We start from the raw sequence: 533,206 nt of genomic DNA, 5'->3' as shown, positions 1-533,206 counted from the left end.
CACCCACCTTACACACTGCATCGTGATTAGTCCAAGTGTAGTTGAAATAATAATAATAACGACAATAACCCAATTTAATTTGTTTTCGTGAATTTTTGGAAACGAAATCATTGTTTCAAATTTGTATCTAAGCCAACAGAAAAGTGCTATTAAGTTTCTCGTGGATGGCCCCCTTATCCCCCCGTAGTTGGGGTCCTTCGGAACGAGCCGCCATCGGTGGCCGTTCTCTTAATCCGTTCCAAAGACTCTGTATCAAAATCTGAAACCCTGGCATTGGGTTTCTCAATTTTGCTTCAATATTTGAACTTTGTGATGGTAACATTAAACTCCTCGTGTGATATTAAAGATATGACCATAGAATGTAATAAAGCTGAACAAACAAGGTTATACATATTGCTTGGTAAAAGTCGTTCAGTGAACGTCCGTGAGAGGGAGGGAAGGGGGGAGAGATAGAGAGAGATGGAGTTTAACGTCCACTCGACACAAACTAGGTCATTTCGAAAGTAACATATGGTTCAATTTTATTTCAATAATTCGCTTGCGCGTAGGGGTCTTTAGCAGTGGGAGGAAACCGGAGGACCCGAAGAAAACCCACGAGGTTGGACAGGCTACCCTACTGCTTGTCACGAACCATCGGGGAATCGAAACCACGCCAGTTGACTCAATGACAGACCTTATGACACAACGCGCTGGCGCTAACCATCCAGCCATCCACCCCCAACCCCCACACCCGTTCAATTAGGACTGTTCGCGTATTTCACCGAACAAGATTACAAATTTATAAATATGATCTGAAATGTCTGTATTCAATTAGGACTGTTCGTGTATTTCACCGAACATAATTGATTATAAATATCAATAAAAAAAAAGTAACAAATCGATAAATATGATATATAAAAAATATCTTAAAATGCTCAATGCAATCTTAAACATACATTATGCAAGAGCGAAGTCTGCCTATTGCAGATCTTTCTTTAGGCCTGAAATGTTTTCTAAATTATTAATTAGACATTAATTAACTTATCCAGACCATAATCAACTCTCGATGTTTATTTGATTAGGTTCCGATTTTTTGTTCGATTTCCATTCCTGATTTAATAATGAAATGGATAATCGAGACTATTATTTTTATACTACCGATTTTAGCAATGATGATCTACGCTAGGCCGAAAATTCAATCGCTAAAATCTCGGATTAGAATCCTATCTGCTGCTTAACGCTCATTGATAATTCAATCAAAAAATTGGATAATAGAGACTATGTTTTTTTTATTGTATCGACTTTAGTAATGATGATCGAGCGTAGACCCAAAATTCAATTTTCAGCAAATTCCCTTTACATTATTTAGTTTTTTTAACGATTATAGTGAGAACTGCCAGCTCTTCATCTAATTTCCCATCATTTATCTTTAATTAAAGAAAAATACACGGATTTGTTTACACGATACAAAAATGTAACGTCCTACTGTTCTGCTCCGACTGGGCTAGAGAAGACGGCATACGCCATACAGTGTGCTATGAGGGAAATTTTGTCCGGGCAGCGGCACTATGGCCTAATCTTGTATCGAATTCCAGCTGCCTAGAGATCTTTTACGTGCACGCCAATGTATACACGGGACCTCAGTTTTTCGTCACATCCAAACGACTAGACAACTGTCCTTATCAGGCCCTTCGTCCAGCACCACTGACAAGGGAGAACCACGCCGGAATATCCCGATGAACTTTCTCACCCAAAGCGGGGATCGAACACCCAGTTGGAATTCGATATAAGAGTAGGCTATGGTGTCCCTCATAATGCCCGTCTCCATAAGCCCAGTTGATGCTAGATGTAGGACGTTAAACCACATTTCATTTAAAGGCTCAATACCACTCTTGTTGTAACTGAATAATATGTCCCAATCTTTATTCTGGTCAACAAATTGTACTATTTTACAATATTCCAATTAATTGATGATACAAATTTCATCTTAACACACCTATTTTAAAAAATTGGAAAAATTCAACTAAATTATTCGAAAAGCCTAACGTAAACTTTTTCAAATGTGACTTGGATTTAAAAATATTTTCGAACCCTCCGGACAAGTAAAATAGGATGTAATAGATAATTTACACAACAGGTAGGACACTTAAACATCTACTACTTAGAATAAGGCTATTTTTTATTTTCTGGAGCTGTCAAGCCAGCAAGAGTGTCATTGTCATTTTAACACGTACAGAATCATAAGGGCGTTATATAGCCAATAAATATTGATTGCAAAGTAAGTAGAACGTCAGATATGAATTATAATTATTCGCGATTCGCAATAATTATCAAAAACAGCATGGAGATTCGCAATAATTATCAAAAACAGCATGGAGATTCGCAATAATTATCAAAAACAGAATGGAGATTTACAATAATTAAATACAAACAGTAAACACAACTTGTAGATTGAACATTTTCTGAATCCCGACACAAAAATATATTTTGAAAATAGTTATAACCAAAACAACTTCCCAAATCGATTTCGAGGTCTGAATTATATCCCCTCCTCCTTTGTCCATCTCTTTAAATACAAGCAGACAAATCCTACTTCTTTTCACTTGCATCTTTTTGTACATTACCCTCCATCAGTTTTATCTGTCCTGGAAGCAGTACGGGTATCGCTGGCAGCGATCGTGTTCCCATCTTGTCTTGCCCAATCATTCTGGCCTGTTTCTTGAGCGACACCGTAGACTGCCGATCGTCTGTCCATCCTATCGCGATATCTGGTTGTTGTAGTCGTCTTAGACGAGATTTTATAATTAGCATTATAATTGTTGTAAAGGCTATAATCAACAAAACACCCATTATTACGGCAACTACGAATACAGTGGAATCGGAATCATTTTCTGGAAGTGTTGTTACTTCGGTTGTTGACGGACCATTACGTGTTTCGGTCCATACTATGCTACTCGAACCAGTACTTAGAGTCGATTCTGAATAGTCGTACCATTCAGAAGGAGTAGTTGAAGTCGATTTTGCATAGTAGTAGTACCAATCAAAAGCGGTTGTTGCCATCGTAGACACGTATCCCCTTTGAAAGATATTATCCGATTCAACACACTGGCGATATATATACTTACAGTATCTTTTCTATATAATGATTTCAGATTACAGTTTCACGTTACTCATTAAAATTCGAACTCTAGTGCCCACAACTTCCTGGATTATTAATTATATCTTGTTTGAACCCGATCAGCATCAGTTTAACCTAATAATGGACGTTGATATTTCTATAGTTATCAAGTTATGGGCGTTCAGCACATTTTAAGAGAGCGAGGTAAATGGGGTTTAACGCCAAATCGACACAAACTAGGTCATTTCGGGTCAAACATAATTATGGTTCAATTTTATTTCAATAATTCGCTTGTTCGTAGGGGTTTTTAGCAGTGGGAGGAAATTGGAGAACCCGGAGAAAACCCACTAGGTTGGACAGGCGAACCTACTCCTTGTCACGTACAACCGGGGAATCGAAACCACGCCAGATGACACAATGACAGACCTTATGATACAACGCGCACGTATTCACCCCCACCCACCCACGGCACATTAGACCACTGAAATTAAAAATGCAGGGTGGGTTCCAATTTCAAAGACATGAATTTATAGTCATCCGAAATCCTACTGACCTGTGAAGTTTATAGATATCATTGACATGAAATGGGGTTTAACGTCCCACTGTTCTGCTCCGACTGGGCTAATGAAGACGGGCATGCGTCATACAGTGTGTTATGAGGGAAATTTTGCCCGGACAGCGCCACTGCGGCCTACTCTTATATCGAATTTCAACTGTCAAGGAATCGTTTACGTGCACGCCAATATGTACACGGGACCCTGGTTTTTCATTCCATCCGAACGACTAGACAGCTTTCTTTGTCAGCCCCTATGTCCTGCACCACTGACAAGGGGGAACCACGCCGGAAAATCTGGGTGAACTTTCTCGGCAAATGCAGGTATCGAACACGCAAACCAGCGTCTTACCCACTTGGCCACCGTGACCCCTGCTGAGAATGATGATATTGAAACCGATCTATATTATTAGGGCACTGACAAGCATCAATATTTAAATTTTAATTCATGTCGCCCTTCGCATACTAAGATAAATATGGTATTTAAAGATACATTATGGAAGATTAGATAAAAAGCTGGCAGTTCTCACAATAATAGTTAAAAACTAGATAATGTAAAGGGAATATGCTGAAAATTTCAGTCAAATTGATCCACTCTGAACCGAGATATTAGGCCTAGGCTCGATCATCATTATTTAAGTCGGTACGATAAAAACATAGTCTCGATTATCCAATTTTGGATTAAATCATCAATGAGCGTTGAGCAGCAAATCGGGTTAAACTCCAGAGAAAATCCGATACATAAAATGGCACTGAGAGTTGATCAAGCTCTATTCATGTTAATAAATGTCTAATTAATAGTTTATATAACATTTCAGGTCCAAAGAAAGACCTGTAATAGGCAGATTTACCTCTTGTATAATGTATATTTAAGCTTGCCAGGAGAATGTACACTTGTATTACATAGTAAGCTTGAAAGATTAAAAAAAAATTAATAACATATATTCCAATATACAGCCCCTGCTACCGAAACCTTGTAATTGTTAAACTCTGAGTATTTGAGAGAAAGAGAGAGAGAGAGAGAGAGAGAGAGAGAGAGAGAGAGAGAGATTAATGGGTTTAACACAACTAGGTCATTTCGGGACTAACACATGGTTGAATTTTATTTCAATAATTCGCTTACGCTTAGGAGTCTTTAGCAGTGGGGGGAAAACCCACGAGGCTTGACAGGCGACCCTACTCCTTGTCACTTAAAACCGGGGAATCGAAACCACACCAGTTGACCTCAATGACAGACCTCATAATACAGCACGGACTTGCTACACCCCCCCCCCCCCCGGAGCATTTTTGACTAGTCAGGTGGAAGAAAGCAATCGAATATCTTAGTCATAGACATCCAATTTATGTTGATTTACTGTCCTAATATCCGAGAAACCGTGGTTTTATAGAATATTGTATCCCCAACAAATTACTGTTGACGGGCATAAATTTGTTGCCTGGCAACTCTATTTTTTGGTACAACGCTGTAGTTTGTCTGTTATAATAATAATAATGATAATAAGTTATATTTCCAATCATGAACATGCTCAAAGCGCATTCCAAAAGCGATCACTGCTGTCACAAAGACAATGTTTTTTTTAGTCTGGACCTGAACACAAAAATATCTGCCTTTGGGGATGCTCGATTCACAGTCCGGAACGTCCAGAATTGACAGAATTGCAATCGAGTGACGCGGAATTCAGTCCTGTCACAGTTCTGTCAGTCCCGACGACGGAGGTGGTGTGAGTAGAATTGTGACGTAATTAAACACGACGAACAGGTTTCGGCTGCATGGTTGGATGAGATATTTATATATCCAGTCGACGCATGCGTTGTAGCCCGAAGTACCCATTTTCACTCGATTGTCACTATTTTGGGGATTGAGAGAATTTAATTCCGGAACGTTCAATCGAGTACGCCCACTGTTGTATTCTGGTATATAAATGAAATGGGGTTAAACGTCCTACTGTTCTGCTCCTAACCTGGGCTAATGGAGACGGGCATACGCCATACAGTGTGCTATGAGGGAAATTTTGCCCGGACAGCGGCACTACGGCCTACTCTTATATCGAATTCCAACTGCCAAGGGATTTTTTACGTGCACGCCAATGTGTACATGGGACCTCGGTTTTCCGTCCCATCCGAACGACTAGACAGCTTTCCTTGTCAGCCCCTCCGTCCTGCATCACTGACAAGGGAGAACCACGCCGGAAAATCTGGATGAACTTTCTCGGCCAATGCAGGGATCGAACACCCGACCTCCAGGCTAGCGAGCCAGCGTCTTACCCACTTAGCCACGTGACCTCCGTATTCTGGTATATAAGAGTGGCGTGTAAAAACTGATAAATACGGCTAAAGGGAGATAACACTATTTAAGTATGTGGCGGAGACCACCATTAATTTCCTATTGACTTCAATGTTAACTCTGACCTCTTTGCCCGGCTCCAACTTTTCCCCAAATTTTCGTTGGGCTGAATGATTTTCACTACAAACAGAGAAAGAAATGAACATGTCTTCGCACAAAAATTTGTATGAGGTTAACCACCAAAATTTTCAGATACACAAACTTGAAGACTCATACTAAAACATGTAACTATTCGCCGTACATATCGCTGTAACCAACTTGATAACTCTGTTATCCTTCAGTCTCACAATCATGAATATTTATCAAAACCTGGCAGAAAATGTTAATTCAAACCCTCTTCGCCCATTCTAGTCTAAAAAATCAACAAAAATGGGCTAGTTAGAGAGTTGCTATAAATAGACGATCTACAATTTGTGGGTACTTAGATGGTTAAATTTAATGGTGGTCTGCATCCATGTGGACTGCAAATTACGAAACTGAGTTTTTATTTATTGTAATTGTGAACTAGCTTAGTCTTCGGAGTAAGTCTTCTGACTGGGCCGACATGTGATGTACACGGAACCTCGGTTTTTCGTCCCATCGGAACGACTAGACACTTGTCAGGCCCTTCGCCATGCACCACTGACAAGAGGAAAACACGTCGGAAAATCCCGATGAACATTCTTGGCTAATGCAAGGATCGAACATGTGACCTCCAGACTAGCGAGCCAGCGTCTTACCCACTTAGCCACCGTGGCTCCCCGATTAAAATGTCGAGCTAAGCTACAACCATACTTACACCACTTTCATTACCTGCTTCACATGGCGGCTAGTCGTGCATACTGACACAAGGCTAATTAGAACTGCGACGCAGTAATGACGGGTTTCACCGGTGTCCCGTTACCCTTGAACATATGTCACTTCCGGTACCGATGAAACCATTAAACAGGTTTCCACATAAGCATTGCACACATCAAATAAAATGTACGCAGAATCAACCAAATCCAGCAATATCAATTCATTGTATACATTTGTTACATGTAAGTGATACTGACAAAATTACATTACTTCCGGTGATAATGAAAATGTTAAATTAGTTTTATGAAATCAGAAATGGCATAAGGCATCACATGATGAAATTTTTTTATGTAAATCGAATAATAATTGCCACTTTTATAGAACAAAAACATTGAAAAGTGACCTGTAGAAAATCGTCTATTTCTCTGCAACCGTACAAGTTAGAAACCACTTTTTGGTATCTGTGTGATCGTGTGGGTTTAATCTATTTGTTGATTGGAATCAAATATCATAATTTGAAAAACAATACAAATCAGACTCATTTGAATAAAATATCTGTTTTGAAGGATAAAAATACAGTTTTTGCCAAAATGACGTTACTTCCGGTGACAGAAAAGGTGTTAAATTACTTGTATGAAATCGTAAATGGCATTAGGTATCACACACTGGAAATTTTTATGAAAATCGAATAATAATTGACACTTTTATGGACCAAAAACCTTGAAAAGTTACCTGTTGAAAATCGTCTATTTCTCCGCAACTGAACAAGTTAGAAACCATTTTGTGATATCTATATGATCGTATGGTTTCATTCTATTAGTTGATTGGAATCAAATATCAAAATTTTAAAAAAAATAACAAATACGACTCGTTTGAATAAATTACTGGTTTGAAGGCTATAAATACATTTTTTGCCCAAATTACGTCATTTCCGGTGACATTGAAAATGTTAAATTGGTTTGACCTAGTTAAAATTGACATTACGCATCAAATGGTGTAACTTTTATGAAAATCGAATAATAATTGACACTTTTACAGGGAAACTAGCGTAAAAAGGGACTCATGCAAAATTGCCCATTTATCGGCAACTGCTTATATTACAAACTAATTTTCACATACATTCTCTTTGTATGGATTATTGCTACTAATTTATGAAAGTTGCGAAAAAATATATTAAAATATGAAAAGCCTGAATGGGTTGTAAATAGCTCATTTTTTCACCCTTTTTCACCTTTAAATCGAAATTACCCGAAAACGAAATCGAAATTAAAAAAAGTGAGTCCGATGTTTTCTGCGCCTTTACAGGGCACACCCTTTCAGTTATACCAGATTTGAAAAAAATAATATTTGCTGTCAAAAAATGGTACCTAACTGTCAAAATTGTAGTTTTTTGTAAATTTACGCCACTTCCGGTGCCGACAGATAACACTATTGGTAACAAAAACAAGAGCATCGCTAACGCTGCAATATACGTCCACATTCCAGCTTTGATTGATATGGTACTTTTTAAAATGAAGAGAATGAAATATGAAATGGCTGTAATATGATCAGAGGCAAAGAAGGCTAGGCGTCTGGTTTGTTTTGCCAAATTTACAGAAATGAAATGAAATGGGGTTTAACGTCCTACTGTTCTGCTCCTATACTGGGCTAATGAAGACGGGCATACGCCATACAGTGTGCTATGAGGGAAATTTTGCCCGGGCAGCGGCACTATCGCCTACTCTTATATCGAATTCCAACTGCCAAGGGATCTTTTACGTGCATTCTAATGTATACACGGGACCTCGGTTTTTCGTCTCATCCGAAGGACTGGACAGCTGTCCTTGTCAGGCCCTCCGTTCTGCACCACTGACAAGGGGAAACCACGTCGGAAAATCCAGATGAACTTTCTCGGCCAATGCAGGGATCGAACACCCGACCTCCAGGCTAGCGAGCCAGCGTCTTAACCACCCAGCCACCCCAAATTTACAGACAAAATACTAACAATAAAGTGGGTGTGACACTGCCCCAAGAGGTCGGGGCAAGTATCAAAATAAATAGTTGCTGTCTTTATGGTATAAGGAATAAATATGCAAAGTTCCAAGATGATCCATTCAGAATTGCAGCCTGTAGACGATAAATACAAAAATTGGGCATGGCTCTGCCCATGGGGGTTGGATATGGAAACAATATAAATAGTTGCCGTCCTTAGGGTATAAGGAATAAGTACTCCAAGTTCCAAGATAATCCATTCAGAATTGTGGCCTTTGGGCGTTAAAGGGAAAATTGGGCGTTGCTCTGCCCCTGGGCATTGGGGCATTCACCAAAATCAATAGTTGATGCCCTTAGGCTATAAGGAATACATATGCCAAATACCAAGTTGATCCATCCAGAATTTGGGCCTGTAAACGATAAACATAAAAATTGGGCATGGCTCTGCCCCTGGGGGTCGTGACATGCAGTTGTCGTCCTTAGGCTATAAGGAAAACATATCCCAAGTTCAAAGAAATCCATTAAGAATCGTGGCCTGTAGGCAACTCACAGAGACACAAAGAAAAAATGGGTGTGGCTCTGCCCCTGGGGGTTGGGCAATCACCAAAAAAATAGAGGTCAGCCTTAGGGTATAACGTATAAGTATAAAAAAGTTTTCAAGATGATCGATTAAGCATTGCAGGCTGTAAGTGACATACAGACACACAAAAAGAAAATGGGTGTGGCTCTGTCCCTGGGCATTCACCACAAACAATAGGGATGTTCCTTAGGATAGAAGGAGTATGCATGCAAAGTTTCAAGGTGATACGTTATGAAATGTGGTCTGTAGATAACAAACAATGAATACAAGAAATGGGCGTGGCTCTGCCACTGGGGGTCGGGCATGCACCAAAAACAATAGGATCATCCTTAGGGTATAAGGAATTCATATGAAATTTTTTCAAGACGATCGATTAAGAATTGTGGCCTGTAGGCGACAGACACACAAAAAGAAAATGGGCTTGGCTCTGCCCCTGGGGGTTGGGCATGCACCCCAAACGATAGGGGTGTTCCTTAGGGTACAAAGAATAAGTATGCAAAGTTTCAATATGATGCGTTAAGAAATGCGGCCTGTAGACGACAAACAAACAAATACAAGAAATGGGCGTGGCTCTGCCCCTGGGGATCGGGCATGCACCAAAAACAATAGGGATCATCCTTAGGGTATAAGGAATAAGTATGTAAAGATTCAAGATGATAACTTAAGAATTGTGGCCTGTAGGCGACACACAGACACACAAAAAGAAAATGGGCGTGGCTCTGCCCCTGGGGGTTGGGCATGTACCCCAAACGATAGGGATGTTCCTTAGGGTACAAAGAATGTGTATGCAAGATTATAAGTTAAGAAATGTGGCCTGTAGACGACAAACAAACAAATACTAGAAATGGGCGTGGCTCTGCCCCTGGGGGTCGGGCATGCACCAAAAACAATAGGGATCTTCCTTGGGGTATAAGGAATAAGTATACCAAGTTTGAAGAAAATCCAGTAAGAATTGCGCCCTGTAGGCGACACAAAGACACACGAAAAGAAAATAGGCGTGGCTCTGCCCCTGGGGGTTGGGCATGCACCCCAAACGATAGGGATGTTCCTTAGGGTACAAAGAATGTGTATGCAAAGTTTCAAGATTATTAGTTAAGAAATGTGGCCTGTAGACGACAAACAAACAAATACTAGAAATGGGCGTGGCTCTGCCCCGGGGGGTCGGGCATGCACCAAAAACAATAGGGATCTTCCTTGGGGTATAAGGAATAAGTATACCAAGTTTGAAGAAAATCCATGAAGAATTGCGCCCTGTAGGCGAACCACAGACACACACACACACACACACACACACACACAGACAGGGGCGACGGCATAATACGTTCACATTATGAATGTGGACGTATAAAAATGACAATTGAGACAACGGAGCATATGAACTTTGTTTTATACAAATCGAACAATAAATAATTAATCCGAGGACTGAAAAACTGAATAAGCCATGGGGGCCAAGGAAAAATACGGTGGCAAAAATGTTGCCATTTTTGGTCAAATCAGATGACTCTTTAACCCTAAGTAAAATACCACATAAAAATATTCATTAATAAAAAAGTTTTTTGTAAAAATTTAAATTTTCAAAATTTGGCGCCTAATATCTCCTAAGATTCGTCGAAAATAAAAAAATCCAAAGAACTGTAGCCATGTGCCTTGTCTTTGGCTATGTCAACATGTATCAAATATTACAATCCGACAATTATTGATAACATTACGGCAAAATATCGAAAAACGACAACTTCGGTGATTTCGGACATTTCGCATTGTCGCAGAACGTTGGAAATAGCTTTAAAATTTAAGTCAAACCCACTTTCCCAGTAAAACCGAAGACATCGAATCGATCCGACAAGTAGTTTCTGAGATATGCTCAAATGGAAAAAAAATAATAATAAGAAGAAGAAGAAGAATAATCCGAACAAAAACAATAGTGTTTCACACTGGCTACGCAGTGTGAAACCCTAATAAGAATAATAATCCGAACAAAATCAATAGTGTTTCACACTGCGTAGCCAGTGTGAAACCCTAATAATACGTAAATTCAAACCATTTTTACCGAGGATCAACAATAGGTTAACAAACACTGGTACGCAGATCGGAAGGCGGGGTCAAAATGGCGGCGGGGGGGGGGGGGGGTAATTATGAAATGAGGGAAAATCGCCGTAGTCTAGTCCTTTCTGGGGTTTGTAGCTTATTCCAGCGCTTCGACCTCAAGCTGGCCGGTCACCTCTGGCTTGCAGTTTTGGTTTCGATCCCTGGTGTGAGCGTAGGATATGTGGCTTGGAGATAGGGGCGCCTTCTCAACCTCTGCGATATCACCTTCGGTGGAAGCGGACGTTAAACATTAAGAACAACATGGTTGAATCATTCACAACGTCAGAAGCATGCCACAAGGCGACAAGACCCCCCGCCATGTTGTGCGACAGCACGTCAGACATTGGGAACACACGGAAGACCCATCAGTACCGATACAGTGCGCCGATGTCTCACCAGAGAGAACATCCATTGCCGTAGACCTTACCGTGGACCGATCCTCACCCCTCGCCATCGACGTGAACGTCTACAGTTTGTCCAGAACTTGCGACACAGGCAATGGAGAACTGTTCTGTTCACTGATGAGAGTCGGTATTGCGTATCAACTGCAGATAGCAGGACCAGAATATAGCGTCGGCGGGACCAGCGTTATTCTGACCAATGTGTCATGGAACAAGGCTCATGGGGCGGTTCAAGCATAACCTGTGATGAGTGGGTCCTGTGATGTTCCAAAATCTTGGTCCAGGGAGAGGATGCGGCATCACAGCAGTGCGCTACATCGATCAAGCTCTCAGACCCCACGTCATACCATATTTCACAACGTCTTCCAGCATGCCAACGCCCGTGCCAATGCACACCGTCAGAGTTACTCGGGACTTTCTACAGCAGAACGGTGTCAACGTTACTGGCCAGCCCTTAGTCCGGACTTAAACCCGATTGAACATCTTTGGGATGATATTCAGAGGAGACTTAATAACGTAGTACCGAGTCCAAACACAGCCGATGGATTGCGCCAGGCTTTTCTGAGAGTGTGGTTCCAGGTGCCAATGGCGTTCATCAATCGTCTGGTCCATGTGCAGACGCTGCGCTGCTGTTATTGACACTCGCGGTGAACACACCAGATACTGATGTATAGATTGTGTACAGACTCTAAACCTTCTCGTAATGTCTTGGAATTGTGATGAATTAATCACTAATGTTCACAAAAAATTGCCTTGATCCATTTAGTAAGTCGTTTTATTTCTAGAATGATTTGATTAAAGTGCCTCTCTGATTTTGAAATCGTACTGACGGTATTTTTTTGCTCGTGCACGGTTGTACACTGAGAATGCACGAATACACAAACTGTTAAAAGAGTTTACATATTAGTGAGATATCAATTCGGACATTTGTCAATTACTTCTTTAACTAAAATTATATAATAAAATATATACAAATATTCAATATAAATAAATGTTAAATTCATGTCAACTGGCGTGGTTTCGATTTCCCGGTTGTACGTGACAATGAGTAGGGTCGCCTGTCCAACCTCGTGGGTTTTCTCAGGGTCCTCCGGTTTCTTCCCACTGCTAAAGACCCATACGCGCAAGCGAATTATTGAAATAAAATTGAACTATAGTAAACACAACTTAGAGATTCGCAATAATTAAATATAATTAGTGAACACAACGTAGAGATTCGCAACCATTAAATATAGCAAACACAACTTAGAGATTCGCAATAATTAAATTTAATTAGCAAACACAACGTAGAGATTCGCAATAATAAAATATAATAAATACAACTTAGAGATTCGTAATAATTAAATTTAATTAGTAAACACAATGTAGAGATTCGCAATAATAAAATATAATAAACACAAGTTAGAGATTCGCAATAATTAAATTTAATTAGTAAACACAACTTAGAGATTCGCAATAATTTAATTTAATTAGTAAACACAACTTAGAGATTCGCAATAATAAAATATAGTAAACACAAGTTAGAGATTCGCAATAATTAAATTTAATTAGTAAACACAACTTAAAGATTCGCAATAATAAAATATAGTAAACACAACTTAGAGATTCGCAATAATTAAATACAATTAGAAAACACAACTTTAATCAGTTAACAAGTATTATAGATTGTAAATGTTACAATGCGATGCGAACCCTCTCAAAACAATCACAGCCAAATACAAACAATCCCTAATAACACGTTTTGGTGATATGGATCCCTTAGCAACATTTAATATCACAAATGTATTGCGTTATATCCGTCTTTATTCTATTTCATCAAATTCCTCTTCTTCTTCGACAGGTTTGATCCTTTCGTCTTGTGGACAAACAGCAACGTGACCTGGTGTTCCTTTTACATCATTTAAGGAGTTTTCTTGCAGCATTTTTCTCTGACCTGGTAGAAGTGGTGGTACCGGTACTGGTTTTTCAGCTGCAGGTCTTTTGAGTTGGCCTGGTAGAAGTTTTTCAGGCGGACGCTTCCTGAAAATAGCTTTCTGGTAGTGAGTATTGAGGTTTTCTTTAGACACACCCAACTGGATTGCACAATCAGCTTTTTGCATCTGTTCCTCCATCATCTTTATCTGTCCTGGTAGCGGCTTGGGTACTGCCGGAAGAGATCGTTTCTGAAAACCGTCTTCATCAAAAACGTTTACGCCTTTCCTGGATCGTAATCGCCATCCTCTCTTTCTCATTATTTTAAATAATATTTTCGAGACAATGGCTGTAGCCACCAGACCCGCAACCACTCCGACGATTGTGAATATAGTGGTCTCAGATATTTCTTTTTCCGGAGGTGGTGTAAAGCTGACTGTTATTTTATTAGTGGTCAAAGGACTACTCCAATAACCCATGTCCTTCCTCCAAAAGATATAAGGGTTAGTTCCAGTCGTTTATCAATGTTTTGCCCTTTCAAAGATAATAACATGATTATAACGTGGGAGATATACGTAAATGATATCCTTTCTCTGTAATGATCTCAGATAACAGTGTTATTAACTCATTGCTATATTCATAACTAACATTAAAGGACAATATTGGTGTCAGTCATTATTACATATGTCCTGTTTAAAGGATAACATTGGTGTCAGTCATTATAAAATAAGTGATGGAACAGCTTGAACACGTTCCAAATATAATTTTAACACAGAGATCATTGCTACGATAGATGCGTTATGACGATTTCAAGAAACGGAAGTAACGAACGCAAAAGGAAAACACGAGTTATCCTTCTATATAACGGACTGGCGTGATACACGGGCAAATTTCTGCTCACTAATAATTCCTTCGAAGACCAAATGTTGTTATATGAGGATGTGAGAATATATCTGATAATTCAAAGAAGTAATTGAATATCACTAGATAAAAGGGAAATCGAGCAAAATAGAAATAAATTGGAACGTGTTTAACCTGTTCTATCAGATATGTGATAATGACTGACACCAATATTGTCCTTTAAAACATAGAAGATACTATTCGTAAACTCTATCCTTTCTCAGTTTCTCAGTGGCATTTAACCCATTACTATATTCATATCTAACATTAAATGTGCTGTTCCAATTAATGGGGGGGGGGGGGGAATTGCCGAATGTATCATAAGGTCTGTCATTGAGTCAACTGGCGTGGTTTCGATTCTCCGTTTGTACGTGACAAGGAGTAGGGTCGCCTGTTCAACCTCGTGGGTTTTCTCCGGGTCATCCGGTTTCCTCCCACTGCTAAAGCCCCCTACGCGCAAGCGATTTATTGAAATAAAATTGAACCATATTTTAGTCCCGAAATGACCTAGTTTGTTTCGAGTGGACGTTAAACCCAATTTTTTTTCTCTCTTTCTCACACTCTGTCTCTCCCTGTCTCTCTCTGCCCCTCTCTCTCTCATTCTCTCTCTCTCTCTCTCTCTCTCTCTCTCTCTCTCCAATTAATAGTTGTTTAATTACGACTTAGTTGTTGTTGTTTATTACAGATTTAACGTCCAATGCAATAAATATGATATTATGGACAGGTTGATTTAATTCAAATATTAAATCTTAAAGGGTTGAAAATTGGTAAAAACCCCAAAATAAAAAAGTCCTCGTGAATCAAAAAGTCGCCTTAAAACACATTTATAAAATCGATGTCGTGAGAGGAAATGAGGGGAGGGGGGAGGGGGGAGGGTGCATGTTCACTCTTTGTCATAATAAAAACAAGTTGAAACAGAAGGTCCGGCTGTTTGGCGTCATCTGTGTGGATAGAAAAAGAATACCACAGCACGTATTTGTTAGTTGTTGTTTTAGTTACTGCTTGATTTTATTTTCTGGTAGATATTTTAGTTACTGCATGTATGTGCTCGTAGTTGTTTTAGTTACTACATATATTTGCTAGTAGTTGTTGTAGATACTGCATATATGTTTTAGTTACATGTAGTTGTAGTTGTTTTAGTTACTGTATATATTTGTTAATCGTTGTTTTAGTTACTGCATATATTTGTTAATGGTTGTTTTAGTTACTGCATATATTTGTTAATCGTTGTTTTAGTTACTGCATATTAGTTAATCGTTGTTTTAGTTACTGTATAGTAGTTAATCGTCGTTTTAGTTACTGCATACATTAGTTAATCGTTGTTTTAGTTACTGCATATATTTGGTAATGGTTGGTTTATTTACTGCATATATTTGTTAATGGTTGTTTTAGTTACTGCATATATTTGTTAATCGTTATTTTTGTTACTTGTAGTTGTTTTAGTTACTGCATATATTTGTTAATCGTTATCTTTGTTACTTGTAGTTGTTTTAGTTACTGCATATATTTGTTATCATTGTTTTAGTTGTAGGTAATATATAAATAATTCAAAGGGCCCCGATATGTGGATTTACTGCAAGCACTTCGCTCTTCCACATGCAGCAAGTGGAGTCTTCTTCCACATACAGAACACCAATCAGCTGGAAACCCTGTTTTAACTTGATTTTTTTCTAACGAATGGAGACGTTGACCTGTCCGCTCTTCTCACGGCAGCGAATGTTAAGTCCGTGTTATAAAGTGACATTTTGCATACAAGAACGATTTTATGTTTTTAGGGGAGTTGGATGGCCGAATGATTAGCACATGCGCGCTGTAAAATAAGGTCTGTCATTGAGTCAACTGGCGTGGTTTCGATTCCCCGGTTGTACGCGACTAACATATGGTTTAATTTTATTTCAATAATTCGCTTGCGTGTAGGGATCTTTAGCAGTGGGAGGAAATCTGAGGACCCTGAGAAAACCCGCGACGTTAGACAGGCGACCCTACTCCTTGTCACGTACAAACGGGGAATCGAAACCTTGCTACTTGACTCAATGACTGACCTTATGATCCTTCCCGCACGCATTAACCACCCGGCCACCCCCACCCCCTCTACTGACAGGTAGACAAATTGTCAATCGAATTCCATTTCTAATATTTACTAGTAATTGCCTTCCTACTCAAATTCTAAAATGTACTAATTGTTCTGTTGTGTGTCATACACGGCCTGCTATTGGCACGGGATCTTTAACTATCAGATAATATAACAGAAACTTGATACTCCCATTAAATTCAAAGGAAGACGATCGATGATTAACGTAAAAGGATTCTTATTTCATACTAAATACAGATATTAATATATATTTTATATATCATAAAATAAAATATGGCTTATTATCTTACCTTTCTGCATCAACAGAGAGAGAGAGAGAGAGAGAGAGAGAGAGAGAGATGGGGGTTTAACGTCCACTTGACACAGACCAGGTCATTTCGGCACTAACATATGATTCAATTTTATTTACATAATTCGCTTGCGCGTAGGGGGTCTTTAGCAGTGGGAGGAAACCGGAGGACCCGGAGAAAACCCACGAGGGTGGACAGGCGAACCCACTCCTTGTCACGTACAACTGGGGATTCGAAACCGCGCCAGTTGACTCAATGACATACTTTATGGTACAGCGCGCACATGCTAACCATCCAGCCACCCAACCCCCCAGGGAGAGAGAGAGAGAGACAGAGAGAGAGAGAGAGCTTGGATCCCTGATGCAAACCCGGTGGGCCTGAAAGGAGTAGTGTTTAGTCGTTCGGGTGGGACGGACATTTTCAATATGTACACATTGGTGTGCACGTAAAAGACCCAATAACATTTCCCTCATAGCACACTGTATGCGCGTCCTCATTAGTCCTGTCGGTGCAGAAAAGTAGGAAATGAAATGAAATGAAATGAAATGGGGTTTAACGTCCTACTGTTCTGCTCCTAACCTGGGCTAATGAAGACGGGCATACGCCATACAGTGTGCTATGAGGGAAATTTTGCCCGGACAGCGGCACTACGGCCTACTCTTATATCGAATTCCAACTGCCAAGGGATCTTTTACGTGCACGCCAATGTGTACACGGGACCTCGGTTTTTCGTCCCATCCGAACGACTAGACAGCTTTCCTTGTCAGCCCCTCCGTCCTGCATCACTGACAAGGGAGAACCACGCCGGAAAATATTTCATTTCTGTCTTCGGATGGGACGAAAAACCGAGGCCCGTGTATACTTTTCTTTCCGTATCGATTTGCTCGTACTTGTAGGCCTACTGGCAGTAAACTGACGGTCACAAAATTCATTAAAATGTAATCATTAAAATGACTAATACTAACACACTGATCCATAGTGAATACCGAGTAAGATTAGGCGGATTATCATCGCGGTAATCCATTTTAGTCCGGACAAAGTTCACTTCGCGCGCACAGATTACTCATCGGAAATTAGACGGAGATTCGCGCATGCGCGGGTGTAATCTGTCCGAGGAGGGAATCTACGCTCAACATATACATTGGCGTGCACGTTAACGATCCCTTGGCAGTTGGGTTCCGACTATCGGGGTAATTGTTATTTTCATTATATTTATGCAACGCGAGATTGGGGGATTTGCCCAGATGACCGTGTTTCCCATATCACTGGATATCATGGGGACGTCTTTATTAATCCGAGTACTACAGGAATGTATATATGACAGTAGTCAACCCAATTTTAAGCCAATGACTAAGAGTCCCGATTGATATTTCACAACCCATTGCTCAAGCTATTCTCATTCTATTAGTATTACCGAAAGCTGATCAAAGCCTCGCTGTTTGGTGACGACATATCAGGTATGCTACGATATTTCGCTTACATTTTTATCATTAATAATCAATATACTGTGATATACGCATGACAATGGGTTAAATTTGACAGATGCAGATTGCTTTACGCGTCGACGTTGGGTTACAAGCTAAATATAGTATATTAGCAGTAAAAGTCGGTCAGTGGTGGCTGTTTAAACAATATATTCATACGTCTCACGCGTTGAAATACCAGCCTTAACTACTTCTTTGGATATTTCTCGGTTTCAATGAACAGCCATCTGACATACTTGGTCTTCCAATCAGCAGTTAGATCCATTTTATTGGGTGGGTGGGGGGATGGTTAACGCGTGCGCGTTGGATTAGAAGGTCTGTCATCGAGTCAAGTGGTGTGGTTTCGATTCCCCGCTTGTACGTGACAAGAAGGGTCGCCTGTCCAACCTCGTGGGTTTTCTCCGGGTCCTCCGATTTCCTATCACTGCTAAATAGCAGAACAGTAGGACGTTAAACTCCATTTCATTTCATTTATCACTGCTAAAGACCCCTACGGAAGTGTCCGGGTAAAATTTCCCTCAAAGCACACTGTATGGCGTATGCCCGTCTTCATTAGCCCAGTTCGGAGCAAAACAGTAGGACGTTAAAGCCCATTTCATTTCATTTCATTTCGCTCTGCATTTGCGCCCCCTGTTTCTATATCGCACCATACCCTGTTTTTGCCATTTCAGTAATCAGCTTTAACATCTGAATAAGCAGGCGCCATGTTACTGCGCAGCTTCCGGTTACTACCCAACAGACGATTGCTAAATGTACGGATTCGACCACAATCTACTATGGCGGCAGTCAAGTCATGTGACGACATTCCGGGACCGCAACCAACTCCACTTTATAAATTACGTTCAGAACTGAAGAAGAATTTCGGGAGAGGACACAAAATGTTTCAGGAATTACATCAAGAATTTGGACCTGTAGTTCAGCAGAAAATTCCGATCGCCTCCTTGCAACTTTTCTTCATTTCCGACCCCAGTTGTCTAGAGGAGTTACTACGCCAAGATGACAAACATGTCCGAGCTCCATTGCCAATATGGAATGATTATAGAGTTAGAGCAAAACAAGAATTTGGAATCTTAACAGCGTAAATATTTTTTTATACGCCCACATTTTCATGTCCGTTCGTCCGAACGTCCGTCAGTCCGTCCACAATTGTTTGTGAACACTCTACAGGTCACAATTTTTATCCGATTGCAATGAAACTTGAAATATAGGTTTATCACCCTAAGATCTCGGTTCCTGCCCATATTGGCATGTATCGGACTGTAACTTCATGGATTATAGCCCCTGATTGTACGAAAAATCACGTTTTTAGCTTGTGAACACTGTAGAGGTCACAATTTTTTATCCGGGTTGTATCAGGGTTGTGGACCCTCTGGAGATCCCAATTTTCATCTGATTTTGATGAAACTTGAAATGACTCTTTATAACCCAAATATCTTGGTTCCGTTCTATTTTCCTACATATCGAATTGTAACTTCCTGAATTATGGCCTCTGATTGTACGAAAAATCGCGTTTTTAGCTTGTGGCCCCATTAGAGGTCACAATTATTATCCGGTTTAAAACAAACGTTCGAATATATCACCGTTACACCGTAATTTTGTCTGAGTTTGAATTTCATGAAAATCGGACCAAAACTGCCGGACAAAATGGCAAGTCCCGTTGGATAGTATTCTCGGATATAAAGGCAGGGTGACACTAGCGGATTCATCCTTTACGCATCTTTTACGGAAAATTCTAACTAAATTCGTAACGGATCAGTCCTGTCGGATAGTATTCTCGGTCTTAACCCGGTTGAGTGCAACGTCAGTTGTTTTGTATACGAGTGGAGCCACGGCGGCTCAGTGAGTAAGACGTTGGCTCGCTAACATGGGGGTCCCATGTTCGATCACTGCGTTGGCAGAGGAAGTTCATCGGGATTCTCCGGCGTGGTGTTCCCTTGTCAATGGTGCAGGACAAAAGGCCTGGCGCGAGACAATGTATAGCCGTTCGGATGGGACGAAAAGCGGAGGTCCCATGTTCATATTGGAGGGCACGTTGGAATTCAATATATAAGAGTAGGCCGTAGTGCCACTGTCCAGGCAAAATTTCCCTCATAGCACACTGTATGGCGTATGCCCGTCTTCATTAGCCCAGTCGGAGCAGCACAATGGGACGTCAAATAAAACCCATTTCATTCATTCATCGTATCCTTTTTGTCAGAGGTTACAGGACATGCGCATTATATATATTCAGAGAATTATTACATTGAATTGACAGAGATGGCGACAATTGGGGACGGATGAGAAGAATCGTTGACAAGCCCATGTTGAAACCAAAGACAGTGGAGAACTATGCTGACAATATGGCCGTAGTAGTTGGGGATCTACTCGACAGATTTGAAAGAATCAGAGGCCCGGATATGGTTGTTGAGAATTTAGCTTCGGAACTTTTTAATTGGGCATTGGAGTGTAAGTTCAAATATTAATCAGACATTCGTTTGTAGCCTAGGTGATCAAATGCTGGGACCATTAGTACTAACTGCCAAATATGGTACGGGCGGCCACACATGATACGGATGGCCAAACATGGTCCTGGCGGCGAAACATAGTACTGACTGCCAAACATGGTACTGACTGCCAAACATGGTACAGACGGCCAAACATGGTACTGACGGCCAAACATATATTCAAAGGTTTGTGAATGTTGAGGGGTTGGCCGAATGGTTAGCACGTGCGGGCTGTTTCATAAGGCCTGTCATTGACTTAACTGGCGTGGTTTCGAATCCCCGGTTGTACGTGACAAGGAGTAGGGTTGCCTGTCCAACCTCGTGGGTTTTCTACGGGTCCTCCGGTTTCCTCCCACTGCTAAAGACCCCTACGCGAAAGCGATTTATTGAAATAAAATTAAACTATACGTTAGTCCCGAAATAACCTAGTCTGTGTCGAGATGACGTTAAACCCCATTTCTCTCTCTCACTCTTTTTAATTTTTAATTTGAAATGAATGTATTTAATCTCATTTTAAGCAATTGGAACAGTCTTATACGAGAAAAGACTGGGTAGTTTATCAGATATCAGAGATCCTGAAAATGACAAGTTTATCCAGTCTGTTAGAGGTATATTCACCAGTACTGTATATTTGTTTGGACTACCACCTATGTTGTCCCGGTTTTTAATGAGAAGTCAGTGGAAAATTCATGAAGAAGCATGGAATACAGTATTTAGAATAGGTAAACTCTTAGCTTCTATTTCTTGAATCATAGTTATAAGAGAAATGAGGGGGGGGGGGTCGAACTGTGATCGCGTGCGTGTTGTATCATATGGTTTGTCATTTAGTCAACTAGCGTGGTTTCGATTCCCCGGTTGTCCAAACTCCGGGTGTCGAGTGGACGTTAAACCTCTCTCTCTCTCTCTCTCATAGAAATGAATTGAAATGAAATGGGGTTTAAGGTCCTACTGTTCTGCTCCTGTACTGGGCTAATGATGGCGGACAAACGGCACTATATATGGCCTATTCTTATAACGAATTCCAACTGCCAAGGGATCTTTTCTTCAACGACAGGGCTATTGAAGATGTGCATACTGTGTGTGCTATGAGGGAAATTTTTTTACGTGCACACCAATGTGTGCACATTGAACATTGACGAGTAGGTGGACACGTGTAGCTTCCCGGGCAAAATGTCCCTCATGGCACACGACGGCCACTGATCTGGAAAACTAGGAACCTAAAACACATTTCATTTCTGTTCTGTTAAAGTTACGGGTGGGGTGATCATATGTTCCATATTGGGAACGAAATATCTTTATAAGGACCTCCCTGTTCGTCTCCAGTCGGTCCGCATAAGATTCATAGTCAGCGTAGAACAGTAGGATAAAGATCATGGGAGAGTAATATGTATTTGACGGGCATCTCATGTTCCCGCAAAAAGTACTCCAATTGAATTCCAACTGCCAACCGTACCACACTGATCAGCAGTGAATAGTCGCTAGGATGCTACAATCACTGACAGGCTTAATGAGCTCTGTTCCGGATTCTTCCTTGTTTGTACCGTAGAGGGTTTAAGAAGATTCCTTTCAGTTTACTCGCTGCCCCTTTGAGTTGGAAGCCAACAGAAAATCAAGGATTATCGTATCAAAAGGTTTAATTACAGAGGTAAAAAAGGATAATACAATACATCGTGGCTTGGATGCAAAATGTTGTACAAATCATAACACGTAAAACGAACGTATGGTAAAGTAAAATTTAACACGTAATAATTGTGACACACGAAAAACGAAATAATCACGACACTCCTCACTTAAAAGACGTGTCTTGTGTCTTTTACTACTGTCACTTTAAACTGGTAAGTTTGTCTATGGTCGAAACAAGAACACTAATTCACTTGTTGGTCTTGTAAAAAGTTTACGAACACCATTCAGCGTTGGCTTTACAGGGTTTTTGTCCTCGTACACTTGAATGATAGCTTCGCGAACTACTCCATCTGTACTCGTGTTGACACTGACGATTCGACCTCTCGGCCACTGTCCTCGAACACATGCTTTATCGGCTATTAGAACGATGTCGTCCACTTGTAGATTCGGGATATCCTTGGTCCATTTTCTACGGTACTGTTGTTCTTGAACAAATTCTCTTCTCCATCTTGTCCAGAATTGGTCAAGAAGGTATTGCGTCCTTCTCCATTCACGTTGACAGTAAAGATCAGGCTTTACAAATTCGCCAGGAGCTGGCAAATAGGGACGAGTTTTCATCGTTAGTATTGATGAAGGAGAAAGAGGTAGTGGTTCACTGGGGTCATTAGGTATACCAGTGATAGGTCTGCTGTTAATGATAGCAGCTGCTTCGGTCATAAGTGTGACCAGTAGATCGTGGGTTAATTGGACTCTTCCGAGACATGCTAGCATTCCTTCAAACACCCTACGTATGCTACCAATCTGCCTTTCCCACGAGCCCCCAAAGTGAGAGGCATGGGGAGGATTCATCTTCCACTCTATCTGGTTTTCAGAAAAGAATTTCTTGACTTCACCATCTTTTATTTCCTTAAGACATTCAGCTAACTCAGCTTTAGCACCCACAAAATTGGTGCCTTGATCAGATCTCAGGACTGCAACAGGACCCCGTATGGCGAGGAAACGTCTAAGAGCACAAATGAAGGCGGATGTGCTCATGGAATCGACCACCTCTATATGGACCGCCCGGGATGACATACATGTAAAGATGATTAACCACCTCTTAGAACTTGCAGCTCCTCCTCTGGTTTTTCTGGTAACCACCTCCCAGGGTCCAAAGGCATCCAAACCAACATTGGTGAATGGTGGTGAGCTGCTGAGTCTATCAGTTGGAAGATCAGCCATTTTAGGAGTCTCAGTGGGACGTCGAAGAAAGTTGCACCTCAGACAGTTGTGTATGTAGTTACGAACCAGTTGGGAACCGGCAATTATCCAAAATCCCATTTGTCTAACTTTGCCGTGTGTTATCAGTCGACCCTGGTGTTGAACCATTTCATGATAATGACGGATGATCAAAGTTGTCACATGGTATCTCTTTGGAACTATGACTGGGTGTTTTTCAGAAAATTCGAATGGTGCATTTCTTAGTCGACCACCTACTCGAAGGAGACCATTTGTGTGGATGAAGGGGTCCAACTGGTGCAAGAAAAGTCCTCTGAGTTGGCGTTTGCCGGTAATCTGTTTCTCTTTCAGTGTTGCTATTTCTTTATTGTATTCATGAATCTGTACATGTTTTAAAATAAAGACTTCAGATTCTCTCATCAGCTGTGGTGTAACTTCAAATTTGTGATGTTGTTGAAACCATGTAGCAGAAAGCCTCAGTAGTGTTATGGCTCTCAGAAGTTTGTACCAACTCTCAAAATGATCGAAGTAGTTGCACCAGTGACATTTAGTAGTAACTCCATGTTGAATGTCTGTTTTCCTAACTCGAGCCTCTGGTCGAATTTCTACATCCTCCTCTATTAAAGGGAATTCGTGACTTGCCTGGTCTGGTTCGATTAAAGACTTAGGTCCACTAAACCACTGACACTTCAGGAGGTTTGCGATGGTACTTCCACGTGTAGCTATGTCTGCAGGGTTCTCATTAGATTCGACATACTTCCAGTCAGAGGTATTTGTTAAGGACCTAATTATCTCGACTCGGTTAGCAACAAACTGGTAGAATCTACGAGCATCATTAGAAATGTAGCCAAGGACTACCTTCGAATCGCTGTAGTAGGTCGTTCTTGAAACTTCGAGTTCTAGATGCTTCTTGATATCTTTAACCATATTGACTAACATAACAGAGGCACACAGCTCCATTCTGGGAATGGTTATTTGACGATGTGGTCGTACTTTAGCAGCCCCTTTAACTAATGACAGGTGGACATCACCATTGGCGTTTTTCAGGCGTAGGTAGACCACGGATCCAATGGCATCACAACTTGCGTCAGCGAAACCATGTAACTCGATATCAACAGGGATACCAAAGTCTGGTGGGGTAAAGCATCGTGAAACAGCTATTTTGTTCATATTTTTAAAGTCACTAGTCCAAGTTGACCATTGCTTGTAGTAATCATCTGTTAACGGATCATCCCAATCCAGGCGTACACCATTATCCTTATGTGAGTGGATGAGTTTATGCAGGAAGTTTCTCCCCACTATGATGTATGGGGCGAGGAACCCAAGAGGATCGAAGATAGAATGAATCGTGGACAGTACACCACGTTTTGTATATGGTCTGTCAGCATCTAATACTTGGAAGGAAAAGACGTCTTCCTCCAAATCCCAATATACTCCTAAGGAGGTTTGAGCAGGAAGTTTATCTTTGGTAAAATTGAGGTCCTTGACATTACTGGCTCTATCTTCCTGGGGAAAGGCTTTAATAACTTCATGGACATTAGATACCACTTTATGTAGTCTTAACTTGTGCTCGGCTAACATGGACTGTGCTGATGAAATTAACTGTATAGCCTTTTCAGGGGTTGTAGATGAATAGATACCATCGTCAACATAAAAGTCTTCATTGACAAACTTAAAGGCTTCAACTCCATACTTTTCTTTGCCCAATTTAGCTGAGAGTTTTAAACCATAACTGGCTACAGTTGGACTTGATGTATTACCGAAGATATGGACATTCATTCGGTACTCAATGACAGGTAAGGCAGGATTGTTTTCTTTAAACCATAAAAATCTCATGAAATCACGATGTTCAGGATTTACGTGAAAACTGTGGAACATTTGTTCAACATCACACATTATTCCAACTTCATACTGTCGGAATCTTATCAAACGACCATGCAAATTGTTTATCAGGTTAGGACCTTGATATAACTGGGTGTTCAAGGAAGTTCCAGCGTATTCAGCAGCAGAGTCAAAGACTACTCTGATTTGTGACTTCTTGCGCGGATGATAGACTCCGAAGTGTGACAAGTAAAAGACTTTACCACGAGTTGTTTGAAGTTCGGCTTCTGGGACAGGTGAGGCATGTCCCCTGTGTAATATTTTCTCCATAAATTGTAGATAATCGTCTTTCATTTGTCTGTCTCTCTCAAACCTTCTTGTGAGACTATTGAGTCTTTTCTCAGCCTGCTGTCTGTTGTTAGGCAGTATGACGTCACTATATTTAAAGGGGAGGGGAGCTTCCCAATTGCCAAGGGCATTTTTATGGAATCCATTTTCCATAATATCCCAAAATTTTAAGTCTTCTTGGGATAGACCAAATTCGTTATCTGTAGCAGTCATAAAGAATTCGTCTCTTGAAAGATGTTTTGTAATTTCAGGGCTGGAATGTTTCATATTCATTGGAGTGATTTGGTCCTTTAATACTAACTCGTTGGCGCAGGGCTCAATGACGTGTTGAACACCGACTGCAGTCTTGCAGGTCTTTATATGTATGTTACCACCTTGTCGCTCCAAACATACATTGCCAGAGACGGTCCATCCTAGATCTAGAAGCTGTGCCCAGGGAGCACCAACCGGACCATTAATAGATTTGCGAACTTTTAACAAGTCATTTCCATCTCTTCCAATGAGGAGTGAAATAGGTGCTGACGGATCTATTTCTGGAACATTGTTGGTAATTTCTTTGAGATGAGGAAATTTCTCAATAAGTGCAGGACTTGGTATTTCGTTCTTGTCTCCTGGTATGTTATCCGTCTCAATGACAGTTGGTAGATTGAAAACACCACCATTTAACGATTTGATGACTAGACCGTTTGCTCGTCTACCAAAACATGTGTCTTTACCATGACATGTTTCTAAAGTATACTGGTAACTTTCACCACTAACTTGCAGCCTGTCAAATAATTCAGATGTCCCAAGGGTGTGATTCGATTGATCATCTAACGTGACATATGTGCGTAACACTAACGAAGGGTCATCTTTGTGGTAGATATCCGCCAGCACTATTTTACCACATGATCTGCCAAAGGATTCGCCACCACATATCTGGGTGCATGAAGTGGAAACTGAAGTGTCTACTGCAGCAGTCGTCTCCCCACCTTCCTTTGTATCACCAACCGACTCCCCACTTTGCTTCGGAGGTATGGTTTCCGAAACATCCTTTCGTCCTTCTCTGTAATTGTGCATGACTGCACGATGTCTGCCACCGCATTTGCTACACTTAATTACTGCAGAACATTGACTTGTTTGATGTCCCTCAGATAAGCATTGAAAACATAAACCTGCTTTCTTCACAATGTTTGACTTTTCATCGTGTGATTTTGACCTGAAGTATCTACATTCTGATAAAGTATGAGGCTCTTTCTCAGAATCAGGGTGTAGGATGCATTTATTGGCTGGTTTAGAAAGTGTCTGTGTAGGTTTCTGGGGTGAAGGTTTGATGTCTGTCCTCAAAGATTTTGAGCTTGGTCTATTTTGGAATAATGAGGTCGATTTATTGGCTAAAGTGTCATTAGGAACCAACGCTGGGTGGTTCTGTAATAATGATATTTCCTTCATGACCTCAACAAACTTTGTGAAAGGGGGGTAATCTTCAAAGGGATTACAGTTAAGATATTTTATAAGTTTATGTTCCCATTTGGTTCTTATAGGCTTTGGCATATTTGAAACCATAGACTTCATGAAATATGATGAGTTGAGTACCTCTAAGCCTTTTAGAAAGGGTATTTGAGAGGCAATATCTTCACATTTGTCGTAAAATCTCTGCAGGGCATCTCGATCATCAGTTCTAAAGTGTGACGCCTTCACCAAGCCTTCCAATAGTGTACCAACAACCTTTTAATTGTGACCAAATCTCTCTTTCATACACTCCCACAGTGATTCAAGTTTGACAGCAGGATCATTATGAACTCGTTTGCGGAAAGTGTTTACAAGATCTTTCGGTTTGCCAGAAGTATATTTTAGCATGTAGTTGATTTCCTGTTCAGGTGTACAACTGGCTTCAGATATCAAGGTCTTAAAAGACTGTTTCCATGGGACAAATAATGCTGAGTCACCGTTAAAAACATCTGGCTCACATTTTGGAAGCGCTTGTTTGCATAGTGAAGCCACCAGTCTCTCATTGATATCTTGTTGTGACAATTGCTGTACAGGAACTAAGTTGGCAGAATTGAATACAGGAACAAAGGGTTTGGACATAGGGTCTAGTCCTGTGAGGTTTTGTGATAGCTGTGGGGGTTCATCAGATGTAACTTGAGGTTGAGCAATTCCATCATTATTAGTCTCAGGGAGATTGTCTACCCAATTTTGAGTATTTGAGTGTCTATTATCGTCATCATGAACTTGAATCAAGGATTCATTATCAATTATGGAATTATGCTCACTGTAAACACTTGCACTCGCTTCAGCAATTGCCAGTTCTTGTTCACCTCTTAAAAGTTCCAGTTGTGATTCACATATTATTTTCTGTTTGTTATATTCAGCTTCCTCTAATTTTCGCTTCAATTCCAGCTCTTTGATCTTTTTGTCAAATTCGTATTTTGCTTTAATTTTGGCAAGATTTGATAGTGCTTCTAAACCTTTGGTTGACGAATTCTTCGACTTTCTGGAGCTTATAGACTGTTTATCTAAATTAACTGCTGCAGCCTGTGCTTTATTTGACTGATTAGAATTATTCTCAACACCTTGGTTAATTTTTGGTGACACTATAACTGGACCCTCACTTGATTGTAGTGTTGCATCATTGGTAGATTTTGCTGGCAAATTACGAATTTGACCCTCATTGTTTAGTGGGACAACTTGTTGACCTACATTGTCAGTTTGTTTGGCCATGCTTCTGGTTTGAATTCCGTCAGTTTTGGATGTAGAATCCATTTTTGTAACGGCTGTGTCGGTAGACGACATTTATTTACTTTTATTTGATTTTTATTGTGGTCTGTGTCTAACCACGACGTTTAAATGACCCTTTTTTACTGTTCCGGATTCTTCCTTGTTTGTACCGTAGAGGGTTTAAGAAGATTCCTTTCAGTTTACTCGCTGCCCCTTTGAGTTGGAAGCCAACAGAAAATCAAGGATTATCGTATCAAAAGGTTTAATTACAGAGGTAAAAAAGGATAATACAATACATCGTGGCTTGGATGCAAAATGTTGTACAAATCATAACACGTAAAACGAACGTATGGTAAAGTAAAATTTAACACGTAATAATTGTGACACACGAAAAACGAAATAATCACGACAAGCTCACAATATTAACTTGTTTACTTCTGCAAATTAAATCTTAAGAACGCGTCCGCGAGAGGACCATGCAAAAATTGAAAAAAGAACCCACAACACGGGGGGGGGGGGGTCAGCAAATTTCAACCACACTTGGTCTATCGGGACCCCTAGGCGACAGGAGTATCAGGATGAAGTGAAACATTTTTGAACGGACAACTTCCGGTATAACTGGAAATGATGTGACGTCACGTGTTGAAAGCGGTCTTCTTTTACGGAGTTGTTAGACGACTTCCGTAATCCTCTGTGCAACAGACTGCAACCCTACATTTACGTTCACGCTAAGGTGTACTTGGGACTTCAGTTTCTTCGTCTCATCCGAACGACTAGACGCTATTCCTTGCCATCCTACACCATCAACAGTTTATTGAATAAAATATTGTTTAAACTAAACTAATCAACAAGAGGAAACCATGGCGGATATTTTTGTTGAACGTTCTCAACCAACACCGGCTTCGTTTTTCCTTGCCAGGCCGTCCGTACTATAAGACTAACACGGAAAATTCGGGTGAACTTTCTCGGACAATGCCGGAATTGAACCCAGGCCCTCTGGTTAGTAAGCCACTGCGCTTCGTGAGGTATAATTTTTTACTATTTTGCAGCTGAGAAGTGTGTCACTGAAAGACTGGAACAAGTAAAGAATGTTTCCAGAAGCGAGGGTGAAGAAGTGGGAATAATTGAGTATTTGGTTGAAAGGATGCCACTGAAAGAAGTTTACGCTAACATTACAGAACTGATGGCTGGTGGTGTAGATACGGTAGGTCATTTCTAGATGCAAGGAAAGTGGACCTAATCGATGGTCATGATATTTATATAGATGTTTCATTTCTAAATGTAGGGAAAGTGGACCTAATCGATGATACAGGACAAACAAAGCGAGTTTCATCTGTGTTTATATCGGCATAATCGTAAAGAAACCTTGGTAGAGAATGCCGAAACGCATGTTCCTGAAGCAACGACCGCGAGTTTTACAACATCTAGACGTTGCTAGACTGGTCTGCAATTCCCGAACTTATAGCTACGTTATCTCCCTTTACTGCAGACACGGGAACAATAGCGTCCAATCAGAGGCTGTGGCACAAACACACTCAAATCAAACATGGCGATCTCCACGGAAACCTTGACATTGAACGAACCTTGAACTTTGCAACTCGATTATCACAGGTAGACATTTTAGCTGGAAAGCGCGAGACTTGGTATTCGCGATGATCGGGGAATCTGATAGGCTCCCCAGCTGGGTCAATATTCAATCGAAATGAGTGCCGAAATATGCAGGGTATTACGTTAAGGGAGATGTACGAAGTTGAAGCGAGATCAAGCCTTCTATTGAAGATGGCGGACATTAGAATCGCTTGCATGGAACCCGCCGCTCTTCCTAAATGGAGAGAGAGAGGGGGGGGGGGGGTAACGTCCACTCGACACAAACTAGGTCATTTCGGGACTAACATATGGTTTTTAATTTTATTTCAATAATTCGCTTGCGCGTAGGGGTCTTTAGCAGTGGGAGGAAACCGGAGGACCCGGAGAAAACCCACGAGGTTGGACAGGCGACCCTACTTCTTGTCACGTACAACCGGGGATTCGAAACCACACCAGTTGACCTCAATGACAGACCAGTCGACTCAATGACAAACTTTATAATACAGCGCGCGCACGCTAACCATTCAGCCATGGGGATCACGTGGCTAAGTGGGTAAGACGCTGGCTCGCTAGCCTGGAGGTCGGGTGTTCGATCCCTGCATTTGCCGAGAAAGTTCATCCACATTTTCCGGCGTGGTCCCCCTTGTCAGTGATGCAGGACGGAGGGCCTGACAAGGACAGCTGTCTAGTCCTTCGGATGAGACGAAAAACCGAGGTCCCGTGTATACATTGGAATGCACGTAAAAGATCCCTTGGCAGTTGGAATTCGATATAAGAGTAGGCGATAGTGCCGCTGCTCGGGCAAAATTTCCCTCATAGCACACTGCTTGGCGTATGCCCGTCTTCATTAGCCCAGTATAGGAGCAGAACGGTGGGACGTTAAACCCCATTTCATTTCATTTCATTCAGCCATCCACCCCACCCCCCTTCCTAAATGGAAATGAATAAAGATACATTATGTAAGATTTAGATAAAGAGCTGGTCGTTCATGCTATAATAGATCGAAAATAGATAATGCAAAATGAATAATTTGAAAATTTCATTCAAATTACTCTATTGCGAGCGAAGATATTAGCCTTTGAAGGTTTGACAACACGTGTGCAATAATTTCAACCACCGCACTGGTTGTTCGAAGCTAAGTTTCGCTCCTCCATTTTAAGCTTAAATCAAAGTATGGCTGAACTGTTCTATTCTATTTAATATCGGAGAAATCCGATGCCATAGAGAGTTGATTATGGCCTGGATAAGTTAATTAATGTCTAATTGATAATTTAGAAAACATTTCAGACCTAAAGAAAGACCTGCAATAGGCAGATTTAGCTCTTGCATAATGTATGTTTAAAATTAGCTTATATTCGGACATTATAAACTTCGAAAGCTTTTGTCCAGATTCATCGTAAACGTTTCAACAGCACACATAAATCAGAGAATTGTTGGAAGGTCCTTTTCTCATCATTAATTTCAGAACATTTCTCCGTTATAAGCGGGGAGCCACGGTGGCTAAGTGGGGAAGACGCTGCCTCGCTAGTCTGGATGTGGCGTGTTCGATCTCTACATTGGCCGAGGAAGTTCATCGGGATTTTCCGACGTGGTTTCAGCTTGTCATTGGTGCAGGAAGGAGGGTCTGGCAAGGACAGCTGTCTAGTCGTTCGGATGGGAGGAAAACCCGAGGTCCCGTGTACACATTGGCGTACACGTAAAAGATCACTTGACAGTTGGAATTCGATATAAGAGTAGGCCATAGTGCCGCTGCCCGGGCAAAATTTCCCTCATAGCACACTGGCATGTCTTCATAAGCCCAGTCGGGGCAGACAAGTAGGACGTTAAACCCCATTTCATTTCATTCATTTCCGTTATAAGCGATTTTTGTTTTGATTTTTAGACATCGAATTCAGTACAATTTCTGCTTTACGAAATCACTAAAAATCCAAACATTCAAAATAAAATCTACCAAGAAGTTCAAGAAAACGTCAAAGAAAATGGAATGGTGGATTTGAAAAATCTGAAATATTTGAAGGCTTCAATTAAAGAGACTTTAAGGTAAATTGAATTAACTGTTTTAGTCTCATATTTTCAATATATTTAATTCAAGGCTGTGGCTACAAAGATTACTCATGTGACGTGGCTATAAGAAAAGAACAAAACCCACGAGGTTGGTAAACTCATTAGTAACTCATATAAGTCTTCCGATCAGATGTTGATCGAAGCGTCTCTATCAGAAGAATATGCAAGATAAGTTGACCCGAGGTCACATGTTAAACAGATTAATTACTACCCGAGTAACTCATTATACTATGAGTAATATTTTACCACCCGAGTAACTCATTAAACTATGAGTAATAAAATACCACCCGAGTAACTCATTAATCTATGAGTATTAATATACCACCCGAGTAACTCATTATACTAACCCATACGATCAAAAGTCAGTCCATTTCTGTAAAATGCTGAGTTATTAATGTTTAATACCACCACAGGATGTACCCAGTTGTAAATAGTATTGGTCGTATTACACAGAATGATACAGTGATAAATGGATATCTGATCCCTAAAGGGGTGAGTATTCAGTTTAATGTTAAAAATAAACCCCGTTTACACTTCGCCGCGATAAGCGTGTCGTGCTCGGCACGGTACCAGATCGCGATAAATTTCAAGAAAATGGCCCGTTTACATTACTCTAAAACAGTGATTCTCAATCAGTGCGCCACAAAATTTTGAACGGCACACTAAGAAAATTTCTCACTAAAGAAGGTAGCTATTTAACTGACGAAATTCAAAACACTGCAATAAAGTAAGTTTATAGCTGTCTTTACCTTTACATGTATTTAATTTGAGTCATTCTATGTGCCCATGGCTAGTCTGTGTCTACGGATGTATGCCGTCTATGACTTGCCATGTCTTTATTTTGCAAAATTTAAATATTTGTCATATATATTTATCCAGGTGTGTCGCTATTTTTTCATGTGTTACAAGGTGTGCCGTCGGCAAAAAAGGGTTGAGAACCACTGCTCTAAAATAACCGGTCTCGTAACCGTGCCAGGCACGCCAAACATAAAAGTTAACTTCAGTCCCTATGCAAATTACCCGGATGAAAACAATTATAGCAGATGATTTAATTTGAGCAGCCATTTTGACAGAACTGATAACAAAATTGGTCGGAAAGTTCATCGGGATTTTTCGACGGGTTTTCCCCTTGTCAGTGGTGCAGGACGGAGGGCATGACAAGGACAGCCGTCTAGTCTTCGAATGGGAAGAAACACCGAGGTCCTGTGTACACATTGGCGTGCACGTAAAAGATCCCTTGGCAGTTGGAATCGATATAGGAGTAGAACATAGTGCCGCCGCCCGGGCAACATTTCCCTCATAGCACACTGTATGGCGCACGCACTTCTTCATTAGCCCAGTTCGGAGCAGAACAATGGGACGTTAAACCCCATTTCATTTGTTGTTGTTTTTTTGTGTGAATAAAGAAAATGGTTGGATACTCACCATATGTTCTGGGTAGAAATGAATCTATTTATGAAGAAGCTGATGTATTTAAACCTGAACGTTGGTTAAGAGATCAACCTGGTGGACAAGATAAAGTTCATCCATTTGCTTATTTACCTTTTGGTTTCGGACCACGAATGTGTGTTGGTAAGTAGTCATCAAGTAGTTATCTTCAATATTACCTGGCGCGGGTGGGGGTGGGGGGTTAAGGTGTGTACTTTTCAGGTAGTAATCAGGTAGTTAACTTCAATATTACCTGGCGCAGGAAGGGGGGGGGGGGTAAGGTGTGTACTTTTAAAGTAGTAATCAGGTAGTTAACTTCAATATTACCTGGCGCAGAAGGGGGGGGGGGGTAAGGTGTGTACTTTAAAAGTAGTAATCAGGTAGTTAACTTCAATATTATCTGGGGAGAATGCTTTTAAGGTGTGTGCTTTTAATGTAGTGATCAGGTAGTTATCGTCAATATTACCTGGGGAGAATGGTTTAAGGTGTCTATTTTTAAGGTAGTGATCAGGTAGTTATCTTCAATATCACCTGGGGAGAATGATTTAAGGTGTATGTTTTTAAAGTAGTAATCAGACAGTTATCTTCAATAATAAAATAAAACCAAGTACGAACAATCCAAACCATTAGACAAAATTCGAAGTCCTAAAAGAATGGTTTAGGCAAAATAGTGTAATCAGCAAATGGACTGTTCACTGTGTTAAAAATACACGACAAACAGTGGTAACAGGTGTCCGGAAGATTAAGCTTACCCTGCCTGGCGCCACACCCACCTGATCAGAGTGGATAGTGCAACTCCCCTCTACCCCTCCTTCCCTCTACCCCTCTACCCTCCTTTCCTCTACCCCTCCTTCCCTCTACCCCTCCTTCCCTCTACCCCCTTTTTGTCCTGTGGACCCCCAATGGGTGGTTTCATGAAATTCAATTCAGTATTTTGCTAGTAATATTGGCTGTCTCTTTTTTCCCTATGTCATACTTTGATTGGAAATAACTACCCTATAAATACTTTCGTGAGAATGCATCCTTAATGTTTCTTAAACTGTGATATGTTTTTGTTAGGACGTCGAATAGCCGAGATGGAAATGCAGATTTTAGTTTCACAGGTAGGAACTGATTAATACTTTCTCCTTTATTAAATCTTTTTTTCTAAGACGAAAAACTGGGATTGGAATTGATTAATATTTAAGTCGGCAAACTCTAACTTGGGAGGGGTGGGGGTGGGGGGAGGGCAATCACCTACCAAAATGGCGCCAATCTATAGATTCCATTGACTGGTTCTAGACAAAATCAAGATGGTCGATATTTTTATCAGATGATTGTGTGGCATGTTCGGCTCTATATGGTTATAAAAATTACGTTCATCGGACAGAACATAGCATGGACCAGAGTAGAGTTGCTTCCCTTTGGCCCTATCCGCGGAACTACAATAGTAAATCAAATTCTCAAAACACGGCAGGTTCTTCAATGCTCTCGTTCAGTATAACGCTGGTGCTATGATACAGCAGGTAAAGAGGAGCGGGAGGGGGGGGGGGGTAACTGCATAAAAAAACATGGTAATTGATTAGATGTGGATACAAGCATCAAAATTTTCACCATTTCTCCTTTAGGACTGGGGGGTTGGATGGCTGAATGGTTAGCGTGCGCGCGCTGTATCATAAAGTCTGTCATTGAGTCGACTGGCGTGGTTTCGAATCCCCGGTTGTACGTGGCAAGGAGTAGGGTCGCCTGTCCAACCTCGTGGGTTTTCTCCGGTTTCTTCCCACTGCTAAAGACCACTGCGCGCAAGCGAATTATGTAAATAAAATTAAACCATATGTTAGTCCCGAAATGACCTAGTTTGTGTCGAGTAGACGGTAAACCCCATTTGATGTTGACTGGTGAAAATCTCACTTCCGACACAATGACTGCTCTGCAGAAAGACACTTTACACCCCCTATCCCTCCGCTGTAATATCATCAGTATTACCCAAAACTGCTATGAAATTGTAAATTTGATCCCTTTTCTCCAATTCTAGACCAAAAAGTCAACCCAAAAATGCAGGAAGAGGGGAGAAAAAAATTAAGGAAAAAATTGTCTATATTTATAACTCACACTACATTCATGAGATAAGGAGAAATAATTACTAGTCTTAGTCCAACAAAAACATTAGCCATTTGCAAATCCAAGATGGCGACCATTTTCAAGATGATCGACTTTGGGGCAACGAAATATCATTTTCTTGCGATAAGTTCACATCAAACTACCCTATTTGCCAGCTTATTTTTATTAATATTTTGGTAAAAATAGTATCTCATGCATATATATACCTGTAACGGAACTTATTTCAGATGTTAAGAAGATTTCGCCTGGAATTGGTTGATGATAAACCCATTGACACGTATTGTGACTTGATAATATCTCCTGCTCAACCACTTCGACTCAGATATATAAATCGTTAAAGATACATTATGTAAGATTTAGTTAAAGAACTAGTCATTCTTGCTATAATAGTTCGAAAGTTGATGATTAAAAATGAATAGTTTGAAAATTTCATTCAAATTACTCTATTGCAAGCGAAGATATTAGCCTTTGAAGGTTTGACAGACGTGTCCAATAATTTCAACCACCGTACTGGTTGATGGAAGCTAAGTCTCGCTCCTCCATATTTGATTAAATCAAAGTATCGCTAAACCATTCTAATCTATTTAATATCGGAGAAATCTGATGCCATCGAGAGTTGATTAACGCCTGGATCAGTTAATTGATGTCTAATTAATAATTTAGATAACATATCAGGCCTGAAGAAAGACTTGTAATAAGCAGATTTAGCTCTTGCATAATGTATGTTTAATATATTATACACCTGACAGGTGAACAACATTCAAGGCTTGATTAGAATGGTTACACATTTTCATAGCCTGGCCCCGAGTTCACAAAGCATTCCCAGACTTAAACATACATTATGCAAGAAGAGCTAAATCTGCCTATTGCGGGTCTTTCTTTAGGCATGAAATGTTATCTAAATATTATTAATTAGACATTAATTAACTTATTCAGACCATAATCAACTCTAGATGGCATCGCTAGCCTACGATGTTTACTGGATTTGAATCCTATCTGCTGCGTAACGCTCATTGATAATTAAATCAAAAAATGGATAATCGAGACTCTGTTTTTTATCATATTGACTTTAGAAATGATGATCGAAAATTCAATCGCTGAAGTCTCGGTTCAGAGTGGATCAATTTGAATGAAATTTTCAGCAAATTACCTTTACATTATCTAGTTTTTAACTATTATAGTGAGAACTGTGAGTTCTTTATCTAATCTCCCATAATGTATCTTTAAGATAAGAATTTTCTCAAAATTCTTCGCCTTAATGTATCAAAAACATCATCTAAAGTTTTGTGTTTCTGGATAAAAGATATTTCTCATAAACATTGATTGAAAGTTGAGGAACTGTACAGCGCAGTGGACGCTTACGGCTAGCCACCGGATCCATTCACTTTATTTGAATTGTGCGTTTGTTTGTGATTTCTGCGTATTGCGTCTTGTTCATATATTTGTTTTTGTGTAAATTATGTGTGGTGCAGTCCCCCTGCACTTACTATTAACTTGGAGCTTGTTCTTTGTCATAGTTTTGCTATGACGTCATGAGTTTGATTATTATTACTTCTTAGAACAATACGTTTTTATTGAAGATATCCCGAATATAAAATATTGTTTATAAAAATAATAATAAACAATAGCAAAATGTGACAAAGAGCCAAATAAGATCATTAAACTAACTGAAAAATGATTGGTAACGATTAAAGATACATTATGTAAGATTTAGATAAAGAGCTGATGGTTCGTGCTATAATAGTTTATAGATACATTATGTAAGGTTTAGATAAAGAGCTGGCCGTTCTTGCTACCATACTTCCAGTATAGATAATGCAAAATCACTATATTCAAAATGTCATTCAAATTACTTTATGCCGAGCTAAGTTATATGTGTCTGAGAGAGAGAAATAAGGTTTAACGTCCATTCTACACAAACTAGGTCATTTCGAGACTAAAATATAGTTCAATTTTAGTTCAATAATTCGCTTATGCGTAGGCTCTCTCTCTCTCTCCCTCTCTCTCTCTCTCTCTCGCTCTCTCTCTCTCCCTCTCCCTCTCTCTCTATCGCTCTCTCTCTCTCTCTCTCTCCCTCCCTCTCTCTCTCTCCCTCTCTCTCTCGCTCTCTCTCTCCCTCTCGCTCTCTCTCTCTCTCTCTCTCTCTCTCCCCCTCTCTCGCTCTCTCTCTCCCTCTCTCTCTCTCGCTCTCTCTCTTTCTCTCCCTCTCTCTCTCTCTTTCTCTCTCTCTCTCCCTCCCTCTCTCTCTCGCTCTCTCTCTCTCTCGCTCTCTCTCTCTCTCTCTCTCTCTCTCTCATCCCGGTATTGGCCCAGAAAGTTCATCGTTATTCTCCCGCGGGGATTTCCATTGTTAGTGGTGCAGGACGGACTGCCTGGAAAGTAACAACGCAATGTCGTTCGGATTGGAAATATTTGACAGGCTGAGATATAGTGACCGTGGGAAAAGTAATGTTTTGTAATCTTGCCAATTTGACGTCGTCGACCTCCTTTTATATTATAAACTACTTTTTTGTTCATTCGGTCGCCAACTTGACGTGGTTGACTTTCTCCTCCTTTTATATGACACACAGTTATTGTGCGCATGTTTTCTTTTTATTGATTGTATTTCATTGTTTTTTTAAATAAACTAAGTTAATAAAGAACGCTTTGTTAAGTTTTCTTATTCATCAACAAATATCCCCATATCCGACTTTTGATGTATAAAATTCCGCCAAATTATGATTTTTTATATTTTACGTAATGCATTGTCAACTGTCAGATTTCCTTAACAGAAACCTGGCAAACCCCTTCCTGCAAAAATTTCTGAATCCGCCCTTGTTTGTGCCCGTTCTGCAACAGCTGGGATATTGAAGACGGGCATACGTGTAACAAAGGGTGAAGTCTCTGCTGTCCTTTTGACCTAACCGCTGTTTCTAACATCGATATGAATATTGTTAAGATAAGCTACTGCCATATTGAAATGGTCATGTCGGATAACCCGCCGACCTTTAATTTATTTATTTATTAGTATTCAGCTGTCATCATAATTCTTTTTGTTCAATATCAGTAATATGTAACTTCATACCTCACCTATAAATTGGTTAAGGTTTCTGATGAAGTCAGTTCAGTTAGTTGAGTTGAGTAGCTCAACACAGAACCATGGAGGCAGACGTGAATTAAGACGATGGCCGTAAAGATTACAATATTATAATATGTATTGGTTGTTATACATGTAGTGTAGTTTAATGTTTGTTACCGTCTTGCTGAATTAAAGAAGTCCAATCCACAGTTATTAGATGATCTGATTATGTTCCATACGTCCTGTAGTGTACTATGCCGTTGTTCTTGGTGTTTAACGTTTGCTGACGGATCTAGAGGGGTGAGGGGTTTTTTAAGGGGTCGGGCGGTTTGGAGGGTTGGGGGAGGGGGGCGGTCAGATCCGGTCTGGTCAAACCCCACCCCCTTGCTTAGCTACATAATTATTTTTTTTAAACAACACTTTTATTAGAAAAGTGTCACGGTCGTGTGCTTAATCCTTTATCGTTAGATGATGGGATGGGATGGGCATTCAAAGCGCAAGATAATGATAAAGACATATGTGATATCACAAGTAGTGCTTTGCATCAATGAAATTGAATCACAATGTGATCCTATTAATTCATAATAAAAATCGACGTCAAATGGAGTGTTGGATTTCTCTCTTTAAAAATGGCATCATACATTGTCAACTGTCAAATTTCCTTAACAGGAACTGGCAAACCCCCTCCTGTAAAAATTCCTGGATCCACCCGTGGGGTAATATCGCGGATAGGTTGTCTTATTTGAGTATTCAGCGCGCTCGCGCAGTGGTCGTTTCTGTCGGAGGTACACTGGGTACTCGGAGCAAACCCGCGAGGTTAAGAAGGCGCACACGGTCATGTATCCATAGATGACCGGCCAACTTGAGCTCGGAGGGCACTGATTTTTATTTCTCTGAGAATTACTATCCCCCCCCCCTATGACCCCCACCCCTTCACACACACACCTAGACCCCCCCCCCCCCACACACACACTCCTAGACCCTCCCACACACACACACACCTAGACCCCCCCCCCCCAACAAAATAAACTTAAATAAATAAATATGAACTTTAATATCAAACAAGGTTATTTTCTTTCTTGATACAAGATGTCGTTTCGTAATGTCGATCCCGTGTTAAGATTTCGTCTTTTTAATAGATAATTTCAAAACCATGTAGTAGCCATAGTAGTCAATATTTTCGTGATGGAGAGTCTTCAATTCAGGAATGTTCAATCGAGTATCGCCTATTTGTGCTGCACGGAGATTGTAAAGGGGCACTACTCTAAAATCCACCTTTATGGTTATGCGGCAAGGTTTATATAGTTTTAGAACAATATTATATTGATTAAGATAACGTGAAGTCGTCTTTAATATGTTATTTAATCCTTTGTGTATAACCATACTACACAAACTTCGTGCCCTGACCACAACACAACTTCGTGCCCTGACCACAACACAACTGTGTGCCCTGACCATAACACAACTTCGTACCTTGACCATAACAGAATTTCGTGCCCTGACCACTACACAACTTCGTGCACTGACCACTACACAAATCCGTGCCCTGACCACAACACAACTGTGTGCCCTGACCATAACACAACTTCGTGCCTTGCCCACTACACAACTTCGTGCCTTGCCCACTACACAACTTCGTGCCTTGCCCACTACACAACTTCGTGCCTTGACCACTACACAACATCGTGCCTTGATCACAACACAAATTCGTGCTCTGACCACCACACAAAATCATATCCATTATAATAACATAATATACAACGGGTTTAAGCTAACGACTGAGAAATATCTTCCGTTAATGTCAGAATAAAGCCGTTAGAAATTGGGCTCGGGTCCTCACTTCGTAGAGAATCACTATCCGGCGATTCCATCAGCTGATCCTGAGGTGCATCATTAAAACTGATATTTCCTATATCCAATTCTTTTAAGTCATTATCCGAAGCTGCTCTCTTGTCTATCGTGCTGGTGGGGACGTGTTTTATCACCTCAAGATTGGTGTCCATTTTGGGCGATAGCTTAATCATAGTACCGTAAACATGCGAATATTTCGTACACAATCTCAATCCGTCCTTATACGTGTCCAGATCTGAACACTCGTCCACGTTACTAGCAGTCCTGACGCAGCATTTTGTATTGACGGGCATTTCGAACAGGATGTTTCGTTTGTTTAATATCGTACAAGCAATGATGCTTTCCTCTTCTGTCGCCGCATGGATGATGAACATTCCTGTGAAGATACACGGAACGCTCGGAGCTTTCCCATACAACAATCTCACCTTCACAGGCAAGGTCAGCTCACTGAGTATATCTTTCATGGAATACACCGGATGATCATCGTATTTACCCTTTTCGAAGAGGGCGTTGAATTTACCCTTATGCGTCAAGGGAATAAGGACCTCCTTGTGGTCAGTACTCGTGATGCACTTCAAATATTTCACTTCATAAGTTGTAAATTGGGTATGCTTCTTTTTAAACATCCCAGTTTCAGCTTCAGTTTTCCACTTGGCTGTGAAGATGCTGTGTGTTGTAAGTACGGAACCAGCAGGGATATTTCGTTCGAGATATTGCTGCTCCCCATCATCGTTTGTGCTGATCCGAATGGCTTTGATGTTGGATCTCGTGAAAAACCTTTTTGGTAAGGATTCGGCTAATTGGCCGATGGTTCTATAACAGGGTGCCCGACTGAAATCAGGCGGCACTTCTTCAAACATGCCTAAAACAAAGAACAAAAAGCAGAAATGAAATGAAATGGGGTTTAATGTCCTACTATTTTGCTCCGAACTGGGCTAATGAAGACGGGCATACGCCATACAGTGTGATATGAAGTGCATTTTGCCATGACAGCGGCACTACGGTCTACTCTTATATCGAATTCCAACTGTCAAGGGATCGTTTACGTGCACGCCAATGTGTACACGGGTACTCGGGTTTTCGTCTCATCCGAATGACGACTAGACAGCTGTCCTTGTCAGGCCCTCCGTCCTGCATCATTGACAAGCCGGAACCACGCCGGAAAATCTGCATGAACGAACACAAAAAGCAACGTAACATATTACATATTGACATTACTAAAGCAAAGTCTAGTTGGATCTTAACAGCTCGGCGGGGGGGGGGGGCGAATGGTTAGCGTGTGCGGGCTGTATCATAATGTCTGTTATTGAGTCAACTGGCGTGGTTTCGATTCCCCGGTTGTACGTGACAAGGATTAGGGTCGCCTGTATAACCTCGTGCTAAAGACCCCTACGTGCAAGCGTATTATTCAAATAAAATTGAAACATGTTGGCTCCGAAATGACCTAGTTCTCTCTCTCTCTCTCTCTCTCTCAAATTAATTGGGGAACCACGGTGGTTAAGTGCGTAAGACGCTGGCTCGCTAGCCCCGAGGTTGCGGGTTCGCTGCCGGGGTTGGCCAAGAAAGTTCATCGGGTTTTCCAGGAGTGCGGTCGTCTGTCCAGCCTCGTGGGTTTTCTCCGGGTTCTCCAGTTTCCCCCACTGCTAAAGACCCCTACACGCAATGAAATATTGAAATAAAAGTGAACCATCCATATGTTAGTCCTGAAATGACCTAGTTTGTGTCAAGTGGACGTTAAACCCCATTTCTCTCTCTCTCTCTCTCTCTCTCTCTCTCTCCTTAATCGCGTGTTTCGGTGCATGGTGACCTATCTATGTTTATAAGATATGCCACAATTTAGTTATTGTAGATTTAAATATGGCCTGAACAGACTTCCGTATATTGATATAGACATGTGCTTAGACTCACCTTCATAATCTTCTGGAATGAAAATGGTCTGCCCCACCTCCAAATATCCTCCCGTATTGTCTTTACAGATAGTTCGAGCTGAGGCCTGTTTCTTCTTCACCTTCGTATAAAACAAAACTGGCGAGTTCGCATAAATCTTCAAACCAGGTACTAATTCACCGGCCTTGTCTTCAAACCGTACAACCGAGGGTAAATTTTTATCATTTTCAAATATATCTAACGTGTATTCCTCATCAGCGAACTGGAACTTCACTGGTTTATCTTCATTCGGATCACTGTCGCTATTTCCACTGACAGTCGTGTCGATAGACGACGCCATTATTTGATTTAATGTTTATAACCAACGAGTTCAGCGTTCACTGAAGCAGTCATTCACTTCAATGGATTCTATCGACAAAACAAGTCTATTCATAAGTTAAGACGAATACTCTAGGCTCGTTAAGCCTTCACTCCTATAAACTATTAATAGAAACGCGTAAAACCGGTTTGCATGCAAATATTGACAATATGACATACCGTACTTCATATTGTTTAGATCTATTTTATAAGGCCAACTTCAATTTTAGTCAAAGGTCACGAGATCTAAACAGGGCTAGAGCTAATCCCAACCCTAACCCTAACCCTGGACCTAACCCCAATGCTTACCCTAACCGTAACCCACAATCTCGCCAACAATCACGTGCCCTTATCTTATTTACATCGCAGTGACCTTGACGAAAATTCAGCTGGCCTTAACAAATAGATTTAGCCCTACACATTTCTATTGCCGCTGAGTTTTGCCCTTTTTCTTTCTCTGTACCATGTTAGTATGTGGGTGTTTCTCCGTCATAAAATATTTCACTGGGTCAGTGGCTTTCATATTTTAAATAAAAACGCACACGCCTTTTCCATCACCATTGTGGCGTCATAAATTGAGGTGTTGGTCAATATAGAAGTGTGACGCCTTTCAATGAAATGTGTTTTGTTAAAATAATCCTACTTTCTCGTTATACATCTTTGAATCCTAAAATTCGTGAAATAAATTTATCCGATTTTATTTAAACATTTTCTTAACTCAATTTGTTTGTTATTGTTTTCACTTCAGGAAAATGAAATGGGGTTTAACGTCCTACTGTTGTGCTCCTAAACTGGGATAATGAAGACGGGCATACGCCATACAGTGTGCTATGAGGGGGGGGGGGATTTTTCCCGGGCAACGGCAATATGGCCTACTCTTATATCGAATTCCAACTGCCAAGGGATCTTTTACGTACACGCTAATGTATACACGGGTCCTCGGTTTTTCGTCCCATCCGAACGACTAGACAGCTGTCCTTGTCAGGCCCTCCGTCCTGCATCACTGACAAGGGGGAACCACGCCGGAAAATCTGGATGAACTTTCTCGGCCAATGCAGGGATCGAACACCCGACCTCCAGGCTAGCGATCCAGCGTCTTACCCACTTAGCCACGTGATCCCCTGCTAGCTATAGAACAAAATCTTTCTAATTTTTTTTTTTTTTTTTTTTTTATCGCTACTGAAACAAAATTATTACTGGGTCAAAAGTCGGTGTCACCTGTAATCTCTGGCTTGATATCAAGATGCAAATATCGTACTAAAATATTTCATCAGGAATCTTTGCAAACTTTCACCTGGAAATGAACAGCGTCTAGTTTTTTGAATGGGACGAAATCGGCGCGACCCGGTGTACACGTTGGTGTGTACGTAAAAGAATTTTGAACTCTAAAATATCACGACCGCGAGAAACGCTGTTCTGTTTCCGCCATCAATCTAGAGTTGTTTCCCTTTGCATAAGCGCATTCTGACATGTGGCGGCACTCGGTTATGGAAGACCAAACAGCCCTTTATTCAGTGTTGTAAGTCCTTATTTCCTAATTCATAATCCTTAATTCTTATTTCTTCATTTGCTGTCGTATTTCGACATTTGTACACTAAAATTAACATTTGTATCAAAAAATCAATATTTGTTTTACAAATCAGAGATTTGTTTTACAAATCAGAGATTTGTTTTACAAATCAGAGATTTGTCATATCAGATTTGTAAAATGTATTTTAATTGTTTTTTAATACAAAAATAAAATTTATTTTAGAAAATCAAAAATTAGCCTACATTTACAGTTTATCAGAAACAAATCTGGAACAACAAATTTCTAAATACAAATCTCCAAATACAAATCTTGCAACACATTTCTCCAAAAACATTTCTTCAATAACAGTTCTCGAAATCCATCGAATCGGAATATTATGACGACATGAGCGGAAATCAACCTGGCATACAATAAGTCACCATATATTAGATATTATAGTGGGGAGGGGTTTTTGCCCCATTAAAACCAATCAGAAATTGATGTTTGACGATCAGGGGAATATCAGACTTAGAAGCTATTATTCACTTATCTTACAATAGAAATGAAATGAGGTTTAACGCCCTACTGTTCTGCTCGGACTGGGCTATTGAAGACGGGCATACGCCATACAGTGTGCTATGAGGAACATTGTTCCCGGGTCGCGGCACTATGGCCTACTCTTATATCGAATTCCAGCTACCAAAGTATCTGTTAGGTGCATGGAAATGTATACACGGGACCTGGGTTTTTCGTCCTGTCCGAACGACTAGACAGCTGTCCTTGTCATCCTTCCGTCCTGCACCACGGATAAGGGGAAATCACGCCGGAAAATCTTGATGAACTTCCTCGACCAATGCAGGAATCGAACACCCGGCCTCCAGTGTAGCGAGCCAGCGTCTTGCTCACCCAGCCACTGTGGCTCCATCTTCAAGAGATATAGCAGCTAGAAATTGGAGTTGTAAGGGTTCGGGGCGGGGTTTCATACTCGAATCGGGAGTTGGTCGGATTAGAGTGGCGAGGGCAACTACAGAAAGCACGGGCCTTGGGTCTGAATGTATCCTTGCACCGAAACTCCCTTGTCAGTGATGCAGGACGGAGGGATTGACAAGGACAGCTGTCTAGTCGTTCGAATGGGACGAAAAACCGAGGTCCCGTATACACATTGGCGTGCGCCTAAAAGATCCCTTGACAGTTGGAATTCGATATAAGAGTAGGCCGTAGTGCCGCTGTCCGGGCAAAATTTCCCTCATAGCACACTGTATGGCGTATGCCCGTCTTCATTAGCCCAGTATAGGAGCAGAACAGTAGGACGTTAAACCCCATTTCATTTCATTTTGCACCGAAACTTTCTATCTTTTTACACTTGAAATATTTACCTGATGTACCGAACATCAATTGATAATGATAACAGTGGACTCTGTCACATCCGATCTCTGATCACTCCGGATTTCTGTGACATCCGACATGATTTTCATGTCCCGATTTGTTTCCTTATTACTTCAGCCAAAAAATCGCTGGTAAATCCGAATTCTGTATGTTCCGGATTCCGAAATCAATCAGCCGTCCCGTCACATAATTTCCATTGAATCGACACCGTATAATCCGTACTTCAAACGGTGGGTGTGAAGCATCCAATTATCGGTGAGATTAAAACTCAATGGGTGTGAAGCCAGAAAAAATTAACAAGTAATCACCAATCAATTATCGGTGAGATTATCGGTGTGTTGATTACTTTGATCGGTAAAGCAGTTAACCCGAGATGTTTTAGGGGAGTGGACAAGATCAACCTGCCAGTCAATTGGTCGGCCAATCGCAAAGCTTGGATGACAGGTGCCGTTTACTTTGATTGGCTTGAAAAACTGGACATAGAACGACAGATTATAAATGAACACGTAACAGAGTGGACAATTGGCTGAAGACGGGGACGATGAAGAATATACATTAACGACAGACTTGACCTATTCAAAATTCCTACGCATGCTCAACGACATTAAACACTTCGCACAGATTAAGGACGAAAAGATGATCGCAACAATTCATTTGTTAGAAGATGTTGCCCAGGACTCCGCCTTACGATATGCTTCCGGTAATCTTAAGCAAACTACTTTAAACGATTACATGCATTGATATTTATAAATATATTGTACGCATGCATTGATATTACATGTGAACGATTTTATGAATATATTGTACGCATGCATTGTTATTGTTAATTATTTAATATAATAAAATTTTGAAAGTACAGAAAAGTTTATCATTTATGAAGGGAATATCATTATGGTGATTCGAAGCTACAATATAAAAATACTTCCGGTTTTCGAAGTTACAGTATTTCCGGTTTTGGAGAAAGCTCGGTATTCCGAAACACTGTGTGATCCGAATTATTGTAACGATCCTGTACGATGTCGGATGTGACAGAGTCCACTGTATACGACTTTGTACAATGTAATCGACGGCTTTTAGCATCTGTGTGTAGACAATTGTCTTGCCAGTACAAAATTGGATGTAAGACGCAAAATTATACTGTAACTGACCTTTAATGTCACGGCCATCTTTTACAGGAGAGAGAGAGAGAGAGAGAGAGTTTACCGTCCACTCGACACAAACTAGGTCATTTCGGGACTAATATATAGTTCAATTTTATTTCAATAATTCGCTTGCGGGTTGGGGTCATTAGCAGTGGGAGGAAACCAGAGGAAAACTCCACGAGGTTGGGCAGGCAACACTACTCCTTGTCACGTACAATCGGGAATCGAAACCACGCCAGTTAAGTCAATGACAAACCTAATGATGCAGCGCGCACGCGCTAACCATTCGGCCATCCACCCCCACCACTCGACACCCACCCTCTCCTCTACAGTAGCAAAAGACGTTTGTCAGATTAGCCGCGGTACTGAAACACTACTAAATAAAAATTCAAAAAAAATTTTATCCAACGTTTATTGGTTTTCAAACGATTTGATCACAATTAATGGACTATACTGTAAAAATAATAATAAACAAGACAAAAAAATAATTTACAAAATATACCACGATCAAAATGAATAAGTACATATTAACATATTAAGCGGCTGTATGAAAAATATATAGAAATGTTGAAATGAAATGAAATGGGTTTTAACGTCCTACTGTTCTGCTCCTAACCTGGGCTAATGAAGATGGGCATACGCCATACAGTGTGCTATGAGGGAAATTTTGACCGGGCAGCGGCGCTACGGCCTACTCTTATATCGAATTCCAACTGCCAAGGGATCTTTTACGTGCACGCCAATGTGTACACGGGACCTCGGGTTTTCGTCCCATCCGAACGACTAGACAGCTGTCCTTGTCAGGCCCTCGATTCTGCATCACTGACAAGGGGAAACCACGCCGGAAAATCTGGATGAACTTTCTCGGCAAATGTAGGGATCAAACACCCGACTTCCAGGCTAGCGAGCCAGCGTCTTACCCACTTATATAGAAATGTTGAAATGGCGACGTTAGATGAATAAAAACAGGGTCTATATAAATGATAATTTACATATGCAGACTGGTCAATCTCGTCCAAATGTCGTGGTCAGGACTGTAGACTGGATATCCAGCTCTAAATGAAGTGGACTTGATAAAATGGTCTATACTGCACGATCTGCGAGAAATGGCGTACGAGAGAACAAGAAATGGGGTTAAAGTCCACTCGATGCAAACTAGGTCATTTGGGGACTAGCATATGTTTCAATTTTATTTCAAATAATTCGCTCGCGCGTAGGGGTCTTTAGCAGTGGGAGGAAACTGGAGGACCCGGAAAAACCCACGAGGTTGGACAGGCCACTCTACTCCTTGTCACGTACAAGCGGGGAATCCAAACCACGTCAATTGACTTAATGACAGGCCTTATGATATAACGCGCACGAGCTAACCATAAGCCCCCACCCTCTTTCAATGGCGTACAATCACATATCAAAGAATAGTCTCTATCATTCAGACACATTTCTACGAATTAGTCTGCATGGAGAATAACTAGGTCTGCGGCTAGATTATCCGGTCTTTTTCATTATCATGAACAAAATCTAAGGGAGGTATCTAGCCTTAGCCCTAAAACAAAATGTCGACGCCCATGAAATTAATTTAAGAATTGCCATTTCAGAAAAATCTATTTACAATGCTTGTTCAATATTCGACACTCTTGAATTTTTATTGTGAAATGTCTCTTTTCAATGGCCATATCTATGCATTTTTAGTAATCATAATTCGTCGTCACGATTCAAGTTTGTTTGTAATAATGCACGAATTATGGGATTTATTCCGGGACGGGGCGCAACTCTTACTTGACTTTAGCCAAAACGTTCCATTGCCCATGCGTAACTTGGAGTTTGTTTTTCATGTGGTTGATTATCCAGTAAATTTCGTCAAATGTTGACAACTGACCCAGACGTTGAAGACTAGGAGGTTCTAGGTGACAGAGACTAATCAAAGACCAGATTATCTGGGCTACCAACAGATTACACAGGACGTTATTCACGAAATATTCAACAAAATCAGTTATAGAATGCAGTCTTTTCAATGGATAACGGCTAATATATACTAATATTTGAACTAAACCCTCAAAATATCATAGTGTCATTCTGACTCGTAGTATATATACAAGCTATCTGATTACAATACAGGGGCCTGTTTCACGAAATTTTAACTAAGATAAAATCCAAATTTTAGTAATTTGATTGGATAATATTAGATTGATTTTAGTGCTTAGCCAATCAAAATTGAAGTATCTACTAAAATTTGGATTTTATCTTTAGTTAAAATTTCGTGAAACAGGGCCCAGATCTATATTTCGTTTCGTTTTTACATACTTTCGATGGCCTACACTACATGGAAGATCTGACCTGTTGTAGCGATAGGTCGCGTAAGAGGTCATACGAGCGGTTTTTGATTAATCAATCAGCATTGATGCTACTAGAGGATTACACACAGTTCAGTGCAAAACACGCCGAAAGCTCGCCGTAACAGACCGTTTCACTGGCTAATAGCTCACATCATTCAGAAACGTCAATGATAACAACTCTTCCAGATCCTAGTGTAGTAAAGACAAGTAAAATGAAATTTTGAACTATAAAAACGAAACGAAATCCTGTGTTTTAATCAGATTGATATACAAGTAAAAAAAACGAGTAGTGTAGGCGCGAGTTCAACGTGTTGGGTAGTCGGCTTTTCAATCTAACAAGCCTGTTCTACGTCATGACCCGGTGTCACGTAGGAGCTAGTCTGACAAATTAGAGCCGATTATCCAGTGTATCAGACAGACAAGGGGTCACGTAGCACCGAGTCTGACGTATTAGAGTCGATTATCCAGTCTGTTAGATCGTTATGATGATGAATGATAAAAGTTTACAGGTACACACATAGAATCACAGTATTAGAGAGAACAACGAATCCTCGCAACGTCTATACGTCACAGTTTGTCGAAATGACGTCGTCAAAATTAAAAGCAAAACAAAATTAAACCTGAGACGAACATAAAAAAAAAATCACAAATCAATGCGCTTTATCGCCGACTCGAATCGAGGCTGTTTGGAGTTTTACCCTTTTCAACATCCTCAGCTGTCAAACAGTTCGGCAGACTATTCAGTCTTTGCACTAAAGGGAAATTACTCTTGGATTTTTCCTCGCAACTATTGAACGATCGTCTGCATTTTTTACTTAAATTTTTGGAATTTTCTTTAATTTCATTCTTGAGGAATACGTCTGTTTCGGAATCACCGTTTCCCGCGTCTGGAAGTTTTTTATCCACTGGTGAACTCGGAGCAGGCGTCTTCACCGTGTTTACTACGGGAACTAACTTGGCAGTACTATCACAATCGACGCTGGCTATCGACAGGCATGGATGATGATGATCAATAACGTCCTTATCGAAGTTTTTACTGGGCTGTGTTTTCGATCCAGCGTGGTGAGAATATTTCTGGGTTATCGAATTACTCTTGTGTGAAAATATATATCCTTTAAGCCGTTTTAGTATTTTTATAAACATGGCTTTCCTCAACAAGATATATAACCAGGGATCCAGTATCTGGTTTATACTGGCTAATCGCACACTGATCAAATCCTTGGCCCGATCTGTCTTCCCGGTCACTTGGTTAATAATTATATGGACCTGAAAAATACAAAAGAAACTTTATTCAAAAATAGTTCATCGAGGTCACGGTGGCTAAGTGGGTAAGACGCTGGCTCGCTAGAATGGAGGTCGGGTGTTTGATCCTTGCATTGGCCGAGAAAGTTCATCCAGATTTTCCGGTGTGGTTCCCCCTTGTCAGTGGTGCAGGACGGATGGCCTGACAAGGACAGCTGCCTAGTCGCTCGGATGGGACGTAAAACCGTGTATACATTGGCGTGCACGTAAAAGATCCCTTGGCCCAGTTCGGAGCAGAAAAATAGGACGTTAAACCCTATTTCATTTCTTTTCCTTTATTCAAAAATATATTTTTCTAATTAAAAATATTATGAATTACTCGATACCACTTCTCATGGCAGTCAGAACACCCCCATCCCCACCCCTCTTACTTCCACCCAACACCTCTCTAAAAGCTGGCCACACTTCGGCCAACACACCAACCCGCTGGAATTTCACGATAAACACACGGACCTACTGGAATATCTCGGCCAACACCCCCGACCACCTGGAATATCTCCGCCAACACCCCGACCTCCTGGAATTTCTTAGCCAACACCCCAACCCGCTGGAATTTCACGACAAACACACGGACCTACTGGAATATCTCCGCCAACACCTCCTGGAATGGAATATCTCCGCCAACACCCGTGTTTCCTCTTACTAGTTGTTGCCATTTCGGTCAATTCAATGTAATACTAATTATAATTACATTATAGATTTCTGGCTAGCGGGCGCCATGGTGGCTCAGTGACTAAAGCGCTGATTGACTAACCAAGAGGTCTCAGGGTTCAATGCCAATATTGGCCTTGAATGTTCCTTAGGATTTTCCAGTGTGTTTCCTATTTTAAGTGGTGCAGTGGTGTCTAGTCATTAGGATGGGAAGAACACCAAGGTCATGTGAACACCTTGGTGTGCACGTTAAATAACCCTCGTCAGTTAGAATACAAAATGAGCATAGGCGCCAGCGCGCGCTGTCCGGGCAAAATATCTCCCACAACACAATGCACGGCGTATATCTGTCTTAATTAACCCGGTGGGTGCATAAAAAAAGTAAGACGTTAAACCACATTTCTCTCTAACCCCGTCCTATAGAGTGGGTTGGGTGGCCGAATGATTAACGGGTTTACGCGGTATTATAAGGTCTGTCATTGAGTCAAGTGGCGTGGTTTCCATTTCCCGTTTGTACGCGACATGGAGTAAGGTCGCCTGTTCAAACTCGTGGGTTTTCAAATCCAGTTTCCTCTCACTGCTCAAGACCCCTACGCGCAAGCGATTTATAGAAATAAAATTGACCTAGTTTGTGTCGAGTGGGCTTTAACCCCCCTCCCCTCTCTCTCTCTCTCTCTCTCTCATTGGGATTTTCCGGCATGGTTCCCCTCTCTCTCTCTCTCTCTCTCTCTCTCTCTCATAGAGAGAAAGGTTTACAAATGAAATGATTGTGTAATAATTTTTAAGTGATATCACTGTTTATTGTATACTAAAACACAGTAACCGTCATTAATAACAGCAATAAACGACAATAAAATAATAAAAGCAAATGGGAATACTTGTCACGGATCAATTTATAACCATTTCTTTTTTTTATTAACTAACCGAACAAAACAAAACGATTAATACAATAACTATAAACACAACGTGAAGATTGAAATAGATTTATCTGGGGAATACCCATTATTGACAATAACTGTAAACACAACGTGAAGATTAAACTAGATTTATCTGGGGAATACCCATTATTGACCATAACTGTTTTGTTTTGTTTCATTGTATCAATTCGGACATTGATTCTCGTCGTTCCTTCAATGTTTATAACGTGTTTATAGTGTTCATCTTTTAAATAGGGGAGGTTGGATGGCCGAATGATGCTGTATCATAAGGTCTGTCATTGAGTCAACTGGCGTGGTTTCGAATCCTCAGTTGTACGTGACAAGGAGTAGGGTCGCCTGTCCAACTTCATGGTTTTTCTCCGGGTCCTCCGATTTCCTTCCACTGCTAAAGAAGCCTACGCGCAAGCGAATTATAGAAATGAAAAATTGGACCATGTGTTAGTCCCCAAATGACCCCATCTATCTATCTCTCTCTCTCTCTCTCTCTCTTAAATATTTCATACGGAAATAGCGCTCTTTAGCAACTCGGTTGCTGGATAAATACATTATTATTATTATTACTTCAAGTTTCGCCATTGCAATTTCAAAACAATTAGTGGAAAAGAGAGAGAGAGAGAGAGAGAGAGAGAGAGAGAGATCTGCTTTCAATGGCGTACGAGAGAACGAGAAATGGGGTTTAACGTCTACTCGACACACACTAGGTCATTTTTGGATGAACATATGATTCAATTTTATTTCAATAATTGGCTTGCCCGTAGGGGTCTTTAGCAGAGGACCCGGAGAAAACCCACGAGGTTGGACAGGCGACCCTACTCCTTGTTACCTAAAGCCGGGTAATCGAAACCACGCCACTTGACTCAATGACAGATCTTATGATCCAACGCGCACGCGCTAACCATTCGTCTATCCAACCGCCTAGGCGAGAAGTATAATAAACATATCTGGGATATATTCATTTCAAGGTTTGTCAATGATTATGACAATTTGAAGACAATTAGTGATGCTTTACACGATGATGTGATAATTGATGGGATTCTATTATTGTTGTAGAGGCGTTAATGTTTTTATTTATTGTGTATACTAATGTTATTATACTGATGGACACGCGAAAGTATAATTTATCATTAATGCGTGTACATCTTGTTTTACTTGGCTCCTCGTTAACAATAGAGTCCATTACTGATATCATAAACCTTAATTAAACATAGCTATCTTTATAGATAACAACTGAAATGAGAAGAGAGAGAGAGAGAGAGAGAGAGAGAGAGAGCGAGAGAGAGAGAAAGAGAGAGATGGTGTTTAACGGCCACTAGACCTAAACGAGGTCATTTTGGGACTAAGATATGGTTTTCAATTTTATTTCAATAATTCGCTTGCGCGTTAGGGGTCTTTAGCAGTAGGAGGAAACCGGAGGACCCGGAGAAAACCCACGAGGTTGGACAGGCGACCCTACTCCTTGTCACGTACGATCAGGGGGGTCGAAACCGCGCCAGTTGACTCAATGCCAGACCTTATGATATAACGCGCTAACCCCCGAACTATGCAAATATACTTACATTAAGAGGTAACCAACAAGTGGTGAATACTATGGTTATTGCACATAAAAACCAAGCCATCTGGGTCTCAATTTCCATCTGAAGAATCGATTTAGGTTTCACCGAGTACCTCCTTTCTACGGAGGGGGAGTTTATTATCTTGCGGCTTCTCCTCATGATGATGAGAGTGACCACCACCGTCACGTTACACACGACCATGATCACAATAAAGAGGATATTTAATATTGCGAATATACTGGCATAAGCTGTATCCAAATTACTTTCTCGGTGGAAGTTCAAGAAACACCAGGATCCTGGGAACTGGTGCTCGTAACTACCAAATCCCATCAAAGGGAAGGAGCAGATGAACATGGTGATGATCCAGCACGCCACGATACAATACTGAGCCATTCTTCTGGTAGCAACACGGGCGTAGAAATAAGAGAATCGTAAAGCCACAAACCGTTCCAGAGACATACTGCAGGCGATTAGCGGAGTCAAGAGTCCGAACCACACCATGACGAATCCATGATACGTACACAGTTCATCTCCTCCGACCCACTTTAAATTATTTGCGTACGTTAAGATGGCGATGGGCCCAGTACAGAGTTGTCCAATGAGATCAGTCCAAGCTAATCCGAGAAGTAGCGGGAAGAATATTGTCTTCTTCATTTCTCTTTTGGATGTGTAGAGCACCAGCAACGCTAATATGTTTCCCAAGACACCCGTGGACAGCATCAATATCGGCGTCGAGAGACTGATCCCAAGCGCTGCTTTATTGCATCCCGTGGAGTTGCCCACTGCCGGGCTGCTACAAACAACATCAAAGCCCTTGTCGATTTTCATCGTCATGTTAAAGTTTGTTATATTTCCTGGAGACATTGTGTCGTTGAGGTCTTGGTCCCAGGGCTCGCTCGGTCCACTGTACCTGCAAAACACAAAAAGAAGAAATGAAATGAAATGGGGCTTAACGTCCTACTGTTCTGCTCCGACTTAGCTAATGCAGTCGGGCTTACGGTGTGCCATGAGGGCAATTTTTCCTGGTCAGCGGCGCTACGACCAACTCTTGTTTCGAGTTCAAACTGTCACGCGTGCTTTACGTGTACACCAATGTGTACACAGTAGAATGAATTTTTCGTCCCATGCGAACCACTAGACACCCCTCCGTATTGCACCGCTGACCAGGGAAAACCGCGCAGGAAAATCCAGAGAAACTCTCTACAGGCGCGAATCCGAGACCACCTAGTAAGCGAGTCAGTGTCTTACTCACTGAGCTACGGCGGCTAAAATTCCAATTCCTAACGTATCAGGAATTGTGCACTGCACGGGCGAGGTATACTCACTTCTTATGAACACCTAATGACACTTTTGGTGGTGTATTTTAGAAAATCAGATAGTGTTCAATTACTAAAGATAAGCGTCCCTTGCATCACTGAAAGATAACCCGTTCCTGCAGTTGACTTTTCAATCCGCCATGAGTCCAGAATTCACTAATGATAACCAGCCCTTCTTTGCAAGTCACTATATCATGTGCCCATGAATAAAACGGAACTGTCTGTTTTGTACCAGGCACATATCGGACTGTTGTTAATTGAACTGAATAGGCTTGTCATTAAGCTGCAATAAAACACGAATGTTGTAAAACCACGTGACTATTTAATGAGACATACGGCTGATATAAAGTTAATGAATAGAAGATATCGATAGCAGCGATTAGATTCCTAGTTCAACCATTTATTTAATTAGTAAAAAATAAATTAATATCAATCAAGGTCCCCACAGAGATGGCTTGACATACGATATCCTCGTCATTGGAAAAACAAACAAATCGCGTCATTTCTTATAATCCTAGCGATAGGCTTGGGCTTGTTTCACGAAATTTTAACTAAGATAAAATCCAAATTTTAGTAATATGATTCGATAATATTAGATTAGATTGATTTTAGTGCTTAGCCAATCAAAATTAAAGTATCTACTAAAATTTGGATTTTTATCTTTAGTTCAGATTTCGAGAAACAGGGCCCTGGTTTCGAAAGCCCCGCCCATTCTCTTAGTGTGATGTACAGCAGATGATCTTTATGGACATGCTTTTGTTATATGGAAATGACGTGTCGGAAACGTCATATCCGTTAAATAATGGCGGCCGTCAGAAGTAAAGGTGACAAAGTGACAAGGTAATGGATGTTATTGTTTACAGGTTTTCACCTGAAGTGAGTCTAGTCTATGTGAATATATCGAGCTATTAGTGGGTGAGGGGGTGGGGCAGGGCAACTGCCCTCGTCTTAACTACCCCCCCCCCCCCCAAATATGAATTTCATTCCGACGGGTATTTTGGCTGTTTTAATGGAATTTAAATATGGTACACTGTAAGATTAGTCAATTTTTCATTATAGGTCATGAGATGTAAACAGGGCTAGCGTTAATCCCAACTCTAAGCCTAAACCTGGACCTAGCCCCAATGTTTACCCTAAACCTTACCTACAATCTCGCCAACAATAACGTGCCCTAATCTTATTTACATCTCAACGACCTTGACAAAAATTGTGCTGGCCTTAACAAATAGATTTAACCCTGTTTGTAACCAGCTGCTTGTACTTCCGGGTCAGGAAAATGTCTAAATGCTCCACTAGGAAGTTAATTAGTCCCTTTTATCTTGTTTTTGTATATCATAACCCCATTGTGTCATAGGCCTTTGATCTTGTTGTTGCCACGTATGGTTTCAACCTTGTTGTTGTAATTTTCTCTATATATGTTGCTTCAAGTTTTGTTATATTGTATTAGCTTCAAAACGTTGAGAGAATACTTCTTCAAAACGTCGCCTAAATAAATCAGTAGCTGTTTTCCATAAATGTCTCTTAATTAAAAGAGAGTGAGAGAAAGACAGACAGAGAAAGAGAAATGAAATGAAATGAAATGGGGTTTAACGTCCTACTGTTCTGCTCCTAACCTGGGCTAATGAAGACGGGCATACGCCATACAGTGTGCTATGAGGGAAATTTTGCCCGGGCAGCGGCACTATCGCCTACTCTTATATCGAATTCCAACTGCCAGGGAATCTTTTACGTGCATTCCAATATATACACGGGACCTCGGTTTTTCGTCTCATCCGAAGGACTAGACAGCTGTCCTTGTCAGGCCCTCCGTCCTGCATCACTGACAAGGTGGAACCACGCCGGAAAATCTGGATGAACTTTCTCGGCCAATGCAAGGATCGAACACCCGACCTCCAGGCTAGCGAGCCAGCGCCTTACCCACTTAGCCACCTGATCCCCCCAGAGAAAGAGAGATAGAGAGATGGGTTAACGTCCACTCGACACAAACTAGGTCATTTCGGGTTCAGTTTTATTTCAATAATGGGGTCTTTAGCAGTGGGAGGAAACCAGAGGACCCGGAGAAAACCCACGAGGTTAGACAGGCAACCCTACTTCTTATCACGTACATGTTGGGAATCGAATCCACGCCTCTTAATTCAATGACAGACCTTATGATGCAACGCACGTGTGTTAACAATTCGGCCAACCAACCTCCGGCTTTTAATTAAGTAATTTTGTCAGATGAATGTCTCCTAATTAAAAGCAACAGAGTGCGGATAGCTAGGCTTTTATTCTACTATTTATATAATTGATTTATAATGCATTCTTTGTCATACTTACATGAAAATGATATTAGTACGAAAATAAAACAAACCGGAAAACCAACTCTGATTCATATTGGTAAAATACTTTATGATATTATATTTTGTGTTTACAATTAAGCCTCTCCCTATGATGAGCTATCAGGTTTCAGGAAAAACAATCTCAACACCCTTAACAAAACATTTAGTTTTAAATATAACTTCCTGAAATCACTTGCGGGGCGATATAACCAATCAATTGCCTCGTCTCATATTTCAAGTGATTTGTTTTGATATAATATTGTGTAGATTGTTCATCGCTTGGTTAATGAAATGAAAACGAAATGAAATGGAGTTTAACGTCCTACTGTTCTGCTCCGACTGGGCTAATGAAGACGGGCATACGCCATACATTGTGCTATGAGGGAAATTTTGCCAGGATAGCGGCACTACGGTCTACTCGTATATCGAATTCCATCTGCCTGGGGATCTTTTACGTGTACACCAATGTATACACGGGACCTCGGTTTTTCGCCCCATACGAAAGACTAGACAGATGTCCTTGTCAGGCCCTCCGTCCTGCACCACTGACAAGTAGAAACCAAGCGTCTGAATCTGAAGTAGTAGTACGTTGTCTCCCCCACTGATGAACCCAGTGGTTAGTGGCATAGAACGGAATGAGACCACTGCGGATACCGAGGATGGTTCTCTGTGTACATAATTGAAGAAATTGCTCTGAGAATATGATTTTACAAACCAATGGCTTACACCATTATCTGATTCAATACATGACAGAAGCAAAGTTATAATTTAGGTATTACAACATCAAAGCAACCTTAATAATGTTAATAAACCACAGTAATGAATACATGAATTTATTAGATTACGAACCTGATTCACGAATAAATGAATAAATAAATGAATAAATAAATGAATAAATAAATGAACGAAGGATGGGAAAACAGATATCCCCTTTATAACAGGTCAAATTTTATCTGTCGAAGCAAATGAAATGAAATGATATGGGGTTTAACGTCCTACTGTTTTGCTCCGAACTGGGCTAATGAAGACAGGCATACGCCATACAGTGTGCTATGAGGGAAATTTTGCCAGTATAGCGGCACTACGGCCTACTCGTATATCGAATTCCAACTGTCAAGGGATCTTTTACGTGCACGCCAGGTGTACACCGGACCTCGGTGTTTCGTCCCATCCGAACGACTAGACAGCTGTCTAGAACCACGCCGGAAAATCTGGACGAACTTTCTCGGCCAATGCAGGGATCGGACACCCGACCTCTAGGCTAGCGAGCCAGCGTCTTACCCACTTAACCACCGTGACCCCCCTGTCGAATCAAGAATGAATGAATGAATGAATTCCAACATTACATCAGGTCAAAGTTATCTGTCGAATCAAGAATGAACGAATAAATGAATGAATGAATTCCCCTATTACAGCAGGTCAATGTTATCTGTCGAATCAAGAATCAATCGAGGAAGCAGTAATCGACTTGCTAGATAGGGAATAATGTACTACGAGATTTTCTTATCTTAGTATTTCCGGCATGACATCTGTTTAAGGGGGTTAATTCACATTTTCAAGATGGCTACTATGTTAAGAGAACCTTTCAACATTAAATATAACAAACATATCCGCGTTAGATTAGTTCCGATTCAAACTCGACATCAATTAAACAACAAGGTCTGTGTGCGTGCGAGCGAGAGAGAGAGAGAGCGAGAGAGAGAGAGAGAGAGGGGGTTTAACGTCCACTCGATACAAACTAGGTCATTTCGGAACTAACATATGGTTCAATTTTTTATTTCAATAATTCGCGTGCGCGTAGGGGTCTTTAGCAGTGGGAGGAAACCGGAGGACCCGGAGAAAACCACGAGGTTGGACAGGTGACCGTACTCCTTGTTACGTACATCAGGGGACTCGAAACCCCGCCAGTTGACTCAATGACAGACTTTATCATACAGCGCGCACGTGCTAACCATTCGGCCATCCAACCCCTCGCCCCCCCCCCCCCACACACACACACACATGGCTTGAACTCGAGTTTTATAATCCAATAACGGTATCTACCAACTTTACCTAAAGAAGCTAAATCGCTAATATTTAGGACCTAGAAATGGACACAAATGGATCGCAACGCATATAATAATGTAATATGAATGTATATAAACTGATTTACATTCAATCGTTTCCGTTTTTACTCTAATTTCAAATCAGTTATGTTCAGCGAAATACGCCAGAAGTCTCAGTCGAATGGCGATCTCTTGCGTCTGGTTATTCCAGTCTACACCGACATGCTCTCCAGTTAAGAATATACGGCCACCGTCTGACATGTCTTGTGGTATATATGTCTAGCCTCGTTCTTAGAGTCCCTTGTTGCAAATGGTGCTGAAACGCATAATGGTACACGATTCGTGTACTATAATGTAATCATTTTGCCTTAAATATTAGATATCAGAAGCCCATCTTTTCCCAGTAAGATTACAACATCAGTGTTGATTTAATGCCATTTCCAGTGATCTGAGACCAGAATCCGGTTCTAAAATAATGAATTAGAATGGGGGACTTTTACAGTCAAGGATCCATATGGGGGGGGGGGACATGCGCCGGATGCGCCCGCTCCCATTAGATCCGCCCGTGCATGGTATTTGTTGAAAAATAAAATATTGTACTAATTATTTTAAGGAGATAATCTGAAACCATTTCTGTTAATTTGTTTGTAAATATTATCAAAAAACTTCTACTAAATATTTATGTAGCGATTTAATTTCTTTAGCAAATACCATAATATAATACACAGATTTCTTTACCAGTATAGCTTCCCTATAAATAATATTTCTGTATTTACTTACTCTTCCATTTTGTCCAAGAAATGCTGTATCAATAAATTACAACACATAGTCTAAAAACACACCATATTTCGAAAACGCCAAAACAAAACGTTTTGGACCTATCAAACGCTCAACACCTTGATTTCTCCGTGTTTTAAAGGATCGCTAACAATGAATACACAATATTCCAAAAACGTTTTGGACCTCGAGAAGCACAGCAACTTGATTTCTCCGTGTTTTAAACGAATACTTCACACATTCTAAAAAATTCAAAACAAAACGTTTTGGACCTATCAAATGCTCAACAACTTGACTGCTAACAATGAATACACAATATTCTAAAAACATTTCTGACCTATCTCGAGAAAGTCAACACCTTGGTTTGTCCGTGTTTTAAACGATTACTAACAATGAATACTAATACATCTCGTTTCTAAATAGTGAGCACGATATACAGTAATATGAAATCTTCTAGCGTTCTAAAAGATCTTGATTCATATCCAACATGTATTCAACATGTATTTCTAATTTTTTCAGTAACTCATTAAATTAGTATTACATATGTTGTTAGGTTTTTTATTAACTTTCTGATTACTATTACACGTGTTAGTAAATATATCTATTCGAGTCATGTCGTGTCACTTTGTACTGGAGTCATATATGTTATATTTATAGCACGGCTTTCATGAGTTAACAGGTTTAACCAGAGGCCTATGGCCTCTGGTTAAACCTGTTAACGAACGTAGCATGCTATAAATGACTTGTAATATTGACACCTGCTCAACATGCTTGTTGTTATTGCACAGAAACCCCACCCACTTCTCTATATGATTTCTACTAAAACTAGTGTAAACCAGCAAAAGAGTGCAATAACATTGAACATGTCTAGTTATTGCACGGTTAAGCTCCACCCAATCTACTAGAGGGAAAACAATCTGCTTATTCAACGAAAAGAACAAAGGAAGATTTCCCGTCCATGTTACAAAATTATATATCTGCCGCTAGTTACATATTTTATTTCTACTCTGACATTTTCTCCCGGAAATAGACTTGACAGGCGTCGTGTGTATGTGACACAGGCGTGTGTCTTTTGTTTCCGGAATACGTGATACCATCACGTACAGTCGACATATCATTTCGAACTTTCGGGGGATTTTGAGCGTGTTGTTAAATGTCTACATGGACCGCGTGGATTGTTTTGTCCCATCCGAAAGACTAGACCCCTTTCTTCCGTTTTGCACCACTGACGATGGGGAAAAAGGGCTCGACTATCCCGAGGAGTTGTCTTAGCCAAACACAGGAATCATACACCAGACCTGTTGGAAATGAAATGAAATGAAATGGGGTTTAACGTCCGACTGTTCTGCTCCGACAGGGCTAATGAAGACGGGCATAAGGCGCATAAAGTGTGCTATGAGGGAAATTTTGCCCGGGTAGCGGCAGTATGCCCTTCTCTTACATAGAACTCCAACTGCCAAGGGATCTTTCACGTGCACGCCAATGTGTACACGGGACCTCGGTTTTCGGATCCTCCGAAAGACTAGAAAACTGTCCTTGCCAGGCCCTCCGTTCTGCAGCACTGACATGGGAAAAACAGGCCGGAAAATCCCGATGAACTTTTTCGGCCAACACCGGGATCGAACCCACGACCTCCAGGCTAGCGAGCCAGCGTTTTACGCACTTGACCTCCGTGGCTTCCTCAGACCTGTTGGTGAAAGATAGTCAGCGCCTTACAAACATACCTCGTGGGTTTTCTCCGGGTCCTCCGGTTTCCTCCCACTGCTAAAGATCCCTACGCGCAAGCGAATTATTGAAATAAAATTGAACCATGTGTTATACCCGAAATGACCTAGTTTGTGTGGAGTGGACGTTAACCCGCTCTCTCTCTCTCTCTCTCTCTCTCTCTCTCGACTAATTACCTTTAGTTAAGTCACCTCATGAGTTATATTCTGAACGGGGTCCACGATAGCTCAGTGAGTAAGGTGCTGGCTCAGTAACCAAGGGGCCGTGGTTCGATCCCGATGTTGGCCGAGACGGTTCCGTGGGATTTTCCAGCGTGGTTTCCCCTTGTCAGTGGTGAGGGATGGTGCCTGACAGCGTCTAATCGATAGGATGGAACAAAATCCGAAAATCCGAGGTCTTGTGTACACATTGGTGTGCACGTAAAATATTCCTTGGCAGTTGGAATTCTCTCTCTCTCTCTCTCTCGACCCCACCCTCTCTCTCGACCCCACCCTCTCTCTCTCTCTCTCTCTCTCTCTCGACCCCACCCTCTCTCTCTCTCTCATACAAACATAACTTCAGTAATGTGGAAAACCCTACGAACAAATAAAAAATAAAACACTTACATCTTATTTAAACTTATTGAGATATCATTTAAAACACAATGTATATATTTAAATCCATGTCTCACTCATCACGTCTTAAAACAAATATGGTCGTATCTTATATTTTATATTCTAACTGGCTTTATATAAGACCAAAACCCACGAACAAAACACATAAAAAATAAAACACTTATATCTTATTCAAACTTCTTGCCATATCATTTAAAACACATATATTTAAAAAGCAAATATCCCCGTATCTTATATATATATTCTGGCTGACTTTATATCAGCCCAAAACATTTCTATACACCCAGCACCTGTTTCTACAGGTTAAACTTTATCTTTTAAATGTTTACGTGGATTGAAAATACAAGATGTGTGATTAATAAATTATTCTATTTTACACCCTGTTTGAAATTTTTTACATCACGGAGATTAATAACACCAAATGTGTGATTAATAAATTATGTTGTTTTAAAACCAGTTTTATCATCTTTACATCTTTTTAAATTGAATAAAATAAAATAATAAAAGTTTGTGAGAGTTTCGTAAACATGTAAAATGAAGGTCATTCAAAATATCTTTTACGACTATCTATTAAAGAAGCATTATGTAACCCTGGCAGTTCTCGCTATAATAGTTCCCAAATAAATGAAATGAAATGAAATTGGGTTTAACGTCCTACTGTTCTGCTCCTAAACTGGGCTAATGAAGACGTGCATACGCCATAGAGTGTGCTATGAGGGAAATTTTGCCCGGGCAGCGACGCTACGACCTATTCTTTATCGAATTACAACTGCCAAGGGGCGGCAGGAATTTTTTACGTGCACGCCAATGTGTACACGGGACCTCGATTTTTCGTCCCATCCGAACGACTAGACAGCTGTCCTTTTCAGGCCCTCCGTCCTGCATCACTGACAAGGGTAAACCACGCCGGAAAATCTGGATGAACTTTCTCGGCCAATGCATGGATCGAACACCCGACCTCCAGGCTAGCGAGCCAGCGCATTACCCACTTAGCCACGTGATCCCACAGTTTCCAAATAGATAATAGAAAGGAAATAGGTCTCGATTATCCAGTTTTAAATAAAATCATTAGCAGCCAATCGCATTTAAATCTGTTGAAAATCAAAACCATCCGAGTTCTAGAGAGTTGATTATGGGCCTGGCGATGTGACGGTAATAAATAAAGTCTCGATTATCCAGTTTTAAATAAAATCATTAGCTACCAATCGTATTTAAATCCGTTGAAAATCAAAACCATCCGAAGTAGATCTAGAGAGTTGATTATGGGCCTAGCGTGCAATTAAATGTATATAATTATTTATATAACATTTGAGGCTAAACGAAAGATCTAAATTAGGCAGATTTAGCTCTTACATAATACATCTTTAAGGACGCCATGACCGCGAGTTTATGAAGTACTGTCAAACTTCTTTCCTTGTGTTTGTTTTCTTCGTGATCGTAATAACACTGCAGAATAAATGGTTCTAACAATTTTAGTGTTAAGCTGCAATGGCTTTGGAGGTTTCTCGTTCTCAATATTAATAGCTGCTTGGAATATCTGGGTGAGCCCTGTCCAGTCTCGCTCAACACCCTCTTTTATAACCGCCTAATTTCTGCACGTCGTAGATAGCCTTGACATTAATTTCCATTCCAAATATGGAATAAACCTCTTTATTTCACAAGACCAGAGGAAGACACGTTACCTTATTTGGTCTACCAACCATAGGAAAATAAATAGACAGAGGTTTTTTTTTTCTAAACAATATTTATTCACAGAAACTGGATTGGAGAACAGGCAAAAGCCTATATACCCCCTCTCCAGTGTATCAGTGTTTTTTTTATGTATAAATATATATTCCCGTTCATTAAAGATACATTATGGGAGGTTAGATAAAGAGATGTCAGTTCTCACCCTAATAGTTAAAAACTAGATACTGTAAGGTGAATTTGCTGAATATTTCAGTCAAATTGATCCACTATGAACCGAGATTTTAGCGGTTGAATTTTCGGCCTAGCCTCGATCATCATTACTAAAGTCGGTAGGATAAATAAAAACAGTCTCGATTATCCACTTCATGATTAAATTATGAATGGAAGTCGAACAGGAAATCGGAACTTAATCCAATAAACATCGCAGCCTAGCGATGCCATCGAGAGTTGATTATGGTCTGGATAAGTTAATTAATGTAAAATTTAAAATTATTTAGATAACACTTCAGGCCTAAAGAAAGACTTGCAATAGGCAGATTTAGCTCTTGCATAATGTATGTTTAAGTACGTGTGATTTGACTCTATAGACAGAGTGAAGCAACAATTTTTCAAAGAACCAATATTGTCTTAAGGACCAAAGATCTGACCGGTTGTAGTACTAAAAGGACGCGTCAGAGATCGTACAAGCGGTTTTTGACCTTATGACGTCAGACATTTGATTAACCAATCAGCATTGATGTTACTATTGGATTACCCAAAATTCCGTGCAAAACACGCCTAAAGTTCGCCGTAACATACCGTGTCATTGGTTAATCTCACACACCATTCAGAACACGTCAATGATAACAACTCTTCCAGATCCTAGTGTAGTAAAGATAAGTAAAACGATCTTTTGAACCATAAAAACGATCTGTGTTTTAATCAGATTGCAAAAGTTGAATCTCTAACAGGAATATCAGACCAAAAATGGTTCAATTCCGTTCAGTATTTACAAAGTTATGACGAATTGAAAATTCCATCTATATTGCTCCTTATGTACTATCTATATTTACCGTGAACTAAATTGATGGGCCTGTTTCGAATCTGATGGAATCCAACCCGGGAGATTATTTAGCGTTGGTACTGATTGTGTGGGTTTTTGGGTTGTTTTTTTTTTAAATGTTAAATAATCAATCTAAGTACATATTGGTTTGACAAATTAATATTTTCGGAAATTTGCAAATCACGCAGCGTTATAAAAGGCCTACTCACAAAATGGGACAGTAATTCTATTTGCGTTTCAGAAGATTTCAATGCTGGGAACGCAATGTACTTACTGTCAAACAGGGTCGATCGAACAGTCCTGTTCACACTATGGAAAGGGTAATATAATTTCTGTGAACAGTTTGTCGTCATTATATTTACATAACATTCATAGACCATTATAAAAATGAAACTGTCGGTGATAAAGTTATAAGGCTGACATTCTTATAAACCCAATGGTACATACCATCAACACCCTCAATCAGTAAGACCGCCATGACTGTCATCACCATGGTAATTGTAAATACACCGTATTCCACAATCCTTCCTTTAAGAATTACTATGCACAAAGACTTCTGTAAATTTTTTAAATAGTTTCTATGATTTTATATGCGAATATTTTATTTTGAATTAAAATATAGCCCTGATTATAAACTCGGTACATACCATGGCTGTCATCACCATGGTAATTGTAAATACACCGTATTCTAAACCTTCCGTTAAGAATTACTACGCACAAAGACTTCTGTGAGGTTTTTTAATTTTTCCTAAGACTTTAGACGCAAATATTTTATTATCTTGAGCTAAGATATAGCCTGACTATAAATGTCAATGCCACCATTAAACCTTGCGTAATAAAACAGATCCCAAAAACATCCGGCCATACAGGTAGAAAAACTGTAACTTTATGATGTAAGCAAATCGGGGTTATCCGGTGCATTTAACAGCGCAGAATCTTAAAGAAGACTACGCATGTACCGATGAAAGAGTACTGGTTTTTACGACTTCGACCGCAGTAAACTCAATGTACTCTGCGCATGACCACTATTAAAGTAATTAAATATACTAAGGTCATTAATAAGTGAATATTTTAAAATGGAATGAATGAATATTAAACAGGTTTACATGGTCACGGTTCATACACGTGTCATCCTCTCAAATTCCAAATGGCCTTGTCTTGTACTAATTTCGAGTTTTAATTCGGCGTACTGTGTGGAGGCGAAATCAGAGCTCTAACCAAGTGCACCTTGGCGTATACGGAAAGAACCCGTAAAAAACGCCACTGCCGAGGCAAAATGTCCCCCATAGCCTAAAAGGTAGGTCATTGAACTGTAAGTCATATTACAGAAAAGTATATTTCATTTTATACAAGGGAAATATTAAAATAAAAAGAAATACAAACTTACAGTATTGTAAAAGTATTGCCATATCATCCAGTCGACAATTGAATCAACTACAAGAAGCAAATCGAAACCACGCCATTTGATCGATTCAATGACAGACCTTACTATGTAACGCGCACGCGTTAACTACTCACCCCACTCCACCCTTCAACTATTGGCGGTCTTAAGCATAACACAGATTTAGACCGGACCCTACGCAAGCATTAAAAAGGAAAATATTGGGAAAAAAACTTACCGTGTATAGTAAACCTATTGCCATATCACCCAGTCCTACTATCATATCAACTGAGTTGAAAAGATTTAGACCCGACCCTAGAGGTTTTATTGCTTGTAATCTATAGCCTATGTAAATACTGTTACAGTCATTTCATCATATAAATGTCATTAAAATACGTCAGTTGTACCTTGAGAGGTCTGTACACATAAAAGCCCGATCATTTATACCCCGGTTCAACCAGTAAAACAATTCTACACAGACGTGGGTAATAAACTTAGAATACACGATCAAAGGTTAGTGGTGGAATAAATTTAAATACCATTGTCGTTTTCTATTAGTACTCAAACTAGAAAAAATAACGTCATCTTAACATGAGAGGATAGATCGATCGGGCCGATGAAGGCAGGTATACCTGTTCCGTAACAGGCTTTCCACTGAAAAGGTAAACCTTCTGGTGGGGGGGGGGGTGGAGACTACCGCCCTGCACCACTGACAAGGTAAACTTTTTCCCCCCGAACAGAGGTGGTGGGAGGCCGAATGTTTACCGCGTCCGCGTGAAATCACAAGGTCTTTAATTGAGTCTTTAACGGGATTTCGATTCCCGCTTGTAAGTGACAAGGAGTAGGGTTGCCTGTCCGTCCTCGTGGGTTTTCTCCCACTGCTAAAGACCCCTGCGCGAAAGCGAATTATTGAAATAAAATTGAACAATGTGTTAGTCCCGAAATGACCTATTCCCGAAATGACCTACTCTCTCTCTCTCTCTCTCTCTCTCTCTCTCTCTCTCTGCGCGTGGATAGATCTGTCTGGGTCAACACCGGGTTGGAATCCAGGATCTATTAGAAAATGAGCCCGCGTCACCCACCATGCTCGTTTTGCCTACATGACTTCGTATGATATAAGCAAGGTATCTAAAACAAAGCTACATTATTGCCATATTTACATACCGTTACATACTGCCACTTCAAAGGGGGAGGGGGGATGTTATATTTATATTTACATCCTGTTACATACTGCCACTTCAAAGGGGGAGGGGGGATGTTATATATATCTTTACATCCTGTTACATACTTCCACTTTAAAGGGTAATATTTTGAGGGGGAGGGGGGATGTGATATATATACTTACATCCTGTTACATACTGCCACTTTAAAGGGTAATATTTTTAGGGGGAGGGTGGATATTATATTTATATTTACACCCTGTTACATACTGCCACTTTAAAGGGTAATATTTTAAGGGGGGGGGGCATATTATTAAGTCGTCGTCAATCCCCAAATTACTCAATTTTCTTGTAATATTCCTGGAACTACATGCGTACCTTCATGATTATGTAAGGAATTCTGTGAACGTCTTGATGACGTTTTAACTTATATAAATATCGTCTGTTTATGATAAACAGCACACCTGTAATCGCGGATGTTTTTAATCTTTTTATATCATCATTAGATAAATGAAGAAAAAGAATTACCTGTGCTTACGTTTAATTGGTCCCCAAAATATAGGATCGGACGTGTAAAGGTAAACACCATTTTGTTTTTGGCTCAAAATAACAGACATTAGATACCTCGTCATCTACAACATCATTTTCTTTTCACAACTTTGCAGGCGTGCAATCTGTAATTTTGTTTTTAGCTTATATATGCCTTTTTTTAATTTAAAAAGGCAAGTTCAGACAAAATTGTTTGAAAATCTTCCCTGTTGGGATAAAGTGTTTTCGCGTACTTATTAAGGTGGAAAAGTACCATTTCACAAAATCTGCCAAAAATAGTATATTTAGAAGTTAGCATTAACAAGAAACTGAATAAAGTGGGACAACTGGGCAGTCTGTTCACAAAACTTGATTAAAGACAAAAAGATAACTGTAGAATTTACAACAGAAAACTCTATCAAGAAAACTATAGAATACTTTCCTTTAGAAATTTTAGCATAAATCTATAGGAAAAATTATAGGATTTGAACTACTAAGACTGTAGAATATTTTGGGTCGTTATTTACTACAGGTCACCAAAACTTCTGCAGAATACTATAGAATTGCATCCTATAGAAAATGGTATAGCCACCGTCCCCCAACTCTCTAGAATGTTGCAAGATAAGATTTTATTGTATCATTGCATCCACCAAGGATACAATATACAGTTTAAACAAAAGTTGATCATACAATTATAACATAACATCTGGGCTGGTCATTTATGAAATGAAATGAAATGAAATGGAGTTTAACGTCCTACTGTTCTGCTCCTAACCTGGGCTAATGAAGACGGGCATACGCCATACAGTGTGCTATGAGGGAAATTTTGCCCGGACAGCGGCACTACGGCCTACTCTTATATCGAATTCCAACTGCCAAAGGATCTTTTACGTGCACGCCAATGTGTACACGGGACCTCGGTCTTTCGTCCCATCTGAACGACTAGACAGCTTTCCTTGTCAGCCCCTCCGTCCTGCATCACTGACAAGGGAGAACCACGCCGGAAAATCTGGATGAACTTTCTCGGCAGGGATCGAACACCCGACCTCCAGGCTAGCGAGCTAGCGTCTTACCCACTTAACCACGTGATCCCCTGGTCATTTATGGATGTACAATGTGATATAATAAGTCTATAAGCATCAAGAGATGGTCTGTATAATGGACATGCAGAGAAAGAGAGAGAGAGACGGGGTTTAACGTTCACTCGACACAAACTAGATCATTTCGGGACTAACATATGGTTTTTAATTTTATTTCAATAATTCGCATGTGCGTAGGGGTCTTTAGCAGTGGGAGGAAACCGGAGGACCCGGAGAAAACCCATGAGGTTGGACAGGTGACCGTACTCCTTGTTACGTACAACCGAAGATTCGAAACCACGCCAGTTGACTCAATGGCAGGCCTTATGATACAGCGCGTACGTGCTAACCATTCGGCCATCCAACCCCCCTTGAAAATGTATAGAATTCTATAGAAAAGTACACTGGTATTCTATAGAGTATACTTCGACTAACAGTCGACTAATGTCATCGTTAAACCGATAACGGAGTCCAACACCTTCTATACGTTAAATATAATGGCAAGTTAACGACGTGTTAAGTGTTCACAGGGCTTCCAGTAACAGACTTTCTCTCCCTGTTACAGATATATAACGATCCCTTAACTACATGTTAACGAGCTGTTAACATTGTTAAAATTTAACGGGGCTTTGAACAACCGGCCACAGAACACTAAAATTGACATCAGAATATTAAAAATGAACAAGTTATTAAGTTTTCATATACATATAGCCAAGTATATGCAAAATAGAGCCTTTGAATACCGATTTAAGGTAAGACACTTGGTTTAGTGGAAACATTATGTATTTTTACTTAACTTAAAGAAAACCTTTGAATACGACCCAGAAGACTATAATTGACATGTACTGTGATAAGAGGAATCAGAATGATAGAAATGAAAAAGTTGTTGAGATATTCGGCTAAAAATGGATTTATTTGAATAAATCAAACGATATTATTTAAAACCAACGGCACTTGTTCACCTTATTGCACTAGCATCCCCATTTTTGTTCCTCAACCTATATATATATATATATATATATATCCAAAATTATTAGCACAACCGCAAAGCTGCACTACTTTGTTTCACGGTAAATGATGAAAAGATAAAAAAAAAGGTATGCCGACACAAACTGATTTCAGCACTGGTTTAATAACATTTTAACATTTTAAAGTACTTTTCGTCCGTCTTGGGACTATTCATAAATAATGTAATTGTATAAAGATGGACAGTATAGTATATTTATACATATTTACATAGTAACACTGTGGTTTTAATTGGCTATAGTTACCATTGTCTATGGTTACATAGTATATCGTTAACTAATAGAAACATGTACACACATGTGTTAATCTGTAGTATATGGGGTTCAATTTATGAACAATGAGTTTAAGATAATCATGGGATAGATTTAAGAAAATTAATGAAGCTAATGGCCAATTGTTACTTATTGACTATTAAGTCGAGGAACATATTTTTTAATAAAATGGTTTTCCATTAATTTCCTTTTCGTGGTGTCATCGACTTTCATTTTATAAAAAGGGAAAATTTGGAATTTTACTTGTAGGTGTTGTGCACATTTAAAAATATGTCTATTTACAAATAAGGGCCCATTTTCAATATTACAATCCCGTCGATGGTTGCGTACTCTATCCCGTAGATGCGTGGACGTCTCCCCTATGTAAAAATTTAGACACCCATTGCAAGTCAAGACATATATGAGATTTTTTGTGTCACAATTCATATTGTCGTTGACACTAAATGTAAACTTAGGAAAATTATATTTGCTATTTGGCGTAATATGGTCGCAACATTTACATCGAAGATCCGGGCATTTAGATACATAAAAGCCGGTCCTTGTGATAGATGAATTGAATTTTGCTTTGGTTAGGAGACGCTTCAGATTAGGTGGCTGTCTTTGTGATTTAATGAATTGAACCTTATCAAATTTAAATATATATATATATATATATATATTTTAATTTACAAAGGTAAATAAAGAAGAGTACAGCTTGTTTGAAAACCTTCGCTGCGGGGAAACAAAATTTTCTTCCGTTCAATTTTGTTTCAATACGGATATGAATAAAGAAAATGAAATGAAATAGGGTTTAACGTCCTACTTTCTACAAAAGGTAAGTCTTTATATCCCCTGGCTTAGATTCAATAGGATTAACCCAGGTGCAAACACGTCGCACGAATGCCCTTGGCGGCAACAAAGGGTAATCTAAGACACCTAAGGCGGTTCATTCCCGGAATGCCGGCAGGCTGTTAATCCGTTAATTAATCAAAAATCGATACTTTTTTTAAAACTTGTCACTCAGTTATAGTGAGGACTGTTCAGGGCTAAATCTGTTTGTTAAGGTCAGCTCAATTATTGCCAAGGCCGTTGAGATGTAAATAGGGTTAGGGCACATTAGGGTAAGCATTGGGGCTAGGTTCAGGGATAGGGTTAAGATTGGGAAACAATTGAGGTGGCCTTATATCATTTAGTACTAACCTAACGTTGAGTGTTAATGAGCTTGATCCTTATTAAATATGATTTCGAATCCCCGGTTGTACGTGACACGGAGTAGGGTTGCCTGTCCAACCTCGTGGGTTTTCTTCGGGTCCTCCGGTTTCCTTCCACTGCTAAAGACCCCTACGCGCAAGCGAATTATTGAAATAAAATTAAACCATATGTTAGTCCCGAAATGACCTAGTTTGTGTCGAGTGGACGTTAAACCCCATTTCTCTCTCTCTCCTTATTCAATAAACCTCAATATTTAATGACGGTCTGAACAGAGTTTATTCCGGCTTTATGCCTTCAAACATGAATTCAATTCACCTTATTAAAGTTGGTATTCTAAGTTAAACAAACTGACGACATGCCATCCTAATATTTACAAATTCATCAACTTGTCCATAACAAGAACAATCCTTTTGTCGAAATCACCATCTCCTAAATATTATTCAGTGGTACCAAAAAGCCTCGAGTAAAGAAATATTGACAGCTTGATTCAAGAATTGACCATTTAAAAGTAGGTCAAAACTGTCCTGTCGCTGCTATGCTAGGCGAATTAGGAATGTTTCCAGCTATAATTAAGCGTCAAATAATAATAATAAGATATTGGTTCAAATTATTGAAGGAAAATAATTCATTATTATCTACTGTTTATACTCTTCTATATAATGATTTGCTACGTGGTTCTTTAAACTGGGCAGCTAAAATAAAATTAATTTTAAATAACGTGAGGTTTTCCTATATATGGGATCATCAAAATGATTTTGATGTATCAATTTTATCACAAATAGAACTTCGTATAAAAGATCAGTTTTAGCAGAAATGGTTTGCCACAGTAGAAGACTCACGCGTAAACTACGGTTTTATAAATTATATAAAACTATTCATTATGGCTGATGATGTATAAAATTCTCGCCAGATAATCGTGGGGTCCCTCTCTCTCTCTCTCTCTCTCTCTCACTCTCACTCTCTCAGGCATAGCATAAAGCACCACCACACACCATATAAAACGTGTACCGAATGCAAACTTCTTTTTATTCAAATTAAATAACAAAACGGAAAAATGTCACCACGTATAGACAATTTGACTCAAATCTCCATTAACAATTGAAATTAATACGGTAATAACTAAATTAGACCACGTACTGTGTGTTTCCTAGGAAAACAGACATTCTGGATAGTAGCGGATAAATTCTATTAGCTTAATAATAAACCACCTCACGCTGGTATAATCCTGGGTTTAGAACGATGTTCTACTAGACCAAAACATCTACTTAACCAAATTACAAGGCGAATAGTTTTACAACAGTAGATAGTCCAGTGTTGTACTATCACATTAAACATCTATATTAGATCATTTTAAATTTATTTCCAACCCACATCAACAAGCTAACACCGGTTTCAACCAATCTTAAAGTGGTTTTAACCCCTTGGAAATTTTAAATTTATTTCAAACCTACATCAACAAGCTAACACTAATTTCAACCAATCTGTGCGGGATCTCATATTGAAAATTTTAAATCTATTTCAAACCCACACATCAACAAACTGACACCGGTTTCAACCAATCTGTGCGGGATCTCATATTGAAAATGTTTAATCTATTTCAAACCCACACATCAACAAACTGACACCGGTTTCAACCAATCTGTGCGGGATCTCATATTGAAAATGTTTAATCTATTTCAAACCCACACATCAACAAACTGACACCGGTTTCAACCAATCTTTACGGGATCTCATATTAAAGGGGTTTTAACTCCTTGAAAAATTTTAATCTATTTCAAACCCACATCAACAAACTAACACCGGTTTCAACCAATCTTTACGGGATCTCATATTAAAGAGGTTTTAACTCCTTGAAAATTTTTAATCTATTTCAAACCCACATCAACAAACTAACACTAATTTCAACCAATCTGTGCGGGATCTCATATTGAAAATTTTAAATCTATTTCAAACCCACACATCAACAAACTGACACCGGTTTCAACCAATCTTTACGGGATCTCATATTAAAGGGGTTTTAACTCCTTGAAAATTTTTAATCTATTTCAAACCCACATCAACAAACTAACACCGGTTTCAACCAATCTTTACGGGATCTCATATTAAAGAGGTTTTAACTCCTTGAAAATTTTTAATCTATTTCAAACCCACATCAACAAACTAACACTAATTTCAACCAATCTGTGCGGGATCTCATATTGAAAATTTTAAATCTATTTCAAACCCACACATCAACAAACTGACACCGGTTTCAACCAATCTTTACGGGATCTCATATTAAAGGGGTTTTAACTCCTTGAAAATTTTTAATCTATTTCAAACCCACATCAACAAACTAACACCGGTTTCAACCAATCTGTGCGGGATCTCATATTGAAAATGTTTAATCTATTTCAAACCCACACATCAACAAACTGACACCGGTTTCAACCAATCTTTACGGGATCTCATATTAAAGGGGTTTTAACTCCTTGAAAATTTTTAATCTATTTCAAACCCACACATCAACAAACTGACACCGGTTTCAACCAATCTGTGCGGGATCTCATATTGAAAATGTTTAATCTATTTCAAACCCACACATCAACAAACTGACACCGGTTTCAACCAATCTTTACGGGATCTCATATTAAAGGGGTTTTAACTCCTTGAAAATTTTTAATCTATTTCAAACCCACATCAACAAACTAACACCGGTTTCAACCAAACTATAAAGGATCTCATTAGCCCCTTGAAAATTTTAAACCCGCATCAATAAACTAACACCAGTTGCAACCAATCTCTACGGGATCTCATATTAAAGGGGTTTTAGCACTTTGAAAATGAAGTGTATCACTTTTTAGGAACAAACGTTTGTCTGGATATGAAATGGGGTTTTGTGGTGTAGTTTTTCTGCGCCAACAGGGTTAATGACCACGGGTACACGTGCCATGTAGTGCAGTGTAGTGATGTTGCCTCTTTAACCAACTCAAATCAATTTCAATCATTTTGATTGGTGTAACCCGACACACACTAACTTCATTCATCGTTGTTTTTTTTGTTTTTTAGGTGATCTCGCCCACCCGAATGTCGGCCCCATTTGTTAATAAGATTACAGTGATGAATAGCCTGACAGCAAGACGTACGTCCTTGGGGAGAATAATAACAAATAAAAAATGTGTACATATAAACGTGACGTAATACAGTTAACCTTGAGGTCACGAAATCTCAAGGACGCTGGTTAATCTAACGTTTTTCCTTTTTGCAACTTAATGGCATAGGCCGCTTGGTGTGTATTATGGGGAACATTTAGTCCAGGCAGCGCCTACCCTTCAACGCATTCTAACTGACCCGAAGAAAACCCACGAGGTTGGACAGGCGACCCTACTCCTTGTCACGTACAACCGGGTAATCGAAACAACGCCACGTACAACCGGGTAATTCAATGACAGACCTTATGATACAGCGCTACCCCCCCCCCCCCCCCCACTCCACCTTATATAGAATGAAATGAATGAAGGAAATGAGGCATGACTCCTAGTAACTAACTGAGTTGATTCTACTCACCCATGAGAATAGTTCATATACATCTTTTTAAATTTCTTTGTAAAGTTTCAGTTCCAGCAATTCAATAAAACACTGGTGTCATGAAAGTGGAAATGGTCACAAATAAATCCCGCAAACTGTTACAAGACAGACATATTCCATCCAGACATAGTCACATAAAATAATTTGAGTTCATAACACTAAATTGTCTCTTGACAGCTTCCAAGTCGTGGACTCGCGATAAATCACAGTTTTCCAGCTAATTCACTATTTTATACGAAACCAACCACGTATCAGATGCAATTAAACGGTACTGTCCAATCAACTAACAGACTAGCCGCTGACATACCAACATAAACTGTCCACAAACCATATTAATATATCCATCTATCTCTTGGGTTTTAGAAATTGGCATTTAAATCGTACCCGACCAGTATTAGTTAATTCCAACCGGCAACGCGAAGTGATTGGTGAGTTATCGTAATTAGTCGATTTTAAATATTTAAGCCATGATCATTTTTAGCTTTTGTTATCAAGTGATTAACTAACATGGAAATTAATCAGTTACCGACGTGTGCCGATTTAATGAAACACGTGCTTATCGTTCTAATAGAATATATAGACCGAGCTGTTGTTCAATTATAAGCTTGTTTAATCAGGTGTGGAGCAGAATAAATAGGATTTATTGACTAATAAATACCTCGTCTATTGGATAGATAATGGAAAATATATTACTGTAGAAAATAACAAGCCCATAACAAAGCCATATTAATATATTTGTTTTTAAATATATTATCTACCTGTGATTCCTAATGAGATAGCTATTTTACAGACCTTTCAAGCTGGGTTTAGTTCACTGCGTTCATCCATACATGATAAAGGCTTATCAATAGGGATTTAGCTCATTGATTCATCGAGGGTTCTTTTTGCGAATGACTAACCAGCTGTTTCTGTCAGGCCCTACTTCCTGCACAACTGACAAGGAGAAAGCACGTCGGAAAATCCCGATGAACTCTCTTGGCCAATGCAGGGATCGGAAGCTTCCAAACAGAGCGAAAGACCTGCAATAGGCAGATTTAGCTCTTGCATAATGTATATTTAATAGATTATGAAAATGGCTTAACGTTTCAACACAATAAAACATATTCAGCCCCTAGAGTTCTTTCCTGGCAATGATAGGGTGACCCACCATAAATAAATATCTCCATATATCTCGACAATTACGCCACAATATTTATATATATGCCAAGCCCCAAATCAGTTTCACACAATTATAGTCACTAAATAAACGATCATGTTGTACTTAATAAGCTATGACAATTAATCATGTATAAATAATAGACTGAAAACTGGTTCCAAGAGTCGTCCCTAACATCCAGACACTTTTGAGTAAAAGATAGGTTACGTGCCCTTGTTTTGAAATTAGTCTCGCTTAACCAGTCTATCGACCATTCTACGTCTGATTGACAGGTCGGGATAATCAAGACTACTTTTTTACTAAACATAACAGAAAGCTAGAACAAGAAATTGAATTTAGAAATAAGCACATTAGGTAGCTCAACAATCGTTTTAAGAAGCTTGTAAAAGTAAAATGAAACTACTGCTAGTATCATGTTCCTGTCTAACCCGAGTGATTCAGAGATATTATTTGTACTAAACCAAAAGATGCCGCTCTTAACGGTACAGTTAATATAAAGCGATTTAAAAAATGAAACGAACGTAATTTCTAAATCTGCTGTAATAACCAAGAAGCTTAATTTTACTGCTATTCAAAATCGTCAACAATAAATTTTTTACGGCTGTAATAGTTGATAGATTTGTAGAGAATTGCACGTGCAAGGGCTATTTATAGTATCATACTGTCAGAAAGTTGGTCTCGGCACGGCGAATGTGCACGCTTCAGTGGTAGTCTCGAACTATCAGCGGTGGACTGTATTTCTGTCAGTACATGGGTCACCCTAGCAATGAGACGCCGCATTAACTCACCTACCTGAAGATCCCAGATTCGCTCCCGGTGTGGTTTCCTCTTGTCAGTGGTGCAGGTCTAGGGCCCTGGCAAGGATACACGTCTAGTCGTTCGGATAGGACAAAAAATAACGCAGTCCCGTGTACATAAAACTAAATAACCCTCTATATATGTATCTGCCGATTAGTGATCAGTCAATATTTAAACCCACATGATTAGACTGTTACGAGGGAACCAAGGTGGCTAAGCGGGCAAAACGCTGGCTCGCTAGCCTGGAGGTCAGTTGCTCATTCCATTTAGCCTGTTACGACAACGAGTTATAAAGCTTATCTCGATTTGCAATCTCTCAATTTGTATTCATAGGTACCCGTTTAGGTGTTTTTAATGTTTATGATGGGGGGTTGGATGGCTGAATGGTTAGCGTGCGCGCTGTATCGTAAAGTATGTCATTGAGTCGACTGGCGTGGTTTCGAATCCCCGGTTGTACGTGACAAGGAGTAGGGTCGCCTGTCCAACCTCGTGGGTTTTCTCCGGGTCCTCCGGTTTCCTCCCACTGCTAAAGACCCCTACGCGCAAGCGAATTATTGAAATAAAATTAAACCATGTTAGTCCCGAAATGACCTAGTTTGTGTCGAGTGGACGTTAAACTCCATTTCTCTCTCTCTCTCTCTCTCTCTCTCTCTCTCTATTATGCTTATGATATTACAGTATGTATTATTATACAACGTGTGATTCGGGAATAAACTTGGTTACGCCTCAGTGGTGTTTAATTAACTTGGTTTATATTTCAGACCAAGGATTATACAACACAATGACTCCTTTATCTCTATGGGTAGAAGTGTTTAATTGTGAAAAGAAATGAAATGAAATGAAATGGGGTTTAACGTCCTACTGTTCTGCTCCTAAACTGGGCTAATGAAGACGGGCATACGCCATACAGTGTGCTATGAGGGAAATTTTGCCCGGGCAGCGGCGCTACAGCCTACTCTTATATCGAATTCCAACTGCCAAGGGATTTTTTACGTGCACGCCAATGTGTAAACGGGACCTCGGTTTTTCGTCCCATCCGAACGACTAGACAGCTGCATCACTGACAAGGGGAGACCACGCCGGAAAATCTGGACGACCTTTCTCGGCCAATGCAGGGATCGAACACCCGACCTCCAGGCTAGCGAGCCAGCGTCTTACCCACTTAGCCACGTATCCCCCGTGTTTAATTATTGTTAATATATTCTATGTTTATGTATTAATTATGTATAACGCGCTGTATCATAAAGTCTGTCATTGAGTCAACTGGCGTTGTACGTGACAAGGAGTAGGGTCGCCTGTCCAACCTCGTGGGTTTTCTCTGGGTCCTCCGGTTTCCTCCCACTGCTAAAGACCCCTACGCGCAATCGAATTATTGAAATGAAATTGAACCATGTGTTAGTCCTGAAATGACCTAGTTTGTGTTGAGTGGACGTTAAACCCCATTTCTCTCTCTCTCTCTCTCTCTCTCTCTCTCTCTCTCTCTTTTGACTAAATACTATTACCTTTAGTTTAGTCATCTCATGAGTTGTATTCTGAACGGGGGCCACAATAGCTCAGTGATTAAGGTGCTGGCTCAGTAACCAAGGGCCCGTGGTTCGATCCCGATGTTGGCCGAGACGGTTCCGCGGGATTTTCCAGCGTGTTTTCCCCTTGTCAGTGGTGACGGGTGGTAAAATAGTACAATTTGTTGACCAGAATAAAGATTGAGACATATTATTCAGTTACAACAAGAGTGGTATTGAGCCTTTAAACTGTTATTATTCTTTGTTTTTGTTTTTTTCTGGAAGTAGGTTTATTATATTTCAATACTACACACTGTGACTTGTCTATTAAATTGATATTATGCTCTTTGGGGTTTTTTTCTAGAAAAAAATGTTTTCTATGTTCCAATAAAGGTTTTCATATTAGACATTGTGACTTATCTATTAAACAGATATTATGGCAGGATCCACGCTTTAATATTTTATAGAACAAATATATCCTTCGTGCTAGTTAATGCAACACACATAACCAATAACTGAATACCAATCAGAAAACCATAGATTAACAACAAAGATAATCCCATGGGTACATGTGGTTCATATCGATATATTAGTTTTACGGAATGTTTGATTACTATGAATGTTATTACAACTAATAATAGTTTTTATAACCGTCCTACACAAAATAACAATATTTTTTTTTACCTTAAAACAAAATATATTTATTACTTAGTGGCTGTTTCTCGATCCATTAATAGATCGTGACCATATACTGTCCTCATTCAATACACGGTTGTAAATTTATCGCCGATACAACAAAATAATACACTTATATAATTAAATGTAAATGAAACGTGACTCGAATATAGGAAAATTTCTATGCGTCATCTCTGGGGAGCAATATCTGTCCACTGTCATGGCCGCTGTTTCGCAAGCAAGCAAGCATTGTATTTAGAAATTGCCGATATATAATTCGTTAATGACAACATTGCCTGTTGGAATCTTTCAAATGTCTAATTAGTTTTATATGTTATAGTCTTTTAGCGCATTATCCCTCATCGGGTTATTTTTTAGTCATCTCAACTCGACACAAACTAGGTCATTTCGGGACCAACAAGAGGTTCAATTTTATTTCAACAATTCGTTTGTGCGTAGGGGTCTTTAGCCGTGGGGGGGGGGGGGACCGGAGGACCCGGAGAAAACCCACGCGGTTGGACAGGCGACCCTACTCCTTGTCACGTACAACCGGGGATTCGAAACCACGCCAGCTGACTCAATGACAGACCTTATGATACAGCGCGCACGTGCTAACCATTTAGCCATCCACACCCTACACCCCCGTGTCACAGGTAAGGTAATGAAATAAAGCAAATAAAATCGGGTTTTAACTTTCTAGTTTTCTGCACCAACTGGGCTAATGAAAACGGGCAAACCCTATAGAGTGTGCTATGCGGGGTATTTTGCCCGGTTAGAGCGCTACGTGTCCCGCTAATTGTCCATGGTCTTTGTAAATACACGGCAACGACTGAAGGAGACCTTAGTGTTTCGTAACATCCGAAGAACTCGTCAGACGCCGTTCCGTTCCAATCCACAGTCGTTCTGACCCACTGACAACTGTAGGCTGGAAAAGCCTGAAGAATGTTTTCGGCCATTGTAGAACCCAGAAACGTTTGGTTACTAAACAAGCTTCATGGTCATCGCGGCGCCGTGACCCGAATGCAGGACCGATGGCCTGACAATGACAGCTGTCTAGTCGTTCGGATGGTACGAAAAACTTAGGTCCAGTGTACACATTGGCGTGCACGTAAAAGATGGATTTTCTGAAATGGCATTCTTAAATTAATTTCATCGTGTTTTAGGACTAGTTACCTCCCTTACACTGTGTTTATCATATGGTAAAAGACCGGATAATCTAGCCAATGACCTATTATTCTCAAATGTTGACAACGCATCCAGACTTATATTCGTAAAATATTTTTCTGGGTGATAGAGACTACGACCTTGTCATCTAAATAAGTAAAACTCTGAGCGTTGGTTTCAAACTTTTCCCTTAATTGAGGTTGGTCACGCAAAGATAAAAGGTTCATATCCGCCATGATATCCTTCACCTCGCTAACACAATGGCATCTAAACTATTAACCTTGTGTGTGAGTTAGTTTTATTTAACGTCCGCTTCCACCGAGGTGATATATTCTTTTTATAGCCATCTCGACATCTCCGACAGTCGTTTCGCCTGTTCCTCTCTCGTTCAAGTCAGAGGTGACGTTAGGCGCCCAAGAATAAACCAAGACGTAAATGAAGCCTTTACTGCTCCGGGCCAATATTCACGTCACGTGACACACACATCGGCTGCTTAAAATAGATATTTTTATCTTGGGGTAGTTCCTTGTGATAAAAGAAGGGGGAGGGGGCTCTTGATAGATAAAATAGATTAAAAATATTTTCTTAGTTCAAATAGATCATCAAATTCACGGGGAGAGCTAAACTAACGGTGTCTTGTTCAAGACCGGTGTTGGTCGACAAAGTTCATCGGGATTTTTTCAGTGTAGCCCCCCCCCCACTCGCCTTTGTCAGTGGTGCAGGGTGAGAGGCCTGGAAGGGGACAACGCATCGTGCATTGGACGTTGAACCGAGGCCCCGTGTACACATTGGCGTGCACGTAAAATAACCCGTGATAGTGGGAATTCGAAATAAGAGTAGGTCATTAAATCCCATTTGATTTCATTTCAATTCAGTTCAGTTCAGTTCATTTACATTTTTACATTTCATTTCATTTCATTAAATCACATAGTGTGTACGTGGGAAGTCCAATCCAACCCCATTTCATTTCATTAAAAATTTATAACAAGAGAAATTATATAAAATTGCGCAATGATCGGAACAGGACACGTGGTATATTATAGGCCTGTAAGAACTATGGCTAATGGCGGGTTGTGGCTAATGGTTTGACAATAAAACCTAAAAGCTTCAATAATGTAGATGTCGGTTATATAAATACAGCATCTGTGATAATAATCACCTCTAATGCAATAACCACCTGTAAATTATATATAAGTAAAAAGGTTTCGGGTTTTAAAAGCCGGCAGTTATCACTTGATAACAGTATCTACCCCATATGTGACAATCTGGATGGTTGAATGAATACAAACGGTCTTTAGGAAAGACAACTCTGAGATATGATATTACAGGATGCAGACCACCAACAATGTCCCTTCAATTTTTACTTATTGCCAAGTATTTTAATGGGCTGGGTGCTCTCTATCACAGACTAAGCAACATGTGACAAAAAGCACATGGCAAATAGACTGATGAATGTCTCATCACTCCGGTGGAAGTGGACTTTAAATAAAGCTATTACACACACACCATTGGCTGCGATATTACCTCGGTGGAAGCGGACTTTAAATAAAGCTATTACACACACACCATTGGCTGCGATATCACCTCGGTGGAAGCGGACGTTATATACAGCTATTTCACACACACCATTGTCTGCGATATCACCTTGGTGGAAACGGACGTTAAATAAAGCTATTTCACACACACACACTAAATGTCATTGTGTTTGCTAACGATAAGAGGATACTTGTCGAAACGTCGTGCTTTTAGAATAAAACCAGTGATTGTATCCCAATTAAATTGATTTAATTTAAAAATGGAGAAGCTAGACTTAGCTTCGAACAACCAGGACGGTGGTTACAATCAATGCCAAACCTTCAAAGGCTAATATCTTCACTCGAAATAGAGTAATTTGAACCATAGTTTTACCATAATTTCAAGGCACGTTTCTAGAACAATTATTATAACAATCAATTTTACGTTTTCTGATCACCATACAAGAACTTTCCATTTTTTTTCGCTCTGTTTGTAAGCTTTCGACCCCTGCATTGGCCGAGGGAGACAGTGGTGCAGGAAGTAAGGGCAGCTGTCTAGTCATTCGAATGGGACGAAAAAGACGAGGTCCCGTGTATACATTGGCGTGCACGTAAAAGGTCCCTTCGCAGTTGGAATTCAATATAAGAGTAGGCCATAGTGCCGCTACCCCGGCAAAATTGACCCCATAGCACACTGTATGGCGTATGTCCATTTTCATTACCTCAGTCATAGTAGAACAGTAGGACGTTAAACCCCATTTCATTTCATATGTTTGAAAGCTATTGGTAACGTTGTAGACGTTAGAGTGGGTGTTAAAGGGACAATAACACTCTTGCTGGCTTGACAGCTCCCGAAACTAAATAATAGCCTTATTCTAAGTACTAGATGTTTAAGTATCCTACCTGTTGTGTAAATTATCCATTAAATCCTATTTTACTTGTCCAGAGGGTTCGATAATATTTTTAAATCCAAGTCACATTTGAAAAGCTTTACGTTAGGCTTTTCAAATCATTTAGTTGAATTTTTCCAATTTTTTAAATGAGGTGTCTTAAGATGAAATTAGTATCATCAATTAATTGCAATATTGTAAAATAGTATAATTTGTTGACCAGAATAAAGATTGGGGCATATTATTCAGTTACAACAAGAGTGGTATTGAGCCTTTAAAGGGGGGGGGGGTGACCTCTACACGCAATCGAGCAATATCTTAGTCTCTAAATGACCTAGTTTGTGCCCAGTGGAGGTTACCCCTCTCTCTCTCTCTCTCTCTCTCACACTCTCATACGTCGCCTATTAGTATCAACCATTAACAAGTTTACTGACGTGTAGTTCTACTGGACTCCTTGTTGTTTTTACTTCGTGATCGAAATTACAACTACAGGATAAGTTGTTTATACAACTTTATTATAAAAGTCTCTCTCTCTCTCTCTCTCTCTCTATCTCTCTCTTTCTTTCAGACAACCGATTATCTCCCATTGGATTGTACAGTTCCAAAATGGTCTACACTTTTTTTTTCGATTAGTGTTTATTATGTCTAGTTAATTTGTCAAAAGTAGGTTTATAGACAGAAATCGAATGTAATTACATTCTCTAGTTTATTTTTTGTAGCCAGTGATATGCTTAGAAGATAAAACTCGATAAATCAATGTCCGAGACAGTATTAGATTCACTGTGATATAATCAGGGCTTCACTCACGCCATTGACCATTCTGTAATTATGAATATATATATATAGAGAGAGAAATGGGGTTTAACGTCCACTCGACACAAACTAGGTCATTTATGGACTAACATATGGTTCAATTTTATTTTAATAATTAGCTTGCGCGTAGGGGTCTTTAGCAGTGGGAGGAAACCGGAGGACCCGGAGAAAACCCACGAGGTTGGACAGGCGACCCTACTTCTTGTCACGTACAACCGCGGAATCGAAACCACGCCAGTTGACGCAATGGCAGAGCGTATAATACACCGCGCACGTGCTAAACATTCGCCCCCCCCACACACACACACACACACACAAATGTGAATATAAACAAATACAATTCTATTTTGTTTTTCAATGGGAATGAATGTGGTTTAACGTCTCGTTTTGGTCATGTTAAGACTAAAATATTTACGTCCCATCCGAAGGACTAGCCTAAAGGTCTCTAATTAATCCTACTCATTTAATGATATCACACTGGAGGCCATTGTTGACATTCCTGGAGTGGTAGAGAAAAGTAGAACGTTAAACCCTATTTCATTTTACCCTCCATGAGAATAAGGTTTCACACTTCGACCTCAGTACCAATTACTGTTCCAGACAACCGAGCCCTCACGGGAACGTACCGTTCCAAAAAGGTTCACGACTTCGACCAAAGAATCAATTACTATTACCCCGTTTTCATTAGCCAAGTCAGACAAGAACAGTAGGACATTAAACACCATTTCATTTCATATTAAGTTATATTTATAGCACGGCTTTCATGAGTTAACAGGTTTAATCAGAGGCCGTTGGCCGAGGTGTTAAACTGTTAACGAATGAAGCGTGCTATAAATGACTTGTAATATTGACACCTGCTTAACATGTTTGTTGTTATTGCACAGAAAACCCACCGCACTTCTCTACATGATTTCTACTAAAACTAGTGTAAACCAGCAGAAGTGTGCAATAATATTGAACATGTCTAGTTATTGCATGGTTAAGCTCCACCCAATCTACTAGAGGGAAAACAATCTGCTTATTCAATCAAAAGAACAAGGGAAGATTTCCTGTCCATGTTAGAATTACTGTTACAAATATGGTCAGAAATACAACCAAAGGTGTTTTCATATTAATTATATATTTAACTTATTGAAAGGGGCAAATATATTTTTGTTTATATTTGTAACAATAATTGAATCTGTGGTCGAAGCCCAGAGCCTTGATTGGAGCCTTGATGGACAGGTACGGTCCCGTGGGATCAGAGCCTTGATGGACAGGTAAGGTCCCGTGGGATTATATATTAATTATATATTTTACTTACTGAAAGGGGCAGCAAAAGGGGGTGTGGCATAATTAAGATAATGAAACTAAAGAAAAAATATGTTATTTTAAAGTAAAAACTCCGAAGCATCATTTTACTGTAAATATCCTAAAACATATTTTACCGTTTACTGTAAATATTCTAAAACATTTTACTGTAAATATCCTAAAACATTTTACAGTAAATACCCTAAAACATATTTTACTATAAATACACTGAAACATATTTTTCTGTAAATATTCTAAAATATATTTAACTGTGAATACCCTAAAATATATTTTACTGTAAATAACCTAAAACACATTTTAAAGTAAATACCCTGAAACGTATATTAATGTAAATACCCTAAAATTCGTCTTTAGGAATACTTGTTGGTCTAATAGTAGACAAATGGAATAGAATAGGGTTTAACGTCTTACTGTTCCGCTCCGACTCGGCTAATGAAGCTGTTCATACGCCGTACATTGTGCTATGAGGGAAAATTGCCCGGACAGTGGCGGTACGGCCTACTCTTATATCGAATTCCAACTGTCAGGGTATATTTTACGTACACGCCCATGTATACACGGCACCCCGGGTTTTCGTCCAACCCAAATGTATACCATTAAGAGACTCTGAATTTCGCATATTATTACTACTGCTACTACTACTACTACTACTACTCTTTCTACTACTGCAACTACTGCTACGGTTTTTTATCACCCAAAAATACATTCTACAGGAGATATCACTTTACATGAATTTGATTGGTTAGTTGAAAAGGAACCACTTTTTTATATTTTCAAAGAACAGTTCATTTCTTATTAAAAGTAACTTTTTTTATATTAAAAATGTACTATTGTTATTTAATTGACCGCGATGGAAACACTAGGTCAATATAAAGGGCTTGTGCAATGGTTGTATTGCTGTCAACAAATGATGTATATATATTCATTTTTCATTACCTATTTTAGAACTATTATAGCAAGAGCGACCAGCACTTTATCCACATCTTAGATAATGAATCTTTAATTAGTGTGACGTGAAACAATGGCATAATATAATTCATTACATGAGCACGAAAAGCGAGCTAATAAATCGATAGTTCTATTAGTAACGATGTCTGATAGAGCCTAGCAGCTCTCATCGTTACTGACTGGTCCTAAAGACAACTAATATGGAAATAAGACTTTTTCCCCCAACTGGGTTCTAAGGCTATTTTGGAATCCTTACAATCTATTTTTCACCGTGATTCTTCTTTGATCGCCAAAAGGAAGCATTTCTTGCAAAATGAAATGAAATGAAATGGGGTTTAACGTCCTACTGTTCTGCTCCTATACTGGGCTAATGAAGACGGGCATACGCCATACAGTGTGCTATGAGGGAAATTTTGCCCGGGCAGCGGCACTATCGCCTACTCTTATATCGAGTTCCAACTGCCAAGGGATCTTTTACGTGCATTCCAATGTTTACACGGGACCTCGGTTTTTCGTATCATCCGAAGGACTAGGCAGCTGCCCTTGTCAGGCCCTCCGTCCTGCATCACTGACAAGGGGAAACCACGTCGGAAAATCGGGATGAACTTTCTCGGCCAATGCAGGGATCGAACACCCGACCTCCAGGCTAGCGAGCCAGCGCCTTATCCAACTAACCACCGTGGCTCCAGCATTTCTTGCAACATCCGACAAAAATTTATAAAAATCCAACACTATTTTCATGTACAATTGTTCGATACAAAAATTCGTTTGAATTAGTCAGCCATTAGTAAGGATTCCAAAATAACCTTAGAACCCAGGTGGGGTAAAAGTCTTATTTTCGTAATAGTTGTCTTTAGGACCAGCCATATAGTGTGCTATGAGAGAAATTTTGCCCGGACAGCGACACTACGGCCTACTCTTATATCGAAGGGATCTTTTACGTGCACGTCAATGTGTACACGGGACCTCGGTGTTTCGAACCATCCGCACGACCAGACAGATGTCCTTGTCAGGCCCCGTCCTGCATCACTGACATCACCGGAAAATCTGGATGAACTTTCTCGGCCAATGCAGGGATCGAACATCCGACCTCCAGGCTAGCGAGCCAGCGTCTTACTCACTTAGCCACCGTGGCTCCGACATCGTTACTAGAGTAACTAACCAATCAATAATACCTATTTTAACGTACATTGTATTAATTTTCCCCCCACAGGTAAACAAATTAATGTCACCAATCTGAATAGATGTTATAATTATTCTGAATAATTGATGTGAGTATTTCAATACATTCTATACTTAATAATTTTTTCATAAAGTTTTCCTGTTTATTGCAACATAAACAGAATGACACCATTGTCGAAATCAATGAATATTTCATAACCGACATCACATTGTTTGAATGGCGACGTATATGCGTAGATAACTGATAAACTAAAGGAGGCAAGACTTTAAAGATGGGTTCCCAGAAAAGTATTTATCGGGTGGTTATTTCCAATAAAAGTATGGTAATTTTGGTATATATGGAAAGTAGAGATATCCAATCTTACTAGAAAAATATTGGATTCCCCGAAAAACACTCATGGAGCGTATACAGGACAAAAATGTAAGGGTTCCTCTAATCAACAGCCCGACGATTAGGAATTTCTGCACGCGTGATGTCAAAGGTCACACGCGAACACTGAGCGCTTGATGTACAAGTTGATAAACTTTATGAAGAGATAGACGTACAACAGTCTCTGAGATAAAAATGACGGAAAAAGATGCGGATAGTGGATAATCCAAGAATTTAATTAGGATTCAATATTTGTAATAAATAGTAAGCGATTAAAGAAAACATCGTCTTATGTATGCAGTAAATTCTCCTCTGACTTTCAAGAGAGGTAAGTCACGTGACGTAGCCATGACCTGCGGCCAGTTTCACCAAATTTTAACTAAGATAAAATCCAAATTTAAGTAATTTGATTGGATGATATTAGATTGATTTTAGTGCTTAGCCAATCAAAATTGAAGTATATACTAAAATTTGGATTGATCGAATTTTTATAGCAGGACATTCCTTCGCAATTACAATGTTTGAGAAGGATTTGAAGCAAAGTTTTGACAATTTAATTATTTTGAATATGTTTTTAGTCCATATATACCATTAAATCACCCAGTTTGTACGCGGGAACCCATCTTTAACTTGATATCATCCAGTCTTCGACACTGCAAACACGACTTACTGGTTCATTTAAAACAACATTGATGTTATCTTAGCGTGAAAAGAAAGGCTTCTGATATTCAATATTTAAGATAAAATGAAAATTTTAAGATTAGCACACGAATGACAAGCCAGAAGGCTTTGGGCGCCGTTTGTAATGAAGCGACTCGATGAACGTGGATAAACATATCCCATGTAAGAGAATATTACCGGTGTAGACTGGAATAACCAGACACCAAAGACTGTCATTCAATTTGGACTCTTAACGTATTTCGCGGAATATAACGGATTATAAATTATAGTAAAAACAGAAACGATTGAATGTAAATCAACTGCAAAGGGGTCTTTTACGTGCACGTCAATGTGTACACAGGACTTCGGTTTTTCGTCCCATCCGAAAAAAATGACATAGACAACGTCTCGATTACCTCGGATCCATCCTCGGTATTCCCAGTCGTATATTGTGCCGCTCTACTCCACTAACCCCTGGGTCCATTCATGGAGGAGGCACAAAGTCAAATTATCTGCCCTTGATAATTGTGCTATTTTTATCGACCAATCAAAACATTCCCTAAACAGAAAGCGAGAGGGCGAAGGGAAGCTACTCGCATTTTGTTGAAACTAATATCGCCAAATCGTCGTTGTAAACTTTTTGAAAATATTTTTAGCACATCTGTTTATCCGCATCTTCATTTACTAGGGTTAATCCTCTGGATTTAGATCAAAATAAAGTATTGAATTGTGATAATCTTCCGTGTTATTGCAAGCTTTATATAACTCAATTAGAGGGGGATTGGATGACCGAAGGGTTAGCAGGTGCGCGCTATATCATAAGGTCTGGCATTAAGTCAACTGACGTGGTTTCGATTCCCCGGTCGTAGGTGGCAAGGCGTAGGGTCGCCTGTCCAACCTCGTGGGTTTTCTCCAAGTCCTCCGGTTTCGTCCCACTGCTAAAGACCCCTACGCGCAAGCGAATTATTGAAATAAAATTGAACCTAGTTTGTGTCGAGTGGACTTTAAACTCTCTCTCTCTCTCTCTCTCTCCCTCTCTCTCTCTCTCTTTGTCTCACACACCCACACACCCACACACACACACACCCACGCTACTTGACTCAATGATAGACCTTATGTTGCAACGCGCTCACCTACTAACCATTCGCCCCCCCCCCCCCGCCCCACCCGACTCACAATGTATACGTTTCACCCCCAATTTCTCTCACCTTATTCAGAATTCCATCTTCCTACTACCGAACCATGTGCCGTTATGTCAATGTCCTAGTGAATACGACGTCAGTATTTTACGGATATGATATAAAATATAACGTAAGTGATAAATAACGCTGAGTTATTCTAGTACACGCACCCCGGAATAAGAATCATTATCACATATTGTCAAAGTACAAAAAGGCACTGCTCCCGGAGCAGATCATTGTCTGCGATATCACTTCTGTGGAAGCAGACGTTAAAGCACCAGGTAGTAGTTGGAGGAGCAGATCAATGGGGCGTTAAACCCCATTTCGGAGAACGTTAGATCGAAGACGGTCTAGCACAAATGACGTCATATTATGTGAATTGTGGATTATGCCAAGGTTTAGAACTGGGTCTAGCGTTAGGGTTAGGGCTAGTGCTAGCCCTGTTTACATTTCGAGACGTTGACGAAATCTGCAGCCCTTACCCTTAGCCTAACCCTAATCCATGTCTTCTAGCGTTCTCACCCCCCCCCCCCCCCATTTCATCTCACTTGTTTGGTATTGAAATAAACTGGAGTTTATCGTCCAATATTTCTGCTTTCTGCATGGGGCTAATGAAGAAGGGCATACGCCATGTGGTGTGAAAAATTTTGCCAAGAAATGGGTGTTTCCACCAACTGTTCATCGTCAAGGGTTTTTTGTAAGTATACGGCGAGTTCTACACGAACCTCGTTTTCTCGTCCGAACGACTACACCCTGTTCCATGCCAGATGATTGACAAGAGGAAATAAGGATTGAAAATCGAGAAGAACTTTGATTTGAAGGCTAGTAGACTCATAATATAGGAAATTGTATCACTTTAATATCTCCTCTTATAGGGGGTTTATTTGTCAGCTAAGGATCGACCTGTAATGTTAAATTAATGTATAATATTGGTTTAATTGTATAATTAATGTATAATATTGGTTTAATTGTATAATTAATGTATAATATTGGTTTAATTGTATAATTTAATGGCACAAAGAAACAGATTTGAAAACAAGCTTGCTTCTTTGTAAATAGGGTTTGCAATATATGTATAATTCATTTAACACAATTATAGTATCGTTTAACTCAAACATAGTAAGGTACTCAATTCAACATAGTAGGGTACTCAATTCAACATAGTATGGTACTCAACTCAAACATGGAACTCAAATCAAACATAGTATGGTGCTCAACTCAAACATAGTATGATACTCAACTCAAACATAGTATGGTTCTCAACTCAACATAGTATGGTACTCAACTTAAACAAGGTATCGTACTCAACTCAAACATGGTATGGTACTAAACTCCATAACATACTCTATACTAAACTCAAACATAGTATGATATCCAACTCAAACAGAGTATGGTACTCAACTCAAACCTAGTATTATACTCAACTCAAACAGAGTATGGTACTCAACTCAACATAGTATGGTACTCAACTTAAACAAGGTATCGTACTCAACTCAAACATGAAATGGTACTAAACTCCAAAACATACTCTATACTAAACTCAAACATAGTATGATATCCAACTCAAACAGAGTATGGTTCTCAACTCAAACATAGTATGGTACTCAACTCAAACATAGTATGGTACTCAACTCAAACATAGTATGATACTCAACTCAAACATAGTATGGTTCTCAACTCAAACATAGTATGATACTTAACTCAAACATAGTATGGTACTCAACCCAAACATAGTATGGTACTCAACTCATACATAGCATGGTACTCAACCCAAACATAGTATGGTACTCAACGTGATCGGTACTCAGTTATTGTATATTACATGGTATGATACTCAACTCAGACATAATATGGAACTCAACTAAAAAATAGTATGGTATTTAGCTCTCAAACATAGTATGGTACTAAACCCAAACATAGTATTATATTCCAAAGATAGGTAGTCAGGCAACAAAACATACGCCAAAAGCAGTAAATCCGTCAAGCGGATGATAACTGTGACTTCTAGAGCGTCCACAAGATCGGGCGTACTAATGGACCGCTGGACGGACCGACGGACATGCGGGGTTGGCGACAATATACGACCACATTTCAAAAGCATTTATAAACAAAACGTTTTAAAAATCAACCATTTATACGATTTTTCGAACAAATATCTATAAATATAGTTAGTTACCTGTATCTTTGAGCAAATATCTATAAATATAGCTAGTTACCTGTATTTTTGATCTCGTAAAATATATGTCCATTCATATTGATACTACGATACGGTATGTTTTACTCCCTATATAAAGTCAACACTCTATTCGATATGGTGGCTAGTCAGCGATATCACCCTCGATGGCAGCAGACGTTAAACCCCACTAAAGAACGTACAATATGGTGTCCAATTCGTTCCGTTTCGACTGATATTATCAGTGACTAAGACCCATATATGGTGAACGATATCAGTGGATCGATGAACAGGATATTCTCAGATCTAATTATAACTTTACGTTCACGGGAACACCAAATAGATCAGCCATTACTTCACGGCATGATTTATCGGATTCTCACCCTCCCCCCACCCACACAGACAATCTCTCAAACTGATGCTCACCCTCCCTACCAGGGGCGGATTGGGGCCGGGAACCGGTCCGGGCTCCCGTGTCGGAGCGCCCCCTTTTACTGACCGCGGAGCTCGGACGGTGGTCAGGGGGCTCTCCCCCAGGGAAAATTTTAAAAATTGAACCCCAAATATGCGATTTGGTGGCATATCTGATTATAATCTCTGTCTAATAATATATCTCATAAATCGATTAATTTAGGCCAAAACCCCGACCTGCAAGTAATTTACAACCATCAACCTGTGAAATTATCATATCGTCATATTATTAATTAACGTATTATCATTGTATCGTCAAGAGTCAACTAAGAATTTAACTGGTTAAAAAATGGGACTAGTTGAGAAAATTTTGACCATTTGATCAACCAGTTAGGAATATTGAATAAGTAGGAATATTTTCATTGAAACATGACCCATTTTTGTTGCCGGGAGCGCTAGCTGATTCCTCCTGTGATGGAAGGCCACGAGACACATTGGTACAGAGTGACGAAAATGAAATTCATGAAAGTTGCTTTTTGAATTTTGGATTTGTTGTTCCAGGTAAATTATTTTACCTTGACTCCGAACTTGAACATTTGACTGTCGGGTGAATCCGATGAAATTTTCGGATGAAATTCGGAATCCCCATTGCAGGATTCCGAATTCCATTCCAGACTCCAGTCATGGCGTGGCGGCCCGTTAAAGCCACTGGCCACATACAGCATGATCATCATCGCTCCATGGCCGGTCCAATGACCCCCCCCCCCCATATAATGTTCAGCAGAAAAGGTTTTTTTTAGACGAATTGGACAAAATTATTTTTTTCATTTTTTGTCCGACCGGCCCTTCCACCCCTGCTCCCCACCCACACAAACAATCTCTCAAACTGATTCAAACCCTCCCCACCCACACAGACAACCCCACAAACAAAATGTATAATGATACACTCGCTATCTTATCATTGGGAACCACGGTGGCTAAGTGGGTAAGACGCTGGATCGCTAGCCTGGAGGTCGCGTGTTCGATCCCTGGATTGGCCGAGAAAGTTCATCGTGATTTTCCGACGTGTTTTCCCCTTGTCAGTGGTGCAGGACGGAGGGCCAGACAAGGACAGCTGTCTAGTCATCAGCTAGAGAGAGAGAGAGAGAGAGAGAGGGGTGTTAACGTCCACTCGAAAAACCGAGGTCCCGTGTACACATTGGCGTGCACGTAAAAGATCCATTGACAGTTGGAATTCAATATAAGAGTAGGCGATAGTGAGGCTGCCTGGGCAAAATTTCCCTTATAGCACACTGTATGGCGTATACCGTATTCATTAGCCCAATCAGAGCCGAACAGTAGGACGTTAAACCCCATTTTATTTCATTTTATTTGCTATCTTATCCAAATCGTCTACTAATTGAGTTTTGCAGGAAGTAAGATTTTAAAGGCAGACAATGGCAAATTGATCGTCTGGTGTTATGACTACATCAACAATTCATTAGAAGCTCAAGAGATCCATTGAAACGCCACCAAACACTTGAAACTCTTGTCTTTTCTCAAAACATTACTCTTAATGACTTCACACTATCCGGCTTCAACAATTTGAAAAGTTAAAGTTACAATTTCATATTTTTAAGTTATATTTTTAAAATGTATTAAAATAACGCCTGAAAGTCGATGATATCTATAAACAGTCCTACCTTGTTAAAGAATAATACTATTAATCCTATTATTCACTATTGCCAGTAGAGAAATTGGCAAAAATATCATTTTCAACTTCAAATTCCAACGTTTGAAGATAGCTATTCCATGGTAGGGAATATAAAAACAAGGGTGGTAATTAGGAGGTAATTGTGTTATTATTTCTGGTGTGAAATGATAACCTATGATCGTATAATAGTGAGTTGACAACCTATGGAGCAAAAGACATAGAAATAATTATGTTTTGACTTTCTTAGAAAATATGAAATTCTCGCTTTAAGTATTTGGGGGGCGGGGGATGGATGGCCGAATAGTTAACGTGTGCGCGTTGTAACATTAGGTCTGCCATTGAATCAACTGACGTGGTTTCGAATCCCCGGTTGTACGTGACAAGGAGTAGGGTCGCCTGTCCAACCTCGTGGGTTTTCACCTGGTCCTCTGGTTTCCTCCCACTGCTAAAGACTCCTACGCGCAAGCGAATTATTGAAATGAAATTAAACCGTAGGTTAGTCCCGAAATGATCTAGTTTTTGTCGACTGATCTAGTATTTGGGGGGCGGGGGATTTATGGCCGAATAGTTAACGTGTGCGCGTTGTAACATTAGGTCTGCCATTGAATCAAATGACGTGCTTTCGATTCCCCGGTCGTAGGTGGCAAGGAGTAGGGTAGCCTGTCCAACCTCGTGGGTTTTATCCGGGTCCTCTGGTTTCCTCCCACTGCTAAAGACTCCTACGCGCAAGCGAATTATTGAAATAAAATTGAACCATATGCTAGTCCCGAATTGACCTAGTTTGTGTCGAGTGGACGTTAAACGGTCTCTCTCTCTTTCTCTCTCTCTCTCCCTCTCTCTCTCTCTCTCTGGCTGATGAAATTGGATTGTTTTGTCGGTTACGGTAAAATAGCTGATGAAACTGAATATGTCCCCAAAATCACCAATGGCGCCCCGAATGGTCACTCGGCAAACCTCAGCAGACTCCAGTACCCTTCCCTAGATGTAGAGTAACGGAATCTTCCGAGGTTTGCCGAGTGCCCGAATGGTCAGATTTTCTTCAAAGGTGTACACACCCTAGCCCCCATCCTCTATAACCAAATATACTACGTTCACCACTGATTAATTATAGGCGTACGAGCGTCGACAACTCTATTTTTTTTTTTTCGGGCACTTCAGATTCTGCCCCCAACCCATCACCCCCCCCCCCCTCTAAAAGCCTGGTGGTGTGTGGTTGTTTTTTATTTCAATTGTCAATAAATTAACTTAACAGCAACCTAAATTACATGTGACGGGTAAATATAGACATACGTGTTCTAGCTTAATGAGATACGTGCAGTTTGTATAATTACACAAAGAACTGGCGTACTATATGATTATATCTTTATCACACACGTGTTCAGTATGGTGGGGTTAGATGACCGAATTGTTAGCGAGTGCGCTTTGTATCATAAGGTCTGTCGTGGTTTCGATTCTTCGGTTGTACGTGACAAAGGAGTAGGATCGCCTGTCCAACCTCGTGGGTTTTCTCGGGATCCACCGGTCCCTCCCCACCCCCCCACACACACACCAAACACTGTTAAAGAACCTTACGCGCAGGCTAATTATTGAAATAAAATTGAACTATGTTAGTCCCGAAATGGCCTAGTTTGTGTTGTGTGGGTGTTTAACCCCATTTCTGCTCCGACTAGGCTAATGAAGACGGGCATATGCCATACAGTGTGCTATGAGGAAAATTTTGCTCGGACAGCGGCACAAGGGCCTACCGTTATATCGAATTCCAGCTGCCAATGAATCTTTAAAGTGCATGTCAGTCGGTACACATGACCTCGGTTTTTCGTCCCATCCGAACTACTAGACAGTTGTCATTGTCCTCCCTGCACCGCTGAGAGCAGTGTAACCAACCTCCACTAGAAGCCACGGATTGGAAATAAAATAAAATGAAATATGATTTAACTGTTCTGCACCGACTGGGCAGTGTGGTATGAGGTGAATTTTGCCGGGACAGCGACGCCACGGCCCACTCTTGTTTCGAATAACAGCTTTCAGTGCTTCCTGTACGTGCACACCAATCTGTACAGGACCTCGGTTTTTCGTCCCATCCCAACGCCTAGACAGCTATCCCTTGCCAGACCCTTTGTCTTACCGAATCCCTTATAAACTACCATATTGTGAAAAGTGGAACTTAACAAGGAACAGTAGCATTTAAAAAGATCTAATGAATTAAAACTTTCGCCACATTCGGCATCCTGAGAATGCGATATAAACAAATTATTGTTACCTTGGTAACAATTTAAAAATCACCAAAGACAAACAAACCATTCTCACACTTCCGCGTCAAAGTTTCTAAAGAGTTGAGAGAGAGAGAGAGAGAGACGGGGTTTAAAGGGTTTAAAGTCCAGTCGACAAAAACTAGATCATTTCGGGACTAATCACGGTTTAATTTCATTTCAATAATTCGCTTGCGCGTAGGGGTCTTTAGCAGTGGGAAGAAACCGGAGGACCAGGTGAAAACCCACGAGGTTGGACAGGCGACCCTACTCCTTGTCACGTACAACCGGGGATTCGAAACCACGCCAGCTGACTCAATGACAGGCCTTACGATACACCACGCACGTGCTAACCATTCGGCCATCCAATCCACCCTAAAGAGTTTAGACCTATTTGTGAAAGCAGACTGGACATGGTCGCTTTAAACTCAACATACGTTATTAAACACGCCTAGGATTAAAGGCTTCAAAATTCGCAAAACAACAACGAATTGAAAATTGAGGTTATTTTGAGATTAATTTTAATCCGTGTGACAAAACGGGATGCTAAATGCCATTAAGATTCATCTTTGTTTGGTTTAGGATTTTGGTGTTCGTCTGTTGTCATTCAATCTGATTAAAACACCGATCCTATTTCGTTTCGTTTTTTATAGTTCAAAATTTCGTTTTCTTTTCTTTACTACACTAGGATCTGGAAGGGCTAAATATATTTGTTAAGGCCAGCTCAAAGCCTATTATATTGGTACAGACGTTAAAGGAAATGAAATGAAATGAAATGGGGTTTAACGTCCTACTGTTCTGCTCCTATGCTGGGCTAATGAAGACGGGCATACGCCATACAGTGTGCTGAGGGAAATTTTGCCCGGGCTGTGGCACTATTGCGTACTCTTATATCGAATTCTAACTGTTAAGGGATATTTTACGTGCATTCCAATGTATACTCGGGACCTCGGTTTTTTGTCTCATCCGAAGGACTAGACAGCTTTCCTTGCCAGGACCTCCGTTCTGCACCACTGACAAAGGGAAACCACATTGGAAAATCCCGATGAACTTAGACATTAAAGGAGGCAAGTCTCTAACTCAATACCATCCACACTCTTCCACGTTGCAAATACGACTTTCTGGTCAATTTAAATCAACATTGATGTTGTTATCTTACCGTGAAACGACGGGCTTCTGATATCCAATATTTAAGACAAAATAAACATTTTAAAATTGGCACACGATTCGCGTGCCACAATGATTTCGAGCGCCATTTGTAATGGAACTAAACATATCTCACAGGCGAATGCTACCGGTGTAGACTGGAATAACCAAACGCCAAAGACTGCCATTCAATTTTGACTTTTCGCATATTTAGCGAACTGATTAGAAATTGGAGTTAAAACAGAAATAATTGGATACAAATCTGTTTATATACATTGATATTACATTATTATATGCGTTGCGACACACTTGCGTCCATTTCAAGGTGCCAAAAGACCGAGGTTTAGCTCCTAAACCCCCAATCTGACTTAAATACAGATCTATATTTCGTTTCGTTTTTTTTTATACTTTCGATGGCCTACACTACACGAAGATCTGACCGTTTGTAGCGATAGGTCGCGTCAGAGGTCATACGAGCGGCTTTTGATCCTATGACGTCGGACATTTGATTAACCAATCAGCATTGATGTTACTAGTGGATTACCCACAGTTTCGTGCTGCAAAACACGCCTAAAGCTCGCCGTAACAGACCGTTTCATTGGCTAATAATTTACATCATTCAGAACACGTTAATGCTAACAACTCTTCCAGATCCCTGTGTAGTAAAGACAAGTAAAATGAAATTTTAGTCTATAAAAACGAAACGAAATAGGATCTGTGTTTTAATCAGATTGTTACCCCCCCCCCCCCCGCCCATTTCAGACACAGAATCGTGCTTTATTCCGGTTTCATTACCATATTAATGGAATAAAACTGATAATGAACTTAATAACACATACATGTTGATTTATATGTTCACATGCCCTTCTGATTATCAGTTGATACGGAGATTTAATAAATATGCAACATGCTGTCGAGTGAGCTTTATATTACAGATAACACATAGATTACACCTAGCTTGTACTCTATATTACATGTAGGGATGATCATTCTGACAGTTTTATAACCCATCGTATCTTGTTTAACGAAACATACGCCCACAGAAGTCGTCCGTCAGTCTATAAAGGTTATAATGTATGCTGACACGTTCACCCATCGGAACACAACCATTTTCTTTCTGAAAACATGGCTTGCCAGACTAAGAAACATACGCCCACAGTAACTAAGTCGTCCGTCAGCCCATAAAAGTTACACCTATCTTATACTAGGTATTCTGACACTTTCAGAGGAGTCTGGCCCCTCGGGTCATAGCCGTATCCTGCCTGTCTGTAAACATAGTTTGCCAGACTACGATACATACGTCCAAGGCATCTAAGTCGCCCGGTCAGCCCATAAAGGTTGTCGTACTGTGAATATTTAAAAATACAAAGAAAGCTTTAGAATATCAATGGACGCGTATAGGTGGCCCACGGATCCATTTATTTGATTTGATATTTTTTGTTTATTTCTTGCAATGTCTGTGTAGTTTGTCGTGTCCACAGGTTTGTCTTGTCGGTCACCTCGTGGGTTTTCTCCGGGTCCTCCGGTTTCCACCCACCTCCAAAGACCCCGACGGGCAAGCGATTTATTGAAATAAAATTAAACCATATGTTAGTCCCAATAATGACATAGTTTGTGTCGAGTGGACGTTAAAACCCACTGCGTGTACAGACAAAAGTCTCCAAAATTCGGACACCCGGAAAGAGTCTAATAAGCATAAATCCAAGATGGTCGTCAATTTGATCTCTCCTCGACAAACTCTGTATGGACACAGCTCACCAAATATTCCTACGCCGTCACGAAACAAGGACGAAAGCTATTTTTAGCCTTTCTCTCCCTTTCCTCCATTTTGCATGACGATTTTTGTTGACTTTTTGGTGTAGAATCGACGAAAAAGGTTTGAAATTACATTTTCTGCCAGGATTTGATGAATATTCATGATTTTGAGCCGGAAGGATACAAGAGTTGAGAGGTTGGTTAGGTTGAAATGTAGGGCCAAAAATTGCATGTCTATTGGTCTTTACTTCCAGTTTGTGTATCTCAAGTTTTCCATGGTGTACCTCATACATGCTTTTGAGCAAGAGGTTGTCACATGTTGCTCCATCTGTGGTAGAAAGCGTTCTACCCAACGAAAATTTGGTAAAAAAAAAAGTCAGAGCCGGTTTAAGAGACGAGAATTAACATTATAGTCAATGTGGAAATCGTTAGTGATCTGTGGCCGTATGACAGTCGCCCAAGGGAATAAATCAATGATTATAATTACATGTTTACATGGTACCAAGTTCATATTCATTAGCAAAGCGTACTCTAAACAACTTGATAAACATATCTAATTACAGCTTTTCAAATAGTGGATAGCTATATTTATCCAGACCACTGTCTGTTGAATTATACGGTATCGCAATAAAGTGAATACCACGCAAACCGAGTTGTCAATATTTGGTTCAAACGCTATATAACGGGACCGTCTAGTCTTTCGGAGATGACGAAAAACAGGTAAAGACAGTTGGATTTCGTTTATGAGTTGACGGAATCACCGTCGCTATGACACACTGCATGGCATATGTCTGTCTTCATTAGCCCGGGGGGGGGGGGGGGGTGATGGCCGAATGGTTAGCACGTGCGTGCTGTATCATAAAGCCTGTCATTGAGTCAACTGGCGTGGTTTCGAATCCCCGGTTGTACGTGACAAGGAGTAGGGTCGCCTGTCCAACTTCGTGGGTTTTCTCCGGGTCCTCCGGTTTCCTCCCACTGCTAAAGACCCCTACGCGCAAGCGAATTATTGGAATAAAATTAAACCATATGTTAGTCCCGAAATGACCTAGTTTGTGTCGAGTGGACGTTAAACCCAATTTCTCTCTCTCTCATTAGCCCGGTCGGTGCAGACATGCAGGACGTTAAACCCCGTCTCTTTTCATTCGTTATAATAGGTTCGATCCCGGTTTGGCCGAGAAAGTTCATTGGGATTTTCCAGCGTGGTTTCCTTTTGTCAGTGATGTAGGACGAGGGCCTGACAAGGACAGTTGTCTAGTCGTTAGGATGGCAAGAAAAACCGAGGCCCAGTTCACACACTGGCCTGCATGTAAAATATCCCCTCGGCAGTTGGAATTCGATATAAGAGTAGGCAAAATCTACGCAAAATTTCCCTCATACCGCACTTTATGGAGCAAACCAGTAGAACGTTAAACGCCATTTCATTTCATTTTCATTACATAATTGATATGCTCATCACGATAAACAAATCGCTAAACATCAATTGTTAAAATACTTTGTATTGTTGTATGAGGAATTAATCTCCGATCAATCAATCAATCCTTAATCATCATCAATCAAGATTGACAGGCGTATATACTAGACATAGAATATAATATACCCACCTCCACAGGGAGGATAAAGTAACCGTAAAAGTACCGCCCTTTTAAACAACAACATTATTCTATTGATAAAAAACGAATAAGGAAGATTTTAAACCAATATTTTCCTGCAATCAAACTTGTGAAAAAGATTTTTGATACACGACATAGAATCTAATATACCCACCTCCACGGGGAGGATAAAGTAACCGCAAAGTTACCGCCCTCTTAAACAACAATATTCTATTAAATAAACAAACAGATAAGGAAGATTTTAAACCAATATTTTCCTGTAATCAAACCTCGTGAAATAGATTTTTGATCCGTAACAGCAGAATATAAAATACGCAACTCCACGTAAATTTACCGCCTTGGTAAACATATTCTATCGATAAACAAAAGACAAGGAAGATTTTAACCAATATAATCAAACTTTGTGAAATAGATTTTTGATGTGACAATAGAATATAACTCCAGATAAATTTACCGCCTTCGTAAACATATTCTATCGATAAACAATAGATAAGGAAGATTTTAAACAAATGTTTTTCAAGATTCGTGAAATAAATAATTATTTCGTGACAGAAAAGTGTGAGAAATGATAGGATAGTGTTTATAATGACTATCGTAAATATCTTTATAATGCTGATAGTAATTAATGGCCCTCCGGATCGATTATAAATGAAATAACATGTTTTAAAGATACATTCCCGCGTACAAACTGGGTGATTTGATGATACATTTTGACTAAAAACATATTCAAACTAATTAAAGATACATTATGGGAGATAAGATAAAGAGATGGCAGTTTAATTTATCATAATTTTGCTTCAAATCCTTCTCAAAATATTGCAATTGCCAAGGAATACCCTTACTATAAAGAAAAATAGATCAAAAGCTGTCATGTTTGTGTCACGTGACTTTCCTCTCTCGGTACCTAGCAACGGGGGCGAAGTCGGAGGAGAATTCATTGCTTACACAAGACGATGTTGTCTTTAATCGCTGACTATTTATTACAAATATCGAAGCCTAATTAAATTCTCGGATTATCCACTGCCCAAGTTTTTTCCGTGGTTTTTAACTCAGAAACTGTTGTACATCTAACTCTTCATAAAGTTTATCAACATGTACATCAAGCGCTCAATCTCCGCGTGCGACCTTTGACATCACGCGTTCAGACACTCCTAATCGTCGGGCTGTCGATTAGGGAAACCCTTACAGTTTTGTCCTGTATGCGATCCATGAGTGTTTTTCAGGGCATCCAGTATTTTTCTAGTAAAATTGGATATTTCTACTTTCCATATATACCAAAATTGCCATACTTTTATTTGAAATAACCACCCGATAAATACTTTTCGGGGAACCTATCTTTAATAATCTATGATCATAAGGTAAAAATCAAGTTTAACGTCTAACTTTTTTAGAAAAGCGAGCAATCGGTTGAAACTATGCCACTTGACTGGACTCAATGACAGACCCGTCCCCTCTCCATTCAGTTGAAAAGAAGAGACTTTCCTCAAGCAGAAAATGGTATATACTATTAGACGAATAATTTTGGGGAACATCTTGTTGTTCACAACCAATGTTTTTACAATTTTTATAACTGTTTAAGCAAACACTAATTATACCTACTTCTGCTTTTAAATTTGACATCGTTTACGAAATAAATATCGTTCGAACTACTTTCTGGGCTGAATTATCGCCATTGCATATATTAAACTTGGATGCAACGCTTGGATGGGTCCGTCGATACCTGCGGGCGGCGGGGTGGGGGCGAATGGTTAGCACTGCGCGCTGTATCATAAAGTCTGTCATTGAGTCAACTGGCGTGGTTTCGATTCCCCAGTTGTACGTGCGTGGCAAGGAGTAGGCTCGCCTGTCCGACCTCTCGTGTTTTCCCTGGGTCCTCCTGTTTCTTCCCACTGCTAAAGACCCCTACGCGCAAGCGAATTGTTGAAATAAAATTGAACCATGTGTTAGTCCCGAAACAACCTAGTTTGTGTCGAGTGAACGTTAAATCTCTCTTCTCTCTCTCTCTCTCTCTCTCTCTCTCTCTCTCTCTCACTCTCATACGTGGCCTATTAGTATCAACCGTTAACCAGTTTACTAACGTGTAGTGCTAGTGAACTCCTTGTTGTTTGGGGGGTCTTTCGTGATCGAAATTACAACTACGGGTTAAGTCGTTTATACAACTTTATTACCGAAGTCGATTGGCATCAATGTTCCCCGTTCTTAACAAAGTGTATATAGCTTTTGTTAGCTGCTCTGACAGACTGGGTGGGCTCTAATGAATTTCACTCAATACCCTCTTTTATAAACCCCTAATATCTTTACATCATAGACTGACCTTGGCGTTAATTTCCTTCCTAAATATGGAATAAACATCCCCATACCCAAAGACCCGGAGGAGAACATTACCGGTTTACCAAACACACGTCATAAATAAGATGGATATTTTGACAATGGAAAGGACATAACCAATGTTGTTTTTTTTACCAAATTATCACTGTTTTATATATCATAAACCTATCCCTCATTCAATCTAATTAAAACACAGATCCAATTTCGTTTCGTTTTATATAGTTCAAAATTTCGTTTTTACTTGTCTTTACTACACTTGGCATGTAGTGCAGGCCATCGAAAGTATAAAAAACGAAACGAAATATAGATCTATATTTTAATTAGATTGATCCCTCATTTTAATAGGAGTGCGTGAGATATGACTTCTAAACAATATGCGAATCCAATAATTAATTAAATATACATTATCACGACTTAAACATACATTATGACGTCACATTAATAATGATGTCATTATAATTTAAACATACATTATGACGTCACATTAATAATGATGTCATTATAATTTAAACATACATTATGCAAGAGCTAAATCTGCCTATTGCAGGTCTTTCTTTGGGCCTGAAATGTTATATAAATTATTAATTAGACATTAATTTAACTTATCCAGACCAAAATCCACTCTCGATGGCATCGCTAGCCTGCGATGTTTATTGGATTAGGTTCCGATTTCCTGTTCGACTTCCATTCATAATTTAATCATGAAATGGATAATCGAGACTATGTTTTTGATTGTACTGACTTTAGTTATGATGATCGAGACTAGGCCGAAAATTCAATCGCTCAAATCTCGGTTCAGAGTGGATCAATTTGACTGATATTTTCAGCAAATTCCCTTTATATTATCTAGTTTTTAACTATTATAGCGAGAGCTGCCAGCTCTTTATCTAATCACCTATAATGTATCTTTAAAAATATAATATGGTCGCAAATACTATAGTACTACAAACGATCAACGTGCAACAACAGGGAGTGACTAGAATAAATCATAAAATACATACAAATAATTAAAAATTACCTCATTAAAAAAACGGCCTTGGTTTTTAATCCAAATCCATCGACGTCCTGTTTTCTACTACTAGATAACACAACAATATATAATTTTAGACACTCTCGATCGTTAGCCCAAGGCACAAATTTGTCCCAGTTACGTCAGGAATTCATCAGACAAACTGCATTGAGCAAATAAAAAGAGACAGTTATTGATGTACGGCCTCAAAATAATATTATGTCGGGGAATAATTTATTGGATTATATTAATTTCTGTTTTATTGGCTAATTCCTCATTTTTTATTTTCAATCACTGTACGCTTGAATTAAGCTATTTTCAAATAGTTGGCCTTTGAAGTGTGTGGACGATTTCGAGATGAATGACATCCCAGAATATATGCAAACAAATATATACAAATAAGCCAACGGGGAATCTGATGTTCACTCCGTACCATAGGGCTTGACCCAGGAATTTTTGCAGGAGTGAGTTTGCAGGAGGATTTGACAGTTGGCAATGTATAATGCCATTATCGTCTCTAAATTACGTAAAAATACATACATACACAATGAGCTTTTTAAAGAGATAAATCTAACACCCCGTTTGATGTTAATTTGTATAATGAATTAATACGATCACACTGTGATTTTTCATTGATGCAAAGCATTAACTGTGATATCACATATTTCTATATCATTTTTTATCGCTTTGAATGCCAACCCCATCCCACGACCGTTACACTTTTCTCATAAAGTGTTGTTTTACAATTTTTTTATGTAGCTGAGCAGGTTAGGGTTTGGACACCCCCCCCCCCCTCTAGATCCGCCCCTGATAATGACACTCATTAATTAGTTGCATATTTATATATTTGTAAAGCATCGAACGGAAAGCTAACTGAAGCAGAAAATTACTTTTATCGAAGTCAACTAATTGATGTAGTGAAACTATGCACTGAGTTTCCTAAATTAGAATCAAATTGATCGTGTCCCAAAGAATCGACTAACAAAATTGTTTATCTCTGCTTACCCTAAGCAGAACATTTTCATCATCGCACTCATTCAATTTAGAAACGTTTTCTTTTAAAGATAGGTTTCAAGAATAGTATTTATCGGGTGGTTATTTCCAATATAAGTAGGGCAATTCTGGTATATATGGAAAGTAGAGATATCCAATCTTACTAGAAAAATACTGGATTCCCTGAAAAACACCCATGGAGCGTATACAGGACAAGAATGTCAGGGTTCCCCTAATCGGCAGCCCGACGATTTGGAATATCTGCTCGCGTGACGTCAATGCTTACACGCGGAGATTGAGCGCTTGATGTACATGTTGATAAACTTTATGAACAGTTAGACGTACAACACTTTCTGAGATAAAAATCACGGAAAAAGACGCGGGCAGTAGATAATCCGAGAATTTAATTAGCATTCGATATTTGTAATAAATATTCAGCGATTAAAGACAACATCGTCTTGTGTATGCAAGTCACGTGACACAAACATGACTCCTTTTGATCCTTTTTTTATAGCAAAGGTATTCCTTGACAATTACGATGTTTTGAGACGTATTTGAAGCAAATTTATGACAGGCCTAAATTAATCAGTTTGAATATGTTTTTAGGCCAAATATATCACCAAATCACCCAGTTTGTACACGGGAATGTATCTTTAACTTGCAATGTCACCTAAAACACACTTATAAAGAAGAGGGTGGAACATCTTCTCTCTTTGTCATAATAAAAACACATCAAAACAGGGGGTCCAACTGACTGATGTTTGGCGTCATCAGCGCAGATAGAAAAGAATTCGCTAGACCCGTGGAATATTTACAAACATTATTCTTCTCTTGGATAAACTAACACATATACCTAGTTTGAGCATTCCACGTTAATTGGAAACATTTATCGTGTTCCAAAATGTGTAAGAGAAAACTATCATACCAACTAACCATCCCAAACTTAAGCTGCCTGTCTACAGCTAGCTCCGCCTGAGCTAATTACCAGACATTTTAATTCCTACATCGTTGATTTTAGTCGAAAACACTGAGTATGCTTTTAGTAATTTTTTTAAGTATTTATTTCTCTTCTATTGTCATATTGAATGAAATTAAATATGTTTATTTAGCCGCTGTGTGTATGAAAGATGTCAAACTAATCAAAGCCGGATCACAAAATAGTCCTCTAATTATTCAATATGGCGGCGCCCATAAAAGTTAATTTCGCAGCAGAGGCGGTTTTGTTTGCGAAGACAAATTTAGGAGTATCTAACCTTGTTTTGAAAGATAAACAGATTGAAACTCTAAAGACAGTTTACAATGGCAAAGAACGTATTGCAATATTACCCACTAGCACATATTATATATCGCTTTTACCGGATTGTCAGAAGTTGACATTTTGCTAAAGACATGTGTTTACATAAAACACGTGCGTAATCGGGTTATTTTTACTCTGTTGTGTAAACAAAGTTGTAGTCCAGTCGGTAAGTCCCGCCCCAAAATGATCACGTGAGCGTTTTAAATGGCGGCTAACTGGGGCAGTGATCATAATGACGTATGACGTAGATGGATCGCTGCGTGCAGTTTGACCAACTAACGTACCAACAACCAAACCAACCAACAAGTAAACAAACAAAAGAACCAAACAACCAACAATCAAGCAACCAATCATACAAACCATACCAACAAACAACCAATCATGCAAACATCCATACTCCTCGCAGTGTTTCGTTTGATTAGAGCTAATCCCACTTAACCCTGCTGTAAAGGAAGCAAATGTCTGTTCCAAATTATGACTGGTCAATAGTCCAATTAACAACCAATACCTAACTGCGTAACAATATTATTACGCTTCAAACAGAGCTTCAAATTGGACCAAATATGTTTACATAACGTTACGTCATGACTCACGATTTTATCATGTCCAATTAACCAGTGCATAGCAGAATATTGCAGAAAAACTAATTGTGTGACAAACGAGGTTGTCAAAACGAATACAGTGTAAAAAATACTTTTTGGAGACGAACAATACTTTCACCGTTTTTAATACCTTACATCGCTGTCCAAAGTTTTAGGGAAGACCCCAGATTAAACGAAGGGTTGTCATGTTGCTGTACTTGGGATAGACTTGATTGAACGGGAAGAATAGACACACTCCCTCAAAAGCTCAAGTATCAGAAGCCAACCCAGCTATGGCCAGAGATGGATTTCTCGGGCCATTGCTTCAGGAATATGGCAAACAGCCAACAATACCAACAATCAAACAACCAATCATACCAACAACCAAACAACCAATCATATCAACAACCAATCATACTAACAACCATACAGACACACAACCAATCATATCAATCATACCAACAACCAAACAACCAATCATATCAACAACCAATCATACTAACAACCATACAGACACACAACCAATCATATCAACAACCAATCATACTAACAACCATACAGACACACAACCAATCATATCAATCATATCAACAACCAAACAACCAATCATATCAACAACCAATCATACCAACAACCAAACAACCAATCATACCAACAACCATACAGACACACAACCAATCATATCAATCATACCAACAACCAAACAATCAGTAAAGGGTTTAGTTGAAGGAAGTCGAATTTACCCATGTTATTTAGAAGATATATTCGATATCAGCCTAAGTGGATGAGGACGTTAAACTCCACGGACGAACGGACGAACGGATTATGATCGTGCCCCACTCAACGCCCAGCCGTTCAATATATGCTTTGGTCAAAGACCTTTGGCACATAAAATGTAATTATCTGACGTATCATATCATATCATAACAAGGTATTTATCTACATAGGAATATGAGAAAAGTTGTAATTAAAGAGATGAAAGAGAGACTTGTTAACCTCGCCTTGATTATAGGTATCAGATTCTAATACAATAATAGAGACTTGTTAACCCCGGCTTTACAATTAGTGATTGTGTTACCTACAGAGATGATAATTATATTAATATCCTGGTATCACCATATGTTTACTCACCTGCTGTTATACCAAGGTCATTTATCGTTTACCTGTATCTGCTGTTTGGGGTTTAACGTCCATGCCAAACAAACTAAGTCAATTCGGGACTAACATATGGTACAATTGAATTTCAATTATTTCAAGCAAACGCCTTAGACCCCCCCCCCCCCCACCATTAATACTATAAATGAAATAGGTTTAACGTCCTACTGTTCTGCTCCAACTGGGCTAATGAAGAAGGGCATACGCCATAGTGTGCTATGGTGGAAATTTTTGCCCTTATATCCAATTCCAATAGTCAAAGGATCTTTTATTCTAAACAAAACTTAAACATACATTATGCAAGATCTAAATCTGCATATTGCAGGTCTTTCTTTATCTAAATTATTAATTAGACATTAATTAACTTATCCAGACCATAATCAACTCTAGATTTCATCACTAGCCTACGATATTTACTGGATTAGGCTCCGATTTGCTGTTCGACTTCCATTCATAATTAAATCATGAAATGGATAATTGAGACTATGTTTTTTTATCCTACCGGCTTTAGTAATGATGATCGAGGCTAGGAAGAAAATTCAATCGCTAAAATCTCGGTTCATAGTGGATCAATATGACTGAAATTTTCAGCAAATTGCCTTAACATTATCTAATTTTTAACTATTATAGTGATAACTGCCAGCTCGTTATCTAATCTCCCATAATGTATATATGTAATCAGTATTTCTTTATCAATGTGATTCTACAAAATTATAATCCTTATTTTCCGCTACAATTAAATATACACAAAGTGCCATAAAGTCTACTAAGAATAAATCCCTACAAATAACTTTCACTTTCTGTAGTTTGGGGGTATAAAAATAATGACCTCACAATTGGCACATCACAGTAAAAAGCTATGCACTTTAACACGTGGTTTACAGCACATTGCAGTTTAATCACTGCATACTACAGGTTAATCACTGCACATTACAGGTTAATCACTGCACATTTTCGGTTAATTACTGCACATTACAGTTTGACCACGGCACATTACAGGTTAATCACTGCACATTACAGTTTGATCACTGCACATTACGGGTTAATCACTGCACATTACAGTTTGATCACTGCACATTACAGGTTAATCACTGCACATTACAGGTTAAGAACTGTACACCCCCCCCCCCCCCTATACTCGACAAAGATTGAATAAAGTATTACTTACAATGTACAGAAATGAAATGAGGTTTAACGCCGTACTGTTCTGCTCCTATACTGTTCTAATGAAGGCGGTTACAATGTGTAATATAAATATCACTTCAAACAACACAACTATAATAGACCATCGTTTGTACACATATTAAAATCAACCTCGTCTAATGTCAGTTGTCGACATACTAACCTTAGGCTGTCTGTCTACAGTTAGCTCCGCTTGCGAACAGACACTAAGCTAGTTGACAGACATTTTAAGTCCTAAATCGCCGAAACGCTATGTTTACTTCGAGAATTGTGTTGGGTATTTATTCGGTTTCCATTTAATAAAATAGAAAGAAGTTTATTTAGTCTTTTTTTGTTATGACAGACGTGACACGGAGTAGAAGCGCATTGCAAAACAGTATACTGATTTTTGGATATGGCGGTTATTTAGGACCGAGATCTATTCTCAAGGAATGGAGTAAATGGATCTCTGTGAGCAGACTGGATGGTCGAGTGAATAATGGGCACGGCAGAACACGTGGCTAGGCCACCACTTTTCTGTTCTAAATTAAACTTGTCTCTCCGGCCCGTTTATTTTTTGGACAATTTTTTATCTGCTTATTCCACTCTTAAAGTGACATTATGGAAGATAAAGAGTTGACAGTTCTCGCTATAATAGTTAACAAAATAGATAACGTAAATAGAATATGCTGAAAATTTCAGTCAAATTGCGCCACTCTGAACCGAGATATTAGCCATTGAATTATAGGCCTAGCCTCGATCATTATTACTAAATTCGGTACGATAAAAAAACAAAGTCTCCATTCTGACGACCCTATGACGTCAGACTTTGTCTCTGTGACTGTTTCTATCCAAAACTTTGTCTATGAATATTTCGGTTCGAGACTTAAATGATTTAAAAAGATCATAACTAACCGATTCAGACAAAATATGCCTAAATAAAATCACGTTATATTTACAAAGAACATGAAGATATTTCATCCCCCAGCGAAGACACACAGGCAATTGTTTTATTTTTTAATGTTTAAACTGTTGTGGGCGTCAGAAACAAAGGTGGCCGTTGTATACTTTATATTAATGACAAACAGACATATATATGTTGTATAAATATATATATAGTTTATATATATATATATGAATATATATATTTATCTCACCGCATACATATTAAAGGACACTATTGGTGTCACTCATTATCACATATGTGATAGAACTGGTTAAACACATTCCAAAATATATCGTTTTCGCTTATCTAGTGACATTCAATTACTTCTTTGAAATTGTCAGATATCCTCTTACAGTCTCATATAACAACTTTTGGTCTTCGAAGGAATTATTAGTGAGCAGAAATTCGCCCGTGTATCTGTTATCCCCCGTCACTTCAGTCAGTTATATAAAAAGAAAACACGTGTTTTCCTTTTGCGTTCGTCACTTCCGTTTCTTAACATCTTCATTACACATCTATCGGAGCAATGATCTCTATGTTAAAATATTATATTTGGAACGTGTTTAAACACTTCTATCACATATGTAATAATGACTGATACTAATATTGTCCTTTAAGGTTAATGAAATGCAGGACCCTTGAAATGAGAATTCAGGATGGCAATGCTTGCATACAATCAATATGACGTCAAGTTTACAAAGACGCCATCTTGGGTCCCAAGTAACAGTACGCACCCACTATCCATATGGCCTATTATATTGCTGCGGTGGATAGGCACGCGCTTTTAAAAATCAGGTTTTTTGTGCAACTGGGTGAAGTAAACAAAAAAAAATCCAAAAAAAAAATCAAATAAATATTATTTTGTGAGGGAGGGGGGCACTTTTGCCTTCTAGCCAGCAAAATAAAGTGCTCGAAACTCTGTGACTTTTTGGTCTGGAGCCATTCCCGATTGCGATAGTATTCAGTCATCGATCATTAATATTGTATCATCAATATTTCTGGAATCGAAATTTCTTTAAATTGACCAATGGACAAAACATTTAAAATTACACTGATTTTAAAATCAGTGTAATTTAAATAAAAGGTGTGTAGCACCAATCTGCTCTAAGCGCGGCATATGTTTTGAGCATATTTGTTTCATCAGTGAAATGTCTGGTGTCATGTGATGATGTGAATGCAACGACAACAGCCTGGTTTATTGATTGATTTGCTGATTGGAGTTCAGATGTCCTCATTATAATGTACCCCTTTCAGTTTATTGCCTGTCCTGAACTACGTAACAAGAAAACGCATTTATCGGCTTTTAATTTTCATAAATTTTCTGAGTGAGACAGGCCCCCACAAATCTCCCAACGGCGCGTTTTATGACTTCGGCACTCGACCGTGACCTTTAATTCAGAGATATCTATATCCATTTAAAATACCGTTTTAGTACTACATTCATCTGAATAAATCTGAATAGGCTAATGGAACAATAGAACAAGCTCACCTTGATGTTGACAAACATTTAAGACGATATGAACATCAACAAATGATAAATGATTCAACTAAAAGGTGATATATATCCAACATAGATGATTAATATCTATAATCAAGTTAAACCAACTGTGTCTATATATTTTAAGTCTTACATCGAGCTGAATAAACTATATGATTTATCGTAATTAAAACAACAATGGTTGGTTAACAGTGTGTTATTAAAAACTATAATTCGATCTTTGTAGAAATAATCATTGCACATGCCTCCCACATGATATAAAAAAAGATATCATTATATTCTTTAATTACAATACTCAGTAGGGGGAGGGGTATAATTTATTGTATGACATTGTGGTTATAATCAAGACAATAAGTCCCGCCCTGGGGATCACGTGACTAAGTGGGTAAGACGCTGGCTCGCTAGCCTGGAGGTCGGGTGTTCGATCCTTGCATTGGCCGAGGAGTTCGTCCAGATTTTCCGGCGTGGTTTCCCCGTGTCAGTGATGCAGAACGGAGGGCCTGACAAGTCGTTCGGATGGGACGTAAAAGATCCCTTGGCAGCTGGAATTCGATATAAGAGTAGGCCGTAGCGCCGCTGCCCGTGCAAAATTTCCCTCATAGCACACTGTATGACGTATGCCCGTCTTTATTAGCCCAGTTTAGGTGCAAAATAGTAGTACGTTAAACCCCATTTCATTTCATTTCAAATCCCGCCCTATACCACAAAGCGGGTTAACAATATATTCATTTAAGAGAAACTATGTCATTTCGGGATTAACATATCGTAAAATTCATTTGACCTCCCATTTACAAATCTATGGTTTATCCGAACTACAGTGTAAACATGGTTCAGAGACTCTATCCGAACTGCAGAGGACATCAAACTACAGGGTATATCATAGTTTGGAAACCCTCGACTCCCGGTCCGTCCCTGGTAGAATGAAGACCAATAGTTACCGCGGGTTCATTTCTGCCTGTTATCCATTTCACGACAGGCACTTGTGATTGCCACCGTAGTACAGTTTTTCACAAGTAAGGGACACTAGGGGGCCGATGGCCTCCGAACATGGCTTTGCGTGGAATTCCCACTCTATTTGGGGTACGGTGGGGTTCTCTCCTTGCTTTTATAAAACCGATCGTAAAAATGTTTTCTGTAATTTGTCCTGATGTTTCTAGCTTACGCAAGAATTTGCTGTGTGACAATCCTATCTGAAATAATGTTTTGAACCCAATATTGAATTCAGTAACCCTAAAAATCCTTATTTTGGTTTCTATTTTGATCGCTGTTTTAAATTGACACCATCTGGACTGGACCATTCTTAATTATTTTTTTAGGTAGAGATTGGACCCAACAACCACCTAACCCATATATAAGACATATAACAAGCCGTGTCTACTGAACCGCGTCTTAGATCCTACCTTAAACCGACCACCCATTGATTCAAATCTTTATGTAAAACCAGAGAGAGAGAGAGGAGAGAGAGAGAGAGAGAGAGAGAGAGAGAGGGGGGGGGGTAACGTCAACTCGACACAAACTATGTCATTTCAGTTGAAAAAGAGAGTGTGAGAGAGAGAGAGAGAGAGAGAGAGAGGGGGGGGGGGTAACGTCAACTCGACACAAACTGTCATTTCAGTTGAAAAAGAGAGTGTGAGAGAGAGAGAGAGAGAGAAGAGAGAGAGAGAGGGGGGGGGTAACGTCAACTCGACACAAACTATGTCATTTCAGTTGAGAGAGTGTGAGAGAGAGAGGGAGAGAACGTCCACTCGAGACAAATAATTAGGTCATTTCGGGACTAACATAATATGGTTCAATTTTATTTCAATAATTCGCTTGCTCATTGGACAGGTGACTCCTTGTCACATAAAACCACCGGGGAATTGAAACCACGCCAGTTGAATCAATGACAGACTTTATGATACAGCGCGCACCTGCTAAATAGTCAGCCATCCAACCCCCCATGATTTGTTAAAGATTCGCTATAGGAAACCACACAGAAGAGTTTATACATCCTAATATAAAAAGGTAATGTCTGATCATCGACAAATAAAATAAAAACAAGTACGAATAATCCTAACCATTAGACAAAATTCGAAGTCATAAAAAAACGGTATAGGCAAAATGATGTAATCAGCAAATGGACTGTTCGCCGTGTACAAAATACACGACAAACAGTGGTAATAGGTGTCCGGACGAGTAAGCTTACCCTGTCTGGCGCCACACCCGCCATAGCTGCATTCAAACCATAAGACGAAATCTCGGTAAAATAGCGTGATTGGCCAATGGACTATCCGTATGCAAAATGCACGTGCTGAACAGTGTTAACGATGTAGTAGACATAATCAGGGAGATAGTATACGCGTCAATTAAATATATCTAGAATAATAGCCGAAAGAGACTTACCAAATCAAGTCAATATGGCGGCCATAAATGAAGGCAGCCCACTTGTATTCTGTACCCCATCTTACAAATGTGTCCATATTTACAAATGTGTCCTTTTTTACAAATTTGTCCTTATTTACAAATCTGTCCATATTTACAAATGTGTCTATTGTTACAATCTATCCATATTATACAAATCTGCCAAAATTTACAAATCTGTCCATATTTACAATCTGTCCATATTCTGTCCATATTTACAATCTGTCCTGATCATATTTACAATCTGTCCTGATCATATTTACAATCTGTTCAATTTTACAATCTGTTCAATTTTACAATCTGTCCAATTTTACAATCTGTCCTGATCATATTTACAATCTGTCCTGATCATATTTACAATCTGTCCTGATCATATTTACAATCTGTCCTGATCATATTTACAATCTGTCCTGATCATATTTACAATCTCTCTATATTTACAAATCAATTATCCGCTTGTTACAAACAGTACAAAGTTTTGTAATTGAAAAGTGGCATAAGATGTTCGAGACACGTGTCACTACAGCTAATTAAATGGAGGGTTTAGGTTGGATTTCAGAAATGAAATGGGGTTTAACGTCCTACTGTTCTGCTCCTATAATGGGTTAAAGAAGATGGGCATACGCCATACAGTGTGCTATGAGGGAAATTTTTCCGGGCAGCGGCATTATGGCCTATTGTTATATCGAATTCCAACTGCCAAGGGAATTTGAGGAAGTAATGGGATTTAACGTCTGGTTACGACAACCCTTCTATTATTGCTAGACTAATATACGATTGTTTTTGTTTCTATGATCACGTGTACAATATTCGAGAGGGGAACATACTAAACATACGCTGTCTGTCTACTGTTAGCTCCGCTTGCGAACAGACACTAAGCTAGTTGACCGACATTTTAAGTCCTAAATCGACGATTTTAGTCGAAGATATTAAAGATACATTATGCGAGATTAGATAACGAGTTGGCAGTTCACACTATAATAGTTAAAACCTAGATAATGTAAAGGCAATTTGCTGAAAATTTCAGTCAAATTGATCCACTATGAACCGAGAAATAAGCGATCGAAAGTTCCGCATAGCCTCGGTCATCATTACTAAAGTCGGTACGACAAAATCATAGTCTCGATTATCCATTTAATCGTTAAATCGAGAAGGAAAGTTATGCAGCGAATCGGATCATAATCCAACAAATATCGCAGGCTAGCGTTGACATCGAGAGTTGATTATGGTCTGGATACGTTAATTAATGTCTAATTAATAGTTTGTATAACATTTCAGGCCTAAAGAAAGACCTACGATAGGCATATTTAGCTCTTGCATAATGTATTTTTAAGTATTTAGAGAAGTTTGAGAAGTATTTATTCGGCTTCCATTTAATTAAATTAAAAATGTTTATTATTTAATCGTCGTGTATAAAACCGCATTACATAATAGTATACTAATTTTTGGTTGTGGCGGCCATTTAGGGCAGAGATCTATTCTTGAAGTATGAAGTAGATGACCTCTGTGTGCAGAATGGGGGGGGGGGAGAATTGTTCCTCTACAGCGGAGTTTCGTCGAATTCCAACTGTCAATGGTTCCTTTGCGTTCGCGCAGGTGTGCCGGGGCTTTTTGTCCCGTCCGAAGGACTATAAAGCAACACTGTGCTTGTCACCCGTGTGGTCGCCACTGGCAACTGGACTTGAAACCGTAGAAAGAAATGGCAATACTGTCTGTAGAACATGTACGTACACGTAACCTGCCTAGAGCACGGCACGCGTCATTTCTTAATAGAATAAAATAGAAATTGTCTGCCTCGGGCACGGTACATATCACTTCTTAATAAAAATAGAAATAGTCTGACTCGGGCACCACACACGTCAGTTCCTAATCAACTAAAAGTGTACTGCCTAGGGTACGATACACGTCACGTTTAATGCTAGGTTCCCACTGTCGTGCGATGCATTCCAATATATGATAAGAGGGAGGGAGAGAGAGAGAGAGAGAGAGAGAGAGATGGGGTTTAACGTCCACTCGAAACAAACCAGGTCATTTCGGGACTAACATATGGTTTAAATTTATTTCAATAATTCGCTTGCGCGTAGGGGTCTTTAGCAGTGGGAGGAAACCGGAGAACCCGGAGAAAACCCACGAGGTTGGACAGGCGACCCTACTCCTTGTCACGTACAACCGGGGATTCGAAACCACGCCACTTGACTCAATGACAGGCCTTATGATACAGCATGCACGTGCTAACCATTCGACCATTCGACCATCCAACCCCCCATTATGATAAGACCTGAATGGATCACCACGATTACCCCACAATTAAAACCACGAATTCAATCACAGCACGAATCGTGATAATTGGAACTTAGCATACATTGAAATAGAAGTTACCCGCTTCGAACACTGCAAACGAAGAAACAAAAAAATGGTCAAATAAAATCCTATACTTACTGAATAGACAAATTAATTCCATACTTATATCCATTTTGAAAACTTTCATGAGAAACACTCTTAGGTTTTACAGAATTATAACAATAACACGCCTTTCTCCCAATCGTTCCTGCTTCTTATCGTCGTGAAAGCTCAGATAAACCAGCATAGACTCAGTCTTAAATAAATTTTGCTTTTCTGAATAACAAACGAGTAACGTCCCCTGAGTTTAATGAGATATCAAGACTCATAGATTAAGAGTTTATTTATAACGATACTATCGGAGATATGATTATATTGGAAGAAGACGTCAAACATTAGCTAGTCGGTTAAAAGATTATTATGATAACGTCATGATGATATATACAGCTATATAATAAGCTTTTCAGGCCGAAGTAATTTCACTTTTAGTTTTCTTCTATGGGTGTTGATAAATACTTATGTATGATGTTTCGTTTAAAATTTTATAACTAAAAATTTGCTTTTAAAGTAGCTAAGTCTCTAACTCAATATCATCCAAATTCTTCGACATTGAAAACACGAATTATTTGTCAATTTAAATCAACATTGATGTTGTTATCTTACCGGGGAAAGATGGGCTTCTGATATCCAATATTTAAGACAAAATAAACATTTTACCATTAGTACACGAATCGTGTACCATAATGCGTTTCAGCGCCATTTGTAACAAGAGACACGAAGAATGAGGTTAGACATATTCCACAAGTCATGTCAAACGGTAACGTGATATTCGTATCTGAAAAGCATGCGCAATAACTACTATCTGTGTAGACTGGAATAACCAGGCGCTAGAGATTGCCATTCGATTGAGATTTTGGCGTATCTCGCCGAACATAACTGATTTGAAATTAGAGTAAAAACGGAAACGTACATCGTTCGGATGGTACGAAAAACCGAGGTCCCGTGTACCGCATAGCACACTGCATGCCCGTCTTTATTATCCCAGTCGGAGCAAAAAGGTGGGACGTTAAACCCAATTTTACTTCATTTCACTTGATTTCACTTGATTTCACTTTATTTCACTTCATTTCACTATATTTCACTTCATTTCACTATATTTCACTTCATTTCACTTCATTTCAAACAAAATTGTTAATGTTTATTGTTATATTGAATGAATGATATAAGAGTAGGCCGTAGCGCCGCTGTTTGGGCAAAATTGTATGGCGCGTGCCCATCTTCATTAGCCCAGTCGGTGCAGAACAGTAGGACATTAAACCCCATTTCATTTCATAGAATTCATAGCCCAGTCGGTGCAGAACAGTAGGACGTTAACCCCAGAGACATTTCATTTCATAGAACTCAAACAGTAGGGCATTAAACTCAATTTCATAAATTGTAAATGGGTGTGACCTAGGTTCAAGCTTTTAGACGTGTGTTTTAACATGTGCTACAGACCATAAACAAACGATTCATACACGTATATAGACTAATGTGTTTTCACGCCCGATTCATCGCTTTAACTCATTATACATAAATAGATTAAAAAAAACCTGTATAGGATCAGGTTTGTTTTCATTTAGAAATAAACAAAATGTTAAAACCATAACTGACTGAATGGCTTGCGGCGTTGTACACATGCTTGATAATGACTTCTTTACACTGCTGATTAAATAGTTCAGTAAGTAAGACGTTCCCCAATCTGTTTCACAGAGGAGAGAGAGAGAGAGAGAGAGAGAGAGAGAGGGGGGTTAACGTTCACTCGACACAAACTAGGTCATTTCGGGACTAACACATGTTTCAATTTTATTTCAATAATTCGCTTGCGCGTAGAGGTTTTCAGCAGTGGCAGGAAACCGGAAGACCCGGAGGACAGGCGACTCTACTCCTAGTCACGTACAACCGGGGATTCGAAACCACGCCCGTTGGAGTAGTTGGACTCAATGACAGGCCTTATGATACAGCGCGCACGTGCTAACCATTCGGCCATCCAACCCCCCGTTTCACAGAGGATTTCGCGAAAGTCTTCTAATAACTCTGTAAAAGATGACTGCTTTCAACACGTGACGTCACATCACGCGGCGTCAATCATTGGCTCAATGGCGCGTGCATTGTTTACATAAGTCGTTACTGCTTCGGGCAGAATGGTGCCTTTTACTCATTTTACATACCCGGTTTGGACCGAGAAATGCGCGCATGTTCGATAATGACTTCTTTACTCTGATTAAATTAATGGCTAAGTGAGTAAGACGTTTAGTCGCTAACGTTGGACAGGCGACCCTACTCCTTGTCACGTACAACCGGTTAATCGAAACAACGCCAGTTGACTCAATGACAGACGGTATGATACAACGCGCAAGCGCTAACCATGCGGTCATCCCCCCTCCCCTCCCCCAAAACATCAAAGACCTAAAACGTGTTAATGTGTATTGCTATATGGAATTAATGACAACACGTGTCCAGATTTCTTGAAACACGTGGATTTCTGCCACGACGGTTAGACATCTGTTCGAAATATCGAACATTATCATGCTTGTATAGTTAAATATCATTGTACGCATGACATGGAGGTCGTGGACATGACAAGGACAGGGGTGGGGTGTACAGTATAAAACTAAACCATATGTTAGTCCCGAAATGACCTGGTTTGTGTCGAATCGACGTTAAAGGACGTCACAGTCACACATAACAACTTTTGGTCTTCGAAAGAATTGTTAGTGAGCAGAAATTCGGCCGTGTATCTGTTATCATTCGTCTCTTCAGTCAGTTATATAGAAGGATAACTCATGTTTTCCTTTTGTAGAAACCTTCATTACGCATCTATCGTAGCAATGATCTCTATGTTAAAATTATATTTGAAACGTGTTTAATGAGTTGTATTATATGCGATAATGACTGACGCCAATATTGTCCTTTAAACCCCATCTCAGATAAACCGATTATTTCAACTGTTTAATCAAGTATTAGTCAGGTATCTGTCTTACAGTAGAGAGAATCCAATGATGAATGTTCTCTTCCTTCCAACAAAAACAGATTAGTAGATGAAAAACATATTAAATATATCTTGGTATGTTTTACATATTTTCTCGAATCGTAAACAGAGAGAGAGAGAGAGAGAGAGAGAGGAATGAGGTTTAACGCCCACTCGACACAAACTAGGTCATTTCAATAATTAGCTTGCGCTAGGGGTCTTTAGCAGTAAGAGGAATCGGAGGACCCGAAGAAAACACACGAGGTTGGACAGGCGACCCAACTCCTTGTCACGTACACCCGGGGAATCGAAACCAAGCCAGTTGACTCAATGTCAGAACTAATAATATAGCGCGCACGCGCTAAGTATTCGGCCATTTAATCCCCCTTGAAGGTCTAGGATCGGAGTAATAGTCCTGTGTGACAGTAAAGGTCAAGGTTGGGAGGAGTAGTCATGCGTCATGGTTAGGGCCAATCTTCCATTATTTTGGGAGTATTTTCGTTGTACCGGTTCACCAAAAGCCCTGGCCCCAAGTTCACAAAGCATTATCTGACTTAAGTTAAGAATTTACTCAACTTTCAATCACTGTTTATGAGATATATCTTTGTTCCTGAAACACGAAACTTTGCACACAGTTTCTTATTGATGTAATTGATAAATCAAAACAACAAAGGCTATATAAAAGACTATATTTTAGTTAAAATAAGGTGAACAAGTTTGAGTAAATTCTCAACTTAAATCTGAGAATGTTTTTTGAACTCGGGGCCTGTTTAAATACAGTAATACAGGCTGATATTGATAAAGCCGAGGATGATTAGTCAAGCCACACGTAGCCAATCTGTCGGTTATAAAGTCGGAAAAAGGAAATAAAAGCTATCATGATTTGTGATTACAAATATGTTTTGTTATAAGGAAGCCTACAAATCTACTGACCAGACATCAGATCATCCGGGCAACTCGACATAACCCATTCTTGATTAAAACTAAGATCGTTTGCTCAGCTCAGCTGGCAGTATAACAAGTCGACAGATGAGGAGTTTACAAGCGAATTGAACCGACATTTTTTACATTAGAGGTAATTAATGAAATGAAAATGAAATTAAATGGGGTTTAACGTCCTACTAGATAATTGATGACCGTCATTAAACTGATAGAACAACCCACAGTCATTGAACTAATAGAACAATTGGCAGTCATTAAACTGATAGAACAATCCACAGTCATTAAACTGATAGAACAATCCACAGTCATTAAACTTACAGAACAATCAATCGTCATTAAACTTACAGAACAATCAATCGTCATTAAACTGGTAGAACAATCCATTGTCATTAAACTGATTGACCAGTCCGCAGTCATTAAAATGATAGAACAATCCAGTCATTAAACTGATAGAACAATCTACAGTCATTAAACTGATAGAACAATTCACCAAAATTTTACAGTCATTAAAGGAAATGGTGTTAAATATTGTAGTTAAAATTTTTATTCAAATATCCATAAAATATTATTGACTGTTGATGACAGTTAACACATATATCTGCGTTCCTTGAATTCTTTTAACTACAAATTCTCTTTTCATTTGAATACCCAAGATTGTGATACCAGATAGTAAAATAAGTCAAGTTCCATCTGAAGTAAACCCGAATTTAAATATGGGTCAGTCTGTTACTGATACTTTACAGCCAGTTTCTGTATCTAGCAGATAACATGTTTCGTGTATATCTTAAAAACATATATTAACTTATAAGCTCATAACGGAGAGAGAGAGAGAGTGAGAGAGAGGGGGAGAAAGAGAGAGAGAGAGAGAGAGAGAGAGAGAGAGTCTAACGACCACACGACACAAACTAGGCCATTTGGGGAGTAACACATGGTTCATTTTTATTTCAATAATACGCTTGCGAGTATAGGGTTTTTAGCAGTTGGAGGAAACCGGAGGACCCGGAGAAAACCCACGAGGTTAGACAAGCTACCTTACTCCTTGTCTCGTACAACCGTAGTATGATATATATATATATATATATATATATATATATATAGAGAGAGAGAGAGAGAGAGAGAGAGAGATGGGGTTTAACGTCCACTCGACACACACTAGGTCATTTCGGGACTAATATAATATGGTTCATTCGGATTGCTTGAAAAACTGAGGTCCCGTGTATACATTCGTGTGCACGTAAAAGATCCCTTAACAGTTGTTATTCGATATAAGAGTAGTCCGTAGCACACTGTATGACGTATGTCCGTCTTCATTAGCCCAGTCGGAGAAGAACAGTAGGACGTTAAACCCCATTTCATTTCGATAAGTGAATTAGGAATATTCGCGACCATTTTTACTTATTTCAATATGTACAAACTACCGTGTAAGGCATGTTTTATTAAAATAGATTGATGTTTAAATCCATTTGTCGTAGAAATGACATTTGAACGAATAACGATTTATTCTATAACAAGAACAAACACTTTTATTGATCTTCTAAAAGCCAGCAAGAACGTTCCAGTCTAGAGTTTAAAAGCACATAATCAAACTCTACATTCTTCCCTATACACAACGCTATTTTAAATTTTTAAAGGAGCTATTTCTCCTTTCGTCAACAATACAAATTGAGTGGCAGTTGCTCGTGTCTGATTTCAGACATGTTCATTATTAAAGATACATTATGGGAGATTCGATAACGAGTTAGCAGTTCTCATTATAATAGTTAAAAACTAGATAATGTAACGGCAATTTGCTGATAATTTCATTCAAATTGATCCACTACGAATTTCCGCCTAGCCTAGATCATCATAGTCTCGATTATCCATTTAATCTTTAAATCGTGAAGGAAAGTTATGCAGCAAATCGGTTCACAATCCACTAAAGATCACAGGCTAGCGATGCCATCTACAGTTGATTATGGTCTGGATAGGTTAATTAATGTCTAATTAATAATTTACATAACATTTCAGGCCTAAAGAAAGACCTGCAATAGACAGATTTAGCTCTTGCATAATGTATGTTTAAATACAGATGTCACGTTACCCTTTGATGTTGGCGTATCATTATTTCAAATAATGGTACGGGCAATGTGCCAAGCATACATTATTTATACTAGTTGAAATATTGGACTCGCGTGACGTATTTCATTAAAATGTACGTGCTGGACAGTGTCTGTATTTTAAGTTGATAAACGGTCTCGTGCGTAATATATAGATATAGCACTCGTGTTAACGCACTCGTACAATATCGATAATTAATTAGGGGGGGGGGGGGGGGGTAGGTGGCCGAATGGTTAGTACGTGCGCGCTGTATCATACGGTCTGTCATTGAGTCAACTGGCGGGGTTACAATTCCCCGATTGTATGTGACAAGGAGTAGGGTCGCCTGTCCAACCTCGCGGGTTTTCTCCGGTTCGTCCGGTTTCCTCCCACAACTAAAGACCCTACGCGCAAGCGAATTGGAGATCACGTGGCTAAGTGGGTAAGACGCTGGCTCGCTAGCCTGGAGGTCGGGTGTTCGATCCCTGCATTGGCCGAGAAAGTTCATCCAAACTTTCCGGCGTGGTTCCCCCTTGTCAGCGATGCAGGTCGGAGGGTTTGACAAGGACAGCTGTCTCGTCCTTCGGATGATACGAAAAACCGAGCTTCCGTGTATACATTGGAATGCACGTAAAAGATCCTTTGGCAGTTGGAACTGATATAAGAGTAGGCGATAGTGCCGGTTCCCGGGCAAAATTTCCCTCATAGCACACTGTATGGCGTATGCCCGTCTTCATTAGCCCAGTATAGGAGCAGAACAGTAGGACGTTAAACCCCATTTCATTTCATTTCATTTCGCAAGCGAATTATTGAAATAGTCATCTCTCTCATCATACTACGATAGTATTATTCAAGAAAAGATAATATAAATGTATTATTAACGAAAAGGCTTTTATCAAAATGTAATGAAGTTTTAAAGAGTGTCATTAGGAAATGTATTATCATGGATAATATCATTATAAATATATGGTATTATGGATATAAATATATGTCATTAAAGATATAAATATATGGTATTGACTAGACCAAGACAAGTAAATAACCGTAATAGGAGAGCGGTAGTTATGTTGAAAATAAAAGTAGAATATCCTATGACCTATGACCTACGTATTTATTTGAAATGAAAATAAAAATGGATTCCATTTTATGCCGAGAGAGAGAGAGAGAGAGAGAGAGAGAGAGAGAGAGAGGGGGGGTAATGTCCACTTGACAGAAACTAGGTCATTTCGGGACTAACCTATGGTTTAATTTTATTTCAATAATTCGCTTGCGCGTAGGGGTCTTTAGCAGTGGGGGGAAACCGGAGGACCCGGAGAAAACCCACGATGTTGGACAGACGACCCTACTCCTTGTCACGTACAACCGGGGATTCGAAACCACGACAGATGACTCAATGACAGACCTTATGATACAGCTCGCACGCGCTAACCATTCGGCCATCCAACCCCCCAGCTCAATACCACTCTTGTTGTAACTGAATAATATGTCCCATAATCTTTATTCTGGTCAACAAATTGTACTATTTTAAAATATTCCAATTAATTGGTGATATAAATTTCATCTTAACACACCTAATTTAAAATATTGGAAAAATTCAACTAAATGATTTGAAAAGCCTGACGTAAAGCTTTTCAAATGTGACTTGGATTTAAAAATATATTTTTGAACCCTGTGGACAAGTAAAATAGGATTTAATGGATAATTTACACAACAGGTAGGACACTAACACATCTAGTACTTAGAATAAGGCTATTTTTTTATTTTCTGGAGCTGTCAAGCCAGCAAGAGTGTTATTGTCCCTTTAAATAATGCATCTATAACCAGTATAACATCCTTTATACTCAGTTATTATAAAATCTCACCAGTTTCACAACATTCAGCATGATTAAAGTTAAAGGAGCTAAGTCGCTAATATTTGGGACCTAGAAATTGACACAAAGGCGGCGCAACGCATATACTAATGTAATATGAATGTATATAAACTGATTTACAATCAAACATTTCTGTTTTAACTGTAATTTCTAATCAGTTAAGTTCGGCGAAATACGCCAGAAATCTCAATCGAATGGCTATTTCCAGAGTCTGGTTATACCCGTCTACACCGAGATTATTTAGTGCGCATGCTCTCCAGATAAGAATATAGCGTCACCGTTTGACTTGACTTATGGAATATGTCTAGCCTCGTTCTTCGAGCCCCTTGTTACAAATGACTCTGAAAAGCATCATGGTACACGATTCGTGTACCAATGGTAAAATGTTTATTTTGTCTTAAATATTGGATATCAGAAACTCATCTTTTCCCGGTGAGATCACATCATCAATGTTGATTTAAATAGACAAATAATGTGTGTCTTCAATGCCGAAGAATTTGGATGATATTGAGTTAGAGACTTAGCTACTTTAAGCAATAAATTTGAAAACGTTTCACTACCTTCGACATGATTTAATTTTAGCGATAAACGATCAATGTGCATGGATGATAATTCGGCAGTCATTTGATATTCAACGTCATGATATATATTTACAAACACTCTTTCAAACGGTTCTGTCGCACAAAATAATAATTTATACATTTTGTTTGAAATAACAGAAAGGTACTTTTACATCTACAAAAGAAATTAATTGTGTTCGTTTTTTTAATGCAAGATGATGCTGGTATACGAATACAAAGCACGCTGAGCTATGATCCTAAATATCAATACAAACCAAGCTTGTGTGAATATTTCATAGTTTGATTTTCTATGCTATGTATTATTATCCTAAATATCAATACAAACCAAGCTTGTGTGAATATTTCATAGTTTGATTTTCTATGCTATGTATTATTATCCTAAATATCAATACAAACCAAGCTTGTGTGAATATCTCATTGTTTGATTTTCTATTGTTGCTTTGTCGAAAAGTGAAGTAACTATATATCAACATTGTTATGCATAGTTCCTCAGTTTTTGTTTTTTTTAAAAAAAAAGGATAATGTCCCGCAATATGATCACAATGAAATGAAATGAAATGGGGTTTAACGTCCTACTGTTCTGCTCCGAACTGGGCTAATGAAGTCGGGCATACGCTATGAGGGAAATTTTGCCCGGACAACGGCACTATGGCCTACTCTTATATCGAATTCAAACTGTCAAGGGGTCTTTTACGTGCACGCCAATGTGTACACGGGACCTCGGTTTTTTGTCTCATCCGAAGGACTAGACAGCTGTCCTTGTCAGGCCCTCCGTTCTGCATCACTGACAAGGGGAAACCACCTCGGTTTTTCGTCCCATCCGAACGACTAGACAGTTGTCCTTGTCAGGTCCTCCGTCCTGCATCACTGACAAGGGGAAACCACGCCGGAAAATCAGGATGAACTTTCTCGGCCAATGCAGGGATCGAACATCCGACCTCCAGGCTAGCGAGCCAGCGTCTTGACCACTTAGCCACCGTGAACCCTGCAATATGATCAAGCAAAGGTGGTCAACCTAGCGGGAAATCGAAACCATGTCAATGGACTTTGACTTTGTATGTGTGTTTAACGTCCACTCGGCATTAAGTAGGTCATTTCGGGACTAACATATGGTTTAATTTTATTTCAATGATTAGCTTTAGATGACGCATATGGGTCTTTAGAAGTTGGAGAAACGCCACTTGACCCAATGAAAGACCCTGTGATTTTAAGCACACGAGTGACAACACTCGATCCCCCTACCCCTACCACACCACCACCCCATACCGGTACTCCTATTATAATATCGTCTGTCCAACCTCGTGGGTTTTCCCCGGATTCTCCGGTTTCCTCCCACTGTTAAAGACCCCTACGTGCAAAATTAAACCATATGCTAGTCCCGGAATGACCTAGTTTGTGTCGAGTGGACGTTAAACCCCTCTCTCTCTCTAATAATTCAAGTGTAAATACAATAAGATAATCGTTATATGTTAATTTAACGGAAGTAAATATTTTATTGTGAATAAAAGAAAATAGTCCAGTAATAATAAAATCAATTTACAGGCTACTTGTAAATTCTTCAAACGCCCAGGTCCGGGTTCACTTTGTACAAGAATATTATTCTACTATAAGTGCTACTGATAAATGCGCTTGTGGTATACCTAATCCATCACACATGCGCACCAGCAGTAAATAATACTAAATTTCTACTGGTAATTATGTTATTACAGCCATTCTTAGTCTTTTTTCACTCTAGAGGAGAGGAGGGGTGGGGGTATATACAAAGAATTCAGTTTAGTTTTTGCTGTACGGTTTGCTGTATCCACCGAAATGTACAAAATTCGAATACAATATTATGATATTTTGTCGGGTGTATGAAATGGGGTTTAACATCCTACTTCCGTGTAATTACCGGGCTATTGAAGATAGACATACGCCATGTTGTACGCTATTGTCAGACCATCCGGCCTGCGCCAACAACAACGGGAAATCACACCGGAAATACTCGAATACTTTCTCGGCTATCGACGGTATTGATCACGGACCTTCTTGCGAATCACATTCCGTCGACGGGGGTTGGATGGCCGAATTGTTAGCACGTGCGCACTTTATCATAAAGCCTGCCATTGAGTCAACTAGCATGGTTTCGAATCCCCGGTTGTACGTGACAAGGAGTAGGGTCGTCTGTCCAACCTCGTGGGTTTTCTCCGTGTCCTCCGGTTTCCTCCCACTGCTAAAGACCCCTACTCGCAAGCGAATTATTAAAATAAAATTAAACCACATCTAATGGTTTGGATTGTTCGTACTTCGTTTTATTTTATTTATAGCATTTATGTGCCAATTTTACAACCATGTTGTGTTTTTTCAACAGATTAGATATTAAATTAATAATTGAAATATATTTTATGTCATTTATAAAATTTTGACGTTGGTGACTTTAACCATAGTCGATAGTATCATATATCATTTATGTACCATATTATGGTGATTTTGTTAACGTAAAGGTTCATAAAAGGAATTGTATAAAATCATTTGATATAATCATCTGTTCGTCTGTGTCGGTTTGTCCAGATAAAACGTGTAAACAATTTAAAGTAGCAGACTCTAACTCAACATCATCCAAAGTCTTCGACATTGAAAACACGAATTATTTCTCAGTTTAAATCAGTATTGATTTCGTGATCTTTCAGGGCCATTTGTAACAAGAGACTCGAAGAACGGTGACATCATTTTATTATCTGGAGAGCATGTAACAAGAGACTCGACGAACGAGACTAGACATGTTCCACAAGTCATATCAAACGGTGACATCATATTATTATCTGGAGAGCATGTGCAATAAATACTATCGGTATAGACTGGAATAACCAGACGCTAGAGAGTACCATTCGATTGAGATTTCTGGCGTATTTCACCGAACATAACTGATTTTAAATTAGAGTAAAAACGGAAATGAATGAATACAAATCAGTTTATATACATTCATATTACATAATTATGCGTTGCGACCCATTTGTGTCAATTTCTAGGTCCCAAATATTAGCAATTTAGCCCCTTTAAAGTGGAATAATGATGAATAAGGGATGATTAACAACTTCACTCCAAATTCCAGGTCCTTCGCTCAATTAGTGTTAACATAATACGAGTTTTTAAAAAAGGAATGTCAAATCCAATTTTGTCGGAGTGAGAAGCCACATCACACCCACCTGTTGGTCTATATAATAATGTATAAATATATCCGTTATGTTCGGCTATAACATCATATAAAATAATGTATAATATAGTCGGATATATGATCAAGGCCAGTTTAGAAAACTGTTGAGTTCTCATGGAAACCATTATAATGGTTGAATGGAATGTTTTAAGAGAGAGAGAGAGAGAGAGAGAGAGAGAGAGAGAAATGAGGTTTAAAGTCAGTTTTATTTCAATAATTCGCTTGCGCGTAGGGTTCTTTAGCAGTGGGAAGAAACCGGAGGACCCGGAGAAAACCCACGAGGTTGCACAGGGTTTAGCGTCCACTCGACACAAATTAGGTAATTTCGGGACTAACATATGGTTCAATTTTATTTCCATAATTTGCTTGCACGTTTTGGTCATTAGCAGTGGGAGGAAACCGGGGGACCCTGAGAAAACCAACGAGGTTGGACCGGCGACCCTACTCCTTGTCACGTACAACCGGAGAAACAAGTAAATATATAACAAAAATTATTCAAAAGTATTTTTCAGCAGAAGTACATGATTATAAAATTAAGACGATATGCATGCATATATTCACCCGGTGTCGTATTCACGAAAATCTGGTTGATGCCAGCTAGGTTCCCACTGTCGTGCGAGTCCACGATCTGGTACATGCAGATCCGTTCGGATAAGTTTTGATACGATCAACACGATTGCGACGATAAGACCGCCATTAAAACCACGAATTCAATCGTAGAGTGAATCGTGATAGTGGAAACCTAGAATGGCTGATTGTTAAAATCCGGCACAAACGTTAGCTTTTGACAATTGAAAAGAGAGGGAGACAGACAGAAATGGACTTGAGCGTCCACTCGACACAAATTAGGTAATTTTTGGAGAAAACCAACGAGGTTGTACAGGCCACCCTACTCCTTGTCACGTACAACCGGGGAATCGAAACCACGCCAGTTAACTCAATGACAGACTTTATGATACAGTGCGCACGTGCTAACCATTCAACCATTCACCCCCACCCCACCCCCGACAATTGAAAAGACTGCATTCTTAACATAATTCAGTTAAAGTGAATAATGCCTCTGGTTATTCAATATACATCAATAATAGAGGTTTTGTTCTCTTTGTAATATTTAATTCAATAACTCTTTACATATTTCATTTTAATGACTTTATACCCAATGTAATATCTAATTTAAAGGGCATATGGCTCTATTTTTTGGAACCATAAATGGGTGTAAAAGCATATATTAAATGTAATATGAGTGTATATAAAGTGATTTATATTCATTTTATTTTTTTTATTTTTTTTTTTTTTTTTTTTTTAAATATTGTAATTTATATTCAATTATGTTCAGTGAAATACGTCAATAGTCCAAACTGAACGACAATAGTTTACGCCTAATTAGCCCATTCTTCGCGAGTTTTTTTTAATTTTTTTTTTTTAAATTTTATTATTATTATTATTATTATTATTATTTTATCACTTGTAAATTAGTCATCACCATTTACTGTCGCATTGTAATTTAAGATATGTTTTTTATTTGTTCATTGGTTTTGCGCCCGAAACGATATAGAACACGACTCGTGTACCATATTTCAAAAAGTTCATTGTGTCTTAAATATTGGATATTAGGATCCCACATTTTAACAGCAACATAACAACATCAATATTGATTGAAATGGACCAATATTGAATTCTAATTTGTGTTTTTAATTTCGAATATTATGGACAATATTGAGTTAGAGACTGAGCTCTCCTTTAATAAGTTTATTCGTGATATATTTCATTTAATGGTTTTACTCTTGACATATTTCATCTACTATATTATAATATAATTTAATAACTTTTTACTATGTTAATTTTATTTCTTCGAGCATGTAATATATTATACTGGTTCAAACTTTTAAAACATTCAAACATTAGACCGTTCACTAATAAAGAAAAATATTTCGGGACTAACACACGGTTCAATTTTATTTCAATAATTCGCTGTGCGCGCAGGGGTGTTTAGCAGGGGGAGCAAACCGGAGGACCCGGAGAAAACCCTAAGCACTACTCTTCGAAAAAAAAGCCCAAGGCTCCGCCAATTCGTGTACGATCGACATGAAACTTGACATGTTTGTTCCTTGGACAATTGCGCATTAAAATGACGTCACAATTCCATGATGGCTGCGGTGACGTTATATTCAGTTCCTGGTTCGTAGTAATTTAGTGGATTTTAGCTAAAATGCTTAAAATCGTTTAGTGAAACTCACCTATCTTAAAGATACATTATGTAAGATTTAGATAAAGAGCTGGTCGTTCTTGCTATAATAGTTCAAAAATAGATAATGCAAAGTGAATATATTGAACATTTCATTCAAATTACTTCATTCTAAGTGAAGATGTGTGTACTGATTGTAACCACAGTTCTAAGCTTCGTCTTGCTTCACCATTTTTCGATTAAATGGCTGAACCGTTCTAATCTACTTAAAATCGGGTCTATCCGATGGCATCGAGACTTGATTATGGTCTTGTCATGTTAATAAATAAGAAGTAAATAAGAGAGAGGGAGAAATGGGTTTAATGTCCAGACGACATAAACTAGGTCATATCGGGACTAACATATGGTACCCGCGTAGGGGTCTTTAGCAGTGGGAGGAAACCAGAGGACAAGGAGAAAACCCACGAGGTTGGACAGGCGATCCTACTCCTTGTCACGACACGTACAACCGGGGGTTCGAAACCACGCCAGTTGACTCAACGACAGACCTTATGATACAACGTGCTCGCACTAACCACACGGCCACCCCCCACCCCCCCCCACCCCACCCGACAACGTGACAGACAATGAGTGTATATACTTACATTGGATATCGGTCTTCAATTTAACCCTTTATAATCCAAATAAACAACGAAAACTAGGGATAACTAACTGTTTGTCCCGTACGTAAACTTTACTATATCTAAACAAGTCACGCAACTTTCAAATGAATAATTTCAAAATAGTTTTACTGCTATATATTAGCATTAAATGGCGTCATTTACCGGAAATTCTAAATACTGACAGCTGTGCGCTATAAACCTTGTAACATGTATGGTATATTTAACATTTAAATAATTGTAAACACCCCTTCTAGTAAATGGTTTAGCTAATTAACCGACGTTTTATAAAATAACACGTTGATCTCGTTTAACATAAAAACACATGTTTTGTTAAAAGTTTTTGAGGTAAATTTAAACCACATATATATTAAAACCACAAATTTCTTTAGAAGTGTTATAATATTTAATAAACAACCTGCCAGAGATGATTGATGACGTAGTTAATTAGGCTAAAATACGTAAATAAATAGCGTTTATATAACAAGAACGGTGTGTTACGAGCTGATATCTTCAACACAAATTGGCCGCCATTATAATTAGTGAATACAGTGGGTTTAACGCCCGGCTTTTCTGCACCAACGGAGATAATTGAAAAAAATATTTTTTTCTGCACCAACGGGAATAATTGAAAACAAAATTGAAAAAAAAAAAGAGTTCTTTTCTGCACTCGACTGTATGACGGTGTGTAATAATATTGCTAGAATTTTTGCTCTTGAAATAAGATGCCTTTATATTTCATTAATTAATATCTTTGGCAAGTTAGTAATGTCAAACATATTCACATATATAGTGTGTACTAAATCAACTTAGTCTGTAATTGACAGTTGACACATAAAAAAGAGTTATTTATCGAAAACATATGTCACTCATTTACCACCAGAATTACACGTGAGTGGAATTATTCTAATTGCATCATTTGATTTAAAGTAACCAATCATTTTGTTAATTACACAAGTTCGGGGCCATGAACACGCTTATTCCTGCGTGATAAACCTGGGTGCTATATAAGATATCTATTTGAACCTTTCAAGTTAGACTTGCATTAGATTCCAGAGATCGACGGTACATCTGAGTTCCTAGACAGCCGAGAGGCTGGATAGGGTGGAGAAGTGGTTTTAGCTATATAGTATTGTAATTTGTGCTATGCTTGTATACCTGTATTCAGTTACATGCTATATAAAATGTAGAAGCGAACTATGCATTATTATTCCTGGTAAGACAAACGTCTTAAGAAACTGGAAGAAGTAAATACACAACGTGAAGCAGAAGTAAAGACAGCTAGAGTCAAATTCTAGACGATCACAAGTCTACAGAAATATGTAGTAAGAAAAGATGCATGGGTCGTATGTAGGATGTGGCGACCGGTTTCCCATAGACGCTCTCCACGTCAGACAGAAAGACTCATGGTGCTACATATTCTATTTGGTTGCCGTGACAGTTTCGACCTTTAGGGTAAGCAGAAAATTTGGAAGAAGATTAGAAGAAAAGAGAGTAAGCATCACATATTTTCCACATCTAATCAGTGACTGCATAGCACTGCATAGTCTTACATATTCTATTTGGTGCCGTAACGGAGTTTCGACCTTTGGGGTAAGAAGTCACTTTAGAAGACGAATACATATTTGAAGACGTTAAGAAGAAAATCTGTACAATCCAGCAACAGAAAAAGTCTGGTGGAAAAAAAAAATCTGGTGGAGATATTCGAAAAATTGGGTAAATACATTTTGTTTGGAAAATTAAATGTGTTAAATTTGTTTAAAGACCAAATAATATTAATTTAAAGTTAAAATCTGATAAGAAACTAAATATTTAAAATTTAACTATATAGAGAATAAAATATAATCATTCATAAGTTGAGATTGATAGGTTTATTAAACAATATAATTTCATGAGTTAGCTATGTATATTGCCAGGTTAACATGACCTGTAGTAAATTTGAGTAAAATTAAAGTTAAAGAGAAAGTTTAGGGAGTAGGTTTTCAAAAATAAATGTTTTGATATAACTAAGGAATAATAAAGAAACGGAATAGGGAATAAAGTAAGGAACTAATGTTGTCTCCGGATCGCAGTGGGAAGATGGCAGATCAAATGATGAAGTTGTGAGTGATTAATTCTAGTTTCCTAGTTGGCCGTACTTTCTACTGTGATTCGTTAATTTGTGTTTTTTGTTGTTTCGTATACTATATAATTTTAGGGCCCTTAGTCCAGGCCTTAGAGTTGTTGTAATTTAACTTTTGATTAAAAAGTTAGGTTATGTTGAAAATCCCATATGGTTAATCTAGGGATGTTGGTTGTGGTTTTTCTGGGGAAAAACTAAAATTAGCGGCTCGTTAAATTGTGAGATTATCGCAAAGTCATTAATACGAGTTTTATAGGAGGTTAAAGTTAAGAATGCGACATTTTTTTTTAGAAAAGTGGCGGTATACGGTAAATTTTGTCCGTATATAATTTTATGTAATTAAATTTTTGCTTAGAAACGTAATATTAACGTTTAATATATACTGCTAATTGCTTTAAGCTGTCGACATGTACACGAGATGATTAGAATGTGTAATTTGACATTCGGTCAGATTATTATAAACAATAGGTTCTAATACTGTGTTAAATTTGACGTGTGTAAAAGTCACGGATTGCATTAATATAATATATAGGATGTAGTTAACTGTATGTGTTATTAAAAGTTAGGTATGTTCTAATTGTTTTGTTTATAGAATATAGACTGGTGTTCCGAGGGAGTGAAGTGCACGTCACTTGCTTTGAACATGATTCTAAATAATGTTTATATAATACTAATAATGGAATAGGTACTGTAGGATAAAATGGAATGTCATTCATATACTGGCCATATTTGATTGACAGTTCTATCCTAGATAAATTAAAGTCTGGTATTGTCATAGGTGTGAGCTCAGCTTGTGTCAGTGTCAGTCTGATAGGAAGGTTTATAAAAAAAACGAAATACAAAATTGTAAATGATTAGGTCAAAAAGGTCACATTACTGACGGTGAAATATAAAATAACAGTGTAGGAATTCTAAAACAGAAACGGAAATTATAAAACATAAACGTAATTCTAAAATTGTCCATTACTCAGTTCAGGTCAAGAGGTCAAACTTAGTTTGAAAATTTATAATTAAAGGGACACATCAAAGTTTATTAATACTTAAATAAAGTTTAATTTTAATTACAGTAAGATTTGCTAATACGTTTTCGAAATAATATATTAATAATAATGTTAGACTAATAGCAACATAACGTTTTAAAAATATGGATTGAGGAATAGTTAGTTCTTGGTCTGATGGCAATGACATGTTTGATTGACGGAAAAAATTGTACAACCCAATCATACTTAGAAGAAAAAGAAAGAAGGTTTCAACTTGACACTATGGTAGCTGAAACAGACCAATACACATGCAAGAAGAAGAAAGGGTTTACCAGTTTACCAAATTGACATTTCCTGAGACAGAATTTAATGTGAAACTTGAACTTTATAAATATTACGTGATGTGTTATAGTGTTTTGAAATTAGGACACTTGAAGATTTAAAAAAGACAATTTGTGTTTTCTGTGTTTAGGCTTAGTGAATTTTAACAGGATTTTACAGTGATGAACTTTTTGGAGAACTTTTGCATGCAACTTTTGATTTTTGATTCTTTGTGTTTTTATTTCATAGTTTTGTTATATAGTATAGCATCATTGTTATTTGCCTGTTGCATGAATAATTATAGGGTTTAGCACATAGAAGTTTTTAAGAGTCTCCTACCTGTTCATTTAGCATAAATCTTGCAAGTGGGGGAGGTGATATATGTTGATTTTCTAGATTTCTGCTACATTTATGAATAGTTATATAATTCTACAGATGTTGGTATGGTTATTGTAAAGGATTCAAGGGATCTTTTACTCAATACCGAGCAAAAAGTCTTAAAGGAAGGGACGAATGTAATAATATTGCTAGAATTTTTGCTCTTGAAATAAGATGCCTTTATATTTCATTAATTAATATCTTTGGCAAGTTAGTAATTTCAAACATATTCACATAGATAGTGTGCACTAAATCAACTTAGTCTGTAATTGACAGTTGACAAATAAAAAAGAGTTATTTATCGAAAACATATGTCACTCATTTACCACCAGAATTACACGTGAGTGGAATTATTCTAATTGCATCATTTGATTTAGAGTAACCAATCATTTTGTTAATTACACAAGTTCAGGGCCATGAACACGCTTATTCCTGCGTGATAAACCTGGGTGCTATATAAGATATCTATTTGAACCTTTCAAATAGAGGACCCGGAGAAAACCCACGAGGTTGGACAGGCGACCCTACTCCTTGTCACGTACAACCGGGGATTCTAAACCACGCCAGTCGACTTAATGACAGGCTTTCTGATACAGCGCGCAAGTGCTAACCATTCGGCCATCCAACCCCACATGACGGTAAAGCGGCGTTTACACCATACAATCAAGCCATACAACCGTCGGATGCACCAATCGCATCCGACCAACTGATCAGACAAAATGGTCGGATGGACGGTTTATTGCATGGATAGGATAAGTTCTATTCTCATCCGACCAACTCATGCAATAGCCAATCAAAGTGCGTTGTATCTGACTTGGCAACCAGAATTTCTGTTTAAAGATGTCTTCTTCTGTCGCTTCGAGGTCTTTGATGTCCTCTAAAATGGATCTAAACCTATCCCGGACTCAATCGAATATATAATAACTCTGTATGGGAAGCAAAGTCTTTGTGGAACCCTCGGCATCAAGACGGGGATAAGAAGTGTCGTCTTACTGTCATTTTATTCAGTTACTAAGAAGGAATAAATGTTGCCATACAACGAATAGAACCATTGTATGGTGTAAACAGTCGTCCAATATGTTGCATCCGACGGTTGTATGGATTGGTTGTATCGTGTAAACGTCGCTTAAGTGATATGTACCTACACCTATACAATTGCGACGCGGCACCGGTTTACTTATTAGGAAAACTTACCGCTTTTAGAAAGAATTTCTTAAAATTTCGTCATTCGAAGAGTGCGTTGAATTTTCTTTAAAGAAAATCGGATACATTTGAAAGAAAAACAGCTTCAGACTTAGAAAGCACTGTTAATAGTAAGTGCAGGGGGACTGCACCACACAAAATTTACACAAAAACAAATACACGGACAAGACATCATACTCGGGAAAACACAAACAGACAGACAATTCAAAAAAGTAAATGGATCCGGGGGCTAGAAATGCGTCGTCATGGGCGACGTCGTTGGTAATCCATTAACTTGAAAGTAGTTCCAATGGCGGACTTCGTCAAACAGCCGAGGTATACCGAGTCGCCATGCAGTGTGCTATGTGGGACATTTTGTTCTTCCGGTCAAGGCTGGATTAAACATAGGCCTACATTACGCAAGAGCTAAATATGTCTATTGCAGGTCTTTCTTTAGGCCTGAAATGCTATCTAAATTATTAATTAGACATTAATTAACCTATCCAGGCCATAATCAACTCTAGATGGCAGCGCTAGCCTGCGATCTTTAGTGGATTGTGAGCCGATTTACTGCATAACTTTCCTTCTTGATTTAGCAATTAAATGGATAATCGAGACTATGCTGTTTATTGTACTGACTTTAGAAATGATGACCGAGGCTAGGGGGAAATTTCAGTCGCTTAGTTCATAATGGATCAATTTGAATGAAATTTTCAGCAAATTACCTTTACATTATCTAGTTTTTAACTATTATAGTGAGAACTGCCAACTCGTTACCGAATCTCCCATAATGCATCTTTAAACATTAAACAAAATAAGCACGAGCTTAGGGCATCGTGGAAAGGGGGGGGGGGGCCACCACAGAATTCTGTTTTGTTAGATGGCGAACTTTTTTTCCGGCGTGGTTTCCCCTTGTCAATGATGCAGGACGGAGGGCCTGACAAGAATAGCTGTCTAGTCGTTCGGATGGGACGATAAACCGAGGTCCCGTGTATACATTGGAATGCACGTAAAAGATCCCTTGGCAGTTGGAATTCGATATAAGAGTAGGCGATAGTGCCGCTGCCCGGGCAAAATTCCCCTCATAGCACACTGTATGGCGTATGCCCGTCTTCATTAGCCCAGTATATGAGCAGAACAGTAGGACGTTAAACCCCATTTCATTTCATTTCATTTCGTCTTTTCTTACTGTTGCCTCCTTCATCTCAATATATAATGACGCGTATAAAACCTCAGAAAAACTCTAACCACTTGCTTGACCATACTCCTTGCAGTGTTTCGTTTCATTATACCTAATCCCACTAAACACTGCTTTAACGAAAGCAAATTTCTGTTCCAAATTATGACTGGTCAATGGTCCGATTAACAACCAATAGCTAACTGCGTTACAAAAGCATTACGCTTAAAACAGAGCCCCAAATTGGACCAAAAATATGTTTACAGAACGTTACGTCATGACTCACGAGTTTATTATGCCCAATTAACCAGTGCATAGCAGAATATTGCAGAAAAACTAATTGTGTGACAAACGAGGCTATCAGATCGTAAACAATGCTGTTTAGAGACGAACATACTTTCACCGTTTTTAATACCTTAAATCACTGTCCAAAGTTTTAGGGATGTCCCCAGATTAAACGAAGCGCTGTGATGTTGCTGTACTTGGGATAGATTTGATTGAACGGGAAGAATACACACACTCCTCAAAAGCTCAAGAATCAGAAGCCAATCCAGCAATGGCCAGAGAGGGATTTATCGGGCCATTGCTTCAGGAATATGGTGCTTGGCGGATTGTTTATGGTTTATTATTATTTACATTTGAAATTGTATACTATACTATGAGCTATCGATCACTGCTTCATAACGATAATGAAATGAAATGGGGTTTAACGTCCTACTGTTCTGCTCCGAACTGGGCTAATGAAGACGGACATACGCCATACAGTGTGCTATGAGGGAAATTTTGCCCGGACAGCGGCACTACGGCCTACTCTTATATCGAATATTTATTCCAACTGTCAAGGGATATTTTATGTGCACGCCAATGTGCACACGGGAACTCGGTTTTTCGTATCATCCGAATGACTAGACATCTGTCCTTGTCAGGCCCTCCGTCCTGCATCACTGACTAGAGAGAATCACGCCGGAAAATCTGGATGAACTTTTTTCGGCCAATGCAGGGATCGAACAACCGATCTCCAAGCTAGCGAGTCAGCGTCTTACCCACTTACCCACCGTGGCTCCCTGCAGCTTACCCACTTAGCCACGTGCTTTTAGAATAAAACCAGTGATTTATCTCCCATTGTGTTCCGTTAATAACTAACGTCTTGGGTCATGCTACAGTAGTCAATATTTAAAGGGGCTAAATCGCTAATATTTTGGACCTAGAAATTGACACAAATGGGTCGCAACACATATAATAATGTAATATGAATGTATATAAACTGATTTACATTCAATCTTTTCTGTTTTTAATGTAACTTCTAATCAGTTATGTTCGGTGAAATACGCCAGAAGTCTCAATCGAATGGCAATCTCTAGCGTCTGGTTATTCCAGTCTACACCGCTGGTATTTATTGCGCATGCTCTTCAGATACGAATATGACGCCGTCGTTTGACATGACAAGTGGAATATGCCTAGTCTCTTTTTTCAAGCCCTTTATTACAAATGGCGCTGAAACGCATTATGGTATACGATTCGTGTACCAATTGTAAAATGTTAATTTGGTCTTGAATATTAGATATCAGAAGCCCAGCTTTTCCCACTAAGATCCCAACATCAGTGTTGATTTAAATTAACAAATAATTCGTGTTTTCAATGTCGCAGATTTTGGATGTTATTGAGTTAGAGACTTAGCTACTTTAAATAAGTCTATACATGTACGAAAAAGACATCAATTTTCTGAAAAGAAATAAATGGCCCAGATATTTTAATGTTATCGCTATGAGGTTGGTGACTAAGTGGGCTAATAGCACGCGTGTATAAGTTGTTGACCGATCTAAACATAAATGGAAATCTCAAATTAGGTCCGCTTGTTTAACAAAGAAATTTTGGGTAACACCCACATAAATAATGACCACAAAATCTTTCATACAAAAATCAAATTTATTTACAGTGACGTCACACACAATTATTTGGAGTTTTAAGTGATATTTCAAACAACAGGGTCAAACAAAGGTCAACGTTTTATGTGATATATTTTTGTATTATGATTATTTAATGTCAACGAACGCGGGGAGAGAGAGAGAGAGGGGGGATGGGTTTAACTAGATCATTTGGGGACTAACACATGGTTCAATTTTATTTCAATAATACGCTTGCGCGTATGGGTTTTTAGCAGTGGGAGAAAACCGGATGACCCGGAGAAAACCCACGAGGTTGGACAGGCGACACTACTCCTTGTCACGTACAACCGGGGATTCTAAAAATGGCTAATATTTGGGACACAAACTTGGTCAATTCGGGACTAGCATATGGTTCAATTTTATTTCAATAATTCGCTTGCGCGTAGGAGTCGGAGAAGATCCACGAGGTTAGCCATGTTAAAAAGAACACAAGTTTTATGGGATATCAAATTACGTTAAAGCTGTACTCCGATTGATTATTTAACCTCTCAATTGTTTAAATGACACCTAGAAGCACGGTTAACTATACGTATATAACGTGGTATATAACTACTTCTCTATTATTTAAACATACATTATGCAAGAACTAAATCTGCCTATTGCAGGTCTATCTTTAGGTCTGAAATGTTATCTAAATTGTTAATTAGACATTGATTAACTTATCCAGACCATAATCAACCCTCCATGACATCGGATACTCGAGATTTTAACTAGATTAAAACGGTTCGCCATTTAAAAATTTAATTTAAAAATTGTAAAGCGAGGCTAAGTCCCGATTATACCAGTGCCCTGGTTACCACTATGAACTACAAACAATGATAACTTGGCTGAGGATGAAGTAATTTGAATGAAATTTTCAATATTTTCTTTTTGTATCATCTATTTTTGAATTATTATAGCAAGAATGACCAACTCTTTATTAAACTCTTAACTAATGTATCTTTAAAGGGACAATAACACTCTTGCTGGCTTGACAGCTCCAGAAAATAAAAAAATAGCCTTATTCTAAGTACTAGATGTGTTAGTATCTTACCTGTTGTGTAAATTATCCATTAAATTATATTTTACTTGTCCAGAGGGTTCAAAAATATTTTTAAATCCAAGTCACATTTAAAAAGCTTTACGTCAGGCTTTTCAAATCATTTAGTTGAATTTTTCCAATTTTTTCTAAATTAGGTGTGTTAAAATGAAATTTGTATCATCAATTAATTGGAATATTGTAAAATAGTGCATTTTGTTGACCAGAATAAAGATTGGGACATATTATTCAGTTACAACAAGAGTGGTATTGAGCCTTTAATAACGACGTTTCGTAACACATACAGGTCACGTTTTCAAGTTAATTATAAATATCCATCTAGTCAGCCTATTATTAACATATTTTGGCTTACACCGAACAAATTAATAATCAGAAAAAAAAACATTAAAATAAATAAAAGCAACCACAATGACAATAATAAGACAAATAATAATAGGTAATTGGTACTTATATAGTAGTGTTAATAGATAATTAGTACCCGAAATGTTGACAGTAATACTAATAATACTAAAGATCAGCTGACCAATATTAAAGGACAATATTGGTGCCAGTCATAGAGCCAGTGCCAGTGGGAGGTAACAGGGGGACTCGTAGAAAACCCACGATATTGGACAGCCGACCCTACTCTTTGTCACGTACAATCGGGTAATCGAAACCACGCCAGTTGACTCAATGACAGACCTTATGATACAGCGCGCACGCGCTAACCATTCAGCCATATCAAAAATCGAATTCCGTCAATCGATGCGCAATAGTCCAAGAACAAGCATGCCACGTTTCATGCCCCATGAACAAGAACAACAAGTACTTTTTTATATATCATCATTTCACTTATACGTCTGGACACCAGAGAAACCCCAGAATGAAACCGATTAACTCATTGCCAGATCCAAAGCACGCGAGTAAGATCACTCGACCATCCCCACCCAGCATAACCCACTACATCTTTTACAGATTCTTCACCACCGGAGTCTCCCTTGAAATAACGGTCTGGTCGGCCACCACACCCACCAAACGACCCAATAATTCTTTACAGATTCTTCACCACCGGAGTCTCCCTTGAAATAACGGCCTGGTCGTCCGCCACACCCACCAAACGACCCAATAATTTGAAATAACGGCCTGGTCGGTCACGCCATTTCACAAACGACCCAATAATTTCTTACAGATTCTTCACATCGGAGTCTCCCCTGAAAAAAACGGTTTGGTCGACCAACACACCCACCAAACGACCCAAAAATTTCTTACAGATTCTTCACCATCGGAGTCTCCCTTGAAAAAAACGGTATAGTTGGCCACCCCACCCAACAAATGACCCAATATTTCTTCACGGATTCGTCACCACCGGAATCCATTTTAATCAGAGTCCGGAATTACGAATCAATTTATTCTGTAACATAATTCATCACCGCCTTACGGATCCATTATTTATCATTGTGGGTTAATTTCATACATGAATATATTCTCGTCTGTTGAGAAGTGATTTACAATGGTCACGTTCAGCTTTATTACAGAATATTAAACATTTAGTAGTAATATTATTAGTGGAAGGAAACGTGACGTGAATAAAAGTATGACGTAATTCAGCGTGATTGACATTATGCTGGGTTTTTTTTATCATTCTCCCAAGCAGAGTTGTCTACGCTTCCGGTTCTCACGTTGCATAGCAAATACTGGGTTATTATTCCGCGCCGAAGGAAGTCAGGGGGTGGGGGGGGATACTGAATTGTTGTCCGTCCGTCCTTCCGTCAGTCCCGATTTCGTTCCCGGAAAATATCTCACGATATCTTCCTGAAACTTTGGCTATTTAGGAATTTTGGTTTCCAATTTTGTTTCCGGAGCATATCTCATAAACCTTCATGAAAATTTGTACAAACATCGACTTATTAATGTAGTTGTGCCTTTTGCTAATTTGGAATTTCTCGGATGTAATCATTTCTGTGTTTCCATGGAAACAAATTTGATTGAATTTTTATGTATAATTTTGTTTCCGGAACATTTCTCATAAACAATTCAAAATATCTTTTTGCAACTTTGCACACTCATCATCGGAATTTGTCGGAATTAATAATGCTTGAGTTTCTCTGTTGATTGACTTACGAATTTTTACTACACATTTGAATTAGTTTTTGGTATATAATTATTATTTTAGAGCATTTATCAGAAACAGTTCATGACACTTTTACATTCATCAACCTATTATTTTATTTTCTGATGACCATCCGGGGGGTTGGATGGCCGAATGGTTAGCACGTGCGTGCTGTATCATACGGCCTGTCATTGAGTAAACTGGCGTGGTTTCGAATCCCCGGTTGTACGTGACAAGGAGTAGGGTCGCCTGTCCAATCTCGTGGGTTTTCTCCGGGTCCTCCGGTTTCCTCCCACTGCTAAAGACCCCTACGCGCAAGCGAAATATTGAAATAAAATTAAAACCATATGTTAGTCCCGAAATGACCTAGTTTGTGTCGAGTGGACGTTAATCCCCATTTCTCTCTCTCTCCCATCCTTCCGTTCCGATTTCATTTCCGGTGCATATTTCATTATCCGTTCAAGAAATCTTTTCGAAACTTTGTACAAACATCAAACTAATTGTAGTATTTATTTTCTGATGTATAAGTTTATTGTTTAACATACAGCAGCTGATTGAAGTAGGCAAAGGTTGTTGTGCAAACCTTACATGGAGTAGCGACCCTGCCTTGCCGAGTCACTGTGATCAGAGCATGAATCTTCTTTCTAGTCTGGAGGTCACGTGTTCGATCCCTGCATTGGCCGAGAAAGTACATCGGGATTTTCCGGCGTGGTTCCCCCTTGTCAGTGATGTAGGACGGAAGGCATGACAAGGACAGCTGTATAGTCGTTCGGATGGGACGAAAAACCGAGGTCCCGTGTACACATTGGCGTGTACGTAAAAGATCCCTTGACAATTGGAATTCGATATAAGAAACGTCAACGCTGATTGATTAATCAATGTCTGGTATCATAGGGTCAAAATCCGCTCGTCCCACCCCTGACGCGACCTTTCAGTACAGTCGGTCAGATTTTCATGTAGTGTAGGCACTCGAAAGTATAAAAAAGCGAAACTAAATATAATAGATCTGTATTTTAATCAGGGAGCCACGGTGGCTAGGTGGTTAAGACGCTGGCTCGCTAGTCTGGAAGTCGGGTGTTCGATCCCTGCATTGGCCGATAAAGTTCATCTGGATTTTCCGGCGTGGTTTCCCCTTGTCAGTGCAGAACGGAGGGCCTGACAAGGACAGTTGTCTAGTCCTTCGGATGAGACAAAAAACCGAGGTCCCGTGTATACATTGGAATGCACGTAAAAGATCCCTTGGCAGTTGGAATTCGATATAAGAGTAGGCGATAGTGCCGCTGCCCGGGGCAAAATTTCCCTCATAGCACACTGTGTGGCGTATGCCCGTCTTCATTAGCCCAGTATAGGAGCAGAACAGTAGGACGTTAAACTCCATTTCATTTCATTTCGTATTTTAATCAGATGGCATGAAATTTAGCCTGTGTTAGTTTCAGCGATTTGCAACCATGTTTATCTTCCTTTATCAATGAAACCCAAGATGGTGAATAAAGAATATAATTTCATTTAGTACGTCACTGGTCGCTTAAACTAATTAAAAAGGTAGATTTCATCTGTCAATCTAATCCAGAGAGAGGGAGAGAAACAGGAATCGTGAATAACTCTCGATTCTAGATGACGGGTTTTTTTTCTTGTCGGAATTACAGACCTTTCAGCTCGCTGGGGTGTTCAGGTTACATGCCGGCTGTAATCCAATCATTGGGTTAATTACGTAGATTAAACAATGTCTCCCCCTGGTACCCCTAAGTGCCGTAATGGTGATGAAAATTAATGGACGTTGATCTCGGTTGCACCATTAAACGTAACCGAATCTTCACCTCGTTAAAACAAAAAAATGTCATAAAATACACAACGTATAAAAACAAGATGGATAGAAAAAATAATTGTTTTCGTTAATGACGTAGTTCTCGGGTTTTAATTCCGTTCTCGCCTGATTTATCTCTGTAAATTTTGTTTCTAATGATTGTCGTTACACACCCTTGACACGTTATTGAGAGAGAGAGAGAAAGAGAGAGAGAGAGGTAGAGAGAGAGAGAGGCGTAGCCGTGAAATATATATTGGGGGGGGGGGGGCGCAAATTAAATTATATAAAATGTTGACAATGTGACGCTGGCGATAGGGAGAGTGGGGGTGCGGGGGTGGGGGTTTCCATAACCCCCATAAATAGTGGGCCCTCCCACTACCCCCATAAATATTTTTTAAAGTTTCAGTCTTCTGACTGTTTTGGCATATTTTACGGGGTTAAACTAAAACATCACACCCATACAATGTTTATCTTGTTTAAGTCAGGGGGTACCGTATTCATATTTTTTTCATGGCTTTTACATATTGAAAGTTACGCTAGAGTTATGAACAACACGACAAAGAGAGTTTAGTAGGGGAATTTTTATGAGGAGGATCCAAATGAAACAAAACTTGATCACATAAGTTAAAATTCTATCTGTATAAAACAATGTACAAATTAAAACACAAACACTTATGTTTACTTTTTGAAATCCATTTATAATACACAAAATACTTTAAATATCTATACAACTTCCTTGTAAATGTCAATGTGTATATGTATGTCGTAGTTAACAAAGTGACTGTCAAATATGCATTTTCTCCGGGTCCTCCGGTTTCCTCCCACTGCTAAAGACCCCTATGCGCAAGCGAATTATGGAAATAAAATTGAACCATATGTTAGTCCCGAAATGACCTAGTTTGTGTCGAGTGGACGTTAAATCCCATTTCTCTCAACCCCCATTGACACGTTATTGAAGATGTTCCCACAATAGAGATTTTTGGCAAGCGCAATTTCCTGGTCCGTATCGCGTATCCGTATGGATTTTGCGTGTGACGTCATCAATGTCTGTGTATTTCTCATACGTGATACGGCACACGGATACGGCAGCACGTATGGAACGGCTTTCATACGGAAATGGTCCGTATAACACTGTCGTCTTTTTACCGTCTTTTTTGCTACTTTTAGACGCTGAAATGTTGCATCATAGCGTTTTTATGAATCTATGTGTATCCTAGGCGTATATTTGATGTGATTTTAACAGTGATAACGACTGGAATTTAATCATTATTTTTGATGGGTTTTTCTCGGAATTTTTATATTTTTCCCGCCTGTCTGCATACTGGTTGATCTACGGGCTAAACTTTCTGAAATGATACAATAGTAAAACCAAAAATTGCTAAAATCTGCCAAAACTCTAAAACTACATTGACGTATACGATACGGATACGGGATACGGATGGGAAAAATCCGCTTGCCAAAAGTCTCTATATTGTGTGTCTGTGTACATATTCTACACAGACGACGAATATGGCGATTATAGGGTATAATACCGCTATTTAGATTCGCTGAAATAATTGGAGCCACGGTGGCTAGGTGGGTAAGACGCTGGTTCACTAGCCCGGCGGTCGCGTGTTCGATCCCTGCATTGGCCGAGAAAGCACATCAGTTTTCCGGCGTGGGCTCTCTTTGTCAGTGGTGCAGGACGAAAGGCCTGACAAGGACAGCTGTCTAGTCATTCGGATGGCAAGAAAAACCGAGGACTCGTGTATACATTGGCATGCACGTAGAAGATTCCTTGGCAGTTGGAATACGATATAAGAGTAGGTCATAGTGCCGCTGCCCGGGCAAAATTTCACTCATTGCACACTGTATTGCGAATGCCCGTCTTCATTAGCCTAGTCGGAGCAGAACAGTAGGACATTAAACCCCATTTCATTTCATTTCAATCTCTGTCGCAATTGTGTACTATTAGTGGCATGAAGTCGGTTTCTAATGGAGTCCTCCTATACAATAATCTAATTGATAATTTAATCTGGTAAAATCAGAATTCTGTCACGTTTCCTATGTTTGTTGTCTGGTGAGAGGAATCATTCTAAACTAACTTGATTATACAAGATCAATACAGAGATCAGATGTTGGTCCAGGGGTAGGGTGAACGAGGGGTCTGGTATATTACAGACGAAGTTGGGCGAAGGGTCTGCTTTAAGTACATTGTTTAAGACAATTAACGTCAAAATACATTCGTCATTATTAAAATCAAGACTATAATTAGGTAACATGAGTTTGGGCGAGTATTCTGATTAGTGAGTTATAATAATACATGTATGGTGGTGTAATTGGAATATTCTGTTTCATCTAAACTACATAAAGACTGCAATTTACTCTACTAATTCACAAAATTTGAATAATGGCCGTATATTTGGTAAAGTTTCAAATTAATGGTTCTATCCCCGTGCTTTATTATAATGGCTATCGTTATGGTGGAAAACCAAGCTTTCCCCCCATTGCTAAAGACCCCTACGCGCTAGCGAATTATTGAAATAAAATTGAAATAACATATCCTTCAATTTTATTTCAATAATTCGCTAGCGCGTAGGAGTCTTTAGCAGTGGGAGGAAACCGAAGGTCCCGGGGAAAACCTACAAGGTTGAACAGGCGACCCTACTTCTTATCATGTAGTGATAGGGCATTTTCAACGGCAGCACAATGGAATAAACTCCCAGCAACATTAAAGGAATCCAGAACTTTAGAGTCCTTTATTGTTGTCCTTTAATTTATCCTTGAAGACTCACTTACTTTACTTTGAATACCAAACGTGACAGTGCAGCTCGGCGCCATCGAGTAGAACAGTTCTAGATGAGAGGCGCTATACAAATTCATTATCATTATCATTCTTGCTATAATACTTCGAAATAGATAATGTAAAATGAATGATTTGAAAATTTCATTAGCCTTTCAAGGTTTGACAAGATGTGTGCAATAATTTCAACCACCGCACTGGTAGTTCGAAGCTAAGTCCCCGCTCCTTCATTTTTAGCTTAAATCAAATTATGGCTGAACTGTTCTAATCTATTTAATATCGGAGAAATCCGATGCCATCGAAAGTTGATTATGGCCTGGATAAGTTAATTAATGTCTAATTAATAATTTAGAAAACATTTCAAGCCTAAAGAAAGACCTGCAATAGGCAGATTTAGCTCTTGCATAGTGTATGTTTAATGATTTAACAAAATGGCAGGAATAATTAATTAACCTTACCGTGTATTTATTTAAGACCTTATACCTTTAAGATCATGGAAGATGGATCCTATATCGCCTTATATCCCTCTAAGCTGACTGAACATGACACAACATTCTGTTGTAAATTCAACAGAAATTTTACCCTGTTTGTGTTTCATTTTCCTTTCCGCAACAGGAAGGAATTATACTGTGACTATTGCGTTCAATACGTGAAATATATGAACTATATATTTACAAGTTAGACCTAATGTGTCGGGATACAAATACTTCCTTCCTAATTCTTGATAACTTTATTTTAAAGAGTTGACAGTTTTTGCTATAATAGTTAATAAAATAGATAACGTGAATAGAATATATTGAAAATTTCAGTTAAATTGTTCAACTCTGAACCGAAATATTAGCTTTTGAATTTTAAGCCTAGCCTTGTTTAACATTATTAAAGCCGGTACGATAAAAAAAAAAACATAGTCTCGATTATCTATATTTGGATTTATTCATCAATGAGCATTGAGCAGCAATTCGGATTCAAATCCAGTGAAAATCCAACACATAAGATGATATCAAGAGTTGATTATGGTCTGGATAGATTAATTAATGTCTAATTAATAGTTTATATAACATTTCAGGCCTAAAAAAAGACCAGCAATAGGCAGATTGGGCTCTTGCATAATGTATGTTTAATAGAAACTGTTATGAATTAAAAGATACCTAGGTCATTCCACTAATAAGCCCGCTACCCCCACCCCACCCCACCCCCACTCCACTTTCTTACGACTAAAGGAAGATGAAGGTGGTTTTGTTAAGCAGTAATTAGAAAAACCGAAGAAGATGACGGATTTGTAAGACTACTGTTCCCACTGTCGCGCGATGCGTTCCGATAGGATTGTGCCTAATAAATACTTTTGACAAGGGTAAATTTATCCTCGATATCGCGTATCCGTACCGATTTTGTGCGTGACGTCATCAATGTGTGTGTATTTCTCATAAGTGGTACGGCACACAGATACGGTAGCACGTATCGAACAGTTTTCATACGGAAAAGATCCGTATAACACCTTTGTCTTTTTACCGTCTTTTTTGCTACTGTAGACGCTGAAATGTTGTATCATAGTGTATTTTATGAATCTATGTGTACACTATAACACGAAGGTGTATATTTGATGTGATTTTAACCATGATAAAGACTGGAATTTAATCATTATTTTTGATGAGTCTTTCTCGGAATTTTCATATTTTTTCCTCTCTGTCTGCATGCTGATTGATCTACGTGCTAAATTTAGGGAGGTGGCCATGGGACCTTGCAAATCTGTAAATGATGTGATTCTATGGTAAAGGGGTATAAACTTTCTGAAATGATACGTTAGTGAAACCAAAAATTGCTGTCGAGTCGAAGTCGAAGATATTTAATAAGATTGGACATAAATATTCTTTTTAATAGCTCAACGACTGTCGAGCGACTTCACTCCATCCAGGAATTGTAGGCTAGGCATTTGACTGGTACTGATGGTGATCTTGGTAGTTAACTGTCATCATGCTGTAATAAAACTAAGCTCAGCTCAGCTACTCATACGTACGCGGCGCGAAAATCGGCCAAAACTCTAACACTACATTGACGCAACGTATCACGTGACGATACGGATATGGATGGGAAAAATTCCGCTTGTCAAAAGTCTTGATTGATTCCACGATCTGCTACGTGCAGATACGTTCAGATACGTTTCGATACGTTCAGATACGTTTCGATACGATCAACATGATTGACCTTAATATATGATAAGACCTGATAGATCATAATGATTTCTCCGCAATTAAAACCAAGATTTCAATAGAAGTACAAATCGTGATGATATGAAATGAAATGAAATGAAACGAAATGGGGTTTAACGTCCTACTGTTCTGCTTCTAACCTGGGCTAATGAAGACGGGCATACGCCATACAGTGTGCTATGAGGGAAATTTTGCCCGGGCAGCGGCGCTACAGCCTACTCTTATATCGAATACCAACTGCCAAGGGATCTTTTACGTGCACGCCAATGTGTACACGGGACCTCGGTTTTTCGTCCCATCCGAACGACTAGACAGCTGTCCTTGTCAGGCCCTCCATCCTGCATCACTGACATGGGGAAACCACGCCGGAAAATCTGGATGAACTTTCTCGGCAAATGCAGGGATCGAACACTCGACGTCCAACAAATCGTGATAGTTGAAACCTAGCATAAGACAAACTTATATACATTGACTTCAGCCTACCAAATACGCCCCCGTCCTTTGTTAGGCATTAGACAATTAATACACCAAAGGCAATTTATGTACCAGTAACTCAAAGAGAAAGTACATTCCGAGGAAATTTGTATCCCGCCATTAGATAAAAAAGCGGTAGTACGACACCATACGAATTACTGTTATATCAATTCCTTGTGGGTTAGGTCAAATCTTCGGGGTCAAATTTTAGGTCAAATCTCCGGGTTAAATATGTAAATAATTTACAGATGAATGGTGTCTAATAATGTCAACTTGTCTTGTTGGGGTTTTAATGAATCCAATATTTAAAACATTATCATTTATATAAATATAGAAAGATAGCTAAATGGGGTTTAACGTCCACTCGCCACAAACTAGGTCATTTCGGGACTAACATATGGTTTAATTTTATTTCAATAATTCGCTTGCCCGTAGGGGTCTTTAGCAGTGGGATAAAACCGGAGGACCCGGAGAAAACCCACGAGGTTGGACATGCGACCCTACTCCTTGCCACGTACAACAGGGGAATCGAAACCACGCGAGTTGACTCAATGACAGACCCACACGCGCTAACCACTCGGCCTTCCACCCACCCCCACCTTCTCTACTGTTAGACGTGAGAATATGTTATAAATTCTGATAAAATATCAGACATAAAAAAAACCATATAATATGAGATTATGAAAATACAAAATGACATCTGCGCGTGATATTGTCCGATTTAATAGAATATATGGAAAGTATATGTACGTGACATTTGGTAAATTTAATAAAATGTTCAGGATATCTTATTAATGCATATATCCTATTCATTTTAGGTGTATTATTTTAAACATGAGCGGTTATCTAATCATGCTAAGATGCATTGCTTTAAGAGAGAGAGAGAGAGAGAGAGAGAGGACCTGATCTATAGTACGTATATGATGGTATTTGGTTTTACAAACAACGTGACAGAGACAGAGAGAGAGAGAGAGAGAGAGGGAGGGAGGACCTGATCTATAGTACGAATATGATGGTATTTGGTTTTACAAACAACGTGACACAGAGAGAGAGAGGGAGAGAGAGAGAGAGAGAGATGGGGTTTAACGTCCAGTCGACATAAACTAGGTCATATCGGGACTAACATATGGTTCAATTTTATATTTTATTTCAGTAATTCGCTTGCGGGTAGGGGTCTTTAGTTGTGGGAGGAAATCGGAGGACCCGGAGAAACCCACGAGGTTGGACAGACGACCCTATACTCCTTGTCACGTACAACTGGGGATTCGAAACCACGCCAGTTGACTCAATGACAGGCCTTATGATACAGCGCGCACGTGCTAACCATTCGGCCATCCAACCCCCCACCAGGGTTAATGGAGACGGTCTCATATAACAAGCTACATGTAGCGTCCATTGGGGCTTGTATGAACCCCTTTTTATCCGAATAAATCCAAGAAGGAGGATTATCTACCGCCGACATTTTGTTTCTATTTTATCTTAATTAAATGTTAAATTATCGATTGGGTTGATTAGTGAAAAATTAGATATTCTCCAAAATGTGATTTTAGCCAAAAAGAGGCGATCAAAACTCATTTGATTTATCGTATTTATTTGACCTTAATTTGGTTGAAAAGTGGAAGTCAGTAATTTTGAAGTTGTAATTAAACTCACTCATTGTTCTGTTCGGGTCAAACATTCTCCTCCAAAAGTCTGTTTTGCCTTTTATGCGAAAAGACAATATGGTGACTTAGATCGTTCTTCCCGTGGACTCTTCGTATGTCTCAATGTGAGATCTGAATGAAGATTATATTATTAAATAATTTGTTGTTTATTTCTGGCAATGTTTTGTTTTGTTTTGTTTGTCTTGGTCGCGGGTTTGTCTTATCAGTTTTGTTTTGCGATTCTCTTGCATTTGCTAAATAAGCCGGAGAACTCTAGATCGGAGACGGTTCTGTACATTTTAGCACATATGACGTCATATGTAGACTGTGGGTTAGGGTTAGGGTTAGGACCTGCAGATTTCGTCAAAGTCTCGAGATATAAACAGGGCTAGTCCTAACCCTAGACCAAGCTTAATCCTTACCCTAACCTAGACCAAGCTTAATCCTTACCCTACAGAAGAAATTAAAACGTTTAGGCTAACAAGAGAAAAATTCTGGATTGACAAATTGAAAACAACAGCCCCCCTAGGTTTGAATATTCATTCGGCTAACGCAATAGCTCCTTTTGTAGTTCCATTTAGCGCAACAGCAGCAAGTGCATCCAAAATCATCAGAAAACACTATACTGTTCTCCAAGAAAATCACCCGAAAATATTCACACAGAAACTTATAATTGCATATTCTAAAAATAAAAATCTGAACGACATCCTAGTGCACAGTAAATTAGATTAAATAAGACCAGTCTCCACCCTAATCCAAAATAAACCATATATCAAATCCTATCCCTAACCGTTAGTAAATAAAATCAACTAGATATAAGAACCCTTAGCCCTAACCCGGTGATGTGGAACAAACACGATTTTTAAGAAAATCCAATCCGTAGTAGGAAACACACTAATGTGGCTCTCTCCCGAGAGCCTCAAATTTATTTTCTTTTTTCTTCAGAAACAATAATACCAGAATACCAGAAGCACCATCCAAGGAAGACCATCAGCGCCACCAACACCAATAAACAGTGGAATCGCCTTTGTATATAAATCTAATGTATTGTATGTATTTTTAATAAAACTAGGAAATATCACGAACTAATTTGTCATCATCCTAGGTCAGTGCTTATGTGGAGACTTAACCTCTCCCCCAAATTCTTAAACCTAACGAACAATCCACATATGACGTATGTGCAGGACCGTCTCCATATAATATAAGCCCCGTTTGTGCTCTTGTTTATGTCACATTAGGTGACGTCATATTGATCGTCGCGTGGCGTGACAAACCAACTCAATCAAGAAAAAAAAAACTGATTATATTATTCCATTCCGATCGTCCTTGGTTATTTTATACCCGATTGTATTAATTATACATGGAGATCAGAAACAGAACAAAAAAATACATTAAACAATATTCTCTGAGTAGATTTGTTCTATGTTATTATAAATGATGAATTTCGTCTCGGGTGACACAATTAATCCGGTTAATGGAAAAAGAGTCCTGTCCTGTGTCATGTCTGCTAAAGAACTTTTTTAAAGTGAGAGAGAGAGAGAGAGAAATGGGGTTTAACGTCCACTCGACACAAACTAGGTTATTTTGGGCCTAACACATGGCTCAATTTTATTTCAATAATTCGCTTGCGCGTACGGGTCATTAGCAGTGGGAGGAAACGGGAGGTCCCGAAGAAAACCCACGTACAACCGGGGAATCGAAACCACGCCAGTTGACTCAATGGCAGACTTGATGATACAGCGCGCACGTGCTAACCATTCGGCCATCCATCCAACCAACATGCTTTTAGTCTTATTATGACGTAACCAAGACGACGGACATGGAAATAAAATAAAATGGGGTTTAACATCCTACTGTTCTGTTCCTATGGGGCTAATGAAGAAAGACATTTATGTCAGACAGTGTGCTATGCAATGAGGATTTTTTTCCCCCTGACAGCGGCGCTACGACCTACTCTTATACGTGCACGCTAATGTGTCCACGGGGCCTCGAGTTTTTCGTCACATCCGATGATCATTATGACTATAAGTAATCCCTTGCCAGACAGCCCGTTCTCCACTATTGTTTCCTTTAAATATGGTTTCTTCGTCATAATTTATAGATAAGAAAAAATTTGATTTTTGCATAATCGACAGTATGTACATCTCTCTCTCTATAAATCCCGTCGAGTAAAGGTTTTTTTCCGCGAATAATCGTTAGTAATACTCCCGGGTAAAGATTTGTTCTGCATATCCATTAATAATTTGGAGACATGATTGAATTTTCCAGTACATGGTCGCTGTGTACATGCTGCATAAATCATGGCATTAAAATTATCACACGAAGAACATTAAATCGTTGACAACCCACGTGATTTTCTTGGCGATACTTTTCGCTCAATGTTCGTGACTCGCTGAGAATGACGTCCCTTGGCAGAGCTGGAAATTATAAGATTAGGCTATATCGCGGATAAATCTATTTGTTAAGACCAGCTCAATTTTCGTCAAGGTCGCTGAGCTGTAAATAAGGCTAGGGCACGTGATTGTTGGCGGGATTGTAGGTTAGGGTTAGAGAAATCATTAGGGCTAGCTCCAGGGTATGGGTTAGGGTTGGGATTAGCGCTAGCCATGTTTACAGCTGGTCCCCTTTGGGCAAATTTGAAGTTGACCGTATCAAATAGCTGTTGCGCCTCTCTCGGGATAACAGTGGTGCAGGACGGAAGGACGGCCAAGGACAGCTTCCTAGTCGTTCGGATGGGACGAAAAACCGAGGTCCCGTGTACACATTGGTGTGCACGTAAAAGATCCCTTGACAGTTGGAATTCGATATAAGAGTAGGCCATAGTGCCTATAGCATATAGCATACTGTATGGCGCATGCCCGTCTTCATTAGCCCAGTCGGAGCAGAACAGTAGGATGTTAAACCTTATTTCATTTCATTTCATTTCTAACTCAAATTTACATGGCATATATGTTCTTGCTGGAGTGCACATACAATGACCCTTGATAGGATTCCATAAAGAGAAGGGGGAACCCCGAAATATGCACTGTATGACGTATGTCCGTCTTCATGGTAGAGAAAAGTATCATGTTTCTGGTGTAAGGGGTTTTAACAGCCTTTGATATGTTTTTATTCGGGGGTGTTTTGTTTTCCATTTATTTTTTTTTTTAACCTTCTGATGAAACTTAAACCTCGAACAAAACTATTTATGAGATAAATATTACCATAATCGAGGGTTGATATGTGAAATAACCTAAAAGAAAGAATTGGGGTCCTTTTTCATTGCAGCGTCCGTAAACCTGTTGTGACGTCGTCAGAGGGTGATATCTGATATCGTCCCTAGGATCGATATCAAATATCACAGTCTGATGACGTCACAACAGGTTAATACGTTTCATAACATGCATGGGAGATCAAGGGAAATAACATACGAGGGGTGATTGATAAGTAGTGAGTCTACTACTTAGAAAAAAGAAACAAGAAATTCAAATCAAATGCATTTATTTTTCAACATAGTCCCCCGTCAATGTACATGTAATACATTTCTGCTATCGGTGTTGTTGAGCCTTTATTCCAGTTCTGTAGAAGTCTTTGTCTTGGGTGTGTAGAAAATCATCCACAGCGGCAATGACGTCATCGTCAGACGGGAAATGCCTACCGGAAAGACATTTCTTCAGAGCAGGAAACAGATAGAAGTCTGAGGGAGCTAAATCAGGAGAGTAGGGTGGATGCTGAAGAAGTTGAAAACCACAGTCATGGATTGCTGACATGGCAACAGCTGGAAAATCACACCTTTGGTTAGCTTTCCTTGTCTTTTGGTCTTAATTTCTCGCCTCAACTGCCTCATAATTGCTGCATAGTATCTACCGTTAATTGTTTGACCCTTTTGGAGGCAATCCACCATGAGAACAGCCTCAGAATCCCAGAATACTGAGACCATCACCTTTCCGACCGATGAAACAGTCTTATCCTTCTTTGGGGTCGGCGACGTCACATGTTTCCACTGTTTTGACTGCTCTTTTGTTCCTGGCTGAAAGTGGTGGACCCAAGTTTCATCCATAGTAACAATTTGTTTTAGGAAGCGGTCAGGATCGGTTTCAAATAAGGCTAGATTCTCTCCTGACATGATGTGTCTTGAACGCTTATTATCCGTTCGGTCTAGCAATTTTAAGATCGAAAATGGCTTGTCACGTCCTGTTAATGTTGATGACCTATTGATGAGTGTGCACGAAAAGTTCCGTTTGAAACCAGTTCAACGAATAGTTTACATGTATGTGATGAAAAACTTTCCTGTTTGACATTTTATCTATTTGTTTGCTTCCTTAAAATTCCCTTCCTGTCAGATTCTTGTACATGTGATTATTATTATATCAGTAAAACTAAATGGTAGTACATATATTTGTTGTGTTAAATCTCAGTTTCTGTCTTTTAGCAAAGTGACCTCCAGTTATTCCAGATTTACGCCAAAATAACCCTAGAGACCTTGCATCTTTCAAAACAGGTTAGAACACTGATAATATATTAAGCCCGCTTGAGCTTTTGTTTCTTGACAACATGATAATTCAATCATAGAATATTGATCAATCTGAACTACAGTTTAAAAAGCTGGGTGTGTTTTTGTGAAGACATTTTGCTGAGGTTAGCATCAAATATTGATTTGCTATTGTTTCAAGGTGCATGTTGTTGGCATCAACCATTGATTTACTATTGTTTCAAGGCGCATGTTGTTGTTGGCATCAATTATTGATTTGTTATGGCTACAAAGTGCACGTTGCCTTAACGATTATAGAATTTAAAAAAAAAAATCGTGTTTTCTAAAAACAACCTTTTCTGCTGTTTGTTGGTTTTGTGATTTTATTGTATGTTGATCAGATGCAGAGAATGGAAATGAAATGAAATGGGGTTTAACGTCCTACTGTTCTGCTCCGAACTGGGCTAATGAAGATGGGCATACGCCATACAGTGACCTATGGGGGAAATTTTTCCCGGACAGCGGTACTACTGCCTACTTTTATATCGAATTCCAACTGTCAAGGGATCTTTTACGTGAACGCCAATGTGTACACGGGACCCCGGTTTTTCGTCCCATCCGAACGACTAGACAGCTGTCCTTGGCAGGCCCTCTGTCCTGCATCACGCCGGAAAATGTGGATGAACTTTCTCGGCCAATGCAGGGATCGAACACCCGACCTCCAGGCTAGCGAGTCAGCGTCTTACCCACTTAGCCACCGTGACCCACCCTGCAGAGAATGGGATTTAAAGTTTCTTTCAACACAATTATTTGTTTAGGGGGCTGGCGGTCGTGGTTTCGAACCCCGGTATGAGCGTATGTGGCTTGGAGATAGGGGTGCTTTCTCAGAATCGTGGGTATCTTGTGGGTACTTCGCTTTCACCCCACGTTCGTTAAGATAATAAAAATAAGACTTCTCTGCGATATCACCCTCAATGGAAGCAGACGTTAAACAACAACAATACTTTGGTCATTTTGATAAATTATGTCTTTTCGTCAAGGGTAATTTTACATCTACGCCAATATGTAGGCGGGTGAATTCATTTCTTCTGTTAAGACTGTGGATTAAATCTTTCGTACCATCCGACCGACTACGCACATGTCTTTTGTTACGAAATATTTCGGTCATTTTGAGAGAACCACATGATAGATTTTGTTTTTATGGTTAAATCTGAAATCTAAGACAACAGGAAATCTGCTTTTCCTGATACAAAATCAAAAGTATAAACGATAGCCACGCAAAGTGTGGAATACGCTCCAAGTCAAAGGACAGTTTGTCTCAACCGCAGCTTATGCGAAAGGTAAACTTGGACGTTGAGCAAATGTCCGGAACGGAAAGTCGCAAAACACTTAATATCTGTAGGGTTCAGCATCCTATGACCCCATTGCTTCCCACCAAATTTTAAAGAAATCCCTTAAAAACTATAGCGTCTATCGCGTTCACAAGGTTTTTGGCAAATGGGGGATAATTCGATCCGGAATAGAAAGTCGCAGAACGCAGAACGTTGAATATTGCTAGGGTTCATCCTCGCCCCGATGCTTCCCACCACTTTTGAAAATAATATCCATTAAAAACTGTAGCTTCTATCGCGTTCACAAGGTTTTCAGGAATGGAGGGGGGGATAACTCCGGAAAGTCGTAGAACAACGAATATCGAGAGGGTTCATCCTCTAATGGTCAAATTTGAAAGAATTCATCAAAAATTGTAGCATATATCGTATTCACAAGCCAGTCGTTGACGCCCCAACGGACAACGTAATAAACCCACACTGAAATGGCGTATAGCAATTGCAAATAATAGATCTCTCTTACCTGATTCTCACAAAAATTCACTGGTCTAATTTTTAGATATGGACCGTTCGTTTGTTTATTCGTAGGGCTTTCACGGTTCTCGTCTAATTATTGTATGTTGGACGTTCATCTGTCGGGTTTACGTCCGCTACCACTGTTCAGGTCTAATTGATAGCTGTAAATCGTTCATTAGATGTGGTATTTAGTAGCACCTGTTTGTCTCCACGATGTAGACACACCTCGTTCTAGTATAATTACTAAATGCGGACGATGTCCACTGATATTTAAATAGCTACAGTGAGTGACAGCACTGGAGATAATGGTATAAACACTAACCCAATGGTCCAATAACCAGGAAGGGAGAGAAAAAAAAAAGCCCACACAATACGTGTCACAGTTCTATTGTCAAATCTTTACTGAAAGGATGCTGATGAGTGTTGTATTTTATATCGTAATACAACCGTCAAATCAAAAACCATTCTAAAGAAAGCATCGATTCAACCAAAGTGATGAACAATGCCATGTTCTCATTAAGTAAAATCAATCGCTTGAGATATTTTTCTCGATTAATGTCGATTTTTCCAACAATAGAAGTGTATTTAATATATATAATATCAATAATTTCAGATAAAAGACACGGAAGTTCAGTTAGCTTATTACGATGAAAAATTTATTAGTGATCCGTTAACAGGAAAACTTCAGAATATTTCATTCAAATTGTTTTTTTTATTTTATACTTGCCTTCCCTGCTTTATTACTATGAGCTTCCATATTTCACCCATGATGGGGGGGTTGGGTGGCTGAATGGTTAGCGTGCGCGCGCTGTATCATAAAGTCTGTCATTGAGTCGACTGGTGTGGTTTCGAATCCCCGGTTGTACATGACAAGGAGTAGTGTCGCCTGTCCAACCGCGTGGTTTTCTCCGGGTCCTCCGGTTTCCTCCCACTGCTAAAGACCCCTACGCGCAAGCGAATTATTGAAATAAAATTAAACCATATGTTAGTCCTGAAATGACCTAGTTTGTGTCGAGTGGACGTTAAACCCCATTTCTCTCTCTCTCTCTGTATCCATAATAAATGTTCTAGTGTTATGGTTAGGTTTATTTGATAAGGCCAACTTCAAGTTTGCTCAAAATGAGATGTAAACAGGGCTGGCGCTAATTCCAATCCTAACCCCAACCCTTGACCTAGCCCTAACGTTTACCTACCATCTCGACAACAATCAATTACCCTGTTCTTATTTCCATCTCAGCGACCTTGACGAAATCTTAAGTTGGCCTTAACAAATAGTTCTAGCCAAGCTTAAAGTGTTAAGTTAATGTGTAATGAATGAGATGGGCTTAACGTCCTACTGTTCTGCTCCAACTGGGCTAATGAAGACGGGCATACGCGCCATACAGTATGCTATGAGGGTAATTTTGTCGGGGCAGCGGCACTATGGCCTACTTTTATATCGAATTCCAACTGCCACGGTTATTTTACGTGCACGCCAATGTGTACACGGGACCTCGGTTTATCGTCCCATCCGAATGACTAGACAGCTGTCCTTGTCAGGCCCTCCGAGCTGCACCACTGACAAGGGGGAAACCACGCCGAAAAATCCCGATGAACTATCGCGGCCAACAGCAGCAGAGAACCCGCGACCTCCAGACTAGCGAGCCAGCGTCTTACTCACTTAGCCACCGTGGCTCCATACATCTTTAAATGTATACCAAAGACGTTCATTGTATATTATTGAAGTGATTATTCTAGACAATAATACTGGCAGCTACATAATATAATTCGTGTAGTCATTATCCTAGCTTTAGTCTGTCTACATTCAGAAAATATATGAATACAAAACACTGACCATATAATATAATCATGGCCTTCAAGGGACATCATACCGAAATTAACAAGACGATAACTAGTATATTGTTATAGTACAGGGCCCAGTTTCTCGAAATCTTAACTAAAGATAAAATCCAAATTTTAGTAGATACTTCAATTTTGATTGGCTAAGCACTAAAATCGGCCTAATATTACCCAATCAAATTACTAAAATTGGGATTTTATCTTAGTTAAAATTTCGTGAAACAGGCCCCAGAGCAGTCAGTGGTTTTCAACCTTTCTTTGCCGACGCCACACCTTGGAACACATGAAATAAATAGCGGCACACATGGCTAAATATATATGAGAAATATTTGAATTTCGCAAAATAAAAACAAGGCAAGTCATAGACGGCATACAACCGTAGACACGGACCAGTCATAGACACTTAGAATGACTCAAACTGAATACAGAAAAACATAGCTATGAACTTATCAGTAGACACCAGTGAATACTCAATTGGGATCATGAGAGCGAGAGAGAGAGAGAGAGAGAGAGAGGGATGGGTTTAACGTCCACTCGACACATACCAGGTCATTTCGGGACTAACACATGGTTCAATTTTATTTCAATAGGCCTAACTCGCTTGCGCGTAGGGGTCTTTAGCAGTGGTAGGAAACCGAAGGACCTGAAGAAAACCCACGAGGTTGGACAGGCGACCCTACTCCTTGTAACGTACAACCGGGGAATCAAAACCACGCCAGTTGAATCAATGACAGACCGTATGATACAGCGCGCACGTGCTAACCATTCGGTCATCCAACACTCCTGGGATCATAGGTTTTTCGTATTTTCTTAGTGTGTCGTTCAAAATTTCGCGGCACACTGGTTGTGAATCACTGATATAGATGAACACCCCAACATACTAACCCGGCACACTGGTTGAGAATCACTGGTATAGAGATATTACGCTCCGATGTTTGGCAATATATTTCATTCTTTAAAAAATGAAACCAAGAAAGAAAGATTAGTGGCTCGTTAAATCAATCAACCCCAACTGTTTGATTGCTTTGATCTTGGTCGTTGACTAATCCCTGCCAGTGGCCGTTATAGCTTTGATCTCGGTCGTTAGATTGACTAATCCCAATCAGTGGTCGTTATCGCTAGTCACAAAAATTGACTGATAGGGGCTAGCTTCGGTGGTACAAGGGTTCCCCGTTGTGCTTTATCGGACAAACTGATTAAAACACAGATCCTATTTCTTTTAGTTTTTATAGTTCAAAATTTCGTTTTACTTGTCTTTACTACACTAGGATCTAGAAGAGTTGTTATATTGCCGGTGTTCTGGTTGAAGTGAGGGATTAGCCAATGAAACCGTCTGTTACGACGAGTTCTTGGTGTGCGATGCACGGAACTGTGGGTAAACCACTAGAAACACCAAAGCTGATTGATTAATCAATATCTGACGTCATAGGTCAAAAGCCGCTCATATGACCTCTGATGCGACCTTGCAGTACAACTTGTCAGATGTTCATGTAGTGTAGACCATCGAAAGTATAAAAAAACGAAACGAAATATCAGATTGGTTATCGGAAGACTCTCATAGTCTATTAAATATTCCCGAGACGCAACGGATTATCAAGGACGAATAGAAAATCGGTATAGAGAGAGAGAGAGAGAGAGAGAGATGGGTTTAACGTCCACTCGACACAAACTAGGTCATTTCGGGACTAACATATGGTTTAATTTTATTTCAATAATTCACTTGCGCGTAGGGTTCTTTAGCAGTGGGAGGAAACCGGAAGACCCGGAGAAAACCCACGAGGTTGGACAGGCGAAACTACTCCTTGTCACGTACAACCGGGGATTCGAAACCACGCCAGTTGACTCAATGACAGGCCTTATGATACAGCACGCACGTGCTAACCATTCGACCATCCAACCCCCCTCGGAAAGATGATCCCGTTCCCAATACGACCAGTTCCTTCAATGGCTAAATAAAGCTGCACAAATTAATCTACCCAAAAACATATTGATCTTCGTAATTGTCGGTGAGAAGAGATCGCAGATAAGAAATCGGTAGAGTTTAAGGATGCATTATGTAGGAGCTAAATCTGTCTTTTGCTTTTGCTGGAGCCTTATTCACGCAAACTTAAACTAAAATATTTTAAGGATACAACCATTTTATTGGCTGAGAGTAGAAATCCTACTACAAATATTGAGCCACGGTGGCTAGTTGGTTAAGACGCTGGCTCGCTAGCCTGGAGGTCGGGTGTTCGATCCCTGCATTGGCCGAGAAAGTTCATCTGGATTTTCCGACGTGGTTTCCCCTTGTCAGTGGTGCAGAACGGAGGGCCTGACAAGGACAGCTGTCTAGTCCTTCGGATGAGACGAAAAACCGAGGTCCCGTGTATACATTGGAATGCACGTAAAAGATCCCTTGGCAGTTGGAATTCGATATAAGAGTAGGCGATAGTGCCGCTGCCCGGGCAAAATTTCCCTCATGACACACTGTATGGCGTATGCCCGTCTTCATTAGCCCAGTATAGGAGCAGAACAGTAGGACGTTAAACCCTATTTCATTTCATTTTTACTACAAATATTAGCTCTTAGCCAATGAAAGAGCAGAATCCTAGTACAAATTTTCGCTCTTAGCCAATGAAAGAGCAGAATTCTTAAAATATTTTAGTTTAAGTTTTCGTGAATAAGGCCCCTGGTCTTTCGCTGGCTTTAAATGTTCCGTGTTCCTGAAGCAACGGCGGCGAGTTTTACAACATCTAGACGTTGCTAGCCTGGTCTGCAATTCACGAACTTGTAGCTACGCTATCTCCCTTTAAACACAGACACGTGAACAATAGCGTCCAATTAGAGGTTGTGGCACAAACACACTCAAATCAAACATGGCGACTTCCACGGAAACGTGTAGCACCATGGATCTTGCCGTCAGACGTGGAGAGCGGACTACGCCACATCCTACGTATGACCCATGCATTTTTTCTTACTACATATCTTAATAGCCCTGTGATCGTCTAATATTTTCACCTGTCGTCTTTGGCTTCCCCTTCACATTGTGTATTCTCTTCTTCTTATCTATCTCAGTTAGTTAAGACGTTTGTCTTATCAGGAATAACAATGCAACAGTTCGTTTTTACATTTTATATATTTAGATGCTTACATATGGTACAATGCATAATAGAATAAAGTCATTCTCTCAAACCCCATCTCGCCAGAAGTCTGCTGATAGAAGTTGCTACGTCTTATGGTCTAGGAACTTAGATGGTAATCTCTCCGGAATCTAATGAAATCTGCCTTAAATGTTTGCCAGGGTTTCGTTTATAGGACCCATGGACATCACGCACAGGCTAGGCTATCCATGACCCCGAACCTGTGCAATTACTGATATGATTGGTTACTTAAGCCAAATGGTGCAATTAGTAAATTTCCAATCACGTGTGATCTGGTAATATTTTTATTGACACATAGAACCAACTATGTTTTGGTTCTTTAACTTTTTTTATGTTTCAACCTGTCACTCATATATTTTAGTAGATAAGACTTTTATACAATGTGTTAACTAAATTATATACTCTTCAAAAACAGTAGGGGATATTCAGAAACAATACAAAACCGCGGAAATACACTGCTGTTTTTATTAGAGGTAACCAGTGTATGTTAATAACAGGCCAATTGCCTACACTCGCACATAAACAGTTCATATGGGCGGCTTATCTGACGGCCCCATTTCAGTCGCAAAGAGATACACCGTCAAAAGTAAAAATGGAGGTTTTTGATTTTTGTCTTAATAATGAGTAATTGCTCCACCAATCCTCAGACATTCAGCAATTCGTCGTGGCATTCTCCTAATCAATCGTCCAATCAGGATTTGGGGCAATCCGACCCACTCCTCTTGCAGTGCCACAGCCAATTCTTGCAGTATTGTCGGTTGACGTTGACGTCGACGAACACGTCTCCCGATCAAATTAAACGTAACACACTCTAGCAAAGATACGCTAAACAGTAAATCTTATGCAAGAACCGATAGGAAAGCAAACATAGATAGATAAACCAGCACGCGACAGTTTTAATCATCTCTTCCTTAAAGTGTAAAACTTGACAATGAACCCCTGCCACGTGTATGGCGCTATTGCGTGTCGCATGTGCAGCTCAGTGGTTCTGTTGGGGCGATAATTTCTTCATCTGTGAACATACTCTCAAAGCATGTCAAGTGTCCATGACTATTTATCATATCGCAACCTGCATAGGTATTTGCATTTCAATATCCTCTACTTTTATTGAAAAGTTTACTATCAATCATTTGAAAAGCAAAAATTCTAGCAATATGGACACAGATCACCAAATATTCCTACGCCGTCACCCACGAAACAAGGGCCAAAGCTATTTTTAGTCTTCCTCTCCCTTTTCCTTTTTCCCCCTTTTGCATGGCGATTTTTGTTGACTTTTTGGTGTAGAATTGAGGAAAAGGGTTTGAAAATACATTTTCTGCCAGGTTTTGGTGAATATTCATAATTTTGATGCGGAAGGATACAAGAGTTGAGAGGTTGGTTACGTTGAAATGTAGGGCCTGAAATTGCATGTTTACTTGTCTCTACTTCCAGCTTGTGTATCTCAAGTTTTTCATGAAGAACCTCATACGTGCTTTTTGGCAAGTGGTTGCCACATGTTGCTCCATCTGTGGTAGAAAGCGTTCTACCCAACGAAAATTTGGGAAAAAGTTAGAGCCGGTGTAAGATACGAGAATTAACATTGGAGTCAATGGGGAAATCTTTAGTGATCTGTGTCCATATATTTACAAACCTTGACATTGAACGAACCTTGAACTTTGCAACTCGATTATCACAGGTAGACAAGAGAGAGAGAGAGAGAGAGGGAGAGAGAGAAATGAAATGAAATGAAATGGAGTTTAACGTCCTACTGTTCTGCTCCTAACCTGGGCTACTGAAGACGGGCATACGCCATACAGTGTGCTATGAGGGAAATTTTGCCCGGACAGCGGCACTACGGCCTACTCTTATATCGAATTCCAACTGCCAAGGGATCTTTTACGTGCACGCCAATGTGAACACGGGACCTCGGTTTTTCGTCCCATCCGAACGACTAGACAGCTTTCCTTGTCAGCCCCTCCGTCCTGCATCACTGACAATGGAGAACCACGCCGGAAAATCAGGATAAACTTTCTCGGCCAATGCAGGGATCGAACACCCGGAGAGAGAGAAAGAGAGAGAGAGAGAGAGGGAGAGAGAGAGAGAGAGAAATGGGGTTTAACGTCCACTCGACACAAACTAGGCCATCTCGGGACTAACATGATTTAATTTTATATTATTTATTAATTCGCTTGCACGTAGGGGTCATTAGCAGTGGGAGGAAATCGGGGGACCCGGAGAAAACCCACGAGGTTGGAATCACAGGTAGACATTTTAACACTGATCAGCAGTGAATTTTTGCTAGGCCGCTATAATCACTGATAAGGATAACATCGATGCGACTTAATGAGCTAGAAATATTAACATTTTTCCTGCGACAAATTAAACATGCATTATGCAAGAGCTAAATCTGCCTATTGCAGGTCTTTCTTTAGGCCTGAAATGTTTTCTAAAGTATTAATTAGACAGTAATTAACTGATCCAGACCTTAATCAACTCTCGATGGCATCAGATTTCTCCGATATTAAATAGATTAGAATGGTTTAGCGATACTTTGATTTAATCAAATATGGAGGACCGAGACTTAGCTTCGATCAACCAGTACGGTGGTTGAAATTATTGCACACGTCTGTCAAACCTTCAAAGGCTAGTATCTTCGCTTGCAATAGAGTAATTTGAATGAAATTTTCAAATTATTCATTTTACATTATCTTCTTTCGAACTATTATAGCAAGAATGGCTAGTTTTTTTTATCTAAATCTTACATAATGTACCTTTAAATTCTAAAACATTTTTTTTATGTATTAGAAAAATAAATAAAGGCGTTTGACGTATTTGTAGGTAAAAATTATTTTCTATTTAGTGCAAATGGGTATTAAAATGAGTAAAAGTCTCCATTCTGCCCGAACTAGAACGCCTTATGTAAACAATGCACGTGCCATTGAGCCAATGATTGACGCCGCGTGATGAGACGTCACGTGTTAAAGGTAGTCATTTTTTTCAGAGATATTAGAAGACTTTCGTAATCCTCTGTGAAACAGATTGAGACATTTTAGCTGGAAAGCGCTAGACTTGGTATTCGCGATGAACGAGGAAGTCAGTATCCAATCGAAATTAGTACTGATTATTACGTTAAGGGCTTGATAAGATGTACGGAGTTAAAGTTGAGAGAGAGAAATGGGATTTAACGTCCACTCGAAACAAACTAGGTGATTTTGGGACTAACATGTGGTTTTAATTTTATTTCAATAATTCGCTTGCGCGTAGGGGTCTTTAGCAGTTGGAGGAAGAGGAAACCGGAGAAAAGCCATGAGGTTGGACAGGCGACCCTGCTCCTTGCAACGTACAACCGGGGATTCGAAACCACGCCAGCTGACTCAATGACAGGCCTTATGATACAGCGCGCACGTGCATTCGGCAAACCTCAGCAGATTCCAGTACAGATGTAGGGTACCGGAATCCTCCGAGGTTTGCCGAGTGCGCGCACGTGCTAACCATTCGGCCATCTCCTCTCCGGAGTTAAAGCCTTCTATTAAAAATGTAAATCCACGGGGACTTGATGGGATTAACATGACAGGACAAGATTAATATAAGATGTTTTAATCCTTTAAAGTGTTTGTGTTTAAATGTTAAACTATTATTTAGACTTAAGTTTATTTTAATTCACATCTTATCGACGATAGATATTCCCCAAGCCCATGACCAATGGATACTAAAGTATATTTTCTAAGTTGGGTTGATGTAGCTGTAAACTTAGAATGACGGATGAAAAATAAACGGAGAAACTGGGTTGAAATTTTTCTGACAGGTTCCTGTAAATATATAAAACTTATGACGTAGATTAGGTGATATTATACCTTTTACATCCGGGAACTTAAAGTGGGTTGAGAAAGTGTGTGTATGGGTCTGTGTGTGTGGGTGTGTTGGGGTGGGGGTGGGGGGTCTTATCTGACAGTATGAATAAAAAGCTAATGTCAATTTGTATCACGACAGCGATTTTATAAGTGTGTTTCAGGTGACATATTGATATACAAGGATTTTTTTTTATTTTTGTGTTTTTACCAATTTTCAACCCTTTATGTGTAAATATTTTAATTAAATCACCATGTTCATAATATCACATTTATTGTATTAGAACAGTGGTTCTCAACCTTTTTTGCCAACGACACACCTTGAAATAGCGGCACACCTGACTAAATACATGTATATATGAAAAATATTTGAATTTCGCAAAATAAAAACATGGTAAGTCAGACAGAATATAACCGGAGACAGAGACTAGTCATAGACACATAGAATGACTCAAACTAAATAAAGAAAAACACAGCTATGAACTTATCAGTAGACACCAGTGAATACTCAACTGAGGTCACGTGGTTTTTCGCATTTTCTTAGTGTGCCGTTCAAAATTTCGCGGCACACTTAGGAAGATTTCGCGGCACACTGGTTGAAAATCAATGTATTAGACGTTAAATCTGTCAGAAACACAATTTGTATCTTTGTATTAAATGGAATGGTGACTGGTGTCGGTAGGTGTGTAAATATTTGATTGTAAAAAATATATTTTAAGCATTAGACTACAGTGTGGTTTCTTTATAGCTACGTCTACACTAGCAGCATTCACCGTCTACACTAGCCTTTTAAATCCCGGTTTTTTCCTAAAAGCCGGCTTTTTCAATTTCTCAATCGTAAAAGCCGGCTTTTTAAAATCCGGCAATTATTGAGGGATTTTTCAAAATCAAAATGCCGGCTTTTTCAAAAAACCGGCAATTTTATGTGTGTAGACGGTAAATCCGGGATTTATCAAGTACCCGGATGTCATTCGTCCCGAGCTTCCGTACATTCATAACATTGGCATTGCTTCCGGTTCTAAGAAATTGCGGTAAATCTCAAATCCATCTATAGCCTAGCCTATTTAATTTCAACATGCCTAACCTAAAATGGGTTAACGAGGAGTGCTTATTGCTAATTGAGATTTGGGGGCGGGGGAACATTCAAGCTTTGTTTGATGGAACTGTCAAAGACAATAAAATTTACAGGGTTATATGCGCTGAATTGCACCAAAGTAACCAAAGTAATCATTATTATTATATTATTATCTCTGCAAAATTGACTGAAGCCGATGGCGTAATAAATAAACCGGAAGTTCCACAAATAACGAAGGTCGGTGTTCATCGTCTTTTTCCGTTCAGTCAGTGTAGACGCTACACTTGAAAAAGCCGGGTTTTGAAAAAACCGGGTTTTTAAAAAGCCGGCTTTTTCAAGCCTAGTGTAGACGAAGCTTATATTTACACCCAACGACACAAGTTCAGCAGCATACTGTAATTAGGCAAACATTCTTGATGAAATTATTGCGAATCAATGATTCTGAAAGTTGCTATTGTTGCTGGAGGAATTGTTGTTGTTTTTTTTGGCAATCGTTCATCGTCTTTGTGGTGCAAACTAGTTCATTTCGGGACTAACATATGGTTCTATTTTATTTCAATAATTGACATGCGCGTAGGGGTCATTAATAGTGGGGGGGGGGACCGGAGGACCCGGAGAAAACCCACGAGGGTGGACAGGCAACCCTACTTCTTGTTACATACAACCGGGGAATCGAAATAACGCCACTTGACTCAATGACAGACCTTATGCCATCCACAATGCGTGGTGATTACTCCCACTTTAAAACAACACAACGACTATAAAAACAATGGCTGAAGACTGAACGAGTTACACAGGATGTGTGTAAAATAATATAGAAATTTGAACTTTACACAACGCCATTAAAACTATTTAATTAAAGGTCAACAACATTTCAAGGTCAATGTTTTGGTTGTGTCAAATTCCTGAGAGTAGAATAACATCCGTACTCATAAACCTCTACAAAATGTGTATACGTGTACGTGTCCATGCATATCCCACAAGTACAACGCTCTAGAGCCAAATAACCCACAATCTGCGTAAAGATACATTATGTAAGATTTAGATAAAGAACTAGCTCGGTCCTCCATATTTGATTAAATCAAAGTATCGCTTAACTATTCTAATCTATTTAATATCGGAGAAATCTGATGCCATCAAGTGTTGATTAAGGCATGGATCAGTTAATTAATGTCTAATTAATACTTTAGAAAACATTTCAGGCCTAAAGAAAGACCTGCAATAGGCAGATTTAGCTCATGCATAATGCATGTTTAAAATACAGATCTATATTTCGTTTCGATTTTTAATACTTTCGATGGCCTACACTACATGTACATGAAGATCTGACAAGTTGTACTGGAAGGTCGTGTCAGGGGTCGGACGAGCGGCTTTTGACCCTTTGACGTCATACATTTAGGAGATAAAAAGTAAACAAATTTGTCCATACTGTCACTGCCTAGTTACGAATATAATTGGATACTTGAAAAAGGTTTTAATTAATTTATGACTGATTTTCTACTGTTTTATGTTTTTCAGAAATGTGTTTTCATAAAAGATGATGTTTGAAAATGGTGTGATAGTCATGTGTGCAGAATTTCTTGAAAATATTTGCTAATAAAGATTTGAGTTGAGGAAGAGATCATTGAGCACAAACATGAAAAAAAAGTACACTGTAATATTTATACGCAGTAATTCGACTTGATAATTTAGAGGGGGTTTATTGTCCATTCGACCACACTTTTCGACAAATCAGAATCAAGGAAATTTCTAATTTGTGCTACAATGAATGATTAATCAATCAGCACTGACGTTTTTAGAGGTTTACCCACAGTTCCGTACATGCACGCCAATAAGTCGTCGTTACAGACAGTTTCATTGGCTAATCCCTCACTATAACCAAAACGCCGGTAATATAACAACACTTCCAGATCCTAATGCAGTAAAGACAAGTAAAACGAAATTTTCAATTATAAAAAACGAAACGAAATAGGGTCTGTGTTTTAATCACCGAAGAACCCACAAATTAAAATAAATTGAAATAGTCTTACTTTTCTCCATCAACTTATATCAAATTCCACTTGACAAAGATTCATGTACGTGCACGCTAATAATTACACGGGGCCAACGACCTAACGGTGTTCCTCGCATGGCATTCCATTATGCGCCAGATTAACCACGCCCTCCCAGAAAAAAATCCTAGTTGCGCAAGAATTAGAAACTTTAATTAATTCTACAAACTGTTATCGCATAAGAAGGTTTTCGTATTTGAATTACTTTTACTTTTAACACGCGCAGTAATTAGTTTCGCTGGTATGTTTATCATTTTATTTTAGTATTCCTCATTAAAATAAAATATCTCTTTCAATTATCTTGCATGGATGCAGAAGATGAAATGAGTGTTTTATGATGGGGGATCACGGTGGCTAAGTGGGTAAGGCGCTGGCTCGCTAGCCTGGAGGTCGGGTGTTCGATCCCTGCATTGGCCGAGAAAGTTCATCCAGATTTTCCGGCGTGGTTCCCCCTTGTCAGTGTTGCAGGACGGAGGGCCTGACAAGAACAGCTGTCTAGTCATTCGGATGAGACGAAAAACCGAGGTCCCGTGTACACATTGGCGTGCACGTAAAAGATCCCTTGACAGTTGGAATTCGATATAAGAGTAGGCCGTAGTGCCGCTGTCCGGGCAAAATTTCCCTCATAGCACACTGTATGGTGTATGCCCGTCTTCATTAGCCCAGTTCGGAGCAAAACAGTAGGACGTTAAACCCCATTTCATTTCATTTCATTTCATTTCGTGTTTTATGATGTGTATTTGTTAGTGTGTATCGTAGGCATTACGTACACAGAGATCCATCTTTTTGATAGTTCGAGATTAATATCTGTCCTGAATGGCCGCCATATCCCAAAATTATACCGTTTTATAATATTCCATTTCACACACACACTAAGACTAAATAAACTTTTTCAATTTTCTTGAATGAAAGCAGAATAAATACTTCTAAAAATTCTCGAAGTATACTCAGGGCCGTAACTAGCTCAGAGCAACGAGGGGTGGGGGGGGGCGGGAAATGTTCTTGGGGGTGCTGTAATATTGACGGACAATGTATATCTATTTTTTTTATGGTTGAAAATTTTTTCACAGGGGGGCCTAAACTTTTTGCAGGGGGGGGGGGGGGCGACTATACTTAGTGTGTTTACGACTAAAATCGTCGATGTACGACTTAAGATGTCTGTCAACTGACCTAGTGTCTGTTTTCAAGTGGAGCTATTTGTAGACAGACAGCCTAAGTTTAGTATGTATCGTAGGTTCAACGCGTTAGACTGTTTGCAATAGGTAACCCAATCTCTCAGTGTCAAGAATGACTGCAGGTTTTGTTCAACCCACGCCGAGATGGTCTCAAAACCCGGACTTTCAGACCATAATAACCGTTTCATGATAAACAAGAACTCACATAATAACTTCCACGTGTATTAATAACATCAATGGGGAGTCGCGTAGGCTTAGTGAGTAACAAGTTGTCTCGATAACCTGGAGATCCCGGTGGTGGCCAGGATATTAAATGGATTAGAGAGAGAGAGAGAGAAATGGGGTCTTTAGCAGTGGGGGGAAACCGGAGGACCCGGAGGAAACCCACGAGGTTGGAGAGAGAGAGAAATGGGGTTTAACGTCCACTCGACACAAACTAGGTCATTTCGGGACCAACATATGGTTTAATTTTATTTCAATAATTCGCTTGCGCGTAGGGGTCTTTAGCAATGGGAGGAAACCGGAAGACCCGGAGGAAACCCACGAGGTTGGAGAGAGAGAGAGAGAGAGAGAGAGAGAGAGAGAGAGAGAGATGGGGTTTAACGCCCAATAGACACAAACTAGGTCATTTCGGGACTAACATGTGGCTTAATTTTATTTCAATAATTCGCTTGCGCGTAGGGGTCTTTAGCAGTGGGAGGAAACCGGAAGACCCGGAGAAAGCCCACGAGGTTGGACAAGCGACCTTACTCCTGGTCACGTACAACACTTCCCGCCCCCCCCCCCCCTTGTTGCTCTGAGGTAGTTACCGCCCTGACACTATCGGGCAAAATATCCCTCATTTCACACTGTATGGCGTATGGCCGTCTTAATTAGCTCGGTCGGAGCAGGACAGTAGGACGTTATAAAAACCCCATTTCATTTAAATTTTTCTGGTATAAATAAAGTTGACATTCAAGTTGTTACCATGGTTATAAATTTGTTAACAACTCCCGGTTTTCACTCTTCAATGGAAAGTTGTTAATGCTAAATTTATCACTGATTGATAATATACGCAGAAATACAGTGACCAGTCCATTGATTGATAACAAACACTGAAATACACAATCTCCCAGAGTTGTCTTCACTTGCAGTCCCGAATGCTGGATAGCGAGAACTGTGTGGAGAGTTTGAACTACAGTGACCAGCCCATTGATTTTATAATTTATAATTCCCTTGTTGTAATATCAAATGTGCATTAAAAAGTTAACTGGATTACCTACTGTAATTGACGTCAGAGACGTTCCTACGTCACATCCCTATTCTGACTCCTATAAAAAAAGTCAGAAAATGAGCAACCAGACCAAACTCTGCTAATCATTGCAGGACACAGCTGCTATTTTATACCTGCTTTAGCAATAATACAAATAAATCGGTTTAATTTCGCATTTAAAACAAACCATCCTTCCTTTTTCGTCCAATAATTTATTTCAACAGGGCTTAACTTATATTGGATAAATTATCTACAATAAATATCCCGAAATAGAATTTTAATTTCGTAACCAGACGAATAAAAGTTGTATAAATCATATAACATTAAAGCTGAAGAATTGTACTCATAAAACCAACATAACATTTCCACCCAAAACATCTGCTCATGTAATCACAGTTTGACATTGTATATGTCATCTATGGAGAGGAATTCATACCATAATTCTAGCAGTTAGACATTCCATATACATGTCATATATGGAGAGGAATACACGACATAATTTTAACAATTTGAGATTCTATATGTCATCTATGGAGAGGAATTCATGCCATAATTCTAGCAGTTTGACATTCTATATACATATCATATATGGAGAGGAATACACGACATAATTTTAACAATTTGAGGTTCTATATGTCATCTATGGAGAGGAATTCAAGGTATATGTGGAGCGGAATACATGACATAATCCGAATATTGTTACTTTAATGCACTTAAAGATGCATTATGTAAGATTAAGACAAAGCACTGGCTATACTTTTCAAAAATACGTAACGAAACATGAATATATTTAAGATTTCAGTCAAAAATTACTCATTTCTGAATGAAGTTACCTGGTTTTGAAGTTTTCACAATATAGGCGTGATTTTTAATCAACATAGTTACGATAATACACAAAGTTTCGATTATTAGATTCTTAACTGGCAATCATATTTCAATCCATTACAAATCACGGCCATCCGATAATCTAGAGAGTTGAACACGAGCTTGTCATGTGAATAAATGTCTAATAATTTATATAACATTTGAGGCCAAAAGAAAGACATTCAATAGGCAGATTTAGCTCTTGCATACTGTATCTTTAACCTCTTGGAATTTAACAATGCTAACTGGCACAAACTAGGTCATTTGAGGACTATCATAGTTGAAGAAATGTATTTCAATAATTCACTTGTGTTTAGGGGCCTTTAGCAGTGGTAAGTTGGAGAGGTGACCTTACTTCTTGTGACGTACAAGCGGGGAATCTAAACTACACCACTTGACTCAGTGACAGACCTTATGATCTAACGTGAAGATGATACCCTCAACCTTACCCCACGCTATAGAATCTGTGGTTCCCAGAGGGTTTCGTTAAGTTGTGATCATGAAGAGCTGATCAGTCACAGACAAACTTCCCATAAGAAGGGATGAGTCAGTCAAGTGAACGGACATAGCCCCACAAGAAGGGACGAGCCAGTCAAGTGAGCGAGCATAGAGCATAGCCACACAAGAAGGTACGAGCCAGTCAAGTGAACGGACATAGCCCCACAAGAAGGTACGAGCCAGTCAAATGAACGGGCATAGCCCCCACCCCCCACAAGAAGGTACGAGCCAGGCAAGTGATCAGACGTACATAGCCCGGCAAAAAGGGACGAGTCAGTCAAGTCAACGGACACACCCCCACAAGTGAAACATTGTGATTTAGAGACAGACCCAGATCATCCTCATAAAAAAAAAGATTTTAAATGAAGTAAACTTACCAAGGCGTTGAATTTAAGTTAACCGACCGAAACATTTTTCAGATTTTTACAATGAATCTTCAGACACTTGTTTAGTTCTAGTGTTGTTTCAATTGACCACACAACCTTGCTATATTAAAATGTCGGATTGTAGTGATTGAATTGACTCAAGTACGCTTTATATAGCTGCACTATTATGATTCCTGACAATTAGTGTTTTCGTGTTCATAAATATAGAACACAGAACTTTAAAGGGCCAATCCCGATAATATTTTGGAGAATAAAACTGATTAATTTTGTGTTAAAACCCCTTAAAATCCCGTGCCGAGCAACTAATTCAATATTTGTGATATGTTTTCAAACAACTTAGATCCGTCAGTCTTCATCTGGAAATGGAGACCGGTGTTCCAAGCTGTATTATGCGGTGTCTGGATAAAACCAGACTTTTATTTTATAAAAACAATGTGTAGGTGAAATTTACCTTTCGTTATCCAGTATTCACTGTATAGACCTCTAAATTAACGGCGATAGATTATCAGGACACCTAACGAAAAAATTGACCAGAAATCTTAATAGGGTTACGTGTCCGGATAAGCATTTTCGACGTTCACGTCCAAACAACTCAATATTTTGAGCAGAAATTTTGCGACAAGGTAAATACACCATTCCTCTATATTTTAGCGATTAAATTTCATACGAACTCGGACTTTTATTTTTGAGACTCTGTTCAAATCAAATCGGGATAGTCCCTTTAAGCAGACAGTATATCGAGGTATGGCGATACTCTAGGGAAACGGTGTCGTGTTGTGGTGCATTAATTGTTTGAAGTCCGATAATGACTGAAACAAAGCAGCTACAAAAAGGTGTTTGATTCCATTAATCAGTGTGTGTAAGTCAACCGGGGATAGAACCTCATGATTTCCAGATCACATCGTCACATTGTTGTCAATGTGTGCATGTCAACAAGGGTCAATTTACAAACGAATTTGTCTAAAAGATGGCAGACAATTCGGCTCAAATTTGTACATAAAAATAGGGAAGATTCTATTATGAGATGGGTTGTACACTTTTGGAGTTAAACATGACAAGGGAGATACTCGATTGAAAGTTATGGAATTAAATTCTCTCAATTCTAAAAATAGTGGCGATCGAGTGAAAAGAATTTCGGAGTACAACGCATGTGCCGACTGCATAAAAAATATCTCAACCAATCATGACAGCTGATACATATTTGTTACGGCACTTAAAATATATACGTCACGACACTACTCACACCACATCCTCGGTTACCCAGTGTACTCATTCCGTTCTACTCCACTATACCCTGGGTTAATCTATGGGGGAGACACGTTTTCAAGTTATCCGCCCTTGATGATCGTGCTATTTTTATCGACCAATCCCATAAATTGTTATTTGAAAAGGAAGTTGGCAAAGGAAAGTAACTCTCATCGGACAATGTTAGGAGTTGGCCTATTCTAAATGCGTAATTATTAACAACCCATTATATATTATGTTAATGAAGACCGGATGTTCATATATTAATGTAGGGTCATTAGTTTTATTTAGAATCGTTCGTTCGTTTCCGGGATTTTATGTCCACGTGATATCGTAGTCAAGTTATTGTGAATCAAATTGCCAAGTATAAGTTCAATAATATTAAACATAACAGAATGACATATTTCAGACAAAGAACGAATAGTAATAATAATAAAAAACAGTCAAACATATAGATATTGTACATATTTGAAATCAACAACACATACTACAGATTTTGATAATACAATTAAATATAAATAAATTATAAATATATACATTATTTACATAAACCATTCAGTAAATGGACATAAATATGGTTATCTACCCTTATAAAAACGAAGGCGAAACGATTGGTTTGTAAACTGTTTTCTGATTGGTTCGTAGACTGTAGCTACATTCTAGGACAGGGCAGATAATTTGAAATCCATTCTTTGTTATTTCAGCCCTGTGGTTTCATTCACGTAAACAGAAATAACCAGGACTGTGACAGAGGTTACCATCAATCAGGTTAACCAGGGCAGTGACCATCAATAAGGTTAAACAGGGCAGTGACGGGTTGTCATCAATGAGAGAGAGACAAATGGGGTCTAACGTTCACTCGACACAAACTAGTTCATTTCGGGACTAACATATGGTTTAATTTTATTCCAATAATTCGCTTGCGCGTAGGGGTCTTAAGCAGTGAGAGGAAACCGGAGGATGCGAAGAAAACCCACGAGGATGGACAGACGACCCTACTCCTTGTCATGTACAACCGGGAATTCGAAACCAGGCCAGTTGACTCAATGATAGGCCTTATGATACAGCACACACGTGCTAACCATTCGACCATCCAACCCCCTTGTCATCAATGAGATTAAACCATGAAGTGAAAGAGTTTAGGTCAATCAGGGCAGTGACAGAGGTTACCATCCATAAGGTTAATCAGGGCAGTGGCAGAGGTTGCCATCAATAAGGTTAATCAGGGCAGTAACAGAGGTTACCATCAATAAGGTTAATCAGGGCAGTAATAGAGGTTACCATCAATAAGGTTAATCAGGGCAGTGGCAGCCATCAATAAGGTTAATCAGGGCAGTAACAGAGGTTACCATCAATAAGGTTAATCAGGGCAGTAATAGAGGTTACCATCAATAAGGTTAATCAGGGCAGTGGCAGAGGTTGCCATCAATAAGGTTAATCAGGGCAGTAACAGAGGTTACCATCAATAAGGTTAATCAGGGCAGTAATAAAGGTTACCATCAATAAGGTTAATCAGGGCAGTGACAGAGGTTACCATCAATAAGGTTAATCAGGGCAGTAAAAGAGGTTACCATCAATCAGGGCAGTGACAGAGGTTACCATCAATAAGGTTAATCAGGGCAGTAACAGAGGTTACCATCAATAAGGTTAATCAGGGCAGTAATAGAGGTTACCATCAATAAGGTTAATCAGGGCAGTGGCAGAGGTTGCCATCAATAAGGTTAATCAGGGCAGTAACAGAGGTTACCATCAATAAGGTTAATCAGGGCAGTAATAAAGGTTACCATCAATAAGGTTAATCAGGGCAGTGACAGAGGTTACCATCAATAAGGTTAATCAGGGCAGTAAAAGAGGTTACCATCAATCAGGGCAGTGACAGAGGTTACCATCAATAAGGTTAATCAGGGCAGTAACAGAGGTTACCATCAATAAGGTTAATCAGGGCAGTAACAGAGGTTATTATCAATCAGGGCAGTGACAGAGGTTACCATCAATAAGGTTAATCAGGGCAGTGACAGAGGTTACCATCAATAAGGTTAATCCGGGCAGTGACAGAGGTTAACAACAATAAGGTTAATCAGGGCAGTGACATAGGTTACCATCAATAAGGTTAATCAGGGCAGTAACAAAGGTTGCCATCAATAAGGTTTATCAGGGCAGTAACAGGGGTTATCATCAATAAGGTTAACCAGGGCAGTGACAGAGGTTACCAGTGCAATGACATCAGGCCTGTAGACACTGGAGGGAGGAGGGGCTGGGGTCAGTTGCAATGGGTCCAATTTCAAATATTGGCGGGCTTTCAACCCCAGCTACCATTCTCAAGATTCTATATGAGCAATATCCGATTCCGAAATCTGTGACCTCTCCCTCTCCCACCCCACCCACTGAATCTCAATCTATCTTTTCTGTCTATAGCAGTGTTGCTATTTCAAATTTTTTCATGTTGGACATTTTTACCGAAAATAAGGGGGCATAACTCTACAGCTCTAACTGAGGTAGAGCTAAATGTCCCCACTGTTCACTTTTACTCTCTAATTAGAAATGAAATGAAATGAAATGGGGTTTAACGTCCTACTGTTTTGCTCCGAACTGGGCTAATGAAGACGTGCATACGCAATACAGTGTGCTATGAGGGAAATTTTGCCCGGACAACAGAACTACGGCATACTCTTATATCGAATTCCAACTGCCAATGTGTACACAGGACCTTGGTTTTTCACACCATCCAAAGGACTTGACAGCTGTCCTTGTCAGGCCCTCCATCCCGCATCACTGACACCGGGGAACTGCGTTGGAAAATCTGGATGTACTTGCTGGGATCGAACACCCAACCTCCAGCGAGCCACCGTGATCCCCTCGTCTCTAATTATTACAAAAAAGTCTCCGTTTTGATATCTAGTATTGTATTAAAATATACAGGTTTAAATATACAAGTATCACAGCTATAATAAATAATGTAATATACAATAATTTCACATTTAAATTCATTAAATCATTTTGATATTTTCTAACTAAAAACTTGAGTATGATTCAGTAACTGTTGGTTTGTTTACATCAACTGTGGTGTAGAACGGTAGGTGGAAGGAGTCTACAAATAACAAGAAAAAAAGTAATACTTAAAGGAGCATTATGGAAGATTAGATAAAGAGCTGGCAGTTCTCACTATAATAGTTACTGGCCTCTGAGGGGATTAAGAGTGTTTTCAATAATTGGCAAAGTCGTTTTACGCGAGGTCTCTTTTTGCGACTTTGAATGATGATAGCTGTAAACTTACCGTAAAGTGGATATAGTAAACCATTGGCTATATACTACCGAAAAGTAATGTCGTCCATCTTATGTGCCATTTAAGATACATTATGGAAGATTAGATAAAGATCTGACAGTTTTCGCTATAATAGTTACAAACTAGATAATGTAAAGGAAATATGCTGAAAATTTCAGTTAAATTGATCCACTCTGAACCGAGATATTAGCCTTTGAATTTTAGGCTTAGCCTTGATCATCATTACTAATGTCGATACGATAAAAAAAAACATAGTCTTGATTATCTATTTTTGGATTAAATCATCAATGAGCGTTGAGCAGCAAATCAGATTCAAATCCAGAGATGGCATCGAGAGTAGATGAAGGTCTTTTCATGTTAATTAATGTCTAATTAATAGTTTATATAATATTTATGATCTAAAGAAAGACCTGCAACATGCAGATTTAGCTCTTGCATAATGTATGTTTAAACAATGTTTTCGATATATTACTTGACTAATAACTGAATAAATCAGCCTTCATTCTAGATTTAGATACTTTAACATATGGAGGCATGAAATAATAATACAAAATTTCTTTAAATTATTTTTAGTGGTTAGTTCAAATACAAATTCATGCAAAAACAATTTAAAACAAAACAAAAACAAATTTAAAACAAAACCATAACAACATGCAAATTGTTTTTCTGTGATGTAGAACATGTAGTAAATATTGAGAGAGAGAGAGAGAGAGAGAGAGTGAGAGAGAGAGAGACAGAGAGAGTTTAACATCCACTCAATACAAACCAGGTCATTTCCGGACTAACATATGGTTCAATTTATATAAATAATTCGCTTGCATGTAGGAGTTTTAGCAGTGGGGTAAACACAAGGACCCAGAGAAAATGATGTTGGCAGACAACCCTACTCCTTGCCACATACAAATCGGGAATCGAAACCACGCAACATTACTCCATGACTGGCCTGGAAATGTTTATTCCAACCACAAGTCAACAACAGTCCATCTATAAAATGTGCTTGAAATTGGTGGGGGGGGTGTCGTTGGCTGAATGGTTAGCTCGTGTCATGCGCGCTGTACCATAAGGCCTATCATTGAGTCAACTGGTGTGGTTTCGATTCCACGGTTGTACAAGGAGTAGGGTCGCCTGTCCAAGCTCATGGGCTCATGGGTTTTTTCCGGGTCCTCCGGTTTCCTCCCACTGTTTCAGACCCCTACGCGCAAGCGAATTATCGAAATAAAATTGAAAAAAAAATGTAAGTCCCGAAATGACCTAGTTTGTGTCAAGTGGACGTTAAACCCCATTTCTCTCTCTCTCTCGCTTGAGATTGTTTGGAAAAAAAAATTCAAAACAAAATTTACTTTGAAGTTTTGAAATTTGAAACAAAATAATGTTCATGGGACAGGAGTGGCGAATTAGTTATCAAGACTGAAGATTAAATTGGTTTTGGCCTAATGTGTAGTATTTTACAATGATCGTGATGTACACTAGTAGTATTTTACAATGAAATTTAAGGTGCACCCTGACACTACATCCACCCATCCCCTACCGCCCTCCTATCACTGTTTCAGACCCCTACGCGCAAGCGAATTATCGAAATAAAATGGAAAAAAAAATGTTAGTCCCGAAATGACCTAGTTTGTGTCAAGTGGACGTTAAACCCCATTTCTCTCTCTCTCGCTTGAGATTGTTTGGAAAAAAAAATTCAAAACAAAATTTACTTTGAAGTTTTGAAATTTGAAACAAAATAGTGTTCATGGGACAGGAGTGGCGAATTATTTATCAAGACTGAAGATTAAATTGGTTTTGGCCTAATGTGTAGTATTTTACAATGATCGTGATGTACACTAGTAGTATTTTACAATGAAATTTAAGGTGCACCCTGACACTACATCCACCCATCCCCTACTGCCCTCCTATCACTGTTTCAGACCCCTACGCGCAAGCGAATTATCGAAATAAAATTGAAAAAAAAAATGTTAGTCCCGAAATGACCTAGTTTGTGTCAAGTGGACGTTAAACCCCATTTCTCTCTCTCTCGCTTGAGATTGTTTGGAAAAAAAAAAATTCAAAACAAAATTTACTTTGAAGTTTTGAAATTTGAAACAAAATAATGTTCATGGGACAGGAGTGGCGTATTATTTATCAAGACTGAAGATTAAATTGGTTTTGGCCTAATGTGTAGTATTTTACAATGATCGTGATGTACACTAGTAGTATTTTACAATGAAATTTAAGGTGCACCCTGACATTACATCCACCCATCCCCTACTGCCCTCCTATCACTGTTTCAGACCCCTACGCGCAAGCGAATTATCGAAATAAAATGGAAAAAAAAATGTTAGTCCCGAAATGACCTAGTTTGTGTCAAGTGGACGTTAAACCCCATTTCTCTCTCTCTCGCTTGAGATTGTTTGGAAAAAAAAAAATTCAAAACAAAATTTACTTTGAAGTTTTGAAATTTGAAACAAAATAATGTTCATGGGACAGGAGTGGCGTATTATTTATCAAGACTGAAGATTAAATTGGTTTTGGCCTAATGTGTAGTATTTTACAATGATCGTGATGTACACTAGTAGTATTTTACAATGAAATTTAAGGTGCACCCTGACACTACATCCACCCATCCCCTACTGCCCTCCTATCACTGTTTCAGACCCCTACGCGCAAGCGAATTATCGAAATAAAATGGAAAAAAAAATGTTAGTCCCGAAATGACCTAGTTTGTGTCAAGTGGACGTTAAACCCCATTTCTCTCTCTCTCGCTTGAGATTGTTTGGAAAAAAAAAAATTCAAAACAAAATTTACTTTGAAGTTTTGAAATTTGAAACAAAATAATGTTCATGGGACAGGAGTGGCGAATTATTTATCAAGACTGAAGATTAAATTGGTTTTGGCCTAATGTGTAGTATTTTACAATGATCGTGATGTACACTAGTAGTATTTTACAATGAAATTTAAGGTGCACCCTGACACTACATCCACCCATCCCCTACTGCCCTCCTATCACTGTTTCAGACCCCTACGCGCAAGCGAATTATCGAAATAAAATGGAAAAAAAAATGTTAGTCCCGAAATGACCTAGTTTGTGTCAAGTGGACGTTAAACCCCATTTCTCTCTCTCTCGCTTGAGATTGTTTGGAAAAAAAAAAATTCAAAACAAAATTTACTTTGAAGTTTTGAAATTTGAAACAAAATAATGTTCATGGGACAGGAGTGGCGTATTATTTATCAAGACTGAAGATTAAATTGGTTTTGGCCTAATGTGTAGTATTTTACAATGATCGTGATGTACACTAGTAGTATTTTACAATGAAATTTAAGGTGCACCCTGACACTACATCCACCCATCCCCTACTGCCCTCCTATCACTGTTTCAGACCCCTACGCGCAAGCGAATTATCGAAATAAAATGGAAAAAAAAATGTTAGTCCCGAAATGACCTAGTTTGTGTCAAGTGGACGTTAAACCCCATTTCTCTCTCTCTCGCTTGAGATTGTTTGGAAAAAAAAAAATTCAAAACAAAATTTACTTTGAAGTTTTGAAATTTGAAACAAAATAATGTTCATGGGACAGGAGTGGCGAATTATTTATCAAGACTGAAGATTAAATTGGTTTTGGCCTAATGTGTAGTATTTTACAATGATCGTGATGTACACTAGTAGTATTTTACAATGAAATTTAAGGTGCACCCTGACACTACATCCACCCATCCCCTACCGCCCTCCTATCAATTAATTGTTAACCTAGTGGGGATTAATGTCCATATCTAAACTACAACTTAGTCGTGTTGTTTTAGCAGAATTTTCTGTATTTAATGTTTAGTTTCAAACCCTTGTTAGAAAATTGTTGAAATTTGTTGAGAATCATAGAAAACTATTGGGTTTCTAATATTGTGTAGTTTAAAGGGTCTGTCTAGATTAGATAATGGGTGTTGGGTTTATAACTTAACCTCTCCCCCAAATTCTTAAACCTAACCCTTGATGTGTATATCTAATCTACACCCACCCAGATCCTATCCCTTGATGTACATATCTAATCTGCACCGACCCATACTCGACAAACAATTTAAATAGTTGTCAACAGGTAGGTCATTTATGGTGTACATTCTACTCTTCACCCACCCACCCGGACCTCCCACGTCAACCTAGTAGACCTAATTGCAAACAGTCAGCAAACATTTTTTATTCACTTCTTTTATCCTTCTCTAACCACATAGGCCAATTACAACAACATGGTGATATTGAGTACACCATAACAAACAACTGTTAAAAATACAAACACATTCAAACAAATAGTTTAATTCATTGTGCATGTATGACCTGGTCTTTCTCAGCTATTCTTCACAGAATAATACCTTGGTGATATGTATGAATCAGCTTCCACTCAGTTTGAGTGGGTGAGTGTAGCTCAGTTTGTGGGGGGTGGATGTTGCTGAGTTTGACAGGGGTGGATGTTGCTCAGTTTGTGGGGGGGGGATGTTGCTCAGTTTGAGGGGGGTGGATGTTGCTCAGTTTGAGGGGGGTGGATGTTGCTCAGTTTGTGGGGGGTGGATGTTGCTCAGTTTGTGGGGGGTGGATGTTGCTCAGTTTGAGGGGGGTGGATGTTGCTCAGTTTGTGGGTAGGGGGTGGATGTTGCTCAGTTTGTGGATAGGTTGTGGAGGGTGGATGTAGCTCAATTTGGGGGTGGGTGGATGTAGCTCAGTTTCCTGCCTAAAAGAGAGAGAAATGGGGTTTAATGTCATCTCCGACACAAACTATGTCATTTTGGGACTAACATATGGTTCAATTTTATTTCAATAATTTGATTGCACATAGGGGTGGGAGTAACCCGAGGACACAGAGAAAACCCACGAGGTTGGACAGGTGACCCTACTCCTTGTCATGTACAAGCGGGGAATGACAGACCTTATGATCAAACATTCCTGCGTTAAACATTCGCCCCACCCCCCCAAATTTCAGTAGGATTCCTCTGTATACCCTAATGAACACTCCATAAAGAACTCTGGTCTATACTGCGTTCATAAGCCCTTGTAAGTTTTAACGTTAGCAGGAATATAAATGAACAATTTGTTTTCGAAAACATTCTGAATTTTCGATAGGATTCTTCTGAGTATATAGTGACCCGACCTCTGACCTGTAGAACGGTTAAAAAATTTGTGAATGACAACAGATGCAGATGATGATAATATAGGTCCATGTGTGAGCGTACGATAACAACATAGTGCGCTAATTGTGCGAACAAAATGTGCTTTCACCATCAAAATAAAACATGAAACTGTGCTTTCAGTATTAAAGAAATGGGTTTAAAGTCTCAAAATTTCATTTCTTTGCATTCTGATTAAAACACAAATCCTATTTCGCTTTGTTTTTTATGGTTCAAAATTTCGTTTTGTCTTTACTACACTAGGATCTAGAAGAGTTGTTATATTAATGGCGTTTTGGTTGAAGTGAGGGATAAGCCAATGAAACGTCTGTTATGGCGACTTCTTGGCGTGCCATGCAAGGAACTGTGGGTAAACCACTAGAAACGTCAACGCTAATTGATTAGTCAATGTCTGACGTCATAGAGTCAAAAGCCACTCGTACGACCCCTGACACGACCTTCGAGTACAACATGTCAGATCTTCATGTAGTGTAGGCCTTCGAATGTATAAAAAAAACAAAACAAAATTTAGATCTGTATTTTAATGAGATTGATTTCATTGTGGCCCATGATGAAATTCGAACATGAGCTATTCTAGTTTGGAGGCCAGAATCAGAAGATCTGTTAATGTGCATTTTAATGGCAAAAGGTGGATTTGTTCATTTACAAAACCAGTGTTTGAATCATTAATCAATTGTGATGGTGTTTACAACAACATCAATTTCAACATAAATATACCTCCTATTAATTTTCACTCTCCTCTGGCTGGTCGAAATATGACTAAACAAAACATACATAAAAACAGTAAATAAACCAACAAAATAAATAAAAAATGTTATAACTGTGCCACATTCAAGACTTGGATAAAAAAAAAATTGTTTTGTACAGGTGAAATTAAAGGCTTTATATCAGTAGATGTCATAATTTAGTGTAAATTACCATGTTGTGTCTTTGTCAATTACCAAATTGTGACAGGTGTAAATTGCCATATTGTGTCTATGTAGATTACCATGTTGTGTCTATGTTAATTACCCTGTTGTATCTGTGTAAATTACCACGTTGTGTCTGTGTAAATTACCACGTTGTGTCTGTGTAAATTACCATGTTGTATCTGTGTAAATTACCATGTTGTGTCTGTGTAAATTACCATGTTGTGACAGGTGTAAATTACCATGTTGTGTCTGTGTAAATTACCATGTTGTGTCTGTGTAAATTACCATATTGTGTCTGTGTAAATTACCATGTTGTGTCTGCGTAAATTACCATATTGTGTCTGCGTAAATTACCATATTGTGGCTGCGTAAATTACCATGTTTGTCTTACTTTTTTTTTTGTGTATACATTTTAAGAGATCTTTTAGGAGATTGTATGAGCTGAAGAGAAACTTTTTTAAACATGCAATATATACATACACCTGAATAGCCAATCTGACTAAAACACAGATCCTATTTCGTTTTGTTTTTTATAGTTCAAAATTTCGTTTTACTTGTCTTTACTACACTAGGATCTGGAAGATGTGAGGGATTAGCCGCTTGTATGACCCCTGACGCAACCTCCCACTATAACTGGTCATATAGTAGAGGCCATCGAGAGTATAAAAAACAACGAAACGAAATATAGATCTGTATTTCAATCAGATTGCTGAATACCATATATAGAGAGAAATAAAAAGCTGAGGGTTAATAAATAGAAGTATATTATACATATATGGTAATAGTAGAAGGGGAAATCCCACACCAAAAACAGCTGTATATTATATATGGTAATAGTAGAAGGGGAAATCCCACACCCAAAACAGCTGTATATTATACATATATGGTAATAGTAGAAGGGGAAATCCCACACCAAAAACAGCTGTATATTATATATGGTAATAGTAGAAGGGGAAATCCCACACCAAAAACAGCTGTATATTATATATGGTAATAGTAGAAGGGGAAATCCCACACCAAAAATAGCTGTATATTATATATGGTCATAGAAGAAGGGGAAATCCCACACCAAAAATAGCTGTATATTGTATATCAGTGGTGCGCAAACTACGGCCCGCGGGCCAAATCCTACACCAAAAATAGCTGTATTTTGTATATGTATAGACATCCCAAACCACAAATAGCACAATAATTTTGATATCAGTGACAGTAATGCTAGGTTCCCACTATCACGATTCGCACTACGATTGAAATCATGGTTTTAATCGTAGAGTTATCGTGGTGATCCTATCAGGTCTTATCATATATTGAGGTCAGTCGTAGCAATCGTGTTGATCGTATCGAAATGTATCCGAACATATCTGTAAGTAACGAGAGAGAGAGAGAGAAATGGGGTTTAACGTCGAATTAACATAAACTAGGTCATTTCGGGACTAACACATGGTTCAATTTTATTTCAATAATTCACTTGCGCGTAGGAGTCTTTAGCTGTGGGAGGAAACCGGAGGACTCGGAGAAAAAAAGCACGTACAACTGAGGAATCAAAACACGCCAGTTGACTCAATAACAGACCTTATGACACAGCGTGCACGTGCTAACCGTTCGGCCATCCAACCCCCATAAAATTAATAACAAATTGTATTTCAACACAAGGTACAAATTTATGGATACACAATTACCCCTAACTATTCGGCCACGCAACCCCGCATCGTGGACTCAATACTAACAATCCTATCAAAATGCATTGCACGACAGTGGGAACCTCGCATTAGATCAATACAGAGAACGGAAAAGAGAAAAGAGCAACGAAACCACCAGAAACAACAGTGTAAAAGAAAGCAATATAATACTAAATATAGACATGACTGTTCTCACCTATACCTGTAATGATATAAGTATATATATATATATATATATTTAATCAAGGTAAGCTTCTACGGGTATTTTATTTATAACAAGCCAACAGTGAGGCTGATGTCCCCCGCCGAAATCCCAAAATAAATAGATGGCAAATATTGATTAATTGCACATTTATCTTTTTCAAAAGTATTGAACAATCAAACTGATTATCTATGCTTAGTCTCAGCATAAAATGTTCACGATCAAACTCAGTCAAGGTTTTGTAGTACCTGGTAGTGAAACTATACACTAAGTTTCATCACTTTTATATGACTATCTGTTTGTCACGGATCCACTTATATCCCTTTGTGAATTTGACTTTGTGGTTATCTGATGTAAACGACCGAATGTACTACTGTAACCTGGGGTATAATTTAATCTTGTGTATCTAGCACTAATTTCTTTCGCATTCGTTTAATATCAAATCTTTGTTTAAAAATTCATAAAAATCATTTAAAATCACCCCAATTTATCTGATTTGTACATCTGATTTGTACATCTGATTTGTACATCTGATTTGTACTGTACATCTGATTTGTACATCTGATTTGTACAAAAGAGTCTACCGGTAATACAGATATTTCCCCAAAATTTTTTTGATCCGACCAGTAAATTCTTTGATGGCACTGAGCTGAAGGAATGACATGAATTTTAAACACTGCTTGATCGATTCCTCTACCCTGGGAACTAAGCTTTGTCTATCATCAAAATAAACGAAGAATATCATCAACTTACATAAGCATGACATGTACGTTTTTTAGCGGTTTCTTGACATTGTAGAATAATATCTAATTCCTGCTGCATCATATTCCAGCGTTTCTGCAGTCTTTCTTTTCTCTCTGGTTGGACCGCAATTCTGGAATTTAGCATGAACATTAAAGGCTCAATACCACTCTTGTTGTAACTGAATAATATGTCCCAATCTTTATTCTAGTCAACAAATTGTACTATTTTACAATGTTCCAATTAATTGATGATACAAATTTCATCTTTTAACACACCTAATTTAAAAAATTGGAAAAATTCAACTAAATGATTTGAAAAGCCTAATGTAAACCTTTTCAAATGTGACTTGGATTTAAAAATATTTTCGAACCCTCTGGACAAGTAAAATAGGATTTAATGGATAATTTACACAACAGGTAGGAAACATAAACATCTAATACTTAGAATAAGGCTATTATATATTTTCTGGAGCTGTCAAGCCAGCAAGAGTGTTATTGTCCCTTTAAGTGCGGGAGAACGGCATCAGATAATGAGGATGCTCGATTCACAGTCTAGAACGTCCCAAATAGACAGAATTGCAATCGAGTAACGCGGAATTCAGTTCTGTCCGTCCCGACAACGGAGGTGGTGTGACTAAAATCGTGAAGTAATTAAAAGGTTTCGGCTGCATGGTTGGTTGAGATATTTACTTATTCAGTTGACACATGCCTTGTAGCTTGAATTCCACCTTTTCACTCGATTGTCACTATTTTTGGGATTGAAGGAATTCAATTCCGGAACGTTCAATCGAGTTCCCCCATAAACAAATAGAAATGAAATGAAATGAAATGGAGTTTAACGTCCTACTGTTCTGCTCCTAACCTGGGCTAATGAAGACGGGCATACGCCATACAGTGTGCTATGAGGGAAATTTTGCCCGGACAGCGGCACTACGGCCTACTCTTATATCGAATTCCAACTGCCAAGGGATCTTTTACGTGCACGCCAATGTGTACACGGGACCTCGGTTTTTCGTCCCATCCGAAGGACTAGACAGCTTTCCTTGTCAGCCCCTCCGTCCTGCATCACTGACAAGGGAGAACCACGCCGGAAAATCTGGATGAACTTTCTCGGCCAATGCAGGGATCGAACACCCGACCTCCAGGCTAGCGAGCTAGCGTCTTACCCACTTAGCCACGTGATCCCCAGACTAATAGAAACCAGCCAACAAGATATATAACATAAATATTGCAACAAGCAATAAATACTATCAGAGATCAATAGCAAATCTGATTAAAATACAGATCTATATTTCATTTCATTTCTTTATACCTCGATGGCCTCGACTACATGAATATCTGATCAGCTTTTGACCCTATGATCTATATTTTAATCAGATTGGTTCGTCGGGTGATAATAACATTTTTAAAAATTGTAATTTTTTGTGGGAAAATAGAAATATGAACAATAATATGCCTACCTGTGTTTAAGTAGAGCGTTAACACGTTGTTCAACAGTAGAATGTACTGGTTTAATATCGTTATTACGCGGTCGTTTCCAATATCCATCTAACGACGGGAACGAACGTAGTTGATAAACAAACAAAGATGACTCATCTATAATAGCGCCTTCTTCATCTTTACTACTACTAGAACCTGTAATATTAAACAAAATCTTTAGTACAACAACAACAATCTGTAATATTAAACAACATCTTTATTACTGTACAACAACCGGTAATATTAAACAACTGTACTACTACTAGAACAACCGGTAATATTGAACAACATCTTTACAAATACTAGAACCTGCAATATTAAACAACATCTTTACTAATACTACAACAACCTGTAATATTAAACAACATCTTTACTACTACTGAAACAATCTGTTATATTAAACAACATCTTTATTACAAGAACAACCTGTAATATTAAACAACAACTGTACTACTACTGGAACAACCTGTAATATTACACAACATCTTCTAGAACAACCTGTAATATTAAATAACATCTCTACTACCGGAACAACCAGTAATATTAAACAACATCTTTACTAATACTAGAACCTGTAATATAACAACATCTTTACTACTACAACAACTTGTAATATTAAACAACAACTGTACTACTACTACTACAATAACCTGTAATATTAATAATATTAAACATCTCTACTACTACAATAACCTGTAATACTAAACAACAACTGTACTACTACAACAACTTGTAATATACTATTCAAAAAAAGTAGGGGATATTTGATTTTGGGGGCATAATACTAAAATATGCAAATGACTACGAAAAAAGTCACTATAGAACCTAACAGAAGAAACATTTCCAGTTACATGTGACGCCCAAACGCACCAATAGCTACCGCATGGAATGCAGGTGATGCTTGGGATCATCATGGGGGTCCAACCCAAGATTTGCACGACTCTGACTTTGAATGTTACAGTCATTGTGGCATTGAATTCCAGGGTGGAATCATCAGTTTAATTGTTTTAGTGACCAGAAAACAAATTTTGATATGCGTCGGCTTACCTAAAATGAAAGGTTACGTGCCCTTGGCATGCTACAGATCGGCACAACACAGGCGGTTGTGGCGCGGACGATGAATGTTTCTCAGTCTGTCATAAGCAGGCTATGGTCCAGATACCGTGATACACAATCTGTACAGGACAGACCACGCTCAGGTCGACCAAGGGCGACAACTCAAGCCCAGGATCGATTTATCCGTACCTTGGCCTTGAGAAATCGTGTCATCACAGCAAATCAGATCAGCGCTCGTCTTCAAACAGACACTGGTATGAGAGTGAGTGGCCAGACGATTCGGAATCGACTGCATAGGGGTCACCTTCGCGCCCGACGTCCTCGCGTGATCCCTTGTTTGAGAGATCATCACATTCAGGCAAGACGTCGTTGGTGTAGGGATCGTCAACACTGGGATAATCGACGCTGGAGCAATGTGATGTTTTCAGATGAGTCAAGGTTCACTGTTGATTTTTTGGACAGACGTAGGAGGGTGTGGCGTCGTCGAAACGAGCGCTTCCAAGACGTTAACGTCATCAGACATGATCGATTTGGGGGTGGTTCTGTTATGGTGTGGGGAGGCATCACTGTTGCTGGAAGAACGGCTTTACATGTTGTTGCAGGGCGTGTTACAGGCCAGTACTACCGGGACAACATCTTGGCAGTCCATGTTGTGCCGTTAGCACGACGTCATGGCCGCCGTTTCATCTTCCAGGATGACAACGCAAGATGTCACAGGGCCAGGATCGTTACAGGTTACCTCCAACAACAGAACATCACCACATTACCTTGGCCAGCACTGAGTCCCGACCTCTCCCCCATCGAGCATGTCTGGGACATGCTTGGACAGAGGTTACGTCAACGTCAACAACGTCCTGCCAATGTCCAAGAACTTGCTGCTGCGTTGCAACAGGAATGGGACAATCTGGACCAAAATGACCTTAGACGTCTCATTAGGAGTATGCCACGTCGGATCAATGCTTGTTTGGCAAACAGAGGAGGATTTACCCGTTACTGACTTGGTTGTGATGCTGTGGTAACTTTGCTGTTTGACCCCGGGTATCATTTTACCCTTATAATGGTCAGTCTGTGCCTTACTTAGTCTAACGATCATTTGGAATAAATCGATGAATGTGAACTTCATTTCATTTTGTCATTTGTTTCTTCGTCAGTTTCATTAGGTGACTTTAATAACACTTAAAAATCAAATATCCCCTACTTTTTTTGAATAGTATATTAAACAACATCTTTACTACTACAACAACATGTAATATCAAACAATATCTTTACTACTACAACAACATGTAATATTAAACAATATCTTTACTACTAGAACCTGTAATATTAAAAACATCTTTACTACTAGAACCTGTAATATTAAACAACATCTTTCACTATAGAACTGGTATGGTTTAATTAGGTTTTTTTACCGCTAAGTATACATATAGTTTACTTTCTAAATATTGTTTGATAATTGATAAAAAAAATTTGAGAACTATAAAATGGGTTAATTAGTACTATGGCTTAGCTTAATGGGAACCGTTTAATTTCTCCAAGAGGTGGTTATAAATGGACGACCCATTCATTTATCTACATCATTTATTTATTTACCGCATTTATTTATTACACGGGCAGTTTAATTTCCCGAGATGCGGGTATAAATCAACACCTGGTTAATTCATCCATGGACCTTGTATTTTAAGTTCCATGATTCATCTACGGTGTTTAACTATTAGATGAACCGTTTAATTTTCCACGAGGTGTTTATCCGATCTATTTAATTTTAGGTTCATTTTGTTTAAGATTATTTACCTATTAAGTAGGCATAAAAAAGGGTGAAATAATGCCAATATACTAGTACACAAAATTCGTTACCTTTAACATAAAGCATCTGACCACCGCCACCAAAAGAATAGATTGGTTCCCATGGTGATGTTAGATCAAACAATGTAGGTAATGTTAGTTGACAGACATCCTGACCATTCGTTACATCTTTTAATAATAAAGATCGATCTTCTGTTACAACCAGCAGCTAAAATTAATAAAGAGAGAAATGGGGTTTAACGTCCATTCAACAGAAACTAGGTCATTTCGGGACTAACATATGATTCAATTTTATTTCAATAATTCGCTTGCACGTGGGGAGGAAACCGGACGACCCAGAGAATACCCACGAGATTGAACAGACGACCCTATTCCTTGTCACGTACAACCGGGGAATCGAAACCACGCCAGTTGACTCAATGACAGACCTTATGATGCAGTGCGCACCTGTTAACCATTTGGCCATCCAACCCCCCTAAAATTAATAACAAATTATATTTCAACACAAGGTACAATCTTATGGATACACAATTACGCCTACATTGATCGAAATAATGTTGAACAAAGAATTACAGCCTTTTGACCTCACTCTACTCTAATCCTGTACACCTACAGAAATACTGTCTTAATAAAGCTTTGGGGTAATCCCCCAGATCTCTCGCCAAAAAGATGTTCTCTTTGCCCCGGATACTCCATTGCTCAATAATTTATCCATAAAATTGCACCTTGTGTCAATATGCTCAATTACTAAATGTCTATCAATGAAATAAAATGAAATATATCCAGAGCTAAAATATCACGAATAAACAAACATACCAATTCAGGAATACCAGACACAGTTGATAAAACAGTTTCTTCTTCGTTGTTTTCATTTCTAGGGATAGAAAACATAAAATATATAATCGAGTGTGGTGAATAAATATGAATAATTAAATCAATATGGGTCAAATCAGAAGTGGAATAAAAAATATCGTTTAACGTCCTACTGTTCTACTCCGACTGGGCTAATGAAGTATTATAGATAAAAGTGTTTAACTGAGACTTCAACTGTATTGGATTTTAAAATTGTGATAAGCAACAACAAAAATCTCACTTATGGTTAGAACAAAACTAGTTATGTATAAAGCCTAGCTTATGTCGCCCTACGACGCGATAAAACTGACAGAAACTAACGGCAACTGACAGCTTATGTCGCTACGACGGAATTTATCCACGACTGGACGCAATCACAAGAAACCAGTTGATCATAGTTGTAAGTGCACTCATGTAGCCCGCCGTCAGTTGAAGAATCGGAGCCACAACTGATAACATGACTGACATGTGATAACCTTCAAAATGACCTCATTCCACTTGTCCCCCATGGTTGTTACCGTCCCCCATGGTTGGGTACCACGTGACTAAATAATCAAATCTGATTGGCTACGTCAGCGAGTCGCCGACAAAAGCCAGTCATGGTTGCGCTCATGTCGCTTGCGACTAGGGACAACTAGTTGTCTCTAGTCGTAGGAGTAGAACATGTGCGACTCAGAGAAACTAAAAACAACTGGATAGCGACTGGTTGCCGTCCGACTTACACCAGTCACAAGAGCACTCAGGTCACCCAGGTAGTCTCGACCAATCAGTTCCACTTGATCGTAAACCAGTTGCCGATTTCGAGTCGCCGTCAGTTTTATCGCGTCGTAGGGTGACATAAGCTAGGCTTAAGAGAAATCTGAAACAGATACCCATATAATATATTGACTGTTTAAGAGAGAGAGAGAGAGAGAAATGGGGTTTAACGTCCACTCGACACAAACTAGGTCATTTCGTGACTAACACATGGTTTAATTTTATTTACACAATTCGCTTGCGCGTAGGGGTCTTTAGCAGTGGGAGGAAACCGAAGGACCCGGAGAAAACCCATGAGGTTGGACAGGCGACCCAACTCCTTGCCACGTACAACCGGGGATTCGAAACCACGCCAGTCGACTCAATTGCAGACTTTATGATACAGCGCGCACACGCTAACCATTCAGCCATCCAACCCCCCATTGACTGTTTAAACTAGTATTATAAATATATTAACTTACACTGTATACAATACAACTAGTGTGTTTAAACTAGTATTATAGATATATTGACTGTTATCGCTAGTCTGTATTAACAGCCATGCCGAAATTGTTGTTTTATACGGGGGATAGTCCGTTATATCTTGTGATGAAATAGACGGATCGAGAAACTGAAGTTGTTTTATAGAATATTCTGATGATACACCGATCACACCTTTTTCTATACCTAGAGATAAAATAAAACATTATTTTTAGATAGATAGATAGAGAAATGGGGTTTAATGTCCACACTCAACACAAACTAGGTCATTTTGAGACTAAATGATTCAATTTTATTTCAATAATTTGCTTGCATGTAGTGGTCTGTAGCCATTGGAGGAAACTGGAGGACCCAGAGAAAATCCATGAAGAATCGAAACCACGTCAGTTGACTCAATGATACAACGCGCACGCTAACCATTCGGCCATCCAACCCCCTTACATATATCAGTACCAGAAATGGGGTTTAACGTATGGACTAACATACGGTTTAAGTTTTATTTCTTTAGCATGGGTCTTTCGCAGTGGAAGGAAACTGGGGACCCAGAGAAAACCCATGAGGTTTGACAGGTGACCTTACTCCTTGCAATGTACAAGCGGGGAATTGAAACCACACAACTTGACTCAATGGCAGACTTTATGATTTCACGTGCACACGTTAAAAGCACTAGACCACACAACCCCTTGACCACATTAAAATATGTTATTCCTAAAATCAAAATGACTGATGTTTCTTTTGTATCATTGTTTTATCTTACCTAAATATCTATCCCATAGTACAACATTTCCACTTCTGAGACCGACAGCTAAATATGTTCCACATAATGATGTTGTTGAACAAGTAATAGTTGAACAAAATGGCCACACTACATCGGCTTTATGATCAAAATCTGTAACATAAAAAACATATTTCAGTTAAAGGGTCAAATAAAGTGAGAGAGAGAGAGAGAGAGAGAGAGAGAGAGAGAGAGAGTTTAGAATCCACTCAACATTAACCAGGTCATTTTTGGACTAACATGTGGTTCAATTTTATTTCAATAACTCGCTTGCGCATAGGGGTCTTTAGCAGTTGGAGGAAACCCACAAGGTTGGACAGGTGACCCTAGTCCTGGTCACGTACAATCAGGGAACTGAAACCACACCACAGAAAAAACTCAAATCAACTTGGTACATTCATTGCAAATATTGACTACGTTATAGAAAGTTTTATAGAAAAGGGAGCCATGAAGGCCCTGAGTTCAATCCCTTTGTTGACCAAGAAAGTTCATCAGGATTTTCCAGGATGGTTTCCCCCTTGTCAGTGCTGCAGGACGAGGGGCCTGACAAGGGTCAACGTGCAGTCATTCGGAGGGGATAACAAGCTGAGGAAATCTTGACAGTTGCGATTCGATATAAGAGTAAGCCGTAGTGCCGCTGTCTGGGCAGAATTTCCCTCATGGCACACTGGATGGTGCATGTCCGTCTTCATTAGCCCAGTCGTTGCTGAACAGTAGGACGTTAAAACCCATTTCATTTCAGTTTATTTCATAGAGAGAGAGAAATAAGTTTACTGTCCACTTGATACAAACTAGGTCATTTCAGGACTAACATATGGTTTAATTGTATTTCCATAATTCGTTTGCGTGTAGGGGTCTTTAGCAGTGGGAGGAAACCAGGGGACCCAGAGAAAACCCATGAGGTTGGACAGGCACCCATACTCCTTGTCACATACAACTGGGGAATTGAAACCACGCCAGTTGACTTAATGACAGACTTTATGATCCAACACGTACGTGCTAACCATTCAGCTATCCTACCCCCCTAACATAATGTGCCTTTAAATGTATACCAAAGACGATATATATCATTGAAGTGATTATTCTAGAGAATAATACTGTCGGCTACATAATATAATTCGTGTATGAGTAACCTTTGGATTGTTTGAGTAGAGAATATTGACGTAGATTAGATTCACCAGTCCACCAGACAACTACAGTGGTTGGTCGTCCAGTTTGCGATGGTTGTTCTAAGCCTACTGGAGTGAGGCGACTGCTAGTCACAAAATGAAATGTTGGCTGCCTGAAAAAAACAAAAAAACAACGAAAACAAGTAATTAAAACATTTTATCAATCATCTTCACATTCAATTCAATTTGATTAAAGGGGCATTATGTGAGATTAGATAATGAGCTGACAGTTCTCGCTATAATAGTTAAAAAATTAGATAACGTAAAGAGAATATGATGAAAATATCAGCCAAATTGCTCCACTCTGAATTGAGATATTAGCAATTAAATTTAAGGCCTAGTCTTGATCATCATTACTAGAGTCAGTACGATAAAATACAAAGTCTTGATTATCCTTCATAAATTGTATTTAAATTCAGAAAATATCGCAGGCTAGCGATAGCATCAAAAGTTGATTATGGTCTGGATAAGTTAATTAATGTCTAATCAACATTTCTAATAACATTTCAGGCCTAGAAAAAAAACCTGCAATAGGCAGATTTAGCTCTTGCATAATGTATATTAAAACACAGATACTATTCTATTTTGTTTTTGTTATAGTTCAAAATTTCGTTTTTATTTGTCTTCACTGCACAAGGATTTGTAAGAGTTGGTAAAAAAAATTTGCATTCTGAAGGATGAGGGGAATTAGCCACTCAAATGGTCTGTTGTATCGCGCTCTTATCGTCTCTTGCGCAGAACTGTTCGTAGACATTCCCAGCAATAGAAAACAATTCAAAGTCAAATTTGCATTTCCAAAGGAACCAAGATCTTTCGGAGATAGAACTATATTTTTAAGTTTCGTCAAAATTGAATAAAAATTGTGACCTGTCGAGTGTCCACAAACAAATTATGGATGGACAGACAGACGGACGGACGGACGGACGGACAGGGGCGACGACAATATACGTCCACATGAAAATGTGGGCGTATAAAAATTGTGACCTGTAGAGTGTCCACAAAAAAATTGTGGACAGACGTCCAGATGGACGGGGGGCGACGACATTATACGTCCACATGAAAATGTAGGCGTATAAAAATGTCCCGTGTATTTGGACTGACTGCAAGGCAATTCAAAGTAATTACATTATTTCCACATTCTGATTATCTGCCTCAGGTAAATATTTCATCATATTTTCATGTTGTTGTTCAAACAATGAATCTCTCTGCTCTAGATGACCAGATGTAATAATATGGTGTTGTCCTGTTCCAATTACCTCCCCTGAATCAACTTTCTGACAGGCAGACATCACAGAAGAACTTGTTGAACCTAGTGAAGAAATTAAAATCAGAATTATTAGGAAGAAATGAAGCAAAAATTCACACTTACATGTAGAAAGTAAATTTATCTCAAATTTTTTTATGTCGTGACATTTCTCGTGGACCAACGAATCTGATAAAAGTATTGAGTACCAGAAGAATGCCCGGCTTCACTCGGGGGTCATAACTCCGAAACCGGAAGTGGTAGACTAACGCCACCTGGCCTATGTTACTCCCCGGTCCGAGCTTCCCCTATACCCCAAATTTCAGACTCGGGGCAGACCTAGTGTAGCCGCCAACCCCGAACAGACAGACAAACGACAGTCACAAATATTAGTATAGATTATGCACTCTGTTGTTATCTCTATGGCAGCCTGATTAAAACCCAGGGGCCTGTTTCACGAAATTTTAATTAAGATAAAATCCAAATTTTAGTAATTTGATTGGATAATATTAGATTGATTTTAGTTTAGTGCTTAGCCAATCAAAACTGAAGTATCTACTAAAATTTGGATTTTATCTTTAGTTAAGATTTCGAGAAACGGGGCCCAGATCCGTTGTGGTCAGCCCGTTCTGTCTCACTGTCTGTCAATCTTTTGTGAGTACAATCTAGGCTAGAATAATTGATAATCTGGTTAAAACACAGATCTTATTTTGTTTCGTTTTTTTATAGTTCAAAATTTCAATTTACTTGTCTTTACTACACTAGGATCTGGAAAAGTTGTTATTTAACCTCCTGACAAGGACAGCTATCTAGTCCTTCGGATGAGACGAAAAACTGAGGTCCCGTGTATATATTGGAATGCACGTAAAATTTCCCCTGGCAGTTGGAATTTGATATAAGAGTAGGCGATAGTGCTGCTGCCCGGGCAAAATTTCCCTCATAGCACACTGTATGGCGTATGCCCGTCTTCATTAGCCCAGTATAGGAGCAGAACAGTAGGACATTAAACACCATTTCATTTTGTTATATAACCTGTGTTTTGGGTGATGTGAGGGAACAGTCAATGAAACGGTCTGTTGTGGCAAGTTTTTGGTTTGAGGTGCACGGAACTGTGGGTAGCCTACTAGAAACATCAAAGCTGATTGGTTAATCAAATGTCTGAGGTCATAGGGTCAAAAGCTGCTTGTATGACCTCGTATGACCTTCCACTACAACTGGTCAGATCTTCATGTAGTGTAGGCCATCGAAAGTATAAAAAAAACGAAACTAAATATAGATCTGTATTTTAATCAGATTGTCTGTCACTGCTTGTCTCTTTCTATTTTAACAGTGAATGGAGCCACGGTGGTTCAGTGGGTAAGACACTGGCTCGCTAGCCTGGAGGTCACATGTTCGATCCCTACATTGGCCGAGAAAGTTCATCAGGATTTTCCGACGTGGTTTCCCCCTTGTCAGTGGTGCAGGATGGAGGGCCTGACAAGGACAGCGGTCTAGTTGTTCGGATGGTACAAAAAAATCAAGGTCCCGTGTATACATTGGGGTGCATGTAAACGATCCCTTGGCAGTTGAAATTTGATATAAGAGTAGGCCATAGTGCCGCTGTGTGGGCAAAATTTTCCTCATAGCACACTGTATGGCCGTCTTAACAGCAAAACAACTTATACGTACATACGTCGTAAATCTTACCTGTTATTGGCTGCGGTGGATGAATTTTTAAAACTAAAGATTGGGGTGTAAATTTAGGATTGGGTTTTTCTCCAGGTGTTAAGGTAAGAAGTGGTGGAGGTGTGCCTGGTTTAGGGGAACCACTTGGACTCTGAAAAGAGAAAAAGAACAAAATCTGAATTCATAGAAAATTTCTGGAAAAATGGTATCACTCAATCTGATTGAAACACAGAAACTATTTCGTTTCAATTTTATAGTTCAAAATTTCGTGAGGGGTTGGATGGTCGAATTGGTAGCACGTGTGAACTGTATCATAAGGCCTGTCATTGAGTCAACTGGCGGGGTTTCGAATCCCCGGTTGTACGTGACAAGGAGTAGGGTTGCCTGTCCAACCTCGTGGGTTTTCTTCGGGTCCTCCGGTTTCCTCCCACTGCTAAAGACCCCTACTCACAATGCGAATTATTGAAAAAAAAAATTAAACCATATGTTAGCCCCGAAATGACCTAGTTTGTGTCGAGTGGACGTTCAACTCTATTTCTCTCTCTCTCTCTCCTAACAAACAACTAGACATATTTCTCTCTCTCTCTCTCCTAACAAACAACTAGACAATGTTCCTTGAACATGTTCCTGAAGCAACGACTGCAAGTTTTACAACATCTGGACGTTGCTTGTTTACTTCACAATTCCCGCACTTATCGCTACATTATCTGCAGACACGTGAGAAGTAGCGCTCAATTCGAGGTTGTGACATCGCGACCTCCACAGAAACCTTGACATTGAATGAACCTTGAACTTTGCAATTCGATTATCACAGGTAGACATTTTAGCTTGAATGCGCGAGACGTGGTATTAGCGATGATCAAGGAATCTGATAGGCTCACAAGTTGGGCTTGTAGTACCCAATCGAAATTAGTGCTGAAATATGTAGGGTATTACGTGAAGGCCTTGATAAGATGTACGTAGTTAAAGCAAGATCAAGCCTTCTATTGAAAATGTTCCTTGACATGTCTCCTGTCCTACACCACTGACACTGGGATCGAAACCAGGATCTCCTGTTGGTGAGCAAGCGCCTCATCCACTGAGCCACTGTGGCTATCAAAATTTTCAAGGCTTACAAATGCATTATGTAAAAGTGAGAGAGAGAGAGAGAGAGAGAGAGAGAGAGAGAGAGAGATGGGGTTTAACATCCACTTGACACAAACTAGGTCACAAACTAGAGAGAGAGAGAGAGAGAGAGATAGGGTTCACCATCTACTTAAAATAAAATAGGTCATTTCGGGACCAACATATGGTTTTAATTTTATTTCAATACTTCGCTTGCGCATAAGGGTCTTTAGCAGTGGGAGGAAATCGGAGTACCCGGAGAAAACCCTACTCCCTGTCACGTACAACTTATAATACAGCACGCACGCACTATCCAACCACCCTTACATAAAGCTTCTGGAAAAAAATGGCTGATTCAACCACATCAAAAGATTTGTTTCCTTTTTAATAAGTAGATATAGTAATAAACTGTAAATGAACAGTTTGTAAATCATGGTTTTTAACACACAAAAAAAAGTTGTAAGTAAACAAGACAGAGATTAATGGATTAGTAAATGGTAAATAAAATGTCTGTAAATCTGAAAGTAAACTGAATGAAATATTCTATATGCTATATAATATTATATAACATAGGCTACTGGTTGGATTCTCATTTATAAGTTTACATGATACAAACATGTGAAAAATATATATCTATAATATACGTTAAGAAAAGTATTAAATCTACAATATTCTACATAATAAACAGATCACAATTCTATAGAATACAATTACTGCTTATTACTGAGCGATGTTTCCACTAGGCTTCTCTAGTCTATATCAAGCAATGATGATGATGACTAGAGAAGCCTAGTGGAAACATCCCTCAGTAATAAGCAGTAATTGTAGTCCATAGAAGTATTCGGTAGAATTGTGACCTGTATACTCTAGTTCAATTACTAAATATCATTAAAACAATTTATTGTACATACATGTACTCTCTGCTTTTGTTTGGATTTTTCTTTTTTAAGATTACAAAATACAAACAGGTGAAAATTAAGAGAGAGAGAGATCGAGAGAGAGAGAGAGATCGAGAGAGAGAGAGTGAGTGCGAGAGAGAGAGATGGTGGACACAAAATAGGACATTTCGGGACTAACATGGTTATATGGTTCAATTTTATTTCAATAATTCGCTTGCGCATAAGGGTCTTTAGCAGTGGGAGGAACCCAAAGGACCTAGAGAGAACCCACAAGGTTGGACAGGCGACCCTACATCTTGTCACATACAACTGGGGAATCGAAACCATGCCAGTTGACTCAATGACTGACTTTTTGATACAGCGCGCACATGATAAACATTCGGTCATCCAACTCATCCTTAATATTAAGAACATACATCTATAAGACAAATATGTGAAAACATCTACAAGATGATTCTACATTTCGTGTCTTGATGTTGGAATATAAAATCTATTAGATCTAAACAGCTGAATCCATATTTCCATTAGTATCCTATATACAGATTTACCTTATGGTATCTTATTAATCTAGATTTACACTTCATCTAAAAACTAAATCTATAATAGTTTAAATCTAGATTCACCTTATAGTATTTTATTCCTATATCTAGATTTTTACTTCATCTAGAAACTAAATCTATAATAGTTTAAATCTAGATTCACCTTATAGTATCTTATTAATCTAGATTTACACTTCATCTAAAAACTAAATCTATAATAGTTTAAATCTAGATTCACCTTATAGTATCTTATTAATCTAGATTTACACTTCATCTAAAAACTAAATCTATAATAGTTTAAATCTAGATTCCCTTATTGTATATTATTAGTCTAGATTTATACTTCATCTAGAAACTAAATTTATAATAGTTTAAATCTAGATTCCCTTATAGTATCTTATTAATCTAGATTTACACTTCATCTAGAAACTAAATCTATAATAGTTTAAATCTAGATTCACCTTATAGTATCTTATTAATCTAGATTTACACTTCATCTAAAAACTAAATCTATAATAATAGTTTAAATCTAGATTCACCTTATAGTATCTTATTCCTATATCTAGATTTATACTTCATCTGGAAACTAATTCCACAATAATTTCTAGAATCTAACGTGTATCTATAAGTGAACAATATCTACATACAGTGTATCTATCTATCTATAAGTGCTTACTCGTGTTTTTCTACGTTTTTTAATGGACGTGTCAGTTTTCTGTAAATAAAATATAATTCGTGAATATAATTTACAAACAAAGATGTGCCATATTACAAGCTTATCTTAAACAAATAAAAATTATTTCTATCTCTAAATAAAGGTATTCCCCAATAACAAAGATTTATTAAAAACAAAATAATTCTATCTTAAAATAATGAAAACATGAACCCATAGTACTCCTTTAACTTTAATAACATCTCGGTTTTCACTTTTCAAACATGTCTGTCATTTATTTTAAAATTAAGCTGTGCATGTAAAAACTATCTATGGAATATGATTTCAAAAAAATTGTTTTTTCAATGTACTTGTAGCATAATTTTACAGGACATGCCTCTAAACAACGGAGAGAGAGAGAGAGAGAGAGAAATGGGTTTTAACGTCCACTTGACACAAACTAGGTCATTTCGGGACTAACATATGGTTCAATTTTATTTCAATAATTCGCTTGCGCGTAGGGGTCTTTAGCAGTGGGAGGAAACCGGAGGACCCGGAGAAAACCCACGAGGTTGGACAGGCGACCCTACTCCTTGTCACGTACAACCGGGGATTCGAAACCGTGCCAGTTGATCAATGACAGGCTGTATGATACAGCACGCACATGCTAACCATTCGGCTATCCAACCCCTCTTCTAAACAAGGGACTGATGGACAGACAGCGGTGATGACAATATACAACCATGTTTCAATCTATGTATAACATGAATAGACTTACAGGTGTTGGTGATAATGAATTACCAGAACTACCTCTTCTTTCACGTATCTATGATAATATCATAATAATTAATAACATGAAAATATACAAAATATAGGTTTTTTTTACACAAATACAAAAACAAAATCCCTATTTGATTCTGAGAGAGAGAGAGAGAGAGAGAGAGAGAGAGAGAGAGAGAGAGAGAGAGAGATGGGGTTTAACATCCACTTGACACAAACTAGGTCATTTCAGGACTAATATATGGTTTAATTTTATTTCAATAATTCTCTTGCGTGTAGGGGTCTTTAGCAGTGGGAGGAAACCGGAGGTCCCAAAGAAAACCCCCGAGGTTGGACAGGCGCCCCTACTCCTTGTCGCGTACAACCGGGGATTCAAAACCACGACAGTTGACTTAATGACAGGCCTTATGATACAACGCACATGCTATTCGAATCAGTTAAAAAAAATTAAATCAACTTACTGAATAACACCATTATATCATTATATCAAATTTTATTAGCACTTATCATTATAAAAATAATGTGTTTTAATAGAGCGCTTAATGCTTAATTCATCCAAGATGCATGTCCTAGGTGTGTCAAATGAAATGAAAATGAAATGAAATGGGGTTTAACGTCCTACTGTTCTGCTCCTATACTGGACTAATGAAGACGGGCATATGCCATACAGTGTGCTATGAGGGAAATTTTGCCCGGGCAGCGGCACTATCGCCTACTCTTATATCGAATTCACCACTGACCCTAGATGTGTCAATCAATCAATGGTTACTGTGGATAATACACCTTAACAATATAACATGTGTGTCTTAAAGTCTCCATTTAAATTGAGTAGTCCTTTCTGAACCGCCATAGCTGTAAACTAGGTCATTTCGGGATTTCAATAATGCTCCTGTCAAAAGGCAAAACCTAGTAACTCACTTTTTTATCAAAATTGAGTTAGGACCAAATTTGTAGTTACTAGGGTATGTGCTTCCTGTTGTTGTACTAGATCTTCCAATCTTTTGATTTTGTAAGCAGTTACACCCATGACATAACCTAACAACTTCCTTCATTTGCCTAGTATGCCACAGAAAAACCTAATATCTCAATAGTCAAATCAATGGATGATCTGGGGTTTAATATTCATTCATTACGTTTTCCTTTGTTTTCTCAAAATAAGAAAAAAGTGAGTTACTTTTTTTTAGCAGAGGGAGGAAACCGGAGGTCCCGGAGAAAACCCACGTGGTTGGACAGGTGACCCTACTCCTTGTCACGTACAACTGGGGAATGGAAACCACACCAGTTGACTCAATTACAGGCCTTATGATACAACGTGCACGTGCTAACCATTCGGCCATCAAAGAGTTTGTTCGATCAAAAATAGCGAAATTAAAGTTAATAATTTCTTAGAATAGTCATGCCTCGGGCATAATTAACTTGAATAAAAAAATAAAAAGCAAGACTTTGGTCATAGTTCTTTAAAACATATCTCATTTTATACAAAATAATATCAGGGTTTCCGCCAGAAAAAACTGAAAGGGGGGTACAAATTATTGGATCGCTGAAGGTGGCAAAGGTCATCCATAAGCGCAGTAGGTGAACACTGTAAATCCGTTTTCCGAGCATCTCGGAGAAGAAAATTCACCGACCTAAATCCATTGTTTCAGGAGGAAAACACTGCAAATTCGGCATGACAGACCCACAAGTAGCCGTCTAATGTATGATTCCCATGTCATTCTCCAATAAAGTTCACTTATTTAAGCACGATTGTTCAGATATTAATTGCCCGTTCTACCATTGCGATGTATGTTTTGTTTACACGCAGTCATCTGGCAGAGCTAAAACTAAATCAGAACCAAGAAAGAGGACGAGTTGGTAGATGGACCAAATGAACTATGCCTATTTCCCATTTAAAAAAAACAAATATGCAAATATGAATAAATTATTGCTTAATGAAAACAAATAAATAAAAATATCAAATGGGGGAGGGGGGCACATGAACTATGTCCATTTCACGTTTAGAAAAAGAAATGAATAAAACATCGTCTATTGAAATCTAATCTAATAAGATGGCAAAAATACAACACTTACAGAGTGAGACAACAACGTATTACTATTACTACCTCTTCTGACACCAATCTGTGGGATTTATAAACAAATTAAATCTGAATTATAACCAATCTGTGGGATTTATAAACAAATTAAATCTAAATTATAACCAATCTGTGGGATTTATAAACAAATTAAATCTAAATTATAACCAATCTGTGGGATTTATAAACAAATTAAATCAAAATATAACCAATCTGTGGGATTTATAAACAAATTAAATCTAGATTATAACCAATCTATGGGATTTATAAACAAATTATAACTAGATTATAATTAAATCTGTGGGATTTATAAACAAATTATAACTAGATTATAACTAAATCTGTGCGATTTATAAACAAATTAAATCTACTTGACTGAATGACAGACTTTATGATCTAACATACACACATTAACCCATTCGGCCACCGAACACCCCATCAAATATAAAAAATATAACAGCTGTTTACAATGCATATTTTGACTATAACATCAAACATACTATTTTGACTATAGCATCAAACATACTATTTTGACTATAACAAACATACTATTTTGACTATAACAACAAACATAATATTTTGACTATAACATCAAACATAATATTTTGACTATAACAACAAACATACTATTTTGACTATAACATCAAACATACTACCGGTATTCTGACTATAACATCAAACATACTATTTTGACTATAACATCAAACATACTACTGGTATTCTGACTATAACATCAAACATAATATTTTGACTACAACATCTATTCTACAAAGATATTTGTAATACAATGTCTTACAGTTAATGTTGGTGGTATTTTAATATTGGTAGTACTCCCTTTACGTTCTGTAAACACCTAATATATACATTGGTAACAATAGTATATTACTAAAAACAATCTTAAATTTCTTTTGATAGTATACCAATATTTCACAAACACTTAGGCCCAATATATACCTTACTAACAGTATTAATATAATTTAATATACTTTTAGAAACCTCTGTAAACCTTATTCTATGTTCTTTGATGTTTATTATTGCATTGTACTTTGTATAGTATGCTTTACCATACTCCTGTACACCATGCAATTGTGTAATAAAGCATTATTATCATCATCGTTATTATTATTACCAAATGTGCCATACTTTTATTGGAAATAACCACCCGATAAACATTTTAGTGACAATGTATCTTTAAAGAAATATTAGTCCACAAATTCAATGTGAGTACATTTTAGCATGAATCAAGCTGTAAAAATAAAGCACTTGGCAATCAGTAACTTTAATAACTGTGCATAGAAACATATTCAGTGAGAATAAATAGAATTAGATATTTAAAAAAAAACTGTGCATAGCAACATATGCAGTGATTATATGAAGAGTCCAGGGGAAGAACGATCTAAGTCACATTTTTGTCTTTTCGCATAAAAGGCAAAATAGACTTTTGGACAAGAATGCTTGACGTAAACAGAACAACAAGTGGGTTTAATTACAACTTCAAAATGATGTTTAATACGAATCATAATTACCAGTACAACAACTGACTTCAACTTTTCAGCCAAATTAAGGTCAAATAAAAGGTAAGATGGACGTATTTGTCCGGGAGGCCATTTCAGATATGGAAGACCAAATGGGACAATATTCATGATTCTTGTTTCTACAACTTTATGTTTCATTTTCGGTGTTTTATCGGTAACTTTTATATATCATTAAATATTAAAATTAAAAAATAATTTCTTAATTTTACACGATAAAGAAATCAATTCATTGGTTTCTGAAAGTATCTAAAAAAAATCTGTATCAAAGTTGTACACATACGCTAACGCCCTCTGGTGTAATAATGTTGATAATTCATTATATTTTTCTGGACATTTTCATTTCAAGATTTTAACTTCAAGACTTTTTGAAACGTAGAAAATATTTTCATAAGAGTTCAACTTCCAGATTTTTTTTTTTTTAGATACTTTTAGAAACCAATGAATTGATTTCTTTGTCGTGTAAAATTAAGAAATTATTTTTTTAATTTTAATATTTAATAATATATATAAGTTACCGATAAAACGCCGAAAATGAAATATAAAGTCAATTTTTTGTTTAAAATGTTGATTTTGTGCATGAAATGTTGACATAAGAATGTAGAAACAAGAATCATTAGTTAAGAATGTTGCGTTCGTTTCTAAAATGTTCAAACTGGAATGTAGAAACTAGAATCATGGATATTGTCCCATTTGGTCTTCCATATTCAGAAGGGCCTTGGTTCGATGTGACTCTGTTCGTTTTTACCTGAAATTGATTGTTCCACAGAAAGCTTATACAATTTGTTACCAGATGGCACCATTAAATGGGGTTCGTTGAAAAAGTGACTTAGATCGTTCTTCCCCGGGGCTCTTCATATGGAAATTGACAACTCGGTGTATGTTTAGTATATAAAGAGGTTGAGTATGAACGATACCTGAGTATTATCATCTGTACCTTCAGCAGCCATTGCAGCTTCTTCTTCTTGTTGCTGTAAAATATTAGTCATTTAAACATACATTATGCAAGAGCTAAATCTGCCTATTGCAGGCCTTTCTTTAGGCCTGAAATATTATCTAAATTATTAATTAGACATTTATTAACATGACAAGACCATAATCAACTCTCGATGCCATCTTATGTGTCTGATTTTCATTGGATTTGAATCTGCTGTTTAACGTCTGTTGATGATTAAACGCAAAAATGTATAATTGAGACTTTGTTAATTATTGTGACAGCAGTAACAATGACAATCAAGGCTACAGAGATTTTGAAATAAGGTTTTCTCAGCTTAGAATGAAGCAATTTGACTGAGATTTTCAGCATAATCCCTTTACATCATCAAATTTTTAACTATTATATTGAGAACTGCCAGCTCTAATCTTCCATAATGTATCTTTAATTGTTACATGTAATCTAAATTACTGGATTGGGGCTTACTAGTGCTGAATAGTTATTATACCAACCTGACTTAAAGCCTTTAATTCAGCTACCACTGTCTCCATTTCTCTTAACCATGTATCTCGTGGCAACCGATGTAACTCCAACCAAATCTCACTACTTGATGTATCTGTAAAATAATAGTATTAGATGAACAAAACTTTTACTGAAAATTGAAAAAACATTTAAAATTATAATTTTTTTGGGAACAAATATAGTCTTCAAAAAAAGTAGGGGATATTCAGAAACAATACAAAACTGCGGAAATGCAATGACCAGTGTATATTAATAACAGGCCAATTGCCTACACATGAATATAAACAGTTCATATGGGTGGCTTATCTGACGGCCCCAATTCATTCGCGAAGAGATACACCGTCAATGAGAAAGATTTGCCTTGCTAGGCCCTCCATACTGCACCATTGGAAATGGGAAAATACACAGGAAAATTGATAGAAATTTTCTCGACCAGGATCAAACCAAGAACCTGCGGGTTACTGAGTATGAGCCATGATACACACCATCGAGGCTGCTACTATCAAATAAAATTGCTTACAATCCAAGGGGGGTTGGATGGCTGAATGGTTAGCACGTTCGCATTGTCTCATAAGATCCGTCATTGAGTCATCTGGTTTGGTTTCATTGAGTCATCTGGCGTGGTTTCCATTCCCTGGTTGTACGTGACATGGGGTAGAGTTGCCTGTCTAACCTCGTGTTTTTTTTCCGGGTCCTCCAGTTTCCTCCAACTGCTAATGACCCCTACGCGCAAGCAAATTATTGAAACCAAATTGAACCATATGTTAGTCCCGATATGACCTAGTTTCTCTCTCTCTCTGGCTTTCAATACACAATTCCTGGCATTGAATAGATCTGATTCATTTACGAAATAATAAAATATTGAAATACATTTTCTGGAGAATAGAAAACTTACTTTCCAAAACAATTCCAATATAATCTCCTTCATCAGACGATTCACATTTTGTAGAAATTATTTTGGTAGAACCAGGTTCCTTAAAGACATAAAATATTCAGTTCCAAAATTAATGCAAATATCTGTTAATTAGCCGGGTTCCTTAAAGAAATAATATATTCATTTCCAAAATTAAAGATACATTATGTAAGATTTAGATAAAGAGCTAGCCATTCTTGCTATAATAGTTCGAAAATAGAAAATGTAAAAAGAATAATTTGAAAATTTCATTCAAATTACTCTATTGCGAGCGAAGATATTAGCCTTTGAAGGTTTGACAAGACGTGTGCAATAATTTCAACCACCGCACTGGTTGTTCGAAGCTAAGTCTCGCTCCCCCACTTTTAGCTTAAATCAAAATATGGCTGAACTGTTCTAATCTATTAAATATCGGGGAAATCCGATGCCATCGAGGGTTGATTATGGTCTGGATAAGTTAATGTCTAATTAATAATTTAGATAACATTTCAGTCCTAAAGAAAGACCTGCAATAGGCAGATTTATCTCTTGCATAATGTATGTTTAAATAAATAATATATATTGATTTCCAAAATTAATGCAAATATCTGTTATTTAGCTTTCATTTGTTTTGGGGTTTTTTGGAGCTACAGTGGTTAAGTGTAGTGTTGGGTATTGGAGCTGCAGTCACATTACGCTACGTATTGCGATTCAGGTGCTACGATACGATTTGTATCACGATTCATAACCATGTCAATATTTACCAAGAAAACAACGGGATAAATGAATAAGTGATATATTTAGTCCTGCCGCTGTGGCAGGGCTGTCGGTAATTTTTCACAGATGATTAGCAGCACTGCTAATCAAAAAGTCCAATTTTGCCAAATTTGATTAGCAAATTTAAAAATTGATTAGCAGTTTTTCAGTTTCAACATAAAACACCTAAATAACAAGATTATTTTAATTTTAATTGATAACAAACGGTTAGATTTCATTCTAAAGATTTTTTTAGAACTTTAGCACTTCTACAGGTAGCTGTGAACATTTCCGAATGAATGTAGACTTTTGGTTAGGCCTTATGTCTGGGCAGTGACTTCTTATTTCTTCGTTAGAAAACAATTTCGTCTGCTTTTTATCGTGTGTTATTATTTTTGTTCAATCGTAAGCACGCGGTATTTTACGAATAATCTCGATTATCTAGACGTACGCGATATAAACAATAAAAGTTTACGGGAATTCTTACTTTGATTTCTCATTTTACAATACGTTTACACATATTTATTTTTTATATTTTATTTACAATACGTCTGGGATACACTGAATTTAATTTTTTTCAAATTGAATACTTATATAATTACTCGTAATTGACATGTCTCGCAACGCGAGTGGTACTACTTGATTCCCTATTTCCGGTTTAATAGTCCCGATTCATAGAGTTATGTCCCTGTATTATATAGTATAATGAATTGAGTCGGGGTAGTTTGAGAAGAAAATGTCACACGGAGAATTCCATTTTGTTTATAAAATTGATATTTTATATACGTTGAAAGCGTTGAAAAATGTGGATAAATCTTTGTGTCATATCCAAAATGACATGCATGTTAATGATTCGCAATTATTGCGAATCAAAAACGTTAGATTTTAATTTTTGATTAGCAACGGACAAAATATGTATCGCAAATTGCGCTGCGATACTGGTTGTCGGCAGCCCTGCGCTGTGGAAGAAATTAAACTGTTTAATATTGATGTGGATCAAAGTAAGGACGAAAACAATTTACGAGTGTTTGTGTGTTTGTGTGATGTGGATAATTAAGAGTTACAGGTTATTTACTGAAGCGACAAAAAAATCATAAAAAAATAATCTCGATTAATCAATTAAGCATTTCACAATTCAATATGCAAATCATGAGAAGATGAATCACAATACATCGATTCAACGATATATTGAGCCATCACTAGTTGAGTGACGTCCCAGGTTTGAACTATAGCACGGATTGCGTGCCTAGACGTTTGGAGGGGACAAAACAGACATGTTCCACCAAATTACACACAGGCATGCATGTGAGTTCCAAGCAAAATTCATCTCCCTAACATTGCCTGTTTGAAATTGAAAAAAAAAATAACCATATGTTAGTCTCAAAATGAGGGAAGGATCGTCGAGGGGTTAAACACCACTCCATTAAATTTTTTTATCGGGTACAAATATACAGAGCAAACAAGATTTCAACCAAAATTTAAAATCTGTAGAAAATGTGTCAGGGGAGATAATCCATACAATAGTGAAACTTGATTTCATCTGAAAATGGAGAGAGAGAGAAATGGGGTTTAACGTCCACTCGACACAAACTAGGTCATTTCGGGACTAACATATGGTTTAATTTTATTTCAATAATTCGCTTGCGCATAGGGGTCTTTAGCAGTGGGAGGAAACCGGAGGACCCGGAGAAAACCCACGAGGTTGGACAGGTGAATCTACTCCTTGTCACTTATAACCGGGGATTCGAAACCAGGCCAGTCGACTCAATGAGAGACTTTATGATACAGCGCACATGCTAACCATTCAGCCATCCAACCCCCCCGCATCTGAAAATGATTTTCATGGATGCATGAACAGTATTTTCCCTAATTTAATTTTTCTTTTTTTTACAAATCTGACATCAAATGATTTGTTGTCTCTGGAAGTATATTAATTTCACCATAATTGACATGCTTTACGGCAAACAAGTAAAATCAAATGAAACGTGTATCTTAACATTCCACATTTCTGCATCAACAGGGCATATGCCATACAATGTGTGCAGGCTTCGAAATTAGCAGACGCAAAGACGCGAAAAGCGTGCTAAAATATGAAAACAGCGTGTAAGGTTTTGCGTCTACGGTAATTTAGTTTAAAAAGCAAATTTTAAAACTTGAATTTTTCCATAGCTTAATTCTGTGAAAAGGGTGAAAATGTTTATCATAAAATTTTACCCAAGACGCCATTTTGATGCATATAGACTCACTTTCCTTTAACAAACTCAGAGTCTCAACAGAGTCGTAACTAAAATACTACTGACGTACTGACGTAGTATTTTGGTGTTTAAAGATGATTACTGCATTTTATAAACGCAACAACCAATCCGAACAACTAGATATTACTGCCTATCGCCAGCTCTCTATATGGCAAAGGTAAACTCTGCATGAGGATACTTCAACTTTAAAACAGTTGTATCATGAAACCAAAAAATAAAAAAAATATAATTTACAATAGCTTCTCACCTGTACCTGTTCATTTAAAATTTTCAATAAAAATATCTGTTCTGATGAGAAAATGAACAACTTGACAATACCTGAAATATTAATGAATTAAAATGAAAATTGTACTCAGTATATAATTCAAAATTTAAAGTGGCTATATGGGAGATTAGATAAACAGCTGGCAGTTTTCATTATAATAACTAGATAATGTAAAGGGAATTTGCTGAAAATTTCAGTCAAATTGATCCACTCTGAACCGAGATATTATCTTTTGAATTTTAGGCCTTGCCTCGATCATCATTCCTAAAGTCGGTATGATAAAAATAAACATAGCCTCAATTATCCATTTTTGGATTAAATCATCAATGAGCTTTGAACATCAAATCAGGTTCAAATCCAGGAAATATCGCAGGCTAGCGATGACATTGAGAATTGATTATGGTCTGGGTAAGTTAATAAATGTCTAATTAATAATTTAGATAATATTTCAGGCCTAAAAAAAGACCTGCAATAGGCGGATTTAGCTCTTGAATAATGTATATTTAAGTAGTTGACCTGATTTAGCTCTTGCATAATGTATGTCTAAGTTTCAATACCACTGATGAAACAATACACAGTTGTTAGCAAATGAATATACTTAATTGTTTTTTTATATATAATCTAACAATATCTTTATTCAGAAAGTATGATGCCAACAGTTTAGAAGAGGGCAAGAATTGGGGTTTAACATCCACTGACTAATGCTAATCTTTATTTCAATATATTTCCTTGAGTGTAGTGATCTTCAGAAGGCACAGATTAAGCGGGGTGCAGACTGGGCTGCAGACAGGGGCCCCAATATTAAAGAGGCCCCAATATTTAAAGGACCATCAATTAGTTCTAAAAAAATAATTTATGATTTTATTATCATGTAGCATATGTTCGTACCAAACAAATATATCTGTCTACCATACCAGCATACAGACATACAAATTGCATTTGTTTTTAAAAGTGTACCGGACAATGAAAAGGATATAAAATGTTCCTTTTCACTGTTGATGTTAGGGTCCCAGTGACATTTTCAGCCATGGTCCCCATAATACGTCCCTGGTCTTCAGCAGTGGGACGAAACTAGAGGACCTGAAGAAAAACAAGGTTGGATAGGTAACCTTACTCATCAATATCACACGCAAGCTTAGGATTCAAATCACACGACATGACTTAAAAAAAACAGACCTTATGATTTAAAGCACACATGTAAGACCACTCAGAGATCCACCCACCACTACCCAAAACAAGGGGGCTTCTCCCTAAAACACACATGTAAGATCACTCAGCCATCCACCCACCACTACCCAAAACAAGGGGGCTTCTCCCTTAAACACACATTTTCTTATATTTTTTTAAAGTTTCGTACACAAATAAATAAAATAACAAACCCATTTCATCAATTGTAACCAACAAATATGTTTGTACACCAATTAAATGACACTTGATGTGGACAATATCAACTTTTTCTTCATCCCATGTTGCCACGGTTTCTTGAGTTAATGAATCTATGGCCACGATGCCATTAGATAAACCAATAAAAACATATCTTCCATCTACGCTATCTGTTAATGCTGTTGCCTTCTCATGATTCTTAAATACAATTAAAAACATTGAATTTTCATCTATAGATAGATTCCTATTTAGAAGAGAGAGAGAGAGAGAGAGAGAGAGAGAGAGAGAGAGAGAGAGAGGTCATTTTTGGACTAACATATGGTTTAATTTTATTTCACTAATTTCAATAATTCGATTGCGTGTAGGGGTCTTTAGCAGTGGGAGGAAACCGGAGGACCTGGAGAAATTCCACGAGGTTGGACAGGCGACCCTACTCCTTGTCACATACATGTACAACCGGGGAATCAAAACCATGTCAGTTGACTCAATGACAGACTTTATCATACAGCCCGCACATGCTATAACCCCCAAATATTAGTGATTTAGCTTCTTTAGGCTAAGTTCCGACAAAAAAGATGAAATAAAAAGTCCTGTGCATTTTAACAATGCACATATTCGATAAACAAATATTAATTTGACGATGTTGGACAAAAAATACACAGCGATTATTTTATTTACCTGTAATTTAACGGCACAGTCATATTTAGGTGGACGGATTTTATTTAAATTAGCAGTCTTCTTAGTTTCAATCTCAGAAATGAAAGACCAAGCCTTTTCCACAACACTGTCAACTATTTTGTTTACAAGACGATAAGGCTGAGGTATTTGGTCCCTCAATTTATCCGGATCAATAAACTCGAAATCGTTTTCATCCAGATCCGCTATGTTCTCCAGAGAAGGTGGAGTAAAAGTCATATTTTTCCTTACATATACAGGCATCTTGGCTCTAAAATTTAGTAAGGATATTTGATATATCGACAGCGATCGTAAAAAATATTAATAATATTTTTTCTAACAGAAATAGACAACTTTTTTTTAAAATGTAAACATTCGTCAATCCGTTACCAGGTCGTCCATATTGAAACAAATCTCTATCAACCTTGACCTTGTCTTATTTCCTGTTTCAGTTGTTTTGTGACGGTATTATTTTTCACCCATAAAATATCTTATTTTCAATAAATCACACATTTGAATTAGCCTCGTTTGTCCTATGGTAGATAGAAATGATAATATCTTATATTAATACTCACTTAGAAATGATTATGAGGTTAAGATCGAGATCATACCTGCGCTAGAGCGTAACATCTTCCTCATATTTTATGAAGTCACGAAACAGTATACAAGGGGAGATCACGCACCCGTACATTAAAAAAGTAGAGCAAAATCATCATGGATCCGCACACCTGAAGTTAAAGCAACTGCATAACTATGTAAATATATAAATAAATAGGCCGGTAGATCAAAGTCCATCACATTTTTTGACTGTGAATGTTTCGAGATGGCGACAGACTTTTTCAGTGGGGTTGTTAAGTTTAATGCACAGACGTCCGGAAGAGATAAATTATGCAGGTATAAAATAATTGATTAATATGCATTACATTTTTTTAAGGAAAATCAATTAAAAGCAAAGGGGTTTGCCTTTAAGTTTTGGGTGATTCGCTAAACGTCCAGTTTATTTTCCTGATAAATTTAAGGTAATTGGTATATATGTTCACATTCAGTCAGTGTCATATGAAATCTGCGACTAGCAATAGGCCTCTGCCTGGCGCCGGTATAAGGCTAAGTAGCTACGAACGAGAACGTAGCTAAAAATGTTGAGTCTTGAGACATATTGATGTGCTTGTTTTTAGCTACGATTGGGCGTCATTAGTTTCACCTAGCAAACTCAATTTCTTTATTAATGCATGTAACTTCTTAAAAATAAAATAATTTTATGTGTTAAAGACGTCAGATTTAAAATGTCGGAGACAGCAATCTATTATCGCTTCGATTTAAAAAGAGGGGATTTGTACCTATGTCAGATAGAATTTTATGCTTAATTATTGTTGGATGTGGCAGAAATGTTATAAATAACAATAATCAATGGTTGTTTTGAAGAAAAAATTGTCAATTTTGCTTATTTGAAGCCCGATGTGATTAGCGTTGGGGGTTTACCAGTTGAAACTATATAGCACCATCTCGAAACACGGAGGGTTTCTTATATAAAGGCTAAGCTGTATTGATATGCACACTAACACTATTTATGGAATAACAATCACTGGTTTATTAACATGCAATGTTTCGACGATGATACTCTCGTCTTTATCAAGCAAATGATAACATATATGTTGTTGTTCTTAGCGTTTAACGTCCACTTCCACCGAAGGTGATATCGCAGACAAGTTCATTTTAATGATCTTAGCGCACGCACAGGGGTCTTTGCTGTGGGAGGAAACCGGAGTACCCGGAGTAAACCCACGAGGTTGAGAAGGCGCCCCTATCTCCAAGCCACATACGCTCACACCTGGGATCGAAACCACAGCCGCAAGCCAGAGGTGACCGGCCAACTAGAGGTCGAAGCGTGACACTCTCGACCACTAGGCCATCCCAACCCTCCTGATAACATATATGTAAAACATCAAGTATTTATATACAGTATAAATGATAAGATATATGTAAAACATCAAGTATTTATATACAGTATAAAAAGAAGCCATAAATATAGATCTTATATATAACTAGCACTGATCAAAGGGATGATGATAAAACCCTAAGTGGTTACAATATTGATATGGATATGGATATTCTCATGTCATACTTGATTAATAACAGGCCTAACATATACTAGCGCTATATCAAAATTTTATTTGATCATCTCCTGATGTTACTATTATTCGATATGAATGCACAATCTCCCAAACAGAGTTGTCTTCCCTTGCAGTCCACACTAACCTCTGCTAACGGCTCATTTGGCTACGCCACCAAGATTCTTGGTACTAGTATCGATAGACAATGATAAACAATACAACAGAAACACAGTAAATGACAATATACTTATTTTTATTACTACACTAGGATCTGGAAGAGTTGTTATATAACCTGATGTGTGGGATTAGCCAATGAAACGGTCTACAGCAAGTATTTGACGTGAGGTGCACGGAAGTGTGGGTAACCCACTAGAAACATAAGCGTTGATTGGTTAATCAAATGTTTGATGTCATAGGGTCAAAAGCTGCTCATATGACCTCTGATGCGACCTTCCACTTCCACCGGTCAGATCTTCATGTGCTATAGAACATCAAAAATATAAATCTGTATTTTAATCAGATTGGGTTGATCTCTACTGATTCTGTCTTAATCCGCATCAAGACACCTATAATTACCTCCCATGTGTATATTGTATGTCAGTCATCTCGAATTGTTTGTTACTTCACGGGGGTTGGGGGGTTGAATGATTTAACACATGCGTTGTAGATCATAGGCCTAAGTATACAGGTGACAATTCTATGGAATACAATTACTGAGCAACGTTTCGACTGGGCTTCTCTAGTTATTATAATCAAGCTCAGTAATAAGCAATAATTTTATTCCATAGAAATTGTAATCTGTATATATATATTCCAGTTCAATTACTAAATGCCATTGAAACAATTTGTAGATCATAATGTCTGTCATTGAGTCAACTGGCGTGGTTTTAAATGACAAGGAGTAGGGGTCCTCTGGTTTCCTCCTGCACACAATTAAGTGTTTAAAATTAAATTGAACCATATCAATAAATGATCAGCCCAGATGTTATGTTATAATTGTATAATCGACTTTTGTTTAAACTGTGTATGCTGTCCTTGCTGGATGAAATGATACAATAAAATCTTATCTTATCTTATGTTATGTTAATCCAAAAATGACCTAATTTGTGTTGAGTGGATGTTAACCCCATTGTTCTCTTTCTCTTGCTATTCATACAAGTATGACATCTGCTATGTTGCCCAATCGTAGAGTACTACATTGGCTCAGTGAGTAGGACATTAGCTCGCTAACCTGAAGGTTCTGTGTTCAATCCCTGCATTGGCCGAGAAAGTTCATTGGTATTTTCTAGTGTGGTTCCCCCATGTCAGTGATGTCTGGCAAGGGACGGTGTATAGTCATTCTGACAACGATGTAAAAGATCCCTTGGTAATTGGAATTCGATTAAACAGAAGGCTAAGTTTCCTTCACAGCACACTGTATGGCATATTCTCTTTTTCATTAGTTCAGTCAAGAAAGCGAGAGAGAGAGAAATGGGGTTTTACGTCCACTCGACACAAACTAGGTCATTTCTGGACTAACATATGGTTTTATTGTATTTCAATAATTTGCTTGTGCGTTGGGGGTCTTTAGCAGTGGGTGGAAACCAGAGGACCCAGAGAAAACCCACGAGGTTGGGCAGGCGACCCTACTCCTTGTCACATACAACCGGGGATTCGAAACTAGTTCAGTCAGACCAGAAGAGTAAGATGTTAAACACGATTTCATTTCATTTTGTTTTGTCTATTTTTCAGATTGTGTCAGTATGGATGTAAATTAGTCTGGTGGTATATACACCAAGATGGCAGTCGTAAAGATCTGGCTGTCAAGTTGAAAAATTTAGAATCTTCAGTTTCTACTACAAGAAAATGTAAGGAAATACAACCTTTGTATATTAGATTTTCTTTTATGTATTTTATGATTTTATTAGCAAGTCACTTTTCACAGATATTGTCAGGCTCAAGTCCCTGTGTATACATTGGAGTGCATGTAAAAGATCTCTTGGCAGTTGGAATTTGATATAAAGTAGGCCATAGTGCCGCTGCCCGGGCAAAATTCACCTCATAGCACAGTCTGAGCAGAACAGTAGGATGTTAAACCTCCTTTCATTTCATTTATATTTGTATTTTTCAGTGTTACGGTTTGGTAAAAGTGTGGACTTTATACAAAGTGCTTTAAAGAGTATACACATAGATGATACGGTTTGGCGTTTAACGATAACGCTGTCCAAAATAAACCAAGCTTGTTATCTTCTCTTTGACCATTTAATTTGGGCGGGACGAGTTGGCATCATGAAGGTGGACAGTAAGAAATGGTCTGAGTTATCGGCTCGATTCTGGTTGGTCAGCTTGATTTTGAATTTAGTGAGGAATTTCTATGACATTTACGTGATCCTTGTCCGAGAAGTTAAAATTCAAGCCGCAAGGGCGAAGAAAAGTTCATCGTACGTAAATGGCAACAGTTACGACAAAGATAAACCCCGTAAAATATTAACGAATAATGAACTTGCGTGTAAATGTATTTCCGAAAACAAGCCGGTGTGGTTAGATCTAATCAAGAATGTCTGTGATATTGTTCTACCATTGAATTCTTTAGGTCGTATTCACGTTACGCCAGGTACGCAGGGAGTTGTAGGTGTCATATCTTCCATTGTTGGCATAGCAACCACCTGGGATCCTTTATTACGATTAGTGCCTTCATAAAAACATTGTGCAAAAGTTACAGATGTGTAAAATATTTGTGACATGCAGCCATATTTGTGACATGTAGCCATATTTGAGACATGTAGCCAAAATCGAGACATGTAGCCATATTTGTGACATATGGTCATATTTGTGACATATGGTCATATCTGTGACATGTAGTCATATTTGTAACATGTAGCCATATCTGTGACATATGGCTATATTTTTGACATGTGGCCATGCTTGTGACATATGGCCATATTTATGACATACATTCATAATTGTGACACAGTCAAAATTGTGACACAGTCAAAATTGTGACGTATAGTCATAATGGGAGGCTTACATTTTTATATCCTCACAAAAAAAAATAATTGAGTTGCTTAACAACTGAACTTTTTAACAAATTATATAGTATTTGCTATGGCTGGATTATCTACTTGTTATCTATTTGTTTTCTATGATTTATTGTTGAATTATAAATTAATTATATTGTACATGCATAAGCTTATATATAACTTAAAATTATTTTAATTAAACATATGGTACATTATTGTATTTGTTTGAAAAGAGAGAGAGAGAAATTGAGTTTAATGTCCACTCAACCTAAGCTAGGTAATTTCGGAACTAACATATGGTTAAATTTTATTTCAATAATTCGCTTGTGCGTAGGGGTCTTTAGCAGTGGGAGGAAACCAGAAGACCCGTAGAAAACCCACAAGGTTGGACAGTCAACCAAACTCCTTGTCACGTACAAGCATGGAATCAAAACCACGCCAGTTGACTCAATGACAGACCTTATTATCTAACAATCATGCGTTAAACCATTCGGCCACCCATCCCACCCTTGTTTGAAAAGACATGGTTTCGAATCCCCGGTTGTACGTGACAAGGAGTAGGTTTGCCTGTCCAACCTCGTGGGTTTTCTCCGGGTCCTCCGGTTTCCTCCCACTGCTAAAGACCACTGTTAAAAACCATATGTTAGTCCCCAAATGACCTAGTTTGTGTCGAGTGGACGTTAAACCCCATTTCTCTCTCTCTCTCCATTTGAAAAGAGGATGTTGTGGGTGTATGTTTCATTCCCTAGCAACGTAAAATGAAATGGGATTTAACCTCCTACTGTGTTGCTCCTATTCTGGGCTAATTAAGATGGGCATACGCCATACAGTGTGCTATGAGAGAAATTTTGATAAGAGAGCGGCGCTATGACCTCTTATATCGAATTTCTCAGTTTTTCATCCCATCAAAAATTACACGTTGTCCCCGACTCTCTGGTCTGTACCACTGACAAGGAGAAACCATATCAGAACCTCCTGATGAACTTTCTCGACTAACACTAGATTCGAACATGGGACCTCCAGAGAGCCAACATTTTACACAATAATCTTTTAGAGGCATTTAGTAACTGGACAGAGCAAAAAACTATAACACATACTTTTGGAAGAACAATTACTAATTTATTTAATTGACGTTTCGAAGAGTATTTTCTCAACATTTTCAAGCAAGTACTCAATTTTACTCAATGCGCCACACCTAGCAACCTATCTTTGTTATGGTTGTAGATGATTGAATGATAGCCTGTGTCAATTAATGAAGTTACCGAAATCCTGGGATTTAAAATTGTTATATCCTCGATTAATTTATTATAACGCTAGCTTAGATAAAATATTAATAAACTATTTTTAACAAGATTATATCATTGTTGTGTCAAAAACAAATACTCCAGAAAGAAGCCTTTAATTGGTTGAACGTCCATTCAACACAACCTAGGTCATTTCGGGACTAACATGGTTCCATTTTTTTATTTCAATAATTTGCTTGCACGCAGGGGTCTTTAGCAGTGGAAGGAAACCGGAGGACCTGGCGAAAACCCACAGGGTTGTATCACTGATAAAGAGAGAGAGAGAGAAGTGGGGTTTAACGTCCACTTGACACAAACTAGGTTTAATTTTATTTCAATAATTTGCTTGCGTGTAGGGGTCTTTAGCAGTGGGAAGAAACCGGAGGACAGGCGACCCTACTCCTTGTCACGTTCAACCGGGGAATCAAAACCACGCCAGTTCACTCAATTAATTCCCCCCCCCCCCCACTGATAAAAAGAATTCCGAATAGTACCAATATCTGTTAAGATGATGGGGGAGTTAAGCAGTCAGAGCAAGAAGCTTTTGACTGGGATGTCCCAACTGAATGTAGCATATTGTCCAAAATCTGTCATTGACTGTATGAATAATTTTATAATTTGTATTCATATAAAGAGCCCCAGGGAAGAACGATCTAAGTCACTTTTTCAACGAACCCCAGTTAATGGTGCCATCTGGTAGCAAATTGTATAAGCTTTCTGAGGAACAATCAATTTCAGGTAAAAACGATCAGAGTCCCTTCGAACCAAGGACCTTCTGTAATGGTCAACTGGACAATTACGTCCATCGTACCCTTTATTTGACCTTAATTTGGCTGAAAAGTGGGAGTCAGTTGTTGTACTGGTAATTATGATTCGTATTAAACATCATTTTGAAGTTGTAATTAAACCCACACGTTGTTCTGTTCGCGTCAAGCATTCTCGTCCAAAAGACTGTTTTGCCGGGGGGTGGGTGGATGGCCGAATGGTTAGCACATACGTGCTGTATCATAAGACCTGTCATTGAGTCAACTGGCGTGGTTTCGTATCCCCGGTTGTACGTGACAAGGAGTAGGGTCGCCTGTCCAACCTCGTGGGTTTTCCCCGGGTCCTCCGGTTTCCTCCCACTGCTAAAGACTCCTACGCGCAAGCGAATTGTTGAAATAAAATTAAGCCATATGTTAGTCCCGAAATGACCTAGTTTGTGTCGAGTGGACGTTAAACCCCATTTCTCTCTCTCTGTTTTGCCTTTTATGCGAAAAGACAAAAATGTGATCGTTTATCCCCTGAACCTGGACTCTTCATATGTCTCATTGTAAGATCTGAATGAAGATTAAATTATTTTAATCCTAATCCTGGAATTCAGTACATATTTACATTTATGATCATACAATTCCCTTTTGGTCACTGTGATTTCCAGTTTAGGAAATGAGAAAGAGAGAGAGAGATGGGGTGTAGTCCAATCGCACAACCTAGGTCATTTCGCGAATAACATATGGATCAATTTTATTTCAATAATTCACTTGTGAGTAGGGGTCTTAAGCAGTGGGAAGAAATCAAAGGACCCTGAGAAAACCCACCAGGTTGAATAGACTTGTCATGTACAACAGGAGAATCAAAACCATGCCAGTTGACTCAATGCAGACCCTGTGACACGTGCTAACCATTAGGGCATCCCCCCCCCCCTTAGGAAATGAGACCATGGAATATTTAGTTGAATATGTAACATTTGTTTGCAGTAACAATGTACCAGTTTATGAATTATCTCTCTTGAAATAAAATGGGGTTTAACATCCTACTGTTTTGCTCCGACTGGGCTAAGGAAGACAGGCATATGCCATACAGTGTGCTATGAGGGAATTTTTTGTCTACTCTTATGGCCTACTCCTATATCGAATTCCAACTGCCAAGGGACTAACATATGGTTCAATTTTATTTCAATAATTCGCTTGCGCATAGGGGTCTTTAGCAGTGGGAGGAAACCAGAAGACCCGGAGAAAACCCACACGGTTGGAAAGGGTACCCTACTCCTTGTCACGTACAACAGGAGAATCGAAACCATGCCAGTTGACTCAATGACAGACCTTATCATACAAAGCGCTAACCATTCGGCCATCCAACCCCCGCAAGATTTTTCAGTAAAAAATGAAGCAAAATAACAAAGCAAACAAATTTATTCTACATTATAAAATAATGGTTATATCTCCCCCGTCCCTTGTCTATAAAAAATCAAAACTTCATCACGTCTTCTGCCTTTCTACTTTCCGTAGCTGATTTTTTCTACGTAACGTCATCGTTCTCAACCTTTTCCAGTAATGTTCTGAATCGGGATCCAACTCTGAGAGACTGGGAGGCGTGCGACTGATTCGTAAATTCCACAACCAATCAGGATATTCACTGTCCGGTTTTATATCTGGATCTTCACCATCTATATAAATATTGGCACCACAACATTTTGTTACTAACTTCTTGGGATCGGTTTCTGTTTCTAACACTACCTTGGCAGCAGGCTGACCAATCTTTCCTAAAAAATAAATTGTATTTATGTGACAAAGTGCTTAAAGATACATTATGTAAGATTTAGATAAAGAGCTGACCATTCTTGCTATAATAGTTCGAAAATAGATAATGTAAAATGAATAATTTGAAAATTTCATTCAAATTACTCTATTGCGAGCGAAGATATTAGCCTTTGATGGTTGACAAGGCGTGTGTAATAATTTCAACCACCGTACTGGTTGTTCGAAGCTAAGCCTCGCTCCTCCATTTTTAGATTAAATCAAAATATGGCTGAACTGCTCTAATCTATTTAATATCCGAGAAATCCAATGCCATCGAGAGTTGATTATGGCCTGGATCAGTTAATTAATGTCTAATTAATAATGTAAAATGAATAATTTGAAAATTTCATTCAAATTACTCTATTGAGAGCGAATTCGAAGCTACGTCTCGCTCCTCCGTTTTTAGATTAAATCAAAATATGGGTGAAGCGATCTAATCTATTTAATATCCGAGAAATCTGATGCCATCAAGAGTTGATTATGGCCTGGATTAGTTAATTAATGTCTAATTAATAATGTAAAATGAATAATTTGAAAATTTCATTCAAATTACTCTATTGCGAGCGAATTCGAAGCTAAGTCTCGCTCCTCCGTTTTTAGATTAAATCAAAATATGGGTGAAGCGATCTAATCTATTTAATATCCGAGAAATCTGATGCCATCAAGAGTTGATTATGGCCTGGATTAGTTAATTAATGTCTAATTAATAATTTAGAAAACATTTCAGGCATAAGAAAGACCTGTAATAGGCAGATTTAGCTCTTGCATAATGTATGCTTAATTTTCTATTTATAAAATACGAACTATTATTTAGATTCTGTGATAAATAGATAATGTTGACTTTTCAACTCTATACACTCGACTCAAACTAGGTCATTTTGGGCCTAACATATGGTTCAATTATATTTCAATAATTTGCTTGGGCTGGACAGGCGACCCTCCTCCTTGTCACGTACAAGTGGGAAATCAAAACCACGCCACTTGACTCCATGACAGACCTTATGATTTTAGAACTATCAAAAAAAAGTGTAAAGTTTAGGGAATATATGTTTCTATCATATACATTGCATCAGAAACATTCGCCACCTGATAACGACTGATGCTGCTAAAACACTAGTTCAGACGCTAATACTGTTCCGTATTGATTATGCAAACAGTCTGCTCTTCGGACTCAACCAACGTCTTACAAATAAGTTAAAGAGAATCCTGAACATCGCTGCCAGGATTGTAACAAGAACTTCAAAATATTCATCTATAACTTCTGTGTTAAAGTCTCTTCACTGGTTGCCTGTCAAACCTAGGGTGGCCCATGTACTCACAGAAATACAGTCCACCGCTGATAGTTCGAGACTACCACTGAAGCGTGCACATTCGCCGTGCCGAGACCAACTTTCTGACAGTATGATACTATAAATAGCCATGGCACATGCAATTCTCTACAAAATCTATCAACTATTACAGCCGTAAAAAATTTATTGTTGACGATTTTGAATAGCAGTAAAATTAAGCTTCTTGGTTATTACAGCAGATTTAGAAATTACTTTCGTTTCATTTTTTAAATCGCTTTATCATTAACTGTACCGTTAAGAGCGGCATCTTTTGGTTTAGTACAAATAATATCTCTGAAACACTCAGGTTAGGCAAGAACATGATACTAGCAGTAGTTTCATTTTACTTTTACAAGATTCTTAAAACGATTGTTGAGCTACCTAACGTGCTTATTTCTAAATTCAATTTCTTGTTCTAGCTTTCTGTTATGTTTCGTAAAAAAGTAGTCTTGATTATCCCGACCTGTCAATCAGACGTAGAATGGTCGATAGACTGGTTAAGCGAGACTAATTTCAAAACAAGGGCACGTAACCTATCTTTTACTCAAAAGTGTCTGGATGTTATGGACGACTCTTGGAACCAGTTTTCAGTCTATTATTTATACGTGATTAATGGCCATAGCTTATTAAGTACAACATGATCGTTTATTTAGTGACTATAATTGTGTGAAACTGATTTGAGGCTTGGCATATATATAAGTATTGTGGCGTAATTGTCGAGATATATGGAGATATTTATTTATGGTGGGTCACCCTATCAAACCCCGAATTCAGTATAAAGTTCTGTCATTAGTGTATCAATGTCAAAATAACCTTGCTCCCTTATATTTGTCTGAACTTTTGACAAACTATAAACCCAAACGTGCGCTAAGGTCGCATGGCAAAAATATACTTGCTGTTCCCAAAACAAAACTAAAACAATTTGGTGATAAAAGTTTCAGTGCTGCTGCACCTCGCCTTTGGAATCAGTTACCAGTAAACATTAAAGAATCTCAGACTTTCACAAACTTTAAGTCACAACTAAAAACTAATTTGTTTAAACTCTATTATCCAGATTAGAAACAGATTGTTTATGTGTGTTTTTAATGGCGAGAGACTCTTTAAATGTTGCACTTTGAGCATGCGTATATGGATGGATTATTAAGCGCATTACAAATATACATTATTATTAATATCAATCATCTATACATACAAAAAGAAATAAAAAATCATAAAAAATGTGTTGTTTTATTCAAAACACAGGTTGTTTTGGGTAATTAAAGTTTTTTTGAGTTGGTTTGGGTGATACAGTGATGGACCTAGAAATGGTTCCACTACTGATGTTCTCCGCCTTACTCCAGCCACAGTAGTGGCTTGCCCTACAGAGTTCCATTGCACAAGTTTTTTAGTCAAATGACTACTAAAAGGTTACTGGTCTATAGCTCCCTTAATTTACACATAAACTGACCCAAAACTGTACTGCACATAGCTTAACATACAATAAACCAATTCCTATTGAAATAAAGGTGAAGCCTTACTGCATAATTATATGATATGAAACCCAGCTGCTACGCGAAATTTCTCGACTACCTAACTTATTTCAATTGGCCGGTGTCATGGCGGCTTTCACATTATAAGAAACTTCGCTTTGAAAATGTAGAACGCATTACCACAAAGAAAAGCTCTTCGGTAACTATTTTAGTCATCCAGTCTTCTCTATTTGTTATAGAATTACTTATTTCAATACAAACTGTAATGATATGTGTTGACAATTGTGCATTTCAACCTATTTAAACGTTGCAGTTAATAAACCCAGTGAATGTTATCCATAAAGTTGTCATTTTATTATATATCCCGTTTATTAAATGCCCTTCAAAGATACTATTTAAACTTGTGTAAGGAGTCTTAGATTGTATCAATTGTAGCTGGGAAGCCACGGTGGCTAGGTTGTTAAGACGCTGGCTCGCTAGCCTGGAGGTCGGGTGTTCGATCCCTGTATTGGCCGAGAAAGTTTATCCTGATTTTCCGACGTGGTTTCCCCTTGTCAGTGGTGCAGAACGGAGGGCCTGACAAGGACAGCTGTCTCGTCCTTCGGAGGAGACGAAAAACCGAGGTCCCGTGTATACATTGGAATGCACGTAAAAGATCCCTTGGCAGTTGGAATTCGATATAAGAGTAGGCGATAAACTAGTGCCGCTGCCCAGGCAAAATTTCCCTCATAGCACACTGTATGGCGTATGCCTGTCTTCATTAGCCCAGTATAGGAGCAGAACAGTAGGGCGTTAAACCCCGTTTCATTTCATTTCTAATTGTAGCTATGATGATGGAGTGGACATAGTTACTATACTTGTAACGTTAAACTGTGTGTTTAACATTACAATTGATACAGTCTAAGAATCCTTACGCAAGTTCAAATAGGTTCAAACGCACAATTGTCAACACATATCATTACAGTTTGTATTGGAATAAGTAATTCTATGACAAATAGTGAAGACTGGACCACTAAACAGTTACCGAACAGTTTTTCTTTGTGGTTATGCGTTCTACATTTGCATAGCGATGTTTCTTGTAATGACGTATTACACACAAGCCGCCATGGCGGCCATGACACCAGCATGTTGAAATTTCGCGTAGCAGTTGAGTTTCATCAAATCATATAATTATGCAGTAAGGCTTCACCTTTATTTCAATAGGAATTGAGTTATTATATGTTAAGCTAGCTGGTGCAGTACTGTTTTGGGTCAGTTTATGTGTAAATTAAGGGAGGTATAGGCCAGTAACCTTTTTGTAGTGATTTCACTAAAAAAAACTTGCGCAAAGGAACTCTGTAGGATGAGCCACTACTGTGGCTGGAGTAAGGCGGTAGACATCAGTAGTGGAACCATTTCTAGAGTGGACAGGTTTCAAAGAGTTGGCCTCAAATGCTCCCTATTGGTGCAGAAAAGGCGTAAAACCCCATTTCATTTCCATTTAAAAATATGAAAAACAAATACCTGCAGCCTTCGCTGGCTTGGCGTAAGATGCATTTGATGTGTGATAACTGTTAGACAAAATAATTCGAGAACATCGTCTGATATTTAGCTTGCACAAATTTCGAGCTGCCATATTTCTCTAGCAGACTTACAAAAAATTAAGATTGCCGTATTTTTAAAACGGAACGAAAGAAAGAATATTTAATGTTTTGAAAATGTGATTAAATACAACAGAAACATGTAACGAATTTTAAAGCATGCTTTGTTTTCGTTTGTATCATAAAAGTAGTCACAAATATGATTATTATGTCAAAATCAATTAAAGCAAATATTTTCGTTTCAAATATGCTATAAAACTAAATTGTGAATTTGGAATTTTCAAGATGTCTGCGCCCACAAAGTAAACAACATGTTTCCCAGATTTCGGACTGCATGTAGTTAATTTTTGATTATATGTCATTGTTTCAACATGTCAGAGAAAAGTGTAGTTGTAAGAATTATACGCGCAGTACGTTGATCCGGTTACTCTAGGGTTAGGGTTAGTAGTAGGGTTAGTAGTACAAATCTTGTGAAATCGTGTGGAAGTCAAAAGTGACCGGGTCAACGTTCTGAAAGCCAGTCAAGTTGTCCACAAGCAAAGTCGTCCGCACGAAAAATCTGGTTAAGTCGTCCACACCCGTTGGTGGAGTCGTCCACATCAAAGAATTTCTGTAGGCTTATTATGCACTATGCTTACAATTATATTGTTGTTAATTTTTTTAAAAAAAGGCTTAATTTTTCAGATCAAGGCCTGGATTTAAAAATGATCAAAAACCAGTCAACCACAGCACAAATTGAAAGTTCAGTTAAACTGACAAAACACCATTTTATTTTTTCGTTCTGATATCCAAAGACTACGTTACATCGATTGATCGAGTGTTCGATCCCTGCATTGGCCGTCTAGTCGTTCAGATGGGACGAAAAACTGAGGCCCCGTGTACACATTGGTGTGCACGTAAAAGATCCCTTGACAGTTGGAATTCGATATAAGAGTAGGCCGTAGTGCCGCTGTCCAGGCAAAATTTACTGCATGGCACACTGTATGGCGTATGCCCGTCTTCATTAGCCCAGTTCGGAGCAGAACAGTAGGACGTTAAACCCCATTTCATTTCATACATAATTGATCGCGTGACATGTCAGATACTCAGACTATGGTAAATTGCCTATGGAAAGAGTCAAATGCCATACATACATTTAGTATATAATACTCACAATATTGCTGAAATGGCAATCTCTAGGCCTATAGTAAATTTGTAGACTGAAATATTTGTGAACCATCTATCATTTTCAAATTTATATTTCAGGACTGTTGTACATTTTTGTAGCCATATGCATTAATTGCACTGAAATATGGCAGAATGTATTGAATCTGAAACATCAAACAGAATCCCTGTCGTCTTTAAACCTTCCTCAACAAATGACCGAGGTTCACAGAAATGTAAACTGAGTCCGTCAGTTATAAAATCCCTGAACTGTGAAATAGCATCGTTTGTGAGAATTTCATTCCCAAATAAATCTGTGATTTGCTGTGCTTGGCCGTCCGATGCTGAGAATAGTACATCAGATGTTTTTTGCGATGATACGGTATGCGAGATTCAGGTAGAAAGCAAAAATAAGACAACTCATAGTATTGTTTCGTTGAAATGCTCTAAAGCTAACACTGTATCTGTAACTGTTATAGTCAAAGACTACAAACAATTTCATTCGTGGAAAACCTTTTCAAGCATCTCCGCAAATCTAGAAAATAAATGTTACAAATGTTTACGAAATATATGCATAACGAAAAGTTGCTTTATAAACTTAAAATGTTCAAAATTGGCAAGTTTGTTTGGTATAAATTCTGTTATAGTCAATGGTTTCAGCACGGAATCTGATAGTGATGCGGGTTTGATTCATGGTAAAACTAAGATAAAAATAGACAATGTTTTAAGCGAAAATAGATACAAGAGTACCCAAAGAAGGAAGCCATCTTGTTTAGGAGGGATGAGTGAAGTGATTAGTCAACTGCTTGATTTGATTTATCTCCCCTTACTTAATCCAGACAGTTTTAAACAGCTTCGAATTTCACACACTCAAGGAATTCTGTTACGAGGACCTCCAGGATGTGGCAAGACCTCTTTAGTTAAAGTTATAGCTTATGAGTGCGGTGCTGCTCTTTTGACAATAAATGGTCCAGACCTGCTGGGTTCTAGACCGGGAGAAACGGAAGATAATTTGAAGAACACGTTCGCTAAAGCTAAAGATTTGAGTTTAGAGGGTCCGTGTATTCTGTTTTTTGATGAAATAGATACGGTTTGTCCGAAACGGAATAATTCCAGTAATTCTCAGGATTCCAGAGTGACGAGTGCCATGATGTCATGCATGGATGAATTGGATGAAAATGAATCTTTAATTGTGATTGGTGCTACAAATAGACCATCTGCTATTGATCTAGCTTTACGCCGTCCAGGGAGATTCGAACGAGAGGTTCGTATAAGCAGGTTTGGTAAATATGAAATGAAATGGGGGTTTAACGTCCTACTCTTCTGCACCAACTGGGCTAATGAAGACGGGGCATACACCATACAGTGTGCTATGAGGGAAATTTTACCCAGGCAGTGGCACTACGGCCTACTCTTATTATATCATAGCGATTGGAAACATTACAGAACTAGCAATCAGTGATTTATTATACACATAAAGTTTTGATAAGTATTCTCTTATCGTTAATTAATTAATTAGTTAAACATGATTAGAAAGGTTCATAAATTTAATATAAGTTTAACATAACATAAATTATGTTCAAAAACTTTTTAATTTTCACTTTTCTCATATTGATTATTGTTTATAAATTAAATATTATTGTTTTTTTGCAGATTTTAATAAATGTTCCGACTAAACCGCAACGGCTGGACATTTTATCTACCATTACAAAGCACCTGGTAACATGTGACTTGAACCTTGACCTTATTGCTGATTTAACCAATGGTTTTGTTGGAGCCGATTTAACATCGTTATGTAATGAAGCTGTTTATAGCGCCATGACACGTAGGAATGATAACCAGGTATTACCTTTGTTCAAATTTAGGGGGGGGGTGGCTGGCGCGCTAGCCTGGAGGTCGGGTGTTCGATCCCTGCATTGGCCGAGAAAGTTCATCCAGATTTTCTGGTGTGCTTCCCCCTTGTCAGTGATGCAGGATGGTGGGCCTGACAAGGACAGCTGTCTAGTCATTCGGATGAGACGAAAAACCGAGGTCCCGTGTATACATTAGAATGCACGTAAAAGATCCCTTGGCAGTTGGAATTCGATATAAGAGTAGGCGATAGTGCTGCTGCCCAGGCAAAATTTCCCTCATAGCACACTGTATGGCGTATGCCCGTCTTCATTAGCCCAGTATAGGAGCAGAACAGTAGGACGTTAAACCCCATTTCATTTCATTTCATTTCAGGGGTCAATGGCCGATTGGTTAGCGTGTGCGCATTGTACATGTATAATAATGACTGTCATTCGGTCAACTGGCATGGTTTCGATTCCCTGTTTTTCTGTGGGTCCTCCGGTTTCCTCCCACTGCTAAAGACCCCTACACGGAAGCGAATTATTGAAATAAAATTGAACCATAGGTTAGTCCCAGAATGACCTAGTTTGTGTCGAGTGAACGTTAAACCCCATTTCTCTGTCTCTCATTATCCTGGTTGATGCAGAAAAGTACAACATATTTCAGTGAGCAATGTGTTGTTCTGCTTATTATAGATAAGTGTTATAGAAATGTTGTTCTGTTTATTATAGATAAGTGTTATAGAAATGTTGTTCTGTTTATTGTAGATAAGTGCTGTTGAAATGTTGTTCTGTTTATTATAGATAAGTGTTATAGAAATGTTGTTCTGTTTATTGTAGATAAGTGCTATTGAAATGTTGTTTTGTTTATTGTAGATAAGTGTTATTGAAATGTTGTTTTGTTTATTGTGGATAAGTTCTATAGAAATGTTGTTCTGTTTATTGTAGATAAGTGCTGTTGAAATGTTGTTCTGTTTATTGTAGATAAGTGTTATTGAAATGTTGTTCTGTTTATAGATTAATTCTATAGAAATGTTATTCTGTTTATCGTAGATTAGTGCTGTTGAAATGCAAGATTTCTATTGTGCTATAAAGAAGGTGATACCAAGTTTACAGAAAGGTGTAGAAGGTGTTGTAGATATTAAACAGGTTGACTGGCAGGATATTGGTGGATTACATGATGTTAAACAACAAATAAAACAGGTTTATTTCACTCTACATTTCTCTCCTGGTTCAATGTGCAATAAAGAGCTTCATCACCCAATAACACATTCTTCAGTAGATATCGCTTGTTTGATAACTTTCATAATCTACTAAGCAATATGGGGATTAGATGGTCGAATGGTTAGCGCGTGCGTGTTATATCATAAGGTCTGTCATTGAGTCAACTGGCGTGATTTCGATTCCCCTGTTGCACATGACAAGGAGTACTGTCACCTGTCCAACCTCGTGATTTTTTTCTGGGTCCTCTGGTTTCCTCGCACTGCTAAAGACCCCTACGAGCAAGCGAATTATTGAAATAAAATTGAACCATATGTTAGTCGTGAAATGATGTAGTTTGTGTCGAGTGCATGTTAAACCCCATCTCTCTCTCTCTCTCTCTCTCTCTCTCTCTCTCTTTTTTGATAGGGGATTCTCTAAAAGGTCTCTGGTTTGAATCTTGGTGTAATCCGCGAAGATCCTTTGTGAGATCTTCACAGATTACACCAAGATTCAAACCTGGTTGTCACAGGAATGGTGCTTGCAGGACAAGTAAAGCATGCCTCATCGTTTTGATGGTAAAAACAAACAAGGCCCATCTGTATACAAAATTCAAATAAGAGTGGTTGGAAATACCACAATATCTGAAGAATTCTGTCCATTGAAATGAAAATTCGATATGGATGTAACCATAGAAATAACAATTACGATCTTGACAAGACAAGACCTTAAACAAGTCTGTACATTAGCCACCTAGGCCTGTCACAGATACAATGTATATGTTATAATAAAAAAAACGCCGGTCATTAAAAAAAAAAACCACCGCTAAAGACCCCTACGCGCAAGCGAATTATTGAAATAAAATTGAACAATATATAAGTCCCGAAATTACCTAGTTTGTGTCAAGTGGACTTTTCTCTCCTTTTAAGATGTGATAAATAGCATGTACAAGTTCTATTTTATTTTCAGGCTGTAGAATGGCCGATGTTACATCCAGAGGTATTTAAACGATTTGGTTTACCTGTATCTAAAGGTGTATTATTATACGGCCCACCTGGTTGTTGTAAAACTACATTAGTCAGAGCTGCTGCTACAGCAACACGTACAACCTTCCTGTCACTAAACGGTGCTCAGTTATTCTCACCTTTTGTAGGAGAATCAGAGAGAATAGTAACAGAGGTACGCCCATATTAACAATATTATAAATAAACATTGACAAGGCTTAGTTTTAGGCAAATTTGGTATAAAGATTTTTAAATCGCTCCAAATATAGTTTAAGAACCGTTTGTAGGAGAATCAGAGATAATAGTAACAGAGGTACGCCAATATTAACAATATTATAAATAAACATTGACAAGGCTTAGTTTTAGGCAAATTTGGTATAAAGATTTTTAAATCGCTCCAAATATAGTTTAAGAACCGTTTGTAGGAGAATCAGAGATAATAGTAACAGAGGTACGCCAATATTAACAATATTATAAATAAACCTTTACAAGGCTTAGTTTTAGGCAAAGATTTTTAAATCATTTGTAGGAGAATCACTCATATTAACAATTTTATAAATAAAAATGGTACCTGTATGATAAATACATATTATGGATATAATGAAATTTGTGTATTTTTATCCAATCAGAAGCTTAGTAGAAATATGGTTCGGAATAGTGACGCTATGTAGTTAGATTGAAAAAAACTAGATCGCGGAGACGCTCTTGCATATATGACGTCATATGTGGATTGTGCGTTGGGGTTAGGGTAAGGGTTAGGCTTGATCCAGGGTTAGGGTTAGCACTAGCCCTAGAAACTTTGACGAAATCTGCAGGTTCTAACCCACAATCCACATATAACGTCATATGTGCTCAAATGTGCAGGATCGTCTCCAATCTAGTGTTCTCCATTCCTATCATGATAATATGCTGTACATTAGAGCAGTGGTTCTCAACCTTTTTTTGGCAACGGCACACCTTGGAACACATGAAAAATTAGCGGCACACCTGGCTAAATATATATAAAAAAATATTTGAACTTGGCAAAATTAATATATGACATGTCATAGACGGCATACAACCGTAGACACAGACTAGTCATAGAAACATAGAATGACTCAAGCTAAATCTAAGAAAAACACAGCTATGAAGTTACCAGTAGACACCAGTGAATTCTCAACTGGAATCAAGTGGCTTTTCGTGTTTTCTTAGTGTGCTGTTCAAAATTTCGCGGCAAACTTAGGAAGATCTTTCGGCACACCAGTTGAGAATCACTGCATTAGAGCATGCAAACGTTGGGAGGAATGGGATTAATTATTTAGAATTAGCGTTGCTTTGTGTACACATCGTAATTTCTGCATAGGTAAGATTTGTTATAACGATTATTTTGTTCTGCATGTTGGGGAGCCACGGTGGCTTAGTGAGTAAGACACTGGCTCACTAGCATAGAGATCGTAGGTTCAATTTCGGTGTTGGCAGAGAAAGTTCATCAGGGTTTTCCAACGTGGTTTCCCCTTATCAGTGGTGCAGGACGGAAGGCCTGACAAGGACAGCTGTCTAGTTGTTCGGATGGGATAAAAAAACGAGCTCCTGTGTACACATTGGCGTGCACGTAAAAACTCCCTTGGCAGTTGGAATTTGATATAAGAGTAGGCCATAGGCTCGCTGTCTGGGTAAAATTTCCTTATAGCACACTGTATGGTGTATGCCCATCTTCATTAGCCTAGTCGGAGCAGAACAGTAGGACGTTAAACCCCATTTTATATCATTTCTGTTCTGCATGTTTTTATTGGTAATTTGAATATACAAATTTCAGACGTTCCAGAAAGCGAGAACCCTGGCGCCATCTATATTATTTCTAGACGAGATTGATTCTATAGTCGGTAAGAGATCAGAAGGAGGTTCACATCGCGGCGTACAGGAACGACTTTTATCTACGTTATTGAACGAGATGGATGGTATCGGTATACGTCTGGATGATAAAGTCACAGGATCTAGTACAGAGGAAGCAGAAGGAGTAATGCCAGGACAAACACAGGTTATTCATTTTATGATTATTATTAAAACATGGTTGAATTTTTCGTAGGTTGATTGCTCGAGCCAGGGGTTTAAATAGCTCTATTCTTTGGGTGGGGGGGGGGAAGGCCGAATGGTAACACGCGCGCGCTGTATCATACTGTGTGTCATTGAATCAACTGGCGGGGTTTTGAGTCCCTGGTTGTACATGACAAGGAGTAGGTCGGTTTCCTCCCACTGCTAAAGACCCCTACACGAACCGAATTATTGAAATAAAATTGAACCGTGTGTTAGTCCCGAAATGACCTAGTTTGTATCGAGTGGACGTTAAACCCTGTTTCTGTCCCTCTATCTCTATTCTTTGGAATCCTAAAATAGACAAAATGGGTGTAAAAGCACACATTAATGTAATATGAGTGTATATAGAGTGATTTCAAATCTATTATGTTCAGAGAAATATGCGAACGATCCAAATTTAACGGCAGTCATTTGTGTCTGCTTAATCTTTTCTATATGAAGAGTCCGGGGGAAGAACGATCTAGTCTAAGTCACATTTTTGTCTTTTCGCATAAAAGGCAAAACAGACTTTTAGACGAGAATGCTTGACGCGAACGGAACAACGAGTGGGTTTAATTACAACTTCAAAATGATGTTTAATAAAAAATAATTACCAGTACAACAACTGACTTCCAGTTTTCAGCCAAATTAAGGTCAAATAAAGGGTACGATGAACGTATTTGTCCGGGAGGCCATTTCAGAAGGGCCTTGGTTCAATGTGACTCCGATCGTTTTTACCTGAAATTGATTGTTCCACATAAAGCTTATACAATTTGCTACCAGATGGCGCCATTAACTGGGGTTCGTTGAAAAAGTGACTTAGATCCTTCTTCCCAGGGGCTCTTCAAATGTTTTTGTTCTTTTTGACCACTTTTAGTTTCTAGGAAATACATTTTTAAAGATAAATATGTTAATGGTATCATTAAACTTAGTGGTACTTTAAATTGATTTCAAGCAAGTCCTGATATTAACAATGATCAGACCACTCTGGAAATTTAACCACTAAACAAAATGTATTATTATAATGTTTATTATATATTCCTATATTCGATTTTCAGATACCAGAAATGTGAGATACTGTTGTTGTAACAAAGTACTCTATAACTTTCATCAAATTGAATGGTCATTTAGGTGCTTAGAACTTTATGACCTCAGCTGATTTTTGATAATATATGATATTGACTTTTCAACTCTCTATATACTTCTGTTAAGGCACGAACTGACTATGATCTAATTAAACATGTAATTAATCCCATATGTCATTTACAAACTACATATGATCTGTGTACACGTTCCGCTTTACTTTAAAGGATATACATACTGGTCAGTAAGGATGTTATGACAAGATAAAAGAGACAATTGCATGTATGACCATGTGTCCGAACCGAATGTATATAACGAGGAGTTTGCTGACAGTTAGGTAGTCGACTAAAGAGGACCACAGATGGGCGGAGAAGAGAGGCTTGGACAAGTGCATGGACTCACCTGATGTCAGCTGCTGCCTTGGAATAGGAGCAGAATGGTGGATTTAATATATTTATATGTGTTCCAATGTAGTTTAGTTCCAGTATAGTCTAGTTTCTGTAGTATTGATGTAGTAATGTTATATTTTCTATGTAAATAAACGATATATTTACGAAACTGATCTCTGTTATACTAAGATAGTGTTACATTGTATCTTTTAAGGTTAAGGAGAATCGTAAATCAGATGTAGACAATAGTCGAGTACTTGTTGTTGCTGCTACAAACCGTCCTGATTTAGTTGATGCAGCCTTGTTACGTCCTGGAAGACTGGATAGAATTGTCTATGTTCCCCATCCAGATTATCAGGTATTGTTTTTTGCTAATAATTAAGGAGAATATTGAAAGGGGATTAAAGTCTCATCAACACAATACCTTGGTTATTTTGAGACTAACAAAATGCAAGGCTATTTTGCCAGGAACAGGGGGGTGTTACTTGGTCGAACCTAATGGGTTTTCTCCGAGTCCTCCGGTTTCCTGCTAAAGACCCCTATGTGCAAGGGAATTATTGAAATAAAAAAATTTAATCATATGTTAGTCTCAAAATGACCTCTCTGTCTCTCTTGTTTATAGCAATGTATGATTATATAGTTGTCGCCCCCGTCCGTCCGATAATATCCGATTGACTTTAAATTTATACTCAGTGTTTAAAGTCATGAGACGAAGAAGCCTATTGATTTTCATTGATTTTTGATAATTACTGCCAGAGTTATGGCCCTTGATCACTTCAACAGTTCTTGTGGACGCTCTAGAGGTCAAAGTTAATATCCGATTTACTTTAAATTTATACACAGTGTTTAAGGTCATGAGACGAAGAAGCCTAATGATTACAGCGATTTCCGATAACTACTGCCAGAATTATGGCCCTTGATCACTTTGAAAAATCTTGTGGACACTCGAGAGGCTAAAGTTAATATCCAATTGACTTTAAATTGATACACAGTGTTTAAGGTCATGAGACGAAGAATCCTATTGGTTCTCAGCGATTTCCGATAATTTTTGCCAGAGTTATGGCCCTTGATCACTTTGAAAAAACTTGTCGACGCTCTAGAGGCTATAGTTCATATCCGATTGACTTTAAATTTATACACAGTGTTTAAGGTCATGAGATGAAGACGCCTATTGATTTCCGATAATTACTGCCAAAGTTATGGCCCTTGATCACTGATAAATCTTGTGAACGCTCTAGAGGCTAAAGTTAATATCCGATTGACTTTAAATTTATACACAGTGTTTGAGGCCATGAGTTAAAGAATCATATTGATTTTCAACGATTTCGAATAATTGCTGCCAAAGTTATGGCCCTTGATCACTTTGAAAAATCTTGTGATGCTCTAGAGGCTTAAGTTATCATCCGATTGACTTCAGATTGATACACAGAGTTTAAGGTCTTGAGACGAACAAGTATATTGATTTTCAATGAATCTTTATGACTTGAACAGCTAAATCCATGATGTTAAAAGTTTCGTATACTAAACGTTAGCATGGGTCCGAACCAGTGATGGGATTTTACCCGTATATTCCGGACTTGTCCGAATCTTTTTTCGAAACGCCCAAAATTGTCCGACCGGGAATATGCCCAATCGGACATCAAGACATGGTGAATAATATTCAAATTCCAAAATTAATATAGTGTACTGAGTGTATAATTACCGTGCAACCCGATTATCGTTGATAATAGGCTGGATTGATTAGGTAATTAAGTGATCGACTATTTATCGTGTTATATCGTCTTACATACCTACCTTGATTAACTACTATTCTGCCTTGATTGGCTGAACTAATTCTTTATCGGACAATTCATCAAATCAATCCTGAACAGAAGTCATTGCTTCTCTTTTGTTGGACGATATATCAATCCAATAAGAGTGATTAGAAACTTAATCTGATTAACCTGTGATTTCTCCATTGACCATTGTCTCACGTTTTAATCTCCTTTGTGTCGGACAATAACACGTAGAAATTAGTCATATATGTCACATATCCTGATAGTATATAACACTTCAAATCAACATACATTGTATCCGATAACTTGTCTGTGATATATTTTCGGTGGAAGCCGAAGTTAAATAAAGATATTTCACACACATGGCGCTTATAGAGTTCAGTAATTAAAATGAAAGTACAAATCTCGCGAGACACGTGAAATTAAGAGATGTATACGTGCTGAATCCAATACGCCTGATGTTCGAGAAAAGATTCTATTTTGATAGCATATTGTCGGATTTATGACCATATTTTGAAGGGGGTTTATGTCTTTAAATAAATAAATAAACACGCTAAGAAATGTTGACGAATATTTCGATTGGAATGACGTAAGTAGTTAATTGTTTTAGACGATAGCGCATGCTACAGTCGAATGCAATTATTTAGAAGTTGGTTACACTCGCTCATTAGGGCGTCGTTAACTACGGTTTACAGCCAAATAAATTTTGGGATGTCATTTTTTTACCTTCCGTCTATAAATCGAAACGGAGTATCAGACGAATGTCGGACTTTGCTGAAAAATGTACCGACGTATGACCGTACAGGTTTTAAACATGAAATATAACGAGGTGCACCTATTTTTTTTTACATATGAATTTGAATATATTTTGTTGATACACGATTCTTAATTGTTTTGAAAACACAATTACGGTAAGAGTTATGCCCCCTTTATTTTCGTGAAAAAATGTCCGACATGAAATTTTTTGAAATCCCATCACTGGTCCGAACTTTATAAAAACCAAACAAATTCTAATTGTTTTCTGATAATTACTTAATGAGTTGTTACTCTTAATCAGATTTTAATGTATTATAAATGTTTCATTATCGAAAAAAGTAAAAATATGCGACAACTCTTGTTGACTGCCCGGACGATATAGCTGCTGTGGGCGTATGTTTCGTTGCCTGGCAACCTATCTTTAAGTGACGCGAGGCTTGAGATATTAAAGATACGCTATAAGACTATACCTTTTAATGAAGATTTTATAATTTTAAGCGAGACTAGAGATATTAAAGATACACTGTAAGACAATATCTGTTAATAAAGTTTTATAATTTCAGGCGAGGTTGGAGATATTAAAGATACAGTGTAAAAAAATACCTGTGAATGATGTAGATATAGAAACACTGGCTACAACAACACAATATTATACAGGTGCAGATTTAACTAGCTTGTGTAGAGAGGTTAGTATGATTTAACTAGCTTGTGTAGAGAGGTTAGTATGATTTAACTAGCTTGTGTATAGTGGTTAGTATGATTTAAGTAGCTTGTGTAGAGAGGTTAGTATGATTTAACTAGCTTGTGTATAGAGGTTAGTATGATTTAACTAGCTTGTGTAGAGAGGTTAGTATGATTTAACTAGCTTGTGTAAGGAGGTTAGTATGATGTAACTAGCTTGTGTAGAGAGGTTAGTATGATTTAACTAGCGTGTGTAGAGAGGTTAGTATGATTTAACTAGCTTGTGTAGAGAGGTTAGTATGATTTAACTAGCTTGTGTAGAGAGGTTATTATGATTTAACTAGCTTGTGTAGAGAGGTTAGTATGATGTAACTAGCTTGTGTAGAGAGGTTAGTATGATTTAACTAGCTTGTGTAGAGAGGTTAGTATGATTTATCTAGCTTGTGTAGAGGTTAGTAAGATTTAACTAGCTTGTGTAGAGAGTTAAGACCACTATCCTTGTCAGGCCATCCATCCTGCAGGGGAAACCGCACTGGAAAATCCTGAAGAACTTTCTCAGCAAGTTTTTAATAGATAATTTGATATATTTAAATAATCTAAAATATGTTTCAATTTATCCAAGTTATTAAATCTGTGATAATTATTTTTATTTTAGGCCGCGATGTTTGCGATGACCGAGAATCTTGAAGCGAATGAAGTAAGAGAGAGATATTTTCATGCAGCTTTATCTGTTGTTAAACCGTCGTTAAATGATGTCCTTATAGAAAAATATAAAAATATACATTTTGGTAAAACCAATCAGTCATTATTAAAGTAATATACAATTTATACTTTGGGTTTTTTATTTATTAGGATTTTTCAGTGGAGGGCCACTCTAGGGGTCAAGTGCAGGTTATAGTCATTCGTATGAAAAACCAAGGCCCTGTGTATACATTGGCGTGTACGTAAAAGATCCCTTGGCAGTTTGCCATAGTGTCGCTGCCCGGGCAAAATTTCCCTCATAGCACACTGTACGGTGTATGCCCGTCCATTTCATTTTATTTCATAGTTTGAGAATTAAATCTCTCTCCCTCTCTCTGCCATTGAAGAAGATGGTTTTAAGGAAAGAAACAACACGATTTATATAGAATACAATCACTGCTTGTTATATATATATATATAGCACAGCAATGCATGAAGACGATAAGAGAATACTTGTCAAACGTTGTGTAATAAACTGTGATCAATTTCCAATTAAATTGTGGGGGGTTGGATGGCCGAATGGTTAGCGTATATTGTATTATAGGGTTTTTCATTGAGTCAACTGGTGTGGTTTCGATTCCCCGATTGTACTTGACAAGGAGTAGGGTCACCTGTCCAACCTCGTGGGTTTTCTCCAGGTCCTCCGGTTTCCTCCCACTGCTAAAGACCCCTACCACAAGCGAATTATTGAAATAAAATTGAACCATGTGTTAGTAAAAAAAATGACCTAGTTTGTGTCAGTGGACAAGTGGACGTTAAACCCATTTATCTCTCTCTCTCTCTCTCTCTCTCTCTCTATCTCTCTCTCTTTTTGTTAAGTACTGAACAGTTCATGAAACACAGAACCAAACCATATGCTAAATCTGGAAAGATAATATTTGTTAAAGTAGACATATTATATGGGCATGTCTGGGTTTACGTCATGTAGACGAGTGGTTGTAAGGCATTTAGCTTGATTTCAGGAAAACTATCGTTTAAACACCAATTTACTGGGAGGGGAGACAGTCTCACTGTTGCAGTAAGTCACGATAAATTTTTATACTTGGCTAAGTTTCTGACATATTGGGTCATTATTCCTTCCCTGAGGACATTCTCTCAATGGTATCGAGTTATTCCACATCTTTTGATAAAGAGACGTAACAAAAGAAAAATATGTCTAAGTTTGAAATATTTCATAAAAATACAGGTGTGTCGTGTAACTTGAATCATAAGTTGAATACATATGGTAACAATTATTTCAAATGAAATGAAATGAAATGGGGTTTAACGTCCTACTGTTCTGCTCCTATACTGGGCTAATGAAGACGGGCATACCCCATACAGTGTGCTATGAGGGAAATTTTGCCCGGGCAGCGGCACTATCGCCTACTCTTATATCGAATTCCAACTGCCAAGGGATCTTTTACGTGCATTCCAATGTTTACAAGGGACCTCGGTTTTTCATCTCATCTGAAGGACTAGACAGCTGTCCTTGTCAGGCCCTCCGTACTGCATCACTGACCAGGGGAAACCACGTCGGAAAATCGGGATGAACTTTCTCGGGATGGGACGAAAAACTGAGGTCCTGTGTACAGATTGGCGTGCAGGTTACGTAAAAGATCCCTTGACAGATGGAATTTGATATAAGAGTAGGCCGTAGTGTCGCTGTCCGGGCAAAATTTCCCCTCATAGCACACTGTATGGTGTATGCCCGTCTTCATTATCCCAGTTCGGAGCAGAACAGTAGGACGTTAAACCACATTTTATTTCATTTTGTGACACGTAGTAGCTTTGCCTGCTTAACCTCATGGGTTTTCTCCAGGTCCTCTGGTTTCCCCGCACATAAGACACATAAGTGCAATCAAATTATTTAATTTAGATAACAGTGTGCTATGAGGGAAATTTTGCCTGGACAGCGACGCTACGGCCAGTGTGTAGACGGTACCTCATTTTTTTTTGTCTCATCCAGTTGACTATGCCCGGCTGTCCTTCCTATACCACTGACACGAGTAAACCACGCCAGTAAATTTAGATGAACTTTCTCGGCCAACAGTAAGATGGAACACGGGACCTCCAAGATAGCGAGCCGTGTTAATCACTGAGCCATTGTGGCTCTCCAGACATTTCAAACAGTCGCTTGTCAAACCTCGTGGGTTTTCTCTGGGTCCTCAAGTTTTCTCCCACTGCTAAAGACCCCTAAAGACCCCTACACACAATCGAATTATTGAAATAAAATTGAACCATATGTTTGTCTTGAAATGACCTAGTTTGTGTAGAGTGGAGTTCCTAAACTTGAAGAAATCTGGCTGATTTCTAGTTAGTTCTAGGACTGCATTTCTCTCTCTCTCTCTCTCTCTTGGGGGGTTGTATGGCTGAATCATAAAGTTTGTCATTGAGTCAACTGGCGTGGTTTCAATTCCCGGGTTGTACGTGACAAAGAGTAGGGTCGCCTGGCCAACCTCGTGGGTTTTCTCCAGGCCCCGTCCAGTTTCCTCCCACTGCTAAAGATCCCTACGCGCAAGCAAATTATTGAAAAAAAATTGAACCATGTTAGTCCCGAAATGACCTAGTTTGTCCATCTCTCTCTCATTTCAAACAATAAACCTATAAATAACAGATCAAGTGGATAGTGGGGGGGGGGGGGTGAATACAAATAAGCCAACATCGATCACAATATGTCTAATTTACTTTATTTTCATTCTATTATGTTTCAAATCTCTATAGAAAAAAACGTGGAAATTATCCATTAATTACATCAGGCTGACAAAACTTTGAAACAAGCACCACAAAATATTTTTTTTATTATTATTTATACAAGCCTATAAAATGCCATGCATATATGATAATAAATATCACATTATTATTAGTAAATAATATCATAGACGATATGCATGTAGGAAGCAATTCATTTTCTTCAATAAAACAAATATCATAGTTTATTACCAGGCATTACCACTTTCAACTGGCCGAATGGTTAGTGTGTGCGCGTTGTATCATCAGATCTGTCATTGAGTCAACTGGTGTGGAAATTTATTATTTACTGTCAATGGGCATGATATGCACTGGACGCGTATTTTCCGGCAAATCAATCATTGTCGTAAAATATTTGGCTGTAAATATCTAACATGCTATATACGGGTGATCGATCGGGCGAATGGTTCACCGAGCAGATTCATCGTCGCCATGAACGGACACACAGGTGATTTTTTCAAGCGATTTTAAAAAGTGCCGCAACTGTGCGATAAGAAAATACGCTCGTCTGTCCTACCTTTAACTAGTTCACAGTTATTCACGAAGATATCTTTCTAAAACTTTGTACACACATCAACCTATTAAAGTAGCTGTGCCGTTGGCTAATTAAAAATTGCTAAGTTGAACAATTGTCTGGGCATCCAGAGAAACAAGTTTAAATTGTCCAAAGGCATTTGATGTCTTTTTGAAAGTGATAATGCCTCTCCAATCAAAACAACCATGGTCTCCTGTAAATGTCATTTTAAAAATTCTCTCAGACCATGTCCACAGATAATTTTCATACATCAACCATATTATGAGTATGATCATTCAAATATACAACCCCATTAACAAAGAATTCAATTCAAGTCATCAAAAAAATCTGTGGTCTATATACATCCTAAAAACAACATCAGAGGCATTATTAAATGTTTATGAATATATAAGACCCTATATTTTAATTTTGAAATTGGGTGTTTTACATTAAATAATCTAAGAGGACTACCATAGCTTTTGTTACCCACCCTGAGTTCACAAAGCATTCTTAGACTTAAGTTAAGAATTTACTCAAAATTGTTCGTCATATTTGAACTAAAATATAGCCCTTTATAAAACTTTGTTTTAATGCATCAAATACATCAATAAGAAACTATGTGTAAAGTTTTGAGTTTCTGGATCAAAGATATTGCTCATAAACAGTAATTGAAAGTTGAGTAAATTCTTAACTTAAGTCGGAGAATGCTTTGTGAAGGGCCTGGTTGTCCAAATTTTTAGCACAACCTAATTAAACAGGCTAAATATTTCAGGCCTTTCTTTGGGCCTTAAATATTCTATAAATTATTAATTAGGCATTTATTAACTTGCCAAGATCATAATCAACTCAGTACGTTTGTTACAACCAATTCACACATCTTGTCAAACTACAACTATTGATAACTTTGCTCTAAATAAAGTAGTTTGAATGAAATTTTCAATATATTAATTTAACATTATCTATTTTTGAAATAATATAGAGAAAACGGCCATCTCTTTATCTAAATCTTGCATAATGTCCCTTTAACATGACACCGTTTGCTATTTATATAAGTGATTTGAATGATCTAATTTAGATGCTACACAAAATAGCTAAGACGAGCGCTAAGACGAGCACTCGGCAAACCTCAGCAGATTCCAGTACCCTACATTTAGCCTTGGCTGTATGACGAAGTCCGCCATTGGAACTACTTTTAAGTTCCCAGATTACCAACGGCATTGCCCATGACGACGCCTTTGAAGAATGTTTTATCATACAGATATTTCAAAATCTGAAGCTGTTTTTCTTTCAAGTTTATCCGATTTTCTTCAAACAAGGACAATTTTGCACTGAAAATTCTATACACCATCGAACGACGCAACTTTGATATCTTCTTTTTAAAAGTGGCAAGTGTTCTTAATAAGTAAACCGGTGCCGCATCGCAATTGTATAGGCATAGGTACACATCACTTTACGTCATACAGCCGAGGCTAGATGTAGAGTAACGAAATCTGCCGAAGTTTGCCGTGTGCCAAGACGAGTTGAGGCCTTGATAAATATTAACCTAGCGTTATAATTCTGGTAATATTTTGATGACAACGTTTTGAGATGTTTACGGACAGTAAATCAAGTTTCCATGGCAATAAATAGTTTGGAAATGTTTCTTCTTTTATACTAATTCTAGTGAAAAAATTTGAGATACCATAATATCATTCATAGATTATAACAATTATAGTGAAAAAAAACCCGAACAGTGAGCACAACTGGTAACCTGGCAACGAACTGGTAACCTGGCAACGAACTGGCAAACCAAGAAAATGTATAAAATACAAGAAAAATATGTCAAGACATGATTTGTAAAATATTTCATATCAATAAAATAACTGAACACGATAATCAAAACATTGATACTGACGGCAACTGACACTAAGTCTCTGATCATTTCGCGAAAAATATCAATTATTTCATAGTTTAATCCAAGCGGGGGAAAATGTATTCAAATTGATTATTTAACATTTAATTAAGAAACAATCTAATTAAAACAGATCCTATTTCGTTTCGTTTTTAATAGTTCAAAATTTCGGTTTTACTTGTCTGTACTACACTAGGATTTGGAAGAGTTGTTATATAACCTGCGTTCTGGATGGTGTGAAGGATTAACCAATGAAACCGTCTGTTACGACGACTTCTGGAGTACCATGCATGCAACTGTGGGTATACCACTAGAAACGTCAAAGCTGATTGATCAATCAATGTCTGATGTCATAGGGTCAAAAATCGAACGTACGACCTCTGACACATCCTTTTAGTACTACAAATGGTCAGATCTTCAAGTAGTGTAGGCCATTGAAAGTATAAAAAAACGAAATGAAATATAGATCTGTATTTTAATCAGATTGAGCTAAAAACAGAATCATTTTATAAAGACAATAATTTCAAATTAGACATCATCATTTCTAGATATTCTAAGAAATATTATCGCAAATGAACCATTTTAAAAAAAAAGAAAAAATGATCAAGTTGAGTTTGGACAGAATTATGATAAAAGAAAAATATGTGACTAGTTTGTTATGACTGGCAATCCAGATAAGGAAGTCATTGTTTTAAATAATGCTTAAAGTAAAGAAATATTTGACTCACTGGCCCATTGTATGGTCTTGTGGCAGAACTATCACTGTAACGCGGATATCATTTAATTTTGTGTATTTATTAACCTTAATTTCTTTCAAATTCATTAAATATCAAGGGTAGTCAGTAAATGATATGGACCATGTGTTGAACCAAGATGATTGACACCACTGTGGACCATGTGTTGAACCAAGATGGCTACCACCACTGTGGACCTTGTGTTGAACCAAGATGATTGACACCACTGTGGACCATGTGTTGAACCAAGATGGCTACCACCACTGTGGACCATGTTTTGAACCAAGATGGCTGCCACTGTGGACCATGTGTTGAACCAAGATGGCTGCCACTGTGGACCATGTGTTGAACCAAGATGGTTGACACCACTGTGGACCATGTGTTGAACCAAGATGGTTGACAATAGACTAGCTAAAGAATAAATACATATAGTCATGATATATAAACATCATATGCAACTGTGCCATAAATATGTCATATCATACATATATATTAGGTAAAATATCAATAAAACTGGGAGAGAACCTTTAATTTGATTATGCTGTTGTTAATATATATACATATGATGTAATGATATATATATATATATATATGATATAATATGACAATGATATAATATATAATATAGTACAGTTTATTCATTTAAAAACATGCATCCAGATGATCACCTCGGAAACCTATCTTCTTTTTTTTTACCCTTTTTTAATCTTAGTTTGTATCCCAAATATACTCGTTGATCATATTGCCGACGGTAATATGATACAAATGGCGAACTGTTTTTATATGAAAATAGAGCTGGCAGCATATTTGAATAGACCACAGACTATAAGCTTTCCAAAAATGCAATTCTTTTTAAATATGTTGTATCATCGGGTGTTTGCCTCATCACAGCAACAAGAAGGCATATGGCTTATGCTTTTGCGCCCGCAGTACAAAATGAAGATGTACGATAAGTGCCTGGTTTTGTGGGAACGGGTCACATTTGTTTTGGATAAAACTGATGTAAATTTATGATGAATATCATATTATTTAAGTGGCCTCGATACAGAAGACTTAAAGAGACATTATGCAAGAGGTAAATTTGCCTCTTGCAGGTCTTTCTTTAGGCCTGAAATGTTATATAAACTATTAATTAGACATTTATTAACTCATCCAGGCTATAATCAACTCTCGATGCCATCGGATGGCTGTGATTAAGTAGATTTAAATACATTTTATGATCGATGCAGTTACCTAAAATGGATAATGAAGACTTTGTTTATTATCGTAACAACGGTAACAATGAAAATCAAGGATAGACTATAATTATATTGCCGATATCTGGGCTCAGAGTGAAGTAATTTGACTGAAATTTATAGCATAATCTCTTTGCATTATCTATTTTTTAACTATTATAGCGAGAACTGTCAGCTCTTTATGTAATCTTACCTAACGTCGCTTTAATCAAAGAAAACAGGTTTCCAAGAATACCTGTACTAATATACGCAGGTGTGTGTGTATATATATATATATATATATTCAATTGATGACAATGAAGATGATTATAAACGTTTAATCACATAATGTATTAATTAATTAAGGTAATTATGTATAAAATGAACCTAATTAGCTATAAAATTGTTTAAATGGCAAATTACAGATACAAGTAGGACCTACATCTTGAACAGGTGTGAACAGATACAGGTACGATGTATCTTGAACAGGTGTGAACAGATACAGGTACGATGTATCTTGAACAGGTGTGAACAGATACAGGTACCATGTATCTTGAACAGGTGTGAACAGATACAGGTACGATGTATCTTGAACAGATGTGAACAGATACAGGTACAATGTATCTTGAACAGCTGTGAACAGATACAGGTACGAATACGATGTACCTTGAACAGGTGTGAACACAACGTTGACATAGGAAGTCGTATCAAATAATATTTATAGTTTCTGAACATGAAAAAGAAAAATTCTATGTTATAATTTAAGATCGGAAAGAAATAAAGTCTCCAATCTCGACAACAAAATAGCGATTATTTTCAGATTAACCCTTTTTTTATGATCAAAAGTGCAATAACTGGGGGGGGGGGGCATGGGTGGCCAATGATCGAACGCCTGCACTTTAGATCGTAAGGTCTGTTACTGTATCAAGTGGCACACCTGTACAAGACAAGGAGTAGAGTCACCTGTCCAACCTCGTGGGTTTTCTCCGGGTCCTCCGGTTTCCTCCCACTGCTAAAGACCACTACGCGCAAGCGAATTATTGAAATAAAATTGAACCATATGTTAGTCCTGAAATGACCTAGTTTGCGTTGGGTGGAGTTTAACCCCCTTTTTTTCTCTCTCTCACTCGTTTGTGTTGAGTGAATATTAAACCCCTATCTCTCTCTCCTTTACTGTGATTTGAATTGTGGTATCCAGTGTCCTCGCTGTAGCATAATTCCAGAAAAAGCTGGGAAACTTTTATATGCTTAATTAGCTACATTTTAAAAAGGATCCAGCATGAGTGATGAATGATTATGATGGCTGTCTTTACGATATTGGTGGTAGATATAACATTCAGTGAACAACAAAGACATCCAACGATCAAATTTTTTACATAATACAAATATGAAAATATATTACAATATGAAGTTAGTCAATTTATACAGGTATTGTAGCATGTGTGTGACTCCTCGTACAGTTTATAAAAATGTTGCGTCATCTTTCAAATACTTGTTTATAAATATAGCACTGAGAGAATTAACCAAACCTGCTTCGTGAAAACTTAATCCAAGATATTTTGAAGATCCAACATTTTGATTAGCTGGGATTCTCATTCTTGGCCAATGAAATCGCAGTATCTTTGGATTATATCAATTTGAGATATTTCAAAGATCAAACACTTTGATTGGCTGGGAGCTAAAAATATAATCAGCCAATGAAATCACAGAATCTTTGAAATATATTGGAATAAGTTGTCACTATCACAAACATGATTTGAAAATACATAGCGTAAGTTATATAACTCCGTTCATCACACCCAATACTGATTCTGACGTAATACTGGAGTATCCGTACGACAGTGTTGCAGTAATTCTGGATCCATTAATGTCCAATCAAAATTGAATAAATCTGCACTATTATTAGAATTAGCGCTACTCGGTGCAGGATTGAGGTTATCGTCTGTATTATTGGGTATTTCTATTAAGGGCGTTACTTTACAAGAAGGTACAGCATGGCTTACTTCCACCCGCGATATATCTGGAGAACGCGATCGTTGCGTTGGACTTTCCAAATTATGCGAGGCGTTAATGACCGGAATGTTACTACTATGAGATGGCGATATAACTAACGCTTGATCTTCATCGCTTAACGGTGTTAAACACTGCTGCGGTTCTATATGTACATGTGGTTGTTCTAATTGTAATGGTCCACTGATATACGGCCGTGGTTTCGGCTTCGATAACGCTAGTTCTTTTTCTTGTTTAATTTTACGCCTTCTCAATACGACCACGATAACGATAACAATGAACAATAATAACACTACGACCGCGATAACGATGATTATTATAATATAAGTTCCGTCACCGTCGTTATCATCGGGTGACTCTAGGCTACGTTCACGCTGGGATGGTGTCGATGTTCTGGGCGACACCGTAATCACGGGAAAGTTTGAACTTGGTTTGTTATTATTGGTTTTACCATCGACTGATTGAAGCGTTGTAGTTTCTGCTGGTTGGAGGTCTATTGTGAAACTACCTGACGCCGGCTGCACATTTTTGGCTTTCAAAGTGTACGAAAATTTGTCACTGGCGGCACTACTTTTGGCGCGTTCATCCGCTTTGTAATAAACCTTAGTATATACCACATCTTCGTGCGTGAAATAGTTCACTTGTTCGTAAATAGGCGCAACGTTTAGATCTCGCTTATTGCGACTGACTTTTACAATATGGCCGAGTTGCGGCTGTTCAGTAATATCAAATACAGGATTATCGCCTGTAATTGCCGCAAGCCGACTTGCATCCAAGTTGTATTTTGTAATGGCCACTTTTGAGCCAGACGGCGCGTTTAGCGGCCCTTGTTTTACCAGGGGTTTCACAGTAATATCGAAACGCTGACCAGACACAAACAGGTCGACCCCCTCGACATACACATCGCAAACAAAGTGATCCGCACCCACTGAGAGATCCGATTGGATGTACAGCATTAAACTCTTGTCAACATCTGACTGACTGAAATATTGAGCGAGCGATTCCTGATAATAGATCCGACCAAATGCTGGTTCTTTCGTCACATTATACCACACTTTATCTCTTTTTCCATTGGTTGTTATATTTAATGACTTTGGTGAGATATAGACCGAAGATTCTGATTGGACGAGTTCGATGGGTTCATGAGAGTTCACGTCAATGGTTATTGGAAGGACGTAGATGTTGAACGTTTTATAGTACGGGTTATGAACGCCGTCAGAAACGCGGAAGAAGAACGAATCGGGTCCTTTTGATCCGTCGTTGATATACAAAAGTTTATGATCATCGATATCTTGTTGTGTTACCATGGTTACCGACTTTCCTGTATCCACGCCAACAACCAGACGACCATGTTTCGGCGGTGTTCTTATTTCGTAGACTAGATCTTTAGGACCGGTATCTTTATCGGTGGTTTTCAACTGTTGATTGGTAATATTCATCGCCTGACCTTGAATGACTTGGATCGAAGGCGTCTTGGTCAACAGTTCAAATGTTTGATCATTAACGGGACTAATGCCGATGGTAAAATTGGTTTCAAAAACGTAACTATCGATACCGTTGTTCGTTAAAGCACTGTCGGGTGGATGGATCTGTACAGCAATGGTAAAGCGGTCTTCACTCGTATCTGTGTCGTCGTGGAAATATTTAACGATACCTTTATTGATCTCGGCTTGTGTGAACGTGTCCTTGTTGGACATTCTCTGTCTTGCTCGTTCCAGATGCCCGTTCGTCGGTTGATCTATCAACATGAAATCCACGGCAACACGAGAACCAAACTGATACAGACGGCGCTCTAGTTGACTTACATCCAAGTTGTCCTGGGAAATCGTGATTTCACTTCCTTCTCTCACAAGTGGAATAGAAGTACGTAGAAATAGGTCGCTGTTTCCCCTATTCACATTACCGTACGATATTTGAATTTCCATTAACTCTTCCTTCAGTGGTTCCGCGTAAACGGTAGAAACTTCGAATAGAAAAGAATCCGTTTCTGACCAATGGTGGATGTTTCCTGCGTGTTGATAATAAATTTCAGAATTTTCAACCTCTTTTTGAGTAAATGACGCAACTTCTAAAGGAATACCATTTTCGACGGTAACGATCTTGCCTCGTTTAGGACGCGTTTCAAGGGTGTATGTGATAGGTTTTGTGACGTTGTCTGCGTTTGTTGAATACAATAAGACGTCTTGTGTGATTGGCTGTAATGTAGCAGGAAATGCTTGTAGCGGTTGGTTGACCACTAATGTCAGGGTTAACGGTCGTGCCTCAATGATGAAGACTTGAAGTCTGCCGTTGTTGATACCATCCGTTACTTGTATGTTAAACTCTCCAGAATTACCACCTGAAATGATACAAGATAAAAAAAAATCAAATTTATTGGACAAAGGGCAAGAAATAAAAAAAAATGGTATTTACACCATATCAATTAAAACACCATTATAATTGTGTGTCCTATGTCATGGGGAGAAAAATTAATAATTTAAGGGCGTTGAGTAGTCTAAGAAACACACTAACTTTTTAACACCAATCTTATTAAGACTTTGCGCACTTGTTCCATGTGTAAAATAACTACAGAGGACACATAACAGTCTGACCGTTTGTTGTGTAATAATGGAGGTAGAAACGAAAAGAAAAAATATGTGTGAATTATGACCTTGTACACACCGTTCACGTCATTTGATGTAAACAATCACGGCCATGTCCAGCAGTAGTTTCACACTGGATCATTCATGTCTACGTCTATCTAGATATGACTTCGTAAGGAATTCGATCAAAGACGCGATTATCCCGGTCTACCATCAATCGCGATTGGAATGTGGCTGAATTTCATTTTTTGATGGTCGAAGACTGCTATTTTTGACTGTATAAAATGATTTTTAGAGCGGACCAGTAGTGCACTGAAGTCGATATTTACTTTTTACGTCTGAATTGTTGTATTTTAAAACTTGTTGTAGACATGTTCAAAGAATTAACCCAAAATCACAAAATCCCATTTGAAGATACATGAAGGACAATTTTAAAATACTTTCAGTTGATTTTTTCCAATGTTTTTGGTGTCGAAATGTAGCAAATAACCTCTACTTTCCATCTACTGGTGTGATTATCACTATCTCTTTTTAGCATGGATACCCGACAAACCACAGCCTATAGTCAAAAATTGACCAATGGCTTTTTTGGTCTTGCTATTAGCATTGTTCATTCCAAATTTAAAGAAAGTCCATGCAGGCATAACTGAGAAAATTTGACTGTTATTATCATCAGCACCCTTTATTATCATGCTTTTGGGCCAAGTTTGGAACTTGGTAAATAAAATAGGTATTTTTTTGGTGATTAATATGTAGTTTACCACCCAAAATAACAAAAAATGTCATATCTTATCAACAAAAATTACAGTGCTATCTTTAAAATGTGCATTTTACACTGGTTTTTCTCAAAATCTTCTAGTTCCACCATTCTCAGGTTTTGAAATACTGAACCAACTGATCTAATGAAGACTTGTACGTGCCACACAGTGTGCTATGAGGAAAATTTTACCTGGACAGCAGCATTTTAAGAAATTTAACTTTCACAATATTCTTACAATTAGTAACAGGGAACCTATAACGACAGAGTTGATCGGTTCCTCAATTTAGAGACCCGGCCATCTTACCGCGCCAATATACGCAATATATATGGCAATTCCAAAACTTAGTGAAGACAACTAGGTATTTCTATCACGTCATGATAATATAACCCGACAGCACAATTGCCAAATAGCAGTTGAATACTAAGTTTACTTGTAGGCTAAGTTTGCATGTCTGGATGAGTTCCAAATTATGCTATCTAATACTAGAAAAGCTTAGTACGTATATCACAAAAACTAGGGCATTTCGGGACTAACATATGGTTCAATTATATTTCAATAATTCATTTGTGCGTAGGGATTTTTAGCAGTGGGAGGAAACCGGAGGACCTGAAGAAAACCTACGAGGTTGGACAGGCGACCATACTCCTTGTCAGGAACAACCGGGGAATCAAAACCACGCCAGTTGACTCAATGACATACATGTACCTTTTGATACAAGTTACAACGTGCATGTGTTAACCATTCAGCGTTCTAGCTATACATGTACCTTCGTGTATAAATACTACCCCTTCATTATTGAAATAAAATTGAACCATATGCTAGTCCCGAAATGACCTAGTTTGTGTCAAGTGGACGTTAAACCCAATCTCCCTCTTTATACATACCTTCATGTACAAATACTACTCGTCCATTATTGATGTCTTGTTGACTAAACTGACTGATTTGATGGAAAGTGTTCTGTAAATACGCTAGATGACCATTGGTCGGGCTGGACACACGGAAAATAATCTCTTTAGGTGTCGAATCAAGATCTTCTGCTAGTAGACTGTGATTGGTCAATCTTGTAACGGAACCTTTCCATACTTCCAGAATTGAGTTGACGATAATACGGGGCGTCTGGTCATTTACTGATTCTATGTGAATTTTAACGATATGAGGAAGACTGGTTTTTAAGTTATCGCTAAGAGTGGCGGTTACCGTGAATTCGTCCTCGGTTCGCTCGCTACCGTCATGTTCGTAAAAGATCTTCTTTAATCGCAAATCCTCGGTGGTAAACTTGGATATCAGAACGCCCTTATTATCCGTGGAGTCTATGATACCTGATTGCGGTTGACGTTGAATCTCAAAGACAACATCTTTCCCCTGGAAATAGCGTCCTTTGAGTTTAAATTGTTTTGGAAGTAACGCTGATCGCTCTCCCTCCATCACACTGAGAACATCTGTATCTAACTGCAATACGTTTGGCACGATCTCAATGAAAAATTCCACGTTTCTGAGCGTCTGAAACTGGTTACTGACGTCAAACGCGAATTTATCGTTGATGATGCCACTTTTGGTATTGGTATATTTGACGTAATCGTTAATAATATCCTGTTGGGTGAAAATGGTGGCTTCATCGTCGGGCATCAGCACCCCTTTAACATAGATGGCGCCATATTGTGGTTTTGTTGTTATAGTGTACGTTATATCAGTGGGAATCGAGTCTGGATGATTGACATTTAAGTGAGACTGGGTAATAATGGCTCCACTTCCTTCGGCTACTTCCAATAATCGGTTGTGCGTTACCTGCGGAGGTCGAAGCTGACTTTCCAGATACATGATTATTGTAAAGATTCCTTGTACTTTAGCGTTATTGATGATAAATGCGAATTTAAATCTATCTTCCTGATTGGTGCTTCCGTCGTGCCAGAATTTAACGTTGCCCTTCAGCAAATCATCGTAGGTGAATTCTGCTACTTGTTTGCCTTTAATACGCAAATGACCATATAAGGGTTCTTCTATTAGCAGAACGTTTATCTGGTTTGGCCGAGCGTTAACATTCGTCTCCATACTCAAGTTGGAATTGGTGATCGGACTGTAACTTCCCTTTTTCACAGTAATTCCAGTGTTATTTCCTATCTTGATAAATGGAGCAGACGCCTGAACTTCGAATAAACTGGTTGTGTAAAACTGCCCGTCTGTTACCCATAGCGCGGCACGTCCATAATCGTCCCCTTGATGTTGAAACAAGAGTTTCTGGTCGATGATGTCTTGATGTGTGAACTGATAGACAGGACTTCCAGTCTTTGCGTCTACTATTTCTCCGTTGGGTATTCCACGTCTCGTGTACTGCAGATCTGCGGAATCGTAATTTATATCCGGATCATGGAACGAGACGTCATTGACGGTGATCTTTTTATTTTTATTTTTGACAACATGGAAGACTTTATCAACGTCTCGAACAGGGGGATTATCATTTCTCATCATCATTTCTACATCAAGTCTACCAGAGATTTCCTGAATTTCTTCTGGTGCTTCGTCTTCTTCCGTTAACAATGGAAGCGCGATGAAAGTAAAGCTATCTTGATCATGCTCCGAATCGTCGTGTTTGTACTGGAGTTTGCCCTCTCGTATGTCCTTACTGGTAAACTCTGTGACATTTTTCTCCAATACTGCGTTTGTTCTCGGATCTTGTAAAGTGACTAATCCGAACTCAGGCTTGGATATCAACGTAAACTTAATTTCCTTCACTCCGTCCATTTCTAAATACAAATCTTCTCTTCCGATTACCTTCGATCCACCCTCGATGACATTTTTTAAACCATTGTTCGTAAATCGAATGGATGTCTGCTCTGGTAGATATTTGAAGGACAGACGTACATCCAAAGGCTTGGCGTTCTCGAAAGTGACTTTAAGATCGACAAAATCCTCTACGCGTTTAAACGAAGGTCGACTGAGTTTATAAAAGATTTTTCCATCATTGAGATCTTCCTGCGTAAATTTCCACGACGAGGTCAAAGGTGAAAGTCTATCAAAAATTCTCTCGTTTACTTTTTTGGGATCTGTTTCGATTTTGTAAAGTTGACCTTGGGATGGAGGTCGCACCATTTTAAAATGTATTTTATCGGGTGGTACGGAAGCTGAATTTGCTTTAACTGACAGACTCCTGGAAGAAATCTGCAAAAAAACGACGTCATTCAGCACCAGCGGCACATTCTTCTCCGTCTGCAGAGACACTTTTTGAAAGGAAATTTGGAAGGTATTTTCAATTGTCGAAGACTCTCTTGCATTCACAACGAACTTAAATTCATCGACATCAGTTGCCTTGGCGTTGATATCATTCACGTAACGGAGTCTCTCTTTATCGATATGTCTCTGGGAAAAAGTTTCAACATTTATCCACTTGTGATCTTCATGCTTTCTGCGTTGTATATGGCCGTATTTAGGTTTTTCAAGGATACGATATCGGAGTTCTATGTTTTGTCCACGAACATTGGTAGCAGACGTGAGGTTATCCGGTAGAATAAGAGAGCTGGTGCCTAAAGCCACAATTATTCCGTTATTAATGGGTATCGATATGTCGATGTCGACTGCTCGCAATCGTAATTCTAACACGCTGCTCTCCGTGGTGCCATCGCTGACCTTGAGACGAATCGCTGCTAGATTTTCTTGTTCGTGAATATACCACATTAAACCAGAATCGACATCGGCTTGTGTAAATTCTGTCACTTCCGTTTTCGTTTCGTTCTCTTTGACAAAATGGCCGTTTTCAGTATTGATGTATGTGATCGTGTGAATGATGTCAGCAGGTAGCGTATCCGGGTCATCTACCGACAAAATATCATCACTAATTAAAGTCTTTGTGTGTTTCATGACTTGAATAGTTGTTCCAGACGGCAACACTAATTTCGGTGGATCATTCCGCGGAGCAATCTTGATGGGAACAACGAATCCAAAATTTCCAAGGTAACGTTTAGGAATGCTGGAATCTGTAGCGGTCACTTTCATTTCTAACGTGACGTCATCCGTACGAGTGTCCGAGCCGTCGTGAACGTACGACACCTTGCCTCCTATTAAATCTAGTAACGTGAAAATGTCTTCGTTTCTACGTCTGCGTATGTTGATATCTATACTACCATATCGCGGAGGTATCTTGATCGTAAATTGAATGGCCGATTCACGGATTCTGTACGCCATATAGTCAAAAATTACATCGACCACATTAGTCGTAAAATACGCCAAACCGCCCTCCTGAACTTTCAGTTGTTCGATCGCCAGAACGTCGGCCGAGTTGCGTTCACCCACTTCCCCCATAGTTGTCACGGTAGATTTTGTGCACACATTCTGATCACATACACAGCGATATTCGTTATTTTCTAATTCACTACATTTGGCGTCTGCAATACAAGGATCGCTGGCACACGGATATTCATAGCTACACTTTGGATCGACCAGACGACTAACGACCACTTCTCGGAATCCGTACGTTCGACTATTGATCACAACGTTTCGTATACATCCCTTCGTGGAACTACGCATACCTCTTTCATATTTCAAGGATTCCAGTCCACGTCTGATAGCGTTAGCTTTGTCCTTGACACTAATACCCCCCACGTATAAATGTCCCGCAAGATTATGATATTTATTGTCTTTTGAATAAAAACGAGTTACGTTTCTTGTCCCGTCAACACGAAGTTCTAACATACTGGGAGAGATGACAACATCAATTTGATGCCAGCGTCCATTATTGACTTTATTGTCCGAGTAAACGTCGATGACGCCACTGCCTTTATTGGCCGTTAATTTTAATTTACCGTTAATCAACTCTAGTCCAATGTAATCTAATCCTGTAGTTCGGCGACCAGCGTTAAAAAATATCACAGAAGTTTTTGATCTTGTTTTTAAATCACAGGAAAAGGTTCCTTTTTCTCGTATGTGTAAAGGCGGGAAGGCAAGAAAAGACGAGTCGGACATAAATGTGATTGGCTGATCGGAACCGGCATCGAATTCCGTATCACAATCCCACGACACTTCATATGTATTCACCGGATTTTTCATGTTCCTTGCCGTGCCCAAAATGTCATATTTATTAAAGAATGTGTCCTTGAGGCAACCACGGAAATATTTAAAATTGCCATCGTACACGTCTGTGAACGTCCCGATGCCACCGAGAAATATTCCATGTTTGATGTTTAATTCTGAGAATTTCCCCGGAATGGCGGTGGAACTCGTGACGATCTCATCGACAGTTAGAACCAGCTCCTCCTTTGATCTGTTGACGCTGATATGGTGCCATTGGGAATCGTCCAATCGTAAGCTGGGCGGAGAATTAAGAATGGCGGCTCCGGATCCCAGATCGACCTGGACTTTGATGATGCCAGAGCTGAGTTCCAAGGAGAAGTAATCCGTGTTTCCTGCAGCCAGTAGAAGTAAACCGTGAGGTCTGTGAGTCTTGAAATCCAAGTCTACCTGGTTGGTGCCTGCTGATAGTTGAAATGGCACTCGTACATAGCTCTCGCCATAGAAGGAAGCTGAAAATAGAAAAAAAAAAAGAATATTTTAATGTTATGAAATAAACAGAAATGAAATTAAAGCCTAATTCAAAACCTGTGGTACATTCTACCATGGGCCTGGAGGTCACATAATTGATCCCTGCATTTGGCAAGAAAGTTTATCAGTATTTTCCGACATGGTTTCCCCTTGTCAGCGGTGCAGGATGGATCCCAGCAATGGCAGAGAAAGTTCATCAGGATTTTCCAGTATAATCCTTCGATGGAACAAAAAACACAAGGTCCTGTGTACAGATTGGTGTGCACGTAAAAGAACCCTCTACAGTTGGAATTCAAAAATAAAGTAGGCCGTAGCACCAATGTCCGAGCAAAATTTCCCTCAAAGCACACTGTATGGTGTATGTCCGTCTTCATTAGCCCAGTCGGAGCAGAACAGTAGGACGTTAAACCCCATTTCATTTCATTTCTCACTGCCAGTCCTGATTAGCAAATATAATTGAAATGAAAATCTTGTGACACAATATTCATTAAGGTGCCTAAGGGCGTGTTGTAGGTCCCCTTATTTGATCATAAATCTGTAGAAAATTAGTATGTTAAACCCCATTTCATTAATCACAAATCCCTAGGGATCTAAATGTATGTATAAAGTCTTTGTTTTTAAATGTTGATAGATGACTCTGATGATATTACATGGGTGACTTATGATGTATGTCTCGTTATTTATTAGTCATGTCACTATCACGCCACTACACGATACAGTGTCTATACAGGTGACAATTCTATGGAAAACAATTACTGCTTGGGGGGGTTGGATGGCTGAATGGTTAGCACGTGCGTGCTGTACCATAAAGTCTGCCATTGAGTCAACTGGCGTGGTTTCGAATCCCCGGTTGTACGTGGCAAGGAGTAGGGTCGCCTGTCCAACCTAGTGGGTTTTCTCCGGGTCCTCCGGTTTCCCCCCACTGCTAAAGACCCCTACACGCAAGCGAATTATGGAAATAAAATTAAACCATATGTTAGTCCCGAAATGACCTAGTTTGTGTCAAGTGGACGTTAAACCCCATTTCTCTCTCTCTCTCTCCCACAATTACTGCTTATTACTGAATGACATTTCCACTAGGCTTCTCTAGTCATTATCAAGCAATGGCAATTAGTAATTGAACTGGAATATACAGGTGATAATTCTATGGAGTACAATTACTGCTTATTACTGAACGACATTTCGACTAGGCTTCTCTAGTCATATGTATACATGTATATGCATATATCAACATTTTTTGTTACGATACAATTCAAATCCCATCTTTTTAGGGTGTTGTCATTATTAAAACCTGATCAGATCATTGTAAATACATGTACTCCACAACAAGCTATTCATTAATCATTTGTGTTTTTTTCAGATAAAGTGGTTGTTGATAACATTTTATCAAATTCCATCTTCTTTGATCGTTTGTATTACCAAAACCTAATAAATCATTGTATATACTCCATAACAAGTTAGCCATTAATCAATTTGTGTTAATTTTCAGGAAAATTGGTCTTATTGAATGTTATTAGCAATAAACTTTATAATCCTCAATTAAATTAGATTCCCTTTAGGTACACAAAATTAAGGGGTATCTCTCGTTGATCAGCATTAACTAAGTATTGTTGTGTACATGTATATATTGTCTTGTTATATTTTCACATCTTGATAATGACTAGAGAAGCCTAGTGCAAATGTCGCTCAGTAATAAGCAGTAATTACATGTATATTCCATAGAATTGTGACGTCTATATTCCAGTTTAATTACTAAATGTTATTGAAACAATTTACACGATACCTATCTTCTCTAACGTTATATAAACTTGATCTGATCCTATTTCGTTTCGATTTTTATAGTTCAAAATTTTGTTTTACTTGTCTTTACTATACTAGGATCTGGAAGACGTGAGGGATTAGCCTATGGAACAGTCTGTTACTGTGAGTTTTTGACGTTAGGTGCACGGAACTGTGGGTAAGCCACTAGAAACATCAACGGTGATTGGTTAATCAAATTTCTGATGTCATACATGTAGGTCAAAAGCTGCTTGTATGACCTCTGATGCGATCTTCCACTACAACTGGTCAGATCTTCATGTAGTAGAGACCATCGAAAGTATAAAAACCAGCAGCTGCCAGGCAGGATACGCCCACATTTTGCAAGAGATGTAGGGCAGAAAATTGCATGTTTACTTGTCCCTACTTCAAGCTTGTTTATCTCCAGTTTTTCATGGTGAACCCCATACATGCTTTCGGGAAAGAGGTTGCCACATATTGCTCCATCTGTGGTAGAAAGCGTTCTACCCAACGAAAATTTGGGAAAAAGTTAGAGCCGGTCTAAGAGAAGAGAATTAACATTAAAGTCAATGGGGAAATCATTAGTGATCTGTGGCCATGTATATTTACACTATGTAGTACACTCGGCAAACCTCAGCAGATTCCAGTACCCTACATCTAGCCTCGGCTGTATGACAAAGTCCGCCATTGGAAGTACTTTCAAGTTCCCGGATTACCAACGGCGTTGCCCATGACGACGACTTTGAAGAATGTTTTATAATACAAATATTTCAAAGTCTGAAACAGTTTTTCTTTCAAGTTTATCTGATTTTCTTCAAATAAGGACAACTTTGCACTGAAAATTCTACACACGCATCGGACGACGCAATTTTGATAACTTCTTTTTAAAAGCGGCAAGTTTTCCTAATAAGTAAACCGGTGCTCATCGCAATTGTATAGGTGTAGGTACATGCCACTTACCGCCATACAGCCGGGGCTAGATGTAGAGTAATGGAATCTGCCTTGGTTTGCCGAGTGTACATGTATGTAGTAAAGTAGCCAGAGTCATGTTCTGGTACACATTTGAAAGGCAATAGTTGTAGCCAGAGATATGTTCTAGTACACATTTGAAAGTCATATAATAGATTGACTTCTAGTTGTATATTTACATACATGTATATAGCCAGATGTATATATAAATCTTCTGCTACACATGCATCAAGTAAGGAGAGAAGGTATAAAGAATCTGGTCTAATTCTCTCTGGTTCAATAACTCTTTGTAAATCAAGTCTGGATGCAATTGACTATTATTATAAGCCTATTAGGAGACAAAGTTGTCTGGATTAAATAACCCCTAGTTGACCTCTCAAACATCACCTAGTCATGAAGCAACCATTTTATTGGGCTTTTACTGAAATCTGTGATTTTAGGATCTAAAGTCATTGTTTACATTTAACTCAATCAAACTCTGGTCTAGCCCTATATTCTTCATGATTAATTTTACTTACGAAACTTCTTATATCATTGCTGAAAATTCAAACAGATTTTGGAACCGTATGAAAATGTATAAAGAGAGAGAGAGAAATGGGGTTTAACGTCCACTCGACACAAACTAGGTTATTTTGGGACTAACATATGGTTTAATTTTATTTCAATAATTTGCTTGCGTGTTGGGGTCTTTAGCAGTGGGAGGAAACGGGAGAACCCGGAGAAAACTCACGAGGGTAACAGGCGACATTAGTCCTTGTGTAAAATGTATAAAAGGGTCTTTAGCAATGGGAAGAAACCACAGGACCCAGAGAAAACCCACGAGGTTGTACAGGCGACATTACTCCTTGTGCAAAATGTATAAAAACATTTATTGAATGTCCTAAGCATGTTGATATAAATACTGTGAAAGACATTAAAGTCGTCATACCTAACATTAGCAGAGGTGGATCCAGTAATTTTGGCAGGAGGGGGTTAATTGCCAGGCTCCTGTTAAGGAAATATGACAGTTGACAATGCGTGATGCCATCATCGTCCCTAAATTACATAAACATACAAACACATTGAGCTTTTTAAAGAGAGAAATCTTTAATTAATAGATTCATATTGTGATTTAATTTCATCGATGCAAAGCATTAATTGTGGTATCACGTATGTCTATATCATTATCGCGTGCTTTGAATGTCCATCCCATCCCACCACCTGGTGATAAAGGATAAAGCACACGACCGTTACACGTTTTTCATAAAGTGTTGTTTTACAATTTTTTTATACGTAGCTAAGCAGGGTGGGTTTTAGACCCACCAAAGCCCCCCTACCCCACTGTATCCAACCCTGATTACATATAATTTCTTATTTTTTTCCTAATTCAGTATATATATTTTACATTATATATATAGTCGGTGAAGTGTCAAAAGGGTTTATCTTGGGAAATTAGTCAAATACACACTTTTGCATGTTTAAAATCTCCCAATTAATAGGCACATTTCTGTCTAAGCTGTATACTGTATCTCTACGCCAATTAGAACTGTTCTGGGTATCATGTGTCCAAATGTTGTATCTTTATTGGTGGAAATTTTGAAATGGAAAAGGTTCTATTTCTTAATCTTTAGAAATTTTTAGATACAGTACTAGTCTGGCGGAAGTACTAAATTTCCGCGAGGTCCGACCTGGGTGGAAATGAAAAATTGCAGACGTCAGTTAATCAATGCGCTCTGGCCAAGCTCAAAATTCCGCTCTAAATTTCCTACGCGAATTTGAGTTAACCACCGACCTCCACGATTATTTTAAACTGCCGTCCACCGCGAATTTTAAAAAGTCGGACTTTCCATGCATGTACAGTCGGCACATCCATAGCTGGTTTGAAATGGGTTTACATGTACACCCTTTTGACACTTCACCAACGATATGTAGAACCAAGTTACGAGAGGGATATTTATAGGGGAACTGTTAGCCAATCCTTCTGTACCCCCCCCCCCTCTTCATTAGCCCAGTCGGAGCAGAACAGTCATTTCATTTCCTTCTATACTGGTTTTAATTTCAGATCATATCTCATAAACCATTCAAGATATCTTTATAAAACCTGGCACACACATCACCCTATTATAGTAAGTAGCCTTTTACTTATTACAAATTTCTTTAATTTAATCATTGCCATGGAAACAAATTTGATTTAGATTTTGGTATACAGGAGTGGCCCTCTATTGCAATAAAATTTTTAAAAAGTTTGTTTTTTTCATCAGGACAGTAGAAGAGTGATATTTGTTAATGTATGGTGGATGCAGGGCTTACACTGGCTTTCAAATTTTTTCCGCCAAAATGGATGATAATTTTTATATAAAAAAAATGTTCACATTTTTTTCAGTATACTGGAATATTTTATCTGCCAAAAAAAGAAAAAAGACAACATCTAACAATTTTATGTCTCAGCTAGGCTTATTATAAAACAATGCCTATACAATACAATTCAATATCTACAACTTTAAAAATCTGTCTTTACATAATAGATTAGCAAAGTTTGGATTTAATAAGATCAGATTTTATTTTTTGTGACTTTAGTCTACCCGTATTTGAACATCGTACAGAACAATATATTTTCAGTATACTATTTACACGTCAAAATCTCATCCAAGAATTGCTAATTTTCTATAAATTATGTGTTGAGTGCACAATGGGCCTATTGTTATTTTCAGGTAGCGTAAAGGTATCAGAATCTGAATCCCTGATAGAATGGTATAAATTTCAATTATATTTGTAAGAGAAAAATTACTTACAATTATACTTTTAAGATGAAACGAAAGATCAAATAATCAACGCTTGGATTAATCATTAGGAATAGGAGTAAATAATGACTTGAGATAGGCTTTATACATACCATTGGCCATTATCAATCAACTAATCATTAATCCAAGACAACTGATTAGTATTACTCATTGACACGATCTGGATTATCAGCCAATTAATTAAATCCCGCCATGTGATTGATACTCAATAATGGTTAATCTGGGATAAATACGATTACGATTTAAAGATTTTTTTCCACCAATTCTCAAAAAGAATCGCCAGTACCACAACACATTATCGATAAAATCAAATTTTAATCGCCACTTTCATATTTTTATTGCAAATTGTGACTTTGGCGACCGACAGTGTGAGCCCTGGGTTGGATGTCTATGGTATTATGCCCTAAATGGAGGGGGTGGGGGGTATATGGCTGAATGGTTAGCGTGTGCGTGCTGTATCATAGCCACCTCCAACCCACCCCCATACCTCATCAAATTTGAGCATTATCAACCATTTCCGTTTTTTTCTGTTTTTAGATTGATGAGAGTGGGGTAGGCACCCGTCCATCACGCCACCTCAGATCAAACTGACGACAGTCTTGAACAGCAGAATCTCTAGCTACTGTATGAACTGTGGTAAATTATAAACGGATTTCTTCGATTGTGAACAAACTACTGAATAAATGTTATTAAAAACTTGCCTAGTCAAAAGAGGCATCGCAGATTGCGTGTATTATTGTGTGTTAATTATGCAGACCGTGGGAAAAACTTGTGAAAGTTTCGCGCCAAATTTAACCTTTTCACTGCATCTGTGTAGCATAGAATAACTCATATGGCATGGTACCTTTTACGGTAATAGAATTCAAAGCGTTGATTGGCTGAGGCATGATCGCGATCTACAAAATGCCATCAGGAAATAGTAAAGATATTTAAGGGTGAGATTCAAGACCCGTAAAACGAATGTCGTTCTTTTTTTTTTACTGCAGCTGTGTTCAACACCTGGGTTCAAAAGAAATAATCCCACCCAACTCTCTAACCAAATAATTAATACAAGACGAAAACAAAATAACGGACTACAGGCGTATTTATGGTTGTAAACGCCCAAACTCATGGGTCCGAGAGCCAAATACCGTTACGATATAAACAAGTCTTGCTGCGACCCCCTTGTACGAAATGATCTATCCCAATAAGTGACGTAATTAGCTTCCATGTTTGTATTTCTCGATGTCCAAGTGTGTGATGAGTTCAATTTTACAAGAGAGAACTTTTTTATTCGCTGGGATATTTAGTTGTGCAATGGATTTTACTGTACATTCTTCAGACCAAATAAAACTTGACAGTGGTTCACTGACAGATATTGGTATGTTTAAAGTATACTCTGCATATATATATCACCCAACGTTCGGGGGGCTATTCTTGGTTCGAATATGCACCCAGGTGATACATATGTACATATGTATGAAAGAGCTAGGATTGGGGGTGTATAGCTCGTTACTGGAGAAGTATTCTGGTGAAGGCGGTCACTGTTCATTAAAAGTCCAATTCCAAATTCATTTCAATATTACTTTATATACAGTTTTAAAAATACATTATTTACAAATTATATACAAGGCATTCGATCTCCTTGTCTGTGTGTCTCTAATTTCATCTACCCTCGTTCGTTTCTGGTGTTTTACGTCTACTTCCACCTAAGGTGATATCATAGACAAGCCCTCTAGTCTGTGTGTAGAGGTCTTTTAAAGTAACTAATTTGTATACAGACAAAGGACAATGATTTCAACAAATCAAATTAAAGATAAAAATATTGTAACACATCAAATGAAAAGAAGTTAAATAAATATATAAATTTCATTGGTTGAAAGTTTCATAGTGAAATATAATTTATAGGATCTAATAAGCTTTAGGCCATAAAGAATTAAAAAGCATTGACACTTGATTGGCATTGATCAGACTGCATTGTTAACTGTATAAATCTTTGCTCAAGGTTTCTCTTAATAAGCCCACTGGCATCCAAAGATTATAAAACAGTCAAAGCCAATCATGCTTTTAGGCAATTACTTTTTATAGACTTTAAATCAAAATATTAACACTAAAAGTAAAGAAAGACCAAATGATAACCTTACTATTAGCTATATTGTCTATATACTTTAAGAAATAAATTCTGTATATCCTTAAAATAAAATTTGAAAAAGAAGTAGAATTTAGTATCACTATTTGGTGATATAAAGGTGTAGATATAGATGATGTGCTTCACTGATAAAAACTGTGTAGATATAGTAGATACATTTACTATATGGAGAATGTAATATATGTGAAAGTACATCAGGATTTTCTGACCTGGTTTCCTCTTGTGAGTGGTGCAGGACAAACAGCCTGACAAGAACAGCTGTCTAGTCGTTCGGATGGGATGAAAAATGTAATATATGTATGGGTGAATTCATTATTGATCATTGATAAAGATAGAGAGAGACTAACTAGGTAATTATGGGACTAACATATGTTTCAATTTTATTCCAATAATTTGCTTGCGCGTAGGGGTCTTTAGCAGTGGGAGAAAACCCACGGGGTTGGACAGGCGATCCTACTCCTTGTCACGTACAGGTGGGGAATCACATGTACTATATGCTGTAGATGTTGTGGTTCACTGATATACACTGAGCAGATATTGGTACATGTACATGTGTAGATATAGTAGAATAGATGTTTTAGTTCAATGATAGATACATGATATATATGATGTTGATGACAGGCAGGTGTTGTGATGTTTTGACAGCATGTATAAGTATGTGTTTTATATACAGTGATGATTGACAGGTTGTTAATATCACATTTCATACTAACATATACCACAATACAGATAAAATATCATATCAATTTACAAAACAAAATAAACTTTATTATAAAATATTTGAACCTTATCTTCAAACTTTCAATTACTGGTACCATATATTAAAATCTTTGAACCTTATCTCCAAACTTTCATTTAAGTTTAAAATCTTTGAATCTTTAATCTTAGAACTAAAAGACTTTAACCATCAAATTGTGACGCCCAAAGAGAGAGAGGGTTTAAAATATATTCACAGTAATATCTTTAATATATGTAAATAGCTTAAACATACATTATGCAATTAAGCTAAATCTGCCTATTGCAGGTCTTTCTTTGGGCAGAAATGTTTTCTAAATTATTAATTAGACATAGGCCATAATCAACTCCCGATGGTATCAGATTTCTCCGATATTAAATAGATTAGAACAGTTCAGCCATACTTTGATTTAAGCTAAAAATGGAGGAGCGAGACTTAGCTTTGAACAACCAGTACGGTGGTTGAAATTACTGCACATGTCTTGTCAAACCTTCAAAGGCTTATACAGTTCCTCCCAAATTTTTGGGACCGAAATCGCCGCGACGCGGTGAGAAAAAACTCTCAGAATTCTCTTAGATTTCACGGTGAAATTTCGCTTGATTCAGCGGCAATTTTTCTCTAAGATTTGCTAGGAATTCACCGTGTTTCTCTAGGAATTCGCCGTGTTTCTCTAGTCTTTCGGATGGGACAAAAATCCGAGGTCCTGTGTATACATTGGCGTGGACGTAAAAGATCCCTTGACAGATGGAATTCGATATAAGAGTATGCCGTAGTGCCGCTGTCCGGGCAAAATTTCCCTCATCGCACAGTGTATGGCCGTCTTCATTAGCCAAGTTCCAAGCAGAACAGTAGGACGTTAAAACCCCATTTCATTTCTTGAAACTAGTTGGGAAACCCCCATGCCCCCGGCTCCTACAGCTATGGCTACGAGCATGATTTGCTACTATATTATCTTAGCCCGCTGCCACCGCTGCTTAATATTGAACGACTTGTTTATTCGACTGAATAATTCGACTGGATTATTCGACTGAAGTATTCGATTGAACTTTTCGACTGAATTATTCGACTGGATTATTCGACTGAACTAACTGACTGATTTTATCGACTGGACGAGGCCACATGAAAATGTCAAATACCTCACCCCCCCCCCCCCGTCCCCATCGCATCCCTTTTCTACGTTCATATCATATATAGGGACTCTATTCTTTTCAATGCAGACAAGGACAGCTGTCTAGTCTTTCGGAGGGGACGAAAAACCGAGGTCCCGTGTATACATTGGCGTGGACGTAAAAGATCCCTTGACAGATGGAATTCGATATAAGAGTAGGCCGTAGTGCCGCTGTCCGGGCAAAATTTCCCTCATAGCACAGTGTATGGTGTAGGCCCGTCTTCATTAGCAAATCATGCTCGTAGCCATAACTGAAGGATCCGGGGGCATTGGGTAGAGGCCGGGGGGCTTCCCAACTAGTTTCAAGTCTTAAGTGATACATGTACTTTAGATACCAGTATTTTCGCTCCCACGCACAGGGCCCCTCCCATTCCACCAACACCCCGTTTCTATGGTCATATATAGGGACTATTCTTTTCGAGGTGGGGGCCGACAATATTAGTATCTACTTAAGTACAATTATCTCCTGCGACGGGTGAGGACCAAACCCCGCCCAAGCCCTCGGCTCCTACAGCTATGGCAACGAACATTGAGCTACTCAATATTATCTTGGTTCGCTGTTGGGCTGTTTTTCCGACTGGTTTCATCGACTGAAGTATTTGACTGATTTTATCGACTGAGATATGTGTGGGATTTTATCGTCTGGACGAGGCTACGTTAAAATGTCAGATTTATGTAAGATGAATCATTACTTGGAGAGACCTAGGAAACCTATATACTACATGTAATTGGGGATCCGATTTATAGGAAGTTATAAGTTGTTTAATTGTTGCTGTTATGTAGGCACTATTTGCTCCTAAAATAAAGTGTTGAAGATCCAGTCCAAGAATCTGTATTCATTTCTGATCCTAAGAGAACACACGTCGAAGAGCTACATTCCCTGCTAGTCAAATTGTACATAATATATTGAAGAAGAAGGCATGGATATCAACTTTATTCTTCCTTCAGCAGCAGTAGCAGCAATAAGAAATCTTGATCAACTATCAGTGTCTTGGAGTCTCAAACAGGGGTTTAAATGGGCTTTAAAAGGGACTTCTCAGAAAATTAATTACCCAGTCCGGAAAAGAAATATCATTCTTTTGTCCAAATACAAAGGGATAGACAGCGACAGCTGGAATTTTTTGCAAAGAAGGGTGTCCAAAAAGTACAGGTTTCTGTGACCTCCAGTAAAAAGGATGCGGGTGTTCAAAATGTTCTGGATACTAACGATGTATCTTTTTTTTAATAACCTTGTGTTAATGGTGTCATCCTGCCAATTGCCATGATAAAGGTTGCAGCCATGCGAGATGTTTCAAGTTTTAGTGCAAAATGCACCAGCCGTCAAGACTCAAGATCACAGATTTAGACATGTTAGGCCTTACAGCAGGAATCCTTTGTACAGGAATAGAAATTATTATCGTGAAAATAGTTATAGATTATGTTATTTTGAATAATGGAAAAATAAGGATTTTGATTGTATTAATGATTAAAACATGGGGTCATGTTTTTGTTTGAAATAATTTTAAGGTGGATACACATGACTAATGTATAGGTCATATGTTATTTTATTATTGTTTAATTCTATTTTTAATTTCAAATCTATATTTTAACATTCATTAATGCTTGGTTAGTCATTAGAAGCAGACAACAATTAATTTGTCACTCCATATAAATTATGACAGGCTGGCAACTAGAGTGTTTGATCTGTTCAGTTTCTTTAACTATTGTTTTAAATGGCTTAAGACTTAATCCTTCAATAATTATATGCTTATTTCAACACTTTCATAGTAACTAATTTATATAAAAAGACAAGTGTATGTAGGATGAATTATACAGTAGTTGGAGAGACCAACTTAGTTGCAGGACTGATTTATAGGAAGTTATAAGTTATAAGTTGTTTACTTGTTCCTCTTATTTATTTGCTCCTGAAATAAAGTGTTTAAGATCTATTCAAAGAATCTGTAGTCATTTCCAATACTTAGAGAACACACTCCACGCGATACATTCCCTGAAAGTCGAACCATGTTATGAGCATGAAAGGGCTACTTAATAATATGAAATGAAATGGAGTTTAACGTCCTACTGTTGGGCTAATGAAGACGGGCATACGCCATACAGTGTGCCATGAGGGAAATTTTGTCTGGACAGTGCACTACAGCCTACTCTTATATCGAATTCCACCTGTCAAGGAATCTTTTATGTTTATTCCAATGTGTACACAGGAAATCGTTTTGTGATCCGATCCGAATGACTACACAGCTAACCTTGTCAGGCCCTCTGTCCTGCATCACTGACAAAGGGGAATCACACCGGACAATCTGGATGAACTCTTTCGGGCAATGCAGGGATCGAACACCTACATGTAACCTCCAGACTTGCGAGCCGGCGTCTTACCCACTTAATCACTCCCGCTACATAATGAAGTGAAATGGGGTTTAACATCCTTCTGTTGTGCACCGACTAGGCTAATAAAGATGGGCATATGCCATACAGTGTGCTACAAGGGACATTTTGCCCAGACAATAGCGCTACAGCCTACTCTTATATATTGAATTCCAACTGCCAAGGGATCTTTTACATGCACGCCAATGTGTACATGGGACCTTGGTTTTTCATGCCACCCGAAAGACTAGACAGCTGTAGTTTTTGTCCCACCCTCCGTCATGCCCTACGGACAAGGGGAAACCACCTGGATAAAATCCTGAGGAACTGTCTCCGCCAATACCGAGAACGAACCCGCGACCTCCAGGCTAGCGAACCAGCGCCTTACTCACTTAGCCACTGTTGTTCCAGGCTACTTATTGATCTTGGTTCACTTGGTTAGTCATTAGAAGCAGACAGCAATTAATTTGTCAGTCCATTTAAATAACTAAAGTGGGTGGTCTGTTAAGTTTCTTTTACTATTGTTTAAATGACTTAATCCTTCAATAATTACATGTTTATGTCAATACTTTCATAGTAACTAATTTATATAAAAAGAAAAATGTATGTAAGATGAATTATAGTTGGAGAGACCAGCTGAGGGAACCTATATACCAGTTGGAGGACCAATTTATAGGAAGTTATAAGTTGTTTACTTGTTACTGTTATTTATTTGCTCTTGAAATAAAGTGTTGAAGATCTATTCGAAAAATCTGTATTCATTTCCGATACTTAGAGAACACACTCGACCAGATACATTCCCTGAAAGTGGAACCGTGTTACGAGCATGAAAGGGCTACTCAATGAAATAAAATGGGCTTTAACGTCCTACTGTTGTGCACCGACTGAGCTAATAAAGTCAGGCATATGCCATACAGGGGATCTTTTACATGCATGCCAATGTGTACATGGGACCTTGGTTTTTCATCCCATCCAAACGACTGCCCCACTGACAGGGGGAAACCACCCGGAAAATCCTGAGGAACTTTTTCGGCCAATACCAGGAACAAACCTCCAGGCTAGCGAGCCAGTGTCTTACGCACTTAGCATCGTGGCTCCAGGCTACTTATTGTTATCTTAGTTCACTCCAATTAGTGATTCATAAACTATGGTCCTCCACCATCAAGTCAAGCGACTGCTTTTTTTCGACTGAAATATACACTGAAATATTCGACTTGACGAGGTCATAAAAAAAACCCTGACTCGTCCAATACCCCCAGCCCCTGACTACAGGCCTATGTAGGATTCTAATCAAATAGATGACGGGCCAAAAACATTACTCTCCGTTTAGTACATGTATCAACTAAATACCTAGATCATAAGACTTGCCCAAAAAATCTGACTTTGAAGTAGTTCGGAGGGGCGGGGGGTGAAGCCCCTGGCTACGACCATGATTGGGCTATTCTATATTACCTTAGCTCACTGCCACTGGTACTTAATATTGAGCGACTGGTTTTATCGACTGGGATATTTGACTGTTTTTTCGCCAGGATTATTCAACTAGTTTTATTGACTAGATTATTTGACTGTTTTTTTTCAACTGGATTATTTGACTGGTTTTGTTGACTGAATTATTCGACTGGTTCTGTCAACTGAATTATTTGACTGATTTTATTGTCGAAAAAAGTCAAATATCCCAGTCAATAAAACTATTTTCTTGTGGCCTCATCCAAACGGTAAAGCCAGTCAAATATCTCAGTCAATAAAACGAGTCAAATAATTCAGCCTATAAAACCAGTCCGATAAAATAAGTCGAATATCTCAGTCGATAAAATAAGTCGAATATCTCAGTCGATAAAACAAGTCAAATACCTCAGTCGATAAAACCATGGACCTTATAATACCATGATAAAACCAGTCGAATATCACAGCCAATAAAACAAGTCGAATATCTCAGTCAATAAAACTAGACGAATATCACTGTCGATAAATCCACATCCCAGATCAAGTTGGGTCTTCATACCAGATCAAGTTGACAAAATGTGCTTTTGACAGTTATATAATGAGAAGTTAAAAACAGCCGTTCAATAATAAGCAGGAATTGCAGTGAACTAAGATAATACCGAGTAGTTCAGTCATACCCATAGCCATAGCTGTAAAAGAGCCGGGGGCTTGCAACTCCCTCCCCTGCCAAATAGTTTCAAGTTCAATTTATGGGGCAAAAGTAGTCTGATAATTAGGTATTTAGGGCCGGGGATAGCCGAAAAAACAGTCAAATAATCCGGTCGAAAAAAAAATCAAGCAGATAATTCAGTCGAATAATCCAGTCGAATAATCCAGTCGCTCAATATGACGAGGAAAAACTTAAAGCTTGACTTTATTAAGCAGTGGTGGCAGTAACTAAGATAACAACATGTAGCCTACTCCTCTATAAATCCCTCCACACGGTTGTTTTTATTCCGAAGCGACTAGATACTATGCTGTCATCAGTTTTATGCATCGGACACAGACTTAATTCAAGTTGTTTATATTAGTACGGCCATTGTTTTCAGTAAATGACGTCAGTCGTTGACCCTTAACCCTAGATGACGACCTTACTCGCAAAGAGAGGTCAACACGTTGTTTAGGGGATTGCTATTGGAAGGAAAATCTCAATAAAGTTGTGACTTCAAATGTCAGATTTGAACTTGGGGGAAAATAATCAAAATAGACAAAAAACGATGTAATCATATTTGAGTTAGTGCGTTTTTTATTTCAGTCACACAAACTATTCCCAAATTTTAGCCCAACCATCGACCGAGTTTGTTGACTGGAAATTCTAGTGGTACTTAGGAGTAATTGTGAAATAGAGTGTTTTTCCGCGGTGTTCGGCGATTATTGTCCCAAACTCCAGCACTGTAGTGTATCTACACTCGCAATAGAGTAAATTTAAATGAAATTTTCAAATTATTCATTTTAAATTACATGTACACTGTATCTATTTTCGAACTATTATAGCAAGAACGACCAGCTCTTTATTTAAATCTTACATAATGTATCTTTTAGCTATTATTCTGAACTTTAAGCCTATGACAGCAGAGTGTATTTTTTCGCCTGATCGAGACGATTGAAATTCGTCAGCGATTTTTTATGGCAGATCACTCACGGGCACATGTAGCACATGTAGCGATCGTCTTAGGAGCATCTGCAAGTAAATTATGTTGTCAGGCTAAATATTAAGGCCACCTGCAGATTTTGTCATGGTAATTATGGTAATTAACTGATTTTAAAAGATGTCTCAAAATCATTCAGCATGTTTTGCTAATTTTCAAATCAAAGAAAAAAAATGGTATAATTTATGTATGAAATTAAGAAGAGGAATGTATGAAAAAAGGGGATCACGTGGCTAAGTGGGTAAGACGCTAGCTCGCTAGCCTGGAGGTCGGATGTTCTATCCCTGCATTGGCCGAGAAAGTTCATCCAGATTTTCCAGCGTGGTTCTCCCTTGTCAGTGATGCAGGACGGAGGGGCTGACAAGGAAAGCTGTCTAGTCGTTCGGATGGGACGAAAAACCGAGGTCCCGTGTACACATTGACGTGCACGTAAAAGATCCCTTGGCAGTTGGAATTCGATATAAGAGTAGGCCGTAGTGCCGCTGTCCGGGCAAAATTTCTCTCATAGCACACTGTATGGCGTATGCCCGTCTTCATTAGCCCAGGTTAGGTGCAGAAAAGTAGGACGTTAAACTCCATTTCATTTCATTTCATTTGTATGAAAAAAAGATTGAAACCAAATAGACTCTATATTCTATTTTGTATAATTAATGTTTCGTGAGATTCAATATATTGTTACACACTATGAAATGAAACAGGGTTTAACGTCCTACTGTTCTGCTCCAGCTGAGCTAATGAATACAGGCATACGCCATACAGTTTGCTATGAGAGAATTTTTTGCCCAGGCAGGGGCGCTATGGCCTACTCTTATATCAAATTCCAACTGCCAAAGGATCTTTTAACTGCATGCCAATGTGTACACAGGACTTTGGTTTTCCGTCTCATCCAAATGACTAGACACTTATCCATGTCAGACTCTCCGTCCTGCATCACTGACAAGGTGAATTGTTACACACTGTAAATGTAATCATTGAAATGAAAATGTGAACTATATGTCGTTTTATTTTTTAAATAAACCAACCCCCCAAAAAAATCATTAATATGAAGTTTGATATCTTTTGATGGGCCTCCTTTTAATTAAATGACACCCCGGTTACAGCTTGATATTTACTTCCTTAAATGTTAAGTACAAAAGTATAAGTAAGTTAATCAATTATAGAAGTTCTCTGAAAATCATTAAGTTTAATTCATATCAAATGAAAGGTTGAAACATATTTTATACCAGAATATTATTTATATGGTAACTATATTGTATGAGAATATTGAGAGAGAGAGAGAGAGAGAGAGAGGGGGGGGGGGGAGAGAGGGAGGTTTAAGATCCACTCTACACAAACTAGGTCATTTTGGGACTAACACTTGGTTCAATTTTATTTCAATAATTCGCTTGCACGTAGGGGTCTTTAGCAGTGGAAGGAAATCGGAGGACCCGGAGAAAACCCACGAGGTTGGACAGACAACCCTACTCCTTGTCACATACAATGAGTCAACTGGCGTGGTTTCAAATCCCCGGTTGTACGTGACAAGGAGTAGGGTTGCCTGTCCAACCTCATGGGTTTTCTACGGGTCCTCCGGTTTTCCCCCACTGCTAATAAAGAGCCCTACACGCAAGCGAATTCTTGAAATAAAATTGAACCATGTGTTAGTCTCGAAATGTCCTGGTTTGTGTTGAGTGAACCTCCATCTCTCTTTATTACTAAGCTCAGTAATAAGCAGAAATTGTATTCTGTAGAATTATGACCTGTGAGAATATTGAAGAGATTGCATATAAAAGTGTAGTAAAGTATGACGATGGCAACATGTGTGGTGGTGATGTAGTAATAGTACTGTTACTATCAATGGTAACATGAGTCACCACATTCCTGCCAATACTATCAATATACCCCAACTACCATGAGATAATCAACTAAAATACTTCATCATACTTTATACTCAACACATAGAGTTTAACATCCACTAGGGCTCTCTTAATGCATAGTAATTCGATGGGACAAAAAAACAAGGTCCTGTAAAAGAATCCCTGATGAAAGTTGATGTATGAGAAAATCAACTAAAATACTATACATGTATCATACTTAATACTGGACACATAGGGTTTATCGTCACCAGGGCTGTCTTAATGCATAGTACTTCGGATGGGACAAAAAAACAAGGTCCTGTGTGCATGTAAAAAAACACATGGAGTTTAACATCCAACAGGGCTGTCATAATGCATAGTACTTCGAATGGAACAAAAAACAAGTTCCTGTGTGTGCATTGGTGTGCGTGTAAAAGAACCCCTGGCAATTGGAAGTTGATATACATGGAAGAGTAGGCTGTAGTGCCGCTGTCTAGGCATTCATTTCTCAACGCATAGGCATGCTGGGCAAGTATTCCAGGTATTCCATCTATATATTGAAAGACATCCTAGAGATAAATAGATAAGTCTAGATCTATCTATAGATCATCTTTACAGGTAACCTATACCTGTATACACCTGTAGATATTAAAATATTATTATTCACACCTATTTCTCCTCATTTAATAACAACATTACGCAATATTCACATAATATTACCGAATAAAAACAACTGGATAGCGAATGTTATAGTGCAATAACCCTATTTATAGAACACGTCTATTTTATCAATATACGATATAGAACCTAATTACTCCCTCAGTCAGATTTATATCACTACATCATATAAGATTATTAATTACATTCAGGGTTTTCGTATCTCTACACCTATTAAACTTCAAACATTCATCAACTAGCTAGTAACATTCAATTAAACTTCAAACATTCATCTAACTAATATTCTATTACAACATATATCTAGTGAGAGAGAGAGAGAAATGGGGTTTAACGTCCACTCGACACAAACTAGGTCATTTTGGGACTAACATATGGTAAATTTTATTTCAATAATTCGCTTGCGCATAGAAGTCTTTAGCAGTGGGAGGAAACCGGAGGACCCGGAGAAAACCCATGTGGTTGGACAGGCGACCCTACTCCTTGTCACGTACAACCGGGGATTCGAAACCACACCAGTCAACTCGATGACAGGCTTTATGATACAGTGCGCGCACGCTTACCATTCAGCCATCCACCCATCCCCCCCCCCCATATATCTAGTAATCACTACAGGCTCTATATAACAAATTCATGGAGGGGGGGGGGGGGGATGACCGAATTTATTTATTAGGATTTTTCTGTGGGGGTGTGTGGGGGGAGGGGGCAGTGCTTGATTTAGGGTCTCAAACTCTAGGGGGTCAAGGTGTATAATATTCTTTAACATTGTCAGAAGCCTTTCTTACATGTTCTGAAGTCTTAAAACATCCATCACCATCATGCGCTTTGTATCATTTCCCCCTCTCTCTCTCACAAATTCATGGTGGAATGAAAAACAAGATCACTGTCTGTTGAGAATTGTGTAATTATAACACTATAAGACTTTCAGGGAATGTAGCTCATCGGCTTGTGTTCTCTAAGTATCAGAAATGAATACAGATTCTTGGAATGGATCTTCAACACTTTATTTGAGGAGCAAATAATTAACAGAATTGAACAACTTTTAATTTCCTACTTGGACCTCCAATTATATAGATTCCCTAAGCTGGTCTCTCCAACTAATGAAAAATCTTACATTTGTCTTTTTATATAAATTAGTTACTATAAAATATATAATTATTGAAGGATTAAGACTTAAGGCATTTAAAACAATAGTTAAAGAAACTTAACAGATCAACCACTTTAGATGTCAGTCTGTCATAATTTAGGTGTATTCCTGCGAAGGCGCAGTTACAGAGCGTGACCAAAATTAATCCTTCCCACGAAGGCGCAGATATCGACATGTCAGCTTTCGTTTGAAGAGAGGCATGTTGCTATTAGGACCCAATTAACTGTGTTAAAGATTTTATGAATTTACATGTATGTTCACTCTGAATTTTATTCACCAATTGGCAACTAATGATTAAAATCATCAAATTATCCAAGTATTCAATATGAATCGTAATTTGGAGACGAACACAGAATGTAGGTCTACAAGTGAAATATAGAGAAGATGAAAAAATACAGAAGGTGGTACGGAGGTTTGCAGCTCTACCATTGGTACGAGTAGAAAGGGTATTGGCCTTCGACTTCTCGAGGGTTAATTTGCAACTCATCAGTGGGACTACTACGACACAGAGGAGCACAGAACCAACAAGACTTTGGAAGGATGGCATGCAAGAATCAAGAAGCTACCTGGAAAAGCCCATCCGAATGTTTTTGAAATGATCACATTTTTACAACAAGAACAAAATATTAATGAGATTAGAATCGTTCAGTATGCTGGGGGACAGGAACCACCAAGGAAGAGATATAAATATGCTCAAATCCAAAGCCAACTCCAGGAATTAAAAGGAAGACACGAGGAAGAGAAATCGACTTTAGTCGATTATTTAGACAGGGTGTCTTATTTGGCGAAATTAAATTAATTTTTGTTATAGTGTAGTAATGTTTTATTTCTTATGCCAAAAATGATGCTAAGATGTTGGTTAATTAGTTACATTGGGGATTATGAAAGTGTACATTCTTATCATAACAATCTATAACACCATTTTTACGTTTTTAATCCATTTTAATCCCTAGGAGCTGGATTCCCACGAAGTCGTCGAAAACGACATCGTTTAATCCGTTACGGTCAATAACTGCGCCTTCGTGGGAATAAACCATAATTTAAATTGACTGACAGATTAATTGCTGTCTGCCTCTAATGACTAACCAAGCATTAATGAATATTAAAATATAGATTTGAAATTTAAAACAGAATTAACAAATAATTATATGAAGGGAAATGAAATAGGGTTTAAAGTAACTCAATATCATCCAAAATCTTCAACATTGAAAACACAGATTATTTGTCAATCTAAATCAACATTGATGTTGTGATCTTAACGTGAAAAGATGGGCTTCTGATATCCAATATTTAAGACAAAATGAAAATTTTACCATTGGTACACAAATCATGTACCATAATGCGTTTCAGCACCATTTATAACAAGCAGTGACGCTGTATTCTTATTTGTAACAAGCAATGTCGAACAGTGACGCTGTATTCTTATCTGGACTGGAGAGCATGCGCAATAATACTATCTATGTAGACTGGAATAACCAGACGCTAGAGATTGCCAATTGATTAAGAGTTTGGGCATACATGTATTTTATTGTACTGATTAGAAATTACAGTAGAACAGAAACGATTGAATGTAAATTATCAGTTTATATAGATTTATATTACATTATTTATATGCGTTGCGACCCATTTGTGTCAATTTCTAGGTCCCAAATATTAGTGATTTAGCTCCTTTAATTTAAGATACATTATGTAAGATTTAGATAAAGAGCTGGTCGTTCTTGCTATAATAGTTTAAAGATACATTATGTAAGATTTAGATAAAGAGCTGGTCGTTCTTGCTATAATAGTTTAAAGATACATTATGTAAGATTTAGATAAAGAGCTGGTCGTTCTTGCTATAATAGTTTAAAGATACATTATGTAAGATTTAGATAAAGAGCTAGTCGTTCCTGCTATAATAGTTTAAAGGCTCAATACCACTCTTGTTGTAATTGAATAATATGTCCCAATCTTTATTCTGGTCAACAAATTGTACTATTTTAGAATATTTCAATTAATTGATGATACAAATTTCATCTTAACACACCTTATTTAAAAATTTTGAAATATTCAACATAATGGTTTGAAACGTCTTACGTAAACCTTTTCAAATGAAACTTCGATTTAAAAATATTTTCGAACCCTCTGGACAAGTAAAATAGGATGTAATGGATAATTTACACAACAGGTAGGACACTTAAACATCTAGTACTTAGAGATATTATTTATTTTCTGGAGCTTTCAAGCCAGCAAGAGTGTTATTGTCCCTTTAACGATACATTATGTAAGATTTAAAAGAGCTAATCGTTCTTGCTACAATGTATAATTATTTCATTCATATTACCTGGTACTCTATTCTGAGCGAAGATACATGTGTGCATTGATTGTAATCACGCAAATGGTTGTTTGAAGCTTAGCCTCCTTTCTCTATTTTTAAATTAGATCATGTAATGGCCGAACTGTTCTAATCTACTTAATATCGCAGATATCCGATGGCATAGAGAGTTGATTATGGTCTTGTCATGTTAATAAATGTCTAATAAATAGTTTATGTAACATTTCAGGCCTAATGAAAGACCTGCAATAGACAGATTTACCTCTATAATGACTGTTTAAGGTCCTAACTGTTCTGCACAAACTTGACTAATAAAATAAATGAAATGAAATGGGGTTTAACGTCCTACTGTTCTGCACCTATACTGGGCTAATGAAGACGGGCATACTCCATACAGTGTGCTATGAGGGAAATTTTGCCCGGGCAGCGGCACTATCGCCTACTCTTATATCGAATTCCAACTGCCAAGGGATCTTTTACGTGCATTCCAATGTATACACAGGACCTCGGTTTTTCGTATAATCTGAAGGACTAGACATCTGTCCTTGTCAGGCCCTCCATTCTGCACCACTGACAAGGGGAAACCATGTCGGAAAATCCAGATGAACTTTCTCGGCCAATACTGGGATCGAACACCCGACCTCCAGGCTAAGGAGCCAGCGTCTTAACCAACTAGATAACGTGGCTCCGGCTTGACTAATAAAGACTGACATACGCCATACAGTGTGCCCTGAGGGAAATTTTGACCACTAAACAGCATGTTACTCTTATATCAAAATCCCAACTGTCATGTCAATTACGATTATTTTACATGGAGAAAATTAAGACATTTCCCATTTCATTTCATTTCCCAATTCATATGGTCCTTTAAACTATTGACTGGTTCACAAAGATGATAGAGAGTCTTTGGTACTATAAACTGTACTTCATCAATTACGCTGGGTGGGGGTTGTGTCAGTGTAAAAAATCTGACAAAATGACATTTAAAATTGTCTGTACTATGTCTGTTTTAAGTTGCTGGGGCCGTTAATCAACTTCGTCTATCAGAATCCACACCATCGATTCTGTTCTAAATATTAACATACGACTTCCCTAGGTAATATATGTAAAAATGGTGTTCTATTTTATATACAGCACTGCGATTCTATCTGATAGCGTATACCATCTTGTGTATTCTACAGTAGACAAATGATCTAATAAATTTAAACTCTATATCTGCTGTATACGTATACATGTGTATGGTGGCATATCAGATTCAAAATTATTTATTCCTTAGAGTCGTCTACCATTTAACTTCTATTCATGAAAATCTAAGTTAATGATACATTATGAATGATTTAGATAAAGAGCTGCATGGTCGTTCTTGCTATAATAGTTTATAGATACATTATGAAAGATTTAGATAAAGAAGGGGGGTTGGATGGCTGAATGGTTAGCGTGCGCGCGCTGTATCATAAAGTGTCATTGAGTCAACTGGCGTGGTTTCGAATCCCCGGTTGTATGTGACAAGGATTAGGGTCGCCTGTCCAACCTCGTGGGTTTTCTCTGGGTCCTCCGGTTTCCTCCCACTGCTAAAGACCCCTACGCGCAAGCAAATTATGTAAATAAAATTAAACCATATATTAGTCCCGAAATGACCTAGTTTGTGTCGAGTGGCATTAAACCCCATTTCTCTCTCTCTCTCTCTTTTAGATAATGAGCTGGTCGTTCTTGCTACATGTATAATAGTTTAAAGATACATTATGTAAGATTTAAATAAAGAGCTGGTCGTTCTTGCTATAATAGTTTATAGATACACTATGTAAGATTTAGATAAAGAGCTGGTCGTTCTTGCTATAATAGTTTAATGATACATTATGTAAGATTTAGATAAAGAGCTGGTCGTTCTTGCTATAATAGTTTAATGATACATTATGAAAGATTTAGATTAAGAGCTAGCCATTGTTGCTATAATATTTCCAAATTAGATAATGAAAAATGAATATACATGTACATGTCTGGACAATTATTCAAATTACTTTATTCTGAGCCAACTTATCACTGTTTGAAGTTTTGACAAGATGTGGCATTTTTTAGTTAAATTAATAAATGGTGCACTTGTTTCAATCCATTTAAATGTCGACCATCCGGAGATCTAGAGAGTCGATTATGGGCTTGTCATGTGAATAAATGTAAATAATAATTTATATACCATTTCAAGCCAAAATAAAAACCAGCAATAGGCAGATTCAACTCTTACATAATGAGGTTCGATAGGCAACCCTATTCCTTGTCACGTACAAGCGGGGAATCGAAACCGTGCCAGTTGACTCAGAGAGAGAGAGAGAGAAATGGGGATTAACGTCCACTCGACACAAACTAGGTCATTTCGGGACTAACATATGGTTTAATATTATTTCAATAATTAGCAGTGGGAGGAAACCAGAGGTACCCGGAGAAAACCCACGAGGTTGGACAGGTGGCCCTATTCCTTGTCACGTACAAGCGGGGAATCGAAACCACGCCAGTTGACTCAATAACAGACCTTATGATAAACCATTCGGCTATCAACCCCCCCCCCCAGCCCCATATCATTAGACAGTCCTATTACTGACCAATCTGATCAGAATACAGATCTATATTTCGTTTCGTTTATACTTTAAATGGCCTACACTACATGAAGATCTGACCGGTTGTTGCGATAGGTCACATCAGAGGTCATACAAGCAGCTTTTGGCCCTATGACGTCAGACATTTGATTAATCAATCAGCATTGATGTTACTAGTGGATTACCCACATTTCTGTGCAAAACACGCCTAAAGCTTGCCGTAACAGACCGTTTCATTGGCTAATACCTCACACTATTCAGAACACGTCAAAGATAACAACTCTTCCAGATCCTAGTGTAGTAAAGGCAAGTAAAACGAAATTTTGAACTATAAAAACGAAACAAAACAGGATCTGTGTTTGAATCAGATTGTACATAATGCAAAAAGAAATGAAATGGGGTTTAACGTCCTACTGTTCTGCTCCTATACTGGGCTAATGAAAACGGGCATACACCATACAGTGTGCTATGAGGGAAATTTTGCCTGGGCAGCGGCACTATCGCCTACTCTTATATCAAATTCCAACTGCCAGGGGATCTTTTTTGTGCATTCCAATATATACACAGGACTTCAGTTTTTCGTTTCATCCGAAGGACTAGACAGCTGTCCTTGTCAGGCCCTCCATTCTGCACCACTGACAAGGGGAAACCATGTCGGGAAATGTACGTCTTAAAGACAATGTATAATGTTCACATTATTTGATAATTTTTAAAATAAAAAAAAAAGGTTCACCCATCTAGAGTTCTACCTAGCAACCATCATTGACAACATTTGGTGTCGCCATTGCATCCAAAATTTAGTGAGTGCTAAAACTGTAAATATCGTAAGTGATTTCGGCTTTTAAAAATACAGTGCACTCTGTCACATCCGACATCGTACTGGGTCGTTACAATGTCGGATTATGCAGAGTGTCGGAATACCCAGTTTGGACGTTCCGGAATTAAATTCTCTCAATCCCAAATATATTGACAATCGAGTGAAAATGGGTACTTCGGACTACAATGCATGCGTCGACTGGATATATAAATATCTCAACCAACCATGCAGCCGAAACCTGTTTGTTGTGTTTAATTACGTCAATTCTACTCACACCACCTCCGTCGTCGGGACTGACAGAACTGTGACAGGACTGAATTCCTCGTCACTCGATTGCAATTCTGTCAATTTGGGACGTTCCGGACTGTGAATCGAGCATCGTCACATGGTTCGAAGACATCCGTAGGGTGACCAAACTTATAGGTTATTCAGGTTCAATCGGCATGCGTAACGAATGTTTCCAACGGGTGCTAGGAATATTTTTACGACTGTGAATTCGGGGGAAAATTCATGGATATTCTTGAGTATTTGTCACAACTGTCGTACAAGAGATTAAAATTATCAAAGTAATAAACAAAGACCCACGGTAGCGAGTTTTAATCTCACAGATAATTGATAGGTGATTGCTTGTTAATCTTTTGTGGCTTCACACCCATCCAGTTTTAATCTCACAGATATTTGATCGGTAAGTGTTTACTTCACACCCACCGATTGAAGGCTGGATTATACGGTGTCGATTCAATGAAAATCGTATGACGGGACGGCTGATTGATGTCGTAATCCGGAACGTACAGAGGTCGAATTACCCAGAGATTTTTTGGCTGAAGTAATAAGGAAATAAATCGAGACATGAAAATGGTGTCGGATGTAACAGAGTGCCAGAGTGATCAGAGGTCGGATGGGACAGAGTGCACTGTACCCTCTGTAAGCTCTGGTGATTAATATAATAATTAATACTAACAAATAAATTAATTAAATTACATAATGTGTAAATTAATCATTATACATCAATAATCAATTGGGTTGTTTATTTTTTAACAGTGATTGAGAAATTAAACGCTTGTAAATTGGACACTCATTATCAAAATTAACCAGTCAGCTTTCAACTGGACAAAAGTACAAGTTACATGTACAGTACATGATTTATGGTAATTTTAAATGATTTTTACATGTTTAAACAAAGATTTGATATTAAATGAATGTGAAGAAATTAGTGCTAGATACACAAGATTAAATGATACCCGGTTTACAGCAATGCTAATCTAATATGCTGTCGTACATGTGAAGTAGCCTATTAGTTGTATATGTTCTAGTTCACTCCTCCAAAAAAAAAGATCAAAAGAACTTTTCGTTTCACCGAGTCCTGTATCCAAGCCGTGTGATAATCCATGCATATCAATATAACCTCATATAGTTCTAGTACCTGACAAACCGTGTGTTGAGAAATGCAGTCTGGGTGTTGGTGTGTTCAGACAGATTAATAGAAAAAAAACCTAGATTCCTATCATTCTTATCATTTACACAATGTACAATTGTTGGCAGACATGGCTAGTATACAATGTATATGTAAAGACAGTATTGCACTGGTTTTAAGTATAGGCCACACTAAGTTGAAATATGAGCGAGAGAGAGAGGGAGAGAGAGAGAGCAAGAGAGAGAGAGAGAGAGAGAGAGAGATAGAAACCAGACCACTTGACTCAATGACAGACCTTATGAGAGAGAGAGAGAGAGAGAGATCTTTAGAAGTGGGCAATCGAAACCAGGCCAGTTGACCAAATTACAAACCTTATGATACAACACTGACGTGCTAACCATTGGCCATCCAAAACTTCCCCACCCCCACCCCAAGTTGAAATGAAAGGAAATGAGGTTCAACATCCTACTGTTCTGCTCCGACTGGCCTACGCCATCAGCTATGAGGCAAATTTTGCCCATTCCAACTTTCAAGGGAACTTTTACATGCACATCAATGTGTACACGGGTCGGGACCTCGGTTTTTCGTTCCATCCAAACGACTATACAGCTGTATAACGACTATACAGATCCATTTACTTCATACTTCGAGAATAAATCTCTGTCCTGAATGGCCGCAAAAGGGAGCCACGGTGGCTAGGTGGTTAAGACGCTGGCTCGATCCCTGCATTGGCCAAGAAAGTTCATCTGGATTTTCCGACGTGGTTTCCCCTTGTCAGTGGTGCAGAACGGAGGGCCTGACAAGGACAGCTGTCTAGTCCTTTGGATGAGACGAAAAACCGAGGTCCCGTGTATACATTGGAATGCACGTAAAAGATCCCTTGGCAGTTGGAATTCGATATAAGAGTAGGTGAGAGTGCCGCTGCCCGGGCAAAATTTCCCTCATAGCACACTGTATGGAGTATGCCCGTCTTCATTAGCCCAGTATAGGAGCAGAACAGTAGGACGTTAAACCCCATTTCATTTCATTTCCATATCCTAAATTTAGTACCAGTATATTGTATTGTAATGTGGTTCTATTACGTTTCACACTTGGCATATACACAAAGACTAAATAAACCTATTCAATTCCATCAAATGGAAGCGGAATATATACTTCTCAAATTTCTCGAAGTATACTTAGTGTTTCCAACTAAAATCGTCAATATATTTATTGGAAAAAATTCAAACGACAATTTTTTCCGTTCTCTCCGACCATGTCTCCCCTGCCCTATAGGAACCGAGATATGGACTTTGACGTAATCCTGACGATTTGACAAGCCATGTTTGCGACCGTGTCCCGCATCCGATATATTTCGCTCAGGTACCCAAAATTCTAATACATGCTAGCCAAATACCCGGGCCAGCGAGCCACAAAAAATCAGACACTTCTGATGCATAGGGGCCGAGACAACACCCCCCAGAGAGTCCAATTCGAGTAGGTGACCTAGAGGCAAAATTTTTTGGGTCAAATAGCTTAGTGTCTGTTCTCAAGCAGAGCTAACTGTAGACGGGCAGTTTATGTTTAGTACCGGTATGGTCCTTGTTAGGTCTCCCCTCCTGCATCATTATTGACCTTTAAATGTTTTAATGGTATGGCACCCTTTTACTTGTCCTGTCTTTTAGATATTTATAAACCTTCTCAAACGTTACGGTCATCCAGAGACAATTTTTATTAACGGAAAAAAGAGCCAACCTTTTAAGTTATGGGGAGCGATCGTTTTCATTTCAAGCACCAAAGCAGTGGAATCTCTTGCCTTTTAGTATCCGCAGTTGTACCTCTTTAACAACTTTTAAATCTAAACTTAAAACTTTCTTATTCCAAGAGGCTTTTAATTGTTGAATTAGTTTTAAATCTTAACCATACGTATTTTATAGATATTTATATATTTATTTTTGTACTGATTTTATAGATATTTAGTTTCTTACTGTTTCTATAATTATTATTTTTATACTGATTTTATATTTTCTATACATGTACATGTATTTATTGTAAAGAGCACCTGAACACGTACATGTATGTGGAGAGAGAGAGAGAGAGAAATGGGGTTTAACGTCCACTCGGCACAAACTAGGTCATTTCGGGACTAACAATACATATGGTTTCATTTTATTTCAATAATTCGCTTGCGCAAAGGGGTCTTTAGCAGTGGGAGGAAACCGGAGGACCCGGAGAAAACCCACGAGGTTGGACAGGCGACCCTACTCCTTGTCACGTACAACTGGGGATTGGAAACCACACCAGTCGACTCAATGACAGACTTTATGATACAGCGCGCGCACGCTAACCATTCAGCCATCCACCCCCCCACCCCCACGTATGTGGAAAATCACGCTATATAAGTGTTGTATAATAATAATAATCATCACTGACATGGAGAAACTGATTTTCTGTTCTGCAGGGTCTTAATAAATAGTTAAGGTCCACTCGACACAAACTAGGTCATTTCGGGACTAACATATGGTTTAATTTTATTTCAATAATTCGCTTGCGCGTAGGGGTCTTTAGCAGTTATATTTTTAAAATTTATTAAAATAAAGCCTTAAAATAGATAGTATCCATAAACCGTAATACTTTGTTAAAGAATAATCCTATTAATCCTATAATTCACTATTGCCAGCTGAGAAATTGGCAAAAATATCATTTCAACTTCAAATTCCAACGTTTGAAGGTAGCTAATGCATGGAGGCAATAGAAAAACATGGGAGGTAACTGTGTTATTATTTCCTGTGTTGATGATTTTTAAGGGTGGGAAATAATGCCCATGGTAGTGTAATAGTGAGTTGATAACCTATTGAGCAAAAGACATAGAAATAATTATGTTTTGACTATCTTAGAAAATATGAAATTCTCGCTTTAAGATTTCAAAACTTTCAATTTTTGAACTAAAAGACTTTGAACAGCACAGCCAAGTTCTTTTGGTTTTTAAATAAATGTTTTTCACTAAGAAATAAGAGGGACAATTTTTACAGGTGTTCCTGATAAAACAGAATATCCAATTGGTCTGGCCTCAGTGAGAGCAACTTAATGCCCAAGATACATATCAGATGTTAAAGCAACAATTTTAAATGGAATAACAGCAACCATTATATGGTGCCACTCCTACATGAATATACATGTCTGTCTACAATCTCGTGGTCTGTAGATCAGAGAGAGAGGGAGATAAATGGGGTTTAACGTCCACTCGACACAAACTAGGTCATTTCGGGACTAACATATGGTTTAATTTTATTTACATAATTCGCTTGCGTGTAGGAGTCTTTAGCAGTGGGAGGAAACCGGAGGACCCGGAGAAAACCCACGAGGTTGGACAGGCGATCCTACTCCTTGCCACGTACAACCGGGGCTGTAGATCAGTAAGATACATTATGTAAGAAGTAAATCTGCCTATTGCAGCTCTTACTTTAGGCCTGAAATGTTATCTAAATCATTAATTATAAGACATTAATTGACTATCCAGACCATAATCAAATCTCGATGTCATCGCTAGCCTGCGATATTTACTGGATTTGAATACTTTTTGTGATGGATGATTTAACGTCAAAATGGATAATCCAGACTTTGTTTATTATCGTACCGTATGATCGCTAATACATGTATCTTGGTTCAGAGTGGATCAATTTGACTGAAATTTTCAGCATATTCTGTTTACGTTATCTATTTGTGAACTATTATAGCGGGAACTGTCAACTCTTTATCTAATCTCCCATAATGCCCCTTAAACGCCCTACATGTACTTTTCTACAGTAGAGGGGTTTGATGGCTGAATGGTTAGCGTGCGCGCGCTGTATCATACAGTCTGTCATTGAGTCGACTGGCATGGTTTCGAATCCCCGGTTGTACGTGAGAAGGAGTAGGGTCGCCTGTCCAACCTCATGGGTTTTCTCCGGGTCCTCCAGTTTCCTCCCACTGCTAATGATCCCTACATGTATGTGCAAGCGAATTATTGAAATAAAATTAAACCATATGTTAGTCCCAAATTGACCTAGTTTGTGTCGAGTGGACATTAAACCCCATCTCTCTCTCTCTCTCTCTGTCTACACTAACCCTGCTAGAAGATAAACATACGTCATGCACTGTGCTGTTTCTACATGTATGCAGAAAATTTTGCCAAGACAGCAACATTATGGCCTATTCTTATTTAAATTGTTATACATACATGGTACCTTTTCTGAACCCAAACAAGTTAAACTCATGTCCAGGTAACATGTAGATGTACATGAATTGTAGAATATTAATGGAAGAGAGAGTGAGAGAGAGAGAGAGAGAGAGAGAGAGGGAGAGGGGGTTAATGTTTACTTGACACAAACTCGGTCATTTCGGGAATAACATATGGTTTAATTTTATTTCAATAATTTGCTTGCGCGTAGGGGTCTTTAGCAGTAGTAGGAAACCAGAGGACCCGGAGAAAACCCACGAGGTTAGACAGACGACCCTACTCTTGTCATGTACAACTGGGGAATCGAAACCCCGCCAGTTGAATCCTCGACATACATGTACATTATGATACAACACGCACACGCTAACCATTCGGCCACCCAACCCCACCACATGTTTACATCCAACATGGCGAACTGGAATGGGGGTTAATGTCCTCCTTTTCTGCACCGAATGGGTTAATGAAGACGGGCATACGCCATAAGGGTGTGCTAAAAGGGGAATTTTGCCCAGACAGCGGCATTACGTCCAACTGTCAAGGGTTCTTTTACGAGATCGCTGTATTTTATCCCACTCAAACAACTTTTCGGCCTGCACCACTAACAAGGGTAAACCATGCCGGATTATCCTGATGAGAGAGCGAGAGAGAGAGAGAGAGAGAGAAATGGGGTTTAACGTCCACTCGACACAAACTAGGTCATTTCGGGACTAACATATGGTTTAATTTTATTTCAATAATTCGCTTGCACGTAGGGGTCTTTAGCAGTGGGAGGAAACCGGAGGACCCGGAGAAAACCCACGAGGTTAGACAGGCGACCCTACTCCTTGTCACGTACAACCGGGGATTCGTAACCACAGCAGTTGACTCAATGACAGGTCTTATGACACAGCACACACGTGCTAACCATTCGGCCATCCAACCCCCCTTATCCTGATGAACTTTCTCGACCAATACCGGGGTCGAAAACAGGACCTCCAGGTTCCCGCGCCAATGTCTCACTCACAATCACATTGCCACTAGGGATCCCACAACCAATATGGTTTGACCCTATAAAAATACTGGAGGCCACATAAAACCGAAATCGTTTAGAATTAAATCAATCTCGGATCCCACAACCAATATGGTTTGACCCTATAAAAATACTGCAGGATACATAAAACCGAAATCGTTCAGAATTAAATCTATCTCGACTCCCAGAGAGAAGTTTTGAAAATGTCACACATGTTAGATCCAAGATGGCGACTCAAACTTGCATCTCTTCAGAAATGTTACGCTCCTATAGCCGAATCACTCACATATAATAGTGCGCTAAAAATAGTTCCAGGTAAATCATCAAATCGGTTGTTTTCAATGAACTTTTGATGTCAAGATGTGGAAAATATTCCAAGGATCATTAATATGTAACTAATGCTACGAACTGATGCCTAATTGTCGAGAAATTGGGAGGCGCTTAGAAATCAAATTCAGGCTGATTAATGGCCAGTGTGCTTCCCCAGAGATAACCCAATGGTAAACTTCTCTCTGGAAGTCGTGATCGGAATAAAATATGCTATTTTTCCTTATCTTATATCATTTTCTATTTTCATAATGTTCAACAAGCAAATTAATTATTTTAACAAATGTTAAACAGAATACTGACTACAAAATTCATGCCTTGATAGATAAAACTCTTTGATCAAAGTTCCTACCACTTACGACCATTAATGGAAGTTGCCATCAAGTACTTGTAGTCTAAGTACTATCAAGTAGATTAGAAATATATGATTTCCTCATTTACATAAATATATATAGGTTAATATGAGAGAGAGAGAGAGAGAGAGAGAGAGAGAGAGAGAGAGTATTTTATGTCTACTGAGCACAAACTAGATCATTTCGGGAAAAAGTAAAATATGGTTTAATTTATTTCTATAATTCGCTTGCACGTAGGGGTCTTTAACAGTGGGGCCCTGGGAAAATCCACGAGGTTAGACAGGCGACCCTACTCCTTGTCACATACAAGTAGAGAATCTAATCCATTCCACCTGACTCAATGACAGACCTTCTGATTCAACGCATACGCTTTAACCATTCGGACCCCCCACCCCGCAATGGCTTTCAACCATTTTTCAATGATATAAAATATAATATTGAAATTATGGGGAGCGATTTTGAAAGAAAACTCTGCCCAATCAAGATTCTGGTGTTTGATTGGGCTCAAGCTTAACCTAGCGCCTTAAAAAACAATGACTTATTTGTATGGTCTCAAAGATGGTGATCGAAAAACATTTAATATGAAGGATGCTAAGACTGGTGTATATAAACCAGATGTTGGCAAGATTTACACAATGTTCACAACAAAAGACTTAAGACCAATAAAAAGGTCATTTTACAGAAAAAAACTTTAACTACACAGAAATTCAGACAACTTTTAAATATCAAGAGCTAACTAGCCATTAAAAGGATATAAGTATTTGCATATTTATATAATGACTGTTTAAAGAATAATTGCATTGGGCGTATTTTATTTTATAGTTCTTGAATTTCATTTCATATGCATGGTGATGATTTTAACACATGCTGTTTTACAGAAACATCTGCCAGTAATCTTTAAACATTTCATCCATGAATCATGGCCAGAGTCATGACAACATTATTTAAATATAGTAATGTACCTGAAGAGAATATATACATGTACCTGTTCAATAATATGACCTGGGAGAGAAAGAGAGAGAGAGAGAGAGAGAGGGGTTTACCTCCCCACTCACAAACTAGGTCATTTCGGGACTAACATATGGTTCACTTTTATTTCCATTCGCTTGCGTGTAGGGGTGTTTAGCAGTGGGAGGAAGGACCCGGAGAAAGCCCACGAGAGAGAGTTTGTCTGTACTAAGACCAGACAGAGGGAGTTTAACCTCCACCCCACACAAACTAGATCATTTTGGGACTAACATATATTTCAATTTTATTTCAATAATTCGCTTGCGTTTAGGGCCTAATGAAGACAGAAATTACACAACTAAGATCTAGGAATTCTTGTACCTAGTGAACCCCCTAAAAAAAGGGGAAACTAGCAATTTTGGGACCTTGCCGTCCTAGCCATCAAAAATAAACTAGTCATGTTTATTAATGTATGTTATCAACCTCTGCTCTGAATATGGGTAATACCGGAAAACCACCGGAAAACTACCGGAAAACACCATGTTATACTGAATACCGAAAAACACTGGAAAAACAGTATAGCAAGGTGTTTTCCGGCCGGTATTCAGTATAGCATGGTGTTTTCCGGTATATACTGTAAGGGTGTGACGATTAGTCGGTTTAGTCGGAGTCGGTTCGATTTTACCTACAAACCGGGAAATCGATAGTCGTCTATAAAATACAGCATGATATAAACCAGTCGCCCGAATATTATAGCATGTTTTTTTTTTAAAAAGATACATGTATTAACGATCGACAATTATGGGGGCGAATAAGCAATAAGCTACATCATTGATAAATGGTCGACAATAATAATAAAGAGACAGTATATTCCGTAATCGGTCGTAGATATTCCCGCGATAACAAGCGAGTTTGTTTTTGCATACCTAATGAAGTTATTTTAAGAATACGTTATTTGATTGGTCGGTCGCTAAGGTCAATGGTTGAAGTGCCCAATTAGAAACAAGCAATCCACCAGGTTAGGTCAATAGGGATGCGCACTTAGCGCACTTAAACAGGAGATTTGAACAAACTACATAGTACAAACAAAACCAAATTTTTTAATGTACCGGACACATAAAACATAGAACTGTATGTCGCCATTACAGTTTTAAGCTCCGTATAAAGGCCAGTATATTAGCGTGTATTGTAGACTATGGAAGACTAATATTTTTCAGTTAGTTTTCATTACCGACTAAACCGAATTGGTTCGGTTTTTTAGCCGCCGACTAACCGGTTCAAGTTTTGCTTAGTCGTCACACCCTTAATATACTGTTGTATTATCGCTGAATATCAACAATACCTTGTTTTATCTGTAAATCAGATTTTCACACAGTCAATAAAGAGCAAGATTGTAATTAAGGTTATTAATTCATCATATTACATTAAATATACATATTTCTATAGTTACTGTAGCAGCTTTATCATAAACTAAATATATAGAAAGGGGTTAATGTCTCATTCATTACTTTCACCATTTTGATTAATCAAATGAAATAGGGTTTAATGTCCTACTTTTGTGCACCTACTGGGCTACCGAAGACAGACTTGCCATGCAATGTGTTAAAAGGGAAATTGTTCCCTAGAATCTACTCTTATATAGAATTCCAACTGTCAAGGGTTAAGATAGTTCCTTGGAATTTTTTTAAGTATTGCACAATAAAAAGCCTGGCAAAGAAATGAAATGAAATGGGGTTTAACGTCCTACTGTCCTGCTCTGACTGGGCTAATGAAGACGGGCATACGCCATACAGAGTGTAATGAGAGTCATTTTTCCCATACGGTGACACTACAGCCGACTCTTATATTAAATTCCAACTGTCTTAAGGGTTCTTTTACGTGCACGCCAATGTGTACACAGGTTCTCAGGTTTTTTCGTCCCATCTGAACAACTAGACACCTGTTCTTGTCACGCCTTCCGGGGTGTATCACTGACATGGGGCAAATCCGGAGAACTCCAGGCCAGCGTCTTATCCACTGAGCCAACATGGATCCCTCAACCATTTTGAGATACCATGTGTGTCGTGCCAGGATGGAGATGTTTACACAGACCTCCGCATGTCTGCTAACTCTTGTATAAATATCCACTACCAAGGTTTCTAATATGTCGTGCAAGCCAATGTGTACAAAGGCAGACTAGTTTTTTTTATCCCAATCGAAGAACTAGACAAGTAACTGCCAGGCTTGAAAAATCCATTAAGAAGGTTTCTTAATGGAGAATGCTAGTGCAATAAGGTGGACAAGTGCCATTGTTTTTAAATAGGATCATTTAATTTTTTTAAATAAATCCATTTTTAGCAGAATTTTTCAACAACTTGTACATTTTTTTCATTCTGATTCCCTTATCATGTTTCGATTCCCCGGTTGTATGTGACAGGGAGTAGGCTCACCTGTCCAACCTCCTGGGTTTTCTCTGGGTCCTCGGATTCCCCCCCCCCCACTGTTTAAGACCCCTACTGCAAGCGAACTATTGACCTCTCTCTCTTTCTCTGGTCATTTCCCATATTAACCTATAGATATTTTTTCCTTCCCTCTATCCTCTTATCAAGTTTAGTATTTATTATTTTTGGCAGATTGTGTGGAATGCCACTTGCCGACCTTATTGCAATAACATCCTTAATTCTAGTAAAGACTAACAATAATCAATACTGAACTCTAATGTACAATATGATAGCAACAAAGTTCATAAATACATTCTATATACATCACAGACTAAGAACCATCTGAAGTTATTCCCCAATAACACACAGTAATATATATATTGTGAACCAATAACCTTTAATTCAGGTGTATTCCCCAACAACCCACAGTAATTGTATAAATATCTTTCTGATGCATCAATATCCATTTATAAGTGTATTACCCAATAACTCATGATCACAGAAGTAGATATACATTATATAATCCATGTTTTCTAATACACAATATTAATTACAGGTGACCATTATAAATTGTATTCCCCAATAACAAAACACATATCACATTGTAAATTAATGCACCTTGTATACATAACACGTTATTGTCTGCGATATCACCTCGGTGGAAGCGGACATAAAATACAACTAACTATACTACTACCAAAAAAACACATAACCCATGTTTCATGATATCTAAAGGTGTTCATTATAAACTCTATTCCCAATAACTTATACACATATACACAGCATTAACCCAGTTTTATAATACACAATAGCTGAAGGTGTTCATTATAAACTCTATTATTTCCCAAAACTCACAGCATAACCCATGTTTTATAATACACAAAAGCTGAAGGTGTTCATTATAAACTCTATTATTCCCCAAAACTCACAGCATAACCCATGTTTTATAATACACAATAGCTGAAGGTGTTCATTATAAACTCTATTATTCCCCCAAAACTCACAGCATAACCCATGTTTTATAATACACAATTTTTATTAAAAGATTTCATTATAAAATTTATTCCCCAATAACTATACACATAACCCATGTTTTATAATACACAATATCTCCAGGTGTTCATTATAGAATGTATTCCCCAATAACCTATACACATAACCCATGTTTTATAATACACAATATCTAAAGGCGTTCACATAGAATGTATTCCCTAATAACTCATTGCATAACCCATGTTTCATACAGTACATCATGTAACACACAATATTTAAATGTGTTCATGATAGAATATTTTCCCCAATAACTCATAGCATAACCCATGCTTTATAATACACAATATCTAAAGGTGTTCATTATAAATTGTATTCCCAATAACTCAAAGAATAAACCCATGTTTTATAATACACAATATCTCCAGGTATAAAATGTATTCCCAATAACATACACATAACACACATCTAAAAATACTTAATATAAAGATAACAATCCCCTGCCCATTCCCAAATAATTTGCCAATATGTGTTTATTAGAGGGGGTTTGGATGTCTAGATGATTAGCGTGTCATAAAGTCTGTCATTGAGTCAACTGGTGTGGTTTCGATTCCCCAGTTGTACGTGACAAGAGAGTAGGGTCGCTTGTCCAACCTCGTAGGTTTTCCCTGGGTCCTCCTGTTTCCTCCCACTGCTAAAGACCCCTACGCGCAAGCAAATTATTGAAATAAAATTAAACCATATGTTAGTCCCGAAATGATATAGTTTGTATCGTGTGGACGTTCAACCCAATTTCTCTCTCTCTCTCTCTCTCTCTCTCTCTCTCTCTCTCTCATTTATTAGAGTAAAAATTGTCCTCTCCCCACCAATATAAATTGTGTTGTGACAGACAAGAGATATCCATACATTATCATGTAATACACAATTCATCTACCTGACAATTCTCTCATATTTCAAACAATTAGTCATTAGTCATATGTTTCTGTGATAAATTATTTACACAATAAAAATTGTATCCATCATCATTTTATTCATTGTTGACTGTTTTCAGGGTGTGTTTAGGATATCGACAGTTAACCCAGCATAGCACAGGTATAGACATGTACCAAAAGTAGTATAACTCTGAATCTGGAAGTGGTAGTCCATTGTTACCAGGCCTACCTGGGCCTACATGTATGTTACTCCCTGGTTCAGGCTATCCCTATAAATCAAAGGGTGGGGTGGATGGCCGAATGGTTAGCATGTGTGCGCTGTATCAGAAGGTCTGTCATTGAGTCAACTGGGGCGGTTTCAAATCCCTGGTTTACGTGACAATGAGTAGGGTTGCATGTCCAACCCCATGGGTCCGGTTTTCTCCAGGTCCTCCGGTTTCCTCCCACTGCTAAAGACCCCTACGCGCAAACGAATTATTGAAATAAAATTGAACCATGTGTTAGTCCCAAAATGACCTAGTTTGTGTGAGTGGATGTTAAACCCAACCCCTCTCTCTCTCTCTCTCACCAAACAGACAGACAGACAGACAAACGACAGTCACAAATATTAAATGTTCTCAGGGTGTGCTTAGCATATCAACAGTTAACAACAGTAAGACCTTTCATGTGAATATAACAAGACCAGAATCCTTTCAATACAAGCCTACACAATATTACATCATTTTTTTTTAAAACTAAAATCACATTTTAAACAATAAAACCTTTCTTCACAGGAATTTATCTCAATATATTTTAAAATACCAGTTGAATCACAATGGTGGTCCACGATATATATTGTTTACATACTGATCCGTTTCTTGTCTACAGAGATATGTATAACTGTTTTCTTGAACAAAAGCCAAATATATAAACAAGTATATAACGATTACATTATTCTAGTTGTTATAGTAAGTATATGTTACTGTGAAATATGTCTAACGTTATACATGTGTACCACTGAAGACTGTAAAATACGTCTGATCGGATCAATTTTTTTGTGTATTCATTGTACGGTATATTATTCACGGAATCATGGCTCAAAATTTGGAATAGAAAATATGATTTATTATACAATATGATACACTACTATACCACCCAGTGTAAATCATGATACACTACTGTAACAGTCTATACCACCCAGTGTAAATCATGATGCACTACTGTAACAGCCTATACCACCCAGTGTAAATCATGATACACTACTGTAACAGCCCTATACCACCCAGTGTAAATCATGATACACTACTGTAACAGCCCTATACCACCCAGTGTAAATCATGATACACTACTGTAACAGCCCTATACCACCCAGTGTAAATCATGATACACTACTGTAACAGCCCTATACCACCCAGTGTAAATCATGATACACTACTGTAACAGTCTATACCACCCAGTGTAAATCATGATACACTACTGTAACAGCCTATACCACCCAGTGTAAATCATGATACACTACTGTAACAGCCCTATACCACCCAGTGTAAATCATGATACACTACTGTAACAGTCTATACCATCCAGTGTAAATCATGATACACTACTGTAACAGTCTATACCACCCAGTGTAAATCATGATACACTACTTAACAAATTAATTAATTCACTTGCGCTGTTGTTTGGAACATCATGTTAAAGAGTCTAGCATTACCTAGTCATTCCAAATGTAACAAACAAAATCTAATGTTTCTTTAAGAAGTTTGCATCTGTATATATTTGACTCATTCTTTGGAATAAAAAATCACACAGAAACACGATCCCCATCATCTTTTTAACACTCGAAAAATGTAAATCATGATACACTACTGTAACAGCCCTATACCACCCAGTGTAAATCATGATACACTACTGTAACAGTCTATACCACCCAGTGTAAATCATGATACACTACTGTAACAGTCTATACCACCCAGTGTAAATCATGATACACTACTTAACAAATTAATTAATTCACTTGCGCTGTTGTTTTGAACATCATGTTAAAGAGTCTAGCATTACCTAGTCATTCCAAATGTAACAAACAAAATCTAATGTTTCTTTAAGAAGTTTGCATCTGTATATATTTGACTCATTCTTTGGAATAAAAAATCACACAGAAACACGATCCCCATCATCTTTTTAACACTCGAAAAATGTAAATCATGATACACTACTGTAACAGCCCTATACCACCCAGTGTAAATCATGATACACTACTGTAACAGTCTATACCACCCAGTGTAAATCATGATACACTACTGTAACAGTCTATACCACCCAGTGTAAATCATGATACACTACTGTAACAGTCTATACCACCCAGTGTAAATCATGATACACTACTGTAACAGTCTATACCACCCAGTGTAAATCATGATACACTACTGTAACAGTCTATACCACCCAGTGTAAATCATGATACACTACTGTAACAGTCTATACCACCCAGTGTAAATCATGATACACTACTGTAACAGTCTATACCACCCAGTGTAAATCATGATACACTACTTAACAAATTAATTAATTCACTTGCGCTGTTGTTTTGAACATCATGTTAAAGAGTCTAGCATTACCTAGTCATTCCAAATGTAACAAACAAAATCTAATGTTTCTTTAAGAAGTTTGCATCTGTATATATTTGACTCATTCTTTGGAATAAAAAATCACACAGAAACACGATCCCCATCATCTTTTTAACACTTGAAAAATCTGGCATAGAGAAATTTTATCCGATATTCTCAATTCATGCTGTTTTGTGTTTCTCTGTTATCGGGAGTAACGTGCAATATTTATGCATATTATCATATTCACATGTGTGACTTATCTGTAGTATAGCCGTAGGAGGTACCGGTATAAATAATTTTAATATATCTCTTCTCTAAACATGTAACTATCAAGACAGTTTCATTTATAAACTGGCAATTATTTTGAATTCAGATTCAGAAAGTGTGTAAGTCTTATGTTGTTAATTTTTTGAAGATATTTAGAAACTGGATAGAGATATAAATTATAACATTTACACAATTGTATGGGAGAACAACAACTATTGATTTATTTGGACAAGAGTTTCGAAGACTACTTGACATGTAATGTTACCCAAATAAATTATCACACTGATCAGCAGTGAATTTTCGCTAGGCCGCTAGAATCACTGATAAGGATGACATCGATGCGACTTAATGAGTGCCAAATATTAACTTTTTTCTTCCGTCAAACTAAATTCTAAAACATTTTTTTCATTTCCTATTTAGTGTAAATGGGTATTAAAATAAGTAAAATTCACCATTTAGTCCGAATCAGTAATGTCTTATGTAAACAATGCACGCGCTATTGAGCCAATGATTGACACTGCGTGATGTGACGTCACGTGTCGAAACAGTCATCTGTAACAGGGATCTATTTTAAAAGATCTCTGTGAAACAGATTGATAAATTATGTGGTGGATTGGAGGGGGGGGGGAGCGTTGGATCAGAAGGTCTGTCATTGAGTCAAGTGGCATGGTTTCGAATCCCAGCTTGTATGTGACAAGGAGTATAGGGTCGCCTGTCGAACCTCATGGGGTTTTCTAAGGGTGCTCTGGTTTCCTCCCACTGCTAGAGACATACCCTTTAGACGGTCAAAATTGTACAAGACACACCCAACAACTGAACCTCATCCCCTTAAACATGTATCTTGGCACCAGTTAAATCGTTTACCCTGTCCTGTCTATGTAAATCTTTGATACCCTACTGCCCCAGCTCTATAACACACAGCCCTAACACATCCATGTGTAAAACATTGATGCACTCCTATCACAGCCCTATAATGCCCAGCGTATATTCAAAATAACTGATATTAATAAAACATAGAGAGAGAGAGAAATGGGGTTTAACGTCCACTCAACACAAACTAGGTCATTTCGGGACTTAACATATGGTTTAATTTTATTTCAATAATTCGCTTGCGCGTAGGGGTCTTTAGCAGTGGGAGGAAACCGGAGGACCCGCAGAAAACCCACGAGGTTGGACAGGCGACCCTATTCCTTGTCACATACAACTGGGGATTCGAAACCATGCCAGCTGACTCAATGACAGGTCTTATGATACAGCACGCACGTGCTAACCATTCGGTCATCCAACCCACCCGGGAGGAAATCGGAGAACCTGGAGAAAACCCATGAGGTTTAACAGGCGACCCTACTCCTTGTCACGTACAACTGGGGATTCGAAACCACGCCAGTTGACTCAATGACAGACCTTATGGTAACCATTCCGCCACCCATGCCCCTTAATAATATAACAGCTGCTAACGAAAGTTACTTACTTAATTAATGTTCACCAGGCAATGTATTTGCACTGGTATATTAATGGAATGTGTTTTATTGTGAGGAATAAAAGAGATGAATCCATACAAATCATGATGAAGACAGGTTGATTGATTTACTGGGTGAACGACCATAAAACAACCAATATGAGCTGGACTTTTCTAGATCTAGATAGACTGCCATTTAAACATGCATTATGCAAGAGCAAAATCTGCTTATTACAGGTCTTTCTTTAGGCCTGAAATGTTATCTAAATTATCAATTAGACATTAATTAACTTATCCAGACCATAATAAACTCTTGATGTCAAGGCTAGCCTTCGATGTTGGCTGGATTAGATTCCTATATGCCACTAATGGCTATTGATAATTAAATCAGAAAAAGTGGATAATCGAGACTATGCTGTTTATATTAATGATTTTAGTAATGATGACCGAGACTATGCAAAAATTTCACCCGCTTCTTTCTCGGCTCATAGTGGATCAATTTGACTGAAATTTTCAGCAAATTCCCTTTACACTATGTAGTTTTTAACTATTATAGTGAGAACTGCCAGCTCTTTATCGAATCTCCCATAATGTATCTTTAAACAAAGAAACTATAGTTGAAGAACAGTTGATTAATGCACTGGGTTTGACTTTTCTGATTGACTGCCATTTGGACAACCAAATTAGTTTCCTACATTTGTAGGTCTAGTTGGACTGCTAATTAAACAAAGGGACTATAATTTTCTAGATCTACATGGAGGCAGACCACCATTAATTTCCCCATTGACTTCAATGTTAATTCTGGCCTCTTTTCCCCCCTCCAACTTTTCCCCAAATTTCCGTTGGGCTGAATGCTTTTCACTACAGACGGAGGAACAAATGGTCATGTCTTTGAACAAAAATTTGTATGAGGTTGACCACCAAAATTGAAGAAGCATACTAAAAACATGTATCTAGTTGCTGTACGTATCACCGTAACCAACCTGATAACTCTGTTATCCTTTCGCCTCAAAATCGTGAATATTCACCAAAACCTGGCAGAAAATGTTAATTCAAACCCTCTTCGTCCATTCTAGACCAAAAAATCAACAAAAGTTGGCATGCAAAAAGGGAGCAAAGAGACACACAGAGAGAATTACTATAAATAGACAAACTACAATTTGTGGGTACCGAGATGGTGAAATTTAATGGTGGTCTGCCTCCACATGTACTGACTAGGAAATGAAATGAAATGGAGTTTAAAGTCCTACTGTTCTGCTCCTAACCTGGGCTAATGAAGACGGGCATACGCCAAACAGTGTGCTATGAGGGAAAATTTTACCCGGGCAGCGGCACTATCGCCTACTCTTATATAGAATTCCAACTGCCAAGGGATCTTTTACGTGCATTCCAATGTTTACACGGGACCTCGGTTTTTTGTCTCATCCGAAGGACTAGACAGCTGTCCTTGCCAGGCCCTCTGTCCTGCATCACTGACAAGGGGAAACCACGTCGGAAATTCGGGATGAACTTTCACGGCCAATGCAGGGATCGAACACCCGACCTCCAGCGCCTTACCCACCTAGCCATATACTGACTAGGTCTAGTGACTATAGTAACTTGTATAGATGTAGTAACACGTTAACCTGATTTTTCTGCTCCAAATAGTATTCTCTTACTTGTAACTTTAGACAACAACAACAACAACTACATTAATGTCCTATTTAAACCCCTCAAACAGAAAGAATATTTCATTCTAAATATTTATATGTTTTATTTTGGCAACTGAAAGATAACACTTACGATAATCCAAAGTAAGAGAGAGTGACAGGCTTTAATGTACAATTTACACAAACTAGGTCATTTCGGGACTAACATATGATATATATGGTAGATCGTTTTCTTGTGCCCAGTTTGTGTCTTTAACAGTTGGAGAAAACCCACAATATTAGGCAGGTAGGAAACCCTTATCCTTGTCACCTAGAATCAAAATCTAACCACTTGACTCATTGAAAATCCATATTGCATGTGGATAATAAGTCTTTCTTTAGGCCTTAAATGTTACAAAAACTACATGTATTTATTAAAGGGACATTATATACGAGATCAGATAAAGAGTTGACAGTTTTTGCTATAATAGTTAAAAAAATAGATAACATAAATAGAATATGCTGAAAATTTTTAATTTTAGGCTAGCCTTGATCATCATTACTGAAGTCGGTACGATAAAAAAAAAAAAAAGTCTTGATGGTATCTATTTTTATATTCAACAGTTTTTCAAAAAATGTATTCCAATCATGAATTGTTGGAATCCCTATAATTAATAATAAGGGTAGATGTAACAAAACCTAACCCAGAAATCTGACAGATGGATTTTTGTTTTGAAATAACCTCTCTAAACAGCCTAAAAATACACTTCACACTAATCCGAGTACGGTATACACCAGCTACATGTAAATGAACAGAAATATTGTCTCAGTTCTTTTTATTTAATGAAATCTTGGGGTAATCCCCCCGACTTCTCGTGAAACTAGACAGTGTCTCCACGCTGGACACTCCCCTGCTCCAGACATGTCAACATGCTGCTGTTATACACATTACGGCAATAAAGCAAAATGGACAAACACTTTGGTTAAAACAGCATCAACCACTTTGATCAGAACAGCCAAACATTTTGATCATATAATATAACGACCAAACATCTTAATCAAAACAAATAAACATTCTGAATAAAACAGCCAAATAAATATTTGTTATGAATCCAATGTTATTAAAGGCTCAATACCACTCTTGTTGTAACTGAATAATATGTCCCAATCTTTATTCTGGTCAACAAATTGTACTATTTTAGAATATTTCAATTAATTGATGATACAAATTTCATCTTAACACACCTTATTTAAAAATTTTGAAAAATTCAACATAATGGTTTGAAACGTCTAACGTAAACCTTTTCAAATGAAACTTCGATTTAAAAATTTTTTCGAACCCTCTGGACAAGTAAAATAGGATGTAATGGATAATTTACACAACAGGTAGGACACTTAACCATCTAGTACTTAGATAGAGATATTATTTATTTTCTGGAGCTTTCAAGCCAGCAAGAGTGTTATTGTCCCTTTAAGTGGCAGATTGATTAATCACCTGATTAATTTGTAGGCTACTGACCTCCTTTCTTTGAAAAACAGCATGCAATTCTGGGAAATGACAAAGAGGCTTTGAATTCATTGTGTTGATTACCGTAGTTGAAACTATGTTTAAAATGGTTATTTTTATCAAACGAATGACAGCGAGGTATTTTTTTCTGACTTCAAATGTTATATAAACTATTTATTCACTTGACAAGCCTATAATTAAATCTATAGATCATTGGATGGCCCAGACTGAAATGTATATAAACTATTATTTAGACATTTATTCACATAACGAGTCTATAATTGAAATGGTTTTAACACCTGCAAGATTTTAAAAAATTGAACAATAAACCGGATAATCAAGACTTATGGTCTTGGTTGTCAAGTGCCGTTACTACATGTACAATAATAAACAATCTAGCCATTATCTTCGCAAAGAATAAAATAATTTTAATTATATTTCTGTATATATTCATTATTTATTATCTACATGTATTTTTAATTTAAACTATTAGAGCCAGAACATGTACATAATGCATCTTTAATCTTTTGTAAAATATATTTTGCAATATATTTTAAAAAATTGGCTGTTTCGACTAAAATTTTGTTCGCTTTGACCAAAGTGAATTTTTGTTATTGTGGTTTATGGCCGTTATGACCACATCTCATATTAAAGTAACTCAATATCATCCAAAGTCTTCCACATCGAAAACACTAATTATTTGTCAATTTAAATCAACATTGATGTTGTGATCTTACCGGGAAATGATGGGCTTCTGATATCCAATATTTAAGACAAAATAAATATTTTACCATTGGTACACGAATCGTGTAGCCTACCATAATGCGTTTCAGCGCCATTTGTAATACGGGACTCGAAGAACAAGGCTAGACATATTTCACAAGTCATGTCAAATGGTGACGTCATATTATTATCTGGAGAGCATGTGCAATAAATACTGTTGGTGTAGACTGGAATAACCAGACGCTAGAGATTGCCATTCGATTGAGACTTGTGTCCTATTTCGCCGAACATAATAAATGACTTGAAATTAGAGTAAAAACGATTGAATGTAAATCAGTTTATATACATTCATATGTTGCGAGAAATTGCGACCCATGTGTCAATTTCTAGGTGCCAAATATTAGCGATTTTGCCCCTTTAAACGCACGTCATTTAATTTAATTATTAAAATCTATTAGGAAATAGGCCATTATCCAAATTAATTGAAATAAACAAAGACATTACAGGTATTGCGAGCCTTTAAAAATCCCATGATTAAAATTAATTGGAGAAAGACGAATAGAAAGGTGAAGAAGACTCCGGTTATAAATATTTATAACTGAAGGAAGACAATGTGAATGTCTGATCAGAAGACACATACACACACACACACATTCGATCAATTCTTGCTTATCATTTTGTCTCGAAATAAAACAAAACAGATTTTATTTATGTATTGTCAAGGAGAGGTATGTTCTTTTATTCGAAACAGATTGGCATTTTGTTTCTAAAACAATAGAAGCAGCCCGTATCGTATGAAGTCACAATTCGAGAACATGCATGTGGGAACAACGGGAGTCCATGAAATATTCATTTACCGTTCTTATCTCTGAAGGCTTCGCTTGTTATTCTTAGCACAATTAATAAATACTCACCAGCGTCTGCTAAATTCCATATTAGAGTCAGAGCTGCTAGGACCAAAGGCCCATTTCCTTGATGCATGTTGCTACATAGAGAATTAAAACGGTAGAATTTGTTAATGTAGTCCAAGACAAAACATCGTTAACTGCTTCTCAACATTACCTCGACATCTCCAGCCATTGACAGACTGAAATCCCGTTATTTCTCGTAGTCTTGTACATCCAGAAAATATATCGCTGGTTGATCAAGAAAAAGGCACGTGGAGTTAAACGAGCACGAATGTATGTGCAGACAATCGACTGACTGTCCGCATGCACGCGACTCATCAATATGGCGGTATATTAGATTCAAAATTCTAACATGCTATCGTCTAATTTCTAACTTCTATTCATGTAATTTCTAACTTCTGTGCATGTTATTTCTAAATTAAGACAATGTATAATCCAACTGGGTTAAAGACATAACGGCCCTAAACCATGACGGCCAAAAATTTTGGTCATAACGGCATTAAATTTTGGTCGAAACGGACAACAAATCTGGTCGAAACGGCCAAAAAATTTGGTCATAACCGTCCCACTAAAAACAAAAAATCTTTTACATGTAGGAAATGATATTTATTAACAAAAACATATATAGATATAGATAATAAAGATACATACATTTTATAAACATTAATTTAATACAACAAAACATTTAATACATCAAAAACATAGAGATTTAACATAATACGTAAAACATACAAAATATAATATAGATGTAAAACATACAAAATATATCTTGATTAAACATACTCGTAGCAGCATAGACACACTAATATTAGTAGTGTAGGGCGATTGGCCCTTGGGCGATTGGCCCTTCCCTCTAGGGGACGTTTTTGCGTTTCGCCCTACTCAAATATATTGTTTTTCATTAAATTTTGTACGATGGCCCGAATTTTGACTTGAATATTACCGTTCTTTCACTTTAAAATATTGAAAAATTGGCGACGTTTAGAATGAGAGTGCACCCCTTTAATATGATTGTGCCAACTTTTACTAATAATATTTGGAAAACTTATTCAATTACCTTTCAGAATATATATAGCTGGATGCTCAGAATTTTGTACGATAATCCGAATTTCGACTTCGAAAAAAAATACCGGCCTATCTTTACATTTAGAATATTGAAAAATTGGCTATGTTCAGGTTGAGAGCGCGCCCCTTTAATATGATTGTGCCTACTTTTACTAATAATATTTGGAAAGCTTATTCAATTATCTTTCAGAATATATATAGCTGGATGCTCAGAATTTTGTACGATGGTCCGAATTTTGACTCGGAATATTACTGTTCTTTCACTTTAAAATATTGAAAAATTGGCGACGTTTAGGATGAGAGGGCACCCCTTTAATATGATTGTGCCAACTTTTACCAATATTATTTAGAAAACTTATTCAATTACCTTTCAGAATATATATAGTTGGATGCTCAGAATTGTGTACGATGAACCGAATTTCGACTTCGAAAAAAATACCGGCCTATCTTTACATTTAGAATATTGAAAAATTGGCTATGTTCAGGTTGAGAACGCACCCCTTTAATATGATTGTGCCAACTTTTACTAATAATATTTTGAAAGCTTATTCAATTATCTTTCAGAATATATATAGCTGGATGCTCAGAATTTTGTACGATGGTCCGAATTTTGACTCGGAATATTACTGTTCTTTCACTTTAAAATATTGAATAATTGGCGACGTTTAGGATGAGAGCGCACCCCTTTAATATGATTGTGCCAACTTTTACTAATATTATTTAGAAAGCTTATTCAATTACCTTTCAGAATATATATAGCTGGATGCTCAGAATTTTGTACAATGGTCCGAATTTTGACTCGGAATATTACCGTTCTTTCACTTTAAAATATTGAAAAATTGGCGACGTTTAGAAAAATTGACTATGTTTAGGTTGACAGCGCGCCCCTTTAATATGATTGTGCCAACTTTTACTAATAATATTTAGAGAGCTTATTCAATAAACTTTCAGAATATATATAGCTAGATACTCAGAATTTTGTACGATGGTCCGAATTTTGACTCGGAATATTACTGTTCTTTCACTTTAAAATATTGAATAATTGTCGACGTTTAGGATGAGAGCGAAGCCCTTTAATATGATTGTGCCAACTTTTACTAAGTATATTTGGAAAGCAAATTTATTTACCTTTCGGAATATATTTAGTTGGATGTCCAGAATTTTGTAAGATAATGCGAAAATACATCTCTATTCTGAGCTAAAGGAATGGATAAATAATAATATATTCTACTTTCATTTGATAGACGTAACGTTGGATTTGATTGGTTGATAAAAATAGATGAGTTTTGGCGACTGTTGAATTTATTCTGAATAGGTTGCCAACGAACAGGTTGCCAGCTGGATCGGTCGAATAGGTCGCTAGCCGAATATGTCGCCAAATTGTGTTCGGTCCAACATTATGACGTCGTTTGGTCAATTTAGCGATTGAGCACCTGATCGGGACCATTATGTTGATACAAACGACTCGCTCTTCATCAGGTTGAATGGTTTGGCGGAGTGTTAAAATTGAAAACAACATCGAACGTGATATGGTTTGCAAATACTATTTCAAATATAAGCTAAACAGCATGTTCATTCATTTTTGTTTGAAGACAAGTGCAGCATTTGACGAATTTTATTTGATTTTTTGTTTTTACAGTTAAAGGAGCTAAATTTAAATCGCTAACATTTGGGACCTAGAAATTCACAAAAGTGGGTCGCAACGCATATAATACTGTAATATGAATGTATATAAACTGATTTACATTTAATGGTTTCCGTTTTTACTCCAATTTCAAATCAGTTATGTTCGGCGAAATAAGTCAGCAATCTCAATCGAGTGCAAATTTCTAGCGTCTAGTTATTCTAGTCTACATAACTCCATTTGATTTGGTGCAATGTGTCTACTGTCTGATTCATCGTAAATTTTAAACGGATTTCTTCGATTATGAACAAACTACTTAACGTTGGTTATTATAAACTTACCTGTGTGTTTGTAATGAACTCCCGTTCGATAAAATCCATTGCACAACTAATTATCACAACGATGAAAACAAGTTCTCTCTTGAAAAATTGAAATATCACAAACTTTTCCCAGAGAAAAATACCAATATGGAAGATGGTTACGTCACTCTGCGGAAGATATCATTTCGTATTAGGGGTGACAGCATAGGAAATTCAAGTACAATTACGACAAGAATCCATGACCACTCGGACCAAAGATCACTCGGTTCAAGACCAGTCGGACCAAGTGATAGACCACTCAGCCCAAACAAATAGACTACTCGGACCATACAAAAAGACTATTCGGACCCAACAGAAAGACGACTCGGACCAATAATAAAATGTTGTTTTAATAAATTGATAATTGCGTTTGTTTTAATATAATTACTCGAACCAATAATAAAGTGTTATTTTAATAAATTGATAATTGTGTTTATTTTAATATGACTACTCGAACCAATAATAAAGTGTTATTTGAATAAATTGATAATTGTGTGTGTTTTAATATGACTACTCGAACTAATAATAACGTGTTGTTTGAATAAATTGATAATTGTATTCCAAATCGCAAAATATCGAGAACCACACTTGTAGTCACGTTTAAAAAGGGGCATATAAACGTCCGGTCTTCGTATTATTATGTGCTGATAACTTGAAAACGTGTCTCCACCCCCCCCCCCCCCCCATATATAGTAACCCAGGGGTTAGTGGGGTAGAACGGAATGAAACCACTGGGGATACCGCGAATGTGGAAAAAGTAAAATTAGGCTATCAGACAAGAACAGTATACCCGTATATGTAGAAACTGTCAAAAGTCTGGACATACCGAGTCTCATTGCAAGAGTAAAGAAAAATTAGATTGATATTTTTTTTTGGCACCATTATTAATTAATTTTAAAACTAATCGTTGATTTATTTACGTACACAAAATTGAACCAAACAACTCTAAATATAAGAATTCCGTATAAGAATTATTTGCTTCTTTGTATTGTGATTTAATAATAAATAAATAGCATATTGTCTAGCCTTATAATATAATTTAATTGGTCCGACTGGTCTTGTTTTGGTCCGACTGGTCTTAGTCCGAGTAGTCTTTGGTCCGAGTGGTCTGGATACCTACGACAATTGGCATTGAGTTTGAGCGTTCGCACACATAACTACCCGCATTCCTGTATTTAGTTACCGTCTTTTACATTCTAGTAAAATCTCTGCAAATTTTATAGCTTTACTTTTTGAAATATTTTGTTCTAATTATTTGATTAGCGACTCGGATGGGATTATTTACTTTTGAACACGCATGCCGCACAAACACAACTATACATTCGTTTTACGGGCTTTATCACACTTCGGTCAAAACTGTCGAATCGAGAATTAATGTTCCGCTTCTTACGGGGTCATACGGGCTTAGTAGCATTATATACCCACCCGGGCACCCAATACGGCAATAGACACGCTGAGGGCTGCCGCAACACGCTTAAAGATGTTACTGAAGCGGTTATTATTCGATCGAAAGAATGCGTATAAAATTAAAAATACACTCAGAGAATTCGGAGGTAAGCTTCATGATCCTTGTTAAATTATTTATAACATAAAGAAGATAGGATATTTATAGTTTATTTATGACTTTATTTTTACGAGTATCCGTGCAATCAGTGATATTTTAATTGTGAAGAAAATTTGATAGACTGGCGATCAATGGTTTCCATATAAATCTCCTATGTAATTGCCTTCAATTGATATTTTTCGTCGCCCAAACCCATATACGATTAAAATGATCGCGCTGTCAAACTATCTTTCAATGTTAACCAACCCCCGCAACAGGTATATTGGATTCGACCAATACGTCACGAAGACATTGTTGACATCGACTCTGTCGAAATTACAAGTAAATTTTCAAATTTTTAAAGAGAGAAATTGTTCTCATCGTTGTGATAATTAGTTGTGCAATGGATTTTATCGAACGGGAGTTCATTACAAACACACAGGTAAGTTTATAATAACCAAAGTTAAGTAGTTTGACCATAATCGAAGAAATCCGTTTAAAATTTACGATGAATCAGACAGTAGCCTCGTCCCTCGAGTCTCTCAATACAACTGGGGCTGAAGCGCATTATGGTACACGATTCGTGTACCAATGTTAAAAAAATTATTTTATCTTAAATATCGGATATCAGTAGCTCATCTTTTCCCGGTAAGTTTACATCATCAATGTTGATTTAAATTGACCAATAATTCGTGTTTTCGATGTCGAAGATTTTGGAGGATTTTGAGTTACGGACTTACATGTAGGTCCTTTAAGCCAATAATTAATATTTATATACTGTTGGTCTATATTCTTTTAATGCCTCTTTATACCATCCGGACTATCCACTTATATCCGTGCCAGACCCCCGTCCTGTATCAATAACAAGGCGGAGAACCAAGCCGGAAAATATCGGTTATATCACAGAAATATATATATATACCTGTCAGCTAGTGTACACATTGGCAAAACTAAACTCATAGGCGTACGAGCTCAAAGTTCAGGGGGGCATAAGAGAAAATTGCCCGAAATCAATATAATATAATCAATATAGTATATATATCGAAATCAATATGATCAATATATAGTATATTATATTGATGCCCGTTTTTCGGGCAATACCTATTTTCGGGCAATACAGTTTTTTCGGGCATACCTATCATAAGAGAGCTTCGGGCATATTTTTGGGCATGCAGTGGACAAGAAAAAGACAAGAAAATACTTTTCGGGCAGTGTGGATCTCATAGAAATAAGTTAGTTATATTTTTCCTCTAAACGTTAATAGAAAAAAAAGGTCCTCAAATTTTTCATTGCCCGAAAATAAATTTTTTGGTGGGCCCGGCTCCTACGCCTATGACTAAACTTTATAATATTTCTGGCATTATTAGGTCCGTTCCTGTGATTTGCGGAGGCTGCCGTTATTGTAGGCAGGGGTAGTGTCTAGTCGTTCGTATCGGACGAAAAAACCTTGGAATTCGTAAAAAAGGAGACCGTGGCGCCGCTGTCCGGGCTAAATTTCACCCATGGCACACTGTAAGGCGTAAGTCTGTCTTCATTAGCCCAGTTGGTGTAGAAAAGTAGGACGATAAATCACATTTCATTTTGGTTTAATTTCATCAAGAACACCGCTATCTATGAGATTCCGCATCGTTTTATGCAACTTGAATAAAATATTGTTGGAAAAACACTACCATGCAGTTACACAGGTCGGTATAATGAAGAAATATCAGAAATAACAAGTTCATCGCTATCCACATGAACAGATTAACCCAGTCTCCTTTAAAAGCTGTTTCATCCCCACAATATGGGATTTCTAAATTTATATCTTTGAACCATTTCAAGAAAAAAAAGTTTATCATTATAAAGTGACATTTTTGTTAAAGCAGTAATAGAATACAGATCAACAGTATATAAATATTAATATTGGCTTAACTGTAAAAAAAATCATATAAATTTCTCCAAATTCTTCCCTTGTCTTCCTTTAGCTTATATTTAAAATAGTATTTGCCAACCATATCACGTTCGATGTTGTTTACAGTTTCAGCATTGATTCCCTGGTTGTAAGTGACAAGGAGTAGGGTCGCTTGTCCAACGTCGTGGGTTTTCACCGGGCCCTCTGGTTTCCTCCCTCTGCCAGACCCCTGCGCGCAAGCCAATTATTGAAATAAAATTGAACCATATGTTAGTCTCGAAATGACCTAGTTTGTGTAGAGTGGTCGTTAAACCCCATTTCTCCCTTTCTTTAAATTTCACTTTCAATACTCCGGCCAACCATCAACCAGACGAAGAGTGATTCGTTGCTAGGCAGAACTGTACAAATTCTAAATTCGTTATGTTCATTCTAAGCATGTAAAGCATCAATAATAGAAATAAGATGAAGTAGAATGAAAAATGTACACTGAACAAATAAAGAAATAGGATTATACATTGTCTTAATTTAAAAGTTACATGAACTGAGTGTAGAAATTATATGAATAGAAGTTAAAAATTACATGAACAGAAGTTAGAAATTATACGATAGCAGGTTAGAATTTTGAATCTAATACACCACCATAAAATAATAAAACTGGGCCCTTATTCACGAAAACTTAAACTAAGATACAATCGAAATTTTAAGAAATACTGCAATTCGATTGGCTGACCAATATGCAAATTGAATATATATAAATTTATTTTACTGGTCAGCCAATCGAATTGCAGTATTTCTTAAAATTTCGATTGTATCTTAGTTTAAGTTTTCGTGAATAAGGACCTCGTATGTTAACTTATGTTACTTGGGTGTACTACATGTAATGTGATCAAGAAGGAGTTTATTAAGTGATACAGGAAGCCTGTACAATAAGTATAGTTTAATGGTCGAGAGCAAGACATTAAGTAATATATTGATACTGGATGAGGCATTAGCCGAGTGGTGTTTCAATATATTATATTACGCAATGTCTTTAGCTCAAGACCATTAAACAACTTAAAATACAGACACTATTCCGCACATGCTTTTCAATGAAATATGTCACATCTGTATTTAAAACCCGTGTTGTGTGTGTGTGTGTGTAATCCTTAATAACCGTACTATATGTATTGTGGCCCAGGAGGAATGTATTTATTGGGTAATATTATTGTTCTATAAATGGATAATGTAAGAAGGATATTTTATTGGGAAAGGTTGTTTGCCTTATAATATATTACATTTTATGATAAATAAACATGTTTTGTTATCAATATTTGTTTTATTGGTTGCTAAAAGTAGGGATTGGTTGTTTTATTATTCTATGCACTGTTGAATCAAGCCATTGCTGTTATATCAAACATTGGTTATTTCCCTTTGTCAAGTAGTGTGTTCAAATAATTTGCTTGATAACAATACCTGTATGTGTATTGAAACGTAGCATGTTAATAAAATTCAGAAGTAGTATATCCATACAAGTGTGTTTATTTTTGTATTTTGGTTGTCTGATACCTGTTGTTTCCAACTTTAGTTACTTCCCTTTGTAAAGTACCCACTCAATCTGCATCAGCAGGTGTAATGAAAACATTTGAAATCCAATTGTCAAGGTTGTTTTTTTTTTACACAAGCATGCCAAGGTTTACTCAGGACTTCTGTTTATCGTCCTTCTGTTTGTTCCTTCCCAGGCCCCCCACTCTGTACCACTAACAAGGGTAACTCCTGGGAATATTCTCAGCTCCTTTATTTTTCTACAGCCTTTATCCAAAAAGTGTCATTTTTGGGTTAAGATATGTCATTTTTCGTAACCAAATATTACAAGAATATTGCAATATTCAGATATATGCAGATTTACAAAACTTTATATATTCATTGTATCTGTCTCGAAAATGTTATGCTGTAAGGAGTTGAACATGCCTAACCTATGGAAGCCTATAGCTACCATTCATAATTTCTACTTTTCGCCTCTTCACAACGCAAAAGTCGAAAAGTAGAAGTTACGACAAAATGTGAAGCGACAACACGGTATACAAGCCAAAATCAACTCGAAAATAGGAAATTAAGAAATAACACACAGGGTTAATAGCGCCCCTCGTTTTTTCCTAATTTGTTATTTTCAACTTGCATTTTGTCTTGTATACGGTCTTGTCGACTTTCGACTTAGTCATATTTTTGTATTTATTGGTGTCAGTAAGAAGTGCCAACACGCATACCAAGCCAAAATGCAACTCGAAAAGTAGAAATTAGGAAATTAATACACCACGCTATTAGCGACTTTTCGCCTCGGAAGTTGTTGTAGTCTCAGTTTTCCAGGTCACATTTGAATACGTGCAATCAGGGCTCACACTGTATTTCCATCTTTTCCATCAAAATGGATAATAATTTTTATATAAAAAAAATGTTCCGCCAACTGGGATATTTTATCTGCCAAAAATGTCTGATAAAAATAAAAAAAAACACCTTAGGCTATAACAATTTAATTTATTATATAGGCCTATTATAAAACAAATTTCCAGTACCGATATATACAATATACAACAACATACATGGGGATTGGGTGGTCTAGTGGTTTAACACGTGCGCGTGGAATCACAAGGTCTGATTTTGATTCAAGTGGTGTGGTTTCGATTCCCCGCTTAAACATGACAAGGGAGTAAAGTCGCTTGTCCAACCTTGTGGGTTTTCTCCGGATACCCCAGCTTCTATCCACTGCTAAAGACCCCTACGTGCAAACAAATTATTGAAATGATTTAGTTTGCAACGAGTGGATGTTAAGCCAGCCTGGAGGTCGGGTGTTCGATCCCTGCATTGGCCGAGAAAGTTCATCCAGATTTTCCAGCGGATTCCCCCTTGTCAGTGATGCAGGATGGTGTGGGGGTGGGGGGGCAGACAAGGACAACTGTCTAGTTGTTCGGATGGGACCAAAATAACTGAGGTTCCGTGTACACATTGGTGTGCACGTAAAATATCCCTTGACAGTTGAGATTCGATATAAGAGTAGGCCGTATTGCCGCTGTCCAGGCAAAATTTCCCGTATGGCGTATGCCAATTAAACCCCAATTTCATTTAATTTCTCTCTCCCATCGCCAATTTTTAAAATAAAATTGCACCATGTTAGTCACTGAATAACTCTATGTTTGTGTCGAGTGGACGTTACCCCCCCCCCCCCCTACAGAACAATATATATTAAGCCTCTACACGCCAGTCTCATCCAAGGATTTCCCTTTTTAATGTTTTGCATGTACAATAGGCCTATTCTTAATTGCAGGTACCGTAATGACCCAGAATCTGAATCCTCATAGAAATTTCAATTTTATTTGTAAGACATGCTTACAATCATTAGAAAATTTTGGCGGCGGTACTGAAACGTCACTATTCGACTCGTTCTTACATTTCCTTCCCATGGTGATAATATAATTTGAAATAAAATAATAATATACAATTGGGAAAACCTGTATATTTTATATGCGGTATGAAACCACAGTTGGCCTAAATGAAATTCAATTATCAATGCGTGTATTCTAATGTGACCTTGAAAGTAGAGAATATATCAACTTCCGAGCCGAAAAGTCGACAGCACGACAGCAAGCCATAATCATAGGTCGCTAATATCGCCTTCAATACTCGACTTTATCATACAGACTATTTTGTTAACGCAAATTGCATGTATTTAAATGCGACCTGGCAAACTGTGACTACAACCACTTCCGAGGCAAAACTCGAAAAGTCGCCAGTACGACAGCAAGCCAAAATGATAGGTCGCTAATTTCTACTTTCCAAGTTGCATTTTGGCTTGGTATGCGACAGACATTGACAAGGGAGAATCCGCCGGAAAATCTGGATGAACTTTCTCGACCAATGCAGGGATCGAACACCCGACCTCCAGGCTGGCTTAGGTTTCTTTAGCACTGGATAGATACTGGGGTATCCGGAGAAAACCCACAAGGTTGGACAAGCGATCCTACTCCCTTGTCATGTTTAAGCGGGGAATCGAAACCACACCACTCGAATCTATGTCAGACCTTGTGATTTCACGCGCACATGTTAAACCACTAGACCACCCAATCCCCATGTATGTTGTTGTATATTGTATATATCGGTACGGGAAATTTGTTTTATAATAGGCCTATATAAGAAATTAAATTGTTGTAGCCTAAGGTGTGTTTTTTTTTTTATCAGACATTTTTGGCAGATAAAATATCCCAGTTGGCGGAACATTTTTTTTATATAAAAATTATTATCCATTTTGATGGAAAAGATGGAAATACAGTGTGAGCCCTGATTGCACGTATTCAAATGCGACTTGGAAAACTGAGACTACAACAACTTCCGAGGTGAAAAGTCGCTAATAGCGTGGTGTGTTAATTTCCTAATTTCTACTTTTCGAGTTGCATTTTGGCTTGCATACCGTGTTGGCGCCTTCTTACTGACATCAATAAATACAAAAATATGACTAAGTCGAAAGTCGACAAGACGGTATACAAGCCAAAATGCAAGTCGAAAATAGGAAATTAGGAATTAACGAGGGGCGCTATTATCGCTGTGTGTTATTTCTTAATTTCCTATTTTCGAGTTGATTTTGGCTTGTATAGCGTGTTGTCGCCCCACATTTTGTCACAACTTCTACTTTTCGACTTTCGTGTTTTGAAGAGGCGAAAAGTAGAAATTATGAATGGTAGTTATAGGCTTCCATACTAACCCCTAAAAATAGAGGCATCCTAGACTCACATCAAATTGTTGCTGGGGGTTTGGATGGCCGAATGGTTATAGGCTTCCATACTAACCCCTAAAAATAGAGGCATCCTAGACTCACATCAAATTGTTTCTGGGGGTTTGGATGGCCGAATGGTTAGCAGGTGGGCGCTGTATCATAAGGTCTGTCATTGAGTCAACTGGCGTGGTTTAAATTCTCCGATTGTACGTGACAAGGAGTAGGGGTCGTCTGTCGAGCCTTGTGGGTTTTCTCAGGGTCCTCCAGTTTGCTACCACTGCTAAAGACCCCTGATAAAGCAAATTATTGACAAAATTGAACCATGTGTTAGTCACGAAATGACAGTTTGTGTCAAGTGGAGGTTAAACCCCCATTTCTCTCTCGATCTCTCTCAAATTGTTGCTAAAAGTTGATTGGCAACTTAACTTTTTCACAAAGCTGTTTGCATCATTCCTGGCTAATATGACACATGACTGTCGGAGTCACAGTGTTGAATTATACAAATATAAGATCATAGGTATACGGGCTCGATGCCTGAAAAAATTTCGGGTTTACAGACGTCAGCACCGGTCTTCCTCGAAATGGCGAAGAAGCAGAGCTTACCTTGTATGAACCCCCCCAAAGAAAATTTTGCAATTCAAACACGTTTTCCTGCTATTTCAGCCCGTGACGGACTCGAATTCTAATCGATCGTTTACATTCCACGGAGACAGGACTGTTGGGCAAATTTAACTGCTGCAAACGCATTTTCCTGCTATTTCAGCCTGTGAATACAGCAACTTCAATTTGGTCCAATGTAGACTATCTGGCTGACCAGAACTCCAAACAACCAATCAAGCGTTGCGGGGTACGGGGGCCTCACCCTCCCGGAGAAAATTTTGAAAATGTAACCACCGCAAATCCGTTTTCGGCTATTCTAGCCCGTGTAAGCAACTCCAAAAGTATCCAATGGTTTTGTAACCAAAATACCATTCTGAATTCCAACCATCCAATCAGACTGTTGCAGCTGCATTCACAAATAGTATTCGATGCCGGAAAAAAGTCGCACAAAATAGAGGGACTCCAGACAAAATGTTTTAATCCATAGTCAACTCAGTACAAATTCGTGGTATTCAATTAAAAGAAAAGTAAAATTAGTGTTTTATTAGGGCTTGATGACAGTTAGGGAAGCAAAACTAGAAATGCCCGAAAAAATTTCAGGTTTACAGACAGTGGCGCCAGTTTTCTTCGAGAGGTGAAGAAGCGGAGCTGACCTTGTATGCCCCACCCCCCAAGAAAATTTTGGAATATTTGACGGCCGCGAACCTGTTTTACTGCTATTCCAGCCCGTAAAATTAGTGTTTTATTAGATTTCGGGCACTTTATTTTGCCAAGTAGATGAAATAAATTTTTCTTTGTTACTTTACCTGTCTGCCTGAAAAGTCAGCTTGCCCGAAAGTTAGGGGGCAGCCCCCCCCCCCCCACCGTACGCCTATGTATAAGATGTTTTGTGTCAAAATGTGTCTTATTCTGAGATACCACTATATATTATTTTCTGTATTGTGTTTCCTGGCAACTCAGATGAGTTTTTAAACTTTTATTCTTCTGCTATTATTAAATATAATATGGTTTTTTGTCCCATCCAAGTCACACCCAATGTGTACACAGGACCTTGGTTTTTCTTGCCACCCGAATGACTAAATATTGTTCCATGTCAGACTCTCTGTTCTGCACCACTTACAAGGGAGAACCAGGTTGGAAAATACTGCTGAACTTTTTTTACGACCTACACCAGGGTTATCAAGTCAAATCTTACTGAGCCACATCCAAAGTTTATCTTAGCTTTGAACTAAATACATCACTAGTTAGCTATAGGGACATGTGTTGTGTACAAGGCAGGGTCTGCTTACACATTCTTGAACACTTGATACCACTTCCCATTTGGTTGTTTTTAACCAAAACAAAGATGGCTGACAATTATTGATAATTCTTGAACACCCGATACCACTGGTTTGTATTTAACCAAAACAAACATGTCTGATAATTCTTGATAACAAATTTATTTTTATGGAAAGTGATATAAGATATTGTTTATACAAAATATATAGACTAGAACAATAACATCTTAAAACCAGATTACCAAGTGAAATGTTAACATAATGTTTATACATAATATATAGACTAGGACAATAATGCCATAAGACCAGATTACCAAGTTAAATGTTAACATATTGTTTATACAAAACGAAACAGGGTTTAACGTCCTACTGTCATGCTCCTATACTGGGCTAATGAGGATGGGCATACGCCATACAGTTTGCTATGAGGGAGGGGGGGTTTGGGTTGGATGGCTGAATGGTTAGCGTGCGCGCGCTGTATCATAAAGTCTGTCATTGAGTCGAATGGCGTGGTTTCGAATCCCCGGTTGTACGTGACAAGGAGTAGCCAGTAGGGTCGTCTGTCCAACCTCGTGGGTTCTCAGGGTCCTCCGGTTTCCTCCCACTGCTAAAGACCCCTGTGCGCAAGCGAATTATTGAAATAAAATTAAACCATATATGTTAGTCCCGAAATGACCTAGTTTGTGTCGAGTGGACGTTAAACCCCATTTCTTTCTCTATGAGGGAAATTTTGCCTGGGCATCGGCTCTATGGCCTACTCTTATATCGAATTCCAACTGCCAAGGGATCTTTTACGTGCACTAGGATCGTGAAGAGTTGTTATATTACAGGCGTTCAAGTTGACGTGAGGAATTAGCCAATAAAATGTTCTGTTACAGCAAGATCTTGGCATCTGCACAGAACTGTGTGCAAACCCCTAGAAATGTCAACGCTGATTGATTAATCAATGTCTGACGTCGTAGGGTCAAAAACCGCTCGTATGTCCCCTGACACAACCTCCCATACTTATAGATCTGTATTTTAATAAGATGGAGATTATCCAGATTACTGCTCCGACCGGTCAAATAAAGACGGGAATACGCCGTACAGTATGCAATAAAGGAAATTTTGCCTGGGCAGCGGCGCTACTTAATATATCGAATTCCAAGTTTCAAGGTATCTTTCACATGCACGTCAATGTGTAGACAGGACCATCTGAATGAATATAGGATGTCTTGTGCCACTCCTGCACCACTGACAAGGGAGAATCCCAGCGAAAATCCCAATGAACCCAACACCGGGAACGAATAATAATAATAATTAATTTATATAGCGCCAACAATTCAACTCAGTGAGCTGCTCTCGGGCGCTTTAGATAAGTACAACTAATATAAAATTACAACAATCACAACACATTAATAAAAAAAACACAGGATCTCCGGGTTAGCGAGCGACATCCTACTTACTGAGTCACCACAGCTTCACAAAATATATCAGTCAAGTAGATTAGAACAATAATGTCATTAGACTAGATTATCCAGTGATATAATTAACAGCACACATTTGTACGAATTATTAACACAATGTTGATATAAAATAAAAAAGTTACGTAGACTAGAATAATAATATAAGATTGGATTATTTAGCCATATAATTAAGTTCACACATTACGGGACTAACACATTATTTTACTGGCTACTGTTAGTAGACTAGATTAGACAGGTAACATTATTTTACTGACTATATAAATTATAATTTTAGTAGACTTGATTAGACAGTTAACATTATTTCACTTGATTATATAAATTATAACTGTAAGTAGACTAGAATATACAGGTAACATTAAAGCTGTATTAGGCTACAATAGACACTGTATATTTATCATGTCTAGTAGACTAGAATATACAAGTAACATTAAAGCTGTAGTACAATATGTCTAGTAGACTAGAACATACAGGTATCATTAAAACAATTAAAATATTCATATAAATTTGTTTTAGGAGTTCAGTAAACATGTTGTAAAATATGCTACATAGATCCAAGTTGGAATATTGGAAAATGCTGCTTTATCATTGGAGAACATTTGATACAGCTTTATTATTCTGGAAGGTAACATTGAGATGATAGTGATAGTATTAAGACTGATACCATTACATTATTGAGATGATAGTATTACAAATGAAATGAAATGGGGTTTAACGTCCTACTGTTCTGCTCCTAAACTGGGCTAATGAAGACGGGCATGCGCCATACAGTGTGCTATGAGGGAAATTTTGCCCTGGCAGCGGCGCTACGGCCTACTCTTATATTGAATTCCAACTGCCAAGGGATCTTTTACGTGCAAGCCAATATGACAAGAGGAAACCATGCCGGAAAATCTGGATGAACTTTCTCGGCAGGGATTGAACACCCGACCTCCAGGCTAGCGAGCCAGTGTCTTACCCACTTAGCCACGTGATCCCCTGTATTACAAATGATACCAGTTCATTATTGAGATTGTAGTGATAGTATTAAGACTGATTCCACTTCATTATTAAGATGATAGTGATAGTATTACAATGGATACCATTACATTGAGATGATAGTGAAAGTATTACAACTGATACCATTACAATATTAAGATGATAGTGATAGTATTACAATGGATACCATTACATTGAGATGATAGTGAAAGTATTACAACTGATACCATTACAATATTAAGATGATAGTGATAGTATTACAACTGATACCATTACATTATTGAGATGATAGTGATAGTATTACAACTGATACCATTTTTTTTTTCTTTTTGCTTGTAATAATTTAACCTTTTCTTCTGATTGAACAGATGAAAGCTTACAATAATTTAAAGGTGTTTTTTTATTTTTATTTTTACTGTTGATATCAATACCTATTCCTACAAGATATTCAACAGTCTCAAGTTTACCATATAAACATGCCAGATGTAAAACATTATCATTATCCCTATCTCTATCATCTATATTACCCCCCTTAGTAAGAATCAGTTTTAGTTTAGCTACAGGTTCTATTTTAGATTGACTGCAATACAATATAGGCGACTTGTTAGACTGTCCTCTACTGTGTATATCAATACCTTGTTGTAGGCCTAATATAAATTCTACTGCTTCTAGTTTACCAAATACACATGCAATATGTAAAACATTTCTATTATAACTATCTCTATCATCTATATTACCCCCCTTAGTAAGAATCAGTTTTAGTTTAGCTACAGGTTCTATTTCAGATTGACTGCAATACAATATAGGCGACTTGTTATAATGTCCTCTACTGTGTATATCAATACCTTGTTGTAGGCCTAATATAAATTCTACTGCTTCCAGTTTACCAAATACACATGCCAGATGTAAAACATTTCTATTATAACTATCTCTATCATCTATATTACCCCCCTTAGTAAGAATCAGTTTTAGTTTAGCTACAGGTTCTATTTCAGATTGACTGCAATACGATATAGGTGACCTGTTATTATATCCTCTACTGTGTATATCAATACCTTGTTGTAGGCCTAATATAAATTCTAATGCTTCTAGTTTACCAAATACACAGGCCAGATGTAAAACATTTCTATTATAACTATCTCTATCATCTATATTACCCCCCTTAGTAAGAATCAGTTTTAGTTTAGCTACAGGTTCTATTTCAGATTGACTGCAATACAATATAGGCGACGTGTTATACTGTCCTCTACTGTGTATATCAATACCTTGTAATATAAATTCTACTGCTTCCAGTTTACCAAATACACATGCCAGATGTAAAACATTTCTATTACGACTATCTCTATCATCTATATTACCCCCCTTAGTAAGAATCAGTTTTAGTTTACCTACAGGTTCTATTTTAGATTGACTGCAATACAATATAGGTGACTTGTTATAATATCCTCTACTGTGTATATCAATACCTTGTTGTAGGCCTAATATAAATTCTACTGCTTCTAGTTTACCAATTAAACATGCCAGATGTAAAACATTATCATTATCCCTATCTCTATCATCTATATTACCCCCCTTAGTAAGAATCAGTTTTAGTTTAGCTACAGGTTCTATTTCAGATTGACTGCAATACAATATAGGTGACCTGTTATAATATCCTCTACTGTGTATATCAATACCTTGTTGTAGGCCTAATATAAATTCTACTGCTTCTAGTTTACCAAATCCACATGCCAGATGTAAAACATTTCTATTACGACTATCTCTATCATCTATATTACCCCCCTTAGTAAGAATCAGTTTTAGTTTAGCTACAGGTTCTATTTCAGATTGACTGCAATACAATATAGGCGATGTGTTATCCTTTCCTCTACTGTGTATATCGATACCTTGTTGTAGGCCTAATATAAATTCTACTGCTTCTAGTTTACCAAATACACATGCCAGATGTAAAACATTACTATTATAACTATCTCTATCATCTATATTACCCCCCTTAGTAAGAATCAGTTTTAGTTTAGCTACAGGTTCTATATTAGATTGACTGCAATACAATATAGGCGATGTGTTATCCTTTCCTCTACTGTGTATATCGATACCTTGTTGTAGGCCTAATATAAATTCTACTGCTTCTAGTTTACCAATTAAACATGCCAGATGTAAAACATTATCATTATCCCTATCTCTATCATCTATATTACCCCCCTTAGTAAGAATCAGTTTTAGTTTAGCTACAGGTTCTATTTCAGATTGACTGCAATACAATATAGGTGACCTGTTATAATATCCTCTACTGTGTATATCAATACCTTGTTGTAGGCCTAATATAAATTCTACTGCTTCTAGTTTACCAAATACACATGCCAGATGTAAAACAGTACCATTATCCCTATCTCTATCATCTATATTACCCCCCTTAGTAAGAATCAGTTTTAGTTTACCTACAGGTTCTATTTCAGATTGACTGCAATACAATATAGGCGACTTGTTATACTGTCCTCTACTGTGTATATCAATACCTTGTTGTAGGCCTAATATAAATTCTACTGCTTCTAGTTTACCAAATACACATGCAATATGTAAAACATTTCTATTATAACTATCTCTATCATCTATATTACCCCCCTTAGTAAGAATCAGTTTTAGTTTACCTACAGGTTCTATTTTAGATTGACTGCAATACAATATAGGCGACTCGTTATACTGTCCTCTACTGTGTATATCAATACCTTGTTGTAGGCCTAATATAAATTCTAATGCTTCTAGTTTACCACATAAACATGCCAGATGTAAAACATTTCTATTATAACTATCTCTATCATCTATATTACCGCCCTTAGTAAGAATCAGTTTTAGTTTAGCTACAGGTTCTATTTTAGATTGACTGCAATACAATATAGGTGACCTGTTATACTGTCCTCTACTGTGTATATCAATACCTTGTTGTAGGCCTAATATAAATTCTACTGCTTCTAGTTTACCAAGTACACATGCAATATGTAAAACATTTCTATTATAACTATCTCTATCATCTATATTACCCCCCTTAGTAAGAATCAGTTTTAGTTTAGCTACAGGTTCTATTTTAGATTGACTGCAATACATTATAGGTGACTTGTTATAATGTCCTCTACTGTGTATATCAATACCTTGTTGTAGGCCTAATATAAATTCTACTGCTTCTAGTTTACCATATAAACATGCCAGATGTAAAACATTTCTATTATAACTATCTCTATCATCTATATTACCCCCCTTAGTAAGAATCAGTTTTAGTTTAGCTACAGGTTCTATTTCAGATTGACTGCAATGCAATATAGGTGACTGGTTATTATCCAGCTGATTCACATCATGCCCAGTATCAATTAGATATTTTACATCATTTATATTACCGTATTGACATGCAGAGTGTAATGTTGAATATATGGATCCTGATTTACTTCCAGTACCAGATGAGACACCATCATCAGTTATGTCACTTGAATTGATGGTAGATGTCACTCGTAGATCTGTAAAACTGGTGGTAGTTGTCTGTTGTGGATCTGTAAAACTGGTGGTAGTTGTCTGTTGTAGATCTGTAAATATACCAACACCTGTTATAAATAAAAATTTTATAGATTCCATCATGTCCTCTGGTTTGTGTACAAATTTCAAATAATCTTAAAGATGCACTATGTAAGAGTTAAAGAATTGTCAGTTTATGACTCAATAATTCAAAATAGAAAATGAAAGATAGTGCAGAATATGCCGACACAGCAGCTTTGTCTCAACTGCAGCTTATCCTAGAGGAAAACTTGGATGTTGAGCAATTTTGAAAAAATCTTATCTCTAGGGTTCATCCTCTTATGACCCAATTGTTTTCAAAAAAAAAAAAATCTATTACACCTATTGTCCTTATTGTGTTAACAAAGGTTTTTGGAAAAAGGAGGGTATGAAAATCGATAGGGATTGATGGCCCCAATGCTTCAAGCCAAATATTGGAAAGACCCATTAAAAACTCTAGCCTCTATTGCATTGACCTACGGACCAACGGGCACAGTGACGACACAGGTGTATAAAAACAAGCCAACAAAGAGGCTGATGTCCCTGGCCAAAATCCCAAAATAAATAGCTGACACTTATTAATTTGTCGCAAATTAATTTTTTTTAAAAGTATCAAGCAATCAAACAGATTATCAACTATACACTAAGTTTCATCACTCTCTATCAGATAGAATCAAAGTTATCTGGTCCTAAAGCATCGACCAATGAAATTGCTTAGCTCTGCTTTTTAGCTCGAAATTTTAATCATTGAACTCAGTCAAGATATTCACCTAATGAACATCTACATCAAGTTTAAACAGTCTACCTTAATTAAAATCAGAGTTGTTATGTTCCAAAGTCTTGACAAATTAAATTGCTTATTGCTCCTTAGCCTAAGCAGAAAATTCTCATCATCGCACTTAGTCAAGGTAACGATGTAACTATACCCAGAGTTTCATCACTCTCACTTAGTTATATCCGTAATCGTGCCCCAAAGCATCAACCAGATTGCGTATCTCTGCTTACCGTAAGCAGACAATGTTTATCATCAAACTAGATCAAGGCATTCACCTAATGAATGCCTACACCAAGTGAACATTCTACCTCAATTAGAAGAAGAGTTATTGTGTTCCAAAGTCTCGACAAATCAAATTGCTTATCGCTTTGCTTACCCTGAGCAGAAAGTGCTCATTATTGAACTTAGTCAAGGTATTGATGTGATAAAACTATACACCAAGTGTCCTCACTCTCACTTAATTAGAACTAAATTTATTGTGTCCCAAAGCATCAACTAATCAAATCGCTTATCTCTGCTTACCCTAAGCAGAAAATGCTCATCTTCCAACTCCATCAAGGCATTCACCTAATAAACACCTACACCAAGTGTGAACCTTCTAGCTCAAATAAAAGGAGAGTTAATGTGTCCCAAAAAGTGTGACAGACGGACGGACAGATCGACAGATGTGCAGACAGACGGATGAACCCATGTTCTGCTCCAACTGGGCTAATGAAGACGGGCACACGCCATACAGTGTGCTATGAGGGGAATTTTGCATGGACAAGGGGCACTATGGTCTACTCTTATATCGAATTTCAACTGCCAAGGGATCGGTTTTTCATCCCCTCCAAACAACTAGACAGCTGTCCTTGTGAGGCCCTCCGTCCTGCACTACTGACAAGGGGAAACAACGCCGGAAAATCTCGATTAACTTTCTTGGCCAATGCAGGGATCGAACACGCGACCTGCAGGCTAGCGAGCCAGCGCTAGAGCTGGGCGATATCCCTGAAAACATATCGCGATATATTTTGAAAATATGTCAATAATTTCAGTTTATCACTTTCTAAATGTAAAAACCCATGCATTGATTTGGTCAAATATTTTTTTCCGGATCACGGATCGCCATGACACGTCCGACGCTGAATGACAATCAGTCCAACGGAACTCTAAATATAGTTGGCATTATTTATATTTCTGCTTTATTAAAATTTAATCCAATCTGAAAATCAATGATTCCTTTGGAAAATCAAAGCATATCTGTATAAACAATTCGTCAAGAAACTGAACAGAAACATGGATAATTCTAACGGTATTGGTCGAGTGGAAGAGTGAGCGAGAAATCACGTGACGTAAAAAAAGCTCTTTGTTAGGGTGACCCATGTACTCACAGAAATACAGTCCACCGCTGATAGTTCGAGACTACCACTGAAGCGTGCACATTCGCCGTGCCGAGACCAACTTTCTGACAGTATGATACTATAAATAGCCATGGCACGTGCAATTCTCTACAAATCTATCAACTATTACAGCCAGAAAAAAATTATTGTTGACGATTTTGAATAGCAGTAAAATTAAGCTTCTTGGTTATTACAGCAGATTTAGAAATTACGTTCGTTTCATTTTTTTAAATCGCTTTATCATTAACTGTACCGTTAAGAGCGGCATCTTTTGGTTTAGTACAAATAATATCTCTGAATCACTCGGGTTAGACAGGAACATGATACTAGCAATAGTTTCATTTTACTTTTACAAGCTTCTTAAAACGATTGTTGAGTTGTCTAAAGTGCTTATTTTTAAATTCAATTTCTTGTTCTAGATTTCTGTTATGTTTCGTAAAAAAGTAGTCTAGATTATCCCGACCTGTCAATCAGACGTAGAATGGTCGATAGACTGGTTAAGCGAGACTAATTTCAAAACAAGGGCACGTAACCTATCTTTTACTCAAAAGTGTCTGGATGTTAGGGACGACTCTTGGAACTAGTTTTCAGTCTATTATTTATACATGATTAATGGTCATAGCTTATTAAGTACAACATGATCGTTTAATTAGTGACTATAATTGTGTCAAACTGATTTGAGGCTTGGCATATATATAAATATTGTGGCGTAATTGTCGAGATATATAGAGATATTTATTTATGGTGGGTCACCCTATCTTTGTCGGCATTTGCTAACTTTCCATATTTATTGCTATTTATTCATAATTAACCAATAAAATATTGTAAATATAAAAAGGAAGACATTTTTTCAATATTTATCTTAAAGGTCACCGGTAAAGGTTCATAAATTTTTTAAATAAAGCAGGTAATTATGTCAACATATCCTTTCCATAAGTATAACACGAACCCGAATGTCAATATTACCTGCAACAGGTAAATTTCAACGTTAGCAATTTCCGCCATTCTCCGTGGGTAGTCGTAACTTTCCGTAAATGTGACGTCATTTTAGTCCTTCTGCTCATATTCTAGTCTATATTTCTATGTGCAGAAGGACTAAAATGACGTCACGGATTGCTTATTGACGGAAAGTTTCGACTACCGACGGAGAACGGCGGAAATTACTAATGTTGAAATTTACCTGTTGCAGGTAATATCGACGTTCGGGCTCGGGTTATACTTATGGAAAGGATATGTTGACATAATTACTTGCATTATTTAAAAAAAAAATGCTTTTCCGGTGACCTTTAAATATCATCTAGGAAAATCAAAACCGTGATATATCACGGTATGTTCAGTTTTGATATTTTTCTGTAGACGGTATTTTTGACGGTTTTTATTTCTGTGACAGTTTTATATCGAAATACCGAAATATTGCCCAGCTTTAGCCAGTGCCTTACCCACTTAGCCACCATGGCTCCCTTATATATGGATAATGAAGACAAAGGATAACATTGTTTAAAGGTCTCCTTTATCTAAAGAATGACATAATATACCATGATGTAACTGGAGCAGAAATTAACTGTAATTTGATAAAACAAACAATCTGCTTACCATTGCATTTTTCAAATAAAGCGAGAAGACTTTCTACATCCCTCTCTACTCTGGTTAATCTGTCATCTGCAAGACTGGTTCTTTCCTTTAAATCTTGTATTTGCTTTTCAAGTTTCTTTATTTCTTTCCGGATCTGTTGTTGGTTTGCTAGAAGCTGCTTTTCTCTAGATCGATATTCATTGATTACTTTCATCTTCTCAGCATCTTCGCTCTGTCTTTCCATTTCCATTTTATCCATTTTGTCTTTTAGTTCAGACATCTCCGTGGCGATAGATTTGTTTTTGTTGACTAGTAGCTTCTGCTTCCTAACCAGATCCTTTTCTCTTGTTGTTTCTGTGCATCTAGATCTCTCTTCTTTCAACGATCTGATTTCCTCAAGGTGTTGGCCTGAAATAGACAAAGCCCAAAGTTTAAACACAATACATGATAAAGTTAGATAAAAGATATTCAATAATAGAACAATCCATGAAAGACTTGGATAATCACAATATTCCAGTGATTTGTTTGATTTTTAACTGACTAGATTAAAGATTAACATATTATTTATATATCATATTATATATCATATTGTAACATGCTTAAAGTGGAAATTGCAAATTTTCTAATTAAGTCAAAACGTAATTATTTCTATGTCTTTTGCTCAATAGGTTGTCAACTCACAATTATACGATCATAGGTGTCATTCTCACACTTAAAACTCATTTACACAGGAAATAACACAATTACCTCCCTTGTTTTCTATTCTCCACCATGGAGTAGCCTTTTTTCAAACGTTTGAAAATGAAGAGGACAATGATATTTTTGCCAATTTCTCAGCTGGCAATAGTGAATTATAGGATTCATAGGATTTTTCTTTAACAAGGTAGGACTGTTTATGGATACCATCTATTTTCAGGCTTTTTTTTTAAATAAATTTTAAAAATATAACTTAAAAATTTGCAATTTCCGCTTTAAGGGTGAATCTTGCGTTTTCATTGAATATTCTAACAATACTATATTATAACATGAATACTTTTAACAAAAAGTGCAGGAAAATTGCACAACACACAATCAAATATACTATTCAAAAAAAGTAGGGGATATTTGATTTTTAAGTGTTATTAAAGTCACCTAATGAAACTGACGAAGAAACAAATGACAAAATGAAATGAAGTTCACATTCATCGATTTATTCCAAATGATCGTTAGACTAAGTAAGGCACAGACTGACCATTATAAGGGTAAAATGATACCCGGGGTCAAACAGCAAAGTTACCACAGCATCACAACCAAGTCAGTAACGGGTAAATCCTCCTCTGTTTGCCAAACAAGCATTGATCCGACGTGGCATACTCCTAATGAGACGTCTAAGGTCATTTTGGTCCAGATTGTCCCATTCCTGTTGCAACGCAGCAGCAAGTTCTTGGACATTGGCAGGACGTTGTTGACGTTGACGTAACCTCTGTCCAAGCATGTCCCAGACATGCTCGATGGGGAAGAGGTCGGGACTCAGTGCTGGCCAAGGTAATGTGGTGATGTTCTGTTGTTGGAGGTAACCTGTAACGATTCTGGCCCTGTGACATCTTGCGTTGTCATCCTGGAAGATGAAACGGCGGCCATGACGTCGTGCGAACGGCACAACATGGACTGCCAAGATGTTGTCCCGGTAGTACTGGCCTGTAACACGCCCTGCAACAACATGTAAAGCCGTTCTTCCAGCAACAGTGATGCCTCCCCACACCATAACAGAACCACCCCCAAATCGATCATGTCTGATGACGTTAACGTCTTGGAAGCGCTCGTTTCGACGACGCCACACCCTCTTACGTCTGTCCAAAAAATCAACAGTGAACCTTGACTCATCTGAAAACATCACATTGCTCCAGCGTCGATTATCCCAGTGTTGACGATCCCTACACCAACGATGTCTTGCCTGAATGTGATGATCTCTCAAACAAGGGATCACGCGAGGACGTCGGGCGCGAAGGTGACCCCTATGCAGTCGATTCCGAATCGTCTGGCCACTCACTCTCACACCAGTGTCTGAAGACGAGCGCTGATCTGATTTGCTGTGATGACACGATTTCACAAGGCCAAGGTACGGATAAATCGATCCTGGGCTTGAGTTGTCGCCCTTGGTCGACCTGAGCGTGGTCTGTCCTGTACAGATTGTGTATCACGGTATCTGGACCATAGCCTGCTTATGACAGACTGAGAAACATTCATCGTCCGCGCCACAACCGCCTGTGTTGTGCCGATCTGTAGCATGCCAAGGGCACGTAACCTTTCATTTTGGGTAAGCCGACGCATATCAAAATATGTTTTCTGGTCACTAAAACAATTAAACTGATGTTTCCACCCTGGAATTCAATGCCACAATGACTGTAACATTCAAAGTCAGAGTCGTGCAAATCTTGGGTTGGACCCCATGATGATCCCAAGCATCACCTGCATTCCATGCGGTAGCTATTGGTGCGTTTGGGCGTCACATGTAACTGGAAATGTTTCTTCTGTTAGGTTCTATAGTGACTTTTTTCGTAGTCATTTGCATATTTTAGTATTATGCCCCCAAAATCAAATATCCCCTACTTTTTTTGAATAGTATATAAACCCTGAAAACAGACCTGCGGACAAGACACCATGAACAATAAATGTAATATTAAATCAAGTAAATTTGCCCCGAATCCAGCCCCCGAATCCAGCCCTATGTCTCATACATCCTATTAATGTCTTCTATCTTTGTTTTGTATTTGATCGTTGGTCTTCCGTATATAAATAATTACTCACCATCACAACTCTCTTCCATCTTTTGTTTAAGTGCATCATAGCCAATTTTCTCAAGACATTCTATAAACCGTACATACGAATTCTGACCTCGGTTCAATAAGATCTCAAGAAGCTTCATTGTAGCATCGCGGGTAATTCCTTCTCGAAAACTCTTCTGTACCATTTCTTTATCGTCCATGTCAAACACACCACATTCAAACAAGGTCTGACACAATCTTAAAGGGTCTCTGATATTATCAATCAAATTAGTAAATTGATTCTGGACCTTATTGTATTGAGATTCTGGCATACGTCCACACTGTTTTTCTGTAAGAGTTATAAAGTAAACGGATCTAACAATGCTTGCTGTTATTTATGACGTTTGAGGTTTGTTAAAGATGCATTATGTAAGAGCTAAATCTGCATATTGCAGAACTTTCTTTAGTCCTTAAATGTTCTATAAATTATTAATTAAACAATTCTTAACTAGCCAAGACAATAATCAACTCTCTATGCCATTGGATGTTAGTGATTTTCAATGGATTTAATTGAAAAATAGATAATCAAGAGTGTTTACTATCGTTACAACGGTAGCAATGATAATCAAAACTCAGCTTTTCTCCAAACAGCCAGCTCAGAATGAAGTCTTTTGACTGAAATTTTGAATATATTCTTTTTCATTATCTAAGTTTTTAACTATTTTAGCAAGAATTGTCAGCTCTTTATCTAAATCTTACCTAATGCATCTTTAACAGGGAACATTGTTTACAACCAAGATAAGTCAGTATTCTTTACAACTGAGATAAATCACTATATCTTTATTACCATGACTAGAAAGTATAATTTCCTGTCACAACCACCCTAATGAAGATGGACTTACGACATACAATGTTCTATGGGATAAATGAGTTGTCCGCAGAGCAATTCGATTCTAACAGCTAAAGGTTCTTTTACATGTATGCCAAAGCGAGCCGACGTCATATTCTGTATATGGGGATCACGGTGGGTAAGTGGGTAAGACGCTGGCTCGCTAGCCTGGAGGTCGGGTGTTCGATCCCTGCATTGATTGGCCGAGAAAGTTCATCAAGATTTTCCGGCCTGGTTCCCAATTGTCAGTGATGCAGTACAGAGGGCCTGACAAGGACAGCTGTCTAGTCGTTAGGATGGGACGAAAAACCAAGGTCCTGTGTACACATTGACGTGCACGTAAAAGATCCCTTGACAGTTGGAATTCGATATAAGAGTAGGCCGTAGTGCCGCTGTCCGTGCACAATTTCCCTCATAGCACGCTGTATGGCATATGCCCGTCTTTATTAGCCCAGTTCGGAGCAGAACAGTAGGATGTTAAACCCCATTTCATTTCCTATTCTGTATTTTTAACGGGTATCGATGTGAATATATAAGAAACTCTGTCTATGTAAGGGGAGTGCGGGAGGGATGGGGTATCCTTACTACATGTATATACCAGTGATGGGATTTCAAAAAATTTCTTGTCGGACATTTTTTCCCAAAAATAAAGGGGCATAACTCTTATCGTAATTTAAGCAGACGTTTTCAAAACACAATTAAGAATCACGTGTCAACAAAATATATTCAAATTCGCCTCGTTATATTTCATGTTTAAAACATGTACGGTATTCAAATTTATGTCAATAATATTCCTACAAAATTACATGACATCGTAATACTATAGAATGGCAGCGTGCCGACTTCTGCCGAAAAATTACCGTATTTTTCGGGTCATACGTCGGTACATTTTTCAGCAAAGTCCGACATTCGTCTGATACTCCATTTCGATTTATATACGGAAGGTAAAAAAATGACATCCCGAAATTTATTTGGCTGTAAACCATAGTTAACGACGCTCTAATACAACGAGCGAGTGACACCAACTGCTAAATAATTACATTCGACTGTAGCACGCGCTATTGTCTAAAACAACTACTTACGTCATTCCAATCGAAATATTCGTCAACATTTCTTAGCGTGTTTATTTAAAGACATAAACAAACCCCATTCAAAATATGATCATAAATCCGACAATATGCCATCAAAATAGAATCTTTTCGCGGACATCAGGCGTATTGCATTCGGCACGTATACATCTCTTAATTTCACGTGTCTCGCGAGATTTGTACTTTCATTTTAATTACTGAACTATATAAGCGCCATATGCGTGTGTGTGAAATATCTTTATTTAACTTCAGCTTCCACCGAAAATATATCACAGACAAGTTATCGGATACAATGTATGTTGATTTGAGGTGTTATATACTATCAGGATATGTGACATATGACTTATTTCTACGTGTTATTGTCCGACACAAAGGAGATTAAAACGTGAGACAATGGAGAAATCACGGATTAATCAGATCAAGTTTATAATCACTCTTATTGGATTGATATATCGTCCGACAAAGGAGAAGCAATGACTTCTGTTCAGGATTGATTTGATGAATTGTCCGATAAAGAATTAAGTCAGCCAATCAAGGTATAGGTGTATAAACGATATAACACGATAAATAGTCGATCACTTAATTACCTAATCAATCCAGCCTATTATCAACGATAATGGGGTTGCACGGTAGTAATACACTCAGTACACTATTAATTTTGGAATTTGAATATTATTCACCATATCTTGATGTCCGATTTGGCATATTCCCGGTCGGACATTTGTGTGTGTTTCGAAAAGAGATTCGGACAAGTCCGGAATATACAGGTAAAATCCCATCACTGGTATATACACATATTAGTAGTATTGTCCTACCTTGTACGCTGACATCTCTTTCTTCTTGTAACATGTCGATCTCCTCGTAGTTTGGATTATTAGGTCCACCTAAAATGAAATATTCATAAGGTTATCAAACTCAGTGATGATGTAATGAAATGATATACTATAGTATCATCCCTCTCAATTAGAACCAAGTTATCGTGTTCAACAAGTGTAACACTATCCTGGTCATGGATCTCCAGAAAACAGACTGTGGCACTACTTTTGTTTAAATAGATCAAAGTTATCAACAAGTCAACTTACCATCACAGACTGGTTCCAGTTGTTTTCTAACTTTATCGTAACCAAGCTTATCAAGACATTCTAGAAATGGCTGATAAGCTTTGTGTCCACTACACAATAAGATACAGAGAAGCTCGTCTGTTGCGTCACGGCGGGTGCCGTCACGTAGACATTTTTCAACTTTGTCCTTGTCATGAATGTCAAATATCCCATATTCCTCCAGGGTTTGACACAATTCCATGGGGTCTTTGATATTATCAACAAGGTATGTAAAGTTTCCCTGTATCTTTTTGTAGTCGCCGGGCTGTAATGGCCCACGCTGTTTATCTGCAAGAAAAGAAAGTAAAACAAAGTCATAACAGCTATGGTGATTCAGATATATAAACTCCCCACAAGTCTAGAGAGAGACGGAGATAAATGGGGTTTAATTCGCTTGCACGTAGGGGTTTTTAACAGTGGGAGGACCCGGAGAAAACCCATGTGGTTGGAAGGCAACCCCACTCCTTGTAATGTATAACTGGGGAATCGAAAGCACGCCAGTTGGCTCAATGGCAACCTTATGATACAGCGGCCATCCAACACCCCAGTCTCTAGAGAAGTAGAAGTCTTTCTGACTATCCCCTGGTAGGACGGACAAACGGACGGACAGACAGACATACCGACCCATTTTAATATATAGTCCCCTGGTATATTACCTTTCAGTGGTAGTTCCTGCATGTTTTTCACTCTTTGGTTGAGCTCTTTGATCTGGTCTTTAAGTTCATTGATTTCACAGTCTTTTTCTTTTTGTATCCTCGATAATTGGTCTGTCATGACTTTAAAATCTTTTTGTTTTTGCAACGTTGAACATTGATCTTTCAGCTCCCTGATTTCATGCTGTTGTTTTTGTGTCTTTGAAAGCAGGTCTTGGTAACTTTTTTCATCTTGTTTAGAAGGTACATTTTCTATATCAAATGAAATGAAATGACGTTAAATGTCCTACTGTTTTGCTCCGAACTGGGCTAATGAAGACTGGCATACGACATACAGTGTACTATGAGGGAAATTTTGCCCTGACAGCAGCACTACGGCCTACTCTTATATCGAATTCCAACTGTTAAGGGATCTTTTACGTGCACGCCAATGTGTACACGGGACCTTGGTTTTTCGTGAAATCTAAATGACTAGACAGCTGCCCTTGTTAGGTCCTCCGTCCTGCATCACTTATAAAGGGGGAACCGCATCGGAAAATGTGGATGAACTTTCTCGGGCAATGCAGTGATCGAACAACCGACCACCAGACTAGCGAGCCAGCATCTTACCCACTTAGCCACCGTAGCTCCCTTTCTATATCAACCATATTAATTATTCAATATGATTCTCATAATAACCCCCATACAAAACAAATGGTTGTCATGCAAGATACCCCCACAACAGATGGAGAACAGGGAAAATCAATAGGATTCATCCTCTCATTAAAACAATGCTTCACATCGAAATTATAAAAAAATGTGATAAAATCTGTAGCCTCTATTGTCTTCACATATTTTGGAAAAGGGGGATAACTTCTGAATGGAATTCCACCGATCGCTGAATATCGATAGTGTGCACCTCTCATGAACCCAATGCTTCAAGTTTCATCTAAATGGACAAATATTGTCGCCTCTGGAGAATACACAGACTTATGTACATATTTCGCATTTGAGTAAAAGGTAAGGGGCATAACTCCATCACAGAAGGTCCGATGCACACCAAAATCAAATTGATCTGAGAACTTTTGCTCCTTAATACTATTTAGGAGGGTGCACTTATTACATGCTTTACACTATCTGTAGTGGAACGGCCATTTTGACAGGAACATTTGGTCCAATTTTAACGAAATTCAAATCTAATCATGGTCATGGTGTTAGTGATATATTTAAATGGCTTTCAAATAAAAATTGTGACTGTTAGAGGGTTCACCAGTTAAAAACAAATCTTGAATCATAATCCAGGAAGTTACGGTCCGATGTGTGCTAATATCGAAAGGAATCAAGATCCGAGGGATATAAAGTTATAAACATACCTTTAAAGTTTCATTAAATTTGGATACAACTTGTTACCTCTAGATGGTCAACAAGCCAAAATAGGTGTGGCAGACACTAACTATGAGAATCAAGCCAAAATAGGTGTGGCAGAATGTTAGCTGTTAAAACGTGCTATTTCCTACATTCAGAATTCTAGAATATACCAATTTGTTTGGTTTAGCAGTTGGAAAAATAAGATTAAAGATAGTGAACTCATTTTCCCTCTTAAGCCCTGGTGATGTCACTAACCTTTATTGACAGAGCTATCGATAAGAAACCTTATCTCTCAACCCTTCCTGTTTCCAGATAAGAGATGGTGCTATATAGTTTCAAGTGGCAAACCCTCAATGCTAATAACATCCGGATTCAAAGAAGCAAAATTCACCATTTTTTCTTCAAAACAATGATTGATTATTGTTTTTTAATTAGGCAGAGGATCCTACCTGACACAGGTAGGCCTACAAATCCTCTTTTTAAATCGACAAGGGTTGTAGCATATTTATTCTTTTTTTAATTGTAGGTAATTGCGGGCCTTTACAAGACAATTCCATACAGATCAGATTATAAATTTTGTCGTTTGAGGGTTTACAAGGTTCTACAAACTGAAACAAGGGTCTCAACTCTGGAAGTAATCTACAGAATTTGTTTAAATTTGACAGGCTTTTTTGTTTTACTAATTTAAATAATGCATATAAATTTCATACAAATCACATGACAGACGACGGCAATATACGTCCACATTTCAATGTGGGCATCTAAAAAGGGACCCTCCGTGGGAAAATCCATTTAACCCCCAAAAATGCCACTGCCCAACCCAGGCCTTATGTGCACTCAAGATGGAAAGCAACATAAAAACAGTTAAATTAAAATTGAATTCCTGGGATAAAAATCCCCTTACAAAAACATTTATTTTAAAAATATTGATATGGATATAGAATTTTAAGAGAGATCACATATATGACATATATAGACATCTATAGATTCCGCCTCCTCTGGGGTTAAATCAATACAACTGCCATAAAACCATTGAGGGGAGTTGGATGGCTGAATGGTTAGCATGTGCGCGCTGTATCATACGGTCTGTCATTGAATCAACTGGCAGGGTTTCTATTCCCCGGTTGTATGCGACAAGGAGTAGAGTCGTCTGTTCAACCTCGTGGGTTTTCTCCAGGTCCTCCCACAGCTAACAGACCCCTACGCGCAAGCGAATTATTGAAATAAAATTGAACCATGTGTTAGTCCAGAAATGACCTAGTTTGTGTTGAGTGGATGTTAAACCCCACTTCTCTCTCTCTCTGAAACCATTAATCGCACTGAATTCCAAATTCTCAACACCAAGGTTTTCGACAAACAGTATATTTTTCATGTGGGTCGCACTCACGATCTTATTCCTATAGTGGTCGACCCAAGGAGGTACCTCCCTATCCTTACAGAGCTTAATTCTATCATGGTGCATTATCTCGTAAGAGATCAAGAATCACAATCTGATCTATCATTCCTGGGCCGTTCCAATAAGGACAATTTTTTTTTCTTTCCTAGAGACATGCGGTATCCAAGATATATATTATACATAATCCCCAATATCATAAGACTTTTTCCGGACTTTAACATAGTAATATCCTTTTTCATTCTTTTTTTTTGTTTGCAAGGTCCTACGAGCAATCTAATGCGATTTAACGATGTTCTCCTTATTTTTTTTAAAATATAAATCAGACATGAATTCCTGATCATCCGTTGGGGATCCAAATATTAAACCATATGGCATATTAATCTCTCTCCCCAACATTAATGAATTGGGCGTATACCCAGTACACCAGTTAACAGAGGAACGAGAGAGAGAAATGGGGTTTAACGTCCACTCGACACAAACTAGGTCATTTCGGGACTAACATATGGTTTTAATTCTATTTCAATAATTCGCTTGCGCGTAGGGGTCTTTAGCAGTGGGAGGAAACCGGAGGACCCAGAGAAAACCCACGAGGCTGAACAGGCGACCGTACTCCTTGTCACGTACAAACAGGGATTCGAAACCACGCCAGTTGACTCAATGACAGGCCTTATGATAAAGCGCGCGCGTGCTAACCATTCGGCCATCCAACCCCCCCCCCCCCCCGGATTCGTATAAGCCGGATCTTCGCTCAACGCAGATAAAGTCGTTTGGACCCTTTGATCCTGCTTGTTTTTCTCATTAAATTTAATCACGTGTAAGTTGGATTTCCTAAGTCAGATCTTTGCCCAACTCGGATCAAAATGTTCGGTCCATTTGATCCAATTCCGGCTTTTTTTCTTTGCTCAAGACGGATCGGCAGTGTGTTCATAATTTGACTAAGGCAGTATCGTACCGATGTTCTAAAATGCAGTTAGGTATTCCATGCACAGATCCCCAATATAATTTCCCCTATCATTTTGACTATTTGACCCGATGCAATATAGAAAATTCGAAACTCGCTGTCTGCTGTATGAGACGCACAATACTAGATCTTTGTACCATTTGAGAAATATCTTTCTCTAGGGTTAGGGTTCGGGTTAGGTTTATAATTTACATGTCAAACGTACAATTTAAAGCTGTAACGACGGTGGATTGTGGATAAAACTATTCTGAAGGGTTAGGGTTAGAACTGTGGGTATAAACACGGAAAGATATTTCTCAGATCGTATAAAGATCTAGTATAATGACAAAACGGAAGTTATCTAATCACACCAAAATGGAAGTTATCTACTCGCACACAAGAACAAAAGCTTGAAATGTGCCTTCGAACTCTGATAAAATTGGCCAGTCCACTTAGATCCAACTTATGCGAAGTTTTCTGTATTTACAACCACCACAGGGTAATTCACTAGGATGTACATTCAGAGAAAAATCAGGACAAGGGCCTGAAACAGGTATGCTAGACAGGGCATCTGCATTTAAATGTTTGGAACCTGGTCGATATTTTACAGTCATATCATATTGGGCAAGTTCTCCCATCCACCTAGCTAACTGTCCATTAGGGTGTTTAAAGTTAAGTAACCAGGTGAGACTACTATGATCAGTCCTGACCGTAAACAGACGAACCAAGAGAGAAATTGACAGGTAAATTGAACAACCCCAAGTAATTCATTACGTATTGTACAATAACGCTGCAGTTCAGGAGTTAGAGAAACCAGCGGCTGCCAGGCAGGTTTTCCTACAATCAAGGGCCATAATTGAGGAAATTACAATTTGATATGCGCAAACATCGAAAGGAACCGAGATCTTTGGGTTATAAACTTACATTTCAAGTTTCAAGAAAATTAGATAAAAATTGTGACCTCTATAGGGTCCACAACCTTGATATACCATATTTTTACGCTATTTGAGAACGAACAGCGGCCATTTTGTCTGTCAATTTTGGGCCCATTTTCAAGAAATTCCAACTCAGTCGTGCTTAGGGTGGAACGGTGATATAATACGATTTTTTAAATCGGATAAAAATTATGACCTCTATAGGGTCTACAAGCTAAAAACGCGATTTTTCGTACAATCGGGGGTCATAATTCAGGAAGTTACAGTCCGATATGCACGAATATCGAAAGAAACCGAGATCTTTGGGTTATAAACATACATTTCAAGTTTCAACAAAATCGGATAAAAATTGTGACCTATAGGGTCCACAACCTTGATATACCATATTTTTACGCTATTTGAGAACGAACGGCGGCCATTTTGTCTGTCAATTTTGATCCTTATGGTGTAACGGTGATATACGTTTTTTTTAAATCGGATAAAAATTATAACCTCTATAGGGTCCACAAGCTAAAAACGCGATTTTCGTACAATCAGGGGCCATAATTCAGGAAGTTACTGTCCGATATGCGTGAATATCAAAAGGAACCGAGATCTTTAGGTTATAAACCTACATTTCAAGTTTCAACAAAATCGGATAAAAATTGTGACCTCTATAGGGTCCACAACCTTGATATACCATATTTTTTACGCTATTTGAGAACGAACGGCGGCCATTTTGTCTGTCAATTTTGATCCGATTTTCACGAAATTCGAATTCAGTTGTCCTTATGGTGTAACGGTGATATATTAAAATATGTTTTTTTAAATCGAATAAAAATTATAACCTCTATAGGGTCCACAAGCTAAAAACGCGATTTTTCGTACAATCGGGCCATAATTCAGGAAGTTACTGTCCGATATGCGTGAATATCGAAAGAAACCGAGATCTTTAGGTTATAAACCTACATTCCAAGTTTCAACAAAATCGAATAAAAATTGTGACCTCTATAGGGTCCACAAGCTAAAAACGTGATTTTTCGTACAAACAGGGGCCATAATCCATGAAGTTTCGATCCGATACATGCCAATATCAAAGCAGCCGAGATCTTTTGGAGATAAACCTATATTTCAAGTTTCGTCAAAATCGGATAAGAATTGTGACCTGTAGAGTGTCCATAAACAAATTGTGGAGGGACGGACGGACAGGGGCGATGGCATACGTCCACATGAAAATGTGGGCGTATAAAAATTGAATAGGCTATTACTCTCTATTGCCCATCTTGAACCTGATTTAATTCCGCGGCTACTGTGAAATTACTCATGTCTGTATCCAAAACAAAAGGGTTGTTTTTGTTTTGAACAATATTTATTCACAGAAACTGGATTGGAGAACAGGCAGAAGGCTATAAACCTCTCCAGGATCGGTTTGATTAGGTAAAGCTAAAGCAGTCTTTATATTTTCAAAAGCATTCTACTGCTCCTCGCACTGATAAAGCAGCCGCTGCCAGGCAGGATACGCCCACATTTTCGAGAGATGGATAGAAAACAAGCTAAAACGAAAGTGACTTTTCCTACAATTCAATATGCGCACATATCGAAAGGAACCAAGATCTTTGAGTTATAAACTTACATTTCAAGTTTCAACAAAATCGGATAAAAATTGTGACCTCTACATAGGGTCCACAACCTTGATATACCATATTTTTATGCAATTTAAAAACGAGGGGCGGCCATTTTGTCTGTCAGTTTTGGGCCGATTTTCACGAAATTCGAACTCAGTTGTCCTTAGCGTTTAACGGTGATATAATAATATGTTTTTTTTAAATCGGATAAAAATTATGACCTCTATAGGGTCCACAAGCTAAAAACGCAATTTTCGTACAAGCAGGGGCCATATGCGCGTATATCGAAAGGAACCAAGATCTGTGGGTTATAAACTTACATTTCAAGTTTTTCACGATAAATTCGAACACAACCGTCCTTAGCGTTTAACGGTGATATAATAATACGTTTTTTTAAATCGGATAAAAATTATGACCTCTATAGGGTTCACAAGCTAAAAACGCGATTTGTCATACAATAAGGGGTCATAATTCATGAAGTTAGGGTCCGATATGCGCGAATATCAAAAGGAAGCGAGATCTTTGTGTTATAAACTTACATTTCAAGTTTCAACAAAATCGGATAAAAATTGTGACCTCTATAGGGTCCACAACCTTGACATACCATATTTTTACGCTATTTGAGAACTAAGGGCGGCCATTTTGTCTGTCAGTTTTGTCTGGCCGTCCTTAGAGTTTAACGGTTATATATTAACACGGTTTTTTATATCGGATAAAAATTATTACCTCTATAGGGTTCACAAGCAAAAAAACGCGTTTTTGCGTACAATCAGGGGCCATAATTCATGAAGTTACAGTCTGATATGCACGAATATCGACAGGAACCGAGATCTTTGTGTTATAAACTTACATTTCAAGTTTCAACAAAATCGGATAAAAATTGTGACCTCTATAGGGTCCACAACCTTGATATACCATATTTTTACGCTATTTGAGAACGAACGGCGGCCATTTTGTCTGTCAGTTTTGGGTCGATTTTCACGAAATTCGAACTCAACCGTCCTTAGGGTTTAACGGTGATATAATACGTTTTTTTTAATCGGATAAAAATTATGACCTCTATAGGGTCCACAAGCCAAAAAACACGTTTTTGTGTACAATCAGGGGCCATAATGCAGGAAGTTACGGTCCGATATGCGTGAATATCGAAAGGTACCGAGATCTTTCGGTTATAAACTTACATTTCAAGTTTCAACAAAATCGGATAAAAATTGTGACCTCTATAGGATCCACAACCTTGATATACCATATTTTTTCTGCTACTTGAGAACGAACGGCGGCCATTTTGTCTGTTAGTTTTGGGCCCATTTTCACGAAATTCGAACTCAACCGTCCCTAGGGTTTAATGGTGATATAATAACACGTTTTTTTAAATCTGATAAAAATTATGACCTCTATAGGGTCCACAAGCCATAAAACGCGTTTTTGTGTACAATCAGGGGTCATAATTCAGGAAGTTACGGTCCGATATGTGCGAATATCGAAAGGAACCGAGATCTTTGGGTTATAAACTTACATTTCAAGTTTCAACAAAAATCGGATAAAAATTGTGACCTCTACAGTGTTCACAAGCCAAAAACGTGATTTTTCATACAATCAGGGGCCATAATCCATGAAATTATGGTCCGATAGATGCCAATATCGAAAGGAACCGAGATCTTAGGGTGATAAACCTATATTTCAAGTTTCATTGAAATCGGATAAAAATTGTGACCTGTAGACTGTTCACAAACAATTGTGGACGGACAGACAGGGGCGACGACAATATACGTCCACATGAAAATGTGGGCGTATAAAAAGTTTTTTTTATCTGTGATAAGAGTACAAGGCCAGCGTCTTCTCTGCATACCCTTTTAAAAATATTTGGTGATAATTAGAAAACCCCAGGTATTTTTCTACCTGCAAGATACACTACGGAAACGGCCAATCTCATACCGGTGCTATGTGCTTGATCACCCATTTTTACTAACAATACGGCCTAGAAATTCTACCTTTTGCCTGAACAATTCACACTTTTTTGGCTTCATTTTTAACCCATATTGACGGAAATGGGAGAGAACCGTTCTAAAATTAACCATGTGTTCTTCAAATTTTTTACCCATAATTAGCACATCATCGATAAAAGCCAACGAAATGTCCTATTAAGGCCCTGTAAGACTAAATTAACCACGCGAGAATAGTAACTAGGGGCTGTTGGCCAAACCAAACAGCATACGCTTGAACACGAATAGCCCAAATTTAGTTAAAAATGCAGTGTTCTTTTGATCTTTGGGTTTTACTTAAATCTGCCAATATGCAGAGTTCGCATCTAATGGGTAACAGACATACATCATTAGTCGTAACTAGGTTAAGAGCTCGATAATTAATGCACCATCTTACATTTTCGTCAGATTTGCGTATATCAATACTGGGGCCCGACGCCCAATCCGAAGAGGAAGGTTCAATAACACCTGCTTTCAACATTTTCTTTAAATGGGCTTCCTCCTCCGAAACATAACACAAAGGTGTATCACGCCTACGTTCCTTATTGGGCAGGTACCATATTCATTCAGTACCTCGATGACATTGTAGGGATCTAAAGAGTTACAGCTGGGGGACCCAGGAAACGAATCTCCTAGGGGAATGGGAAGTATTGACACTTCCAACCTCATAGGCTTGACCAATTATGTCATACCGTGGGATAATTAATCAAACATACCGTGGGATAATCAGTATTCGAATGAAGAGTATGACCAATAAGTATAGGCTCTATCATATAATCTTTTAATGTCCTATCCATTTTACAAGGTAGACGAGTGACTGACCTAGCCGTAATAATAGTTTTAGTAGGGACCATAACCTGGGCAGTAAATGGGGTACTATCAGTATTAATTACATGTAGGCCTTAGTCTTGTTACGTCTCATCATCTGCTATTATACACTCATGTAATAGGTCAATAACAACTTTCCATTTTGTAAGAAAATTTAAGCCAAGAAAAGCTGTATCAGCTATTGGGGCTACATGAACATTATCCGTGAACGTAAAAGACCCTATTCGGGGAGTAACGGAATCAATTAAGAAACCAGGAAATGTCATGTTTTCCACTGCTGCATGTATTGTGATATTCCTAAGTTTGGGTGGCCTAATTTCTATTTGATCAGGCAATATTATAGTACAATCCGAACGAGTGTCGATCATGACTCGGTAACTAAGTTTTCTATTGTTAAAGAGACTCTATATGCAATAACAGAGGGTAATCTAGCAACAGAAATTTCATCATCAGGCTTAGAAACACTATCACTCCTCCCAACCTTGGATATAGGGACAATGTCAATATGACATTTGTCTACAGGTTCAGGTTTGGGCCTTGTTCAACAGGGATTGCGGGAGGGCCTACTGCCTCGACCCCCTGATTGTTTAAATTATCATTTAAATGTTTCATTGTAGATGGAGGTAGTCGCGAATCTGGAGGTCGAAAATGACATTCACGCTTATAATGACCAACCTGTCCATATCCAAAACATATTACACTTGTCCTATTAGGTGAAGGGGAGGACCTTCTATTCAAAGCTAAAATTAAAGTGGCTATCATATCCTTTTCATCTGACCTATTTCGGACTCCTCTTTAGGTTTCTCAGGAGTGGCCCTAACTTTTAAACTGGGAAGTTTAACTTGATTATGCATAGGCAAAGGACTAGTCCTACAGTACACAGGAATATACAGGACTATACTCTATACTCCCCCACTGTTTGCATATGTGCTTGAGGCAACTCCCTAAAAAAACCTACTTGAGAGAGACAGGGTGGTCTTGACTCGGGGTAATAATAAGTTTGACTAACACGAGGAGATCGTGGGTCTTTATATATTCGTCGAGGGAGAGAGGATCTAGATTGACGAGACGTAATCTTAGCCGAATCGTAGTCATCCTGTCTAACTGTCCGTGGAAAATTCTCTGTCTCAGGCAAATTAAGGGATCTTACTTCTCTAGTATCTCCCTCAAGATAACCACTACCCCTATACGAATTAGATTTTAATGGAATAACACTATTGACATGAGTGAACCACTGCAACCGTTCAACCGCTTCGTCGATGTCAATTTTAATTAAAATCTTAAACCTACCCGCTTCTGGATTATTACATCCAGAAACCCATTTCAAAACAGATTGTCTAGCTATAAAATCATCCGACGATAAATGAGAGTAAGCATGTCATGCTTACTGTTGCACACGTTCACTCCAATCCTCCATCAACTCATTGACACCTTGGGTTGCAGTCTGAAACTCAACTTGAACTGCCCCGGGAATTTTTAAGTTGTTTTAAAATTCAGGTGAGGAAATCTGATTTATCCGTTAAACAATAACATAGACAATTCTTACACCGAGAGCTATGAGACCCCCAGGGCTGGGACGAGGCAAAAACAAATGAACTATAACAAAAAGTATCCCAACTTCTATCTGATTTCCCGTTATAAACCAAGGATCGAGGGATAATTAAAGGGTTAAAGGAAACTTCCCTTGTTTGATATCTAGTGTCATGTTTTACAAACCTATCCTCCCTTTCAAATGTATTGGGGTAAGGGTGTGGTTCCTTACTTCACACATCTTGTCTAGGGTACAAGCGGGGTTGCATCATCCTTGACCGCGGATAATCCAAACATATCTGCCTTCTTAAGAAAAGCCTCCCTATAGTCAAATGGTTCGGGTTTAATGGGCAACTTATAATCTGGACCAAAATCCAAGTTTTCTGCCATACTGATAATTATAGAGACATTTAAGTTTATTTTCAACAGAAATTTATCAATGTGAAGAAACCCTTCCTGTTGACAAGGAAGGAATATATGGGGCATTACTATGAATAAACTTAACTCTACGAAGTCAAGAATTGAACTTTATCTAAAAATAATTTCTACAATCTCGACTATTATCTTGTTAATGTTGTCTTCACATGAAAACCTTATGACGTGTGTGGTTATGAGTATTATCCTGTTACTTCCCCACTAACATGAATCCCGAGATGACTGTTTCCTCTTGTCGCTTATCTGGTTATCTATTCTGTTATTTTGATTGTTTACTTCCGGTGAAACGAGTATCGGGAAATTCCTAAGTCAATTATAATTTTCTCCTAACAGAAACGTGGGCGAATACATATCGACTAATTGCAATTTATTATCCTTGAAGAATACTAATAAATGTGAAAGAAATATTCTAATCAAAATTGATTAAGTGTAAATTGTATCTAGAGCTAACCCCAAGTAGAGCCTTATATAATAAGGCTCTGGCGTGCGAAATGTGGTATGACGTGGAGTCGGAGTGCTTGATCGATGTAGCGCACTGCTGTGATGCCGCCTCCTCTCCCTGGACCAATATTTTGGAACACCACAGCACCCACTCCCTGGTTCAGGCCGATTCCACCCCATACCATTATGCTTGGACCTCCCCACGAGTCTCGTTCACCTTAGTAGTGAATGATTCAACCAGGTATTGGGGTGCATTTTATAGGGCTGGTCCCGGTGAACAGCACGTGCAGCATGAGTTACATGAAAATCATTGAGAACACATTACCATCTGAGAAGTCAGCTTGTGTTTCTGAGAACATTTCCTGGGCTCAATTCCGTGTTTGGGACGGAGCCTTATTGCTCTGGGCCCTTATTCACGAAAACTTCATTGGATATATGCAAATTGATTTTACTGGTCAGCCAATCGAATTGCAGTTTTTCTTAAAATTTCGATTTTATCTTAATCACGAAAACTTAAACTAAGATACAATCGAAATTTTAAGAAATACTGCAATTCCATTGGCTGACCAATATGCAAATTGGATATATGCAAACTGAATTTACTGGTCAGCCAATGGAATTGCAGTATTTCTTAAAATTTCGATTGTATCTTAGTTTAAGTTTTAAGTATTAAGAAATACTGCAATTCGTTTGGCTGACCAATATGCAAATTGGATATATGCAAACTGAATTTACTGGTCAGCCAATGGAATTGCAGTATTTCTTAAAATTTCGATTGTATCTTAGTTTAAGTTTTAAGTATTAAGAAATACTGCAATTCCATTGGCTGACCAATATGCAAATTAGATATATGCAAACTGAATTTACTGGTCAGCCAATGGAATTGCAGTATTTCTTAAAATTTCGATTGTATCTTAGTTTAAGTTTTCGTGAATAAGGGCCCAGGCCCTGTTTCACAAAAACTTAAATCACTAAAATAGATTTTAACTAAAATCAAACTGAAATTTTAAATTTTATGCGTTTCACGAAGATCGATTGTAACTTAAAATGCAATTTTAATAGATTTTAGTTAAAATTGATAGCGCTCGCGCAGTGCACAATTCCGGTGAGGGCACATACACGCTTCAGAACTGAAAACTTTTGCCAGGTTGAACTTAATGTTACAATGCCAATGAGGAGGGTCTCATACATTGTAACAATGTCTGCACATGGTCAGTCAGTCGTAGAGAGATGAAATAGATAAGTTTATTGCGTGTTTTTTGTTTTGAAATGTATCAGTAGGTCGGCCTTGAACTTGCATGTAGCTTTCGTGACCTTGGCATTTGATTTACTCGCAGGCTTCAATGGAAATAATGCGTATCGATAAACTAAATCGCTTGAATTTCGTAGTTTTATGGTATTTTGGATAACAGAAACTATTGAGAAATTGTCACAAACATGTGATATTTCTGACTCATACGATTAATCTAGACTAAACTTGTCGATTTTTAAGAACTTTTAAACTCGTAATAGACGAAAAAAACCAATGTTCCGGCAATGCCTAGATTTGAAATGTCAGTTCCATGAACCCTTTCAAAAAAAATTTGAAAATCCCATTGTGCCACACTCCTTACTGCCTATCTATCTTACTAAATTAAAATGATTTTTCAAAATATAAAATACCCTTGGCTCCTATATAAATCATCATAACCACAAAGCCATAAATACTTTGCATATGGCGTATGTAGTATTATAGGACTGATGGGGTTTCGATCCCCAGGTTGTACTTCACAGGGAGTAGAGTCACCCGTCCAAGCGAATTATTAAAAAAAAATTATCCATGTTTTAGTCAGGAAGAGCCCCCCCCCCCTCAGGTTTTTTTTTGGTCTTAATTATTTGAAAATAGTCTAATTTATACTTGAATCATGGTAATATATAAAATAGTAACAAAGAGTTTTGTTTACTGGGGTTTTGAGGGTTTTTTTTGTTCATGGGGTTTTAATTTGGGGCGACATCTAATTGCTTATATTGCCTTACCATAAAATAAACGGGTGGGCTGCAGCTATATTTCCCATGGAATGAAAAAAAAATGAATGAAAATTATTTTTGTGAATGATAGTATACAACCCGGGCCATTGGCAATGTTATCATTATTCCAAATATATCCATATGTCGCAATAGATCCCACAACATAGCTCTAATCAATGTTTGTTAATGTCGTGATTTTAAGTTAGGAGAGGGTGATTTTAGTTAAGATTGTCCCTAAAATATTTTAAGTTAAGATACATTTTTAACTTACAACGGAGGGGCTGACAAGGAAAGCTGTCTAGTCGTTCGGATGGGACGAAAAACTGAGGTCCCGTGTACACATTGGCGTGCACGTAAAAGATCCCTTGGCAGTTGGAATTCGATATAAGAGTAGGTCGTAGTGCCGCTGTCCGGGCAAAATTTCCCTCATAGCACACTGTATGGCGTATGCCCGTCTTCATTAGCCCAGGTTAGGAGCAGAAAAGTAGGACATTAAACTCCATTTCATTTAACTTACAATATTATTTTAGTGGATTTTATCTAAAATGCTTAAAATCGTTTTGTGAAACGCATCTATTTTAAGTTAGGATGGAATTTTAGTTTAAGACGATTTTAAGGAGATTTAAGTTTTTGTGAAACAGGGCCCTGGTTAAGTTGGAGATGTGGTCACAAATATATACTCAATGACAAAAGAAACGCACATGTTTTATAACTAATGGTACGTGTGTACTACTGAGTAGCTTGGATTTCAATGTGATTATTTTGTACCCACATGGTTGGGTAAATGTAATATGGGAAGTATAGGTCCAATTTTTGGGGGCGAAAAACATAACTTCCGGTATGATGGATTACAACCGACTTTCTGTTGATTATCCATGTTACGTACATCCGCGCGATTTTTTGTGAACACTAAAAGCACGTGTATATCTAGTTACCGATGGGTATTAAACGCTTGTAAAAATTTTCAATACATCACTTCACGTAACGACGTTTTAAGGATGGCTAGACTGTCATGTCAGCAGCAGGAACAGATATAGGCAGAATCCAGACTGGACAGACCGCACGGGTGATTGCTGAATACTTTAACGTCAATATTGGCCCTATCCACCGTCTGCTGAACCGATTCAACCTGACGAACTTAACTGATGATAGGAGGCGTAGCGGTAGGCCGAGAGTGGTTTCGAATACTCGGTTGTACGTGACAAGGAGTAGGATCGCCTGTCAAACCTCATGGGTTTTATCCGGGTCCTCCGGTTTCCTACCACTGCTAAAGACCCATACGCACAAGCGAATTATCACAGAGTAAAAATACACAGTGGCGACTGCTTCATTTGCATACAAAGTAGGTCGCGCACTGCATCTTGGGTTTTGTCTGTAATGTCACTAAACATGTCGGCTAAAGACGCTTCGCAGTTGAACAGAAGAAAATACTATAATACTATAGATAATAATAACAGCAGTATATATCATCAAAAATTTTATTTTGTCAGAGTACATATTTGGTGAAAGGTGTTTTCATATTTGATTGATTAATTGGCATTATATTGCATATTATGATATATTCCAATGTAGAGCACTGGGTACTGTAGGCCTAGAAGTAGATCTATAGGTATACGTCTTTAGGCTATCTAACTTATGATAATATGACCTCTCGCTCTAACTTGTCTAAGCTAAATCAAATCAAGGTAATTTCGGGACTAAGATGATTCAGTTTTATTTTAATAATTCAATTGATGGGTCTTTTTTTAGCAGTGACTGAGTGAGAGGAGACTGGAGGACCTGGAGAAAACCCATGAGGTTGGACAGGTGACCCTACACCTGTCGCGTACAAGCGGGGAATCGAAACCACGCCACTTGAATCCATGACATGTCATAGTCCTAGGTCTAATAAACGTATTAATATCCGGTAATTTAAATTGTAGATCTTTTTTTAGTAGTTGCGCTTTTGCGGGACAAGAAGTAGTTGGGCTTCGATGTAAACCAACTCATTCCTTGCATTCTTTATCGCATGTTATCTAGTATTTTCGTAATTTTAGAATTACATGTAGTTGTGATTTTTTAAAGGATCAAATTTTAAATCGTAAGCTTTACCCACATTCTATATTTTGTGTATCGAAAAATGTGATTCTATGTAGGTCTACAATTACTTGTGGTAAACAATTTAAGTGTTAAGTATATGGTATGTTATATACCTTTCCAAATTTCATAACAAAAATATTATTTTGCTCAATTTTCAGTTGCAATAAGCTTTTAATACAGTAAGCCTAATACTGTTATGCTATAAAAAAATCACATTTCCCCTTTTACTGGTAGGCCTTAATCCGACCAATAAAATATTTACTGAAGCACTATCACTAATTTTAAACCATTCAGTAATTCAAAATACTTTTAATTTACTCTGTCATTATCTAGTAGCTGTATGGTTAACTTCAGTTTTCATGGCAGATAATTCCATAAGTACACAGTATAAACTAAATTTTCTATTTCCAAATAATCAGTTGACAAAAAAAAAAAATCACAAAAATAAAAGTAACTCTGAACACAGATCAGACCTAATGTCATGGATATCTAGAGCAAATTTCAGATTTATAATAATTTAATATATTCTTGTGTAGTAGTGTAAAATGGATAATTTCATAGTATTAGGGGGCCTATAAAGTCCGTCAAAACATTACATGACAACCACAGCAATATGCAAAGTATTCATTCTAAAGTTGTTTTTGGTTTATAATTGTTTGTAAAAAGAGAAACCAATCAACTCAAATGTTTATTGAAAAATTTAATAGGCCTATTTCAAATAGAATTTTAATATCGTTAATTATTTTATTTTTTTTTAAAAATGAAAGCCTACATTAATTAATAGAACAAAAATCATAAAAGCACACAGTGAGTCAACGTTGGGGCCAAAGGTATTTTATCTTGGAAAACAACCAACGGCTCAAATCTGTTTATTGGAATACGTTATATGCCTATTTGAAATTCGATTTTAATATTCTTAAATTATTTTTTTATATTTTAATGAAAGCTTACTTTATTAACATAACATAAATAAGAAAATCACACAGTAATAAGCTCTAGAAGAAAGTTAAATCATGTTGAGGTTGAGTAAAATAGGCCTTATCCAAAAAAGGGCGTGTCACTTTGACATTTTCAAATGGTCCATTTTAAAGGGACAATAACACTCTTGCTAGCTTGAAAGCCCCAGAAAATAAATAATATCTCTATCTAAGTAGTAGATGTTTAAGTGTCCTACCTGTTGTGTAAATTATCCATTAAATCCTATTTTAACTGTCCAGAGGGTTCGAAAATATTTTTAAATCGAAGTTTCATTTGAAAAGGTTTACGTTAGACGTTTCAAACCATTATGTTGAATTTTCAAAATTTTTAAATAAGGTGTGTTAAGATGAAATTTGTATCATCAATTAATTGGAATATTGTAAAATAGTACAATTTGTTGACCAGAATAAAGATTGGGACATATTATTCAGTTACAACAAGAGTGGTATTGAGCCTTTAAGGTGTATGGAAATTACATTTCAAATCTGGGAATCGAAACCAGTATTTGGTGGATTAGTTTTAAAGTTAATAAAAACATTTTAAAATCGACAATAATTTACGGCCTTATAGACCAATTAATAAACCGTCACAAATGCCGTCTCTCACTTCATTTTCATTACGGGCTGTACCACGCTTTATCTATGCATGTTTTAAAAACATGAATCATGTTTTATAAATTCCCGAAAAACACACACAACTAACGTATGATTGTATGTGATAATTCTCGGTAGTTTTGTTACCGAAAATACTATAAAACTACGAAATTAAAGAGATTTAGTTCATCGATATAGATATCGTAACGTCATTGAGCGAACTGTCAGTGTGTGTAAATTACAGACAATTCCCAAGATGCATTGCGCGTCACTGTGTGACTATGGGCCGTAATGCGAGTCGCCACTCTGTATTTTTACTCTGTGCAGTTGACCCATAGAAATATATATTTCTATGGTTGACCCGATAACGTCAGTCATTCGATTAACCAATTAGCGAGCTCCATGTTTTTTTAAACCTACTTTTGCTTTGTTTTGATTTCTATCGCTGGTAATGTCTACCCACAGTTCCGCGCAAAAAAGGTCAAACGCTCGATTCGACAGACCATTTGATTGGCTGACCCCTTATTTCAAGCAGAACATGAGTTGATTAACAAGCACAGAGTTTACTGTGTAACAAGTCTTCCAGATCCAAGAGCAATCTCCCCAAAAAAGTTGTCTTCCCTTGCAGTTCATAGTTCGAATGCTTGATAGCGAGACTTGTGGAGAATGATCCAAGAGTAGCAAAGACAAGTAAAAACGAAATTTTGAACTATAAATAACGAAACGAAATTTGATCTGTGTTTTAATCAGATTGCCAAAATATTGACCCTGTGGCGGAAATGGTGTCACTGTGCAGGTTTACATCAACCACGTCATTCAACCCTATTTGGTACCATTTTTTAGAAGGCAACAACAACGCATAATGCAGCAGGATAATGCAAGACCCCATGCTGCCAGGGCAACACAAGACTTTTTGGCATTGATCAACATCAATATGTTACCATGGCCACCAATGAGTCCAGATATTCACCCCATAGAACACCTTTGGGACGAGCTTAAACGGAGGATCGACCAAATGATTCCCGGGCAACAGACAGCTGTACAACGTACAGACGAAGTTCGAGGAACCATGGTCCGACTACCCAGAGCTGTTATAAACCGACTTATTACGTCCATGTATCGCCAGTACGTAGCTGTTAATGTTAATGGAGGACATACACCCTACTAAGTTTCAGCCTCGTTTTGATTGTAAAGATGCACCATCTTAATAATGTTGTAAATAAATTTGTAAACGACTTTCTTCTTAATACCCATTTGAAAAAAAAAAGAATTGTCCCCCTATCCCAACCCTTACCCGTTCCACGTCTTTTTTTAAATTTAACCTTCTGAAATTTTTATTTAGATATGCGTTTCGTTTGCAGTTGTCGTTAGTATATTATAAGGGTACTTTGCCAGGTGAAACTAAAGGCACCCAATCGTAGCTAAAATTAAAACAAGCACATCAGTATATCTCAACGTTTTTAGCTACGTTCTCATAGCTAAAAGAACTATTGTAAAATTGGGGTTTTATCCTACAATTAGATCAGGCCTAAGCCCCACGGCTTCACCCCCCCATTGACCTAACCTGTGATGGCCAAGTAAGGCTTGATGGGTCAAGGGGTGATTCCCCAGTACAGTTAAGGATATTTTCACCACTATATTTATAGATAAAAGGGTACTTATCAACCAATCTCTTTTAATATCTTTTACACCACAACACCAACTCTTATTACACTTCTAGTCAAACACAGGTTTCCAACTCAGCATAGAGGGCAGAGAACTTGCTATTGAGATTGAGAGAGCATGTGCATATGAATGTGGTCTTTTATAACTTCTAAAAGCACATGCTTGGTCCAGTCTACTATTAAAACTGGCCCAGTCCATTATAGACACAAGGGAGACTGGGCAATTTTACTACACACACCCCAACTTTATAAAAGGAGACCCTCCTTGGGGAAACAAATTAACCCTACAGAATACCACCGACCAACCAATGTCCTATGTACACTCAAGGAGGGAAAAAAGCATAAACATTAAAAACTAAAGTTAAACTTGAATGACAGATAAAAATCCCCATACAAAAACACTCATTTTAAAACTATTGACATGGATATAAAATTTTAAGAGGAATCACAAATGGGACAGGTATATATATCTATAGACTCTGCCTCCTCAGAGGTTAGATTAACACACCGTCCATGGAACCACTCTAAATAATGGTCACACTTTATTCCAAATCCTCGTCCCCATGGTTTTCGGCAAACACAATAGATTTTACGAGTAGGACGCACTGGGGTAGGATTATCTCCTCATGATTTTATTCCTATAATGCTCTACCCAATATGGACTTAATTTCTTATTCTTCCCCTTGAGGCATGCGGTATCCAAGATATACACACAATCCCCGATATGTTTTTTTCCAGATTTTCACAATCCTTTTTCATTCTTTTTTGGCGAGTTTGCAAAGTCTTACGTGCCATTTCATGCGATTTAGTAATATTTTCTTTAAGATTTTTCAAATACACATCAGGCAAGGGTTCCTGATCCTCCGATGGAGATCCAAACATTAACTCCGCGGGCATGTTAACTTCTCTTCCCAACATTAACTTATTCGGCGTATACCCCGTACACCGGTTTACAGAAGAACTAAGGGCACCCACTAACTGAGGCAAATAAATGTCCCAATCAGCTTGCGTGTCCCCCATATAGCAACGTAAGGCATCCATTAATGTCCGGTTGTATCGTTCCACCTGACCATTGGATGAAGGACGATAAGGGGTAGTGCGGGCTCGATGTATTTTCAATAAATCACACAAGGATATAAATAGGTCACTTTGGAAATTCCGACCCTGATCGGTAAAAATATGGAACGGAACTCCAAATCTCGAAAAGAATTCATTGACCGCGGCTTGTGCTGTTATTTCCGCAGTTTGAGATGGCAAAGTGATACATTCTACCCACTTGGTGAATTGATCCACCATCATCAAAATATACTCATTTCCCTGATGTGATTTAGGCAAAGGGCCTAGAAAATCTAGGTGAACTCTTTCCATAGGTGCCCCCGCATGATAATTGACTAAATTATGTCTAGCTATCCTAGTTGCCTTTTTACTTCGATTACATTGCTTACATGATGCGACATAACTTAATTTCCTGGGTCATCCCATACCAGTAGTATTTTGGTCTTATTCTATATCTAGTCCGATCCATCCCTTGATGGCCAGCTGCAGGGACATCATGATTTAATCGTAACAGTTCAGAAACTAAGAGCTTGGGCACTACTAATTGAGAATGACCGTCCGGGTCTTTCCTATACAAAATTTGATTCTCATCTAAATAATATAAGTTCTGATTGATCCAGTAACTTTTAGAGGCAGGACTAGCTAGAAATAATTCACCCTTCCCTGGCTCTATTTTATTAATCATCCAATTTAACAAAATCGCAAGATCAACATCTCGACTTTGACCTACTTTAATTTCTTCCTCTAATTTGCCTGATAAATCTATTCCCGAATCATCCCGAGTCAAAGTTAAAACTTGGGGATTTCCCTGATTATTTTGTGGAGAAACTATCAGAGCACAAGTAGTTAGCAAACCATCTAAATCGGTAGTCCCAAAATTTTCATTAATTTTATCTTGCCATTCCCCTTTAAAACTATTTAGGTCAATATCAATAGTAGGTTTCCTATTAATTTTGGGTGGAATTAAGGGGACAGCTTCCTCAACATTAGTTTGATATTCATACCAATTTTCATGGGCTCTTATACAATATTTACAACCTCCACAGGTAATGCTAAAACTGGGGTAGTTATTAAAGCAGTCTTTATATTTTCAAAAGCCTCTTGCTGCTCCTCCCCCAATAAAAAGGTTTTTTACCCGTGATAGCGTATAAGGCCAGCGCCTTCTCTGCATACCCTTTTAAAAAGACACGAAAACGTGCCAACACTGTTCTAAGATTAGATATGTGATCTTCAAATTTTTGCCCCATAACTAGCACATCATCAATAAAAGCCAACGATATATTCCAATTCAAGCCTTGTAACACTAAGTTTGCAGCGCGACTATACGTGGAGGGACTATTGGACAATCCAAATGGCATGCGTTTAAATTCGAATAGACCAAATTTAGTCAGAAATGCTGTTTTCTTTTGATCTTCAGGTTTGACTTTGATCTGCCAATATGCAGAGTTCGCATCTAACTTAGAGAACCATTGATTACCTGCAAGGGTATCTAAACATTCTTCGATAATAGGCAAAGGATATACATCCTTAGTCGTAACTGCATTAAGAGCTCGATAGTCAATGCACCATCTTACATTTCCGTCAGGTTTGCATATCAATACGGGGGCCGACGCCCAATCCGAAGTGGAAGGTTCAATAACACCTGCTTTCAACATTTTCTTTAAATGGGATTCCTCCTCTGAGGCAAAACACAAAGGTGTCCTCGCATCCGTTCCTTAATGGGCAAGGCATTCCCTGTGTGAATGGCATGTTCTATAGAAGTGAAATTTCCTAAGTCATATTCATTTTGAGCAAAAACATCACTAAACTCAATCAATAACTCAGCTAATTGCCTTGCTTGGACGCTTGACAAATGTTTAATTGATCGTTCATATAAAGAAACTAAATGTTCAGGTATCTCCTGGATACCATCTTCATTTAATACCTCATTGACCTTGGGACCTACAGGATTAAGGGTGGGGGACCCCGGGAAAGAATCTCCTAAGGGGATAGGAAATATAGATTCCTTTCCAACCTCATAGGCTTGTCCAATTATGTCATTAGATTTCAAAACAATGTCCTTATCGGACGCATTAATCAAACATACTGTGGGATAATCAGTATTCAAATGAAGAGTACGACCGATAAGTAACTGTTCACTTTCTATAGGCTCTATCATATAATCTTTTAATGTCCTATCCATTTTACAAGGTAGACAAGTGACTGACCTAGCCGTAATAATAGTTTTAGTAGGGACCATAACCAGGGCAGTATATAGAGTACTATCAGTATTACACGTAGGCCTTAGTCCTGTTACTATGGGAATAGTCTCATCACCTACTAGTAAACACTCATGTAAAAAGTCAATGATAACTTTCCATTTTCTAAGAAAATTTAAGCCAAGTAAAGCTGTATCAGCTATTGGGGCTACATAAACATTACCTGTAAACGTGAAAGACCCTATTCGGAGAGTAACGGGGCCAATCAAAAATCCAGGAAATGTCATATTTTCGGCTGCTGCATGTATGGTAATATCCCTAATTTTGGGTGGCTTAATTTCAATTTGATCATAAACCTCAGGCGATATTATAGTACAATCCAAACCAGTGTCAATTAACGACTCAGTAACTAAATTTTCTATTGTTAAAGGGACTATATGCAATAACAGAGGGTAATCTAGCAACAGAAATTTCATCAGGCTTAGAAACACTATCACTCCTCCCAAACTTGGATATAGGGGCAATGTCAATATAACATTTGTCTACAGGTTCAGGTAGGGGTGCTTGTTTCAGGTTTGGGCCTTGTTCAACAGGGATCGAGGGAAGGCCTACTGCCTCGTCCCTTGATCGTTTAAATTATCACTGTCTTTAAAGCTTAATTGTTTCATTGCAGAGGGAGGTAATTGCGAATTAGAAAATCGCAAATGACACTCTTATAATGTCCCACCTGTCCACATCCAAACATGTCACACTTGTCCTATTAGGTGAAGGGGAGGACTTTCTATTTAATGTCAGAATTAAAGTGGCTATCATGTCTTTAAGTTGAGTTATTTCCGTCTTCATCTGACCTATTTCCGACTCCTCTTTAGGTTTTTCAGGGGTGGCCTTAACATTTAAACTGGGAGGTTTAAGTTGATTGCGCACAGGAGAAGGACTAGTCCTACGTACATGGGGATATACCGGACTATATTCCACTGCTGTTTGCATATCTGCTTGAGGCAATTCCCTAAATCCTACTTGAGAGGGACTGGGTGATCTTGACTCAGGGTAGTAATAAGTACAACTAACACGAGATCTCGGGTCTTTATATACTCGTCGAGGGAGCGAGGATCGAGATTGGCGAGAATTAAACTTAGCCGAATCATAGTCATCATTCCTATCTGTTCGGGGACAATTTCCAATCTCGGGTGCATTAAGAAATCCTACCTCTATCTCCCCCGGGATAACCACTACCCCTATTCCTATCTGAAGTCGATTTTAACGGAATTACGCTGTTGACATGAGTAAACCACTGCAACCGTTCAACCGCTTCCTCGATGTCAATTAACCTCAAGTTAGCGACAAATCTGCCCGCTTCTGGGTTATTACATCCCGAAACCAATTTCAAAACCGATTGCCTAGCTATAAAATCATCCGACGACAAACCAGAGTAAGCTCGTAATGCTAACTGCTGTACACGATCGCTCCAATCACTTATCGACTCATTAAGACCTTGAGTTGCGGTCTGAAACTCAACTTGGGCAGCCTCCGGAATAGTCTGACCTCCGAAGCGTTTTTGCATCATTTCTAAAGTTGATTTAAAATTCATGCGAGGAAATCTTCGAGTTATACTTGTAAAGTATTCCGCTGCCTTATCCGTCAAACAATAACATAGATAATCCTTACACCACGAGCTATGAGACCCCCAGGGCTGGGACAGGGCCAACCAGATAAACTTATCACTAAAAGTATCCCAACTTCCATCTGATTTCCCGTTATAAACTAAAGAGCGAGGAATCGTTCAGGGGTTAAAGGAATCTTCTCTTGGTTGATGTCTATTGTCATGTCTTACAAACATCCCCTCCCTTTCAAATGTATTGGGGTAAGGTTGGGGTTCCCTACATCTTACATCTTGACTTGGGTACAAAGGGGGTTGCATGCATGACCAGGGATCCTCTAAAAATACCTCTGCCTCCTCCAGAAAAGCTTCCCTATAATCAAAGGGTTCTGATTTAACATGCCATTTAGACTCGGTACTAAAATCTTAATTTTTCTGCCATGATATAGAGCGAAGCTCTAAAGCACCGCGCAAAGCGCGATGCTTGAGCAAAGCTCTTTTCCGGTAACACAGGAGCGTAATTGAAAACGTCACCCACAGACTGTTGATTAAAAAATAATTCAGACAGGAACCGGATACACTGGGCAAAACAGGTAATGTGCATGTCAACTTACCAAATCTCGCCCAAGTGAGATCACGTAACTAACAAAAATAATTCTACACACCAAATCTCGCCCAAGAACTATTTCTATGATGCGTCTAATCAATGACGTCATATATTTTTTACGTCAATGAAAATAATTCTCACACCTTTGTTCTTTTTTTAAAAACAAAATTAATGTATAAAATTTAGATCTAAATAAAAATCGATTTTGAAAAACAAAATTATTTAACATTTTTTGTATCACTTGAGAAAAATTAATTATGAAGGTTTTATATTTGACAATAATCAGCTTCGCTCTACTCAGGCAATGCCTGTTGTTACTAGTGTTACATATTATGATTATTGTTGATTTCAATAAACTAATTTTATTTGCAACAAAAATCTAACAAATTACCCTTTCAAATAACCTAAGATATAGGGGCTTTACTATAAAAGTAATCTAAGAAAATAATTCAACTTAATCAAGTCAAGAATTAAACTTAATCTAAAAACTTTCCCAAAAGTTTGACTATTTTCTCAAAAGTCGGCCATTTTGGTTGTTTACTTCCGGCGAAAATGCCTATCGGGAAATTCCTGAGTTAATTATATTTTCCACCTAACGTAAACCTAGACCAATAAATATCACTAAGTACAAATTAATATCCCTGCAGATTAATAAAAGTGAGAGAAATATTATAATCCACAGTGAGGTAATCTAAATTATTTGTTGAGTTTCCTAATGACAAATACTATCGATATAGCTAGAGCTAACCCCAAGCACTCACAAAGCATGCGTTACCAAGGTGACGGCTAGTACTTTCCCGCGCTTTCGAGTATATGCGTTTGCCCAATTGCAATATGAACTACAATTACCTTAATAAATATATCCGATACGAAATTACAATCACTACTACTTTTTATAATTTACCATGGGCAATTAGGTGAATTATATCCACTCAATCCAGGGGAAACGGGATTTTTAAACTAACTCCCACTAACACTAACCCACAAAAGTTCAAAAGCCGCAGCGCCATTTATAGTAAAATTGGGGTTTTATCCTACAATTAGATCAGGCCTAAGCCCCACGGCTTCACCCCCCCCCCATTGACCTAACCTGTGATGGCCAAGTAAGGCTTGATGGGTCAAGGGGTGATTCCCCAGTACAGTTAAGGATATTTTCACCACTATATTTATAGATAAAAGGGCACTTATCAACCGATCTCTTTTAATATCTTTTACACCACAACACCAACTCTTATTACACTTCTAGTCAAACACAGGTTTCCAACTCAGCATAGAGGGCAGAGAACTTGCTATTGAGATTGAGAGAGCATGTGCATATGAATGTGGTCTTTTATAACTTCTAAAAGCACATGCTTGGTCCAGTCTACTATTAAAACTGGTCCAGTCCATTATAGACACAAGGGAGACTGGGCAATTTTACTACACAACTAATACCAAAATATGTGCATCATACAGAATTTTAAATTCACGTTACAAAACTGACTTGACGTAATCTTAGAAATAGAAACATTAAACAAATACATACCATTTGCAACTTCTTGCTCCAAATTATTCTCTTCATCATTTAGCAGATTGTGATAGTTGGTTAGTGCTAGGGGTGCATAAATCCTATTTATTACACCCCAAAGTCGACACAATAGATTCCATAAACCCATCTTTTGGTGGTAGGCTAATTGTTGTTTCCTTTACTTGTTTGACGTCTGACCAACTTTCTGGTTGTCAATGATTCTTCAGTAGTGTGTCCAGATTTTACTGGTTTTGGAAGAAGAAAAAGGTAGACCTATTATAACTTGTTACTACAAGTGAATGATGCTCGACTGTCTTCTCCAGTAATAATTAATTCATTTAAACATAGAACTAGAATACTAACGGAAAAGCCCACTCGGTGACGTATAATGGTGATGACATTAATTATGTTGTACATCGCATGCGCGAAGTGGAATTTCAAGAACTTGACGATGTAAGTTATTTCATAATTTTGTGACCAGGGGGGAATAGGCGTACGAGCCAGGGGGGCAGGGGGGGGGGGGCAGCTGCCCCCCTAACTTTCGGGCAAGCTGACTTTTCGGGCAAGCTGACTTTTCGGGCAGGCGGGTAAAGTGATGAAAAAATTGTTTCATCTACTTGGCAAAATAAAGTGCCCGAAATCAAATAAAACACTAATTTTACGGGTTGGAATAGCAGTAAAACGCGTTTGCTGCCGTCAAATATTCCAAAATTTTCTTGTGTGGGGGTCCATACAAGGTCAGCTCCGCTTCTTCGCCTCTCGAGGAAAACCGGCGCCGCTGTCTGTAAACCTGAAATTTTTTCGGGCATTTCTAGTTTTGCTTCCCCAACTGTCATCGAGCCCTAATAAAACACTAATTTTACTTTTCTTTTAATTGAATGCCACGAATTTGTACTGAGTTGACTATGGATTAAAACATTTTGTCTGGAGCCACTCTATTTTGTGCGACTTTTTTCTGACATCGAATATTATTTGTGAATGCAGCTGCAACAGTCTGATTGGATGGTTGGAATTCAGAATGGGATTTCGGTTACAAAACCATTGGATACTTTTGGAGTTGCTTACACGGGCTAGAACAGCAGAAAACGCATTTGCGGTGGTTAAATTTTCAAAATTTTCTCCGGCAGGGTGAGGCCCCCATACCCCGCGACGATTGATTGTTTGTTGGGAATTCTGGTCAGCCAGGATGAAATAGCAGGAAAATGCGTTTGCAGCAGTTAAATTTCATCCCGTCTCCGTGGAATGTAAACGATCCATTGGAATTCGAGTCAGCCATCTTAATTAGGCTATATTAGACCACTCTGAAATTGCTTTGTTCACGGGCTGAAATAGCAGGAAAACGTGTTTGCAGCCGTCAAATATTCAAAAATTTCCTTTGGGGGGTCCATACAAGGTAAGCTCCGCTTCTTCGTCATTCGAGAAAGACCGGCGCCGCTGGTAAACCCGAAATGTTTTCGGGCATTTCGGGTTCTGCCCCCCGCCCCCTAACATTCATTGAGCCCGTACGCCTATGGGGGGGGGGGGGGGAATCAACAATAAACATGCTGTAGTTCTTGTCAATGATAAGCGTTAATTTTTACATAATCATAACGGAAACTAGAACATCGCTAACGCTGCAATATACGTCCACAGTTCTGCTTTGACTGATACGGTACTTTTTAAAATGAAGAGAATGAAATATGAAATGGCTGTAATATGAAATGAAATGGGGTTTTACGTCCTACTGTTCTGCTCCTAACCTGGGCTAATGAAGACGGGCATCCGCCATACAGTGTGCTACGAGGGAAATTTCGCCCGGCAGCGGCACTATCGCCTACTCTTATATCGAATTCCAACTGCCAAGGGATCTTTTACGTGCATTCTAATGTATACACGGGACCTCGATTTTTCGTCTCATCCGAAGGACTAGACAGCTGTCCTTGTCAAGCCCTCCGTTCTGCACCACTGACAAGGGGAAACCACGTCGGGTGTTCGGTTTGTTTTGCCTAATTTCAGACCAAATGTTAACAAAAAAGTGGATGTGACACTGCCGTCCTTAGAGTATAAGGAATAAGTATACCAACATAATCCATTCAGAATTTTGGCTTTCGGGCGCTAAAGGCAAAAATTGGGCGTGGCCCCGGCCCTGGAAGTTGGGGCATTCACAAAAATCATTAGTTGACGCCCTTAGACTATAAGGAATATATATGCCAAGTACCAAGCTGATCCATTCAGAATTGCGGCCTGTAAACGACAAACACAAAAATTTGGCTTAGCTCTGCCCCTGGGGGTCGGGACATGCAGTTGTCGTCCTTAGGCTATAAGGAATACACATCCCAAGTTCAAAGATGATCCATTAAGATTCGTGGCCGGTTGGCAAAACACACAGACACAAAGAAAAAATGGGTATGGCTTGGTCACATTCTACCCCGCTAAACATAGTAACGTCCCTGTTACATAAACAAATAAAATACAAATCATAAAAGTAAAAATACAGTTAACAATATGAAAAGTCTAAATAGTTCAAAGCTTTTAACGTTTTTATACAATCAGTCTCATGTGACAGATTTAGGTAAATGGTATGGATTTTGGTGAGTTCCAGCTGCAGATCTAGTACTTGTGTACCTGTATCAGGTTGGGTGTTTGGGGCACAGTTAAATTCACATACCGAACTAAGAACAACGAGTTCATTATTTACTTTCAAAGGTTCACTGCAAATAGTTCTATTGTCACATGTACTAGCATTCTTATTAGGACCTAATACATTAACTGGTGATCAGGCGTTTGAAGGGGCGTTTTCGAGATATAGGGGGTCAAATGTCTACAATGGGTGGGGGGGGTTGAGTGTCATTATGTTGACTGGGGCTGGGGGAGGGGGGTTGGCGGGAAATGATTCCACGTTGATTTGAATGAAGATTTACAATGTGAATTGGTTTCTGAATACATTACACCCCCCCCCCCTCCCACACACACACACACACACGGGCACCCACCCCGGTGTCCACCCCCACACAATGGGAATCTTATAAACACATTTAGAGATGTTTCACCAAGCTCTTAGAAATTCATCATTTCAATCAACGTGAACTCATTTCCCGCCAATCTTATCCCCACCCAGGGGCGTAAATGGGGGGGGGGGGGTACATTAAAGGAATTAATGAGGTAAACAAACAAAACAGGCGAAATTGACAGATAGGCCTCAAGATTCTGTCCCATTTTTATCCTCTCGTTAACGAGAATTTGGTTCCAACTTCCCTTTACCATGACATTGACTATTATATCCTTCTTCTACTCATATGTTGTCTTATACTGTCTGAGCACTATCATATTCAGTTTATTCACGGTTATAATGAACTGCCCAGTTATACTGGTGTGTGGGTCGTGGGGCGTCAAACTATACAAATGTTATGTCAACCCTTGCAAAACAGGCGGAATTGACAGGGGCAGATCTCGAGATTCTGTCCCATTGACTCATATTTCTGGTCCTCTCGTCCACAAGAATTTCTCCCAGCAATGAACTCAGTTAGAGATGCCGAGACTAACTGAAAATCAACGGAATGAAGCCATGGGAATGTCCAGGGCTGGCATGTCTACATGTGCTATTGCCAGACACTTCAATTGTCATCAGTCCACTATTGTAAGGTTGGTGGAACGTGTTCGAGTTACTGGATCAACACGTGACCGTCAACGTCCTGGTCCACAACGCGTTACAACCCAGGCTCAAGACCGCTACATTGGGGTCACTCATCTGCGTGACAGATTCCGCCCAGCGACTCGAACAGGTGCAGCAGTCGTCAGAAGACAAGGACCAGTAAGTGCCAACACCGTAAGACGTCGTCTAAGAGAAGTAGGACTCCGTGCACGACCTTATGTTGGAGCTATCCTCAGGGATCATCACCGTCAGCGGCGTTTGATATGGGCTCAAGGACACCAGACATGGAGAAGAGTAGACTGGCAAAGTGTGCTCTTCAGTGATGAGAGTCGCTTTCATCTTTATCACGCTGATGGCCGTCAACGTGTGTGGAGACGTCTTGGGGAACGTCTTGCAGACTGCTGCGTCTTCGAAACGGATCGATGGGGTGGGGGAAGTGTAATGGTGTGCAGAGGCTTCACATTTCATCACCGGACCGCCCTACACATTTGCAGGGGTCGCGTTGTTACTGTAGCCTTCCGTGATGATGGCCCGTGGGGGACACACGCGCTACTTACATCTGTGTCGTACTTTCGGTTTTGACCCCTCTGACTTTGTACCCTTGATTACAGATTAAACATCCATAAGTGTACAAATGTGTTGTTATTGACGTGTTCCCATTTGAATATGTTTACAGGATCATTTTGTTATACGAAAAACTAAGTGATGCGTATTCAATGGCGCTCAGTATATATGACATAAACTTTATGTCAACTTAAATAAAACTGCTTTCCGGCGAGACAACGATCGGCGAACAACTATATAATTATACAATACTATTGTTACAGTATTGGGTCTTTATATCAGGTTCAGATGACAAGACTAGTTTAACATCTTATAATACTTTTATTCTCTGCTTCTTACACATCAAGTACACACATCGTAATGTGCCAACTCCCAGACGCTCTCCCTCGTTCCGTCTCGGCTCGTGCCAAGGCGCCCATGGCCTCCGCTCTCGCGTCCTTGCCCCGACCTCACTGACTATGTCGTTTCCATTCTGGATTTATAAACCCTTCAAGACAAAGGATCTTATTAGACATCTGGCTAATGTATCATATCAGGTCTAGCATTCAATACATGATTATCAGACAAAGAAAGTTTAAATGAAACATGCCAACAAGTTAAGGTTACATAATGACATAAGGAATGCTACCAAAACCTTCAGGGGTGTCGATAGTAGACAGGTTTAAAATCACTTTCACGTGTCAAGATGGTAGGAACCGTCTATAACATCTGTCACTATCTATGTTCTACCGGGACGCTTAATGTTATAGCTAGTATTTTGTTGACGTTCATTGTGGGGTGGGATTTGGAACCGCCCCACCCCACCCCCATATTCCCAGCTTCTAGATCCGCTATTGCACATGGTCCCTAGAAAACTCGCACCTGTGGTGCTCGGCTCCTGACTGCGTCACGCGTACTGGGAGTATGGGCATCAGTCGGTCGCATTTTGGCTAAATACCCCCCCCCCCCCCCCAAAAAAAAATCGTTATGTACGCCTCTACTGGATATGAATTGGTAAAATACAACATAAGCTTTAGTTGGTGGTTAAATACAAGTATGTATGAAACAACACAAATTTCAGAAATTTCAACACAGTTTCAGAAATTTCAACACAAGTTTTAGAAATTACAACACAAGTTTCAGAAATTTCAACACAAGTTTCAGAAATTTCAACACAAGTATTGTGAAGATTTTCACACAAATTTCAACACATGTTTGAACAAATTTAACACAAGTTTGCGTTATTTGAACAAATTTAATACAGGTTTTGTGTTGTTTCAACACAATCTGATTAAAAAACAGATCTATATTTCGTTTCGTTTTTTTATACTTTCGATGGCCTACACTACATGAAGATCTGACAAGTTATAGCGATAGGTCACGTCAGGAGTCAAAAGACCGACTTACGCCCCTATGACGTCAGACATTTTATTAACCAATCAGCATTGATGTTACTAGTGGATTACCCACAGTTCCGTGAAAAACCCGCCTGAAGCTCGCCGTAACAGACCGTTTCATTGGCCTATCCCGGACCAGGCCCGTAGCCAGAGGGGGGCAAGGGGGGGGGGGGCAATACACCCCCCCCCCCCGAAAAAATGTTTTGCACCCCGAAAAAAAAATTGCCGACCATAGCTCTAAAATACCTACTGTAGACTGTGCCAGGTGTGACCCCCCCCCCCCCCGCCCAAAAAAAAAAAAAACCTCAACAAACTCCACTGCCCCTCCGAAGCTAGCAAGCTGGCTACGGGCCTGTCCCGGACACCATTCAGAACACGAGTTAAATAACAACTCTTCCAGATCCAAGTGTAGTAAAGACAAGTAAAACGAAATTTTGAACTATAAAAACGAAACGAAATAGGATCTGTGTTTTAACCAGATTGGTTTCAACATTTAATATAAGTTTGTGTTGTTAAATAGAGATATTTAACATAATACAATGAAAATAATACAAGATGAGAAGAAATTATATTCTACAAGATTTTAGTCTGTGGTGTCTTTCGCCGTAAGAGCTCCACAAGATATTGGACATTACAATATATAATTTTTTCACAAATTTCTTCTCAGATCCAACTTTGTGGGGCTTCTTAAGGTTCGTTTCGGGCATGCAAGTTAAAAATAAATATTTTATGAGAGTCCCTAAATGGTGTAGTTTATTAGTACAATGACCCGGTAAACGACAACGACAAGAAGGTGCAGATCCGTGACTAGACGTGACCATATATAGGCATAACATTATGATACGTAGGCTATCTTACTATGGTGACTGTGAGTGTTTTAGTTTATTGAAGAAGGATGTCCGGATACAATTCGTCGAGCTAGTATGGCGCATGTGACCATATATAGGCATGACATTGTCATTTGTATTCCATGAACTAGTTAACTACCCAGAAACATAATCTTTCTACCTAACTTCATATTTCTTTTATTTCCTATCTATGCCCACCTGCAGGAACTAATAACAAAATCGTTCCACAGAGAGAGAGAGAGAGAGAGAGAGAGATTCATTGATAGTGCGCTTTATTCACACTTTAAACTTTAACTGTATGTGCGACATCAGTTTAAAAGGACATGGCCACATATTGTTGCTGTGTTTAAATATGCCATTTACCATTCAGAAAGAGTGTTGTGTGCGTCAGGTCCATTATATTTTCGCGGTAACTGTCTGAAGGTTCGTTTACACTAAGCGCGACCGCAACCGTGAACGCGGCGATCGCATATTGGAATGGGGTCGTTTATACTGACCGGAACGCGAACGTGGTCCGATATGCTTTCGCGCGGAGATTGCCTCTAGAGTGGATGTTTGGGAATATTTCGAGCGAACGATTTTCATTAGCCAACCAGTGTGTATGGTCGAAAGGCTTACAAGGTCAAATCATCTATACTCCAGTTTTACCTGCGAATGTCCGTATCGCTCGCTGCTCACAACACGAACGATGATGCTTCGCGGAGAAAGTTGCATTGGGCAGTTGTCACTGGCACACAAACCTCGCGATTATCCGGACCCCATTGAGATCCACGGTAGATCATCAGTGGATGGGGTGAAAACCGTGGTTAACACGTGGACATGTACGTCAAAATCAACTTGGTAGTTGGAATTCAACAAAGAGTAGGGGACAACACACTACATGACGCCCATCTGAATAGCCATTGCCAGGTACTTTGTGATTGATCGGACACATCGGAATAAACCTGAACAGACACTTCCAAATCTATAAAATTTGCGAAATTTAGGAAAACGCAAATACATGTGAAAATGTATAAATTTTCTTTTATGGCGCGAGACCAAGATCGTTTGAACAAATCTGAATGAATAATTATTCATCAAAGTAGTTTTAAATAGATAAAACGCTTCAGACGATGCCGAAGATGTAAAAATTAACGGACCGACGACTAACGAAGGGGGGGGGGGGCGGGGTGTACATAAGCTAGACTACATCTACTGGTCAGATGAAAACTTAAGGGCGGTGCCACGTTGTACCGGGTGATTCTCAAAGATTAAGCATATCCTGCTTTGTAGTCTACATGACACCATATATAACTTCTAGTTATGAGACCAATTTAGACCTATATGAAATTGAAATTTTGTGGCGCCAGGCAGGGTAAGCTTACTCTTCCGGACACCTATTACCACAGTTTGTCGTGTATATCGCACACGGCGAACAGTCCATTTTGCTGATTACACTATTTTGCCTGTACCGTTTTGGGTTTTTTTGGGGGTTTTTTTTGGGACTTCGAATTTTGTCTAATGGTTTGGATTGTTCGTACTTAGTTTTATTTTATTTTCCTCTTTTCTGGGGTGCAGGGCAGTGGACCTGGCAGCGAACAACGTCTTGTCCTTCGGTTTGGACGACAAATCGTGGTCCCTTACAGACATTAACGTGCACGTAAAATAACCCCTTTTGATTGGAATTAAAAATATGAGTCGTCATTAGCACGACTGTCCAGGCAAACTTACCCTTATAGTACACTGTATGGCGCATGTCCGGCTTCATTAGCATGGATGGAGCAGAAAAGTAGGACGTTAAACCCCATTTCATTTTATTTCATTGTAACTGTGTAGGGAGATCCATCTCCTACTTGACAAATACTTAAGACGATATGCAACATGAACACTTAAGATAACGTGACTGAACTGAAAGGAGATATGTATGGGCGTCCCATCAATATTTTTTGTGGTGGGGACATGATATACTGTGTCCCCACCACTTATTTCAGATGTTTTGCTTACTGCTATTTTTTTTGATTGAAATCATTCCAGAGCTTTTATTGATATTTCAGAAACTTCAACTGGTACTATGTGAATCATTAAAATAGCTATGGGAACAGTATAAACAGCTAGATTTAACTTTTTAAAAAAAGCGAAATGTTATTATTTCAATGTGGTCGCCATTTTTGAATTTTAACGTGGGAAAAATGACGAAGTCGAAAGTCGACAAGACGGTACACAAGCCAAAATGCAAGTCGTCGAAAATAGGAAATTAGGAAAAAACGAGGGGAGCTATTATCGCAGTGTATTATTTCTTAATTTCCTATTTTCGAGTTCATTTTGGCTTGTATAGCGTGCTGTCGCATCACATTATGAATGGTAGTTATAGTCTTCATATTAAAACGGACCTAACAATTCAGTAACTGAAGACCTTTCGCCAAATACTTCTACTAATACATCTAATATTTCTTCTGGATTTGTCTTATCAGCTGCAGGGCGATAACATAATTCCTCTTTTGCAGGACCATCTAAATGACCTAGGATAAAATCTACTCTTTCTTCCAAGGAAGTTGGTCTAGCCTTAAGACTCCTAGTTACTTCTTCTCGAAATTCTAGACAGAAACTGTTCCTTTGGCGCCAGAAAATCTTTCGATTCTTCCTTCTCGAGGAGCAAAAACTAATCTTTCTCTTGGCGTTTTCTTTTGAACATCATCCAAAATTGCTTTTAAAAGCTGAAGCTGTGTCCTAAGATCTTCAATTTCCGCTAATCACGGTTGATCTACACCCTCAGCTCCTGCAGTATTTTTTTATCTATATTTACCATGATCAGCTGTTCCAACCTTCCACCCTTTTTAAAACTATTGACAGAATCCTATCGGCGACGCCATTTTGTGACCAAGGGGAATCAAAAATAAACATGTTTTAGTTCTTGTCAATGATAAGCTTTGATTTTCACAAAATTAATCAACGGAAAAAAGGATGGTGGTAACAACCCTCTGACTGGGCGTTCAAAAACTGTTGCTATAAGTTTGTTTGATAATAAAATGGCAGACACATGTGACAATCGACTGGACCAAGCAAGACTATTATTTTGTGACTTTATCAATTTTAATGAATTTTATTTAAATTAGTTATATACTAAACAGCAGAAAAAAAAGCGTCAGTACGATTTCAAAATCAGAGAGGCACTTTAATCAAATAAGAAAACGACTTACTAAATGAATCAAAGCATGTTTTTGTGAACAGTATGTTGAGACATTAGCGATTAATTCATCACAATTCCAAGACATTACGAGAATGGTGACACTTCTTAGTTTGCATAATATATGACATAATTGTGATGTAATAGTGACGTCATTGATTTTATTTTGTCATACGAGTACCAATTAAAGGATAGAGAGAGAAATAGGGTTTAACGTCCACTCGACACAAACTAGGTCATTTCGGGACTAACACATGGTTCAATTTTATTTCAATAATTCGCTTACGCGTAGGGTTCTTTAGCAGTGGGAGGAAACCGGAGGACTCGGAGAAAACCCACGAGGTTGGACAGGAGACCCTACTCCTTGCAACGTACAACCGGGGAATCGAAACCCCGCCAGTTGACTCAATGACAGACCGTATGATACAGCGCGCGCTAACCATTCGGCCACCCACCCCCCACCCATTAAAGGCTAAAATGTCAATTAAACACAGATTTTAAGTTTCAATAATCTATTTCATCGGATTGATATATTTATTATATTCAGACAGGAATAACATATGGCTTATCCCATATAAAGAGTCCACCAAGGAACTTAAAAATCCTTGTGTTTTTGTTATTTTACAAAATTACAGTGTCTGTAAATGGAAAGCCGTTAAATAAAGCCTCAACGAAGAGCGTGGCCTGACACGTTAATGATTTGTTCTTCTCGGAGTATGGTCTAGGGAAAGGGGGCGTCCCCATCGGCGTATCTTCGGATTTGAATTCACTTGGATTAAGGCCTCAGTAAGAGCAGTAAACAAGGATATAATATTAACAAGTATTTATGGGATGAGAATTTATTTTAGTAACCAACATATTTGTGCATAAAAGTTTGTTGACAAGCAATTAATGAACGAGGAAGGAAGGAGGTCTTAATCAGATGTAACATGTCACGAGTATCTTGTACGAGCTAAATCTGCCTTTCCGACTTCAATTTTATTTGAATTATTATTAAGATATTTATTCACATGACATAATTAATCCCCTAGCACATCGGATGGCCGATATTTAAATGGATTCGAACTCCCCCGAGATTTAAAAAAAATACGATAAAATGGATAATCGAGACGATAATAAACGTATACGTTACGTTTTCAAACACTCATAATCTTACATAATGCATATTTAATTGTAAGTCACGAATCATCGTGTAATTATATATAATGTCCATTGAGTTTAAAATGACAAGTGTTGAAGATACCACACACAAGCAAAGTATGCTCTTCTCAGCTGTAGTCACGAGGGGCGCCAGGGCGAAAGTAGCTATGGGCCGAGGAACGGGCCCATTCTACCCACCCCCCAACCACACACACACGCACCGCGGCTGACTTGACTGCCCTTCGAGGGCTTAACAGTACAAGTGTGGTGGTTAGGTATTTGTCGGTGGGGCGGCGACAATTGCGCAAAAGTTTAGTGAATCTAACGTGACCGCGAACCACAGGGAAAAAATATTCGCAGATTCCTTCTTAAAAAAAGCCGTCTTTGTCTGGTGTGTTAATGTGGAAGACGTCGTCTAGCTTTTCAAAGAAGAGTGGCTGCCAATGTGTCCATTATAAGAAGTGTTAAATTTTTTACAGAGAACATTATACCATAGGTTAATTCAAGACTCTCTCCGCAAGTGGGGCTAAGCTATTAACATATTTTTTAAAATTTTGTGCGTTTTCCAATTCGGTAGAAAGCACTTGTGTTGTCACAACCAGAAAACGCATGTACTACAGGTAAACAAAGGCAGAAGATTTTTTTTTTTCTAAACAATATTTTTTATTCATTAAAACTGAATTTGGATTGGAGAACAGGCTATGCCTATGTGTAACCCCTCTCTCCGATTTAGATACATGTACATTATAAAAATATATACATACATACATAATTACATAAATATTGAACATATATGATACATAATGGATAATATAGAGACTCTAACAAAATATTACTTTAATTCATAACCAAGGATTAGATTTCATTCTGGCTAAGTGGGTAAGACGCTGGCTCGCTAGCCTGGAGGTCGGGTGTTCGATCACTGCATTGGCCGAGAAAGTTCATTCAGATTTTCCGGCGTGATTTCCCCACATGTCAGTGATGCAGGATGGAGGGCCTGACAAGGACAGCTGTCTAGTCGTTCGGATGGGACGAAAAACCGAGGTCCCTTGTATACATTGGCGTGCACGTAAAAGATCCCCTGGCAGTTGGAATTCGATATAAGAGTAGACCGTAGCGCCGCTGGCCGGACAAAATTTCACTCACAGCACACTGTATGGCGTATGCCCGTCTTCATTAGCCCAGGTTAGGAGCAGAACAGTAGGACGTTAAACCCCATTTCATTTCATTTAGATTTCATTCTTAGATTTGCTTAGCACTGCTAAAGGTAGCTGTGACAGTTTGTGTGAATGTTATGTAGATTTTTGGTTAGGTCTTATGTCTGAAGCCAATTCTTGGCAATGGCTTCCGAAGCCTCACTCAATTTAATTTTTATTTCTTCGTTAAGTTAAAAATCGATTAAATAGATACACGCGATATAAACAATAATATTTTACGGGAATTCCTACTTTGATTTCTCATTTTACAATACTTTTACATATATTTATTTTTATATATTTTATTTACAATACGTGGGGGATACACTGGATTTATTTTTTTCAAATTGAATACTGATAAAATTGACATGTCTTGCAACATGAGTGGTACTACTTGATTCCCTATTTCCGAATCTTGCGGGATTAACTAATTATTCCGCTCGAGGTAAGCATTCCGCATTCCAAGGGGAGACTTTGTCTCTGGTGGCTTGCAAATCTCGCAGTAGTAATCGTTCATTCCGCTCGAGGCAAGCAAGATCTCCGGAGCAGGGCTGGCGGAAGCAATTCTTGATTGGGGGGGGGGGGGGGGGCTACCATCCTAGGTCCTTAGGCATGGGTCCAGGGGTCGCCTGGGGATCTAGATCGTCGGAGACGCTTTCAAAGCGATTTCTGGCTAATAAAATTAATCAGCAATGAAGTGAAATTTTATTTCATTTTTAACTCCCTTACCATAAAAACACAATCCTGTGATGCTGAACTTGACAAATATATGCATAATGCATGATGAAACTTACAATGTACGTTTATTACCGAAAGACCTCGGTTCCATTCGATATTGGCGTATATAGGACCGTCATTTCCTGGATTATGCCCCCTGATTTTACAAACCGTGAACCCAGTAGAAGTAACAGTTTTTATTTGATTGTAAAAAAAAACCCCATTCAATTATAGAAAGTCAAATTTGTTTTATCCGAAATTGACGAGACTTGAAATATAGGTCTATCTCCCAAAGATCTTGGTTTCTTTCGAAATTGGCATGTATTGGACCGTTACGTCATGGATTATGACCTCTGATTGTACGAAAAATGACATTTTTAGCTGATGGACACTCTAGAGGTCACATTTTTCATCAAATTTTGATGAAACTTGAAATGTATGTTTGGTTCCTTTCCATATTCGCGCATATCTGATTGTAACTTTCTGGATTATAGCCCCTGATTATACGAAAAATCGCGTTTTTAGCTCGTGGTCCCTCTAGAGGTTACAATTTTTATCCGATTTAAAAGGCATTCGAATATATCACCGTTACACCATAATTACGGTTGAGTTCACATTTCCTGAAAATGAGACCTAGCTGCCCGACAAAATGGCCGCTGCCATAAAAGCATATAATATTCAGTTTAGATCTAAATATTAAGGCCACCTGCAGATTTCGCCAATGTCACGAGATGTAAACAGGGCTATAGTGCAAACCCTAACCAAAGATCTAGCCCTAACCCTAACTCAAAATCCTCTGCAACAATCCCCTGCCCTAACCCTGTTTACATGTCGTGACCTTGACGAAATCTGCCAGTAGCTTTAACATTAGGATCTGATCGTAATACCCAGGTTGTAGACCATCCAGCGGTTCGAATTTTTTATCCAATTTTGATGAAATTTAAAATATATATTTATATCCCAAAGATCTGGGTTTCTTCGATATTGGCTCGTATTGGACCGTAACTGTTCAAATATATCACCGTTACACCATAATTGTTTCCGCAAAATCGGACCGAAACTTCCCCATCAAATAGCCACTTCCCTTTTCGAAAATCTATCTTATACTCATATTTGTGACTGTCGTTTGTCTGTCTGTTTGTCTGCCTGTCTGTCTGTCTGTTCGGGGTTGGCGGCTACACTAGGTCTGCCCCCGAGTCTAAAATTTGGGGTATAGGGGTAGCTCGGACCGGGGAGTAAAATAGGTCAGGTGGCGTTAGTCTACCACTTCCGGTTTCGGAGTTATGACCCCCGAGCGAAGCCGGTCTGTTCGGGGTTGGCGGCTACACTAGGTCTGCCCCGAATCTGAAATTTGGGGTATAGGGGTAGCTCGGACCGGGGAGTAACATAGGCCAGGTGGCGTTAGTCTACCACTTTCGGTTTCGGAGTTATGACCCTCGAGCGAAGCCGGGTATCCTGCTAGTAGTATAATAAAATCATGTAATACCCAGGTTTTGGACCATCTAGAGGTCACAATTTTATCCGATTTAGATGAAACTTAAAAAGAGTATCACTAGTTCATGGGTGGGTTCCATTTGCTTGCGCATCTGCCCCTGCCTTTTACACAAAATGTTAAATATGAATGAAGTTTGTGTACCTTTCACTATGAACTTCAACTGTGTGTTTAAAGATCAAAAGTTCTTGGATCAGTTCGACTTTGGTAACATCAGACCTTACATTCTAGAGCTATAGACTCTTCTTTTCACGCAAAATCTGAAATATGTACGGATTTTGTAGGCACTCCAGGGGGGAGGGGGAGGGGGCTACCATTGTCGTCCCATTCTGATGAACCTTTAATATGTTAAGAATCAAATGATCTTGAATGATAGGATAGCCCTTTTGATTTTACCTCTTCCCCGTCCATTTCTTACAAAATGTGGGCATATCTTGCATGGCGACCGCTTGTTTCAACTGGCCATAGCAGTGAATTATTTGGATAAGGGGCACAAGGAAAGATTATAAATAGTACTCTATCGCGTCGTTTTTCTAATTACCTAATATGTCATAGATACAACAGACATGAGATGGACTTGAAATAAAGATCGACCGTTCATTTATCTTATCGCGACCCTCGCAACCGCGGGTCTTTTAACCCTGGGAACAGTATAGAGCATAGCAGGGTTTTCTTGTTCTGAAAGTCTACGTTCTAGAAGCCTCACTTCTACTCCTATGTTAAATTCAAGCCTTTTTGTTTTAATAGAATAGTTACTTGCGTGCAACGACCTGGAGAAAAGGGTACTTGCGGCCAAAATATTGGGGGGGGGGGTGAATCAGCAGTGAATATTCGTAATTCTCTGTGAAACAGATTGACTCAACCATTAAACTACACGTAATCAACGCGGGAAGCCTGAGATCCTGTTTACGAACTTGTTACTTTCCGGTTGCATATAAGAGCCAGACACTGCATGTCTATACGCTCAAGTGTTTAATAGGGCCTTGTTACAGTTGTATGAAATTATCTGTATAATCTGTGTGAAATACTTGTAGTAAATAAAATACCTGACATCACTAATCACAGTTTAAAGTAGCTTATAAGTCCGTAACTCAATGGGGGGTTGGATGGCCGAATGGTTAGCACGCGCGCACTGTATCATACGGTCTGTCATTGAGACTGGCGGGGTTTCGATTTCCCGGTTGTACGTGGCAAGGAGTAGGGTCGCCTGTCCAACCTCGTGGGTTTTTCCGGTTTCCTCCCACTGCTAAAGACTCCTACGCGCAAGCGAATTATTGAAATAAAATTGAACCATATGTTAGTCCCGAAATGACCTAGTTTGTGTCGAGTGGACGTTAAACCCCATTTCTCTCTCTCGTCTCTCTCTCCCCCGTAACTCAATATCATCCAACATCTTCGACATTAAAAACACGAATTTGTTTTTGCAATTTAAATCAGCATTGGTGTTGTGATCTTACCTGGAAAAGATGGGCTTCTGATATCCAATATTTAAGACAAAATTAACATTTTACCATTGGTACACGAATCGTGTACCAGAATGCGTTTCAGTGCCATTTGTAACAAGGTGCTCAAAGAATGAGGCTAGACATATTCCACAAGTCATGTCAAACGGTGATGGCATACTCTTATTTGGAGAGCATGCACAATAAATACTATCGGTGTTGACGGGCCCGTAGCCAGCTCATAAAATTTGGTGGGGCTACGGAATTTTTTGGAGGGGCTGATGGTGGTAGGCGGCTAAGAAGGCTCCTAAGAAATCATTATTGTTGGCGAAATATTGGGGGGGGGGGGGGCTAATTCGATTTTTTGGGGGGCTACGGGTGTTGACTGGAATAACCAGACGCTAGAAACCGACTTTAGGTTGAAACTTCTGGCGTATTTCGGCCAACATAACTGATGATAATTCACAGTAGCCTAAAACGGAAACGATTGAATGTAAAACAGTTTATATAAATTCCTATTACATTATTATATGCGTTGTGGCCCATTTGGGCCAATTTCTAGGTCCAAAATATTAGCGATTAAAGCTCCTTTAACTCTATAACTTCTCATTTGACCTCAATTCTATGTGGAGTGGAGTCAATTGGAAGAAATAAATCAAAATGGATTGAAATCTATATTTTAATCAAATTCGTACTACATGATTATATTCTATCACTTTTGCTGGTTTATGTGCAGAGGCGGATCCAGAGGGGGGGGGGGGGTCGAGCTACATAAATTTTTTTGTAAATCAGTACTTTTTATGAGAAAAGTTTCTCGGCCGTGTGCTTTATCCTTTATCGTCAGATGTGGGACAGGCTGGGCACTCAAAGCACGAGATAATGATATAGACATTATGTGATATCATTATCTCGTGCTTTGCATCCATGAAATTGAATGACAAAGTCATTGTATTAATTCATAATAAAAATTGACACCAAACGAGGTGTTGAATCTCTCTGTTTGAAAAGCTCAATGTGTATGTATATACGCCAAAATGACCATAGAGACCATGCGGGAGGGGGAGGGGGGAGATACATTGTCTCAGGAACCTGACAAACCCCCTCCTGCAAAAATTCCTGGATCCGCCCCTGATGTGCCAACTATATATTATTGCTAAGCTATTTTTGAATTGTAAATTACATTTACAAATATGTAAATATTGATTCTTTGAATTATATATTGTCAATCAAAATCTGAATATGCAATATGCTATGTAGCCATATACATGTATGTGAAATAAACTATTATTATTGCTATTTAATTTCTTTGTAAATCTCTGTTAATCTGTCGAGAGGGAGGGGCTTGATAAACACGTCGCTTAGTATTTAACTCAGTAACTGTGTATCCATAAAATTGTTCCCTGTGTTAATATAGACTAACAGTATATAAATATTAATTGGCTCAACTGTAAACAAAAATCAAATAAAATTCTCCAAATCCTGCACTTGTCTTAAAAAAAATGAACAAATCCTATTTAGCTTATATTTGAAGTAGAAAATGAAATGAAATGAGGTTTAACGTCCTACTGTTCTGCTCCGAACTGGGCTAATGAAGACGGGCGTACACCATACAGTGCGCTATGAGGGAAATTTTGCCCGGACAGCGGCACTACGGCCTTCTCTTATATCGAATTCCAACTGTCCAGGGATCTTTTACATGCACGCCAGTGTGTACACAGGACCTCGATTTTTCGTCCCATCCGAACGACTAGACAGCTGTACTTGTCAGGCCCTCCGCCCTGCATCGCTGACAAGGGGGAACCACGTCGGAAAATGTGGATGAACTTTCTCGGCCAATGCAGGGATCGAACACCCGACCTCCAGGCTAGTGAGCCAGCGTCTTACCCACTTAGCCACCGTATTTGAAATAGTATTTGCAAACCATACATATATATCACGTTCAATGTTGTTTGGGGGGTTGGATGGCCGAATGGTTAGCACGTGTGCGCTCTATCATAAGGTCTGTCATTGAGTCAACTGGTGTGGTTTCGATTCTCCGGTTGTACGTGACAAGGAGTAGGGTCGCCTGTCCAACCTCGTGGGTTTTCTCCGGGTCCCCCGGTTTCCTCCCACTGCTAAACACCCCTACGCGCAAGCGAATTATTGAAATAAAATTGAATCATACCGAAATGACCTAGTTTGTGTCGAGTGGACGTTAAACCCCATCCCTCTCCCTCTCTCTCGATGTTTTCAATTTTAACACTCCGCCAAACCATTCAACCGGACGAAGAGCGAGTCGTCTATATCAACAGAATGGTCCGGATTGAGCACACCGTGGCGACACCAAACGACGTCATAATGATGTTGCTAGGTAGAAGTATCAAAATTCTAAATTTGTTTGCCGTTCATGCTTAACATGTAAAGCGACAATGAAGTAGACAACAATAGAAATAAGATGAAACAGAATTAAAATTTACATTGAACAAATAAAGAAGTTGGATTATACATTGTCTTAATTTAGAAATTACATGAATGGAAGTTAATAATTACATGAATGGAAGTTAGAACAGGCGCGGATCCAGGATTTTTTGCAGGTGTGTGTGTGTGTGTGGGGGGGGGGGGGGTCTAGGTTGGATAATTGCTTAACTACATGTAATTGTGGTGGGCGTACCGCCGCGAGCGCGGAAGGCGCTTAACGTTGTAACGGGGGGTCTGGGGGCCCTCCCCCAAGAAAAATTTGGTAAATTAGATTCAATTTGGTGCATTCAGACGTATTTCTGGAAGGTAAATTCCAAAATTACAGGTCTAAAAATCGCCAATAAAATCGCATAAAATGTCCTTAAAATGTTGATGGGGAATGCTCTCTTCACAGGTGAGGAACACAATATCTTCAGATACCATATTATGGTTGTTCTTCTAAATAGGAATTTACTATTAGAGTAACCAGTCCATTTAAGTATAGGAAAGTTGGTCGGGGTTTTCCAGAGCACAAACTTTCACAGACGAAAAGTCTATAGACTTGATTTACTGTTTTTACTTTCAGCGCATAAAAATAAATAATATAGTTGCAATAGTTGCACAGGCTTAATCATAAATGTAGAGGTTTACAGGGAATTTTCACACACAATTAAACAGATTTATCTTCCAAAAATCATGTGGGACCTTCACTTTAACTGTGCAATGCAGAGAAAAGTCGGCGTGGCTTTTTTTCTGATGAACTGCCCAACGATATTCTCGACTTTTAGCTGGAGCTTTCTGTTAACGTTGATGAGCACCAGGGCACTCAGGCGTTCCTCTCTTAACGTTGGTCTTAACCTGGTTTTTATACGCCGAACAGCCGAAAATGATCGCTCCGCAACTCAATGTATACAAACTCGCAATTTTGGGGTCAGTTTCAGGCTTTTAGATTTAAGTTTCTCGGACCCTTCAAATTTTCAAGTTTGAGCAAGGGGGGGGGGGGCATACCCCTGGACCCCCTCCCCCCTCTGGATCCGCGCCTGTAGAAATTACATGAGTATAGAAGTAAGAAATTAGACGATAGCATGTTCGAATTTTGAATCTAATATACCGCCATACATCAGTGCGTTTATATTTTAACCTAGTAAGACAAATATGTCGCACCCATATAATTTATTAATTGGGAAAATTGTAGAACACAATAGCAACATTATTTATTGTAATTATGGTAAACGTCACATGTCAACGAGTTTAATAATCCCCCCAGTTTATAATTTAAAACCCTCATCAAAGGAACATAATATTGATATTGAATATAGGTTATATCAATTTCGTCTAATCTTTTTTTACATTTATTTATCCATATTCTCGGCTCTAAAAATATGAATGCATATAGAACACAGAGAATACAAAATCTTTAAGTGAAGTAACTGGGCCCCTTTGACTTTGCGGGATAGACAATTTGCTAGGGTTATCGGGAGGTGAGGGTTCTTTACAGATCCCCCCACAGAAAGCACGGGCCGTGGGTCTAACGTTTCCTAACCCATACGGGTTACCCTAACCCTAGCCCCTTTGACTTTGCGGGATAGACAATTTGCCCTTTTCAACACACATTCATTTAGGAACAGTAGGACGTTAAACCCTATTTCATTTCATTTCCATTCATTTATAGTGAATAAAATGTCTAATAAATAAATAAATGTAAAAAAAAGAAAGAAAAAAGAGCGGTATCCAGATTATAAATCATTTTCTGAAACGTTACTAATTTTAATTTATGAATTGTCCCAATTTTTTTTAAAATGTCAGGTTTTCATTACGTATTTGATATGATTTTAATTATAAATTTAATCAGGTAAAATATTAAAATTTAATTATTTTCCACGTGTATAAAAACTTTCTTTTGTTTTTTCTAGATTATGGAAGCCGATCGATGAAATGGTCGACCTGTGTGAAATTCGACCAGTCTGTAAAGAGTTGTTTCCCCTTAAATAACTCTCCCCGTTCCTGTACCGGATGTCAACAAAGCGTTCATAGCAACTTCTGTCTAATTTTAGTCGACTCGACTGTACTGTAAGATGGGATAAATATACTTATTTATATGGACGTACAGATGTAAAATATTTGTTAACAACGTCGGCTGCTAGACTAGAAAAGTAAGAAAAATAATATTTCATTTAGTAAACTACAAAACCGACGATCCTATCTTTCTGCCATTTCTGGTATTTTATTTCCCCAGGCCCAGGGAGACTGAGACTGAGAGTGACAGTTCCATCGTAGTCGTACTGTGGCCTCCATGTAGAGAATAATAAGAAACCAATCAAATATAATATTTGTATTTTATGACTATCACTCTATAATCTGTCATAGAAAAAACTTTTGTTTATCGAAAGCCGATTATTTTTCGTTTTGAAAATTTATAAAAACCTTAAAACCCTACTTCTAAAGTTCTATAATATGACATGCATCAGCATAGTCAGATCAATATTGAATGTTATTATAATTTATGCACAATACTGGATCTTCAAAATCATGTACATCTCAAGACTTTGACGAAATCTGCAGGTCCTAGCCCTTACCCTAACCCTAACCCAAACCCACAATCCTTATATCAAAATATTTCGCACGAATTTGAAGATCCAGTATTGTGCATAATTTATAGTGACATAGCCTTAATTATCTCAAGACTGTGGCTAGCTGGTTACGAAGGCCACCTGCAGATTTCCTCAAGGTCACAAGATTGTAAACAGGGCTAGCGCTAGCCCTAAGCCTTACCCTTCCCTAACCCACAATTGGCAAATGTATCATTTTCTTTTAAAAATCCAACGTTATTATCACGCTCAACCAGGCGGCATTCAGAGGTCGCAGTGGTTCAATTTCAAGTTGCGTAAAAATACGCAGACATTCTAAAATTTTGCGTTTTTATACGCCCTTCTGTCGGCCCGTCCGTCCGTCCATCGTCCACAATTTCTTGTGAGCGCTCTAACGCCAAAAGTTATCATCCAATTGTTTTAAAATTGATATATGTTGTTTACATTAGTGAGATGAAGAAGCCTATTTAATTTCAATAATTTCTGTGTATTACGTCTAGAGTTATGGCCCTTGTTTCACTTTATTGATCCTTGTGAAATTTATATGCATTATTTAGATAAGTGATAGTAGAAGCCTATTGAAGTTCAGCTATTTCCGTTCATTACGTCTAGAGTTATGGCCCTTGTTTCACTTTATTGATCCTTGTGAACGCTCTAACGCAAAAAGTTATCACCCGATCTTTGTGAAATTTATATGCATGATTTAAATTAGTGAAACGAAAAAGCCTATTGAATTTCAGCAATTTACAATAATTACTTCTAGAGTTATTGCCCTTGTTTCACTTTGTTAAACCTTGTTAATGCTCGATTGATGATAGTTATCATCCGGTATGTATGAAATTTATATGCATCATTTAAATTTGTGAAACAGGTCTATTGAATTTCAGCAATTTTCGTCAATAATTTCAAGAGTTTTAGTGATTGTGAACATTTGAATGACAAAAGTGATCATGTGATTTGTATGAAATTTATATGCATTATTTAAATTAGTAAAACGAAAAAGTGTGTCAAATTTCAACAATTTCTGTAGATTTGAGACCCTTGTTTCAGTTTGTAGAACCTTGTAAACCCTCAAACGACAAAATTTATAATCTGATCTGTATGGAACTGTCTTGTAAAGGCCATCAATTACGTACAAAGGAACAAATATGGGACAACCCTTGATGACCGCTCGGACAATTTAGCTGCTGTGGGCGTATGTTTTGTTGCCTGGCAACCTATCTTTGTCCTCTACATCTGCGTGGCTTAGAGCCTCTCAAAATACTCAATATTGGCCGAGAAAGTTCATCCAGATTTTCCGACGTGGTTTCCCCTTGTCAGTGATCCAGGACGGAGGGCCTGACAAGGACAGCTGTCTAGTCGTTCTAATGGGACGAAAAACCGAGGTCCCGAGTACATATTGGCATGCACGTAAAAGATCCCTTGGCAGTTGGAATTCGATATAAGAGAAGGCTGTAGCGCCGCTGCCCGGGCAAAATTTCACTCATAGCACACTGTATGGCGTATGCCCGTCTTCATTAGCCCAGTTTTGGAGCAGAACAGTAGGACGTTAAACCCCATTTCATATCATTTCCTTTCTCTCTTCCATTGTGTAGACCTAGTTTTGCATTGAAAAGAAATGATAAATTTTCAAATACTGTGGCGAGTAGAAATTATTTCTATTTTTTATGTGAATGTTTTTTAAGTGCTAGAATGCTTCCTATGATTGTATACGTAGTAGTTATTTCACAACCTACTACAGATTTAGAAATAATATTGCTTTGACTTTCTTAGAAAAATGCAATCGTCGCTTTAATGTTCTTACGGAAAGCTTTAATGAAGGGGTTATTGCATTGACGTCGTATTCATTTTTTTTATTGTAGACAAGCAAAATGAATCAACCAACTGTGATAGATCCAAAAGTCTTGGCCTTGATGGCGAAACTAGAGAAAACCAACCATGAGGAAGAAGAAGAAAAAGAAGAAGAAAATGGCACAAATTTCGATAAAACAGAAGAACAAAAAACTTTTCTACCTCCTTCAACTTTAGAGGAATTTTTTAAAATTGAAAAAATTGTAATTGACTGAAATTTTGAAACTGTATTTTATGATATTGTAGACGTGGCCGACAACTTAGTTAGCATTGATAGCAAGCGTACCTTGAAGATTCGTAGTAAAGTGACTCATTCAGCTGGTCACGTGATATCATCATCATCCAGTAATCATGCACGTGACATTCACCACAATATATCCTGCAAATAGTTTTTGGGGACTTGTATACTAGCAAATCATGAAATTGTAGGCATGCATTAAAGCACTCACTTGCACGTAGGAGTCTTCTTAGCAGTGGGAGGAAACCGGAGGTTGGACAGGCGACCCTACTCCTTTTCACGTGCACCCAGGAATCGAAACCACGCCAGTTGACTCAATGACAGACCTTATGATACATCGCACACGCGCTATCCGTTCGGCCATCCAACGGAAAAAAAACCAACCCCATTTCTTTTCACGTGCAACCGGGAATCGAAACCACGCCAGTTAACTCAATGACAGACCTTATGATACATCGCACATGCGCTAACCATTCGGCCATCCAACGGAAAAAAAAAAAAACATTCAAAGAAGAGTTGGTGGAACTGGGGCTGTCCTGTCAAAATTCTTCTAACTGGTATTGCACATGTAACTTATACAGAAATGAAAAATTATCTCAAAATGACCAAAGTATTGTGTTGACAAGATGTCAATCCCTATTTGACTCATTTCCATTTCAGACAACGTGGCCATTAAGTACAGAATCACCATTAGATATGAAGACAGAAGGGATGATGTTAGGTACACAGCAAGATATTATTAATATCTTAAAACAGGCAGCCCGTATCCTTTATTTAAACATACATTATGCAAGAGCTAAATCTGCCTATTGCAGGTCTTTCTTTAGGCCTAAAATGTTTTCTAAATTATTAATTAGATATTAATTAACTTATCCAGGCCATAATTAACTCTCGATGGCATCGGATTTCTCCGATATTAAATAGATTAGAACAGTTCAGCCACACTTTGATTTAAGCTAAAAATGGAGGAGCGAGAGCCGAGACTTAGCTTCGAACAACCAGTACTGTGGTTGAAATTATTGCACACGTCTTGTCAAACCTTCAAAGACTAATATCTTCGCTCGCATAGAGTAATTTGAATGAAATTTTCAAATTATTCATTTTATATTATCTATTTTAGAACTATTATAGCAAGAATAGCTAGCTCTTTATCTAAAGGGGGGTTGGATGGCTGAATGGTTAGAACGTGCGCGCTGTACCATAAAGTCTGTCATTGAGTCAACTGACGTGGTTTCGAATCCACGGTTGTACGTGGCAAGGAGTAGGGTCGCCTGTCCAACCTCGTGGGTTTTCTCCGGGTCCTCCGTTTTCCTCCCCCTGCTAAAGACCCCTACGCGCAAGCAAATTATTGAAATAAAATTAAACCATATGTTAGTTGTTGAGACACAGACCTGTTTATTTGCACCTTTTGTGTTCTATCTTGAAGATATGACTTTATCCATGATAGTGCGGCACCACAGATCCCAACCGAACATTCCGGCCTTTGAAATAAAATACTATGATCTATAGTATCAAAAGCAGCACTGAGGTCCAAAAGTACTAGGTGTATGGCTAGATTCCTATCCAGTGCCAGGTCAATATCGTTTTTAATTTTAAGTAGAGCCGTCTCTGTACTGTGACCTCGTTTGTAAGCTGATTGAAGTGATTCGTGTAAACCGTTTTCAGACAAATAATTTGAAATTTGAGAAGCAATAACTCTTTCAATAACCTTGCCAATGAATGGTAAGTTGGAAACAGGTCGATAATTCTTACACAGCTGAGGATCAAGGTTTGGTTTCTTCAACAAAGGTGAGATCAGAGCTGACTTTAAGCATACAGGAACAGTACTAGTGGTTATAGAATCATTAACAATGTCAGTAATGATTGGAAGCAGAACCTCCAATACTTTCTCCTCTTTCAGAAGCCAGGTTGGGAGAGGATCAGAATTACATGTAGCAGATTTACTCTTAAGTTTTATCTTCTTGACCTGTTCTTCAGAAACAGTGGTAAATAAATTTAGATTGCACTCTAACGACGGAAGTGGTTCATCAACCTCCGAATCGGAGTCGACCAGACTATCTAGTCCTTTCCTAATATCAGATACTTTAGTTTGGAAAAAAGAACAAAACCTCTCGGCAAGCCCAAGTTCATCAGTTGATGATGGAAGCCGTCGGGTTGTATCGGATGTAAGTGACTGAACACTTTTAAATAAATCACGTGGTTGTGAAGATGATAATTTATTATTATAGTAACTATTCTTGGCAGATCTGATCATAGATATGACCTTTGCAGACTGTGCTCTGTATATCTGGTTATGAACCTCTAACTTGGTTTTACGCCACACTCTTTCGGTTTTTCTACGAATTTTGCGCTCACTATGAATTGCATCATCGTACCAAGGACAATGGCGATTGGATTTTAGCTTCCAAGTTTTCAGTGGCGCATGACAGTCCAATACACTGATAATGCAGGTATCATAATCCTCAACAGATTTAGTTGGATCTCCAATCAGTGTACTATTGAAACATTCTGACAGATCGCTAGAAAAGTCCGCTAGATTTATGTTTCTAAGTTTTCGCGATGTTACTTTCAGCGTCTGGCTTTCGACTGATTATTCCATAAACAGGATGGTGGTCAGAAATAATATCGGGCAATACATCCACGGAGTCAATCAGGTGGTCATCATTCCCGGTGATAATTCAATTAAGAATGTGTCCCTTTACATGTGTAGCTTGATTCACATGCTGAACCAGATTATAGGAATAAAGTAAGTCATTGAATTGGGCAACAATAGGATCACTGGGTTTGTCAATGTGCAAATTAAAATCACCCAGGATAAGTATGGATTCAGGCAGAAGAACAACTTTAGATATAAGCAATTCAAATTCTGATAAAAACTGTCTGTTGGAACATCTATTAGTTGCAGTAGGTGGGGGGTGATAAATCACCAGGACACTCAAATCTGTAGATTTTGTCCAACAATATTCAAAAGACTGTATTTGGGTTAAATCATTATGCTCCACATTCAACTTAATATTACCATTGTACAACAAGCCTATTCCGCCACCTCTAGATGATATTCGGGGTTAATTAATGAAAAGATACCTATCTACACACAGTTCGTTTATAACAGTCGATTCATTTTCTGTTAGCCAAGTTTCTGTGATGGCAAGAAGGTCAATACGGTGTTCTATAACAAACTCAGCCAAGAGTTGTGTCTTATTCTGACCGATCGGGCATTGATTAAGGCAAATTTAAGATTGTTTAATTTCTTTTTGTGATTAAGTTTAACAGATATAAGATTATTAAAGTTTACAGGAATTGCAGGATAGTCATACAGGTGATATGGTCTGTTGCCAGTTATAACAGATATAAACTTTTGTTTTCGACTTCCAGCTCTTTTGCCTCTGGGTTTTTTAAATATATGTAACCGCTTTAAGCAGTCAAAGTCAATGGATGTATGAACAGAATTAACTGATTTAAGTTCTGAAAGCTCACTACGTGAGTATTTAATCATTATGGATTAACCTTTAGTGATATAAAGTGATTTGAACAACATCCTTTGTTTGCTTTCCTTCACACCTCTCTGTTTACAACAATGAGTGTTTTGATGAGTACGGGAGAACAATACGGATTAACAGCAGTTCAGTTACACCAGTTGATCAAAATACTATTTTAGTTTGAAACAATATTTCAACAATAACTTTTAAAATTCAAAAGATTTTTTCAAAATTATTTAACTAAATGATTCCTTACAGTTGGTTGCATTTATATGCAAATATTTGTCACAAACCTATACTTGAAACACACAGAAAAGATCAAAATCTTGAGAGCACAATTACACACAGCTGCCTGTTAGGCGCTTACACACATCTAAATCTTACATAATGTATCTTTAATTGATCTCGTTTAAAACATTTTATTTATTACTAATATCTTAAAACAGGTGGCTCGTATCTTTCAAATAATCGTATTTTAAAACATGGACTGACTCTTATCTAGTTCACTACGGTTTGTAAACTCAAAATTTTATTTTATTTATTTTCTAAATCTAAATTATTAATTAACGTATCCAGACCATAAACAACTCTCGATGCCATCGCTAGCCTGCAATATTTACTGGATTTGAATACTACATTTTGTGATGGATAATTTAACGTAAAAATGGATAATGGAGATCTTGTTTGTTAATGATGACTGAGACTATCCTAAAATTCTATGGCTAATATCTTGGTTCAGCAACAATATGCTCACATTAAATAAAGGACTATAAAAATATTTCCCCAAAATATATATATATATTCCACCTTAAACATACATTATGTGAAAGCTAAATCTGCCTATTGCACATATTTCTTTAGGCCTGAAATGTTATCTAAATTATTAATTAGACATTAATTAACTTATCCAGACCATAATCAACTCTTGATGTCATCGCTAGCCTGCGATATTTTCTGGATTAGAATCCTATCTGCTGCTTAATGCTCATTGATAATTTAATAAAAAAAATTGGATAATCGAGACTATGTTTTTTATCGTATCGACTTTAGTAATGATGATCGAGGCTAGACGCCAAATTCAATCGCTAAAATTAATGATTAAATGGATAATCAAGACTATGCTGTTATCGTACTGACTTTAGTAATGATGATCAAGGCTAGCCGGAAATTTCAACCGCTTAGTTCTCGGTTCATAGTGGATCAATTTGACTGAAATTTTCAGCAAATTGTCTTTACGTTATATAGTTTTTAACTATTATAGTGAGAACTGTCAGCTCTTTATCTAATCTCCCATAATGTATCTTTAACATTGATTAGCATTAGGAACACACATGATTGATTCTCTGGAAGACAGGTTGGGGAAAATTGAAAATACTTTAAGAAATTTTGCTGATGAAATAGTTACCGATCAAAACCGAGGAATGGAAATTGGTGATGGTTACTTTCACTCCCCAGCTAAAAGTAAGATTTGGATTTAGTTATCGTTTACTTAAACATACATTAAGCAAGAGGTAAATCTGCCTATAGCAGGTCTTTCTTTAGGCCTGAAATGTTATATAATTATTAATTAGACATTTTATTAACATGGAAAGACTTTAATCAACTCTCGATGCCATCTTATGTGTCCGATTTTCATTGGATTTGAATTGTATCTACTGTTCAATGCCCATTGATGATTAACTGTAACAATGAATAATCAAGACTTTGTTAATTAGCATGATAGCGGTGACAATGACAAACGAAACTACAGACTGGAAGATCTAGCACAACAACAGGAAGCACATACCCTAGTAACTACAAAAGTGAGTTACTAGGTTTTGCCTTTTGACGGGAGAGTATCGGGATGATGAGATGTGAATTATATGTTAATCTCAAAATAACCAACGTATCGGGATAATGTGAATCATATGTTAGTCTCAAGGTATCGTGTTGACCAGATGTTTGACCCCATTCCACTAATCTTGTTTGTTAAAACCAATTTCAGCTTTTATAACAGAAACTTCGGAAACTGAAGGACTAAAATCTCGGGGGAGCTCAAAAGGACACAAAAGTCTTGTAAGTTATTTTAGAATTTCTTATGATTTACTTTATAAACATGTAAAATCGTCACCCATTGTGTAATTTTAATGGAAATGGCTAATTTTCACTTCTTAATCAGCGTACCTAATTAACAAAAAAATTAAAAATATTAGCGATAGATAATCTTCTAGTTTTGATTTAGTCAGATTAAAACGATGGCTATGAAAAGATATATAGGTGTCACTTGTTTGTTTATATTTGTAAATTCAAGCATGTGAGGTGTGATATTCCGTTTAGAGACTCAAGGTCACCGGAAAAGTTTCAGAAGGTTTTTAAATGATGCAAGTAATTATGTCAACATTACTTTTAAATAAGTATAACAGGAACCCGAACGTCAATATTACCTGCAACAGGTAAATCTCAACCTCAGTAATTTCTGGCGTTCTCCGTGGGTAGTCGTAACTTTCCGTCAATAAACAATCTGACATCATTTTAGTCCTTCTGCTCATATTCTAGTCTATATTTATATGAGAAGGACTAAAATGATGTCAGATTGTTTATTGACGGAAAGTTACGACTACCTGTTGCAGGTAATATTGACACTTGAGTTCGTGTTATACTTATGGAAAGGATATGTTGACATAATTACTTGCATTATCTAAAAAAATTTGAACTAGTTAAAATGTTTTTTCTTTCTCTGTAGGATTTAGCAGAATCTATGATCGAAGCAAGGAAGGGTTCATTAGAATACTGTACATTTCCTGGTTTCCGTGCCAATGAATCAATTGAGTTACCAAGTCAACTAGAAGCACCACCTATATTAGACAGAGTTACCAAAGCACAAGATTTTAATGTAAGGCCACACAAAATAAATATTCCCAATCTATATAGATCTATATTTTGTTTCATTTTTTTATACTTTCGATAGCCTACACTACATGAAGATCTGACCAGTTGTAGTGGATGGTCGTGTCAGATGTCATACAAGCCGCTTTTGACCTTATGACATCAGACATTTGATTAACCAATCATCAGCGTTGGTGTTTCTAGTGGGTTACCCACAGTTCCGTGCACCTCACACCAAACACTCGTTATAACAGAGTGTTTCATTGGTTATTCCCTCACATTATCAAGAACGCGGGTTATATAACAACTCTTCCAGATGATAGTGTAGTAAAGACAAGTAAAACGAAATTTTGAACTATAAAAAAATGAAATGAAATAGGATCTGTGTTTTAAGTACATAATGCAAAATATTCTGGTTCTCAAGACAAACCACGTCGGATAATCCTGATGAAGTTTCTCGGTCAATGCAGGTATCGAACACGCAACCTTCAGGCTAGCGAGTCAGCATGTTACCCACTTAGCCACCGTGGCTCCCCGTGCTTTTTTTGCTTTTATCTGTAACTATACTCATTTTCCTATAGGATCATTCCATTTCAAGTGGGTCAATTTCAGAAAGTTGGGAAATCGCCCCCCTCGAACAAATCTGGAAAAAATATATGTTATTATACATGTAAAAATTAGAAACTATGCAAAATTTGTGGTCTGTAGCTTGAACATTGACTGAGATAAGGGCATTTGAGTTTTATGAGTTACCACTAAGTTTTCAAAACTTGATTTCCCACCCCTGGCCCACTTGACATGGAATGACCCTATAGTATCATTAATCAGTATTCATAATAACACAACTTTATGGATTTACTACGTCTTATAGTCGGAGCAGATTTCATTACTTCTTATTTTCTTACATGCAACGTTTCAATACTCTTATAGGTATCTTTATCAAACACTGATCAATGATGAATTTAACCATACATGTCATGTACATTCATGTGTAAAACAAATCGTACAATAAAAACAAACAACAATCAGGTTGCTAGTATAATAAACCAGTTATAGTTAAACATATAAATAAGTTATATTATTAAAGATACATTATGGGAGATTAAATAAAGAGCTGGTAGTTCGCACTATAATAATTAAAAAATAGATAATGTAAAGGGAATATGCTGAAAATTTCAGTCAAATTGATCCACCTTGTACCTAGTATTTAGCAATTGAATTTTGGGCCTGACTTCGGTCATCATTACTAATGTCGGTACGATAAAAAATCATAGTCTCGACTATCCATTTTTTGATTTAATCAGAAGCAGCAGACCAGCTTAGAATCCAGTAAGTATAGCAGGCTAGCGATAAGTTAACTGGATAAGTTAATTAATGTCTAATTATTTTAATAATTTAGATAACATTTCAGGCCTGCAATTGGCATATTTACCTCTTGCATAATGTATGTTTAAAGAAGTCGTTATCATGTTACATATCTAAGCTGGATACCAGTTTATTTACAAGCAGTACTTAATTGTTTTCTCTATCTATGAACAAAAGCATATCTCCAATTGTTTTCACCAATCTTGGTGATTGGGTGGCTGTGTGGTCTTAATGCATACAGTTGAGATCATAAGATCTGTCGTTGAGTCAAGGGTTCGTTGTTTTGTTCCCAGACCTCAGCTTCGTATCCACCTGGGTTTTGTCCAGGCCCAACGATTTCCTTCAACTGCTATCGACCCCTACTTATACCTAATAAAATGTGCCACATGGAATGGCATATATAGACCATAAACTTCATTTCTCTCTCTCTCTCTCTCTCTCTCTCTCTCTCTCTTTTCCAGCCTGGTTTCACGAAGTTTTGGAAGAAGATATTTCTATCAGAAGCATCTGTAGCTGTTATTCAGGATACATTTTGGTGGATCTTTCTTGACCGTTTTAATAAAGAGGTTAGTTTTTGCGGAAGTATTTTTATAGGCCACATAGCCATGGTGACTCAATGAAAAAGCGAGGACCTGTGTATACTTGGCTTGCACGTAAAAGATCCCTTTGCAATTGGAATTTGATATAAGAGTAGGCCATAGGGCAAAATTTCCCTCATAGCACACTGAATGGCATATGCTCGTCTTCATTAGCCCAGTGGGAACAGAACAGTAGGACGTTAAACCCCATTTTATTTGATTTTTGTAGAAAGGACTCGATGGTGATAAAGATCTGGTATTTGATCGAGTAGCTGATAGTTTTGTAGCGTTGTTTACTACTATAAATACAGATGTTAAAGATAAAGTGCTACCGGTAAGTAAAATTTAATCTGATTACAATACAGATCTATATTTCGTTTTGATTTTTATACTTTCGATGGCCTACACTACATGAAGATCTGACCGGTTATACTAGAAGGTCGCGTCACAGGTCGTATGAGCGGCTTTTGACCCTATGACGTCAGGCCTTGGGTAATCAATCAGCATTGACATTTCTAGTGGTTTACCCACAGTTCCGTGCATTGCCACTCAAGAAGCTGCTGTACAAGATGGTTTCATTGGCTAATCCATCACGCCATCCAGAACTCTTGTACTAAAGACAGGTAAAACGAAATTTTGAACAATAAAAAACGAAACGAAATAGGATCTGTGTTTTAATCAGATTGGGTAATATTATATAGAGGATATTTGTCGTTTTAGAGTGAATAACATATTTTATTTCATCGAGAAGCAAGAAAACTTATATTTTCACGAATGCTACGCATTCGTGAAAATATAAACGTTTTCTTGCTTAGAGATGAAATAAAATATGTTATTCACAACAAAACGATAAATGTTCTATTTATTTTATGGTTTTACAATCATTTTAGGTAAAAACAACATGGACTACTTTAGCCAGTGGAATAACACTTTTATTTCACTGATAAAATGTGGTATTCCACTACTGATCATAAAATAAAAATTGATATTTTATTGATTCTCTTGGAGGTTGGGGATTGAATGGTAGATAGATCTAATGTGGTTTAATTGGTTCTCACACTTGTAAGGACAAGAAGCAGGGCTGTTCATCAAGCTCTTGCCTTTTCTCTGGTTTCTCCAGTTTCATCCCACTGCTAAAGATCCCTATGTGTAAGCAAATTAAATTAGTATTTGACATATGCCATATCTTTGTAAATACTGAACAGAATTGAACCCTTGTTAGATATATATTCCTTTTAGAGATTCAGCTTACACAATTCATCTAGTCGTAGGATGAAAATTTAGATATGTATTGTAGGTTTACTCAGACTGTATGCTATGTATTGTAGGTTTACCCCAATTGTTACGCCCAATCACTGTATGCTATGTATTGTAGGTCTACCCCGATTGTTACGCCCAATCACTGTATGCTATGTATTGTAGGTCTACCCCAATTGCTATGCCAAATCACTGTATGCTATGTATTGTAGGTTTACCCCAATTGTTACGCCCAATCACTGTATGCTATGTATTGTAGGTCTACCCCGATTGTTACGCCCAATCACTGTATGCTATGTATTGTAGGTCTACCCCAATTGCTATGCCCAATCACTGTATGCTATGTATTGTAGGTTTACCCCAATTGTTACGCCCAATCACTGTATGCTATGTATTGTAGGTTTACCCCAATTGTTACGCCCAATCACTGTATGCTATGTATTGTAGGTTTACCCCAATTGTTACGCCCAATCACTGTATGCTATGTATTGTAGGTCTACCCCGATTGTTACGCCCAATCACTGTATGCTATGTATTGTAGGTTTACCCCAATTGTTACGCCCAATCACTGTATGCTATGTATTGTAGGTCTACCCCGATTGTTACGCCCAATCACTGTATGCTATGTATTGTAGGTCTACCCCGATTGCTATGCCCAATCACTGTATGCTATGTATTGTAGGTTTACCCCAATTGCTATGCCCAATCATTGTATGCTATATATATTGTAGGTTTACCCTGATTGTTACATATGCCCAATCACTGTATGCTATTGTATTGTAGGTCTACCCCGATTGCTATGCCCAATCACTGTATGCTTTGTATTGTGAAGCGTTTCCCGAATCAACACCAACTTTTGACGAAGATTTTAAACAGTATCTGGTTAACTTGGCCCATGAGTGGATAACTGGTGAGATAAGAAACATGTTCTTTATACCTTTAAACATACATTATTCAACAGCTAAATCTGCTGGTCTTTCTTTAGTCCTTAAATCTTATAAAAAATATTAAAGTTACATTATGGAAGATTAGATAAAGAGCTGGCAGTTCTCACTATAATAGTTAAAACCTAGAAAATGTAAAGGCCATTTGCTGAAAATTTCAGACAAATTGATCCACTCTGAACCAAGATTTTAGCGATTGAATTTTGGATCTAGCCTCCATCATCATACTATGTCCGTTGGAACGATAAAAAAACATAGTCTCGATTATCTATTTTTTTATTTAATTATCAATGAGCGTTAATCAGCAGATAGGATTCTAATCCAGTAAATATCGCAGGCTAGCAATGACATGTAGAGTTGATTATGGGCTGGATAAGTTAATTAATGTCTAATTAATACTTTAGATAACATTTCAGGCCTAAAGAAAGACATACAATTGGCAGATTTAGCTCTTGCATAATGTATATGTTTAACCATAATCAACTCTCAATGCCATCAGAGGTTTGAGATTTTAATTAAATTAATGAGAAAGGTTCAGCCATTTAATGATTTGATTTTAATGTGAAGAAGCGAGGCTAAGCCTCGAATATACCAGTACAGTGAGAAGCAAGGCTAAGCCTCAAATATACCATTACCACGGTTACGAATATACGTTGATAAACAATTGATGCATACATCTTGTCAAAAATACAAACAGTGATAACTTGGCTTGGCTAAGAATAAATTAATTTGAATGAAATTTTCAATATATTCATTTTGCATTATCTATTTTTGAACTATTATAGCAAAAACGGCCAGCTCTTTATCTAAATAATGTATTTTTAACTTAAATTTATTATCTTGTTTTAATATACTACCTGCTTACATTTTAAGTGATAATTATGATTTATTCAGGTAAGTTCATTAAACAGCCTATATGAACTTCTCTCTCTCTCTCTCTCTCTCTCTCTCTCTCTCTCTCTCTCTCTCTCTCTCTCTCTCACACACACACACACACATTTTAAGTGATAATTATGGTTTATTCAGGTAAGTTCATGAAACAGCCTATATGAAGTTTTATGATTTAGGTTTGAAGCCAGTTCCAGGAACGTATAATAATTGGAATGTCAATGGACTGAAACCAGGTGTGCCAAAAGGTACCAAAGCAGATGAAAATGTTGTTGCTGCAAAACAAATGATTCAGGCAGCGGCTCTAAACAAGAATGGTATGTATACCATGACAAGGGTGGACGTATCCATGACAGGTGGACCTATTACCATGACAGGAGTAGAGCTGTTTTACTGTATAAACATGACAGGGGTGAATCTGTTTTATCATGACAGGAGTAGAGCTGTTTTACCATGACAGGGGTGGACCTGTTTTACTGTTTAACCATGACAACAGGGTGGACCTGTTTTACTGTTTAACCATGACAAGGGTGGACCTGTTTTACTGTTTAACCATGACAACAGGGTGGACCTGTTTTACTGTTTAACCATGACAGGGGTGGACCTGTTTTACTGTATAACCATGACAACGGGGTGAACCTGTTGTAGTGTGTATAATCATAACCTGGGGGAGGGGGGGGAGAGACGTGTTTTGCCATGTATAACCTAACCAGAAAGAGGTGGACCTGTTTTACTGTGTATAACCAGGACCAGGATTGGGGTAGATTTATTTCACATGGCCACCTGGAGATTTCGCCAAGATCACGGGATGTTAACAGGGTTAGTGCACATGATTGTTGCCGAAGATTGTGTGTTAGGGTAAGTACGGCCTAGGACTAAGTCTTGGGTTAAGTAAAGGCCTAGGACTAGGTCTTGGGTTAGGGTAAGGCCTAGGACTAGGTCTTGGATTAGGGTAAGGCCTAGGACTAGGTCTTGGATTAGGGTAAGGCCTAGGACTAGGTCTTGGATTAGGGTTGCTAGCCATGTGTACATCTTGTTACCTATAGCAAAATCTGCAGATGGCCATGTGGAAATTGATCTAAGTGAGTGAGTGTGAGGCGTGTTTTATCATGGATAACCCACCACACTTATCTCATTAGTCTGGTTGGTACGGAAAATTAGGTTGTTAAACCCTGTTTCACTTTAATATGTGTTTGTGTGTGGGGGGCGGGGGTGGGAGCGGAATGGTTAACAAGGTCTGTCGTTGAGTCAAATGGTGTGGTTTTGATTCACCACTTGTATGTGAGTAAGATCGCCTGCCCAACCTTATGGGTTTTCTCCAGGTCCTCCAGTTTCCTCCCACTGTTAAAGACCCCTACGCGCAAGCGAATTATTGAAATAAAATTAAACCATTTGTTAGTCCCGGAATGACCTAGTTTGTGTCGAGTGGACGTTAAACCCCATTTCTCTCTCTTATAATACCAAGTATCTTGTTGTTTCAGTATCAATAACGTTGGATATTGAATCATTTACGAAGTTAGTAGATCGTCTAGGTAACGACAAACAGACGAGTCCGTCGATATCTCCGCATGGTTTTACTAGAGAATCAACTAAAACAACTACCATTACGTCTGGTTCATGGAACACACCATTACCTACCACACAAACTAAGTTGAGGGTCAAACAAGTCATAGAGGTAATGATCAACATTTAACCTTGACCTTTTACACCAATAGTTCTTTTGACAGAAGTTAAAGCATAGAAGGGCAGACCCAGGAATTTTTGCAGCACAAGGTTTGCCAGGTTCCTGTTAAGGAAATTTGACAGTTGACAATGCATTATGCCATCATCGTCTCCATATTTTGTAGGCATACATACACACTGAGCTTTAAAAAGAAAGAAATCTAACCCCCTGTTTGACATCAATTTTTTATACGCCCACATTTTCATGTGGACGTATTATGCCGTTGCCCCTGTCCGTCCGGACGTCCGTCCACAATTGTTTGTGGACTCTCTACAGGTCACAATTCTTATCCGATTTTGACGAAACTTGAAATATAGGTTTATCCCCAAAAGATCTCGGCTGCTTTCGATATTGGCATGTATCGGATCGAAACTTCATGGATTATGGCCCCTGATTGTACGAAAAATCACGTTTTTAGCTTGTGGACCCTATAAAGGTCACAATTTTTATCCGATTTATTTGAAACTTGAAATGTGAGTTTATAACCTAAAAATCTCGGATCCTTTTGATATTCGCGCATATCGGACCGTAACTTTTTGAATTATGGCCCCTGATTGTACGAAAAATCGCATTTTTAGCTTGTGGACCCTATAGAGGTCATAATTTTTATCCGATTTAAAAAACCGTAGTATTATATCACCGTTACACCCTAAGGATGGCTGAGTTCGAATTTCGTGAAAATCGGACCAAAAGTGACAGACAAAGTGGCAGCCGTTCGTCTCAAATAGCGTAAAAATATGGTATATCAAGGTTGTGGACCCTATAGAGGTCACAATTTTTGTCAGATTTATTTGAAACTTGAAATATAAGTTTATAACCTAAAGATCTCGGTTCCTTTCGATATTCGCGCATATCGGACCGTAACTTTCTGAATTATGGCCCCTGATTGTACGAAAAATCGCATTTTTAGCTTGTGGACCCTATAGAGGTCATAATTTTTATCCGATTTAAAAAAAACGTAGTATTATATCACCGTTACACCCTAAGGATGGCTGAGTTCGAATTTCGTGAAAATCGGACCAAAAGTGACAGACAAAGTGGCAGCCGTTTGTCTCAAATAGCGTAAAAATATGGTATATCAAGGTTGTGGACCCTATAGAGGTCACAATTTTTATCAGATTTATTTGAAACTTGAAATATAAGTTTATAACCTAAAGATCTCGGCTCCTTTCGATATTCGCGCATATAGGACCGTAACTTTCTAAATTATGGCCCCTGATTGTACGAAAAATCGCGTTTTTAGCTTGTGGACCCTATAGAGGTCATAATTTTTTATCCGATTTAAAAAACCGTATTATTATATCACCGTTACACCCTAAGGATGGCTGAGTTTGAATTTCGTGAAACTCGCCCAAAATTGACAGACAAAATGGCCGCTGTTCGTTCTCAAATAGCGTAAGAATATGGTATATCAAGGTTGTGGACCCTATAGGGGTCACAATTTTTATCAGATTTATTTGAAACTTGAAATATAAGTTTATAACCCAAAGATCTCAGATCCTTTAGATATTTGCGCATATCAGACCATAACTTCCTGAATTATGGCCCCTGATTGTGCGAAAAATCGCGTTTTTAGCTTGTGGACCCTATAGAGGTCATAATTTTTATCCGATATAAAAAACGTATTATTATATGTAAAAATAGGGTTTATCAAAGTTGTGGACCCTATAGAAGTCACAATTTTTATCCGATTTTGTTGAAACTTAAAATGTAAGTTTATAACACAAAGATCTCGGTTCCTCTCGATATTTGCGCATATCGAATTGTAATTTCCTGAATTATGGCCCTTGATTGTAGGAAAAATCACTTTCTTCTTAGCTTGTTCTCTATCCATCTCTCGAAAATGTGGGCGTATCCTGCCTGGCAGCCGCTGGTATAATGAATTAATAGGGTCATATTGTGATTTAATTTCATTGATGTAAAACATTAATTGTGATATCACACTTGTCTATATCATTATATCGCGCTTTGAATGTCCATTCCACCCCACCATCTGATGATAAAGCACATGTTCGTTTCTCATAAAAAATTTCCCTCATAGCACGCTGTATGCTGTATGCTCGTCTTCATTAGCCCAGTCGGAGTAGAACCTTAAACCCCCATTTCATTTTTATATAAAAAAAACAAACGGTTTTTCGATAGGCCTACCTACTAGTTTCACCGTATCAAGTTTATTAAGGGGGGTTGGATGGCGGAATGGTTAGCACATGCGCGCTGTATCATAAGGCCTGTCATTGAGTCAACTGGCATGGTTTCGAATCCTTGGTTGTACGCGACAAGAAGTAGGTTTTTTTTCCGTGGTCCTCCGGTTTCCTCCCACTGCTAAAGACCCCTATGCGCAAGCGACTTATTGAAATAAATTTAAACCATATGTAAGTCCCGAAATGACCTAGTTTGTGTCAAGTGGACGTTAAACCCCATTTCTCTCTCCCTCTCTCTCTCTCCCTCCATCTCTCTCTCTCTCTCTCCCTCTCTCTCTCTCTCTCCCTCTCTCTCTCTCCACCTCTCTCTCTCTCTCTCTCTCTCTCCCTCTCTCTCTATTTTTATTTAAATTCACATTTTATTTTGATCATTACAGTCACATCAAATAGGACCTGGGCCGGAGTATGAAAGAGTTAAATTCAACACCCAGGGACGAAGCCCTTTAATCTCACATTATCTGTATATGAGACAACTGAGGGATCTAAAACAACCAGGACAGAAGCTCCGCAGAACAGAGATTGCCAAATTACCATATCCTTTTATTATATGCACACAGTTAATGTCTGATTGACTTCGGGAGCCACGGTGGCTAAGTGGGTAAGTCACTGGCTCGCTAGCCTGGAGGTCGTGTATTCGATCCCTGCTTTGACCGAGAAAGTTCATTACGATTTTCCGATGTGGTTTCCCTTGTCAGTGATGCATTGCGGAGGGCCTGACGGGGACAGCTGTCAAGTCGTTGGCATGGGAAGAAAAACCGAGGTCCTGTGTATACATTGGTGTGCACGTAAAAGATCCCTAGCAGTTTGAATTCGATATAAGAGTAGGCCATAGTGCCGCTGCCCGGGCAAAATTTCCCTCATAGCACACTGTATGGCGTATGCCCCTCTTCATTAGGCCTGTTTCATTCTCTCAGATATTTAGGGAGACAGGGGGCTTGGATGGACGAATGGTTAGCACATGCGCGTTGTATCATGAAATCTGTCATTGAGTCAGTTGGGGTGGTTTCGATTCCCATTTGTACGTGACAAGGAGTAGGGTCGCCTGTCCAAACTCGTGGGTGTCCGGGTCCTCCGGTTTCCTCCCACTGCTAAAAAGACCCTTACGTGCAAGCGAATTATTGAAATAAAAATTAAACTATACGTTAAACGCCATTTTTCTCTCTCTCTCTTTAGGGAGACAGGAGGTAAAATAGACCAAAACTAGATAATGTAAAGGGTATTTGTTGAAAATTTCAGTCAAATTGATCCTCTATGAACCAAGATTTCATCATTACTAAAATCCGTACAATAAAAAACATAATCTTGATTATACATTTCCTGATTAAATTATGAATGGAAGTCGAACAGGAAATCGGAACCTAATCCAATAAACATCGCAGGCTAGCGATGACATCAAGAGTTGATTATGGTCTGGATAAGTTAATAAATGTCTAATAACTTAGATAACATTTCAGGCCTAAAGAATGACCTACAATAGGCAGATTTAGCTCTTGCATAATGTATGTTTAATTATGAAGGATTTATATTTAACAAATCATGCTTCGCTCTACATATTACTTCCAATCTATTGTACAAAAAATCTCTGTAATATTATCAATATTTCCATTTCCGTCAAAAAACTGTGAAAGACACTTTTAGATATATTTGGTTATATTCCGATAAAACTACCATATTTGATTTCTTTAACTATTGTAACACCACCAGGCCAGACATACCAACAGTTAATACAGAACACATTGTCATTATCTAACGCTCTTAGTAAAGAATATCAGAAGTAAGTATATATATATACAGGCCTGGAATCAATAGGTGGGTTAGTATACAGGCCTAGAATCAATAGGTTTTCTGGACCATCCGAATGTCTCAGCACTCTTTACCTGTCAGTCTAGCAGACTCTACATTTGACAAGATTTGAACCTGGGACGTTCTAGCAAGAGTTTATTACTTTGACCACTCAACTAAGATAGCCCCTGGAATTTTATAAGGAAGACATTGATGCCTTCAAAATGGAATATTAAAAAAATTTGTGACGGCTTTCAAACTTCAGGAAATCACTGAGGCCTTCCGATTTTTCCTGAACATGAATAGTTCTCTCCATTTTTAAAAATAGACTAAAAATGACATATAGTGGTGTTAGCCCCAGATATTATCTTTCATTTTCAGAGACCTTGTTCCATAACATTTTCAACCGTTTGCCCGCCAAATTGGATTTTACAAAAAAAACCTTCAATTCTATATTTAGTCCCCATTTTGATTCTGTTTTTTTAAAACCTTTTTTTTTGGTTTTGAACCTACTCTAAATGACAACAATCCCTATGGAGCTGATTTTTTAATTTCGATTTCGTTTACTCCGGTTTCACTTTGAATTTTTTAACCTTTTTTAGACTTTTGACCTAATATGACCCTTGACTTTTGCATATATGGTGACCCTGTTGTCTTCTATATTTATAGAATCTGTGATGAAACAAATCAGGGTATTATAGATCTCGAGAGACGGAAAGTAGAAATGAATAAAGAAATCGATGCCTTACAGAAAGAACTCTTATTCACACGAAACCCACACGATTTAAAAATATTATGTGAAAAAATAGCCGCTTTACGGGTAAGTACAATAATACTGATAGAATAATCAACCAATGATCTACAATTAAATGTTTATATATTTCCCTAAAACGGACACACTAAACAAATGACACGGCTGTATCAATCGCGGTCGTAATTCGCCTAGTGTGTCCACTGTCATAAGGCTGAATCAAACATCAGTGTCAAGTTTCGCCTAGTGTGTCTCCCAGTGGCATAGCGCGTGTGCATTGTATCATAAGGTCTGTCATTGAGTCAACAGGTGTGGTTTCAATTCCCCGGTTGTACATGACAAGGAGAAGGGTCGCCTGTCCAACCATGTGAGTTTTCTCCGGGTCCTGCTAAAGACCCCTACGCGCAAACGAATTACTGAAATAAAATTGAACCATTTGCTAATCCTGAAATGACCTAGTTTGTGTGAGTGGACATTAAACCCCATTTCTCTCTCTCTCTCTCAATAGTAGTTGGTGCAGAGAGTTAAACCCTATTATTTCATTTTTTACCTTTTAAGGTCATGTTACGGTTAAATGTTAATATCAATTAATATTCTTGAAATATCTTTTAATAACAGGAAAAAAGTAAAGAACTTCCCATGACAGTTGATTCCAAATCATCTGAGATGTCTGATTCCAGAGCGAGTAGTATTATAGAAGACAACTTGATCAAATCACCCAAATCATAATAGACCTATGTACTAATCAATGTATTTATTATAAGGGAAAACATGTCCGAGAATACAGGGTTCCTGTTTCAACAGTTTACTACAAACAGTAATAACTTGGCTCAGAATTAAGTAATTTGAATGAAATTTTCAATATTTTCATTATCTATTTTTTTGCTATTTTAATACGCCCACATGGAAATGTGGTCGTATATTGCTGTCGCCCCCGTCCGTCCGTCTGTCCGTCCGTCCGTCCAGCGTCCACAATTTCTTGTGAACACTCTACAGACTACATTTATCATCTGATTGATTTGAAATTGTTATATGTTGTTTGCATTAGTGAGATGAAGAAGCCTATTTAATTTCAATAACTTCCGTTAATTTCTTCTAGAGTTATGGCCCTTGTTTCACTTTGTTGCACCTTGTGAACGCTCTAACGACAAAAGTTATCGACCGATCTATATGAAATTTATATGCATCATTTAAATTAGTAAAACAAAGAAGCCTATTGAATTTCATCAATTTCCGTTAATTACATCTAGAGTTATGGCCCTTGTTTCACTTTGTTGAATCTTGTGAACGCTCTAATGACAAAAGTTATCAACCGATCTGTATGATATTGATATGCATCATTTAAATTAGTGAAATGAAGAATCCTATTGAATTTCAGCAATTTCCGTTAATTTCTTCTGGAGTTATGGCCCTTGTTTCACTTTGTTGCACCTTGTGATCGTCTAACGACAAAAGTTATCAACCGATCTGTATGAAATGTATAAGCATCATTTAAATTAGTAAAACAAAGAAGCCTATTGAATTTCATCAATTTCTGTTAATTACATCTAGAGTTATGGCCCTTGTTTCACTTTGTTGAATCTTGTGAACGCTCTAATGACAAAGGTTATCAACCGATCTGTATGATAGTGATATGCATTATTTAAATTAGTGAATTGAAGAATCCTATTGAATTTCAGCAAATTCCGTTAATTTCTTTTGGAGTTATGGCCCTTGTTTCACTTTGTTGCACCTTGTGAATATGTTGTTTGCATTAGTGAGATGAAGAAGCCTATTTAATTTCAATAACTTCCGTTAATTTCTTCTAGAGTTATGGCCCTTGTTTCACTTTGTTGCACCTTGTGAACGCTCTAACGACAAAAGTTATCAACCGATCTGTATGAAATTTATATGCATCATTTAAATTAGTAAAACAAAGAAGCCTATTGAATTTCAGCAATTTCCGTTAATTACATCTAGAGTTATGGCCCTTGTTTCACTTTGTTGAATCTTGTGAACGCTCTAATGTCAACAGTTATCATCTGATCTGTTTGAAATTGATATGCATCATTTAAATTAATGAAACGAAGAAGCCTATTGAATTTCATCAATTTCCGCTAATTACGCTGTGAGTTATGGCCCTTGTTTCACTTTGTTGTACCTTGTAAATGCTCTAACGACAAAAGTTATCATCCGATCTGTATGAAATTTGTATGCATTATTTGAATTAGTAAAACGAAAAATTTCTGTAGATTACTTCCAGAGTTACGGCCCTTGTTTTAGTTTTTAGAACCTTGTGAACCCTCAAACGACAAAAATTATAATGTCATCTGTATGAAATTATCTATTAAATTCCCCTAATTACCTACAAAAGAATAAATATGTGACGACCCTTGTCGACTGCTCGGACGAGTTAGCTGCTGTGGGCGTATGTTTAGTTGCCTGGCAACCTATCTTTGGCTTACATGTACCAATGTGCTCTTTCACTCCCTATCTCTCCTATTTTTCCCAAAGAAATAAGAATAAAATTTTGAACAGGTGTTTTTGAAGAACAGAATATCAAGTTGGTGTGGTCTTGGGTCAGTATGCTGAAAGGGCCATAACTCTTGCAGTCATATACGGAGGCAGACCACCATTAATTTCCCCATTGACTTCAATGTTAATTCTGGCCTCTTTGCCCACCTCCAACTTTTCCCCAAATTTTCGTTGGGCTGAATGCTTTCCACTACAGACAGAGGAACAAATGGTCATGTCTTTGCACTAAAATTTGTATGAGGTTGACCACCAAAATTTTGAGATACACAAACTTGAAGAAGCATACTAAAAACATGTAACTAGTTGCCGTACATATCGCCGTAGCTAACCTGATAACCCTCTTATCCTTCCGCCTCAAAATCATGAATATTTACCAAAACCTGGCAGAAAATGTTAATTCAAACCCTCTTCATCCATTCTAGACCAAAAAATCAACACAAATGGGCATGCAAAAGGGGAGAAAAGAGAGAGAGAGAGAGAATTGCTATAAATAGACGAACTACAATTCGTGGGTACCGAGATGATGAAATTTAATGGTGGTCTGCCTCCTATATATAATCCTGCTAGAATATGTTAAATTGTTTCAGTGGCATTTAGTAATTGAACTGGAATAAACAGATCACAATTCTATAGAATAAAATTACTGCTTATTACTGAGCGACGTTTCGACTAGGCTTCTCTAAATATGTTAGTGTGAAATCCATTTGAAGTGGACATTATTTTCTCTTTAAATGATACCCCCCTCTGTCTTTTAGCTGAGGGGAATATAACAAGTTTTCATACAAACCCGTCTATTCCTTACTTAGCTTTAGTCCTCAACAGGCATTTAGTAATTGTTCTTCCTTAACGACAAGTATCCTACGCTGATATCAATGGTTTTTGTTTGTTAAAGTTTTAGCAACATATAATTTTAGTGATATGTTATAAGATATATAAGCTGTGATAATATTTATTTATAATAAAAACTGATACCTAATGATATTGGTTATTTCTTTCTTTTTGGTGGATTGGGAGCCACGGTGGTTCGGTGGGTAGGATGCTGGCTTGCTAACCTGGAGATCCTTTGATCGATCCCTACGTCAGAATTTTCCTGGATAGTTCCCAGTTGTCAGTGGTGTAGGACGGAGGGCCTGACAAGGGGGAATGTATAGTGGGACAAAAAAACGAGGTCCCGTGCACACACTGGTGTGCTCGTAAAAGAACCAATGACAGTTAGAATTTGAATTAAGAGTAGGCCATAGCGCTGCTGTCCAGGCAAACTGTCCCCCATAGCACACTTCATTAGTCCAGTAGGACGTTATACCCTACTTCATAGTCCCCAAGGGTCATTGTCAGTTTTGTGTAGTCCTTCGAAATGGACATAAAACTGAGGTCTAACCATGTACACGTTGGAGTGTATATAAAAGAAGCCATTACTGTTGAAATTCGAAACACAGCAGTCCGGGTAAAACTCTACACATAGCCTGGTTTCATTTCAATCCAGCAGGAGAAAGAGATGGGGTTTAATGTCCACTCCGACTTGACACAAACCAGGTCATTTCATGGTTAATTTCATTTCAACAATTCGCTTGTGCATAGGAGTCTTTAGCAGTGGGAGGACCCGGAGAAAACTCACGAGGTTGGACAGGCGACCCTACTCCTTGTCACGTACAACCGGAGTATCAAAACCACACCAGTCAATCCATCAGGAGGTAAACATTATAAAAAACTGTAAAGTATGTTTATTTAACAGAACACAGTTTTTATGGGATACAATCACTAGTTTCTATTCTGAAAGCACAACGTTTCGACAAGTACATGTATCCTCTTATGGTTCTCGAAATGTCGTGCTTTCAGAAAAAAAACCAGCGGCTGCCAGGCAGGATATGCCCAAAATTTCGAGAGATGGATAGAGAACAAGCTAAAAAGAAAGCGATTTTTCGTACAATCAGGGGCCATAATTCCGGAAGTTACGGTCCGATATGTGCGAATATCGAAAGGAACCGAGATCTTTGGGTTATCAACTTACATTTCAAGTTTCAACAAAATCAGATAAAAATTGTGACCTCTATAGTGTCCACAAGCTAAAAACGTGATTTTTCGTACAAACAGGGGCCATAATCCATGAAGTTTCGATCCGATACATGCCAATATAGAAAGCAGCTGATATATTTTGGAGATATTTCAAGTTTCGTCAAAATCGGATAAGAATTGTGACCTGTAGAGTGTCCACAAACAATTGTGGACGGACGTCCAGACATCCGGACGGACAGGGGCGACGGCATAATACGTCCACATGAAAATGCGGGCGTATAAAAACTGTGTTTTGTTAATGTATTTCCCGATCGCTAAATGCCACTTAAAGATTCTGTTTATTTACATTAACACCATGCAACAATTAATACAAACAATTTAATAAAAAATGTTGACAACATTTATTATTATTATTATTAACAATTTTTATATAGCGCCATTTCCATAGTGTTCAATGGTAAAAATCATACATGAATGTAAATAATAAGCAAAATAGATCACAGATGTTAAAAGTTTTATATAAATTGACACTGAAAAAGTGTGGTTGTTAAAAATAGGATATAGTTATAAAATGACACACACAACTTCTTTTATACAAATGAATTTTAAAACTTATTTTAAAAAACTTGATTGTTGCGATTGCTACAATCTCAAATGATTGGTGTTCTCCTAGAACAAGTAAGATTGTACTATGGACCAGTAACTGATCATGTTGTTGGATGAAATTCAAAAACCTCATTCATCAAATCGATGCAGAATTGTTCAAAGAAGCATGCCAATTTTCATGTCAATCAGATTTTTCAAAGAGCGTCACCCCTAGAACAAGAACATCAAAAAGACGGTCAAAAAAAAAAATGTTACTCATCCTGAGTTTGGAGAGATCAAAATTGCACTGGTTAGGTTTAAAGGAAACATATTATTAACTGTATTCCCTAACATCTTTATATTATTTTTTATTGTGAGTCCTTTTTATCTGCTTAAGTTTTTATTCATACAGTTTTTAAGTATCTCATAATGTGTGTGTTTGTATGATAAGCCACATCTGAACATGTTTAAAGTCACAATCTAATTAAAACACAGATCCTATTTCGTTTCGTTTTTTAATGTTCAAAATTTTGTTTTACTTGTCTTTACTACACTAGGATATGGATGAGTTATTATATAATCGGCCTTCTGGATAATGTGAGGGATTAGCCAATAAAACAGTCTGTTACTGCGAGTTTTTGGCACAAGGTGCATGGAACTGTGGGTATCCTATTAGAAACATCAATGCTGAGTGGGTAATCAAATGTCTGACGTCATAGGGTCAAAAGCCGCGTGTATGACCTCTGACACGATCTTTCACAACAACCGGTCAGATCTTCATGTAGTGTAGAGAGAGAGAGAGCGAGAAATGGGGTTTCACGTCCACTCGACACAAATTAGGTCATTTCGGGACTAACATATGGTTTAATTTTATTTCAATAATTCGCTTGCGCATAGGGGGTCTTTAGCAGTGGGAGGAAACCGGAGGACCCTGAGAAAACCCACGAGGTTGGACAGGCGACCCTACTCCTTGTCACTTACAACCGGCGATTCGAAACCACGCCAGCTGACTCAATGACAGACTTTATGATACAGCGCGCGCCATCCAACCCCCCATGTAGTGTAGACCATTAAGAGTATAAAAAAACGAAATGAAATATAGATCTGGGCCCTTATTCACGAAAACTTAAAGTAAGTTACAACCGAAATTTTAAGAAATACTGCAAGTTCATTGGATATATGCAAATTGATTTTACTGGTTAGCCAATCGAATTGCAGTATTTCTTAAAATTTCGATTGTATCTTAGTTTAAGTTTTCATGAATAAGGGCCCTGGGGCCTGTTTCACGAAATTTTAACTAAGATAAAATCCAAATTTTAGTAATTTGATTGGATAATATTAGATTGATTTTAGTGCCTAGCCAATCAAAATTGAAGTATCTACTAAAATTTGGATTTTATCTTTAGTTAAAAGTTCGTGAAACAGGGCCCTGTATTTTAATCAGATTGTGTAAAGTCACTGATCGTCACTGAGAAGATTTAGTATTCCTAGTAAACTACGATGATATAAACAAACCAGTGCCACCTAAAAAATTAGCTCCGACTGGGATAATGGAGAAGAGCATACGCCACTCAGTGTGCTATGAAGGAAATTTTATCTTGTATTGAATTCCAACAGCCAAGGGATACATTACGTGCACGCCAATGTGTACACAGGAACTCAGTTTTTCATCCCATCCGAATGACTATTCGTTGTCCTCCTCCACTAACAAGGAGGAAACACGCCGGGAAATCTCAGCGTAGATTAATTAGGTCTTGACGATCAGCTCCTTTAAAAAAATTTGAAAAAATGAAACAAAGAATAAAGCACCTCGTTTTATAAAAGTCCCTCAATAATACAACGTTCTAGATTAAAGTTTATAAATAGCAGCTCCTGCACCAGGTTCCGTAGCAAACAGGCTCTCGAGAATCTTCGTTGATCGATCTTCTGATTTCAAATAATATTCATCTCGTACTTTCGATAGAAAATTCAGAACATCGGCGGCTCGAACCATTGAAACTGCACAGCCTCCCCAACCAGCTCCAGTTAAACGTGAACCTAAGGCTCCAGATTTCCTAGAAAATCAAAACAGGGGTTAGTCTTCGAAAACTGATCGGGGGAGGGGGAGACAATTTCATAAATATTTTAATTTAAATCGCGTGGTTGACAACTGGTCCCGAAGTGTCAACTGGAGTCAGTGATAATGTAAAGGGAATTTGCTGAGAATTTCAGTCGAATTGATCCACTATGTACCGAGAATTAAAGCGATTGAAATTTCGGCCTAGCCTTGGTCATCATTACTAAAGTCTTATGATAAAAAACAGTCCCGATCATCCATTTCAGGATAAAATTATGAATGGAAGTTGAGAGGCAAATGGGATCATAATCTAGTAAAGATCGCAGGCTAGCGATGCCATCGAGAGTTGATTATGGTCTGGATAAGTTAATAACTGTCTAATTAATAATTTAGATAAAATTTCAGGCCAAAAGAAAGACCAGCAATAGACAGATTTAGCTCTTGCATAATGTATGTTTAAAGCAAAAAGGAGTTATTTTAAAAAAAACCCAAACAAATTAATAAATACACTTGTATTCTTAAAACATTTAATTAAGAAAACAAAAATATTAATATTAAAATATCTCAGAATGGATTCAAAAGGAGGCCCAACCAACAAAGCATTCTCAGAAATTACTCAACTTTCAATCACTGTTTATGAGAAATCCAGAAACACAAAACTTTACACATAGTTTCTTAATGATGTATTTGATACATTAAAACAACAAAAGTTTTATAAAGGGCTATATTTTAGTTAAAATAAGGTGAACAATAATAATTACATTCTTAACTTAAGCCTGAGAATGCTTTGTGAACTCTAGGCCAGATTATTTATTTTGTATGGCTGTATCATACGGTCTGTCATTAAGTCAACTGGTGTGGTTTCGAATCCCCGGTTGTACATGACAAGGAGTAGGGTCGCCTGTTCAACCTCGTGGGTTTTCTCCGGGTCCTCCGGTTTCCTCCCACTGCTAATGACCCCTACGCGCAAACCAATTATAGAAATAAAATTGAACCATATGTTAGTCCCGAAATGACCTATTTTCTGTCGAGTGGACGTTAAACCCCATTTCTCTCTCTCTTATTTTGTATGGCGGAAAATAAATCAAGAACTTACAAGCAGATCTGTACGAGATTATCTAGATCAGGATGACTACATTCGTACAGATCTCTACAACTATTGTGACTAGCCGTCATTAGTTGACCTAGTTTCTCAATCGTACCAGACGAGTTTAAATCACACGTCTGTTTAAATTCTATGACCCGTTTAGCTTCACTATAAACATGGCTCGCCCTCTGATGCAATTTAAAACTTTCAACTGAAAAAAAATAAACAAAACAAAAATTTATTTATCTAGCTATTATATAAGTAACCAATGTGATTAAAACACAGATCCTATTTAGTTTCATTTTTATAGTTCAAAATTCTATTTACTTGTCTTTACTACACTAGGATCTGGAAGAGTTGTTATCATTGTTGTGTTCTGAATGGTGTGAGGAATTAGCCAATGAAAGTCTGTTAAGGCAAGCTTTAGGCTTGTTTTGCACGGAACTTTGGGTAATCCACTAGTAACATCAATGCTGATTGGTTAATCAAATGTCTGATGTCATAGGGTCAAAAGCCGCTCGTATATCCTCTGACGTGACCTATCACTACAACCGGTAAGATCTTGATGTAGTGTAAGCCATCGAAAGTATAAAAAAACGAAACGAAATATAGATCTATATTTTAATTAGATTGATCAGTAATAGGACTGTCTATAGATATGGGGGGGGGGGGAGAGGTTGGATGGCTGAATGGTTTATCATTAGGTCTGTCATTGAGTCAACTGGCGTGGTTTCGTAATCCCTGCCTGTACGTGACAAGGAATAGGGTCGCCTGTCCAACCTCGTGGGTTTTCTCCGGGCCCTCTGGTTTTCTCCCACTGCTAATTATTGAAATAATATTAAACCATATGTTAGTCCCGAAATGACCTAGTTTGTGTCAAGTGGACGTTAATCCCCATTTCTCTCTCTCTCTGGCTGGCTCGCTAGCCTGGAGGTCGGGTGTTCGATCCCTGCATTGGCCGAGAAAGTTCATCTGGATTTTCCGACGTGGTTTCCCCTTGTCAGTGGTGCAGAACAGAGGGTCTGACAAGGACAGCTGTCTAGTCCTTCGGATGAGACGAAAAACCGAGGTCCCGTGTATACATTAGAATGCACGTAAAAGATCCCTTGGCAGTTGGAATTCGATATAAGAGTAGGCGATAGTGCCGCTGCCCGGGCAAAATTTCCCTCATAGCACACTGTATGGCGTATGCCCGTCTTCATTAGCCCAGTATAAGAGCAGAACAGTAGGACGTTAAACCCCATTTCATTTCATTTCATTTCATTTCTCTCTCTCTGAGTCAACTGGCACGGTTTCAATTCACTGCTTGTACATGACAAATAAAGGGTTGCCTATCGAACCTCATGGGATTTCTCTGGGTCCTCCTGTTTCCTCCCACTGCTAAAGACCCCCATGCGCAAGCGAATTATTGAAATAAAATTATAATTGTCCCGAAATGACTGAGTTTGTGTTGAGTGGACATTAATATCTCTCTCTCTCTCTCTCTCACTCTCTCTCTCTCTCTCTCTCTCTCTCACTCTCTCACTCTCTCTCCCCCTCTCTCTCTCTCACTCTCTCTCTCTCACTCTCTCTCTCTCTCTCTCTCTCTCTATCTCTCTCTCTTGCTTTATTCCTTCACTCAAGTTTGGGTCTTCCACCCCCACCCCACCGCCCGGTAAGATCACAACATCAATGTTGATTTAAATAATCTGTGTTTTCAATGTCGAAGACTGTAGATGATATTGAGTAATAGATTTAGCTTCTTTAACATCCTACTCTTCTGTTCCGATTGGGAACTTGCCCGCCCCTCCGTCATGCACCACTGACAAGGGGAACCATGCCAGAAAACCCTGGGCCCAAGTTCACAAAGCATTCTCAGACTTAAGTTAAGAATTTACTCAACTTTCAATCACTGTTTTAAGAGAAATATCTTTGATCCAGAAACTCAAAACTTTGCACATAGTTTCTCAGTGATGTATTTGACAAATTAAAAAAAAAAGAGATTTTATAAAGGGTTATATTTTAGTTAAAATAAGGTGAACAATTCTTAACTTAAGTCTGAGCATGCTGAGTGAATTTGGGGCCTAACTCGATCAACACAGGGAGCGACCACAGAACCTGCAACGTCTTAAATCAATAAGCCACCTACCATTTAAAGTATTTTCACTAAGAGATGTTGTGGCCAATTCTTCAGGTGTAACTTCTAATATAGAACATATTTCTGTTTTAGTATAGGGATCTTTATGAAACGTCTGGTTAACGTATTCAATCATCTCATCTAACGTAGCTAGTAATAAACTCTGTAATTCAGCAAATTTCTTTATCCCTATCCACTCTAAAGATTTAGATTTTGCTAAGATCTGGAAATAGGAAAATGATAAAGAAATAGAAAGAAAAATAGATTTGGGTGGGGTAATAATCAGCATCATCTAAAGGGATAAATATTTACAACTAGCGCTTAGTTGACCAGGCGTAATATGAAATGAAATGAAAAGAAATAAGGTTTAACGTCCTACTGTTCTGCTTTGAACTAGGCTAATGAAGACGGGTATACGCCATACAGTGTGCTATGAGGGATATTTTGCCCGGACAGCGGCACTATGGTCTACTCTTATATCCAATTCCAACTGTCAAGGGATCTTTTACGTGCATACCAATGTGTACACGGGACCTCGGTTTTTTGTCTCATCCGAATGACTAGACAGCTGTACTTGTCAGGCCCTTCCGTCCTGCATCACTGACAAGGGGAGACCACACAGGAAAATCTGGATGAACTTTCTCGGCCAATGCAGGGATCGAACACCCGACCTCCAGGCTAGCGAGCCAGCGTTTTACCCAAATAGCCAGCGTCTTACCCCCTTTGACGAGGCGTACCACATGTATAGCTATGAACCTGAAGCGGTAGGCTCACGCCACCTAGCCTATGTTACTCTCTGGTCCGAGTTACCCCTATACACCAAATTTCAGTCTCGGGACAGCCCTAGTGTAGACGCCAACACTGAACAGACAGACAGACAGTCAGTCACAAATATTAGTATAGATAAATATTCCCAGTCTATGATTTTAAATCAAATGATATAAATCCTTATACGACATTTAGTAACTGAACATATGATATAAAACACAAATTTATATGGAAAACAATCACTGGGTTTATTTCACACTCAGTTTCAACAAGTTCCTCTTATCGTTCTCAAGTAGGTAATGACAGTATAATCGCAAGAAATCAAATTATATACAACAAGGTAACAAAAACAGTAACTAATATACAACCATTATACTGTCATTACTTACTTGAGAACGACAAGAGGAACTTGTTGAAACGTGAGAGAGAGAGAGAAATGGGGTTTAACGTCCACTCGAGACAAACTAGGTCATTTCGGGACTAACATATGGTTAAATTTTATTTACATAATTCGCTTGCGCGTAGTGGTCTTTAGTAGTGGTAGGAAGCCGGAGGACCCGGAGATAACTCACCAGGTTGGACAGGCGTCCCTACTCCTTGCCACGTACAACCGGGGATTCGAAACCACGCCAGTCGACTCAATGACAGACTTTATGATACAGCGCACGCACGCTAACCATTCAGCCGTCCAACCCCCCCATTTTCCATATAAATTTGTTTTTTATATCAAATGATATGTGGCTGAACGTCCTTATTTTCTGCACCAACTACCAACCTCGTGGGTTTTCTCCGGGTCCTCCGGTTTCCTCCCACTGCTAAACACCCCTATAAGCGAATTATTGAAATAAAATTAAAACCATATGTTAGTCCCGAAATGACCTAGTTTGTGTCAAGTGGACGTTAAACCCCATTTCTCTCTCTAAACCGGGGATTCGAAACCACGCCAGTTGACTCAATGACAGACTTTATGATACAGCGCGCGTGTGCTAACCATTCAGTCATCCAACCCCGAGGAACGGTTTATATGATAAGCTCCAAAAACGGGATCCTGTGTCAATAAATTAAACTTGTGAATAAAATTTTGTGTTGAAATAAATTAAATATTTATACGATACCTGTGTGGCTATTCTACATTCTACAACTCGAATATTGAAGTTTGACGAAGCTGCTTTATTGGCCTGTACACAGCTGTTGCTGATCACAAATACTATATCAAACGGCAACTTGACGTCAGTTGATCGAAGAGGATTAAATTCAATTAACTTAGCCTGAAATATATCAAAAATAGATGGTCCTTGTATCATGCCTTCACGATGAGAGAGACAGAGAGAGAGGCAGGGTCGGATTAACCTTGGGGCACAGGCCCCAGGGCCCCCCCACATTAGAGGGCCCCCCACAAAATTCTCAGTTGCGTCCAGCCCCCTCCTCTAGAAATGCCATCATTTCATAGCACTCGCATGGATTGGTCCACTGAAATAACGCCAGAATGCGCTAATTTTGTGGCAGAATTTTATTTTTTTCCACACAAGTGCCTGAAATGCCAGGAAATCACGTTTCTGGCCTCCAATTCGTCGTGTGAGAAACAGACTGGTCTAACTACCATTTGTTGAAAGCTGAGATAATGGCCTTCAAAGTTTGGGGGTCTTGAAAACGCATTTCTGTAACTACTTTAAGGAAGTTTATATTTCCGATCAATTCTAGTATATGTTAACTAGGCAATGTACGCTAATTATCTCTCTAAACATGTAAATTCTTCTAAAACGGGGCAAATGAAGATGGAGATAGAACATTTTAAAATAACAAAACGTCACATTTTGTTAGAATTAAAATGTTTAAGGATATAGAACGTTTTGCTAGTTATGATTGTGTGTAGATATTAAGTATCTGTGGACATAGAACAATACAATTTCGTTATTGTACTAAATGTTTATTTAATATAAAGCATTTATTAACATGTACGGTGGCTGATTTAAGACACGCAAAAAAAAAAATCTTGAGCGCTCGAGATAATTAAGTCGAACCCTCAAGATAATTAAGTTGAGCGCTCGAGATAATTAAGTCGAGCGCACAAGATAATACAATCGAACAAGTCTCAACCGATGTTTTAAGCTGTATAATTTTGGGCATTATTTAATGATAAACTTGCAGAATAAAGATATTCATTGGTTCGTTTTTACAGCCCATCCAAAGCTGCAGTGACGGAGTTCCCCCCCCCACCACACACACACACCCACACACACTCACTACATCCCATGCTCATCACCACCACTAAATATTTCCAGTTATATTTACCCCCTTCCAAGTAGGGAGTATATCGCATGTTATTATATGAATCAATAATTATATATATCGAGGTTACAGAGTTTTGCTAGGAGAGACTGACATTTCCTCTTATCTAATAGAAGCTCAGGTCTGATCCAAGGTTATTTATTTCATATGTGTAGGAACTGTCCATTGCCTAATTTACCCTGGAGCAAGTGGCGCGATCGTGCCAGGCTTCTACATTCACTCCCCCACTCTCCCGCGCCCAAAATCAATAGTTACCGCCCTTATGCCATAAGGAATACATAATAATATGCCAAGTTCCAAGCTGATCCATTCAGAATTGCGGCCTGTATACGGTAAATACAAAAAAAATGTACGTGGCTCTGTCCCTGGGGTCGGGACATGCAGTTGTCGTCTTTGGGCTATAAGGAATACATATGCCAAGTTCCAAGACGATCCATTAAGAATCCTGGCCTGTAGGCAACACACATATACACAAAAAAAATGGGTGTGGCGCTGATCCTGGGTTCCAGGCAATCACGCAAAAAAAACGATAGGGGTCAGCCTTAGGGTATAAGGAATAGGTATGCAAAGCTTCAAAAGTATCTGTTAAGAATTGCGCCCTGTAGGAGAAACATACACAAAAATTTGGTGTGGCTCTGTCTCAGGGGGTCGGACGTGCACCAAAAATAATAGAGGACATCTTTACGGTATAAGAAGTAGTATGAAAAGTTTTCAAGATGATCGATTAAGAATTGCGGCCTGAAGGGCGCGGGATTGAATGTAGAAGCCCGACACGATCGCGACACTTGCGCCAGGGTAAATTAGGCAATGATCAGTTCCTACACATATGGAATATATAACCTTGGATCAGACCTGAGCTTCTAGATAAGAGGAAATGTCAATCCTAGCAAAACTCTGTAACCTCGATATATATACAATTATTGATTCGTATAATAATATGCGATATCCTCCCTACATGGAAGGGGTAAATGTAATGGGAAATATTTAGTGGTGGGGATGAGCATGGGATGGAGTGTGTGTGTATGTGTGTGTGTGTGTGTGGGGGGGGCTCTCCGTCACTGCAGCTTTGGATGGGCTGTAAAAACGAACAAATGAATATCTTTATTCTGCAAGTTTATCATTAAATAATGCACAAAATTATACAGCTTAAAATGTCGGTTGAGACGTGTTCGATTGTATTATCTCGAGCGCTCGACTTAGTATCTCGAGCACTCGACTTAATTATCTCGAGCGCTCGACTTAGTATCTCGAGCACTCGACTTAATATCTCGAGCGCTCGCGATATTTTTTTTTGCGTGTCCTAAATCAGCCACCATACATGTTAATAAATGCTTTATATTAAATAAACATTTAGTACAATAACGAAATTGTATTGTTCTATGTCCACAGATACTTAATATCTACACACAATCATAACTAGCAAAATGTTCTATATCCTTGAACATTTTAATTCTAATTCAAATTATTGTCAACAGCTTTACTACTTATTCTACTACATTCATGTGCCCCTTCACTCTCATAATTCAACAATAAAATAAAGATTTAACAAGGAAAAACTTAACTTATTCTAGGCACACAATGAATCAGTAACTCTGTAGCCCTTCTGCTAATCACGTGACCTTAAACAACACCAGCTATTGGCCAAGGGACATAGAACATTCTAATTCTAGGCAAAATATGGCTTTTGGAGATAGAACAAAAAATTATTGCTTATATCATTTTACAGTGAAATAATAGTTCATATAACAGAGTGTAAGGAGATAGAACTCTTCAAACTGAATCCAACGGTACCCATATCTCATTTTTAACCAATTTGGTAGTTAGAACATTTTGTTTCTCACACGACGAATTTCTGAAAATTTTCGGGGGGTGGGGGTGGGGTCCCCGATCCCCCTTGCGGGGCTTCGCACCTTCGGCGCTCGCGGTGGCTGGCTTCACTGGCCACAGCTCCGCAGTCTGTGATCAGGGGCCCCCCACATGTTCCAGGCCCCAGGGCCCCCACCATGGTTAATCCGACGCTGGAGAGAGATTGGGTTTAAGTTCTCTGACACTAGGGGGGGTTGGGTGGCTGAATGGTTAGCATGTGCGCGCTGTACCATAAAAAGTCTGTCATTGAGTCAACTGGCGTGGTTTCGAATCCCCGGTTGTACGTGGCAAGGAGTAGGGTCGCCTGTCCAACCTCGTGGGTTTTCTCCGGGTCCTCCGGTTTCCTCCCACTGCTAAAGACCCCTACGCGCAAGCGAATTATTGAAATAAAATTAAACCATGTGTTAGTCCCGAAATGACCTAGTTTGTGTTGAGTGGGCGTTAAACCCCATTTCTCTCTTTCTCTCTCTCTCGGACACAAATACGGTCACTTTTCAGGTTCAATTTTATTTCAATAATTTGATTGTGCGAAGGGGTCTTTAGCAGTGAGAGGAAACGGGAAAACATGGAGAAAACCTACGAGGTTGGACAGGCGGGACCCTACTCCTTGTCAGGTACAAGCCGGGAATCGAAACCACGCCTCTTGACTAATGACAGACCTAATGATCCAAGGAAAGAGAAGTCACCTGAACTTCGGCTAAAGAAACAAATACCAGCGTAATATGGACCATAAGTTGACTATGACATTATCGCAGCCATCTTGGAATTGCGATGTCATATCAAAAATTAAAGTTTGTCAATCGATGTGCACTTTAATCAGATTGCCAAAAGTCAATTATAAAAGAGCGAGAGAGAGAAATGGGGTTTAACGTCCACTCGACACAAACTAGGTCATTTCGGGACCAACATATGGTTTAATTTTATTTCAATAATTCGCTTGCGCGTAGGGGTCTTTAGCAGTGGGAGGAAACCAGAGGACCCGGAGAAAACCCACGAGGTTGGACAGGCGACCTTACTCCTTGCCACGTACAACCGGGGATTCGAAACCACGCCAGTCGGTCAATTATAAACAGAATTCTCATATCATGTTCGTGGTAAGATAATAGTTGGTTATTTAAGGGGGGAGGCTATCTGAAAATTTTTGTTCTGAAATGTTTAAGCTGTTGAATTGAAATTAGTACAAGTAGAAGGGAAAATTAACATTAAAAAAAAGTTGTTGCCAGGGCAACTCATTTTTTGGGAAAAAATTATGAAAAACGTAGGTACGCTATATCTCTGTAACTAATTAAGATATCTTCGCCAAATTTGCAGGGTATATAAACTAATATCTACCACAGAATCAGACAGAAAGCAATTTGAATTATCATTAATATACTGTTCAAAAAAAGTAGGGGATATTTGATTTTTAAGTGTTATTAAAGTCACCTAATGAAACTGACGAAGAAACAAATGACAAAATGAAATGAAGTTCACATTCATCGATTTATTCCAAATGATCGTTAGACTAAGTAAGGCACAGACTGACCATTATAAGGGTAAAATGATACCCGGGGTCAAACAGCAAAGTTACCACAGCATCACAACCAAGTCAGTAACGGGTAAATCCTCCTCTGTTTGCCAAACAAGCATTGATCCGACGTGGCATACTCCTAATGAGACGTCTAAGGTCATTTTGGTCCAGATTGTCCCATTCCTGTTGCAACGCAGCAGCAAGTTCTTGGACATTGGCAGGACGTTGTTGACGTTGACGTAACCTCTGTCCAAGCATGTCCCAGACATGCTCGATGGGGGAGAGGTCGGGACTCAGTGCTGGCCAAGGTAATATGGTGATGTTCTGTTGTTGGAGGTAACCTGTAACGATCCTGGCCCTGTGACATCTTGCGTTGTCATCCTGGAAGATGAAACGGCGGCCATGACGTCGTGCGAACGGCACAACATGGACTGCCAAGATGTTGTCCCGGTAGTACTGGCCTGTAACACGCCCTGCAACAACATGTACAGCCGTTCTTCCAGCAACAGTGATGCCTCCCCACACCATAACAGAACCACCCCCAAATCGATCATGTCTGATGACGTTAACGTCTTGGAAGCGCTCGTTTCGACGACGCCACACCCTCCTACGTCTGTCCAAAAAATCAACAGTGAACTTTGACTCATCTGAAAACATCACATTGCTCCAGCGTCGATTATCCCAGTGTTGACGATCCCTACACCAACGACGTCTTGCCTGAATGTGATGATCTCTCAAACAAGGGATCACGCGAGGACGTCGGGCGCGAAGGTGACCCCTATGCAGTCGATTCCGAATCGTCTGGCCACTCATTCTCACACCAGTGTCTGTTTGAAGACGAGCGCTGATCTGATTTGCTGTGATGACACGATTTCTCAAGACCAAGGTACGGATAAATCGATCCTGGGCTTGAGTTGTCGCCCTTGGTCGACCTGAGCGTGGTCTGTCCTGTACAGATTGTGTATCACGGTATCTGGACCATAGCCTGCTTATGACAGACTGAGAAACATTCATCGTCCGCGTCACAACCGCCTGTGTTGTGCCAATCTGTAGCATGCCAAGGGCACGTAACCTTTCATTTTGGGTAAGCCGACGCATATCAAAATTTGTTTTCTGGTCACTAAAACACTTAAACTGATGTTTCCACCCTGGAATTCAATGCCACAATGACTGTAACATTCAAAGTCAGAGTCGTGCAAATCTTGGGTTGGACCCCCATGATGATCCCAAGCATCACCTGCATTCCATGCGGTAGCTATTGGTGCGTTTGGGCGTCACATGTAACTGGAAATGTTTCTTCTGTTAGGTTCTATAGTGACTTTTTTCGTAGTCATTTGCATATTTTAGTATTATGCCCCCAAAATCAAATATCCCCTCCTTTTTTTGAATAGTATATTTCAAAAGTTATCAGAATATTTCTCCAAAGACAAAATATTGTAGTGAGGCAAATGTTTTAAACATCATTTTCCAAGAAACTATAAAAATTATAGAGAAAAACTTTCTGTCTGGTTTAGGGATTATCATTAAAGAATAAGCAGTCCGAAAATGAGACATTTATCTTTATTATTATCAGAGATATGGTGTACCTACATTTTTCATACTTTTTCCCAAAAAATGTGTTACCCTGGCAACAACTTTTTTTCTTTTTTTTTAATGTTAGTTTTCCCTTGTTTATTACATTTCCTAACTACTTGTGGCATCTTTAATTCACTAGCTTTAGAATTTCAGAAAGCATTTTTCGGGTAGCCTCACCCCTTAAGATAATACTTACTGTTCCGTGCTTAGCCATAAAACTAATCGCTTGATCCATACCTCCTCCTTCTGTACCAATGTAATGTTCACAATGTGCACACATATCAGCTAATTCTTGCTGTAATATTCAATAAAACTCTATATTATAATTACACATAGATGTGTTACATTACACAATGATGCTGGTCTATAGTTGGGTGTGTTACAATACACAATGATGCTGGTCTATAGTTAAGACACGTTACATTACACAATGATGGGGCAGCTGTTGATCTATGTTTAGGACTTGTTACCCAGACAGCAGCACGAAGGCCTACTCTTTTTATCAAATTCAAACAACCAAGGATTTTTTACATGACCGCCAATGTGTATACAGGACCTCTGTTTTTCGTATCTGCCTGTCTGATAATTACTGCCAGAGTTATAGCCCTTGATCACTTTGACTGAGAGAGAAAGAGTCATATATGGTTCAATTTTATTTCAATAATTTGCTTTCGCGTAGGGGCCTTAGCAGTGGGAGGAAACTGGAGCACTCAGAGAAAACCCACAAGGTTGGACAGGCGACCCTACTACTCAACACATACAACCGGCGAATCGAAACCATGTCAGTTGACTCAATGACAGACAACGCATACACCCTGATAATTCGGCCATCCATCCACCCCCAATATTAAAACAGACTTGATTATATTCCATGTACCTTAGACAGACTCCATCCATTAGCTTGCATCATGGTGAGAGCTGCACAGCAGACTAGAGCACTAGAACTTGATAAACCAGCACTAGGTGGTACGGTGCCTTCCACCACACAGTTAAAACCACGCGCTGTAGTTATCTTCATATGTTCCATTAAACCTTTAACTCCACATAAAGCATAGAAATACCACTGTGGATTATCTTTAGGGATGGTGATATCACTCACATTACATTCATACTCTCTGAAATTATTCAAAATGGCTGTGAAATGAAATGAAATGGGGTTTAACGTCCTACTGTTCTGCTCCGAACTGGGCTAATGAAGACGGGCATAGGCCATCCAGTGTGCTATGCGGGAAATTTTGCCCAGACAGCGACACTACGGCCTACTCTTATATCGAATTCCAACTGTCACAGGAACTTTTACGTGCATGCCAATGTGTACACAGGACCTCTGTCCTGCATCACTGACAAGGGGGAACCACTCCAGAAAATCGGGATGAACTTTCTCGGCCAATGCAGGGATCGTGAACACCCGACCTCTAGGCTAGCGAGCCAGCATCTTACCCACTTAGCCACCGTGACCCCCACTAAAATTGCTGTGAAAGAAACATCACTAACCCTGTATACATTACAAATTTTAAGCCTGCCAGGCACGGCACGGTTAACTGTTTTGTAGTGTAAACGGGCCAAGCATAAGCGTACCATACTGAGTATCGTGCCAATTTGGCCCACTGAAGTGAGGTTGTCATGGGACGGTGCCTAGCACGGCACGGTTAAATTTTCGTAGTGTAACCGCTATCTGGTCCGAGAAAGGTTCTCGGTACAGATTACTGCGCATGTGCCAAACGAACTTTGAAAGGGTTTTTATCAGTTCTGCAAAATGGCGGCCCAAGCTAAGTGAACCGCCATAATTGTTTTCATTTGGGTAATTTGCATAAGGACTGAAATTAACTTTTCTGTGAAGAGTCCCACATTTGGTTTCGAGACCGGTTTTTTTATAGTAATGTAAACCGACCAATTTCTTAAAATTTATCTAGAATGGCACACATATCGCGACCAAGTTTAAAGGGACTATTGGTCAAGCAGGGGGCCTTTTACACTAAATAGGAAATATTTTTCATCTACAAATACTTCAAACACCTTAATTTTTTTTCCTAATACATGTACTTCCAAAAAATATTCTAGAATTTAATTTCCAGAAGGAAAAGAGTTAATATTGGGGGTTCATTAAGCAGCACCGATTTTATCTCTGTATCTGCCTAGTGAATATTCACTGTTGATAAGTGTGGCACAACCCTGCTAGTGCCTGTCATTCCATGCCAGCGGTGGACCATGTTTTTCAAGAAAGGTGAAATACAAGGGGCAATAGCTCACTTATATATATTAGGGGCAAAAACTCCAATATTTATTAGGGGCAATAACTCACTTGTATATTGGATTTAGATTTGAGAAACTGATTTTTCCGTCTTCATTTGATGAAGCAGCAAAAATCACATCTTGTTCAATAGCCATTGGTAAAACAGCATAACCACAATAATCTATGTGTTCACCTGGAATCAATAACAACAATAATCTATGTGTTCACCTGGAATCAATTATCAACAATAATCTATATGTTCACCTGGAATCAATAACAACAACAATAATCAATATCTAACAAGGAAACTCTAGACAAATTCTTTCACCAAGCAAAAGTCCAGGCAATTTTGCAATTGAGCTGAGCCTACGTATTATGCCTAAAGTTATAGTCACCATTGTCAGACAATAGACAATCGGTCCATTTGATACTGCTTAAATCATAGACATAGATCAGGCAATCAGACATTTGGTACTGCTGAGAGAGAGAGAGAGAGAGAGAGAGAGAGGGAGAGAGAGAGAGGGAGAGGGAGGGGTCATCTTGAGATTAACATCTGGTTCAATATTATTTCAACGATTCGCCTGTGTGTAGGGGTCTTTAGCAGTGGGAGGAAACTGGAGGTCCCTGAGAAATTAAATCATCATTAGGCCGAGGCTAAGTATTGTGCCTGAAGTTAAATACTACTGTTAGTGTTAGGCAATCAAGTCTACAATTTTGTAATAAACGTTGTAGACCCCATTGTCTAATTGTATTTTAATGATATTGCTGAGAATATATATTATACCATACCAATCAGATTAACTCTTCCAGGTGCTCTAGCAAAATAATCAGGTTCCTTTCCATATTTAGATATAAAGGCGGAGCGAAGTTTATCAAACCTGAATTGAAAATAATGTGATGTGGTCATAATGGTCCTATGCCATAATGGCCAAAAACAGGTTTGGTCAAAACGGCCCTGCTTTAGTCATAACGGCCAAACAATTTGGTCATATAACCGCCAATAAATTTGGTCATAAATTTCATGCTGGCCGCTACAACCAATTTCTATGGCCGTTATGACCAATTATTTTGGCCGTTATGGTTTAGGGCTGTTATGTCTATAGCCCAAAAAAATAAAAAATCACAATGCATTTAAGACTGGATACCAAGATCTACATGTTAGCCTCATTCAACAACAGTTATACTTCAGACTGGATATCAAGATCTTCCTTGCTCTATATACATGTACATGTAGATCTTTGAATATGCAGCTACATCAAATATTCTGTCCGTTTGAAAAATGATGAAGTAGCTTATACCTCTTTCATTCTACCTAGCATACATCTCGCAGTGTTTCGTTTGATTAGAAATAATCCCACTTAACACTGTTGTAATGAAAGCAAATTTCTGTTCCAAATTATGACTGGTCAATAGTCCAATTACGCTTTAAACAGAGCTCCAAATTAGATCAAATATGTTTACATAACATTATGTCATGACTCACGATTTTAATTAACCAGTACATAGCAGAATATTGCAGAAAAACAAACGAGGCTATCAAAACGGATACAATGTAAACAATACTGTTTGGAGACGAACAATACGTTCACAGTTTTTAATATCTTAAAACAAAGTCCAAATTTTTAGGGAAGACCCCAGCTTAAATTAAGGGCTGCCATGTTGCTGTACTTGGGATAGATTTAATTGAATGGGAAGAATAGACACACTCCCTCAAAAGCTCCAGTATCAGAAGCCAATCCAGCAATGGCTAGAGAAGGATTTCTCAGGCCATTGCTTCAGGAATAATGTCTATCCAGCTACTATAAATAAAATTGCTACTTGTCACTACCTTTCTTTCCGTTCCCTGTTCCCACTCTAACCCCCTCCTCCCTTCATACCATTCAGTCTTGAAAGTTTGGTCAACTACTGCGAGATATTATACACGATATTATACACGATATTACAGACACACTGTTATGTTATTTGTTATAATTTGATGTTAAACTACATTGTAGTTTCTCCGTGCAAAATTATAACGTCACCAGTACATAAATTTGATGATGGTTGCAGAAAGCAAAGGAAATTTGTTCGGTGACATAATTAGCTCTTGTGAGAATCACATTTTTTTAGGCCTACTGAATGAACAGTAATCCATCCATGGACCACTATGCTTAAAAGTAATGATGAATGCAAACTGAAAGTGTTTATTTAACAAACTTGGTTTAACTACTACTATATAGAGCTTGAAAAGACTTTTTCATGTGGACTAGAATTACTTGTGGACAAGTTAACTGGCATTCCATAAATTTTTCACCGACATGATACAGAATATAAAATATGAACAACATCCAGGATGCAAGTCGTAGAAAGGTCTGTGATGCATCTTTAGAAAGGTAAATAACTAAGCTTTCGATCACCGTAGATAACGGATGCCAAGGAGCAATCCGCCGCGTGGGCATTTTCGAAAAACTCCGATTGTCTAATCTTCGAAGTTCCGGAAAAGTGGGATTCATTCGATGTGACTGTCTCCTGGATGTTGTCACAAAAGGGTTTGGAAAAGTGTCAGACATTTCGGACAGTCAAAATTATTACGACACGTATATTCACTAGATTAGTAAAAGTACATACCTCTCCTTTTTAGCTTCGGGAATTTTTTCCACTGGTGGGACGTCCGCCATTTTTAGATCATGTGACCATAATAAAGATCTCGATCATCCAGGCACTATATATAGCATACGTATAAAATCAAATGAATCTCCTACTAAGGGGTTGCCATTTTATGTCACTTTAGTAATAATCTCAACATTTATTCTCCAACCATTCTCAAATGAATAAAATCTTGTTTTAACTAATCTCATTGTCTCTATATTTTTTCAATTTTTGTCTGAATAATAATCAACAATCTATGTATGCCAAATTAACACATAATCACCACCCCAGCAACACCATAAATATCATCTACTCATCTAGTTAAATAAAATCACTATTTGGTTAAATAATCACCACCCCAGCAACATATGTACCTTCTGGTTAAATAATCACCAACCCGGCAACATATTTACCATCTGGTTACATAAACACCACCCCAGCAATATATTTACCATCTGGTTAATAATCACCGCCCCAGCAACATATATACCACCATCTGGTTAATAATCACCACCCCAGCAACATATATACCACCATCTGGTTAACTAAACACCACCCCAGTAAAATATGTACCATCTGGTTACATAAACGTACCACCCCAGCAACATATTTACCATCTGGTTAAATAAACACCACCCCAGTAACATATAAACCATCTGGTTAAATAATCACCACTCTTAGCAACATAATTTATCATCTGGCTAAATAATCACCACCCCAGCAACATATGTACCATCTGGCTAAATAAACACCAACCCAACAACACATGTACCATCTGGTTAAATAATCACCACCCCAGCAACATATTTACCATCTGGTTAAATAATCATCACCCCAGCAACATATTTACCATCTGGTTAAATAATCACCACCTCAGCAACATATGCACCTTCTGGTTAAAAAATCATCACCCCAGCAACATATTTACCATCTGGTTAAATAATCATCACCCCAGCAACATATTTACCATCTGGTTACATAATCACCACCCCAGCAACATATGTACCATCTGGCTAAATAAACACCAACCCAACAACACATATACCATCTAGTTAAATAATCACCACCCCAGCAACATATTTACCATCTGGTTAAATAATCACCACCTCAGCAACATATGCACCTTCTGGTTAAATAATCATCACCCCAGCAACATATTTACCATCTGGTTACATAAACACCACCCCAGCAACATATTTACCATCTGGTTAAATAAACACCACCCTTAGCAACATAATTTACCATCTGGCTAAATAATCACCACCCCAGCAACATATGTACCATCTGGCTAAATAAACACCAACCCAGCAACATATGCACCATCTGGTTAAATAATCATCACCTCAGCAACATATTTACCATCTGGTTAAATAATCACCACCCCAGCAACATATTTACCATCTGGTTAAATAATCACCACCCCAGCAACACATGTACCATCTAGTCAAATAATCACCACCCCAGCAACATATGTACCATCTGGTTAAATAATCACCACCCCAGCAACATATGCACCTTCTGGTTAAATAATCACCATCCCAGCAACATATTTACCATCTGGTTAAATAATCATCACCCCAGCAACATATGCACCACTTGGTTACAGAATCACCACCCCAGCAACATATTGTTAAATAAACACCACATCAAAAAATCCTGATGAACTCTTTCAGTCATCGCAAGGATCTAACACGTGATTTCGAGGTTAGTGAGACAACATCCTACTCACTGAGTCCACTTGACTGCCATTATAAGTCACACTGAACCACCGTACCTCCTCTAGTAGTTCAGAAGAACGACCAATGGACAACAGACAGAGTCGTTGAAATGAAATGAAATGCGGTTTAACGTCCTACTGTTTTGCTCCTATACTCTGTTAAGGTAGACGGGCATACGCCATACAGTGTGCTATGAGGGAAATTTTGCCCGGGCAGCGGCACTATCGCCTACTCTTATATCGAATTCCAACTGCCAAGGGATATTTTACGTGCATTTATGGGACCTCGATTTTACATCTCATCCGAAGGACTAGACAGCTGTCCTTGTCAGGCCCTCCATTCTGCACCACTGACAAGGGGAAACCACGTCGGAAGACAGAGTCGTTGAACCGAAGCATTAATAAATGGCTCTTTAAACAAAAATAAAACAAATGAGGATAAATTAGTTAATTTATTATTTATCATAAATTAAAAATTAAATTTCACATGAATGTAATAAAATATATTCAATGGGCAGGATATGAAAATCTTAGTATAATATATCAATCAGATTAAAATACAGATCTGTATTTCGTTTTGTTTTATTTTTTATACTTATGATGGCCTCTACTACATGGAATTCTGACCAGTTGTAATGGATAGTCGCATCAGAAGTAATACGAGCGGCCTTTGACCCTATGATGTCAGGTATTTGATTAGCCAATCAGCGTTGATGTTTCTAGTGGGTTACCTACAGTTCCGTGCACCACACCCCTAAAGCTCGCCATAACAGACCGTTTCATTGGATAATCTCTCACATTATCCACAACACATCAGTGAAGTGATAACAATAACTCTTCCAGATCCAAGTGTAGTAAAGACAAGTACAACAAAATTTTGAACTATAAAAAACAAAATGAAATAGGATCTGTGTTTTAATCAGATGACATATAAAACTCATTTTAAGACATTAGATCGAAGGCAGTAGTTTTGAGCAGTCCAAGTGCCAACGGTTTAAAATCAAACAACGCCAGGCCCCGAGTTCACAAAGCATTCTCAGACTTAAGTTGAGAATTTACTCAACTTTCAACCACCGTTTATGAGAAATACATGTATTTTTTTATCTGCAAACACAAAACTTTGCACATTGTTTCTTATTGATGTATTTGATACATTAAAACAATAAAAGCTTTATAAAGGGTTATATTTTAGATAAAATAAGTCCAACAATTCTAAGTAAATTCTTAACTTAAGTCTGAAAATGTTTTGTGAACTGGAGGCGAGATGTTTGGAAATGATATCATGTTTTTAGCTTGAGCCACTGATGTAACGCCATCTTTGTTCCTGAACTCACACGACCTTTATCATCTGCCTTTTGAAGTCTTTGAAATAAAAGTGAAACATCCAAGTCGGCTTCAATTTGTTGTTTATTATCATCAAACACCAATGCACTGTGAATAAAAAACAGGCAGAATAAGTCAAATATCAGAGGGAGAGAAGAAGAGAGAGAGAGAGAGAAAGAGAGAGAGAGAGAGAGAAGGAGAGAGAGAGAGAGAGAGGGGGAGAGATGGGGTTTAGTGGCACAAACTAGGTCATTTTATGGTTTTATTTTATTTCAATAATTTGCTTGCGCTTAGGGGTCTTTAGCAGTGGGGGGGGGGGGGAACCAGAGGACCCGGAGAAAACACATGAGGTTGGACAGGCGACCCTACTCTTTGTTACGTAAAACCAGGGAATCCAAACCAACCCATGTGACTCCATGACTGACCTTATGATACAGTACGCACGCGCTAACCATTCGGCCATCCAACCCCCAAATCAAGATTAAACACAGTCTCTGTGACTTAAAATACAGATGTGACGTCACCCTTTGATGTTCGCCTACCATTATTTTAAATAATTGTACGGGCAACTTGCCAACTGTACATTATTTATACTAGTGGAATATTGGACTCGCATCATGTATATAACTGTCAAAACATGTGCGGAGTGTCTGTATTTTAAGTCGTTTAATGGTCTCGAGCTTAAAACATTGCATAATATACGCCCTCTTGTTGTTACAATATATTACTTAATATCTCGCTCTCGACCATTTAACATTACATAAACAACTACAGTAGTGAAAAATAAACACTGGTAACTATTGTTTAACCGTTAAAGTAGCTAAGTCTCTAACTCAATATCATCAAAAATCTTCGACATTGAAAACACGAATTATTTGTCAATTCAAATCAATATTGGTCTTGTGATCTTACAGGGAAAAGATGGGCTTCTGATATCCAATATTCAAGACAAAATAAACATTTTACCATTGGTACACGAATCGTGTACCATAATGCGTTTCAGCTCCATTTGGAACAAGGGACTCAAAGAACAGAGCTAGACATATTCCACAAGTCATTTCAAATAGTGACGCTATATTCTTATCTGGAGAGCATGCGTAATAAATACCATCGGTGTAGACTGGAAAAACCAGTGGCTAAAGATTGTCATTCACATGAGACTTCTGGCGTATTTCGCCGAACATAACTAACTAGAAATTACAGTAAAAACAGAAACAATTGAATGTAAATCAGTTTATATACATTCATATTACATTATTATATGCGTTGCGACCCATTTTTGTCAATTTCTAGGTCCAAAATATTAGCGATTTAGCTCCTTTAATCAATCTTAAATCAAGATTGTACAAACAAATATCTATTATTGTATGTGACAAGGAGTAGGGTCACCTGTCCAACCTCGTGGGTTTTCTCCAGGTCCTCCGGTTTCCTCCCACGGCTAAAGACCCCTACGCGCAAGCGCATTATTGAAATAAAATTTGAATAAAAAGTAAGTCCCAAAATGACCTAGTTTGTGTCGAGTGAACTTTAAACCCACATCCATCTCTCTCTCTCTCTCTGTTTTAACATCCAACCTGACTAATTATAAGCCATGCTGTGTGGTAGGAGAGTGCCAACTGGTTTATCCAGAGTGGTTCCCCCTTGTCAATGGTGCAGTACCTATAATGGATGTCCTGTCTTTGTCTCTGTCTGTCTGTCTGTCTGTCTCTCATCTTGATAAAAGCTATACATCGCATATTTAACATTGACTGTCTTTGATATTGCGCAGGTGACCTTGGGCTTATGACCTTGGGCTTATGAATCAGGGATTTCTCATTATAAACATCAGAGATTTACAACCTAGTAACTTTACCTGACAAAAGTTCAAGCTTTCATGTTCGTCAGCAGGAGACATATATAAAACTAAAAGCAGAAACTTTGATGATCAAAGATATTATTAAAGTTGTTTGAAAAGAGACAAACAAGCCACTCCTAATAGTAGCTTTAAATAGCAACAAAACCTTGAAATATTCACTAATCATCTTGTTTTTCTTCTTGGGGGCAACAATCTTTAAGAGAGAGAGAGAGAGTGAGTGAGAGAGAGAGAGAGAGAGAGAGCTAGGTCATTTCAGGGCTAACATGGTTCAATTTTATTTCCATAATTCGCTTGCGCGTAGGGGTCTGACTCTTTAGCAGTGGGGGGAAACCGGAGGACCCAGAGAAAAGCCACGAGGTTGGACAGGCAACCCTACTCCTTGTCATGTACAACCTGGGAATGGAAAGTACGCCAGCTGACAGACCTTATGGTACAGCGCGCACGTGCTAACCATTCAGCCATCCAACCCCCCTAACACTCTTTGAAAAGATAGCCATGTAGAGCCTGGAAATACATCAGCTTATTTGAAAGGAAAACTTGGATGAATACCTAATTTGATATTTCTGCAGAGGTTTTATAACTCATGAACCAAAAACAATCCATTAAGACAATATTGCTTCTACTGCCTTCACAAGTATTTCAGCAAAGGGAAGAGGGGGAGGGGTCCTAACCTAAACCTTGGAACAGCATATGAAGGATAGATCATGGATATCAATAGGTTCATGCTATCTAGATCCCTATGCTTTCCACCAAATCTACCAGATCATGCACCAAAATCAATAGTTGCTGTCCTTAGGCTATAAGGAATACATATGCCAAGATCATGCATTAAGAATTGTGGCCTGTAGGCAACATACAGACACACAAAGAAAATGTGGGTGTAGCTCTGCCCCTGGGGATCGGACATTCACCAAAAACAATAGGGATCATCCTTAGGGAATACGGAATAGATATGCAAAGTTTCAAAAGGATCTGTTAAGAATTGGGCCTGTAGGCAACACACAGACACAAACAAAAATTGGGCGTGGCTATGTCCCAGGGGGTCGGGCATGCTAAAAAAATAAAATAGGTCATTCCCAGGGTATAAGGAATAAGCATGAAACCTTCTGAAGACGATCCAATAAAAACATGCAGACACGAAGACAAAATGGACGTGGATCTGCCCCTGGGGAGTCGAAACATGTACCAAAATCAGTAGATGCTGCTCTTAGCCTAATTTGCCAAGTTCCATGATGATCCATTCAGAATTGCAGCCTGTATACGATAAACACAAAAATTGGGTGTCGCTCTGCCCCTTGGGGTCGGCACATGCACTAAAATCAAAAGTTGCCGTCCTTAGGCTATAAGGAAAATAAATGGCTAGATCCAATTCGGTCCAGTAAGAATTGAGGCCTGTAGGCAGCAAACAGATACACAAAGAAAAATGGGTGTGGCTCTGCTCCCGGGGGTTGGGCATGCACCAAAAACAATAGGGATCATCCTTAGGGTATATAAGGAATAAGTATGTAAAGCTTCAAAAGGATATGGTAAGAATTGCGGCCTGTAGGCGACACACAGACACACACAAAAATTAGGTGTGGCTCTCTCCCAGGGGGGGTCAGGCATGCACCAAAAATAATAGAGGTCATCATTAGGGTATAAGGAATAAGTATGAATAAGACGATTGATTAAGGCGACACACAGACATACACACATATACACACAGACAGGGGCGACGGCAATAGAGGTCATCATTAGGGTATAAGGAATAAGTATGAATAAGACGATTGATTAAGGCGACACACAGACATACACACATATACACACAGACAGGGGCGACGGCAATATACGTCCACATTATGAATGTGGACGTATAAAAATGGAAAAGCGAGTCTAAGACTCGAATAACCAGTGCCGTGCTTACGATCAATGCACACATCTTGTCTAAACTACAACTGTTGATAACTTTGCTCCAAATAAAGTCTTTTGAATGAAATTTTCAATATATTCATTTAGCATTATCTATTTTGGAAATATTAAAGCAAGAATGGTCAACTGTTTATCTAAATCTTACATAATGTATCTTTAAACTATTATAGCAAGGACAACCATCTCTTTATCTTAATCTTTCATAATGTATCTTTAAACTATTCCAGCTCTTTATCTTAATCTTTTATAATGTATCTATAAACTATTATAGCAAGGACGACCAGCTCTTTATCTTAATCTTTTATAATGTATCTATAAACTATTATAGCAAGGACGACCAGCTCTTTATCTTAATCTTTTATAATGTATCTTTAAACTATTATAGCAAGGACGACCAGCTCTTTATCTTAATCTTTTATAATGTATCTATAAACTATTATAGCTGAACGATCAGCTCTTTATCTAAATCTTACATAATGGCCCTTTAACATCCAACCCAGACCTGGAAGGTACGATCTCAGTTGTACCTGATATTTTAAACCTTGTGCCGGATATGTATGAAGAATATCAATACCTCTGTCGGGCAACATGACTGATACCATAATTCGTTTTTTCCTGGAGGTTTACGTCCACTCCCACCAAGGGTGATATCGAAGACAATGATGCCAGAAGGATTGTGTCTGAATTTATACCTCAGTAGTTCGTGACAGGTTCATTATATTCAGAAATGATACAACAACAATTGAAAACAATTAATTGTACCTGACACTTTCAGGTATATTTGGAGGTATCTTACCTGATTGCTTCAGTTATATTTGGAGGTATCTTACAGTTTCGCTTGTATTTGGAGGAGGTGTCTACCCGACAATTTCAGGCATATAAAGATAGATTGCCAGGCAATGAAAGATATGCCCACAGCAGCTAGGTCGTCCAGGCAGTCAACAAGTGTTGTCGCATATTTTTTCTTTTGCCAGTAATGAAAACATTTACAACACATGAAAATCTGATAAGGAGTAATAACCCATGAAGTAATTATCAGAAATCATTAGAATTTGTTTTGATTGTTTGTCTCATGACCTTGAACAATTTATATTAACTTTAGCCTCTAGGGTGTCCACAATATTTTTCAAAGTGATCATGGGCCATAACTCTGGCAGTAATTATCTGAAATCATTGAAAATAAATAGGATTCTTTGTCCCATGACCTAAAACACCCGTGTATAAATCTAAAGTCAATCGAAAATTTACTTTAGCCTCTAGAGCGTCCACAAGATTTTTCAAAGTGATCAAGGGCCATAACTTTGGCAGTAATTATCGGAAATTGCTGCAAATCAATAGGCTTCTTCGCCGCATGGCCTTAAACACAGTGTATAAATATAAAGTCAATCGGATATTAACTTTAGCCTCTAACGCTAGAACCGCCGGACCAACAGACAGACTGACAGGGGAGACCACATTTCAATGTGAGTGTATAAAGAATAATTACTTATATGTTTCAGGTATATTTTCAGGTATATTTTCAGGTATCTTACCTGATAGTTTCAGGTATATTTTCAGGTATCTTTATTTCTGTAGTGATGTCCTCTCTTGATAAATCAATCACTTCAACTATTTCTTTATCAAGCCAAACACAGGCATCAGTTTCATTAGCATCCATTTTAACTTGTTTATTTAATTCAGTCGAGGTTTTATTACGAAGCTTTCCATACATGTAACAAACAACATGGTGTCTTTTAGGCAGCCCTATCTCTAACTTGGCTGGGAAACAAGACTACAAAACATAGATAAACAAAATATTTATACCCGCTGATCGGTATTTGCATTTTTCACACAATATGTAATTTTTCACACCACATAATGTATAATTTTTCACATCACACAGCTTCAATTCAATCGAATGCAAAATTTCCCTCATAATAGCCCAGTCGGAGCAGAACAGTAGGATGTTAAACCCCATTTCATTTCATTTCAGCACCACTCAGTCACCTCCTCCTCCCACCTATAAAATATTTTTTTAAAAATTTTTTATTTACCTCCCAAAGAGTTAATATCTTCAATGGTTGTTGCATAAATTGATCAGGCTCTAGATGCAAACCCACCTCTTCTTCTAATTCCCTAAGTCCTGCTTCTATAAGCTACAAAATATACAATTTTCAATCCATCACATGTTTGTAAATTCTGAATGGAACTGAATCATATTTGAACTGATATTTCTATAACCGCTAGTACACGATTATCACTAGAGACATAAAAAAACAATAATTGATTAAATACTTAAACATACATTATGCAAGAGCAAAATCTGCTTATTACAAGTCTTTCTTTAGGCCTGAAATGTTATCTAAATTATCAATTAGACATTAATTAACTTATCCAGACCATAATAAACTCTTGATGTCAAGGCTAGCCTTCGATGTAGGCTGGATTAGATTCCTATATACCGCTAACGGCCAAAGATAATTAAATCAGAAAAAGTGGATAATCGAGACTATGCTGTTTATATTAATGATTTTAGTAATGATAACCGAGACTATGCAAAAATTTCACCGGCTTCTTTCTCGGCTCATAGTGGATCAATTTGACTGAAATTTTCAGCAAATATCTTTACACTATCTAGTTTTTAACTATTATAGCGAGAACTGCCATCTTGTTATCTTATCTCCCATAATGTATCTTTAAAGATACATTATGGGAGATTAGATAAAGAGCTTGCAGTTCTCACTATAATAGTTACAAACTAGACACTGCAACGGGAATTTGCTGAAAATATCAGTCAAATTGATCCACTTTGAACCAAGATATAAGCTTTTGAATTTTAGGCCTAGCCTCGATCATCATTACAAAAGTCGGTACGATAAAAAACATAATCTTGATTATCCATTTTTGGATTAAATCATCAATGAGGGTTCAGCAGCAAATCGGATTCAAATCCGAGTGTTGATTATCATCTGAATAAGTTAATTAATAATTTAGATAACATTTCAGGCCTAAAGAAAGACCTGCAATAGGCAGATTTAGCTCTTGCATAATGTATGTTTAAAAAGGGCAAATGTATAAAAGTAATAGTTTGAATGAATCAACGATGGATTAAACACACAATTTACTTACTGATTCATTTTCTTCTACATGTCCACCTAAAATATACATAAATATTGAATTACTGTACACCTAAAATATACATAATTTATAAATATTGAATTACTGTAAAATTAAAATATACATAAATATTGAATTACTGTCCACCTAAAATATACATAAATATTAAATTACTGTTGACCTAAAATATACATAAATATTGAATTACTGTTGACCTAAAATATACATAAATATTAAATTACTGTTCACCTAAAATATACATAAATATTGAATTACTGTTCACCTAAAATATACATAAATATTAAATTACTGTTCACCTAAAATATACATAAATATTAAATTACTGTTCACCTAAAATATACATAAATATTGAATTACTGTTCACCTAAAATATACATAAATATTAAATTACTGTTCACCTAAAATATACATAAAGATTATTGTCCACCTAAAATATACATAATACTCATATTCTTTGAAATATTTATCATAATGTTAGGGTTTAACGTCCTACTGTTCTGCTCCGATTGGGCTAATGAAGACGGGCATACGCTATACAGTGTGCTATGAGGGATATTTTGCCCGACCTACTCTTATGTCGAATTCCAACTGCCAAGGGATCTTTTATGTGCACGCCAAAGAGTACATGGGACCTTGGTTTTTTGTCCCATCTGAATGATTAGACAACTGTCCTTGTCAGACGTCCTGTCCTGCGCCACTGACAAGGAGAAACCACGCCTGAAAATCCTGATGAACTTTCTTGGCCAATGCAGGGAGCGAATACATGGCCTCTAGACTAGCGAGCTAGTGTTTTACCCACTTAGCTACCATGGCTCTGTAGTAATAAAAAAAACTGTTAGAAACAAACCTGGTGGTACCCATATACTAGGGAATGTACGTAGATGTGCTGCTCTCCTAGACAGTAAAACTTTATCATCGCACGATTCCACTAATACTGACACACCAACATTAATTCCTCGTTCCGCTATCTCCTCCGTTATTTCGGAAGCTTGGTTCGTAGATAAATGATGAAATGGACAAAATGGAGGATGCTTTGAAGTAAATAAAAACATGTGATGCAAATTAATTCATGTATTTTGTTAAAAAAGATAGGTTGCTAGGCAACAAAACCTACTCCCACAGCAGCTATGTTGTCCCAGCTGTCTGTATACGGTCACATTTCAACGATAGCCTATCAATAACTATCATTTTTAATGGAGTTAATCACATACCTTGTACGAATTTCAAAACACAAATATTTGTTCGTGTATGGTAGGTTGGGTGGCCGAATGGTAAAACCGTCTGTCATTGAGTCAAGTGGTGTGGTTTCGAATTCTGTTTCTACGCGACAAGGAATAGCGTCACCTGTCCATCCTCTTAAGTTCAGAAATTTGAACCATACCGTAAGTGCAGGATGACTGCACCACACACAATTACACAATATACAGAGAGAGAGAGAAATGGGGTTTAACTTCCACTCGACACAAACTAGGTCATTTCGAGACTAACATATGGTTTAATTTTATTTCAATAATTCGCTTGAGCGTAGGGGTCTTTAGCAGTGGGAGGAAATTGGAGGACCCGGAGAAAACCCACGAGGTTGGACAGACGACCCTACTCCTTGTCATGTACAACCAGGGATTCAAAACCACGCCAGTTGACTCAATGACAGACTTTATGATACAGTGCGCGCACACTAACCATTCTGCCATCCCCCCGCCACAATATACAGAAATCACAAACAAACGTACATATCAGATTAAGTGAATGGATCCGGGGGCTAGCTGTTAGTTCTGAAATGACATGGTTTGTATCGATTCAATGTTAAACCCGAATTCTTTCCATCTCTTTAGAATTTGAGAAGACAAATATTATTATGGGGATGCTGGATTGTCAGTCTGGTACGTTTCGAATGACGGAATCGCAATCAAGTGACGCGGAATTCAGACCCGTCACAGTTCTGTCAGTCCCAACGACTGAGATGGTGCGAGTAGAATCATGCGTAATTAAATGTGACGAATATGTTTCAGCTGCCATGATTGGTTAAGATATTTTATCTCATACAGTCGGCGCATGCGTTCTAACACCAAATTCCCATTGTCACACAATTGTTACTACATTTTTGGGTCTGACAGAATTCAATTCTGGAATGTTCAACCGAGCATCCCCTAAGTGTATATATATTACCTACATAAAATTGAACCCACTGTGCTGTTGCCGTCTGCTTGGTGTCGGATATAATTAGTTTATCATCAATCAGTTCAACAGATATCTCCATCCTTGTTGCTACGGTCGTAACGAAGTAATCTATAATACACTGAAAAACACAAATACGATCAAAATATCTAATTTAAAAGGGAGAGAGAGAAATGGGGTTTAACGTCCACTCGACACAATCCAGGTCATTTCGGGACTAACACACGGTTTAATTTTATTTCAATAATTCGCTTGCGCGTAGGAGTCTTTAGCAGTGGGAGGAAACCGGAGGACCCGGAGAAAACCCACGAGGTTGGATAGGCGACCCTACTCCTTGCCACGTACAACCGGGGATTCGAAACCACGCCAGTTGACTCAATGACAGACTTTATGGTACAGCGCGCACGTGCTAACCATTCAGCCACCCACCCCCCACCCCCCCTAATTTAAAGGGGCATTATGGGAGATTAGATAAAGAGTTGACAGTTCTCACTATAATAGTTAAAGATAGGTTGCCAGGCAACGAAACATACGCCCACAGCAACTAACTCGTCCGGGCAGTCAACAAGAGTCGTCACATATTTTTACTTTTTTCGGTAATGAAACATTTATAATACATTAAAATCTGATTAGGAGTAACAACTCATTAAGTAATTATCAGAAAACCATTAGAATTTGTTTGGTTTTTATAAAGTTTTGCCCCATGCTAACGTTTAGTATAGGAAACTTTTAACATCATGGATTTAGTTGTTCAAGTCATAAAAATTCATTGAAAATCAATATACTTGTTTGTCTCAAGACCTTACACTCTGTGTATGAATCTGAAGTCAATCGGATGATAACTTTAGCTTCTAGAGGGTCACAAGGTTTTTAAAAGTGATCAAGGGCCATAACTTTGGCAGTAATTATCGGAAATCGTTGTAAATCAATATGATTCTTCGTCTCATGACCTCAAACACTCTGTATCAATTTAAAGTCAATCGGATATTAAATTTAGCCTCTAGAGCATTTACAAGATTTTTTGAAGTGATTAAGGGCCATAACTCTGGCAGTAATTATCAAAAATCGCTGAAAATGAATAAACTTCTTCGTCTCATGATCTTAAACACTGTGTATAAATTTAAACTCAATCGGATATTAACTTTAGCCTCTAGAGCGTCCACAAGATTTTTCAAAGTGATCAAGGGCCATAACTCTGCCAGTAATTATCGGAAATCGCTGAAAATAATAGGCTTCTTCGTCTAATGACCTTAAACACTATGTATAAATTTAAAGTCAATCGGATATTAACTTTAGCCTCTAGAGCATTTACAAGATTTTTTGAAGTGATCAAGGGCCATAACTCTGGCAGTAATTATCGAAAATCACTGAAAATTAATAAACTTCTTCGTCTCATGACCTTAAACACTGTGTATAATTTTAAACTCAATCGGATATTAACTTTAGCCTCTAGAGCGTCCACAAGATTTTTCAAAGTGATCAAGGGCCATAACTCTGGCAGTAATTATCGGAAATCGCTGAAAATCCATAGGCTTCTTCGTCTCATGACCTTAAACACTGTGTATAAATTTAAAGTCAATCGGATATTAACTTTGACCTCTAGAGCATGCATAAGATTTTTTGAAGTGATCAAGGGCCATAACTCTGGAAGTAATTATCAGAAATCGTTGCAAATCAATAGGCTTCTTCGTCGCATGACCTTAAACACTGTGTATAAATTTAGAGTCAATCGGATATTAACTCTGACCTCTAGAGTGTCCACAAGATTTTTTGAAGTGATCAAGGGCCATAACTCTGGCAGTAATTATCGGAAATCGCTGAAAATCAATAGGCTTCTTCGTCTCATGACCTTAAACACTGTGTATAAATTTAAAGTCAATCGGATATTAACTTTAGCCTTTAGGACGGACAGATGGGGGTGACGACAATATACGACCACATTTCAATGTGGGCGTATAAAAACTAGATAATGTTAAGGGAATATGGTAAAAATTTCAGTCAAATTACTCTACTTTGAACTGAGATAATAGAGATTGAATTTTAGGCCTTGTCTCAATCATCATTACTAGTTGTCAGTACGATAAAACACATGGTCTCGATTATCCATTTTTGGATTTAATTATGAATGGGAGTAGAGCAGCAGATCGGATTCAAATCCAGTGAAAATCCAACACATAAGATGGCATCGAGAGTTGATTAAGGTCTTTTCATATTAATAAATGTCTAATTAATAGTTCATGTAACATTTCAGGCCAAAAGAAAGACCTGCAATAGGCAGATTGAGCTCTTGCATGATGTTTGTTTAAAGGAGGCAAGTCTTTTTAACTCCACTTATTTGCGTTAAAGTAGCTAAGTCGCTAACTCAATATCATCAACAGTCTTCGACATTAAAAACACGACTTATTTGTCAATTTAAATCAGCATTGATTTTGTTATCTTAACGTGAAAAGATGAGCTTCGGATATCCAATATTTAAGACAAAATATAATTTTAAAAATTGAATCGCGTGCCAGAATACTTTTGCTTGCAATTTGCAATGAAGCGACTCGATGAACGAGGCTAAACATATTCCACAGGAGAATGCTACCGGTGTAGACTGGAATAACCAGATGCCAAAGACTGCCATTCAACTTGGACTCTTCGCATATTTAGCTGAACATAACTGATTAGAAATAACAGTAAAACAGAAACGATTGAATGTAAATCAGTTTATATGCATTATTAATGTGTTGCGACCTATTTGTGTCAATTTCTAGGTACCAAAGATCAGGGATTTAGCTCTTTAAGCAGAATTCCCTGAACAATGGAACTGCATTTATTCAGACAATAGAACCATGGTTGCTCACTGAGTAAGGCGCTGGCTCACTAACCAGGGGAGCTGGGGTTTGATCCAGTGATATTGAATGATAAAGTTTCCTGGAATTTTTTTTCACATTGTCAGTAGATTCCCCATTCTGTACACAGAGATCCATCTACTTAATAGATCTCTGCCCTAAATGGCCGCCATATCCAAAAATTTAATATACTGTTTTGTAATGTGTTCCTTCTCCGTTTCACCCCTGACATACACACAAAGACTAAATAAACTTTTTTTTATTTTATTTAATAAATACTCAACAAAATTCTCGAAGTATACTTAGTGTTTTGGATTTAGGACTTTAAATATCGGTCAACTAGCTTATAGCCCGTTCAGACGCTTATTTTTAAACCAGTTCATAATCGCTGGGGTTTTTAAGACACCATCGTGTGGCGTTCACACATACTATAAGCCAAACCAGTTTAACTATTCTGACCTCTTCGGTCGGAGGTTAGAGTTAACTACGCATGGGTAGCTTCATATTCTTTATTCGGTTCTCGCACGCTTTCGATAACATTGGCACTGTCTGACCCCGATATTTTCACAGGAATGTAACTTACTGCGTACTGCGCATGCTCAAAGCAAGCTGGGGCCAGGTTTTTTAAGTCAATCCATTAAGATGAACCAGTTTAAAATAAAAAGCCTTCTCGAAGACAGGTCCCCAGGGTTTTTAAACCAGTTCAACTTGCGAGTCTGACGGGCTATTAGTGTCTGTCCTCAAATGAAGCTAACTCCAGACAGACAGCCTGAGTTTAGTATGTGATCCCTTTATCAATAGGATTAACACATCTAGTTAAAGCTGTATTCCCTGAATATCGAATGGAATCTAATGTTTTGTCAGCTTGAGATAGACGTTTACATCTCAAAATAATCTCTTATCGACGTTCCATCCAAATTCAATATCAAAAGTTTAGACATGAGATAAGTACAAATTACATATAGCCCCTCCAAAATTTTCAAACAACTTTCAGTTCTTTTACAACATCTATCCCTGCATTGGCCGAGAAAGTTCATCCAGATTTTCCGGCGTGGTTTCCCCTTGTCAGTGATGCAGGACGGAGGGCCTGACAAGGACAGCTGTCTAGTCGTTTGGATGGGACAAAAAAACGAGGTCCTGTGTACGTATTGGCGTGCACGTAAAAGATCCCTTGGCAGTTGGAATTCGATATAAGAGTAGGCTGTAGCGCCGCTGCCCGGGCAAAATTTCCCTCATAGCACACTGTATGGCATATGCCCGTCTTCATTAGCCCAGTTTAGAAGCAGAACAGTAGGACGTTAAACCCACTGGATTGGCCGAGAAAGTTCATCCAGATTTTCCAGCGTGGTTCTCCCTTGTCAGTGATGCAGGACGGAGGGGCTGACAAGGAAAGCTGTCTAGTCTTTCGGATGGGACGAAAAACCGAGGTCCTGTGTACACATTGGCGTGCACATAAAAGATCCCTTGGCAGTTGGAATTCGATATAAGAGTAGGCCGTAGTGCCGCTGTCCGGGCAAAATTTCCCTCATAGCACACTGTATGCCGTATGCCCGTCTTTATTAGCCCAGGTTAGGAGCAGAACAGTAGGACGTTAAACTCCATTTCATTTCATTTCGTCCCATGTGAAGGCCTTTGGATTTCTAAAAGAGCGTTAAATGTCGTTTTTAGCGAACCGGAATGCATCTTGTTACGTGAGGTGCAAACGGTTTGCTTGCAATGTTCTTACTAAATTTTTTGTTATTTTCTTACCAACCTGTGTGAACCTTGCAGCTGACAATTTTTCACATTTTTTCAAATGAACAAGAATATTCTTCCCTGTTGAAGCCATTGTAAACCAGCCTGTAGTATATAATCAATCAATCTCAGAAATAATTGATTGTGTTAGTGGCCACGACATTCAGGTATTAAAATTCCTGAAAATAAAATATATTGTTTCTGTCAATATATGATGGTCACTCACTCTGAACGATCGTGATTCTCAGCATGTAGGTGACAAGGAGTAGGTCATCTGTCCAACTTCCGTTCTGAGAAACCTCGCTGGAAAATCTTGATGAACTGGCAGAGTGAGAGGAGAGAAAGAGAGGGTTTAACTCGACACAAACTAGGTTCAGTTTTATTTCAATAATTCACTTGTGCGTAAGGGTCTTTTGCAGTGGGAGGAAACCAGAGGACCCGGAGAAAACCCACAAGGTTGGACAGGCGAACCTACTCCTTGTCACGTACAACTGGGGAATAGGAACGGGCAACATATAAAAGTAATAGTTTGGATGAATCAATGATGGATTAAACACGCAATTTACTTACTGACCACGTCCAACTGTGACAACGAGAGAGAGAGAGAGAGAGAAAAATGGGGTTTAACATCCACTTGACACAAACTAGGTCATTTCGGGACTAACATATGGTTTAATTTTATTTCAATAATTTGCTTGCGCGTAGGGGTCTTTAGCAGTGGGAGGAAGCCGGAGGACCCGCAGAAAACCCACAAGGCTAGACAGGCGACCCTAATCCTTGTCACTTACAACCGGGGATTCGAAACCACGCCAGTTGACTCAATGACAGGCCTTATGATACAATGCGCACACGCTAACCATTCGGCCATACAACCCCTCTTCCTTCTGCAGCAGTTAGGCAGCTGCTGTGGTTCATTGAATAAGATAGGCACGCTAATCAGGCGGAAATTACACAGGTTCGCTTCAAGTAATGTTGCAGGACATGTAGAAGGCCTGTCTTGTTGTTTGGATGGTATGAAAAACAGAGATCACACATGTTAAAGACCCCTTGACAGTTTGAACTTCATAGGCCGTAGTGCCGCTATCCGGGCAAAATTACACTCATAGCACTCTGTATGGCGTATGCAACAATTCATATTAGCCCAGTTGGTGTCAAAAAATGGGACCGTAAACCTGATTTCATTTCATATCATTTCTGAGGAGCAGTTAAAACTGTTTGTACATACAACTTTCAGAAATGTAGGCCTACATTAAAACTTTAAAATACAGTTATTAGAATTTTGACTGGTCTGAATCCTCCTGTTACACTGAAACTTACAGGTCACACAGGTTAGAGTAGATCTATTTGATAAGGCCAACTTCAAGTTTGGTCAAAGGTCACGAGATGGTCTAGTGCCAATCCCTACCCTAACCCTGAACCCAGCCCTAATACTTACCTGAACCCTAACCTACAATCTAGCCAACAATATCACTTGCCCTCACCTTATTAAATTACATCTCTGCGACCTTGACGAAAATTGAGCTGGCCTTAACAAATAGATTTAGTCTGTTACACAATCGTGATGCTTAGCCTTTAACAATAAAGTTTTTCAAGAGTATACAGAGACTATCAACATAAAAAAAAACTAATAAAAGATAAAACAAAACAAAAACTCAGGATACAGTTTTATGATGCGACATCTATGGAAGAAATGCAGGTACAGAATTCAGAAAACAGATTAATAACACTCGTATCGTGGATGATTTAATAAATTACAACAATAATTCACCAGTTTTATACAAGCATGATCTCAATGATTAACTAGTACAAACAAAAACCGTGCTGTTCTTTCGTATTCATGGAGATGTCAGCAATCTCTGTATTATTATGCTGTTGTCAACGACGACACGAACCTTTTATCTTTCCTTTCACGTTTAGATCATAGATGCTCTACATCCATGGCTTCTGTTACTGTAGTTATCTCCCTTGAATAGGATTAACCCACCCAGTTAAAACGAGCTTGGTGGCCGGGGGACATTCCTCACGGGGTCAATCACTTTGAATTGCACATGGCGTCAGAATTTTTGGACCGAACCAAACTCTAACCCTAACCCTAGCACGCGGTGCCTGTCAGTGTCGCTAAAAATAAACCATCATCTCGTTTATGAACGCGAGATTTCGTCAATTCACCATGGCCGGTGCTCACTCGGCAAACCTCAACAGATGCCAGTACCCTACATCTAATCTCGGCTGTATGACAAAGTCCGCCATTAAAATTACTTTCAAGTTACCGGATTACAATGGCGTTATTCATGACGACCAATGACGTCATTGATGACGACGTATTTGAAGAATGTTTTATCTTACAAAATTTTCAAAGTTTGAAGCTGTTTTTCTTTCAAGTTTATCCGATTTTCTTTAGACAAGGACAAATTTGCACTGAAAATTCTACACACTCTTCGAACGACGCAATTTTGAGAACTTCTTTCTAAACGCGGGCAAGTTTCCCTTATAAGTAAACCGGTGCCGCATCGCAAATGTATAGGCGTATAGGTACATATCACTTACTGTCATACAGCCGAGGCTAGATGTAGGGTACCGGAATCTGCCGAGGTTTGCCGAGTGGGCCGGTGCTGTGAGGAATGTCTCCCTTGTGCAAAATTTGTTAAAACGATGTGTGCGTTACTCGTTCAGCAAATCTCCAAAAAAGAGCGTTAAGACTTTATTTTTTATATTTTAGCCATGGTATCTTGTTTTGAACTTTTAACACCGATGTCATGGTTTGGTTCGGTATCCAGTTGCGGTGGCTGATTAAGAAAAAAAAAAGAAAAAAAGTCGAGCGCTTGAGATATTAAGTCGAGAAGTCGAGCGCTCGAGATAATTAATTCGAGCACGCGGGACAATTAAGTCAAGGGCTCGAGATACTAACAGATGTTTTAAGCTGTATAATTTTGTGCATTAGTTATGATAAACTTGTAGAACAAAGATATTCATTTGTTAGTTTTCACAACCCATCCAAAGCTGCAATTGAAATAAAATTGAACCGAAATCACCTAGTTTGTGCCAGGTGGACGCTACCCCCCCCCCCCTCTCTCTCTTTCTTTTCCCCCATCCCAACCCCACTGTGAAATAATTTAATTATGTTCTTTTTCAAGAGATAATATGTGTTAAACGAATAAGTTAATTCGTTTAAACGAATAAGTTAATTCGTTTAAACGAATATAAGTTAATTCGTTTAAACGAATTAGTTATTTCGTTTAAACGAATAAGTTAATTCGTTTAAACGAATTAGTTATTTCGTTTAAACGAATTAGTTATTTCGTTTAAACGAATTAGTTATTTCGTTTAAACGAATTAGTTATTTCGTTATATCGAATTTAAATATTTCGTTTAAACGAATTAGTTATTTCGTTTTAAGGAAATAACTAAACTTTATAACGAAATACTTCAATTCGATATAACGAAATAAGTGCAGTCGATCTCAAAATAAGTGCTCACTGAATTAATACAAACAATTCCAAAATAGAAAGAAAAATCCCAAATTTGATGCATTTGCGTGAATCCGTGCACCTAAATTGTATACGTTACGCAAAACTTTAGTATAAAATAATCATGTCAACTTATCATGTTTGAAAAAAAGTGGATTACCCACAGTTCCGTGCAAAACACGCCTCAAGCTCGCCGTAACAGGCCGTTTCATTGGTTAATACCTCACACTATTCAGAATACGTCAATGATAACAACTCTTCCAGATCCTAGTGTGGTAAAGACAAGTAAAACAAAATTGAACTATTAAAACGAAACGAAATAGGATTTGTGTTTTAATCAGATTGGGTTTCTTCATTGTCGTCTGGCGTGTCTTTCTCCTTCTGATGTTTTTCCTCATTAGTTTTGGGATTCTGTTAATGACTTGCATCATGAAAATGTATTAAAATGGTACACAAACGCACCTTGATCTACTTTTTCAAGTCTTTTAAAGTTACAATTTCATATTTTCTAAGAAAGTCAAAACATAATTATTTCTATGTCTTTTGCTCAATAGGTTGTCAACTCACTATTATACGATTATAGGTATCATTCTCACACTTAAAAATCATTGACACAGGAAATAATAACACAATTACCTCCCTTGTTTTCCTATTGCCTCCATGCATTAGCTATCTTCAAACGTTTGAATTTGAAGAGGAAAATGATATTTTTGCCAATTTCTCAACTGGCAATAGTGAATTATAGGATTAATAGGATTTTTCTTTAACAAGGTAGGACCGTTTATAGATACCATCTATTTTAAGGCTTTATTTTAATAAATTTTAAAAATATAACGTAAAAATATGAAATTGCAACTTTAATAACCTTATCTTAAGAGATATGTCATCATTCGGAGTGTCGCCTATTCAATTGTATAAATAGGCCACAGGCATTTGAAGGGATTAAAATAACACTTCCTACTACTGCTTGACTATACATTACCGTAATATATAATCAAACAGTAGTAAATTACTATAATATATTGTCAAGCTTTCAAGTGCCTGTGAAATAGGCCTAACACTTATGATTTGGCGCCTGGAATCAATGCAATAACTACAGAAAGGAGTATAATCATTGTTGTGTGCACAAATATTGTGTTTGTATTTGTTTACAAAGTGTATTTGGCACCATCCTACAAACCATCATTCAAAACATTGGTTATTAAATGATTTTCGATAACTCGTACAGAGATTGGGCGAGGCAAATATTCAAAATGGCGCCAAAAAGTTCCCCCAAGGGGTAAAAGAGAGAGAGAGAGAAATGGGGTTTAACGTCCACTCGACACAAACTAGGTCATTTCGGGACTAACATATGGTTTAATTTTATTTACATAATTCGCTTGCGCGTAGGGGTCTTTAGCAGTGGGAGGAAACCGGAGGCCCCGGAGAAAACCCACGAGGTTGGAAAGGCGACCCTAGTCCTTGCCACGTACAACCGGGGATTTGAAACCACGCCAGTCGACTCAATGACAGACTTTATGATACAGCGCGCGCACGCTAACCATTCTGCCATCCAACCCCCCTCCCCAAGGGGTAAGAATGGGTAACTCTATGGAGGGTTAGTACTGGACCAATAGATCATAAAAAAAAAAAATTTTTGCCCGAACAGCGGCGCTACGGGCGGCCTACTCTTATATTGAATTCCAACTGTCAAGGGATCTCTTACGTGCATGCCAATGTGTATACGGGACCTCGGTTTTGGTCACACCCGAACGACTAGACAGCTGTCCTTGTCAGACCCTCCATCCTGCACCGCTAACAAGGGGAAAACAAGCCTAAAAAACCCGATGAACTTTTAATCATATCATATTCTCATTAGATCATTTCCTTGTTATTATTTTCACGTCTTATGCATGGTGTTAGATAACCCTAATGATATCATGTTTCTTTCTCAATTATAAAATTTATAATAACAACTTCCTCGCTAATATTATTCGGATCTGTAGTTAATTAAAATATACTTATTGTCTCACATTATATGGGGTATGTAATAATAGCCTTTCGTCTACAGGTGTGTTTGGCGATCGCCAGGTAATGATAGGGTTATATAAATATAATACCTAATTTGTTGTTGATACATATGATGAAGAATAAAACAAAAGGCAAAAACATAAAAAAACAGCGGTTGCCAGGCAAGATACGCCCACTTTTTGCAATAGGTGGATGGAGAACAAGCTAAAAACAGAGGCGATTTTTCGCAAAATCAGGGGCCATAATCCAGAAAGTTATGGTCTGAAATGCGCAAATATCTAGTTAAGTTTCATCAAAATCGGATAAAAATTGTGACCTTTAGAGGGTTCAACACCTTGGTATTACATACTTTTACACAATGTGCGTACAAAGAGCGGCCATTTTGGTCAGGTATTTTGGTTTCGATTTTCCCAAAATTCGAATTCAACCTCCATTATGGTATGGTGGAATGGGGTTATATTTAAACGGTTTTTAAAATTTGATAAAACTTGTGACCTCTAGAGCACCCACAAGCTGAAAATCAGGATTTTTCATACAATCAGGGGCCAAAATGCAGGAAGTGGGTTATAAACATGTATTTCAAGTTTCATCAAAATCGGATCAAAATTATGACCTTTAGAGGTCCACAACCTTGACATACCGTCTTTCTGCACTATTTGCGAACGAGGGGTAGCCATTTTGTCCTGCAGTTTTGGTAACGTTAATATGTTCGATTTTTCGTAAAATCAGGGGCAGGAAGTTACGATCCAATATGCGCGAATATGGACAAGAACCAAGATCTTTGGGTTATAAATATGTATTTCAAGTTTCATCAAAAGCAGATAAACATTGTAACCTCTAGAGTGTCCACAGGCTAAAAACGTGATTTTCGTACAATCAGGGACCATAAAACCATGAAGTTTCGATCAGACACATGCCAATATCAACTGGAAGCGATATCTTTGGGATATAAACCTATATTTCAAGTTTCGTCAAAATCGGATAAAAATTGTGAGCTGTAGAGTGTCCCAAAACAAATTGTGGACAGACGGACGTCCGGACGGACAGGTGCGACGAGAGAGAGAGAGAGAGAGAGAGCACTCTACACAAAATAGGTAATTTCGGGACTAACATATGGTTCAATTTTATTTCAATAATTCGCTTGTGCGTAGGGGTCTTTAGCAGTGGGAAGAAACTGGAGGACCCGGAGAAAAACCACGAGGTTGGACAGGCTACCCTACTCCCTGTCACGTACAACCGAGAAATCGAAACCACGCCAGTTGATTCAATAAAAGACCTTATGATACAGCTCGCACGTGCTAACCATTCGGTCACCCCCCCACCCCTTATTTGAGGGACTTGCAATACGAACTCAATTTCAACTCAAGTTATAAACATTTGAAACGTACATGGGTTACTCATGATTTCATACAGATAAACAGCTAGGGTTGGAGTTTAACGTCCACTCAACACAAACTAGGTCATTTCGAGACTAACATATGGTTCAATTTTATTTAATTCGATTGTGCGTAGGGGTCTTTTGCAGTCAGAGGAAACTAGAGGACCCGGTCACGTACAACCGGAAAATGGAAACCAAACCAGTTGCCTAAATGACAGACCACGCACTAATCATTCGCCCCCAAACCCCCCTCCCAATTTGTTCGTCTGTAGATAGCTCCCTCCACAGCACACTGATCAGCAGTGAATACTCCGTGAAACAGGTTGCCTCCACAGATGTGAAAAGTGATCTATTGTTAGTTAGTTATTATTTGATGGACATAGAGATAACAACAGAGCGCAAATTTCAAACGTATAATTCTCAATACTTAAATATTTCAGATTTTAGCACGGGAGCCACGGTGGCTAAGTGGGTAAGACGCTGGTTCGCTAGCTTGGAGGTCGCGTGTTCGATCCACTGCACTGGTTGAGAAAGTTCATCGGAATTTTCAGACGTGGTTTCGCCTTTTAGTGGTGCTCGACGGAGGGCCTGACAAGCACAGCTGTCTAGTCGTTCGGGTGTGACGAAAAATTGAGGTTCCGTGTATACATTGGCGTGCACGTAAAAGATCCCTTGGCAGTTGGCATTCGATATAAGAGTAGGCCATAGTGCCACTTCCCGGGCAAAATTTCCCTGTATGACACACTCTATGGCGTACTCCGTCTTCATTATCCCGGTATAGGATCAGAACAGTAGGACGTTAAACCCCATTTCATTGGATTACAGCTCAAAGTGTTCTTCATCGTGTCGTATTCTCACATCCTGCAGATTTTAGCTGTGAAATGACATTATACATCATTATCGTGTATCGATTGTACGGTAGTGGACACAACATTTATAGCATGGATACAAGATGCCGAACAATACATGATGAGCATTGTTTTTGATAACCTCATGTCGCCTCTCTCATCGAAGATCTCTGTGTTAACTATTCCTGGAAGTTTTGCGACAAACTGTTAGTGTTAGAACTGTAGAAATTCAAAACATCGTTGAAACAATGAAATACATTCTAATATGTTTATTTTGTTGTTTGTTTTCTACTTACGCGCGTGAGTTTCGGTTGGGCATGCTGAGTCCATACAGTCATATACGTTTAGGTTGGCAAAATAACGCGGCTGCCGTTTCGCTGGCCATAGAGCGGGCCAAATCGGAGGGGTTATTACAAGAACACAACATAAGGTAAGTTGATTTATAATCAAATATTTAATTAATCATGCATTATGTAAGAGCTAAATCTGCCTATTGTGGGTCTTTTTATGGTTTCAAATGTTTTTTAAATGATTATTTAGACATTTATTCGGAGTCGACGGAGGCTAAGTGGGTAAGACGCTGGCTCGCTAGCCTGGAGGTCGTGTGTTCGATCCCTGCATTGGCCGAGAAAGTTCATCCAGATTTTCCGTCGTGGTTTCCCCTTGTCAGTGATGCAGGACGGAGGACGAAGGGCCTGACAAGGACAGCTGTCTAGTCGTTCGGATGTGACGAAAAACCGAGGTCCCGTGTACACATTGGCGTGCACGTAAAAGATCCCTTGACAGCTGGAATTCGATATAAGAGTAGGCCCTAGTGCCGCTGTCTGGGCAAAATTTACCTCATCGCACACTGTATGGAGTATGCCCGTCTTCATTAGCCCAGTTCGGAACAGAACAGTAGGACGTTAAACCCCATTTCATTTCATTTAGACATTTATTCACATGACAGGACCATAATTAACTCTCGAAGCAATCGGTTGCCTCCGTTTGCATGTAGATGAGAGCGGTTCGGTCATCACGATTCGCGCTACGATTGAAATCGTGGCTTTAATCGTGGTGTAATTTTGATAAACCTATCAGGTCTTATCATATTACATTGAGGTCAGTCGTAGAAACGTATCCGAATGTATCTACACGTATCAGATCGTGGACCAAATAAAGACAATCCCATCGTAACGCATCGCGCGACAGTGGGAACCCAGCATTAAAGGGCCAATCCCGATAATATTTTGGAGAATAAAACTGCTTAATTTTGTGTTAAAATCCCTTACAAATTCTCTACCTTAGGGCCAAGCAACTAACTCAACATATGTGATACGTTTTCAAACAACTTAAACCCGTCAGTCTTCATCTGGAAATAGAGACCGGTGTCCCAAGTTGTATTATGCGGTTTCTGGATAAAACCAGACTTTTATTTTATAAAAATAATGTGTAGGTGAAATTTACCTTTCGTTATCAAATACATTGTAGAGACCTCTAAAGGAACGGGGGTCGATTATCAGGTCACCCAACGAAAAAATTGACCCAAAAGATTAGAAGGGTAACGTGTCCGGATAAGGAATTTTTGACGTTCACGTCCAAACAACTCAATATTTTGAGCTGAAATTTGGAGACAAGGTAAATATACCATTTCTCTATATTTTAGCGCTTAAATTTCATACGTACTCAGACTTTTATTTTTGAGACTGTTCAAATCGGGATAGTCCGTTTATATTAATTATTATTTAAACATTTATTCACACGGCAAACCGATAATAAATTCTCTAGACTGTCGGGTGGTTGTGATTATAAATGGATTAGAAAATCGTCGCCATTTAATAATCTAATGTTAAAATGGATTATCGTAGCAATGACAGTTTTACCTGACAATCTAGACTTTCTACGTTTACGTTACAAATTGTCAAAAGGAGTAGGGTCGCCTGTCCAACCTCGTGGGTTTTCTCCGGGTCCTCCGGTTTCCTCCCACTGCTAAAGACCCCTACGCGCAAGCGAATTATTGAAATAAAATTAAACCATATGTTAGTCCCGAAATGACCTAGTTTGTGTCGAGTGGACGTTAAACCCCATCTCTCTCTCTCTCTCTCTCTCTCTCTCTCTCTCTCTCTCACACAATTGTCAAAGCGTCAAACACTCTTAAGAATAACTAATTTCACTGAATTTTTCAATATACTCATTTTTCATTATCTATTAACGAAATATTGTAGCAAGAATGATCGGCTATTTATATGATTATTACATAATGCATCTTTAATATTAGATAAAGAGTTGGCAGTTCTCGCTGTAATAGTTTAAAAATAGATAATAAAAATAGAATATGCTGAAAACTTCAGTCAAATTGCTCCACTGTGAACTGCGCTATTAGCTTTTAAATTGTAGGCTAGTCTCGATCATCTTTACTAAAGTCGATACGATAAAAAAAAAATCTCGATTATCCACTTTTACGTTTAATCACCCTTTACAAAATGTATTCTAATCCGCTAAATATCTCAGGCTAGCGATGGCATCGAGAGTTGATTATGTTCTGCATAAGTTAATTAATGTCTAATAATTTAGATAACATTTCGGGCCTAAAGAAAGATCTGTAATAAGCAGATTTAGCTCTTGCATAATGTATGTTAAATGTCTAATTAATAATTTAGATAACTTTTCAGGCCTAAAGAAAGATCTGCAATAGACAGATTTAGCTCTTGCATAATGTATGTTTAAATAACAATGACATCATTATTAATATGACGTCATAATGTATGTTTAAGGCTTACTTGAGATCTTGCAATAGGTTGCCCAATGACATGCACATATTTTGAGCTCCCTGGTTTTAGGACAGAGAAAATGCTATGGTTTTCTTGATTCACTAAGGAGTTGTGATTCTTTAAGATACGCCATCTTTATAATAATTTAACGATCCTATTCTTCATTAAGAATCCAACCCTAGTTATAAACCCTATCCCCCCCCCTTCCCTTCACTGCGTAGTGCAAGGTTGAAATAGCGCACTATTATATGACTTGTGTATAACTGTAATGTGTTATATTCAGTATTATATGACTTGTGTATAACTGCAATGTGTTATATTCAGTATTATATGACTTGTGTATAACTGTAATGTGTTATATTCAGTATTATATGACTAAAGTACAACTGTAAAGTGTTATATTCAGTATTATATCACTTATGCATAACTGTAATGCGTTATATTCAGTATTATATGACGAAAGTATAACTGCAGTATGTTATATTTCAGTATTATATGACGATAGTATAACTGCAGTGTGTTATATTTTTCAGTGCCATATAACTGCAGTGTGTTATATTCAATATTATATGATACACGTATAACTGTAAAGTAGAACTGCAGTGTGTTATATTTCAGTATTATATGGCGCGATGATAAATGTAGTGCTCTAGGTGGAGCAAGTAATGCTGTATATTTAAAGCTAGTTGAAGACATTGATGTATTTATTGGACCACCATGTTCATCTGGTAAGCTGTAGAATGTTTTTATATAAATATTCCACTTCCTTTTGCGTTCAATCTAACGTAATAGCACCCATCCCAACCAAAACGATCATAAAGTAGTTCCAATGGCGGACTTCGTCATACAGCCGAGGCTTGATGTAGGGTATTGGAATCTGCTGAGGTTTGCCGATTGAATCTAACGTAATAGCACCCACCCAACCAAAACGATCAGTGACTTGTATTGGTTTGTCTGCGCGCGGGTTATATAGTTTTCATATTTCTTCGCTTCATCTGTCAGGTGGCGTGGCTCCCTTTCACCACTTGTACGTGACAAGGAGTAGTAGGATCGCCTTCCATCGTTGTAGACTTTCGCTGGGTCCTCTGGTTCCCTCCCACTGCTAAAGACCCGTACGTGGAAAGCGAATTATTGAAATGAAATTGAACCATATGTTAGTCCCGGAATCACCTAGTTTGTTTCGAGTGGACGTTAAACTCCCTCCCCCCCTCTCCCCACCTCTCTATTGCTCCGCCCAAATGCGGGGTAAATGTCAGTTGTTCATTGACCCTTATTCTGTCAACTGTACGATAAACTCTTAGTTTCCGGCCAGCGTCGTCAGGAGGCGGTCATATAAGGTTAATATTCGTCTTCACCAGAGCGATCACCGTAGACAAGTAGGGCATTAAAGGAGATATATGGCACCTAGAAATGAACAAAAATGGATCGGAACGCATATAATAATGTAATATGAATATATATATTCAATCGTTTCTGTTTTTACTGTAATTTCTAATCAGTTATGTTGGGCGAAATACACGATGAGTGCAAATTGAATGACAGTCTTTGGCGTCTGTTTTTTTTAGTCTACACCGGTAGCATTCTCGTGTGGGATATGTTTAGCCTCGTTCATCGAGTCGCATCATTACGCGATTTGTATGCCAATTTTACGATTTTCAATTTGTCTTAAATATTGGATATCAGAAGCCCCTCTTTTCACGGTAAGATAACAACATCAATGTTGGTTTAAATTGACCAATAAGTCTTGTTTGCAATGTCAAAGACTGTGGAGGATATTGAGTTAAAGACTTGCCTCCTTTAACCTCAGGGGATCACGTGGCTAAGTGGATAAGACGCTGGCTCGCTAGCCTGGAGGTCGGGTGTTCGATTCCTGCATTGGCCGAGAAAGTTCATCCGGATTTTCCAGTGTGGTTTCCCCTTGTCAGTCATGCAGGAAGGAGGGCCTGACAAGGACAGCTGTCTAGTCGTTCGGACGGGACGAAAAACAGAGGTCCCGTGCATACATTGGCGTGAACGGAAAAGATCCCTTGGCAGTTGGAATTCGATATAAGAGTAGGCCGTAGTGCCGCTGCCCGGGCAAAATTTCCCTCATAGCACACTGTTTGGCGTATGCCCGTCTTCATTAGCCCAGTTTAGGAGCAGAACAGTAGGACGTTAAACCCCATTTCATTTCATTTCATTTAACCTCATTTCATTTTGAATTGCAACAAAGCTGCTGGTGGGCTTAGGTTGCGTTGCTTGGCAACCTTTCTTTATATCTTAACACAACCATATGATGATACGCCATCTTTTACAGCAACCACATCGTCTGGACTATTAGCTACCTACTGGAATATCCCCATGTTTTCACAGGCCTCGAGCGATCCGAGTCTAGCCGATAAAAGCGTGTATAAAACTTTAATCCGACTTGGTCCTCCATTCAACAGACTTGGACAGGCTTTGGTGGAGATCTTCGGGCATTTCAACTGGAAAAGGGCAGTTATAGTCTCCCGAAGGAAAACCGACAACAAGAAGGTATTTTGTGATTATTCCTCGAGAGCAGCAGACGTAATATTTCGCGCCAATAATATAACAGTAGCAGAATGGATGATTATTGATGATGGTATCACTGATGCGAAAATTGATGAAATGTTGGAGAGGGTATACCAACGAGGCAGAAGTATGTATAGACAAATCTCTACCAGTAGGGGATGGGGGTGACCGAATGGTTAGTGCGTGTGCGTGTTGTATCATAAGGTCTGTCATTGAGTAGGGGGTAGGGGGTGGTGATGGGGGTGGCCGAATGGTTAGCGTGTGCGTGTTGTATCATAAGGTCTGTCATTGAGTAAGGGTAAGGGGGGTGACGGTGGATGTGGGGATGGCCGAATGGGTAGCGTGTGCATGTTGTATCATTGAGTCAACTGGCGTGGTTTCGATTCCCCGGTTGTACGTGACAAGGAGTAGTGTCGCCTGTCCAACCTCGTTGGTTTTCTCCTAGGCCCTCCGGTCCTCCTACTGCTAAAGACCCCCCTACACGCATGCGAATTATTGAAATAAAATTGAACCATATGTTAGTCCCGAAATCACCTGGTTTGTGTCGAGTGGACGTTAAACCCCATTTCTCTCTCGCTATGCTACGAGTACGACCCTTTATGATTATATGGTTTCAATGGCATTTAGTAATTGAACTGGAATATACAGTTCACAATTCTATGGAATACAATTACTCGCACTTATGCTAGGTTTCCACTATCACGATTCATGCTACGATTAAAATCGTGGTTTTAATCGTGGAGTAATCGTGGTGATCCTATCAGGTCTTATCATATATTGAAGTCAGGCGAAGCAATCGTGTTGATCGTATCGACACGTATCCGAACGTATCTGCACATACCGGATCTTGGACTCAATAGAGACAATCCTATCGTTACGCATCGCACGACAGTGGGGATCTAGCATTACCGCACTGGTGGGGATCTAGCATTATTACTGAGCGACGTTTCTACTAGGCTTCATTATCATCTTTGCATGTCGAAACGTCGTTCAGTAATAAGCAGTAATTGAAGAGCCCCGGGGAAGAACCTGTACATTTATAATTAGCCCGTGTTGTTTTGCTAGATAATTCTAACCCGTCGGCTTGTCGGGTAGAAATAATGGAATGAGCTTTACTTTGATGGCTTAGATGTTTACCTGTATAAAAACAGTGCTGACATTGTTGCTAGTACGGCCATTGTTTCATTAGTATTTAGTAATTGGAATGTAAATACAGGGGACACAGTGCTATAGATTTATTATTACTTAGCAATGATTAAAAGTCTTTGTCAGCCACACAGCCATGTGGAATATAATTATTGTTATTTCTGCATCTCTAGTCTTTACCAAACAATGTGAAACTGATCCGGCCATTATTAATATTTATTAAAATAGTTAACAAAATACCAAGTACTATTCGCTATGTCAGTTTTTGCAGCGGGGCTGCTGCATACAGATTTATCTGCCATCTCCACGGAGTGAAATGAACCGCGATGTCTCCGTGCGTAAGACGCTGTCTAACTAGTCAGGTTATATTGGGTTGGTCCCACGTAAAGGAACCCTTGACATATGGAATGCTGGGTAAGAGTAAACGGGGGGGTGGGGGGCTAAATGGTTAGCGCATGCGCGTTGTATCATAAGGTCTGTCATTGAGTCAACTGGCGTGGTTTCGATTCCCCGGTTGTACGTGACAAGGAGTAGTGTCGCCTGTCCAACTTCGTGGGTTTTCTCCGGGTCCTTCCACTTCTGATCCCTTAAAGCGCAAATTTCATATTTTCTAAGAAAGTTAAAACATTATTTCTATGTCTTTTGCTCAATAGGTTGTCACCTCACTATTATACGATTATAGGTATCGTTCTCACACTTAAAAATCATTCACCCCGGAAATAATAACACAATTACCTCCCTTGTTTTTCTATTCCCCCCACCCCCATGGAATAGCTATCTTCAAACGTTTGAATTTGAAGTTAAAACATAATTGGAGGGTCTAGAGCACAAGTGATCTAACTACCAACCATTTTAGTTGGTTGTTAGATCACTTGTGCTCTAGACCCTCCAATTATTTCTATGTCTTTTGCTCAATAGGTTGTCAACTCACTATTATACGATTATAGGTATCGTTCTCACACTTAAAAATCATTCACCCCGGAAATAATAACACAATTACCTCCCTTGTTTTTCTATTCCCCCCACCCCCATGGAATAGCTATCTTCAAACGTTTGAATTTGAAGATGAAAATGATATTTTTGCCAATTTCTCAACTGGCAATATAGTGAATTATAGGATTAATAGGATTATTCTTTAACAAGGCAGGACTGTTTTTAGATACCATCTATTTTAAGGCTTTATTTTAATACATTTTAAAAATATAACTTAAAAATATGAAATTATCACTTTAAAGGCTCAATACCACTCTTGTTGTAACTGAATAATATGTCCCAATCTTTATTCTGGTCAACAAATTGCACTATTTTACAATATTCCAATTAATTGATGATACAAATTTCATCTTAACACACCTAATTTAAAAAATTGGAAAGCTTTTCAAATGTGACTTGGATTTAAAAATATTTTTGAACCCTCTGGACAAGTAAAATAGGATTTAATGGATAATTTACACAACAGGTAGGACACTAACACATCTAGTACTTAGAATAAGGCTATTTTTTATTTTTTGGAGCTGTCAAGCCAGCGAGAGTGTTATTGTCCCTTTAAACGTGGGCGAAAAATGGTCCATGATGAAAGTGATTAATTAATGTGTCGTCCGCTACACTAGCAAATTTAATCAATTAATTATAATCTTGTTTGTTCTTTTCATGCCAGTTTACAATAATTATGTTAAGCGCATTATTCTAATTGTGTATTGATTAACAGCAAATTATATAAGTATTATATAACATTAAACATGCATTATGCAAGAGCAAAATCTGCCTTTAGGCCTGAAATGTTATCTAAATTATCAATTAGACATTAATTAACTTATCCAGACCATAAAAAATTCTCGAAATCAAGGCTAGCCCTCGATGTTGGCTGGATTAGATTCCTATATGCCGCTAACGGCCATTGATAATTAAATAAAAAAAAGGGGATAATCGAGACTATGCTGTTTATATTAATGAATTTAGTAATGATGACCGAGACTATGCAAAAATTTCACCCGCTTCTTTCTCGGCTCATAGTGGATCAATGTGACTGAAATTTTCAGCAAATTGCCTTTACACTGTCTAATTTTTAACTATTATAGCGAGAACTGCCATCTCTTTATCTTATCTCCCATAATGCATGTTAAAGACCGGACGTTTATATTTATGTAGGGTCAAGAGTTTTATTGAGAATCGTTCGTTCGTTCGCGGAGTTTTACGTCCACGTGATATCGTAAAGAAGTTATTGTGAATCAAATTGCCAAGTATAAGTTCAATAATAATGAACATAACCGAATGAAACATTTCAGACAAAATTTTGTAATAATAATAACAAAAGTCAAACATGTAGATGTTATACATATTTGAAATTAACAAAACATACTACAGATTTTGATAACACAATTAAATATAAATGAATTGGAAATATATACATTATTTACATAAATCATTCAGTAAATGGACATGAATATGGTTATCTACCCTTATAAAATCGAAGGCGAAACGACTGGTTTGTAAACTGTTTTTTGATTGGTTTGTAGACTATAGCTACAATCAAGGCCAGGGCAGATAATTTGAAATCGTGGTAACCCTATGGATTAACCCAGGGTATAGTGGAGTAGAACGGAATGAAAACAACTGGGGATACCGAGGATGATTTTCACTGATGAAAAATTATTGGAGAGATGACAGAAACCAGACATCAGTAACACTTATTAGATATATGCGGGGGGTTAGATGGCCGAGTGGTTAGCACGTGCTGTATCATAAGGCCTGTCATTGAGTCAACTGGCGTGGTTTCGAATCCCCGGTTGCACGCGACAAGGATTAAGGTCGCCTGTCAAACCTCGTGGGTTTTCTCCTGGTCCTCTGGTTTCCTCCCACTGCTAAAGACCCCTACGCGCAAGCGAATTATTGAAATAAAATTAAACCATATGTTAGTCCCGAAATGACCAAGTCTGTGTCGAGTGGATGTTAAACCCCATTTCTCTCTCTCAATATTAGATATGTGAAATTCAAATTAAATTAAACTTTAAATATTCGTTTCAGGAGTTTCACAAGTATTCAGAAATCGCAGATTATTAGAAACCGTGAAGTCGACCAAAAAGTACCCTTTTAAATCTTGAAGTTTTAGTTGCAAATCTTGGCTTCATCATAAATCATTAACTCATTAAACTATCTTGAGTTGTTTTGCATTCAGGAGAAAATCACATGTTACATGTATTACTAAAAAATCAGAGTATTTCAGTACCATATTTCTTCTCTCAGATTGCTGGGAATGGCGTTTCGGGACTTCTAGTTTTTAAAAAATTTCGAGAGCCCTTCCCCCATCGCGGCCTCACGCTTACGGCGCTCGGGGTGAGCAGCCCTGCCGCCCCCGGCTCCGCAGAAAATAATTTCTGAAATGTCTCGCAATATGATCAAGCAAAGGTGGTCACCCTACTTGACAGATGGAATTCAAAATATGAGTAAGCCGTAGAGCATCGCTTTTGAAGCAAACTGTCACTCAAAAACACATTTCACGGTTTGTGCAAACAGGTAGGTCGTTATTCTATATGCCATCTGGGAATCACGTGGCTAAGTGGGTGAGACGCTAGCTCGCTAGCCTGAAGGTCGGGTGTTCGATCCCTGCATTGGCCGAGAAAGTCCATCCCGATTTTCCGGCGTGGTTCTCCCTTGTCAGTGATGCAGGACGGAGGGGCTGACAAGGAAAGCTGTCTAGTCGTTAGGATGGGACGAAAAACCGAGGTCCCGTGTACACATTGGCGTGCACGTAAAAGATCCCTTGGCAGTTGGAATTCGATATAAGAGTAGGCCGTAGTGCCGCTGTCCGGGCAAAATTTCCCTCATAGCACACTGTATGGCGTATGCCGGTCTTCATTAGCCCAGGTTAGCAGCAGCACAGTAGGACGTTAAACTCCATTTCATTTCATTTCATTTCTATATGCCATCTAAAGATGAGGACGTATTATCGGAGACAACCCACAGCAAACCTCGTTCTATTATTTCTTTTTAGTTGTAATCCTGTGTTCTGAAAATAAAGACGACACTAGACGGATATTACTACGCGGTAAGGAAGCGGGGATGATGGACGGTAGTTTCGTATTCTGGATGCCGGATCACCTTCCCCCAGATAACGTGGAGAAACCATGGCTACGAGGAGACTCTTCAGATGCAGATGCCAAGCTAACCTTCAGAAATGTTTTTCAGGTTAGTATTTCCGATAATAAATTTAAGAGTTATTTCCCTTGAACACTTTGAAAAATCATGTGAAACGATCTAGAGGCCAAAATTATCATCCGATTGACGTGCAATTGGCGCACAGTGTTTGTGTTCGATGAAGAATCCTATTGGCTTTCTGTGATATCTAGAACTACGCTCATTGTTATTGCAATGGATTACTTTGAAAAATGTGGACATATCTAGGCCGTGGACTGTCTAGAGGCCATAATTTTGACCCCACTTTGATGACACATAAAATTTATGTTTATATCACCACGATCTTCGTTCCTTTCGATAATCACGCGTATCCGAATGTAACTTCCTGAATTACTACCCCTGATTGTTCGAAAAACCGCATTTTTAGCTTGTTGACAATTTGTATTCAATTTTTAAAAAAAACGTTTAAATACATCACCGTTACACAATCAATGAAGATTGAGTTCGATTTTCGTTAACATCTGACCTAAACTGCCGGACAAAATGATCACTCCTTGTACCCAAATAGTGTAAAAGTGTGCAATACCAAGATCGTGGACTGGGGCGGATTCCCCCCCCCCTGAGCAGCTGCATAAATTGTTTTTGTAAATCAACACTTTTTATGAGAAAAGTTTCTCGGCCGTGTGCTTTATCCTTTATCGTCAGATGTGGGACAGGATGGGCACTCAAAGCACGACATAAAGATATAGACATTATGTGATATCACAATTAATGCTTTGCATCCATGAAATTGAATCACAATGTCATTGTATTAATTCATAATAAAAATTGACGTCAAACGAAGTGTTGAATTTCTCTGTTTAAAAAGCTCAATGTGTATGTATATACGCCAAAATGACGATAGAGATCATATGGGAGGGGGGGGGGATACATTGTCTCAGGAACCTGGCAAACCTCCTCCTGCAAAAATTCCTAGATCCGCCCCTGGTGGACACTCTAGAAGTCACAATTTTTATCCGATTTTGATGAAACTTGAAATGTATGTTTATAACATATCGATCTCGGTTCCGTTCGCTATTTGCGCACACCGTACCTTAACTTCCTTGATTATGGCCTCTGAGTGTATGACAATTTGCGTTTTTAGCTTGTGGTCCCTCTAGAGGTCACAATATTTATCCGATTTTCAAATCCGTTTAAATATATCACCGTTACACCATAATGATGGTTGAGTTTGTAAATGTAAGTAATATCAAGGTTGTGGACCCGCTAGCGGTCACAATTTGTTATCTGATTTTTATGAAACTTAAAATATGTTTAGATCTCAAAGATCTAGGTTCCTGTAGATATTCACGCATATCTTACCGTAAATTCTTGGATTATGGCCCATGTTTGTACAAAAAATCGTTTCTTTATTTTTTTGAGCTTGTTCTCTGTCCATCTCTTGCAAAATGTGGGCGTATCTTGCATGGCAACCGCTTGGTTATGTTGTTGTTGTTATTGTTTAGTAATAATCAAATTAATGGATTGGAGAATCGAGGACTTTAAAGGGAGAAGCTTAGATGTATTCTAATAATAATTACATTTGATCAGAGAGGCATAAGTTTAATTTGGTGCGCGAGTATTATTTTATTTTTTGGGAGCAGGGGGATTGGAGTAACCAGGACTTTAAACATACATTATGCAAGAGCTAAATCTGCTTATTGCTGGTCTTTCTTTAGGTCTGAAATGTTATCTAAATTATTAATTAGACATTATTTAACTTATCCAGACCATAATCAACTCTCGATGTCATCGCTAGCCTGCAATGTTTATTGGATTGCTGTTCGACTTCCATTCATGATTTAATCATGAAATGGATAACCGAGACTATTTTTTTGTTATCGTACTGACTTTAGTAATGATGAACAAGACTAGGCCGAAAATTCAATCGCTAAAATCTCGGTTCAGAGTGGAACAAATTCCCTTATCATTATCTAGTTTTTAATTATTATAGCGAGAACTGCCAGCTCTTTATCTAATCTCTCATAACATATCTTTAAAGGGAGATGCTATGCTTGGATTTATTCTAAAAACTTGTTCCATCTCATTAATTCAAATTACACCTCATATCAAAATAATTAAAGGCTTTAAAATAAAGAGGGTTATCTTCTCTTGGGCTCTATATTTTGACAACTGGTTAAGACCAATTGTACAATACAATATACAATGTACTTTTACTCGCATTTCTTTTTATTTTCAAAAATTATTGCATGATAATTCTATTTTATTTTTTTTTTATTTTCAAAAAATTTTATTCTGCGTTTCACACACTTTCTGGATCTTATATTTGTTCCACAACAGAATGGCCTGTTCTTTGACTTTTGTTTTTCAATTTCTAACAATTACAACGTTTTTTTTCCTTAATTTTTGGGGAAAATTACCACAATCATATACTTGGATAGGTCAGAATCAATCATAACTTACAATGAACTATAATTATCATCATCCTAGGTAATTCAGACAGACAAGGGGGGTTGGATGGCTGAATGGTTAGCGTGCGTGCTGTATCATAAAGTCTGTCATTGAGTCGACTGGCGTGGTTTCCAATCCCCGGTTGACGTGGCAAGGAGTAGGGTCGCCCGTCCAACCTCGTGGGTTTTCTCCGGGGCCTCCGGTTTCCTCCCACTGCTAAAGACCCCTACGCGCAAGCGAATCATGTAAATAAAATTAAACCATATGTTAGTCCTGAAATGACCTAGTTTGTGTCGAGTGGACGTTAAACCCCATTTCTCTCTCTCTCAGACAGACAAATTTAATATTCTGTTTGACAAACAATCCTTAAAAAAAATATCTGATGCGTGATAATCTCGGTCACCCAGAACTTCCTAGTCTTGATGATAGAGACTAGATGCGTGAGCGAGATTTTCAAGGTTCCAAATTTGTCTCATCTGCTTATTCATGCTGCTTTCAGGAACTCACTTTAATTACAACTTCTTGTATACAAGCCATAACTAATTCAGTAATTGTAATCTACAATGATTTAAATGATTGTGTCATGTCTTCAAATAGTTCTAAACATGGTTTTCAAGGGTATAGGCTACTTGATAATTATACCTTCAAGACGCCTCCAAATAAAACCCCCTACTATAATCATTATCAATGAGGATGGTTAGAGGGGGGAATGTCATGTTTCAGAATATTTCTTCTAATGATTAGAATACAAATTTACATTGATTATTAAGAAAAAAAAAATTCTTTAATTAACTGAATACGTGCTGAGTCTTTTTCATTTCTTTCGTGCAGTGGCAGGTTTCTTTATCTTCATTAAAATAAATTACATATAATCCATTTTATACGCCCACAATTTCATGTGATGTATATTGTCGTCGCCCCTGTCTGACCGCCTGTCCCTCCATCTGTATGCCCGTCCGTCCGTTCACATTTTGGTTGTGGACACTCTACAGGTCACAATTTTGATCCGATTTTGATGAAACTTTAAATTTCAGTTTATATCACAAGGATCTAGGCTCCTTTCGATAATCACGCACATCCAGAGTTGATTATTGTCCTATCATGTTAATAAATGTCTAATTAATAATTTATATAACATTTATGACCCAAAGAAAGACCTGGAATAGGTAGTTTTACCTCTTACATAATGCCTGTTTAGATCTGAAATCTATACACAATGTTTTTTTGGGGGGGGGGGGAGGGGGGGATGGCCGAATAGTTAGCAGGGTCGCCTGTCCAACCTCGTGGGTTATCTCCGGGTCCTCCGGTTTCCTCCCACAGCTAAAGACCCCTATGCGCAAGCAAATTATTGAACCATGTGTTGGTCCCGAAATGACCTAGTTTGTGTCGAGTGGACGTTAAACCCCATCTCTCTCTCTCTCTCTCTCTCTCTCTCTCTCTCTCACACAATGTTTTAGTTCATGAGATGAAAATTAATTTTCAACTCCAACAGCTTAAAGATACATTCCCGTGTACAAACCGGTGATTTGATGATATATTTGGCCTAAAACATATTCAAACTAATTAATTTATCATAAATTTGCTTCAAATCCTTCTCAAAACATTGTAATTGTCAAGGAATACCCTTGCTATAACAAATCGATCAAAAGAGGTCATGTTTGTGTCACGTGACTTACGGGTGCGAAGTCGGAGGAGAATTTATTGCATACACAAGACGATGTTGTCTTTAATCGCTGACTATTTATTTCAAATATCGAATCCTAATTAAATTCTTGGATTATCCACTGCCCGCGTCTTTTTCCGTGATTTTTATCTCAGAAAGTTTTTAACGTCTAACTCTTCATAAAGTTTGTCAACATGTACATTAAGCGCTCATTCTCCGCATGCAACGTTTGACGTCACGCGTACAGATATTCCTAATTGTCGGGCTGTCGATTAGGGGAACCCTGACATTTTTGTCCTGTATACGCTCCATGAGTGTTTTTCAGGGAATCCAGTATTTTTGTCCCCCGCCTTTCGAAGAAAGCAGGGGACTATTAAAATGGGTTCGTCCGTCTGTCTGTCGGTCTGTCTGTCTGTCTGTCTGTCCGTCTGTCTGTCTGTCCGTCACACTTTTTGGGACACAATAACTCTCTTCCTAATTGAGCTAGAATGTTCAAACTTGGTGTATGTGTTTATTAGGTCATTGCCTTGATGGAGTTCGAAGATGAGCATTTTCCGCTTAGGGTAAGCAGAGATAAGCAATTTGATTGGTTGATGCTTTGGGACACGATAACTCTCTTCCTAATTGGGCTAGAATGTTCAAACTTGGTGTATGTGATGATTAGGTCAATGCCTTGATGGAGTTCGAAGATGAGCATTTTCCGCTTAGGGTAAGCAGAGATAAGCAATTTGATTGGTTGATGCTTTGGGACACGATAACTTTTAATTGAGCTAGAATGTTCAAACTTGGTGTATGTGTTTATTAGGTCAATGCCTTGATGGAGTTCGAAGATGAGCATTTTCCGCTTAGGGTAAGCAGAGATAAGCAATTTGATTGGTTGATACTTTGGGGCACGATAACTCTCTTCCTAATTGAGCTAGAATGTTCAAACATGGTGTATGTGTTGATTAGGTCAATGCCTTGATGGAGTTCGAAGATGAGCATTTTCCGCTTAGGGTAAGCAGAGATAAGCAATTTGATTGGTTGATGCTTTGGGACACGATAACTTTAGTTCTAATTAAGTGAGATTGATGAAACTTGGTGTATAGTTTCATTACAGTAATACCTTGTTATCTAAATTATCCCCCTTTGGTGATACAGTTTTTAGCATATAAACTAGATAATAATTATTCGGTTGACACACAATCAACGGCATAGAATACACGATGGCACAAGCTATAATAATTATTGATATAAAATATTATTTTATCGCAATTTAGCTGATATATAACTGGATAGCCCTCATAAATAAGTAGTGGAAGGAGGGAATCGATTTTCATATTCCGTTTTCCTGCAAATGTTATTTAACTTCTTTATTATATAATATTTGTATTTTTGTCCCCCGCCTTTCGAAGAAAGCAGGGGACTATTAAAATCGGTGTGTCTGTAACTATTAAAATCAGTGTGTCTGTCCGTCCGTCACACTTTTTGGGACACAATAACTCTCTCTAACTGAGCCAGAATGTTCAAACTTGGTGTAGGTGTTTATTAGGTCAATGCCTTGATGGAGTTCAAAGATGAGCATTTTCTGCTTAGTGTAAGCAGAGATAAGCAATTTGATTGGTTGATGCTTTGGGACACGATAACTTTAGTTCTAATTAAGTGAGAGTGATGAAACTTGGTGTATAGCTTCATTACATCAATACCTTGACTAAGTTCGATAATGAGCATTTTCTGCTTAGGGTAAGCAGAGCGATAAGCAATTTGATTGGCCGAGACTTTGGAACACAATAACTCCCCTTCTAATTGAGGTAGAATGTTCAAACTTGGTGTAGGTGTTAATTAGGTCAATGTCTTGATGGAGTTCGAACATGAGCATTTTGTGCTTAGGTTAAGCAGAGATAAGCAATTTGATTGGTCAAGATTTTGGAACACCAATAACTCTCATTCTAGTTGAGTTAGAATGTTCACACTTGGCGTAGGTGTCTGATAGGTGAATGCCTTGATGGAGATTGAAGATGAGAATTTTCTGCTTAGGGTAAGCAGGGATAAGCAATTTGATTGGTTGATGCTTTGGGACACGATAACTTTAGTTCGAATTAAGTGAGAGTGAGGACACTTGGTGTATAGCTTTATTACATCAATACCTTGACTTAGTTCGATAATGAATATTCTCTGCTGTCATGTCATGGCTGAGTTCAATGATTTACATTAGTCGATGCTTTGGGACAAGATAACTTTGATTCTATCTGATGGAGAGTGCTGAAACTTAGTGTATAGTTTGATTGCTCGATACTTTTGAAAAAAATAAATGTGCGATTAATAAATATGTGTCATCTATTTATTTTTGGATTTCGGCGGGGGACATCAGCCTCACTGTTGGCTTGTTCTAGTAAGAAAGGATATCTCTACTTCCCATATATACCAAAATTATCATACTTTTATTGGAAATAACCACCCGATAAATAATTTTTCTGGGAACCTATCTTTAAAGGAACTGAATTGCTAATATTCGGGACCCAAAAATTGACACTGATTTATATTAAATCGTTCCCGTTTTTACTGTAATTTCTATTCAGTTATGTTTGGCGAAATACACCAGAAGTCTCAATCGAATGGCAATCTCTAGCGTCTGGTTATTTCAGTCTACACCGATCGAATTTATTGTGCATGCTCCCCAGATAAGAATATGACGTTACCGTTTGACATGACTTGTGGAATATTTCTAGCCTCGTTCTTCGCGTCCCTTGCTACAAAAGGCGCTGAAAAGCATTTACCAATTAATGTTGATTTGAATTGGCAAATAATTCCTGTTTTCAATGACGAAGACTTTGGATGATATTGAGTTTGATTTAAAATGTTTTAAATGTTTTAAATGTTTTAAATGTTACTAAAACATTATAAATTAAACATGATAACTACTTAAAGTAGCTCAATATCATCCAAAATTTTCGACATTGAAAACACGAATTATCTCTCTCTCTCTCTCTCTCTCTATCTCTCTCTCTATCTCTCTCTCTCTCTCTCTCTCTCTCTCTCTCAAGACTCCTAAGCGCAAGCGAATATTGAAATGAAATTGAACCATATTTTAGTCCCGAAATGACCTAGTTTGTGTCAAGTGGACATTTCTCTCTCTCTCTCTCTCTCTCTGTCTCGCTCTTTCTCTCTCTCTCAAGACTCCTAAGCGCAAGCGAATATTGAAATGAAATTGAACCATATTTTAGTCCCGAAATGACCTAGTTTGTGTCGAGTGGATCTCTCTCTCTCTCTCTCTCTCTCTCTCTCTCTCTCTCAAGACTCCTAAGCGCAAGCGAATATTGAAATGAAATTGAACCATATTTTAGTCCCGAAATGAGCTAGTTATGGTCGAGTGGACGTCTCTCTCTCTCTCTCTCTCTCTCTCTCTCTCTCTCTCGCTCTTGTAATGGGTTTATTTATAAACGCCAATTAATCCGTTTATGAAATACTGTGAGAATAACAGGATTTAGAGTCAAACTAATAATGCTAATCTGTTATTGTTAGATCCCTTATTGTGGAGATTTACCAATTACGTTATTAGGCTTAGTAATCAACCATTAAAAGTAATTACGTAATATTTGTCTAATTAAATAATTGACAGAGCTGACTCAATGCCACTGTCCATGTTAAAAGACTGGGTTAGGTTCTATAGAGACATTAGATTCTTGAGATCCCATGTAGATTCGTGGGGAGAGACCGACAGGGCCGTAACTAGCACAGAGTAACGAAGGGGGGGGGGTGTTCTCAAGGGTGCTGTAAAATTGACGGACAATGTATATCTATGGTCGACATTTTTTTCAAAGTCGGGGGGGGGGGGGGGGCGACTGGCCTGGAGACCAATGATTCCTTGAGGAGACAAATGTAGAGATTTCCATCAGCGAGTTTGATGAGTTTAAGAGAATGACTTTTATTGTAAGCTTAGCTTGTAACCTATGTATCCCGTGCTTGATATAAACGTTTAAAACGAACTGTTGCATTGTTTTTCCTGGTAGACAAACGTTTTAGCTTGTAGCTTAGCTTGTAACCTATGTATCCCGTGCTTGATATAAACGTTTAAAACGAACTGTTGCATTGTTGTTCCTGGTAGACAAACGTTTTAGCTGCTGAGATAAGAATCAATATACAACGTGAGTCCTAGCCATAAGAAGAGAATTACAAATACTAGAACAAATACTAGACGATCACAATGCTAATGAAATATGTAGCAGAAAAGAGAGCATGTGTCACACATCGGCTGTGGGGAGTTTATGAGGGTGGGCTTTCCACATCTGACCAGCGACGCATATCAGTACAAAAGTTCATCAGAATTTTCCAGCGTGCCCCCACCCCCGTTGTCAGCAGGGTTGGAAGGCCTGTCAGGGGACAACCTACGGTCGTTCAAATGGGAATTCGAAATAAGAGTAGGCCGTAGTGCAGCTGTGCGGGCCAACATTTCCCTCATAGCACCCGTTATCATTAGCCCAGTCGGTGCCGCAAACCCCATCCCATTTCCCTCATAGCACCCGTTATCATTAGCCCAGTCGGTGCCGCAAACCCCATCTCATTTCCCTCATAGCACCCGTTATCATTAGCCCAGTCGGTGCCGCAAACCCCATCTCATTTCAATTCATTTTATATTACAGATAACAGTAGCTGAAATGGCTGGACCGGAAGTAGAAAGTTTCCGAGATTTGATCCCTTTAAAGATGGCGGAATCACCATGGTTTTATAATACTTCCATAGAGAACCGAAAACGGGTATACTCGGTTATATATTTCTTTCCATATTCAGTTAAAAATCGATTTTGTATAAAGATCCCTTGGCAGTTGGAATTCGATATTTCCCTCATAGCACACTGTGTAGCGTATGCCCGTCTTCATTAGAACAACGTTAAACCCCATTTCATTTCATTTCATTTCAATAATTCGCTTGAGCGTGGGTGGTCTTTAGCAGCAGGAGGAAACCGGAGGATTTGGACAGGCGATCTTACTCCTTGTCACGTGCAAGCTGGAAATTGAAACCACACAACAAGAGAGACCTTATGATCTAATTCGTATTAAAGTTAATGATCCCAGTATTCTTTTGACAATATCCATTTTCTCACGGCCTAATAATGCACGCCGGAATGTACTTTTAATATTGGGGGGTTGGATGGCTGAATGGTTAGCGTGTGCGCGCTGTATCACGAAGTCTGTTATTGAGTCGACTGGCGTGGTTTCGAATCCCCGGTTGTACGTGACAAGAAGTAGGGTCGCCTGTCCAATCCCCGGTTTCCTCCCACTGCTAAAGACCCCTATGCGCAAGCGAATTATTGAAATAAAATGAAACCATATGTTAGTCCCGAAATGACCTAGTTTGTGTCGAGTGGACGTTAAACCCAATTTCACTCTCTCTCTCTCTCTCTCCCTCTCTCTCTCACTCTCTCTCTCTCTCACTCTCTCTCTCTCTCACTCTCACTCTCTCTCTCTCCCTCTCTCCCTCTCTCCCCCTCTCTCTCCCTCTCTCTCTCTCCCTCTCTCTCTCTCACTCTCTCCCTCTCTCTCCCCCTCTCTCTCTCTCTCTCTCTCACTCTCTGTCTCACTTTTAATTAAACAGCCATTATGTAAGAGTTAAATCTGCCTATTATTTCAATAATTTCGGGACTAACACATGGTTCAATTTTATTTCAATAATTCGCTTGCACGTAGGGGTCTTTAGCAGTGGGGGGAAACCGGGGGACCCGGAGAAACCTCTCGAGGTTGGACAGGCTCCCCTACTCCTTGTCACATACAACCGGGGAATCGTAACCACGTCACCTTATGATACACCTTATGATACAGCTTACACGCGGTAACCATTCCCCCCCCCCATCCTACCGTTTATACTAATTGCAAGAAGAGTGTTAAAATCAATGACGTGTATATAAGCCTAGATAATGTTTCTTTCTCTCCCACTTTCCTATTGTATTTATTATAATATAAAAATGTTTTTATGAATATTATGAATGAATATTGACCCCAAAACCATGAAAAAACCCATTAACGGCCATTAGTAAATGGTAGATGGCGAGTATATTGATTTCCCCTATTTAAAGTCATAATACCATCGACTTTAATACTAATTCTCTACTGTAATATACGTCAACAGTACAATATTTATAACAATAATTGCCATAAACTAAAAACTATTAATGGAAATGGAATGAAATGGAGTTTAACGTCCTACTGTTCTGCTCCGATCTGGGCTAATGAAGACGGGCATTCGCCATACAGTGTGCTATGAGAGCAATTTTGCCCGGACAGCGGCACTACGAATTCCAACTGCCAAGGGATCTTTTACGTGCACACCAATGTGTAAACGGAACTTCGGTTGTTTTGTCCCATTCGAACGACTAGACAGCTGTCCTTGTCAGGCCCTCTGTCCAGCATCACTGACAAGGAGGAGCCACGCCAGATTGAAAAATGCCTTATGACTGTAGTTAGGAATTCCTAGATGTGGAAGGTAGTTTAATTATAGAAGGACAACCCACAACGCAATTTAAACATACATTATGCAAGAGCTAAATCTGCAAATTGCAGAAGCTTTCTTTAGACCTCAAATGTTATCTAAATAAATTAGACATTAATTTACTTATCCAGATGGGGTTTAACGTTCACTTGATACAGATTATTTCGGGACTAACGGGAAATAGCGTAACTCCGAAACCGGAAGCGGTAGTCCATTGCCACTAGGCCTTTGTTACTCCCGGTCCGAGCTACCCCAATACACCAAATTTCAGCTTCGAAACAGCCCTAGTGTAGCCGCCAACCCCGAACAGACAGACAAACAAATGTCGGTCACAAATATTAGTATTGTGCGCAATCATTAAATGCCTCTCAAGGACGAAGTAATCTAGACTAATTCACGGTAAGACAAATTCTATCTACTGTTTATCACATTTATAGGAATGATAAAATCGATATTAACATTTCTCGAAAACCATCCAATAATTGATTATTGTGTTTATTAATATGGCTTCTCAAATCACATCATGGCTTCTCAGATCACATCTAAACTAATATGACTTCTCAAAGCACACCCTTACATCACATCCAAACTAATATGGCTTCTCAAATCACATCTAAACTAATATGACTTTTAAAATCACACCCAAACTAATATGGCTTTTCAAATCCCATCTAAACTGTTATGGCTTCTCAAATCACATCCTTACATCACATCCAAACTAATATGGCTTCTCAAAACACATCCAAACTAATATGACTTCTCAGATCACATCGAAACTAATATGACTTCTCAGATCACATCGAAACTAATATGACTTCTCAGATCACATCGAAACTAATATGACTTCTCAGATCACATCGAAACTAATATGACTTTTCAGATCACATCGAAACTAATATGGCTTCTTAAATCACATCTGCTGAAACTCCTGGACACGTTCCGGGTTTCGGAATATTCGCCATTTTTAAATGATGTTTACATTTGTACGGGTAGGAATACTCACCATTTTTAAATGATGTGGGTGGGAATACCCACCGTTTTTTTATTTGATGTTGTTTATATTTGTAGGGATCGGAATGCTCCTCATTTTTATATGATGTTTTTTTTTTTTTTTTGTAGGGATCGGAATATTCGCCATTTTTACATGATGTTGTTTATCTATATTTGCTGACGTTAAATGAAACACTTGCCGAAGGTTTGGATCACAGAAATGGAACTGCTATTGTCCAGAAAGCTCGGAACAAAACATTCAGAGGTAGGATAACACAGAGAACGCACTCATTTTACTAACTTTATAAGTCATTACATTCGAATATTATTCTACGCCGTTATTTCCACGCTATTCGAATATTATCCTACGCCATTATTTGCAAGCTATTCGAATATTATTCTACGCCATTGTTTGAACGATATTCGAATATTATTCCACGCCATTTTTTAACGCTATTCAAATGTTATTCTACGCCACTATTTGAACGCTATTCGAATATTCCAAGGCGTTATTGGAATGTTATTCGAATATTCGATTAAATGCATAAATCTGGATTGATATTAAAGTAGGCTGTAGCGCCGCTGTCCGAGCAACACTGTATGGCGTATGCCTGTCTTCATTAGCCCATTTGGAGCACAACATTAAGACGTTAAACCACATTTCATTGAATTACAAGATTAAATATTTTCTACTGGAGACGAAAATAAGGACTTAATTTCATTACTTTGGACTGACTTCAAATAATGAATAGCCTACGGAAAAAATGAGGCTATGACCGGCCAATATGTCAGAAACGACGGCCCTGTCAATATTAAAACGTACCCCAATAACCTAACTAACTGATTCAAAAACTGAACGTATCAAGATTGTGGAGACATATGACGTCATATATGGATTGTAGGTTAGGGTTAGGATAGGGGTTAGGACATGTAGATTTGGTCAAAGCCAGAAGATGTAAACAGGACTAGTTCCAACCCTAACCCTAACCCTGAACCAAGCCTAACCCTTACCCTATTCCTAACGCACAATCCACATATGACGTCATATGTGCAGGACCGTCTCCGATTTAGCGTTCTCCTAAGATTGTTTATATGAACAGGTGTAACAGGTAACGTTAAATTGGACTTGAATGGAGACAGAGAACCAGATTATTGGGTGTGGCACTTAGAACCGGATGCTGAAAAATTTGCTGTTGTCATGGAAGCGAGAATGACGTCATCCACAAAGGTATGTCTTTATTGGTCAGAATACCAATCTGATTAAAACACGGATCCTATTTCGTTTCGTTTTTTTATAGATCAAAATTTCGGTTTACTTGTCTTTACTACACTGGGATGTGGAAGAGTTGTTATATAACCTGCGTTCTGGTTGATGTGAGGGATTAGCCCATGAAGCAGTCTATTTCAGCTAGTTCTTGGCGTGGATGTGGGGAACAATGAGTTTCCTACTAGAAATATCAACACTGACTGGTTAATCAAAGCCGCTTCTATTACTCCTGAGGCGACACCCCCCCCCCCACACACACACACACACACACTACAAGTGGACACAGCTCACCACATATTCCTGGCGAAACACGTTCCAAAGCTATTTTTAGTCCTTCTCCCCGTTTCTTTTTTTTCCCCCTTTTGCGTGGCGATCTTTGTTGACTTTTTGGTGTAGAATTGAAGAAAAGGGTTTGAACATACATTTTCTGCCAGGTTTTGGTGAAGATTCATGATTTTGAGGCGGAAGGATACAAGAGTTAAGAGGTTGGTTAGGTTGAAATGTACGGCGGAAAATTGCTTGTTTACATTTCTCTACTTACAGCTTGTTATTCTCGAGTTTTTCATGATGAACCTCATACATGCTTTTGGGCAAGAGGTTGCCATATGTTGCTCCATCTGTGGTAGAAAGCGTTCTACCAAACGAAAATTTGTAAAAACGTTAGAGCCGGTCTAAAAGACGAGAATTAATATTAACGTCAATGGGGAAATCATTGGTGATCTGTGGCCATTACTGGCCAACTGGTCAGATCTGCATGTAGTGATGACCATTGAAAGAATAAAAAACGAAACGAAATATAGATCTTTATTTTAATCAGATTGGTGAGAATACATGTTACAAATGTGTTCCTTAATTTAAATTTCTGGTTATGAACGGTGACTAACGAACTGTCAATGGGGAGAGAGAAATGGGGTTTAACGTCTGTCAGAGGATCTTTTACGAGCACGCCATCATAAGGTCTGCCAATGAGTCAAGTGGCAGGGTTTCGATCCCCCGGTTGTACGTGACAACGAGTAGGATAGCCTGTCCATCCTCGTGGGTTTTCTCCCGTTCCTCTGGTTTCCTCCCACTGCTAAAGACCACTACGCGCAAGTGAATTATTGAAATAAAATCAAACAATATGTTAGTCCCAAAATGACCTAGTTTGTGTCGAATGGAAGTTAAGCCCCATGTCTCTCTCTCCAACATATATTTCATTCAATTAGTTTTTAAAACGAACTAGACATATTATGATAAATGATGATGCAGTTTTTATGTGAATCCACTACTCAGGCAACTTCTCATTGATCTCGGGGTCGCGGTGGCTAAGTGAGTAAGACACTGGCTCGCTAGCCTAGAGGTCGCGTGTTCGATCCCTGCATTGGGCGAAAAAGTTCATCGAGATTTTCCGGCGTGGTTCCCCCTTGTCAGTGATGCAGGACGGAGGGCCTGACAAGGACAGCTGTCTAGTCGTTCGGATGGGACGAAAAGCCGAGGTCCCGTGTACACATTGGCAGTTGGAATTCGATATAAGAGTAGGCCGTAGTGCTGCTGTCCGTGCAAAATTTCCCTCAGCACACTGTATGGCGTATGCCCGTCTTCATTACCCCAGTTCGGAGCAGAACAGTAGGACGTTAAACCTCATTTCATTTCTTTCCCCTCATTTATCATATCTTTACTTCGGTTTGTTTGTTTATTTTGTTTTTTAAGAAAATCTACGTTACAAGTGATATTAAATGGTCGACGTTTGATGGATTGGTCCCTGTTGATGTACCAATCTGTGGATTCACAGGGGATCTTTGTATTAAAAAAACGTGTAAGTTGTTCATTTTTTATTCATACACACCGATTGGAGTCCAGGGAGGGGGCCAAGGGGACCACAGCCCCTACCCACCACCCATAGTGACTTTATAAAATATACACTAATATTCTGTTTCTATTAAATTGGAGCCCAAATATGTGTCAAAAATCATCGTTTTTTAACATTTAAAGATACATTTATAGAAGATCAGATAAAGAGCTGGCGGTTCTCACTATAATAGTTATAGAACTAGACAATGTAAAGGGAATATTCTGAAAATTTCAGTCAAATTGCTTCACTTTGAAGCGAGGTATTAGCGATTGATTTTTCGGCCTAGCCTCGGTCACCATTGCTAAAGTCGGTACGATAAAAAAAAAACATAGTCTCGATTATCCAGTTTTTGATTTAATCATCAATAAGCATTGAGCAGCAGATCGGATTCAAATCCAGTGACAACCCGACACATAAGATGACATCGAGAGTTGATTAAGGTCTTTTCGTGTTAATAAATGTCCAATTAATAGTTTATATACTATTCAAAAAAAGTAGGGGATATTTGATTTTTAAGTGTTATTAAAGTCACCTAATGAAACTGACGAAGAAACAAATGACAAAATGAAATGAAGTTCACATTCATCGATTTATTCCAAATGATCGTTAGACTAAGTAAGGCACAGACTGACCATTATAAGGGTAAAATGATACCCGGGGTCAAACAGCAAAGTTACCACAGCATCACAACCAAGTCAGTAACAGGTAAATCCTCCTCTGTTTGCCAAACAAGCATTGATCCGACGTGGCATACTCCTAATGAGACGTCTAGGGTCATTTTGGTCCAGATTGTCCCATTCCTGTTGCAACGCAGCAGCAAGTTCTTGGACATTGGCAGGACGTTGTTGACGTTGACGTAACCTCTGTCCAAGCATGTCCCAGACATGCTCGATGGGGGAGAGGTCGGGACTCAGTGCTGGCCAAGGTAATGTGGTGATGTTCTGTTGTTGGAGGTAACCTGTAACGATCCTGGCCCTGTGACATCTTGCGTTGTCATCCTGGAAGATGAAACGGCGGCCATGACGTCGTGCGAACGGCACAACATGGACTGCCAAGATGTTGTCCCGGTAGTACTGGCCTGTAACACGCCCTGCAACAACATGTAAAGCCGTTCTTCCAGCAACAGTGATGCCTCCCCACACCATAACAGAACCACCCCCAAATCGATCATGTCTGATGACGTTAACGTCTTGGAAGCACTCGTTTCGACGACGCCACACCCTCCTACGTCTGTCCAAAAAATCAACAGTGAACCTTGACTCATCTGAAAACATCACATTGCTCCAGCGTCGATTATCCCAGTGTTGACGATCCCTACACCAACGACGTCTTGCCTGAATGTGATGATCTCTCAAACAACGGACTACGCGAGGACGTCGGGCGCGAAGGTGACCCCTATGCAGTCGATTCCGAATCGTCTGGCCACTCACTCTCACACCAGTGTCTGTTTGAAGACGAGCGCTGATCTGATTTGCTGTGATGACACGATTTCTCAAGGCCAAGGTACGGATAAATCGATCCTGGGCTTGAGTTGTCGCCCTTGGTCGACCTGAGCGTGGTCTGTCCTGTACAGATTGTGTATCACGGTATCTGGACCATAGCCTGCTTATGACAGACTGAGAAACATTCATCGTCCGCGCCACAACCGCCTGTGTTGTGCCGATCTGTAGCATGCCAAGGGCACGTAACCTTTCATTTTGGGTAAGCCGACGCATATCAAAATTTGTTTTCTGGTCACTAAAACAAATAAACTGATGTTTCCACCCTGGAATTCAATGCCACAATGACTGTAACATTCAAAGTCAGAGTCGTGCAAATCTTGGGTTAGACCCCCATGATGATCCCAAGCATCACCTGCATTCCATGCGGTAGCTATTGGTGCGTTTGGGCGTCATATGTAACTGGAAATGTTTCTTCTGTTAGGTTCTATAGTGACTTTTTTCGTAGTCATTTGCATATTTTAGTATTATGCCCCCAAAATCAAATATCCCCTACTTTTTTTGAATAGTATATAACATTTCAGGTCTAAAGAAGGACCTGCAATAGGCAGATTTAGCTCTTGCATAATGTACGTTTAATTAAACAAGCATTATGCAAGAGCTAAATCTGCCTATTGCAGGTCTTTCTTTGGGCCTTAAATGTTATCTAAATTATTAAATAGACCTCTCTTTATTGGAGTACCGCCATTCTGAGTTCTGTTGATAATGATGACGGGCATACTAAACATACGCTGTCTATCTCCAGTTAGCTCCACTTGAGAACAGACACTAAGTTAGCTGACCGACATTTTAAGTCCTAAAATGTCGAAAACACTAAGTACATGTCGAGAATTTTGAGGAGAATATTTTTACAAAGTTTTAATTAATCTGTTTGTGTATAGCAGACGTGAACCGGTGTAAGAACCGCATTACAAAACAGACCAATTGTTGGACATGGCGGCCATTTAGGACAGAGATATATGCTCGAAGTAGAGTAGACAGTTCTCTGTGTGAAGAATGGATGACGCGTAGCCTGAAAGTAGAGCAATAAAAGTTTTTAATTATAATTATGCGATTATCTTATCGACTGGTGTTAATGAGTCCATTTTTCTTCAATCTGTATTTGTGCAGTATTGTATTTTACACCTATTGAAAGAATTTTCAAGAATAACTGTATTATAATTTGTATTAATGGTTGGTCTGTATATTCGATAATAATTATTATATTTTATAAGCCACGATCAATAAATTCATGATTTTATATTCGCTTTGGGAAATATAAACAGAAAAATAACCAAGCCGTTGACATCTATTCTTATTAATCTGGTCGTTCTCCTTTCATTATTTTATCGGTCAAATAAAAATAATGAATTTATTTATGAGCTTGTTGGCGCGTTTATCATCAACAGAGATAAGCCAGGATTCGTGTAGATAGGTTAAACCCCAATTCTATATCGTTCTTCTTCTTCTTCGATTAGTGTTTAACGTCTGCTTCCACCGGTGGCGATATCGCAGACAAGTTATTTTATTTCACAGGCCCGTACCTAGCGGGGGCCGGGGGGGGGGGGGTAGCCCCCATACTGATATGGGCATGTCGGTCGGGCTTCGTATTGCGTCCAATGGACAAATTATCGCAGACAAGTTATTTTATTTCACAGGCCCGTACCTAGCGGGTTGGGGGGGGGGGAGCACCAATACTGATATGGGCATGTTGGTCGGGCTTCGTATCGCGTACTATGGAAAGGGTGCGGTTCGGCGCCTAGAGCTGTCCCCGTCCTCCCCCATCCCCACCGCTAGCGACGGGTCTGTTTTATTTTGCTTAGCGCACTCGCAGTGATCGTTCCTGGAAACAGGTGTACCCGGCGTAAACCCACGCGGTTGGGAAGATGCCTCTATCTCCTAGCTAGGTACGTGCACACCAGGGATCGGAAGCTCGAAGCATGGCACTCAAATCCGATTACTTGTTTAAAACATTTACTCATTCTAGTATATCAACTATACAGATGTACTCTATATTACATTAACAATCACTCTCCAGACACACCCAGTTAAAATATATATTACATTAACAATCACTCTTCAGGCACACTCAGTTAATATATAGTACCATTAACAATCACTCTCCAGACACACCCAGTTAATATATAGTACCATTAACAATCACTCTTCAGGCACACTCAGTTAATATATAGTACCATTAACAATCACTCTTCAGGCACACTCAGTTAATATATAGTACCATTAACAATCACTCTCCAGACACACCCAGTTAATATATATATTACATTAACAATCACTCTTCAGGCACACTCAGTTAATATATAGTACCATTAACAATCACTCTTCAGGCACACTCAGTTAATATATAGTACCATTAACAATCACTCTCCAGACACACCCAGTTAATATATAGTACCATTAACAATCACTCTTCAGGCACACTCAGTTAATATATAGTACCATTAACAATCACTCTTCAGGCACACTCAGTTAATATATAGTACCATTAACAATCACTCTCCAGACACACCCAGTTAAAATATATATTACATTAACAATCACTCTTCAGACACACCCAGTTAAAATATATATTACATTAACAATCACTCTTCAGGCACACCCAGTTAAAATATAGTACCATTAACAATCACTCTTCAGACACACCCAGTTAAAATATAATACCATTAACAATCACTCTTCAGACACACCCAGTTAAAATATATAAAAATATAATACCATTAACAATCACTCTTCAGGCACACACAGTTAAAATATATAAAAATACATTTATCCATAGCTTTCGATCTCGAATCTTGGCGAAAGGGCGAAACTGTTTCGAGTCTAAAAGCTAATTTCAATATTTTAGACCCCCCCCACCCCTTCGGCCCAAGTTTATATAGTAAAGGAACCAAAACCCCGTTTTATTTTATATAATTTATATTGTAGCTTATATAATAACGATAGTTGTACCTGTAGTGATGACGATATTTTATATAATTTATATTGTAGCTTATATAATAATGATAGTAGTACCTGTAGTGATGACGATATTTTATATAATTTATATTGTAGCTTATATAATAACGATAGTTGTACCTGTAGTGATGGTGATATTTTATATAATTTATATTGTAGCTTATATAATAATGATAGTAGTACCTGTAGTGATGACGATATTTTATATAATTTATATTGTAGCTTATATAATAATGATAGTAGTACCTGTAGTGATGACGATATTTTATATAATTTATATTGTAGCTTATATAATAACGATAGTTGTACCTGTAGTGATGACGATATTTTATATAATTTATATTGTAGCTTATATAATAATGATAGTATTACCTGTAGTGATGACGATATTTTATATAATTTATATTGTAGCTTATATAATAACGATAGTTGTACCTGTAGTGATGGTGATATTTTATATAATTTATATTGTAGCTTATATAATAACGATAGTTGTACCTGTAGTGATGGTGATATTTTATATAATTTCTATTATAGCTTATATAATAACGATAGTTGTACCTGTAGTGATGGTGATATTTTATATAATTTATATTGTAGCTTATATAATAACGATAGTTGTACCTGTAGTGATGGTGATATTTTATATAATTTATATTGTAGCTTATATAATAACGATAGTTGTACCTGTAGTGATGGTGATATTTTATATAATTTATATTGTAGCTTATATAATAACGATAGTTGTACCTGTAGTGATGGTGATATTTTATATAATTTATATTGTAGCTTATATAATAACGATAGTTGTACCTGTAGTGATGGTGATATTTTATATAATTTCTATTATAGCTTATATAATAACGATAGTTGTACCTGTAGTGATGGTGATATCTTTTGTTATATTACTGGTTCCATCTGTTATTGTATACAGGTAAATAAATTGACTTATCTTATAGATTTTATAGTTTACTTTCAACAACTTATACCTGTCTTCATTAGCCCCAATCTGGTTAAAACACAGATCATATTTCGTTTCGTTTTTATAGTTAACATTTCGTTTTACTTGTCTTTACTACACTAGGATCTAGAAGAGTTGTTTTCATTGACGTGTTCTGAATGATGTGAGCTATTAGCCAATGAAACGGTCTGTTAAGGCGAGCTTTAGGCGTGTTTTGCACGGAACTGTGGGTAATCCACTAGTAACATCAATGCTGATTGGTTAATCAAATGTCTGACGTCATAGGGTCAAAAGCCACTCATATGACCTCTTACGCGACCTATCGCTACAACCGGTCAGATCTTGATGTAGTGTAGGCCATCGAAAGTATCAAAAAACGAAACGAAATATAGATCTGTATTCTAATCAGATTGCATTAGAACAAGGTCTGTCATTGAGTCAACTGGCATGGTTTTGATTCCCTGGTTGTATGTTTCTAGGAGTAAGGTCACCTGTCCAACCTCGTTGGTTTTCTTCGGGTCCTCCGGTTTCCTCCCACTGCTAAAGACCCATACGCGCTAGGGAAATGTTGAAATAGGTTTGAACCATATGTTAGTCCCGAAATGACCTAGTTTGTTTTGAGTGGACGTTAAACCCCCATTTCTCACTGGCTGGCGGAATCTAGAGTAGTGAACATTGATCCCAATTATTTAATTCTAAACCGTTTCTCACCTTGGTATTATTATATCTATTGTGTTGCAATCAATAATTTCAACCACTTTACTGGTTGTTCGAAGCTAAGTCTCCCTCCTCCATTTTAGCTTAAATCAAAATATGGCTGAATTGTTCTAATCTATTTAATATCGGAGAAATCCGATGCCATCGGCCTGGATAAGTTAAAGATACATTATGGGAGATTCGATAACGAGTTGGCAGTTCTCACTATAATAGTTAAAAACTGGATAATGTAAAGGCAATTTCCTGAAAATTTCATTCAAATTGATCCACTATGAACCGAGAACTAAGCGATTGAAATTTCCTCCTAGCCTTGATATTTAATCGTTAAGGAAAGTTATGCAGTAAATCGGCTCATAATCCACATAAGATTTCAGACTAGCGACGCCATCAAGAGTTGATTATGGTCTGGATAGGTTAATTAATGTCTAATTAAAAATTTAGATAACATTTCAGGCCTAAAGAAAGACCTGCAATAGACAGATTTAGCTCTTGCATAATGTATGTTTAATCAATGTCTAATTAATAATTTAGAAAACATTTCAGGCCTAAGGAAAGACCTACAATAGGCCGATTTAGCTCTTGGATAATGTATGTTTAAGGTACCACATGTAAACTGTCTTGGCTGACTGTCCGTGAAAATGAACAAGAAATTGAACATGCCAGTCCTTAGTCTGAATGGCGAAACAAAAGTAGAACGTTAAACTCCATTTTATTTCATTTCCCTTTATTGTATTTCATTTTCGTTTTGAGGCGGATCAAATTTGAGAGAGAGGTTGAAAAGATGACCTGGAAAATTGAGAGCCATGAAATTAAGCTGTCTGAAGCCAGGTGTTTTGGAAGCATTGGGCAGGTAATTCACTATTTACAGTTATCCATAATTAGCCCCAATTGGATTAAAACACAGATCCTATTTCATTTCGTTTTTTATAGTCCCAAATTTCGTTTTACTTGTCTTTACTACACTAGGATTTGGAGTTGTTATATTACTGGCGCTCTCTGTGAAGTGTGAGAGAGAGAGAAAAGGGGTTTAACGTTCACTCGATACAAACTAGGCCATTTCGGGACTAACTCATGGTTCAATCTTATTTCAATAATTCGCTTGCGCGTAGGGGTCTTTAGCAGTGGGAGGAAACCGGAGGACCCGGAGAAAACCTACTCCTTGTCACGTACAACCGGGGAATCCAAACCACGCTAGTTGACTCAATGACAGTGTCCACGATCTGGTACGTGTAGATACGTTCGGACACGTTTCGATACGATCAACACGCGGTCGCATGTTCGAACTCTGCATTGGCCGAGAAAGTTCATCGGGATTTTCCGGCGTGGTTTCCCCTTGTCAGTGGTGCAGGACGGAGGGCCTGACAAGGACAGCTGTCTAGTCGTTCGGATGCGACAAAAAACCGAGGACCCGGGTATACATTGGCATGCACGTAAAAGATCCCGTGGCAGTTGGAATTCTATATAAGAGCAGGCCATAGTGCTGCCGTCCGGGCAAAATTTCCATTATAGCACACTGTATAACGTATGCCAGTCTTCATTAGCCCAGTCGGAGCATAACAGAGGGACGTTAAACCCGAAATCATCTCTCTCTCTCTCTCACGCTGACAGCTACAAAATTGTCAACCCTGGTCGTAACCATGACAACGTCAACTACACGAGAGATATCAACATTCTTCAGATGAACTTTGCGATGGCCATTCATTCTGAACAATAGGTTTTTTATTAGCAATAATCTTGAAAATGTCAGGTAATTAAGGAAGAATTCTTGTTACCCGAGTCTAATTATTATTTCTTGTGGAAACGGGGAAGAGATTTCATAAGAAATATAATATGATTGTCGACATTTAATTAATTAGATATAAAATGAAATGGAGGTGAACATGTCATGATAATTAAATTAATTTTATCACCCAATAATACATTCTACAGTAGATATCGCTTGTGTGATATATTTCATAATCTACTGCGATATCTCCTTAGGAGATATCGCTTTACATGAATTTGATTGGTTAGTTGTAAAGGAACTACTTTTTTTATTTTCAAAGAACAGTTCATTTCTTATTAAAAGTAACTTTTTTTTAAATTAAAAACGAACTATTGTTATTCAGTTGACCTTGATGGAAACACTGGGTCGGTATAAAGGACTTTGCAATGGTTGAATTGCTGTCAAAAAATGATGTATCACTACGCCATAATGTACAGTAAAAGTTAAATCTACAGCAAAGAATTATATTTATCTATTTATGCATGTAAGAAGGGGTTGGGTGATAAATAAAATCTCCTACTCGTCTTTTTTGATATCAAAAAATATCAACACTGGTTGATAAAGTGATAAATAAAATCTCCTACTCGTCTTTTTTGATATCAAAAAAGACTGGTAGGAGATTCTCTATATAATTGATAGGGACCGCGGTGGCTCACTGAGTAAGAGGTTGAGTCGTTAACCTGGAGGTGCCGTATTCGATCCCTGTGGTACATAAAACACCCCTTGACAGCTGTCTAGTCATTCGGATGGGACAAAAGGCTCAGTGTACGTAAAAGATCCCTTGTGTGTGCTATTAGGGAAATTTGGCCGGGACAGCGGCACTATGGCCTACTCTTATATCGAATTCCAACTGCCAAGGGATCTTTTATGTGCACGCCAATGTATACAAGTGACCTCGGGTTTTCTTCTCATCCGCATGAATTATAAGGTTTCCCTCCAAAATCCATAAAACATCCATCAATAATCTTCAATATGTTCACTAAATGTTGCATGGTGGACACCTCATGAGCTTGAACATTATCCTGCCATTGGATGATGTTCTTGAACAAAAGCAGGTTCGTGTAAGGGAGAGAGAGAGAGAGAAATTGGGTTTAACGACCACTCAACACAAACTAGGTCATTTCGGGACTAACATATGGTTTAATTTTATTTCAATAATTCGCTGGCGCATAGGGGTCTTTAGCAGTGGGAGGAAACCGGGGGACCCGGAGAAAACCCACGAGGTTGGACAGGAGACCCTACTCCTTGTCACGTACAACCGGGGATTCGAAACCACGCTAGTCGACTCAATGACAGACTTTATGATACAGCGCGCGCACGCTAACCATTCAGCCATCCAACCCCCAGTTCGTGTAAGGAGGTTTTAAGAGTAGACCGTAGCGTAGTCGGACGCTAAACCCCATATCATTCCGTTTATTCTTTGCATTTGGTTTTATAAACCATTAATGTAACTCGATCTGTATAAAATACAGACCAATATTTGGTTTCGTTTTGTTTTTTTAATACTTACGATGGCCTCCACTAAATGAAGTTATGATCGGTTGTAGTGGACGGTCGCGTCAGGGGTCATACGAGCGACTTTTGACTCTATGACGTCTGACATTTGATTAACCAATCAGCGTTGATGTTTCTAGGGTGATATGCGCAGTTCGTGCACCGTATGCCAATAACTCGCTGTAACAGACCGTTTCATTGGCTAATCCCTCACACCAACCAAAACAACGCGGGTGATATAACAACTCTTTCAGATCCTAGTGTAGTAAAGACAAGTAAAACAAAAATTTGAACTATAAAAAACGAAACGAAATAGTATCTGTGTTTTAATCAGATTGAATGTAACTATAAATATTATAAAATGTTTATATTTTATGTTTTGATTGTATTTTTACTTTTAGATGAAAGACTTGCAACACGAGAATATAAACCAATTTATTGGTCTGTGTTTTAACACGAAGTTTACCTTGTTTTTAACTACATATTGTAGTAAAGGTAGTCTACAGGTAATGTGTTAATTACTAAATGCAATTCAAACAGTATAATCTACAGGTAGGTTATATAATTGGTGTACTAAGCAAGAGGTCACGGATTCGATCCCGGTTCTTGCCGGCAGACTTTCAGGATTTTCCCGTCTGACTGCACCTTCTTAGTGGTGCAGGGATGAAGGCCTGTCAAGAGAAGGTGGGCGACAAGAATAAGAGTAGGCCGTAGCACTATTTTCCGGGCCGAATTCCCCTGATAACACACTCTATGTAGTATGGCCATCTTCATGATCATGGTTGATGATGAAGACTCGAATCATAAACCCTATTACATTTCATATTTTTTGTGTTATATTTTAGAGAGTGTTATTAACATATGTTATATTTTACAGGGTGGTATTGAGATGTGTTACAGGGTGTTATTGAGATATGTTATATTTTACAGGGTGGTATTGAGATGTGTTGCAGGGTGTTATTGAGATATGTTATTTTTAACAGGATGTTATTGAGATATGTTATATATTACAGGATGTTATTGAGATATGTTATATTTTACAGGATGTTATTGATATATGTTATATATTACAGGATGTTATTGAGATATGTTATATATTACAGGATGTTATTGAGATATGTTATATTTTACAGGATGTTATTGAGAATGATGATATCAAATTAGATTGGATATTTAAACTCAGTTTAATGACCGATATTATTAATGTAAGTGAAAGTAATGAATCTGATTGTAAATGCCTCCACATACAGTTAGGCTAGGTTCACACAATGCCTCCACATACAGTTAGGCTAGGTTCACACTGTCGTGCGATGCGTTACGATAGGAGAGAGAGAGAGAGGTGTTACCGTCCACTCGACACAGATTAGGTCATTTCGGGACCAACTTATGGTTTAATTTTATTTCAATAATTTGGTTAGCAAAATGCCGTCTCGCTAACTCTCTCTCTCTCACGTGCAACTTAAGACTTGTTTTCTTAATTTTGTCATATCAGTCGCAGCGTGAAATCAATTAGGCTAGATTTAACATTGATGTCGGTGTATAAGACAAATATTACCCCAATACCCTCGGTCAATATATGAAATAACCCAAATTTCACATATCAACCCGTGATTAGGGTAATATTTGTCTCTTATGTATATGGGGGCACCAAAATCTGTTGGTGCTTAGGACCTCTGAGGGGTTTAATCTTCTCTCTCTGTGTCTCTGTGCCCCCTCTCTCTCTCTCTCTCTCTCTCTCTCTGTGAGAGAGTCTACAGTAATCTGTGTGTTTATTTACCAGGGCCTAGATTATATCCACCATTCTCCTCTCAGAGTCCACAGTAATCTAAAGAGTAGTAACTGTCTAGTTGACAATCGTTGGGTTTTAAAATTAACAGATTTTGGTATGACTAAAAATAACCATTTAAAAAAGAACTCTGTTAGCGGTCATCTACTTCATAAAGGTGAGTATACCTAAACATTTCACAGTATACAACGGTCGTAGGACAAAATCCTCTTGCGGCCAAATTACACAGATTAAAATGCTCTTAAGACAAAGTGCTAATCTGATTACTCTATATTTTTTTTTTTATACTTTCGATGGCCTCTACTACATGCGTTCTGCAGAGGCGGATTTAAGGGGGGGGCGCGCGAGGGGTGCGCGCCCCCCCTAATTTTCGACAGTGCCCTTTTTTACTGCTGAAATATGTCCGTTCCCAACCCGTTGCAGGGATCCCAAATGACTCAAACCATCGATTCAAACACACCAGTCTGGTCTAATTAATGCTTTCACTTTCAAACGAATTCTTGTTGTTCAGCTGACGGTGCCCTAATCCTGTAGAGTGGCTATAGACAGACATCTTGTGGAATCGGCGGCGTATACACTCATGGCCATCACCGACGCGCATGAGTGCAACTTGATGTAGCATTGTTTCATGTGTGGACAGTACAAAGTACAAGTTACAAGGCTTAAATAGTGAAGTGGCTAGGGAATAGATTCGTCTTTTTTCCCATCATAATGCCTCGCTCGCCTTGACAATTTTCGAATCGCATGTTCAACTGGCTTTTTTCCTCGATTTTAAGGCTATTTTTCAACGATTTCCGAACGTTTACTTAGACGAAAATATCAGCCAAATAGCTCTTGGAATGGCTACAGATGCAAGGAAATGACGGATAATTTTCTTGGGGACCCCCCCCCCCAAAAAAAAAATCCCCTCTCAGCAGCGTGCCCCGTCTTCACGGTCAGTGCCCTCATTTTGCGGCGCCCCCCCCCCTTTTCAAAATTCCTAGATCCGCCCCTGTTCTGTTATCTATAGTGACATTCAATTACTTTTTTGAATTGTCAGATATCCTTTCACAGTCTCACATAACAACTTTTGGTCTTCGAAGGAACTGTTAGTGAGCAGAAATTCGCCCGTGTATCTGTTATCACTCGTCACTTCAGTCAGTTATATAGAAGGATAACTCGTGTTTTCCTTTTGGAGGCAGACCACCATTAATTTCCCGATTGACTTCAATGTTAATTCTGGCCTCTTTTCGTTGGGCTGAATGCTTTTCACTACAGACAGAGGAACAAATGGTCATGTCTTTGCACTAAGATTTGTATGAAGTTGACCACCAAAATTTTGAGATACACAAACTTGTAGAAGCATACTAAAAACATGTAACTAGTTGTCGTACATATCACCGTAGCCAACCTGATAATCCCGTTATCCCTCCGCCTCAGATTATGAATATTTACCAAAACCTGGCAGAAAATGTTAATTCAAACCCTCTTCGTCCATTCTAGACCAAAAAATCAACAAAAATGGGCATGCAAAAGGGGAGAAAAGAGACAGAGAACTACGGTGAAATTTAATGGTGGTCTGCCTCCTTTTGTGTTCGTCACTTCCTGTTGTTGAAACCTTGATTACGCATCTATCATAGCAATGATCTATGTGCTAAAAATATATTTGGAATGTGTTTAACCAGTTCTATCACATATATGATAATGACTGGCACCAATGTTGTCCTTTAAGACAAACTGGTACAGTAGAAAATGCTCTCAAGACAAAATGGTACAGTAGAAAATGCTCTCAAGACAAAATGGTACAGTATATAATGTTCTCAAGACAAAATGGTACAGTAAAAATTGAAAGGGTAACACTGTCTGTTGAATTTCTCAATCTGCTTCTATCATGTTGCTCAATAGAAACGCCAGTCCCCATTAAGGCCACAATAAGTCAGACCCTATATTGGTCTTAATAAAAGGTCGAACGTTGTTAAATGGTATGTACACAGTTTTATATATTCCTCTATTTAAATTTTCAGATTATTTTTGGACGGCGCCGGAAGTGTTACGTCACGAATCGCATGTATCTCGGAAAGCGGATGTTTATAGCGTTGGTATTATATTATATGAACTAGTACTAAGAATACAACCATATGAAACTACTTCTGATACTCCTAAAGGTATGAAAAAAATTCATTTAATTTAAAGCAGCGGTTCCAGTTGGCACTGGGTCTCCGAATTGTACGCCGATCACACACAGAATAGGTAGAAGCAGTCTACTATGTCTGAAAGTTTCAGATTAATATATTGAGACGTTTGGAAATGCTTGCTTGCGGTTTTAGTACCCGTTACTGGTCGCATCCACTTCTTCATCTGGGGGGAGGGGGGCGACACCCTTTCTGTGCTTATACTTTGGCCAATTGCGCATCAGATTTTTATATGACGTTACTATTTCAAGATGGCCGATTCCTTGATCGCATAGTACGCCCGTACATGTCCATTGTGTGATCTGATAAACACAAGTATCCGATGCCACTTTTAAACTTAGCAATGGTAATTAAAAGACAGGTAATAATGGTAATTAAAAGGTAATAATGGTAATTAAAAGGTAGTAATGGTAATTAAAAGATAATAATTAAAAGGTAATAATGGTAATTAAAAGGTAATTAAAAGGTAATAATGGTAATTAAAAGGTAATAATGGTAATAATTAAAAGGTAGTAATGGTAATTAAAAGGTAGTAATGGTAACTAAAAGGTAGCAATGGTAATTAAAAGGTAGTAATGGCAATTAAAAGGTAGTAATGGCAATTAAAAGGTGACAATGGTACTTAAAAGGTGACAATGGTAATAATTAAAAGGTAGTAATGGTAATTAAAAGGTGACAATGGTAATTAAAAGGTAGCAATGGCAATTAAAAGGTAGCAATGGTAATAATTAAAAGGTAGTAATGGTAATTAAAAGGTGACAATGGTAATTAAAAGGTGACAATGGTAATTAAAATGTAGTAACTGTAATTAAAATGTAGCAATGGTAATTAAAATGTAGCAATGGTAATTAATATGTAGCAATGGTACTTAAAAGGTAGCAATGGTAATTAAAAGGTAGTAATGGTAAATGAACGGTAGCGATGGTCTCCAACTTAACCTGACAACAACAGGGCATTGGTATTTCTTTGAAAATCTATTACAGGGCTTTAAAAATGTGCCCGTCTTCATTAAACCATTCGGAGCAGAACAGTAGGACGTTAAACCCCATTTCATTCCATGCATTCCTTTATTAAGCCCGGGAGGCCACAGACAGTTCAGTTATACCCCATTTCATTTCATTTGTCTTTCAGACATTATTGAGATAGTAAAGAATGGAAGCTGTCCACCACTTCGACCAAATACGAGTTTGAAAGATCCAGACGATAATACTGGTATACCGGTACATATCATAGCATTAATGGAATCATGCTGGGCCGAGGAATCCGACAATAGACCGGAAGTGGGCGATATTAAAAAGACTATAATTCGTTTCAACAACGGAAGGTTTGTATATACATAAACATAATTTGATTATAAACATACATTATGCAAGAGCTAAATCTGCCTATTTCAGGTCTTTCTTTAGGCCTGAAATGTTATATAAACTATTCATTAGACATTAATTAACTTATCCAAACGATGATCAACTCTCGATGTCATCGCTAGCCTGTGATGTTTATTGGATTAGATCCGATTTGCTGTTGGATAATCGAGACTTCAAGTTTGGTCAAAGGTCACCAGATGTAAACAGGGCTAGCGCTAATCCCAACCCTTACCCTAGCCCTAGATCTAATGCTTACCTTAACTCTAACCTAAAATCTGGCCAACAATCACGTGTCCTAACCTTATTTACATCTTAGCGACCTTGACCAAAATTGAGCTGGCCTTAATAAATCTGGTCTTAAATCGTAGCCATCCGATGGTCTAGAGAGTTGATTGTGTGCTTTATACACGTTGACACAGAACACATTTTATATATTGTGTTGACGAGAGAGAGAGAGAGAGAGAGAGAGAGAGAGAGAGAGAGAGAGAGATGCACGCACATGGGGTGTCTTTAGCAGTGGGAGGCCACACAAGCGAGCAATCGAAACCAACCGCATCATTTAGCCCAATGACAGACATCTTGATCTAACGCACACGCGTTTAAGTATTAGGTCACCCAAACCCGGGTTTGCGAGGGAATATTCCCCAGATGACGACCAATGGCTTTAGCACAGTGGTTCTCAACCTTTTTTTTTTTGCTAACGGCACAACTTGGAACACACGACAAAAATAGCGACACACCTGGCTAAATATATATGAAATATATTTGAACTTATTTTATTGCAGTGTTTCGAATTTCATCAGTCAAATACCTGACTTCTTTAGTGAGAAATTTTCTTAGTGTGCCCGTCAAAATTTCGCCTCACACCCAGGAAGATCTCGCGGCACACTGATTGAGAATCACTGCTTTAGCAGCTTATTTACATACTCCTCGCAGTGTTTCGTTTGATTAGAGCTAATCCCACTACTCACTGCTGTAAACAAAGCAAATTCTTGTTCTAAATTATGACTGGTCAATAGTCCGATTAACAACCAATAGCTAGCTGTGTAACAAATACCAAACAGCTCCAAATTGGACCTAATATGTTTACATAACGTTACGTCATGACTCACGATTTTATTATGCCCAATTAACCAGTGCATAGCAGAATATTGCAGAAAAACTAATTGTGTGACAAACGAGGCTAACATCAACACGGATATAATGTAGGCTAAACAAAACTGTTTTGAGACGAACAATACTTTCACCGTTTTTAATGGGGGGCTGGATGGCTGAATGGTTAGCGTGCGCGCGCTGTATCATAAAGTCTGTCATTGAGTCAACTGGCGTGGTTTCGAATCCCCGGTTGTACGTGGCAAGGAGTAGGGTCGCCTGTCCAACCTCGTGGGTTTTCTCCGGGTCCTCCGGTTTCCTCCCACTGCTAAAGACCCCTACGTGCAAGCGAATTATTGAAATAAAATTAAACCATATGTTAGTCCCGAAATGACCTAGTTTGTGTCGAGTGGACGTTAAACCCCTTCTCTCTCTCTCTCTCTCTCTCTCACCGTTTTTAATACCTTAAATCACTGTACAAAGTTTTAGGGAAGACCCCTGATTAAACGAAGGGCTGTCATGTTGCTGTGCTTGCAAGCTGATTAGAATACAGATCTATATTTCGTTTCGTTTTTTGATACTTTCGATGGCCTACACTACATGAAGATCTGACAAGTTATAGCGATAGGTCACGTCAGGGGTCAAAAGACCCACTTATGACCCTTTTGACGTCAGACATTTGATTAACCAATCAGCATTGATGTTACTAGTGGATTACCCACAGTTCCGTGAAAAAACACGCCTAAAGCTCGCCGTAACAGACCGTTTCATTGGCTTATCCCTGACACCATTCAGAACACGAGTTAAATAACAACTCTTCCAGATCCAAGTGTAGTAAAGACAAGTAACACGAAATTTTGAAATATAAAAACGAAACGAAATAGGATGTGTGTTTTAACCAGATTGCTGTGATTGGGGATAGATTTGATTGAACGGGGAGAATAGACACACTTCCTCAAAAGCTCAAGTATCAGAAGCTAATCCAGCAATGGCCAGAGAAGGATTTCTCGGGCCATTGCTTCAGGAATATGCTTATTTATAATTTCCAGGAAAGCCAACATAGTTGATAATATGATAGTATTATTGGAACGTTATGCTAATAACCTAGAAGAGATAGTAGACCAGAGAACGAGCGAATTAATACAAGAAAGACGGAAATCAGACATGTTACTTAAAAGAATGTTACCTACGTAAGTCAATATCTATAATGTTTTCTTTGATTTTAGGGGGGGGGGGGGGTTGGATGGCTGAATGGTTAGCGTGCGCGCGCTGTATCATACAGTCTGTCATTGAGTCGACTGGCGTGGTTTCGAATCCCCGGTTGTACATGACAAGGAGTAGGGTCGCCTGTCCAACCTCGTAGGTTTTCTCCGGGTCCTCCGGTTTCCTCCCACTGCTAAAGACCCCTACGCGCAAGCGAATTATTGAAATAAAATTAAACCATATGTTAGTCCCGAAATGACCTAGTTTGTGTCGTGTGGACGTTAAACCCCATCTTGATTTTATTTGAGCGACATTTAGCGATTGACACTTGTATAAATATAAAAACATGATATGGGACACGATTACTATTTTAATTAAAGAGACGTTTGGCTGAGGTTTCGCTTAACTTTATCAAGCAAATGATGATAACCTTCAGATAACCGTCAACGAGAAACGTCGCTTTAATTAAACATACATTATGCAAGAGCTAAATCTGCCTATTTCAAGTCTTTATTTTGGCTTCAGATGTTATAGAAATTATTAATTAGACCTTTATTTACACGACAAGCTCAAAATCAACTCGGTAGACCATCGGATGACTTGGATACAACTTGGATTTAAACAGTCGTCCATTAAAATTTAATCAATAAAAGACTAACCAAGTTGACGTTTACCGTTAGTCACTGACGTCACTACCGGAGACTGCCGATGAAAGGTCTGCCAAGCGAGGGTAATGTAGCCATTGAGAATGTTACTTGATAATCGAGAATATGTGGGTGGAGTTGTCGTCTGTCAATCAAACGATCAGCAATTGTCGTAGACGGTGTGGACACAGTTGATGCCTATTTCTAGTCCAAACTTCCAACAGTGACAACTCCGTTGAGAATAAAGTAATTTGACTGAAATTTTCAATATTTCCTTTTTTTTTATCATCTATTTTTGAATTATTATAGCAAGAATGGTCAACTCTTAACTGAGGTATCTTTAAAAGAGTATTAATTCACTTCCGCATATGTTTTTGTGTTTATTATACAATGTTGTTGTTGTATTTTTTTGTTGATATATCAACATGTAAAACTTTTAACTGAAAGCTAGATTTTTTGTTTTATTTTTTTCATCCAAGAAATGGGACGCAAGCTTGCCAAATGAAGCCCAGCTCACACGTTTTTACACGCACGGTTCGTAAATTTTGTAGCTCGCAGACCAGCCGCGAGAAACCGGGTGAAAATTTTATATGTGCAGTACCGGGGGCGGATCCAGAAATTTTTGCAGGAGGGGGTTTGCCAGGTTCCTGAGAAAATGTATCCCCCTCCCCCCTCGGCTTGAAATGTTTTGAGAAATACATGGTCTCTATCGTCATTTTTGCGTATATACATACACATTGATATTTTTAAACAGAGAAATCCAACATCTTGTTTGACGTCATTTTTTATTATGAATTAATACGATGACATTGTGATTCAATTTTATTGATGCAAAGCATTAATTGTGATATCACATATGTCTATATCATTATCTCGCGCTTTGAGTGCCCATCCTGTTGCACCATCTGACGATAATGGATAAAGCAGAATCATGACACGTTTCTCATAAAAAAGGTTGTTTTATAAAACATATATGTAGCTAAGCGGGGGGTGGGAGGGGGGGGAACCCCGCACCCCCCCCCCTATGGATCCGCGCCTGAGTAGCAGTAGTCTCTACGACCAGTCTTCGATCTTCTACCTAACCGAACACACGTAACGTCCAGTTTGGGGTGAGGAATTGCCCGAGGATGCTGTAAAATCAGAAGCTAGAGAAGAAACAGAAAATCAGGAAACCAATCAGAAATAAAGTTGATTTTATTATTTTTTTAATATTTCAGAATAATCGCGGAGAAATTGAGGAGGAATGAGTTTGTGGTACCGGAAAATCAGGAAACCAATCAGAAATAAAGTTAATTTTTTTTTTTTTAATATTTCAGAATAATCGCGGATAAATTAAGGAGGAATGAGCTTGTGGTACCGGAGATGTTTGAATCTGTATCTATCTATTTCTCTGATATAGTTGGTTTTACAGCCATAGCTACCATCAGTACAGCCATTCAAATAGTGGATCTATTAAACGATCTGTATACAATCTTTGATAATATCATCTCCAGGTTGGTGCTTCCATATTTGGCGGGTTAGATGGCCGAATGGTTAGCATGTGCGCGCTGTATCATACGGCCTGTCATTTGAGTCAACTGGCTTGGTTTCGATTCCCCGGTTGTACGTGACAAGGAATAGGGTCGCCTGTCCCACCTCGTGGGTTTTCTCCGGGTCCTCCGGTTTCCTCCCACTGCTAAAGACCCCTACGGGCAAGCGAATTATTGAAATAAAATTGAACCATGTGTTAGTCCCGAAGTGACCTATTTTGTGCCGAGTGGACGTTAAACCCCATATCTCCTCTCGCTTCCATATTTCTTCTGTCCAGGTCGCAGGGCGTGCATGCCTTGAAAGAGGGGGGTGCAGCTAGTGCGCCGCCCCAGGGCCCATAAGAGTCTATGAGGCCCATGAATATCAAATTTCAAAATTGAAGTGGGCAATTATGCATAAATTTTTGAAGCTTATATAAGTATGTACGAAAGATTTTGCTTTATCACAACCTGCTAGTGAATCATCTAGATATGACTAGTGTTGGAAGGGGGGGGGGGGCAAAAAAGGTCTCACCCCAGCACAATTTTTACCTCTCAAGAGTTCCGGGTGCGTGTTTGGGACTTTAAGTTGGGGTCTCGGGGTGTGTTCGGGACTTTAAGTTTGGGTCCCCGGGGGCTTGTTCGGGACTTAATTTGGCGGCTCCGGGTGCGTGTTTGGGAATTTAAGTAGGGGGCCCCGTGTTCGGGACTTTAAGTTGGGGAGCTTTATCACAACCTGCTAGTGAATCATCTAGATATGACTAGTGTTGGAAGGGGGGGGGGGCAAAAAAGGTCTCACCCCAGCACAATTTTTACCTCTCAAGAGCCCCGGGTGCGTGTTTGGGACTTTAAGTTGGGGTCTCGGGGTGTGTTCGGGACTTTAAGTTTGGGTCCCCGGGGGCTTGTTCGGGACTTAATTTGGCGGCTCCGGGTGCGTGTTTGGGAATTTAAGTAGGGGGCCCCGTGTTCGGGACTTTAAGTTGGGGAGCATGTTTGGGGTGACATAGCCAATCCTGATTCTCACTATCCATCGTTCGATTGTAAACTACAAAGGAAGACAACTCTGCTTGGCACTGATCCTATTCCAGGTTTGGGGTGACATAACCAATCCTGATTCTCGCTATCCATCATTCGATTGTGAACTACAAGGGAAGACAACTCTGCATGGGACTGATCCTATTCCATGTTTATTGTAGATATGATGTGTATAAAGTTGAAACTATAGGCGATGCATACATGGTGGTCAGTGGATTGCCGGAAAGAAACGGAGACCGACACATTACGGAAATTGCCGATATGTCACTAGAGATCTTACAAGAGATTAAAAGTTTTAAAATTGCTCATTTACCGGAAGAACAGTGTGCTATACGTATTGGTTTACACACTGGACCGTGTGCTGCAGGTTGGTTTCCATAGTAACACGTACAAGTCTAGGTTTGTTCCCCTGGTAACACGTACAGCTGCAGATTGGTTCCCCTGGTAACCCGTACAGTTGCAGGTTGGCTCCCCGGGTAACCCGTACAGCTGCAATTTGGTTTCCCTGGTATCACATACAGCTGCAGGTTGGTTTCCTTGGTGTAACAAACCAGGGGCGTGCTGGCAGGGAGGGTAGGGGGACGGTGTCCTCCCAGGCCCCCATTAAACAATAAGTCCACCCGTATAAGCGGGCCCCCCCCTGAGAGCTCTAATTTTCACGCGGAATCCCCTCAAAAAATTGAGAGTGCGCACGCGAAAAATCATACATACACATACTGCTGCAGGCTGGTTTCCCTGATGTAACATACAGCTGCAGGTTGGTTTCCCTGGTAACCTGTACAGCTGCAGGTTGGTTCCCCCGGGTAACCCGTACAGCTGTAATTTGGTTTCCCTATTAAGACTCACGGATGCAGACTGGTGTCCCTGGTAACCCGTACAATTGCTTATTGTCCTTGCCCTCTAATATAGACCGCAGGAGCAAATTGAAGGAGTGTCACATAAAGGGCACATATACCAGAACCTAACAGGAAACTTTCTAACTCGTGCCAAATTGCTTTCTTTTCTTTTTTTCAAAATTGAAAAATGGCGATAAGTCTCCTTGACCTGGGGTGGGCTGAGAAGGGTCAGATCTAAATATTAAGGTCACCTGCAGATGTCCGCAAAATCACGAGATATAAACAGGGTTAAGGAAGTGATTGTTGCCGAGGATCTTGGGTTAGGGTTAGGATAAGGCTTAGGGATAGTTCTTGGGTTAACCTGTATACCTTGAGGAAATCTGCAGGTGGCCTTAATATTTAGATCTAACCACTGAGACGGACCCTGTGAGTACAGTAGGCTCGGGAGTGGTAGAGGCTTAAACGTTAATGTTGTCACGTGACTTCTTTTTGCCCTGGGGAACCCTTTTAGTCTTGAATTTACATCGATTTAGATGAATGGTGAAGTTTGTAACTGGCTAAATTTGTACACAAACTAGAAAATCCCCCCCCCCCCGTGAAAAAATTGTCGACCATAAAAACAATAGATATACATTGTCTGTCAATTTTACAGCACCCCTGAGAACACTTCCCGTCCCCCTCGTTGCTCTGAGCTAGTTAAGACCATGCCTTGGACCCTTATCCCATCTTTATTTTAAAGATTGTGGGTTTGAACAATGACCATGCCTATATATTGTTTATTTGTAATATGTTTTAGGTGTTGTGGGCCTGATTATGCCTAGATATTGTTTATTTGGAGATACTGTAAACATGGCTAGCCGTATGGAAACGTATGGTCAAGGTCAGTTATTCATTTATTTATTTATCCTGTACTAGAAAAATTCTAAATCTGAACCGGAAGTTGAAGTACAACGCCATTATGTCTATGCCACTCCTTGGCTCGAGCTGATCTTATACTAGGCCCCTATAAAAAAAATTATCGACTTTAAAAACAATAGATATACATTGTCCGTCAATTTTACAGCACCCCGCGAGAACACTTCCCACTCCCCCTCGTTACTCTGAGCTAGTTACGGCCCTGTCTTATACTCCTAATTTCAGCCAGGGCCTATTTTAACGTGCCTCTGCATTAAAACTCCGCGCTTTGACAGTCTGAAATCTGGGCTTTGAAAAAATGTTATGAAGCTTTGTGGTTTATATTTTGAGTTACAAATATATGGGGGCATCAAAATCTGTTCATGCCTTGAGCCTCTGTGGGGTTTACCCCCCCTCTCTCTCTCTCTCTCTCTCTCTCTCCTTTTCGTTTGTGTAATGAATTACTATAGGAAGTTTGCAATCTGATTAAAACACAGACCCTATTTCGTTTCCTTTTTATAGTTCAAAATTTCGTTTTACTTGTCGTTACTACACTAGGATCTGGAAAAGTTGTTTTCATTGACTGAATGGTGTGAGGAATTAGCCAATGAAACGGTCTGTTACGGCGAGCTTTAGGCGTGTTTTGCACGGAACTGTGGGTAATCCACTAGTAACATCAATGCTGATTGGTTAATCAAGTGTCTGACGTCATAGGGTCCAAAGCCTATCGTATGGCCTCTAACGCGACCTATAGCTAACAACCGGTCAGATCTTCATGTAGTGTAGGCCATCGAAAGTAGAAAAAAACGAAACGAAATATAGATCTGTATTTTAAAGGGACAATAACACTCTTGCTGGCTTGAAAGCTCCAGAAAATAAATAATATCTCTATCTAAGTACTAGATGTTTAAGTGTCCTACCTGTTGTGTAAATTATCCATTACATCCTATTTTACTTGTCCAGAGGGTTCGAAAATATTTTTAAATCGAAGTTTCATTTGAAAAAGTTTACGTTAGACGTTTCAAATCATTATGTTGAATTTTTCAAAATTTTTAAATAAGGTGTGTTAAGATAAAATTTGTATCATCAATTAATTGAAATATTCTAAAATAGTACAATTTGTTGACCAGAATAAAGATTGGGACATATTATTCAGTTACAACAAGAGTGGTATTGAGCCTTTAATCAGATTGGAAAGTTTGTATAATTTGTACATTTGTTAACAGCTTGCCGAATCCACATCAGTTCTACTACAGCGCAAGGATTACAAACAACTGAACGGTATTGTTTATGTGAACGTGGAGAGCTAGATGTAAAGGTAATGTTCTGCATTTTGTAAAATAAAACAAAAACAAAAATAAAGTGTAATTGGGTTTAACGCATACTCGTCTGCTCCGACTGGGCTAATGAAGACGGGCATACGCCAGTGTGTTATAAGTTAAATTTTGCGAGGACAGCGGCGCTACGACCAACTCTTTTATCGAATTCCAACTGCGTGGTTTCTCCTTGTCAGTAATGCACGATGGGGGGCCTGACAAGGATAGCTCTCTAGTCGTTGGATGGGACGAACAACAAAGGTCCTGTGTATACATTGCGTGCACTTAAAAGATTCCTTGGCAGTTGGAATTCGATATAAGAGTAGGGAGTGGAGCCGCTGTCGGCACCCTGTATGACGTATGCCCAAGCGGAGCAGAACAGTAGGATGTTAAACCCCATGTCCTTCCATTTCATTTTATGGTAGGACGTTAAACCCCATTTCATTTCGTTAATCCAAACATCATGCAGTGCACTATGACAGCCAGTTTGGCTGCTGTTCATGGAATACCAGAGAGAGAGAGAGAGAGAGAGAATGTGTTGTGTGTGTTTAACATGCCTTCGACACAACTAGGTCATTGGTCATTTCGGGACTAACATTTGGTTCAATTTAATGAAATAATTTGCTTGCAGGTAGGGGGTCTTTAGCAATGGTGGTAAACCAAAGGAACCGGAGAAAACCCACCAAGTTGGACAGGCGACCCTACTCCTTGTCACGTACAACAGGGAATTCGAAACCACACCAGTTGACCCAATGACATAGGGACATTATGATACAACGCGCATGCGCTAACCATTCAGCCATCCAACCCCCTGGAATACCATGTGTCCAGCTTCATTGTACATGGGCTCAAACGTTTTACGCCCCATCCGAACGACTATACGTATATGCGGGAAATTATTAATTATTAACCGTTGATATTTTGATTTTGTTTTCTCAATTTGAAACTTAGATATTGTCCGAACATTATTCTTTATCATATTTATTTGCAGGGAAAGGGAAAACAAACCACATTTTGGCTGCTGGGAAAACAAGACTAACAAGAGTAGCAAAGATTGTCAGAAAATGGATATTGTATAATGTTTTATGGTGGATACTTCCAGTTTTCTATATAACATAATTTTACCATTCATATTTTTTCTATATGACATAATTTTACATAATTTTACCATTTTTCTACATGACATAATTTTACCATTCACCTATATCCAACTTCACCTATTTCCAACTTCACCTATTTCCACCTTCACACATATCCAACTTCACCCATTTCCATCTTCACCTATTTCCACCTTCACCTATTTCCAACTTCTCCTATTTCCATCTTCACCTATTTCCACCACCTATTTCCAACTTCACCTATTTCCAACTTTCCACCTTCACCCATTTCCAACTTCACCTATTTCCAACTTCACCTATTTCCACCGTCACCTATTTCCAACTTCACCTGGGTGTGGTTTCTGGGGACTTGGGTAGTCATGTGGTCTAATGTGTGCGATTTAGATCATAAGGTCTGCCATTGAGTCAAGTGACGTGGTTGCAATTTCCAGACTTGTACGATTGACAAGGTGTAGGATCGCCTGTCAGACCTTGTGGGTTTTCTGCAGGTACTCTAGTTTTCCTCCTATTGCTAAAGACTAGTACACGCAAGCGAATTACTGAAGTAAAAGTGGGTTTCTATTTGTTTATTTGTGTGTGATGCTGTTATCCTTCGTTAATTGTTAATTATATAAATAAAAGTGCCTATGTGAAATTTACATTTTATGGTGTATTTGATATTGTTATAAATTATTGTTCATATTTACAATGAAATAAAAATGTTTGTTTTTAGTTAATCGTGGCGTCGGTCCAAAAGGGCTTATGTCATACACCCTGTCCGTCTGTCCGCCTGTTTGTTGTTCAAATTTCCGATTTCTGCTTCAGAACCATTTGACGTAGGTGTGTAACTTGTGTGGTGTTTATTTGTTTATATGAAGCTGATCGGCAGCATAGGGATGGATTCAACGTGACAAATGGAATAAAATGAAATGTGGTTTAACGTCCTACTGTTCTGCTTCGGACGAGGCTAATGAAGACAGGCATGCGCTATACAGTGTGCTATGAGGGAAATTTTGCCCGGACAGCGGCACTACGGCCTACTCTTATATCGAATTCCAACTGTCAAGGGATCTTTTACGTGCACGCCAATATGTATACACGGGACCTCGGTTTTACGTCCCATCCGAACTACTAGACACTGTCCTTGTCAGGCCCCCCGTCCTGCATCACTGATAAGGGGGGACCACGTGGATTCATTTGGGTTAACATGTGTGCTAAACACAAAATGGGACGCGTTTGTCGGGTGGGGTGGGTGGGTGGGTGTGTACATGCTGCCATTACCTACAAAAGCATTAAATATTCGACTAGCTTCGTGCCTGTACATATCGTTTATTGGCATCTCATTCTTTAAAGCTGGAATATTGGTTGACATGGGAACACTTACAGGCATGTCAAGGCGTAGATTTCTTTATAAACTGTCATTACTTATTCATGATTAATATCGAAAAAGTCATAAAGGCGGCCTTCGTGACCCCCCTCCCCCAGACATACAATTAATGGAAATGCAACATGGCTTACAATATGATCTTCTTACTGCTCTTACTTCTACGCGCAAGCGAATTATTGAAAAAAAATTGAATCATGTGTTAGTCCCGAAATGCCCTAGCTTGTGTCGAGTGGACGTAAAACCATATCTCTCTCTCTCTCCCTCTTACTGCTCACGGAGTTTAACGTCCTGTTGTTGCTACATCTACCAGCTCAATGGAGGCGTTTCCGCCTACTCTTCATCGAATTCCTACCGTCAGGGGATCCTTAACGTGCACATCAAAACGTAAACGGCGGAACCTCGGTTTTTCTAGTCCAAGTTGAATTACTAAACGTTTTGTCTTATTACACTGACAATGTGAAACTAACTAGCCTGGAAGACCCCTAAACATTTTAACTCGACCAACACCGGGATCGAACACGAGACTTGCTGGTTAAAGTTGCAATTTCATATTTTTAGGTTATATTTTCAAAATGTATTAAAATAAAGCCTTAAAATAGATGGTATCTATAAACAGTCCTATCTTGTTAAAGAATAATCCTATAATTCACTATTGCCTGTTTAGAAATTGGCAAAAATATCATTTTCAACTTCAAATTCAAACGTTTGAAGATAGCTATTCCATTTGGGGAATAGGAAAACAAGGGAGGTAAATGTGTTATTATTTCCGGTGTCAATGAATTTTAAGTCTGGGAAATAATGCCTATGATCGTATAATAGTGAGTTGACAACCTGTTGAGCAAAAGACATAGAAATAATTATGTTTTGACCTTCTTAGAAAATATGAAATTATCGCTTTAATGAGAGAGTGATCTACTCACTACTGACCCACCGCCGATCCGATCCGCTGAAAACATTTCCATTATATATTTTGTGTCAAAGGTGTCCATTTAAATCGAAGTCATAACCTTATAAATTGTAGAAATGGGGACTTGGAAAATACAGCAGAAACTAATGCGAGGTTCCCACTATCATGATTCACACTACGATTAAAATCGTGGAGTAATCGTGGCGATCCTAATAGGTCTTACCATATATTGTTGTCATGGGTGCGCTGTAAAATTTACGGACAATGTATATCTATTTTTTTTATAGTCAACAATTTTTTCACGGGGGGAGGGGGGGATAAACTGACACCCCACCCACCCCCACCCACCCCCACCCCTTAGTTACGGGCCTGATACAGGGACTCAATAGGGACAATCCTATCGTAAACGCATAGCACGACGGGAACCTAGCATAAACAGACACTGCAAGCAATAAATAAATAAGTAAACAATAAATATCAAATCAAGCGAAAGGATCGGGGATCAGCTGTAGGCTAAGTAGGCCTAAATATCATCCCGGCTCGATCAGCAGAAGGATGAATGAATAATTGGAAAATTTATGATATTTGTCTTCTAGAAATTTTCTACAAGATGATAACTTTGCACTGTGTTGTCAACGGCTTTGAATATTCCGAGAGAAAAATATATTTCTCTAGGCAGTCGTCACAACAGTAAAAAAAACGCCCGAATATTACCCTACCGGATTTAAAACAAAGGGAACGGTAACTCTTGTTGAGGGACGTCTGGATGATAAGAAAACTAACGTGATATTTTGCACTTAACGTTATGTTTTCATAAAAATTATCTTAAAATTTGACTTTGCTACAGATTTTTCACAATGTTGCGATCAATATTACTGAAAGCCAGTGTACAGTATGCTACTCTGACGAATCCCGCACGACAAGGTGAGGAAATGCAGCCCAGAGCTAGTACAGATATCGATGAAGGATGAGGTCATTGACTGATTGAGGATGAAGACCACCCATTCTTCAAACTTGGTTTTTCGCTTATCTGATAGGAGACTGGAGTCTGAAAAGAAAAAAATCTAAGTTAAGATGATAAACATCTGCTTGTAGCCTGTGAACCTCAGGTTTTCAGAAATATAAAATAACTAATGTGTCCGTTTCTGTCCGACATTTACTCTGATCTGATTTCTTATTTGAAAGTAATGAAAGCTCCTGTCTGTAACTGTTTGTCTTCTTACTTCAGAGGGATAGCCGAATGGTTAGCATGTGCGGGCTGTATCATAAGGCCTGTCATTGAGTCAACTGGCGTGGTTTCGAATCCCCGGTTGTACATGTACGTGACAAGGAGTAGGGTCGTCTGTCCAGTTTCGTGTGTTTTCTCCGGGTTCTCCGGTTTCCTCCCACTGCTTAGGACCCCTACGCGTAAGCAAATTAATGAAATAAAATTGAACCATAATTTAGTCCAGAAATGACAAAACTTGTGTCGAGTGGACGTTAAACCCCATCTCTCTCTCTCTCTCTCTCTCTTTTTTCCTTTTCCGTTTGATTTTGTGTGTTGTGTATTCCTCCTACACTTCCTATTAAATGTATTGTTTTTGTTACAGTTGTTGCTTATCCTAAAAAGTTATTGCATCAATCTTACAATTTGAAGAGAGCTCTTAATACAGACAGCTTTGACAAAAACACATCCGAGGCGGAAGGTGAGGATGATTCTCAAGAAGAATTCAGAAATGAATTAAAGTACAATATGAAGTAAGTTTGAAAAAAAAAAACCCTTCAGGCTCGAGTGAGAATGTTTGTTGTTCCGTCGCGGGGGGCAGTCACAGTGGCTAAGAGGGTAAAGCGCTGGCTTGCTAGCGTGGAGGTCAAGTGTTCGATCCCAGCATTGGCCGAGAAAGTTCATCCAGATTTTCCGGCCTGGTTCCCCCTTGTCAGTGATGTAGGATGGAGGGCCTGACAAGGACAGTTGTCTAGTTATTCGGTTGGAATATAATAGTTACAAAATAGATAATGTAAAATGAATAATTTGAAAATGTCATTACAATTACTCTATTGCGAACAAAGATATTAGCCGTGGAAGATTTCACAAGACGTGTGCAATAATTTCAGCCACTGTACTGGTTGTTCGAAGCTACGTCTCGCTCCTCCATTTTTAGCTTTAATCAGAATATGGCTGAACTGTTGTAATCTATTTAATATCGGAGAAATCCGATGCCATATCGAGTTGATTATGGCCTGGATAAGTTAATTAATGTCTAATTATTGATTTAGATAACATTTCAGGCCTAAAGAAAGACCTGCAATAGGCAGATTTAGCTCTTGCATAATGTATGTTTAATATCTATTTATTTAGGGATTGAAGGTTGGTTTGTTAGTTTATTATTCTGTGGTGTTGTTTTCAGCCTGGGAATGTATCCTGATAAGCATGTATCTTCATTGACTATAAATGGTAAACGCTATTTAGATCTACCAATAGTACATATAAAATCTACCAGTAATAATACCATCATATCAGTCACAGAAGTTAAAGGTAAATTATACAGAATACAGGTAAATTATATAAAATAAGGTGTGTCATTGAGTCAACTGGCGTTAAAGGTAAATTATACAAAATAGAGGAAAATGATATAAAATATAGGTAAATTATGTTAAAAAAGGTGAATGATGAGAATTTCCACTAAGGCGTGTGCATTGTCATTGAGTCAAGTGGCGTGGCAAGGAGTAGGGTCACCTGTCCAGCCGCCGGGGTTTTCTCTGGGCCCTCAGGTTTCCTCCCACTGCTAAAGACCCCTACGCGCAAGCAAATTTTTGAAATGAAATTGAACCATATGTTAGTTCCTTTTGACCTGGTTTGTGTTGAGTGGAGGTTAAACCCCAGTTCTCTCTCTCTCTCTTTCTCTCTCAATGAAATTACATCCATATGTAATTTAAAGTGGCCAAACATTATTGGAGGGATTGTTAATCCATTGTAAACCACAATATTGTACAAGATGAATCTCTAAATAAGAGGAATCTCTCTCTCTTTTTCTCTCTCTCTCCCCTCTCTCTCTCTTTCTCTCTCTCTCAAATGTGTCATCTAATTATTTTGTGATTGAGGTGTTATTTATATCAACACACTTGTTTTCATTCTAGGAAAAGTTATAGCAATAGATTCAGGGGTAAGTGTTGCTTTTACAACCTATTTCACCATGTACCAGTTGATGATTTACCCAGTACTACCCAATACCACTCCAATACCAGATGTACTGGTTGTTAAAGGGTTGCAGCCCAAAATCCGGTCCTGCAATCGGTCTGTTTAAAACACGGATCCTATTTCGTTTCGTTTTTCATAGTTCAAAATCGTTTTACTAATCTTTACTTCACTATCTGGAAGAGTTGTTGTATAACCTGCGTTCTGGATAATGTGAGGGATTAGCCAATGAAACGGTCTGTTATTGAGAGATTCTAGCGTGTGTTGCACGGAACTGTGGGTAACCCACTAGAAACATCAATGCTGATTGGTTAATCAAATGTCTGACGTCATACGGTCAAAAGCCCCTCGTATGACCTCTGACATGACCTCCCACTGTAACTGGTCAGATCTTCATGTAGTATAGGCCATCATTATGTTGTAGTATTGGGTAGTATGTGGTGATATTGGGGTGGTATTGGGTAGTATTGTATTAGGTAAATCGTCCCACCCCAAATTACATATTATTTTAATAATAAATTATGATGCAAATATTGCTGCAGGTTTTTTCAGAAAATGTCAATCAGTATTTAATGTATTTTCAGGGAAGTGTTGGATTTAGAAATGTTAAGAAAGGAACAAATATTGCGGCACAAGCAGCAGCATTATCAGTATCACAGGTAAGAATATATAATACCTTATCAGTATCACAGGTAAGAATATATATTACCTTATCAGTATCACAGGTAAGAATATATATTACCTTATCAGTATCACAGGTAAGAATATATATCAGTATCACAGGTAAGAATATATATCAGTATCACAGGTAAGAATATATATTACCTTATCAGTATCACAGGTAAGAATATATATTACCTTATTAGTATCACAGGTAAGAATATATATCAGTATCACAGGTAAAAATATATATCAGTATAACAGGTAAGAATATATATTACTTTGTTTAAAATGGTACACTCACTTATTTTTAAAGTTGGGGGCTTGATTGACAATCTGGAATGTGTCGGAATGACGGAATTGCCATTACTGACATGGAATTGAGTCCTGTTATAGTTCTGTGAGTTCGCAATCTAATTAAAATACAGATCTATATTTCGTTTCGTTTTTTTATACTTTTCGATGGCCTACACTACATGAAGATTTGACCGGTTGTAGTGATAGGTCGCGTCAGAGGTCTTATGCCTAAAGCTCGCGGTTACATGCCGTTTCATTAGGTTGTCCCTCACATCATCCAGAACATGTCAATGATAACAACTCTTCCAGATCCTAGTGTAGTTAAGACAAGTAAAACGAAATTTTGAACTATAAAAGCGAAATGAAATAAGATCTGTGTTTTGATCAGCTTGTGAAAGAATTAATTTCCTGAACATTTATTGGAGTAACATTATAGATAAAAAAGAGTCACAAAATGAGGGACAGAGTAAACCTAAGTTCCACCTTTAGTCAACCTTCACTCAACACATTCGGACATGGGGTTTCCCCCTTGTCAGTGGTGGCTTGGTTCAGTAGTTCATAAACGTATAGGGGGGTTGAATGGCTGAATGGTTAGCATGTGCGCGCTGTATCATAAGGTCTGTCATTGGTTTCGAATGCCCGGTTGTACGTGACAAGGAGTAAGGTCGCCCCTCCAACCTCGTGGTTTTTCTCCGGGTCCTCTGGTTTCCTCCCACTGCTAAAGACCCCTACGTGCAAGTGAATTATTGAAATGAAATTAAAAACCATATGTTAGTCCCCAAATGACCTAGTTTGTGTCGAGTGGACCTTAAACCCCATCTCTCTCTCTCTCTCTCTCTTTCATAAACATATATTCCTTAAAGAGACTCAACTTTCTCTCCATTATAATTTGCAATGGATTCACAAACCCTCAATTGATTTTTTTAAAACAAAATTTTATTCAGAAATTGAAAGTGATTAAGGGACAGGCATAGCCTAAAATGATCACCAAGTTTAATATTGATCCCCTCACCTGGAGAAATTATACGATTTACTTGAATTATTTTATTTCTGATTACAGAAAATACTAGAAAGAGGAATTAAGATTGTTCGAGTTAATATGAAAGGAATTGGTCCGGGAAGAAATGTGAGTTAGCATATATTTATCACTAAGGTTAAAAACTAAGGCCATGCCAATTTGTGTTATAAACTAAGGCCATGCCAATTTGTGTTATAAACTAAGGTCATGCCAATTTGTGTTATATACTAAGGCCATGCCAATTTGTGTTATAAACTAAGGTCATGCCAATTTGTGTTATAAACTAAGGCCATACCAGTTTGTGTAAGGCCATACCAAGGAGTACATGTCTCTTCTCAAAAGTATTACACATATAATGATAAATCTAAAGTGGGGTTGGTTGGCCGAATGGTCTGACATTGAGTCAGGTGGTATGGTTTCAATTCCCCGCTTGTACATGATAAGGTGTAGAGTTGTCTGTCCAATCACAAGAGGAGATGATTTAACTCGTGCAGATTAGATCATAAGGTCTGTCAGTGGCGTAGTTTCGATTCCCCACTTGAACTTGAAAGGGATTAAGGTCGCCTGTCCAGTTTCCTCCCACTGCTAAAGACCGCTACACACAAGCAAATTATTAAAATAAAATTGAACCATATGTTAGTCCCGAAATGACCTATTTTGTGTCGAGTGGATGTTATACCCCATTTCTCTCTCTCTATAGGGGATCACAGTAGCTAAGTGGGTAAGACACTGGCTCGATCCCTGTATTGGCCGAGAAAGTTCATCCAGATTTTCCGGCGTAGTTCCCCCTTCTCAGTGATGCAGGACAGAGGGACTGACAAGGACAGCTGTCTAGTCATTCGGATGGTACGAAAAACGGAGGTCCCGTGTACACATTAGCGTGCACTAAAATGATCTATTGGCAGTTGGAATTCGATATAAGAGTAGGCCGTAGTTCTGCTCTCCGGGCAAAATTTCACTCATTGCAAACTCTACACTTTAAAAGTTTGAAATGGAATGGGTTTTACAGTCCTACTTTATTGCAACAACAGGGGCTAAGGAAGATGGGCAATGAACAGTGTTGTTTATGCTATGAGGGAAATGAACTTTTTAGGGAACACCGAGATTGCACCCAGAGCAAATGCCTTGAAGAGCCACCCCTAGCACCTCAAAAGTCTAAAAATTCTCAAGTATTCACAATGTTTGAAAAAGAATTTTCTTGCAGATGTGGCATACATACATACATATTATTATTATATTTTTTATTTCAGCCTGCTCTGAAAGGTTTACAGATGGCTGGTATTCAAGTTGTATCAGTAACAGATAGTACCCCAATACCATTTAATGGAAACAGACCACGAAAACCTCGACGATTATAGGACACTTATCTAAATAGGAACAATCAGTGTTTATTCTGGTTGTAGAATTTTTTTTTTTTTTTTTTATTGGAAATAAACAATTCGCAAAGTGTTATATAGTGTTACTGGATGGAGAATTGAAAGTACAGTTTCTAAGAAGTATACTTCTAGAGGGGCCGGTCAATTTATTTTTAGCTTTATCTGCATATAAGTGAATGTGCAGAATACAAGACTAAGACTTGGATTGCCGATCATAAGGTCTATCATAGAGTCAAGTGGCAGGGTTTTGACTCCCCATTTGTAGGGATGGCTCCAATATTAAGTAATTTTAAATAGGTTTTTCTGTTGGTGATTTACCGTAAAAATGTATAATCTCAACCGAAAGACAGTTTCTAGCATCTGGTTATTCCCGTCAACACCGATAGTATATATTGCGCATGCTCTCCAAATAAGAATATGGCATCACCGTTTGACATGACTTGTGGAATATGTCTAGCCTCATTTTTTGAGCACCTTGTTACAAATGGCACTGAAACGCATTATGGTACACGATTCGTGTACCAATGGTAAAGTTTTTATTTTGTCTTAAATATTGGATATCAGAAGCCCATCTTTTCCAGGTAAGACCACAACACCAATGCTAATTTAAATTGCAAAAAAAATCGTGTTTTCAATGTCGAAGATTTTGGATGTATCATATGGTCTGTCATTGAGTCAACTGGCGTGGTTTCCATTCCCCGGTTGTATGTGACAAGTAGTAGGGTCGCCTGTCCAACTTCGTGGGTTTTCGCCGGGTCCTCCAGTTTCCTCCCATCTGAATGACTATATCTTGACCATTGTCAGGCCCTCCATGATGCACCACTCAGGGATCGATCAAGGGAGCGCGATGTTATTGAGTCAATGTCTTACTCACTGAGCCACTACAGCTCCCCCACCACAAAACAAAGCAAAACATAAAATATAATGAAATTTTATTTTGGACCCAACTATGATGATACAGCTAAATCTATTTGTTAAGGCCAACTCAATTGTCATCAAGGTCGCCAAGATGTAAATAAGGTTAGGACACCTGATTGTTGGCGAGATTGAGATTGTAGGTTAGTGCAAGCATTAGGGCTAGCATTCGCGTTATGGTTGGGATTAGCATTAGTGCTGTTTAAATCTTGTCATGTAAGTCATATCATAATAATTCATATTTATTTTTGATTATATACGTTTCTTTATGCCAAATTGTCATTATTTTTGAAAATCGTGGTGTTTTTGTGCCAAAAATTTCACCTCAATATGCGATTTCTAAGTAGGTATGGAAGTTGTAACCAAGGGACATAACTCGTGCATTACACGAAATCACTTGCTTGGAAATCGGTCTACCACTGGCCTTATTTGTTAGGCTATTGCGAGTGCAGGGGTTAGGGTTATCGGCATGTACTGCGGTATCGGTATCGTCAAGTGTAGTTTAACCAATTATGCTTTGTGCCAGAGAGATTGTATTTTGAACCCAAATGAGAGAGAGAGAGAAATGGGGTTTAACGTCCACTCAACACAAACTAGGTCATTTCGGGACTAACATATGGTTTTAATTTTATTTTAATAATTTGCTTGCGCATACGGGTCTTTAGCAGTGGGAGGAAACCGGAGGACCCGGAGAAAACCCACGAGGTTGGACAGGTGACCCTACTCCTTGTCACGTACAACCGGGGATTCGAAACCACGCCAGTCGACTCAATGACAGACTTTATGATACAGCGCGCACGCTAACCATTCAGCCATCCACCCACCCCCCCCCCCAAATGAGAGAGGTCTATTGCTTTATGTTAACCAATTAAACCAGGTGTCTGAGAGATTTTATAGAATATGGGGGGTTTTGATTTCTGAAAACCGGGAATCAGAGAGTAGACACGCGTCCCTGTCTTTTTAAATGTGAAAACAAAGTCGAGTCTTGGAGCATCTTTCTGCCACACTGCCGTAAACTTGGTGTCAGAAGTCGGGTTAAGGTTCCATTCTCCGATACCATAAATCGCCCGAAGCCTGTTATTGGTGATGACGACATCAATATTACCATAGGCCTCATTTCTGTAGACACCAGCATATATAACTAAATTTGTTACCAGAAAGGGAGAGATAGGCATAGTTATCGCCCTTTTCGTTCGTCTGGATTGTACGTTGTTGTGCCAAGGACGAGGAAAGCTACATATGGTAGTGGAATTCAGCCATGGCGTCTCCCCAAGGAATATGTCAGCCAGGAAATTATGGAGCGTGAGACGGGTGAAGTATCCGATATCTGTGCCAGACATGGATGTGAATATTCCTAGGTTTTCATCGGGTATTAACGTTAACAGACTGGCGAATCCCCACGTTGTGCCGGAGTGCTGGAGCATTCGTAAACCTGTTAACAGAAAGAAATGTATTAAATATACATTATGGGAGATTAGATGAAGAGTTGGTAGTTTTCGTTATAATAGTTAAAAACTAGATAATGTAAACGGAATCTGCTGAAAATTTCAGTCCAATTGTTCCACTCTGAACCGAGATATTAGCATTTGAATTTTAGGCCTAGCCTCGATCATTATTACTAATGTCGGTACGATAAAAAATATAGTCTCGATTATCCATTTTTTTATTAAATCATTAATGAGCGTTGATCAGAATATCGGCAATAGGCAGATTTAGCTCTTGCATAATGTATGTTTAAGTGAGTAGAGTATAGACCCTACGCCTTGTATCAAGACGCAGTCGGCTATCAAACTGTCCATACATCTTGCTTCTTTGCTTTCTGGGAGCCACGGTGGCTCAGCGAGTAAGACGTTAGCTCGCTGACCTAGAGCTCCTGTATTCGAGCCCTGGCCGAGAAAATTCAGCGGGATTTTCCGGCGTGGTTCCTCCTTGGCAGTGGTGCAGGACAGGGGGTCTGGCAAGAGATAACGTATAATCGTTCGGATGGGACAAAAACCGAGGTCCCGTCTACACATTGATGTGCACGTAAAAGATCCCTTGACAGTTGGAATTCGATGTAAGAGTAGGTTGTAGCGCCGCTGTCCGGGCAAAATTCTAATGACGTTAAACCTATTTTAATTGGGATCTGTGTTTTAATCAGATTGCAAAAGCTGACAACAAAATCCTGATAATTTGACGGATATACAAACCTCTATAAAAACCAGTCTTCCATCCAAGTGCATATCCGTCGTTGCTAGTAGTAACGGGAATTTTTGGTCTCGTGAAATATTTCCCTGTAGCTGAATATTTGGAACTAATCATATTACGTGGTCGGTGGGTGTCCTCGAAATCTTGCAAGTCCATTAACTGTGTACCATTTGGTGTCTTGCCATTGTTCAGCTGAAATATCAGCCATTTTGCCATATCTTCAGCGGTACTCATCATGGACCCCGACCCGCCTATTAATTCCCAGTGTCTGAAAAATGTAACTATAACAAATCTAAATTGGGTTTAACGTGTATTCGACACAAACTAGGTTATTTCGGGACTAACATATAGTTCGATTTTATTTCAATAGTTCGCTTGCGCGTAGGGGTCTTTAGCAGTGGGAGGAAACCTGGGAACCCGGAGAAAACCCACGAGGTTGGGCAGGCGACCCTCCTTGTCACGTACAACCGGGGAATCGAAACCACACCAGTTGACTCAATAACAGACCTTATGATACAGCGATCGAACTCCGAAAAATGTTACGAAAACAAATCGATTTGGGGTTTAGCGTCCTATTTTTCTCATTAACCAGGTGGGGGGGGGGGATCACGGTGGCTAAGTGGGTAAGACGCTGGCTGGCCAGCCTGCAATGGCCGAGAAAGTTCATCCAGATTTTCCGGCGTGGTTTCCCCTTGTCAGTGATGCAGGACGGAGGGCCTGACAAGGACAGCTGTCTAGTCGTGCGGATGGAATGAAAAACTGAGGTCCTGTGTACACATTGGCGTGCACGTAAAAGATCCCTTGGCAGTTGGAATTCGATATGAGAGTAGGCCGTATGCCCGTCTTCATTAGCCCAGTTTAGGAGCAGAACAGTAGGACGTTAAACCCCATTTCATTTCATTTAAACCGTATTTTATTTCATTTACAAAATATAAAACCATTAAAACTGTATTATATTCAATAAATGAACACACCTTATGAAATCTTGAGAGGCAGGGGTCAATACTCCATTTTCAGAGACATATGGAGTAGCAACATCTGATGAACCATGATCTTGTCGTGTTTCAAAGGTTGTTGAGGTCATTCCTAACGGGTTGAGTATATAGGAAGTCATTAGATCTTCCCACGACTGGCCACCAATATTTTCAGTGATACGTGTTAACACCCCATACATCAGATCAGAATAGTAAAAAGTCTTTCTAAAAGCTCCCGTGGATGGCAGATACCGGATTCGACTGAAAAAAGAAATAAGATTGAAAATCAGCATCGTTTTGTGCTTAAAGGATTTCTGCGCCATTTGCATTTTGTGGAAAATATGAGAGAGAGAGAGAGAGAGAGAGAGAGAAGGATATGGAGAGAGAGAGAGAAGAGAGAGAGAGAGATTAAATATTAAATTCTCTGCGACAATGTCTTTTCCATTGATTATATATGTAAAAAGTACAATGTACAAAGTCCTAATACCGATAATTATAAAGTCAAAATACCTCTAACGCAAGAGTTAAATGTTAAACGTCAAATGTTAAGTGTTAAATGACAAATGTTTTGTGGGAAAATGCTTTTTTTGACGTGTCTACATTTCTCTCATTACATTTTTCATTTGCGCTCTGCCACATCCCATTTGTCCTTCACGCTTTCTGCATAATTTGACTTTTTTCACCGAACCCAACCAGGTTCCAGTAATATCTGGCACTACTGGCGTCATGTTACTTATAAAATTGTGCAAGAAATGAAATGGAGGTTAACGTCCTACTGTTCTACTCCGACTGGGCTAATGAAGACGGACATACGTTATACAGTGTGCTATGAGGGAGTTTTTGCACGGACAGCGGCACTACGGCCTACTCTTGTATCGAATTTCAATTGTCAAGGGTAAGTAACTCCAATGTCTACACGGGACCTCGGGTTTTCGTTCCATCCTAACGACTATACGTTCCCACTGGGGGGGGGGGCGCTCCCTGTACAAGAAATAAAGGCGCTTACCTTACCAGATTCTCCCTTGTGAGGGTAGAACTTAACCGTAAAAAGTTATTTCTTGGAATGGCCAATCTGTGAGCCATGAGATCATCCACTGTGGCGTATATTGATCGGAGAGTATTGTTGAATAGACGGCTATTATTTAATACTTTATATACATTGGTACCAACATGATACCTGAAACAAGATAGAACAACCGTTATATAGGACCAGTATTGGTACCAACATGATACCTGAAACAAGACAGAACAACCGTCATATACGACCAGTATTGGTACCGACATGATACATGAAACAAGACAGAACAACCATCATAATACTTTAAACACCGTGGTACCAACATGATACCTGAAACAAGATAGGACAACTGTCATATACGACCAGCATAGGTGTACACGTTAAAGACTTTTGTAACGTCCTACTGTTCTGCTCCGACCAGGGTAATGAAGACGGGCAAACACCATACGGTGTGTCCGGAGAGAGAGAGAGAGAGAGAGAGAGAGAGGTGGGGTTTAACGTCAACTCGACAAAATTAGGTCATTTCGGGATTAACATTAATTTGTTTAATTTTATTTCAATAATTCGTTTGCGCGTACGTGTCTTAAACAGTGGGAAGAAACCGGAGGACCCGGAGAAAACCCATGAGGTTGGACAGACGACCCTACGCCAATTGTCATGTACAACCGGGCAATCGAAACAACGCCACTTGACTGAATGACAGACCTTTTGATCCAATGCGCATGCGTTAACCGTCCGCCACCCCAACCCAACACACACACACACACACACACACATCTATGGACGTGGGGTCGCGCTGGCTAAGTGGGTCGTGAGTCTGGATGTCGGGTGTTCGATTTTCCTGCATTGACCAAGAAAGTTCATCCAGATTTTCCGGCGTGGTTCCCCCTTGTCAATGATGCAGGACGGAGGGCCTGACAAGGACAGCTGTCTAGTCATTCGGATGAGACGAAAAACCGAGGTTCCATGTACACATTGGTGTTCACGTGAAAGATCCCTTGACAGTTGGAATTCGATATAATGGTAGGCCGTAGTGTCGCTGTCCGGGCAAAATTCCCTATAGCACACTGTATGGTGTATGCCCGTCTTCATTAGCCCAGTTCGGAGCAAAACAGTAAGACGTTAAACCCCATTTCATTTCATTTCATTTCTATGGACGTGATTATAATGAATATTAACTATGAGCAGCATGCATGGGTAAGAAGGAATTATGAATATGAAATTTACTCACGAAGTTTTTTCAGAAAGCTGTTTGACCAACAGTGTTGATGTAAATGCTTTTGTAAGAGATGCGAGTCCAAACAGGGTTTTATTGGTCGCCGGTTCGCCTGTCTGTAGATTCCGCACACCATATCCTTTACTGAGCACAACCCGACCATCCTTGACGACAGTAACTGATAGACCTGGATTGTTACGACATGCCAACACAGCATTTATAATTTCATCAATTCGTTGTTCATCTTGACAGTTTGTGGCACGAATTAAACAGATCATACCAAACACTAACACCATTAGATACTGCTTCATCCTTGAATTAAAGAATTAAACCATTAACCCAAACACTAACACCATTAGATACTGCTTCATCCTTGAATTAAAGATGCATTAGTTAAGAGTTTTATAAAGACTTGGCCATTTTTGCTATAATAATTCAAAAATAGATGATAAAAAAAGAAAATGTTGAAAATTTCTGTCAAATTACTTTGTTCTGAACGGAATTGTCACTGTTAGAAGTTTGGACTAGAAATAGGCATCAATTGTGTCTGCACTGTCTATGAGAATTGGCGATCGTTTGATTGACAGACGATAACTCCACCCACATATTCTCGATTATCAAGTAGCATGCTCAATGACTATGGTAGCCTCGCTTTGCAGGCCTTTCATCACTAGTTTCCGGTAGTGACATCAGCGACTAACGGTAAACGTTAGCTTGGTCCGCCATTTATTGATTTAATTTTAAATGGAGGACTGTTTAAACCCAAACTGTATCCAAGTCATCCGTGGATCTACAGAGTTGATTTTGAGCTTGTTGTGTAAATAAAGGTCTAATTAATAATTTCTATAACATCTGAAGCCTAAATAAATACTTGCAATAGGCAGATTTAGCGCTTGCATAATGTATGTTTAAAGATATAAAACATTACCCCAAAAGTGACATTGAAAGGTTTAGCATCCGACAATAAAACAGTTTGTTGTGCCGTTTAGTACAAGTGACCGTGTCATTAAAGATGCATGGTCCATGGGATAATTTGTAATCAAGAGTCTAGATCTCCATACTGAAGTGACAATTTGCGAACGCCTGTCCCAGAACATTTGATAAGTGGAAGGCTGGAGATGCCATTTCGGACAATTTTGGGTCCCGGACCCCGAAATTGAAATTTGTAATACTATATAGGGGTTATTTTAGTTGTATGAAAGATGCTCTGTTTAATACATTAAAGTGGTTAAACAAATGGATGACAACTTGAAATAGGCTAAGTAGGTATTTTGCAAGAGTCAAGTTTCTTAGATTAACTCACAGACATTTTCTGCCACCTTCAATTGCTGAAAGTAGGGTACTATCGTCCAATCATCTTGTTTACAGATTAGGTCAATTAAATAGAATAATGTTGACGTAAAACGGTGCCTTTACGAAACACTTACCCCCAAATGGTAATTATCCCTCCCTGTCGCATCTATACTTTCTATATAAGGTTAAATTTCCCTTTAGACATCATCCGGCGTTCATAGCCGTGCGACTAGCCGCCTCGGCTTAGAGGCCGGGATACCGACAGCATGTGAAGTTCTTAGAACGTACTCGCAGTCTCTGTTAAACTCCAGACTGTAGATATTATAATAACTCCTAATGTACTATCATAAATGTTGTAGTTTTCTGTGTTTGATATATAGACATGGTTATAAACCAACACCGCGTTCCAGGATCAGTTGATCCTTGGAAATTATTTTATACACAACGTAAAGTCAAAGGTACTTCCTAATTAATGTGACGAAAGATAGTCACACATCTGTTCCCCCGTAGTGTCACAAATTAAACTTGAACATCATCTTACTTGCAATGGTTAGTAAAGGGAATTACACTGTAGTCGCAATTTGGGAAACTTGGGATATTTTGTAATGATTTCAAACTCTCAAAGTAGCAATACATATCTATGTTTCAAAAATATTTCATCTTTTAAAAAGTATCGGCAAAACATAAGGACTATGAATTAAAAACTAAGAATTATTAACTAAGAATTAAGGACTAGAAACTAAGAACTAAGAATTAAGGACTATGAATTAAGAATTAAGGAATATGAATTAAAAACTAAGAATTAAGGACTAGAAACTAAGAACTAAGAATTAAGGACTATGAATTAAAATCTACGAATTTATTACTAAGAATTAAAAACTAAGAATTAAAAACTAAGAATTAAGGACTATGAATTAAGGACTATGAATTAAAAACTAAGAATTAAGAACACTGAATAAAGAGCTGTTTGGTCTTCCATAAATATCTATCTACGTTTCAAAAATATTTCATCGGCAAAAAAAAAAAAAAAAAGTGTGGATCGCTCACAAATGGACTTTGGTCGGATTAAAGATGAAAAATGTAGAAGAGATAACAACAAAAATCAAACGCAATTATTGATCAGGCCACAGAGTTAAGCGGACGAATTCAAGTAATGACAGCGAATGGATTCGCCACATGAACAAAATACATTGTCCAGTAGCAACATTTTTAATACGGAGGGGGTGGGGTAGAAATTTCAGACTTCCATATTGAAGTGACAATTCGCGAGCGCCTACGGAACATTTGAAAAATTAAAACGCTGTAGATGCCATTTTCGACTCTTTCGGGCCCCGGACCCCTAAATTGAAATTGAGCCTACCCCCCGCCCCCCCCCTCCCCCACTCACACACGGATCCGCGGTTGCCAAAGAGAGAGATAATCATATATCTACTGCATATGTTTTAAAACAAAAAAAACCAAAAAAAAACCAAACAAACTACTAATGGAAGGCCGGATTCTATTTAAAAATGGGATTCTGTCTCTAATTCTGTGTATAGTCGACGACTCCAGGGGGTGGGGTGCGAGAGTTTTCTTATCATGAGGTCTGAGGCTGTCGAACAGATGACATTGAGGATTATTAACTAAATATAACATGTTTCAAATCGTTTTTTTTAACATAAGATATTGTCCTTCAGTTTGGCTTAGGATGACGTTTCAGAAATTTGAAATGAGACTTATTTATTTCTACATTGAATTTGTCATCCCGGAGATAATGAACATATACAACGAGATGAAGTCCATATTTTTTGTTTCTGTTTCGACCCAAATTAACAGTCAAATTGATCAAAATCATTATCCTACCTGGTTGTGCAGTGGATATCTGTCAGGTAAATACACCTGGATGTCTGTCACAGGTATATTCCTGACTGTACAGCCTACCTAGATGTCCGTCCAGGTAAATAATACACGTGGCTGTGTAGCTTGCCCAATAGTCCTATAAGATCTCCGCCACAGGTAAATAAAAACAATTGGCTGTGTAGCTTGCCCAATAGTCCTATTAGATGTCCGCCACAGGTAAATAAAAACACCTGGCTGTGTAGCTTGCCCAATACGTCCTGTTTGTGTCTGTAATCTACGTTTTATGAGCTATGTTATCATAAATGCCATACGTGAAATGACAACAACACGTCAACTATTTATATTATATAATGAGGTCAGGCAATGTTCAGATATATAAATACAAACAGCTGTTGATAACGGGGGTTGTTAAAGAGAGAGAGAGAAATGGGGTTTAACGTCCACTCGACTCAGACTAGTTCATTTCGGGACTAACATATGGTTTAATTTTATTTCAATAATTCGCTTGCGCGTATAGTGGTCTTAAGCAGTGGGGGGAAACCGGGGGACCCGGAGAAAACCCACAAGGTTGGACAGGCAACCCTACTCCTTGTCACGTACAACCGGGGATTCGAAACCACGCCAGTTGACTCAATGACAGGCCTCGTGATACAGCACGCGCGTGCTAACCATTCGGCCATCCAACCCCCCTTGAGGGCTATTAAATAAAATATGGGGTTTAACGTCCTAATGTTCTGATCTGAAATGAAATGGGGCTTAACGTCCTACTGTTCTGGTCCAAACTGGGCTAATAAATACGGGCATACGCCATATAGTGTGCTATGAGGGAAATGTTCCCCGGACAACGGGACTACGGCCTACTCTTATATCGAATTCCAACTACCAAGAGATCTTTTACGTGCACACCAATGTGTACACGGGACCTCAGTTTTTCGTACCATCCGAACAACTAGTCAGCTGCCCTTGTCATGCCCTCCGTTCTGCACTACTGAAACGGGCAAAATCCCTTCCTCGGTCAACATCGTTAGCTATCAGACAAACCTCAGATATAAACGGAAAAAGATAACGGGGTCTTCATGTATGGAGCTATTAAATAAAATGGGGTTTAACGTCCTACTGTTCTGCTGCGACTGGGATAATGAAGTTGGGCATGCGTCATACAGTGTGCTATGAGGGACATTTTGCACGTTTAGTCGATCGGATCGAACGAAAACCCAACGAAAAACCGAGGTTGCGTGTAGCGGCGCCGCTGTCCGGGAAAAATTTCATTAACATACATGTAGTTAACCGTTAATAAGAGAGAGAGAGAGAGAGAGAGAGAGAGAGGGGTCGACTCGACACAAACTAGGTCATTTCGGGACTAACATACGGTCCAATTTCATTTTAATAATTCGCATGCGCTTAGGAGCCTTTAGCAATGGGAGGAAACCAGAGGACCCGGATAAAACCCACGAGGTTAAAAAAGCGACGCTACTCCATGTCACGTACAACCGGAGAATCGAAATCACGCCAGTTGACTTAATGACAGACCCCATGATGCAATGTACGCGCTAACCGTTCGACCATCGAGCCCCACCCCCATAATAATAACCCCTTGTTTACTTAAAGTTGCAATTTCATATGTTTACGTTATATTTATAAAATTATTAAAAAAAAAGCCTTAAAATAGATGGTATCTATAAACAGTCCTACCTTGTTAAAGAATAATCCTATTAATCCTATAATTCACTATTGCCAGTTGAGAAATTGGCAAAAATATCATTCTCAACTTCAAATTCAAACGTTTGAAGATAGCTACTCCATGGTGGACAATAGAAAACATGGGAGGTAATTGGGAGGTAATTGTGTTATTATTTCCGGTGTAAATGAGTTTTAAGTGTGAGAATCACACATATGATCGTATAATAGTGAGTTGACAACCTATTGAGCAAAAGACATAGAAATAATTATGTTTTGTCTTTCTTAGAAAATATGAAATTGTAACTTTAAGTTTTCACACCTCTCTGTCACAACAACGGAGATAAGTTAGATATGTTCACGTGTCATAGGTTAACGAGTATCTTGCATCCAGAATTTACTCATGAATCAATCAAAAATATATGATTAATATCTCACTATCACTGTATAAGTCTATTTGTCACGCCAATTAAAACGTAATCTTTGAAAATTACAAAGTTCGTGTTCGATTTATCTCTACGGCGAAAATACAGAAGAGTTGAATGCCGTAAATGAAAATAAAATGAAATGGGGTTTCACGTCCTATTGTTCTGCTCCGACTGGGCTAATGAATACGGGCTTACGCCATACAGTGTGATATAAGCGAGAAATTTTGCCCTGACAGCGGCGCTACGTCCTACTCATATCTTTTACGTGCACACCAATGTGTACACGGGACCTCGGTTTTTCGTACCATTCCAACGACTAGACAGCTGTTCTTGTCAGGTCATACGTCTTGCACCACTGACAAAGGGAAACCTTACCAACACAGGAATCGAAACCGCGGGCTCCAGGCTAGCAAGCGTCTCCTTAAATACTTTGAGGCCATTGTCCAGACTTTCGCACCGTTGGGCCCCGGTCGGACCTCGTTCCGTTTGAGGCTCTCGTAACCGCCAGGGTATTTGTTCTCCGGCAGGTAATCGGGGTGTCAATGGGAGAGAGAGAGAAATGAGGTTTAACGTCCACTCGACACAGACTAGGTCATTTCGGGACTAACATATGGTTCAATTTTATTTCCATAATTCGCTTGCGCGTAGGGGTCTTTAGCAGTGGGAGGAAACCGGAGGACCCGGAGAGAACCCACGAGGTTGGACAGGCGACCCTACTCCTTGTCACGTACAACCGGGGTGTCAATGGGACCGAATCTTGAGATCGGCCTGTCAACTACGCCTGTTTGTGAGAGTTAAGACAACATTTGTACAGTCAGTCGCCCCACGCACTCGTGGTACTACTAACTGGGTGGTTCAATATAACCGTGAATATGATAGTGATGGGATAGTATAAGACCACAGAGGAGTGGAGGAAGAATGATGCTATAGAAGAATCGATATCAACGTATAATAATATGTAATTAAGCTTTTAGTATTTTAGGACTGGGCCTAAATTTCCTGGTCATTCTTGCTATAATAATTCAAAAATAGATGATACAAAAAGAAAATATTGAAAATTTCATTCAAATCACTTCATTCTCAGCCAAGTAATCATTGTTTGTAGTTTTCACAAGATGTGTGCACAGTGGTAACCAGGACACTGGTATAATCGGGACTTAGCCTCGCTTTCCCATTTTTAAATTAAGTTTTTAAATGGCGAACCGTTTTAATCTAGTTAAAATCTCGAGTATCCGATGCCATCGAGAGTCGATTATGGTCTTGTTTTGTTAATAAATGTCTAATTAATAGTTTATATAACATTTCAGGCCTAAAGAAAGACCTGCAATAGGCAGATTTAGCTCTTGCATAATGTATGTTTAATGTCTCGCTCTCGACCATTAAACAATACTGAAATGAAATGAAATGGGGTTTAACGTCCTACTGTTCTGCTCCTAAACTGGGCTAATGAAGACGGGCATACGCCATACAGTGTGCTATGAGGGAAATTTTGCCCGGGCAGCGGCACTATCGCCTACTTTTATATCGAATTCAACTGCCAAGGGATCTTTTACGTGCATTCCAATGTATACACGGGAACTCGGTTATTTCGTCTCATCCGAAGGACTAGACAGCTGTCCTTGTCAGGCCCTCCGTCCTGCATCACTGACGACGGGGAACCATGCCGGAAAATCTGGATGAACTTTCTCGGTCTATGCAGGGATCGAACACCCGACCTCCAGGCTAGCGAGCCAGCGTCTTACCCACTTAGCCACGTGGTCCCCCTTAAACAATACTTACTAACTGCAACTGGGGGATTCACTATAACCGTGAAGATGATAGTAACGAGAGAGTATAACACCATAGAGGAGTGGAAGGATACGGTGGCTGATAAGGGACATGAAAAATAATATAATTTGTTATTTATAATTTTCACCCAAGTCAATTTTAATATAATTTGTTTTTTATAGTTTTCACCCAAGTCAATTTTAAAATAATTTGATTTTTATAATTTTCACCCAAGAATTTCCACCCAGCGCGTGACGTCATCTCAATTAGCCTCGTTTCCATTGTAATGTATTATGTGGACACACTAGCCGAATGATTCGGCCGAATCAATCGGCGTCGAAATTCGCCTAGCGTGTCCACTGTCATTCGGCTGTCATTCGCGTGACGTCATCTCAATTAGCCTCGTTTCCATTGTAATGTATTATGTGGACACACTAGCCGAATGATTCGGCCGAATCGTTCGGCCGAATCAATCGGCGTCGAAATTCGCCTAGCGTGTCCACTGTCATTCGGCCGAATTTCTATTCGGCCGAATGATTCGCCCGAATCAAACAGGTTTGATATATTCGGCCGAGTTATATTCGCCTGGTGTGTCCGCTTCGCCGAAGCATTCGGCCGAATATAGAATTCATTAGCCAATCACCACTCATATCGAGAAGTCACGTGATAGATTGAAAACATAGACGCCGCCATGTTTAATCATGTGACGTCAAAGGTGATGCAATCGATAGGCTGAATCGGGCGAAGCATTCGGCTAGTGTGTCCACCCATTTGGCCGAATATAGAATTCATTAGCCAATCACCACTCATATCGAGAAGTCACGTGATAGATTGAAAACATAGACGCCGCCATGTTTAATCATGTGACGTGAAAGGTGATGCAATCGATAGGTTGAATCGGGCGAAGCATTCGGCTAGTGTGTCCACCCATTCGGCCGAATAAAATTCGGCGCTGATTGATTCGGCCGAACGATTCGGCTGATGTGTCCACTGCTTTATATGGTTCTCATACTGTAATTAGCAGATTGCAATGTATTATGTTTTACCTTATATCAAATAGATATTTTCATACGCCCACATTTTCATATGGACGTATATTGTCGTCACCCCTGTCCGTCCGGACGTCCATCCATAATTTGTATGTGGACACTATACAGGTCACAATTCTTATCCGATTTTGACGAGACTTGAAATATAGGTTTATCCCCAAAAGATCTAGGTTCCTTTCGATATTGGCATGTATCGGATTGAAACTTCATGAATTATGACCCCTGATTGTACGAAAAGTCACTTTTTTTAGCGTGTGGACACTCTAGAGGTCACAATTATCATCTGGTTTCTTTCGAAAAATCTCGACACAAACTAGGTCATTAGTGTTTTGGAAACGAGGCTAATTGAGATGACGCCACGCGCTGGGTGGAAATTCTTGGGTGAAAATTATAAAAATCAAATTATATTAAAATTGACTTGGGTGAAAATTATAAAAACAAATTATATTAAAATTGACTTGGGTGAAAATTAAAATTGACTTGGGTGAAAATTAAAATTGACTTGGGTGAAAATTAAAATTGACTTGGGTGAAAATTATAAAAACAAATTATATTAAAATTGACTTGGGTGAAAATTAAAATTGACTTGGGTGAAAATTATAAAAAACAAATTATATTAAAATTGACTTGGGTGAAAATTATAAAAAACAAATTATATCAAAATTGACTTGGGTGAAAATTACAAAAAACAAATTATATTAAAATTGACTTGGGTGAAAATTAAAATTGACTTGGGTGAAAATTAAAATTGACTTGGGTGAAAATTATAAAAAACAAATTATATGAAAATTGACTTGGTTGAATATTAAAAAAAAACAAATTATATTATTTTTCATGTCCCTTATCAGCCACCTTAGAAGGATGATGATATAATGGAATCGAGCGCCGCAGGCGCGAAAAAAATTTCCGACAGCTACGTATAATATTTATGTAACTTGACTTTTAGCGCCGTAGTCGCAAAAAAAAAAATTCAGATAATGGATCCGAAGTGACCTTGTCTCGTGGGGGCGATTACTTGGTCTCATCGCGCGGGGTGGTGCCCCCCCCCCCTCCCTTAAATCCGCACCTGGCAATACCTTAATATATTTAAAATTATTTTCTCTTCTAAAAGTTATCGACAAAAATAAATAATTAGTGTGCACCGCTCACAGAATGGATTTACCGATTGAAGGTGAAAAATGCAGAAGTGATAACAACAAACGTCAAACACAATTATTGATCCTAACACAGCGGACGAATTCGAGTAATGACAGCGAATGGTTTCGCCCACATGAGAAAGTTCCCACCCACCATGGAAACTCTGATCGAATCCATAAATTGCAAAAAAAAACCCAACAGGTTTATGATCTTTGTTAAAATTACGATAAAGGATGTAGACCGCGGCATAAATAAATACAGTAATACTTTTGTTCTAACTTCTAAACACCGCGTTGTCATTTTACCAAAATAGTCCCTCCTTGCTGAGGTTGTAATCAAACAGAAGCCAATGTCAAGACCGAGGTTCCGCCACTAGCACGTGCATCAAGTCTTGAATACGCATGTCGTGTATGGACAAAATAGTACACGAAATCTACGTCGCCTGTCTCTCAAAGAAAGATCTCTAGTTCTGGACCAGTGATTAAAGTAATGGTTATATCATTAACTAATTAAATACATTACAGTAAATGAGACAGGTAAGAATTCAATTATTGTTACCAGACAGGTGAATTATATTGTTTTTATTTTGGTGATGTGTGAAATTTGTGTTGTGTCGCAGTAATGGCGTGTCGAGTGCCAACTCCTTCAATGTATGCCCGTTTAAGACTTCATGGATAGCGCCTAGTACACAAAACACATTATATTCAAATTAAAGTAGCTAAGTCTCTAACTCAATATCATCCAAAATCTTCAACATTGAAAGCACGATTTATTTGTCAAATTAAATCAACATTGATGTTGTGATCTTACCGGAAAAAGATGGGCTTTTGATATCCAATATTTAAGACAAAATTTACCATTGGTACACGAATCGTGTAACATAAAGCGTTTCAACGCCATTTGTAACAAGGGACTCGAAGAACGAGGCTAGACATATTCCACAAAACATGTCAAACGGTGACGCCCATACTCTTATCTAGAGGGCATATGCAATAAATACTATCGATGTAGACTGGAATAACCAGACGCTAGAGATTGCCATTTGATTGAGACTGCTTTCGTATTTCGCCGAATATAACTGATTTGAAATTACAGTAAAAACAGAAACGGTTGAATGTAAATCAGTTTATATACATTCATACTACATTGTTTTTATTTTGGTGATGTGTGAAATTTGTGTTGTGTCCCAAATATTAGCGATTTAGCTCCTTGTTCGGTGTCCCGGAGAGAGAGATCTGTCAGAACACACTTCAATTTTTACATGAAATGAGAGGTAATATTATTCTCTGCTGAATAAAAACCAACTAAGCAACTTCTGTGGCTTGGAATTAATTAATTACTTTAGTAACGGATTCTTATCGGCTCTGGCCTCTATCCGTTACTGTCTGATCCTACCTATACACAACTAATATGAATACAAGCCCCACCCCCTCACACACACACATCTCGGTTCTAAGACTTCTTTGTTCTCCAAAAGGAATCATTTCTTGCCACATCTGACACAAATTTATAATAATCCAACACTATTTTCATGTAGAATTTAGCGATCCAAAACAAGATTGTTTGAATTGAGGACAGAATCCGTTAAGAATCCGTGGGGTTAAACCCCTGTGATGTAAAGGTTACGGTGTATTTTCCAACCTGGTGTAGGTCAAATAATTCGTTTATGGTAACTCTTCTTCGTATTTACTAATACATTTGAAATTAAAGAGACACTGTTCGCCATATTGAAATGGCTGAATTTAAATTAAAGAGACACTGCTCGTCATATTGAAGTGACTGAATCGAAATTAAAGAGACACTGGTTGCCCTATTCAAGTTGCTGAATCGAAATTAAAGAGACACTTCTCGCCATATTAAAGTGGCTGAATTAAAATTAAAGAGACACAGCTTCCCATATTGAAATTAAAGAAATACTGCTCGTCATTCAAGTGGCTGAATTGAAATTAAAGAGACACAGTCCGCCATATTAAAATGATTGTTTACTGATCATAAAAGAATATTTAGACATTATTTTGTAGTATACATTGTTTTTGTATATATTGTTTTTGTATTTTTTGTATTTTTGTAGTAGACATTGTTGTTTTTTTTGTATTTTTGTAGTAGACATTGTTTTTGTATTTTTGTAGTAGACATTGTTTTTATGTTTTTGTAGTAGACATTGTTTTTGTATTTTTGTCGTAGACATTGTTTTTGTAGTAATGGTCAGTCCAGGATCATGGATATTTCTACTGTTGATAGGCCTGAACCTTTTCACGATATCACATTCACGTGAGTATAACATCCGTATTTGACGTAATATTCATCAGCAGGCCATGGGTTCATCCTGGGTGGTGGTCGGGAGCCACAGTGGCTAAGTGGGTAAGATGCTGACTTGCCTGCTTGGGGGTCGAAAATTCGCTCCCATTGCTTACCGAGGAATTTCATCGTATGTGTCCGACTTTCATCGGATTTGAATCATTGATGATTGAACGCAAAAATAGAGAATCGAGACTTTGCTTTTTATGTACCGACTTTAGTAATGATGATCGAGGCTAGGCCTAAAATTCAATCCCTTATATCTCGGTTCAGAGAGGAACAATTTGACAGAAATGTTCTCCAAATTCCCTTTACATTATCTAGTTTTTATACGCCCACATTTTCATGTGGACGTATTATGCCATCGCCCCTGGGCACTCTACAGGTCACGATTCTTATCCGATTTTGACCAAACTTGAAATATAGCTTTATCTCCAAAAGATCTCGGCTGCTTTCGATATTGGCATGTATCGGATCGAAACTTCATGGATTATGGCCCCTGTTTGTACGAAAAATCACGTTTTTAGCTTGTGGACCCTATAGAGGTCACAATTTTTATCCGATTTTGTTGAAACTTGAAATGTAAGTTTATAACCCAAAGATCTCGGTTCCTTTCGATATTCGCGCATATCGGACCGTAACTTCCTGAATTATGGCCCCTGAGTATACGAAAAATCACGTTTTTAGCTTGTGGACCCTATAGAAGTCATAATTTTTATCCGATTTAAAAAACCGTTTTATTATATCACCGTTACACCCTAAGGACGACTGAGTTCGAATTTCGTGAAAATCGGCCCAAAATTGACAGACAAAATGGCCGCCGTTCGTTCTCAAATAGCGTAAGAATATGGTATATCAAGGTTGTGGACCCTATAGAGGACACAATTTTTATCCGATTTTGTTGAAACTTGAAATGTAAGTTTATAACCCAAAGATTTTGGTTTCTTTCGATATTCGCGCATATCGGACGGTAACTTCCTGAATTATGGCCCCTGATTGTACGAAAAATCACGTTTTTAGCTTGTGGACCCTATAGAGGTCATAATTTTTATCCGATTTAAAAAAAAGCGTATTATTATATCACCTTTACACCCTAAGGACGGCTGAGTTCGAATTTCGTGAAAATCGGCCCAAAATTGACAGACAAAATGGCCGCCGTTCGTTCTCAAATAGCGTAAGAATATGGTATATCAAGGTTGTGAACCCTATAGAGGTCACAATTTTTTTATCCGATTTTGTTGAAACTTGAAATGTAAGTTTATAACACAAAGATCTCAGTTCCTTTCGATATTTGCGCATATCGAATTGTAATTTCCTGAATTATGGCCCTTGATTGTAGGAAAAATCACTTTCTTGTTAGCTTGTTCTCTATCCATCTCTCGAAAATGTGGGCGTATCCTGCCTGGCAGCCGCTGGCTAGCTATTATAGTGAGAACTACCAGCTCTTTATCTAATCTCCCACAATGCCCCTTTAAAGTCAGAGTAGTGTGATGGCGAAGGAGCAAGCGTAACACCACGTAGAGCAGGTTATCCAGCCTATGAACCTGTTTCAAATTGAAAATTTGTTCGGCTTAGAATATCTCTATAACATTTTTGGCGGTGGTAATTTTTATTTTTTTTATTTTTCAGAAACGCAGACGATAAAAGTTGGTTATACAACGGATTTTTCCGGTCAAGATTATTATAATGAAGGGGGATTTGCTTTTTGGATTAATGAAGATTTTCCATTAGTTTCTGGTAGACTAACACAGATAAGATTTTATATACACCAAGATCTAGGTCGGGATATCAAGTACGTTCATCCTAGTCTTAGCCAATACATAACCTGACGCTGGCTCACTAGCCTGGAGGTCGGGTGTTCGATCCCTGCATTGGCCGAGAAAGTTCATCCAGATTTTCCGGCGTGGTTCTCCCTTGTCAGTGATGCAGAACGGAGGGGCTGACAAGGAAAGCTGTCTAGTCGTTCGGATGGGACGGAAAACCGAGGTCCCGTGTACACATTGGCGTGCACGTAAAAGATCCCTTGGCAGTTGGAATTCGATATAAGAGTAGGCCGTAGTGCCGCTGTCCGGGCAAAATTTCCCTCATGGCAAACTGTATGGTGTATGTCCATCTTCATTAACCCTGTCGGAGCAGAACAGTAGGACGTTAAACCCTATTTCATTTCATTTCCAACACATAACCTAATATCATTGTCAATGTCGCCGAGTTTTTATTGAAGCCTGTGCCATAACAGGCTGTACAGCGCAGTGAACGCTTACGGCTTGCCCCCGGATCCATTCACTTGATTTGATATTTGTTTATTTGGTGCAGCGTCTATTTTCTGTCTTGTCCGCAGGTTTATCTTGTAGATTTTTGTTTTGCGTCTAGTGCGGTCCTCCTGCACTTACTATTAAGAGATATGATGTCGAGTTTTGGAGATATGACGTCGTAGTGTATTAGAAATATGACGTCGTAGTGTATTAGAAATATGACGTCGTAGTGTATTAGAAATATGACCTAGTGTTTTAGTCAATGACGTATATATATTTTAGAGATATGACGTCGAGTTTTGGCGATAAGACGTAGTATTGACATACGTCATATGTATTGTTTCTCTGGTATGTCCAGTGTGCACACTATTTACTTAGCGCGTGCTCGTTGTTTCAAAAGGTTTGTCATTAAGTCAACTGGCCTGGTTTCGATTTCCAGGTTGTATGTGACACGGAGTAGGGTCGCCTGTCCAGCCTCGTGGATTTTCTCCGGGTCCCCCGATTTCTTCCAACTTCTAAAGACCCCTACTCGTAAGCGAATTATTGAAATAAAAAAATTGAACTGAAATGACATAGTTTGTGTCGAGTGCACGTTATACCAGGTCCTATTTCGTTTCGTTTTTTTTTATAGTTCAAAACTTCTTTTTACTTAGCTTTACTACACTCTGATCTGCACCGCGTTCTGGATGATGCGCGGGATTAACAAATGAAATGGTCTTTTGAGGTGAGTTTTTGGCGTGAGGTACACGGAACTGTGGGTAACCCACTAGACACATCAACACCGATTATTTAATCAAATGTCTGACGTCATAGGGTCAAAAGCCATCGTATGACCTCTGACGCGACCTTCTACCACAACTGGTCAGATCTTCGTGTAGTAGAGGCCATCGAAAGTGTAAAAAAAAAACGAAACGAAATATAGATGTGTATTTTAAACATATTGTGTATGTTGTGTATTATAGCGGTAAATTATTTGTTTTGGATGAAGTACAGAGAGGCTCAAGGTATACTTTAAGATATGAAAGAAATGTTGTATTCAGCAGACGTACAGGCAGACAAACGGTGAGTTAATATTAAAGGGAGGTCACTCCGAGATCCAATGTCTGAAAGATCCCTGTGCGCCAGCGAGTTAATGAAATAAAATTGAACTATGTTAGTCTCTAAATGGCCTAGTTTGTGTGTGGGTGTGTGTGTGTGGGGAGGGGGCGAATGGTTAGCCCGTGCGCGTTGTATCATAAGATCTGTCATTGAGTCATCTGGAGTGATTTCGATTCCCCGGTTATTCGTGACGAGAAGTAATCCATCGCTTGTCCAACCTCGTAGGTTTTTTGCGGTTCCTCCAGGTTTCCTTCCACTTCTAAAAATCACTACGCGCAAGCGAATTATAGAAATAAAATTGACCTATACGTTGGTCCCGAAATGACCTAGTTTGTGTCGTGTGGATGTTAAACCCCATTCCTCTCTATATATAAAATTTGTATATTTCATATCAATTGTTCTTATTAGAGAACTAAAATGTTAAAGGGACAATAAAACTCTTGCTGGCTTGACAGCTCCAGAAAATAAAAAATAGCCTTATTCTAAGTACTAGATGTGTTAGTGTCCTACCTGTTGTGTAAATTATCCATTAAATCCTATTTTACTTGTCCAGAGGGTTCAAAAATATTTTAAAATCCAAGTCACATTTGAAAAGCTTACTTTAGGCTTTTCAAATCATTTAGTTGACTTTTTCCAATTTTTTAAATTAGGTGTGTTAAGCTGAATTAATTGGGATATTGTAAAATAGTACAATTTGTTGACCAGAATAAAGATTGGGACATATTATTCAGTTACAACAAGAGTGGTATTGAGCCTTTAAAATGTCTTTTATTTTTGTTTGGGAGCTATAGTGGCTAAGTGGGTAGGAAGTTGGTACGCTATTATGGAGGTCCTATGTTAGATGCCGATGTGGGATAAGAAAGTTCGTCGGATTTTTCGGCGTGATTGCCCCTTGTAAGTGTGTTGTCACGGTGGCTAACTGGGGAAGACGCTGGCTCGCTAGCCTGGAGAACCGAGAAAGTTCATCCAGATTTTCTGGCGTTGTTTCCCCCCTTGTCAGTGATGCAGGACAGAGGGCCTAACAAGGACAGCTGTCTAGTCGTTCGGATGGGGCGAAAAACCGAGCTCCCGTGTACACATTGGCGTGCACGTAAAAGATCCCTTGACAGTTGGAATTCGATATAAGAGTAGGCCGTAGTGCCGCTGTCCGAGCAAAATTTCCCTCATAGCGCACTGTATGGCGTATGCCCGTCTTCATTAGCCCAGTTTGGAGCAGAACCGTAGGACGTTAAACACCATATTATTAGTGCATATCATTGTCAGCGGTGCAAAGGACAACGTCGTTTGGATGGAACGAAAACAAAGGTCCCGTGTACACATTGGCGTGCATATAAAAGAACCCATGACACAGGGTTCCCGCGGTCCTTGAAAATCCTTGACTATCCTTAAATTTAAAATTTCATTTTCAAGGTCTTGAATATCCTTGAATTTCGCGGAAATAGGAAAATATCCTTGAATTTCAGTTGAGATCCTTAATTTTGTTACAAATGTCTTCAATTCCTTTTAAATATGAGATTATAACGATAGTTGGTAATGTTTTGGTTATTTTTAAGATGAAAAATTGTAACTTTAGGGTAAAAAATGTCCTTGAAAATCCTTGATTTTGACGTATATTTATCCTTGAATATCCTTGAAAAATTGTTTGACGAAGCCGCGGGAACCCTGTGACAGAATTCGATAGCAGCCCGTAGCGCCACTGCAAAATTTCCCGCATTAGTACGCCCGATTTCATTAGCCCGGTCTGAGTAGAAAACTAGGACGTTAAAACCCCATTTCATTTCATTACTTTTGCTTGACTAGGTTGATATTCCTGATAGGCCAATTGTCCAGGCTGGACAGTTGATTGGTTGGAGTTTTGATGGTGGTATTGGACCAATCAGCTACATCGTTTCACCACGTCCAACCAATGGTACACGAGTCGTTTCTCTGACGAGACAGTTTGATTATCGTGTCGGTGATACCTTCCAAGTCAGTTCCTTCGTTAAAACCTATTTCTTCTTAATCGAGGCTCTTGTTGAAATAGGTAAGATTTTTTTTTCGAAATGTTATATTATTTACATTATTTGAATCCTTTGTACGCCATTTATATTCGTTTCAGTTTTCCTAATTCAAACTTTCGTTTTGCCTGCGTGACAAGGAGTAGGGTCGCCTGTCCAACCTCGTGGGTTTTCTCCAGGTCCTCCGGTTTCCTCCCACTGCTAAAGACACCTACGCGCAAGCGAATTATTGAACCATGTGTTAGTCCCGAAATGACCTAGTTTGTGTCGAGTGGACGTTAAACCCCATTTCTCTCTCTCTCTCTCTCTCTCTCTCTCGTTTTGCCTGTCTTCACTACACCCTTGGAGAATATCAAAAGTATATAAAAAACGAAACGAAATATAGCTTAAGAATATTAGAAGTGTTTAATTTATAAAATATTTACTTTGAGCGAGCCACGGTGGTTCAGCGGGTAAGACGTTGACCCGGGGTCCCCTGTTCGATCCCTGTGTTTGCCGAGAAAGTCCCACGGGGTTTTTCCGGTGTTGTCCTCCCTTATCAGTGATGCAGGACGTATAGTCGTTCTGGTGTGTACTCTTGATGTAAGCATGGGGCCTAACGCCAATATAGACTTTTGGCAAGCGTAAATTCTTGGTATATATATCGATGTTTGCGTGTGACGTCATCAATGCGCGTGTATTTCTCATACGTGATAGGACAGCACGTATCGAACAGCTTTCATACAGAAAAGATCCGTATAACATCGTCTTTTTACCGTATTTTTGCTACTTTTACACGCTGAAATGTTGTGCCATATCACGATACGGCAAATTCCACTTAACAAAAATATCTAATGTCGTGGCGAAGTTTCCTTCGTAGCCCACTGTATGGCGTATGCCCGTCTTTATTAGTCAAAGCAGAAACGTAGGACGCTACAAACCATAATTCCGTCTTCATTAGCCTAGTCGGAGCAGAACAGTAGGACGTTAAACCCCATTTCATTTACAAACCAAAAACTGGGGGGGGGGGTGTAGATGGCCGAATGGTTATCACGTGTGCGCTGTATCATAAGGCCTGCCATTGAGTCAATTGGCGTGGTTTCGAATCCCCGGTTGTAGGTGACAAGGAGTTGGGTCGCCTGTCAAACCGCGTGTGTTTTCTCAGGGTCCTCCGGTTTCCTCCCACTACTAAAGACCCCTACGTGCAAGCGAATTATTAAAATAAAATTGAACCATATGTTAGTCCCGAAATTACCTAGTTTGTGTCGAGTGGACGTTAAACCTCATTTCTCTCTCTCATTAGCACAGTCGGAGCAGAACAGCAGGTCGTTAGACCCCATTTCATTTCATTTACAGACCATAAACTATTTATTTTAGATATACGTGGTGAGAAGGGGGATAAAGGAGATCGAGGTGATCGTGGTGATCGAGGTTCTGATGGTCTTATTGGTTATACTGGATTCACCGGTTTTACTGGTATGACTGGTGAACGTGGACGAGATGGTTCAAATGGTCGAGATGGTCTAGTCGGTCATACAGGTAAGTTAGTTAGGTAGCTAGGGTTTGGTTGGTCGTCAGGTAGCTTTTAGGATTGATGTGACGCAGAGGGTAAAAGTACCGTTTACATGGGGCTCGGTGAGGTAGGACGCCGGATCATTTCTGTTTTTGGTAATGGATCTTGTCGGTGTTACACTGGGTGAGGTGGGGCTGGCAAGGACCACAGCCCAGTCCAGTTGTTCTAATTGGACAAATAGCCAAGGTCCCTAGTCGAGGTTGATGTGCACAAGAAAGCAACTGGACAGTTAGAAATTGTGGAAAGTGACGCAAGGTCCGCGCTGAGTTTTGGTTTGGTTCATCACGAGGTCAACGGTTCGTCCTTTTAAACAAACTAAAATAATTTTTGGGCGTCTTTGTATCAGGGGTTAAGCCACGTGACGCTTCCTGAAACCGTTCGTAAAGTGCAACGCCACCAGGCCTAGAGCTACCGTTGAACTCCACATTTCAGCCTAAGTTCAACTCTTAGTGTAGCCGCCAACCCCGAACAGTCAAATGAGCTGCGAAATATGAGTCAACAAGTAGATTGCTATGAAAAATGATAGATTAAAAAATAAAACCATAAGATTATGGATTTTGTTTGTTTTTTAAGGTATGCCTGGTCAACGAGGTGATCGAGGTGATCGAGGAGATCGAGGAGATCAGGGCAGTAAAGGAGAACCAGGTTCATCTGGAACCCGTGGTTTTGATGGTTTTGCTGGTTTTACTGGATGGACTGGTTCTCCTGGTAGAGATGGTAGCCGAGGAAATGATGGTAGAGACGGTTTCACTGGATGGACTGGATCACCCGGTAAAATATGAAAACTTTTATCTTTCAAGACTTATTGGTCTAGGTGAATCTTATTATCGCCCTTATTATTGTAAAAACAAAATGAAGTTCTCCCTCAAGACGTCCACTGGCAGACTATCGCCTTTCGGTCGCATTTCGTCTTTCTAAATCATTTTTATACGCCCACATTTTCATGTGGACGTATATTGTCGTCGCCCCTGTCCGTCCGTCCGTCCGTCCGTCCACAATTGTTTGTGAACAGTCTACAGGTCACAATTTTTATTCGATTTCAATTAAACTTTAAATATAGGTTTATCACCCTTAGATCTCGGTTCCTTTCGATATTGGCATCTATCGGACCGTAACTTCATGGATTATGGCCCCTGATTGTACGAATAATCACGTTTTTGGCTTGTGAACACTGTAGAGGTCACAATTTGTATCCGATTTTGTTGAAACTTGAAATATAAGTTTATAACCCAAAGATCTCGAATCCTTTCGATATTCGCGCATATCGGACAATAACTTCCTGAATTATGGCCCCTGATTGTACGTAAAAACGCGCTTTTTGGCTTGTGGACCCTATAGAGGTCATAATTTTTATCCGATTTAAAAAACCGTATTATTATATCACCGTTAAACCCTAAGGACGGTTGAGTTCGAATTTCGTGAAAATCGACCCGAAACTGACAGACAAAATGGCCGCCGTTTGTTCTCAAATAGCGTAAAAATATGGTATATCAAGGTTGTGGACCCTATAGAGGTCACAATTTTTATCCGTTTTGTTGAAACTTGAAATGTAAGTTTATAACACAAAGATCTTGGTTCCTTTCGATATTCGCGCATATCGGACCGTTACTTCATGAATTATGGCCCCTGATTGTACGCAAAAACGCGTTTTTTGGCTTGTGGACCCTATAGAGGTCATAATTTTTATCCGATTTAAAAAACCGTGTTAACATATCACCGTTACATCCTAAGGACGGCTGAGTTCGAATTTCGTGAAAATCGACCAAAAACTGACAGACAAAATATCCGCCCTTCGTTCTCAAATAGCGTAAGAATATGGTATATCAAGGTTGTGGACCCTATAGAGGTCACAATTTTTATCCGATTTTGTTGAAACTTGAAATGTAAGTTTATAACACAAAGATCTCAGTTCCTTTCGATATTTGCGCATATCGAATTGTAATTTCCTGAATTATGGCCCTTGATTGTAGGAAAAATCAAGGTTGTGGACCCTATAGAGGTCACAATTTTTATCTCGGTTCCTTTCGATATTTGCGCATATCGGACCGTAACTTCATGAATTATGGCCCCTTATTGTATGACAAATCGCGTTTTTAGTTTGTGGACCCTATAGAGGTCATAATTTTTATCCGATTTAAAAAAAAACGTTTTATTATATCACCGTTAAACCCAAAGGAAGGTTTTGTTCGAATTTTGTGAAAATCGGCCCAAAACTGACAGACAAAATGGCCGCCGTTCGTTCTCAAATAGCATAAAAATATGGTATATCAAGATGGTGGACCCTATAGAGGTCACAATTTTTATCCGATTTTGTTGAAACTTGAAATGTAAGTTTATAACCCAAAGATCTCGGTTCCTTTCGATATTCGCGCATATCGGACCGTAACTTCCTGAATTATGGCCCCTGATTGTACGGAAAATCACGTTTTTAGCTTGTGGAACCAATAGAGGTCATAATTATTATCCGATTTAAAAACTCATATTATATCACCGTTACACCCTAAGGCCGACTGAGTTCGAATTTCGTGAAAATCGGCCCAAAACTGACAGACAAAATGGCCGCCCCTCGTTCTCAAATTGCGTAAAAATATGGTATATCATTATCAAGGTTGTGGAACCTGTAGAGGTCACAATTTTTATCCGATTTTGTTGAAACTTGAAATGTAAGTTTATAACTCAAAGATCGTGGTTCCATTCGATATTTGCGCATATCGAATTGTAATTGCCTGAATTATGGCCCTTGATTATAGGAAAAATCACATTCTCTTTTTAGCTTGTTTTCTATCCATCTCTCGAAAATGTGGGAGTATCCTGCCTGGCAGCCGCTGTTATTTTTCATTTTGGATGAAGCCCATACTGTTACAGGCCAGTGACTGTACAGCCCAGTGGAAGCTTGCGACTTGCCCCTGGATACATTCACGTGCTTGATATTTTTTTCTTGCAGTGCCTTTGTGATCTGTCTTGTCCGCAGGTTTGTCGGTTTTGTGTTGCGTATAGTGCGATTCTCCTGCAATTGCTATTAGAGTGCTGCTTCGGTCCCATGATTACACAGGGTGTTGAATGGCCGAATGGTTAGCGTGTTGTCATTAGGTCTGTCATTGATCTCGGGGTCACGGTGGCTAAGTGGGTAAGGCGCTGGCTGGCTAGCCTGGAGGTCGGGTGTTCGATCCCTACATTGGCAGAGAAAGTTCATCCAGATTTGGGGGGTTGGATAGTCGAATGGTTTAAAGCACGTGCGTGCTGTATCATAAGGCCTGTCATTGAGTCAACTGGCGTGGTTTCGATTCGCCAGTTGTACGTGACAAGGAGTAGGGTCGACTGTCCAACCTCATGGGTTTTCTCTGGGTCCTCCGGTTTCCTCCCACTGCTAAGCGAATTATTGAAATATACCTGAACCATATGTTAGTCCCGAAATGACCTAGTTTGTGTCAGTGGAGCAAGGTTTTTATTGGTAATCTGGGGTTAGTGCTATTATGTTATCGATGTTTTTAGGTCGAGATGGTCGTGATGGTTTACCTGGAGTAACGGGTATACAGGGCCGAGAAGGTCCACGAGGACAAGATGGTATTGCACGAGATGGTCGTGAAGGTTTTGCAGGATTCACTGGTTTTACTGGTTTCACTGGAATGACAGGTATGTAGGTCACGTTCAATACGGCTCCACTATATTCCGGGCGGGG

The 533,206-nt window shown here is 38.5% G+C and overlaps 14 protein-coding genes and 2 long non-coding RNA genes across 34 annotated transcripts; 8 read left to right on the top strand and 8 right to left on the bottom strand.

The window, feature by feature from the left end:
• The first annotated feature begins 18,236 nt into the window (after positions 1–18,236).
• On the top strand, positions 18,237–38,499 carry LOC126819097 (1,25-dihydroxyvitamin D(3) 24-hydroxylase, mitochondrial). Its single transcript, XM_050546949.2, has 10 exons — positions 18,237–18,458; positions 19,157–19,563; positions 20,740–20,930; positions 21,487–21,690; positions 29,728–29,882; positions 32,148–32,305; positions 32,743–32,821; positions 33,736–33,901; positions 34,817–34,860; positions 36,085–38,499. Exons 2-10 carry the CDS (start codon positions 19,190–19,192, stop codon positions 36,193–36,195), a joined length of 1,482 nt encoding a protein of 493 aa, XP_050402906.1. The 5' UTR covers positions 18,237–18,458; positions 19,157–19,189; the 3' UTR covers positions 36,196–38,499.
• A 1,451-nt stretch (positions 38,500–39,950) lies between these two features.
• On the bottom strand, positions 39,951–43,113 carry LOC126819104 (uncharacterized). The gene is made up of 2 exons (XM_050546969.2): positions 42,675–43,113; positions 39,951–41,628 (listed from the first exon to the last, which is right to left on the bottom strand). Exons 1-2 carry the CDS (start codon positions 42,991–42,993, stop codon positions 40,682–40,684), a joined length of 1,266 nt encoding a protein of 421 aa, XP_050402926.1. The 5' UTR covers positions 42,994–43,113; the 3' UTR covers positions 39,951–40,681.
• A 4,331-nt stretch (positions 43,114–47,444) lies between these two features.
• Positions 47,445–131,079, bottom strand: LOC126819095 (prostaglandin E2 receptor EP4 subtype). Of its 6 annotated transcripts, none has more exons than XM_050546942.1 (3): positions 130,970–131,079; positions 53,829–54,735; positions 47,445–50,647 (listed from the first exon to the last, which is right to left on the bottom strand). In XM_050546942.1, coding segments are annotated over exons 1-3 (1,515 nt in total). In that variant the 5' UTR covers positions 130,972–131,079; the 3' UTR covers positions 47,445–50,041. The 6 variants fall into 6 exon arrangements, with proteins under 6 accessions (XP_050402899.1, XP_050402903.1, XP_050402904.1 ...); XM_050546946.2 differs by lacking the exon at positions 130,970–131,079 and adding an exon at positions 116,567–116,714; XM_050546947.2 differs by lacking the exon at positions 130,970–131,079 and adding an exon at positions 65,802–65,915.
• Positions 131,080–177,660: 46,581 nt separating this feature from the next.
• Positions 177,661–213,679, bottom strand: LOC126819081 (WD repeat-containing protein 93). Of its 4 annotated transcripts, XM_050546917.2 has the most exons (21): positions 213,280–213,679; positions 212,598–212,799; positions 211,201–211,271; positions 207,946–208,024; positions 207,041–207,144; positions 206,512–206,565; positions 204,859–204,915; positions 204,061–204,108; positions 201,989–202,036; positions 201,235–201,273; positions 198,038–198,167; positions 196,234–196,417; positions 195,073–195,221; positions 193,922–194,053; positions 193,146–193,350; positions 191,893–191,950; positions 191,128–191,284; positions 188,199–188,373; positions 186,749–186,869; positions 183,921–183,962; positions 177,661–177,862 (listed from the first exon to the last, which is right to left on the bottom strand). In XM_050546917.2, exons 1-20 carry the CDS (start codon positions 213,538–213,540, stop codon positions 183,927–183,929), a joined length of 2,310 nt encoding a protein of 769 aa, XP_050402874.1. In that variant the 5' UTR covers positions 213,541–213,679; the 3' UTR covers positions 177,661–177,862; positions 183,921–183,926. The 4 variants fall into 4 exon arrangements, with proteins under 4 accessions (XP_050402874.1, XP_050402873.1, XP_050402876.1 ...); XM_050546916.2 differs by lacking the exon at positions 183,921–183,962; XM_050546919.2 differs by lacking the exons at positions 183,921–183,962; positions 204,859–204,915.
• Positions 213,680–213,946: 267 nt separating this feature from the next.
• Positions 213,947–279,699, top strand: LOC126819128 (peroxisomal membrane protein 11B). 2 transcript variants are annotated; one of them, XR_007679497.2, is made up of 4 exons: positions 213,947–214,170; positions 217,119–217,234; positions 217,498–219,449; positions 279,660–279,699. XR_007679497.2 is itself a non-coding variant. In XM_050547009.2 (3 exons), the coding sequence occupies exons 1-3, from the start codon at positions 214,100–214,102 to the stop codon at positions 218,064–218,066; spliced, it is 756 nt and encodes a 251-aa protein (XP_050402966.1). In that variant the 5' UTR covers positions 213,947–214,099; the 3' UTR covers positions 218,067–219,742. The 2 variants fall into 2 exon arrangements, 1 of the variants encoding a protein (XP_050402966.1); XM_050547009.2 differs by lacking the exon at positions 279,660–279,699 and having other exon boundaries at positions 217,498–219,742.
• LOC126819080 (ribosome biogenesis protein SPATA5L1) lies at positions 226,907–239,347 on the top strand. 2 transcript variants are annotated; one of them, XM_050546915.1, is made up of 8 exons: positions 226,907–226,996; positions 229,401–229,589; positions 230,633–230,782; positions 231,749–231,958; positions 233,579–233,800; positions 235,522–235,665; positions 238,402–238,524; positions 239,175–239,347. In XM_050546915.1, exons 1-8 carry the CDS (start codon positions 226,976–226,978, stop codon positions 239,334–239,336), a joined length of 1,221 nt encoding a protein of 406 aa, XP_050402872.1. In that variant the 5' UTR covers positions 226,907–226,975; the 3' UTR covers positions 239,337–239,347. The 2 variants fall into 2 exon arrangements, with proteins under 2 accessions (XP_050402872.1, XP_050402871.1); XM_050546914.1 differs by lacking the exon at positions 226,907–226,996 and adding an exon at positions 227,896–229,011.
• Positions 241,913–303,486, bottom strand: LOC126819072 (chondroitin sulfate proteoglycan 4). Its single transcript, XM_050546899.2, has 3 exons — positions 303,328–303,486; positions 252,581–257,206; positions 241,913–250,691 (listed from the first exon to the last, which is right to left on the bottom strand). The coding sequence occupies exons 1-3, from the start codon at positions 303,392–303,394 to the stop codon at positions 248,137–248,139; spliced, it is 7,248 nt and encodes a 2,415-aa protein (XP_050402856.1). The 5' UTR covers positions 303,395–303,486; the 3' UTR covers positions 241,913–248,136.
• Positions 303,487–316,564: 13,078 nt separating this feature from the next.
• Positions 316,565–358,636, bottom strand: LOC126817333 (serine/threonine-protein phosphatase 6 regulatory ankyrin repeat subunit A-like). Of its 6 annotated transcripts, XM_056100388.1 has the most exons (8): positions 358,345–358,636; positions 332,606–332,854; positions 331,932–332,237; positions 331,665–331,733; positions 328,916–329,221; positions 326,150–326,536; positions 320,329–322,452; positions 316,565–320,127 (listed from the first exon to the last, which is right to left on the bottom strand). In XM_056100388.1, exons 1-8 carry the CDS (start codon positions 358,472–358,474, stop codon positions 319,163–319,165), a joined length of 4,536 nt encoding a protein of 1,511 aa, XP_055956363.1. In that variant the 5' UTR covers positions 358,475–358,636; the 3' UTR covers positions 316,565–319,162. The 6 variants fall into 6 exon arrangements, with proteins under 6 accessions (XP_055956363.1, XP_055956361.1, XP_055956362.1 ...); XM_056100386.1 differs by having other exon boundaries at positions 316,565–322,452; XM_056100387.1 differs by having other exon boundaries at positions 316,565–322,434.
• Positions 358,637–389,142: 30,506 nt separating this feature from the next.
• Positions 389,143–402,346, top strand: LOC126817906 (protein FAM227B; the record flags this gene model as incomplete). Its single annotated transcript, XM_050545079.2, has 9 exons — positions 389,143–389,283; positions 389,525–389,629; positions 391,336–391,462; positions 392,564–392,701; positions 393,866–394,059; positions 396,686–396,841; positions 398,006–398,082; positions 398,760–398,910; positions 399,460–402,346. Coding segments are annotated over 9 exons (1,200 nt in total), but the record flags the coding sequence as incomplete, so codon positions are not given.
• Positions 402,347–403,754: 1,408 nt separating this feature from the next.
• Positions 403,755–422,154, bottom strand: LOC126817587 (N-acetylgalactosamine kinase). Its single transcript, XM_050544647.1, has 9 exons — positions 422,061–422,154; positions 420,243–420,331; positions 419,523–419,646; positions 418,098–418,335; positions 417,417–417,515; positions 411,096–411,248; positions 409,225–409,435; positions 407,106–407,307; positions 403,755–406,007 (listed from the first exon to the last, which is right to left on the bottom strand). The coding sequence occupies exons 1-9, from the start codon at positions 422,108–422,110 to the stop codon at positions 405,803–405,805; spliced, it is 1,371 nt and encodes a 456-aa protein (XP_050400604.1). The 5' UTR covers positions 422,111–422,154; the 3' UTR covers positions 403,755–405,802.
• Positions 422,155–424,231: 2,077 nt separating this feature from the next.
• On the bottom strand, positions 424,232–440,939 carry LOC126817900 (nucleoside diphosphate-linked moiety X motif 17). 4 transcript variants are annotated; one of them, XM_050545072.2, is made up of 8 exons: positions 440,556–440,939; positions 438,764–438,923; positions 434,172–434,297; positions 432,849–433,032; positions 431,993–432,018; positions 430,918–431,019; positions 430,417–430,655; positions 424,232–425,229 (listed from the first exon to the last, which is right to left on the bottom strand). In XM_050545072.2, exons 2-8 carry the CDS (start codon positions 438,836–438,838, stop codon positions 425,079–425,081), a joined length of 903 nt encoding a protein of 300 aa, XP_050401029.1. In that variant the 5' UTR covers positions 438,839–438,923; positions 440,556–440,939; the 3' UTR covers positions 424,232–425,078. The 4 variants fall into 4 exon arrangements, with proteins under 4 accessions (XP_050401029.1, XP_050401028.1, XP_050401030.1 ...); XM_050545071.2 differs by having other exon boundaries at positions 440,637–440,939; XM_050545073.2 differs by having other exon boundaries at positions 440,513–440,640.
• LOC126817901 (uncharacterized) lies at positions 440,301–441,586 on the top strand. Its single transcript, XR_007679133.1, has 2 exons — positions 440,301–440,440; positions 441,464–441,586. It is a non-coding gene; the product is annotated as an uncharacterized LOC126817901 (long non-coding RNA).
• Positions 441,587–451,499: 9,913 nt separating this feature from the next.
• On the top strand, positions 451,500–481,469 carry LOC130012369 (atrial natriuretic peptide receptor 1-like). The gene is made up of 9 exons (XM_056100173.1): positions 451,500–451,856; positions 456,867–457,060; positions 465,743–465,856; positions 468,705–468,840; positions 469,676–469,803; positions 471,532–471,637; positions 476,980–477,061; positions 478,556–478,672; positions 481,466–481,469. Exons 1-9 carry the CDS (start codon positions 451,538–451,540, stop codon positions 481,467–481,469), a joined length of 1,200 nt encoding a protein of 399 aa, XP_055956148.1. The 5' UTR covers positions 451,500–451,537.
• Positions 481,470–481,474: 5 nt separating this feature from the next.
• LOC126818059 (atrial natriuretic peptide receptor 2) lies at positions 481,475–496,671 on the top strand. The gene is made up of 11 exons (XM_056100684.1): positions 481,475–481,570; positions 482,198–482,269; positions 482,845–483,007; positions 484,854–484,994; positions 486,153–486,345; positions 488,527–488,667; positions 490,641–490,817; positions 492,029–492,234; positions 493,500–493,583; positions 494,824–494,915; positions 495,905–496,671. The coding sequence occupies exons 2-11, from the start codon at positions 482,252–482,254 to the stop codon at positions 495,950–495,952; spliced, it is 1,263 nt and encodes a 420-aa protein (XP_055956659.1). The 5' UTR covers positions 481,475–481,570; positions 482,198–482,251; the 3' UTR covers positions 495,953–496,671.
• Positions 496,672–499,044: 2,373 nt separating this feature from the next.
• LOC126817408 (uncharacterized) lies at positions 499,045–500,824 on the top strand. Its single transcript, XR_007678996.2, has 3 exons — positions 499,045–499,228; positions 499,894–500,041; positions 500,692–500,824. It is a non-coding gene; the product is annotated as an uncharacterized LOC126817408 (long non-coding RNA).
• A 3,277-nt stretch (positions 500,825–504,101) lies between these two features.
• LOC126817378 (protein flp) lies at positions 504,102–514,492 on the bottom strand. The gene is made up of 6 exons (XM_050544328.2): positions 514,276–514,492; positions 511,156–511,452; positions 509,913–510,083; positions 508,907–509,167; positions 507,935–508,200; positions 504,102–507,177 (listed from the first exon to the last, which is right to left on the bottom strand). The coding sequence occupies exons 2-6, from the start codon at positions 511,449–511,451 to the stop codon at positions 506,606–506,608; spliced, it is 1,566 nt and encodes a 521-aa protein (XP_050400285.1). The 5' UTR covers position 511,452; positions 514,276–514,492; the 3' UTR covers positions 504,102–506,605.
• Between the last annotated feature and the right edge of the window lie 18,714 nt (positions 514,493–533,206).

The sequence above is a fragment of the Patella vulgata genome, chromosome 4, assembly GCF_932274485.2.
Source record: "Patella vulgata chromosome 4, xgPatVulg1.2, whole genome shotgun sequence".
Taxonomy (NCBI): domain Eukaryota; kingdom Metazoa; phylum Mollusca; class Gastropoda; family Patellidae; genus Patella; species Patella vulgata.
Note: the sequence above shows the minus strand (reverse complement) of the source record. Positions and strands in the feature narration are given on the sequence as shown.

Coding starts and splice junctions, on each gene's coding strand:
- LOC126817900 (XM_050545072.2), bottom strand. CDS start 438,838: ATGGCTTCAACAGGGAAGAATATTCTTGTTCATTTGAAAAAATGTGAA. Junction 433,033..434,171: donor CACAGTGGGTTCAATTTTAT/GTAGGTAATATA, acceptor TTTACTTCAAAG/CATCCTCCATTTTGTCCATT. Junction 432,019..432,848: donor TAGTATATGGGTACCACCAG/GTTTGTTTCTAA, acceptor TGTATATTTTAG/GTGGACATGTAGAAGAAAAT.
- LOC126819072 (XM_050546899.2), bottom strand. CDS start 303,394: ATGCATCAAGGAAATGGGCCTTTGGTCCTAGCAGCTCTGACTCTAATA. Junction 257,207..303,327: donor ATGGAATTTAGCAGACGCTG/GTGAGTATTTAT, acceptor TTCTATTTTCAG/CTTCCTTCTATGGCGAGAGC. Junction 250,692..252,580: donor AGTAGTATTTGTACATGAAG/GTATGTATAAAG, acceptor GTATCATTTCAG/GTGGTAATTCTGGAGAGTTT.
- LOC126819081 (XM_050546916.2), bottom strand. CDS start 213,540: ATGCCTGTATATGTAAGGAAAAATATGACTTTTACTCCACCTTCTCTG. Junction 204,109..204,858: donor AAATACCACCAACATTAACT/GTAAGACATTGT, acceptor TAAATCCCACAG/ATTGGTGTCAGAAGAGGTAG. Junction 196,418..198,037: donor TCCACCGCAGCCAATAACAG/GTAAGATTTACG, acceptor TTTCTTCACTAG/GTTCAACAAGTTCTTCTGTG.
- LOC126817333 (XM_056100386.1), bottom strand. CDS start 358,474: ATGGGTTTATGGAATCTATTGTGTCGACTTTGGGGTGTAATAAATAGG. Junction 331,734..331,931: donor ACTGGAACCAGTCTGTGATG/GTAAGTTGACTT, acceptor ATTTCATTTTAG/GTGGACCTAATAATCCAAAC. Junction 322,453..326,149: donor TTTATTTGAAAAATGCAATG/GTAAGCAGATTG, acceptor TATTTATAACAG/GTGTTGGTATATTTACAGAT.
- LOC126818059 (XM_056100684.1), top strand. Junction 488,668..490,640: donor CTTAAAAGAATGTTACCTAC/GTAAGTCAATAT, acceptor TTAATATTTCAG/AATAATCGCGGATAAATTAA. Junction 492,235..493,499: donor CACTGGACCGTGTGCTGCAG/GTTGGTTTCCAT, acceptor AATATGTTTTAG/GTGTTGTGGGCCTGATTATG.
- LOC126817378 (XM_050544328.2), bottom strand. CDS start 511,451: ATGAAGCAGTATCTAATGGTGTTAGTGTTTGGTATGATCTGTTTAATT. Junction 510,084..511,155: donor CAGCTTTCTGAAAAAACTTC/GTGAGTAAATTT, acceptor ATCTTGTTTCAG/GTATCATGTTGGTACCAATG. Junction 507,178..507,934: donor GAAGACTGGTTTTTATAGAG/GTTTGTATATCC, acceptor TTCTGTTAACAG/GTTTACGAATGCTCCAGCAC.
- LOC130012369 (XM_056100173.1), top strand. CDS start 451,538: ATGTTTTCACAGGCCTCGAGCGATCCGAGTCTAGCCGATAAAAGCGTG. Junction 451,857..456,866: donor GGTATACCAACGAGGCAGAA/GTATGTATAGAC, acceptor ATTTCTTTTTAG/TTGTAATCCTGTGTTCTGAA. Junction 468,841..469,675: donor TCGGAACAAAACATTCAGAG/GTAGGATAACAC, acceptor TTATATGAACAG/GTGTAACAGGTAACGTTAAA.
- LOC126819097 (XM_050546949.2), top strand. CDS start 19,190: ATGTTACTGCGCAGCTTCCGGTTACTACCCAACAGACGATTGCTAAAT. Junction 20,931..21,486: donor TTTTAATTGGGCATTGGAGT/GTAAGTTCAAAT, acceptor TCTCATTTTAAG/CAATTGGAACAGTCTTATAC. Junction 32,306..32,742: donor TCAATTAAAGAGACTTTAAG/GTAAATTGAATT, acceptor ATACCACCACAG/GATGTACCCAGTTGTAAATA.
- LOC126819128 (XM_050547009.2), top strand. CDS start 214,100: ATGGCGACAGACTTTTTCAGTGGGGTTGTTAAGTTTAATGCACAGACG. Junction 214,171..217,118: donor GGAAGAGATAAATTATGCAG/GTATAAAATAAT, acceptor TCTATTTTTCAG/ATTGTGTCAGTATGGATGTA. Junction 217,235..217,497: donor AGTTTCTACTACAAGAAAAT/GTAAGGAAATAC, acceptor TGTATTTTTCAG/TGTTACGGTTTGGTAAAAGT.
- LOC126819080 (XM_050546914.1), top strand. CDS start 227,896: ATGGCAGAATGTATTGAATCTGAAACATCAAACAGAATCCCTGTCGTC. Junction 229,012..229,400: donor CAGGGAGATTCGAACGAGAG/GTTCGTATAAGC, acceptor GTTTTTTTGCAG/ATTTTAATAAATGTTCCGAC. Junction 235,666..238,401: donor TTCCCCATCCAGATTATCAG/GTATTGTTTTTT, acceptor TTATAATTTCAG/GCGAGGTTGGAGATATTAAA.
- LOC126819095 (XM_050546941.2), bottom strand. CDS start 60,334: ATGTGTTGTAATTTATTGATACAGCATTTCTTGGACAAAATGGAAGA. Junction 54,736..60,287: donor TTCTTGGACAAAATGGAAGA/GTAAGTAAATAC, acceptor TGTGTTTTGCAG/GTACAGTGGACCGAGCGAGC. Junction 50,648..53,828: donor CTTGTTGGTTACCTCTTAAT/GTAAGTATATTT, acceptor TGTATTTTTCAG/GTCCATATAATTATTAACCA.
- LOC126819104 (XM_050546969.2), bottom strand. CDS start 42,993: ATGGCGTCGTCTATCGACACGACTGTCAGTGGAAATAGCGACAGTGAT. Junction 41,629..42,674: donor CATTCCAGAAGATTATGAAG/GTGAGTCTAAGC, acceptor TCTTTGTTTTAG/GCATGTTTGAAGAAGTGCCG.
- LOC126817587 (XM_050544647.1), bottom strand. CDS start 422,110: ATGGCGGACGTCCCACCAGTGGAAAAAATTCCCGAAGCTAAAAAGGAG. Junction 418,336..419,522: donor AATCTAAATCCAATATACAA/GTGAGTTATTGC, acceptor GAATAATTTCAG/AGAGTATGAATGTAATGTGA. Junction 406,008..407,105: donor AATCTCGTACAGATCTGCTT/GTAAGTTCTTGA, acceptor TTGATTTTCTAG/GAAATCTGGAGCCTTAGGTT.